The sequence below is a fragment of the Hemitrygon akajei genome, chromosome 7, assembly GCF_048418815.1.
Source record: "Hemitrygon akajei chromosome 7, sHemAka1.3, whole genome shotgun sequence".
NCBI classification, from domain to species: Eukaryota; Metazoa; Chordata; class Chondrichthyes; order Myliobatiformes; family Dasyatidae; genus Hemitrygon; species Hemitrygon akajei.
In genome coordinates this window covers 121,707,352-122,284,067 of record NC_133130.1, presented here as the reverse complement: position 1 = coordinate 122,284,067, position 576,716 = coordinate 121,707,352, and the positions used below count along the sequence as shown (strand labels likewise).

The following is a 576,716-nucleotide window of genomic DNA, read 5'->3' as shown; positions in this document are numbered from 1 at the left end:
AGAACTATGACCCCCTGATAGTCACCGTGGAGATACATCTCTACCAAAGAAGGTATAAGATGCTACTCCCCTCCACCAGTCTGCAGTCACATTTGGACAAGGCGTAGCACCTGCTCAGCCCCTCCCCCCCCTCCCCCCTCGATCAGGGTCATGTGAAGCCATGGGAGCAGGTGGTGGATGGTCGTATGAGCAGCTGGTGCAGATCACAAGCCCTGGTTATGTGGCCACTGATGCCAGGCAGACAATCTCTGAAGAGTATTGATAATGGCTGGGGTCACCCGTCTTTTAAAGACACTGCCCAGAAGAAGGCAATGGCAAACCACTTCTGTAGAAAATTTGCCAAGAACTGTTGTGTCTGTGCACAACTACGTATTGATTAACTGAAAGCATGCAGGTGGGAGATGGTTTTAGCTGGTGTGTACACATTGCAGCGAGAGAGTGAGAAAACAATGCGCATGTGCAGACAATGCATCAATACGAAGAGTTAAGGGTGTGGTTACACTAAAAGAAATAGATCCATACATCACACTTCCTTCCACTTTAGAATAATGCGACATAAAACTGTATATGTACAAAGCATTCAATTTCTCTCTCATAAACCCATATTCCAAATAAACATGCTTTCACAATAACAGTCCATAGCTAACTTCACATCTCTGAAGGTTCAGCCTTTTGGTTGGTGCTCTGTTTCTTTCAGAGTGGCAAAGGGTTTGGCAGGTGTCTTGTCAATGGTAATGTTCTCAGTTTCCGGTGTCAGTAACGTCACCACTGAGAGCTCAGACTGGTGACTGTAATGTGTCCATCTTGTTGGATGCAGTCGACTCAGGTGTGTTCTTTGGTTGAACTTACAGTATCTGGTCCACGTGGCATCTCCATGTCTGATCTCCAGCATCCACCGTGTACGTCAGTGGTCCAGTTCTTGTAGATATCCTACTGGTTGTCCACTTGTCCTCTCGGTAATCACAGTCTAGGACTTCACGTCCAATCTCGAAGTTCCTTGCTGCTTCACTTGGCAACTGGCTGATCTGTTTATTCCGCACTGGCCTCCGTAGATCTGGTTTCAGGAGGTCTATTTGGAACCTCAGATTTCCATTCACAAACTGTGTTGCAGGTTTTTGATTTGTCGTTGCATGAACAGAGTTCCAATATACAAAAAGGAAGTTGTCCACCTTGTGCTGTAGAGAAACATCCTGCTTGTCCATTGCTTTAATGGACTTCTTGAAGGTTTAGATAAACCTTTCAGATAACCCATTGATAATCAGATAAGCTCTTGAGCTCTATGTCGTAAGAGTGGCTCCTATGAAAAGTGCCCAATGTTGTAACCGGGTAGCAGTCATCCCTGGAATTCCCTTCCTAGGATTGAAAATGGACACAAGGGGCTGGTGATCTGTCACTAGCATAAACTTTTGTCCATAGAGGTAGTGGTGGAACTTTTAGTCTAAGGGCCTCTCGGTCAACCTGTGCATAGTTACATTCTGCACTCACCAATGATCTTGAAGCAAATGCAATCGGACATTCAGATCCATCTTTCATTGCGTGTGACGAAATGGAACCAATGCTACAAGGCAACACATTGCATGTCAGTCTGATAGGCAGGGATGGGTCATAATAGGTGAGCAGCTCATCTGATGTTATTAGTCTCATTGTTTGCTTGAATGCTCTTTCACATCTTTCTGACCATTCCCATTTTGCTCCTGTCTGTAACAGTGTGTTCAATGGATGCAGCACTGTAGCAATGTCTGGGAGAAACCGGTGTTAGTAGGTTATAAGGCCCAGGTATGACTTGAGTTGTGACACATTTTCCAGTTTGGGTGCCTGCATTCTTGCCAGTCACAATGATGTCATCAAGGTAACACTGTGTTCCTGGGGTATCTTGGAGCACTTGGTCCAGTGCTCTTTGCCTAATAGCTGGAACTGATGTGATGCCAGAGATGAGACGATTATACTGGCACAGTCCCTTGTGAGTGTTGATTGTGAGGAACTTCATGCTTGACTCCTCAATCGCCATTTGCAGATAGGCTTGTGACAAGTCAATCTTTAAAAACCTCTCCTTGCCTGCCAAATGTTCAAAATGGCTTCTATTTGTGGCAGGAGACAATGGGTGTGACCCAATCGCTCCAATCAACTTTGGAGAGAATTCCAGATGCCTCCAAGCTCTGCAGCTCAGCATCCACTTTAGGACATACAGTTGGTCCTCCTCATCCACGAGGGATTGGTTCCGGGACCCCTCGCAGATACCAAATTTCGCAGATGCTCAAGTCCCTTATTCAACCTGTCTCAATGCGTTGGACCTTAGGAGCCTTCGGAAGCCCAGACCTTATTTAACCTGTCTCAGTGCCCAGCACTGAAACATACATTCTTAAGTGTTTTATATGCATAGAAAGGTAAAATATATACTACATATATACGAAGACAAACGTTTGACTAACTGACACTAAATAATACTGGATGTACCTGTTCCAACTTACTTAGTAAGAGAACTTCCAATTTTTTTCGATCCTGATCCACAATAACCCACGCACATCATCCCGTATACTTTAAATCATCTCTAGATTACTTATAATACCTAATACAATGTAAATGCTATGTAAAATGGTTGTTATACTACGTTGTTTAGGGAATAATAACAAGAAAAAAAAGTCTGCACATGCTCGAACAACAAGTGCTGGAAGAGCACTTCCGGGTTTTCGCGATTCGCGGTTGGTTGAATTCGCGCATGCAGAATCCGCGGATAAGGAGGGCTGACTGCAGTGCGACTGGACGTGCTTTGTGGAATCTTGGTGTTGCTGCTTTGTCAGTTCAATTCTGGCCTTCATGCCTTTGAGTTTACCAACACCCTTCTCAAACACCTTCTCATTAGCATTAAGAAGCTGTTACAGTCTCTGGTTGGTGCTACCATTTGGGCTGCCATTGCCTGTTGATGTAACACTGAGATCTTCAATTGAGTACCAGTTTTGTTGGATTTTTCTCAACTCAATCATTCACATCCGAAAAGTGCTGGTCCTCCACATTTCAATACACAAAGCTCGAACAGTTGTGTCTAGCCTCCATCTGTCTGTCACATTTATTTTCAGCTTGTCTTTGAGAGACACTTCTTCACCTGTGTAGGTCTTTAGCATCACTGAGGTCTTCTCTAACAGCATCTTAGAAAGCAATCTGTTGTGACCAGCCTCGGGAATTAGAGACAAAGTTGACACTATATCCAGCTCCATTTTCAGTTTTACACCAGGCATATCTGTTGTGATCCAGATCAGTTATACTACACAGTTCACCGTTGTCAGACTTTTCACTCGGTTGAGTTTTTGTCTGCCTTGCACACTCTCTCTATGTGATCTTGTCTGTGACACTTTCTGCAGACATTTTCTTTGAACCAACAGCGATTTGCACCACGGGGGTATTTGCCACATCGATAACATCTTTGGCTTTTTGCACCATTCAGGGACATCTTGTGCATTTCACATCCTAATCTCCCTTTCTAACTTTCTGCTGCATCCTCTGCTTCAGTCCCTAACGATATTACATTGGTCAATGTCCACTCTAAGGTTAGGTCTCTTTCGAGTGCTTTGACTATGCATACCCCAAACAAGCCTGTCTCTTAATGCATCAGAAAGTCCATCTCTAAAGTCACAGTGCTGGGAAAGTCTGCGCAGTTCTGCAATCTATTCAGAAATGCTTTCATCCTTTTACTGGTTCCTTTTGTGAAATTTAAATCTCTTAGCTATTGCCAGTGGTTTAGGGCTCAAGTGATTTTGTAAAATCAGGAGAATTTTGTAAAATTAAATTAGGAGAGCCAGAATGGGCCATGAGAAGGCCTTGGTGAGCAGAAATAAGGAAAGCCCCAAGGCATCCTGCAAGTAGGTGAATAACAAGAGGATAAGACATGAGAGAATAGGACCAATCAAGTCTGATAGTGGAAAAATGTGTATGGAACCGGAGGAGACAGCAGAGGTACTAACGAGTGCTTCAGTATTCTCTACGGAAAAGGATCTTGGCGATTGTAGGTATGACTTACAGCGGACTGAAAAGCCTGAGCATATAGACATTAAGAAAGAGGATGTGCTGGAGCTTTTGGAAAGCATCAAGTTGGATAAGTCACCAGGACTGGATGAGATGTACCCCAGGCCACTGTGGGAAGTGAGGGAGGAGATTGCTGAGCCTCTGGCAATGATCTTTACATCATCAAAGGGGATTGGAGGGTTGCAGATGTTGTTCCCTTATTCAAGAAAGGGAGTAGAGATAACCCAGGAAGTTATAGACCAGTGAGTCTTACTTCAGTGGTTGGTAAGTTGGTGGAGAAGATCCTGAGAGGCAGGATTTATGAACATTTGGAGAGACATAATATGATTAGGAATAGTCAGCATGGCTTTGTCAAAGGCAGGTTGTGCCTTACAAGCCTGATTGAATTTTTTGAGGATGTGACTAAACATATTGATGAAGGTAGAGCAGTAGATGCAGTGTATATGGATTTCAACAAGGCATTTGATAAATACCCTATGCAAGGCTTATTAAGAAAGTAAGGAGGCATGGGATCCAAGGGGACATTGCTTTGTGGATCTAGAACTGCCTTGCCCACAGAAGGCAAGAAGAGTGGTTGTAGACGGGTCATATTCTGCATGGAGGTCGGTGACCAGTGGTGTGCCTCAGGGATCTGTTCTGGGACCCCTTCTCTTTGTGATTTTTATAAATGACCTGGATGAGGAAGTGGAGGGATGGATTAGTAAATTTGCTGATGACACAAAGGTTGGGAGTGTTGTGGATAGTGTGGAGGGCTGTCAGAGGTTACAGCGGGACATCGATGGGATGCAAAACTGGGCTGAGAAGTGGCAGATGGAGTTCAACCCAGATAAGTGTGAGACTCCTGGATAGGTACATAGAGCTTAGAAAAATAAAGGGCTATGGGTAACCTGGGGAAATTTCTAAAGTAAGTACATGTTCAGCACAGCATCGTGGGCTGAAGGGCCTGTATTGTGCTGTAGGTTTTCTATGTTTCTAAAATTGTAATAATTTTGTCGAACAACTTGTTTTCTGGCTTTTCAGGAGTTAATAGATTGCATAAGAGTCTGTATGCCCTTGCACGCATTAAGCTAAAAAGTGTAGGGGCTTTCTTTTGCTGCTCCACATTGTTTACGTTATAATACAGCTCAACCCTCTTAATATATGACTCCCAGCCTTCATTAGTGCTATCAAATTCATCAACTTTCCGACTGAGGTCATTGCCACATTATTTTCACTTTAAGTTCAGTGTTTTGCAGCAGTAGTACATTGCAATACATAACATTACTATTAATATCAATAAGAAATATAAGTAGAACAAAAGATAAATAAGTAGCACACAAAGAAAGCAAAAATAGTATAGTAGTGTTAATAGTGATCCCACCACCAGGCCATGCTTCCGTCTCGCTGTTGACATCAGGTCCTTAGAAGGTACAAAAGCCCCAGGGCTCGCACTAGCAGTTACTACCACTCAAACATCAGACTCTTGAACAAAAGGGGATAACTACACTCACTCACCCATCCATTGAGATGTTCCCACAACCAATGATCTCACTTTAAGGGATCTTTATCTCATGCTCTTTATTGCTATTTGCATGTGCACAGCTTGTTCTCTGCTGTACTCTGGTTGATCTTTCTTGTTCTTTAGACTTGCTGAGTCTGCCCGCGGGAAAATGAATCTCGGGGTTGTATATGGAAACATGTATGTGCTCTGATAATAGAATTAACTTTGAACTTTGAACTTTTGGTTGGTTGTCCATTCAGAATTCTGATAGCAGAGGGGAGGAAGCTGTTCCTCAAATGTTGAGTGTCTGCCTTCAGGCTCTTTAACCTCCTCCCTAATTGTAGTAATGAAAAGTGTATTTTGAAAATAAATTTATTTGGACTTTCAGGTTGGACCTTGCGGGTTAGGACTGAGAAGAAAACAGAGACTTTTCGCATCTTATTTCCAGCCTTTTTAAGGTCGGGAGATTCTGAGATAGTTTGAAAAGGTTGGAGACATCTTTAGAACAGCGTTGCACTGCTATGCAATTAGCTCCCAATCATGTACAATCAGAACCATCTGGTCCCGTTGATGTAGATCAGCAACAAGCCAAAGTCAAGAAATTGCTGGGGGTGTTTGAAATGTTAACATGTGTGGACCAAGTGGATAATCAGAATCAGGTTTAATATCACTGGTGTATGTGTGTTGAAATTTGTTGCTTTTGTGGCAGCAGTACAATGTAATATGGAATAATAGAGAAAAAACCCTGAATTACAGCACGTGTATTTATACAGTCGGCCCTCCTTATCCACGAGGGATTGGTTCCAGAACCTCCTGTGGATACCAAAAGAAGCGGATGCTCAAGTCCGTTATATAAAATGGTGTAGTATTTGCATATAACCTAGGCACATCCTCCAGTACACTTTAAATCAACTCTAGATTACTTATAATACATAAGACAATGTAAATAGTTGTTATACTGTAATGTTTAGGGAATATTGACAAGAAAAAAAACTGTACATGTTCCTCTCGCTCACAACACAAGCAGTGAATGAACGAGATGAACAATGATCAAACAACGAGTAAAACTTGCAATACCTGTACAGTAGTTGTTACACTGTCGTGTTTAGAGAATAAAGACCATAAGACAAAGGAGCAGAAGTCGGCCATTCGGCCCATCGAGTCTGCTCCGCTATTTCATCATAAACTGATCCAATCTCCCCTTTAGTCCCATTCCCCCGCCTTCTCACCATAACCTTTGATGCCCTGACTACTCAGATACCTATCAATCTCTGCCCTAAATACACCCAATGCCCGGCCTCCACTGATTCACCACCCTCTGGCTAAAAATACTTCTTCGCATCTCTGTTCTGAATGGGCGCCCTGCAATCCTCAAGTCATGTCCTCTCGTACTAGACTCCCCCACCATGGGAAACAACTTTGCCACATCCACTCTGTCCATGCCTTTCAACATTCGAATTGTTTCTTTCACTTTGGAGGAGGCTCAATAATACCGAAGTCAGGAACTGTGGAGATTGAGAGCTGAGGATTTTGAAGCATTGAACATCGAGACTTCAGAATTGCAGAATTGCAGCTCCTCTGGGAACGCTGCTGCGGCCTTGGCATTAGCTGATGCTGATTCTCCCGTGACCTTTACGTTGTTGAACCTATAGCGCTTTACATAGCCAGCAAGCCATCCCTTACTAGCCTTAAGCTCTTTTCTCTTGCTCTCACCAGTAGTGCTCATAGAGACTAAGAGCTTTCTCACGTATAATTTGGCCATCAACAGGAATATGCTTCTGTGACATGCCCTCTAGCCACACACTGAACATTTCTACTTTCTCGGCGAGAGATAGCACTTCACTCTTAGCCTTTGAGGAATTGCTTTGACTACCTAATTTCTTTTTAGGAGCCATTTTTTCACAGGAACAAAGTAGCGAACGAACGAGACGCGAGGTGAACAATGCTCGAACAACAAGTGCTGGAAGAGCCCTTCTGGGTTTTCTCGATTTGCGGTTGGTTGAATTCGCGCATGCAGAACTCACGGATGAGGAGGGCCGACTGTATATCTCTATATTAAATAGTTAAATTAAATAATTAGTGCAAAAATAGAAATAGAAAAAGTAGTGAGGTAGTGTTCATGGGTTCAATGTCCATTCAGAAATCAGATGGCAGAGGGGAAGAAGCTGTTCTTGAATCATTGAGTGTGTGCCTTCAGGCTCCTGTACCTTCCTCCTGATGGTAGCAATGAGAACAATACATAATCAGGGTAGTAGAGGACCTTATTGTTGGACGTCGCCTTTTTAAGTCTTCGCTCCTTGAAGGTGTCCTGGATACTACGGAGGCTAGTGCCCATGATGGAGCTGACCAATTAAGAATCTATCAACCCCTGCCTTAAATATACCTAATAACTTGGGCTTCACACCTGCCTGTGGGAACAAATTCCTTAGATACATCACTTTCTGGCTAAAGAAATTCCTCCTAATCTCCATTCTACAAGGACGCCCTTTATTCTGATTCTGTGTGCTCTGGTCTTAGGAAACATCTTCTCCACATGCACCCTATCGAGACATTTCATCATTTGATAAGCTTCAATGAATTCTGAATTCTTCCCACAGTCCCAAGACGTACCAGTTGGTAGGTGATTGTAAGTTGGTGCTGTGATTAGGCGAGTGTTAAATGGGGGTTGCTGAGCTGCCCGGAGCAAAGTGCAGGAAGGGTCTGTTCCGCACTGTATCTCAATAAATAAATAAAAAGCTGTACAGTTTGGTAGGTTTTTTTAGCTGCAGTACTTTGCTCCGAACGTGAAGGTGAGTGGTAAAATCTGGGGGGAGTTGTGAATTTCATAGCTACGTAGAACATGCACAGGAAATACCCTTCTAATCCATTCATAGACCCTTCTAGTCCATTCATAGACCATTCTAGTCCATTCATAAACACGTCTAATCCATACATAGACCCTTCTAATCCATTCATAGACCCCTCTAGTCCAACCATAGACCCTTCTAGTCCAACCATAGACACTTCTAGTCCATTCATAGACCCCTCTAGTCTATTCATAGACCCTTCTAGTCCAACCATAGACACTTCTAGTCCATTCATAGACCCCTCTAGTCTATTCATAGACCCTTATAGTCCATTCATAGACACTTCTAGTCCATACATAGACCCTTATAGTCCATTCATAGACACTTCTAGTCCATTCATAGACCCTTATAGTCCATTCATAGACACTTCTAGTCCATACATACATCCTTATAGTCCATTCATAGACCCTTATAGTCCATTCACAGACACTTCTAGTCCACTCATAGACCCTTCTAGTCCACTCATAGACCCTTCTAGTCTATTCATAGACCCTTCTAGTCCATACATAGACACGTCTAGTCCATACATAGACACTTCTAGTCCATTCATAAACACGTCTAAGCCATACATAGACCCTTCTAATCCATTCATAGACCCCTCTAGTCCAACCATAGACCCTTCTAGTCCAACCATAGACACTTCTAGTCCATTCATAGACCCCTCTAGTCCAACCATAGACCCTTATAGTCCATTCATAGACACTTCTAGTCCATACATACATCCTTATAGTCCATTCATAGACCCTTATAGTCCATTCATAGAGACTTCTAGTCCATACATAGACCCTTATAGTCCATTCATAGACACTTCTAGTCCATTCATAGAGACTTCTAGTCCATACATAGACCCTTATAGTCCATTCATAGACCCTTATAGTCCATTCATAGAGACTTCTAGTCCATACATAGACATGTCTAGTCCATACACAGACACTTCTAGTCCATTCATAGACCCTTATAGTCCATTCATAGACCCTTATAGTCCATTCATAGACACTAGTCCATTCATAGACCCTTCTAGTCTATTCATAGACCCTTCTAGTCCAATCATAGACACTTCTAGTCCATTCATAGACCCCTCTAGTCCAACCATAGACCCTTCTAGTCCAACCATAGACACTTCTAGTCCATTCATAGACCCTTATAGTCCATTCATAGACACTTCTAGTCCATTCATAGACCATTCTAGTCCATTCATAAACACATCTAATCCATACATAGACCCTTCTAATCCATTCATAGACCCCTCTAGTCCAACCATAGACACTTCTAGTCCAACCATAGACACTTCTAGTCCATTCATAGGCCCCTCTATTCCAACCATAGACCCTTCTAGTCCAACCATAGACACTTCTAGTCCATTCATAGACCCCTCTAGTCCAACCATAGACACTTCTAGTCCATTCATAGACCCCTCTAGTCCAACCATAGACCCTTCTAGTCCATACATAGACACTTCTAGTCCATACATAGACACTTCTAGTCCATACATAGACACTTCTAGTCCATACATAGACACTTCTAGTCCATTCATAGACACTTCTAGTCCATTCATAGACACTTCTAGTCCATACATATACCCTTATAGTCCATTCATAGACCCTTATAGTCCATTCATAGAGACTTCTAGTCCATTCATAGACACTTCTAGTCCATTCATAGACACTTCTAGTCCATTCATAGACCATTCTAGTCCATTCATAAACACGTCTAATCCATACATAGACCCTTCTAATCCATTCATAGACCCCTCTAGTCTATTCATAGACATTTCTAGTCCATACATAGACACTTCTAGTCCATTCATAAACACGTCTAGTCCATACATAGACCCTTATAGTCCATTCATAGACACTTCTAGTCCATTCATAGACCCTTATAGTCCATTCATAGACATTTCTAGTCCATACATAGACACGTCTAGTCCATACATAGACACTTCTAGTCCATACATAGACACTTCTAGTCCATTCATAGACACTTCTAGTTCATACACAGACACTTCTAGTCCATTCATAGACACTTCTAGTCCATACATATACCCTTATAGTCCATTCATAGACCCTTATAGTCCATTCATAGACCCTTCTAGTCCATACATAGACACGTCTAGTCCATACATAGACATTTCTAGTCCATTCATAGACCCTTCTAGTCCATTCATAGACCCTTATAGTCCATTCATAGACCCTTCTTGTCCATTCATAGACACTTCTAGTCCATACACAGACCATTCTAGTCCATACATAGACCATTCAGCCGATCTAGCCCATGCATACCTGAACTTTTAAAATATAACGACACAAAGACATTTTGAAGGGAACTCGGAGAAATAATGTATGAGTCTCAGACTAGCTGTGTGTATTGTCTGTGTCTCAGTCTGGCTGTGTGTAGTGTCTATGTCTCAGTCTGGCTGTGTGTAGTGTCTATGTCTCAGTCTGTCTGTGTATACTGTCTGTTTCTCAGTCTGGCTGTGTGTTCTGTCTGTGTCTCAGTCTGGCTGTGTGTACTGTACATGTCTCAGACTGGCTGTGTCTCAGACTGTCTGTGTCTCACTCTGACTGTGTATTCTGTCTGTGTCTCAGTCTGGCTGTGTGTACTGTACGTGTCTCAGACTGTCTGTGTCTCACTCTGGCTGTGTATTCTGTCTGTGTCTCAGTCTGTCTGTGTATACTGTCTGTTTCTTAGTCTGTGTGTACTGTCTGTGTCTCAGTCTAGCTGTGTGTATTGTCTGTGTCTCAGACTGTCTGTGTATTCTGTCTGTGTCTCAGTCTGTCTGTGTGTACTGTACGTGTCTCAGACTGGCTGTGTCTCAGTTTGTCTGTGTATACTGTCTGTTTCTCAGTCTGGCTGTGTGTACTGTACGTGTCTCAGACTGGCTGTGTCTCAGACTGTCTGTGTCTCACTCTGGCTGTGTATTCTGTCTGTGTCTCAGTCTGGCTGTGTGTACTGTACGTGTCTCAGACTGTCTGTGTCTCACTCTGGCTGTGTATTCTGTCTGTGTCTCAGTCTGTCTGTGTATACTGTCTGTTTCTTAGTCTGTGTGTACTGTCTGTATCTCAGTCTAGCTGTGTGTATTGTCTGTGTCTCAGACTGTCTGTGTATTCTGTCTGTGTCTCAGACTGGCTGTGTATACTGTACGTGTCTCTGATTGGCTGTGTCTCAGACTGTCTGCGTCTCAGTCTGTCTGTGTATTCTGGTTGTGTATTCTGTCTGTGTCTCAGTCTGTCTGCATGTACTGTCTGTGTCTCAGACTGGCTGTGTATACTGTACGTGTCTCAGACTGTCGGTGTCTCTGTCTGGCTGTGTGTATTGTCTGTGTCTCAGACTCATGCACAGTCCTGTATGTTTTAACATATATGAGACAATTTAAGCTAATCTAATTTTGAAATCCCAAGGGCAGCAGAAAGACAATTACCCTCTGCACCCTTGGGACATCACACTCCATTCCCAAGGAAACCTAATGCTTGTTCAAGCTACTCTGAGGTTTGACATGGATCTGAGATTCACAGAGCTTTTCGTGTCAGAAATAAATGGCAGGGGAAACCTAATGACTGATTACTGTCCGATAATCCCCACACCCCCAGGAGCTCTGCCACCTGACTGGTGAATAACCGAAGTGGATGTGTGTCATTGTGACATTGAATGGAACTTCAGCCGTGTGGAGCCATCGGTGAGGAAATCACTACCACTTCAGAAGCAAGTAGGAACTGAAGTGCTTAACCATTACAAACTGGAGATGACAAGCCCCAGCAGGAGCAGAAGCACATTTGAAAGAAAAAGACAATGTCAAAGAAGTGAAAGAGTGGTTTCATGAACTGTCTAGAGGATGTGGTCTTTGGTCGTTTTGGTTGCTGGCGCCATCTTCTTCCATGATAGAGTTACCTGGCACTTTGTGTCTCTGAGGGTGTTCTGTGAGGTTTTGAATGAAGTGTATGTGGCCTCGAGGCCAAGAAGCCTGGAAGCCTATTGTTGACTCCATTTCTCACCAATCTGGCCAATTGACAAGTCAAGGAAGATTGAAATCAGCGAGGACCAGAGTGGAAGGCAAGCAGATGTCAGCACTGTCTACCAGCTTCTCACTCGATGCTGCCATTGAAAGGTGTCTGTGTGACGGTATCTCTCTCTCTCTCTCTCACTCATTGCTGATGTAGAAAGGTGTCTGTGTGACGGTATCTCTCTCTCTCTCTCTCTCTCTCTCATTGCTGATGTAGAAAGGTGTCTGTGTGACGGTATCTCTCTCTCTCTCTCTCTCTCCCTCTCTCCCTCTCACCTGCTGTTTGCATGATTTGTTTTTTCTGCACATTGTGACACGTTTTGATGTTTTTCTTTGAATGGTTTCCATGGTTTCTTTGTTTTGTGGCTGTCTGTGGCAAAGCAAGTTTCAGCCTACATACTGCATACATACTCTGATAATAAATATACTTTGAATCGTAACATTTTATTAAACACACAGAAAACGTGATACTGTCAGGGACAATCTGTGGCCTTGCCTTGACTTCTGAATGCAAGGAGTATCAAGTCACCTCTCATCCTCCGTCACTCCACAGAGAAAAGCCTTAGCTCACTCAAAATATCCTCATAAGACGTCCTCTCTAATCAGGCAACATCACATGGTGAATCTTCTCACCTCCTTCCCATAATGAGGCCACTAGAGCTGAACACAATAGTAAGTACTCTTTATAGAGCTGCAACATTACCTCACAGTTCTTGAACTCAGTCCCCCGACTAACAAAGGCCAACACACCAACGGTGAAGTACCAATTCCTGAATCTGGTCAGGCTTCTCTACCTCTTGTCCGATGGTAAGAGGGTGTGAGCTGGACAGTGGGATATTTTATGACAGAGATGGGATGGTGGGATACTTTACGATAAGTTTTGAGTTTGTGTCCGTACTGGACCATGCTGCTTCCACCGCTCTCTGCAGCCTCTTGCACTCTTCTGCAAGCCACGATATGATGCGCCCAGTCAGGATCCTTTCAACAGTGCATCTGTGTTCGACGGACTCGGAGTCCGCTGCGGTCAGATCGCTTTCATTGTGTGCTGCGTCTGCGAGGCTGAGTCGGGCAGTGCTGTGGAAGTCCATAGTGGGGGTATTCCCTTCTGCCGCTGGCGTGAGATGACGAGTCTATCGGGACCCTGAGGACTTGTGGAAACTGTGTGGTGGTTTCTTTCAAACTTATAGTCTTTTAACATCTTTGGACTATTTTTACTGTGCACATGGTCTGTTTTTTTTTTATCAATTATACTATTGTTTGCACTGTTGTAACTATGTGGTTTTGTGCAGGTCTTGTAGCTTTAGTTTTTGGTCTTGTTTGTCTGGTGGATTTGGAGCTCCTTTCCGGGGAACACGCTAAGATGGTAGCGTGATATTAATACGCAGCAGCCTCTCCGGATTCTGGATTGGGGATTGCCAAACGTTATGTGGATTTTTTGGTGTAGTCTGATTTGTCATATGTTTTTGTGATAACATTCTGGAGGAACGTTGTCTCATTTTTTAACTGCATTGCATTTGTGGTTTCTAAATGACAATAAACTGAATCTGAATCTGAACCTGTAGAGCTGTGTTTGAGTTCTCTACAATGAATTCTGACACTGTAATTCCATCGATAGGCTTTTTCTAAGACTGCATTGATGACCCTCAGCAGACAGTGACATAGCCCTGAACTGCAAGCCCAGGAAAATGGAGGCTAGTTTGTGCAGAGTTAGCTCTCACCAAAGAGATCATCAACAGATCAACGCACACAACATGCTGGGGCAGCTCAGCAGCTCAGACAGCATCTATGGAGGAGAATAAACTGTCGAGGTTTCAGGCCAAGGATCTTCATCAGAATCATCAGATAATCTGTTACAGCAACATCAGCTGAATTAATGCACTCTGTCCAAAATGTTGACATCAAATCTTCCTCTTCAAGTTGCTGTTCTGGTCACCCCATAACAGGAAGGATGTGGAGCCTTTAGAGAGGGAGCAGAAGAGGTTTACTACGATGTTGCCTGGATCAGATGTTATAAAAGAGAGGTTGAAGAAACTGGAACAATACACACAAAATGCTGGTGGAACCAGGCGAGATGAAGGGTCTCGGCCCGAAACGTCGACAGTGCTTCTCCTTATAAATGCTGCCTGGCCTGCTGTGTTCCACCAGCATTTTGTGTGTTGTCTGAATTTCCAGCATCTGCAGATTTCCTCGTGTTTGCGTTGAAGAAACTGGCATTTTTTTCCCTCTGGAGTGTCAATGGTTGAGAGGAGGCCTGATGGAAGTTTATAAAATTATCAAAGACAGATGGTCAGAGTCTTTTTCTCAGGCGGGAAATGACAAATGTCAGAGGATCTGTGTTTAAGCTGAAAGGAGATGTTTAGGTCAAGTGGATTTATTTATTTATTCAGATCCTGCATGAAATAGGCCCTTTTGGCCTTCGAACCATGTCACTCAATTTAATCACAAACAAGAGAAAGTCTGCAGATGTTGGAAATTCAGAGCAACACACGCAAAATGCTGGAGGAACTCAGCAGGCCAGGCAGCATCTATGGAAAAGAGTAAACAGTTGATGTCTCGGGCCGAGACCCTTTGGCTGCCTTGCTGATTGTTTAATCTGGCATCATGTTCAGCAGGAATATTGTGGGTCAAAGGGCCTGTTTGTGTGCTATACTGTTCTATGAGGTGACACAGTCTGAAAGTGGGATGTCAGCTAGATATACACTGGTGCTCCTTCAGCCAATGTCATTCTGAAGTCAATAAGCTCTCAGCTGAGATAACTGCAGAGTGCAGAGGGCTGGTGCCACTGTGCGGTCAGCAGTGCACTGGTAAGTGAGGCTGATTAGAGGATAGGCTGGACTGGGTTTCTTGGTGTTCGCTATTTGTATATTATTGCCACATTTACAGGATCCAGTGAAAAGCTTGTCTTGCATTGTGTTTATTTCAGTTTTTATTTTATTTAGACCAGCGTGTCCCCAACCCAGGGTCCACGAATCCCTCGCTTAATGGTATTGGTCCATGGCATAAAAAAGGTTGGGAATCCCTGATTTAGAGGTACAGCGCGGAACAGGCCCACCTACTTAATCCTAGTCTAATCACTGGACAGTTTACAACGACCAGTTCACCTACCAACTGGTACATCTTTGGACTGTAGGAGGAAACCCACATGGTCACGGGAAGAACATACAAGCTCCTTACAGAGGGCACCAGAACTGAACTCCAAAATGCCCCAAACTGGAATAACGCATGCTAACCACTACGCTACCGTGGTGCCTGTTATAGATCAAATGATTACACAGTGCATCGAGGTAGAACAATAACAATGCAGAATAAAGTGTAACAGTTACAGAGAGAGTGCAGTGCAGGTAAAACAAAGTACAAGATCATAACGAAGTCGATTGTAAGGCCACAATCTTATCGGACAAGAGGTGCATTCAAGAGTCTGATAACAGTGAGACAAATGCTGTCCTTGAGCCTGGAAGTACGTGCCTTCAGGCTTTTGAATCTTCTGCCTGATGGGAGAGGGGAGAAGAGGGAATGATCAGGGTGGGTGGGATCATTGATTGTGCTTACCGTGGCAGGAAGACATGGAAACCAGGCTGGTTTCCGTTTGTGTCGAGCTGTGTCCATAACTCTGCAGTTTCTTGCAGTCCCATGCAGAGCAGCTGCCACACCAAGCTTCTATGCACTCAGACAGAATGCTTTCTATGGTGCATCCGTAAAAATCGGTAAGCGTTGATGGAGGCATGCTGAATTTCTTAGCCTCCTGAGGAAGTACGGAGGACCTGTTGTAGCGGTGTGCTACACGCAGCGCTGAAATAACGACACAGAGTCGGTAAACTGCAGTTAAAAAAGATTTTATTCGAACTTCGCGGCCTCCCTGATCCCGCCCTTCCTGGGCACGGATGCTGTAGGGGGCACGTATTCACAGTCCCGCGCGGGCTTTTCCCTTTGTTGGTGAAGCAGACTTGGCGCCCTTTTGGGACTGGCCTTTGTGCCGGCGCGCTGGCTATTTGTGAGCCGGTTCGAGTGCGCTAGGAAGTGGGTCGCCACACTATCTACATGTGTGACTGGGAATGAAGACTTTGTGTAGTCCCTTCAGAATGACCTAAAACACTTCACAGGAGAACTGCCAGAAGCCAAAGTGAAACCAAAGCACATGAAAAGGTGTGCATCTGGATTTTCGATCTGGTTGGTGAGCCCATGACAGAGTGGGCTGACATTGACTTTGTGCGTGTAATATTTGAAGAGAAATATTAAAGGTTAGCTTTATTTGTCATGTGTGCATCAAAACATTCAGACACACAGTACTGTGCAAAAGTCTTAGGCACATATGCCTGCTGTAGCTCGGGTGGCTAAGACTTTTACACATTACTGCAGTAATTTTGTGTACTACACTGTGCTGCTGCCACAAAAAAAACAAATTTCATGACATATGTGAGTGATGATAAACCTGATCCTGATATAGGTCTCTATTGTGAACTGAGAGTGGGAAGGGGTCAGGGAGAGGGGAATCATGTTTGGGGAAAGGGGAAGGGAGAGGGGAGGGAGCGAGAAGCACTAGAGAGACATTCTGTAGTGATCAATAAACCAATTGCTTGGAATCAAATGACTTTGCCTGGTGTCTCAGAGTTGGGTGTATCTGCACCTGTCCCACACCCCTCCTACAGCGTTCCACTTTCCAACATCCTTTGCTCCCACCATATTTGCAAACTCACTCTCCGCTCCACGTTGACAGATACAGTACTGTGCAAAAGCTGTAGGCACCCTCTCTCTCTCTCTCTCTCTCTCTCTCTCTCTCTATATATATGTATATATGTGTGTACCTGAGACTTTTGCACAGTAATGTACTACCTCGAGATTCATTTTCTTGCAGGCGTTATGTGCAAATAAAGAAACACAATGCAATCTACAAAAAAATGTACATAAACAAAGACTAATAACAAATGTGAAAAACACCAACTGTGAAAATAAATAAAACATTGGAGGAATCAGAGATTTTGGAAGGTTGATGGGTTGGAAGAGGAAGAGTGGAGTGGGATACTGAAGGGATATAAAAACAGAGCTGAGAATTTTAACATTGAAAATGTGTTCCCAATCAGGGCAGGGGCAGCAGAGCTTTGAATAAAGTTGTGTTTTACAACTGTACAAGTGTGTGTTCAGTAAGTCCTGATTTAAGACGGATTTAACCCGTCAGCACCATAAGCTGAATTGGATGTTAATTTCCTGAGAACAACGTTGCCTCATATCTCCAGGGGTCTGAAGCTATAAACGGCCTACATTACCATCACCACACATCTCTCAAAGCTGCCAATGTCCATAACAGCTTCATGTAAAAGAAAGCCAATCTTTGAGGCTTTCTTTTTGCAAAATGTTTTGTTATATTGACAATATTTTCCCCTGTACCTGCAAACAAGTCCTTATTATTACAAATGGCCACTGTGTTTTATATATATCGATGGTGCCTAAGACTTCTGCACAGTAAGTACTGTACATCAAAACAAAATGCGTTGTTTGCATCAATGACTAACACAATCTGAATAACTGCTAGGGCAATGTTATCATGATATCAGCACCAGCATAGCATGCCCAAAACTTACTATCCCTAACCCACACATCTTCGGAATGTGGGAGAAACTGGAGCACCCAGAGGAAACCCACACGGTCACAGGGAAAAGAGACAAACTCCTTCCAGATAGTGGTGGGTGTTGAACCCTGATCACTGATCCCAGGCATTGCACTAGTGTTACGCTAACCGCTATGGTATCGTACTGAAATTGCCTGTTTATGTTACACTAATCATTATGCTATCGTACTGTAAATGCCTCTGTTTATGTTACGCTAATCATTATGCTATCGTACTGTAAATGCCTCTCTTTATGTTACGCTAACTGCTATGCTATCATACTGTAAATGCCTCTGTTTATGTTACGCTAACTGCTATGCTATCGTACTGTAAATGCCTCTGTTTATGTTACGCTAATCATTATGCTATCGTACTGTGATTGCCTCTGTTTATGTTACGCTAACTGCTATGCTATCATACTGTAAATGCCTCTGTTTATGTTACGCTAATCATTATGCTATCGTACTGTGAATGCCTCTGTTTATGTTACGCTAATCATTATGCTATCGTACTGTGATTGCCTCTCTTTATGTTACACTAACTGCTATGCTATCGTACTGTGAATGCCTCTCTTTATGTTACACTAACTGCTATGCTATCGTACTGTAAATGCCTCTCTTTATGTTACACTAACTGCTATGCTATCGTACTGTAAATGCCTCTGTTTATGTTACGCTAACTGCTATGCTATCGTACTGTAAATGCCTCTCTTTATGTTACGCTAACTGCTATGCTATCGTACTGTAAATGCCTCTGTTTATGTTACGCTAACTGCTATGCTATCGTACTGTAAATGCCTCTCTTTATGTTACGCTAACTGCTATGCTATCGTACTGTAAATGCCTCTCTTTATGTTACGCTAACTGCTATGCTATCGTACTGTAAATGCCTCTCTTTATGTTACGCTAACTGCTATGCTATCGTACTGTAAATGCCTCTGTTTATGTTACACTAACTGCTATGCTATCGTACTGTAAATGCCTCTCTTTATGTTACGCTAACTGCTATGCTATCGTACTGTAAATGCCTCTCTTTATGTTACGCTAACTGCTATGCTATCGTACTGTAAATGCCTCTCTTTATGTTACGCTAACTGCTATGCTATCGTACTGTAAATGCCTCTCTTTATGTTACACTAACTGCTATGTTATCGTACTGTAAATGCCTCTGTTTATGTTAAGCTAACTGCTATGCTATCGTACTGTAAATGCCTCTCTTTATGTTACGCTAACTGCTATGCTATCGTACTGTAAATGCCTCTCTTTATGTTACGCTAACTGCTATGCTATCGTACTGTAAATGCCTCTGTTTATGTTAAGCTAACTGCTATGCTATCGTACTGTAAATGCCTCTGTTTATGTTACGCTAACTGCTATGTTATCGTACTGTAAATGCCTCTGTTTATGTTACGCCAACTGCTATGCTATCATACTGTAAATGCCTCTGTTTATGTTACGCTAACTGCTATGCTATCGTACTGTAAATGCCTCTGTTTATGTTACGCTAACTGCTATGCTATCGTACTGTAAATGCCTCTGTTTATGTTACGCTAACTGCTATGCTATCGTACTGTAAATGCCTCTGTTTATGTTACACTAACTGCTATGCTATCGTACTGTAAATGCCTCTGTTTATGTTACGCTAACTGCTATGCTAACGTACTGTAAATGCCTCTGTTTATGTTACGCTAACTGCTATGCTTTCGTACTGTGATTGCCTCTGTTTATGTTACGCTAACTGCTATGCTATCGTACTGTAAATGCCTCTGTTTATGTTACGCTAACTGCTATGCTATCGTACTGTAAATGCCTCTGTTTATGTTACGCTAACTGCTATGCTATCGTACTGTGATTGCCTCTGTTTATGTTACGCTAACTGCTATGCTATCGTACTGTAAATGCCTCTGTTTATGTTACGCTAACTGCTATGCTATCGTACTGTAAATGCCTCTGTTTATGTTACACTAACTGCTATGCTATCGTACTGTAAATGCCTCTCTTTATGTTACGCTAACTGCTATGCTTTCGTACTGTGATTGCCTCTGTTTATGTTACGCTAACTGCTATGCTATCGTACTGTAAATGCCTCTGTTTATGTTACGCTAACTGCTATGCTATCGTACTGTGATTGCCTCTGTTTATGTTACGCTAACTGCTATGCTATCGTACTGTAAATGCCTCTGTTTATGTTACGCTAACTGCTATGCTATCGTACTGTAAATGCCTCTGTTTATGTTACACTAACTGCTATGCTATCGTACTGTAAATGCCTCTCTTTATGTTACGCTAACTGCTATGCTTTCGTACTGTGATTGCCTCTGTTTATGTTACGCTAACTGCTATGCTATTGTACTGTAAATGCCTCTGTTTATGTTACGCTAACTGCTATGCTATCGTACTGTGATTGCCTCTGTTTATGTTACGCTAACTGCTATGCTATTGTACTGTAAATGCCTCTGTTTATGTTACGCTAACTGCTATGCTATCGTACTGTAAATGCCTCTGTTTATGTTACGCTAACTGCTATGCTATCGTACTGTAAATGCCTCTGTTTATGTTACACTAACTGCTATGCTATCTTACTGTAAATGCCTCTGTTTATGTTACGCTAACTGCTATGCTATCGTACTGTAAATGCCTCTGTTTATGTTACACTAACTGCTATGCTATCGTACTGTAAATGCCTCTGTTTATGTTACGCTAACTGCTATGCTATCGTACTGTGATTGCCTCTGTTTATGTTACGCTAACTGCTATGCTATTGTACTGTAAATGCCTCTGTTTATGTTACGCTAACTGCTATGCTATCGTACTGTAAATGCCTCTGTTTATGTTACGCTAACTGCTATGCTATCGTACTGTAAATGCCTCTGTTTATGTTACACTAACTGCTATGCTATCGTACTGTAAATGCCTCTCTTTATGTTACGCTAACTGCTATGCTTTCGTACTGTGATTGCCTCTGTTTATGTTACGCTAACTGCTATGCTATCGTACTGTAAATGCCTCTGTTTATGTTACGCTAATCATTATGCTATCGTACTGTGAATGCCTCTGTTTATGTTACACTAACTGCTATGCTATCGTACTGTGATTGCCTCTGTTTATGTTACGCTAACTGCTATGCTATCGTACTGTGATTGCCTCTGTTTATGTTACGCTAACTGCTATGCTATCGTACTGTAAATGCCTCTCTTTATGTTACGCTAATCATTATGCTATCGTACTGTGATTGCCTCTCTTTATGTTACACTAACTGCTATGCTATCGTACTGTAAATGCCTCTGTTTATGTTACGCTAACTGCTATGCTATCGTACTGTAAATGCCTCTGTTTATGTTACGCTAACTGCTATGCTATCGTACTGTAAATGCCTCTGTTTATGTTACGCTAATCATTATGCTATCGTACTGTGATTGCCTCTGTTTATGTTACGCTAACTGCTATGCTATCGTACTGTAAATGCCTCTTTATGTTACGCTAACTGCTATGCTATCGTACTGTAAATGCCTCTCTTTATGTTACGCTAACTGCTATGCTATCGTACTGTGATTGCCTCTGTTTATGTTACGCTAACTGCTATGCTATCGTACTGTAAATGCCTCTCTTTATGTTACGCTAACTGCTATGCTATCGTACTGTAAATGCCTCTCTTTATGTTACGCTAACTGCTATGCTATCATACTGTAAATGCCTCTCTTTATGTTACGCTAACTGCTATGCTATCGTACTGTAAATGCCTCTCTTTATGTTACGCTAACTGCTATGCTATCGTACTGTAAATGCCTCTCTTTATGTTACGCTAACTGCTATGCTATCGTACTGTGATTGCCTCTGTTTATGTTACGCTAACTGCTATGTTATCGTACTGTAAATGCCTCTGTTTATGTTACGCTAACTGCTATGCTATCGTACTGTAAATGCCTCTCTTTATGTTACGCTAACTGCTATGCTATCGTACTGTAAATGCCTCTGTTTATGTTACGCTAACTGCTATGCTTTCGTACTGTAAATGCCTCTCTTTATGTTACGCTAACTGCTATGCTATCGTACTGTAAATGCCTCTGTTTATGTTACGCTAACTGCTATGCTATCGTACTGTAAATGCCTCTGTTTATGTTACGCTAATCATTATGCTATCGTACTGTAAATGCCTCTCTTTATGTTACGCTAACTGCTATGCTATCGTACTGTAAATGCCTCTCTTTATGTTACGCTAACTGCTATGCTATCGTACTGTAAATGCCTCTCTTTATGTTACGCTAACTGCTATGCTATCGTACTGTAAATGCCTCTCTTTATGTTACGCTAACTGCTATACTATCGTACTGTAATTGCCTCTCTTTATGTTACGCTAACTGCTATGCTATCGTACTGTAAATGCCTCTGTTTATGTTACGCTAACTGCTATGTTATCGTACTGTAAATGCCTCTGTTTATGTTACACTAACTGCTATGCTATCATACTGTAAATGCCTCTGTTTATGTTACGCTAACTGCTATGCTAACGTACTGTAAATGCCTCTGTTTATGTTACACTAACTGCTATGCTTTCGTACTGTAAATGCCTCTGTTTATGTTACGCTAACTGCTATGCTATCGTACTGTAAATGCCTCTGTTTATGTTACGCTAACTGCTATGCTATCGTACTGTAATTGCCTCTCTTTATGTTACACTAACTGCTATGCTATCGTACTGTAAATGCCTCTGTTTATGTTACGCTAATCATTATGCTATCGTACTGTAAATGCCTCTCTTTATGTTACGCTAACTGCTATGCTATCGTACTGTAATTGCCTCTCTTTATGTTACACTAACTGCTGTGCTATCGTACTGTAAATGCCTCTGTTTATGTTACGCTAATCATTATGCTATCGTACTGTAAATGCCTCTCTTTATGTTACGCTAACTGCTATGCTATCGTACTGTAAATGCCTCTCTTTATGTTACGCTAACTGCTATGCTATCGTACTGTAAATGCCTCTGTTTATGTTACGCTAACTGCTATGCTATCGTACTGTAATTGCCTCTCTTTATGTTACACTAACTGCTATGCTATCGTACTGTAATTGCCTCTCTTTATGTTACGCTAACTGCTATGCTTTCGTACTGTGATTGCCTCTGTTTATGTTACGCTAACTGCTATGCTATCGTACTGTAAATGCCTCTCTTTATGTTACACTAACTGCTATGCTATCGTACTGTAATTGCCTCTCTTTATGTTACGCTAACTGCTCTGCTATCGTACTGTAAATGCCTCTGTTTATGTTACGCTAACTGCTATGCTATCGTACTGTAAATGCCTCTGTTTATGTTACGCTATCTGCTATGCTATCGTACTGTAAATGCCTCTGTTTATGTTACGCTAACTGCTATGCTATCGTACTGTAAATGCCTCTGTTTATGTTACGCTAACTGCTATGTTATCGTACTGTAAATGCCTCTGTTTATGTTACACTAACTGCTATGCTATCATACTGTAAATGCCTCTGTTTATGTTACGCTAACTGCTATGTTATCGTACTGTAAATGCCTCTCTTTATGTTACGCTAACTGCTATGCTATCGTACTGTAAATGCCTCTGTTTATGTTACACTAACTGCTATGCTTTCGTACTGTAAATGCCTCTGTTTATGTTACGCTAACTGCTATGCTATCGTACTGTAAATGCCTCTGTTTATGTTACGCTAACTGCTATGCTATCGTACTGTAAATGCCTCTGTTTATGTTACACTAACTGCTATGCTATCGTACTGTAAATGCCTCTCTTTATGTTACGCTAACTGCTATGCTATCGTACTGTGATTGCCTCTGTTTATGTTACGCTAACTGCTATGCTATCGTACTGTAAATGCCTCTCTTTATGTTACGCTAACTGCTATGCTATCGTACTGTGATTGCCTCTGTTTATGTTACGCTAACTGCTATGCTATCGTACTGTAAATGCCTCTCTTTATGTTACACTAACTGCTATGCTATCGTACTGTAAATGCCTCTGTTTATGTTACACTAACTGCTATGCTATCGTACTGTAAATGCCTCTCTTTATGTTACGCTAACTGCTATGCTATCGTACTGTAAATGCCTCTGTTTATGTTACGCTAACTGCTATGCTATCGTACTGTAAATGCCTCTGTTTATGTTACGCTAACTGCTATGCTATCGTACTGTAAATGCCTCTGTTTATGTTACGCTAACTGCTATGCTATCGTACTGTAAATGCCTCTGTTTATGTTACACTAACTGCTATGCTATCGTACTGTAAATGCCTCTCTTTATGTTACGCTAACTGCTATGCTTTCGTACTGTGATTGCCTCTGTTTATGTTACGCTAACTGCTATGCTATCGTACTGTAAATGCCTCTGTTTATGTTACGCTAACTGCTATGCTATCGTACTGTAAATGCCTCTGTTTATGTTACGCTAACTGCTATGCTATCGTACTGTGATTGCCTCTGTTTATGTTACGCTAACTGCTATGCTATCGTACTGTAAATGCCTCTGTTTATGTTACGCTAACTGCTATGCTATCGTACTGTAAATGCCTCTGTTTATGTTACGCTAACTGCTATGCTATCGTACTGTAAATGCCTCTGTTTATGTTACACTAACTGCTATGCTATCGTACTGTAAATGCCTCTGTTTATGTTACGCTAACTGCTATGCTATCGTACTGTGATTGCCTCTGTTTATGTTACGCTAACTGCTATGCTATTGTACTGTAAATGCCTCTGTTTATGTTACGCTAACTGCTATGCTATCGTACTGTGATTGCCTCTGTTTATGTTACGCTAACTGCTATGCTATAGTACTGTAAATGCCTCTGTTTATGTTACGCTAACTGCTATGCTATCGTACTGTAAATGCCTCTGTTTATGTTACGCTAACTGCTATGCTATCGTACTGTAAATGCCTCTGTTTATGTTACACTAACTGCTATGCTATCTTACTGTAAATGCCTCTGTTTATGTTACGCTAACTGCTATGCTATCGTACTGTAAATGCCTCTGTTTATGTTACACTAACTGCTATGCTATCGTACTGTAAATGCCTCTGTTTATGTTATGCTAACTGCTATGCTATCGTACTGTGATTGCCTCTGTTTATGTTACGCTAACTGCTATGCTATCGTACTGTAAATGCCTCTGTTTATGTTACGCTAACTGCTATGCTATCGTACTGTAAATGCCTCTCTTTATGTTACGCTAACTGCTATGCTTTCGTACTGTGATTGCCTCTGTTTATGTTACGCTAACTGCTATGCTATCGTACTGTAAATGCCTCTGTTTATGTTACGCTAATCATTATGCTATCGTACTGTGAATGCCTCTGTTTATGTTACACTAACTGCTATGCTATCGTACTGTGAATGCCTCTGTTTATGTTACACTAACTGCTATGCTATCGTACTGTAAATGCCTCTCTTTATGTTACGCTAACTGCTATGCTTTCGTACTGTGATTGCCTCTGTTTATGTTACGCTAACTGCTATGCTATCGTACTGTAAATGCCTCTGTTTATGTTACGCTAATCATTATGCTATCGTACTGTGAATGCCTCTGTTTATGTTACACTAACTGCTATGCTATCGTACTGTGAATGCCTCTGTTTATGTTACACTAACTGCTATGCTATCGTACTGTGATTGCCTCTGTTTATGTTACGCTAACTGCTATGCTATCGTACTGTAAATGCCTCTCTTTATGTTACGCTAATCATTATGCTATCGTACTGTGATTGCCTCTGTTTATGTTACACTAACTGCTATGCTATCGTACTGTAAATGCCTCTGTTTATGTTACGCTAACTGCTATGCTATCGTACTGTAAATGCCTCTGTTTATGTTACGCTAATCATTATGCTATCGTACTGTGATTGCCTCTGTTTATGTTACGCTAACTGCTATGCTATCGTACTGTAAATGCCTCTTTATGTTACGCTAACTGCTATGCTATCGTACTGTAAATGCCTCTCTTTATGTTACGCTAACTGCTATGCTATCGTACTGTGATTGCCTCTGTTTATGTTACGCTAACTGCTATGCTATCGTACTGTAAATGCCTCTCTTTATGTTACGCTAACTGCTATGCTATCGTACTGTAAATGCCTCTCTTTATGTTACGCTAACTGCTATGCTATCATACTGTAAATGCCTCTCTTTATGTTACGCTAACTGCTATGCTATCGTACTGTAAATGCCTCTCTTTATGTTACGCTAACTGCTATGCTATCGTACTGTAAATGCCTCTCTTTATGTTACGCTAACTGCTATGCTATCGTACTGTGATTGCCTCTGTTTATGTTACGCTAACTGCTATGTTATCGTACTGTAAATGCCTCTGTTTATGTTACGCTAACTGCTATGCTATCGTACTGTAAATGCCTCTCTTTATGTTACGCTAACTGCTATGCTATCGTACTGTAAATGCCTCTGTTTATGTTACGCTAACTGCTATGCTTTCGTACTGTAAATGCCTCTCTTTATGTTACGCTAACTGCTATGCTATCGTACTGTAAATGCCTCTGTTTATGTTACGCTAACTGCTATGCTATCGTACTGTAAATGCCTCTGTTTATGTTACGCTAATCATTATGCTATCGTACTGTAAATGCCTCTCTTTATGTTACGCTAACTGCTATGCTATCGTACTGTAAATGCCTCTCTTTATGTTACGCTAACTGCTATGCTATCGTACTGTAAATGCCTCTCTTTATGTTACGCTAACTGCTATGCTATCGTACTGTAAATGCCTCTCTTTATGTTACGCTAACTGCTATGCTATCGTACTGTAATTGCCTCTCTTTATGTTACGCTAACTGCTATGCTATCGTACTGTAAATGCCTCTGTTTATGTTACGCTAACTGCTATGTTATCGTACTGTAAATGCCTCTGTTTATGTTACACTAACTGCTATGCTATCATACTGTAAATGCCTCTGTTTATGTTACGCTAACTGCTATGCTAACGTACTGTAAATGCCTCTGTTTATGTTACACTAACTGCTATGCTTTCGTACTGTAAATGCCTCTGTTTATGTTACGCTAACTGCTATGCTATCGTACTGTAAATGCCTCTGTTTATGTTACGCTAACTGCTATGCTATCGTACTGTAATTGCCTCTCTTTATGTTACACTAACTGCTATGCTATCGTACTGTAAATGCCTCTGTTTATGTTACGCTAATCATTATGCTATCGTACTGTAAATGCCTCTCTTTATGTTACGCTAACTGCTATGCTATCGTACTGTAATTGCCTCTCTTTATGTTACACTAACTGCTGTGCTATCGTACTGTAAATGCCTCTGTTTATGTTACGCTAATCATTATGCTATCGTACTGTAAATGCCTCTCTTTATGTTACGCTAACTGCTATGCTATCGTACTGTAAATGCCTCTCTTTATGTTACGCTAACTGCTATGCTATCGTACTGTAAATGCCTCTGTTTATGTTACGCTAACTGCTATGCTATCGTACTGTAATTGCCTCTCTTTATGTTACACTAACTGCTATGCTATCGTACTGTAATTGCCTCTCTTTATGTTACGCTAACTGCTATGCTTTCGTACTGTGATTGCCTCTGTTTATGTTACGCTAACTGCTATGCTATCGTACTGTAAATGCCTCTCTTTATGTTACACTAACTGCTATGCTATCGTACTGTAATTGCCTCTCTTTATGTTACGCTAACTGCTCTGCTATCGTACTGTAAATGCCTCTGTTTATGTTACGCTAACTGCTATGCTATCGTACTGTAAATGCCTCTGTTTATGTTACGCTATCTGCTATGCTATCGTACTGTAAATGCCTCTGTTTATGTTACGCTAACTGCTATGCTATCGTACTGTAAATGCCTCTGTTTATGTTACGCTAACTGCTATGTTATCGTACTGTAAATGCCTCTGTTTATGTTACACTAACTGCTATGCTATCATACTGTAAATGCCTCTGTTTATGTTACGCTAACTGCTATGTTATCGTACTGTAAATGCCTCTCTTTATGTTACGCTAACTGCTATGCTATCGTACTGTAAATGCCTCTGTTTATGTTACACTAACTGCTATGCTTTCGTACTGTAAATGCCTCTGTTTATGTTACGCTAACTGCTATGCTATCGTACTGTAAATGCCTCTGTTTATGTTACGCTAACTGCTATGCTATCGTACTGTAAATGCCTCTGTTTATGTTACACTAACTGCTATGCTATCGTACTGTAAATGCCTCTCTTTATGTTACGCTAACTGCTATGCTATCGTACTGTGATTGCCTCTGTTTATGTTACGCTAACTGCTATGCTATCGTACTGTAAATGCCTCTCTTTATGTTACGCTAACTGCTATGCTATCGTACTGTGATTGCCTCTGTTTATGTTACGCTAACTGCTATGCTATCGTACTGTAAATGCCTCTCTTTATGTTACACTAACTGCTATGCTATCGTACTGTAAATGCCTCTGTTTATGTTACACTAACTGCTATGCTATCGTACTGTAAATGCCTCTCTTTATGTTACGCTAACTGCTATGCTATCGTACTGTGATTGCCTCTGTTTATGTTACGCTAACTGCTATGCTATCGTACTGTAAATGCCTCTCTTTATGTTACGCTAACTGCTATGCTATCGTACTGTGATTGCCTCTGTTTATGTTACGCTAACTGCTATGCTATCGTACTGTAAATGCCTCTCTTTATGTTACACTAACTGCTATGCTATCGTACTGTAAATGCCTCTCTTTATGTTACACTAACTGCTATGCTATCGTACTGTAAATGCCTCTCTTTATGTTTGTCATTATGAACCTTTAGTTTGAGAGAGACAAATTTTATCAGTTTCTGGTTGGATATTGTGTTGGGCATTAATGTATTAGGGATGTTTATAAGATCCTTAGAAAATCACATCCTAAGAAAAATGAGGGGTTATGGGCTATGAAGTTGGAATTGGATCTGTGTAGGGATCGTTTATATTGTGGGCCGAAGGACCTGTACTGAACTACATAGCTGTGCAAAAGTCTTGGGCACACATTAAAAAATATCTGTAAAGCAAAGGTGCTTGCAAAAATAATGAAATGAAAAGGTTATAAATATCAAAAAAACTATAAAGAGCAGTAAACAGTAAAAAAAACCAAATCAAATCACTATTTGGTGTGACCACCATTTGCCTTTAAAACTACATCAATTCTCTCCGGTACAATGTGATGCAATTTTATAAGAAAATCAGCTGGTATGTTGTTCCAAGCATCTTGGAGAACTTGCCACAGTTCTTATGCAGACTTTGGCGGTGTCACTTTCATAGACAGATACGATGGATGATGTTGAGATCAGGGCTCTGAGGAGCCCATACCATCTGAAGCCATGTAAAAAATCTAGGTGCCTAAGACTTTTGCACAGTACTGTATATCCCAACAATGTACAAAAAGCAGTGGTGGTGGTCTGTCATGTCCAAAGGTGACAGGAAACCAGTGCACGAGAGTTGTTAAAAGTGGAAAAGACGTTGCATTGGGGTGCTTTCATTCTCCTGACCTGGTCCAGAGAGAGAACGTTCAGGTCCAGTGGTGCGAACTGGGGGGCTAAACCAGGTGAGCCGGTCGGTGAGAGAGGAACATGCCTTGTCCTAGCTCTGGCAGACTGGGCGATGAGATCCAATGACCGGGAAGGCGGTTCTGCAACGCTCCGTGGGGAGCAAAGGGCATGACGAGGCACAGAAGGTCACCCACTGTAATGAAAAGCAGTATAATTGTGGAAGCAGAGTGGATTAATGGCGTTGGTGTGTGAATGAAGTCATTGCAGAGAAATACTGTTAGATATGAAAACGATCTCTTTATTTAACAAAATGAAACACAGCATACCCTTTCCAGAGGAAAAAATGCTTCCTTTGAACTACACACCACCGTCACACCTTGCTCTTTGCACCCACACTACAGACACCCAAATGAATTTAAATCAGCGTGGTCTGGTCTTCCAATTAGCTGTGGTTCACAGTTCTTAGGACCCCATTGTCCAGAGTTGCATTTAGATTTAATCTATATTCAGATCTAAAGACTGGTAGCTGAAGTCAGTGCTGAGGTTATTTGCTAAATGTACTAACCCCAAAAAGGCTCTAACAAATGGAAGCAGGTATCAGTCTAGTCAGGGGGCTCCCAAGCTGGGGTCCTTACTTTTAACGTTATTGGTCCACAGCATGAAAAAGGTTGGGACCCCCCCCCCCCCCCCGGTCTAGTCAAAAAGCAAGGCTTTTGACTTTCTGCATTGCCCCAGTCACTAGACACAGAATGAATGTTATCAGACTGAGAGGTTATTGTGTCCCATTGCAGTCATTGGGTCCTGCCCCAGCTGGTCCCTAACAGCCAGGACAGCTTCTGTAACCAGCTGCTCAGCCCTGGGAATGGAATGCCAGATGTGGTGCCTATTAACGAAGGAACCAATGTCATTCTTCACGGATTGTGGCATTTTCACAACCTGCAGTCTTTTACGCTCTTTTTCCTCTAGATTAATGAGCTTGACATCTGGTTCCCATGGGGATGGAGCCAAGTGTAGGGCATGTCAGCTACGTTCTGCAGGGCTACAAAGTGAAGGAACTTTGCTCTGACAGAGCACTGGAGCTTAGGCAACGCGGTCACTGTTACATTTTGTAACTCCAGAACATAAAACTAAAGGAATCAGGTTTATTATCACCAGCATGTGGCGTGAAATTTGTTAACTTAGCAGCAGTAGTTCAATGCAATACATAATGTAGCAGAGAGAGAAAAAATAATAAATAAACATGCAAATCAATTACATATCTTGAATAGATTTTAAAAAATGTAAAAACAGAAATACTGTATATTGAAAAGAAGTGAGGTAGTGTCCAAAGCTTCAACGTCCATTTAGGAATCAGATGGCAGAAAGAAAGAAGTTGTTCTTGAATTGCTGAGTGTGTGCCTTCAGGCTTCTGTACCTCCTACCTGATGGTAACAGTGAGAAAAGGGCATGCCCTGGGTGCTGGAGGTCCTTAATAATGGACGCTGTCTTTCTGAGACACCGCTCCCTAAATATGTCCTGGGTACTTTGTAGGCTAGTACCCAAGATGGAGTTGACTAGATTTACAACCTTCTGCAATTTCTTTCAGTTCTATGCAGTAGCCTCCCCATACCAGACAGCGATGCAGCCTGTCAGAATGCTCTCCACGATACAACTACAGAAGTTTTTGAGTGTAGTTGTTGACATGCCAAATCTATTCAAACTCCTAATAAAATATAGCTGCTGTCTTGCCTTCTTATAACTACATAATATGTTGGGACCAGGTTAGATCCTTAGAGATCTTGACACCCAGGAACTTGAAGCTGCTCACTCTCTCCACTTCTGATCCCTCTAAGAGGACTGGTATGTGTTCCTTCATCTTACCCTTCCTGAAGTCCACAATCAGCTCTTTCATCTTACTGACATTGAGTGCCAGGTTGTTGCTGCAGCACCATTCCACTAGTTGGCATATCTCACTCCTGTACTCCCTCTCGTCACCACCTGAGATTCTACCAACAATGGTTGTGTCATCAGCAAATTTGTAGGTGGTATTTGAGCTATGCCTAACCACACTGTCATGATAATACAGAGAGTAGAGCAGTGGGCTAAGCACACACCCCTGAGGTGTGCTAGTGTTGATCGTCAGCGAGGAGGATATGTTATCACCAATCTGCCCAGATTGTGGTCTTCCGGTTAGGAAGTTGAGGATCCAGTTGCAGAGGGATGTGCAGAAGCCCAGGTTCTGCAACTTCTCAATCAGGATTGTGGGAATAATGGTATTAAATGCTGAGCTATAGTCGATGAACAGTATCTTGATGTAGGTGTAGGTGACATACGGTGAGTCTATCGTGTGTGTCTAATTTCATTTTTATGTTTAGCAAGGTGTGTATGTATGGCTTCAGCATAATTCAATACTTCAATTTAGTAACAGAAAATGTATACAGTGCGTATATAACCTGAAATCTTTACTCTTCATAGACATCCATGAAACAGAGTGAAAAACCCCAAAGAATGAATGGCAGAAAAAACATATGCTTTTACGTACTCTTACATCTACAGTACTGCGCAAAAGTCTTAGCTACATATATATAGCTGGGGTGACAAAGACTTTCGCACAGTACTGCAGTAATTTTATGTATTGCACTGTATTGCTACCACAAAAAATCAAATTTCATGACATACATGAGTGATAATAAACTGCTTCTCATATGTGTCTCTATTGTGGACTGAGAGTGGGAAAGGGGCAGGGAGAGGGGAATCATGGTTGGGAAAAGGGGAAGGGAGAGGGGAGGGAGCAGGAAGCACCAGAGAGACTTTCTGTAATGATCAATAAACCAATTAGTTGGAATCAAATGACCTTGCCTAGTGTCTCAGGGCTGGGTGTGTCTGCACCCACACCCCCTCCCCAGCACTCCTTCTCTGCCACCTGCCCCACACCCCTCCCGTGGCACAACGCCCCCACCGTTCCCAACATCCTTTGCTCCCACTAGATTTACAAACTCGCTCTCCGCTCTACATTGACAAATACAGGACTGTGTAAAAGTCTCAGGCACCCTGGCTATATGTATGTGCCTAAGACTTTTGCACAGTACCGTATAATTTCATTGTACTCCTGCCACAGAACAACACCTTTCATGACATATGAATCTCATTTTGATTCTGATCCATAAACCTGAATCTGATATTGATTCTGATCCATTTTAGATTTGTTCGATATCAAGGCATGGAAGGAAACCATTCTTTCCATCATGGTTGTGCTAACCCCTTGCTGGAGCTATACAATTACTAAAACTCACTCTTCTGCAAACCATTCTCTTCAGTAACATCTTCGTTTGAGGCATTTGCTTCCACTTCCATTTTAGGCAGCTTGTTCCAGACACAAAACTCTGAATAGCAACCCCCCCCCACTTCAAGTACCCCCATCACTTCTGTTCCTTTTCATTATTCTGCCCCTCCCAGTCCTCAGCTCCAACAACGAAGGTGTATTGTGATATCTCCTGCCCCCACATAGGCAGGTTTGGAAATGTCCACCACAGCCTGCCTGCTGGGTCGGAGTTTACTGGACCTTAGTGTCGAAGGACCGAGAGAGAGATAGGGTCCCAAGCACCAAGCACGGCAGGAAGTTATAACACCTGTCCTCCCAGTCCCAGTCCCAACTGGGATCAATTAAATGGGAATCAGAGGGGGCTAGTCACCTCAGCAAACCTCCTCCGCCATTCATGGCTCCACGAGCAGCTTCCCCATCAACAAACAATTGATCGCAGTCTTCAAAGGTCAAGCTGGAGGAGACTCTAGTCAACCTCTCTCTCCCCCCCTCTCTCTCCCCCTCTCTCTCCCCATCTCTCCTCCCTCTCCCATTCTCTCTCCCTCTTCCCTTCTTTTCCCCCTCTCTATCTCTCCCACTCTTCCTCCCTCTCTCTTCCCCTCTATCGCTCTATCTTTCTATCTCTCCCTCTCTCTCCCTCTCCCTCCCCTCTCTCGCTCTCTCTCCATCTATTTCTCTCTCTCTCTCTCTTTCCATCTCTACATAGGAAAGAATATTGTATTTCCAAACCTTCTGATGTGGACCGACTTCCTGCTGAGAAATCCTTTGGTTCTAAAACTCAGTATTAGAAGTCAGAAAGAATAAAAAGTAAGTTATCTCAAACAGTCTAACAGTGAACTCGGCCTTTTCTCTGACAGCTTGTTATTGATGGAGGATTAGAGGTGTATAAGATGATGAGAGCATTGATCATGTGGATAGACAATAGACAATAGGTGCAGAAGTAGACCATTCAGCCCTTCGAGCCTGCACCGCCATTTTGAGATCATGGCTGATCAATTACTATCAATACCCGGTTCCTGCCTTGTTCCCATATCCCTTGATTCCCCTATCCATAAGATACCTATCTAGCTCCTTCTTGAAAGCATCCAGAGAATTGGCCTCCACTACCTTCCGAGGCAATGCATTCCAGACCCCCACAACTCTCTGGGAGAAGAAGTTTTTCCTTAACTCTGTCCTAAATGACCTACCCCTTATTCTCAAACCATGCCCTCTGGTACTGGACTCTCCTAGCATCTGGAACATATTTCCTGCCTCTATCTTGTCCAATCCCTTAATAATCTTATATGTTTCAATCAGATCCCCTCTCAATCTCCTTAATTCCAGCGTGTACAAGCCCAGTCTCTCTAACCTCTCTGCATAAGACAGTCCAGACATCCCAGGAATTAACCTTGTGAATCTACGCTGCACTTCCTCTACAGCCAGGATGTCCTTCCTTAACCCTGGAGACCAAAACTGTACACAATACTCCAGGTGTGGTCTCACCAGGGTTCTGTACAAATGCAAGAGGATTTCCTTGCTCTTGTACTCAATTCCCTTTGTAATAAAGGCCAACATTCCATTAGCCTTCTTCACTGCCTGCTGCACTTGCTCATTCACCTTCAGTGAACAAGGACTCCTAGATCTCTTTGTATTTCTCCCTTACCTAACTCTACACCATTCAGATAATAATCTGCCTTCCTGTTCTTACTCCCAAAGTGGTAACCTCACACTTATTCACATTAAACGTCATCTGCCAAGTATCTGCCCACTCACCCAGCCTATCCAAGTCACCCTGAATTCTCCTAACATCCTCATCACATGTCACACTGCCACCCAGCTTAGTATCATCAGCAAATTTGTTGATGTTGTTTTCTATGTCTTCATCCAAATCGTTAACGTAAATTGTAAACAGCTGTGGTCCCAAAACCGAGCCCTGTGGCACCCCACTAGTCACCACCTGCCATTCCGTTAGAATGTCAGAAGCTTTTTCCCAGGGCTGAGATGGTTGCCACAGGAGGACACAGGTTTAAGGTGCTGGGGAGTAGGTACAGAGGAGATGTTGGGGTAAGTTTTTTACTCAGACAGTGGTGAGTGCATGGAATGGGCTGCCAGCAACGGTGGTGGAGGCAGATACCATATAACAATTTCAGCACGGAAACAGGCCATCTCAGCCCTCCTAGTCCATGCCGACGTTTACACTCACCTAGTCCCACTGGCCCACACTCAGCCCATAACCCTTCATTCCTTTCCTGTCCATATACCTATCCAATTTTACTTTAAATGACAATACCGAACCTGCCTCTACCACTTCTACTGGAAGCTCGTTTCACACAGCTACCACTCTCTGAGTAAAGAAATTCCACCCTCGTGTTACCCTTAAACTTTTGCCCCCTAACTCTCAAATCATGTCCTCTTGTTTGAATCTCCCCTACTCTCAATGGAAAAAGCCTATCCACGTCAAATCGATCTATCCCCCTCATAATTTTATTTTAAATACCTCTATCACGATACGATAGGATAGGATAGATATGATAGGGTCTTTTAAGAGACTTTTGGATAGGTACATGGAGCTTAGAAAAATAGAGGGCTATAGGTAAGCCCAGTAATTTCTAAGGCAGGGACATGTTCGGCACAACTTTGTGGGCCAAAAGGCCTGTATTGTGCTGTAGGTTTTCTATGTTTCTATGGGTGATTTCAACTTCCCTCATATTAACTGGCACCTCCTGACTGCAAGGTGGATAGATGGTGCTGAATTTGTCAGGTGTGTTCAAGAAAGATTCCTGACACAGTATGTGGACCGGCCGATGAGAGGAGAGGCTATTCTGGGTAATGAACCTAGTCAAGTGACAGACCTCTTGGTGGGGGAGCATTTTGGTGAGAGTGACCACAACTCCCTTAGCTTCAGCATAGCTATGGAAAGGGATAAAAACAGACAAAATGGGAAAGTGCTTAAGGTGGGGAAGGGCTAACTATGAAGGGATGAGGCAGGAACTAGCGAGAGTAAATTGGAAACAGATGTTCAAAGGGGAAAGCACAGAAGTAATGTAGGAGAAGTTTAGGGACCACTTGAGCTGGGTTCAAGATAGGTTTGTCCCACTGAGGTAAGGAAAAAATGGTAGGAAAAGGGAACCGTGGCTGACAAAACACGTGAGGCAACACGTCAAGAGGAAAAAAGAAGTATATGTTAGATATAAGAAGCAGGAAGCAGGAGGGGCTCATGAAAAATATAGGGTAGCCAGGAAGGAGCTAAAGAAAGGACTTAGGAAAGCTCGAAGGGGGCATGAGAAGGCCTTGGCATGTAGGATTAAGGAGAACCTCAAGGCGTTCTATGCGCATGTGAAGAACAGGAGGATGACGAGAACCAAGGTGGGACCACTAAAGGATGAAGAGGGCAACATGTGCCTGGAGGTGGAGGAGGTTGGGGAGGTCCTACATGAATACTTTGTTTCAGTATTCACAAGTGAAAACGATCTTGATCAGGGTGAGGTTGAAACAGGGCAGGCCTGTGTGCTGGACAATGTGGAGATTAAGGAAGAAGAAGTGTTGGATTTTCTTAAAAACATCAAGATTGATAAGTCCCCCGGGCCAGATATGATATACCCCAGGTTGCTGTGGGAAGTGAGAGAAGAGATCGCTGGAGCAGTAGCTATGATCTTTGAATCCTCTTTGGCTGTAGGGGAAGTGCCGGAGGACTGGAGAATGGCAAATGTAGTTCCCTTGTTTAAAAAAGTTAATAGGGAGAACCCTGGGAACTATAGACCGGTGAGTCTTACATCAATGGTCTGCAGACAATTGGAAAGGATTCTTAAGGATAGGATCTATGAGTATTTGGAGAAGTACAGTCTACTCATGGATAGTCAACATGGCTTTGTAAAGGGAAGGTCGTGCCTCATGAGCCTAATTGAGTTTTTTGAAGAGGTAACAAAAGAAATTGATGAGGGTAGGGCGGTAGATGTGGTCTACATGGATTTTAGCAAGGCATTTGACAAGGTCCCCCACGAGAGATTCATCCAGAAAGTCATGAGGCATGGGATCAGTGGAACCTTTGCTGGTTGGATAAAAAATTGGCTTACAGGAAGAAAGCAGAGGGTAGTAGTAGTGGAAGGAAAATTTTCTGCCTGGAGTCGGTGATGAGTGGATTGCTGCAAGGATCTGTCCTGGGACCCCTATTCTTTGTGATTTTTATAAACGACCTGGATGAAGAGGCAGAAGGATGGGTGAGTAAGTTTGCAGATGACACAAAGATTGGAGGAGTTGTGGATGGAGCTGTAGTTGTCGAAGGTTACAAGAGGATATAGACAGGGTGTAGAGTTGGGCAGAAAAGTGGTAGATGGAGTTCAATCCAGATAAGTGTGAGGTGATGCATTTTGGGAGGACAAACCAGAAGGCTGAGCACAGGGTTAATGGTCAGTTATTTAAGAGTGTGGATGAACAGAGGGACCTTGGGGTTCAAATCCATACATCCCTCAAGGTTGCTGCACAGGTTGATAGGGTAGTTAAGAAGGCCTATGGGATGCTAGGCTTCATTAACGGGAGGATTGAGTTCAAGAGTACAGAGGTCATGTTGCAACTCTACAAATCTTTGGTGAGACCACACAGAGTATTGTGTTCAGTTCTGGTCACCTCATTATAGGAAGGATGTGGAAGCTATGGAGAGGGTACAGAGGAGATTTACCAGGATGTTGCCTGGATTGGAAAACAAGTCTTATGAGGCAAGATTAGCAGAGCTAGGACTTTTCTCTTTGAAGTGTAGAAGGATGAGAGGGGACTTGATAGAGGTCTACAAGATTATGAGAGGAATAGATAGGGTGGATAGCCAGCACCTGTTTCCCAGGGCACAAATAGCAAACACCAGAGGGCATAGGTACAAAGTTAAAGGAAGGAAGTTTAGGGGAGACATCAGGGGTAAGTTTTTTTACACAGAGGGTTGTGGGTGCCTGGAATGACTTGCCAGGGATGGTGGTGGAGGCTAAAACATTAGGGGTATTTAAGAGCCTCTTGAACAGACACATGGATAAAAGAAAAATAGAGGGTTACGGGGTAGTGTGGGTTTAGTACTTTTTAAAGGAATATATGGGTCGTCACAACATCGAGGGCCGAAGGGCCTGTACTGTGCTGTAGTATTCTAGTGTCTAGTGTTTCTATGCTTTTAGGTGGGGGTCTTCACTTTCCCAGCTGTAGGTTGACTCATTATAGAGCCTAATGGCCAAGGGTAAGATTGATCTCATATGGCACTCTTTGGAGCAGCACAGTTGTCTTAGTCTATTACTAAAAGTACTCCTCTGTTCAGCCAAGATGACATGCAGAGTGTGAGAAAAATTGTCAAGAATTGCTAGGATTTTCCATAGGGTCTTTTGTTCCACCTCAGCCTTCAATGTGTCCCATTTGACTCCTATAAAAGTGCCAGCCTTTCTAATCAGTTTATTGAGCCTGTTGGCATCACCCGTGTTGATGACATTGCTCCAGCACACCATCGCATAGAAGACTGTACCAGTGACAGTAGACTGGTAGAATATGTGAAGAAGAGGCCTGTATACTCCAAAGGACCTCAGATTCCTCAGGCCCTTCTTGTACACAGCCTCTGTGTTGGTGCTCCACACAAGTCTGTCATCCAGGTGCACCCCCAGATACTTGTAGATCCTCACCACATCCTCACCATCAATAGTAACAAGGAGCAGTGCAAGCTTAGTCTTCCTAAAGTCCATCACCATCTCCTTTGTCCTACTGATGTTGAGCTGCAGATGATTCAGCTTGCACTTTTCAACAAAGTCCTTCACCAGTATTCATCCTCCTGTCCTCCCTTTACGCACTCAACTGTTGCTGAGTCGTCAGAGAATTTCTGCAGATGACATGACATGACTCAGTGTTGTATCTGAAGTCCAAGGTATACAGGGTAAACAGGAAGGGAACCAATATAGTCCCCTGTGGGACCCCCGTGCTGCTTATAGCCATGTTTGACACACAGCTCTGAAGCCGCACACACTGGGGTCTGCCAGTCAGGTACAATAGAAGTCAAGTCAAGTCAAGTCATTTTTATTGTCATTTCGACCATAACCGCTGGTACAGTACATAGTAAAAATGAGACAACGTTTTTCAGGACCATGGTGTTACATGACACAGTACAAAAACTAGACTGAACTACACAAAAAAAACAACACAGAGAAAGCCACACTAGACTACAGACCTACACAGGACTGCATAAATTGCACAAAAACAGTGCAGGCATTGCAATAAATAATAAACAAGACAACCACGAAAGTGCCAACCTGCATTGAAAGGAGCTTTCCCCCCAATGATGAGGGCTGTATCATATTGAAAGCACTTGAGAATTCAAAAAACATAATCCTCGTAGAGCTGCCCTGTTTATCCAAATAGGAGTAGGCTCTGTTCAGCAGGTAGATGACAGCATCATTGACTCCTGTTAGCTCCTGTGCCTAATACAGTGGCCACTGAGTATATGTTTGTGGTCTCCTGCTGCTGTAGCTGATCCACTTCCAGGTTTGATGTGTTCTGCATTCTGCACACCACTGTTGTAACTAACACGTGTTTATTTGAGGTAATGTCACCTTCCTATCAGCTTGAACCAGTATGGCCATTCTCCTCTGACATCTCTCATTAACAAAGCATTTTCACCCACGGAACTGTTGCTCACACCATTCTCTGTAAACTCTAGAGACTATTGTGTGTGAAAATCCCGGGTGATCAGCAGTTTCTGAGATACTCGAGCGACCCTATCTGGCACCAACAATCATGCCACAGTCAAAGTCACTTAGATCACATTTCTTCCCCATTCTGATGTTTGGGCTGAACAACAACTGAACTTCCTGACTATGTCTGCATGCTTTTATGCATTGTCAAAGCCACACAATTGGCTGATCAGATATTTGCATTAATGAGCAGATGTACAGGTGTACCTGATAATATGGCCACTGAGTGTATCAGCTCATTGACCTCTCTCTTTGCCCTGATCTTTTGCAGCCATTGACTGTATAGTTGGTCCATGGGGCTCCTGGACTGAATGTAGCTCGCTGTGCGGCATCGGGAGCAGAGAAAGAGTGAGGCTCGTCATCATCCCACCCAGGAACGGAGGGACGCCCTGTCCCGATCTGAAGCAACGTCGGGGTTGCTATGGACATGACCCTGACCAATGCCACTCAGTTAAAGGTACAGTCCTCCATTCCATTGGATAGGAGACTCTTCACATGCATGCTTACTTGACAATGATGAGATATCAGTCCTGCCAATCCTATCTAAGTTTGTCCATCAACAGGAAGATACAACAAGGATAGATCATTTTTCACCTCAAAACTGTTCTCCCCTTCAATGAGGTTCAAGGATCATGAGAATGAGCCTGGGAATGAAAGGGTTAAGGTACAAGGAGTGTTTGATGGTTCTGGGCCTGTACTCACTGGCGTTTAGAAGAATGAGGGGGGATTTCATTGAAACCTATCAAACATTGAATGGCTTAGACAGAGTGGACATAGACAATATGTTTCCAATAGTCAGGGAGTCTAGGACCAGAGGGCACAGCCTCAGAATATAAGGACGTCCCTGTACAATAGAGATGAGGATGAATTTCTTCAGCCAAGGATGGTGAATATTTACAATTCATTGCCACAGATGGCTGTGGATGGAGAGTCACTGGGTACATTTAAAGTGGAGGTTGGTAGGTTCTTGATTAGTAAGGGTGTAAAACGTTATGTGGAGAAGGCAGGAGATTGGTATTGAGAGGGATAATTAATCAGCCATAATAGAATGGCAGGAGGAGACTCAATGGGCCAAATGGCCCAATTTTGCTCCTTTGTCTTGTAGTCTTCTGGTTTATTATTGACCTTGCGCTCATCACATAGATTTTCTCCTCATATCCCTGAATGATCGATGAGAAATGATGAAGGGAGCATTGTGGTGCTGCTAGTAGAATCGTTGCCTCACAGTGCCAGAGCCTTCGCACCAGGTGTTGGAATTTTCACCTTCTCCTTGTGAATGTGTGGGTTTCCCACAAGTGATCCAGTTTCCCGCTGATATGTGGCTTGGTTAATCAATTAGCCACTGCATGTAGGTGAGCAGGTAGAATCTGGGGGCATGGGGTTGGTGGGAGGTAATTAGAATCATGGAGTCATAGAAAAGTTCAGCACAGAAACAGGCCCTTTGGCCCTTCTTGTCCATGCAAACTATTTAAGCTGCCAACTCCCACTGACCTGCACCAGGACCATAGTTCTTCATACCCCTACCGTCCATGTACCTACCTAAACTTCTCTTCAATGCTGAAATCAAATTCTCATCCACCACTTGTGCTGGCAACTCATTCCACACTCTCACCACCCTCTGACTGAAGAAGTTCCCCCTCATGTTCCCCTTAAATATTTTACCTTTCACCCTTGACCCATGATCACCAGTTGTAGTTCCATACAACCTCAGTGAAAAAAGCCTGCTTGCATTTACCCTATCTATACTCCTCATAATTTGTACACCTCTATCAAATCTCCTCTCAATTTTCTACATTCTAGGAAATAAAGTTCTAGCCTATTCAATCTTTCTTTACAATTCAGGCTCTCCAATCTCAGTAACATCCTTATAAATTTTCTCTGTACTCTTTCAAACTTATTTGTATTTTTCCTGTAGGTAGGTGACCAAAACTGCACACAATACTCCAAATTAGGCCTCCACTAACGTCTCATACAACTTCAGCATAACATCAAAACACAAAAATACAACTGCAGATGCTGTGGATCAAAGAATAGGAACACAACGCTGGAAGAACTCAGCAGGTCAGGCAGCATCCGTGAGAAAAGAGTAGCCAACGTTTCGGGCTGAGACCCTTCATCAAGAATTGGGGGGAAGAGAGGACTGAAGCCCAGTAATAGAGATAGGGGAGGGGGTAGGGCCTAGAGGCGCCAGGTGGAAAACCAATCAGAGGAAAGATAAAGGGGGGAGGGGGAGGGGATAAGCATGAAAGAACTGTAGAGGTAAAGGAGCAGGAATTTGAAAGGGGAGAGAGGCAGAGAGGGACCTGGGATAGGGGAAAGGGGAGGGGGAGGGAATTACTGGAAATTGGAGAATTCAATGTTCATATCACCAGGCTGGAGACTACCCAAACGGTAGATGAGGTGTTGCTCCTCCAACCTGAGTTTGGCCTCATCATGGCAGTAGAGGAGGCCATGTATGGACATATCTAGATGGGAATGAGAGGCAGAGTTGAAGTGGGTGGCAACCGGGAGATCCTGTCTATTGTGACGGACGGAGTGTAGGTGCTTGACGAAGCGGTCCCCCAATCTGCGTCGGGTCTCGCCGATGTAGAGGAGGCCGCACCGGGAGCACCGGATGCAATAGACGACTCCAGCAGACTCGCAGATGAAGTGTTGCCTCACCTGGAAGGACTGTCTGGGGCCCGGAATGGTGGTAAGGGGTGAGGTGTGGGGACAGCTGTAGCATTTGCGCTTACAGGGATAAGTGCCAGGTGGGAGTTCTGTGGGGAGGGATGAGTGAACCAGGTAGTCGTGGAGGAAACGATCCCTGTGAAAAGCTGAGAGGGGCAGGGAGGGAAAGATGTGCTCGGTGGTGGGGTCCTGTTGAGGGTGGCAGAAGTTACTCATCTACTGCCATGATGAGGCCAAACTCAGGTTGGAGGAGCAACACCTCATCTACCGTCTGGGTAGCCTCCAGCCTGGTGATATGAACGTTGAATTCTCCAATTTCCGGTAATTCCCTCCCCCTCCCCTTTCCCCTATCCCAGGTCCCTCTCTGCCTCTCTCCCCTTTCAACTTTCTGCTTCTTTATCTCTACAGTTCTTTCATGCTTATCCCCTCCCCCTCCCCCCTTTATCTTTCCTCTGATTGGTTTTCCACCTGGCACCTCTAGGCCCTACCCCCTCCCCTATCTCTATTACTGGGCTTCGGCCCTCTCTTCCCCCTCATTCCTGATGAAGGGTCTCGGCCCGAAACATTGGCTACTCTTTTCTCACGGATGCTGCCTGACCTGCTGAGTTCTTCCAGTGTTGTGTTCCTATTCCAGCATAACATCATTTCTCTTGTACTCAGTACTTTGATCTATAAAGGCTAATATGCCAAAAGCTCTCTTATCTACCCATGACTCTACTTTCAATGAATTATGGAGCTCTATTCCCGATTCCTTTGTTCGACAGCACTCCTTAGTGCCCTGCCGCTCACGGTGTAATACCTACCCTGGTTGGTCCTACCTAATTGTAACACCTCGCACTTGTCTGCATTAAATTCCATCTGCCATTGTTTAGCCCATTTTTCCAGCTGGTCCAGATCCTGCTGCAAGCCATGGTAGCCTTCCTCGCTGATCATTACATTCCAATCTTGACATCAACCAAAATCTGTTGATCCAGTTAACCACATTATCATCCAGATTGTTGATTTAGATGACAAACGAAGATAGACCCAGCACCAATCCCTACCGCACACCACTAGACACAGGCCTCCAGTCAGAGAGGCCCCACTCCCTGGCTTCTCTCACAAAGCCAATGTCTAATCCAATTTACTTCCTCATCTTGAATGGCTGGGAATTCGGGGGAATAGAAAATAGGATTAATGACAGTTTGGTGTAAATTGGTGGGTGATGGTCAGCATAGGCTAGGTAGGCTGAAGGGCCTTATGTTAACCACATAGACATTTTGTTAAACCTATAGGGAACACCCAACTAAGGTTACAAAGTCCATCCCATTGGGACCATCCTGGTTCTACAAGGTTGATAACCCAATCTTCATCCTATGAAGACCAGCTTAATAGCATCATTGAGATCAGCTCGACTGAATCTCGACTGAACACTGTTAACACTATAGAGAATCATATAAACCTCACAGCAACTAATGTGCTAATCCTGCTAACCCCACCCAAAGAGACTATAGAGATGATCACATTAATCAATGAACTAATATTATTAATAATAATTAATTAATATTGTTATCACCATGTGCCATGTCATATATGACCTGGCGAACATGGTCTTATGACCACTATTGTTCTTGGCAAATTTTTCTACAGGGATTGTTTGCCCTTGCCTTCTTCTGGGTAGTGTCTGTACAAGATGCGTGAGCCCAGCCATTATCAATACTCTTCAGAGATTGTCTGCCTGGCGTCAGTGGCCACATAACCAGGGCTTGTGATCTGCACCAGCTGCTCAAACGACCATCCACCACCTGCTCCCATGGCTTCATGTGACCCTGATTGGAGGGAGGGGAGGGGAGGAGAGTTGGAGCTAAGCAGGTGCTGCACCTTGCCCAGGGTGACCTGCAAGCTAGCAGGGGGAAGGAGCACTTTACATCTCCTTTGATAGAGATGTATCTCCACCCCACCACCCAAATCAATTAATAGGCCTCTTTAAGTAACTGTGTAGTGAACACCCCATTAGCTGTTCCTTCTGCCCTACTCACGCCATGGAAATTTCCCCCGTTCTCCTCATTCATTGGTCTGTGTTAATGCACTATAGTTTTGTAACTGAGGGAAGGTTTTTCACTCCTTTGCACTGTCAAGGGAGACCAACAGGTCAAAGGTGAACTGCTGGAGCTTGCTGAACTTGAATCTCTTTACAGAGGTGGCAAAGATTTTGCCCAACTCCTACAAGCGGAACTTCAAAGACCCTTGGAAAAGGCCCCATATGATGGCAAAGGAGCAAAGACCAAGGTAATGCTGTTTTACAGTGTGCCAGTTTTGTGAAAATGGGGAGCAACACTTCACATTTCATCTAGGTGGCCTCCAACCTGATGGCATGAGCACCTATTTCTCCAACTTTCAGTTATTTTAAACCCCTGCCCTCTTCTTAAATTCCAAACTCTGGCCTCTTTCTTCTTCTCCTCACCTGCCTATCACCTCCACCTGGTACCTCTTTGTCCTATGGCCCACTCTCCTACCCTATCAGATTCCTTCTTCTCCAGCCCTTTACCTTATCCACCTATCACCTCCCAGTTCCTTACTTCATTTCCCCCTCTCCCACCCACCTGGCTTCACCTATTTTATTCTGGCATCTTGCCACTTCCTTCTCAGTCCTGTAGAAGGGTCTCAGCCCAAAATGTCGACTGTTTATTCATTTCCGTAGATTCTGCCTGTACTGCTGAGTTGCTCCAGCATTTTGTGTGTGTTACTCTGCATCTACTGAACTCCTCATGTTTTTGTAACCAAAGTGGCAGCTGACCAATTGTTCTTAAAAAATCCACAATATGAAAGAAGAATTTATGTTCTCTTCAACTTTGAACTAAAATGCATAATCTTCTTCTTCTTGTGGAACTTACGTCATCGATGACCTCCAGTCCCCATTGTCCTAAGTCGATGGGATGGTTGGAGTCCGTCAATGTTTCTGTAATCTATTGTATCCAATGTACAGGGGGATGTCTATACATCTTCACCAGAGCCCTGTTGGCCGGCCTTGCCCGTTTCCACCTCTCACAAAGGGGTGCAGGAGAGGAAACAATGCATAACACTGCTGATCAAACAATGGCAGTGATTCCATTGTGATCTTGGATCAAGGGGGCTGGTCTTGCAATGTGGTGGCAAACCAGCATCATCCCTCCAGGACTCACTCACTTCCAAGGTCTTCATTGCTTATCTCGATATTTATTGCTTATTGATTTCTTATTTTTCTCTTTTGCATTCGCAGAGTTTGTTGTCTTTAGTTCGTTGGCTGTCTGTCTGTCCAATTGGGTACAGTCTTCTATTGATTCTGTTATGTTTCTCGTATTTACTGTGATTGCCCACAAGAGAACTGATCTCAGGGTTGTATATGGTGACATATATGTACTTTCTTTCTCTTTCCCCCTCTCTATTTATCTCCCTCTCCCTCTCTCTATATCCATCTCTCTCATTTGTATACTGTATTTCTATCTCTCTATCTCTATCTCCCACCCTCCCTCCTCTCTCTCTCTCTCTCTCTCTCTCTCTCTCTCTCTCTCTCTCTCTCTCTCTCTCTCTCTCTCTCTCTCTCTCTCTCTCTCTCTCTCTCTCTCTCTCTCTCTCTCTCTCTCTCTCTCTCTCTCTCTCTCTCTCTCATATCAGAATCAGGTTTATCATCACTCACACATGAGATGAAATTTGTTTTTTTTTGCAGCAGTACAGTACTCTGCAAAACTCTTAGGCAGCCTGGCTGTATATATGTGCGTCAGACTTGCACAGGACTGTACAGTGGAACGCATAGTTTGCGTCAATGACCAAACAATCTGAGGATGTGCTGGGGGCAGCCCACAAGTGTCGGCATCTTGGCATGATCACAACTCACCTAACTCAACCTTAGCTTAACCGTACAGCACTGTCCAAAGGACTTAGACACGTACTTTATGTATACAGCTAGGGTGCGGAAGACTTTGGCACCGTACTGTAGTCATTTTATGTATTGCACTTTACTGCTGCCAATAAAACAAATTTCAGAGCCGGGTGTGTCTACACCTGCACCATCCCCACCCATAACACTCTTTCTCTGCCACCTGTCCCACACCCCTCCTGCATCACTCTGCCCTAATCGTTCCCAACATCCTTTGCTCTCGCCAGATTTACAGACTCGCTATCCGCTCCACGTTGACTAATACAGAGCTGTGCAAAAGCCTTAGACACCCAAGTGATATAAGAGTTTTGCCTAAGACATTTGCACAGCTCTGTACGTCTTTGGAAGGTATCTGGAACACCCGAGGAAGCTCATGTCGTCACGCTCCTTACAGACAATGACAGTAATTGAACACTGATTGGTGGTCTATGAAATTGTAGAGCAGGGGTCCCCAGCTTGAGTGCACAGACCTCTCGGTCAGTGGCTGGGCTCCAGGGGTCCCCAGCTTGAGTGCACGGACCCCCCTGTCAGTGGCTGGGCTACAGGGGTCCCCAACTTGAGTGCACAGACCCCTCGGTCAGTGGCTGGGCTCCAGGGGTCCCCAACTTGAGTGCACAGACCCCTCGGTCAGTGGCTGGGCTCCAGGGGTCTCCAAATTGGGTGCACAGACCTCTCGGTCAGTAGCAGAAGTCCAGGGATCCCCAACAGGGGGCGCACGGACCCCCCAGTCAGTGGCTGGGCTACAGGGGTCCCTAACCTGGGTGCACAAACCCCTCGGTCAGTGGCTGGGTTCCAGGGGTCCCCAACCTGGGGTGCACGGACCCCTCGGCAGAGGTCCATGGCATAAAGAGGAATTTGGGAGCCGCTGGTGTAGAGTGTGTGCTAACTGTTACACTGCCATGCCACCCCAGATGTTTACATTTAGCCCACTGAATGAAATGAAACTCCTCCAGACTGAGCACCCGACCAACAGACTGTAGACGGGCTTCTCATGGTTGGTAATTGTAGCCGGGTTTATTGGTAAACCTGCAATAAAAGCTTCGCCTGTGCTCCTGAGAGGAAACAGTCTGGGACTGATGAAAGCTGAGCCTTCCCTGAGGTTTAGGCAGCAGCGGATATGTACAACATGTTTCACCGCATATGCCAGAGACTTTATCCTATCGAGTTACACTCCCACTCCCCCCACCCCCAGCTAGCTCGACGACAGACAGAGCTTACTCCACGCAAAGTAAAGGTTGATTTGATTGTGCTCCCAAGACTTCCTGATAAAGTGTGACCACTTTACCCACCCGGTTCATCATCGGCAAACAGAACTTCAAACTTAACCGTAAGGTATAGGAGCAGAATTAGGCCATTTGGCCCATTGATTCTGCTCTGCCATTTCATCATGGCTGATCTAATTCGTTCTCAGCCCCAAGCTTCTGCCTTCTCCCAATAACCCTTCAACCCTGACCAATCAATCTCCACATTAAACACACCCAGTGACCTGCCCCCCACAGCCACCTGCGGCAATGAATTCCACAGATTCACCACCCTCTAGCTAAAGAAATTCCTCCTCATCTCCATTCGATGGACATCCCTCTGTTTTGAGGCTGTGCCCTCTGTTTCTGGATTCCACCACCAGTGGAAACATACTCTTCACATCCATTCTAACTACAACATTCGAAAGGGGAGAAGGAAGAAAAAGTTAATAAAGTTGTTAGCACCGTTAGGGATAAACAGAGAGGAAGAGGTGGAGAATTTCTTAAATGCATTTATTTTAATGCTAGGAGCATTGTAAGAAAGGTGGATGAGCTTAGAGCATGGATTGATACCTGGAAATATGATGTTGTAGCTATTAGTGAAACATGGTTGCAGGAGGGGTGTGATTGGCAACTAAATATTCCTGGATTTTGTTGCTTCAGGTGTGATAGAATCGGAGGGACAAGAGGGGGAAGTGTTGCGTTGCTTGTCAGAGAAAATATTACAGTGGTGCTTTGGCAGGATAGATTAGAGGGCTTGTCTAGGGAAGCTACTTGGGTGGAATTGAGGAATGGGAAAGGTGTAATAACACTTATAGGGGTTATAGGGCACTTATAGGGCAACACTGAGCATCATAGGAAGTCATTCCTGCCTGCGGCCATCAAACTTTACAACTCCTCCCTCGGAGTCTCAGACACCTATTGGTTCACAATAGGCTGGTCCTGGACTTATTTCCACTTGACATAATTAACTTATTATTATTTAATTATTTATGGGTTTATATTGCTATATTTCTACACTATTCTTGGTTGCTGCGACTGTAACGAAACCCAGTTTTCCTCGGGATCAATAAAGTATGTCTGTCTGTCTGTCTGTATTATAGACCACCTAATGGGGAGCGAGAATTGGAGGAGCAAAGGGCTGAATGGTTTGGAGTTTGTAAAATGTGTGCAGGATAGTTTTTTGCAGCAATACAAAGAGGTAGCAACTAGAGAAGGGTCAGTGTTGGATCTCCTGTTAGGGAATGAGATAGGTCAGGTGACGGAGGTATGTGTTTTGGAGCACCGGGTCCAGTGATCTCAATGCCATTAGTTTCAATATAATTATGGAGAAGGATAGGACTGGACACAGGGTTGAGATTTTTGATTGGAGAAAGGCTAACTTTGAGGAGATGCGAAAGGATTTAGAAGGAGTGGATTGGGACAATTTGTTTTATGGGAAGGATGTAATAGAGAAATGGAGGACATTTAAAGGTGAAATTTGAGGGTACAGAATCTTTATGTTCCTGTTAGGTTGAAAGGAAAGGTTAAAAGTTTGAGAGAGCCATGGTTTTCAAGGGATATTGGAAACTTGGTTCAGGAAAAGAGAGAGATCTACAATAAATATAGACAGCATGGAGTAAATGAGGTGCTCGAGAAATATAAAGAATGTAAAAAGAATCTTAAGAAAGAAATTAGAAAAGCTTACAGAAGATATGAGGTTGCTTTGGCAAGTAAGGTGAAATAAATCCAAAGGGTTTCTACAGTTATATTAATAGCAAAAGGATAGTGACGGATAAAATTGGTCCCTTAGAGAATCAGAGTGGACAGCTATGTGTGGAGCCGAAAGAGATGGGGGAGATTTTAAACAAATTCTTTTCTTCAGTCTTCACTAAAGAGAAGGATATTGAATTGTGTAAGGTAAGGGAAACAAGTAGTGAAGTTATGGAAACTATGACGATTAAAGAGGAGGAAGTGCTGGCACTTTTAAAAAATATAAAAATGGATAAGTCTCGGGTCCTGACAGGATATCCCTAGGACCTTGAGGGAAGATAGTGTAGAAATAGCAGGGGCTCTGACCGAAATATTTCAAATGTCATTAGAAACGGGGATGGTGCCAAAGGATTGGCATATTGCTCATGTGGTTCCATTGTTTAAAAAGGGTTCTAAGAGTAAACCTAGCAATTATCGGCCTGTAAGTTTGACGTCAGTGGTGGGTAAATTAATGGAAAGTATTCTTAGAGATGGTATATATAATTATCTGGATAGACAGGGTCTGATTAGGAAAAGTCAACATGGATTTGTGCATGGAAGGTCATGTTTGTCAAATCTTATTCAATTTTTCGAAGAGGAAAGTTGACGAGGGTAAAGCAGTGGATGTTGTCTATATGGACTTCAGTAAGGCCTTTGACAAGGTTCCACAGGGAAGATTAGTTAAGAAGATTCAATCGTTAGGTTGAAGTAGTAAACTGGATTCAACAGTGGCTGGATGGGAGATGCCAGAGAGTAGTGGTGGATAACTGTTTGTCAGGTTGGAGGCCAGTGACTAGTGGTGTCCAATGTTGTTTGTCATATACATTAATGATCTGGATGATGGGGTGGTAAATTGGATTAGTAAGTATGCAGATGATACTAAGATAGGTGGTGTTGTGGACAATGAAGTAGGTTTTCAAAGCTTGCAGAGAGATTTAGGCCCGTTAGAAGAGTGGGCTGAAAGATGGCAGACGGAGTTTAATGCTGATAAGTGTGAGGTGCTACATTTTGGTAGGACTAATCAAAATAGGACATACATGGTAAATGGTAGGGCATTGAGGAATGCAGTAGAGCAGAGTGATCTAGGAATAATGGTGCATAGTTCCCTGAAGGTGGAATCTCATGTGGATAGGGTGGTGAAGAAAGCTTTTGGTAGGCTGGCCTTTATAAATCAGAGCATTGAGTATAGGAGTTGGGATGTAATGTTAAAATTGTACAAGGCATTGGTGAGGCCAAATTTGGAGTATTGTGTACAGTTCTGGTCACCGAATTATAGGAAAGATGTCAACAAAATAGAAAGAGTACAGAGAAGATTTACTAGAATGTTACCTGGGTTTCAGCACCTAAGTTACAGGGAAAGATTGAACAAGTTAGGTCTTTATGCTTTGGAGCGTAGAAGGTTGAGGGGGGACTTGATAGAGGTACTTAAAATTATGAGGGGGATAGATAAAGTTGATGTGGATAGGCTTTTTCCATTGAGAGTAGGGGAGATTCAAACATGAGGACATGAGTTGAAAGTTAGGGGGCAAAAGTTTAAGTGTAACACGAGGGGGAATTTCTTTACTCAGAGAGTGGTAGCTGTGTGGAACGAGCTTCCAGTAGAAGTGGTAGAGGCAGGTTCAGTATTGTCATTTAAAGTAAAATTGGATAGGTATATGGACAGGAAAGGAATGGAGGGTTATGGGCTGAGTGCAGGTCAGTGGGACTAGGTGAGAGTAAGCGTTCAGCACGGACTAGAAGGGCCGAGATGGCCTGTTTCTGTGCTCTAATTGTTATATGGTTATATGATTGTCTACTGAGTCTCTGTGTGTGGAAGTTAGAAACAGAAAGGAGTCAATAACTCTACTGGGTGTTTTTTTATAGACCACCCAATAGCACCACGGACATTGAGGAGCAGATAGGGAGACATATTATGGAAAGTGTAATAATAACAGTTGTCATGGTGGGAGATTTTAATTTTCCAAATATTGATTGACATCTCCCTAGAACAAGGGGTTTAGATGGGGTGGAGTTTGTTAGGTGTGTTCAGGAAGGTTTCTTGACACAATATGCAGATAAGCCTACAAAACGAGAGGCTGTACTTGATCTGGTATTGGGAAATGAACCTGGTCAGGTGTCAGGTCTTTCAGTGGGAGACCATTTTGGAAATAGTGATCACAATTCTATCTCCTTTACCATAGCATTGGAGAGGGATAGGAACAGACAAGATAGGGAAGCATTTAATTGGAGGAAGGGGAAATATGAAACTAACAGGCAGGAATTTGGAAGCATAAATTGGGAACAGATGTTCTTAGGAAAATGTACAGCAGAAGTGTGGCAAATGTTCAGGGGATATTTGCATGGCATTCTGAATAGGTACGTTCCAATGCGACAGGGAAAGGATGGTGACTAATTGTTTGAGGATGTGACTAAGCACATTGAAGGTAGAACAGTAGATGTAGTGTATATAGATTTCAGCCAGGCATTTGATAAGGTACCCCATGCAAGGCTTATTGAGATAGTAAGGAGGCATGGGATCCAAGGGGACCTTGCTTTGTGGATCCAGAATTGGCTTGCTCACAGAAGGCAAAGAGTGGTTGTAGACGGGTCATATTCTGCATGGAGGTCAGTGACCAGTGGTGTGCCTCAGAGATCTGTTCTGGGACCCCTTCTCTTTGTAATTTTTATAAATGACCTGGAGGAGGAGGTGGAGGGATGGGTTAGTAAGTTTGCTGATGACACAAAGGTTGGAGCTGTTATGGATAGTGTGGAGGGCTGTCAGGGGTTACAAAGGGACATTGATAGGATGCAAACCTGGGCACAGGAATTGCCAAATGGTGTTCAACCCAGATAAGTGTGAGGTGGTTCATTTTGGTAGGTCAAATATGATGGCAGAACATAGGGTATTAATGGTAAGACTTTTGGCTATGTGGAGAATCAGAGGGATCTTGGGGTCCGAGTCCATAGAACACTCAAATCTGCTGCAGCAGTTTGGCTCTGTGATTAAGAAGGCATACGGTATATTGGCCTTTATCAATCATGGGATTGATTTTAGGAGCTGAGATGTAATGTTACAGCTCACTACAGGAGGGATGTGGAAACTATAGAAAAGATGCAGAGGAGATTTGCAAAGATGTTGCCTGGATTGGGGAGTATGCCCTTTGAGAATAGTTTGAGTTAACTCATCCTTTTTTCCTTGGAGTAGCGGAGGATGAAAGATGACCTGATAGAGGTGTATAAGATGATGAGAGGCATTGATCATGTGGATAGTCAGAGGCTTTTTCCCAGGGCTGAAATGGCTAACACGAGAGGGCACAGTTTTAAGGTGCTTGGAAGTAGGTACAGAGGAGATGTCAAGGGTAAGTTTTTTACGCAGAGATGGTGAGTGTGTGAAATGAGCTGCTGGTGATGGTGGGTCTTTTAAGAGACTCCTAGATAGGTACATGGAACTGGGGAAAATAGAGGGCTGTGGATAACCCTTGGTAATTTCTAAAGTAAGTACATGTTTGGCACAGGATTGTGGGCCGAAAGGCCTGCATTGTACTGTAGGTTTTCTGTGTTTCTATGTTATGAGCAACGGTGCATATCACAAGACCTGATTATGCGACTACTGACAATCTCTGAAGAGTATTGATAATAGCTTTGGGTCACCCGTCTTGTGAAGGCACAGCCAAGAAGAAGGCAATGGCAAAGCAATTCTGTAGAAAAATTTGCTAAGAACAATTTTGGTCATAGATAAAACCATGATCGTCCATGTCATCATGGACATAACAAATGATCTAACTTTTACATCAATTATATATAACACCACAGAAAATAAATAGATTAAATTCAAATATGTCTGACCAATGTTTTCAATGTAAACAAGGAATTGGTACTTTTTTACATAAATATGTTTTTTACATTTTTACTTGGTCTTGTTTTAAAATTCAACCATTTTGGATTAATTTAAGACTTTTATTGGAACAAATTATTGGAGTACAACTCCCACATAGTCCATTATTATTTTTATTAGGAGATATTGAAGGGACAATAACGAAACTTAAATTGAATAAGTATCAGAAAAAATTTATAAAAAAATTGCTTTGGCAGTAGCCAAAAAAGTTATCGCAGTTACTTGGAAATCTGATTTAAATTTAACTATGGATCGTTGGAATAATACATAGTTGTATTCCACTTGAAAAAATTACGTATAATCTAAGAAATGAATATATATTTTTGAAAATTTGGTCCCCATACTTACAAAAGATAGGATTAGATACATAGGTCCTTTGAAGATAAAATTATAGTAATTGGGGAAAGTGAAAATAAATATCAAAATTATTTTGAACTCCATGGAGCATGTGGGGATCCTCCGATATCCAGGCAATCTTTCTTTTCTTTCTTTTTTTCTTCTTTTTTTAGATAAGGGTTAAGGGGGGGAGGGTTAAGGGGAGGGGGGAGGGTTAATATCATTTTTCTTACTATTTTATCACCACATTTATTCTTTGTAATCTCTAAAATTTAATAAATAAATAATATTTTTTTAAAAACAAATGACCTAACTGTTTAAAAATCCTATCTATCTACCTACCCATCTATCTATCTATCCATCTATCAATCTATCTATCTGTCTATCTATCTATTGGTCTATAGTTTATTGAGTGATTGAGATACGGTGTAGAATAGGCCCTTCTGGCCCCTTGAACCGTGCTGCCCAGCAATCCTCCAATTCAACCCTGGCCTAATCACAGGACAATTTACAATGACCAATTAACCTACCAACCTGTATGTCTTTGGACTGTGAGAGGAAACTCACTCAGTTTTGGGGAGAACATACAAACTGCTTAGAGGCAGCATTGGGAATTGAACCCAGGTCACTTGTACTCTAAAGCATTGTGCTAACCTCAACACTACCATGCTGCCCCCTATTTGTGGTGATGGTGAAAGCAGTGTCTTTCATGGCAGCCAAGAAGAATTCAGCTGAGCTCCTGTATCACCAGGTTAAGGATGAGGTGATGGAGTATTTGATGACACAAGTCAAGGTAGGACAAAGTCAACATGGTTTTCTTAAGGGAATATCTTGCTTGGCATACCTGTTGGAATTCTTTGAGGAGATTACAAGTAGGTTAGATAAAGGGGATGCAGTGGATGTTGTATATTTGGACTTTCAGAAGGCTTTTGATAAGGTGCCACACAGGAGGTTGCTTACTAAGTTAGGAGCTCATGGTATTACAGGAAAATTACTAACATGGTTAGAGCATTGGCTGATTGGAAGGAGGCAGTGAGTGGGAATAAAAGGATCCTTGTCTGGTTGGCTGCCAGTGACTGGTGATGTTCTGCAGGGGTCAGTCTTGGGACCACTTCTTTTTATCCTGTATATAAATCATGAAGTAGGTGGCTTTGCTGCCAAATTTGCAGATGATATGAAGATTGGTGGAGGGGCAGGTAGTGTTAAGGAAACAAGAAGGCTGCAAAAGGACTTAGACAGATTAGGAGAATGGGCAAGAAAGTGGCAAATGAAATGCAATGTTGGAAAATGCATAGTCATACACTTTGGTAGAAGAAATAAATGTGCAGATTATTTCCTAAATGTGGAGAAAATCAAAAAATCTGAGACGCAAATGGACTTGGGAGTTCTATGTGTAGAACACCCTAAAGGTTAACTTGTAGGTTGAGTCAGTGGTGAGGAAGGCAAATGCAATGTTGGCATTCTTTTCAAGAGGTCTAGAATGTAAGAGCAGGGATGTGATGCTGAGGCCTCACCTTGAGTATTGTAAACAGTTTTGTGCTCTTTATTTAAGAAAAGATATGCCGGCATTGGAGAAGGTTCAGTGGAGGTTTACGAGGATGATTCTAGGTTTTCATATGAGGAACGTTTGATAGCTCTTGGCCTGTACTCACTGGAATTTAGAAGGATGAGGGGGATCTCATTGAAACCTTTCAAATGTTGACAGGTCTAAACAGAGTAGAGATGGAAAGGATGTTTCCCATTGTGGGAGAGTCTAGGACAAGCGGGCACAGCTTCAGGATAGAGTAACGTCCATTTAAAACAGAGATGTGGAGAAATTTCTTTTGCCAGGGGGTGGTGAATTTGTGAAATTTTTCACCACAGGCTGCTGTGGAGGTCAGGTTGTTGGGTGTATTTAAGGCAGAGATTGATAGGTTCTTGATTGGCCACGGCATCAAAGGTTACAGGGAGGAGGCCGGGAAGTGGGGCTGAGGAGGAGAAAAAAAGGATCAGAAATGGCCTAATTCCACTGCTATGTCTCATGGTTTTCTGGTATAGAAGTCAAAGATCGAGTGCTGGTAAATTGGGATGTGTAGAAATGAGTTCCTGATGTCAGCGCACATGTGGTGGGACAAAGGGCCTCATTGACCGACAGAGAACATGGTTTGCCCTTGCATTCATTTAGAACTAATCAGCAAAAACAAAATTACCAGAAGCAAGACGTCAGGCTGTGGGTCCCTAACGAGCGGAGTGGGGGTTGGATGAAGTTTATGAAGTCCTGCAGATACAAATTAGATGGATTACTTTCAGAAAGTATTGCCAGTAACACAGATTCCCAAAGCTCTCCATTATTGGCATCTGCTGTGGACACAGCTATGATGATTAATTGTCCTCATTTAGGCCACAGAATCCTGCAAAGTTCTAATTTCAAAGTCAATTTATTATCAATTTATTACAGTCGTGTGCCAAAAGTCTTAGGCGCACATATATTGCCAGGGTGCCTAAAGCTTTTGCACAGTACTGTATTTGTCAGTGTGGAGCAGAGAGTGAATTTGTAAATCTGGTAGGACCTAAGGATCGCAAACACAAGAAAATCTGCAGATGCTGGAAATCCAAGGCAACAGACACACACACGTGATTCCCCTCTCCCTGTCCCCTTCCCATTCTCAGTCCCAACAGAGACCCAGATCAGAATCAGGTTTATCATCACTCACATACGTCATGAAATTTGTTGTTTTATATGACAGCGATACAGGGCAATACATAAAATTACTACAGTACTGTGCTGAAGTCTGAGGTACCCTAGCTGTATAAGTCTTTTGTGCATTTAAGAGACCCTTAGACAGGCAGATGGATGGTAGAAAAATGGAGGGCGATGTGGGAGGGAAGGGTTAGATTGATGTGAAGATTACGTTAGAAATTCGGTACAATATCATGGGGCAAAAGGCCTGTACTGTGCTGTAGCGTTCTGTCTTCCACGATTCTGCAGTGGTGCCACTCTTCCACAGTTTCATCCATTCACTTTACAGTGAAGACACAAGTGATGGCAGAAGCTGGAATCCGGAGTCACATGAAAAGTGCTGGACGAACTGAGCAGGTCAGGCAGCATCAGACAAAAGGCCTCAACCTGAAATATTGACTGTGCATATCCCTCCATAGCTGGTGCCTGACACGCTGAGCTCCTCCAGCACACCCCTGTACGTTGGCACAGCACCACAGGGTGCATGTGGACCTGCACTGTGAGGGTTTAAAACCAACAGAAATGTAAGACCCACCTGAATGACAAGGCCCTAATCACATTGCCATTGGTATTACACTTTGGACCGTCTGGTTCTGAACTGGAGACTGGTAGGACAAAGATCCAGGGACAGGGACAAGGATCAAGGATAAGGACAAAGGACAAGGGCAAGGGCAAGGATCAACTTTATTCGCCATTTTCAGTCCTGTGCAAAAGTCTTACCCACGTATATACAGCTAGGCTGCCTCAGAAGTTTGCACAGGACTGTAGTAATATTATGTACTGCTGCCACAAAAAAAATACTGAGTGAGAAAGCGAACAATGGAAAATGAGGCCCATTCCTGCCTCCCACCCTCCCACGTACATACAGTGCTATGCAAAACCAAATTTCATGACATAATCTGATTCTGATATGGGTCTCTGTTGTGGACTGAGAGTGGGACGGGGGCAGGGAGAGGGGAATCAGGGTTGGGAAAAGGGGAAGGGAGAGGGGAGGGAGCGGGAAGCACCAGAGAGACATTCTGTAATGATCAATAAACCAATTGTTTGGAATCAAATGACCTTTCCTGGTGTCTCGGGGCTGGGTGTGTCTGCACACACTACCCCACCCCCCCCAACATTCCCTCTCTGCCACCTGTCCCACACTCCTCCTGCAGCACTCCACCCTCACCATTTCCAACAGCCTTAGTTCCCACCAGATTTACAAACTTGCTCTCTCCGCTCCACATTGACAAATACAGGACTGTGTAAAGACCTTTGGCACCCTGGCTATCTATATGTAAATGTCTAGGACTTTTGCACAGGACTGTACATTTACATGTATTAGTAATTTGCTGCGGTGTGTTGGCACAACATGCAACAAAAAACAACAACATTCAACATATAAAGCACTACACACACAAAGTGCTGGAGGAACTCAGCAGGCCAGGCAGCATCTATGGAAATGAATAGGTAGTCGACGTTTCAGGCTGAGACTGGAAAGGAAGGGGGGAAGATGCCAGAATGAAAGAGGTGCATATGGGGGGTAGGTGATGGGTGAAACCAGGTGGGTGGGAAAGGTACAGGGCAGGAAATTAAGGAATCTGATAGGAGAGGAGAATGGCCCATAGGAGAAAGGGAAGGAGGTAGGGACACAGGGGCAGGTGAGAACAAGTAAAAGGTCAGAGTGGAGAATAGAAGAAAGGGGTGGGGGTAATTTTTTTTTACCAGAAAGAGAAATCGATGTTCATGCCATCAGGTTGGAGGCTAGGCAGGCAGAATATCAGGTATTGCTCCTCCAGCCCAAGGGTGGCCTCATCTTAGAAACATAGAAAATAGGTGCAGGAGTAGGCCATTCGGCCCTTCGAGCCTGCACCACCATTCAGTATGATCATGGCTGATCATCCAACTCAGAACCCTGTACCCGCTTTCTCTCCATACCCCCTGATCCCTTTAGCCACAAGGGCCATATCTAACTCCCTCTTAAATATAGCCAATGAACTGGCCTCAACTGTTTCCTGTGACAGAGAATTCCACAGATTCACCACTCTCTGTGTGAAGAAGTTTTTCCTCATCTCGGTCCTAAAAGGCTTCCCCTTTATCCTTAAACTGTGACCCCTCGTTCTGGACTCCCCCAACATCAGAAACAATCTTCCTGCATCTAGCCTGTCCAATCCCTTTAGAATTTTATATGTTTCAATAAGATCCCCCCTCAATCTTCTAAATTCCAGTGAGTATAAGCCTAGTCAATCCAATCTTTCTTCATATGAAAGTCCTGCCATCCCAGGAATCAATCTGGTGAACCTTCTTTGTACTCCCTCTATGGCAAGAATGTCTTTCCTCAGATTAGGGGACCAAAACTGCACACAATATTCTAGGTGCGGTCTCACCAAGGCCTTGTACAACTGCAGTAGAACCTCCCTGCTCCTGTACTCAAATCCTTTTGCTATGAATGCCAACATACCATTTGCCTTTTTCACCGCCTGCTGTACCTGCATGCCCACCTTCAATGACTGGTGTACAATGACACCCAGGTCTCGTTGCAGCTCCCCTTTTCCTAATCGGCCACCGTTCAGATAATAATCTGTTTTCCTGTTCTTGCAACCAAAGTGGATAACCTCACATTTATCCACATTAAATTGCATCTGCCATGAATTTGCTCACTCACTTAACCTATCCAAGTCACCCTGCATCCACTTAGCATCCTCCTCACAGCTAACACCGCCGCCCAGCTTCGTGTCATCCGCAAACTTGGAGATTCTGCATTTAATTCCTTCGTCTAAATCATTAATATATATTGTAAACAACTGGGGTCCCAGCACTGAGCCTTGCGGTACCCCACTAGTCACTGCCTGCCATTCTGAAAAGGTCCCGTTTACTCCCACTCTTTGCTTCCTGTCTGCCAACCAATTCTCTATCCACATCAATACCATACCCCCAATACCGTGTGCTTTAAGTTTGCACACTAATCTCCTGTGTGGGACCTTGTCAAAAGCCTTTTGAAAATCCAAATATACCACATCCACTGGCTCTCCCCTATCCACTCTACTAGTTACATCCTCAAAAAATTCTATAAGATTCGTCAGGCATGATTTTCCTTTCACAAATCCATGCTGACTTTGTCCGATGATTTCACCTCTTTCCAAATGTCACATCTTTGATAACTGACTCTAGCATTTTCCCCACCACCGATGTCAGACTAACCGGTCTATAATTCCCTGGTTTCTTTCTCCCTCCTTTTTTAAGAAGTGGGGTTACATTAGCCACCCTCCAATCCTCAGGAACTAATCCAGAATCTAAGGAGTTTTGAAAAATTATCACTAATGCATCCACTATTTCTTGGGCTACTTCCTTAAGCACTCTGGCATGCAGACCATCTGGCCCTAGGGATTTATCTGCCTTTAATCCCTTCAATTTACCTAACACCACTTCCCTACTAACATGTATTTCCCTCAGTTCCTCCATCTCACTAGACCCTCGGTCCCTTACTATTTCCGGAAGATTATTTATGTCCTCCTTAGTGAAGACAGAACCAAAGTAGTTATTCAATTGGTCTGCCATGTCTTTGTTCCCTATGATCAATTCACCTGTTTCTGACTGTAAAGGACCTACATTTGTCTTGACCAATCTTTTTCTTTTCAAGTATCTATAAAAGCTTTTACAGTCAGTTTTTATGTTCCCTGCCAGCTTTCTCTCATAATCTTTTTTCCCTTTCCTAATTAAGCCCTTTGTCCTCCTCTGCTGGACTCTGAATTTCTTTCAGTCCTCAGGTGTGCTGCTTTTTTTTGCTAATCTATATGTTTTTTCTTTGGACTTGATACTATCCCTAATTTCCCTTGTCAGCCACTGGTGCACTACCTTCCCTGGTTTATTCTTTTGCCAAACTGGGATGAACAATTGTTGTAGTTCATCCATGCGATCTTTAAATGCTTGCCATTGCATATCCCCCGTCAACCCTTTAAGTATCATTTGCCAGTCTATCTTAGCTCATTCACGTCTCATACCTTCAAAGTTACCTTTCTTTAAGTTCAGAACCTTTGTTTCTGAATTAACTATGTCACTCTCCATCTTAATGAAGAATTCCACCATATTATGGTCACTCTTAACCAAGGGGCCTCGCACGACAAGATTGCTAATTAACCCTTCCTCATTGCTCAATACCCAATCTAGAATGGCCTGCTCTCTAGTTGGTTCCTCGACATGTTGGTTCAGAAAACCATCCCGTATACATTCCAAGAAATCCTCTTCCTCAGCACCCTTACCAATTTGGTACACCCAATCTATATGTAGATTGAAGTCACCCATTATAACTACTGTTCCTTTATTGCACACCTTTCTAATTTCCTGTTTAATGCCATCCCCAACCTCACTACTACTGTTAGGTGGCCTGTACACAACTCCCACCAGCGTTTTCTGCCCCTTAGTGTTATGCAGCTCTACCCATATCGATTCCACATCCTCCAGGCTAATGTCCTTTCTTTCTATTGCGTTAATCTCCTCTCTAACCAGCAATGCTACCCCACCTCCTTTTCTTTCCTGTCTATCCCTCCTGAATATTGAATATCCCTGGATGTTGAGCTCCCATCCTTGGTTACCCTGGAGCCATGTCTCTGTGATCCCAACTATATCATATTCATTAATAACTATCTGCACATTCAATTCATCCACCTTGTTACGAATGCTCCTCGCATTGACACACAAAGCCTTCAGGCTTGTTTTTACAAAACTCTTAGCCCTTATACAATTATGTTGAAAAGTGGCCCTTTTTGCTTTTTGCCCTGGATTTGCCTGCCTGCCACTTTTACTTTTTACCTTACTACTTTTTGCTTCTACCCTCATTTTACACCCTTCTGTCTCTCTACACTTGTTCCCACCCCCTGCCACATTAGTTTAAAGCCTCCTGAACAGCAGTAGCGAACGTTCCCCCTGGGACATTGGTTCTAGTCCAGCCCAGGTGCAGACCGTCCTGTTTGTACCGGTCCCATCTCCCCCAGAACTGGTTCCAATGCCCCAGAAATTTGAATCCCTCCCCCTTGCACCATTTTTCAAGCCACGTATTCAACTGAAATATCCTCCTATTTCTACTCTGACTAGCACGTGGCACTGGTAGTAATCCAGAGATTATTACCTTTGTGGTCCTACTTTTTAGTTTATCTCCTAATTCCCTAAATTCACCTTGTAGGACCTCATCCCATTTTTTACCCATATCGTTGGTACCTATGTGCACCACGACCACTGGCTGTTCACCCTCCCATTCCAGAATGTCCTGCAGCCGCTCACAGACATCCTTGACCTTTGCACCAGGGAGGCAACGTACCATCCTGGAGTCTCGTTTGCAGCCGCAGAAACGCCTATCTATTCCCCTTACAATCGAATCCCCTATCACTATAGCTCTCCCACTCCTTTTCCTTCCCTCTTGCTTGATAACTTACTTGCTTTCTGCCTGTTATGCCACTGGTGATTAGGGCAGCAATGAGGATATAGAAGTAAGTACAGATATGGAATAAAATGTGCATAAATATGCAAATACCCACATGGATTTACAGTGTAAACAACATTATAGAAAGTAGTTTAAAATGTTAACAATGCAGTGACTAAGGTCATAGATGGAGGGGGTGGGGTTGGCCTGACTGATGAAAGAACAAAAAAGGAACGAAGGGAAAGAAAGAAACTACAAACTTATTCTGAAAGGCGAACTTGTTTGTCGTCACAAGTTGACAGTTTGTAGATACGGGATAAGGGCAGACTGTCAAAGACCGAGAACTGTTCCATTAGGAGGTACACTTTTGAATCTCTTTGTCTTGGCATTAAATTCTGCTCTTTTCAACATCACCCCCAAACCAAATAAAAATAAAAACTCACTGACTATTATTCTTATGAAGCCTGGAGCTGCAAAGTTTTCTGCGTGTTGGATACCCGCATGCCAAGAATATGAAGCATTCAGACTGTCAAAAACACATTTTGCATTTCTCTATGCCTTAAATGGATGCGGAGTCTTTGTAGGCTGTGCCCTGGGCAGATATACTTGCATGAGTTCTTGCAGAACCTTCAGCTCCCCTGTCCCCCGCACCCCCCACCACACTAAGTGTGAACCAGCTAACTTTCCCACACGTGGTTCACTGTTCAGATTCAGTGTCCAGAGCCAGCTGTGTCTGATTGGCTGTTCACGGAGGCTTCCCTTTTTCAGCGTCTTGTTATTTGTTGACTTTTTTTGGCGAACCAGAGGTTTGGGCATCAAGATTGTGGCATAAAGTTTAGTGTTTACCGCTGTTTCATTCACTGTTATAAGAACAAAAAAAGGAGGAGAGAAAGGAAATTGTGGTCATCTTATACAAAAGCTCATCATTATCGTCATTATGTGCCATGTCAAATTGACGTGGGTGATCATGGTCTTATCCGTGGCCGTGACTGTTCTTGGCTAATATTCCTACTGAAGTGATTTTTTGACGAAAACTAGCTCTGGCTAAAAAGATTCCAGTGATAACAATTAAGTGAGAATTGGAGGAGCAAATTTGCAAGGAGATAGCAGATATTTGTAGTAAGCACAGGGTTGTGATTGTGAATTTTCCACACAAAGACTGGGAAGCCCATACTGTAAAAGGGCTGGATGGTTTGGAGTTTGTAAAATGTGTGCAGGATAGTTTTTTGCAGCAATACATAGAGGTAGCAACTAGAGAAGGGGCAGTGTTGGATCTCCTGTTAGGGAATGAGATAGGTCAGGTGACAGAGGTATGTGTTGGGGAGCACTTTGGGTCCAGTGATCACAAAGCCATTAATTTCAATATAATTAGGTCTATAATACACCCCATAAGTGTTACTACACCTTTCCCATTCATCAATTCCTCCCAAATAGCCTCCCTAGATGAGCCCTCTAATCTAGCCTGCCAGAGCACTGCTGTAATATTTTCTCTGACAAACAACGCAACACCTCCCCCTCTTGTCCCTCCGATTCTATCACACCTGAAGCAACAAAATCCAGTAATATTTAGTTGCCAATCACACCCCTCCTGCAACCATGTTTCACTAATAGCTACAACATCATATTTCCAGGTATCAATCCATGCTCTAAGCTCATCCACCTTTCTTACAATGCTCCTAGCATTAAAATAAATGCATTTAAGAAATTCTCCACCTCTTCCTCTCTGTTTATCTGTAACAGTACAAAGAACTTTACTGTCTTCTTTTTCTTCCTTCTCCCATACTTCTGTTCCTACACTCTGGTTCCCCTCCCCCCTCATATCTAGTTTAAATCCACTGGAGCCTCTCTAGCAAACCTACCCACAAGAATATTTGTCCCCCTCCTGTTTAGATATAAATCATCCCGCCAGAACAGGTCCCACCTTCCCTGAAAAACTGCCCAATTATCTATAAATCTGAAGCCCTCCCTCCTTCATCTCGTCTTCAGCCATGTGTTGATCTGTGCTATCTGTTACTACACCTTTTCCATTCCTCAATTCCACGCAAATAGCCTCCCTAGACGAATACTCTAATCTATCCTGCCAGAGCACTGCTGTAATATTTTCTTTGAATAGCAATGCAACACCTTCCCCTCTTGTCCCTCCAATTCTATCACACCTGAAGCAACAAAATCCAGGAATATTTAGCTGCCAATCACACCCCTCCTGCAACCATGTTTCACTAATAGCTACAACATCATATTTCCAGGTATCAATCCATGCTCTAAGCTCATCCACCTTTCTTACAATGTTCCGAGCATTAAAATAAATGCATTTAAGAAATTCTCCACCTCTTCCTCTCTGTTTATCTCTAACAGTACAAAGAACTTTGTCTTCTTTTTCTTCCTTCTCCCATACATCTGTTCCTACACTCTGGTTCGCCTCCCCCCCATATCTATTTTAAATCCACTGAAGCCTCTCTAGCAAACCTACTTGCAAGAATATTTGTCCCCCTCCAGTTCAGATGTAAACTGTCCGCCGGAACAGGTCCCACCTTCCCTGGAAAACTGCCCAAATATCTATAAATCTGAAGCCCTCCATCCTGCACCATGTCTTCAGCCACATGTTGATCTGCACTATCTTACTATTTCTAAACCCACCTGCACGTGGCACTGGTAGCAATCCTGAGATTGTTATCCTGGAGATCCTGTCCTTTAACTTGGCACCTAGCTCCCTAAACTCACCTTTCAGGGCCTCCTCACTCTTCCTACCCACGTCATTGGTCCCGACATGGACCACGACATCCGGCTGCTCACCCTCCCTCTTGAGAATACTGAAAACTCAATCCGAGATATCGCGGACTCTGGCACCAGGGAGGCAACAGACCATCCGGGATTCTTGATTTCTTCCACAGAACCCCTATCGCTACTGAATCCCCTATCACTACTGCTCTCCTCTCTTCCCTCCTTCCCTTCTGAGCTGAGGGTCCAGTCTTGGTGCCAGAGACGCAACCACTGCAACTTGTCCCTGGTAGGTCGTCCCCACCGACAGTATCCAGAACAGTGTACTGATTGCTGATGGGAACAGCCATAGGGGTGCTCTGCTCTTCCTGTCTATTCCTCTTCCCTCTCCTGACAGTCACCCAACTACCTGTCTCCTGACTCTTAGGGGTGACTATCTCCCTGAAACTCCTGTCTATTTCTGCCTCTGCCTCTGCCTCCCGAATGATCCCAAGTTCATCCAGCTCCAGCTCCAGTTCCCTAACTCGGTTTGTCAGGAGCTGCAGCTGGATGCACCTTTCGCAGGTGTAGTCATCAGGGACAGCTGTGCTCGCCCTGACTTCCCACATACTGGTAAGACTCTTGGCAGTGTGGAGGATCAGAGGGATCTTAGCGTCCGAGTCCATAGGACGCTCAAAGCAGCTGTGCAGGTTGACTCTGTGGTTAAGAAGGCATACGGTCTATTGGCCTTCATTAATCATGGAATTGAATTTAGGAGCTGAGAGGTAATGTTGCAGCTATATAGGACCCTGGTCAGACCCCACTTGGAGTACTATGCTCAGTTCTGGTCGCCTCACTATAAGAAGGATGTGGAAGACATAGAAAGGGTGTAGAGGAGATTTACAAGGATGTTGCCTGGATTGGGGAGCATGCCTTATGAAAACAGGTTGAGTGAACTTGGCCTTTTTTCCTTGGAGCAACGGAGGATGAGAGGTGACCTGATAGAGGTGTATAAGATGATGAGAGGCATTGATCGTGTGGATAGTCAGAGGCTTTTTCCCAGGGATGAAATGGTTGCCACAGGAGGACACAGGTTTAAGGTGCTGGGGAGTAGGTACAGAGGAGATGTCAGGGGTAAGTTTTTTACTCAGAGAGTAGTGAGTGCATGGAATGGGCTGATGGCAACTGTGGTGGAGAGAGATATGGATAGGGTCTTTTAAGAGACTTTTGGATAGGTACTTGGAGCTTAGAAAAATATAGGGCTATGGGTAAGCCTAGTAACTTCTAAGGTAGGGATAACTTTGTGGGCCGAAGGGCCTGTATTCTTTTGTAGGTTTTCTATGTTTCTATGTATGCATTGCTCATGATCTTTCAAGAATCACTTGATTCTGACATGGTCCCAAAGGACTGGAAGATTACAAATGTCACTCCACTCTTTAAGAAGGGAGGAAGGCAAAAGAGGAAAAGTTAGTTAGCCTAACCTCAGTGGTTGGGTATGTGTTAGAGTCTATTATTAAGGACGAGGTTTCAGGGTACATGGAGACTAATGTTAAAATAGGTCAAAGTCAGCATGGTTTCTGTTAAGGGAAATCTTGCCTGACAAATCTGTTAGAGTTCTTTGAGGAAGCAACAAGCAGAGTGGACAAAGGAGAGGCAGTGGATGTTATTCACTTGGATTCTCAGAAGCTGTTGATAATCTGCCACACATGAGGTTGCTTAACAAGATAAAATCCTATGGCGTTACCAGAAAGATACTGGCATGGATAGAGGAATGGCTGACAGGTAGGAGGCAGCGAGTGCGAATAAAAGGGGCCTTTTCTGGATGGCTGCCAGTGACCCTTGGTGTTCCTTAGAGGTCAACATGGGACCACTACTTTTCACATTCTTTGTCAGTGATTTGGATAATGGAATTGATGGTTTTGTGGCAAAGTTTGTGGATGATATGAAGATAGGTGGAGGGGTAGATAGTGCTGTGGAAGCAATGCAATTGCAGCAGGACAGACACATTGGAAGAATGGGCCAGAAAGTGTTGGCGAATGTATGATAATGCATTTGGGTAAAAGGAACAATAGTGCAGACTATTATCTAAATGGGGAGAAGGTTCAAACATCAGAAGTGCAGAGGGACTTAGGAGTCCTTGCGCAAGACTCCCTGAAGATTAATTCACAGATTGAGATTGTGGTAAAGAAGGCAAATGCAATGTTGGCATTTATTTCAGGGGAATAGAATATAAAAGCAAGGAGATAATGCTGAAACATTTATAAGACACTAATCAGGTTGCACTTGAGTATTGTCAACAGTTTTGGGCTCCATATCTCAGAAAGAATGTATTGTCATTGGAGAGAGTCCAGAGGAGGTTCACGAGGATGATTCCAGGAATGAAGGGGTTAACATATGAGGAGTGTCTGGCAGCTTTGTACTCAATGGAATTTAGAAGAATACGGGGGGATCTCATTGAAACCTATTGAATGTTGAAAGGACTGGATAGGGTGAATGGGAGAGGATGTTTCCTGTGGTGGAGAAATCCAGAACCAGAGGGCACTGCCTCAAAATTGAGGGGTGATGTTTTAGAACAGGGGTAAGGAGGATTTTTTTTTAGCCAGAGAATAGTGATTCTGTGGAATGCTCTGCCACAGACTACGGTGGAGGCCAAGTCTGTGGGTATATTTAAGGCGGACGTTGATTTTTTCCTGATCAGTCAGGGCATCAAAAGATATGGCGAGAAGGGAGGTGTATGGGTTTGAGTGGGATCCAGGATCAGTCATGATGGAATGGCAGAGCAGACTCGATGGGCTGAATGGCCTAATTCTGCTCTTATGTCATAGTGTCTTATGGCCTTATTAGACCTCAACAAGGTCTTACATAACGTCAGAATAACATCCCTTCTCCTGTACTCAATACTTTGATTTATGAAGCCACTGTGCCAAAAGCTCTCTTTGTGACCTTATCTACCTGTGATGTCACTTTCAATGAACTATGGACCTGTGTTCCCAGATCCCTCTGTTCCACCGCACTCCTCAGTGTCCTACCATTCACTGTGTAAGACCTATCCTGGTTGGTCATTCCGAAGTACAACACATCGCACTTGTCTGCATCAAATTCCATCTGCCATTTTCCAGCCCATTTTTCCAGCTGGTCCAGATCCCGCTGCAAGCTTTGATAGTCTTCCTCACTGTCCACTACACCCCCAGTCTTGGTGTCACCCGAAAATTTGCTGATCCAGTTAACCACTTCTGTGAGAAATCCAGGAGCTTGAAAGCCCAGATGACCAGCCTTAAGAACAACTTCTTTCCCACTGCTGTGAAATTTCCTGAACGAATCCCTCTCCGTGAGGGGTTGCCACAATGTCCAACCCTTAACTCACCACTCTCAATTATTTCACATTTGGCACTTTGGCATTTCCACAGCTTCAGACTTACACTACAGTCTTTGCATTCTTCCTTTCTTTTACACCACTGTATTTACCTTTGTGCCTTTACTGTATTTATTGTGGTAGCTAGTCACATGAGTGGGGGCATGGTAAAAGCTAAGGTAATAAGTCTTGTATTTTTGCTTATTTTTTAGTTTTGATTTTGGATTAGTTTTGCTGTTTACTCTGTGGTCTTCACGTGAGCACAAAATTCATTGGTCCACAGTGTGTGCGACAATAAACTGTCGTACACACTGTGGCCCAATGAATTTTGTTGCTTGCCTACCACCGCAATGGTGTTATCATACTTGCATGGCATGCCCTCAGCTCCAGTGAAATGGCCATTCCAATGAGTCGAACACTTTACTTCGATCCTTTATCAGCAATTAGCAAACATGCACTCTGAAGCAATAAGATGGGGGAAATGCAAGCAGGCTTTCTCTACTGAGGTTGGGTTGGACTGCAACCAGAGGTCATGGGTTAAAGGTGAAAGATGAAAAGTTTAAGGGGACCATGAGGGGAAACTTCTTCACACATAGGGTGGTCTGAGTGTGGAATGAACTGCCAGCTCAAGTGATGCATGTGAGTTTGATTTGAGGAAAGTTTGGGATAGGTGCATGGATGATAGGGGTATAGAGGGCTATGGTCCTGGTACAGGTCGATGGGAGTAGGCGGTTTAAATGGTTCGACTTGGACTAGATGGGCCAAAGCACCTGTTTCTGTGCTGTACTTTTCTATGACTCTGTAATTCCAGCATAAGCATGCCCAGATATAATCTGAGCACTATTCAGCAATATTAAGTGGTCAACAAAAGATATCACTTCCACCGGTCCAAAGCTTCTTCATCTCAGAGCAACCGGGCTGTGATATCTGCTCCTGGGAATGTCGCCACAGAGCCAACGGGCTGTGATATCTGCTCCTGGGAATGTCGTCTCAGAGCCACTGGGCTGTGATATCTGCTCCTGGGAATGTCGTCTCAGAGCCACCGGGCTGTGATATCTGCTCCTGGGAATGTCGTCTCAGAGCCACCGGGCTGTGATATCTGCTCCTGGGAATGTCCCCTCAGAGCCACCGGGCTGTGATATCTGCTCCTGGGAATGTCCCCTCAGAGCCACCGGGCTGTGATATCTGCTCCTGGGAATGTCCCCTCAGAGCCACCGGGCTGTGATATCTGCTCCTGGGAATGTCGTCTCAGAGCCACCGGGCTGTGATATCTGCTCCTGGGAATGTCCCCTCAGAGCCACCGGGCTGTGATATCTGCTCCTGGGAATGTCGTCTCAGAGCCACCGGGCTGTGATATCTGCTCCTGGGAATGTCGGCTCAGAGCCACCGGGCTGTGATATCTGCTCCTGGGAATGTCATCTCAGAGCCACCGGGCTGTGATATCTGCTCCTGGGAATGTCATCTCAGAGCCACCGGGCTGTGATATCTGCTCCTGGGAATGTCGCCTCAGAGCCACCGGGCTGTGATATCTGCTCCTGGGAATGTCCCCTCAGAGCCACCGGGCTGTGATATCTGCTCCTGGGAATGTCGTCTCAGAGCCACCGGGCTGTGATATCTGCTCCTGGGAATGTCCCCTCAGAGCCACCGGGCTGTGATATCTGCTCCTGGGAATGTCATCTCAGAGCCACCGGGCTGTGATATCTGCTCCTGGGAATGTCATCTCAGAGCCACCGGGCTGTGATATCTGCTCCTGGGAATGTCGCCTCAGAGCCAACGGGCTGTGATATCTGCTCCTGGGAATGTCGTCTCAGAGCCACCGGGCTGTGATATCTGCTCCTGGGAATGTCAGCTCAGAGCCACCGGGCTGTGATATCTGCTCCTGGGAATGTCCCCTCAGAGCCACCGGGCTGTGATATCTGCTCCTGGGAATGTCGTCTCAGAGCCACAGGGCTGTGATATCTGCTCCTGGGAATGTCGTCTCAGAGCCACAGGGCTGTGATATCTGCTCCTGGGAATGTCGTCTCAGAGCCACCGGGCTGTGATATCTGCTCCTGGGAATGTCCCCTCAGAGCCACCAGGCTGTGATATCTGCTCCTGGGAATGTCAGCTCAGAGCCACCGGGCTGTGATATCTGCTCCTGGGAATGTCCCCTCAGAGACACCGTGCTGTGATATCTGCTCCTGGGAATGTCAGCTCAGAGCCACCGGGCTGTGATATCTGCTCCTGGGAATGTCCACTCAGAGCCACCGGGCTGTGATATCTGCTCCTGGGAATGTCAGCTCAGAGCCACCGGGCTGTGATATCTGCTCCTGGGAATGTCCCCTCAGAGCCACCGGGCTGTGATATCTGCTCCTGGGAATGTCGTCTCAGAGCCACCGGGCTGTGATATCTGCTCCTGGGAATGTCCCCTCAGAGCCACCGGGCTGTGATATCTGCTCCTGGGAATGTCCCCTCAGAGCCACCGGGCTGTGATATCTGCTCCTGGGAATGTCAGCTCAGAGCCACCGGGCTGTGATATCTGCTCCTGGGAATGTCAGCTCAGAGCCACCGGGCTGTGATATCTGCTCCTGGGAATGTCCCCTCAGAGCCACCGGGCTGTGATATCTGCTCCTGGGAATGTCGTCTCAGAGCCACCGGGCTGTGATATCTGCTCCTGGGAATTTCAGCTCAGAGCCACCGGGCTGTGATATCTGCTCCTGGGAATGTCTGCTCAGAGCCACCGGGCTGTGATATCTGCTCCTGGGAATGTCCCCTCAGAGCCACCGGGCTGTGATATCTGCTCCTGGGAATGTCAGCTCAGAGCCACCGGGCTGTGATATCTGCTCCTGGGAATGTCCTCTCAGAGCCACCGGGCTGTGATATCTGCTCCTGGGAATGTCATCTCAGAGCCACCGGGCTGTGATATCTGCTCCTGGGAATGTCAGCTCAGAGCCACCGGGCTGTGATATCTGTTCCTGGGAATGTCGCCTCAGAGCCACCGGGCTGTGATATCTGCTCCTGGGAATGTCAGCTCAGAGCCACCGGGCTGTGATATCTGCTCCTGGGAATGTCGCCTCAGAGCCACCGGGCTGTGATATCTGCTCCTGGGAATGTCGTCTCAGAGCCACCGGGCTGTGATATCTGCTCCTGGGAATGTCAGCTCAGAGCCACCGGGCTGTGATATCTGCTCCTGGGAATGTCCCCTCAGAGCCACCGGGCTGTGATATCTGCTCCTGGGAATGTCGTCTCAGAGCCACCGGGCTGTGATATCTGCTCCTGGGAATGTCCTCTCAGAGCCACCGGGCTGTGATATCTGCTCCTGGGAATGTCCCCTCAGAGCCACCGGGCTGTGATATCTGCTCCTGGGAATGTCCCCTCAGAGCCACCGGGCTGTGATATCTGCTCCTGGGAATGTCCCCTCAGAGCCACCGGGCTGTGATATCTGCTCCTGGGAATGTCAGCTCAGAGCCACCGGGCTGTGATATCTGCTCCTGGGAATGTCACCTACTGAGTGGGCAAAGAGGCCTGTGCTGAATCAATAACTGCTCCCAGTTGCCTCAAACTCTGGGGGAGAGGGATCTGACTCGTTATTCTCTAATGGGAAACAGAAATAAAGTGTCGTCAGGAATTCTGATTCCCGATAATAATAGAATAAATTATATCCTTGCAGACAATTAAATGGAGCTTAATGGGTTTGGGCAATAGCCTGAGGTAAATTGCCAAGTTGAGTCGTTCCCCATGCATCATGGGAGATAAGGCTTTCATGCTTGCAGAGGGAACTGCGTCAGGTGGAAAAGGGGCTGAAAAATGGCAGATGGAATGGAATGCAGACAGTTGCACGGTTTTTTACTTTGGTAGACGAACCAGGGTAGGTCTTACACAGTGAATGGGAGGGCGTTGAGGAGTGCCATGGTGATCTGGGAATGCAGGTACCTAATTCATTGGAAGTGGTATCAGAGGTAGATAGGGTTGTAAAGAAAGCTTTTGGCACTTTGGCTTTCATAAATCAAAGTACTGAGGTGAGATGTTGAAGTTGTATATCAGTGAGGTGTAATTTGGAGTATTGGCTGCAGTTTTGGGCACCTACCTACAGGAAAGTTTGCTCCTTGACTGAGACTTCCTTTAGGTTTAGTGGTGGGACACTGACTTTAGCACAGTCTGGGCATCACCAGCAAGGCCAGGGTTTATTACCCTCTCTTAACTGACCTTGAGCTGTTGGGCAGTGAGTGCCAGGGTTTAGACAATTAAGGAATAGTTAAATTCTTCCAAGTAAGGATGTCCTGCAGCTCGGGATGCTGGTGTTTGCCAAGCACTTGCCTTCACAGGGTGAAGAGATGCTGTCAGAGTGTCTTGAGGATTGATTGATTATCGATCGACCTATCTATCTATCTATTGTTTATTTATTATTTATCTATCCATCTATCTATTTATTTATTTCCAGCACCAAGTAGGCCCTTCCGGCCCTTCAAACCACACCATGTTAATCCCAGCCTAATCATGGGACAATTTACAATGACCAATTAATCTACCAACTGTTACATCTTGTGGAAGGAAACCCATGCAGTCATACAAACTCCTTACAGGCAGCAGTGGGAATTGGTACCACAAATCATTGTGCCAACCACAATGCTACCATGCTGCCCCAAGTGCAGTGTATTTTGACAATAGCCAGCAGTCCTCGGTAGAGGTGAGAATGAGTGGTGGAGTGAGAGTCAAGTGACCTGTTTAGTCCTGGATGGTGTCCTGAGTGTTACAGGACTCCAAAGAAAAGGAGACTATTCCTCCCCAGTTCAAGCTTGTTTCTACTAGGTGGTGGCGACTGGCTGATAGTGTAGACGGGAACCTGTTGAGGTGATTCATGTGACTTCCAGGACACATCAGGCTGGGTGTATATTGCAGGGACAGTTACATAATTACCCACTGTTCAAACTACCTCTTAAATGACCATATCGAGGCTTTTAAAATAATGAAGGAAATGCATTCCTGTACCTAACAAAGTGGCCACTTGCGTGCGTGTCCGTGGTCTTCTGCTGCTGTAGCCCAAGTTTCGACGTGTTGTGCGTTCAGAGATTACCTTCTGCACTCCACTGTTGTAACAGTGAGTTACTGTCACTTCCCATCAGCTTGAATCAGTCTAGCCAGTCATTAAACAAGATGTTTTCACCCACAGAACTGCTGCTCACTGGATTTGTTTTTGTTTTTCGCACCATTCTCTGCGAACTCGAGACTGTTGTGTATGAAAATGGAGGTAGGTTTTTACACAGAGAGGGTGGGTGTGTGGAGTGTGCTGTCAGGGGTGGCGGCAGAGGCTGATGCATTAGGGACATTTAAAAATCTCTTCGATGGCACATGTATGATAGAAAAATGGAGGGTTATGTAGGAGGGAAGGGTTAGATTGAACTTGGAGTAGGTTAATTGATCGGCCGGAAGGCCCAAGCTGTGCTGTGGTGTTCTATGTTCCATGTTCTGATGCTTCAGAGTAAATTTATTATCAAAGTACAGATATGTCACCAACTACAACCCTGAGATTCATTTTCCTGTGGACATACTCAATAAATCTATAACCGAACATGAGATGAAGGGTCCTTGAAAGTGAGTCCATTGGTTGTGGGAACATTTCAATGATGGAGCAAGTGAAGTGAGTGAATTTATCCCCTTTGGTTCAGGAGCCTGATGGTTGAGGGGGAATAACTGTTTCTGAACCTGGTGGTGCGAGTCCTGAGGCTCCTGTACCTTCTTCCTGATGGCAGCAGCGAGGCGGGAGCATGTCCTGGGTGGTGGGAGTCCTGAGGCTCCTGTACCTCCTTCCTGATGGCAGCAGCAAGGCGGGAGCATGTCCTGGGTGGTGGGGCTCTGATGATGGATGCTGATGTCCTGATATTTTCAATGGTGGGGAGTGCTTTACCCATGATGGACTGGGGTGTACCCACTAGTTTTTGTTGATTTTCCATTCAAAGGCCTTAGTGTTTCCATACCAGGCTGTGATGCAGCCAGTCAATATACTCTCCACTACACATCTGTAGAAGTTTGTCAGAGTGGAGTAAAGCCATGTGGGGGTAGTGCATTTGTCCAACTCCTGTGGGGACCAGCCTACCTTCCTCCTCATTTGCTTTAGAAGAAAGAATCGGACCTTCTTTCCAGATCTGATGAAGGATCCATCTCCTTCATTGTCTAGCACTGAGAGGCTGGATGGTTTTGGGCAGTGAAACACACATATTTGCCTGCCTTCCCATTTATTCTGCCCTTTCCTGGCTCCTGGCTGATTACTGACACTAGGTGAGAAACCATACACTAAAAGACATTTTACTCCTTTTCTCTCCCATCGGCAGTTACTGTGCTTATTTTCGAATGAAGGAGGTGAGTTCCTCCTGCCACCTGGGCATCTGGACCAACCAGCTGTTCAGGGAGAAACACGTCTGCACCGAGTGTCAGGAAGAAGCCATGGGAAGCAGGGATCGGTGTGAAGGCGATGGACTGGAAGGAACCAGGTAAGCACTACTGTACAACCGGGATCCCCTCCTTAACAAGAGCTTTGGTTCTGCGAGACCGATGGAAGGGAACACTTTCTCCCTCAGAGCATTCACGTTGCGCAGGAACCTTCAACGACCACCGCCATTTTCATTCTATCGTAATGTGCCATTTACTGGAAAATAAAGGCATACAACATGTGAGGCCTAATTTGGAGTATTGAGTGCAGTTTTGCTCACCTACCTACAAGAAAGATGTAAACCAAGTTGAAAGAGTACAGAGAAAATTTACAAGGATGTTGCCAGGTCTGGAGGACCTGAGTCATATGGAAAGTTTGTATAGGTTAGGACTTTATCTCTTGGAACGTAGAAGATTTGATAGAGGCACACACAATGAGGGGTAGAGATAGGGCAAGTGCAAGCTGGCTTTTTCCACTGCATTTGGGTGGGGCTACAAACAGAGGTCATGGGTCAAAAGTGAAAGTTTTAAGGGGAACATTAAGGGAAACTTCTTCACTCGGAGGGTTGTGAGTGTGTGGAATGAGCTGCTAGCACAAGTGGTGCATGCGAACTCGAATTCAACGTTCAAGTGAAGTTTGGACAGGTACATGGATGGTAGGGCTATGGAGGGCTATGGTCCCGGTTCAGGTCAATGAGACTAGGCAGTTCAAATGGTTTGGCACTGACTAGATGGGCCGAAGGGCTTGCTTTTGTGCTGTACTTTTCTATGACTCTATAACATATTTTACAAAAAAGTAAAGGTCTGCCAATTAACCAATGCGTGCCTGGAGTGCGCTGGAAGGGACGAAGTGAAGGCAAATACAATCAGGGCATTTAAAAGGCTCCTAGACAGAAACACGAATGTGCAGAGAATGAAAGTTATGGACATTGTCCAGGCAGAGAAGATCAGATTAGTTCAGTGTTTAATGACTAGTTTAATTAGATTAGTGCTAGCACAAAATTTGTACAATCCCCCTTGACCACATGGGTTTCCTCCTGGTCTTCCCACATTGCAAAGACATGTGGGTTAGTTGATCACATGGGAGTAGCTGCCCGGCAACAGAAGGGCCTCTTACTATGCTGTGTCTCTAAATAAACATAAAAACTAAACTTTGTGGGCTGAAAGGCCTGTTTCATGGTTATTTGTAGCTGTGTTTCTCATACTGCTGTCAGAGTTGACTTTTAAGAGAAAATAAGGAAAGGATGCTGAGGTGAAGTCCCCAGTTGGAGGGCCGATATCTGCAGATTTGAGAATTCAAAGACAAGGACGGGAGGACCAGAGGCAGCCTGTCCTAGTGGGTAGGTATGAGGGATGGGTAGGTGTGTGGAACTGGGTAGATATGAGGGAGTGGGGTAGGTGTGAGGGAGTGGGTAGGTGTGAGGGATGGGTAGGTGTGTGGAACTGGGTAGGTATGAGGGATGGGTAGGTGTGTGGAACTGGGTAGATATGAGGGAGTGGGGTAGGTGTGAGGGAGTGGGTAGGTGTGAGGTATGAATACATGTGAAGGAATGGGTAGGTCATGTAGGAAGGGTCAGAGACAGATCGAGAAGGTGAGGGGAGTACATGCTCACAAATGATAGGTGAGACCGGGTGAGAGGAATATCACCTCCCAACTTCTTAATTCATCCTCACTCCCCTCCCCAACCCACTCAATTTTCCATCGCCTGGTCTCACATCTTACCAGCCCCCTTTCTTCTTACTCTAACTTTTGCCCCTTCCTTTCAGTCCTGACGAGGGGTCTCAGCTGTGAGGGCTGCTTGAGGAAGAGATTGTTTCTGTCCTCCATGTCCCTCATGGTTTTGTAAACCTCTATAAGGTCCCCATGCTCCAAGTCAAGTTTATCATCGTTGAACTACATGCTGTAATGAGAAAATGTTTCTCCAAACCTGAATGTAAAGCACATAACACACATCTAACTCCCAATAACTTAGGAAAGTCAGGATAAAATCTACAAATGAATTATGCATAGATTAACAAAGTAAAGTGCATGAATTAAATATTGTCAGGTACAGAGCCGATTAACCAGTGACACTGTGAATGCAATGTTGCAGGGAGATCAGAAGCCTAACGGCCTGAGGGGAGAAACTGTTTCCCATCCTGACTGTTATTGTTTTTATACTTCAGAGTCTCCCGTCTGATAGATAGATAGATAGATACTTTATTCATCCCCATGGGGAAATTCAACATTTTTTCCAATGTCCCATACACTTGTTGTAGCAAAACTAATTACATACAATACTTAATTCAGTAAAAATATGATATGCATCTAAATCACTCTCTCCAAAAGCATTAATAATAGCTTTTAAAAAGTTCTTAAGTAGTTTACTTAAATACAATCAACCCTGGCACTTAACATACCTTACTCCTGGCGGTTGAATTGTAAAGCCTAATGGCATTGGGGAGTATTGACCTCTTCATCCTGTCTGAGGAGCATTGCATCGATAGCAACCTGTCGCTGAAACTGCTTCTCTGTCTCTGGATGGTGCTATGTAGAGGATGTTCAGGGTTTTCCATAACTGACCGTAGCCTACTCAGCGCCCTTCGCTCTGCTACCGATGTTATACTCTCCAGTACTTTGCCCACGACAGAGCCCGCCTTCCTTACCAGCTTATTAAGACGTGAGGCGTCCCTCTTCTTAATGCTGCCTCCCCAACACGCCACCACAAAGAAGAGGGCGCTCTCCACAACTGACCTATAGAACATCTTCAGCATCTTACTACAAACATTGAATGACGCCAACCTTCTAAGGAAGTACAGTCGACTCTGTGCCTTCCTGCACAAGGCATCTGTGTTGGCAGTCCAGTCTAGCTTCTCGTCTAACTGTACTCCCAGATACTTGTAGGTCTTAACCTGCTCCACACATTCTCCATTAATGATCACTGGCTCCATATGAGGCCTAGATCTCCTAAAGTCCACCACCATCTCCTTGGTCTTGGTGATATTGAGACGCAGGTAATTTGAGTTGCACCATATCACAAAGTCCTGTATCAGTTTCCTATACTCCTCCTCCTGTCCATTCCTGACACACCCCACTATGGCCGTGTCATCAGCGAACTTCTGCACATGGCAGGACTCCGAGTTATATTGGAAGTCTGATGTGTACAGGGTGAACAGGACCGGAGAGAGTACGGTTCCCTGCGGCGCTCCTGTGCTGCTGACCACCGTGTCAGACCTACAGTCTCCCAACCGCACATACTGAGGTCTATCTGTCAAGTAGTCCACTATCCAATCCACCATGTGAGAGTCTACTCCCATCTCCGTTAGTTTGTGCCTTAAGATCTGGGCTGGATGGTGTTAAAGGCACTAGAGAAGTCAAAGATGGCAGAAAGTCAAAGAGGATGCTGGATGGATGGGTGGGATCCTTATCAGGAACCCTGCAGCACTCCTGATAGATGTCCCTGATGGATAGTAGGGATCCTCTCAGCTGTTCTCGTAGTCCCTTGTAGAGACTTCTGGTCTGATGCTCATCTGCTCCCAGACTGGATGGAGATGCAACTTGTCAGACACTCTCAGTAGTACTCCTGTAAAATGCGGTTTAGATGGGAGGAGGTGGGAGCATTGTTCAGGAGCGGAGGTGCTGCTGGGCCCTCTGGTTCAGGGAGGTGACATTGAGGGACCAGGTGAGGTAAACTCCTAAGGAATAAAGACCATGCCTGAAAACCTCTCCCTATCTTGCAGGCCCTCGGGTTCTGACAACATCCTCAGAAATCTTTTCTGCACTATTTCTACTGGCCATCCGTTCTACTGGTTTCTCTGCCACTTATCATCTTCTATCTATCAAGTCACCTCTCATCCTCCTTTGCTCCAGAGAAAAAAGCCTTAGATCGCTCAACGTATCCTCAAAAGTCAGTCTCCGTAATCCTGCTAAGTCTTGCTGTTGCAAGGCTCTCCCTGTCCTTTGGAAGGGTAGAGCAGATCAAGCAACTAGTGTCTTTTCCCAGGCCAACGTCACCAGCGATCACACTTAATGCTGGAGGAACTCAGCAGATCAGGCAGCATTTATGGAAATTAATAAACAGTCAATGTTTTTGGCTGCAACCCCTCATCAGGACTGGAAAGGAAGGGGGAAGATGCCGGAATAAAAAGGTGGGGGAGGGGAAGGAGGATGGCTAGAAGCTGATAGGTGAAGCCAGGTGGATGGGAAAGGCAAAGGGCTGGAGAGGAAGGAATCTGATAAGAGAGGAGAGTGGACCGTAGGAGAAAGGGAAGGAGGAGGGGATTCAGGAAAATCCTGTACCTGCTTCCCAGTGCTGCAGTGAGAAGAGAGCGTGGCCTGTATGGTTGGGGTTTTAATGAGGGATCCTGCTTTCATGTGTCAGTGTTCCTTGTAGATGTGCTCAGTGGTGGGGTGGGCTTCGCCTCTGATGGACTGGGCTGTGTGCACCACTCTTCGTAGGCTTTTCCATTGGGCATAGTGACGTGTCACTATGTTCAGATATGGCCCAGGTGCGGAGCAACAGACACCAAAGCAGGTTGATAGTTCACAGACCTTAATGCGAACAGTTAGAGGGAAAAGAAAACAATACACGCTAGGCCAAAAGTGCTATTAACTAAAACTCTCAAATGGAAAATGAAGCCAATACATCAGCTGAAAGGAATAACTAAATATTGTTACGTACCCGTGGGTATCTTGTGATTGTCATGTGACCATGATGTAATTGAGGCTCTGCTGGGCATGATGTAATGGTCTTGTGATGGTGGAGTGATGTACTTTTCCCACCAGTGACAGGTCATGTGATGGCCTGTTTCAACAGGGTAAAAAGGAGGACCCCTCCCTGTGACGCAGGTCAGTTTCGTGGCTTAAGTCAGCAGTGTTCTGCTGCGTATTTGATTTTATGACGCAGTTTTAAAAGTGGAGTTTTAATTTCTACTGTAAGAATCGTGGTGCCGGCAGTTCTGAAAATCACTGCCAGTTAAAGTCCAATGAGGATTTATCGAAGTTCGGGAAGCTGAAGGATCAAGGAAAGTTGATGTCAGTGGTAAAACAGATTCGACCTTATTTAATCTTCGTACAAGGAGTTAGTAAGCTGCAATCCGAGATAGCTCCTGCTAAAAGAGCAGAAAGAGCTGGGTGCAGAGTTTCACCAAGGAAAGGTCAGTGCCTTTAAGCCGTTTTATTTTCCTTCATTGTAAATCCTTCGGGCAAGGCATACTTCAGCTGGGATCAGCTGGGAAAGAGAATTTATTACTTCAAGGAAAATTTCTCTTAACTGACTGTAAATCATTTTGGACTTTTGCAATACTACTTTAAAGAACTGTGTTCGCACTTCTCGCTTTAAGAACTGTTGACCTTCCGTATAGCAGCCGAGTTCCAGTTAAGTTAGTCGTTTGTTTACTTTTGGTTTTTTTTAGCAGTGTTTAATAATGTTTTACTTGTTATAAAAAACCTGTCTCAATTATATATTCATTGTTGCTGAATACGACCCACAAGCCAAACAAAAAAATTGGTTATTCCCCTTTTCCAGAACACCAATCAATAATTAAACAAACATTTAAACTCAGAAATGGATTCAGATCGCATGAGCCCCCAATTGTTATGATCCAGCTGCACTGCTGAATCCATGATTGTGACAGGGCCATCCTCTCTAGGCACAGCCCCTGAGGAGCCACAGACCTGTGTCCACTGGAAGTCCTGGGTGAGCGAATTGTCCAAATGTCCTTTGCTGGGATCCAGGGAACCATCTACCAGGCGGGGAGGAGGGGGAGGTGGGGTGACTGGGGCCAAGGAAGAGGTAGTAATCGGCTTGAGCTGGGAAACATAGAATGCTGGGTAGATCATTAGTGATGCTGGTAGACTCAGTCTATACGACATCTTGTTGACAGCCTTTGCCATTACAAACGGTCCCTCGTAGCGCGGTGCCACTTTGTGGCTCTTGACTCTCAAGGGAAGATCCCTTGATGCCAACCAGACCTCCTCCCCTGGCTTGAATGGCCTTACCTGTCGACGGAGCCGATCAGCCTGCCGGGAATGCTGTTTCCTGGCGGGCTGCAGAGAAGCCCTGGCTCATCTCCAGGTGTGCTTGTAGCTCTGGATCAGCTGTTCGGCAGCAGCAACTCCTACATCGATCTCCTGATCAGGAAAGAGAGGGGGCTGGAATCCCTTCTGGCATTAAAAGGGAGACATACCGGTGAAGGATGACTGGAGGTTATTGTGGGTGATCTCTGCCCAAACCTGTCTCCAACTCCTGGTTCACTCTCCCAGTTTGGCCGTTAGATTGGGGGTGGAAGCCAGACGAGAGGCTGAGAAGCAGAAAGCCTTCCAAAAGTGGGAAGTGAACTGTGGTCCACGATCAGACACTATGTCTTGAGGAAAGCCATGGAAAGCCAAGGGAAAGCCACAGGTTGAACCATGAGTATGGAGCTTGGGGAGGGCAATGAAGTGGGCAGCCTTGGAAAATCGATCCACAATGACCAAAATGGTGGTGTTTCCATTAGACGGGGGCAGACCAGTGATGAAATCTACTGAGATGAGGGACCAGGGACAGTGGGCCACAGGCAGTGGACATAGCAGACCCACAGGACGTTGTCTTGTTCCGAGCACAGGTGGGACAGGCAGCTACATTGTGGACATCTTGGGACACAGATGGCCACCAAAATTGTCTCTTTATAAACTCCTGAGTCGGTTGAATTCCCGGATGTCCAGCCAGACGGGAGGAGTGACCCCATACCAACACTCCGGAATGCACCGTAGCAGGAACAAACAGCCGGTTGGGAGGAACCCTATCCGGGCCTGGATCTGATTGTTGGGCGGCCGTCACCTCTGCCTCAGATCACCGGAGCAGCGATACATGAGCGAGGAAGGATGGGGTCTAGATCGGCATTGTCCTCGGATCCGTCGAACTGCCGGGAGAGAGTGTTGGCCTTTGTATTCTTGCTGCCGGGATGAAATTGAACCGTGTGAGGAAGAGAGCCCCTCGGGCTTGACGAGAGTTGAGCCTCTTAGCATCCTGAATATGGGACAGGTTATTGTGATCTGTCCAGACCAAGAATGGATGCTCTGCCCCCTCCAGCCAGTGTCACCATTCGTCCAGGGCCTCTTTGACAGCCAGAAGCCCCCGGTTCCCAGCGTCGTAATTCCTCTCGGCCGGAGCCAAGCAACGGGAAAGAAAGGCACAAGGGTGCAGGCGGCGATCCGCAGACGAGCGCTGAGAACATCAGATGCATCCACCTCGACAATGAATGGCTGAGATGGGACTGGGTGTCGCAGCAGTGGGATGGTGGTAAAACGTCGCTTTAGCTCGGAAAATGCTTGGTCAGCACCGTCTGTCCACTGGAATCCTGCCGAGGTCTTCTTGGTGAGTGCATTTCATCACAATGAAATAATAATTAGCGGACACGTGCATATTCACAAGTGCAGTCGCCATAACTGCTGTGCTGCTGAATCTGTGGTTCTGACATCCAGGCAGGATACTCTCTATTGTTGCCCTATAGAAGTTTGTCAAAGTTTTAGGTGACATGCCAAATCTGCACAAACTTCTAAGAAAGTAGAGATGTTGTTGCACTTTCTATGAAATGGCACTGTTGGGTTTACTCTCATTGTAGTGTAGGAGGCTCTCACCTGTGGCTCCAAGTAGCTGTTTGCATGTGACAGCAGACACACCCGGTACACGACTTCAACAGTCGGGCTAAACCAGGCAAGGGTTGCTGGTGATCCTCATACCGCGGACAGATCAGGACATGCATCTCCGGCAGACAGTGGATGAGATCTACAGTGAGATCCAACGGCTGAGAAGAGCACTCACTCTGTGGAGAGCGAAGAGCATGACAAGGCGTAGAAGATGTCATGGTCATCCACTGTAACTGAGAAGGACCCCAGTTTGTACCACTGGACCTGGACTTTGAGGTTGATAGAGTGGAACTACTCAGGCACAATGTTTCCTCTCTAAAATCTCTCCCACACAGGTTTTCTGTCATCATCGGATGCAACGGACAACCAGCACCCACAATACAGCAGGCAGAGGGATGATCTTACAGATGTTTACTCAGGATCGATAGACTGAATTTCTCCAGGGTGTGGAGTATAGAACCAGAGAACACAGGGAAGAAATTCAAAGGAGCAAATCATTTTCCTTGGGAGGGGTTGTGAATATCTGGAACGAGGTGGTGTAGGCAGATACAGCTACTTTGTTTAAAAGGTGTATAGACAGGTAGGAAGGAAATCAGACATAAGGCAGACAAATGGGATTAGTGTGGGTAGGCAACACAGTCAACATGGACAAGCTGAGCCAAAAGGGCCCAATTTCTGTGCTGTTCGATTTTATGGTTCAATGAAACCAGCCATCTTCGATTCTGAGAAGATTTTAGAAACAGGCCTCAGTGGAATAAAAAAGGTCTGTCCTTTCTTACAGTCATAGAATCAAAGAGCACTATAGCACAGAAACATGCACTTCAGCCCATCTAGTATGTTCCAAACTATTAATCAGCTTAGTCCCATCAACCTGCACCCAGGCCATAACCCTCCATTCCCCTCCCATCCAGGCACCTAACCAAACTAGTCTTAAATATTGAAATAGAACCTGCATCTACCATTTTCACTCCAAGCTCGTTCTACACACTCACCACCCCCTGAGTGAAGAAGCTCCCCCTTGTGGTCCCCTTTGATATTTCACCTTTCACCCTTAACCTATGACCTCAGTTCTAGTCTCACCCAAACTCAGTGGAAAAAGCTTGCTTGCATTTGCCCTCTCTATTCCTCATAGTTCTTATTTCACTTTCAAACAGTTAAATAGTTAAAGTTCATTGTTGGCACTCGATTACCTCTCTCCAATTCTAGCTCACAAATCTTGGTTAATTTTCATTTAAATTGTGGCTCATTTTCATTTCTTGAGTTAGCCTAGACAGACTGGGAGCAGAAACCTTGACACAAATTATTTTGGATTGACCCATCCCTCCCCCATTTGCTTTCAGTCACAATCTCCCTGGATGTCTTGTTCCCTATCCTGATGCCAATTCTCAATCATCAGGTCCCCGCAGTCTCAGTCGAGTCTTTGTTTTGTATGGCATGGAACATGTTCTAAATTTGCCAGTGCCTGCCTCCCTTCCTTCCCCCTTGCAGGAGCTGCAGAGGGTCAGTTTTCACAGAGAAGCCTAACCCAAACCTGAACGTCTACAATAAGTTGCCTTGATGGCCACCATCTTGGTTGTAAGGGGTTTGAGATCTCTATGTTCCTGATTGGGAAGGGGTCAAGGGTTACGGGAAATTGAGGGAATGCTGGGTGGTACGGCTTGAAGGGCTGGAAAGGCCTATTCCACGCTGTAGCTCAAAAAATTAAATAAATAAATAAAATTAGGAAACGTTCAAGTAAAATTTATTATCAAAGTACATATATGTCACCATATACAACCCTGAGATTCACCTTCTTGTGGGCAAACTCAACAAATCTATAGAATAGTAACAATTACAGGATCAGTGAAAGATCAACCAGAGTGCAGAAGACAAATTGCAAATATAAATAAATAGCAATAAATAATGAGAGCATGAGATAATGAGATAAAGAGTCCTTAAAGTGGGATCATTGGTTGTGGGAACATCTCAATGGATGGGCAAGTGATTGTAGGTATCCCCTTTTGTTCAAGAGCCTAATGGTTGATGAGTAGTAACTGTTTTTGAACCTGGTGGTGCGAGTCCTGAGGCTCCTGTACCTTCTACCTAAGGCAGCAGTGAGAAGAGAGCATATCCTGGGTGGTGGGAGTCCCTGATGATGGATGCTGTTTATCCACGACAGTGTTTCATCAGAATCAGAATCAGGTTTAATATCACCGGCATATGTTGTGAAATTTGTTGTCTTTGTGGCAGCAGTATAATGTAATACATAAAAATAGGGGAAAAATAAATTACAGTGAGTATATCTATAAAATAGTTGAACTAAATAAGTAGTGCAAAAATACACAAAAAAGTAGTGAGGTAGTGTTTATGGGTTCTATGTCCATTCAGAAATTGAATGGCAGAGGGGAAGAAGCTGTTCATAGAAACATAGAAAACCTACAGCACAATACAAGCCCTTCGGCCCACGAAGTTGTGCCGAACATGTCCCTACTTTAGAAATTACTAGGCTTACCTACAGCCCTCTATTTTACTAAGCTCCATGTACCTATCTAAAAGTCTCTTAAAAGACCCTATTGTACCCGCCCTATTGTCTTCTAGATCTCTAACATTACCTAGCTCTCTGAACCTTTTGTAAGCTTTTCTTTCCTTCTTGACTAGATTTATTACAGCCTTTGTACACCACGGTTCCTGTACCCTACCATAACTTCCCTGTCTCATTGGAACGTACCTATACAGAACTCCACACAAATATCCCCTGAACATTTGTCAAATTTCTTCCGTACTTTTCCCTGAGAATATCTGTTCCCAATTTAAGCTTCCAATTGCCTGCCTGATAGCCTCATAATTTCCCTGACTTCAATTAAATGCTTTTCTAACTTGTCTGTTCCTATCTCTCTCCAATGTTATTGTAAAGGAGATAGAATTATGATCACTATCTCCAAAATGCTCTCCCACTGAGAGATCTGACACCTGACCAAGTTCATTTCCGGATACCAAATCAAGTACAGCCTCTCCTCTTGTAGGCTTATCTACATATTGTGTCAAGAAACTTTCCTGAACACACCTAACAAACTCCACCCCATCTAAACCCCTTGCTCTAGCGAGATGTCAATCGTTCCTGAATGTTCCTGATTTGTTGAATCAGAATTGGAATCAGGTTTATTATCACCAGCATGTAACATGAAATTTGTTAACTTAGCAGCAGCAGTTGCAATACATAATATAGAAGAGAAAAATGATAAATAAATAAATAAATAAATTACAGTATACATATATTGAAGAGATTAAAAATCATGCAAAAAACCAGAAATGCTATACATTAAAAAGGTGAGGTAGTGTTCAAGGGTTCAATGTCCATTTAGGAATTGGATTGCAGAGAGGAAGAAGCTGTTCCTGAATTGCTGAGTACCTCCTAACCGATGATAACAATAAGAAAAGGGCATACCCTGAGTGCTGGAGATCTTTAATAATGGATGTTGCCTTTTTGAGGCATTGCTCCTTGAAGATGACCTGGATACTACAGAGGGTCATGCCCACGTTGGAGCTGACTGAGTTTACAACTCTCTGCAACTTATTTTGATCCTGTGCCGTAGCCCCCCGCACCCGGCCCCCATATCAGACAGTGATGCAGCCAAGTAGAATGCTCTCACAGTACATCTGCAGAAATCTGTGAGTGTTTCAGGCGACGAACCAAATTTCTTCAAACTCCTAATGAAATATGGTTGCTGTCTTGCCTCATTTGTAACTACATCAATATGTTGCATCCAGGTTAGGTCCTCAGGGATCTTGAAACTGCCCACTCTCTCCACTTCTGATCCCTCTATGAGGATTGGTATGTGTTCCTTCATTTCACCCTTCCTGAAGTCCACAATCAGCTCTTTGGTCTTACTGACGCTGAGTGCCAGGTTGCTGTGGGGACACCACTCAACTAGCTGGTATATCTCACTCCTGTTCACAACACCATCTGAGATTCTGCCCACAATGCTGTATCATCAGTAAATGTATAAATGGCATCTGAGCTACGCCTAGTCACACAGTCACGTGTATAGAGAGAGTAGAGCAGTGGGCTAAACACACACCCCTGAGGTGTGCCAGTGTAGATGTACTCCATGGATTGAGAAAAAAAAATCAGCCCAGGTAGAATGGTGAGGAGAACCAATGGGTCGCATGGCTGTATCCTGTTCCTATATTGTGTTTGAATGGATCGAATGGCTGTATCCTGTTCCTGTATTGTGTTTGAATGGATCGAATGGCTGTATCCTGTTCCTATATTGTGTATCAGTGGATCGAATGGCTGTATCCTGTTCCTGTTTTGTGTATCAGTGGATCGAATGGCTGTATCCTGTTCCTGTATTGTGTATCAGAGGATCGAATGGCTGTATCCTGTTCCTATATTGTGTATCAGTGGATCGAATGGCTGTATCCTGTTCCTATATTGTGTATCAGTGGATCGAATGGCTGTATCCTGTTCCTGTATTGTGTATCAGTGGATCGAATGGCTGTATCCTGTTCCAATGTTGTGTATCAGTGGATCGAATGGCTGTATCCTGTTCCTGTATTGTGTATCAGTGGATTGAATGGCTGTATCCTGTTCCTATATTGTGTATTAGTGGATCGAATGGCTGTATCCTGCTCCTGTATTGTGTTTGAATGGATCGAATGGCTGTATCCTGCTCCTGTATTGTGTTTGAATGGATCGAATGGCTGTATCCTGTTCCTATATTGTGTTTGAATGGATCGAATGGCTGTATCCTGTTCCTATATTGTGTTTGAATGGATCGAATGGCTGTATCCTGTTCCTATATTGTGTATCAGTGGATCGAATGGCTGTATCCTGCTCCTGTATTGTGTTTGAATGGATCGAATGGCTGTATCCTGTTCCTATATTGTGTTTGAATGGATCAAATTGCTGTATCCTGTTCCTGTATTGTGTATCAGTGGATCGAATGGCTGTATCCTGTTCCTGTATTGTGTATCAGTGGATCGAATGGCTGTATCCTGCTCCTGTATTGTGTATCAGTGGATCAAATTGCTGTATCCTGTTCCTGTATTGTGTATCAGTGGATCGAATGGCTGTATCCTGCTCCTGTATTGTGTATCAGTGGATCGAATGGCTGTATCCTGTTCCTATATTGTGTTTGAATGGATCGAATGGCTGTATCCTGCTCCTGTATTGTGTTTGAATGGATCGAATGGCTGTATCCTGCTCCTGTATTGTGTATCAGTGGATCGAATGGCTGTATCCTGCTCCTATATTGTGTTTGAATGGATCGAATGGCTGTATTCTGTTCCTGTATTGTGTATCAGTGGATCGAATGGCTGTATCCTGTTCCTGTATTGTGTATCAGTGGATCGAATGGCTGTATCCTGTTCCTGGATTGTGTATCGGTGGATCGAATGGCTGTATCCTGCTCCTGTATTGTGTATCAGTGGATCGAATGGCTGTATCCTGCTCCTGTATTGTGTTTGAATGGATCGAATGGCTGTATCCTGCTCCTGTATTGTGTATCAGTGGATCGAATGGCTGTATCCTGCTCCTGTATTGTGTTTGAATGGATCGAATGGCTGTATCCTGCTCCTGTATTGTGTATCGGTGGATCGAATGGCTGTATCCTGTTCCTGTATTGTGTATCAGTGGATCGAATGGCTGTATCCTGCTCCTGTATTGTGTATCAGTGGATCGAATGGCTGTATCCTGCTCCTGTCTTGTGTTTGAATGGATTGAATGGCTGTATCCTGCTCCTGTATTGTGTTTGAATGGATCGAATGGCTGTATCCTGCTCCTGTATTGTGTATGAATGGATTGAATGGCTGTATCCTGCTCCTATATTGTGTTTGAATGGATCGAATGGCTGTATCCTGCTCCTGTATTGTGTTTGAATGGATTGAATGACTGTATCCTGCTCCTGTATTGTGTTTGAATGGATCGATGGGCTGTATCCTGCTCCTGTATTGTGTTTGGATGGATCGAATGGCTGTATCCTGCTCCTGTATTGTGTATCAGTGGATCGAATGGCTGTATCCTGCTCCTGTATTGTGTATCAGTGGATCGAATGGCTGTATCCTGTTCCTATATTGTGTTTGAATGGATCGAATGGCTGTATCCTGCTCCTGTATTGTGTTTGAATGGATCGAATGGCTGTATCCTGCTCCTGTATTGTGTATCAGTGGATCGAATGGCTGTATCCTGCTCCTATATTGTGTTTGAATGGATCGAATGGCTGTATTCTGTTCCTGTATTGTGTATCAGTGGATCGAATGGCTGTATCCTGTTCCTGTATTGTGTATCAGTGGATCGAATGGCTGTATCCTGCTCCTGTATTGTGTATCAGTGGATCGAATGGCTGTATCCTGCTCCTGTATTGTGTTTGAATGGATCGAATGGCTGTATCCTGCTCCTGTATTGTGTATCAGTGGATCGAATGGCTGTATCCTGCTCCTGTATTGTGTATCAGTGGATCGAATGGCTGTATCCTGCTCCTGTATTGTGTTTGAATGGATCGAATGTCTGTATCCTGCTCCTGTATTGTGTTTGAATGGATCAAATTGCTGTATCCTGTTCCTATATTGTGTTTGAATGGATCGAATGGCTGTATCCTGTTCCTATATTGTGTTTGAATGGATCAAATTGCTGTATCCTGCTCCTATATTGTGTTTGAATGGATCAAATTGCTGTATCCTGTTCCTATATTGTGTTTGAATGGATCGAATGGCTGTATCCTGCTCCTATATTGTGTTTGAATGGATCAAATTGCTGTATCCTGTTCCTGTATTGTGTATCAGTGGATCAAATGGCTGTATCCTGCTCCTGTATTGTGTATCAGTGGATCGAATGGCTGTATCCTGCTCCTGTATTGTGTTTGAATGGATCGAATGGCTGTATCCTGTTCCTATATTGTGTTTGAATGGATCAAATTGCTGTATCCTGTTCCTGTATTGTGTATCAGTGGATCGAATGGCTGTATCCTGCTCCTGTATTGTGTATCAGTGGATCGAATGGCTGTATCCTGTTCCTATATTGTGTTTGAATGGATCGAATGGCTGTATCCTGCTCCTGTATTGTGTTTGAATGGATCGAATGGCTGTATCCTGCTCCTGTATTGTGTATCAGTGGATCGAATGGCTGTATCCTGCTCCTGTATTGTGTATCAGTGGATCGAATGGCTGTATCCTGTTCCTATATTGTGTTTGAATGGATCGAATGGCTGTATCCTGCTCCTGTATTGTGTTTGAATGGATCGAATGGCTGTATCCTGCTCCTGTATTGTGTATCAGTGGATCGAATGGCTGTATCCTGCTCCTGTATTGTGTATCAGTGGATCGAATGGCTGTATCCTGCTCCTGTATTGTGTATCAGTGGATCGAATGGCTGTATCCTGTTCCTATATTGTGTTTGAATGGATCGAATGGCTGTATCCTGCTCCTGTATTGTGTTTGAATGGATCGAATGGCTGTATCCTGCTCCTGTATTGTGTATCAGTGGATCGAATGGCTGTATCCTGCTCCTATATTGTGTTTGAATGGATCGAATGGCTGTATTCTGTTCCTGTATTGTGTATCAGTGGATCGAATGGCTGTATCCTGTTCCTGTATTGTGTATCAGTGGATCGAATGGCTGTATCCTGCTCCTGTATTGTGTATCAGTGGATCGAATGGCTGTATCCTGCTCCTGTATTGTGTTTGAATGGATCGAATGGCTGTATCCTGCTCCTGTATTGTGTATCAGTGGATCGAATGGCTGTATCCTGCTCCTATATTGTGTTTGAATGGATCGAATGGCTGTATCCTGTTCCTGTATTGTGTATCAGTGGATCGAATGGCTGTATCCTGTTCCTGTATTGTGTATCAGTGGATCGAATGGCTGTATCCTGCTCCTGTCTTGTGTTTGAATGGATTGAATGGCTGTATCCTGCTCCTGTATTGTGTTTGAATGGATCGAATGGCTGTATCCTGCTCCTGTATTGTGTATGAATGGATTGAATGGCTGTATCCTGCTCCTATATTGTGTTTGAATGGATCGAATGGCTGTATCCTGCTCCTGTATTGTGTTTGAATGGATTGAATGACTGTATCCTGCTCCTGTATTGTGTTTGAATGGATCGATGGGCTGTATCCTGCTCCTGTATTGTGTTTGAATGGATCGAATGGCTGTATCCTGCTCCTGTATTGTGTTTGGATGGATCGAATGGCTGTATCCTGCTCCTATATTGTGTTTGAATGGATCAAATTGCTGTATCCTGTTCCTGTATTGTGTATCAGTGGATCGAATGGCTGTATCCTGTTCCTGTATTGTGTATCAGTGGATCGAATGGCTGTATCCTGCTCCTATATTGTGTTTGAATGGATCGAATGGCTGTATCCTGCTCCTGTATTGTGTATCAGTGGATCGAATGGCTGTATCCTGCTCCTGTATTGTGTTTGAATGGATCGAATGGCTGTATCCTGTTCCTATATTGTGTTTGAATGGATCAAATTGCTGTATCCTGTTCCTGTATTGTGTATCAGTGGATCGAATGGCTGTATCCTGTTCCTGTATTGTGTATCAGTGGATCGAATGGCTGTATCCTGCTCCTGTATTGTGTATCAGTGGATCGAATGGCTGTATCCTGTTCCTATATTGTGTTTGAATGGATCGAATGGCTGTATCCTGCTCCTGTATTGTGTTTGAATGGATCGAATGGCTGTATCCTGCTCCTGTATTGTGTATCAGTGGATCGAATGGCTGTATCCTGCTCCTATATTGTGTTTGAATGGATCGAATGGCTGTATTCTGTTCCTGTATTGTGTATCAGTGGATCGAATGGCTGTATCCTGTTCCTGTATTGTGTATCAGTGGATCGAATGGCTGTATCCTGCTCCTGTATTGTGTTTGTATGGATCGAATGGCTGTATCCTGCTCCTGTATTGTGTATCAGTGGATCGAATGGCTGTATCCTGCTCCTATATTGTGTTTGAATGGATCGAATGGCTGTATCCTGTTCCTGTATTGTGTTTGAATGGATCGAATGGCTGTATCCTGTTCCTATATTGTGTATCAGTGGATCGAATGGCTGTATCCTGCTCCTATATTGTGTTTGAATGGATCGAATGGCTGTATTCTGTTCCTGTATTGTGTATCAGTGGATCGAATGGCTGTATCCTGTTCCTGTATTGTGTATCAGTGGATCGAATGGCTGTATCCTGCTCCTGTATTGTGTTTGAATGGATCGAATGGCTGTATCCTGCTCCTGTATTGTGTATCAGTGGATCGAATGGCTGTATCCTGCTCCTATATTGTGTTTGAATGGATCGAATGGCTGTATCCTGCTCCTGTATTGTGTATCAGTGGATCGAATGGCTGTATCCTGCTCCTATATTGTGTTTGAATGGATCGAATGGCTGTATCCTGCTCCTGTATTGTGTTTGAATGGATTGAATGGCTGTATCCTGCTCCTATATTGTGTTTGAATGGATCGAATGGCTGTATCCTGTTCCTGTATTGTGTATCGGTGGATCGAATGGCTGTATCCTGTTCCTGTATTGTGTATCAGTGGATCGAATGGCTGTATCCTGCTCCTGTATTGTGTATCAGTGGATCGAATGGCTGTATCCTGCTCCTGTCTTGTGTTTGAATGGATTGAATGGCTGTACCCTGCTCCTGTATTGTGTTTGAATGGATCGAATGGCTGTATCCTGCTCCTGTATTGTGTATGAATGGATTGAATGGCTGTATCCTGCTCCTATATTGTGTTTGAATGGATCGAATGGCTGTATCCTGCTCCTGTATTGTGTTTGGATGGATCGAATGGCTGTATCCTGCTCCTGTATTGTGTTTGAATGGATCGAATGGCTGTATCCTGATCCTATATTGTGTTTTAATGGATCGATGGGCTGTATCCTGCTCCTGTATTGTGTTTGAATGGATCGAATGGCTGTATCCTGCTCCTGTATTGTGTTTGAATGGATCGAATGGCTGTATCCTGCTCCTGTATTGTGTTTGAATGGATCGAATGGCTGTATCCTGCTCCTGTATTGTGTTTGAATGGATCGATGGGCTGTATCCTGCTCCTGTATTGTGTTTGAATGGATCGAATGGCTGTATCCTGCTCTAGTATTGTGTATCAGTGGATCGAATGGCTGTATCCTGCTCCTGTATTGTGTTTGAATGGATCGAATGGCTGTATCCTGCTCCTGTATTGTGTATCAGTGGATCGAATGGCTGTATCCTGCTCCTATATTGTGTTTGAATGGATCGAATGGCTGTATCCTGTTCCTGTATTGTGTCTCAGTGGATCGAATGGCTGTATCCTGTTCCTGTATTGTGTATCAGTGGATCGAATGGCTGTATCCTGCTCCTGTCTTGTGTTTGAATGGATTGAATGGCTGTATCCTGCTCCTGTATTGTGTTTGAATGGATCGAATGGCTGTATCCTGCTCCTGTATTGTGTATGAATGGATTGAATGGCTGTATCCTGCTCCTATATTGTGTTTGAATGGATCGAATGGCTGTATCCTGCTCCTGTATTGTGTTTGAATGGATTGAATGACTGTATCCTGCTCCTGTATTGTGTTTGAATGGATCGATGGGCTGTATCCTGCTCCTGTATTGTGTTTGAATGGATCGAATGGCTGTATCCTGCTCCTGTATTGTGTTTGGATGGATCGAATGGCTGTATCCTGCTCCTATATTGTGTTTGAATGGATCAAATTGCTGTATCCTGTTCCTGTATTGTGTATCAGTGGATCGAATGGCTGTATCCTGTTCCTGTATTGTGTATCAGTGGATCGAATGGCTGTATCCTGCTCCTATATTGTGTTTGAATGGATCGAATGGCTGTATCCTGCTCCTGTATTGTGTATCAGTGGATCGAATGGCTGTATCCTGCTCCTGTATTGTGTTTGAATGGATCGAATGGCTGTATCCTGTTCCTATATTGTGTTTGAATGGATCAAATTGCTGTATCCTGTTCCTGTATTGTGTATCAGTGGATCGAATGGCTGTATCCTGTTCCTGTATTGTGTATCAGTGGATCGAATGGCTGTATCCTGCTCCTGTATTGTGTATCAGTGGATCGAATGGCTGTATCCTGTTCCTATATTGTGTTTGAATGGATCGAATGGCTGTATCCTGCTCCTGTATTGTGTTTGAATGGATCGAATGGCTGTATCCTGCTCCTGTATTGTGTATCAGTGGATCGAATGGCTGTATCCTGCTCCTATATTGTGTTTGAATGGATCGAATGGCTGTATTCTGTTCCTGTATTGTGTATCAGTGGATCGAATGGCTGTATCCTGTTCCTGTATTGTGTATCAGTGGATCGAATGGCTGTATCCTGCTCCTGTATTGTGTTTGAATGGATCGAATGGCTGTATCCTGCTCCTGTATTGTGTATCAGTGGATCGAATGGCTGTATCCTGCTCCTATATTGTGTTTGAATGGATCGAATGGCTGTATCCTGTTCCTGTATTGTGTTTGAATGGATCGAATGGCTGTATCCTGTTCCTATATTGTGTATCAGTGGATCGAATGGCTGTATCCTGCTCCTATATTGTGTTTGAATGGATCGAATGGCTGTATTCTGTTCCTGTATTGTGTATCAGTGGATCGAATGGCTGTATCCTGTTCCTGTATTGTGTATCAGTGGATCGAATGGCTGTATCCTGCTCCTGTATTGTGTTTGAATGGATCGAATGGCTGTATCCTGCTCCTGTATTGTGTATCAGTGGATCGAATGGCTGTATCCTGCTCCTATATTGTGTTTGAATGGATCGAATGGCTGTATCCTGCTCCTGTATTGTGTATCAGTGGATCGAATGGCTGTATCCTGCTCCTATATTGTGTTTGAATGGATCGAATGGCTGTATCCTGCTCCTGTATTGTGTTTGAATGGATTGAATGGCTGTATCCTGCTCCTATATTGTGTTTGAATGGATCGAATGGCTGTATCCTGTTCCTGTATTGTGTATCGGTGGATCGAATGGCTGTATCCTGTTCCTGTATTGTGTATCAGTGGATCGAATGGCTGTATCCTGCTCCTGTATTGTGTATCAGTGGATCGAATGGCTGTATCCTGCTCCTGTCTTGTGTTTGAATGGATTGAATGGCTGTATCCTGCTCCTGTATTGTGTTTGAATGGATCGAATGGCTGTATCCTGCTCCTGTATTGTGTATGAATGGATTGAATGGCTGTATCCTGCTCCTATATTGTGTTTGAATGGATCGAATGGCTGTATCCTGCTCCTGTATTGTGTTTGGATGGATCGAATGGCTGTATCCTGCTCCTGTATTGTGTTTGAATGGATCGAATGGCTGTATCCTGATCCTATATTGTGTTTTAATGGATCGATGGGCTGTATCCTGCTCCTGTATTGTGTTTGAATGGATCGAATGGCTGTATCCTGCTCCTGTATTGTGTTTGAATGGATCGAATGGCTGTATCCTGCTCCTGTATTGTGTTTGAATGGATCGAATGGCTGTATCCTGCTCCTGTATTGTGTTTGAATGGATCGATGGGCTGTATCCTGCTCCTGTATTGTGTTTGAATGGATCGAATGGCTGTATCCTGCTCTAGTATTGTGTATCAGTGGATCGAATGGCTGTATCCTGCTCCTGTATTGTGTTTGAATGGATCGAATGGCTGTATCCTGCTCCTGTATTGTGTTTGAATGGATCGAATGGCTGTATCCTGCTCCTGTATTGTGTATCAGTGGATTGAATGACTGTATCCTGCTCCTGTATTGTGTTTGAATGGATCGAATGGCTGTATCCTGCTCCTGTATTGTGTTTGAATGGATCGAATGGCTGTATCCTGCTCCTGTATTGTGTATCAGTGGATCGAATGGCTGTATCCTGCTCCTATATTGTGTTTGAATGGATCGAATGGCTGTATCCTGCTCCTGTATTGTGTATCAGTGGATTGAATGACTGTATCCTGCTCTAGTATTGTGTTTGAATGGATCGAATGACTGTATCCTGCTCCTGTATTGTGTTTGAATGGATCGAATGGCTGTATCCTGCTCCTGTATTGTGTTTGAATGGATTGAATGGCTGTATCCTGCTCCTGTATTGTGTTTGAATGGATCGAATGGCTGTATCCTGCTCCTGTATTGTGTATGAATGGATCGAATGGCTGTATCCTGCTCCTGTATTGTGTTTGAATGGATTGAATGGCTGTATCCTGCTCCTGTATTGTGTTTGAATGGATCGAATGGCTGTATCCTGCTCCTGTATTGTGTTTGAATGGATTGAATGACTGTATCCTGCTCCTGTATTGTGTTTGAATGGATCGATGGGCTGTATCCTGCTCCTGTATTGTGTTTGAATGGATCGAATGGCTGTATCCTGCTCCTGAATTGTGTTTGGATGGATCGAATGGCTGTATCCTGCTCCTGTATTGTGTTTGAATGGATCTAATGGCTGTATCCTGCTCCTGTATTGTGTTTTAATGGATCGATGGGCTGTATCCTGCTCCTGTATTGTGTTTGAATGGATCGAATGGCTGTATCCTGCTCCTGTATTGTGTTTGAATGGATCGAATGGCTGTATCCTGCTCCTGTATTGTGTTTGAATGGATCGAATGGCTGTATCCTGCTCCTGTATTGTGTTTGAATGGATCGATGGGCTGTATCCTGCTCCTGTATTGTGTTTGAATGGATCGAATGGCTGTATCCTGCTCTAGTATTGTGTATCAGTGGATCGAATGGCTGTATCCTGCTCCTGTATTGTGTTTGAATGGATCGAATGGCTGTATCCTGCTCCTGTATTGTGTTTGAATGGATCGAATGGCTGTATCCTGCTCCTGTATTGTGTATCAGTGGATTGAATGACTGTATCCTGCTCCTGTGTTGTGTTTGAATGGATCGAATGGCTGTATCCTGCTCCTGTATTGTGTTTGAATGGATCGAATGGCTGTATCCTGCTCCTGTATTGTGTATCAGTGGATCGAATGGCTGTATCCTGCTCCTGTATTGTGTTTGAATGGATCGAATGGCTGTATCCTGCTCCTGTATTGTGTATCAGTGGATTGAATGACTGTATCCTGCTCTAGTATTGTGTTTGAATGGATCGAATGACTGTATCCTGCTCCTGTATTGTGTTTGAATGGATCAAATTGCTGTATCCTGCTCCTGTATTGTGTTTGAATGGATTGAATGGCTGTATCCTGCTCCTGTATTGTGTATCAGTGGATCGAATGGCTGTATCCTGCTCCTGTATTGTGTTTGAATGGATCGAATGGCTGTATCCTGTTCCTATATTGTGTTTGAATGGATCAAATTGCTGTATCCTGTTCCTGTATTGTGTATCAGTGGATCGAATGGCTGTATCCTGTTCCTATATTGTGTATCAGTGGATCGAATGGCTGTATCCTGTTCCTGTATTGTGTATCAGTGGATCGAATGGATGTATCCTGTTCCTGTATTGTGTATCAGTGGATCGAATGGCTGTATCCTGTTCCTATATTGTGTATCAGTGGATCGAATGGCTGTATCCTGTTCCTATATTGTGTATCAGTGGATCGAATGGCTGTATCCTGTTCCTGTATTGTGTATCAGTGGATCGAATGGATGTATCCTGTTCCTGTATTGTGTATCAGTGGATCGAATGGCTGTATCCTGTTCCTGTATTGTGTATCAGTGGATCGAATGGCTTTATCCTGCTCCTGTATTGTGTATCAGTGGATCGAATGGCTGTATCCTGTTCCTATATTGTGTTTGAATGGATCGAATGGCTGTATCCTGCTCCTGTATTGTGTTTGAATGGATCGAATGGCTGTATCCTGCTCCTGTATTGTGTATCAGTGGATCGAATGGCTGTATCCTGCTCCTATATTGTGTTTGAATGGATCGAATGGCTGTATTCTGTTCCTGTATTGTGTATCAGTGGATCGAATGGCTGTATCCTGCTCCTGTATTGTGTATCAGTGGATCGAATGGCTGTATCCTGCTCCTGTATTGTGTTTGAATGGATCGAATGGCTGTTTCCTGCACCTGTATTGTGTATCAGTGGATCGAATGGCTGTATCCTGCTCCTATATTGTGTTTGAATGGATCGAATGGCTGTATCCTGTTCCTGTATTGTGTATCGGTGGATCGAATGGCTGTATCCTGTTCCTGTATTGTGTATCAGTGGATCGAATGGCTGTATCCTGCTCCTGTATTGTGTTTGAATGGATTGAATGGCTGTATCCTGCTCCTGTATTGTGTTTGAATGGATCGAATGGCTGTATCCTGCTCCTGTATTGTGTATGAATGGATCGAATGGCTGTATCCTGTTCCTGTATTGTGTATCAGTGGATCGAATGGCTGTATCCTGCTCCTGTATTGTGTTTGAATGGATTGAATGGCTGTATCCTGCTCCTGTATTGTGTTTGAATGGATCGAATGGCTGTATCCTGCTCCTGTATTGTGTATGAATGGATCGAATGGCTGTATCCTGCTCCTGTATTGTGTTTGAATGGATTGAATGGCTGTATCCTGCTCCTATATTGTGTTTGAATGGATCGAATGGCTGTATCCTGCTCCTGTATTGTGTTTGAATGGATTGAATGACTGTATCCTGCTCCTGTATTGTGTTTGTATGGATCGATGGGCTGTATCCTGCTCCTGTATTGTGTTTGAATGGATCGAATGGCTGTATCCTGCTCCTGTATTGTGTTTGGATGGATCGAATGGCTGTATCCTGCTCCTGTATTGTGTTTGAATGGATCGAATGGCTGTATCCTGCTCCTGTATTGTGTTTTAATGGATCGATGGGCTGTATCCTGCTCCTGTATTGTGTTTGAATGGATCGAATGGCTGTATCCTGCTCCTGTATTGTGTTTGAATGGATCGAATGGCTGTATCCTGCTCCTGTATTGTGTTTGAATGGATCGAATGGCTGTATCCTGCTCCTGTATTGTGTTTGAATGGATCGATGGGCTGTATCCTGCTCCTGTATTGTGTTTGAATGGATCGAATGGCTGTATCCTGCTCCTTAATTGTGTTTGAATGGATCGATGGGCTGTATCCTGCTCCTGTATTGTGTATGAATGGATCGAATGGCTGTATCCTGTTCCTATATTGTGTTTGAATGGATCGAATGACTGTATCCTGCTCCTGTATTGTGTATGAATGGATCGAATGGCTGTATCCTGCTCCTGTATTGTGTTTGAATGGATCGATGGGCTGTATCCTGCTCCTGTATTGTGTTTGAATGGATCGATGGGCTGTATCCTGCTCCTGTATTGTGTTTGAATGGATCGAATGGCTGTATCCTGTTCCTGTATTGTGTTTGAATGGATTGAATGGCTGTATCCTGCTCCTGTATTGTGTATCAGTGGATTGAATGACTGTATCCTGCTCCTGTATTGTGTTTGAATGGATCGAATGGCTGTATCCTGCTCCTGTATTGTGTTTGAATGGATCAAATGGCTGTATCCTGCTCCTGTATTGTGTATCAGTGGATCGAATGGCTGTATCCTGCTCCTGTATTGTGTTTGAATGGATCGAATGGCTGTATCCTGCTCCTGTATTGTGTATTAGTGGATTGAATGACTGTATCCTGCTCCTTAATTGTGTTTGAATGGATCGAATGGCTGTATCCTGCTCCTATATTGTGTTTGAATGGATCGAATGACTGTATCCTGCTCCTATATTGTGTTTGAATGGATCGAATGGCTGTATCCTGCTCCTATATTGTGTTTGAATGGATCGAATGGCTGTATCCTGCTCCTGTATTGTGTTTGAATGGATCGAATGGCTGTATCCTTCTCCTGTATTGTGTATCAGTGGATTGAATGACTGTATCCTGCTCCTGTATTGTGTTTGATTGGATCGAATGGCTGTATCCTGCTCCTGTATTGTGTATCAGTGGATCGAACAGCTGTATCCTGCTCCTATGTCTTATGACTCAATGGGTTCATTGGCAATTGAAGGTGACTGGAGGGATGTATTGAAAATATGGGGAGAATTTATAAGGGTAATTGTGAATAAAGTATGAATGACTTGTTGATGGTCAGAACAGATTCGATGGGTAAAGGGTCTGTTTCTATGCTGTGTAACTCTGTGATACATGAGGTATCGCTAGTCGGCTTTTGTTCAGTGCGGTGGGATGCAGCAGCAAGCCGTGTAAGTGATCAGATGCAGTCTCTGTAACAGACAGAAGGATGTCGCCTGGCAGCGAGAGGGTTTCAACATGGGATGAACTGCATGGAGCTTCTGCAGGAGCAGGATCTGCGATAGTTCACTCAAACCATCTGCAAGATGAGAGGAAACAGTTAAGGAAGTATCTCTCCGAGGACAGAGATCTCAGTGCCAAGGTCAGGTGACCCTAGCACAAGATTAAGGCTCCATTTACATGGAAACGACACCACTGAACATCATTGTCTTTGTAAATGCCTTGAGAATGTTGCTGCACAGATTGTATTACAAGATGGTTAGGTCAGAAGCCAAGGCTAACGATCCAAGGAACTGGAGCTCAGATCCCAATCAGGTTTTGCAAATTTGAATTTATTTTTCAACATGATGTTTTTAAAACATCATCACTGCAAAAGTACAGTTGTTTTATCAATGGTTTGTGGCATTTTTCTGGGCTAATTTATATGCAGGTTCAAAATCAGAATCAGGTTTAATATCACCAGCATACGTCATGAAATTTTGTTGACTTTGCAGCAGCACAGAAATTTTGTTGTCTTTACATATATATATGTAAATGAAATAAGTAGTGCAAAATGGAATAAAAAAGTAGTGAGGTAGTGTTCACGGGTTCAATGTCCATTCACAAATCGGATAGCAGAGGGGAAGAAGCTGTTCCTGAATTAATAAGTGTGTGTCTTCAGGCTCCTGTACCTCCTCCTGGATGGTAGCAATGAGAAGAGGGCAGGCCCTGGGTGATGGGGATCCTCAGAGACTTAAAATTGCTTACTCTTTCCACTTCTGATCCCTCTCTGAAGACTGGTGTGTGTTCCTCCATCTTACCCTTTCTGAAGTCCACAATCAGTTTTTTGGTCTTACTGACATTGAGTGCGAGTCTGTTGCTGTGACACCACTCAACTAGGTGGTAATCTCACTCCTGTATGCCCTCTCATCACCATCTGAAATTCTGCCAATAATATGACTGAGATGGGGTAAGAAACCATTTCGTTGGTAAGTCAAGTACTTCTCTTAAACACTGAAATCGAGCTTGCATGTACCGCTTACACCCACTGCTCGTTCCATCAAGGAATGTGGGGAATTTGTACAGAGGTGTGGAATATTATGAAGGGTGTTGATAGTGTCAATGCACGCAGGCTTTTTCTCCTCTGGATTCAACATTCAAGATTGTTTAATGTCATTCCCAGTTCACAAGTCATAGAGTCATAGAAAAGTCCAGCACAAAAAAAGGCCTTTCGGCCCATCTGGTTCATGCCAAACCATTTAAATTGCTCTCCAAGTGTAAATAGACAATAGGTGCAGAAGTAGACCATTCGGCCTTTCGAGCCTGCACCGCCATTTTGAGATCATGGCTGATCAATTACTATCAATACCCGGTTCCTGCCTTGTCCCCATATCCCTTGATTCCCCTATCCATAAGATACCTATCTAGCTCCTTCTTGAAAGCATCCAGAGAATTGGCCTCCACTACCTTCCGAGGCAATGCATTCCAGACCCCCACAACTCTCTGGGAGAAAAAGTTTTTCCTTAACTCTGTCCTAAATGACCTACCCCTTATTCTCAAACCATGCCCTCTGGTACTGGACTCTCCCAGCTTCTGGAACATATTTCCTGCCTCTATCTTGTCCAATCCCTTAATAATCTTATATGTTTCAATCAGATCCCCTCTCAATCTCCTTAGGGGAACAAAATAATTGTTACTCCAGTCCAATGCAGCACAAACAAAAAAAGCAATGAGATAAAAAACACAATAATAAAAACAAAACAACAAATATAAATACATAAGATAGCTAATACACATAGATTGTATGTCCATAAAGTGACACTAGGCACAGGAGTGTCTGTACCTGAGGTGACTGACAGGAAATGATAAAGTAGTGGTGGTTGGGGGTGTGGAGGGGTGCGTTTGTGGGTGGAGATATTGATCTGCCTTACTGCTTGGGGAAAGTAACTGTCTTTCAGTCTGGTGGTCCTGGTGTGGATGCTACGTAGCCTTCTCCCTGCTGGGAGAGGAACAAACAGTCCATGAGAAGGGTGGGTGGGGTCCTTCATGATGTCACTGGCCCTCTGTGGTACTTTCTGTATACATATTGTTACGGATTCAGGCAACAATAAATATTTATGAGTTAGGCAAGGGTATTTATAACAAATAACACGTTTATTAAACACTGAAAACAAACCCCCCCAAAAGTAAACAAATCACTAACATAACCGGAAATCAGCTGCTGTGCGGCAGCTTAAACAGTTCTTAAAGCAATGAAGCTTACAGTCCTTAAAGCGATGTTGCAAGAACAGTTCTTTAAAGTAGTATTGCCAAAAGTTGCCAAAAATGCTCACAGTCCATTTAAGGGAGAGACTTTTTAAGACGATTTAAATTCTCTTTCACGTCGTTTTTCTTCAGTCCCCGAAGTCGAACTTTTCCCACGAAGAATTTTATGAAACAAAACGGCTTAAAGGCACTGACCTTTTCTTCCACACTGTCCTCAATCTTTTCTGCTATTTCGCAGAGATTAACACGAGAACAGTCAACGAAATCCTTCCGAATAAGGATCAAATAAGGTCGAACCCGTTTCACCGTCAAAATCGATTCTCCTCGATCTTTAACTCCCGAACTCCGATCTTCACTCTCCACTGACTCTCAACTAGCAGTATTGTAAAGAAACTGCTGGCAATGACCTTTTAAACTTTAGGCATTAGATAAAACTTCATTTTTCAACTAAACTGCGTCATCACATTAAATCACGCAGTGGCATGAAGTCAACATGGCAAATCCAGCCACGAACTGCCCCTCCTCACAGGGAGGGGTCCTCCTTTTTATACCCTGTAAAAAAAACCTGTCACATGATCTCTACTGGCGGGAAAATGACATCACTCCACCATCACGACCATTACCTCAAGTCCAGTATAGCTTCAACCCCAGTCACATGACAAGGGTACCACTGTCATGTGTCACGAGTACATAACAATATGCCCTTGAGGGCAGGCAGGAACCAGAGGTCAAAGGTTTTTAGAGTATGAGGTGAAATGTTTAAGGGGAATCTGAAGAGGAATTTCTTCACACGGAGGGTGGTGAGAGTGTGGAACGAGCTGCCAGCGCAAGTGGTGCATGTGAGCTTGATTTCAACATTTCAGAGAAGTTTGGATGGGTGTAGGGATGGAAGGGAGTTGGAGACCTATGGTCTGGATGCAGGTTGATGGGACTAGGCAGAAGACTAGATGGGTTGAAAGGCCTGTTTCTGTGACGTACTCTATGATTAATTGTATCATAACTTGGAGGGGACAAGTTTCCAGCATTTGTAAATATTTAAATCCTAAAATGTTGGGGCCTTAAAGTTGCTTCACTGACTGAGCTTTCTGTTCTCTCCTTCCAGGACCTTCTGGATAGTTGCTTCCCACACGGGATGTCACGGATCGTGGGTGCGCCAATCACTGCGGGCGAACTGCCAGTGCCCCCCACAGTCACTGATCTTCATCTAATGCACTCTGTGAAGCTAGCAGTTCCCCGAGACCCACAGGAAATGGGTTGGGGAGGCTGCAGAGTTTCGTCACCACTCCTAGACATGTCACATAGCAGCGAGAGAGAGAGAGAGAGAGAGAGGGCGAGGGGGGGAGAGAGAGAGGGGGGGGGGGGGGGAGAGAGAGAGAGAGAGCCAGAGAGTGAGTGAGTGAGAGAGAGAGAGAGAGATAGGGAAAGAGGGAGAGAAGGTGTGAGAGAGAGGGAGATGGGAAGAGAGGGACAGAGAGATAGGGAGAAAGAGGAGGAGCATGAGAGAGAGGAAGAGTGACAGAGAGAGAGGAAGAGTGACAGAGAGAGAGAGAAGTATGAAAGGTAGCCATATAAGCTTGCTGCATGCTTTTTTTAAAATCACATTATCCTTCCCTTCTGCATAAGCACATTGAAGGACTTATATCCTCAACAGAATGGTGACCTTCTATATGAAAGAGAACTGCTAATGAACTTTTAAACTTTTTACCTCTGAAACTCTGCTGGGAGCTATCTCCACAGTCACACTTGCATTTAGTGAAATAAAAGCACACTGAAAAATATAGCATTTTCCTTTTAATTGTTTTCAATGTTTGTTAATTGTCTGGCCATGTGCTATGTAGCTGGGAATAGGTGGGGTTGTCCAGAATGAAGGATTTATTATTTAACGTTACTTTGAAATAAATCAATTATGATTTCTATACAGGTTGGATTAATCATGGTTCAAAGTTCAGAGTAAATTTATTATCAAAGTACACTTATGTCACCATATACAACCCTGAGATTCATTTTCACTGGCATTCACAGGAAATCCATAAAACCAAAAGATAAATTAATTAATAAACAATAAATATTGAGAACATGAGATGAAGAGTCCTTGAAATTGACTCCATAGGTTGTGGGAACAGTTCGATAATGAGGCAAGAAAAGTTGAGTGAAGTTATCCCCTCTGGTTCAAGAGCCTGATGGTTGAGGGGTAATACCAGTTCCTAAAATTGTGAACCCTGAGGCTCCTTTACCTTCTTCCTGATGGCAGCAGTGAGAAGAGAGCATGTCCTGGGTGGTGGGGGTCCCTGCTGATGCATTCCTGTGACAGCATTTCATTTAGATTTGCTCATTTGTGGGGGGGGGGGTCTTTATGCGCGGACTGGGCCGTATCCACTATGTTTTGTGGGCTTTCCATTCAACTGCTTCAGTGTTATTGGTGTTTTCATACCAAGCTCTGATGCAGCCACACATCTACAGAAGTTTTGCGATGACGTGCTGAATCTTTGCAAATTTCCAAAGAAGTAGAAGGGTTGCTTTACCTTCTTTGTAATGGCCACGCACATACGTAATGGCCACACACAGCACGCGGTTTTCAGTTCTGTCCTCCTGTTTTGGGAAAATGAGCTCGGAGGTTTTGAGAGGAGGCCCTGGAGGAGGTGACCCCTTTAAACGAGAGGCCAACAGCTGCCATCATTGATTGCCATGGGTGAATGTGGAATACCCAGAAATCTCCAGGCCACATAAGTGGTGATTGCTAGATATTATGGCAGTCCAGGGATATACACTCAGCATTAGCTACCTCCTGTGCCTAATAAGTGTTCTTCTGCTGCTGTGGCCCCTCCACTTCACTTAATGTGCTGTGTATTCAGACACGCTCTTCTACACACCACTGCTGTGACAAAGTACAAAGAACATTTATTATCAAAGTATGTATACATTATACAACCTGGAGATTCCTCTCCTTACAGGTAGCCATAAAACAAGAAACCCAAAAGAACCCATTAAAAAAGACCAACAAAGACCCAATGTGCAGAGAGAGAGAAAAATAAATTGTGCAAACAATATAAGTAAGCAAGTAGCCCTTAGACACGGAGCCTTGTGCAGGCCTCAGCACAGAGCCGCGTAAACGTCGTCGACCCGCGAGCATAGACAACCTGACCCCTTCTTTTCATCCCGACATCCGTCCTTTTTGATCCAAAGTCAAAATCAAAGTAAAATTTATTATTACAAACCCTGGGATTCTTTTTCCTGAGAAAATACTTAACAAATCGATAGAATAGTAACTGTAAACAGGATCAATGGTCAATAAACTGGGCAAATGCAAGTATATGTAAGCAGCAATAAATAATGAGCTTGAAATAACAAGATATAAGAGTCCTTAAATGAGTGTAGTTATCCCGATTTGTTCATGAGCCTGATGGTTGAAGGTTAGTTCTTGAACCTGGTGGTGTGAGTCCTGAGGCTCCTGTACCTTCTACCTGGTGACAGCAGCAAAAAGAGAGCATGGCCTAGGTGGTGAGGATCTTTGATAATGGAGGCTGTTTTCATAAGTCAACATTTCATGTAGATGTACTCAATAATCAATCTGTATTCTGTGTGGTTATTTGAGTTACCTTCCTGTCAGCTTGAGCCAGTCTGACCATCCTGCTCTGACCTCTCTCATTAACAAGGCATTTTCGCCCACAGAACTGACGCTGACAGTTTTTATGCACCATTCTCTGTCAAATCTAAAGACTGCTGTGCATGAAAATCCCAGGAGATCACCTGTTTCAGAGATACTCAAACCATCCCATCTGGCACCAACAATCATTCCATAGACAAAGTCACTTAGATCACAGTTCTTCCCCATTCTGATGTTTGGTCTCAACAACAATTGAACTATATAACTATACAAACAAAGACTGACAAAGAAGCAACGTGCAAAAGTAAGTCCGACAATGAGCTGTCTGTGGGACGGAAGGGTTAGGTTGTACCCGGAGCAGTTTAAAGGGTTGACACAACATTATGGGCCAATGTGGCTGCACTGTGTTGCACTCTGAAGAGAACCAATGTGCAGGAGCAATTGCATCTTGGAAATGCTGTACTGGAATGCTCTGTAGTTTGGCAAAGTCTCCATGGCATGGCATGGAGATCAGGTTGTAAGCTGTAAGATCAGGTTTCAATTCCTGCCGCTGCCTGTAAGAGTTTGTACGCTCTCTCCGTGACTCTGTGGGTTTCCTCCCGCAGTGCAAAGACGTACCAGTTACTGTTAGTGAGTTGTGGTGTTGGTTGCTGAAACTATGGCAACATCTGCGAACTGCACAAGCACATCCTCACACAACGTTGGCCATCGATGCAAGCCATGCGCTTCCCTCTGTGTTTTTATGTTTTGATGTACGTGTAACAAATAAGGCAAATTTTCAATCTTTAATATCAGAACCACAAATCTATTTTATACTCTTTCTAATAAAGAAAATCAGTTGGAAAAAATGGTACTTGCAACATGAACTCTGGATCTGGAGTGAACTGTAAAAATTGCTCTGTTCTCCGGAGCACAAAGCCTTTCCTTCTCACCAGTCTGGTTGTGTCAGCATTACCACTCCGCCTACTGTTACCCACAACACTGGAGAAAGACTTGTGGCAGGCGTGACGAATCAACCTGACTTAACCTTTCCTGGCCTGAAGTTCAGCTCAGAAAGAAGAGGATAAGTCATTTCCTGGTTCTGTATTGATGGCTCTCGACCCCGCCTACCCTCCTCCTGAAAGGCAGCGAGGTAACCGTGGGGGACGGGGAGTATTCCTACCCACCAGACCATTCTGCATAGGAGAGAACATTTATTTCTGAAACTCTGGGTACAGTTATCCAAACTTCACTGAGTGCAACACTGGATATCGAACAGTTCAGGCCCTTCAGTCCATGGTGTGCTGACCTTTTAACCCATTCTCAGACAACTCTAATATCGCACACACTACTTTCTTTATAAATAAAAAACAACCTCTGACATCCCCCCTTACACTTTCCTCCAATCATCGTAACATTATTTATTTATTTGTTTGTTTACAGCACAGGACAGGCCATTCCGGTTCATCACGTCACGCTGTCCGTCAATCTCCTGATTTAACACGAGCCTAATCACAGGACAATTTACAATGTTCCATCAGCCTGCCAACTGGTAGGGCTTTGTACTGTGGGAGGGAACCCACGTGGTCACGGGGAGAACATGCAGACTCCTCACAGACGGCGGCGAGAATTGAACCCAGGTCACCAGTACTGTAAAGCGTTGTGCTAACCACTACACTACCGTGTGATGGGAATTGAACCCGGGTCACTGGTACTGTAAAGTGTTGTGCTGACCACTACCCTACCGTGTGATGGGAATTGAACCCGGGTCACTGGGACTGTAAAGCGTTGTGCTGACCACTACCCTACCGTGTGATGGGAATTGAACCCGGGTCACCGGTACTGTAAAGCGTTGTGCTGACCACTACACTACCGTGCGATGGGAATTGAACCCGGGTCACCGGTACTGTAAAGCGTTGTGCTGACCACTACACTACCGTGCGATGGGAATTGAACCCGGGTCACCGGTACTGTAAAGCGTTGTGCTGACCACTACACTACCGTGCGATGGGAATTGAACCCGGGTCACCGGTACTGTAAAGCGTTGTGCTGACCACTACACTACCGTGCGATGGGAATTGAACCCGGGTCACCGGTACTGTAAAGCGTTGTGCTGACCACTACACTACCGTGCGATGGGAATTGAACCCGGGTCACCGGTACTGTAAAGCGTTGTGCTGACCACTACACTACCGTGCGATGGGAATTGAACCCGGGTCACCGGTACTGTAAAGCGTTGTGCTGACCACTACACTACCGTGCGATGGGAATTGAACCCGGGTCACCGGTACTGTAAAGCGTTGTGCTGACCACTACACTACCGTGCGATGGGAATTGAACCCGGGTCACCGGTACTGTAAAGCGTTGTGCTGACCACTACACTACCGTGCGATGGGAATTGAACCCGGGTCACCGGTACTGTAAAGCGTTGTGCTGACCACTACACTACCGTGCGATGGGAATTGAACCCGGGTCACCGGTACTGTAAAGCGTTGTGCTGACCACTACACTACCGTGCGATGGGAATTGAACCCGGGTCACCGGTACTGTAAAGCGTTGTGCTGACCACTACACTACCGTGCGATGGGAATTGAACCCGGGTCACCGGTACTGTAAAGCGTTGTGCTGACCACTACACTACCGTGCGATGGGAATTGAACCCGGGTCACCGGTACTGTAAAGCGTTGGGCTAACCATGCCATTTTATATTAGGTATTTCTGTCCTGGGACAAAGTCGCTGATTGTCTACTCCATTTCTGCCTTCTATCATCTTATACACCTTTATCAAGTTGTCTCTCATCCTCTTTTACTCCAAAGAAAAAATCTCAGCCTTTCATCTTAAGACGGGTCCTCTTGTCCAGGCAGCATGGGTAATGGGGGAGGCAGTAGGGTTAGGGGAAAATTTTGATTACTGAGCCATTCTGCATAGAAGTGTGGTAAACTATGTGTACACCTGTCTGGAAACGCCCCTCTGCTGACTGCTCCTGTGGCTCCTCCCACAGACCCCTGGATAAAGGCGATTGGAGGCACGGCTCCTCCCTCAGTCTCCAAGATTTTGTGGTTACGTTTGCAGCTAATAAAAGTCTATCGTTTGCCTCCCATCTCCGAGGGTTATTGATGGTGTATCAAGAAGTCAATGTTTGCTTTTGGAGTGACAGTTCAAATAGTTCTAATTAATATCAGAGAATGTATACAGTATACAACCTGAAATTCGTACTCTTCACAGGCATCAACAAAACAAGGAACACCAAAGAACAAATGATAGAAATGTCAGATCAGTGAAGCACCCCCTGTAGGATGGGTTTAGCCGTAGTTCACTCAGCACAATACTCAGCATTGAAAGGGTGAGTGCAATGGAGAGGATGCAGAAATATTCTGAAGTATTGCTTGGGCTGGAGTGAGAGGAAATGGTCTACAGGCTGGGGTTGTTTTCCTCAGAACCGAGGAGGCTGTGGGAGAGAACTGGTAGTAGTCCACACAATTATGAGGGGCATGGGTAGGGCAGATACTAAGAAGCTTTCCCCTCTGCGGGTGGTGAAGAAGATTGGGGTAAGAGATCACTTATCATCAAAGTATGTACGCAGATTCGTCTTCCTACACGCAGCCACAAAACAAAGAAACCCCATGGAGCCCATTCAAAGAGAAACATCAAACACTCAACCCTAATAAAAAAGAACAAACACACAGAATATTAAACATCAAACCACAGAGTCCTTGAAACAGCCTGGGAATGCTCAGTCTAGTTCAGTTCAGTAGAGTTTAGCGCTGCTGTGTCATTTGTTGACTGCTGGCCATGGAGCCAGCCTGACCAATCAAAACAGCAATTAAATAAATGAGTAACCAGCAGTAGTAGCGGCTAGCATAAAAACCAATACTATGCCAGCGATTTGCGATCAGCGTTCGATGTCTGCCACTGTAAGGAGTTTGCATGTTTTCCCCGTGACCTCGTGGGTTTCTTCCAGATGCTCCAGCTTCCTCTCATGCCCCCACCTCTTTTGTCTCCCTGTCCTTTCTGAAACATCTAAAGCCTGGCACTCTAAGTAGCTGTTTCTGCCCCGAGTCATTCAAGTCTCTGTAATGGCCACAACATCATAGCTCCAAGTACTGATCCATGCTCTAAGCTCATCCACTTTGTTCATGATACACAAGCCTAGGCAGTACAATACTGAGAACAAGCTGTTGCCCATGTAGCAAGCATTGCTAGAGTTGCCAGTCAGTGTTGAACTCAATGTGGGGCTCCCGAATCCTTCCCCATGAGGGGTACAGCCACAAGGCAGCAGAGGTTTGAGATCAGAGTCTTTCTTCTCCTAGATGAGCTGCCAAACAGAGCTGACAAGTTCCATCTGCCTGAAGCAACTGGTTTTAAGGTACCAGTAACACTCCTTTGCCCCTTGTCCTGTCAGTAGAAAAGGTTCTACCAGGCTTAGCAGCTAAGCCACACGTGAAAGCCAGGAGCTGGACAGTTGTCGGAGGCTATTTGAGGCACACGCCATTGAGAACATTTAGTAGGTAGTGGGAGCTTGTCCCCATTACCACCCCCAGCTTACCACCTTAAGGAACTGTGTTAAAGCAGACTTCAGGCTTCGGTACCTTCCTCCCTGATTGCAACAATGAGAAGAGGGCGTGTCCTGGGTGATGGGGTCCTTAATGATGGACGTCACCTTTTTGAGGCATCGCTCCGTGAAGATGTCCTGGATACTACAGAGCATAGTACCCATGACAACTCTCTGCAGCTCATTTCGATCCTGTGCAGTAACGAGCCTCCCACCCCACCAGAGGGTGATGGAGCCAATTAGAATTACGTAGTTTGCCACCTCATTATTTTTGTTTATTTTGTTGACACAATTTGCCTCTCTTGCACTCTGTTTATATGTAGTTTTAATACATTTCTCTAGCGCCTGCAAGAAAGTGAATCTCCCATACCACCACCCAGCTCCTTAAGCTGTTCGATTGGATGGGAGAAAGAGTGGCCTTTCCCTTGACAATGGAAGTTGGCACAAGCTTTGAGTCAAATCCTTTGGTGAAGGTGTTTTGATCTGAATAATAGGGAGCTGGATGCTACCTACACTCACTGCTGATAAAAGAGCAAATTCTTGGTTGCTGGGAGTCCCACTTTAATGTCATCTCCCACAGATGTTACAACAAATAAAATGCTGAAATGGGTTTTCCAACAACAAAGCTAGCACAGCATTTGTGAAAAGTCTGTTAATAGTGCTTGTAGCTGCCCTCTGAGATATTTGGCACTGCCTTTGCACAAGCCGTCTCTGTAGAACGGCCAAAAGTTTGGAAATTAAAACAAAACAGCAGTTGAGAATGTCAGTGGTCTGAAAGGGTGTCACCGTTTACTAATCTTTCTCATGCCTTTGACACTTTGAACTGCTTTCATGTATAAATACTGCCTGCCTCCTCGTGCCAAGTTGCATTACTCTGCCACTGGGGACAAGGTTCTGACATTTGTGCACCAAAGTCCTTACGAGCAAATCACTCATTCCCAGGGTCCAGGTCAGAGCTGTCACTCTGAGTTGTGTTATGATCCAGCAACAATGAATATATAATTGAGACAGGTTTTTTTTATAACAAATAAAACATTTATTAAACACTGCTCAAAAAAAACCCAAAAGTAAACAAACAACTAACTTAACCAGAAGTGGACTGCTATATGGCAGCTCGAACAGTTCCTAAAACGAGAAATGCGAACTCAGTTCTTTAAAGTAGTAGATGCAAAATAGACAATAGACAATAGACAATAGGTGCAGAAGTAGACCATTCGGCCCTTCAATTTGTCAGGAGCTGCAGCTGGATGCACCTTTCGCAGGTGTAGTCATCAGGGACAATTGTGCTCGCCCTGACTTCCCACATACTGCAAACGGAGCACTCAACTGCCCTAACTGCTGCCTCCATTACCTACTTCTAAGCTAATTAGATTAATTAAAGGAGCTTACCCAGCCTTACCTCACCTGGAGTGAAGCTCGTACTCAGCCTCTGCTCACTATTTAAATTCTCCCGCTGCCTCATGGGCCGACTTTCATACGCTTGCGCAGTTGTGCCCCGTTCAACCTCGCCTCTGCCTGTTCTCGCTGAAGCCTGATTGAGCCAAAGCCGTCCCACTCTGCCTCAGTCCACTCCGACAATGACCGCTGTATATGGCGGTCTTTCTTTATAGACCTTTGGCGCGCTACGTCACACGCCTGCTCAGTCTAGCTTCTTTGCCGCGATCAGTTAAAAAAAAACAGGAAACTTCCAAAACGTAAGTGTGGTAAAAGGAAATGAAATGACTGTTATAAAGACTGCTCCTGCCCATGATGTTTCGTGGGAAACCGGATGAAGTTCCTCGGTGTTAAAGTTGTAATGCTACCACTTTGGAGAGGTGAGGAAAAACAAAATAATGGCAGCTTGTTATCAACTTCCAGCTCGAAGCACCTGCAGAAAGCATCCATTGCAATCTGTCAGTGTCAGAGCTGTAAAGATCCCAATATCCTTCTTTGGATTTACAACTGAAGAAGCAGACAAATACCCTATTGAATCAATGCAGACACAAGCTATCCATAAAAATGTCTGTGTCTGAGCTGGGATTAAACTAGCGCCTGTTTGAGAAACTCATACCATGAGAAGCCCTGATCAATAGTAAAACACCCACTCCTCTCCTGTTAAAGGAACTTTTAACACTGTTTTAGTAAAGAATGCAGTGTTGAGACTATATAAGGCACTGGTCAGGCCTCACTTGCAGTATTGTCAGCAGTCTTGGGCCCCTTTCTATTTATTTATTGAAGTACAGCTCAGAGTAGGCCATTCTGTCCCTTCGAGCCATGCCACCCAGCAATCCCCCAATTTAATCCTAGGCTATATCCTCTATGCAATTACGTAAAGCTCCGGGACCTGATGGTTATACGGTAGAATTTTACAAGACCTTTCATGAAATGCTTATACCACATCTTCATCAAACATTTACCGACTCTCCATCCTCTGGGAACCTTCCTAAAACTTTTTATGAAGCTCTAATTTCATTGATTCCAAAAAAAGGAAGAGACCCACTGGAATGTGTATCTTATAGACCTATTTCTTTACTGAATGTAGATTTTAAAATTCTCTCTAAGATTCTAGCAAATAGGCTTGCGTAATGTTATCTCAAACGATCAAACAGGATTTATTAAAAATAGGTACTCACATTTTAATATTTGAAGATTATTAAATATCATTTATTCCCCCTCAGCCAAAGAATCAGAATGTATTGTATCTTTGTTTTTAAAATTTTTTTTATTAGTTTTTTCTATACATTTTACAAATTAAAAAACCCCAAATCACAATAAGGAACATTGATACAGTGCAAAATTAAGCATACAATGACAATATGCTGCAAAGGAAGAGAATTTAACAAAAAAGCACCTAAATTAAAGACAAGTAAACTTAGTATCCTCCCCAAGCCCCACAATACAAAAAAAAAAACTCCAGACCAACCACAACACAATATAGAGAATATAAATCAGGACAATCAAACTCCCAGACTGTGAATACACTTAGCAACAGAGGATAATAATGCCTACTACCAGAAAAAAAAAGGGAGCTGAAAGCAAGGGAAGGAAAAAAAAACCCTAGTCAAGAGGAAGGTTATGAAAGTACTCGATAAAAGGTCCCCAGACCTTATGGAACTTTAGATCCGAATTAAGAACTGAATAATGAATTTTTTCGAGGTCCAAGCAGGCCATAACGTCGTTAAGCCATTGCGCATGAGTGGGCGGGGCAACATCTCTCCATCTAAGGAGGATCAAGCGTCTAGCCAGGAGAGAGGCAAAGGATAATATTTGGCATTTGGTCGGACTTAGACGTAAATCTGTCTCGCCCCAGAAACCGAACAAAGCAATTAAGGGGTTTGGTTCTAGGTGCTGATTCAGAGTATACGATAATGTAGCGAAGACATCTTTCCAAAATTTCTCCAAGCTAGGACAGAGCCAGTACATATGGATGAGAGAGGCCACGCCCCTCTTGCATTTATCACAGAGCGGACTAATGTTAGGGTAGAACCGAGATTAGATTTAGACATATGGGCTCTATGAACAATCTTAAACTGTAAAAGGCAATGGCGCGCACAAAGAGAGGTTGAGTTAACCGATTTGAGAATCAAGTCCCAGCTCTCATCAGATAAGGAGGTATTTAAATCCTGCTCCCAGGCCATTTTAATTTTATCCACAGGGGCCCATCGTAAGGCTGCTAATTTATCTTGAATAATTGATATTAAACCTTTACCTAGTGGATTAATGGAAAGAAATAAGTCCATAGCATTTTTTGCAGGCATTTCAGGAAAGTTAGGAATTAAAGGAGCAATAAAGTGTCTAATTTGGAGATATCTACAAAAATGAGCATTGGGCAGATTGAACTTTACAGAGAGCTGCTGAAAGGAAGTAAAGCGATTATCAATGAAAAGATCTTCAAAATGTCTAGTGCCCTTCCTATACCAAACATGGAATGCTGAATCGTACGTAGTAGGTAAGAAAAGGTGATTATGTATGACAGGGCTGGAAATGGAAAAACCATGGAAACCATAGCATTTCTTAAACTGAGCCCATATACGCAAAGTGTGTCTAACAAGAGGATTAGCTATTAATCTGGACAGACTACTAGGGAGTGCAGAGCCAAGAAGTGCAGAGATAGATAATTGTTTAGTGGAGCTCAACTCCATTGCCACCCAATTAGGGCACTCGGGTTGGCCGTGGAAGAAAGACCAAAAGGTAGCACAACGTATATTAGCTGCCCAATAATATAAACGAAAGTTAAGTAAAGCCATGCCACCCTCTTTTTTAGATTTTTGGAGATGGATTTTATTAATTCCAGAGCGCTTATTCTTCCACAGATATGACAAAATAATAGAGTCTAAGGAATCAAAAAAAGATTTAGGAATAAAAATTGGGATAGATTGAAATAAGTATAAAAATTTGGGGAGAACATACATTTTAACAACATTAATACGACCTACCAAAGACATAGATAGAGGTGACCATTGTACCAGACTCTGTTTTATAGTATATGAAAGATTGGCAAAGTTTTCACGAAAGAGATCTTTAAACTTCCTTGTGACTGTAATTCCAAGATAAGTAAATTGATTATGGACTACTTTAAAAGGGAGATCACGAAATGTTAGTTCTTGTGCTTCTTTATTAATTGGGAAAAGTTCACTCTTATGTAAATTAAGTTTATAGCCAGAGATCTGGCTAAACTGGTCAAGAAGTGAAAACATTAGAGGTAAGGATGTAGACGGATTTGAGAGAAAGAGTAATAAGTCATCAGCATAAAGAGAAACTTTATGCTCAACACCCCCTCTCCAAATCCCGGTCAATTCAGGACAATTTCGAAATGCTATCGCCAAAGGTTCTATAGCCAAATCAAAGAGAAAGGGACTTAAGGGGCATCCCTGACGGGTGCCACGTTTGAGATTAAATACCTGGGATTTCTGAAAGTTAGTTAGAACAGAAGCAGTAGGACACAGGTACAGCAATTTGATCCAAGAGTTGAAACTTTGACCGAGGTCAAATTTTTCTAAGACTGCAAAAAGGTAGTTCCACTCTATATGATCAAATGCTTTCTCCACATCGAGGGAAATAACACATTCAGGAATCCCAGTTGGAGGTGAGTATAAGATATTAAATAAACACCGAATGTTAAAAAAAGGGAGACGGTTTTTGATAAAACCTGATTGGTCATCAGAGATAATGGAGGGAATAACGGTTTCTAATCTATGAGCCACAACTTTAGCTAAGATCTTTACATCAACATTGAGCAAAGAAATCGGCCTATATGAGGAACACTCTGTTGGGTCTTTGCCCTTTTTTAATAGAAGAATAATAGATGCCTCATTGAAAGAGGCATCTTACCTCATTGAAAGAGGCAAATTACGGCAATTTGCCGTAATTAAACAAGTCAGATAATACTGAAAGTAACTGAGGAGAGAGAAGTGAAGAGAATGATTTATAAAATTCTACAGGGAACCCATCAGGTCCAGGAGATTTCCCTGAGGACAGTGCAGAGATTGCAAGAGGTATTTCTTCTGATGATATAGGCGCATTAAGTTTGGCTTTAAAATCAGATGAAAGTGAGAGAATATTCAGATTCTTTAAAAATTGATCAACAGAGATATTGTCATTCAAAGATTCAGAGGAATAAAGCCGAGAATAAAAATTTTTAAATGCGTCATTAATTTCTAAATGATCCGATGTAAAATCTTCGTTCTCCTTCCGGATCTTTGTAATATGTTGTTTGGCTTTGGAACGCCTCAGCTGATTGGCTAGAAATTTACCAGACTTATCCCCATGAATGTAAAAGCAACTCTTGCTTTCGAGAAGTTGGCGTTCGACAGGTTGAGTAGACAGAAGATTAAATTTAGTTTGGAGTTCAACACGCTTCTTGTATAGTTCAGGGTTCTTAGTTTGAGCATATAGTTGATCCAATTCTTTAATCTGGTTAATGAGGTCTAATCAATCTGCACAGGATCTTCTGTTGAGATTTGCTGTGTAAGAGATTATTTGACCCTTCAGATATGCTTTCATGGCATCCCAGACAATCTGGGATGACATTTCAGGTGATGTATTAGTGTTAAAATAAAAGGTTATCTGATCCTTAATAAATTTTAGAAAATCATCATCCGATAATAAAGTTGAATCAAACTGCCAATGTTTATTCCTCTGAGGGAGACCAGGAAAGTTCAGAGAGAAAGTAATTGGGGCATGGTCAGATATCAGTATACTCTGATAGTCACAAGAGTAGGCAAATGGAATAAGTTGGTTGTCGAGTAAGAAATAGTCAATTCTAGTGAAGGTATGGTGAACATGTGAAAAAAAAGAGTAATCCCTCTCAGTAGGATGAAGGAAACGCCATATATCAGAGATACCAAAATTAGAGAGAAACGATTGGATAGCTAAGGCAGATTTAGTAGGTGATCTGGTAACAGAGGACGATCAATCCAGATTAGGATCTAACCAACAGTTGAAGTCACCACCCAGTATAAGAGAGTATGAGTTTAAGTCTGGTAGTGAGGAAAAAAAAGTTCAAAAAAGTTAACATCATCAAAGTTGGGAGCATACAGGTTTGCTAGTGCAACTTTAGTGTTATATAGTTTACCAGAAACAATAATAAAACGGCCATTTGTATCAGATATTTTATTATGGAGTTCAAAAGGAATATTTGAGTTAATAAGAATGGAGACTCCCCTAGCTTTAGCGGCAAATGATGAGTGAAAATGTTGACCCGCCCACTTTGACAGAAGCCGGGAGTTATCAAAACAACGAATATGAGTTTCTTGAAGGAAAGCAATGTCAGCTTTGAGTTGTTTGATATGTGAGAATACCTTCCTCCTTTTAACAGGGTGATTCAATCCCTTTACATTCCAGCTCACAAATTTAAGTGCACTAGCCATTATCAATTACTAATGCATAAAAGGCAGCAGGCATATAAAAAGTCAAGCAGTACAATAGCAGTCTGGGAGCAGAGATGTAAACATAGATTCGTAAAATCAAAACATATACATGTCCTGAGCAATAAAGAAAAACAATAAATACAGTGAGTGATGTTGGAACTGGAAAACTCACCCCACCCACACAACCCAAAACTAGATGGCTACCAAAAAAAGCAGCTAGCTCTACCAAAAAAATTAACCCACATATAACTTCCAGATCTGTGTCATTAACAGCAGTTCTGTACAAAAACTATAGCAAATAGTAACTAGTTTATGCACTAGAAAACATAACTACAAATTGGAACATCTTCTGCAGAAATATAAAACTTAATACAGAGAAAATCGGAAAAAAACTAAAACTAACCAACCCGCGAAAAATTATGGAAGAATAAAGTAAGAGAAAGGGGGAAAAAAAGGGAGGAAGGGGAAAATTATAAATTCAAAAAAATAAAAAAATAAATCAGCAATTAAACTGTGAACCAACAAACAGGGAGGTCTTCAATAAAGACTTCAAACCTCCAAAACAAGTTAGAGTCAGTTGTAGAACTCTATAAAGTTATACAAGAATAAAATAGATAACACTAGTACTATTTAAATGTCCATAGGGAAACATTAAGCACAGAATGTCTATTTAAAAAAGACACACCAAATCCAGGGAGAGATTGTCAACAGCCCTTAGAGTTTCAATGAATAATGTCTGAGTGATTCAAGTAAAGTCTGAGTCCAGAAAAAGTAATTTTACTACGAGAAGTACTTATCCACCATTTTAGGAGGTCCGATCGGGTTCCGAAGATGACTGGATAGCCGGAAGACTTGCCACAAATGCTTCAGCTTCCTTCACTGACTTAAACCACTTATATTTTCCAGTATTAAGTGTGATTCGTAAATCGGCAGGAGTGTGGAGAGAGGGTTTAAAACCACGATCATAAAGCACTTTCATTACGCCTTTAAACTCAGCGCGCATCTTTAAGGTCTGGGGTGCAAAATCTTCCACAAAGCGAATGATTGTATTTTGGAAAATAAAAGTACCTCTGCGACATGCCTCCATAATCAGACGATGTTTTACCTGGTATTGATGAAAGCACAAAATTACCGGTCGCGGGCAGGAGCCCAGAATTCCGGGGGGAACGTAGACCCTGTGTGCCCTTTCGAGCTCAGGCGGGTTCGGAAGCAAGTCTTTCCCAAATATCTCACAGAGAAATTCGGCGAAAAACTTCACGGTTGATCCCTGTTCGGTGGCTTCTGGCAACCCAAGAATTCGGAGATTGCAGCGTCTGCTGCGATTTTCGAGATCCACCATTTTGGAAAGGAGTTTGTTAGATTTTTCCTCTAGGCTGGAACAGAGTCTCCAAGTATCGAACACGACTTTCTAAATCTTCAGAAGTCAAATCGATGTGAGATAAGTGTTCAGCATGTTCGTCCACTCTATCGTTGATCCGATCCAGTTTGGCTTCCAACTGTTTGAAAACGGTTCTAAATTCCTTTAAAATTTCGTCTCGGAGCTGTTCGAGCACAGCGAGAGTCTCAGCCGAGAGAGCCGGAGCTTCCTTTCTCCCGGATTTAGAACTCTTGCTAGACATTGTAAGGTAGATGTGTTCACAGGCAAGTAAAAGAAACCAAAAAAGTTCCTAACTAAGGTTTAAAAAATGGAGACATTTAGTGCAAAGATAGCGACAATAACGGAACAAAAGTTCGGAGCAGCTAAGCAATCGCCATCTTACCGGAAGTCCTATCTTTGGATGCAGAGAAAGCCTTTGATAGGGTGGAGTGGCCTTATCTATTTCAGGTTTTGAAGAGGTTCAATGTCGGTCCAGGATTTATTTCCTGGATTAAATTGATTTATCATGCCCCGGTAGCTGCGGTTCTCACTAATAATCAAAAGTCTCCTTACTTTAGATTATATAGAGGTACCCGTCAGGGGTGTCCCCTCAGTCCTTTATTATTTAATTTGGCTTTAGAACCACTTGCTATTGCCCTTAGGGATTCTAATTCTGTGCAGGGTATTAGGAGAGGGGATGAATTACATAAGGTTTCGTTATACACGGATGATTTATTAGTTTACATTTCAAATCCTAAGAAATCTATTCCTTCTATGTTATCTATATTTATGGAATTTGGTACTTTTTCTGGATATAAACTTAATTTACATAAAAGTGAATTATTTCATATTAATAATTATTCTGATCATTATGATCAAATAACTTTTAATATTGCCAAAAACCATTTTATTTACCTTGGTATCAAAATTACAAACAATTTTAAAGACCTATATAGGTATAATTTCTTCCCTTTAGATGAATATACTCAACAGGCGCTTTCTAAATGGTCACCTATGTCGATGTCATTGACAGGTCGAATAAATGCTATAAAAATGGTTATTCTACCGAAATTTTTATATATATTTCAAGCAGTTCCCTCTTTTGTTCCAAAAACATTTTTTGATAAAATAGATTCTCTGATTTTATCTTATGTTTGTAATAATAAAAGCTCTAGCGTGAATAAACTTTTATTGCAAAAATCAAAAAAAGATGGAGGACTGGCTTTACCTAACTTTAGATTTTGGGGAAAATCCTTATCCATGAAGACTCGGAGATGACTGGAAGGATGTGTTATTTTTTCTCTTTTTTTTCTAATTTTATCCTCAATTGGACTGCCCAATCTTTCTTTTTCTTTCCTTTTTTTCTCTTTCTTTTTTTCGTTTTTTGTTTCAGTTTAGTTAGTGGGTTTTTCTTTCTTTATCAATAAAATTTTCAATTTTTTTATGATTGTTATCAGGAGTTGTAGTTTTTTTTGACCATTGTATATATAGCAGCATAATATTTTACTTATTTGATTTTGATATTATATACTTTTTGTTTTTACTATTGCTGCTTATATGTCTTTTATATTTTCTACTTGTTAAACTCCTCTTCTGATTTGTATATTCTTTATTTGGAAATCAATAAAAAAAGATTGAAAATGAACAATGAACAATTATCCTACCTACTGGTATGTCTTTGTACTGTGGAAGGAAACCGGAACACCTGAGGAAATCCATGTGGTTATGGGCAGAACGTACAGGAATTCCCTTACAGGAATTGAACCCGGGTCACTGGTACTGTAAAGCATTGTGCTAACCACTACACTACCGTGCGATGGGAATTGAACCCGGGTCACTGGTACTGTAAAGCGTTGTGCTAACCACTACACTACCGTGCGATGGGAATTGAACACAGGTCACTGGTACTGTAAAGTGTTGTGCTAACCACTACACTACCGTGCGATGGGAATTGAACCCGGGTCACTGGTACTGTAAAGTGTTGTGCTAACCACTACACTACCGTGTGATGGGAATTGAACCTGGGTCACTGGTACTGTAAAGTGTTGTGCTAACCACTACACTACCGTGTGATGGGAATTGAACCCGGGTCACTGGTACTGTAAAGTGTTGTGTTAACCACTACACTACCGTGTGATGGGAATTGAACCCGGGTCACTGGTACTGTAAAGCGTTGTGCTAACCACTACACTACCGTGTGATGGGAATTGAACCCGGGTCACTGGTATTGTAAAGCGTTGTGCTAACCACTACACTACCGTGCGATGGGAATCGAACCCGGGTCACTGGTACTGTAAAGCGTTGTGCTAACCACTACACTACTGTGCGATGGGAATCGAACCCGGGTCACTGGTACTGTAAAGCGTAGTGCTAACCACTACACTACCGTGCGATGGGAATCGAACCCGGGTCACTGGTACTGTAAAGCGTTGTGCTAACCACTACACTACCGTGCGATGGGAATCGAACCCGGGTCACTGGTACTGTAAATCGTTGTGCTAAACACTACACTACCGTGTGATGGGAATTGAACCCGGGTCACTGGTACTGTAAAGCGTTGTGTTAACCACTACACTACCGTGTGATGGGAATTGAACCCGGGTCACTGGTACTGTAAAGTGTTGTGTTAACCACTACACTACCGTGTGATGGGAATTGAACCCGGGTCACTGGTACTGTAAAGTGTTGTGTTAACCACTACACTACCGTGTGATGGGAATTGAACCCGGCTCACTGGTACTGTAAAGTGTTGTGTTAACCACTACACTACCGTGCGATGGGAATTGAACCCGGGTCACTGGTACTGTGAAGCATTGTGCTAACCACTACACTATTGAGTTGCACCATAGAAAGGATGTTCAGAGGGTTCAGAGGAGGTTCACGAAAATAATTCTGGGATTGAAAGGCTTATCGTATAAGGAGTATTTGACGGATCTGCGCCTGTACTCACTCGAAATTCAGGAGAATGAGCGGTGATTTCATTGAAACCAGTTGAATGTTGAAAGGCCTCATTAGAGGATATTAGAGGTGAGGATATTTCCAGTGGTGGTCTAATACTAGAGGACACAGCCTCAGAATAGAGGGGTGACCATTTAGAACAGAGATGAGGAGGAATTTCTTTAGCCAGAGGGTGGTGAATCTGTGGAATTTGTTGCTACAGATGGCTGTGAAGATCAGGCCATTGAGTATAATTAAGGCAGAGGCTGATAAATTCTTGATTGGTTAGGCCATGAAAGGATATGGGGAGAAGGCAGGAGATCGGGGCTGAGAGAAATAATAAATCAGCCATGATGAAATGTTGGGACAGACCTGGTGGGTCAAATAGCCTAATTCTGCTCCTATATCTTACAATCTTATGGTCTACAAGAGAAGATGATGTTAGTTAAAAGCAAGGTTAATTAAATAGGTTTTGAGCTGGTGTTTAAAAGTGTTAGCTACATTGGCATCCCTTACAGTTTTAAACATTGAGTTTCATGGTGTAGGAAGGCAGGTTATAGAACATTGCTATCCTCCTCATGTTCCCATGGAGACATCGCTATAAAACTGTTGCACCAGCTAAACGGTTCATTTTTAAAACATAGAAACATAGAACAATACAGCACAGTATAGGCCCTTCAACCCACAATGTTGTGCTGCCCTTTAAACCCTGCCTCCCATATAACCCCCCACCTTAAATTCCTCCATGTACCTGTCTAGTAGTCTCTTAAATTTCACTAGTGTATCTGCCTCCACCACTGACTCAGGCAGTGCATTCCACTCACCAACCACTCTCTCAGTGAAAAAACCTTCCTCTAATATCCCTCTTGAACTTCCCTCCCCTTACCTTAAAGCCATGTCCTCTTGTACTGAGCAGTGGTGCCCTGGGGAAGAGGCGCTGGATGTCCACTCTGTCTATTCCTCTTAATATCTTGTACACCTCTATCATGTCTCCTCTCATCCTCCTTCTCTCCAGAGAGTAAAGTCCTAGCTCCCTTAATCTCTGATCATAATGCACACTCTCTAAACCAGGCAGCATATTGGTAAATCTCCTCTGTACCCTTTCCAATGCTTCCACATCCTTCCTATAGTGAGGCGACCAGAACTGGACACAGTACTCCAAGTGTGGCCTAACCGAAGTTTTATAGAGCTGCATCATTACCCCGCGACTCTTAAACTCTACCCCTAGACTTATGAAAGCTAACACTCCATAAGCTTTCTTAACTACCCGATCTACCTGTGAGGCAACTTTCAGGGATCTGTGGACAAGTAACCCCAGATCCCTCTGCTCCTCCACACTACCAAGTATCCTGTCATTTACTTTGTACTCTGCCTTGGAGTTTGTCCTTCCAAAGTGTACCACCTCACACTTCTCCAGGTTGAACTCCATCTGCCACTTCTCAATCCTATCAATGTCTCTCTGCAATCTTCGACAATCCTCTACACTATCCACAACACCACCAACCTTTGAGTCGTCTGCAAACTTGCCAACTCAACCTTCTACCCCCACATCCAAGTCGTTAATAAAAATCACGAAAAGTAGAGGTCCCAGAACAGATCTTTGTGGGACTCCACTAGTCACAACCCTCCAATCCAAATGTACTCCCTCCACCACAACCCTCTGCTTTCTGCAGGCAAGCCAATTCTGAATCCACCTGGCCAAATTTCCCTGGATCTCATGCCTTCTGACTTTCTGAATAAGCCTACCGTGTGGTACCTTGTCAAATGCTTTACTAAAATCCATGTAGATCACATCCACTGCACTACCCTCATCTATATGCCTGGTCACCTCCTCAAAGAATTTTATCAGGCTTGTTAGACACGATCTGCCCTTCACAAAGTCATGCTGACTGTCCCTGATCAGACCATGATTCTCTAAATGCCCATAGATCCTATCTCTAAGAATCTTTTCCAACAGCTTTCCCACCACAGATGTAAGGCTCACTGGTCTATAATTACCTGGATTATCCCTACTACCTTTTTTGAACAAGGGGACAACATTCGCCTCCCTCCAATCCTCCGGTACCATTCCCGTGGACAACAAGGACATAAAGATCCTAGTCAGAGGCTCAGCAATCTCTTCCCTTGCCTCATGGAGCAGCCTGGGGAATATTCTGTCAGGCCCCGGGGACTTATCCGTCCAAATGTATTTTAACAACTCCAACACCTCCTCTCCATTAATATCAACATGCTCCAGAACATCAACCTCACTCATATTGTCTTCACTGTCATCAAGTTCCCTCTCAGTGGTGAATACCGAAGAGAAGTATTCATTGAGGACCTCGCTCACTTCCACAGCCTCCAGGTACAGCTTCCCGCCTTTATCTCTAATCGATCCTATCTTCACTCCTGTCAGCCTTTTGTTCTTCACATAATTGAAGAATGCCTTGGGGTTTTCCTTTACCCTACTCGCCAAGCTCTTCTCATGCCCCCTTCTTGCTCTCCTCAGCCCCTTCTTAAGCTCCTTTCTTGCTACCCTATATTCCTCAATAGCCCCATCTGATCCTTGCTTCCTAAACCTCATGTATGCTGCCTTCTTCCACCTGACTAGATTTTCCACTTCACTTGTCACCCATGGTTCCTTCACCCTACCATTCTTTATCTTCCTCACCGGGACAAATTTATCCCTAACATCCTGCAAGAGATCCCTAAACATTGACCACATGTCCATAGTACATTTCCCTGCAAAAACATCATCCCAATTCACACCTGCAAGTTCTAGCCTTATAGCCTCATAATTTGCCCTTCCCCAATGGAAAATTTTCCTGTCCTCTCTGATTCTATCCTTTTCTATGATAATGCTAAAGGTCAGGGAGCGGTGATCACTATCCCCCAGATGCTCACCCACTGACAGATCTGTGACCTGACCCAGTTTGTTACCTAATACTAGGTCAAGTATGGCATTCCCCCTAGTCAGCCTGTCAACATACTGTGACAGGAATCCATCCTGGATGCACTTAACAAACTCTGCCCCATTTAAACCATAGGAACTAATCAGGTGCCAATCAATATTAGGGAAATTAAAGTCACCCATGATAACCACCCTGTTATTTTTGTACCTTTCCAAAATCTGCCTCCCAATCTGCTCCTCGGTATCTCTGCTGCCACCAGGGGGCCTATAGAATACCCCCAATAGAATAACTGCTCCCTTCCTGTTCCTGACTTCCACCCATACTGACTCAAAAGAGGATCCTGCTACATTACCCACCCTTTCTGCAGCTGTAATAGTATCCCTGACCAGTAATGCCATCACCTTCCCCTCCCCCCATTCCTCTTAAAGCACTGAAATCCAGGAATATTGAGAATTCATTCCTGCCCTGGTGCCAGCCAAGTCTCCGTAATGGCCACTACATCATAATTCCATGTATGTATCCAAGCTCTCAGTTCATCACCTTTGTTCCTGATGCTTCTTGCATTGAAGTACACACACTTTAGCCCTTCTACCTTACTACCTTTATACCCTTTATTCTGCTTCTCTTTCCTCAAAGCGTCCTTATATTGTGAAGGAACTGCAGAATTACACTAAGCTTTCAGTTCAAATTCACTTTCAGAACAGAGGTTCAGAGACAGTCAGGAACTCTGCTGGAGGAACTCAGCAGGTTGGGCAGCATCTGTGGGAGGGCTGGGTGCTTTGGTGCATTTCGGGAAGAGCTCGAGGCATGGGGACAGAGAGATTCTGCAGAATGTAATGGCTCAAGAAGGTTCTTACGGTTGTTATAACCAGCGACTGTATTGGGGATACATTCCCACTATCTATTAAGTGTTCCCAATGGAGTGCGTCTTAAAAAAATGCCTCTGACAACCAAGTCCAGCTCCTGGCCTTCACGTGTGGCTTAGCTACTAACCCCAGTGGCAGGATGTTATGTGTGATGAGGAGATGGGGTCCAGAGTTGCCCCCCCCGTGAACTATGCTGCTAACGAGAGAGAGATAAAGAGGGAGAGAGGTGCCATGCTGATAATGAGAAAGACACAAGGATTTAAAATTATGGCTTCTTCGCTGATTGTTGACTTTACTTCCAAGGACTTTGCCTGTTTGTGTGAATCCTTGCTGACACAGCAGAGTGATGCCAGGTGCCTGCTGACACAGCAGAGTGATGCCAGGTGCCTGCTGATACAGCAGAGTGATGCCAGGTGCCTGCTGACAGGGCAGAGTGATGCCAGGTGCCTGCTGAGACAGCAGAGTGATGCCAGGTGCCTGCTGACACAGCAGAGTGATGCCAGGTGCCTGCTGATACAGCAGAGTGATGCCAGGTGCCTGCTGACACGGCAGAGTGATGCCAGGTGCCTGCTGACACAGCAGAGTGATGCCAGGTTCCTGCTGACACGGCAGAGTGATGCCAGGTGCCTGCTGACACAGCAGAGTGATGCCAGGTGCCTGCCGACACGGCAGAGTGATGTCAGGTTCCTGCCGACACAGCAGAGTGATGCCAGGTGCCTGCTGATACAGCAGAGTGATGCCAAGTGCCTGCTGACACAGCAGAGTGATGCCAGGTTCCTGCTGACACGGCAGAGTGATGCCAGGTGCCTGCTGAGACAGCAGAGTGATGCCAGGTGCCTGCTGACACGGCAGAGTGATGCCAGGTGCCTGCTGACACGGCAGAGTGATGCCAGGTGCCTGCTGAGACGGCAGAGTGATGCCAGGTGCCTGCTGACACGGCAGAGTGATGCCAGGTGCCTGCTGACACGGCAGAGTGATGCCAGGTGCCTGCTGAGACAGCAGAGTGATGCCAGGTGCCTGCTGACACGGCAGAGTGATGCCAGGTGCCTGCTGATACAGCAGAGTGATGCCAGGTGCCTGCTGACACGGCAGAGTGATGCCAGGTGCCTGCTGACACAGCAGAGTGATGCCAGGTGCCTGCTGAGACAGCAGAGTGATGCCAGGTGCCTGCTGATACAGCGGAGCGATGCCAGGTGCCTGCTGAGACAGCAGAGTGATGCCAGGTGCCTGCTGACACGGCAGAGCGATGCCAGGTCCCTGCTGACACGGCAGAGTGATGCCAGGTGCCTGCTGACACGGCAGAGTGATGCCAGGTGCCTGCTGACACGGCAGAGTGATGCCAGGTGCCTGGTGACACGGCAGAGTGATGCCAGGTGCCTGCTGACACGGCAGAGTGATGCCAGGTGCCTGCCGACACGGCAGAGTGATGCCAGGTTCCTGCTGACACGGCAGAGTGATGCCAGGTGCCTGCTGACACGGCAGAGTGATGCCAGGTACCTGCTGATACAGCGGAGCGATGCCAGGTGCCTGCTGACACGGCAGAGTGATGCCAGGTGCCTGCCGACACAGCAGAGTAATGCCAGGTGCCTGCTGACACGGCAGAGTGATGCCAGGTGCCTGCTGCCACGGCAGAGTGATGCCAGGTGCCTGCTGAGACAGCAGAGTGATGCCAGGTGCCTGCTGACACGGCAGAGTGATGCCAGGTGCCTGCTGACACAGCAGAGTGATGCCAGGTGCCTGCCGACACGGCAGAGTGATGCCAGGTTCCTGCCGACACGGCAGAGTGATGCCAGGTGCCTGCTGACACGGCAGAGTGATGCCAGGTGCCTGCTGAGACAGCAGAGTGATGCCAGGTGCCTGCTGACACGGCAGAGTGATGCCAGGTGACTGCTGAGACAGCAGAGTGATGCCAGGTGCCTGCTGACACAGCAGAGTGATGCCAGGTGCCTGTTGACACGGCAGAGTGATGCCAGGTGCCTGCTGAGACAGCAGAGTGATGCCAGGTGCCTGCTGACACGGCAGAGTGATGCCAGGTGCCTGCTGACACGGCAGAGTGATGCCAGGTGCCTGCTGAGACAGCAGAGTGATGCCAGGTGCCTGCTGACACGGCAGAGTGATGCCAGGTGCCTGCTGACACGGCAGAGTGATGCCAGGTGCCTGCTGAGACAGCAGAGTGATGCCAGGTGACTGCTGACACGGCAGAGTGATGCCAGGTGCCTGCTGATACAGCAGAGTGATGCCAGGTGCCTGCTGAGACAGCAGAGTGATGCCAGGTGACTGCTGACACGGCAGAGTGATGCCAGGTGCCTGCTGATACAGCAGAGTGATGCCAGGTGCCTGCTGATACAGCGGAGCGATGCCAGGTGCCTGCTGAGACAGCAGAGTGATGCCAGGTGCCTGCTGACACGGCAGAGTGATGCCAGGTGCCTGCTGATACAGCAGAGTGATGCCAGGTGCCTGCTGACACGGCAGAGTGATGCCAGGTGCCTGCTGACACAGCAGAGTGATGCCAGGTGCCTGCTGATACAGCGGAGCGATGCCAGGTGCCTGCTGACACGGCAGAGTGATGCCAGGTGCCTGCTGATACAGCAGAGTGATGCCAGGTGCCTGCTGACACGGCAGAGTGATGCCAGGTGCCTGCTGACACAGCAGAGTGATGCCAGGTGCCTGCTGAGACAGCAGAGTGATGCCAGGTGCCTGCTGATACAGCGGAGCGATGCCAGGTGCCTGCTGAGACAGCAGAGTGATGCCAGGTGCCTGCTGACACGGCAGAGTGATGCCAGGTGCCTGCTGACACGGCAGAGTGATGCCAGGTGCCTGCTGACACGGCAGAGTGTTGCCAGGTGCCTGCTGACACGGCAGAGTGATGCCAGGTGCCTGCCGACACGGCAGAGTGATGCCAGGTTCCTGCTGACACGGCAGAGTGATGCCAGGTGCCTGCTGAGACAGCAGAGTGATGCCAGGTGCCTGGTGACACGGCAGAGTGATGCCAGGTGCCTGCCGACACGGCAGAGTGATGCCAGGTTCCTGCTGACACGGCAGAGTGTTGCCAGGTGCATGCTGAGACAGCAGAGTGATGCCAGGTGCCTGGTGACACGGCAGAGTGATGCCAGGTGCCTGCTGACACGGCAGAGTGATGCCAGGTGCCTGCTGACACGGCAGAGTGATGCCAGGTGCCTGCTGACACGGCAGAGTGATGCCAGGTGCCTGCTGATACAGCGGAGCGATGCCAGGTGCCTGCTGACACAGCAGAGTGATGCCAGGTGCCTGCCGACACAGCAGAGTGATGCCAGGTGCCTGCTGACACGGCAGAGTGATGCCAGGTGCCTGCTGCCACGGCAGAGTGATGCCAGGTGCCTGCTGAGACAGCAGAGTGATGCCAGGTGCCTGCCGACACAGCAGAGTGATGCCAGGTGCCTGCTGACACGGCAGAGTGATGCCAGGTGCCTGCCGACACAGCAGAGTGATGCCAGGTGCCTGCCGACACGGCAGAGTGATGCCAGGTTCCTGCCGACACGGCAGAGTGATGCCAGGTGCCTGCTGACACGGCAGAGTGATGCCAGGTGCCTGCTGAGACAGCAGAGTGATGCCAGGTGCCTGCTGACACGGCAGAGTGATGCCAGGTGACTGCTGAGACAGCAGAGTGATGCCAGGTGCCTGCTGACACAGCAGAGTGATGCCAGGTGCCTGTTGACACGGCAGAGTGATGCCAGGTGCCTGCTGAGACAGCAGAGTGATGCCAGGTGCCTGCTGACACGGCAGAGTGATGCCAGGTGCCTGCTGACACGGCAGAGTGATGCCAGGTGCCTGCTGAGACAGCAGAGTGATGCCAGGTGCCTGCTGACACGGCAGAGTGATGCCAGGTGCCTGCTGACACGGCAGAGTGATGCCAGGTGACTGCTGACACGGCAGAGTGATGCCAGGTGCCTGCTGACGCGGCAGAGTGATGCCAGGTGCCTGCTGACACGGCAGAGTGATGCCAGGTGCCTGCTGACACGGCAGAGTGATGCCAGGTGCCTGCCGACACGGCAGAGTGATGCCAGGTTCCTGCTGACACGGCAGAGTGATGCCAGGTGCCTGCCGACACAGCAGAGTGATGCCAGGTGCCTGCTGAGACAGCAGAGTGATGCCAGGTGCCTGCTGACACGGCAGAGTGATGCCAGGTGCCTGCTGACACGGCAGAGTGATGCCAGGTGCCTGCTGAGACAGCAGAGTGATGCCAGGTGCCTGCTGAGACAGCAGAGTGATGCCAGGTGCCTGCTGACACGGCAGAGTGATGCCAGGTGCCTGCTGAGACAGCAGAGTGATGCCAGGTGCCTGCTGACACGGCAGAGTGATGCCAGGTGCCTGCTGACACGGCAGAGTGATGCCAGGTGCCTGCTGACGCGGCAGAGTGATGCCAGGTGACTGCTGACACGGCAGAGTGATGCCAGGTGCCTGCTGACGCGGCAGAGTGATGCCAGGTGCCTGCTGACATGGCAGAGTGATGCCAGGTGCCTGCTGAGACGGCAGAGTGATGCCAGGTGCCTGCTGAGACAGCAGAGTGATGCCAGGTGCCTGCTGACACGGCAGAGTGATGCCAGGTGCCTGCTGACACGGCAGAGTGATGCCAGGTGCCTGCCGACACAGCAGAGTGATGCCAGGTGCCTGCTGACGCGGCAGAGTGTTGCCAGGTGCCTGCTGACACAGCAGAGTGATGCCAGGTGCCTGCTGAGACAGGAGGGAGGGGCCAGTTTGATGGACATGGACATGGTCAGTTGATGGATGGCCGGTACCCCGGCTGGGGAGATAAAAGACGAGTCTGCTGAGACACAGACAGACACGCCACTGGACACTGAACGAGTGTTGTGCACCCACAGGAAGGTGGGGGCTTGGAGATCGATTCGGGGGAATCGGTCTGAGGCTCACAGTGTGTGAAACCAGGCCGGTGGGGGCTTGTGTGTGTGTCCGCCCATGCCTGGGTGACGAGCCCACCACTGAAGAACGGTCTGACTTGGAACAGAGGGGTCATAATCGGTGACCACAACAGTACAACGGAACAAGAAGACAACAGAAGGTTTGCCTGCTGCAGCTGCTCATCTCTCTCTCTCTCTCTCTCTCTCTCTCTCTCTCTCTCTCTCTCTCTCTCTCTCTCTCTCTCTCTCTCCAACGTCACAACAGCAACTACCTCAATCCAAACTGAACTCTGCATTATCTTAAGACTATTAATTTACCCCTAGACTACGATAGAGCTTGGTTTAGATTCTTAATCCTACACTTCTGTATTTATCATTGCTAACCAGTTTTATATGTATATTTGCATTTTTGATACTGTACTACTTAGTTTACTAATAAACTCCTTTACTTACAGTACCACCAGACTCCAACGTATCATTCCATTTCTGCTGGTTTGGTAACCCAGTCACAGGGTATGTGACACAGGAGAAGGAGCAAAGGTGGGTTACTGGCACCTTAAGACCAGTTGCTTCAGGAAGCCAAGGCTTGAAGGAAGCTGCAGAAGGTTGTAAATCTAGTCAGCTCCATCTTGGGCACTAGCCTACAAAGTACCCAGGGCATCTTCAGGGAGGGTGTCTCATAAATGCAGCATCCATTATTAAGGATCTCCAGCACCCAGGATATGCCCGTTTCTCACTGTTACCGTCAGGAAGGAGGTACAGAAGCCTGAAGGCACACACTCAGCGATTCAGGAACAGCTTCTTCCCCTCTGTCATCTGATTGCTAAATGGACATTGAACCCATGAACACTACCTCACTTTTAAAATATATATTATTTCTGTTTTTGTCCTATATTTAACCTATTTAGTATATATATACTGTAATTTATTTATTTATTTATTAATTATTATTACTTTTTTTCTTCTTCTAGATTATGTATTGCATTAAACTGCTGCTGCTGCTAAGTTAACAAATTTCACGACACATGTCGGTGATAATAAACCTGATTCTGGGAATCCTGGTTAGGCACTCACCAAGGAGAAGGTAAACTCTGATCTTAACCTTCTGCTGCCCTTTGAGGGTAAGCCCAGAGGGAAAAATCCAGAGCTGGAGTCCCAACGGCAGTCCAACGCTGAGTTCAACACTGACTGGCAACTTCTGCAACATTGCTGGTACCAAACTGTATCAGTCTCTGCCATTTCTTTGGGTTCATCAGATGCGTGGAGAGAGGGAGCTTGCTACAGTGCCCTGGCTTGCATATCACAAAGTCAGCCAGGACACAACAACCAACAGAGGCCTGAAAACCTCCCAAGAGGGGAGAACAGAGAATGAGATTACACAAATATCAATCTTTTTTTTAGGAAAAGTAAAATGTTTCTCCTCAGACAAAGACACCACAAATATTCGTGCACAAATGCCTTGGCATTTGGGAAGACCGGGGTTGTTGAATCCGGAGGTAGTGGCCTGAAAATAGATTCTGGTCGTGGGACTGGAGAAGGGAGGCCTGATTTCTGTGTCTGAGATTCCGGGCTCAAAGACTGGAGGCCTGGAAGCAACTTGTCCCAGGGTTAGAGACCTGTCCGTTTGTATTCTGTCTGTCTGCATCGTGACAAAGGGTTAAAGACCTGTCCGTTTGTATTCTGTCTGTCTACATCGTGACAAAGGGTTAAAGACCTGTCTGTTTGCAACCTGACCAACAGCTGGAGGCCTGTCATTCTGCAGATGCACCAGGAGTTGGAGGCCTGCTGTGTTCAACATGTCTTGGAGATGGAGGCTTGACTGTGTGCATCCAGATGAAGGGTTAAAGACCTGTCTGTTTGTATTCTGTCTGTCTGCATCATGACAAAGGGTTAAAGACCTGTCTGTGTGCATCCAGTTCTGGGTTTTGGGAGCCTGTCAGTTTTTCTGTTGTTGCTTGTGTTGTTATTCTGAAAATTATGGGCCTGCTATGTTGGTGCCAGAATGTATAGTGACATACTTGAGAGGCCCCAGCAGACCCTTGGGTGTGCTGGCCGTTAACAGGAACAACAGATTTCAGTTTAGAAACATAGAAAAACTACACCAAAATACAGGCCATTCAGCTCACAAAGTTGTGCTGAACGTGTCTTTACCTTAGAAATTACCTAGGGTTACCCATAGCCCTCTATTTTTCTAAGCTCCATGTTCCTATCCAAGAGTCTCTTAAAAGACCCAATCGTATCCACCTCCACCACTGTTGCCAGCAGCCCATTCCAGGCACTCACCACTCTCTGCGTAAAAGACTTACCCCTGACATCTCCTCTGTACCAACTTCCAGGCACCTTAAAACTGTGTCCTCTTGTTGCAACCATTTCAGCCCTGGGAAAAAGCCTCTGACTATCCACACAATCAATGCCTCTCATCATCCTATGCACCTCTATCAGGTCACCTCCCATCCTCCGTCGCTCCAAGAAGATAAGGCCGAGTTCACTCAATCTATTCTCATAAGGCATGCTCCCCAATCCAGGCAACATCCTTGTAAATCTCCTCTGTACCCTTTCTATGGCTTCCACATCCTTCCTGTGGTGAAATGACCAGAACTGAGCACAGTGCTACAAGTGGGGTCTGACCAGGGTCCTATATAGCTGTAACATTACATCTCAGCTCTTAAATTCAATTCCATGATTGATGAAGGCCAATACACCATATGCCTTCTTAACCACAGAGTCAACCTGCACAGCTGCTTTGAGCATCCTATGGACTCGGACCCCAAGATCCCTCTGATCCTCCACACTGCCAAGAGTCTTACCATTAATACTATATTCTGCCATCATATTTGACCTACCAAAGTGAACCATCTCACACTTATCTGGGTTGAACTTCATCTGCCACTTCTCTGCCCAGTTTTGCATCCTACCAATATCCAGCTGTAACCTCTGACAGCCCTCCACACTATCCACAACACCTGCAACCTTGGTGTTATCAGCAAATTTACTAACCCATCCCTCCACTTCCTCATCCAGCTCACATAAAAACGATGAACAGAAGGGGTGCCAGAACAGATCCCTGATCACACTGGTCACTGACCTCCATGCAGAATATGACCCGTCTACAACCACACTTTGCCTTCAGTGGGCAAGCCAATTCTGGATCCACAAAACAAGGTCCCCTTGGATCCCATGCCTCCTTACTTTCTCAATAAACCTTGCATGGGGTACCTTATCAAATGCCTTGCTGAAATCCATATACACTACATCTACTGCTCTACTGTCATCAACGTGTTAGTCACATCCTCAAAAAAATTCAGTCAGGCTCTTAAGGCATGACTGCCTTTGACAAAGCTAAGCTGACTATTCCTAATCATAATATGCCTCTCCAAATGTTCATAAATCCTGCCTCTCAGGATCTTCTCCGTCAACTTACCAACCATTGAGTTAAGACACACTGGTCTATAATTTCCTGGGCTATCTCTACTCCCTTTCTTGAATAAGGGAACAACATCTGCAACCCTCCAATCCTCCAGAACCTCTCAGGTCCTCATTGATGATGCAAAGATCATTGCCAGAGGCTCAGCAACCTCCTCCCTTGCCTCCCACAGTGGCCTGGGGTACTGTGTCTGGTCCCAGAGACTTATCCAATTTGATGGTTTCCAAAAGCTCCAGCACATCCTCTTTCTTAATGTCTATATGCTCAAGCTTTTCAAGCTGCTGTAAATCATCCCTACAATCGCCAAGATCCTTTTCCGTAGTGAATACTGAAGCAAAGTACTCATTAAGGACCTTTGCTATCTCTTCCGGTTCCATACACACTTTTCCACTGTCACACTTGTTTGGTCCTATTCTCTCACGTCTTATCCTCTTGCTCTTCACATATTTGTACAATGCCTTGGGGTCTTCTTTAATCTTGCTCACCAAGGCCTTCTCATGGCTCCTTCTGGCTCTCCTAATTTCATTCTTAACCTCCTTCCTGTTAGCCTTATAATCTTCTAGATTTCTATCTTTTGTAAGCTTTTCTTTTCTTCTTGACTAGACTTTCAACAGCCTTTGTACACCATGGTTCCTGTACCCTACCATCCTTTCCCTGTCTTATTGGAACGTACCTATGCAGAATGCCATGCAAATATCCCCTGAACATTTGCTGCATTTCTACCGTACTTTCCCTGAGAACATCTGTTTCCAATTTACGCTTCCAAGTTTCTGCCTGATAGCTTCATATTTCCCCTTACTCCAATTAAATGCTTTCCTAACTTGTCTGTTCCTATTGCTTTCCAATGCTATGGTAAAGAAGATAGAATAGTGATCGCTATCTCCGAAATGCTCTCCCACCGAGAGCCCTTACACCTGACCTGGTTCATTTCCCAATACCAGATCAAGTACAGCCTCTTCTCTTGTATACTTATTTACATATTGTGTCAGGAAACCTTCCTGAACACACCTAACAAACTCCACCCCATCTAAACACCTTGCTCCAGGGAGATGCCAATCGATATTTGGGAAATTAAAATCTCCCACCATGACAACACCTTTCCAGAATCTGTCTCCCTATCTGCTCCTCTATGTCCCTGCTACTATTGGGTGGTCTATAAAAAACACCCAGTAGAGTTATTGACCTCTTCCTGTTTCTAATTTCCACCCACAGAGACTCCATAGACAACCCCTCCATGATTTCCTCCTTTTCTGCAGCCGTGACATTATCTCTGATCGACAGTGCCACGCCCCCACCTCTTTTGTCTCCCTCCCTGTCCTTTCTGAAACATCTAAAGCCTGGCACTCTAAGTAACCATTCCTGCCCCTGCACCATCGAAGTCTCTGATTTTTTTTGCTGTACATCATACGTAAACCTGAATTGGAGTGGGAGAGAAATATCCACTTTGTGGCTAAAACCAAGATTTTAGCCATGCTGCAGGGTTAGAAAATTGAAACATTAACTCCTGCATTCAGCCCACAAATTATTGAGTCAAGGATGGCTTTGACATTGGATTTGAGCACAGATTAGTGAGATCCAGACTACAAGCACAAAGAGAAACAGGTTCTCACCACCAATATGATGTTTGCATATTTTTCAGAACTCCACAGCATATTAATCAGAGTTAGATTTAGTATCACTGGCATATGCTGTGAATTATGTTGTTTTATGCCACAGTACCATAAAAATCTCTATTTTATATAACAGTTCTGTGCAAATGTCTTGGATACTTATTTATACTACAGCTGCAGAGCCAAGACTTTTGCACAGTAATGTATTTGTCAAAGTGGAGCAGGTTTGTAAATCTGGTGGGAGGGAAGGATGTTGGGAATGAGGGGCGTGGGACAGGTGGCAGAGAAGGAGTGTCGGGGCCATGGAGGGGTTTGGCGGGGTTTGCACGGGTGGGTGCAGACACACCCAGCCCTGAGACACCAGACAAGCTCATTCAATTCCAAAACAATTGGTTTATTGATGATTACAAACAGGATAGAATTTTGAGCACAGAAAGTTGTTGAGCCTTTAGGAACAATTGATCATAACATTGTTAGACTCAAAGTTTTATTTTGGGAGAGTATATCAGTAAAAACCAAGGCATTCGAATTGAATGTCAGAAATGTAAAGTTTGTGCAGATGCTTCAAAGACTTCAGAAGGTAAACTGAAAGGAATTGCTTGTCATTGAGTCAGTTGGGGAACAATGGGGTTGATTTAAAAAGTTAATAGTTGAAAGTTGAGTTGAGAGTTAAGGGGCAAAAGTTTAGGGGTAACACGAGGGGGAACTTTACTCAGAGAGTGGTAGCTGTGTGGAATGAGCTTCTAGTAGAAGTGGTAGAGGCAGGTTCGATTTTGTCATTTAAAAAAATATTGGATAGGAACATGGACAGGAAAGGAATGGAGGGTTATGGGCAGAGTGCAGGTCGGTGGGACTAGGTGAGAGTAAGCATCCGGCACGGACGAGAAGGGATGAGATGGCCTGTTTCCTGTAATTGCTATATGGTTATATATGCAGTGCAGGAAATGTTCATACCCAAGGTTGGGAGAAGCAATAAAAACATTAGATAAATTACATGAATGAACAGATATACCGAACAAATTATTGAAGACAGATACATAAGGAATTCAGAAAAAGTACTAATGATGTTAACAGTAGGGCATATGAAAATATGAGTGCTATAGCAAAGAGGGAAATTCAGATTGCCTAAAGGCAGGTTGAGAAGGATATTGCTGATAATGCTAAGATTGATCCCAAGAGATTTGCTCAATGCTTTAGTAGTAAAAAAAAAGTCAAGGAGGCAGTTAAATGTATTAGGAATAATAGTGGGGTGTTAAATTATGCAGATGATGCACCATCAATAACTCACGCTGAGACTTAGGAAGTGAGATATCGGCTTTTATTGACTGAAGAACAACACTACATCCTGGGAAAATGAGGGAGAGCAGCAGACCACAGTCGCCTTTATACAGGGGTCTGTGGGAGGAGCCACAGGAGCAGTCAGCAGGGTCTGTGGGAGGAGCCACAGGAGCAGTCAGACAGGTATATCTAGTTCACCACATTCACCCCCCCTTTGTTTAAAAAAAAAATCCCCAAGTATATTTACAGGTTAAGTCTATCAGGTGGTCGAATCGTTCACTGCGATCTACGTAGCTCCGGCTGCAATTGCACAGGAGCCGGAGGTGGTGATGGCACAGGTGCCGGAGGTGGTGTTTGCACCGGAGGCGGAGAGTGGGTTGGTTCTGTCCCAACTGGAGGTGTCAGGGATCCCTCGCGTGTGAGCGAGGTCCCTGGAATAGACGCGTACGAGATGCCCGGTACATGAGCGTCGTGAGGAGTCTGGGTGTGGCACGGTGCGTGCGGTGTCACCTCGGGTACAGGGTGCATAGTTACCGTGGAATGCTCGGGGTAGTGGTCTGCTGCTCCGGCGGGCGCCAGGTCGCGGACAGAGACCGTGTCCTCCCGCCCATCAGGCAAGACCACGTAGGCATACTGGGGATTAGCATGCAGGAGGTGAACCCTCTCGACCAGCGGTGAGTACTTATTACTCCTCGCATGTTTACGTAGCAGCACTGGCCCCGGGGACGTCAGCCAAACTGGTAGGGTGGTCCCACTGACAGACTTCCTGGGAAAAGAGAATAGGCGTTCGTGAGGGGTGGCATTAGTGGACGTACACAACAGGGAGCGGATAGAGTGGAGTGCCTCAGGGAGGACCTCCTGCCATCGGGAAACCGGCAACCCTTTTGACTTAAGGGCTAAAAGTGTGGCCTTCCACACTGTGGCATTCTCCCTCTCCACCTGGCCATTCCCCCGGGGATTATAACTCGTGGTGCGACTAGTAGCAATGCCCCTAGCTAGCAGGAACCGGCGCAACTCGTCACTCATAAAGGAGGACCCTCTGTCACTGTGGACATAGCAGGGATACCCGAACAGAGTGAAGAGCTGGTGCAGGGCTTTTATGACCGACGTGGTAGTAGTGTCGGGGCAGGGGATGGCAAAGGGGAACCGCGAGTACTCGTCAATAATACTGAGAAAATAGACATTGTGGTCGGTGGAGGGAAGGGGGCCCTTAAAGTCAACACTCAGTCGCTCAAAAGGGCGGGTGGCCTTGACAAGCTGCGCAGCGTCAGGACGGTAGAAGTGCGGTTTGCACTCAGCGCAGATCTGGCAGTCCCTGGTCATCATCCTGATGTCCTCCAGGGAGTACGGCAGGTTCCGGGCTTTAATGAAATGGTAAAATCGGGTGACCCCCGGGTGGCAAAGTTGGGCATGAAGGGCATACAGCTGGTCGAGCTGGGCACTAGCACACGTTCCCCGGGATAGGGCATCAGAGGGTTCATTGAGCCTGCCAGGCCGGTACAGGATATCATAATTGTAGGTGGAGAGTTCTATTCTCCATCGCAAAATTTTATCATTTTTGATTTTGCCCCGCTGTTGGTTGCTGAACATGAACGCAACCGAACGCTGGTCGGTCAGCAAGGTGAACCTGTTGCCGGCGAGATAGTGCCTCCAGTGCCTAATAGCTTCCACTATGGCCTGGGCTTCTTTCTCCACCGCGGAGTGCCGAATTTCAGAGCCTTGAAGGGTACGAGAAAAAAACGCCACTGGTCTGCCTTCCTGATTGAGGGTAGCAGCCAGCGCGACGTCAGAGGCGTCACTCTCTACTTGGAAGGGAAAGGTCTCGTCTACCGCATGCATCGTTGCTTTGGCAATGTCCCCTTTAATGCAGCTGAAGGTCGTGCAGGCCTCGGCAGAGAGGGGAAAAGTGGTAGACCTGACCAGGGGGCGGGCCTTGTCTGCGTAATGGGGGACCCATTGGGCGTAATAGGAAAAAAAACCCAGGCACCGTCTGAGGGCTTTGACAGTGGTGGGAAGAGGGAGTTCTAACAGGGGGCGCATACGGTCGGGGTCAGGGCCAATGACCCCGTTCTCCACGACATACCCAAGGATAGCGAGTCGGGTGGTTCCGAACACACACTTGTCCTTGTTATAAGTGAGGTTCAAAGCATCGGCCACTTGGAAAAATCGTTGGAGGTTGGCGTCATGATCCGACCAGTCGCGACCACAGATGGTGATGTTATCTAGATAGGGAAATGTGGCCTTCAGTTTGTACTGGTCCACCATCCGGTCCATCTCCCTCTGGAAGACTGAGACCCCATTTGTGACACCAAATGGGACGCGCAGAAAGTGATAGAGCCTGCCACCCGCCTCGAAGGCGGTGTAGGGGCGGTCCTCTGGGCGGATGGGGAGCTGGTGATAAGCGGACTTCAGATCAATTGTCGAGTACACCTTGTACTGAGCTATCTGGTTGACCATATCCGCGATGCGGGGTAGGGGGTACGCGTCAAGCTGCGTGAATCTATTGATGGTCTGGCTGTAGTCCACAACCATCCTATTTTTCTGCCCTGTCCGAACAACGACCACCTGGGACCGCCATGGGCTTGTGCTCGGCTCAATGATCCCCTCCCCGAGCAGCCGCTGCACCTCTGAATGAATAAAGGCCCTGACCCCGCACTGTACCTCCTACTTTTAGTTGCCACCGGTTTACAGTCGGGGGTCAGGTTGGTGAACAGCGATGGGGGAGGGATCTTGAGGGTGGAGAGGCTGCAAGTAGTGTCAGCAGCACAAGGTGTGGGTCGGTGTGTATGTGCTTGTGGTAACGGGGTATATGGTGAAGTCCCACCAAACTGAGGATTCCTGACAGTGAGTGGTGGGAGGGGCCTGTCATATGCCATAGTCACACTTTTGAGATGGCTCTGGAAGTCCAGCCCCAACAGCACAGGGGCGCACAGTCGAGGCATGACCAGGAACGCAAAGTTCCGATATTCAGTGCCCTGCACCACCAATGTCGCTACACAACCCACCCGGATGTCTGTGGAATGCGACCCAGAAGCCAAGGTGATCCTGTGATGTACCGGCCGTGTCACGAGTCCACAGCGTTTCACTGTGGCCGGGTCAATAAAACTCTCAGTGCTGCCCGTGTCAAACAGGCAGCTAGTCCTGTGCCCCTCCACCAGGATATCCATCATCGACCTTGCGAGCTGGTGCGGAGCGCTTTGATCGAGGGTCACGGTAGCCAGCGTTGAACGGGGCGAGTGGGGGGCGGGGCCTGGTGACGCCGGCAAAGATGGCCGCTCACATCCGGGCATGCAAGATGGCGGCTCCCAGGTCGCACACGGGTAGGTAGGGGCGGGGCCTGGTGACGCCGGCAAAGATGGTTGTCCACATCCGGTCATGCAAAATGGTGGCCCCCAGGTCTCAGACGCAGCGCTGCTCGACCCCGGGCGCGGTTTAGATTTACAGACCTTGGCGAAATGGCCCTTCTTCCCACAGCTGGAACAAGTTGCTTCGCGAGCCGGGCAGCTGTTTCTGGAATGTTTCTGAAGCCCACAAAAGTAACAGTGTTTTATACTCGGCGAATTCGAGGAGTTCGTGATACCGCGACTGGCAGCGACGTTAGCGAATTCGCTCGGAACCGGGGAATCGCGCAGCTGGACCGCTTCGGCATACAGCTGCGCAGCCTCTAACGTATCGGCCGTCTCTATCGCGGAGCATAAGGTAAGATCAGCTTTTTCCAGCAGCCGCTGGCGGATACACACTGACCGAACCCCAGTCACAAAAGCGTCTCGGACCAAGAGTTCCGTATGCTGTTCCGCTGTGAGCGCTTGGCAGTCACAAGTCCGCACGAGTGCCTGTAGAGCTCGGAGAAATTCAGCAGTCGACTCCGTAGGCCGCTGTTTTCGTGTTGCCAAGCGGTGCCGGGCATAAACTGCGTTTACCGGCCGCAGGTACTTTCTTTTGAGGGTGGCAAGCGCCCCCTCGTAGGTGGAGAGGTCCCTGATGAATGAATAAACTTTTGGGGCGACCCTCGAGAGGAGAAGTCTGTGCCGAACAGCCGAGTCGGTGGCACGAACCTCCTCCAAGTACGATTGGAAGCACACAAGCCAGTGTTCAAAGGCAAGAGCTGCTTCAGGGTTTCGGGGGTCCAAATCTAGGCGTTCTGGGCGTAAAGCGGTTTCCATGTTGTAATTTCAGTCAATAAAATTGATGCACCATCAATAACTCACGCTGAGACTTAGGAAGTGAGATATCGGCTTTTATTGACTGAAGAACAACACTACATCCTGGGAAAATGAGGGAGAGCAGCAGACCACAGTTGCCTTTATACAGGGGTCTGTGGGAGGAGCCACAGGAGCAGTCAGACAGGTATATCTAGTTTACCACAGCAGAGAAGGACATATTTGCTGAAGTATTCACCTGTGAAGATGTTAGCAACATGCCAGTAAGTGTAAAGAAAAATTAATGCTATTTTAAGTAACTTAGAGATTTTAGAAAGTGAGGTCCAGCTTCAGCTGAAAAGGCTGAAAGTTAATAAAGCTTCAGGGCCGGATAACATATATCTAAAGGTACTTAGAGATCTGTGATGATATATACAAACCCCTAATATGTATTTTTCAAAAGTCACTGAAGACTGGTGAAATCCCTAAAACTGGAAATGGGCTAACGTTGTCCCAGTATTTAAGAAAAGTGACTTGCACTGACCCTGATAACTATAGACCAGGAAGATGAACGTGTATGCAGGTAAGATAATGAAAACATTAATAAAGAATGAGATGGAAAAGTAGATAATAAGAACAGGCATGTTACTAGAAAGCCAGTTTGGGTTCAGAAATGGGAATTCATGTTTTACTAGTGGCTGGAGTTCTATGAAGAGGCAACTAAAATTTATAACAATAGAGCGATTGACATCATTGACCTGGACTTTCGGAAGGCTTTTGACAAGGTACCCAATGAGAGGTTAATAATCAAATTACAGGAGGTAGGGATTGAGGGTAAGGTGTGCAAATAGCTGCAGAATTGACTCAAAAACAGAAAAGGAGTTATGGTGGGAGTATCATTTTCACATCTCGAATATGTTAAAAGTGGGGTTCTGCAGGGATCAGCTTTGGGGCTGCTGCTGTTTTTAGCTTACATTAATGATTTGGTTAAGCACATAACAATTCAACTATTAAAGTTTGCTAATGTCACAAAATTAGGAGAACAGTCTGAAAACGTTCAGGCAGCAGAATCAATACAGTTAAATCTAAACAAAATCCTGATATGGGCAGATAAATGGCAGATTAAATTTAATGTAAGTAAATATAAAGTATTACAAGGCAAACACGAGGAAATCCACAGATGCTGGAAATTCAAGTAACACACACAAAATGCTGGTGGAACACAGCACGCCAGGCAGCACGATCCCTGACCACAATTCCCCTCTCCCTTCTCCTTTCCTCCTTTCCCTGACCCTGATTCCCCTCTCCCTTCTCCTTTCCCCGACCACGATTCCCCTCTCCATTCTCTTTTCCCCGACCACGATTCCCCTCTCCCTTCCCCTCTCCCCGACCACGATTCCCCTCTCCCTTCCCCTCTCCCTGACCACGATTCCCCTCTCCCTTCTCCTTTCCTCCTTTCCCTGACCCCGATTCCCCTCTCCCTTCTCCTTTCCCCGACCACGATTCCCCTCTCCGTTCTCTTTTCCCCGACCACGATTCCCCTCTCCCTTCCCCTCTCCCCGACCACGATTCCCCGCTCCCTTCTCCCTTCCCAACCATGATTCCCCTCTCCCTCCTCCTTTCCCCAACCATGATTCCCCTCTCCCTGACCATGATTCCCCTCTCCCTTCCCAACCACGATTCCCCGCTCCCTTCCCCTTTCCCCGACCACGATTCCTCGCTCCCTTCTCCTTTCCAAACCACGATTCCACTCTCCCTTTTCCCTCCCCAACCACGATTTCCCTCTCCCTTCCCTTTTCCCCGACCATGATTCCCCTCTCCCTGACCACGATTCCCTTCTCCCTTCTCCTTTCCCTGACCCCGATTCCCCTCTCCCTTCTCCTTTCCCCGACCACGATTCCCCTCTCCGTTCTCTTTTCCCCGACCACGATTCCCCTCTCCCTTCCCCTCTCCCCGACCACGATTCCCCGCTCCCTTCTCCCTTCCCAACCACGATTCCCCTCTCCCTTTTCCCTGCCCAACCACGATTTCCCTCTCCCTTCCCTTTTTCCCGACCATGATTCCCCTCTCCCTGACCACGATTCCCTTCTCCCTTCTCCTTTCCCCGACCACGATTCCCCTCTCCCTCCTCCTTTCCCCAAACATGATTTCCCTCTCCCTTCCCCTTTCCCTGACAATGATTCCCCTCTCCCCAACCACGATTCCCCTCTCTGCGACCACGATTCCCCTCTCCGTGACCACGATTCCCCTCACCTTTCCCCTTACCCAACCACGAATTTCCTCTCCCTTCCCCTTTCCCCGACCATGATTCCCCTCTCCGCGACCACGATTCCCCTCAACCTTCCCCTTTCCCCAACCACGATTCCCCTCTCCCTTCTCCTTTCCCCGACCACGATTCCCCTCTCCCTTCTCATTTCCCCGACCACGATTCCCCTCTCCCTTCTCCTTTCCCCAACCACAATTCCCCTCTCCCTTCTCTTGTCCCCAACCACAATAGTGACCATAGCAGAATCAGGTTTATTATCACTTACATAAGTCATAAAATTTGTTTTTTTTTGTGGCAGTACAGTGCAATACATAAAATTACAAGTGTACTGTGCAAAAGCCTCAGGTACCTGGCTAAGGTGTTTGCACAGTACCGTATGCTGTGAAATGTGTTGTTCTGCAGGAGCAGTACACTGCAATACATATAAATTGCAGTGAGACACACATTATATATATGTAAGTAAATTGTTACCCCTCTCTGCGACTTGTGGCATGTTGGGTAGCAACATCGCCGTTTCTGAGGACAAGTTGCTAGCTCGACACTCAACCCAGCTCAGATGGAAAGCGTACGAGGAGCTGGCCAGATTTGAACCCAGGACCACTTGCCTCAAAGTCTGGTGCAGATGCCACTACACCACCTGCTGGCTGATATAATTAAATTAGTGTAAAATGAGAGCAAAACACTGTACATTGGCTTGCTCATTTGAAAATCTGACAGCAGAGGGGCAGATGCTGCTCCTGAAACATGGAATGTGTATCTTCAAGCTCCTGTACTTCCTCCCTGACGGTAACAGAACAAGATGCTGAGAAATTCAAACATTCAACAAAATTATGTGATTCACACACTGGACTATCCAAAGATAGATAATGTTTTAAGGTTTTATTTCAAAGATACAAAGTTGGAAAACAGGGAAAGGCAGTTGAAAATGGCTCAAGGTATAAATATTTCAATCCATTAATAAATGAACAGATTACATTAGGCTGTATCTTTTGTTCTGGGTATTTATGTTGATAAAATCAGTACTATAAAAGCTGATCGGAGACCCATAGCTTATGTGGCAAACTGCATCGACAAGGGGCACACTGTTCAAAGAGTTTCTCACCTTTCATCTTTATTACATGCAAGGCACTCGGTTGGTTTGGAGATTGCTGTCCCATCTAAACATGTTTCAAAGCATCATGTCTGGTTTTGCTGTGTACAATTATCCTTCTAACCCAGAACTTCCCAGACTTTTTTTAATGCAATGGACTCCTAGCAATAACCGAGGGGTCTGTAGCCCCTGGTCTCAGCAATGTTCAACTGCATTACCATGCAAAGTAAAGGTACACCAGGGTTATCCTTGTGCCCTTCTGAAGCAGGAGCAGGTTCTCAAAACACTTGTATTGTACTGCTCATAGACTTGGGCTGAGAGAGAGCAAGCTGTACTACCAATCTACAAGCAGAGTAATCACAGTTGGAAATCTTCACTCAATTCCTATCAAAAGATGACCATAAAATCATTTTGCTCATTACACAATCAGTGGCCACTTTACCAGGAACCTCCTGTACCTAATAAAGTGGCCACTGAGTGTATGTTCGTGGTTTTCTGCTGCTGTAGCCCATCCACTTCAAGGTTCGATGTGTTGTGTGTTCAGAGATGCTCTTCTGCATGTGGCTATTTGAGTTACTGTTGCCTTCCTGTCAGCTTAAACCAGCCTGTCCATTCTCCTCTGACCTCTCTCATTAACAAGGCACTTTTGCCCACCAAAGCGCCATTCATTAGATGTTTTTTTTTTGCTTTTTTGCACAATTCTCTGTAAACTCTAGAGACTGTTGTGTGTGAAAATCCAGCAGTTTCTGAGATACTCAAACCACCCTGTCAGGCACCAACGATCAGTCAGATCACCCTTCTTTCCCATTCTGATGTTTGGGCTGAATGACAACTGAACCTCTTGACCATGTCTGCATGCTTTTATGCATTGAGTTGCTGCCACGATTAGCTGATTAGAAAGTTGCATTTACCAGGTATAGCTAATAAAGTGGCCACTGAATATATATTGCAGAACTGCAGAGCAAGACCAGCATGATATTAGTGTACATTAAGTATTTTAGCTGTTTATTTGGAGGTGATTTGCAAAATGCATCTTGATTAATATACTTTTACAACAAAAGGAGGAAAGTACCCAAAGTTTTCATACAAGAAAATCTGCAGCTGCTGGAAATCCCAAGCACACACAAGATGCTCAGCGGGCCAGGCAGTGTCTACGGAAAGAGCAAACCATTGATGTTCTTGACAGACCTTTCGTCAGAACGGGAAAGGAAGGAAGTGTGGGAGGGGAGGGAAGAAGTGCAAGGTGGCAGGTGAAAGGTGAAATTGGGAGGGGGTGAAGTAAAGAGCTGTAAAGTTGATTAGTGAAAGAGATAAAGGGCTGGAGAAGAGGGTGCTGATAGGAGAGGACTGACTGCCATGGAAGAAAGGGAAGAGGGAGGAGCACCAGAGGGAGGTGATGGGCAGGTGAGAGAGGGAAATGGGAATGGGGAATAGGAACTTGAAGAAGGTGGGAGGAAACCCAGATGGAATATAAGGTGTTGCTCCTCCAATCTGAGTGTCGCCTCATTGCAAAAGTTATCAGATGGATTGCCCGCACTTGGTATTTAGAAGCAACTCAACACAAGTGTTTAATAAAATCAGCAGCTTTTCAGAAAAAAAATCAGCCTTCTTGAAGTTAAAAGCTACTTTAAAATGCAAGAAGAAATTAAACAAGTGCATTAAAGTGAAACTAATCTGGTGCTTTTGTGAATTCATTGGTGGTATTTGCAGAATTTACAAGGGGCTTGGAAGCTCTCAGTTCTATACAGTTCCACAAGGATGTGGAAACTGATCTTGCATTAAGAAATTATTTTGGATGAAGCTGATATGCGAAACATATTGATCTGTAAGCCACCATTAGCCATAGAAAACTCAAAATAAGAACACACTAGATATCTTATTTGTTGATTTTGATTCAATGGTCAACAAGGCTCGGTCCATCTGCAGAATACCACTCACACAGATATGAACATAGATTAACAGATGGGTGTATATCATATAGACAGCTACGATGCAACATCCGCTGTTGACCCCAACCGGTGGAGTGCCTCATAGAGGGATATGTTCTCCCTGAAGTTTAAAATCAGGCAGTTCAGCAGAGACCCACAGTCTAAAGGCATGAAGGTATGAAGCCTTGCAAAATCCAGTGGGTTAATCTGAGACCAGCACAGTGACCAGAGCCGAGACTGACCTCGCTCGAGCTCAATGTTTGGTGTTTAAACTTCAATGGCCCCAGGTCAGTTTATCTGCTCACAACCTCCCCCATACTGTGGGAGTTCGCTATGCACAGATAGCACCTGCTGCTGCCACGGTTGGCAGCTCATCTTGGAGAAGGAAATTTCTGATCTCAAACCAGCACTGTCTTACTGCTACACCCACTCATGGGGAAGGCTTCGGGAGTAAACCCTGACGGAAAAATCCAGAACTGGCACCCCTACGCAGAGTGCAAGACTGACTGGCAACTCAGACACTGTGTCAGTGTCTGCAGTTCCTTTGGGTTCATCAGATGTGTGGGGGGTGGGGCTGCTACCTAGGCAACAGCTTGCTCTCTGCCCCCAGGTTTGCATATCTAGACAGCTAGGACTCAACATCCATGGTCGACCCTGACCAACAGATGCCTACTACAAGATGTGTAAGGGCCTATTGTATCCTCCACACTAGCAGTTAGTTCCAGTGAGGTTGCCACAACAGATTGTGGGGGTTGCCGAGAATGGCAATGAGCTCTTCAGGGTTCATAGGTGGCATCTATTTCAATGCTTAGGGCATCATCAAAAGAAAACCATGCTTCTAAAGATCCTCATATCAAAGAAATGCAAGCCAAAGGTCCCATGAAGGGGTAGCCAATCAGGACCGGGGGGGGGGGGGGGGGGGGGGGGCTGCTATATAAACACAAGCCTTCCCCAAGTGAAACACCAACAACTGAACACTGAGGATATCACCGTGACTGGTGATGAAGTGTCTGCAAGCTTGAACTCCACAACATCAAATGCCTCAACAAGAACTATTGATATCCTTTGCTTTGACATTTCCCAACCCTGAGGGCTTGTGCGTAATGGTCAGATGTAGTGGATCCGTACGTTTCGTTATAAAAAAGAGAAAAATAACAGGCTGTGGAATCAAGAATACAAATTTGATTCTGGACCAATTGCTTCACTTGTTATTTCCATATCCTTTGTGTAAAGCCAATGGTGTGTATTGTTACTAACAGGTATAGAACGAGGCACTAAAATTCCGTTATTCCTGAAGAGAACTGATGCTTTAACAAACTTATCACAGAAACAGCCAAGTGGTTACAGCATTGCACACCATGAACAGGCCAGAAAGTGCCTCACTATCCATCCTGATGCATGGCTTTGTTCAACAGTCGATGAGTGCTTAACCTTCCATGGCTGTAAAAATGGTTTAAGGGTCAGAGGCAAGAAACAGCAGCAAAATGCGGTGCCTTTGCAGTTAGCAGTTAGTGTGATTACAACTTGGGGCATCGGAGTTTAATTTCAACGTCATCTATAAGGAGTCTGTATGTGCTCCTGTGGAATGGGCAAGTTTCCTCCAGGTGCTTCGGTTTCCTCCCACAGTCCAATGACATACCGGGTTAGTAGGTTAATTGGTCATTTCAAACTTCCCCACGATTAGACTGTGGTTAAATCGGGGGGGGACTGCTAGGGCGGAACAGTTCGAAGGGGCAGAAGGGCCTGTTCCTCAACCAACAGGAATAGCTCCGATATTAAATGCACTCTGTTCAATAATAAAACTTGGGAAGAGGGGCCAGGTTTCATCTTCATTTAAAACTGTATTACATTCCGTGATCAAGTACTTAGAATCACAGTAATCCTGCTCACAGACACTCCTTTTGACATTATCTTAACTTTTGGAAAGGCAGTGTCCTGGAAATTTGCCGGGTACTTCGTCAACAGAATGCTTCCCTGGCAAAAGGGAATGCTGATTGTACTGCTGGGGAACAAATGATCAAATTAACAGCTTCTAATGGGTCTGCTCTGAGAAGCTCATCTCCCCACCCCCAGGGTGTCAATGCATCTCCCTCGTGAACAGCGGTGTTAAGTGCTGCAGATTCTGGGGGATAGGGAGCTTAATATTCAAAGCACACCTTTAAAGATATTTCTGATACAAAGACTTTCCTTTTACTATGGGTGACTGGTGTTAACTGTTGCAAATTTATTGACGCTGGCGATATCAATCACCATAAAATTACGTACAGCTGTACAAATCAAGTCAGATCACAGACAGCAAATGAAGGGAACAGACAGAATGTAATATTGCAAAGCCCATCAAATGGTTAATCAATTTTAGAGAACTGTTCAGAACTGTGGACAGTTTTCAAGTGAGGGTTTTTGGCTCCTGTCAGTGATAAGAACATCAATGTAAGTTTGTTTAAATCACAGCTCCACTCTTCCTTGCAAATTGACAGATTGATTTGAAAACGATTACACTATATGTAGCATTACCAGTTCTATCTTTAAAGAGTCAGTAAATCTGAATGCAGACAGAATACCAATTCAATCCATTCTCCAAAACTTAGAAGCCGGTTTCACTAAGGACCGATTCTGAGATTCTGTGTACGTAGCATCTGAGTATAAAAACTGCCACTTTCTTCGTTCAGTGGCTGTTGAGGCACACGCCATTGACTAGAGACTAAATTGTTATGTTTTTCTTTAAAGTCTGCGTATTTGTTGATTAGTTGCTCCAATCTTGGACTCAACACGATCCGTCTTGGTGGTCAGGCGGTCAATAATCTCGTCTTGGTCATCAATTTCTGTTTGTAGGCCAATTGCCAGACCCTTCAGTCGCCCCAAGCCAGAAGATATCACATCTGTGATTAGAAGGAAAAGGAGGAAAATTCATTCATATTTCTGTAAAAAAAAAACAGCAGAAAGGGGAATATCTAGCTCCCCACCCTCTGCCCCCATCCCTAGAAGGAAAATAACTAAGGGAACATACTTCTCAAAATAAAACTAATACAAACTTAAGTGTACGGTGCAAGTCTAGATCTGACATGGAGAGGGTCAGCAACTTTAAATTCCCGAGTGTTACTACTTCCTGGACCCAGCACGTAAGTGCAATTGTGAAGAAAGCACAGTAGCGCCACTACTTCCTCAGGAGTCTGTGGAGAGCCAGCATGACATCTAAAACTTTGACACATTCTACAGTTGTGTAGTGGTGAGTATATTGACTGACTGCATCATAACTGGTATGGAAACACCAATTCCCTTGAACAGAAAATCCTTCAAAAGGTAGTGGATTTGGCCCAGAAAGCCTTCCCAAACACTGAGCACATCTACATGAAATGCTGTCGTAGGAAAGCAGCATCCATCAGCAGAGATCCCCACCTCCCAGGATATGCTCTCTTCTCTCTGCTGCTATCAAGTAGAAGATACAAGATCCTCAGGACTCTCACCACCAAGTTCAAGAACAGTTACAATCATCATGCTCTTGAACAAAAGGGGTTAATTACACTCACTTGCCCATCCATTGAGATGTTCCCACAACCAAAAATCTCACTTTAAGGACTCTTTATCATGTTATTTCAGGTTCTCATTATTATTGCTATTTATTCATATTTCCATTTGCAGTTTGTTGCTTTCTGCACTATGGTTGATCTTTCATTGATCCTGTTGAGTTACTATTCTATAGATTTGCTGAGTATGCCCACAGGAAAATGCAACTCAGAGTTGGATATGGTGACATACACGTACTTTGAGAATAAAATTTGCTTTGCCTTTTGAAGTAGCAAGCTGGAAAACCTTAAGCCAAATTTATTTTTGCGTAATTTTGTTCTGCCATTCATATTCACACCCTTCCACCACATGCCCCTTCTCCTCCATATGAAAGGTACAAAGGTTCATTTATCAAAGTATGAATGCGGTATACAACACTGAGATTTGTCTTCTCCAGATAGCCACAGAACAAAGAGACACCATGAAAGTCATTCAAGAGAAAATCATCAATCCTCCCCCCATAAAAAACGAAACAAAAACTCGCAAACTCCAAACCCCTCCCTCACATTAAACACCAGATCACTGTACACAGAAACAGCAACCAACTCCAAACCCCTCCCTCACACACAACACTAACAGATCACTGCACACAGAAACAGCAACAAACTCCAAACCCCTCCCTCACACACAACACTAACAGATCACTGCACACAGAAACAGCAACAAACTCCAAACCCCTCCCTCACACACAACACTAACAGATCACTGCACACAGAAACAGCAACAAACTCCAAACCCCTCCCTCACACACAACACTAACAGATCACTGCACACAGAAACAGCAACAAACTCCAAACCCCTCCCTCACACACAACACTAACAGATCACTGCACACAGAAACAGCAACAAACTCCAAACCCCTCCCTCACACACAACACTAACAGATCACTGCACACAGAAACAGCAACAAACTCCAAACCCCTCCCTCACACACAACACTAACAGATCACTGCACACAGAAACAGCAACAAACTCCAAACCCCTCCCTCACACACAACACTAACAGATCACTGTACACAGAAACAGCAACAAACTCCAAACCCCTCCCTCACACACAACACTAACAGATCACTGCACACAGAAACAGCAACAAGAGCATCAAATCCCAAACCCGCCAATCGGCAACAAGAAAGAATGGACACGAATGCTGTACAAAATCAAACAGAACTGAAGGTGTACTAACATAGTACCTCTCAACATCTTACCTAGATTGTTATCCATCTCTTCATGACAAGCACGTAGGTAGCTGTTTTTAGGATAATTGTTATTCTCTGCTGCAGAACTACTGGGAGTCCCGAAACCTAAATGAGAGAGACAAAGGAAAAGGAAATTACACTCAAGAATCAAACCGACGCTGGTCTCACTTCCAGAATACCAACATTTTATTTTTGGTTTGGTTGTGCAGCTCCCCCTGCAGGCAAGAAAATAAACTGGCTCCGAAGCTGAAAAGGACCACTGCCAGTTTCACTTCAGACAGTATACACACTTTAATCTCAGAAACATTTGCCCCTGGCTGCTCAGAGTTAATGCCAGACACAGTGACAACCTTAAATTCAAAATCAAAGTGTGAGGACCACCCACCACATATACCACAATCTCGTTTACCCACAGCCGTCAGGAAGGTGTACAGGAGCATCAGAATGAGGACTGCCAGACTAAGCAACAGCTTCTTCCCTCTGGCTGAGAGACTTCTCCTGCAAGCACAAGACTCTGTTGGACATTGACAATGTAAGATGCCACAGGCCTGTTTCCCTTATTTGGTGGTGTGACAGGTGGCGTGGAAGCTGCATAGCCTCGATTGTGGCAAGGATTAGGCCTCAAGCTGTGGGCTTGCCTGCTGCTGCAGTCCGGGAGAGACGCTGGAGGTGGTGGCCTCTCCCATTGGTGCTGCCTTCCGTTTTAGTTGGTGGAATGACAGTGGGACTTGCAGAGGCTGCAAACTGCTGATTAATTTATGGGACATAAATTAATCTCAGGGTCTTGAACTAAAGCAGTTTTTTTCCCAATGTGACTATGTTTTTTGCTCACTGTTTTGCACCTTGGTCCCAGAGGATCACGGTTTCATTCAGATGTATCAATGTATGGTTGAATGACAATTAAACTGAATTTGATTTTGATAATGAATACCCTGTCACCACAAGGGTCTCATCACCAGGACAGAGCTGTTTAATGTACTGTTTACCTGTGCTGTGCACTACATGCAATTTTTGAATTTTATTACCTTTTTCCCTGGTAATATTTTGTTTTATATGCTGTGTGTGTGTCCGGGGGGGGGGGGGGGGGGGGGGGGTAGCTCCTCTGGTGAAGGGCTTTTTGTGTCCATTCCGGGACAACTCACTCACCTTTGGTCCCCACCGGACACTCAGCTCTCACCTGTGGCATCAAATAGCTGTTTGCCTGTGACAGTGGCCACATAGACAGGCTAACCACTACACTACCGTGTGATGGGAATTGAACCCGGGTCACTGGTACTGTAAAGCGTTGTGCTGACCACTACACTACCGTGTGATGGGAATCGAACCCGGGTCACTGGTACTGTAAAGCGTTGTGTTAACCACTACACTACCGTGTGATGGGAATTGAACCCGGGTCACTGGTACTGTAAAGTGTTGTGCTAACCACTACACTACCGTGTGATGGGAATCGAACCCGGGTCACTGGTACTGTAAAGCGTTGTGCTAACCACTACACTACCGTGTGATGGGAATTGAACCCGGGTCACTGGTACTGTAAAGCGTTGTGCTAACCATTACACTACTGAGCCGCCCTGTGGTGACATACATGTACTTTGAACTTGATTTTTCATATTTTCTGATTGAATGGAGTGCATTCAGTATTTTAGCGATATTTTGGTTCAGTTTTGTGACTCTGGCCCCTAGTCATGAAATGTTGAGGGTAGCATAATGGGAATTTGATTGACTGTTGAAGTGACTCAGACCCTGACTAACTGGTATGAAAAGAGAAAAAGCATGACCAATAAGGCAAGTGACTGGATTCCAAATCAGAAAATTCCACTGACTAGACACAAGTGAACATAAATGTTTTCCATGTAATGGATAATGAGGGCTATTCAAATTGAAGGACTCCTGGAAACAATCAAAGGCATGTAATAGCGCAATCTGCAGCTGATGCATATTTTCATTTAAAGTACATTGATTTCGAAATCTGCTACTCATGGGCAACGGGCACATCTTTGGACTACTATAACCTTTGTGTTGAGCATGCTGTAGTTTATTATATAGGGTGGACATTAAGACCAGAAGATATAGGAGCAGAATTAGGCCATTTGGCCCATTAAGTCTGCTCTATTTCATCATGGCTGACCCATTTTCCTCTCAGCCAGCCCCAATCTCCTGCCTTCTCCCCATATCCCTTCATACCCTGACTAATCAAGAATCTAGAGCAATACACACAATGTGCGGAAGGTGCTCAGCAGGTCAGGCAACATCTATGGATGGGAATAAGCAGGTGACATTTTAGGCTGAGACCTTCATCAGAACTCTAATTAAGAACCTATCAAACTCTGCCTTGAATATACCAAATGATTTGGCCACAGTTGTCTGTGGCAACAAATTTCACAGATTCACCACTTTCTGGCTAAAGAAATTCTTTGTCATCTCCATTCTAAAAGGACCTCCCTCTAGTCTGAGGCTGTGTCCTCTAGTCTAAAGGCTCCCCCACCATAGGAAAGATCCTGTTGAGGCCTTTCAATATTTGATAGGTTTCAATGAGGTTCTCGTCCTCATTGAAGTGTGAGAAATAGGCACGGCAACAGGTGGTTACTTCTTTTCACGGTTGTATTAGGACTCAGCTTGTGATCAGTTACTGTGAAAATGCTGCAGCAATTATCTGGTTTAATTACCCACAACAAGAGCAAACACTTAACCGCCACCCATGGGCAAGATTTCATTTGCAATATTAAATTCCAAAAGGCAGGCTGCACTCAGTGCACACCACCAGCAACTTACAAATGAAGGCGCTGATTACAGCTGGGATATGACCCTGTGCACCAGCATCTTTTTGGGATTCTACTTCCAAACTGCTGGTCTTCCTGCAAGCCAAGCAATCATGCAGGCAATAACCTGCTCTGAGGAGAATTTCATCAGCAGCAGCCAATTACTCTTCTGCATGCTTATAACCAGTCCAGTCTCTAATATGTAAACTTGGTGTTTTAAATCAACTTTAGTAGTTTTTAAACAGACCACTCTGGATATTACAATCCTTTGCAAAATTCTTAGACACACACACACTCGCCTAAAATGTTTGTATTTGGCAACGTGGAGTGGACAGCGAGTTAGTAAATCTGGTGGGAGAAAAGGATGTTGGGAATGGCGAGGGTGGAGCATCCTGGGAGGGATATGGGACAGGTGGCAGAGGAGTGCCAGGGGTGGGAGGGGTGGTGCGAGTGCAGACACACCCAGCCCTGAGAAAACAGGCAAGGTTATTTGATTCCAAACAATTGATTTATTGACTACAGAATGTCTCTCTGGTGTTTCCCGCTTTCTCCCCTCTTCCCCACCATGATTCCCCTCTCCCTGTCCCCTTCCCACTCTCAGTCCAGAATAGAGACCTATCAGGTTTATCATCACTCACATATTCATGAATTCGTTTGTGGTAGCAGTACAGTGCAATACATAAAATTACTACAGCAAAACCCTTAGGCACTCTAGCACAAGACTTGCACAACACTATGTATCCGTATATTGCACAGTGAACACACCACACTCTTCAAATACAGTGGTTTTATTAATTTGAACTGTTCTGTGCTCAAACTGACCAATGGCACCACCTAGGGGTGAAAAGTGCAGAGTTCTTTTTCCTTACAAAGTCAGCACAAGGGGTTTATAGTTTGGTAAACCAGGACGTCTGCCTGTAGACAGCAAAGCTAAAAGGTTGTCCAAATCAAGGAATTCATGGAATGGTGATTAAGGTTACATGGAACATTCAGAAATGTGATGACTGAGGGGAAGAAGCTATTTGTAAATGGCTGGAATAAGATAGCAGTAGTAAGAAAAGCACACATCCTGGACAAAGGGGATCCTTAACGATTGCTGCCGTCCTTTTGTGGCATCACCTTTTGGAGATGTTCTCGATGCTGGGGATGCTAGTGCCCATGATGGAGCTGGCTGAGTTTGCAACCCTCTGCAGCTTTTCCTGATCCTCTGCAGTGGCCCCTCCATCACCAGACGGTGAGGCAACCAGTTGGAACAGGGGTTCCCAACCTTTTTAATGCCATGGACCATTACCATGAAGCAAGGGTCTGTGGACCCCAGGTCAGAAAGCCCTGCTGTAGAATATTATATAACAGCTCTGGTCTTTGGTCCACGATGTTGTGCCAGACTTTAACCTACTGTGAGATCAATCTCGCCCTTCCCTCCTATGGAACAATCTACTTTTCTATCATTCCTAAATGCCTCTAATGTACCTGCCTCTACCACCACCCCTGGCAGCATGTTCCAGGTAGGTGTAATGGTTAGTGTGTCGTTTACAGTGGCAGTGTTCATTCCTGCTGCCACCTGTAAGGATTCACTTGCCCCGTGACTGTGTGGGTTTCCTCCGGGTGCTCTGGATTCCTCCCACGGTCCTAAGAAGGTTACTTGGCCACATGGGCGATGTGGGCTGTTTGCTTGCTGCATCTCAGTGAACACAAACACATTCAATCATGTCTGCTACAGGGAAGTCCTTGCAGAGTTATACAAGACACAAAACAATTTTAGCAGTATGTTAATGATCGTAACATGTTAGAACCTAGAGATGGCGTTTAAAAGGCAAGGAAAGGAAATGAATCCCGTAAGTCAAAGCTGCTACATTGCAATCCTCTCTCCAACCTGATCTGAGTGGATGCCAAGGCAATTCTGGATAGGCAGTTTCTAAAAAGCAAGGACATTTATTGTTGGCCACAAAACCAAGAGCAATCGTGGTTCCTGCCCATTAATGGTTTTCAGTTTATTAAACGTTGTGTGGCGGATGCATTTCAGGGAAGCTACTCAAACACAAATCAAGAAATATGACCATGCTAAGGGAATGTCTGGACGTATCAGGTTGACTCATCTAGTCATTCTGGACATTCTGTGGAAATGTACATACATCTTAATCCTTTAAAAGAAAAAATACATTCTAAAAACTGATAACATTTAAGCTTTTAAATAGAACCATTTAAAATGGATCCTGTTACCAATCCACTAGGTGCCTTTGCCAAGGTTTCCATGGTCAATAAATATGGAACAGACAAAAAAAGTCACAAGCTAAATGCAGAAAACATGCAAAATACTGGAGGAAAGTCAGGTCAGGCAGTACCTATGGAGAGGAATAAACAGTTGAAGCTTCTGGATGAAACTCTTCATATTTCTTACTTACTTTCTGCCTGTTACGCCACTGGCATTTAGGGCAGCAATGAGTGTTCAGGGTTTCCTTCATTGTGTCAGTAGCTTCCTCTCGGATTTCATTACTGCCAGCCACACAAGCCCAGGGAGGAGACTCGGGAATACTGTCGCACTCAGATGCCGAAGGATTCCTCATGGCTGTTTCCGTCAATTTTGTTTGACCAGTTAGGGTTGTTGGCCCTGAGCTGAACCCCTGAACCTGGGGGACCAGTGGACCACTCTTAGTCTGGCCTCTACCCTTTGACCAGTTTGGCATGGGTGACCCTACCAAAGCATAAAGCCCTGACTGCAGCCAACGCTAATAGCTCTCTGGGTCATTGAGGCACAGAAGCCTCCAAGCCCTACGACAAGGTTGTGGTCTCCTTGGAGGAGTCTCTTCATCAGGAGTAGATAAACTCTAGTTAAAAATTATCACTGCCACTGTTGTCTCCAAGGAACTTGTACATTCTCCCCATTTTCCTCCAGGTGCTCGGGTTTCCTCCCACAGACCAAAGATGTACCAGTTGGTAGGTTAATTGGTCATTGTAAATTGATTAGGCTATTATTAAATCAATGGTTGTTTGAGGCTGTTTAGCAAGATAAGAGCCCATGGAATTACAGGGAAGTTACTAGCATGTGCAGGGTTCTGTAATGTTAACTGTTAACTGCTAATAATGAAATGGCTTCTCTGTAATGTTAACTGATGAGGTAATGTTTTTCGTAGCTGAAACGTTTGGGTTATAGTTATAGATAACGGGGAACTAACCAATGGATGTCATGTTATTCTATCTGTATGTGTGGGAACCTGGGTGAGTGTGGGAATTCGGCAAGGAGAGGCGAAGAGGAAGGACATGCGGGAAGTGCCCTGGTAGACCACTGTGGTTGGTCCCAGTCCGAGGGTCGAGGGGTTCGGAGGAGATCAAGAAGACTCTGTCCCTTGAGCTCCAACGATTGTGCACAAACTGATTAACTCTGATAAGTGTGGTGCTGTTTTCTTTTATATTTGTTTCCCTACTAACCACATAGTCGCAGTAAGATTTATAGAGCGTAATCATTTAATAGTACATTGTGTACTGTCTGATATTTTACATTGTGGGTTTGTACCGGGGTGCATTACACACCATCTACACAAACGTGAGACAGGGTTTGGTGGTTTTCGCTAGATGAACGTGAGGTGATAGCTCATCCGGTGACTGAATTCTGTGGATGCTGTGTGACCACTCTGTGTAAAGTACAGCTGTGATGGCAGTGATGGTGGGCTGCAGGGGTGCCAGTGAGCAATGTGTGCGTGTTGAGGAGGGTGGAGACAAGGGTATCGGATGAAGTGTTACTTCAAGGTTTCAGTACGGTTAAAGCTATTGGCAAAGTGGAAACTGTATCGTGGAACTTTGATTTTGAGACAGGTACAGACGTAGTGTTAGTACAGACAAGTGAGGACATAGAAGGGGTGGAGTTACCAGAGGAGATTAGTGTCGCAGGGGAGGCAGAACCTTAGCGTCTGCAAACCGTCGGGGAGGGAGGGGCTGGAGATCGGCCAGCTGAGTCGCCAGCGGATGAGGGAGGGGATCTTAGGGAATGGATTCTCTCGGTACTGAGGGATGAAGGCAAGGAGTGGTTAGATTTGGAAAATTTGGTTAGTTCCTGTCCCCCAGCAAAAGGCGAGAGTTCCGAGTTGGCATCTGCCATTACCTCCCTGGCGAGAAAGGCAGAGGGACCCCACCAGAGGATAAGAATTTTCTCGGGGATAACACCCACCCCTGAGGGTGAAGAGGATTATGAGACATGGGTAGAGCACACTTCGCAGTTGGTAAGTGAGTGGCAGTGCTCGGATGAGGAAAAGTGACAGGGATTGGTTGAAAGTTTGCGGGGAGTGGTGGCTGGGGTAGTGCGATGTGTGAAGGATAACCAGCCTTTGAACTATCTAGAGGCCTTGGAAAGTGCTTTTGGGTTGACTGGGAGCTCCTCGGGGAGTTTCAAAACATGCATCAGGAGAAGGGTGAGAAGTTCTCCTCGTACCCTACTCGGCTACGGAGACGGCTTAATAGGCTGCGGCACCAGGTGGGTCACTTGGGCTGAACCAGTGGATTAGTTAAGGATGGATCAGGTAGTTAGGGGCACCCAGGTTGAGGACAAGATTGCTTGGAGTCTCCAGTAGTCCTATAAAACACATCCTACTCTGACATTCGTTCAGCTGATCAGAGATGTAAGGGGGATGAGAACGCATTGAGGCCGTGGGAGGACTCTGTCAGTAGGGTGAAATCCTCAGGTGTAGCACCTGGTGGGGAAGTGAGCGGAACGGCTCCACCCATTAATTGATAAAGGAGGTAGTGACCAAGCTGAGAACTGAGGCAGGGCCTCCCCATGGGACAGGCAGTGCAGAGGGCTGTGAGCGGCGGGAGGTCTGCGAGAAGAGAGGGGGCCGGTAGCGTGTGCTATAACTATGGGGAAGAGAGCCACTCCCAGCAGGAATGTGAGCGGCAGGGAGCCCCTCGGAGGGTGAGTCCCTAGGCATCCAGCAGGGAGAGGTGACGGAAAACTTAAGAGGAGACCCACTGAGGGAACGGCCTTGTGTCTCTGGGGGAACACATTCCCAGCAATGTACCAAGGAACACCCCCCCCCCCCCCCCCCCCACCGAAAGCAAAAGACACGATTCCGGAAGAATTAGTGGGACCCCAATCCAGCGTGTTGCTACGGATAGAGTGAATCTATGCTAAAGCCATACTCTACACCAGGTCGCAGGTCACGTTACAATACCGTTTGTTTTACAACCAGTATTTAAAGCATTTGCCCTTGTCCCCATTCAGTGTGCTGGAGATTTGGGGCATCAGTGCTGGTGATTATCCATATGATGGGTAAGTGTCAGTGAGACTGGAGTTTTCAGAAGCCGAGGTGGGAGTGTCTGAAGTTTTGGGGACGTTAGTGCTGGTTTGTCCGGACCCGGTTGCTTCAATTCTGGTGGGGACCAACACCCTTTTGGTGCAGAGGCTCATGGGGGCCTGTAAGGAGAGGGCGGGTGAGAACTTGTTGAGGACCCTGGCTATGCACCCAGTGTTTTGAGCTGCTTTTGAGGAAGTGCAGAGCTGCCTGGGCCAGAGACTGAATTTAAACGAGGGACTGTGTGGTGCACCCAGTCGAAGCCTAAGGTAATAAAGCCCAGGGAAGTAGTGAGATGGATGGGAACCCTTAGATTTCCCGGAGTTCCCGATGGCGAGGCCCTTTTAGTGGGAGACCTTGAGGGGGAATCGCGATTTCCGGCTGGGGTGCTTGGTGGTTGTCCGGAACACTACGAAGAGAAAAATCACCTATAAGAGAAGGATGTTTCTGGCGCATTTATTCCCAGTGACGGTAATGTCTAAGCACCCCCCCGCCCCCCGTGAGGCCCGCTGGGGGGGGGGGGGGGGAACTATTGGAAAACAGAGGAAACTTGACTGCTGAGGACTTTAACTTTGGGGACTCTCCTATGCCGCTGGACTGGAAGCAAAGGCTGGTGGAGATGATGTTGAAGCAGGAAGATGTTTTTACCCTTGGTGAGTCTGATGTGGGTTGTTCCAAGAGCACTCGCCACACCGTCTGGGTGACTGAGGACACCCTGTTTAGAGAGAGGTCGCGGCGACTGGCCCCTGCAGATACGGAGGCCGTGTTGGCAGCACTTGTTTAAATTGAAGGAAGCTGGGATCATCTCTGAATCCCGAAGCCCTTATACGTCCCCAATAGTAGTGACCCGGAAGAAGAACGGAAAGGTATGCATGTGTGTGGACTATAAGACCTGAACTGGCTCACTGCCCCTGACCAGTATACCGTCCCGAGGGTTGAAGATGCGCTGGCCTGTCTGAGTGGGGCGAAGTTGTTTTAGTGTGCTGGACTTGAGTGGATATTACCAGATCCCGATGAGCGAGGCCGACAAAGAGAAGATGGCATTTATACACCCTCTGGGATTTTTCCAGTCCAAAAAGATGCCCCAGGCCACCACCAGAGGGTCTTGGAGAAGATGGTGGGGGATATGAATTTGTTTGAAGTGTGGATTTGGATGACTTGATAATATTTTGATACACCTTGTAAGAACACGAAGTGAGGCTATGGAAGCTGCTAAGCCGACTGAAGGAGGAAGGGTTAAAACTCTCCCCGGACAAGTGTCAGTTCTGCATGTTAGCTATGTTTGTTAGCTATGTTGGGCACATAGTCTCATGGGATGGGGTAGCTACGAACCGGCTAAGATAGAAGTGGTGACCACTTGGCTGAGGCCCCAGACTGTGAGCGCTCTGCGCTCGTTCTTCGGGTTCTGTGGTTATTATCAGAGGATATTATAAGGGAGCTGGAACCTACTCTGAGTTCAGGAAATACCATGGAAGAACAGTGGACCTATATCAGCTCTGTGTTCTATGAGGCAGCAGCCCAATCTATCGGCCATAAGAGCAGGAACCACCAAGACTGGTTTGACGATAACTCAGACACCATCCACAACTTGCTTAAGGACATGCACAAAGCACACTGCGCAACTTTAGATAACCTTTCATCCACCAGCATCAGGCAGCATTGGCAGGCAGCTCGGAGGAAAGGGCAAAAGGCAATACGGGCCGGGCCATACAAAATGAGTGGTGGACTAAAGAGGCACTTGAAATCCAGTCCTTTGCCGATGATAATAACATGCATAATTTTTACAATGCTGTCAAAACCATCTACGGCCCAATAAATCGATGCGTTACTCCCCTGAAAACAGCAGATGGTCTAACACTTCTGAAGAATCAGAATACCATTCTGCTGAGGTGGGCTGAGCATTTTAACACCCTGCTTAATCAGGATTCTGATGCAGACCCCACCATCCTGGACAAACTGCCTGAACTTCCTCCTATCCAAGACCTCAGTCTACCACCAGCCTTCCAGGAGGTTCTATCAGCATCCATTCCCTTAAGAACAAGTTCCCTGGCACTGACAATATCCCTGCTGAGTTACTGAAGATCGGAGGGTACATGTGTATGCGCACCCTCTACCAGTACATCACCAAGGCCTGGACTGATGAGAACATCCCACAGAAATGGAGAAATGCAAATATCGTTGTCATTTATAAGAACAAGGGTGACAAGGCCATCTGTGGCAATAGTAGGGGCATATCACTCCTTTCTGTTGCTGGAAAAGTCCTGGCTAAGGTGATGCTTCAGAGGCTCATCAGCAGCATCACCGAGTCAATGCTGCCTGAATCACAGTGTGGATTTAGGAAGAAGAGGAGCATGATCGACATGATCTTCACAACCCGGCAGCTTCAACTGAGGCCATGATCACCCAGCGTCAACTGCAGTGGCTGGGGCACGTGATAAAGATGCCCCCGTGTCGGCTACCCCGCAGAGTGTTATACAGCCAGCTACATCATGGTTGACACTCAGCTGGAGGGCCGAAGACGCGCTATAAGGATCAGATGAAGAATGCTTTAAGGAACTGCAAGATCAGACCCGAGGACCTGGATGATGTTGCTGCTGACCATAACACTTGGCGACAGCTGTGTACGGATGGGGTTTGTATTCTGGAGATGGAAAGAACAACCAGAAGACAGCAGAAGAGAACCAGGAGAAATGCAGCCATGGTTGCCATCACTACCACCACCACCACATATACATGCCCCACCTGCAATAGAGCTTGTGGGTCCAGGATAGGACTGAATAGTCATCAAAGATCTCATCGTTAAAGGAGTGGACGTCGTCATCAGATTTCGATGGACAACCGAAGAACAACGGAGAGTCAAAACTGCCCAATGCATCACCGGCATCAACCTACCCACCATCAAGAACATATATACAGAAGGACCACCAGACACAAAAACAGTTAGTTTCCCCAAGCGGTAAGGCTGATCAACACTTCCACCCACTAGCCCACCCCTCCACGACCCCTGCCACTACTACTTTATCATTTCCTGTCAGTCACCTTATGTACAGACACTCCTGTGCCTAGTGTCACTTTATGGATATACAATTAATGTATATAAGCTATTTTATGTATTTTTAATTTGTTTTTTATTATTGTGCTTTTTGTGCTGCATCAGATCGGAAGTAACAATTACTTTGTTCCTGTGTACTGAAAATGACATTGAAGAATCTGGAATATCTTACAAGAGGTGCATTCGAGAGTCTGATAACCATAAGATATAGCAGCAGAATTAAGCCATCTGGCCCATTGAATCTGCACCGCCATTTCATCATAGCTGATCCACTTTCCCACTCAGCCCTAATCTCCTGCCTCCTCCAGGTATCCCTTCATGCTCTGACTAATTAAAAATCTATCAAGCTCTGCCTTAATTATGCCCAATGCCTTGGCCTCTACAGCGACCTGTGACAAAGAATTCCAGATTCACCATTCTCTGGCTAAAGAAATTCCTCATCTCCGTTCAAATGGATGCTCCTCTATTCTGAGGCTGTGTCCTCTGGTCCTCGACTCCCCCACCATAGGAAACAAAGTACAAGCTTCAAATTTCTTTTCCCTCCAATGGCTGTGTGTGCTCTCAACTAGCTCACAGCAATGCTTTCTTAACATCCTTTAATTTACAGATTGTGCACAAAATTTATTTTGTAGTACTAAATAAAACACAGCTCAGGAGAAAGACTACATGTGTAAAACAAATTTTGAGGCAATAATAGGAACCCTGAGGAAGAAACATCAAGACACTCACTAATTTCTACAGATGTACTGTGCAGAGCATTCTAACTGGCTGCATCACTATTTAGTATGGTGGTGGCTATCGAAATAAGCTGCAGAGTTGTAAACTCAGTCATTTCCATCATGGGCACTGGACTCCATAGTATCCAAGACATCTTCAAGGAGCAGTGCCTCGAAAAGGTGACATCCATCATTAAGGTGACACACATCCCTCAGGACATGCCCTGTTCTCATTGCTACCCTCAGGGAGGAGGTACAGAAGCCTGAAAGCAATTCAGGAACAGTTTCCTTCCCTCTGCCCTCCGACTTCTGAACAGAGAATAATCACAACAAAGACATGACAAATATTTAGTTAGGAGGAGAGACAACATTGTTATCAAATTTAGTTCTTCCAGTAGAGATTTACAGAAGAGATCTAAGGTCGTCAAATATGGCAAACATTTAGCCTGCGATTAAGCTGAGATTCCCTGGGGCCTGATCTGTTTGCACAAGGTGGGTCAAGGTGACTAAGATACATTGAGAAACACTACTGGTGAATTACTGTCCACTCTATTCCAAGGGAATGAAATGGCTGATGTGTCTTAAAAACCATTTTAGATTATTACTTTATTTTATTTAGAGATAAAGTGCAGACTCGGCCCCACCAGAGCAATGAGCCGTAACACTCAGCAACTCGTTTAACCCGATTAATGGTGCCCGTGATTAGCAGGGACAAAGAAACTGTTTGGAACCACTGGATCTGTTCCCAGGATAAGGCTTTCTTTTTGAGGACAGAGATGTTGTCCTCCTTCAAAGAAAGGAGTTGCCCTCCCTCCACCATTGATGCTGCCCTCAGTTACATCTGCTCCATTTCCTGGATATCCATGCTCAATGCTGCCTTAGCAAATTTCACGTCACATGCTGGTGATAATAAATCTGATTCTGACCGGGGTAGAGTTCCTCTTGTCCTCATCTAGCAATTCATGAGTCTCTGCATCCAACATATCATTCTTTGCAACTTTCAACATCCTTAATGAAATCCTACCACCTAACACACATTTACCCACCCCCCCAACTTGCTGCAGGAATTGCTCCTTCAGTGACTACCTTGTCCATTCATCACTCCCACTAATCTCCCTCCAGGCACTTATCCCTGCAGTCAGCTACACCTGTCCATACCTGTTCCCTCACATTGATTCGGGGCCCCAAACAGCCTTTCCAGGTGAGGCAACACTTCACGTGCAAATCTGCTGGGGTCATCTATTGTGTCTGGTGATGTGGTCTTCTCTTCATTGGTGAGACTGGTCAAAAATTGGCTTTGTCGAGCACCTTTGCTCCATCTGCTAAAAGCGTACTTTACTGGTGACTAACTGTTTTAATTCCTACCCCCATTCCCATTCCAACAAGTTGGTCCATAGACTCTTCTTTTGCCAAGATGAAGTCACTCACAGGGTGGGGGAGCAACACGTCATATTCCATCTAGGTAGCCTCCAACCTAATAGCATGAACATTGATTTCTCCTTCTGGTAATTTTTGTGCTCCCCCTTCCTCCTCTTGCATTCTCCACTCTGGCCTTTTAACTCTTCTCACCTGCCTATTAAACCCCCTGGTGCCCCTCATCCTTCCCCTTCTCCTATCCTATCAGGCTCATCCCTCTCCGGCCCTTTACCTTTCCCATCCACCTGGTTTCACCTACCACCTCCAGCTAACCTCCAGCCCCTGCCCCCTTCCCAAAGGAAGATGCTAAATAGGAGCAGGAGTCGGCCATCCAGCCCTCGAGCCTGCTTCCACCTGGCTTCACCTACCACCTACCAGCTAACCTCCAGCCCCTGCCCACTTCTCAAAGGAAGATGCTAAATAGGAGCAGGAGTCGGCCATCCAGCCCTCGAGCCTGCTTCCACCTGGCTTCACCTACCACCTCCCAGCTAACCTCCAGCCCCTGCCCCCTTCCCAAAGGAAGAAGCTAAATAGGAGCAGGAGTCGGCCATCCAGCCCTCGAGCCTGCTTTGCACACCTGGCGATGGACTCATCTCTCACTTCTTTCCAGACCTGATGAAGGGTTTTGGCTCGAAAGGTTGACTCTTTACACTTTTCCATTGATGCTGCCTGACCTGCTGAGTGTGTTGTTCTGAATTTCCAGCAACTACAGAATCTCTTATGTTCTAAATAAATTGAGCAGTTTATGCTGCTACAATAGGTAGTTATTTTGATTACAACCCTGTGAAACACCAGACAATGAAGAGGTCCTTAGATCAGAGTATTTATGCATGGACTTACCCGATGTGTCCAGTTTCCTTAAATTCGGATGATTTGCTTGGTAATTCTCCTCCTGCTGTCTGCATTTATCCAAATTTTCTTGCAATCTGCCACAAAATTAAAAAAAAAACTTTCAATATCTAATTAAAGGACAGATTGCATTCACTGGTAGATTTCACCCAATACCCAAAGGATCTAGGACCAGAGGGCACCACCTCAGAATGGAGGGAACATCCCTTTAGAAAGGAGATGAGGAGGAATTTATTAGCCAGAGGGTGGTGAATCTGTGGAATTCTTTGTCACAGGCGGCTGTGGAGGCCAAGTAATTGGTTATATTACTTGGAGAGGTTGATAGGTAAGGGCATCAAAGGTTACATGGAGGCCTTTGACAAAGTTCCACATGGAAGGTTAGTTAAGAAGGTTCAGTCGTTAGGTATTAATGCTGGAGTAATAAAATGGATTCAACAGTGGCTAGATGGGAGATGCCAGAGAGTAGTGGTGGATAATTGTTTATCGGGATGGAGGCCGGTGACTAGCGGGGTGCCTCAGGGATCTGTTTTGGGCCCAATGTTGTTTGTAATATACATAAATGATCTGGATGATGGGGTGGTAAATTGGATTAGTAAGTATGCTGATGATATTAAGGTAGGAGGTGTTGTGGATAATGAGGTGGGTTTTCAAAGCTTGCAGGGAGATTTATGCCGGTTAGAAGAATGGGCTGAACGTTGGCAGATGGAGTTTAATGCTGAGAAGTGTGAGGTTCTACATTTTGGCAGGAATAATCCAAATAGAACATACAGGGTAAATGGTAGGGCATTGAGGAATGCAGTGGAACAGAGAGATCTAGGAATAACAGTGCATAGTTCCCTGAAGGTGGAGTCTCATGTAGATAGGGTGGTGAAGAAGGCTTTTGGAACGCTGGCCTTTATAAATCAGAGCATTGAGTACAGAAGTTGGGATGTAATGTTAAAATTGTACAAGGCATTGGTAAGGCCAAATTTGGAATATTGTGTACAGTTCTGGTCACCGAATTATAGGAAAGATATCAATAAATTAGAGAGAGTGCAGAGACGATTTACTAGGATGTTACCAGGGTTTCAGCACTTAAGTTACAGAGAAAGGTTGAACAAGTTAGGTCTCTATTCATTGGAGCGTAGAAGGTTGAGGGGGGATTTGATCGAGGTATTTAAAATGTTGAGAGGGATAGATAGAGTTGACGTGAATAGGCTGTTTCCATTGAGAGTAGGGGAGATTCAAACGAGAGGACATGATTTGAGAGTTAGGGGGCAAAAGTTTAAGGGAAACACGAGGGGGTATTTCTTTACTCAGAGAGTGATAGCTGTGTGGAATGAGCTTCCTGTAGAAGTAGTAGAGGCCAGATCAGTTGTGTCATTTAAGGTAAAATTGGATAGGTATATGGATAGGAAAGGAGTGGAGGGTTATGGGCTGAGTGCGGGTAGGTGGGACTAGGTGAGATTAAGAGTTCGGCACGGACTAGGAGGGCCGGAATGGCCTGTTTCCGTGCTGTGATTGTTATATGGTTATATGGTTATAAAGCAGGAGATCAGGGCTGAGAGAGAAAATGAATCAGCCACGATGAAATGGCAGAGTCGATGAACCAGATGTAAATTAGCCAGGATCAAATGGTGGAGCAGACTCTATGCTTTTCTGTTGTATTGGGAAAACAATTCAGAACAAAGTATTACATTGCGTTCATTCTGTGTTGTATGATCATGTCTTTCCATGACCAGGATTGTGTATGGCAGAAGTGGTTTGCCATTGTCTTCATCTGGACAGTGTTTTCACAACCCCAGCCATTATCAATTGTATGCCTGATGTCAATGGTCGCATAACCAGACTTGTGAAAACCAGCTGCTTCTACGACCATCCAGCACCTGCTCCCATGGCTTCACATGACCCTGATCGGGGGGGTGAGAGTTATAAAGCAGGTATTGCACCTTTCCCGAGGGTGACCTGCAGGCTAACGGAGGGAAGGAGCAACTTACATCTTCTTTTAGAGATGCATCTCTACCCCGCCACCTCCTCAATGCAGGCAAAGATCAAAACTGCACATTGATTAAGGCATCCTTATCACAGGAGGATAGTTTACTACCAGCAGAGTTAGAAAATACTCCATTTACATTTTAGGAACACTTTAGGAAGTTTCTTTCCCATCACCATCAAATTTCTGAACACTCTATGAACTCATAAATTCTACCTCACTAGTTTGCTCACTTTTTGCACTATAATTTCCTATATAGTAAATTTTTATGTATTGCATTGTACTGTGACAAAACAAATTTCATAACTTATGTCAGTGATAATAAACCTGTTGCTGACTTAGCTCCCCAGTTAAATTCATTTCATTTAGGTTCAATTTAATATTTGCAAAAATATACAATATATAACCTTAATTTCTTCTTCACAGACATGCATGAAATAAGAAACCCCATTGAATGAATGATAGAACATTGAAGCCCCCAAACTCCCTCCCTTCACAGAAGCAGCAGCTAAAGCAGCAACCCCCACCTCCCCCCAACTGTGCCAGCACAAGCACTGACCTCCCCACTATGCAAACAACAGAAGCTCCCAAAGAGACCCTAACTACAGTCCGTAATCCAGCATTTTGGCATCTCAGGCGGACTCCCTCTCTCCAGTGAGGGAAAAAGAAAACGCTCCTGCGACAAGAAGAATGGAGGCCAGTAGCTTGCTGTTCTGATGTTACAATCTTCTATAGCACTTCTCCAAGCCCCCGACTCAGGGATCAACAGGTTCTCACTCACCATCGAAAAGAGAGACAGGCATCACTCGAATACAGGGTCCTCATTCTGACAGGAGCTGCAATTAGCAAGTACACTACCCGCTGTCTCAGTGCTTCAGTCACCCACGATGCTTCAGTCGGCAAGGAATCAGGTCGCCCATGTGGCCGCTCCCCGGCCATTCTTGGAGATAGCAAAGCGCTAGGCCACACAGCCAGTCTGAAGACCTACCGCCTGTGAAGAGCCGTAGTTTGGACTGCAATTCAGACTCACAATTGTTGATACAGATCAATTTACCACAGATCCCAAGCACTCATTACTGCAATGTCCAACCAGTTACCAGCTGCCAACCTCAGACCAGTTTATTCCCACTTTGTACAACAATTCAAGTCCACAACAGTATGTTAACTTCGGCTGCATGTGCTTTCATTTTGTTGATTCATCGCTCCATTGTGAATGCTGCTTATATGATGCACTGTGGCTGTGTTTCTGTGGAGAGCGAAGGGCATGGTGAAGCAGAGAAAGAGTGAATGTCATCCACTGCAGCCAAGGAAGACCCCAGTTTGTGACGGTTCTTCATACCACTGGACCCAGACATCCGAGGTAGAAAGAGTGGAACTGACCCAGTGCCACAACTTTTCCCCTTTAAAAACCCTCCTGCACAGGTTTCCCAGCATCGTGAGGCACGATGGACAACCAGTAGTGTAGATACATGCACTTGCGCATCTGAGAAACTTCATTTTGATTCTGTATGAGCCTTATTTACTCTAATTACACATATTCAGACACGATTTTCCTTTCATGATCCCATGCTGACTGCTCAGCTTTGTTATTCTTTCCAACACGTTATTAGATCTTTCATTAACCTTTCCAATATTTTCACTACTAGTGACACTAGGTAGTGGTTAGCAGTTTTACAGTATCAGCGACCCGGGTTCAATTCCCATCACATGATAGTGTAGAGATTAGCACAACAGTTTACAGTACCAGTGACCCGGGTTCAATTCCCATCATATGGTAGTGTAGTGGTTAGCACAACGCTTTACAGTACCAGTGACCCGGGTTCAATTCCCATCACACGGTAGTGTAGTGGTTAGCACAACACTTTACAGTACTGGTGACCCGGGTTCAATTCCCATCACATGATCGTGTAGTGGTTAGCACAACGCTTTACAGTACCAGTGACCCGGGTTCAATTCCCATCACACGGTAGTGTAGTGGTTAGCACAACACTTTACAGTACCAGTGACCCGGGTTCAATTCCCATCACACGATCGTGTAGTGGTTAGCACAACGCTTTACAGTACCAGTGACCCGGGTTCAATTCCCATCACACGGTAGTGTAGTGGTTAGCACAACGCTTTACAGTACCAGTGACCCAGGTTCAATTCCCATCGCACGGTAGTGTAGTGGTTAGCACAACACTTTACAGTACCAGTGACCCGGGTTCAATTCCCATTGCTGCCTGTTAAGGAGTTTGCATATTCTCATCATGACCGCGTGGGTTTCCTCTGAATGCTGTTGTTTTCCTCCCACAGTCCAAAGATGAATTGGTAGATTGTGCCGTGATTAGGTTGGAACCAAATTTCGGGGGATTGCTGAGTGACGCGGCTTGAAGGAACGGAAGGACCTATTCCACACTGCATCGCAATAAATAAATACATCATAAAAGGGGAACATAATTGAGTGCATAGGCTAACAGGTCGTGTGATTAGGATTGGGTTAAATGGGGGTGAGCTGGTCGGTGCAGCTGGAAAGGCCAGAAGAACCTGCTCTGCACTGTAAAAAAAATCATTAGAATGACAGGGTCGGTATTCTCGCCTTTCTTTTTTTTTTGAGAACAGTGGATGTGGGGTCACACCTGCTATCCTCTAACTCCAGCATTCTGAGAGATAACCAAAATCGAAGTCAGCCAAAGCAACAAAATGCTGGAGGAACTCAGCAGATCAGGCAGCATCCATGAGGAGAATAAACAGTCAACATTTCAGGCAGAGACCCTTCATCAGTACTGGAAAGGAAGGAGGAAGCTGGCAGGGGATAAGTGAAACCAAGTGAGGGGTAAGATGGGTGGGGCAGAGGGGGATGAAGTAAGATGCTGGGAGGTGTTAGGTGGAAAACGCAAAGGGCTGGAGAAGATGGAATCTGATAGGACAGAAGTGAACCATAACGAGGAGCACCAAAGGTGGGTGATGGGCAAGTGAGAAGAGACAAGAGGGCAGAGTGGGGAATTGAATGAAGGGGGTGGGAAATATGGTTTTCAATGGTTGAATGCTAGTTCCAGGCAATAGGCTTAAGTCACCTAGTTCACATCTGCTTTTTAAGGAAGAAACCTGTGCTTTACCGGAGAGTAAAGGTGTGAGAAGGTGATGGGTGGAAATAAGTGGGTGGGGGTGAAGTAAGAAGCTGGGAGGTGATAGGAGCAAGAGGGTAAAAGATTGAGGAAAATGAATGATCGGAGAGCAGAGTGGATTATAAGGAGCTCCAAAGGGAGGTGATGGTCAGGTGAGTAGAAGAGGAGGGATTAGAGGGAAAGCAGAATGGGAAATGGATAAACAAAGATGCAAGTACAGGTAATATTGGATAATTTTTCTTAATAAGCAAACAAGAATGTTTTGTGTCATTTATTCAAATGGGTTCCCTTTATCTAGTGTAACATGCTGTAAGGTTTCACTGCTAATGTAATGGCCTCTCTGTAATGCATCACTGCTAATGTAATGGTTTCTCTGTAGCAGCAATGTTTGGGTCATGAGTAGAGAAAATGAGGCTTTGGAATGTGGGACTATCCAATAAGAGGCATGTTGTTCTTCCTTGTGGGTCTGGAAGAGAGATTTTTCCAGTCTTTTGTTGGTGAGAGCTGGTAGACCACCAGACAGAGTGGACTGGGAGTGAGGGTCTGAAGGTCAGCAACACTCGGAGGAAGTCTATGGTTGATGAATGGCCGTATTTGTGAGCTCCAACGTGCGGTTTGAGATTTTCCTTAAAATGGGACCTCTCTTTTTATTTTCTTTACTAACCCTATATTCAGATTAAGATTTATAAAGTTCAATCATTTAATTGCATATGGTGTACTGTCTGATATTTTGCGGTGCAGATTTGTAACCGGGCAACACATCACACAGCATCCACACAAACGAGAGTTTGGTGGGGCCAGAAGCTGTCTTCCCCAGCCAAACACGTGCTGGCCGAGCCTGAGGGTTACACTAGCTTTAGGACTTGTGTGAAGATCTGATCACATTTTAGGTCTCATTTATGCAGAAATAGATAAAATCCTACAGGGTTACAAACTCTCTAGCAGCATTGTAAGACGTTGGTTTGCCCAATTTGGAGTACTGTGTGCAGTTTTGGTCACTTACCTACAGGAGAGATGTCAATTAAATTAAAAGTGCAGAGTAAATTTACAAGGCTGTTGCTAGGATCTGAGGACCGGAGTTACAGGGAAAGGTTGAATAGGTTGGGGCTTCATTCCCTGGAGTGTTGAAGACTGCAAGGAGATATGGAGGTATACAAGATGATGAGGGGTGCAGATAGAGTGAATGCGAGCAGGATCCCCCCCCACTGAGGTTTGGTGCAACTATAACTGAAGGTCGTGGGTTAAGGGAGAAAATAAAAATGTTTAAGGCAACGGTTGCCTACTGTTTTTATGACATGGACCAGTACCATTAAGCCAGGGGTCCATAGACCCCAAGGTTGGGAATCCCTCGTTTAAGGGGAACTTCACTCAGTGTGGATGAGCTGCCAGCACAAGTGGTGGATGTAGATTTAACTTCAACATTTAAGAGAAATGATGATACGTACATGGATGGGAGGATTATGCAGGACCATGGTCCGGGATGGAACGTTACAGATTAATAATCTAGCATGGACTAGATAGGCTGAAGGGCCTGTTTCTGTGATGTAGTCTTCTATGACTGACTTAAAGTGAGGGTTACACAAAAAATGGATGCACAAGTTGTAAGTACCGTAGATGCCGGATTATAAGCCGCTACTTTTTTCCCACGCTTTGAACAGTTTTGAACACTGCGGCTTTTACTACGGTGCGGCTAATACATGGTTTTTTTCATGCCGCCAAAAACATTTTGCCTCGTAACAGTAGACCAATAAAATTGGAGTAGTTCACAGAGGTCCAATGAAATTGTACGATAAATCAAGCGCACTTTCACAATTAAATTATTGTAAATCAGTCATTTGTACTCACCCTCATCAATATGGAAAACACTCGAAGAAAAGCATTGTGCTGCTTTTATGGCAGTTATTTAGTTTATAATATTTTCGCTTAGTAATTCATTTGTTAGTATTTTCTAGTTAAAGTTATAAGTGTTTTAACTATATTTGTTTTCTGTACTACATCCCGGGATGCTATGACGTCACATCCGGTTTCGCCGCGTCTTGTGGGAAATACCGGTTTGTGATAAACGGAAAGGTGGGGGGGGGGGGGGGGGGGAGAGCGCATTAGACCCGCGCGAGAACGCTGCTTTTAAGTTAAAGGCGATCAATAACTTTTCCTGGTAGGCAGCAGTATATATATTTTTTTACCAGTCGTTAGGAGATATTGGAATGTTGTTCGTGCACTGTTCAGTAAAAAAGTATACGCAACGTAATTTGTGTGTTACCGATACGTATGTATATTTAAAAGTAGCCGTGTTACAGGCACGGTTCGAAAAAAAGCATTTGCAATATGTATTTGTTTATGTTACCATACGGATTTAATTAAAAGTTAAAAAATCCTCACGTGTAATATCTTTCTGTGTAAATATCTCATATTACAACGTGGGACACCTGCGGCTTAAAATCCGGTGCGGCTTGTACAAGTACAAAATTGATTTTCTTTCTAAAATTAGAGCCTGCGGCTTTTAATCAGGTGCGCTCTGTAATACGGAATCTACGGTACTCTGCTCATTAATTCTTGGGGCCATTTTGTCAGCCAATTCAGTTCTGGAGCCACTTTTCACAAAGAGCCATGATAGACGTAAATACACATTAAACAAGTTGTGGGTAACTGAGAACCATTTGTAAAATGACAACTGGCAAGATGGTTCTACATCTAAATGCGGAATGTGCTGACACAGACAAGAAGTCAGACATTTGCAATGCAATGGCATCTTACTTCCCACTTCATACTCAGCATTCAGGGACCTGATACTGCAAGGTATGTGACAAGTAGAACAACTGAGCTTGTAGCGGACAGATGTTGAAACCATTATCTTGCAGATATAGCAGAGCAGATTTCATCAGAATCAGGTTTAATATCACTGGCATGTCGTGAAATTGGTTGTCTTTGCAGCAGCAGTACAATGCAATACCTAACAATAAAAACTGAATTAGGATATTTACATTATTTTATATTTATTTAGAAATACAAGATGAAAGAGGCTGTATCCAGTCATGCCAGCCAGCAATCCCCCTAGCCTCATCACAGGACAATTTACAATGACCAATTAACCTACCAACCAGTATGTCTTTGGACTGTGGAAGGGAACCAGAGGTCTGAGGAAACAACACGCGGTCACGGTGAGAACGTGCAAACTACTTACAGGCAGCAGTGGGAATTGAACCCAGGTCGCCTGTACTATAAAGCATTGTGCTAACTACTCTCAGAATCATTCTCACGAACCTCCTCTGAACCCTCATCAATGTCAGCCACATCCTTTCTTAGATAAGAGGTCCAAAACTGCTGACAATACTCCAAGTGAGGCTGCATCAGTGCTCAATAAAGCCTCAAAATTACATCCTTGCTTTTATATTCCTAATCAGAATCAGGTTTAATATCACTGGTATCATGTCATGAAATTTGTGGTCTTTGCAGCAGCAGTACAATGCCATATACAATAACAAAAACAGTAAACGAATACATATTAAAAAGTTAAATTAAATAAGTAGTGCAAAAAAAGTAGCGAGGTAGTGTTCATGGGTTCAATGTCCATACAGAAATCAGATGGCAGAGGGGAAGAAGCTGTTCCAGAATCACTGAGTGTGTGCTTTTCAGGCCAAGGTAACATGCCTGAATGAGTGGCATTCTGTCGCACTCACCTCAACAATAAGCAAATGCTTTGAGAGGCTGGTCAAGGACTACGTCTGCAGCTTGCTACCACCCACACTGGCCCCCTACAATTCACCTATCGATACAACCAATCAACAGATGACACAATAGCCACAGCTCTACATACCATCCTTACACATCTGGAGAAAAGGGATGCTGGAAGGTCTCAAGATGGCGCTTATGGAGTGAAGCGGATTTAGGCTTTGCTCCAAACCTTTTACTTTTTTTTAACCTACAAACACCCCCTAATTGATCTTTTTATACCTATTCTAAAGGGGTTTAAACATATGAAATTTTTTTCAACTGTTTGAAACATCTTCAACTCGCTGAAATGTCTAAAGCAAAGGAATCGAAACAGACGAAAGAACCGTTAACTTTAGAAGCAATTGCGAATCTTATGGATGACAGACTTGGAAAACTGGAGAGTAAATTAACCACAAAGCTTTCTACGTTCGATGAAACTTTAAAGTCATTTGATGCAAAACTTCAAGCACTTACACTGGAGTCACAAAAACAACAAGCAAGTACTTTAGTTCTTGAAGAAGCCGCTCGCCAGAGAGATCGTATAATTGAAACTTTGCAGCAACAGCAAACTTCGACTTCTCTACAGATGGATCGTTATAAATTTAAAATTACTGATCTTGAAAACCGCTCTCGAAGACAAAATCTTCGGTTAATCGGGATTCCGGAAAAATTTGAGAAGGGCGATCTCACTGTTTTTTTCTCCAAATTTTTAATGGATGTCTTTGGCTCAGAAGTACTGGATTCTCCTCCAACAATCCACCATGCACATCGCATCTCTCGTTCTCATTCAGATTCAAGTTTGAAACCACGACAAGTAATTCTCCGGATCCATTACCCTCACACCAAAGAGTGTTTGATTCGGGCTGCACGGAAAAAGGGTATGATCAGCTTTCACGATTTTAAATTCTGTATTCTGGAAGATTACAGTCCCGAAGTTCTAAGGGCAAGAATGGCTTTTAAATCGGTTAAGTCGGAAATTCATCAGAAAGGCTACAAGCAAGCGCTGTTATTTCCAGCACATTTGAGAGTTTCTCTCGAAGACGGAACTTATCGGTTGTTCAAGTCTCCAGCGGATGCTCAAAAATTTCTGGAAGAATAACATTTTATTGGGTTGACTAATGCAATAATTAGTCTATAGATTTGGATCTTCTATAAAATGATGCATGGCTTACATGTATTTTTACACATGGTAAAAGTTCTTTTTTGGTTTACTTTGAATTTGTTATTTTTTCATATTATTAATCTGTTAGTTTTGAAAGTAATTAGGGTTTTCTTTTAAGTTCGTATACACTTTTTAATATATTTTAACGTTTAAATATTAAGATTTTTTTAAAAAAAATGTCGTTTCTTCTTCCCGAAAGGCTTTAGTGCTTGGAAAGTCATATCCGTTTTGATGTGTTTGAATAAGTTTTAAACTTTCTTTTAAAACACTAATTCAGTATTATTCATTTATGGGTTTTATCATTTTAATTCTTTTTTTTAAAATCCTTTTGTTTTATATATATATAAAATACTAACTTTATATTTTAATTTTTGTTATAGCCACCCTCTCTTATAATATGGGTGGTTTGTATCTTTTATTCAATTTTTTTTTGTTTGAGTTGCCGTCTTGAGACATGGGGGTAATTTTAGTGTTAGATTGCTTGCTTGCCTCTTTTTGGCTTTCTTCCTGGGGTTTTGAGGGTGGAGGGAGGGGGATTTTTCTTTTTTCTTTTCTTTTTGCTTGCTTTGTGCTTAGTTTTACTTCATGGGCTTATATGAAACTACAAAAATGGTTGCAGTGTCGTGACTTCCGGTTCCTCCTTGAACTTACTTTCCTCTTCCGGACTCATGAGTTCATCTTTTTTTCAACCTTATGTGTTAATTGTAATAAATATTGTCAATATGGATAAGGTTATTAATTTTGTTTCTTGGAATACTAATGGTTTAAATCATCCGATCAAACGGAAAAAAATATTCAAAGTATTCCATAGAATGAATGCTAATGTTATCTTTGTACAAGAGACTCATGTAAGGAAGGTGGATAGTCAACGCTTTTTTAGGTTTTGGAAAGACCAACAATATCACTCAAATTCTCAAGCCAAAGTAAGAGGTGTTTCTATTTTTATAGATTCTTCAACCTCTTTTATACATCATGAAACAATTTCAGACCCACAAGGTAGATTTTTGCTTATTACTGGTCTACTTTTTAAATCAAAAAATAGTTTTAGTTAATGTTTATGCTCCAAATACTGATTGTCCTGAATTTTTTAAGTGTCTATTTACATCCTTTCCCAATCTGAATCAGTATAGACTGATAATGGGTGGGGATTTTAACTGTTGTTTAAACCCTTCGATGGACAGATCCAAGTCCACACAAGTTCTTCCGAATAAATCGGCCTCTCTTATCAACTCCTTTATGACTGATACAGCAATTTACGAAAGTTGGTGTTTTTTACACCCCAATGACAAAGAGTTTTCTTACTTTTCTCATGTTTATCATAATTATTCAAGAATTGATTACTTTTTCATTGATCACCGTTTACTTACAGATGTTATAGATTGTAAATATGACTCTATTACCATTTCTGATCATGCACCTTTGAAGTTATCTATTAAGATAATGGATTCATCTATTAATACTAAATCTTGGAGGTTCAACTCTATTTTATTGCAGGACCTAGACTTTGTTAATTTTATTAAACAACAAATTGATTTGTTTTTCTCAACAAATTCTACAGCAGAGATCTCTAGTGGAATTTTATGGGACACTTTTAAAGCATTAATTCGTGGACAGATTATTTCATATTCTGCTGGAGTTAGGAAACAAACTAATTCTAAAATATTAACATTGGTTGACAAAATCAAAGCAATTGATAAGATTTATTCAGTGACTCCCAGCAAAAAACTTTATAAAGAGTGGAACTTCAAATGGAGCACAGCTTGCTATTATCCTCTTCGATTGAAAATCAGTTAATTAAATCTAGAACCCAGTTTTATGTATATGGAGATAAGTCTGGTAAATTATTGGCTAATCAATTGAAAACTGCTTCGATTAAACGACAGATTACTAGGATTCGTAAACAAGATGGCACTCTGACGATCGACCATAAAGTGATAAATAAAGCCTTTCAAGATTTTTATAATTCCTTATATCAGTCAGAATTTGCTGAGGATTCTTCTATAATAGATGAATTTTTAAGGAAATTGAATATTCCAAAATTAACAGTAGAGGATAGTGTATTCTTAGATACACCTATCACGGAAACTGAAATAAAAAAGGCTATTTTTTCAATGAATTCCGGTAAAGCTTCTGGTCCAGATGGTTATTCTGCAGAATTTAAAAAATCTTTTTCTTCTATACTTTCTCCTTGGATTTGTAAAATTTTTAAAGATGCGTTAATTATAGGTAAATTGCCACAATCTTTTTATGAAGCTTCTATTTCTTTAATCCTTAAGAAAGATAAAGACCCTATTGAATGTGCATCTTATCGGCCTATATCCTTGCTGAATACAGATTTTAAGATTTTTAGTAAAATTTTGGCTACTAGATTAGAAAATATACTACCTCGAATCATTTCTGAAGATCAGACTGGATTTATTAAAAATCGTTATTCATCTTTTAACATTAGAAAACTAATTAACATTATTTATACCTTCATCCAAAATACCAGAATGTGTCATTTCTTTAGATGCTGAAAAAGCATTTGATAGAGTTGAATGGCCATATTTATTTAATACTATGCAGCATTTTAATTTTAGTTCAAAATTTATATCATGGATTAAGTTAATATACTATAAACCCTTGGCTTCGGTTTTTACCAATAATCAAAGATCTCCTTTTTTTCAGTTATTCCGTGGTACAAGGCAAGGCTGTCCTTTAAGTCCTTTACTATTTGACATCGCTTTGGAACCTTTGGCTATAGCCATTCGTGAATCACCTAATATTTTGGGTATTACTCGTGGGGAGGGGATGTATAAGTTATCATATATGCTGATGATTTGTTACTATACATATCCGACCCTGAAAGATCTATTCCTGCTATTTCGTCTTTGCTTACTCAGTTTAGTAACTTGTCTGGTTATAAATTGAATTTTAATAAGAGTGAATTATTTCCATTAAATATGCAAGTTCCAATTTATAAACATTTACCATTTAAAATGGTTACAGATTATTTTACTTATTTAGGCATTGAAATTACTAAAAAACATAAAGATTTATTTAAAGTTAACTTTTTACCCTTAATTGACCAAGTTAAGCAACTTGCTATCAGGTGGTCTCCGTTATCTTTGTCATTGGTTGGTAGAATTAATGCTATTAAGATGATGGTATTACCCAAATTCCTATATCTATTTCAAGCATCACCAATTTTTATTCCTAAATCTTTTTTTGATATTATTGACTCTAAAATATCTTCTTATCTATGGCAGAATAAAAATCCTAGACTAGGTAAAAAATATTTACAGAAGCCCAAGAAGGAGGGTGGTTTGGCTTTGCCAAACTTGAGATTTTACTATTGGGCAGTTAATATATGATATTTAATATTTTGGACACAAGAATTGACTGCAGTTGCCTGCCCACAATGGATAAATTTGCAATGTAAATCTGTACAAGACTTTTCATTGTTTTCAATCTTAGGATCTTCGCTTCCTTTTTATTTATCTAAATTGAATAAACAAATAACAAATCCTATAGTCAAATATACATTGCGAATTTGGTTTCAATTTCGTAAATTTTTTGGTTTGAATAAGTTTATTTTATCATGCCCTATAATATCTAACTATTCTTTTCGGCCCTCTTTTATGGATCAAGCTTTTCTCTTATGGAAAACAAAAGGTATAACATGTTTTCGTGATTTGTTTTTAGATGATAGTGTTATGTCCTTTGAACAGTTATCTAATAAATATAATTTACCTAAAATCCATTTTTTTAGATACTTGCAAGTTAGAAATTTTTTGTATAATGAGTTAGTCGTTTCCAAAATTATGTCCATTGGACATTACCGAAAGAATTTTAGCTCTGAACCCTTGCCAAAAGGGTTTAGTAGCTATTATTTATAATATGATCATGAAAATACAGCCAGAAGCATCAGAAAAAATTAAGAAGGAATGGGAAGAAGAACTTCATTGTCTTATATCCGCTGAACAGTGGGAGAAAATTTTACTATTAGTCAATTCGTCCTCTATTTGTGCTAAACATGCCCTAATACAATTTAAGGTTGTACATAGAGCTCATATGTCTAAGGATAAACTTGCTAGATTTTACTCTTATGTTAACCTGTGACAGATGTCATTCTGATGTTGCTTCATTGACCCATATGTTTCAGTCTTGCCCTTGTTTACAAAATTACTGGAAAGATATTTTCAGTATTATTTCAAGAGTTCTGAATATCAATTTCCAACCGCATCCTTTTACTGCAATTTTTGGTTTACCAATGGTGGATAATAGTCGTTTATCCTCTTCATCTCGACGATTGATTGAGTTTGTTACATTAATGGCTAGAAGATCTATTTTATTGAACTGGAAAGAAATTAATCCTCCAACTATATTTCAGTGGTTCTCTCAAACTATCTCTTGTTTGAGTTTAGAAAAAATTGTAAGTGTTGTTTTTGATCCTTCAGTTAAATTTGAAGAAACTTGGAGACCATTTATTCAACATTTTCATATGAGTTAAATTGTCTTTTCCTAAACCTCACTTTGATTATCCTTAATTATTTGGATGGAGGTTCGGAGTTATTGGCACTACTGTATGTACTTAACATTATGCAATGGCCCATGTTGGTTAGTTTTTTTTTCTTTCTCTTTTTTTTGGTTTTTTTTTCTTTTTGTCTCTTTTGTTCATAAATACTTTGAGTTTGGGAGGCTATATATACTGATTATTATATATTTGAATGTCTACTTAAACTATTAATTATGTACTCTCAAACACTTTGTATTCATGTTTCATTTATATTTGTTTAAAAAATTAATAAAAAGATTTAAAAAGTAAGAGAAAAGGGATGCTGTCCTTGGACTACAGTTCAGCATTCAACAATACAATTCCCTCCAGGCTTGACAAGAAGCTCAGAGACCTCAGCCTTCACTCTGCCTTGTGTAGCTGGATCCTGGACTTCCTGTCAGGTCACCAGTAGGTGGCAAGAGCGGGCTCCCTCACCTCTGCCCCTCAATACAGGAGACCCCCAGGGTTGTGTCCTTTGCCTCCTCCTTTACCCTCTGTACACCAATGGCTGTGCCGCCACACACAGCTCCAATCTAAAAATTAAATCTGCAGATGATATACTGATTGGCCTAATGTCAAATAATAATGAGGCAGCCTACAGAGAAGTCATCACCCTGACACAGTGGTGTCTAGAAAACAACCTCTCCCTCAATGTCGCAAAAACAAAGGAGCTGGTTGTCGACTACAGGAGGGAATGGAGAAAGGCTAACCCCTATTGACACCAATGGATCTGAGGTGAGAGGGTGAAAAGCTTTAGGTTCCTCAGCATACACATCACCGAGGATCTCACAAGGTCTGTACACACTGGCTGTGTGGTGAAAAAGGCACAACAGCGCTTCTTTCACCTCAGATAGTTGAAGAAGTTTGGTATGGGCCCCAAATCCTAAGAACTTTCTACAGGGGCACAATTGAGAGCATCCTGACTGGCTGCATCACTGCCTGGTATGGTAACTATACTTCCCTTAATCGCAGAGCCCTGCAGAGAGTGCTGTGGACAGCCCAGAGCATCTGTAGATGTGAACTTCTCACTATTTAGGACGATTACAAGGACATGTGTGTAAGAAGGGCCCGAAGAATCATTGGGAACCCGAGTCACCCTAACCACAAACTGTTCCAGCTGCTACCATCCAGGAAACAGTACCACAGCATAAAATCCAGGACCAACAGGCTCCGGGACATGAGATGAGGGCATGTCTTGGTCCTTAAGAATGGATGCCGCCTTTTTGAGGCACTGCTTTGAAGATGTCCTGGATGCTGGGGAGGCTACAGCCCATGATGGAGCTGACTAAGTTTACAACTTTCTGCAGCTTATTTTGATCCTGTGAAGTGCCTCCCACCCCCACCCCCCCGTACCAATTCAATTCACTTTACTTTCCATGAGGAACTTTGTTTGTGCAGTGTCAAAGTCATCACAGAACTTAAGATAAACAACACATATAGTTAAACAATTTAAATACTCACAATAAGTAATAAATACTGAAAATCAATGCATGTGATTAAAAATACAAATAAAACTGATCGTTTTTACTGTCAAATGTGTTACGCATATTATATGTTCATAATTGGGTGTTGAGCTGGTGAGTTGAGAAAGGCACAAAACTGGATGAGGCTCTTCTGGTGCTGACGGGCAGGGACCTGTAGCAGCATCCAGATGGCAGGAAAGTGTATGTGCAACATCCTCTATTATTTGCTGAGCTTTTCTATTGTCAGTTTCTTATGGATGCTGCTGAGTGAATTCTTGTCCTTGCCCAGTGATTTTACTACTTATTCTGATAATTCTGTTCAGTGGACTGAGTTTGATAGTGCTCATTGCTCTGAACCATGCTGTGATGTTGCAGGTGAATACTGATTCAATAAAGCATCTATAACAAGTCTGGAGAATCGATGGCTGGACCTGAAGTTTCCGCATCTTTCAAAGGAAAAATAGCCATTGTTGGCGCTTGGACAGTATCAACCCACCACTGGTCTTAAAGGTGATTTTGTCTATAGTTGTGCCGAGGTACTTGTATTCTCCAACACACTATCAACTGGCTCCTGTTGTCTTCTAAAGTCCACTACTATTTCCTTAGTTTTACTGAGCTTTGGGTCCAGATAGTTGTTTGTGTACCATCCAGTTAATGTATTGATTTCCTCACTGATGCGGTCAGAGTTGGGAGTGTCAATGATGACGGTGTTATCTGAGTACTTGGTGCACTGCATGCGTGGGTGTGAGCTTCTGCGGTCATCTGTGTATAGTGTGAACAAGACTGGTGAGACAATGGAGCCCTGTGGTGCTCAAGTAACCATTATATCTCACTGTTTGATGTCTGTCTGTGAGCAGGTGACGAGGAGTATGAGGTGAGGATTTACATTCATTTGGTGAAGTTTGTGTCCCATGGGATGGGGCTGCACGGTGTTAAATGCACTGGAGATGTCTACAAACAACATCCTAACAAATGATTTGGGCCTCTCCAGGTGGGTGTAGGTATGGTGCAGCCTATGAGCAAACTGGAGTGGGTCAGTGAGCCCACTTACCACCACCTGTAGCTGTGGTAAGAGAAGCCTTTCAAAGGACTTCACTGTCAGAGCTACAAAGACGGTAGTCTTACTGCAGGTGGGATTGTTTTCCTTGGGAATTGAGCATATAATGGCGGTTTTCCAAACAGTTGGTATGGAATATTCAGACAGAGTGGTTGAAGAGATGACTGAAAACCTCTGACATTGTTTACAGCAGAGCTTCTGTAGCCATCCACTGATGTTGTTTGGACCTGGTGCTTTATTGGGGTTTGCTCTCCTGAGTCCTGTCTCAGATGAGACTATATTGGTGCTGCTCAGTGCATATGATAGAAGAATGGTGGTCAGCTCAGTAACCCCCAGGCTGATCCTCGGTGTGAAGCTGTACTGATCAAACCTGCAGTAAAAGTTGTTTGGCTTTTCTGCAAACTCTACACATTTCTCCCAACTTGTGTAGGACAGAGGCTGGTGATTATGGAGGCCAGCCATTGTTCTGACACTTTCTAAGGCATCTCTAGCTTTGCCCTCTTAGAAGAGCTTTTCCACTTTCTTTTTATAGACCCTTTTGGCTCGTTTTCCTTTCCCCCCTTGTTTAGCCTCACCTGAATAAGTTTATCCTCAGTCCTGTTGCCAGAGGTAAAGGCTATTTCCTCCAGGTTAAGTGTGTTTTTCAGATTCTTTGTGAAAGTTTGTTATTGAGAAATACTTTGACAGGTTTTTTTTGAGTATGATGTCTTCACAGCTTCCTGTCAGTAATGTCAGAAGCCTCCAGCTGTGAGCACCTCCCAGTCAGTGTATTCATAACAGTCCAGCAGCTTTCCCCATATTCTTCATTCCACAGTTTAACATGTTTTTTAGCCATGCCCTCCCTTTGACGTATTATTTGGTAGGTGGGCACTAGATGAGTGATGTTGTGGTCAGTTGTGCTTGGGGGGATTACTGTACACTCCATAACCGTTACTTACATTCTCATAACAGAAGTCAATTGTCTTGTCGCCTCTTGTAGCATATGATACGTATGTGGGCTGAACTTTAAGTCAGCAGCTGTTAAAATCTCCAATTAAGACGAGAGAGTCGGGAGTGACATCCTCTATGCGTTGCACCCATGCAGTGACTTCCTGTGTCGCGTGAGTTGTGTTTGCGGCAGGTGGAATATAAACCTCAACATGCTGGCCGCTGGCCAAATTGTTCCACTGGCCAAATTCTCCAGGCAAATAGTGGCCAGCCATTCAACATCTAGTGTGCAGTGTCTCTCTGATCTTTACAGTGTTGTACCAAGCTTCCTGCATACATATGCATAACCCAACTCTGATCTTTACCGCTTTTGTTATAATTGTAGTCTAATCGAAATGGTACTCCAAAACCATCCAGCGAAAGTTCTGAGATCATAATTGTATCATCAAGGCAGGTCTCTGTGATACATATGAGATTAGCTTCCTTAATTGATATTTCACATTCGCATAGAGTTCATCAAGTTTGTGTCTTAGGGATCTTACGTTTGCAACCATTATTGATGGAAGAGGCGGGTGCTTCCACATATCTGCCAATCTCTTAAGCCGCTGCTGCACTCCTCTCCTGCCCCGTTTCCTCACTGTCAGGCTAAAGGCCTCACACTCACTTGTACAGTCTAGATAGCAAACAATTCAAGCCAGAATTTTTATGTACTATCCCTGGGTGGTTGCGTGGCAATAGTAGGTCTTGTGTATCGGATCACCAGAGCTGTTTCTGCCACATACATGTAATCAACAGAACAATTAGACAGACACCACTCCACTTGTCACCATCCATGACACAGACAGTGATGCAGCCAGTCAGAATGCTCTCCATGGTACATCTGTAGAACTTTGTCAATGTCTTTGGTGACATACAAATCTCCTCAAAATACTTGCTTTTGTGCCTTTTTTGTAGCTGCATCAATACGTTGGGCCCAGGATAGATCCTCAGAGAAGTTGACACTCAGCAGAAAAATCAGGTGAATTCAGCAGATCCTGAGTTCACCTGGTCCAAGTATGCAGAAATACTGAACACAAAAGTTTCAATGAATCAAATCCAATCTATTCCCAGACAAATTATAATATTGAGCAGATGAAAAACTCAATACAACATCAATGAAGTAAAATTAATGTCAGCACCAGACTGGGTAACAGCTTCTTCCCTCAGGTTGTAAGACTAATGAATACCATGCCACCACTGAGATCTCATCACCAGGACAGTGAGCTGTTTACTGTACTGCTTACCTGTGCTGCACATGCATGCATCTTGAATTATATTTTATTAACTTAGTTACGCTAACAGTTTGGTTACATACTGTGTGTTAAGTTTTGTGGAGACATCGCGGTCCAGAAGATTCTGTTTCGTTTATGTGTACAGTCAGATGACAATAACCAAGAGGACCACAACCTTGGTGTAGGGTTATGTGCCTTAGTGACTGGAGTCAGAGCCTTGTGCTTTGGCTCTTGGCAGGGTCACCCATGCCAAACTGGTCAAAGGGTAGAGACCAGTCCTTCAGGTTTGGAAGTTCAGCTCAGGGCCAACAACCCTGACTGGTAAAACAAAGTTGTTATGGAATCAGCAATGAAGAATCTTCTGTATCTTTGTGCAAAAGTATGACAGACTGAGATGGATGACCTTCATTGCTGCGCTAAACACCAGCAGTAAGAAAGAGGACAATAGACGTGAACTTGTCAGAGGGACACTGGAATTGCTTTGTCAAGAGCCTCACCGGAAACACAATATTCTAATCTACAGAGCATTAACACTCATTTCCCGAGACAGTTCAACACTATACAGACTCTTCAATTTTACTCCTTCTAGACTGACCTAACGATGCCCATCTACATACAGTCGGCCCTCCTTATCCGCAAATTCAACCAACTGCAAATCGCGAAAACCCGGAAGTGCTCTTCCAGCACTTGTTGTTCAAGCATGTACAGACTTCTTTTCTTGTCATTATTCCCTAAACAATGCAGTATAACAACTATTTACATAGCATTTACATTGTATTAGGTATTATAAGTAATCTAGAGACGATTTAAAGTACACGGGAGGATGTGCATGGGTTATTGTGGATCGGGATCGGAATTGGAAAAAATCAGAAGTTCTCTTATTAAGTTGGAACAGGTACATCCAGTATTATTTAGCATCAGTCAAACATTTGCATTTGTATATAGTATATATTTTACCTTTCTATGCATATAAAACACTTAAGAATGTATGTTTCAGTGCCGGGCTTGGGAACAGAAGTTCCTGAGTTCGATCTAGTGACAGATCGCTATCGAGTGCACTCTCCACCGTGCTGGGTTGATGTGGAGGATCAAAAACCCCAAACTCCAAAAATTAAACCATTGCGTTGCTTAGTAATAATTGTAACTTTCATCGGGGCACAGCCTTTCTCACTTTATCCTTTAAAATTGTTCTAATCGTTGACTGACATAGCCTTTTCCAATGAATGATGGCGTTTCACCTCTTTCCGATCACTTTATTATTTTGACTTTATTTTCAATAGTTATCATGATTATTTTCATGAACAGAAACACTGTGCATTTCTTACATTAATGGCTAGAAGATCTATTTTGTTGAATTGGAAAGAAATTAATCCCCCTACCGTATTTCATTGGTTTTCTCAAACTATGTTATGTCTAAATTTGGAGAAAATTATAAGTGTCGTATATGACCCTTCTATTAAATTTGAAAAGATTTGGAGGCCATTTATTCAATATTTTCACATGATGTAATTTGACCCTGTTCCAATCCTATTTGTCTTTCCGGTTTTGATTATATATATATATATATATATATATATAGTTTGGTTAGTTTGTTAGTTTAGTTTTTCTTAGGGTATTAATTTTTTTTTCTTTTTCTCTTTTCTGTTTTTTTTCAACATGAATTACTTAGTTTTTTTGTTTCGTATATATGACATTTGTATCATTCATGATTTGGGAAGATTTAATTATAATGTACTTATTGCTTGTGTATCCTTTTATGTTCGTTTTAATTTTGTAAGTTTGTAATCCCATTATCTATGTACTAATCTTATCATGTTGATATTAATAAAAAGATTGAAAAAGAAACACTGCGGATTCAGATCTCTGCCGCTGGGTCCTAATGTCCACCGCACTGAGACAGGTTAAATAAGGGACTTGAGCATCCGCGAATTTTGGTATCCGCAAGGGGTCCCGGAACCAATCCCTCGCGGATAAGGAAGGCCGACTGTACTGCCAAATCTGATCGAGGATACCATGTCAAATAGGGACGAAGCAAAGATCTAGAAATACCATGTATTGAAATTACATAACAGAACCCAAGGAATGTGCCACAGTCTTAAAGCAAACACACACACACACAAAATGCTGGAAAAACTCAGGTCAGGCACCATCTATGGAAATAACGTTTTGGGCTGAAAAGGGGGAAGATACAAGAATAAGGTGGGGCAAGAGGAAGAAGAACAAGATAGGTCGCAGGTGAATCCAGGTGGGTGGTGGAGGTGCTGAGGAAGTAAGAAGTTGGGCGACGATATTTGGAAAAGGCAAAGAGCTGGGAAAGGAAAGTGATGGGAGAGGAGAGTGGATTGTGGGAGAAAGGGAAAGAGGAGGGATGCGAGGGGGAGGGGAGAAGAGGTAAGAGGTCAGACTGGGGAATTGAGGAAGAGGAGGGGGGGGGGAGGGGGAAAAACATTACCAGAAGTTGGAGAAACTGATGTTCATGCCATCAGTTTGGAGGCTACCAAGATGGACTTTGAGAGGTGTTCCTACATCCTGAGAGTGGCCTCATTGTGGCAGAAGAGAAGGCCATGGACTGACAAGTCAGAATGGGAATGAAACACACACAAACCTTAGCCTTGCCATGATTCCTACCATCTCTAAAGTTTAATATCCATAGAATACTTATACAAATTATTTTCAGTTACAAAAGCAAAGCATAAACAGGGACTTGGGTAATATTACTACAAACTGTAACAAGGACAATTACATCTTACATTCTATTTACAAGACTCACCACTAGATACTTTATTAATCCCAAATTACAACGTCACAGTAGCATTGCAAGTGCACAGATATAAATATTAGAAGAGCTTAGAAAAATAGAGGACTATGGGTAACCTAGGCAATTTCTAAGGTAAGGACATATGTTAGGCACAGCTTTGTGGGCCGAAGGGCCTGTATTGTACTGTAGGTTTTCTATGTTTCTAAGAAGTAGAAAGAGTAAGAAATAGGTTACCACAAACAGTCTAACAAGAGGGACGGCTATAGGTTGACTCATTATAGAGCCTAATGGCCAAGGGTAAGAATGACCTCACAGTGCTCTTTGGAGCAGCACAGTTGTCTTAGTCTATCACTAAAAGTGCTCATCTGTTCAGCCAAGGTGGCATGCTGAGGGTGAAAGACATTGTCCAGAATTGCCAGGATTTTCTGTAAGGTCTGTTAGGGTTAATTCGAGACTGCCATTACAGGTCAGGAGTGGCTCACGTAATATTAGGAGGCTGGAATGCGAGGGAGGGGGGAGCGAAACTGGGGATTCCGCTACACCGAAACTACTAGTGTCACGCGATTCAGTAAACAAAAGAAACAGGTAACTCGTGAGTGTATGGCATCGGGCCAATAAGATGGACACAAGTGCCCGATATTACCTAATATGTAGCGGGGGGTTGTGCTGGGGGGAAAAGGGATATAAATAAGAGCAGATTGTAAGGGGAAGTCGGAACGCGCCTTCTCCAGCGACCCGTATATTCGCTGTGCCAGTTACGAATTCTGCAATAAACCCAAGTTTTGTAATATTCCGGTGTTGGTTGTCTCTCTTCCTAAACGAACACAGGGCATAATTTCAAGCCCAACATTTGGTGACCCCGACGTGGGGAGGGAGAGACAACACAGGCTGGCGGGTCCGACAGCAGACAACTTGCGGCCGCAAGCTCGACTAAGGTCAGTTAGTGCCTGTTATATCGAAGACTTCCACTAGATAGTTAAATCACTGAGTTAGATCTTGTCTGCTGACGGATCCTCACCAACCCCAAATTACCCTGGGAGAGATCATTCCCGGTGCAGAATCGTGACTGGTAAGTACTAACTCTTATCTGTTTTTAGGAAGATCCTCCGCCCGTGGAAAAGTCTTCTGAGTGAGGGTACCCGCCGCCCACGATGGGCATAAAAGTCTCAGGAGTGAGGAGAAAAGTGTCGCGGTACACCGTAGTACACAGGGATACTGACGGCGCCTACCTTAGACTGGTTGTTAAGAGGAGAAATCTCCCACGCGAAGGTCAGGTTTTGAAAGGCGACCGTCCCACATTTGATCCTCTCTGTGTACTAGGGAGCCATGGAGCACTTCAATTTCGAGTTACCAAAACTCAGACATTTGCGTGTTGAGTAACAGAGTATATGAGAGTTTTTAGAAATATGGTAAAATTGTTAACTGTGCGAGTTCAATAATCTAGCCGCAGGGGTCAGACACCACCAAGGTAGGAGTGGAAGTGTTCCTCCGAGGCCGGGGAAGCTCACCTGGAACGGAAAACGGTGGCATGGTCCATACCCTGTCACTGAGGTCTCCAACAGGGCATTAAAAGGTAAGAAGGGAGGGGGACAATAACTGGCATCATTTTCTACTGGCTAAATAAGACCTCTGGCAAGTGGGGAGCGTTTCTGGGACAGTTGGCTCTAGGACTGTCTATTTCAATTGCTATCTTTATCACGTGTGGTTGTTGTTGCATACCCTGTATCAGGACCCTAGTTGTCCGAACTATAGATCGAGCCTTGACTGGAAAGGATGGACCTCCACCGACGTACCAGGCACCCTTGTTCCCGGTGGAAGGGGAGATCGAGGCCCTCCCGAAAGCGGACGCACTATGGGAGAACACGGACTGGAATGGGCCATGCCAAGGAGGAAATTGAGAGTTGCTTTTGAATAAGTCTTCTGAAATGTTGCATGCTACTTGTAAAAATTGCCGATGTTTAGGGAACCCCTACCCATATTTTGTGACCCTAGGTCGGACAAATCAGGATAAGCAAATAGGGAGGACACACCAAAGAGTGCCGGGGGACGCTCACCTCCCTGCCTGATCCCGGCAGCCGCGGAAAAGATTGTAAGGGATGTGGCCTCTGGGAGGCCAAGGGAGGGAGTGTTAGGGTTAATGTTAGGGTTAATTCGAGACTGCCATTACAGGTCAGGAGTGGCTCACGTAATATTAGGAGGCCGGAATGCGAGGGAGGGGGGAGCAAAACTGGGGATTCCGCTACACCAAAACTACTAGTGTCACGCGATTCAGTAAACAAAAGAAACAGGTAACTCGTGAGTGTATGGCATCGGGCCAATAAGATGGACACAAGTGCCCGATATTACCTAATACGTAGCGGGGGGTTGTGCTGGGGGGAAAAGGGATATAAATAAGAGCAGATTGTAAGGGGCAGTATATTCGCTGTGCCAGTTACGAATTCTGCAATAAACCCAAGTTTTGTAATATTCCGGTGTTGGTTGTCTCTCTTCCTAAACGAACACAGGGCAGAATTTCAAGCCCAACAGGTCCTTTGTTCTACCATTGCCTCCAGTGTGTCTAGTTTGACTCCTATAACAGAGCCAGCCTTTCTAATCAGTTTATTGAGCCTGTTGGCATTACCCATGCTAGTGCCATTGATCCAGCATGCCAATGCATAAAAGATTGTACTGGCAACAGCAGAGTGGTAGAACATGAGAAGTAAATGCTTGCATACTCCAAAGGACCTCTGTCTCATCAGGAAGTAGAGGCAACTCTGGCCCTTCTTGTACACAGTCTGTGCTGGTGTTCCACTCAAGTCTGTCATCCAGGTGCACCCCCAGATACTTAGCCATCAATAGTAATAGGGAGCAATGCAGGCTTAGTCTTCCTAAAGTCCTTCACCATCTCCTTGTCTTACTGATGTTGAACTGTAGATAATTCAGCTTGCACCATTTGACAAAGCCCTCCACCAGGGCCCTGTATTCATCCTCCTGTCCTCCCTTTACACACTCAGAATTTCTGAGTTGCTGAGTCAGAATTTCTGCAGATGACATGACTGTTGTATCTAAACTGTGGTTGGCTAGTCAGGTAGTCCATTATCCAGGATACAATGGAAGTACCAATCTGCATTGAACAGAGGGCTGTATGTTATTGAAGACACTTGAGAAATCAAAACTCATGATCCTCACAGTGCTGCCCTGTTCATCTAAATGGAGTAGGTTCTGTTCAGCAGGTAGATGACAGCATCGTCAACTCTAGTCTGCTTTTGTAGGTGAACTGCAAAGGATCAAGGGCTGATCTGACTAGGGGGTCGGAGGTGAGCCAAAACCAACCTCTTGAGGGTCTTCATGATGTGTGAGGCCAGGGCCACTGGACAGTAGTTACTCAAGACTTTTGGTTGGCTCTTCTTGGGTACTGGAACCATACAAGTTTTCCACACAGTCGGGACACTTTCCAGGCTGAGACTCAGATTGAAAATGCGCTGGAAGACTCCACACAGCTGCTCAGCACACTCCTTCAGGACCTTGGGGTTCACACTGTCTGGTACCAATGCTTTGCCATCTCGGAGTTTCTCCAGAGCCCTTCTCACCTGCTCAGTAGTGAAAGTGAGTCCATGATGACTAGAGAGTTGGTGGACGGCGGAGGCTGGGGAAGTGAAAATTGGGGCAATAACAGTTGGTAAGTGGAGATGTGGATGGTAGGTACAGGGCAAGAAAGGGATGAAGACAGTGGTAGCCTGTGTTGCTCATCCACCTGTCGAATTGGATGGGGGAGGAAGGGAGGTGTAGGTGCTGAGGGAGCATTGGATGCATCTGAATTGCTGTGCTGAAGGGGGTGTGAACAGGAGGGCAACTGTCAAACCTATTTAAAAAATTGGTTTAACTCATTAGCCCATTCACAGTTGCATTCCAAGGCTCTACAACTAGGCTGTAGACATAATACAGTCAGCCCTCCTTATCCGCGGGGGATTGGTTCCAAGACCTCTCACAGATACCAAAAAATGCAGATGCTCGAGTCCCGTCTCAGTGCGGTGGTCTTTAGGACCCAGCGAAACCCCGGACTTTATTTAACACGTTCAGTGCGGTGGACATTAGGACCTGGCAGTGCAGCTCTGAATCTGCGGTGTTTCTGTTCACGAAAATAATCACAATCACGATTGAAAATACGGTGGAAGCAATAAAGTGATCGGAAAGAGGTGAAACGCCATCGGTCATTGGAAAAGCATTAGGCTACAGTCGGTCAATGATTGGAACAATTTTAATGGAGCACGTGAAAGGCCCCATCCCGATGAAAGCTACATTTATTACTAAGCAATGCAGTGGTTTAATTATTGAAATACGTATGTTTCTTAAGTGTTTTATATGTATTATATACTAAGAAAAACGTTTGACTAGTGGGTTTTTATCTTTTTCTTAATAATGGCAATTTTTGATCTTTTTTTGAATTGTTAAGAGGAGTTGTGGATATTGAGAAGTTCAATATTATACTATATATGATTTTGACAGTGTTCACTCCTTTTTTGTTGTTTGTACTTCCATTGGAATATATATTTGATATAACTTCTCCTTTGATTTGTATTTGTCTTTATATATTTTTAAATCAATAAAACATATTAAAAATGAAATAATGACACTAAATAATACTGGATGTACCTGTTCCGACTTCAAATCCGACTTCATTCAAAGACAGACTCAGGAATGGAACTCATTCATGACCTGGGGACTGCCTGTACTTTTAAGTCATTTCTAGATTACTTATAATACCTAATACAATGTAAATACTATGTAAATAGTTGTTATACTGTATTGTTTAGGGAATAATGACAAGAAAAAAATAGTCTGTACATGCTCAAATGACGAGTGCTGGAGAGAGATCTTCTGGGTTTTCCTGATCCGCGGATGGTTGAATCCGCGCATGTGGAATTGCAGATAAGGAGGGCCGACTGTACTAGACAGAGAATGCTACTACAAATTCAATGAGAGTTTCTTACTGACTGTTAAGCCACTGGCATTTAGGGTATGATGCAATGATGATCATCCATCTCTGCCTATCCATTGCATCACACTCGGGTGTAGAAGGACTCTTCATTGCTGATTCCATAACAATATTTTTCTTGACCAGTCAGGGTTGTTAGCTCTGAGCTGAACATGCCCCCCCCCCGGTACCTGGAGGACCAGAGGACCACTCTTAGTCTGGCCTCTACCCTTTGACCTGTATCATGGGTGACCCTACCAAGAGCCAAAGCATATGGCCCTGACTCCAGCCAACATAGCTCTCCGGATCATTGAGACCTTCAAACCCCATGACAAGGTTGTGGTCCTCTTAGAGGAAACAGGAGGAGAGGAAGATTACTCACTTGCTCCTAGTCTGCTTTTCAGGTTCTGGAGGGGCTTGTGGTTCAGGGTTCCTGAATTTGAAGTAGTTTGTAATGCCGCCAAAGATGCTCTTGATGCTGTTGATGTGTCTTTGGCTAACTTGCATATCCTGATCCATTTTATCCAGCATTTTATCTGTTCGCCTCAGTGCGTCTCCTTGTCGTAGAAGTTCCTGTCCAGTTTTTAAAAAAGAGCAGAAGCTAGTAAACATCTTATAATATGCTCAGATGTGCCACCTCAGGTGACATTGTCCCAATTGAAATGGGGGTGGGGGGGGGAGAAGGAGAGAGAGATGACCCACAAATAAAAACAGGTGTAAAGTTGGCAAAGTTACAGAGGATAAACACACCTCAATGGAAACCATATTCACATCACTACAACGTTGAAGTCAATTTGCTAGATCTCCAGAAATGATTATCAAACTGATGAAGGGTCTCAGCCTGAAACATCTGCTCTTCACTGTTGCCCATGGATGCTGTCTGACCTGCTGAGTTCCTCCACCATTTTGATTGTTACTCTGGATTTTCAGCATCTGCAGAATCTTCTGTGGTTGTAAAACTCTGCTACCCATATGCCAACCTGTCTCTAGTGTTTACTAATTCCCTTTGATCCTTCCACATAAAACCTCAACATGAAAACTCATCTAAGTATTTAAACCTATCCAGGGACTGACCACAGCTACCTCCACCTCTCTTTAATCTTTACCAAAGATCTTTCAGGATATCTTTCTTTCAGTTTGGGCCTTGAATGTAGATTTATAATTCTCCATCTCTGGTGGCAGCGCTTTTAGCTGCAAGGGACCAAACCCAAATGTGCTTATCCAGCTGTGTCCTCTTCAACGGGATGATCAGACGCAGATACATCCTTACCAAAGGTGAACAGCGCTCCTTCCCTCTGCTAGCCTGCAGGTCACCCTTGGGCAAGGTGTAGCACCTGCTCAACTCCACCAGATCAGGGTCAGGTGAAGATATGGGAGCAGGTGGCTGGTGGAAGATCGTATGAGTAGCTGATTCATATCACAAGTCCTGGTTACGTGACCACTGACGCCAAGCAGACCATCTCTGAAGAGTATTGATAATGGCTGAGGTCACCCGTCTTGTAAAGACACTGCCCAGAAGGCAGCAATAGCAAACCACTTCTGTAGAAAAATTTGTCAAGAACAATCATGATCATAATCGCCCACGTCACACACAATGATGGATGTCCTCTTCAAAACCCAAATGTTTGGCTTAATAAGGCCTCACATTCCCAACTACCACTTGGGATGTTTAACTGGTCTATAACTACAAATGCATACACTAGTTAAGAGTCCTCTGTCAGCAGGGTCGATCATGGATGTTACATTCTACCGGTCTACATGATAGGCAAGCCAGGGGAGTACGATATAGAGAGCAAGTTGTTGCCCATGTAGCAAGCTCCCCCTCTCCATACACCTGATGAACAGCAGAGGCTGATATAGTTTTGCACCAGCAGTGTCGCAGGAATTGCCAGTCTTGAATTCAATATAGAACTGCCTTAGGACTCCAGTTCTGGATTTTTCCTTGGGGTTTACTCCCAAAGCCTTCTCCATGACAGGTATAGACGCAAGACAGCGGAGGCTTGAGAGGCAGCATCTATGGGAAGTATCCCCTGATTTGACCCTGCTTTATGCTATTTGCTGCTGTTAATGAATCGCAGATCGATTGGTCCACCACTAATGCACCGATCCCTGTGAAGCTCTCTTTTTTTTTAAACCTCTTCTCCCCAACGTGTGCGAAGCTCTCTCTGATTCGAAAGGTCTGCCGCTAACATCTCGGCCCAAAACCATAAGAAATAGCAGCAGAATTAGGCTATTCAGCCCACTGAGTCCTCTCCACCATTTCCTCATGGCTGACTGGCTCCCACTCAACCCCATACACTTGCCCTCTCACCAACTTCCCCTTTAAATATACCCATGGACTTGGCTTCCACTACAGTTTGTGGCAGAGCATTCCACAGATTAACCACACTTTAGCTAAAGACTTCTCCTTACTTCTGTTCTAAAAGGTGACCCCTCAATTTTGAGGCTGTCCCCTCTAGTTCTGGATATCCCCACCAGAGGAAACATCCTCTCCATATCCACCCTATCTAGTCCTTTCAACAGCTGGTAGGTTTCAATGAGATCCCCATGCATCCTTCTAAATTCCAGTGAGTACAGGCCCAAAGCTGCCAAACACTCCTCACATGTTAACCCCTTCACTCCCAAAATCATCCTCATGAATCTCCTCTGGACTGTCGATTGAAAACACATCCTTTCTGAGATATGGGGCCCAAAACTGTTGACAAATTTCAAAGTGCGGCCTGATCAGTGTCTTATAAAACTTCGGCATTATCCCCTTGTTTTCATATTCTATTCCACTTAAAGTAAATGCTTAACATTGCATTTACCTTCTTTACCACAGGCTCAACCTGTAAATTAACCTTCTGGAAGTCTTGCACAAGGACTCCTAAGTCCCTTTGCACCTCTGATGCTTGAATTTTCTCCCCATTTAGATAATAGTCAGCAATGTTCCTTTTTAACAAAATGCATTATTGTACATTTCCCAACACTGTATTCCATCTGCCTTTTCTGCCCATTCTTCCAATTTGTTCAAGTCCTGCTGCAATAGCATTGTTTCATCAGCACTACCTACCCCTCCACCTATCTTCATATCATCCACAAGCTTTGCCACAAAGCCATCAATTCCACTATCTAAATCACTGACAAGCAATAGGAAAAGTAGTGATCCTAATACTGACCCCTGAGAAACACCACTAGTCACCGGCAGTCAAATAGAAAAGGCCCCTCTTATTCCCACTCACTGCCTCCTACCTGTCAGACTTTCCTCTATTGCCTGCAACCACAGGATTTTATCTTGTTAAGCAGCCTCACGAGACATTTTAATAAATGCCTTCCGAAAATCTAAGTAAATGACATCCACTACCTCTCCTTTGTCCACCCTGCTTGTTACTTCCTCAAAGTATTCTAACAGATTTATCAGGCAAGATTTTCCTTTACAGAAACCAGGCTGACTTCAACTTATTTTATCATTCGTCTGCAAGTACCTCAACACCTCATCCTTAATAATGGACTACAGCATGTTCCCAACCACTGAGGTTAGGTTAATTGGCTTATAATTTCTTCTCTTTTGTCTTCCCCCCTTCTTAAAGAGTGGAAACAATGTTTATTCATTTCCATCGATGCTGCCTGACCTGCCGAGTTCCTGCAGCATTTTGTGTGTGTCATTTTGGATTTCCAGCAGATTTTCTTGGGTTTAAGTATTTATCCCCTTTGTAGTTACTATGCTAACTTTCCTCTGGTGCAATATACCTCACTAACTCACCGAATTGTTGATGTAGATCATTGGACGATCATCTGCTTTCAATGAATTTATAAGAATAAATAACCCCTCCCTCTGTAAGGTCCAGCAGTGTGGTAGATTTTCAACAGACCAAACCACAATGAAGACAAAAGAGCATTCAGGGCAAGTCAGGGAAATGACAATACAGAACCACAAATGTGGGGAAGGGTTTAAGACCATCTCACAGGCACTGAACACACCTCAGGGCTCAGTACAGTCCGTCATGGAAAAAGTAGAAAACATATGAAACTACAGCCACACTGCCTTGGTCAGGCCGTCTGTCTAAACTGAGTCACTGGAGAAGAATGGCACTTGTAAGAGAAGCTACTGTGATGCCCACACTCTGAGTGAGATGCAGAAGTCAGTGGCTGCAACTGCAGATGATGTTCATAGCTCCACAATCTCTAAGGCCTTGCACAACAAGGGTACTTATGGAAGAATGGTCAGGAAGAAGCCCTGGCTTTAAAAAACACATATTTGCCCATAAGGGCTTGGCAAAGTGTCATTTTGAAGATACTGTAAAGATGTGGAAGTTCATGTGGTCAAATGAGACTAAAGTAGAACATTTTGGTCTCAGCACTAAGGGGTACGTGTGGTGTAAATCTAATCCTGTGCACCAGCAAGGTAGCACCATCTCTAACTGTAAAGTATGGTGGAGGTAGCATCATTCTATGGGTATGCCCTTCAGCAGCAGGTACAGGTGGCCCGTTTCTCGAACATTCGCTTTACGACAGCTCGCTGTTACGAAAGACCTACATTAGTACCTGTTTTTGCTAACCTAAGAGGATTTTCGCTTTTACGAAAAAAAGATGCCTGCTTTATATGTGTATTTACCCCAAGAAAGACTACAATGACCGTGAAGCCTTGTGCGGGCAGTTGTTTGCTCATGTGTGTACGTGCCGATTTTTTTTCTCCAAATCGATTTCAGCTTGCTGTCTTCCCGATTTTGATAAGTGAAACTACACTGTACATACAATATTACTACTTTATATAGGCTGTATATTTATCATATCATTCCTGCTTTTACTATATGTTAGTGGTATTTTAGGTTTTGTGTGTTATTTGGTTTGATTTGGTAAGTTATTTTTTGGGTCTAGGAATGCTCAAAAATTTTTCCCATATAAATTAATGGTAACTGCTTCTTCACTTTACAACATCTCGGCTTACAAACAGTTTCATAGGAACGCTCGAATAGCGGGGGAAACCTGTATAGAAATCTCGTCAGGATTGATGGGAAGACGAATGCTGCTAAATACAGAGATTCTGGATAAAACCTCTAGCCTCTGACAGAAAACTTAAACAGGGGAGAAAGTTCATCTTTGAGCAGGACACTGAACATGATCAAACATCTCTGGCAAGACCTCAAGATTACTGTCCATCACCGCTCTCCAACTAACTTGGCACACCGAGTCATTTTGCAAGGACAATGGTCAAATTTTGCTCTGTCACATTGTGTAAAGCTCATCCAAAAAGACTACTGTCTTGTAATAGATTTGCAAGGTGGTTTACTAAGTACTGAGCAAAGGGGGATGAATACTTTTGAACAGCTGACATTTGTTTTTGAATTTTTAGTTTTTCATGCTTTACAGTTTTTGGGCTCTACTGTGAAAAAAGGAGCACATGATTCACAAATAAAGGCACTCAGATAAAATGATCAAAATCCCTGGGTGCAATACTCATTTATGTGAACAAAGGGTTGGGGGCTGAATACTTTTACAAGGCACTGTATTTGAGAAAAAATAAATACCAAGGCAAAAGGCCCTTCTGGTCTAGTGAGCCAGTGTCACCCAATTACACTTAAGTGACTAATCTACTAACCTATATTGTCTTTAAAATGTGGGAGAAAGCCAGAGTACACCCACACAATCACAGTGAGAACATACAAATTCCTATGATATAGGAGTTTCTATATCAATAAATTGGGGTGTATGGGGAGTCCAGGGAGGGAGAGGTTGCCATGTCCATTCCAAAGCAGGTCATTTGCCTATGGTCCCCACTGGATGCCTAGCTCTCACCTGTGACTCCAAGTAACTGCACGTGACAGTGGCCATACCCTGGTACACTGCTTTGACATGCAAGCTAAACAGCTGGCAGGCCTCAGACCCTGGCGAGAAAAGGACATGGGAAGTCAGCCTCTGGCAGACTGGATGGATGAGATCTACACTGAGGTCTAACAGCGAAGGTGGTTCTGCAACGCTCTGTGGAGAGCAAAGGACAGGACACAGAATGTGTAATGGCCATCCACTGCAAACACAGACCCCAGTTTGTGATACTTACTCGCACCAACGGACCCGGACTTTTGAGGTCGAGAGAGTGGAATTGCCCCAGTGCAATGGCTTTTCCACCTTAAAAACTTTCCTGCACAGGTTTCTGGTCATGGCTGGACATGATGGACAACCACCACATATCGATAAGTGCTTGGCTGATCTTTCTTCTGTGGACAGCACTTGCTTCGTGTTCATGTGCACTTTAATCTAGGGACTGCTGGTGTAAATTGGCATGCTAATCTACAGGCATTCTGAAGGTTAGCTGCTTCGTAAACCACGCAAGTCACCTCCAAACTTCACTACCCATATCAATATATACTGCTCTCTTCTTGCCTGCTTATCGAGCTGCTCCTTGCATATCAGCTTAGTCTCACTATTCAAGGGTATTTAATGTCATTTCCAGTACACAAGTGTAAAGGGGAACAGAACTGCAACACAACAAAGAAAAAGAACAAAATAATAAAAATAGCACAATAAATAAAACACAAGATTGTTTTGTTGAGGCTTTATAAAGCACTGGTGATGCCTCACTTGGAGTATTGTGAGCAGTGGTGGGCCCCTTATCTAAGAAAGCATTCAAAGGAGGTTCACGGAAATGACTCCGGGATTGAAAGGTTTATCATATGAGAGCATTTGATGGCTCTGGGCCAGTACTCACTGGAATTTAGAAGAATGAGGGGTGACCTCATTGAAACCAATCGAATGCTGAAAGGCATCGATAGACTGGATGTGGAGAAGATATTTCCTATAGTGGAGGAGTCTAGGACCAGAGAACACAGCCTCAGAACAGAGGGATGTCCATTTAGAATGGAGGTGAGCGGACGCATCCATTGTCTACTTAGACGGAGCCATTAATAATTAGAGGAACTTTAGCCAGAAGGTGGTGAATCTGTGGAATTCATTGTCATCAGGTATATTTAATGCAGCGGTTGATAGATTCTTCATTAGTCAGGGCATGAAGGATTATGGGGACAGAAGAGATTGGGGCTGAGAGGGAAAACGATCATGGTGGAGCAGACTTGATGGGCTACATGGCCTAATTCTGCTCCAATATCTTATGGTCTTATATGTGCCCAAGACTTTTGCACAGTACTATAACCCAGTGACTTGGCCCCCACAGCCATCCATAGCAATGAGTTCCACCAGCTTAGATAAAGAAATCCCTCACATTTTCACACTTTAAAACTGCTTCACTCAATGCCCAGCATCTGGAGAAATATTTGCCTTTACAAAGAGTGCAACAAGAAGGCCTTTTTCACTTCATCTTTTATGGCTTTCAACCATGAGATCTTCCCTTTTGTTTGTTCCTCCATTTACAAGTCTACGGCACTAACAGCAAGCTTCAGCCCAACCAACTGAGCTCTGATGCTAGGACAGTGTGACAAGACGAAGATTCTGTCTCTATCTACCAGTAATTCCACCAGTGTTTCCTGTGCAACAGCCAGATCAATAGTTCAATTCAACACCAGAATGTATACAGTATCCCAGACATCAATCCTTGCCCCACTTGCTCCAGCAGAAGCATCAGCCTCCCACCACATACTATGAAAGAAATAGCAAGTGCCCTAGAGACCAGGATCCCACCACTTTGATATCTCAGACAGGCTCACTCTCTCTCAATCTCCCACAACGCTTCAGTTAATCTCTGGTAAATTGGAAAGTCCTTGGGAAGGTGATCAAGGAAGTGAGTGGGGAGGGCTGGTGAGGGAAGCGGGAGAAAACAAAGCAAACTGGCCCTTTCTCTCATCCCTCTCCCCTTACCACAGAAGGGAAAATGGAGTGCATGAATAATATACCAGAAAATAAAAACAGACTTTGAAGGCTTCAAGAGATACACCAAGGAAAATAGAAAATTAGCAAAAGCTACCTTGGGATCTTCATAGAGTGAGACAGGATAAATGGAGCAATAAGGAAACAGAAGAATTTAGTACTATGTACCTAACTTCACTGAAAAACTTCTGGAAAGAGTGGAGAATAACAAAGAAAATGAGATGAAAGATATTGGAGAAATTAATTAACTGAATGTCTATACAGCTCCAAGCCAACCATCTGTATTACCATACCCACCAAATTTAATGCTGACAAGTGAGAGGTGTAGGACCACCAGGGTAGGTCTTACACAGTGAACAGTAGAGCAAACGGATCTGGGAATACGGTCCATAATTCCTTGGAAGTGGCTTTACAGGTAGACAGGGTGGGAAACAAAGCTTTTGGCACATTGGCCTTCTTACGTAAACATATTGATTACAGGAGATGGGAGGTTACATGGAAATTGTACAATATGTAGCTGAGACCCCATTTAGAGTATTGTGTGCAGTTCTGATCACCTACCTACAGGAAAGATGCAAATAAGGTTGAAAGCAAGCAGGGAAATTTTACAAGGAAGTTGCTGGGTCTGGAGGACCCAAGTTACAAGGAAACATTGGATAGATTAGGACTTTATTCCCTGGAACATAGCAAATCAAAAGGAGATTTGATAGAGGTGTATAAAATGATGAGGGGTATAGATAGGGTAAATGCAAGCAAGCTTTTCCCACTGAGGTTAGGTAGGGCAACAAGAGGTCATGGGTTAAGGTGAAAGGTGAGAGGTTTTAGGGGAACATGAGGGAAAACTTCTTCACTCGGAGGGTGGTGAGAGTGTGGAATGAGCTGTCAGCACAAGTGGTGCACATGAGCTTGATTTCAATGTTTCAGATTAGTACAGATGGGTACATGGATGGTAGCTGTATGGTCCCAGTGAAGGTCAATGGGACTTGACAGTTTAAATGGTTCAGCGAGTACTAGACAGGTCAAAGGACCTGTTTCTGTGCGGTTCCTTTCTACGACTACATCTGCTTTGTGGGACTTTGAGACAATCCACACAGATTGTGCAGACTGCATCTTCAAATCCCTTACATTGCACCTGTTGAAAGGAGATAAATGTGACCTCAGGATCTGAGGGCAAGCAAGAACAACTTCAAGATGGCCCCACCAAACAAACTGACCGAAGGTAATTTCACAAAATCCTGCTAAAAATTCACAAAAGTATTTACTTATTTTACTACTTCTTTTAAATATGTGTCCACTGCTCAACTTTGTGTGATTGGACCCTGTGAATGACATATTGGTGTGTTTTGGCCCTTTGCTGTTTCTTAGGGAGTTTGGTGAGGTGTGGAGCAGTGTGTGTGGCTTGCCGGCCCGGATAGCTGATGACAGGACAGCAGCCCATGACTGACCCCTTTGTTTCTCTCCGACTGAGGCGTCCAGAGCATACCCAAAGGATTCAATGCTGAAATATTCTACTTGTTGTCTGGTTCATAATTATTTATAGGTATAGATGTGAAGTGGAGGATATATTAAATGGCCACATCACAGCCTGGTATGGAAACACCAATGCCCTTAAATGGAAATTCCTACCGAAAGTAGTGGCCCAGTTCATCATGGGTACCACCTTTCCCACCACTGAGCACATGTACATGAAATGCTATGTAGAAAGCAGCATCCATCACCAGAGATCCCAACGTGCTCTCTTCTCACTACTGCCATCAGGTCCTTAGAAGGTACAAAAACCCCAGGACTCGCGCTACCAGGTTCAAGAACAGTTACTACCCCTCAACCATCAAGCTCTTGAATAAAAGGAGTAATTATACTCACTTGCCCATCCATTGATATGCTCCCACAATCAATTATCTCACTTTAAGGACTCTTTATCTCATATTCTCGTTATTTATTGCTAATAGTTTATATTGCATTCGCACAGTTTGTTACATTCTATATTCTACTTGACGTTTCAATGATCATGTTATAATTACAATTCTATAGATTTGTTGAGTATGTTCGCAGGAAAATGAATCTCAGGGTTGTGGTGACATATGTACTCTGACTACTTTGACCAGCGGCCATACCCTCCCTCCCCCATGCCTCTGCGCTGTCGTTTCACCAGCAGCTCTCACCTCGGCCGTGTCGGCGCCCACTTGCTCCGACTCGTGGATGAGGGCGACGCTCCTGCCACTGCTCTGTACGGCCCGCCGGGCACTGCTCAGCGCCTCCTGCCTCAGGTAGTTCTGCCGATCCGCCGCGTCGCTCCAACCCTCCTCCCGAGCTGCCCCGCCGAAACCCCGGCCACGGCCCTGGCCCTCATCGTCCTCATCATCCTCGGCGAAGGGGTTACAGCGACTCGGATAGGCCGACATGTTCCGTTTTCTCGCAGCCGGACTCAACAACGGATGGACACCATGGACCGTCACGGGACCAGAATCAGCTGACCCCTTCCGATGCTCCGCCCCTTCGATCGTCACGTGACCTCCTCCCGCTGCCTCGCCCCTTTCTGCTGGACGTCACCGCACTTCTGACTCCTCCCACTCCTTACATAAAAGAACTAAATTAAATAAGTAGTGCCAAAAAAAAAGTAGTGTTCATGGGTTCAATGTCCATTCAGAAATTGGATGACAGAGGGGAAGAAGCTGTTCCTCAATCGCTGAGTGTGTGTCTTCAGGCTTCTGTACCTCCTCCCTGATGGTAACAATGAGAAGAGGACATGTCCTGGGTGACAAGGTCCTTAATGATGGATGCCACCTTTTTGAGGCATCGATTGACCTGGACGTGGGGGAGGCTAGTGCCCATGACGGAGCTGACTGAGTTCACAACTCTCTACAGCTTATTCAATCTTGTGCAGTGCTCTGCTCTCCATAGCGGACAGTGATGCAGCTAGTTTGAATGTTCTCCACGGTACATCTGTAAAAATCTGTGAGTGTTTTTGGTGGTATATCCAAATTTCTCAAACTCTGAATGAAACATAGCTGCTATCATACCTTGTTTGTAGCTGTATCAACATATTGGGTCCAGGTTAGATCCTCAGAGAAATTGACACCCAGGAACTTGAAATTGCTCACTCTTCCCATTTCTGATCCTTCTATGAGTACTGGTGTGTGTTCCCTCGTCTTATCCTTCTTGAAGTCCACAATCAATTCTTATCTGCATTCACATCTCAGTCACAGATTTTCTTGATAACTAGAGACCGATCTGTATCTAGTATTTTCGATATCCACTGTTAACAATTTAATTAACGTATTAGTGTATGCTAGTTTTATTAGTATATGTTAAAATATCCTTTGTTGCTAAAGGACTGGACTCCGACGGGCTCGATGTGTCTATTCTGTTTCTGTTCATTTTTGTGTAGGGAGGAGGGACTTGGAGTTGATGATCATGCTGCTGTTCTTGTTTTTTCTTGGTTTCATGGCTATCTGGAGAAGAATAATTTCAGAGGTGTATACTTTGATAATAGATGAACCATTTTAATATTTGAAAAAATCTAACTCCTTTTTAATGTTCATTTATGGGATGTGGGTGTCACCAGCTGAGCCAACATTTATTGCCCTTGAGAAGGTGGTGATGAGCTGCATTCTTGAACTGCTGCAGTCCCTGAGGTGTAGGTACACATACAATGCTGTTAGGGAGGGAATTCCATGATTTTGATTCAACAACAATGAAGGAACGTGAATATGTTTCCAAGTCAGGATGGTGAGTAACTTGGAGGGGGATTTCCAATGGCAAAGTTTCCAGAATCTGTTGTTCTTGTCCTTCTAGATAGTAGTGGCCGAGGGTCTAGTGGGCTGCCTTGTGCTGGATGGTGTCAAGCTTTTTGAGTGTTGATGGAACTGCACTCATCCAGGTGAGTGGCGAGTATTCCATTACACTCCTGACCTGAGCCTTGTAGATGGTGGACAGGCTTTGGGGAGTCAGGAGGTGGCTAACATACCACAAGATTGCTAGCCTTTGACCTGCTCTGTTAGCTACCGTGCTTATATGGCTAGACCAGTTCTGTTTCCTGTCAATGGTATCACCCAGGATGTTGATAATAGGGGATTCAGTGATGGTGATGCCACTGAATGTCAAGGGTTGATAGTTAGAGCCTCCCTTGTTGGAGATGGCCATTGCCTAGCACTTGTGTGACCCGAATTTTACTTGCCACTTGTCAGCCCAAGCCTGGATATTGTCCAGTCCTGCTGCATTTGGTTATAAACTGCTTCACTATCTGGGGAGTCATGAATGGTGCAGAACATTGTGCAGTCATCTGCGAACATCCCCATTTCTGACCTTATGATGGAAGGAAGGTAATTAATGAAGCAGCTGAAGATGTTTGGTCCTAGGACAATTCCCTGAGGAACTGCAGTGGTGTTCTGAGGATGAGATGATTGACCCCAACAACCACAACCATTTTCCTTTGTGTCAGGTATGATTCCAACCAGTGGAGGGTTCCCCTCCTAATTTCCATGAACTCTATTTTAACCTTGATGCCATACCTCAGTCGAGGGCCATCACTCTCACCTCACCTCTGGTATTTAGGTCCATGTTTGGACTAAGGAGGTGATGAGGTCAGGAGTTGAGTGGTCTTGACGGAACCCAAACTAGGCATCAAGATCTCATTTCTTTTCATTCTCTGTCCAATTCTGATTCATCTGTCCGATCCACTAGTCCTGTTTTGCACAATTTTTAAATTTTATTGTAACCTACAGAAATTTGTTATGTGTGCACTGTACAGCTGTCACAAATAAACAAATTTTCAAGAGTTCTGCCAGTGATAATTAAACTGATTCTGATTCTAATTGATCTAAAAATATTTTCACTTCTTTTAGAGTTGAACTTAATTTCATACTCTTAAGGCCTCAATAGCTCCTCTGATTTATGATCAATGTCTTAATATTTTTGATATCTGATCAAGAGAAGGAAACCAGAGGTCCATAAGCCAGTCCTCATCAGAGGATCAGAGGTGGAGAGGGTCAACAACTTTAAAAATGTCAGTGTGATCCAATTCCTAAATGGACATTGAACTTTTGGACACTACCTCACTTTTTTAAATATACAGTATTTCTGTTTTTTGCACTTCCTTTAATCTATTCAATATACATATATAACCATATAACAATTACAGCATGGAAACAGGCCTTCTAGTCCATGACGAAAGCTTACTCTCACCTAGTCCCACCTACCTGCACTCAGCCCATAACCCTCCATTCCTTTCCTGTCCATATACCTATCTAATTTTACTTTAAATGACAATACCAAACCTGCCTCTACCACTTCTACTGAGAGCTCGTTCCACACAGCTACCACTCTCTGAGTAACGAAATTCCCCCTCGTGTTACCCTTAAACTTTTGCCCCCAACTCTCAACTCATGTCCTCTTGTTTGAATCTCCCCTACTCTCAATGGAAAAAGCCTATCCATGTCAACTCTATCTATCCCCCTCATAATTTTAAATATCTCTATCAAGTCCCCCCTCAACCTTCTATGCTCCAAAGAATAAAGACCTAACTTGTTCAACTTTTCTCTGTAACTTAGGTGCTGAAACCCAGGTAACATTCTAGTAAATCTCCTCTGTACTCTCTCTATTTTGTTGACATCATATACTGTATGCTGTTATTTATTTATTTATTTATTTATTAATTATTATTTTATTTATTATTTTTCCTGTATTATGTATTGCATTGAACTGCTGCTGCTAAGTTAACAAATTACACGTCACATGCCGGTGATAATAAACCTGATTCGGATTCTGATTGTTTTAGACGACCTGTCTTGGACCCAGCACTTAAATGTAATTATGAAGAAAGCATGGCAGTGCCTCTACTTCCTCAGGATTTTGTGGAGATTCGGCATGACATCTAAAACTTCAACAAGTGGATATGGCCCAGTCCCTCTGTGAGGTAAAGGCCTCCCACCATTGAGCAAATCTACATGGAATGGGGTTACAGGGACCCCCGCCATCCAGGACATAGATAGATAGATAGATACTTTATTCATCCCCATGGGGAAATTCAACATTTTTTCCAATGTCCCATACACTTATTGTAGCAAAACTAATTACATACAATACTTAACTCTGTATAAATATGATATGCATCTAAAATCACCCTCTCAAAAAGCATTAATAAATAGCTTTTAAGAAGTTCTTAAATAGTTCACTAAAATACATTGAATGGTAACTTAAGCTCAGTCCTAACCCCGGCACTTTAACATATCTTACCGCTGGCGGTTGAATTGTAAAGCCGAATGGCATTGGGGAGTAATGATCTCTTCATCCTGTCTGAGGAGCATTGCATCGATAGCAACCTGCCGCTGAAGCTGCTTCTCTGTCTCTGGATGGTGCTATGCAGAGGATGTTCAGGGTTTTCCATGATTGACCGTAGCCTACTCAGCGCCCTTCGCTCTGCAACCGATGTCATACTCTCCAGTTCTGTGCCCACGACAGAGCCCGCCTTCATTACCAGCTTATTAAGACGTGAGGCGTCCCTCTTCTTAATGCTGCCTCCCCAACACGCCACCACAAAGAAGAGGGCGCTCTCCACAACTGACCTATAGAACATCTTCAGCATCTTACTACAGACATTGAATGACGCCAACCTTCTAAGGAAGTACAGTCGACTCTGTGCCTTCCTGCACAAGGCATCTGTGTTGGCAGTCCAGTCTAGCTTCTCGTCTAACTGCACTCCCAGATACTTGTAGGTCTTAACCTGCTCCACACATTCTCCATTAATGATCACTGGCTCCATATGAGGCCTAGATCTCCTAAAGTCCACCACCATCTCCTTGGTCTTGGTGATATTGAGACGCAGGTAATTTGAGTTGCACCATATCACAAAGTCCTGTATCAGTTACCTATACTCTTCCTCCTGTCCATTCCTGATACACCCCACTATGGCCATGTCATCAGCGAACTTCTGCACATGGCAGGACTCCGAGTTATATTGGAAGTCTGATGTGTACAGGGTGAACAGGACCGGAGAGAGCACGGTCCCCTGCGGCGCTCCTGTGCTGCTGACCACCGTGTCAGACCTACAGTCTCCATGTTCTCTTCTCACCCTTGCCATCAGGAAGTTGGTACCGGAACCTCAGAACTCACACCTCCAGGTTCAGGAACAGTTACCACCCCTCAAGCATCAGGCTCCCGAACAATAGTTTAGTTCAACTTCACTTGACCCATTATTGAAATGTTCACACAACTTATGGACTCACTTTCAAGACTCTTCATCTCATGTTCTTGAAATTTATTGTTTATTCATTTATTATTATTTTCTTTCTTTCTGTTTGCACATTTTGTTGTCTTCTGTACTGTGGTTGAACACCCAAGTTGGTGTGGTCTTCCTTGATTCTGTTCTGGCTATTATTCTGCGGATTTCTTGAGTATGCCAGCAAGGCAATGAATCTCAGGGTTGTATACGGTGACATATACGTACTTTGATCATAAATTTACTTTTAACTTTGATCTGATCAATACCGACTCTGTCAAATCCAGTTCTTATATTTAATTGATTTCTAACTTATTTCTGGACCTCAGAGAGCTGATCAGTGCCATAACCCCTTTTCAAAGTTCAAAGTCATTTTTTATCAAAGTACGAAGTATTTATATTCGCTTATCAATGACTTTTGACCCCTGATGACCATTGCACTCAATGTCAGTAAGAGATTGTAGACTTCAGAAAGGGTAGGACGAGGGAACATAAAACAATCCTTATAGAGTGATCAGAAATGGAGAGTGTGAGCAATTTCATGTTCCTGGGTGTCAAGATATCTGAGGATCTAACCACGTCCTAACATATTGATGTAGTTACAAAGAGAACAAGACACCAGTTATATTTCATTAGGAATTTAAGAAGATTTGGTATATCAGCAAAAATACTCAAAAAATTCGTAGATGTACTATGGAGAGCATTCTGACAGACTGCATCACTCTCTAGTATGGAGGGGGTGCTACTGCACAGGATTGAAAGAAGTTACATTAAGTTGTAAAATTAGTCACCTTCATCTTGGGTAGCAGCCTCCCTAGTATCCAAGACATCTTCAGGGAGCAATGCCTCAGAAAGGCAGTGTCATTATGAAGGACCCCCATCACTCAGGACATGCCTTCTCATTGTTACAGTCAGGAAGGAGGTACAGAAGCCTGAAGACACATACTCTATGATTCAGGAGCAGCTTCTTCCCCTCTGCCACATGATTCCATGATGGTCATTGAACCCATGAACACTCCCTCTCTTTTTTATACATTATTTCTGTTTTGTACTATTTTTGATCAAACTATTAATATACATATATGTATTTTTTTTCTTTTCAATATGTGCTGTACTGCATTGTACTGCTGCTGCCTATTTAACAAGTTTCATGAAATATGCTGGAGATAATAAACCTGATTTTGATCAATTCCTCAGTCACTCATATTCCCCGATCAATTCAGAGGCCCCCTCACTCTGCCCCTATATCTCTCATATTCGCTGATCAACTCCTCCTCCGTGACCCAGATGCCATCCCTGCTGAGACCTCGCTCCCCATTCACCTTCAGAGATAATGCCAATGCCGAGGTTTAACATCATGTCTCTCCGTGGTGTCAGTGGGTGGGTTGTCCATTCTCTCCCGGAGCTGACTGACTGACTGATTGACTTTTCCATTTTCTCCCCCGGAGCTGAGGCCCATACTTAGGTTTGAATTCTCCTCGGAGCCGGTGGGCGGGCTCTGACGCTCTGACTGACTGGGCCGTCCAACATGGCGGGGAAGGCGGCCGGCCGAGGCTTCTACCTCAACACCGTGCTCAGCCTGGCCCGCTCGCTGGCTGCGCAGAAGCCGGCTCCCATCGAGAAGGTGAGCGGGGTTGTTTATTAAAATTTAACAACCGGCTTTTAAGGCGACAAATCCCCACGGCTGTATGTCGGGGCCCGTCGACTCTCGGAGCCCGGGGATTTCCCCTGGCCGGGAGGGAACAAGCCCCTGGCTCCGGTATACGTAGAACAAGCTTTGGCCTTCGGTCTCCGAGTTCTGGGTCAAAGACTAACATCACAGCGCAGGTTAATGTGATATGCCACCTTTCACAGTTTAACAATATAGGACAGTTTCATGGAGTCCTTCGGCCCACATAAATTGTACTGACCGATAGTCATGGAAAAGTACAGCACAGAAACAGACCCTTTGGCCCATCTAGACCCTGTCGAACCATTTAAACTGCACCTGGGACCATAGCAGGCCCAATTTGAAACTATTCTCCAGTCAGGTTAACCATTCCTTCTCGCACAGCCCTAAATCCTCCATTTTTATTTTAAAGTTATTTTATTGAGATACAGTGCAAAATAGGCCCTTGCAATTCAAGCTGCGCTGCCCAGCAATCACCCCATTTTAATCTTAGCCTAATGTATACACATATGATAGGCAAAAGTTTGGGCACCCCTGGTCAAAATTTCTGTTACTGTGAATAGCTAAGAGAGTAAAAGGTGACCTGATTTCCAAAAGGCATAAAGTTAAAGATGACACATTTCTTTAATATTTTAAGCAAGATTACTTTTTTATTTCCATCTTTTACTGTTTCAAAGTAACAAAAATAGGAAAAGGGCTTGAAGCAAAAGTTTGGGCACCCTGCATGGTCAGTACTTAGAGAACACCCCCTTTGGCAAGTATCACAGCTTGTAAACACTTTGTGTAGCCAGCTAAGAGTCTTTCAATTCTTGTCTGGGGGATTTTCACCTATTCTTCCTTGCAAAAGTTCTGTGAGAATCTTAGGCCGTCTTGCATGCACTGCTCTTTTGAGGTCTATCCACAGATTTTCGATGATATTAAGATCGGGGGACTGTGAGGGCCATGGCAAAACCTTCAGCTTGTGCCTCTTGAGGTAGTCCATTGTGGATTTTGAGGTGTGTTTAAGATCATAATCCTGTTGTAGAAGCCATCCTCTTTTCATTTTCAGCTATTTTTTTTTTTACAGACGGTGTGATGTTTGCTTCCGCAATTTGTTGGTACTTAATTGAATTCATTCTTCCCTCTACCAGTGAAATGTTCCCCGTGCCACTGGCTGCAACATAAGCCTAAAGCATGATCAATCCACCCCCGTGCTTAACATTTGGAAAGGTGTTTTTTTCATGAAATTCTGCACCCTTTTTTCCTCCACGCATACCTTTGTTCATTGTGGCCAAAAAGTTATATTTTAACTTCATCAGTCCACAGGACTTGTTTCCAAAATGCATCAGGCTTGTTTAGATGTTCCTTTGGAACTTCTGACACTGAATTTTGTGGTGAGGAAAGATATTCTTCTGATGACTCTTCCACGAAGGTCATATTTGTGCAGGTGTCGCTGCACAGTTGAACAGTGCACCACCACTCCAGAGTCTGCTTAATCTTCCTGAAGGTCTTTTGCAGTCAAACGGGGATTTTGATTTGCTTTTCTAGCAATCCTACAAGCAGTTCTCTCAGAAAGTTTTCTTGGTCTTCCAGACCTCAACTTGACCTCCACCGTTCCTGTTAACTGCCACTTCTTAATTACATTACAAACTGAGGAAACAGCTACCTGAAAACACTTTGCTATCTTCTTATAGCCTTCTCCTGCTTTGTGGGCATCATTTATTTTTCAGAGTGCTAGGCAGCTGCTTAGAGGAGCCCACAAGAGCTGATTGTTGGGACAAGGTTTGAGGAGTCAGGGTATTTATAAAGCTTTGAAATTTGCATCACCTTGCCTTTCCTAACGATGACTGTGAACAAGCCATCGCCCTAACAAGGTAATTAAGGTCTGAAACCTTGGTAAAAGTTATCTGAGAGTTCAAATCTCTTGTGGTGTCCAAACATTTGCAAGGAGCTCCTTTTTTTAACTCTAAAATTGTACAAAACAAAAATAATACACTAATCTTGCTTAAAATGTTGAAAACAATGTTTCATCTTTAACTTTATAACTTTTGGAGATCAGTTCGTCTTATACTCACTTAACTATTCACAGTAACAGACATTTTGACCAGGGGTGCCCAAACTCTTGCATGCCACTGTAATGTTAATGAGACAACATCTCTCCAGATCAATGTGTTAATCACATTGTTGTAGTTCATATTATCACACATATAACACGCAATAGCTTAGGAAAGTAAGAATTAAATCTTTTAATGAATTATTCATATCTTAACAAAGTAAAGTGTATAAATTAAATATTGTAGGGTACAGTATAAATTATCCAGAGACATTTCAAATTTGATGCTTTAGGGAGTTCAGAAGGCTAATGGCGTGAGGGAAGAACCTGTTTCCCATCCTGACTGTTCTTGTCTTTATGCCGTCGGATCTCCTGCCTGATGGTAGAAAGTCAAAGAGGATGGGTGTTCTCCATGATAATACCAAGGCCCTATGAATGCAGTGCTCCTGATAAATATCCCTGGTGGATGTTAGGAAGAACACACAGGACAAATTTCAATGACCAGTTAACCTATCAACTGTGGGAGGAAACCGGAGCATCTGGAGGAAACCTGTGTGTTCATGGGCAGAACATACAAGCTCCTTATAGACAGTGATGGGGGATTGAACCTGGGTCGCCTATACAGGAAAGCATTGTGCTAACCAGTACGTTAACGTGCCCCTTTCATGTGCATGTCTAAGAGTTGTTAAATTGTTCTTATAATGTATACCTCTGGCACCCACCACTCTCTTTGTTATATAAAAAAACTATATCTGATATCTTCCCTAAACTTTCCTCCACTCAACTCAGATTTTTCTGGTATTGGCTATTGCTGCACTGGGGAAAAATGTTGGCTGTCTACTGTGTTTCTGGTGTACTGCCCCATATTAATCTTTTCTTAGCATCAGTCAAGTGGATAACTTAAAGCAACACACACAAAATGCTGGAGGAACTCAGCAGGTCAGGCAGCATCAGTGGAAGGGAATAAACAATCAACATTTCAGACTCTTCTTTAGGACTAGAAAGGAAGGAGGAAGATGCCAGAATAAAAAAAGTAAGGAGGACAAGTTAGAAGGTGATAGATGAAGTCAGGTGGGTAGACCTGAATGAAAGGGCTGGAGAAAAAGAAATCTGATAGGAGAGGAGAGTGGACCATAGGAGAAAGGGAAGGAGGAGGGGAGGGGACCCAGGAGGAAGTGATAGGAAGGTGAGAAGAGGTGAAAGGCCAGTGTGGAGAATAGAGGAAGCGGGGGGGGGGGGGGGTTGAATTTTGTTAAATGAAAAGAAAAATTGATGTTCATGTCATCAGGTTGGAGGCTACCCAGACAGAATATGTGTTGTTCCTTCACCCTGAGGGTGGCCTCATCTTGGTAGAAGAGGATGCCATGTCAGAACGGGAATGGGAATCAAAATGTTTGGCTACTGGGATGTTCCACTATTGGCGGATTATGCAGGTTGCTCAATGAAGCGATCCCCCCAATTTACAACAGGTCTCACCAATGTAGAAGAGACAGGTCGGGAGCACCAGACAGAATATACAACATCAGCAGATTCACAGATGTATGGCAGGTGTAGCACCTAGGACGCTTGCAGTGATAAGTGCCAGGTGGGAGATTAGTGGGGAGGGACAAGTGGATAACTTGTTTGTGGAGTTATAAGAGAATGCAGATGCTGGAATTTGGAACAAGAACACAAGGGAGTGAATACTTACATGATCAATTAATTTGTGCTTCATATTTGTAATTAATTTAGATCACTTTGTAGAGATATGTTTTCACTTTGACATGAAAGAGTCTTTTTCTGTTGATTAGTGTCAAAAAAGCCAAATTTAGTCCAATGTTGTAAACAATAGAACATAGAAACTTCCAAGAAATAATAAATAAATAAACAAACAATAAATATAGAAAATTTGAGATGAAGGGTCCTTGAAAGTGAGTCCTTGAAGGATTGTGGGAACATTTCAATGATGGAAAAAATGAAGTTGTCCCCACTGGGTCAAGAGCCTGATGGTTGAGGGATGATAACTCCTGCTGCTCTCTGTAAGGAGTTTGGACATTCTTCCTGTGACCACATGGGTTTCCTCCCACAGTCTAAAGATGTACTGGCTGGTAGGTTAATTAGTGATGGTAAATTGTCATATGATTAGGCTAGGGTTAAATCAGGGGTTGATTGATGGTGTGGCTGGAAGGGCCAGAAAGACCTATCCTGCACTGTGTCTCAATAAGTAAATAAATAAACCATTCCTGAACCTGGTAGTGTGGGTCCTGAGGTACCTGAGCCAAATTCTTGATGGCAGGAGTGAGAAGAGAGCATGGGCTGGGTTGTGGGGGTCTCTGATGATAGATCCTGCATAATGTGAATTATTATTTAAATGAAAAAAATAGGGATGTGTTCCAGAGGGCTTCCTAAATATGTTTTATCTGTAATTTGTTCACGTTTTCATACCAATACTACACAAAAGCAGTACCACAAGGCACATTGGTATTATATTTAATCAATTTAAGGTAATATTCAATGTAATAAATCATAGAAAGTTAACATACTAGGGTGTACAGTACTCACCAACAGTGGCAGGTGTCTTTGCTTCGGGAGATGAGTGGTTGTTGTGGTGTCGGGCAGCTTTATGTGGATAAGATGGATGGATGGTTGTGGTTGTCAGGATCATATCAAGCACAGCAAGGGGTGAAGGAAGACTCACAGAATTCTTAGAGCTGCCAGCACCAGTTTGAAGAAAGTGGTGAGGGTTGGTTGCTTGGCAGCATTTTGTTTTTCAGCATAAATTTGGTTGTAAGGAAGAAGGGTTGACAGCAGAGAAGGACTGAAATGGTGACTCCATTCTAAACTTGGGTCCATGTCAATTGCCATTTGTGCCAAGTGTTCCAATTTCCACCATTCCCTCACTGTTGGTAATCTCCCGAGATTTTCAAAATGGTCTGTTGCTTGCAGCATCTGAGAGATAGTTTGCTGTAAAAAAAAATGCCTTGAATGTGGATCACACCTTGATCGAGTGGTTGAGTCAGTGATGTTGTGTTAGACGGCAGAAAACGTACTGTTATGTTAGGGTGAATGCTGTCCAAATGCCAAGCAACAAAAGAACTTTAAAGGCAAGATTCTGTTCCCGTCAGTAGCATCCCAGAGCTGTGTTACCCTCAGCTGATGCTGCGCTGTTTATAATTTCCAACTTTTTTTCAAGTGTTAAAACAGTTCTCTGTTGCTCGGCTGATGGCCTAGGACATGACATCGGACGCTTAGGAGGCATAGTTAAATATTTCAAACACAAAATCACTGTACCATAGATAAAACCAACAAAAGTTTAAGAGCGCAAGATCACGCATCTACAGCTTTCCAGAACCAATGTGAGACTGGCGGGAGTGAGATTGTGAGGCGCGCGCACCTGACTTGTATTGGCAGGAAAGCAGTGCTCCTCGCATAACTGAGTTTTGGACGCATATAAGGAGATGTTGGTAGAAATAGATTTCCCGCATAACTGTGAATCCGCATAGTCTGAAGACGCATATAACGAGGACATTGGTGTATACATTAAAAATAAATTAAATAAGTAGTACAAAAATAGAAGTAAAAAATTTCTGAGGTAGTGTTCCATGGGTTCAATATTCATTCAGAAATCTAATGGAAGTTGTTCCTGAAACATTATGTACATGTCTTCAGGCTCCTGTACCACTTCCTTGATGGTAGCAATGAGAAGAGGACATGTCCTGGGTGATGGGGTGTTCTTAATGATAGATGCCAGATTTTTGAGGCTTTGCCTTTTGAAGATGTCCTCAGTGCTGGTGCCCATGATGGAGCTGACTGAGTTTATAAATTTCTGCAACTATTTCTAATCCTGTGCAGTGGCCCCTCCATACCAGATGAAAATGCAACCAGTTAGAATGCTCTCCATGGTACATCTGTAGAAATTTCCAAGTGTCTTTGGTGACATACCAAACCTCCTCAAACTCCTAATGAAATATAGCTCTGTCGTGCCTTCTTTGTATCTGCATCGATATGTTGGCCCCAGGATAGATCCTCAGAGATATCAACACCCAGGAATTTGAATTTGCTCACTCTCTCCATCGATAAGGACTCGTGTGTGTTCTTTCGACTTACTCTTCCTGAAGTCCACAAACAATTCTTTGGTCTTACTGATTTTGAGTGCAAAGTTGCTGCTGAGACACCACTCAGCCAACTGATCTAACTTACTCAAGTATGTCTCCTTATGACCATCTGAAATTCTGCCAACAATAGTTGTGTCATCGGTGAATTTGTGCTGTACCTGGCATGAGTTTAGAGAGAGTAGAGCAGTGGGCTAAACACGCATCCTTGAGGTGCGCCAATGTGGAAGAGATGTTGTTTCCAATCCACACAGACTCTGGTCTTCTGGTGAGGAAGTCAAGAATCCAGTTGTCGAGGGAGTTACAGAGGCCTAGGTTTTGGATCTTTTTGATTCATACTGGGGGAATGATTTTGTTGAGTGCTGAGCCTGATGTAAATATTTCCATTGCTCAGATGATCCAATGCCCAGTGGAGAGTCAGTGAGATTGTATCTGCTGTAGACTGATAGTGGTGATAGGCAAATTGCAGTGGGTCCAAGTCCTTGCTGAGGCAGGAGTTGATTCTAGCCAAGACCAACCTCTCAAAGCAGTTTGTCACAGTAGATGAGAATGCCACTTGGTGATAGTTGTTGAGGTAGCTCACTCTACTCTTTTTGGGCACTGGTATTGATTATTGCCCTTTTGAAGTAGCTGGGAACTTCTGACTGCAGCAGTCCCTGGACAGTATCCAGGCAGCAGCAGATTGAACATGTCCTTGAACACACCCACCAGCTGGCACAGTTTTTCAGAGTCCTACCAGGTACAGCATCTGGACCTGAGGCCATGTGGGGGTCCACCCTTTGAAAGATGTTCTGGCATTGGCCTCCAAGACAGAGATATGTCGGTGATATTAAACCTGATTCTGATTCTGCAGTATATGTTTGGATAGCATTGTCAGAATTGCAACACATCAGAATAATTCAAAGGTTCACAGGTCTAATTTAATGTCAGAGAAATATATACAATATACATCCTGAAATGCTCTTTCTTTGCAAACATCCACGAAAGCAGAGAAGTGCCCCAAAGAATGAACGACAGGTAAACATAAAAACCCCAAAGTCCCCTCCCTCCCGTGCGTAAGCAGCAGCGAGCCACAATCCCCCCTCCTCCTCCACCAGTAAAAAAAAAGCATTAGTACCACTACCGAGCACTCAGCATGAGCAAAGCAATAGCAAAGACACAGACTTGCAGTTACCCCAAAGACTTTGCATTTCATCTGGCATTTGATATATTGTATGTTCTCATTCTCTCTCTCTCTCTCTCTATCTCTATCTCTATCTCTATCTCTATCTCTCCCTCTCCCTCTCCCTCTCCCTCTCCCTCTCCCTCTCCCTCTCCCTCTCCCTCTCCCTCTCCCTCTCCCTCTCCCTCTCCCTCTCCCTCTCCCTCTCCCTCTCCCTCTCCCTCTCCCTCTCCCTCTCCCTCTCCTCCTCCCTCTCTCTCCCCATTTTCCCAGCGAGCGGGGAGACATAACAAACAACTGGCTGGTTGATGTTAAAAGTTCGTTACGTCCCTTTTTCTAGCTCTGTGCCTGAAGATTGCAAAGATCCTAGGTCTTCGGGATATCCTGACTCCCCCGATGACACATGGGTCTCCTGCCGTGACACCAACCTTCGATCCACCCCATCTCCAGAGCCCCGAAATCTTAGGCTTCCGAATTCCAGCCGTACTCTCACGCCAAACCCTTAGCATGCCGAATATTGTCAATCCCTTATTATTCTTGTACAAAATTTACACTATTTAATCTCATGGGTGTAATGTTTTTAAAAGTTAAATTTCCATTTACTCTGCTATAAAGAAAATACACTCGTTGCTTGGTATAAATAGCTTTTACCTAATATTTGGCCTGTACCAGTATTAAGTCAAAGTTCAAAGTACATCTATTGAAGTACCTATACTGTATACAATCTTGAGATTCTCCTCCTTACAGGCAGTCACAAAACTAAGAAATCCAATAGTATCCATTAAAACAAAACAAGACCATCAAACACCAAATTGTGCAAACAATAAACGTAAGTAAAGAGCATTCATAGCTGATTACCATCATGTCCGATGATGACGGGAAATCTGTGCAGGAGAGTTGTTAAAGTGGAAAAGCTGTGGCACTGGGGCAGTTCCACTCTCGCGGCCTCAGAAATCCAAGTCCAATGGTATGCAAAAGCATCACAAACTGGGTTCTTGGTTGCTGTAGATGACCATGGTGTCTTCTGTTCCTTGTCATGACCTTCGCTCTCCATGGAGCATTGTAGTACTGCTTTCCTTGCTGATGGATCTCTCAGGACGGAAATGAGTCCTCTGCTGATTCAAAAGCCCCTTAGTTGCAAGCTATACCTTCCGTTCAATGCAGAGATGAGTAAATCTCATTTGTATCTAATATAAAACACTTGAAATTATGTTGTTGCTGTGATACTGCATTGTTTGAACTGAAAACATCCCAGAAACCCTCTACATCAATATTTTACTTTATCCTTCAGTTTCTGCCCTGTACTATGACTGGTACAAGTTATTCAAATGTGTATACCTATTAGTATTTGTTTTGTGGGTTTTAATAACTTTATAATGAAGTGGTCGGATGGTGGGGTGGAGCAATGTCTCTACCAAAGGAGATGTGAGAAGCTCCTTCCCTCTGCTAGTCTGCAGGTCACAATTGGACAAGGTGTGGCACCTACTTAGTACCCCCGGTCAGGGTCACGTGAAGCCACGGGAGCAGGTGGTAGATGGTTGTATGAGCAGCTGGTTATGTGACCACAAGTCACTGACACCAGGAAGACAATCTCTGAAGAGTATTGATAATGACTGGGGTCATCCAGTAAAGACTCTGCCTAGAAAAAGGCAATGGGATACCACTTCTGTGGGAAAATTTGCCAAGAACAGTCATGCTCATGATAGACAATGATTGCCCATGTCATATGACATGGCACATGATGATGATGACTATGACTGGTATAAGTTATTCAAATGTGTCATGGGTTTTAATTATAATAAAGTGGAGGGTGGATCCATGATGGGCTTTGAAAAAGAATTGGATGTACATACGGTGGCAAGAAGTTTGCAAGGCTACAGAGCAAGGGCCTGTGAATGGATGTAGAGAGCAGCTCTGACATTTTGTGATGGACAGAATGGCAGCCTCTTGTGAGGTAACTATGGCTCTATTTATCATATTACTTAACAGTTACGATTCAATTTGCGTTCATCAATCTTCCTACTAGTGTGTTACGGATTTCAAGTTCAAAGTTCAGGTGAATTTTATTATCGGAGTACATACATGTCACCATATACAACCCTGAGATTTGTTTTCCTGTGGGCATACACAGCAAATCTATAGAATAGTAACTATAACAGGATCGATGAAAGATCAACAGGAATGCAGAAGACAAAATACTGAGGAAATGCAAAAATAGGTAAATAACAATAAATAATGAGAACATGAGATAAAGCATGTATGTCAAACTCAAGGCCCGCGGGCCAAATCCGGCCCGCGGTGGAATTATCTTTGGCCCGCGAGATAATATCTAATTACTATTAAAGCTGGCCCCAGTAATCGAAGTGCCTATGGCGTATGATATGGCTAATGCTGAGTTTATTCAGGTACCAGGTTTTCAGGGTTTTTAGTGTTTATTCGGCAGTCTTGCTCGGCAGTCTTCTTCATAAGAAACGGAATTTGTAAAGTGAAACACTTTGTAGTTATAGCAGAGACTGAGACACATGAGAGCAGGCTGAAAAAACGGAGGCAACGAAAGCTGCGTTCGCACGCGTCCGACTGATCCGGCCCGCATGAAGCTGCATTTTGCTCAATCCGGCCCGTGACCTAAAATGAGTTTGACACCCCTGAGATAAAGAGTCCTTAAAGTGAAATCATTCATTATGGGGACATCTCAGTGGATGGGCAAATGAGTGTAGTTTCCCCTTTGTTCAAGAGCCTGATATTTGAGAGGTAGTAACTGTTTTTGAACCTGATGGTGTGAGTTCTCAGGCTCTTGTATCTTCTACCTGATGGCAGCAGTGAGAAGAGAACATGGCCTGGGTGGTGGGGATCTCTGATAATGGAGTCTGCTTTTCTCTGACAGCATTTCATGTAGATGTGCTCAATGGATTGAGAATCAACTATATTTACCAAAACTTTTTCATCTAGTTGGAATTTGCTGTGCTGTGTTGGTCAGAGCACAACGTGCAAAAAAAACCAAAAACATTCAACAGAATCCACAGGTATATTGGAGGAGGATATTGGCAGGGATGACGGCAGAGCAGAGCTGGCTGAAGTTTCTGGGAATAGTTCACAAGGCGCAGGATAGATATGTCCTACAGAGGAAGAAGTTCTCAAATGGTAGGGTAGGCAACTGTAGCTGACAAAGGATGTTGAGGACTGCTTAAAAGCCAAGGAAAGGGCATATAAGGTAGCAAAAATGTGTGGGAAGTTGGATGATTGGGAAGTTAAAACCCAACAATAGGCAACTATAAAAGCTACAAGAAGGAAAAAGATGAAATATCTAATTTCATCTAAATTAGACTATCTAATAATATAAAGCCGGATACCAAAAGTTGTTTCAGTTGTATAAGGAGTAAAAGGAAGGTGAGAGTTAATATTAGACCCCTGGAAAATGATGCTGGTGAGGTAGTAACAGGGGACAAATAAATGGCAGATGAATTTAATGGGTACTTTGTATCTGTCTTCACTGTGGTAGACAGTGGCAGTGTGCCAGAGGTCCGTGAGTGTCAGGGAGCAGGAGTGAGTGCCATTTCTATTACAAGATGAAAAAGTGCTAGGCAAACTCAAAGGTCTTAAGGTGGATAAGTCACCTGGGCCAGATGGCCCAGAGTCCTGAGAGAGATTGCTGAAGAGATAGTGGATGCATTAAAGATGCATTAGAGCTCTTAAAGATAGTGGAGTCAAGGGATATGATGGGGAGAAGGCAGGAATGGGGTACTGATTGTGGATGATCAGCCATGATTACATTGAATGGCGGTGTTGGCTTGAAGGGCCGAATGGCCTACTCCTGCACCTATTGTCTATTGTCTGTTAGTCAGGATTTTTCAAGAATCTGGAGACCTGGAAGATTGCAAATGTTACTCCACTCATTAAGAAGAAAGCAAAAGAAAGGAAATTATAGGCCAGTTAGCCTAACCTCAGTGGTTGGGAAAGTGTTGGAGTCTATTATTAAGAATGAGGTTTGGAGGTATTTGGAGAGTAATGATAAAGTAAGTCAAAGTCAGCATGGTTTCTGTCAAGGGAAATCTTGCCTGACAAATCTGTTAAAGCGCTTCAAGGAAATAACAAGCAGGGTGGACACAGCAGAGACAGTGGATGTCATTTATTTGGATTTTCAGAAGGCTTTTGAGACACACATGAGGCTGCTTAAAAAGATAAAATTCTGTGGCATTACAGGAAAGATACTGACACGGATAGTGATATGGCTGACAGTCAGGAGGCAGTGAGTAGGAATAAAGGGGGCTTTTTCTGATTGGCTGCTGGTGTGTAGTGGTGTTCCTCAGGGGTCGGTATTGGGACCGCTATTTTTCACGTCGTTCGTCAATGATTTGGACAAGGGAATTGATGGCTTTGTGGCAAAGTTTGCGAGTAATATGAAGATAGGTGGAGGGTACTTAGTGCTGAGGAAGCAATGCAATTGCAGCAGGACATAGATATATTGGAAGAATGAACAAAAAATAGCAGATGGAATACAGTGTTGGGAAATGTATGATAATGCATTTTGGTATAAGGTACAATAGTGCAGAGTATTATCCAAATTGGCGAGAAGGTTCAAACATCAGAGGGGGGACTTAGGAATCCTCGTGCAAGACTCCCAGAAGGTTAATTTACAGGTTGAGTCTGTGGTAAAGAAGGCAAATGCAATGTTGGCATTTATTTCAAAGGAAATTGAGTACAAAACAAGGAGATAATGTTGAGGCTTTATAAGACACTAATCAGGCTACACTTGGAGTATTGTCAACAGTTTGGGCTCCATATCTCAGAAAGGATGTGTTCTCATTGGAGAGAGTCCAGAGGAGGTTCACGAGGATGATTCCAGGAATGAACGGGTTAACATATGAGAAGCATTTGGCAGCTGGAAAGTACTCACTGGAAGTTAGAAGAATGGGGTTGGGTGGATTTCATTGAAACCTGCCTAGTGTTGAAAGGACCAGATAAGGTAGATGTGGAAAGGATGTTTCCTATGGTGAGGATATCAAGAACTAAAGCGCACTGCCTCAAAAGTGAGGGGCAACCCTTTAGAAGAGAGGTAAGAAGGAATTTTTATAGCCAGAGAGAGGTAAATCTGTGGAATTCTCTGCCACAGACTTGGTGGAGGCCAAGTTTGTGTGTATATTTAAGGTGGACGTTGATAGTTTCCTGATCAGTCAGGGCACCAAAAAATTGGTGAAAGGCAGATATATGGGGTTGAGCGGGATCTGGGATCAGCCATGATGGGATGGAATGGAATGGCAGAACAGACCCGATGGGCTGAATGGCTTAATTCTGCTCCTATGTTTTATGGTCTTACAAAAATAAAGAATTATATATAATTTAAAAAAGTAATAAAGAAGAGGTTGAATAGATATGAATAAAATATGCATAAATAAGTAAGTGGCAGCATGTGATTACAGTGTAGTGGTGGTTGTTCATTATTGACAAGAAACCCACGTAGGAGAATTTTTAAATTGAAAAAACATGATACTGAAGCAGTTTCACTCTCTCGACCTCAGAAGTCCGTGTCCAGTAGTTTGAACAAGTTTTACAAACTAGGGACTTCCTTTGTTGCAGTGGGTGACCATCACACCTTTTGTGCCTTCATTCTCCATGGAGCATTGCAGTACAGGCAGTGTCCGGGTTACGTACGAGTTCCGTTCCTGAGTTCGTCTTTAAGTTGGATTTGTACGTAAGTCGGAACAAGTACATCCGGTATTATTTAGCGTCAGTCAAACATTTGTCTTAATATATAGTATATATTTTACCTTTCTATGCATATAAAACACTTAAGAAGCGTATGTATTCCAATAATTAAACCACTGTGTTGCTTAGTTATAATTGTAGCTTTCATTGTATTCTAATGATTTTCCAATGACCGATTGGTGTTTTACCTCTTTCCAAACGCTTTATTATTTCCACTTTATTTTCAATCGCAATCGCTTCCCGTCAATGGAACAGAAACACTGCGGGCGACGGGTCCCGAGCTGTGCCGGTTCCCGAGGTCCGCTGGGTTCTAAGGACCACTGCACTGAGATAGGCTAAATGGGACAAGTGGGGGCTGTGCTGGGTTTGGGTATTTGATCCACCACAATATTCCGTGTGGGAATTTAAACTGGAGGTGGCAATGTTTTTTTTTATGTGGTTGAGTTGCGAGCCTGACATCAACCCGGCACGAATGGTACAGGAGTCACTGGATCAACATTAACCCGGCACTGGAGCGATCTGTCACTGGATCGAACTCGGGAACTTCCGTTCTTGAGCCCGGCGCTGATCTCACTGCACCACCAGCCGACCGGAACGGCAGGGGGGTGGTCGGGTCAGGGTGAATCTTACTTGGAAAAGCTTAAGCCAAATACAAAGTTAAACACTCAACACTGTGTCAACGGCAACGACTTAAAATGCAGGATGGCATCGCAATCCGACTTAAAATGGCATCAGTTCGTAAGTATGAGTTGTCCTAAGTCGGACATTCGTAACTCGGGGGACTACCTGTACTATCTCACTGTAAATCTCATCTAACCAGCATGCTAGAGCTGACTTCACATGCCATGACAGGGATATCCCTATGTCACCAGGGTATGAAGCCCGCCGGCTACCCTCACCTGGTTTAGTGGCGTACCAGGATGTAGCTACTGCCGCGTGCAAACAGGTACTTCGAGCCACAGGTGAGAGGTGAGTGTCCAGTGGGAACCAAAGGTGAATGAACTGCCCCAGAATGGACATGACAAGCCCCTTCACCAGAGGTGCTATCCCTCTGGATAACCCCTACATCTCATTTTCAGTGTAAACAGCATTATACAGTAAAAAGTGGTTTTAACTGATGGGGGTAATGGAAGGAGATGTGTATGGGGGAGGATAAGTGTAATATTTGAACAGATTGACTGCCTTGGAGAAGAAACTTTTAAGATGTTGTTAAGTTTTTGTTTTACTGGTCTTAAAATGCTTTCCAGAAAGGAGCTTTTGGAAAAAGCAGTTTGCAGAGAATGTTATGCATGTTATATATGAGACTATCAGTACAATTGTGGAGCATTATGCTGTTTGTTGCAGTGGAGAAGATTGAATCCCCACTTTCTCTTGCAGGTGGAAAAGCTGTTATGCATGTCCCCTGTGGATTTCCATGGCAACTTCCAGCTGGATGAGCGTCGCAGAGATGCAGTTATTGCACTGGGCATTTTTTTGACGGAATCAAACCTTCAGGTTAGACACTTAGTTAATATGCTTTCAAAAGTGCTTTAGTACCCTTTCAATTAGAGTTGTCAAAGGTCGCACATTGTATTTCATAGCAACACACACAAAATGCTGGAGGAACTCAGCAGGTCAGGCAGTATCTGTGAAAATGAATACATAGTTGACGTTTTGTGCTGAGACCCTTCATCAAGATGTAAGCTAATTTGGTAGGAGGCTGGGAACTGGAGTGATAGTACTGAGGATGGGACAGTTGATTTAAGAGGCAGTGTTCAGTGGGACTGCGAGCAAGGAGAGGCTGATGATAGGGCAAAATTACAGTCAACGGGTTGAGTTGCAGTGTAAAAGAGGGGCAAAATTGAAAAGGGACTGAAGGTGTTAAATTTGAATGCACACAGTATACCATAAGACCATAAGACATAGGAACAGAATTAGGCCATCTGGCCCATCGAGTCTGCTCTGCCATTCAATCATGGCTGATCCTCCTCAATCCAAGTTCCTGGCCTTCTCCCTGTAACCTTTGATGCCATGTCCAGTCAAGAACCTATCAATCTCTGCCTTAAATACACCCAATACTTGGCCTCACAGCAGCAAAATAAGGTAGATGAACTTGCAGTACAGTTACAGATTGGCGTGCATGAAGTTGTGGGCATCAATGAATCACGGCTGAAAGAAGATTATAGATGGGAGCTTACAGTCCCAGGATACACATTGTATCAAAAGGACGGGCAGGTCAACAGAGGGGGTGGGGTGGCTCTGTTGGTAAAAAATTAAATTAAATCATTAGAAAGAAGTATCACAGGAGTGGAAGGTTTAGAATCGTTATGGGTAGAGCTAAGAAACTGCAAAGGTAAAAAGACTCTGTTGGGAGTTCTTATACATACCCACAAACAGTAGTTTACAAATTATAAATGGAAATAGAAAATTCATGTCAAAATGATAATGTTTTAATAATCATGAGAGATTTCAATATGTAAGTAGATTGAGAAAATCAGGTTGGTTCTGGATCCCTAAAAGGAGGCTTTGTAGAATGCCAACGAGATGGCTTTTTACAGCAGCTTGTGGTTGAGCCAACAGGGATTTTGGATTGGCTGTTGTGCACGAACGGACTTGATTAGATAGCTTACGGTAAATGAACCCTTGGTGATCATAATATGATCAAATTCACCCTGCAATTTGAGAAGAGAAACTAAAGTCAGATGCATCAATATTACAGTGGAGCAAGAGCGAGGAGCTGGCCAAAACTGATTGGAAGATGACACTAGCTTGATGACAGAGCAGCAATGGCTGGAATTTCTGGGAACAATTAGGAATGCACAGGATATATACTATACATCCCAGAGAGGAAGAAATATTTTAAAGGTAGAATGACTCAACTGTGGCTGACAAGAAAAGTCAAAGCCAACATAAAAACCAAAGAAAGGGCATATAATAGAGCAAAAAGTGAGAAGTTAGAGGACTGGGAGGCTTTTAAAAACCAACAGAAGGCAACTAAAAAGTCATAAAGAAGGAAATGATGGAATGTCAAGGTAAGCTAGCCGATAATATTAAAGAGGATATCAAAAGTTTCTTCAGATGTATAAAGTGTAAAACAGAGGTGAGAGTAGATATTGGACCACTGGAAAATGATGCTGGAGAAACTGAATAAATATTTTGCATAAGTCTTAACGTTGGAAAACACTAGCAGTATGCCAGAGGTTCAAGAGTATCAGAGGCAGAAGTGAGTGAAGTTGCCATTGCTCAGGAGAAAGTGCTTGAGAAAATAAAAGATCTGAAGGTAGCTAAGTCACCTGGACCAGATGATCTGCATCCCAGTATTCTGAAAGAGGTGGCTGAAGAGATTGTGGATTAGCACTGATCTTTCAAGAATCAATGCATGGTTCCAGTGGACAGGAAAATTGCAAAATCACTCCACTCTTCAGGAAGGGAGAGAGGCAGAAGACAGGAAATTACAGATCAGTTAGTCTGACCTCAGTCATTGGGAAGATGTTGGAGTCGATGATTAAGAATGTGATTTTGAGGTACTTGGAGGCACATGATAAAATAGGCCAAAGTCAACATGGTTTCCTTAAGGGAAAACCTTGCCTAATATATCTCTTGGAATTCTTTGAAGAAATAACAAGCAGGATGTTGTGTACTTGGTTTTCCGAAGGCCTTTGACAAGGTGCCACACATGAGGCTGTTTAACTAGTTAAGAGCCCATTGTATTACAGGAAAGGTACTAGCATGGATACAGCATTCGCTGATTAGCAGGAGGCAAAAAGTGGGAATAAAGGGAGCCTTTTCCTTTTGACTGCTGGTGACTAGTGGTGTTCCACAGAGGTCTGTGTTGGGACCGCTCCTTCTTAAGTTATATGTTAATGGTTTGGATGACAGAAGTGATGACTTTGTGGCTAAGTTTGCAGACGATACAAAGATAAGTGCATGGGCAGGTGGTGTTGAGAAAACAGGTAGGCTACAAAAGGCATTAGACAGATAGGAGACTGGGCAAAGAAGTAGCAGATGGAATACAGTGTTGAGAAGAATATGTTTATGTACTAGAAGAAATAAAAAGGTAGACTATTTTCTAAGTGGAAGGAAAATTCTAATAACTGAGGTGCAAAGGGTCTTGGGGGTCCTTGTGCAGGATTTCCAAAAGGTTAATTTGCAGGTTGATTGGTGGTGAGGAAGACAAATGCAACTTTAGCATTTATTTAGAGAGGCCTTATTTGTTGAAGCCTTATAAAGCACAGTGAGACCGCAATGAGAATATTGTGAGCAATTTTAGGCCCCTTATCTAAGAAAAGATGTGCTTACATTAGAGAGGTTTCTCTCCATGAAAGGAGGTTCATAAAAATGATCCCAGGATTAAGAGGCTTATCATATGAGGAGCATTTGAATTCAGAAGAATGAGGGGTGATCTCATTGAAACCTATTAAATGGTGAAAGCCTCAATAAAGTAGATTTGGAGAAGAGTCTTAAGACAAGAGGACACAGCGTCAGAATAGAGGGATGTTTATTTAGAATGGTTGTTGTTCCTTTTGGCATTCGACTGTTTTTTTGTGAGGCTGAGTTGCTAGCCTGACACTCAACCTAGCACAGATAGAAGGCATGCAAGGAGCCAGCCAGATTCGAACTTGGGATCATTCACCTCAAAGTCCGGTGCTGATATCACTATACCACTGGCTGGCACAATTTAGAATGGTAAATGAGGAGGAATTTCTTTAGCCAGAGTGTGGTGAATCTGTGGAATTTGTTAGCACAGGCAGCTGTGGAGTCCAAGTCATTGGGTGAACTTAGGGCAGAGGTTGATAGATTCTTGATTAGTCAGGGCATGAAGGAATATGGGGAGAAAGTCAGGAGATTGGGGCTGAGAGGGAAAATGGATCAGCCATGATGAAATGGCAGAGCAGACTCGATGGGCCAAATATGCTAACTCTGCTCCTATATCTTATGGTCTTATGATCAAGGCAGGAAAGGAAGGGGAAGACTCCAGAATAAAAAGTTCTTCATAGTGGTTCTTCAGGCACCATTTATATAAATCAAAATGGTGTTAGTCTTTCCTAGACTTCACTTGTTTGCACATGTGCTTCGAACCAATGAAGTGGCTGAGCCCTTCAGCGTAATTACTCTGTGTGTGTGTGTGTGTGTGTGTGTGTGTGTGTGTGTGTGTGTGTGTGTGTGTGTGTGTGTGAGATCTTCCTCCCCACCTTGTCGTGGTGGAGACACTTGTGAGTTCCTGAGATCCCGACAGCGATGTCTGGAAATTAGCTGCTTGGTGCTTAGCTTCTGCTAGGGTCACCAGGGTCATGGCGGTAAGTTCAAGGGGGAGGTCCCAAATAGCAATCCAGCCAAGATCTTACCAGTGAAGCTGGTGGAAGATGATGACACATCATAATGGCAGTAAAAGTGGAGGAAGGACGCAACAGTGAACAGTCTCCATTTGTCTTGTATTCCATGACACAGGATCCTGACCCTCTAAGTATCTCTGAACGTCTATGTCCCCCCCAAGTTACACAAACTATAAAACTAAATATTAAACAAATACTGAGCTAAGCATGTGAGTGGGCCAGGCCGCCAGACTCTAGTTTCCAATGGTTCTTCAGTGACCTCGATGTGAAGCGGGCCCTGGGGATGAAGAAGAGAGACTGAGTCCCCTCATATGTGCTATTCTTATACCTTTGAGGTTCCTGAAACTAGACTGGTGCTGTGGGACACAGAGTAACCAATGGAAAAGAGCTGCTGCAAATGGACCAAGCGATGGAAGCTCCTTTGGACCAACAAATAAACTAACCCTCACATAACACCAGTTTAAATCGCCGACCTATTTCATTGATCAACCCAGGTACTCCTGAGGGCTCCCGTTGGCAGGTGTTAGGTCTGCTTCAGTGCTGTCAACCCGTGAAATGATTTGATTTGAACCAGGAAATAAATTTTGATCTTACTTCTTGCAGCACAAAGATACTGTCGTCCCTTATCTGCTTCGCCTCCTGAAAGGATTACCTAAAGTACAGTGGATTGAAGACAGCTCGGGGAGAAAAAATCGAGGTAATGCCATCTCAATTATGTTGCCTGTTATAAGAGAATAAGAAAAGAATTAATGTGAGCTCTTTAGGGTTTGAAATAGTAGTAATTGCTGGTCTGCTGTGAATTTATATTCGTGGGGCTTAAGATATAAAAGAGAAATTACATTTGTATTTATTTGCAAGTTCAAATGGTTAAATTTAATATCAGAGAATGTTTACAATATGCAACCTGAAATTATTACTCTTCAGAGACATCCACAAAACAAAAAGCCCAAAGAATGAATGGCAGTGACATCAGAACCCGAAAGCCTCCTCCGTCCCCTTCATCCTCCCACACATAAGCAACAGCAGAAATGTTGATTCTCTACGCTCCTACCTCCCCCCACGTAACACCAGCAGAAACACTGACTGCCTCTTCCCCCACCATGCAGGCAAAAGCCATGAAAATAGACCTTGATCTAGATGCCATCAAAAAACTCTTGTCCATAGCCCAGCTTTTTGGTATCTCAGACAGGGTTTCTTAAGATTTAGTTACAATTAGAAATACTGTTGTTGATTTATTATGATTGTTCTTACAATTAATATTAAACCTAATTCTGATTAAATACAAGTTGACCTTCAGCTGAGCTGTGTCACGACCTTGGCTTGTAGGTAGAGTATTCTGAGAGCTCTGAGTTTTTTTTACTGTTGTTTTTCCTTGTATTCTGAGTGTTTTATAATGTATTATAATGTATTGTTGCACTTTGGGGACCTTTAATGTGTTTTTGTTAGGTTTTCTGTAGTTTACATTGAAGTTGCAATTGCCCTTGAAAACTTCCAATTAATTCCCCAGGACTTTGCTGGTGACCAATTAAGTAATCTTGGACGTCGGTCTTTTATTAGAATAGCTACTTGTTAGCTTGTAATTAATCTGTGGTTTTATCAGCTGGGTACAGATTCTTTCATGTATTTAAAGGGCAGTGCTAATCCCTCGGGGTCTAGGTTGTCCTGCTCCTTGCCAAGTGAAGTTCAGGCCGATTTATTCTGAGTTGTCCAAGACCTCATAAATTCTGCTGCTTTGCTTTGTCTTTTTTGTTAATAAAATTCCTAGTTTTGTTTAACCCTTCCAAGTCTTGTGTGATCCTGCGTTTGGGTTCACAGATGTAGCGACAGAGACCTGTATACTCTGATATACAGAGATGATCATGTGCATTCTTGTGAGGAAAGTGGGCCAAAGTAATTTTATTATCAAAGAACATATATGTCACCATATACAACACTGAGATTCATTTTCTTGTGGGCAAGCTCAATAATCCAATACCCATAATAAAATCAATGAAAGACCGGACAACCAGTGTACAAAAGCCAACAAACTGCGAAAACAAAAGAAAAATAAAAAATAATGATAGATAAATAAGCAATAAATATTGAGAACAAGAGATGAAGAGTCCTTGAAAGTGAGTCCATAGATTGTGGGAACAGTTTAGTGATAGGGCACGTGATATTATCCCCTTTGTTTCAAGAGCCTGATGGTTGAGGAGTAATAACTGTTCTTGAACTTAGTGGTGTGAGTCCAGGGGCTCCAGTACCTTCTTCCTGCTAACAGCAGTGAGAAAAGAGCATGACCTGGATGGTGGATGTCTCTAATAATAGATGCTGCTTTCTTCTGACAATGCTCTGTGTAGATGTGCTCAACAGTGGGGAGGGCTTTAGCCCTGATGTACTGGGCTGTATCCACTACTTTTTGTACGATTTTCCGTCGAAGGACATTGGTGTTTCCGTGCCAGGCTGTGATGCAAATGGTTAAGGTACTCTCTGCCGCTCGCCTATAGAAGTTTGTCAAAGTTTTAGATATAATGCTGAAACTTTGCAAACTCCTAAGGAAGTAGAGGCACTGCCATGCTTTCCTCGTAATTGCACTTACGTGTGGGCCCAGGACAGGTCCTCTGAAATGAAAACACAGAGGGATTTAAAGTTGCTGACCCTCTTCACCTCTGACCCCTCTGATGAGGACTGGCTCATGGATCTCCAGTTTCTTCCTCCTGAAGTCAAAGTTTAAAGTACATTAATTATCAATGTTTGGGTACGATATACAACATTGAGATTCGTCTCTTTATAGGCAGCCACAAAACAAAGAAACCCATTAAAAAAGACTGCTAAATGTGCAGAAAAAAAAAACAAATTATGTAAGAACATAAGAAATAGGAGCAGGAGTCGGCCATCTGGCTTGTCGAGCCTGCTCCACCATTCAATAAGATCATGGCTGCTCTGACCATGGACTCATCTCCATCTACCTGCCTTTTCCCATAATCCTTAATTCCCCTACTACACAAAAATCTAACTAATCTTGTCTTAATATATTTACTGAGGTAGCCTCCACTGCTTCATTGGGCAGATAATTCTACAGCTTTACCACTCTCTGGGAAAAGCAGTTCCTCCTCATTACGGTTTTAAATCTATTCCCCCGAATCTTGAGGCTATGAGCCCTAGTTTTAGTCTCACCTACCAGAGAAAACAACTTTGCTAGGAACATAAAAAAACCTACAGCACAATACAGGCCCTTTGCCCCACGATGCTGTGCTGAACATGTACTTACTGTAGAAATTACCTCAGGTTACCCCTAGCCCTCCATCTTTCTAAGTTCCATTTACCTATCCAGGAGTCTCTTAAAAGACCCTATTGTATCCGCCTCCATCACAGTCGCCAGCAGCCATTCCACGCACTCATTGTTCTCTGCGTAAAAAAACTTACCCCTGACATCTCCTCTGTACCTATTTCCAAGCACCTTAAAACTGTGCCCTCTTGTGTTAGCCATTTCAGCCCTGAGAAAAAGCCTCCGACTATCCACACGATCAATGTCTCTCAGCATCTTATACACCTCTATCAGGTCACCTCTCATCCTCCGTTGCTTCAAGGATAGAAAGGACAAGCTCACTCAATCTATTCTCATAAGGCCCGCTCCCCAATGCAGGCAACATCCTTGTAAATCTTTTCTGCACCCTTTCTATAGTTTCCACATCCTTCCTGTAGTGAGGTGATCAGAACCGAGCACAGTACTCCAGGTGGGGTCTGGCTAGAATCCTATGTAGCTGTAACATTACCTCTTGGCTCTTGAACTCAATCCCATGGTTGATGAAAGCTAATACACCGTATTGTCATCCAGCTTATTTGTATGTGTTGAATACACCGTACGCCTTCTTAACCACAGAGGCAACCTGCGCAGCAACTTTGAGTATCCAATGGACTTGGACCCCAAGATCCCCCTGATCCTCCACACCACTTACCATTCTTTTCCACTTCTATAATTATAAAAACTTTTACTATCGGTTTTTATATTTTGTGCTAGTTTATTTTCATAATCTGTGATTCCCTTCTTTATTGCTTGCCTAGTGGTTCTTTGTTGCTTTCTAAAGTTTTCCCAATCTTTCAGTTTCCCACTACTCTTGGTGACTTTGTACACACAAGCTTTTAGTTTGATGCCTTCCTTTATTTCCTTAGTTATCCAAGGCTGGCTTCCCCTACCCTTATTATTCTTGCTTTTAACTGGAATAGACTTTTGTTGAGTACTATGAAAAATTTCTTTGAAAGTCTTCCACTGTTTATCACCCATTCCACCATATAGCCTGTGTTCTTATTCTACCCTATCCAACAACTCCCTCATCCCGTTATAGTCTCTTTATTTAGGCATAATACACTGGTTTTAGATTAAACTATTGCACCCTCCATTTGTATCAGAAACTCAATCTTTCCAAATGGATCCCTAACTATAAGATTTCTAATTTTACCTGTCTCATTGCAAGGGCCAGATCCAAGACAGCACATTCTCTTGTAGATTCAGTAACATGCTGTTCAAGAAAGCTATTCCAGATGCATTCTATATGTCCTTCTGAAGACTACCTCAACCAACTTGATTCAGCCAATCTATGTGCAAGTTGAAGTCCCCCATGGTAACTGCTGTTCCATTCTTACGTGCCTCATATTTCTCTGTTTATTTATTGCCTGAGCCACTGTAATGTTATTATTCAGTAGCCGATAGACAACTCACAGCAGTGATTTTTTTTTCCCTTTACTATTTCTAATCTTTACCCAGATGGATTCCACATTCTGCTCCTTAGATCTTCTATCATCTCTTGGTATCACCCTGATCTCATCCTTAATTAAGTGCGCTACACCATCTCCATTACCTTCCTATCTATCTTTCCGTATTACCTGATATCCTCAGATATTTAATTCCCAATCCTCTCCACCTTGCAATCACGTTTCTGTAATGGCCACTAAATCATACCCCTTTGTACTGATTTATGCTGTAAATTCACTGACCTTGTTACGAATACCATAGACATTCAGATAAAGTGCCCTACACTCATTGTCTTTAAAATCTAGTAATCTTTCTCTCTTCTGTACTTGACTTTTCTGCACTCCACCTTTACTTTTCTCTTTTTTTAACTTTTGCTTTTACCTTATCTTTATTCACATTTTGCCGTTTTACTTTATCCATACTTTTCCAATCTGTTGAATCCACCCCCGGCTATTTAATTTAAAGCCCTATCCACAACCCTAGTTATGTGATTCACCAGGATCCAGGTCCCATCACTGTTCAGGTAGAGCCCTTTCCAATGGTACAGCTCCCTCCTTCCCCAATACTGGTGCCAGTTTCCCATGAATTCAAACGCACTTCTCCCACACCAATCCTTGAGCAACGCATTTAACTCTCTAATCTTCCTTGACCTGGTGCCAGTTTGCACATGGCTGAGGTAGTAATCCAGAGATTACCACCTTTTTGGTTCTACGTTTTAATTTAGTCCCTAGTTGTTCAAATTCCCTTAACAGAACCCCTATGTCGTTGGCACTCACTTGGACCACGACAACTGGATCTTTCCCCTCCCACTGCAATTCCTCTGCAGGTCAGATAAGATGTCTCGAACCTGGGCACCAGGCAGGTAACACAGCCTTTGGGACGCTCTATCCCTGCAGCAGAGAACTTTGCCTATTCCCCTGACTACACTATCTCCAATTTCTCTTCTTTCCTCCCTGTTGAATGGCTCCCTGAAGCATGGTGCCTCAGTTAGTTTGCTCATCCTTCCTCATCCACACAGGGAGCAAGAATCTCAGACCTGCTGGACAAGCTCAAGGGCTGAGGCTGCTCCAGCACTGTCTCTTGGATCCCACTACTCGCCTCACTTGCAGTCACACCCTCTTGTCCCTGACCACAGACCGACTTTGAGGCAGTTAATCTGATGGGTGTGCCTACCTCGTGGAAGAGAACGTCCAGAAAACTCACCCCCTTCCTGATGTGTTGCAGTGTTTGAAGCTCAGATTCCAGGTCATCAACTTTGAGCAGCTAACACTTGCTGAAGATGTGGTCAGCAGGAACCACAATGGGGTCCACCAGCTCCCACATCATGCAGCTACAGCACATCACCTTTTATTAAGCAAACATTAAAAGTAAGCAAATAACATTCAGAACTGAAGTTCTTGAAAGTGAGGTCAGTCATGAAACCAGTCATCAGCTGATCTAGGAGCTCATTAATTGCAAGCCGCAGCCTCAGTTCATTGCAGAGATCAGTAAGGTTTGCGAAGCAGCGAGCAGCCCCAGCACTTAAATTGGCCCAACAGCACACCATTCCTCGCTCTTGGACCTGGGCCTTGGTGCTTCAATATGCTGTCAGTCCTGGGCCCTGCTAGCTTGATTCTGCCTGTACTCGACCTTTCCAATCTGGTCCAGTGCTTAAATCGGGCAAACAATGGGTTGTTCCAAGCACTTAGGACTGGGCCCCGCTTCCTTGACTCTGCCTCGCCTTGATTCAGTACTGCTGCTTCGAGTCACTTTCAAGTCTATTCCAGCAATAGCTAAACATTGGCTCAGTCCCCGCTCTTGGGCTTGGGCCCCAAAGTCTAGATTCTGCCCTTACTGGCCACATCGCAACCGCCCTGCACCTTCGAGACTTCAGTTCACACCATAAAAATGGCAGACGCACAGGCAGTTCAAAAGCTCAACTCCAAATGGGAAGTTACAGGCTATTGATTGCAGTGATCGCTAAAGAGAAAATATGTGATTAATAAAGTAGGTAGTAGTTTTATTTGCTGCCAGGAAGTTGTCGCTGTGTGTCTCTGGGCACTGTCTTAAACTGGAAGCTAATAATCAGCTGGTTGGTCTTGCTAACATAGGATATGAGGTTGTTGTTGTGGCACCACTCAGCCAGATTTTCAATGTCACTCCTATCTGCACTAAAATATAAGGTCATACGTTATGTCCTTGTAATTGTGGTCTCAGTATAAATATCCTGATGTTTACATTCACAATGGAAGCTCCTTAAGCAAGTTCTCATTCATAGTATGAATATCCTAAGTAGAGTTCTTTACTGAACTCCCTGAAACTCTCCAGCCTCCGAACTGCAGTAGTACTTTACCTGGAACAGTAGCAGTTTAAGAAGGCAGCTTACCACCACCTCCTCAAGGGTAGTCAGGGAAGGACGATATATGCTTGTCTTATTAATGACCACTGTTTCTGAGCATGCGTGCATAAAAAGATACGTTTGATACGAGATTTTTAATTATTATTTATAGCTTGGAATAGGCCTTTACAGCTCTTTGAACTGAGGCACCCAGCAATCCCCTGATTTAACCCCAGCCTAATCATGGAACAATTTACAATGACCAATTAACCTACCAGCTGATATGTCTTTGGATGGTGGGAGTAAACCGGAGCACCTGGGAGAAAACCTATATGATGGGAATTGAACCTGGGTCGCTGGTGCTGTAAAATGTTGTGCTAACTACTAGGCTACCGTGCATTGTTTCTCACCGACATTAGTTAGATTCCATGGTGACAAGCCAAACTTTCTTAACCTGCTAAGAAATTCCTTAAGCAATGTACACATTATGTCAAATATGGACTTACCAAATGAAGCATAAACTCTGTTACTTTGTATTGAATTCTAGGAATACATGAAATGATTTATGTTAGCTTTCTTTACTTTATATACTCGTCTATGTAGTGGATTACTATATAGTGGAGCTCTACTTTTATCAAGAATCATCCTTCCTTTGTCTGGGAGTTGTGTATGACATTGCAACACTCTTTCTAGGGGGTGCAGAATCTTACAATGATTTTTCATTATGACACTGGATAGCTTTGACCAATCAAAGCTGTTGCTACTACAACAGAACTTCTACAGGATATGGTGTAAATGCTTGATAGCATTTCAGCTCAACCACAATATGGAAATTAATTAAAGAGAGGGATTTGTTTTCTTTTCAATAAGATGGTGTTTTTAAACTATCTTTTATTTTTTGCATTTTGAATAGAAATTAAATTGAATCCATACAATGTGTAGATAAATCTCCTGTCACTTTTATTTATTTATTTATTGTGACATCTGGACTGTAGTTCTTTCTGCCCAACAAGTTCTAGCCACCATTCAGCAATTGATGAACATTAGCTAAGTTGTAGACAATGAATTTTATTGTAATAATGGGAATTTATACTTGGTGACCACTATATTAGGTACACATGCTTGTTAATGCAAATATCTAATCAGCCAATCATGTGGTAGCAACTCAATGCATAAAAGCATGCAGATGTGGTCAAGAGGTCTAGTTGTTCTTCAGACCAAACATCAGAATGGGGAAGAAATGTTATCTAAGTGACTGACCGTGGATTGGTTGCTGGTGTCAGACAGGGTGGTTTGAGTATTTTCATGCTGGGATTTTCATGCATGACACTCTCTAGATTTTACAACCCTGTTATTGTTACACCTTTCCAGAATCTGTCTCCCTATCTGCTCCTCTATGTCCCTGTTACTATTGGGTGGTCTATAAAAAACACCCAGTAGAGTTATTGACCTCTTCCTGTTTCTAACTTCCACCCACAGAGACTCAGTAGACAATTCCTTCATGACTTCCTCCTTTTCTGCAGCTGTGACACTCTCTGATTAGCACCTCTTTTGCCTTCCTCCCTGTCCTTTCTGAAACATCTATAGCCTGGCACTCTTAAGTAACCATTCCTACCCCTGAACTACCCAAGTCTCTGCAATGGCCACAACATCATAGTTTCAAATATTGATCCACGCTCGTAAGCTCATCCGCCTTGTTCATGTTGCTTCTTGCATTAAAATAGACACATCTCAAACCATCATTGTGAGCGCATCCCTTCTCTATCACCTGCCTATCCTCCCTCTCAGACTGTCTACAAACTTTCTCTATTCGTGAGCCAACTGCCCCTTTCTCCATCTCTTCAGTTTTGTTCCCATCCCCCAGTAATTCTTGTTTAAACTTTTCCCAATAGCCTTATCAAACCTTCCCGCAAGGATATTGGTCCCTCTCCGATTCAAGTGCAACCATCCTTTTTATACAGGTCACAATGATCCAGAAATCTGAATCCCTGCCCCCTACTCCAATCCCTCAGCCATACATTTATCCTCCACCTCACTCTGTTCCTATATTCACTGTCATGTGACACAGGCAGTAATCCCGAGATTACTACCTTTGAGGTCCTGCTTCTCAATTTCCTTCCTAACTCCTTGTAGTCTGTTTTCAGGACCACTGCCCTTTTCCTACTTATATCATTGGTACCAATATGTACCATGACCTCTGGCTGTTCTCCCTCCCACCACAGGATATCGTGGATACGATCAGACACATTGCGGACCCTGGCACCTGGGAGGCAAACTACCATCTGCATCCACAGGATCGCCTGTCTGACCCCCTAACTATAAAGTCCCCTATTACTGCTGCGTTCCTCCTTTCCCTACCCTTCTGAGCCACAGAGCCAGACTCTGTGACAGAGGGCACGCAGGGCACGGCCACTGTTGCTTCCTCCAGGTACGCCATCCCCCCAACAGTGCTCAAACAGGAGTGCTTATTGTACACAGCCACAGGAGTACTCTCTGGTATCTGCCTCTCACCCTTCCGTGTCCTGACTGTTACTCACTTATCTGTCTTCTGAGGCCCATGTGTGACTACTTGCCTGTAGCTCCTCTCTATCACTTCCTCACTTTCCCTGACCAGACAAAGGTCATCGAGCTGCAGCTCCAGTTCCCTAACCCAGTCCCTAAGGAGCTGCAATCTATCAGTTTCTGCCTTAAATGTACCCGGTGACTTGGCCTTCACAGCTGCCTATGGCAACAAATTTCACAGATTCATCACTCTCCTCATCTCTGTTCTAAATGGACATCCCTCTATTCTGAGGCTGTATAGTTTGGTCTTAGACTCCCTCCTCACTACATCCACTCTATCAAGGATCTACAGATTTTTAATTTTGTCATGGTAAGTACATCTTTGGACAGGAGTAGGATTCATGTGAATTTTTATATGCTATCGTGTTGAGTATAGGCATCACTTGTAAATGGAAAGTTGTTGAGAAAGTTTAAACATTGCTGTTCACTTCTACCTTGCAGGAAAGCTTCCAATTGCTGAAAACTTCAGCTTCTGCTTAGTGACTCTACTTTTTGATGTAGCCCAGAAAGATTCTACTTTAACGGGACAGGTGAGACAGTATTCTGATTTCATAAGACCTTAAGATATAGGGGCAGTATTAGGCAATTTGGTGCATTGAGTCTGCTCTGCCATTTCAACGTGGCTGATTTATTATCTCTCTCAACCCCATTCTCCTGACTTCTCTCTGTAACCTTTGATGCCCTTTCTAATCAAGAGCCTATCAACGTCTGCTTTAAATATACTCAGTGATTTGGCCTCTCCAGTCATCTGTGGCAATGAATTCTACAGACTCACCACCCACTGGATAAAGAAATTCCTTCTTATCTCTGTTCTAAAGGGACATCCTTGTTTTCTGAGGCTGTGACTGCTAGACTCCTCTACGATAGGAAACATCCTCTCCACTTCCACTCTGTCTAGGCCTTTCAATAGGTTTCAATGAGATTCCCCCCTCATTCTTCTAAAACGCCAGTGTGTACAAGCCCCGAGCCATCAAACACTCCTCAGATGTTAACTCTTTCATTCCCATGAACCTCTTGAATCTTCTGCAACACTAGTACGTCCTGTCTTACATAAGAGACCCTAAGCTGCTACAATACTCCAATTGTGGTTTGACCAATGCGTTATAAAGCTTCAGTTCTGCATACACTGAAAAATTAATTTTGCTAGAAATGCCTGTAACTATTTAAATACTAATTATTTGAATTAGGTAATAGAACATAGAATAGTACATCATAATGCAGGCTCTTTGGCCCACAATTTGTGCCGACTTTTTAACCAAATCTACAATTAGTCTCGTATTTTAACAGTATTGTTATATATTGTTGAAAAATTGCTGTAATTCAAAATCTGTAGCAATTAAGTATTAACAGTTTAATTGATATACCGGTAAGTTACTTTTAAATTATTAGAAGAATGGGTACCTTTTGGTTATGTACATTTATATATATAGTTAATTCCTATTTTTTTATGAGTGCTTGCTCTGAGAAACGTGTGTTTTGTGCTTTTGAACAATAAACTGTGAATTTACTGTAAATGCCTGCAAGAAAACGCATCACAGGGTAGCATATGGTTACACACACCGTACTTTACTGAAGTCTTAGACACTCTAGATTTTTAAAGTACAAATTTTGTTTCTCGTGTTTATTTTTTGTCTTCTGCATAAGTAGAAAAGAGCAAATTTTAAATTTCCAAACATTAATTTTCCAAAAAAATAAATGTTACAGAGAATTTTTTGTATCTGTTAAAAAAATAACATAATAAGTGAAACCAACACACACAAGATGCTGGAGGAACTCAGCAGGCCAGGCAGCATCTATGGAAAAGAGTAAATAGTCGACGTTTTGGGCCGAGACTGGTCTCTAGCTAAAACATTGACTGTTTACTCTTTTCCATAGATGCTGCCTGACCTGCAGAGTTCCTTCAGCATTTTGTTTGTGTTGCTTTAGATTTCCAGCATCTGCAGATTTTTTCGTGATTTTGATATTAAGTAATATACCACTTTTCAAATAAAATCTTGATGACTTTGTAGGCATATAGCTCAGTACATGATTAAACAAAGATAACAACAGGTGCTAATCATCATTGACAATGAGCTGAATGAATTAAACTGATTAACTGAAACAGAAACAGGTGTAGAAGGAATCAAACTGGGCAAAGGATGACCATGCTAAAAGGAGAGGGTATAGCAGATATGACAGGTTAACCTCTAAATAAGTCATCAATTCTGACACCATGGCAAGAGTGAGCACAGCAACAAGACACAAGGTGGTCATTCTGCATCAGCAAGTTCTCTTCCAAGCAGAAATTTTGTGGCTGACAGGAATTTAAAGATGTGCTTGAATTTAAATGTGGCTGAAGAAGCACAAATAAGTGGGCAAGGTTGAGGACTAGAAAAGCATATTGGTCAGCCACGGAAACTGAGTACAGCAGACAAGAGTTGCATCAAACTGATGACCCTTCTAAATTGGAAAAAGTCCAGCATTGCTATCAGCTCTGAACTCACAGAAACTACTGGAACCCAAAAACACCCCTCTGCAGTCCAGAGAAGTTGTTTTCGTGGACAAGTTGTTGCCAAAAAGCCATTCCTCCAAATGGAAACAAAGTCACCTGCACACAAAAACACAAGGATGGGGGTGTTGAACAATAGCAGCAAGAGCTCTGGACTGATGAGTCAAAATTTGAAGTTTTTGGCTCAAACAGGAGGCAGTTAGTCTGTAGAAGAGCACTACCTCGATGAGTGTCTGCAGAGAATAGTGAAGAATGGCACAGGTTTACTGCAGGTTTGGGGCTGAATTTCAGCAAATGGAGTTGGTGATCCAGTCAGACTCAATGCTGAGAAGTACAAGCAGGTTCTTATCCATCATGCAATGCCATCAGGGAGGCAACTGATCAGTCCCAGTTTCATCCTGTAGCAGGATAATGACCCCAAACACGTGGCCAAGATTATAAAGAACTACCTTCAGTGAAAAGTAGAACATGGAGTTCTACTGCAATTGGTGTGTTCTCCACAGAGCCCTGATCTCAACATCATTCAGGTTGTCTGGGATTACCTGGAGTGACAGAAGGAAGCAAGACAGCTAAAGTAATTTTTTTGACATAAAGAAGCTTTTCATTGCATTATTTTTGAAAACATCTTTGCTTTACATAATTTTTTACATGTGCCTTAGACCTTTGCATAGTACTGTGTATGCTGTACTTTGATAATAAATTTATTTTGGACTTAAAATTTGAATAACAGATTTATTCCCTCTGGTGTATAAGGTATTGATGTTATAAGGTATTGATGTTATAAGATACAGTGTTCAAGGTGCAAGGTGCCTTTCAGCAGCCCTTTCATGCATTTAACAGTCTCTTTTAAAATTTGGTTTTCCATTTTTATTATTTTATAATATTTTTCAGATTCTAAAGGCAATATTGGATGTAATGGAAGTGCTTTTGGGAATGTGTCTGGCACCTCAGACTCAGGATAAAGGTACGGGAAACATTATTTTCCTAAAGTGGTATATTCATAAAATTGTAGACTATGTGAAGAAGTTAGTTCCAGAGCTGGCACTCAACTGGAGGGTAAAGGATTTAAAAGGATGTTTCATTAATTGTCTTGAATATCCATTGGCAAATGAGCCAGTGAAGTTCACTGACCACCTGCTATATACAGTACTGTGCAAAATGCTGTGCACATATATATAGCTAGGGTACCTAAGACTTTTGCATCATCATCATTATGTGCTGTGTAGTATAATGTAGGTGGTCGTCATCTTTCCATGACCATGATTGTTCTTGGTAAATTTTTCTAGAGAAGTCTTTTGCCATTACCTGTTACTGGGCAGTGTCTTTACAAGATGGGTGACCCCAGCCATTATCAATACTTTAGAGACTGTCTGCCTGGCATCAGGACTTGTGATATGCACCAGCTACTTGTATGACCATCCACCATCTCCTCCTGTGGCTTCATGTGACCCTGATCTGGGGGACTAAGCAGGTGTTACACCTTCCCGAGGGTGACCTGCAGGCTGGTGGAGGGATGGAGCGCCTTACACCTCCTTTGGTACAGATGTATCTCCACCTTGCTGCCCAAAGACTACATCCATCATATCACAAAGTGGGCATGATGTACCGGTGAGGAACAGAATCCTATATGACCAAGCAAAGTAAAGTCGGAATGGAAACAGTTTATTCTTATCAATTTGAACTCGTGTACTGTGAATGTCTTACGTACAGTTCATACAGGTCAAACCGGTGAACATTGAGGTAGAACAAGGTAAAGCAATACAATGCAGAATAAAGACCTTAAGACCACAAGATATAGGGGGCATGATTAGGCCATTTGGCCCATTTCATCATGGCTGGCCCATTTTTCTTTTCAGCCCCAAAATCCTGTCTTCTCCCCGTCTCCATTCATGCCATGACCAATCTATCAACTCCTGCCTTAAATATATGTGAAGACACAGCCACCTGTGGCAATAAAATTTCACAGATTCACAACTCTATTTATCAAATTGAAACTGATAGAGAGAGTACAATGCAGGGAAATGAGACGGTGAAAGGTCATAACCCGAGAGTCCAGCTTATTGTTCTTGGGAACTATTTAACATTGGGGTAGAAGGTGTGTGGAGACTGGTGGTACATGCTTTCAGGCTTTTTTTTAGCTTCTGAAGAAGGGAAAGCAAAAAATGTTTGTGGATCTTTGATTATGCTGTTTTTAGTAACCACATGGATTTAGAACATAGAACACAGAACACAGAACAGTACAGCACATGAACAGGCCCTTCGGCCCACAAGTTTATGCCAAAGCAGCTAAAAATCAAATCAAAAGCAGCCAATGGAAGGATAAAATAATAGCTCCAACGATCCAGAGCAGAATTAAAACAACGGCTCCAACGATCCAGAGCAGAATTAAAACAACAGCTCCTAATATTCCAGAGCAAATTTTAAACAATGGCTCTAATGTTCCACAGCAGATTCAAAACCCAGACTCTACCACCATCAATGTGGGTTCCAACGACTTCGGACACTTCCAAAATGCTGATTACGCAGCCTCCAACTCCGACTATAGCCTTGATTGCTAGGCCGAGACTTCATGTGTTGCTCCTGGAGCCCCAGTCTCCCCTTCCCCCACACCACTGCGCAATCCCGTCTCTCTTAGGTCCCACCACCAGCTCTTAGGCTCTTGGAGACTCTGTCTTCTTCTCACCCCACCATCCCTGAACACCTCAAACCTCGCTTCTCCTCAGACACTACCAACCCCCTTACCCCCTCCAGTCCCAGTGTGCCGGGTCTTCACCATTACCTCTGACCTACCCCTCTCTGAGGCAGAACATTCTCTCCTCAGTAAGGGCTTCACTTTTGTCCCTCTGTGCCCTCACCTCAGTGAGTTCCATACCCGCTGTGATGCTCAGCTCTACTTCCGCTGCCACAGTCTCCCAGCCTGCTTCTATGGCAAGGACTCTCTACCACACACAGATGACCTCTTCTCTTGTCTTCAACCCTTCTCTTCTTTCTGGATGTCCTGTTCAGGTCTTCTGCCTGCTCTGGAACTTTTCATTGCTGATAGGACATCAACTGCCTCGACTGCAACACTTCCCTCTCCAATTCCAACCTCACTCCTTCCAAAAGCTCTGTTCTCCACTCCCTCCCCACTAATCCTAACCTCACCATCAAACCCGCAGATAAGGGGGATGCTGTACCTCTATCTTGCTGAGGCCCAGTGACAACTCTCAGACTCCTCCTCTTACCTACCCCCCCGAACAGGACCCCACTAAGGAGCACCATCACCATTAGCTTTGGGGATCTCCCATCTATTGCTACCAACCTCGTTGTTCCTGCAGTGTGCACCTGCCATTTCTACTTCCTACCCAAGATCTACAAGCCTGCTAGTCCAGGTAGACCCATTGTTTCATCTTGTTTCTGCCCCACTGAACTCATAACTGCATACCTCAAGCAACACACACAAAATGCTGGTGGCCCTGATGAAGGGTCTTGGCCCGAAACGTCGACAGTGCTTCTCCCTATAGATGTTGCCTGGCCTGCTGCGTTCCACCAGCGTTTTGTGTGTGTTGTTTGAATTTCCAGCATCTGCAGATTTCCTCGTGTTTACTGCATACCTCAACTCTGTTTTATCCCCCGGTTCAGTCCCTCCCTACCTATATCCGCGACACTTCACACGCTCTGGATATTTTCAATGATTTCAAGTTCCCTGGCCCCCATCATCTTATTTTCACTATGGATGCCCAGTCCCTATACACCTGCATCCCCCACCAGGAACCCCTCCAAGCTATCAGTTTCTTTCTGGACACCAGACCCAACCTGTTCCCCTCCATCAGCACTCTCCTTTATCTAGCGGAACTTGCCCGCACGCTTAATAATTTCTCCTTTTGTTCTCCCTACTTCTTTCAAACAAAAGGTGTTTGCATGGATCCTGGCTATGCCTGCTTTTTTGTCGGCTATGTGGAACAGTCTGTGTTCCAAGCCTACACTGGTGTCCCCCCCCCCCACCCATTTTTTATATGCTACATCAACAACTGCATTGGTGCTGCTTCCTGCAGCCATGCGGAGCTCATCGACTTCATCCTCTGTGCCTCCAACTTCTACCCTGCCCTCAAGTTTACCTGGTCCATTTCCAACATCTCCCTCCCCTTTCTTGAACTCTCTGTTTCTATCTCTGGAGTCTATTGATGTCTATTATAAACCCATGGACTCTCACAGCTACCTGGACTATACCTCTTCTTACCCTGTTACTTGTAAAAATGCCATCCCCTTCTCTCAATTCTTCTGTCTTCACCACATCTGCTCTCTGTTGGGGTCATATATTATGTCCAGTGCTCCCGGTGTGGCCTCCTGTATATCGGTAAGACCCAACATAGATCGGGAGACCGCTTCGCCAAGCACCTATGCTCCATCAGCCAGAAAAAGCAGGAACTCCCAGTGGCCACCCATTTTAATTCCACTTCCCTCTCCCATTCCGGTGTGTCTATCTATGGCCTCTTCCACTGTCACTTTGAAGCCACACTCAAGTTGGAGGAACAACACCTTATATTCCATCTGGGTAGCCTTCAGCCTGATAGCATGAACATCAATTTCTCTAACTTCTGGTAATAGCCTATCCCCCTTCACCATTCCCTGTCCTCTTTTCCCTCTCTCATCTTATCTCTTTGCCCGCCTTCCTCTGGTGCTCCTCCCCCCTTTTCTTTCTTCCTTGGCCTTCTGTCCTTTCCTATCAGACCCCCATTTCTCTGGCCCTGTATCTCTTTCACCAATTAACGTCCCAGCTCTCGGTTTCATCCAGCACCTTTTGTTTCTCCCTCCCCACCCCCCCCTCCTTTTAACTCCACGCCTCATCTTTTTTTTCTCCAGTCCTGCTGAAGGATCTCAGCCCAAAACATCAACTGTTTGCTCTTTTGAATAGCTGCTGCCTGGCCTTCTGAGTTCCTCCAGTATTTTGTGTGTGTTGCTCACAAACACCCAAACTTTAATCCCTCCTACCTTTGCAGTGTCTATATCCCTCTATCTTCATCACATCCATGTGCCTATCCAAGCATCTCTTAAAAGACTACAGTGTATCTACCACCATACCAGACAGCACATTCCAGGCATCCATCACTCTGAGTAAAAAACTTACCCCTGACATCTACCTTTGAACCAACCCTCTCTCACCTTCAATGCATGCCCTCTGATACCAGACATTTTTAATTTATATTTTTCTGTGTGTACGCCAGCTTTCTTTTTGATCAGCAGAAGTTCTCTGTGATGGAATATCAAGGATCATTAATGGTGCTAATGCAACTAAAGGCTGTTTGATTATTTGTCAAAGGGATGGGACACACAAAGGAAGGAAATTGATGCAGGGCTGGGAAGTGTAAGCTAGTGGGAACCAATGGTACCTCTCCTACCAAGTTGTGTGAATCTGCCCACATGACTAAAAGGGTTTACAGTTTATCACTATCGAGAGCATAGAGGAACTGTATGAAAATGTGTTTCTGCTATTGAATTCCTTTGGTGCTGCTTATCATTGAGAGTGTCCTGACAAGTTGCAACTCCATCTGGCACGGGAGCAGCCGAGCATTGGACTGGAAGTCTGTACAAAGGATTGTGAGAACACCTGAGAGGATCATAGGAGTCTCCCTGCCATCCATTGGGGACATTTATCAGGAGCACTGCATTTGCAGGGCCCTTAGTATTATTAAGGATCCCACCCATCCATCCAGCATCCTCTTTGACTTTCTACCATCAGGCAGGAGACTCTGATGCATAAAGACAAGAATGGTCAGGATGGGAAACAGGGTTTTCCCTCACGCCATCAGGCTTCTGAACTCCCTGCCACATCATATTTGAGGTGTCACTGGTTAATCTGTTCTGTACCTTACAGTATTTAACTTATGCACTTACATTCTTTTGTAAGATCATAAGACCGTAAGACATAGGAGCAGCAGTAGGCCATTCAGCCCATCAAGACTGCTCCACCATTTATTTCATCATCCCAGATCACATTCAACCCAAGAGACCTGACTTCTCGCCATATCCTTTGATGGCCTGACTGATCAGGAAACTATCAACTTCCACCTTAAACATACCCACAGACCTGGCCTCTACTGCAGTCTGTGGCAGAGCATTCCACAGATTCACTACTCTCTGGCTCAAAAAAAAAATCCTTACCTCTGTTCGAAAAGGTCACCCCTCAATTTTGAGGCTGTGTCTTCTAGTTCTGGATGCCCCCAACAAAGGAAACATTTTCTCCACGTCCATCCTGTCTAGTCCTTTCAACATTCAGTAGGTTTCAATGAGATCCCCCTACATTCTTCTAAATTCTGTTGAGTACAGGCCCAAAGCTGTCAAATTGTCCTCATATGTTAACTCCTTCTTTCCCAGAAACATTCTTGTGAACCTCCTCTGGACTTTCCAATCACAACATGTCCTTACTATGAATGGGGCCCAAAACTGTTGACAATACTCCAAGTGCAGCCTGACTAGTGTCCTTATAAAGGCTCAGTATTATCTCCTTGCTTTTATTTTCTATTCCTCTTGAAATAAGTGTCAACATTGCATTTGACTTCTTTACCACAGACTCAACCTGTAAATTAACCTTCTGGAAGTCTTGCCACAAGGACTCCTAAGTCCCTCTGCACCTCTGATGTTTGAACCTTTTCTCTGTTTAGATAATAGTTCTCACTATTGTTCCTTTTACCAAAGTGAATTCTTGTACATTCCCCAACACTCTATTCTGCCTGCCACTTTTCTGCCCATTCTTCCAATTTGTCTAAGTTCTGGTGCAATAGCATTGCTTCCTCAGCACTATCTACCCCTCCACTATCTTTGTATCATCCGCAAACTTTGCCACAAAGCCATCAATTCCATTATCCAAATCATCGACAAAGAATGTGAAAATTAGTGGTCCCAATACTGACCCCTAAGGAACACCTCTAGTCACTGGTAGCCAACCAGAAAAGGCCCCCTTTATTCCCACTCACTGCCTCCTGTCTGTCAGCTATTCCTCTGTACATGCCAGAGTATTTCTTGCAACACCATAGGATTTTATCTTGTTGAGCAACCTCATGTGTGGCACCTTATCAAATGTCATCTGAAAATTCAAGTAAATGACATCCACTGTCTCTCCTTTGTCCACTCTGCTTGTTATTTCCTCAAAGAACTCTAACACATTTGTCAGCAACATTTCCCTTTACAGAAACCATGCTGACTTTGACTTACTTTATCATTAGTCTCCATGTACCCCGAAGCCTCATCCTTAATAATAGACTCTAACATTTTCTCAACACTGTGGTTAGGCTACTTGGCCTATAATTTCTTTTCTTTTGCCTTCCTCCCTTCTTAAAATGTGGAGTGATTTTTGCAATCTTTGAGTCCCCCAATACCATGCCAAAATCAAGTGATTCTTGAAAGATCATGACCAATGCATCCATTATCTCTTCAGCAGCCTCTCTCAGGACTCCGGGATGTAGTCCTCTGGTCCAGGTGACTTGTCCACCTTAAGACCTTTGAGCTTGCTTAGCACTTTTTCCTTTGTAATTGCAATGACACTCACTCCTGCTCCCTGACACTCACGGATCTCTGACACACTGCTAGTGTCTTCCACAGTGAAGATAGAGGCAAAGTACCCATTAAGTTCATCTGCCATTTCTTTACCAATATCATTTTCCAGGGGTCCAATATTAACTCTTGCCTCCCTTTTACTCTTTATATAACTGAAAAATCTTTTGGTATCCTGCTTTATATTATTGGCTAGTCTACCATCATATTTCATCTTTTCCCTTCTTATAGCTTTTTTAATTGCCTTTTGTAGGCTTTTTAAAAGCTTCCCAATCAATCAACTTCCCACTTACTTTTGCTGCCTTATATAGTCTTTCTGCTTTTATGCTGTCCTTAACTTCCCTTGTCAGCCATGGTTGCCTACCCCTTGAGAACTTCTTCCTCTGTGGGACATATCTGTTCTGCGCCTTGTGAACTATTCGCAGAAACTTCAGCTGTCTCTGCTCTGCCATCATCCCCATCAGTATCCTCCAATAGTCCAGCTGGCCAGGCTCCTAACTATGTGTAATCCATCTGCAGATTTTATCCGTACTTTCATTAGTTATTGTGTGTTATGTGCTTTACACCCTGGTCCTGAGAATTATTGTCTTGTTTGACAGTATAAATATGTATAGTTAAATGATAATCGACTTGACTTAGGTTTTGATTTTAAGGCCTGTCATTTGCTTCTACCCACCTTTAATATACAAATATCTCAACACAAAATCAGAAGTATCCATCTTGTATCAAATTACTTCTCATTTCTAGTCATTGGTTGAAAACCATCATGTTCCAGGTTTATTTCAAACCTGACAGTTCTTTTCTGTGTTACAAATAATATGACAGAATTTTGTTAATAATCCCCACTGTTTCTGGAACGCTGAAACAAGACTATTCATGTGATAAGCTTGGTAACACTAATGATTTTTACGTTTTGCAGAAAACATGTGCAGATGCACGGTACCATGTTTGATTGGAATTGCAAGGGCATTTGGTCGTTACAGTTACACGGATGAATCCCTTCTGTCAAAACTGTTTCCCAAAATAACAGCACAATCACTCAAGGCTCCGAGTGAGATGGATGGACTGAGGAGGCGTTCCTTCAATGACTTTCGATCGATCCTACCCAGCTCCCTTTTGACTGTCTGCCAGTCATGTGATAGCTTGCGGCAAAAGACCAGCAGTGCGACCAATGTCTCCCAGGTTACATTTATTATAAAGTTTACTTGTTGTTATGGGTATTATTCTTCTGTAGAATGGCATGTCCACTCTAGTATCTAAGCCTTTAAATTTTCAATAGGTTTCAGTGAGATACCCCGCCCCTCCCTATTCTTCTGAACTCCAGAGAGTATAAGCACAGAGCCATCAAATGCTCTGAGTGAGATAGATTTCAAGAGTATTTAGTTACACAGACGAATCCCTTCTGTCAAAACTTTCCCAAATTTTGAACACAATCACTCAAAGCTCTGTCATATATGTCAAACTCAAGGCCTGCGGGCCAAATCCGGCCCGCGGTGGAATTATCTTTGGCCCGCGAGATAATATCTAATTACTATTAAAGCTGGCCCCAGTAATCGAAGCGCCTATGGCGTATGATATGGCTAATGCTGAGTTTATTCAGGTACCAGGTTTTCAGAGTTTTTAGTGTTTATTCGGCAGTCTTCTTCATAAGAAACGGAATTTGTAAAGTGAAACACTTTGTAGTTATAGCAGAGACTGAGACACATGAGAGCAGGCTGAAAAAACGGAGGCAACGAAAGCTGCGGTCGCACGCGTCCGACTGATCCGGCCCGCATGAAGCTGCATTTTGCTCAATCTGGCCCGTGACCTAAAATGAGTTTGACACCCCTGCTCTAAGTGATCTGTGGTAGTGTTCCTTCACCAATTCTCAATTGATCCTGCCCAGCTTCCTTTTGACTGTCTGCCAGTCATGTGATAGCTTGCGATAGAAGACCAACGGTGTGATCAATGTCTCTCACATTAAATTTATTATAAAGTTTAGTTGTTGTTACGGGTAAAATTTTTCTTAGAATGGCATGTCTACTCTATCAAGGCCTTTCAATATTTGATGGGTTTCAATGAGATGCACCCCCCGCCCTGCCTCATTCTTCTAAACTCCAGTGAGTACAGTCTCAGAGCCATCAAATGCTCATCATACGTAAAACTTTTTATTCCCGAAATCATTTTATATGGCAATTTTTACTCTGATCTTAATTAAAGTTGAGTGGGCAAAAGTGCAAACTTAAGAAATTTAGGAAATATTTTGAGATTTTTACAAAAATATAATATTTCCCAAGAGACATTATATTTAATGTTCCTAAAGAAAGACATATTTTGTAAAAGAGGAAGACTTGAGAAAGTCTTTTAATGTCTTTTTCAAGAGAAGTTTTGTTACTTTGGAAGTAATTAAAAATACTTAAACTTGGGTTACTTTTGAGGAAAGAGTTCTTTACCTCTGCTTGATGTAAACTGCTAGTTTTGTTATAATGTATTTTATAATTCTAATTGGAATAGGTTGAGTGGACAGCAAGAGACTTTTTCCTCAGGCGGAAGTGGCTAGTGCAAGGGGGGGGAAGCAACATTTTAAGGTAATTAGAGGAAAATATAGGGGAGAGTGTCAGAGGTATTCTTTTTTACACAGAGGATGGTGGGTGTGTTGAACACAGTGTTGGGGATGATGGTGGGGGCGGATACATTTGAGAGGTATAACACATTTGATAGGCACATGGATGGTAGAGAAATAGACCGTTATTTAGGAGGGAAGGGTGATACTAATTTTGGAGTAGGTTCAAAGGTTGATATAGCATTGTGGGCCAGAGGGCCTGTACTATGATGTAATGTGCTATGGTCTAAAATATATTAACTTCATTGCCCAGAATTTAATGTGTGTCGAATCTGCTGTTGTTACCCATGATGTCAGCATCATCTCTTCAATCCACTGTTGTATTTGATAGTTTCTATCTGCCCTCATCATGCTTTTGTTAACCCTGCAGGGGAGTCCAGAATGCTCAACTGCTGTTCCTTGCTCACCTGGAGGGAACAATATGCAGTATTTTGAAGGTAAGACTTAATGCTGCAAAAATGGCTCCACTTCTCCTTAAGCTATAACCTTCATGACCAGACATGAGTGGGTACAGCTGCAAAGCAGCTGAGGTTTGAGATCAGAGTTTTCCTTCTCTTCGATGAGCTGCCAACCACAGCAGACAAGCCCCATCAGCCTGAAGTGACTGGTTTTAAGGAGCCAGTAATCCATCTTTGCCCCCTCTCCTGTCAGTAGAAACGGTTCTATTGGTCTTAGTAGCTAAGGCACTGATGAAGGCCAGGAGTTGGACTTGGTGTCAGAGGCTACTTGAGATGCACACCATTGGGAGCATTTCGTAGAGAGTGCCCATTATGCTCATTACCACCCCCAGCTATGACATCCTTAAGGAACCTGGTACAAGGTAATACAATTTCAAAAATGAAGAATAAGGTGTAAAAGCTGCAGAGGAAGTTCAGTGCAGGCACACCAGAAAGTTATAGTAGCAGCCTTCAACAGTAAGGTAGTTCTGCACAAGAGATTCTGCAGATCCAGAGCAGCACACAAAATGAAATCAGAAGGTCAGGCAGCATTTATGGAGGAGATACACAGTCAATGCTTCTGGTTGAGACAGAAATGGGATGTTGTATGACCCTAAGGCCTTTTTTTGTGAATGTGTTTTCTTTCTTCAAAGTTCAAAGTAAATTTTATTATCAAAATACAGTACATATATGTCACCACATACAACTCTGAGATTCATTTTCTTGTGGGCATACTCAGTAAATCAATAAAATAATAACTATAACAGGATCAATGAAAGATCAAATAGAGTGCAGAAGACAACAAAATGTGCAAATGTAAATATAAATAAATAGCAATAAGTAATGAGAGCTTGAGATAAAAAGTCCTTAAAGTGAGACCACTGTTTGTAGGAACTTCTCAGTAGATGGGCAGGTGAGTGTAGTTATCTGCTTTTGTTCAAGAGCCTGATGGTTGAAGGGCATTAACTGTTCTTGAACCTGGTAGTGCAATTCCCAATGCCGTTGTACCTTCTACTTGATGGCAACAGAGAGAAGAGAGCATGTCCTGGGTGGTGCTGTTGTGCTTGACGATGACTGTATTTATCAGGAACGTGATTAAGCTAACTTCTGTTTGGGATAATCGGCAGTCATTTCTGTTTGTGTTCCAGGTTCGTACTTACCAGATGGCGGTGCTTTGGATCCCCACTATTACTTTTCAACCATTAGTTCTAGTTTCTCAGTCTCCCCGTTGTTCACTGGTTGTAGTACAAAAGAATTTCACATTCCACTTGAAAACCTCCGACAGCTCCTACAAATGGTATGTTTGCTCTCAGTCCAGTTTTGACCAAGATTGTGCATTTAATCAAATCATCAAGGAATGTGCTGGGACAGCCCACAAGTGTTGCCATGCTTGTGACACCAACAGCCGTCTGTGGCAATGAATTCCACAGATTAACCACCCTCTGCCTGAAGAAATTCCTCCTCATCACTCTATCCTAGGGTATGTCCTCTGGTCCTAGACTCTCCCATCATAGGAAACATCCTCTCTACATCCACTCTATAGAGGCCTTTCACTATTCCATAGGCTTCAATAAGATCCCCTCTAATTTTCTCTACATGTATACTCTACATTAATTTGTTGCACTGTTTATTTATTTAATTAATTTATTTCAGTTAGAGAACAGCAGGGTGACAGCCCTTCTGGTCCAATGAGCCCAGGGGACCCAATCACACCCATATTACCAATGTACCTATTATTGGAATGTGAAAGGAATTGAGAGGACCCAGAGGAAATATACATGGTCAATGGAAGAATATATATCCAGAGTGCCTAAGACTTTTGCACAGTACTGTATTTACCACTCATTGTATGAAAAATTTACCAGTTAAGTTCCTAATTGAATCTTGCCACTCTCTCCTTAAGCCTATGCCCTATGCAGGGAGATGGAAGGGAGTGGGAAGCACCAGAGAGACATTCTGTAATGATCAATAAACCAATTGTTTGGAATCAAATCACCTTGCCTGGTGTCTCAGGGCTGTGTGAATCTGCACCCACGCCACCCACTACTCCTGGCACTCTTCTGCCGTGTGTCCCACACCCCTCCTATGGCATTCCACCCTCTCCATTCCCAGCATCGTTTGCTCCCGCTAGATTTGCAAGCTAGCTCTTTGCTCCACGTACTGTGCCAAAGTCTTAGCTTCCTAGCTATGTATATGATCCTAAGGCTTTTGCACAGCACTGTATCACCATCTCGAGGACTGGGCTTGGTTTCCACATGGCCTAATGTGCACTCCCATGAGAATATTATACTTTTCTCCACTGGTGGCAAAGATTCTTGGAATTCTGTTCTGTTTTGTTCGTGGGTTTCAGTTAGATGAGGAGGATTTAAACTAGATTTGCAGGGGGTTGGGAACCAAAGTGAAAAGGCAGAGGATGGGGCAGTTTATACACAAGTAGTGACAGCTTGTAGGGAGTTTATGAGGAAGGATAGGAGGATGATTGAGCAAAGAAGCACTCAGTCAGATGGTCTGAGATGTATCTATTTTAATGCAAGGAGTATCATAAGCAAGGCGAATGAAATTAGAGTGTAGATCAATACGTGGAACCATGATGTTGTGGCCATTACAGATACTTGGATGTTTCAGGGGCTGGAATGGCTGCTGAGTGTGCCAGGCTTTAGATGTTTCAAAAAGGACAGGGATGAGGCAATAGAGGTGGTGGAGTGCCAGTGCTAATCAGGGATAGTATCACAGCTGCAGGAAAGGAGGAAGTCATGGAGGGATTATCTACTGATTCATTGTGGGTGGAAGTCAGAAACAAGAAGGGGGCCATAACTCTACCGGGTGTTTTTTATAGAACCCCACCCCCCAATAGAAACAGGGACATTGATGGGCAGATAAGGAGGCAGATTCTGGAACAGTGTAATAATACTAGGGTTGTTGCGATGGGAGATTTTAACATTCCTAATATTGACTGACATCTCCTTAGAGCAGGGGGTTTAGATGAGGTGGAGTTTGTTAGATGTGTTCAGGAAGGTTTCCTGACACAATATGTTAATAAGCCAATTACAGGAGAGGCTGTACTTGATTGGGTATTGGGAAATGAACGAGGGAGGAGATTGCTGAGTCTCTGGCAATGATCTTTGCGTCATCAATAGGGATGGGAGTAGTATTGGAGGTTTGGAGGGTTGCAAATGTTGTTCCCTTGTTCAAGAAAGGGAGAAGAGATAACCCAGGAAATTATAAACCAGTGAGTCTTACTTTAGTGATGGGTAAGTTGTTGGAGCAGATCCTGAGAGGCAGGATTTATGAACATTTGGAGAGGCATAATCTGATTAGGAATAGTCAGCATGGCTTTGTCAAGGGCAGGACATGCCTTATGAACCTGATTGAATTCTTTGAGGATATAACAATGCATTGATGAAGGTAGAGCAGTGGATGTCGTATATATGGATTTCAATAAGGCATTTGATAAGGTTCCCCATGCCAGGCTCAATCAGAAAGTAATGAGGCATGGGATCCAAGGAGACTGCTTTGTAGATGTAGAACTGGCTTGCCCACAGAAGGCAAAGGGTGGTTGTAGATGGTTTGTATTCTGCCATCCAAGCCTTTGTAATGGCCACCACATCATAGCTCCAAGTACTGATCCATGCTGTAAGCTCAGCTGCTTTGTTCACAACATTCCTTGCGTTAAAATAGCCACATCTCAAACTCATACTGCTTCCTTTCCGCAATGAATACAGGTAAACCTGCCTTGCCTCATTACAGCCCAAGCCCCATCACTCTGCCACCTCTCACTCCGCTGCCTGCTTGAAATGCTGTCCGCTGGATATAGCGGTCTTTTAAAAAAACTTTTACGCTCTACTGGCCGACGTCACGCACCTGCGCAGTCTTGCCTCTCTTTTACCCCAAGTAGTAAAATGCCTTCGCTTTGGAAATCCTTAGCTGTTCCACTCGCAGCCTTCTTGCTCAGAAGTTTGAAGTGGTACATTTTGATAGGTCAAATTTAAAGGCAGAATAGAATTTTAATGGTAAGATTCAGCAAGATCTTGGGGTGCACACCATAGGACACTGAAAGCTGCTGCGCAGGTTAACAGTGTTGTTAAGGCGTAGGGTGAGTTGGCCTTCATTAACCATGGGATTGAGTTCAAGAACTGTGAGGTAATGTTACAGCTATGTAAGACCTTGGTTAGACTGCTCTTGGAGTACTATGTTAGTTCTGGTCACCTCAGTATAGGAAGGATGTGGATACTATAAAGAGTGCAGAGGAGATTTACAAGGATGTTGCCTGGATCAGAGAGCATGACTTATGAGAATAGGTTGAGTGAACTTGGCCTTTTCTCCTTGAAGCGATGGAGGATGAGAAGTGACCTGATAGAGGTGTATAAGATGATGAGAGGCATTGATGGTGTGGATACCCAGAGGCTTCTTCTCAGGACTGAATTAGTTAACACGAGGGGTTATAGTTTAAGGTGCTTGAAAGTAGGTACAAGGGGGATGTCAGAGGTAAGTGACACAGAGAGTGTTGAGTGTGTGGAATAGGCTGCCAGCAAAGGTGGTAGAGGCAGATGCAATAGGTCTTTTAAGAGACTCTTAGATAGGTACATGGAGCTTAGAAAAATACAGGGCTATGTGGTAGGGAAATTCTATGCAGTTTATAGAATTGGTTACATGATAGGTACAACATTGTGGGTTGAAGGGCCTGTAATGTGCTGTAGGTTTCTATGTTTTGATGTAATTCATTTTGCAGCTAAAGGTGCTTTTATGTTTCTTCCCTTAGGTGAAACGCATTGTGGCTGAACCAGTTTTAAAAGCACTGGATGCAACGTTAACTGAGGTTATTGAGGTAAAGGATTGTATTTTGTTTTGGAATTGTTGAATTAGATACTGCTTTCTTTATTCAGGTTAAAGGCATTGTTAATTTAGAGCAGCCGTGAGCAAAAGAAGATGAGTGTCCGAGAGCTCAGCACATTGCACCCCATCTTTTCATTTCTGCAGTCTGATTCAATCCAGACTTGGGGAGGTGATGCAGAAGTCTGTTCAGTCATCACCAACGTACTCAGTTAGAAAACAAGGACAATCTGGCCTTAGTCAAGACCCTCAAACAGAGGTTATAGTGTCACTCTATTTGAAAAACACCACAGTGTTGCCTTTCAGAGCACTGAGCTCAAACTGCAACTTGAGGTACTTTGTCATAGTTACATAGGACACTAAACACTGAAATAGGTCCTTTGGCCTACCTAGTCCATGGCAAGCTGTCATTCTGGTTAGTCCCATCAACCAGTATCTAGACCATAGCCCAGCTATTTACCCACCCGTTCTTCCCTTAAATGTTACAATCGGACCCTTATCCACTGCTTGCACTGGCAGCTCGTTCCACACTCACACCACCCTTTACATCATGGGTTTCCAACCTTTTTTTTGGTGGCATGGACCCCTACCATTAATTGAAGAGTCTGTGGACCCCTGTTTGGGAGTCCCTGCTCTAAGTGAAGAAGTTGCTCCTCAGGTTCCCCTTACATATTTCACCTTTCACCCTTAACCTATAACCTCTAGTTTCTAGTCTTAGCCAGCCTCAGTGGAAAAAGCCTGCTTGCATTTACCCTGTCTACTTTGTCTATTGGTTTAAGATAGCACTGATGAACCTCAGTGACTTCTGCCTGGTGGCTGACAAAACAAGGATAGCAACTAAATACTTTGTGAAGGAGAGAGTAGGTTCTGCACTGTGAGCAGGCACTAAAACCTCTAAATCAACCTGTGTAGGCTCACATCTGGCACTGCTCTGCCAGCTCCTGGTATTTGGCTTCCTTACGCTTGAATGTCTCCACAATCCAGTCTTCCCAAGGCATTCTTTGTTCTACCTTGACCACCTGCTTCAAGGTTTCTGACAGAATGGCCAGGTCAGGCCTAAGGGACGATGATGCAGTGAAATTACACTTGTCTGCTTGCAGGCAGCCACAAAGCAAGAAACCGGTAGAACCAAATTAAAAAAAAGAAAGACCCAAACCCCTGGGCAAAGGAAGAGAAGGAAAACCATACAGTAGAAGCAAGCGACAGCATTCTGAACCTGATTGAATCCTTGGATCTGTTCTCTGGAGTAGGTCCAAGACTTGGACTTGGTAGTACAGCAACTGGAGCAGTTCACCGCCAAGAGATGAATGAACATTGCGGGAGAGCGAGTGAAATCAGCCCGACGCTCGGGCTTTCCAGTCTATCTAGTCTGGCATTTGAATTGTTGCCTCGCTCTACAACCTGGACCTCAGCACAGTGATACACTTGGGCCGTCCAGTCCAAAGCCGTTCTTGATCTCACCAAATCCGGCTTGGCACTTGGAGTGATCTAACCTATACAGTGAGTCCCACCGCAAGTCTTCCTGGGAGCTCAAAATTTATTTCCTTTCCAATTGCAAGCACCTGAGTGACATGCACACTAGATACTTAGATAATAAACTTACTTTGAACTTTGAATGTGGGAAGCTTTCACTCAAATGAAAAAACTTGCTTTTCTTGGTAATTGTCACTTTTCTTGCCAGCGTAACATGATTCTGCAGAAATGGATGTTTTTATTTCTGTCTATTGCCTGTTTGGCTGGCCCTAGGTAAATCCTTAAAATGAACGTAATTCCAATGTGTTTGGTTTTGTAAATGATAATTAAAAATTATTCAGCACTGTACATAAGACATAGGAGCAGAATTACTCCATTTGGCCCATTGAGTCTGCTCCACCATTCCATCATGGCTCATTTATATTCTCTATTAATCCTATTCTCCTTGCCTTCTGTCTGTAACCTTTGACATCCTTACTCATCAAGAACCCATCAATCTCTGCTTTCAATATTCCAAAATTACTTGGTCTTCACAACCGTCTTTGGCAGTGAATTCCACAGACTCACCACCCTATGGCTAAAGAAATTCTTCCTCATCTCTTTTCCAAGGGGCATCTGAGGTTGTTACCCTCTGTCTTGGACACCCCCAATACATTGAACAGCCTCTCCACATCCACCTGATATAGGCCTTTCAATATTCAATAGTTTTCAATGACATCCCCCTCCCCATTCTCCTAAACTCCAGTGCGTACAGGCACAGAGCCGTCAAAGGTTCCTCTCATTCCTGACATCATTGGGATCAAGGAGGAGAAAAATATTTGCAATTAGAAAGGAAAGAAATTTGGAGCTCCTGGGAAGACTTGGGTGGGACTAACTGGATAGTTAAAAACACAAACATGAGGAAGTCTGCAGATGCTAGAAAATCCAAAGCAGCACACATAAAATGCTGGAGGAATTTTGCAGGTTGGGCTGAGACCTCCAAGACATTGACTGTTTACTCTTTTCCAGAAGTGCTGCCTGGCCTGCTGAGTTGCTCCAGTATATTGTGTGTTTTGATTAGATTTCCAGCATCTGCAGACTTTCTCTTGCTTGTGATTGGTCCTCCAGCATTTTGTGTGGATTGTTACAAAACCTATCGTGGGCACAGTGGTCATCTATACTGTGAGGTGGCACGATAGTGTAGTGGTTAACACAACGCTTTACAGTACCAGTGACCCGGGTTCAATTCCCATCACACGGTAGTGTAGTGGTTAGCACAACACTTTACAGTACCAGTGACCTGGGTTCGATTCCCATCGCACGATAGTGTAGTGGTTAACACAACGCTTTACAGTACCAGTGACCCGGGTTCAATTCCCATCACACGGTAGTGTAGTGGTTAGCACAACGCTTTACAGTACCAGTGACCCGGGTTCAATTCCCATCACACGGTAGTGTAGTGGTTAGCACAACGCTTTACAGTACCAGTGACCCGGGTTCAATTCCCATCACACGGTAGTGTAGTGGTTAGCACAACGCTTTACAGTACCAGTGACCCGGGTTCAATTCCCATCACACGGTAGTGTAGTGGTTAGCACAACGCTTTACAGTACCAGTGACCCGGGTTCAATTCCCATCACACGGTAGTGTAGTGGTTAGCACAACGCTTTACAGTACCAGTGAGCCGGGTTCAATTCCCATCACACGGTAGTGTAGTGGTTAGCACAACACTTTACAGTACCGGTGACCCGGGTTCAATTCCCACTGCTGCCTGTAAGGAGTTTGTACGTTCTCCTTGTGACCACGTGGGTTTCCTCCAGCTGTTCCAGTTATCTCCCACTCGCCACTCGGTAGGTTAAATGATCATTGTAGTTTGTCCTGTGATCAGATTAGGATTAAATTGGGGATTGCTCAACACTGTGTCTTGGAGGGCCGGAAGGGTCTATTCCATGCTGTATCTTATTAAATAAGATTATGGGCTGAAGAGCCTGTACTGAACTGTTTTATGGTCTCTGTTAATTTTGAATGAAAGTACTGAATTTTCAATATTTCAGTAGAATGAAATAAATCTGATTGCGAATAAAGTTTTTATTTATTTTGACATTTAGGCAAATCCTAATCTGGACCTGTACTATCGAAACTTCAGTGATCCTCTTTATGTCGTGGTGTTTAAGATGTTGAGGGACACTTTATATCACATGAAAGGTGAACTTCTCTTCCCAACCTTTTCTGATATATTTGTGTGCACTTGTGGTATTGACTGAAATGGTCACTTAATTCTCCTTCTGGAACTTTTGTTTGTAATCTTTCGTATAGTGTGTCACTTAATTATCATGAAATTGGTTGGGTTTTGCTGCATTTTAGTGAATGACGGTAGTCCTCCTAGGATTACAGAAAGACCAAAGTGAATTTTGAGGAGTGAAGAAGTGAGATGCTCCCTAGCACAAAGCAGAGAAGGGTGAGAGGATTCCATGGCTTTTCTCAGAATCCTCTCTCATTATACCCCTTCTCTTTATAACAGCCTCTCACCTTCCCACTCCAAGTCCTGACCTGAAATGTTAACTGTTCCTTTCCTCCCGCCAGTGCTGCTTGACCCAGTGAGTTCCCTCAGCAGACTGTCTATTTCTCTTTTCACTGCCACTCTGTTTCCTGTTATATCTCTGATGCTGCATCTACACTGCTTCATATAGTGTGCTTACTCTCCTTTTGTTCCGTAATACTTTCATTTCGATGACACGTTCTATGTGATACTTTAGAATCATTGAGCAAGCAGCACAGAAACAGGCCCTTTTTCCCTTCTAATCTGTGCTGAACTATTATTCTGCCTACTCACATGGATGCATTGTTTCCCATCCATGTACTTAACCAAATATTTCTTAACTGTTGAAATCAAACCCTCTTTCGATTCTTCCCTCATTCTCCTACTACGCTTCTGGAAATAAAGTCCGAACCTTTTCAACTTATCCTGTAACTCAGCTTCTCAAGCCCTGGTTTCCATTAGTTTTGGTGCCACTTGGTAATGTAGGCTGAGCTATAAACAACTGCCTCTATCACCATACCAGGCAGCACTTTACAGGCATCCGCAACTCTGAGTAAAACCCTACCCCTCACATCCCTTTGAACCTACATCCTCTCACATTCAATCCATGCCCTCTGGTATTAGAGATTTCAATCTTGGGAGACAGATACTCCTGTCTACTCTATCTATGCCTCTCATAATCTTATAAACCTCCATCAGATCTCCCCTCAGTCTCCCGTGCTCCAGGGAAAGCAATCCGAGTTTATCCAGCCTCTCATGATAGTACATACCCTCTAAACCAGGCAGTATCCTGGTGAACCTCTTCTGCACCCTCACTAATGCCTCAACATTCTTCCTATAGTAGGGCGACCAGAGCTGTGTGTAATACTCCAGATGTGGCCCAACCTGAGTTTTATGAAGTTGCAATATAACCTTCTGACTTTTGAACTAAATGTCTTAACTTAAAAAAAAAAGCAAGCATTTTTTAAGCCTTCTCAACCACTCATAATTAGTCATTGTCCGGTGATTAGGCTTGGTTTAATCGGGGGGGGGGGGGGGGTCGCTGGGTGGTGGGGCTCAAAGGGCCAGAAGAGTCTATTCCACGCTGTATCTCAATTGATAAATAAACTTATACAATTACACTTATGGGAATAAATAAACTAGGTATTATTTATTTTGTCAATGGATTGTCAAGTATAATACTAAATAATGTATGTTGTAAGGATTTTGTGATTAAAATGATGGTCAATAAGACAATCTGCCTGATTTTTGCTCCGTCAGTACTCTTTTTTCATTGATTTGTCCTTTGAAAGAGTAGAAATACAACATCAATCACAATTCCTTTATTGACCCTCTCTGTATCTTTAAAAAAAAACTGTCAGATGAGTTGGGTTGATTTTACCTTTAAGAAATCCATGCTAGCCTTCTCTAACTACTCCAAGTGACAGTGTATTTTGTCCCCTATTATTGTTTCTAGAATCTTGAATGCTACTGAGTTTGAAACTCATGGTTCAAGGGACATCAGGGTCTTGTTTTGATGAGAGCATGTCACTTACTTACTTACTCTCCATTACGCCACTGGCGTTAGGGCAGCAATGAAGGTCCTTCAGTTCTGGTGCTGTTCAGGGCTTCCTTCATCATTTCAGTAGCTTCCTCTTGACTTTCACTGCTGTCAGGCATACAAGTCCCGGGTGGAGACCCAGGAATACCTTTGCACTCAGATATAGAAGGATTCTTCATTGCTGTTTCCATAACAATTTTGTTTGACCAGTCAGGGTTGTTAGCCCTGAGCTGAACCCCAGAACCTGGAGGACCAGTGGACCACTCTTAGTCTGGCCTCTATCCTTTGACCTGTTTGGCATGGGTGACCCCACCAAAGCATAAAGCCTAACCAACATAGCTGTCCGGGTCATTGAGACACACAAGCCTCCAAACCCTATGACAAGGTTGTGGTCCTCTTGGAGGGGCATGCCACTATAAGTGAGGAAGTAGACATTTGTTAGACCTCAGTTAAACTGAGTTGATCTCTGCTGGCCAACGGCACTCTTTGTTCTTACAGATTTGCAGACCGCATTTGTGAAGGAGGTTCATGATTTCGTACTCGAGCAGTTTAATAGCAGTCAGTCAGAACTGCAGAAGATCTTACACGATCTGGACTACTTCCATACTGAGTTTAGCCCTCTGAAGCTCAGATGTCAAGCAAACGCAGCATGTGTGGATTTAATGGTTTGGGCTGTTAAAGATGAGCAAGGTAGAGATTCTAAAAATGTAGATGTTTTCTCTGTATTTTCTGTACAGTATAAGTTTATTACCATTTAACTATATACATGTATACTATCCAATGAAACATTTTTCTAAACCAGGGTGTAAAGCACAGTAGTACACATAACACACAATAACTTAGGAAAGTAAGGATAAAATTTACAGATGAATTATGCATAAATAAACAATGTAAAATGCGTAAATTAAATATTGTAAGATACTGAACTGATTAATTGGAGACACTTTGAATGCGATGTGAGAGGGAGTTCAGAAGCGGCAGGGAGGTTCTTCCCTAAGGGAAGAAACTGCTTCCCATCCTGTCTACTCTTGTCTTCATACATTGGAATCTCCTGCCTGATGGTAGAAAGTCAAAGAGGATGCTGGCTGGATGGGCGGGATCCTTGATAACACTATGGGCCCCGCTAACGCAGCGCTCCTGGTAAATGCCCCCAAAGGATGGTAGAGAGACCCCTATGATCCTCTCAGTTTTTTTCAGTCCTACGTAGTAACTTTTGGTTTGATGCTTGGCTGCTCTCAGGGCTCTCTGAATGGTGCTCCTATAAAACTCAGTTGTGGTGGTGCCATTTTAAAAAGTGAAAATAAAATTCTAAAAGCAGAAGTCTTTTCTTTGAAAGGCAATTAATGCTGGGTCAATTTTTAACTCAAGGCCTGAGCTGAATAGATTTTTGTTGGGGGTGGCATGGCACGGTGGATCCTCAATTCCACCATGAAGGTCACCATGTCATCTTGACAAAGTGATTTCCACGCAGTCTTTTGTGAAGTGGAGAATATTATAACTGGTCATCCAATTACTAAAGCGTCATCCTGTCCCAATGACTTGGAAGCACTAACACTCAAGCATCTGTTACTTCTGAAGACCTCACCATTCTTACTGCCAGGAGAGTTCCAAAAGGAAGACTTTTGTGCTCATCGTAGATGGAAACAGGTCCAATACATGTCAGACTTGTTTTGGAAATGGGTCAAGATGTATTTACCATAGTTACAGGAGCATCAAAAATGGTCAGGCATAAAACACAATTTCCTCCCAGGAGACATTATTCTTATAGTTGACGACACAGCGCCTCAAAACACATGGATCATTGGAAGGTTCATTCAGGTCTTTCCAGACAGAAGAGGATTTGTGTGGCAGGTGCGGTTTAAGACCAAAACAAGCTGTCTGGACAGGCCTATAACCAAGATTTACCTTTTGCAGGATGCAGAGGTTTGAGGAGCTACAACTCCAGAAACTTCATGACTTTGATTTGACTCACTGACTTCACAGATATTGGTGGTAAAGATCACTCTGAACTGGGCTAAGTGCTAGTAACACTTTATTGTGCCATCAACCTGTGTTCAATTTCTCCACTGTCCACATGGAGTTTGTATGTTCTTCCTGTGACTGCATGGGTCCCCTCTGGGTGCTTCAGTTTCTTTCCACATCCCAAAGATGTACAGGTAGTATGTTAATAGTGCATGTGGCTGTAAGTTGAGGGGAAGTAGTCGGAGTCAGGTCAAGGCTTGTCTGAGACAGAGCTGATTTGGAAAGGTCGGATACGGGTTGGACCATGGTGGCGAGGTGCAAACCCAGATTATATCGATGTGGCAGAGCCGGGGTCCCTGTATGATGAACTGAGGCTGATGATATGGACCTGCTCCGGCTACAGGCTTTATTTCTTCATTAGACTCCAGTTCTGAATGCTGTTGCTTTCTTTATTGTTTGCAAGAATTACAAACACACTTGGACTAAGATGTTAACTGTCCCGTGCTATCACCAGTGGGATCATCAGTTGATCTGCCACCTGTCTTCAGGAGTTTCGGCCCGCTTATGATCAAGACTCCCTCGAGGTGGCGGGCCAGCAGTGCTAAAGCACCACCTCCCACTGGTGAGCTTAAAAACTTGGCATCTGCCTCTATCAGAGTTGTTGGTCACTTCCATCCAACAGATAGTCTACTGTTCAGGTGTCTATGCAACTACTGAAGGGTTTGCAAAAGATGGATACACTGTCCGACTATCTGCCCCTCTGGGCATACTTGGTCCACACCCATGATGATCCTGTCTCTGCTGCCTCAGCTACAACCCTGCTGGTTGACTTGCTCTCTCTTCTAGTCACGCAGTCACTTCTGGACAGTGAACGCAATAAAATCGTGGCAACCTACTTCAAATGGATAGCATGAGACCTTCCACCCTCTGTCTCTGCATTCTGATCTTAATTCTGCATACTTGGTTAACTTGCGCTCATGGGCTTCATGGATGTTGTCTTCCCAAGGGACTGTGCGTTCACCAATAACCACTTCTCTACTGGTGTCAGACCATACGATTATATCAGGGCGCAATGTGGTGAAAGCTATTTGCTCCGGGAAACTGCCTTTCCCTTCCAGATCGGCCTTAACACACCAATCATTGGCTGAAGAAAGTATGCTTGATCGTGGGCTTGAGCTGTACACCCTTGAGTTGGAGCCTTCTTTCTCAAATGATATGCGATGTTCTGTGCAGCATGGGGCATGAGATAAGTTGTGCTGCAGTACTCTCTGCTCAACCGCTTCTGTTACAACTTTGAGAACATTGTTACGTCTCCAAGTGTACATGCCGCTGGGAAGATCGACTCTGCATGCACTCAAAATATGTTGAAATATTCCCTTCACGCCACAAGCAGCACACCTGTCTGCCTTATCTTCCTACCAGGTGCTGAGGTTGGCAGGTGTTGGGAGTAGGTCATACGCTGCTCTGCATAGAAAAGATATACGGAGCGGTTCTATCTGCCACAGAACATTCCAAGATAGATGTCGTTGTTCAACACTTTCCCACCAGGTCCAAGCCCTTGTTTGGCCAGGCCAGCTGTTTTAGCTAACCTCTTCTCCTCTTCTACCTCTCGAATTTCTTGCGTTACAAGCTCATGGCGCTCCTTACCTGTAGAAGATGACCACCACTTGTGGATTGTCCATTCAAGTCCCTGGCGGCCTAGCTGGGTAGACCCAACCGTCTCCTTGTGCTTCAATCTAGACTCTGCCTCATCAACTGCTACATGTGCTGACCACTTCCTGCCTGATCTTACATCCGGCTGGGTGTTCTTGATGACAGGGTCTTTTGAGTCTCAAAGCATCAAGAGAGATCTTACCTTGGCTACCATGACCTCTTCAACAAGGGATTGCACTGGGGTGGTAAGCTTTGTCTGGCTACTGTGGATTGCAATTGGTGAGGCTGCTCGGTATTCCAAGCCACTTCTTCACATACTTGTTGATCTTCCGTTCCATTGCCTAAACATGGGACATTGCCACTTCATAGACAGTTAGTGGCCACATTATCTGTGGCATCAGTCCATACTGCAAGCACCACAACTTCAACTTGCCAGGCAAGCCACACTTGACGACAGATATCAGACCTCTGCTGATCTGTTCTCCTGTCTCTTGACCCCTCTTGGTGTCTCTCAGCTCCTCTTGTGTACCATCACCCTAGGCTCTTAACTGGTCGGTCCTGAATGGATGGAATCTCCTCTCCACAAAGGGGGAAATGAAAGTCAACCAGCTTTCCTCTCCTAAGAACAAGGCTCCTTGACTTCTTGGTCTTGAACTTCATTCTTCCCCAATCCATTAGCTCCTCGAGTCTAGATGGTACACCTTCCACTGCCTCCGTGCTAGGACCCAAAAGGGTGAGATTGTTCATGAATGCTTGTATTGGTGGTAACTCCCCTCCGCCATCAAGTGTGACACCTGGTCCCACTGATTCTGCAGCCCTCACAACGACCTCCATGGCTAACACAAAAAGGATGAGTGAAATCGCACATCCCATTGGGATTCTAACGTTCAAGCTCTGCCACCTAGTTGTAAAACTGCTGAGTGGAAAACCTCATCCGGAAATCGTTGTAGTACTGCATAACAAAGTTCCTCACCTTAGCAGGAATCGATAGGAATTCCATTGCAAACTCAATCAGGGCATGGGGAACAGAACCTTGCGCATTTGCAAGATTAGCCAAACTTCAGCCAGATTTCTTCTCAACCTTTTTGACTCCTGGATGGTATGCCACGTCATACTAATATGTTCAAGGCATCCCGGGAAGCCTGATATTCCTGCCTTCTGCACAGATGTATTTACCAATCCATTCTCTATCACAAATGAAGGTATTCTTTCTGCTAGAATGCCAAACATAATCTTCCCTTCTACATTCAGGAGTGAAATTGGTTGGAATTGATTCAATGTAATAGAATACTCTTCCTTTGGGATGTATACTCCTTCAGCCTCACTCCATGACAAAAGAACAACATCTTGTCTCCACACCACCTTTAACAATCTCCACAAGTATTTCCTCAGCTCTTCACACTTCTTGAACACCTTATTCGGCACTCCATTAGGTCCTGGCACTGAACTTGCCTTTCTGTTGAACTGTTTGACTTCTGCCATTTTGGGTTCTGACAGATTGAACTTCACTCTTGGCTTGGTAGGCTTCACAAGCCCTGAAATGTCAAGCAAAGGAGCCTCCCGCTGTTCGTCAGAGTCAGGGCTTGCCAGATGATCCTCAAGTTCTTGTTGAGAGATGTTAAGCTGCCCGCTCTTACTTAACTTACATAATTTGTGTTTCTTTTTCTCTGCACATTGAGTGTTAGTTTTTATTTTTGAAAGGGTTCTTCTGTGTTTCTTGTTTTACGGCTGACTATTAAGAGATGAATCTCCAGGTTGTACAATTTATACGTACTTTGATAATAAATGGACTTTGAACTTGGGAGGTGTAGGCTTGTTGGGCCAGATGAACCCATCACTATGCTGTATCTCTAAATAAAATATATCTTTTTAAATTAGCGTTAAGTTTGATGGGTTTTATTACCTTAAGTTCTCAATCAAGCTAGAATGATGGAATGAGCAATTGTGTTGACTAAGTTTCCTACACCTCCTCATTTATTCTTACATGATACTTTTTGGGTGTGTATAAATACTGTACTAAATGAATCATTCTCAACTTTTTAACATGTTCAATCCTTATAACAAAGGTGCAGAAAATCTCTGCTCGAAGCTCTCTGAAAAGTTGCAGTCCAAGACTTCCAGTAAGATAATTCTCTCGCATATGCCTTTGCTGATTTGCTGTTTGCAGGTATGTTTACATTTAAAACTAAATATGAAAAGTTTGTTTGTTTCCCAGTGACATTTTGCCAAGTTCAGAACTCCAAATAGGCTTTATCTAGCTTTTCTAACTGAGGCCTTGGGTGCTGGGATGGAAACATTACCAAATGAGGTATAAGGTGCTCCTTCCCTCCACTAGCCTGCAGGTCACCTTGGGCAAGGTGTAGCACCTGCTTAGCAACCCCACCCCCGATCAGGATCACTTGAAGGTGGTGGATGGTCGTATGAGCAATTGGTGCATATCACAAGTCCTGGTTATGCAACCACTGATGCCAGGCAGACAGTATCTGAAGAGTATTGATAATGGCTGGGGTCACCCTTCGTGTAAAAGCACTGCCCAAAAGAAGTCAATAGCAAACTACTTCTGTAGAAAAATTTACCAAGAACAATCATGGTCATGGGACACCACAGCACGTAACGATGATAATGAAACTGAGGCCTCTCTTTTCCAATGGTAATATTTATTTAGCGATGCAGCGTAGAGTAGGCCTTTCTGGCCCCTAGAGCCATGCTGTCCCAGCAATCCCACAACCCTGATTAAGTCTAAACTAATCCTTTTACAATGACCAATTAACTTATTGTCTTTGTACTGGGGGAAGGAAACGAGAGCACCTGGGGAAAACTCATATTTTCCCCGGGGAGGATGTACAGAGACTCTTTACAGAATGGCACCGAATTGACCTCTTGAGCTCCAAAACTCCTCACGCTGTAATAATGTTGTGCTAACTGCCATGCTACCATAGTGCCCAAACTAAACCAATCCAAAGATTAGCTTTATTTGTCAAATATGTTGAAATATACAGTGAAATGTGTTGTTTGCGTCAGTGACCAGCACGGTCCAAGGATGTGCTGGAGGCAGCTTCCAGCACCATCTTGGCATTCCAACAACGTACTAACCCTAACCCATACATCCTTTGGAATGTGAGAGTAAGCTGGAGCACCTGGAGGAAACCTACTTGGTCACAGGGAGAATGGACAAACTTCTTGCAGACAGTGGCAGGAAATGAACCTCTATTTACCAAGCGCTGTAGAGCCTTATGTTAACCGCTATGCTACTCTGCCACCTTCCATAGGCACTGCTGAGTAAATAATACAGAAAATGTCCATTGCACTCAGGCACAGCGCTGATTAATTACAACACGGTTATTCAATTCTTTATTGAAATTCATTCTAAACACACTTAAAACTTCTTCAGAGCGGCTGCCATTACAGCAAACATTCACTCAGCCAATGAGAGTGCTTTACATACTCTCTGAGCTGCAAACAGCCAATCACATATTAGTTCATGCTCTGCCTTCCCCGCATGTGTAAATGTTCTTGCTCCCTCGCCAATTTATTCCATTTTTTTCACCCTTAATGTCTGGAAAACAGTGTGCAACTTCCAGTGAGAGTAGTACATCTAAGATATCTAGGAAAAGTATTAGGATGGATATGAAATTGCAAGAGATACAGCGTTTGGAAACTGGTAAGCGTTGGGTTGATGTTGGCGCCTCTTTGAAATTGACTACATCAATAATCAGAACAATTATATAAAATGCATACAAGATAAAAGCTTCTGCAATGGTGACCTCAAAATTATCATCAACGAAGGTTATTCATTCAAGGAGCCATTTGTTTGAAGAAATGGAAAATAGACTAAATATATGGGTGGATATTTTAGTATAAGCCCGCTGATACTAATGGAGCAAGAAGCATCTTCAATCATACTCAAGAAGAAAAGGTAGATACATTCACAGCCAGCAGAGTTGGTTTGAAAGATTTAAAAAGCACAGTAATCTCCATAGTGTATGTATCTCTGGTGAAGCAGCTAGTGCAGACAGCAAGGCAGTCCAGGATTTTCCTGCAACACTGAAGACCATAATCAAAATGGACAATTATCCTCCCAAGCTTGTCTTCAATGCAGAGAAACATGCATCTGGGTTCAAGACTGCAAAGGACTGGTTAACTCTTGCTAGGAGGCAATGCTAAAGGTGACTTTAACTTAAAGCCTATGATTGTGTATTAGTCTGAAACACCACAAACAATGGATGTCATTTTAAAGTCAATTCTATTGGTTTCAAGCAAGAAAGCCTGGGTGACGATTGATGTTTTCCAAAATTGTTTTGTTTAGTCTCATATTTTTATCCAGCGGTGAAGTGTTATTGTGAGGAGCATGACCTTGAACCTAAAGCATTCTTGGTGCTTGATAATGCACCAAGAGCCACCCTGAGAATCTTGACGTGCTTCGGACCTGCATTCCTATAGAAGTGGTTTAACTTCCACCTGACACCACTTCATTACTCCATCCAATGGATCAAGGAGTAATATTGAATTTTAAAGCCTACCGCCTCATTGCACATTCAAGCAACTTGTAGAGGTAATAAAAGTTCCAGACAAACAATCCCATCAGGCAATTTTAGAAAAACTACAACGTCATGAAAGCTGTAGACAATATTAGAGCAGCCTAGGATGAAGTAACTTCAAAGTGTCTGAAAGGAGTGTGGAAGAAGCTATGCCCAGAAGCATTCAACAATATCCTAGGATTTTAGATGTAACCAGTTATCCAAAACATTGTTGAACTGGCCAGTGAAACGAGATTATTGGATGTTAATGATGGTAATGTTGAAGTGTTACTGCATTCTCAATGGTAAGAGCCTTAATAACCAAGAGATGCAAGAATTGGCAGAGCAATGCATCCTAGCTGAATCTGAGGACACGGATGGAGAAAAGGAAATACCGGCAAGAAACCTCACCACAAAATTCCTCAGCACTAGCTTCACCATGATCAAACAAATCATGGACCAGTTCATCGATAATGACTCTGACTGAGAGTGAAGCAATAAGGCAAAGCGAGGTATTCTCGACATGATATCCTGCTACTGAGAACTGCTTCATGAGAGGAAAGTTAAGAAAAGGTGGTCAAATTTTGACTTGAAGAAGAAGCCAAAGTGAGAGGAGGACCCACAGCCTGGTGCCTCCTCTAAAATGTACCCACCACCTGCTTCCCTCCACTGCTGCTGTGATGTGTTGCTGCTCCACTGATGTACAGGTTAGGCCTATTTGTATGTTTGTTACTCCACAAATTGCTGTGTATACATAAAATAATATACCATATATCTCGGGTTTGATTTGTTTTTATCAGGCACACCTGTGCATTTACATAATGTTGTAGTGACCCGGCATAGTGCTGATTTACATGGCACTCCACCTCCGAGGAACACATCCTCAGCTTTAAGTGGGGTCTGAGTACAGGTATATTGTAATTTTAAAATAGTATATGCAGAATAACTAGGCACACACATATAACTAGGGTGCCTAAGACTTTTGCACAGTACTGTAGTAATTTTATGTATTGAACTGCAATGCTGCCAGAAAAAAAAACAAATTCTATGACGTGTGAGTGACAATAAACTTGATTCTGATATGGGTCTTTATTGTGGACTGAGAGTGGGAAGGGAAATGGGGAAGACAGAGGGGAAGGAGTGGGAAATACCAGAGACATTCTGTAATGATCAATAAACCAATTATTTGGAATCAAATGACCTTGCCTGGTGTCTCAGGGCTGGGTGTGTCTGTACCCATGCCACCCCTCCCCTGCCCCGGCACTCCTCTGTCACCGGTCCCCCATCTCTCCTGAGGTGCTCCACCCTCACCATTCCCAACATCTTTTGCTCCCACCAGATTTACAAACTCACTCTCTGGTCCACATTGAGAAATACAACACTGTGTAAGAGTGTTAGGCACCCTAACTATATATATGTGTGAAATGTTTTAAAGCAATGGATTTGCAGTGTCATTTATTAAAGTCCCCAATTCAAAGCTTGTTAGATGATCATAGTGCAAATGATGAACTTGATGTTGTTTTGTTTGGTGGAATTACTGCACATTTTGGATTTCTTTGCATTTTAAGTGTTTTTTTCCTTATCTGAACAGGGTCTAGGGCATTTATGTGAGCGATTCCCTGTTGCAGTTCATTCTGTGACAACATCACTGAGGGATTTTCTAGTCATCCCTTCCCCAGTACTTGTCAAAGTGTACAAGTACCACAGTCAATACAATTCAGGTAGGTAATACTGCAGTAATTGCACATGTATGTAGTGTTATGATGATCTTCATCAATGCAGTACTTCAATCAACCAAAAACGTGAGGGTGAATGCACAAAATGCCAGAGAAGAGAGTCAAGCAGCATCTGTGGAGGGAAATGAAGAGCCAGTGTTTCAGGTCAAGACCTTTCATCTGGATTGAAAGATAGAAGGGAGATAGCCAGTAGGAGACAGTGAAGGGAAGAGATGGAGCAAGAGCTATCTGTTGATAGGTGGATCAGGTGAGGGGAGGTGATAGGCAGATGGAGGAGGGGAGAGTGGAAATAGTGACAGAAGCTGGGAGGTGATAGGTGGATTAGGTGAGGGAGGGGTGATGGGCAGATAGAGGAAGGGAGAGCGGGAATAGTGACAGAGGTGGAAGGTGATGGGTGTGGAGTCAGAGGACTGAAGATGATGGAATTTGACAGAAGAGCAAGGTGGAGCGTGGACCCACAGGAGGGCAGATATGAACAGTGGGAGGGAGGGGACCCAGTGAGAGGAGTGTGTGGCTGATGTGTAGATGGAGTGGGTGGAGGAGGGTAAAAACAGGATGATCGGGGGCTGGAGCTGGGCATTGGAGGATCGAGGTAGGTCAGAAGGAGAGTTAGAGGGTCAAATGGAGAATCCAGTGTTGAAACTTTGGGTTGCTATCAGATGGAATTATGAATCTGTGAAATTTATTGCCATGGAAGGCAATAATTAGAATAGGTTAGAACTTTATTCCCTAGAATGTAGAAGATTAAGAGGAGATTTGATAGAAGTATACAAGATTATGAAGGATATAGATAGGGTGAATGCAAGCAGGATTTTTCCACCAAGGTTGCATAAGACTGCAACTAGAAGTCATGGCTTAAAGTTGGAAGGTTAAGGGAAGCATGAGGGTAAACTTCATCACTCAGAGGGCCATGAGAGTGTGGAATGAGCTGCCAACTCAAGTGGTGAATGTGACTTTGTTTTTAACATTTTAAAAGAAGTTTGGATAGGTATATGGATGGTAGGGGAATGGAGGGCTATGGAAGGCTGGGAATAGGCAGTTTAAATGGGTCAGTATGGACTCAATTGGCTGAAGGACCTGTTTCAATGCTGTAATGTTCTATGAGTTCAAGTCATTGGTCATATTTAAAGTGGGGATTGACAGGTTCTTAATTAGTCAGGGCATCAAGGTTAAGGGGAGAAGAGGGGAGAATGGATTTGAGAGGGATAATAAGTCAGTCACGATGAAATGGTGGAGCAGGCTTAATGGCCAAATGTCCTAATTCTGTTCCTATATCTTCCGGTTTTATGAGGTGCTGTTCCTACTGTTTGCGTTTAGCCTGACTCTGACAGCGGAGGAGGCTGAGGACAGACATGTTAGTGTGGGCATGGGGAACGCAATCTAAATGGCTGGCAATGGGTAGCTCTAAACAACCGTGAAGGATGGAATGTAGGTCCCCAGCAAAGTGATCCCCCAGTATGCGATGATATTGTGCGCAAAGGTTTTTCATTTTCAATGATTGAAATCTACAGTGAAAAGCCTTTGTGAAAAACTGCTGGCATTTTGCGTAGCAATGAAGGTTTTCCATCCCTGGCGGTGTTCATTGCTTCCTTTGTCGTGCCAGTAGCTTCCTCTCGATTTTCATTATTGTCAGTTATGGAAGTCCCAAGTGGAGATTCAGAAATACTGTCGCACTCAGATATAGAAGGATTCTTTATTGCTGTTTCCATAACAATTTTGTTTTACTGACCAGGGTTGTTAGCCCTCAGCTGAACCCCTGAACCTGGAGGACCAGTGGACAACTTTTAGCCTGGCCTCAACCCTTTGACCTGTTTGCACGGGTGGCGCTACCAAGAGCCAAAGCACAAGGCCCTGACTAGCCAACATAGCTCTCAGGGTCATTGAGGCACGCAAGCCTCCAAACTCTTTGACAAGGTTGTGCTCCCCTTTGAGGTTTGTGAAAGAATACTGGCCTTAAATCTCTAGTAACTTCTAGTGTACAGTCCACTGTAAGTTCATTGTCTTACATTTTGGATATTTTTGAATGAACATTTAAGTATGAAATAAAATACTTGATTAAAATAAATCATGATTATAAAAGGTCCCAAATGCTGTCTGTAAGTCATTGCCGTAGCTGTGTTTTCTCTTGCATTGCAATTTACATTTTTCTCTTTTGAAGGAGGAACTGATATTAAGATAAGTGTAACAAATGAACACTCAGAAGCAACTGTGTTTTCCCCAAAGAAAAACCAGCCATCCATGTACGAACAACTGAGGGATATTGCTATAGATAACATCTGCAGGTAAGAACTGGAGCCTTTTTTTGACAAGAACGCTGCTTCCTATAAAATACCTAGCAATTATTTTGTATCATTACAACCATATGACTGGCACGGCCAATAAATTGTGCATGTAGTCACTTTCACCGTCTGCAGCAAGCAGGATTTCTCGGTGGCCATTCTGACATGTTGGTCCACGGCCTCCTCTTCAGCCACGATGAGGCCACTCTCAGGTTAGTGGAGGGATGTGTCATATTTTGTCTGGGTAGCCTCCACCCTGATTTTCTCAGCCCTCCATCCCCCTCTTCACTGTTTTCACTTCCCATTTTGGCTCCCCTCTTACCTGTTACTTTCTCCTCATCTGCCTATCACCTCCTTTCAGTGCCCCTCCTCCCATGGTCCACCGTCTACTCCTCTCAGATTCCTTCTTCTTCAGCCCTTTATTTTAGCCACCTATCACCTCCCGGCTTCTTAATTCATCACCCCTCCTCCACCCTCCTATCTCCCTTCCTCCCTCCACTCCATCCTCCACAAGTGGAACTTCCTGACTGTTGATCATTTAAATTCCAATTCCCATTCCCGTTATGCCATGTCGGTCCATGTCCTCCTCTTGTGCCAAGATGAGTGGAGGAGTGGAGGAGCAACACTCCTCTGAGTGGAGGAGCAACACCCCTCTGAGTGGAGGAGCAACACCCCTCTGAGTGGAGGAGCAACACCCCTCTGAGTGGAGGAGCAACACCTCACAGTTGTAAGAAAATGTTTGTGAACCGTTTGCAATTACTAGGTTTTCTGTATTGATTACTCATAAAATATGTTCTGATCTTCATCTAAGTCACAACAGAGAAACACAATCTGCCTAAACTACTAACACACAAACAATTGTACTTCTTCTCATCATTACTGAGTACACCATTTAAACAGTTACAGTCTAGGTTCAACAAAGTATGTGAACCCCTGGGGTAATGCCTTCTACAAAAGCTGTTTGGAGTCTGGTGATCCGATCAATGAGATGAGATTGGAGGATGGGTTGTAGACGTGCCCTGCGCTATAAAAAAGACACACAAAGTCGGATTACTGACAGAGTCCGCTCTTCACAAGGAAGATCTGTTTATATGCACCATGCTTTGATCAAAAGAACTTTCAGAGGACCTTAGAGCAAGAATTGTAGAGATGCATAAAGCTAGAAAAGGCAAGAAAAGCATTTCTAAAGAACTGACAAACACGAGGAAATCTGCAGATGCTGGAAATTCAAGCAACACACACAAAATGCTGGTGCAGGCCAGGCAGCATCTATAGGGAGAAGCGCTGTCGACGTTTCGGGCCGAGACCCTTCGTCAGGACGAAGGGTCTCGGCCTGAAATGTCGACAGCAATTCTCTCTAAAGAACTGAGTGTTCTTCAGTCCACAGTAAGAAAAATTGTCTACAAAGGTACTGTTTCAGCACTGTTTCTACTCTTTGTAGGAGTGGGCATCCTGCAAAGATTACACCAAAAGCACAGCATGCAATGCTGAAGGTGGAAAAGAGCCTAAGGGTAACAACAGAAGGCCTGCAGAAATCTCTAGAACTTGTTAAAGTCTCTGTTTATGTGTCCACTATAAGTAAAAGCGCTTTCATGAAAAGACACCATGGAGGAAATCACCACTCTCCAAAAAAAACATTGCTGCACGTCTCAAGTTTGCAAAAGACCACCTGGATGTTCCTCAACAATTCTGGGAGAATGTTCTGTGGACAGATGAGACAAAAGTTTTACTTCTTGTCAGAAATGCACACTGCTGTATTTGGAGGGAATAGGGCACTGCACACCGACACCAAAACCCCATCCCAATTGTGAAGGAGCATCATGGTTTGGAGCTGCTTTGCTGTCTTGGAGCCTGGGCAGCTTGCAATCATTGAGGGTGCAATGAATTCAAAATTGTATGAAGGCATTTTACAGGAGAATGTTAGGGTAGTGCTCCTTCACCTGAAGCTTAATCGAAGTTGGATGATGCAACAAGACAACTATCTGAAACACAAGAGTAAATCAACAACAGAATGGTTTAAAAAGAAGAAAATTCATGTCCTGAAATGGCTGTCCATAATATGTAGGAGCAAAATTAGGCCATTCAGCCCATTGAGTCTGCTTAGCCATTCCATTATGGCTGATCCTGGATCCCACTCAACCCCCATACCTTGCCTTCTCACCCTGACCAATCAGGAAACTATCAATTTTCACTTTAAATATACCGATGGTCTTGGCCTCCACAGCTGTCATGGCAGCGCATTCTACAGATTAACTACTCTGTGGCTAATAATAATTCTCCCTACCTCTGTTCTAAAGCATCGCTCCTCAATTTTGAGGCTGTGTCCTTTAGTTCTGGACACCCCCAGCATAAGAAGCATCCAATCCATATCCACTTTATCTAGTTCTTTCAATATTTGGTAGGTTTCAATGAGATCACCCTACATTCTTCTGAGTTCCAGTGAGTACAGGCCAAAAGCTGCTAAATGCTCCTCATATGTTAACCCCTTTATTTCTGGAACCACTCTCGTGAACCTCCTCGGGATTCTTTAATGACAACACATCCTTTCTGCGATATAGGGCCCAAAGCTGTTGATAATTCTCCAAGTGTGGCCTGACCAATGTCTTATAAACCCTCGGCATTCTCTCCATGCTTTTATATTCTATTCCCCTTGAAATTAATGCCAACATTGCATTTACCTTTATCACCGACTCAATCTCTATCCATGCCAGTTTCTTTCCTGTAATGCCATGAGATTTTATCTTGTTAAGCAGCCTCACGTGTGGCACTTTATCAGATGCCTTCTAAAAATCCAAATAAATGACATCCACTGCCTTTCCTTTGTCTACCCTGCTATAATTTCCTCGAATAACTCATCTGCTGCATTATCCAACAAATTTGTCAGGCAAGATTTCCCTTTAGAGAAACTGTGCTGACTTTGACTTATCAGTAGTCTCCAAATACCCCGAAGCCTCATTCTTAGTAATGGACTCCAACACTTTCCCAACCACTGAGATTAAGCTAACTAGCCTATACATTCCTTTCTTTTGCTCTCCTCCCTTCTTAAAGAGTGGAGTGATATTTGTAATTTTCCAGTCCTCTGGAACCATACCAGAATCAAGTGATTCTTGAAAGGTCATGACCAATGATCTCTTCAGCAGCCTCTCTCAGGACTCTGAGATGTAGTCCATCTGGTCCAGGTGACTTGTCCACCTTAAGGCCTTTGAGTTTACCTCAGACTCTTTCCTTTGTAATGGCAATGGCACTCACTCCTGCTCCCTGACACTCACAGACTTCTTCCACAGTGAAGACAGATGCAAAGTACACATTAAGTTCATCTGCCATTTCTTTGTCCCCATTACTACCTCACTAACATCATTTTCCAGTGGTCCACATTCGCAGGACATTAACCTTATTAGTTGACCTTTCCAGCTCCCTTTGCAATCTCAACACCACATCCTAGATAATATTTGGAGGCCTATATATGACACCCAGAATATTTTTTTTATTCTTGCAGTTTCTTAACTCCACCCACAAAGATTCGACATTTCCTTACCCTGTGTCACCTCTTTCCAAAGATGTAATTCCATCTCTTACCAACAGAGCGATACCAGCGCCTATTTCTTCCTGCCTATCCTTTCGATACAAAGTATATCCTTTGACATTAAGCTTCCAACTACGACCTTCTTTCAGCCACAACTCAGTGATGCCCACAACATCATACCAACCAATCAGTAATTAGTTGCTCCATGAGTTCATCCACGTTATTCCGAATACGGTTATTTAAATACAGCATTTTCGGTCCTGCATTCTTCACCCTTCTGAATGTTGCCTCTGTGGTACAATTTTACTCTTTGCACTGTCTGCATTTGTACCCAGTCATTGGCTTGTCCTTCCTTACATTGATGTTACACCCATCATCTACTTGTAAACCTGCTGGCTCATGCTCAGCTCTATCATACTGATTCCCAGCCACACCCCGCCGCCTCACCCGCCATATAAGTTGAAACCACTCTCACCAGCTCTATCTAACCTGCCCACAAGGATATTGATCCCCCCTTGGGTACAAGTGCAACCTGTTCCTTTTATACAGGTCACACCTGCCCTAGAAGTGGTCATAATAAACCAGAAATCTGAATCCCTGCCTCCTGCTCCAATTCTTCAGCCATCCATTTATCTGCCACCTCATTCTATCCCTATCCTCACTGTCGTGTGGCACAGGCAGCAATCCTGAGATTACTGCTCTTGCGGACCTGCTCCTCAACTTCCTTCCTAACTCCCTGTATTCTGTTTTGAATTGAATTGACTTTATTGCTTACATCCTTTGTATACATGAGAAGTAAAAGTCTTTATGTTAGGTCTATACGTGCAATGTGCAATTTATTGTAATTTGTAATAAATAGTATACACAACAGGACAGTCAGTGTAACAGGAATACAGTTGTATCAGCATGAATTAATCAGATTGATGGTTTGGTGGAAGAAGCTGTCCCGGAGCCTGTTGGTCCTGTTTTTTATGCTGCAGTACCGTTTCCCCAATGGTAGCAGCTGGAACAGTTTGTGTTTGGGGTGACTCGGATCCCCAATGATCCTTCAGGCCCTTTTCACATGTCCTGAAAAGTGGGAAGTTCACATCTACAGATGCGCTGGGCTGTCCGCACCACCCTCTGCAGAATCCTGCGATTGAGGGAAGTACAGTTCCCATAGCAGGCAGTGATGCAGCCAGTCAGGATGCTCTCAATTGTGCCCCTGTAGGAAGTTATTAGTGTACAATGTCCTGTGTATGTTACTAAAAAGGGCTTCTTTGGTTTGTTACGAGTAGGAATGTTTCTTTGTCTGTTAAATGTTTTTCTCGCCGTTGTTTCGCTTTAGAATGGCTGATATGGTAATTGTATTCATTTGTTAATCAATGGGGAATGTTATTGTGTTTTGTGAGGCTGGAAACTTGGGGGAGGGGTTGCGCAGGCTTGGGGTGTGATGGGAGTCCGGAGGAAGACGCCGAAGAAGGAGGACGTGCGCTCGGAAGACCACCGGTGAGTCCGAGGTGGAAGACGTGGAAGTCGGGAGGGCAAGCGACGAGGAGTCGAATGGTTCGCTGGATGAGCTCCACCGAGTGCACTAAACTGACTGAACTTTGATAAGTTAGCACCTTTTGTTTTTTTCTTGTGTGTGTGTATATATATATATATAGTATTGCCTAATACTCTTTTAATCTTAGTAAACTCTTTAAAGTGTATTTCATACCGGTATTTGTTGTGGGTTTGATATTGTTGGCGGGCGCGAGGCATAAACGCGATTCTCATAGCACCTGCGTGTACGGGAGGTGGGTTGGTGTGTGGCTGGATCTCCTTTTCCCCTAGACATATACCAGCCTGTTGGGTAAGTGTTACATTTGTGGGGTGCTCGTCGGGATTGGATTGTCAGGGGGCTGTGCAATTGCGCTGGTAGTGAGCGGAGATGGACAGAGATAAAATTGTTCTCTGGTGCGGATTTGAAGGTGTACCGCTACAGTACGCATGCGTAGTGAGCAGAGTGGATTTTCGAGTTTCAGGAGACGCGTTAGTGCGGGGGTTAAGTTTGGTGAAGGGTATGGGGCAGGTAGAATTGGTAGCTAGACGGTGTGGTAAAGAGATGGAGTCTAGCTGGGTGTTGGTTAGTACGAGTGCTGACGTCAGGACGTTGGAACTGCCGGCGACGGTCAGTGTACCGGGGGAGGAGGGGCTGTGGGGGCTCCACACTCTCTCCGAGGATGAGGCTGAGGAGACATCGGAGGAGGAGCTAGAGCTAGAGGAAAACCCCGGAGAGGTGGCAAGCACTAGCAAAGGGAGGAGGGAGGAGGGAGTCGTGACTAGGCCCCGCCCCCCAGGTAGTGGGGACGCCTCAGAGCTGGCAGCCGCACTTAACTCCCTGGTGGGAGTGGCCGAGAGGCCATGGCTGAAGCTGGGGGTGTTCTCCGAAGCCAATCCGACTCCGGACGGGGAGGTGGACTATGAGACCTGGATCGAGCATACGTCCTTGATGTTAGAGGAGTGGCCAGGCTCGGAGGAGGAGAAGCGGCAGCGATTGGTGGGAAGTTTGAGGGGTTTAGCAGCCAAAACAGTCCGGGAGTTGAAAGCTGAAAAGTCTGGGGCCTCAGTGGAGGAATGTATAGAAGTTTTGGAGGGAGCGTTTGGGTTGTCAGGGGAACCCTGGCTGCTTTTAGCAGAGTTCCAACGCATGGAACAATGGAGAGGGGAAAAGCTCTCCGAGTACATATTTAGGATGGAGGGGATGCTCTCGGGGCTGCGGCGCCGGGGGGTGCTGAAGGCGCCTGACGTGGCTAGCGTGAGGATGAGTCAGTTATTCAGTGGCTCTCTGGAGGAGGACAATGTGGCGTGGACTATCCGGCAGGCTTATAGGAAAGGCCCCCCTCCATCGTTCAGGCAACTGATTAGAGAGGTGCGGGAGGAAGAGAGAGCGTTGGGGCGGAAAAGGGGCGCGGGCCTACGGGAGCGATCCTCAGCGATACAGGAAGTGGTGGCTGGGTGGAGGAATGACAACCCACCGAGGGGTAGAGAACCCCCTCTGGAGGGGAGGGACAGGGGAGATACCCACTCTCAGGGGCGACCAGTGCCGTGGGTTGGGAGTGGGAGTCGTCCTGGGAGAGGAGGGGCGGCAGGCAGCGTGTGCTTTAACTGTGGGAAAGAGGGGCATTTCAGGCGGGACTGTGGGCGGCCGAGGGTGTGCTATAGCTGTGGAGAGGAGGGACACTTTAGGTGGGATTGGGAGAGACCAGGAGTTCTGCGGAGGACAAGCCCCCCTGTGACTAAGAAGGGGGAGGTGTCGGGAAACTTAGGAGAGGCTCAGTGAGGGAACGGACTGGAGCCTCTGGAGGAACACGTTCTCAGAGATCAGCCAGGGGACCACCGGGTGCCCACGCCTCTATTCCAGATGGGCTGGTAGGACCCCGTGCCAGTGTGGGTCTACGGATAGAGGGAGTTTACGCAAAAGCCGTTCTGGATACGGGATCGCAGGTGACCTTATTGTACCGGTCTTTCTACAACCAATATCTAAAGCATTTGCCCGTAACCCCATTTGACGCCCTGCAGATTTGGGGTGTGAGCGAGGGTGACTACCTGTACGATGGGTACCTGTTGGTGAGATTGGAGTTCTCGGAGGGCGATGTGGGAGTGTCCGAAGCTATTGAGACGTTGGTGTTGGTGTGTCCTGACCCGGTGGAAACCGGTGGTGCTGCCCTCCTGGTGGGGACTAATTCCCCCGTTGTGCAACGGCTCCTGGGAGCTTGTAAGGAGAAAGCGGGGGAAGACTTTCTGGAGACCCTCTCGGTGCATCCAGTGTTTCGAGCAGTGTTCGAAGGGGTTGCCTCCCTAGGACTGGACCCAGAGTGTAAACGAGGGACGGTGTGGTGTACGCAGGCAAGGCCCAAGGTGATCCGACCCGGGGAGGTAGCACTAGTGATGGGGACCCCCAGATTCCCAGGAGTGCCGACGGGCGAAGCCCTGTTAGTAGACGCCCCAGACGATCTTGAAGGGGAGACACGATTTCCGGCGGGGGCGCTGGTGAGGCCCGAAGTGCAGAGACCAGGGGTGGTACATGCGAGGCGTATAGCTATAAGTGTCAGGAACACCACGGCAAGAGAAATCACCTTTAAGAGGGGAATGCCGCTGGCACATCTGTTCCCGGTGACGGTAATGTCTAGCGCACCAGTGAGGACCCCTAACGGGGAGGGATCGGAGCATCAAAGGGAGCTGACCGCTGAAGTCTTTAACTTCGGGGATTCCCCTGTGTCGCCGGAGTGGAAACACAGGCTAGTGGAGAAGATGCTGAAGATGGAAGCTGTTTTTTCTCGGGGCGAGTTTGATGTTGGCTGCTCCAAAAGCACTCGCCACACCATCCGGGTGACGGAGGACACCCCGTTCCGAGAGAGATCCCGACGGCTGGCTCCGGCAGATGTTGAGGACGTGCGCCAGCACTTGTGCACGTTGAAGGAGGCCGGAATCATAGCTGAGTCCCGAAGTCCTTATGCGTCCCCAATAGTGGTGGCACGGAAGAAAAATGGGAGTGCGCGCATGTGTGTTGACTACAGGATGTTGAATCGGCGAACTGTCCCTGATCAATATACTGTCCCAAGAGTCGAGGATGCGCTGGCCTGCCTGAGTGGTGCGAAGTGGTTCAGTGTGCTGGATTTAAGAAGTGGGTATTACCAGATCCCGATGAGTGAGGGCGATAAAGAGAAGACCGCTTTTATCTGCCTGCTGGGGTTCTTTCAGTTCGAACGAATGCCCCAAGGCATATTGGGAGCCCCAGCCACCTTCCAGAGGCTCATGGAGAGAACTGTGGGGGATATGAATCTGTTAGAGGTGCTGGTGTACCTGGACGATTTGATAGTGTTTGGATCGACTTTGGAGGAACATGAGGAGAGGCTGTTGAAGGTGTTGGGCCGGCTTAATGAAGAAGGGTTGAAGCTTTCCCTGGACAAATGCCAGTTCTGCAAGTCGTCGGTTAGCTACGTTGGCCATATCATTTCGTGAGAGGGAGTGGCTACTGTTCCAACCAAGATAGAGGCCATGACCACCTGGCTGAGACCCCAGAAAGTGGGTGCTCTGCGCTCATTTTTGGGGTTCTGTGGGTATTACTGGCGGTTTGTGAAAGGATACGCCAAAGTGTGTCACCCGTTGACTCAGCTGTTGTGTGGCTATCCCCCGGTGGGGAAGAAAAGGACGGGGGACCAGAGGCAGGACACTGGAGGATACTGGAACCCGGCGGAACCTTTTGGCTCGAGATGGGATGATCAATGTGAAGAGGCGTTCCGATCTTTGAAAGGGCACTGACCCAGGCCCCGGTGTTGGCTTTTGCCGATCCCCAGAAGCCATATGTGCTGCACACGGATGCCAGTCGAGAGGGTCTCGGGGCTGTTCTGTACCAGGAGCATGGCAAAGCATTGAGGCCGGTAGCCTTTGTCAGCCGAAGCTTGTCGCCATCGGAGAGAAACTATCCCACTCACAAGTTGGAGTTCCTGGCGCTGAAGTGGGCGGTGGTAGACAAGTTGGGCGATTACCTGTACGGAGCCAAGTTTGAGGTGCGAACGGATAACAATCCTCTCACTTATATTTTGACTTCGGCGAAGCTGGATGCCACAGGACATCGTTGGCTGGCGGCCTTGTCGGTATATGATTTCAGCCTGAGGTACTGGCCCGGAAGCAAGAATGTCGATGCGGATGCTTTGTCTCGTCGGGAGCCGGGGGAACAGGAGAGGGACGAGGAGTGGAGAGTGTCCCTGCCCCTGGAGTGAAGGTGATGTGTCAGTTTGCTATCACCGTGAAGGCCGAGGGAAGAGGGAGGCTGGAACGAACTGTGGACCATTTGGGGGGTTTTGACGATGCCATACCCCTAGCTTACTGTGACCTGACCGCACTGCGGACTAAACAGTTACCGGAACTGAGTCCGGGGGAAGTGGCAACTGCTCAGCAAAATGACCCGGGCATTGGCACAGTGTGGAGAGCAGTTGAGAGGGGGGATGGGGCGTTGGCTGAGAAGGCGAAACACCCATTCGTGCCCCTGTTGTTGAAGGAGTGGTCTCGGTTGAAGTTAAAGAACCAAATCTTGTACCGGGTAATGGCGCCTCCGGACCAACCCCACTGTTGGCAACTGGTCCTGCCGGAGGAGTATCGGCAGGCTGTACTCCAGGCCCTACATGATGATTCTGGACACTTGGGGGTGGAAAAGACCTATGGATTACTCAAAGACCGGTTCTACTGGCCCCGGATGAGGGGGGAAGTCGAAGAATACTGTAGGGGCTGCAGTCGTTGCATCCGGAGGAAGACCCTGCCCGCATTGGCGGCTCCACTGTCGCACTTGCAGAGTGCGGGACCTCTGGACCTGGTATGTATGGATTTTCTGTCGATTGAGCCTGACACCAGCAACATCGCGAATGTCTTAGTCATCACCGATCATTATACTCGCTATGCTCAGGCATTTCCCACTAAGGATCAGAAGGTGACGACAGTGGCGAAGGTGTTATGGGAGAAGTATTTTGTTCATTATGGCCTTCCCAGGCGAATCCATAGCGATCAGGGGCGGGACTTTGAGAGCCGCCTTATCCATGAATTACTGACTATGCTTGGGGTTGAGAAATCCAGGACTACCCCTTATCACCCACAGGGAGATCCGCAGCCAGAGAGGTTCAACCGGACCCTGTTGGATATGCTCGGGACGCTGGAGATTGGGCAGAAAAGCAGGTGGAGTCCTCATATTGGACAATTGGTTCACTGTTACAATTGTACTCGCAATGATGCTACAGGATATTCGCCCTATTATCTGATGTTCGGGCGGGAAGCGAGGTTGCCCATTGACTTGTGTTTTGGGGGTGAAGTGGGTGAATTACCTGGGAAGTCCCATCTAAAGTATGTGTCCGACATGAAGAGGGAGTTACAGCGGGCGTACGAGTTGGCCGAGGCGGCGGCTACCAAACAAAATCAGAGGAATAAGATGCGGTATGATCGAAAGGTGAAGTTTGTTCAATTATTGCCGGGCGACCGGGTCCTTTTACGGAATTTGGGACTCCCTGGTAAGCACAAGTTGGCAGATCGATGGACCGCCAGCCCCTATGTAATAGAGAGCCAGATGCCGAACCTGCCAGTTTACCGGGTGAAACCTGAGGATGGGAAAGGGCCTATCAAGCGACAGGTTACTATCGATGCAATGCTCCTCAGACAGGATGAAGAGGTCAATACTCCCCAATGCCATTAGGCTTTACAATTCAACCGCCAGGACTTAAGAACTTTTTAAAAGCTATTATTAATGCTTTTGAGATAGTGATTTAGATGCATATCATATTTTTTACTGAGTTAAGTATTGTATGTAATTAGTTTTGCTACAACAAGTGTATGGGACATTGGAAAAAAAGTTGAATTTCCCCATGGGGATGAATAAAGTATCTATCTATCTATCAAGGTACTCCATCGGAATCACCTGCTGCCGCTGGGTCAAGCGGTGCAGGTGGATATGGAGCCAGAGTGGGAGGTTACGCCTAGTACAAGGACTCTGCGAGGGCGCAGAGAAAGGGAAGAGCCCGCTGCTGAAGAGCGGGGACGGGTCCCTCGCCCGGAAATGGCTACTGATTCGGAAGAGGACGACTCAGATGAGTGGCCCCTGTTCCCATTCGCTGGTGCTCCAGTACCAGGAGAGGAGGCTCCTGGCCCTTCCCATACTGAATTGGGTGAGAGGAGGGAAGGTCTTGCGGGTCAGATGGAGAGGCAGCCAACAGTGGTGGGAGAGAGGGTGGAGCCCGAGCGTGAGCCGGAGAGATCTCAGGTGAGGGAGGACCCCCGTGAGGAAGGGGGTGAGGGTCTGTCAGGAAGACCTGGGGTGTCCGAGACCGTGGGTTCGCAGGTGAAGAGGGAGCCCAGTGGGGCAGAAGGGGTATGGAGATCTCAGAGGATTAAGCGCCCCCCGGAGCGGTTGACATATGTGGTACCAGGAGAACCAAGTGTGATTTCTACTGCTCTGGGTAGTTATGTCACTGCTTTCTGCATCTGGGTTGGGTTTTGTGTGTTGCAAGAAGCTTTGGGGAACTCTAGTAATGCCATGAGGGCATGACATTTGCTGGTGGGGAGAGAATGTACAATGTCCTGTGTATTTTACTAAAAAGGGCTTCTTTGGTTTGTTACGAGTAGGAATGTTTCTTTGTCTGTTAAATGTTTTTCTCGCCGTTTCGCTTTAGAATGGCTGATATGGTAATTGTATTCATTTGTTAATCAATGGGGAATGTTATTGTGTTTTGTGAGGCTGGAAACTTGGGGGAGGGGTTGCGCAGGCTTGGGGTGTGAGGGGAGTCCGGAGGAAGACGCCGAAGAAGGAGGACGTGCGCTCGGACGACCACCGGGGAGTCCGAGGTGGAAGACGTGGAAGTCGGGAGGGCAAGCGACGAGGAGTCGAATGGTTCGCTGGATGAGCTCCACCGAGTGCACTAAACTGACTGAACTTTGATAAGTTGGCGCCTTTTGTTTTTTTCTTGTATATATATATATATACAAGAAACGCGATTCTTACAGCACCTGCGTGTACGGGAGGTGGGGTTGGTGTGTGGCTGGATCTCCTTTCCCCCTAGACATATACCAGCCTGTTGGGTAAGTTTTACATTAGGATTTGGGGGCCCATACCAAACTTCTTCAACAGTCTGAGGTGAAAGAGGCGCTGTTGTGTTTTTCTCACCACACAGCCACTATATACAGACCACGTGAGATCCTTGGTGATGTGTAAGCCGAGGAACTTAAAGCTGTTCACCCTCTCACCCCAGATCCATTGGCGTCTATAGGGATTAGCCTGTCTCCATTCCTACTGTAGTCCACAACCAAGTCCTTTGCTTTTGTTACATTGAGGGACAGGTTGTTTTCTTGACACTACTGTGTCAGGGTGATGACTTCTCTGTAGGCTGCCTCATTATTATTTGAGATTAGGCCAATCAATGTAGTATCATCAGTAAATTTAATTAGCAGGTTGGAGCTGTGGGTGGCAACACAATCACGAGAGTAAAGGAGGTGGTTTAGGACACAGCCCTGAGGGGCACCTGTTTTGAGGGTCAGAGGGGCAGAGGTGAGGGAGCCCACTCTTACCACCTGCCATTGATCTGACAGGAAGTCCAGGATCCAGCTGCACAAAACAGGGTGAAGGCCGAGATCTCTGAGCTTCTTGTTGAGCCTGGAGGGAATTATGGTGTTGAATGCTGAGCTGTAGTCCAAGAACAGCATTTCTCATATAATCATCCTTCTTCTCCAGATGTGTAAGGGCGGTGTGTAGAGCTGTGGCTGTTGCATCATCTGTCGATCAGTTGTATCGGTAGGTGAATTGTAAGGGGTCCAGTGTGGGTGGTAACAAGCTGCAGATGCAGTCCTTGACCAGTCTCTCAAAGCATTTGCTTATTATTGAGGTGAGTGCGACAGGATGCCAGTTGTTCAGACATGTTACCTTGGTCTTTTTAGGTACAGGAACAATGGTAGATGTTTTGAAGTAGGAGGATACTCTACACTGGGAGAGGAAACGGTTACAATGTGTTCAAAGACACCTTCCAGTTGTGCCACACACAACCCGAATACCCTTTGCTGGGATGCCGTTCGATCCCACAGCCTTGTGACCTGTCCACTTGTTGGAAACACCTGCATACTTCAGCCTCAGAGAAGACCAAGGTGCAGGTCTGTTTGGTGCCTCTCCTCAGAGGCTTAGTGTTGGCAACATTGACTCAAGCGTAAAAAAGAGTTAGCTCATCTGGGAGAGAGGCAGTGATGTTGGAAACACCACTGCATTTAGCTTTGAAGTCTGCAGTGGTGTGCAGACCTTGCCATAAGCTACATGCGAGGAGTGAAGCAGGAGACTGTCTGGACTGTCCGTCTACATGTCTGGATCTTGTTCCTTCATTGTTGTTTGGCTGTCTTGATGACTTTGCGCAGATCGTAGCTGCATTTCTTGTTTTTAGGACCTCCTCCCTTTTTTTCCAATGTTGTTGATACCAATATTTACCATGACTTCTCGCTTCCTCACCCTCCCTTTTCAGGGTATTGTGAAACATAGCGGACCTTGGCACCTGGGAGATAAACGACCATCTATATTTCTTTATCGAGTCCACAGAATGGCCTATTTGACTCCCTAACTATAGAATCTCCTAGTCCTGCTACCATCCTCTTCAGTTCCCTACCCTTCTGAGCCACAGGGCCAAGGCCAAAGCCTTACCACTCTTACTCAGACCACTCTGTTGACTGCTCTGTTAAATGGTACCTCTCTTTTATGGAGACTTGGTTTTTAAGCTCTGCTCCTGACCTGTGCAGGAATGCTTCTACTATGTCTGCACTGCTGTCCAATCAAAGACTCCTGCTGAAAACTGGCTGTTTTCTCAAGCTGTACCCTGGACCTGCACAGAATTGCTTCATCTGTGTCTACACTGCTATCCAATTGAAGTCAGAGTCCATATCTTAACCCATTTGAAATGCTGTGGCCTGATCTGAAGAGGGCTGTTCAAGGTATCCCAGAAATATTGAAGAAATGAAACAGTTTTGTAAGTAGGAATGGTCTAGAATTTCCCCAAGCTGATGAGCAGAACTGATCAACAGTTTCCGGAAATGTTTGGTTGAAGTTATTACTTTCCAAGGGGGTCACCTCAGTTCATGGTCATTTTTTCAACGCAAACATGTAATGTTAGATCATTTTTCTCAATAAATAAATGAACAAGTATAATGTTTTTTGCGTTAATTGGGTTCTCTTTATCTAGCTTTAGGACTTACATGAAGATCTGATCACATTTTAGGTTATATTCATGCAGAAATAGAGAAAATTCTAAAGGGTTAATGAACTTTCTAGCACCACTGTATATTCTGTCTGGGTTGCTCCCATCCAGTCATGGAATAAATTCCTTAAACACAGTGGTGGGAATTGAATCAGGCTCACTGGTGCTATAACAATATTACACTTATCACTACACCACCGTGCCTTCTGTTGTGTAGCTCAGTGCCATCAATAAGATATCAATAAATTAGAGAGAGTGCAGAGACGATTTACTAGGATGTTACCTGGGTTTCAGCACTTAAGTTACCGAGAAAGGTTGAACAAGTTAGGTCTCTATTCATTGGAGCGTAGAAGGTTGAGGGGGGATTTGATCGAGGTATTTAAAATTTTGAGAGGGATAGATAGAGTTGACGTGAATAGGCTGTTTCCATTGAGAGTAGGGGAGATTCAAACGAGAGGACATGATTTGAGAGTTAGGGGGCAAAAGTTTAAGGGAAACACGAGGGGGTATTTCTTTACTCAGAGTGATAGCTGTGTGGAATGAGCTTCCTGTAGAAATAGTAGTGGCCAGTTCACTTGTGTCATTTAAGGTAAAATTGGATAGGTATATGGACAGGAAAGGAGTGGAGGGTTATGGGCTGAGTGCGGGTAGGTGGGACTAGGTGAGATTAAGAGTTCTAGAAGGGCCGAGATGGCCTGTTTCCGTGCTGTGATTGTTATATGATTATATATGATTATATGACATAAAAGGATATACTGGGCTGTGATTTAGCATTTTATTCAATAGTTGGCACTTGTAGAGACAACGGGGGCTCTGATGAGTTGAAACTTCTTGAATTGGGTGATTGTGCAGGTTAACTCTGTGTTGAAGTCAACTTTAGTAAGAAAAGTGGATTCCCATTAATAGGGACATGTTGGGACCAGTACATTTTGGCCCAATTAAGCGATTGCCCTAATTAGCGGAACTTTCATGGAAATAAGACCGTAAGATATAGGAGCTGAATTAGGCCATTTGGCCTGTTGAGCCTGCTCCACCATTTCATTATGGCTGATCCATTTTCCCTCTTAGCTCCAGTCTCTTGCCTTCACCCTGTATCCTTTAATGCCCTGACTAATCAAGAATCTATCAGCCTCTGCCTTAAGTATACATAAAGACTTGGCCTCCACAGCCGCCTATGGCAATGAATTCCACAGATTCTCTGTTCTTTGGCTAAAGAAATTTCTCCTCATCTCCATTCTAAAAGGACACCCCTCTACTCTGAGGCTTTGTCCTCTGGTCCTAGATTCTTCCACCATGGGACACATCCTCTCCACATCCGCTCTATCGAGGCCATTCAGCACTTGATTGGTTTCAATTAGGTCACCCCTCATTCTTCTGAATTCCAGTGCATACAGGCCCAAAGCCATCAAATGCTCTTCATTTGACATAGTTAAATAGTTAAAAAGGTATAAAAAGACAAACTGAGTAATAACTAATGTATTTAAATGAACACATTAACAGTGCTGTAGTACTATAAATGGTGTATTAGTTCCTGATACTTATTGATGGAAGAATTCACTGTGTTGTGTTCTTTTGATAGTAAATGAATGAAATCAATGCAGACACCTAGTCTCAATCTACCATCCACATTCAAATCTGAAGACTGGTTGCAGTTGAAATTAACATTTACTATTATACCATAACTAGTGCAGATAATGGACTACCTTAATACAAAGCTGTTGAAGATTGCATCTTCCAAATTTTTGATTGCAGTATTCAAACTGATTGTCGGTACATTCAAATTTTTTGTAGTTCCTAACTTATTTTAGTAGTGAAATAGTTTGTTTTCACTCCTGGCCAATCCTGTCATCTCCAGCCTGAATACTTGAAACCACAGTGAGCAAAACAGTTCTGAATTGTTTCGCTGCTTATTTTTCGCCAACAAACAGTGACAAAAACCACAGTTTTTTGAACACAAATACACGCAACAGACGTTACTTAAAAACTGTTTGCTCAAAGCACTGTGTCGTGTCTAACATTCACACAAGTGCACACAACTGGTGCCAGTTGGAAACAGTCTCCTGCCCCAATGAAGTGGCATGGTGTTCCAAAGAAGGAAATCCCAGCTATATTTTTGATTAGTTTTTGTTCTTTACGAGTTGTCTCAAATAAGTAGTTGCCCCAATTAACTGACGTCCCAATTAACTCGAATCCACTGCATTTTCTTCTGGATATGTTGTTATGTTTACAGTTTGGTAGAAGATTTGGTATGTCATCAAAGATATTTGAAAATTTCTACAGATGTATCATGGAGAGCATTCTGACAGTCTGTGTCACTGTCCAGTATGGGAGGGGGCGGGCACTGTCCAGGATCGAAATAAGCTGCAAAAAGTTGTAAACTCAGACAGCTCCATCATGGGCACTAACCTCTGTGGTAGACAGGACATCTTCAAGGAGCGAGGCCTCAAAAAGGTGGCATGCATAATTATGCACTCCCATCACCCAGGACCTGCCTTGTTCTCATTGCTACCATCAGGGAGGAGGTACAGAACCCTGAAGGAACACACCCAATGATTCTGGAAAATCTTCTTCCAGTTTACCATCAGATTTCTGAATGGGCATTGAACTTATGAACACTACCTCACTACCTTTTTTCTTTTTTTGCACTATGTAGTTAATTTAACTTAAAAATATATATGTACTCAACGTAATATAAAATTTTTATTATTGGTATTGCAGTGTACCGCTGCCGTATAACTACAAATTTCATGACAAATGCCTCTGATATTGACTGTGATCCCAACCATCCTCTTTGACTTCCTATCTTCAGGCAGGAGACACTGATACATAAAAACAGCAACAGTCAGGATGGGAAACAGTTACTTCCCCAAGGCCATTAGGCTTCTGATTTCCCTGCCACATCGCATTCGAAGTGGCAACAGTTAATCTGTTCTGTGCTTTACAATATTTAATTTATGCACTTTACATCATTTATTTATGAGTAATTCATATGTAGGTTTTATCCTTAACTTCCCTAAGCTATTCTGTGTTATCTGTGTTACGTGCTTTACACCCTGGTCCAGAGAAACATTGTCTCATTTGACATGTATACAATTAAATGACGATAAAGTTGACTTGAGTCTGTTGTGATTCTGATTCTATTTCTACCTAGGTGCCTTAAGGCAGGATCAGCCGCAGACGCAGAAATCGTTGAAGCATTCTTGGCTAGTCTCTCCAATCGTTTGTACATATCCCAGGAGAGCGATAAGTAAGTGTTGCAAAATTCTTCAAATCTGTTGTTCCAGTTGTGGATTAAACCATAAAACCCTTTGATTGCATAAATCAAGCTGGAAATCTGGGAATAACTGCATGTGACAGATCCAATCAGAATCAGGTTTAATATCACCGGCATAGATCATGAAATTTGTTTTATGGCAGCAGTCCATTGCAATAACTGGTTCAAATGGTTCAATTTAATTTCAGACAATGTGTACAGTATGCAATCTGAAATTCTTATTCTTCGCAGACATCCACGAACAAGAAATCCCATAGAATGAATAATAGAAATATCAGAACCCCCGAAGCTCCCTCGCCCCACACTCAAGCAGCAGCAGGAGCATCAACCCTCCCCTTCCCAGACTCGTGCCAGCAGAAGCACTGTCACCCCCATTCTGCCACCATGTAAGGAACAGCAAAAGCTCCTAAAAAGACTTGATGTGGAGTCCATCGAAAACTACAGCCATAATCCAGCACTTTGGTATCTCAGACAGGCTCTCTCTCTCCATCGAGGGAGAGGGAAGTTGCTCTCCTGCAACAACGTGTGTGGAGACAACTCATAATTGAATCTATAAATGACAGTAAGATGTATATATAAAAAATAAATAAGTAATGCAGAAAGAGAGGGGAAACTTACTGAGGTAGTGTTCATTATCCATTCAGAAGTCTGATGGAGGGGGGGAAGAGGCTGTTCCTGATAAGTTGAATGTGTGTCTTCAGGCTTCTGTACCTCCTCCTTGATGGTAGCAACGAGAACAGGACATGTCCTGAGTGATAGGGGCCCTTAATGATGTATGCTGCCTTTCTGAGGCGTTGCCTTTTGAAGATGTCCTGGATGTTGAGGTGGTTAGTGCCCATGATGGAGCTGGGTGAGTTTGCAATTCACTGCAGCTTTTTCCGAACCTATGCCATGGTCCCAACCATACCAGATGGTGATGAAACCAGTCAGAATGCTCTCCATGGTACATATGTAGACATTTACGAGAACAGCAATGCCAGCCTTTTGTCTCTGAATTCTGAAGGCTGGTTATGAATGCCATTTGCAAAACATGTTGAGCAAATCTTGCTCAGCAATTAGAGCAGAGTAAGATATTGCATCAATTGTTATGCAGTTCTACGTATTTTCCATGATAATTAGAACAATAAGCCAATGTCCATTTTTAAGTATTAAGGAATATTTTTGGTATTGACTCAGAAAATTCGTAGTCCAACTAAAAAAGATTTCATTCTGATTGAGGTAGAAGGAATTGTGATATGAACTGCAAGACCTGCATATCTTTGCTTTTTTACCTCATTGAGTCTGGATTGCTGTGGACAAGGTCACTGGAGAGACACTGAAGCTGGTGATATACATGTCTTTATTCAGCCAAACAAGCAGGCGTTATACCGGAGACACTGTTGGGTGATGTGGCCTCCCTAATCCAATATTACCTGACATTTTTTATGCTAAAGATCAAAGGTAAGGGCAGGACAATTCTATAGTTACAATGTATCTACAATGCTTCCTTTGAATTACATATAATCTTCAAACACCTTGATCTTCACACCAACACTCTAGACACCCAAAATGAATGTTAATCCCCACTAACTCTGGGCTGAGTTCATGCATATGCAGACATCGCAGGTCAATGAAGTGTTTCTTGTTTTGCAATGAACCCCAGTCAGCAGCTCCAGGAAGACCATTGTTCTGAGCTGCATTGTAAATTCAATCTACCATCCACATTCAAATCTGAAGACTGGTTAGAGTTGAAATTAACGCTTGTTATACACCATAACTCCAGAATATGCCTTAACTATGTAAATATTATTTGTCAGACAGGATTTAGTTTATTCCAAGTTCTGTGTTTTTTAGTAGAAGTGTCCAAAGTGTCTGGTATTCCTTTTGGATCTGCTTTCAAAATGGGCAGTTTCATCATTCATAATTTAAGAGACAGAACTAAACTTTGACTAATTTGCATTCCAGTGCAAGTTCCATCGGGTACTTCAGTTTCCTCCCACGGTCCAGAGATGTACCGGTTGGTAGGGTACTTGATCATGTAAGTTGTCCCATGATTATGCTAAGGTTAAATAGGTGGGCTGCTGAGTGGTGCGACTCATTGGGCCAAAAGGACCTGTTCCACAGTGTACCTCTAAATAAGTAAAAATGGAAGTAATCTGCACCTTCAGGGCCTGACACGGTATTGCAAGCTGACAGTTAAAAACTATGACTTTTTCAGAAATGGAATTCCCTAATGTTAGCTGATACTGCTGACCCGCTGTTAGGGACAATTTTAAGCCAAGATTAATTAGAGAGCAAAAATCTCTTTAAATTTGTCGCCATGTGTGAAAGGCATTGACAAAGCTCTATTTTCTACTCTTTCCTGAAACAGTTACTTCCTTTGCAGTGACTAATGGGGTACCGCAAGGCTCAGTGCTGGGACCCCAGTTGTTTACAATATATATTAATGATTTAGACGAGGGAAGGCAGTGTTAGCTGTGAGGAGGATGCTAAGAGGATGCAGGGTGACTTGGATAGGTTAGGTGAGTGGGCAAATTCATGGTAGATGCAACTTAATGTGGATAAATGTGAGGTTATCCACTTTGGTTGCAAGAACAGGAAAACAGATTATTATCTGAATGGTGGCCGATTAGGAAAAGGGGAGGTGCAATGAAACCTGGGTGTCATTGTACACTAGTCATTGAAAGTGGCCATGCAGGTACAGCAGGCGGTGAAAAAGGCAAATGGTATGTTGGTATTCATAGCAAAAGGATTCGAGTACAGGAGCAGTACATTCGAGTAGAGGTTCTACTACAGTTGTACAAGGCCTTAGTGAGACCGCACCTGGAGCATTGTGTGTAGTTTTGGTCCCCTAATCTGAGGAAAGACATTATTGCCATAGAGGGAGTACAGAGAAGGTTCACCAGATTGATTCCTGGGATGGCAGGACTTTCATATGAAGAAAGACTGGATCGACTAGGCTTATACTCGCTGGAATTTAGAAGATTGAGGGGGGATCTTATTGAAACGTATAAAATTCTAAAGGGATTGGACAGGCTAGATGCAGGAAGATTGTTTCCGATGTTGGGGAAGTCCAGAACAAGGGGTCACAGTTTAAGGACAAAGGGGAAGCCTTTTAGGACCGAGATGAGGAAAAACTTCTTCACACAGAGAGTGGTGAATCTGTGGAATTCTCTGCTACAGAAAGCAGTTGAGGCCGGTTTGTTGGCTATATTTAAGAGGGAGTTAGATATGGCCCTTGTGGCTAAAGGGATCACGGTATGGAGAGAAAGCAGGTACAGGGTTCTGAGTTGGATGATCAGCCATGATCATACTGAATGGCGGTGCAGGCTCGAAGGGCCAAATGGCCTACTCCTGTACCTATTTTCTATGTTTTTATGTTTCTATAAGCCATCAGGCTGATCAATACCTCTAATCATTAACCAAGCCCACTATACTCCCCACCACCACTATATTATCATTAACCCACTCCACTAACACTCCCCACTGTAGTAATGTGAACCAAGTCATCCGACAGATGCTGAAGCTAGTGGATATAGAAGAGGTTCATTCAACAAAAAAGAGCATCAAATTGAGAGCCTTTCAGAGGAAGAGGCCTGTTGAATCCAATATTACATCACATTTTATATGCCAAATATCAAAGGACACTTCTATAATAACAATGTATCTGCAGTGCTTCCTTTGAATTACATATAATTTTTACAACCCCTTCTTCGCACCCACACTCCAGATACCCAAAACGAATGTTAACCAGCATAGTCTGCTTTTCAATTACCTGCTGTCCACAGCTCTAGGAGCCTATTCCAGGGCTACATTTTAAATTTAGTCTACAGTCCACGTTCAGGTCAAAAGATTGGTTAGTGAAGTCAATGTTTTGCTATATAGCCTAACTCCAGAATACTCACCACTAGTGAGATGGGTTATCATTAACCCATCTCACTACAGTCCCCACCACCACTACTCTATCACGATAGTGTAGTGGTTCATGCAACGCTTTACTGTAGTGACTCAGGTTCAATTACGCTGTTGTCTCTGAAGAGTTTCTCCGTTCTCCCTGTGACCATGTAGGTTTCCTCCGGTTGCTCCGGTTTTCCTCCCACAGTACACCGGTTGGTGGGTTAATTGGTCATTGTAAATCATCCTGTGTTCAGGGTAGGCTAAATCAGGAGTTGCTGGGTGGCATGGCTGGAAAGGCGTATTCTGCTCGCTATCTAAATAAATAAATAAACCCACTCCACTATACTTCCCACTGTTGTGTATGTGGCCTGGGTACACAACAATGCTATTAATAAAAACGCTGGCGACAGGAGCTAGGGTTCATGGTTCTTTATTGGCAGAAACCGAACTCGGCACACACATACAGATCAATATGTGCCTAATAGCGCATTCAAAAACGTGTTACTAAAACATAACGTAGCCCCTTATTATACTGTAGGCTATACGGTACACTCCTCCCCTTTTGTTTTAATAGTGTATCAACTTTTTTTTTTACTGAGGCACAGTGCTAAACAAGTATGTTTACCCTTAACATACAAATGCCCACCATTTGTTTACTTAGTAACTTAATATCAAATTATAACAAAGTAACGTAAAAGTATCAAATTATAATAAGCCTTATTTTTACTTTTGGTCTAAGACCCATTTATAACTCAAGTCTCGAGGGGGGGGGGCCTTCTCTGCATCTCCGGGTAACGTCTGTCAATAAACTTGTTTGTTTAAAATACAGATTTTCATATATGTCTTGAAAAGTTGACCTCTGAGCATAAGGAGTTAAGAAGATGTGCGCCTCTAACTTGCTAAGAGTTCTAGGCAGCAGATTGCTTCCGTATGATGAAGACTCCTCTGTGCAGCTGTCCTAGATATATACGCATCTTTGTTCTATCACTAGTCTTCCTTACCCATATCTCCAACTGAGCTAATTACACAGCCAATCTTTGTATTCTCCTTAGATTCCAAATAGATTGCCTGACCTTTATGATACCATCTCTTATCATAATATAACTTTCCATCTTCTATTCGTGCTTCATATCTTTGTGCTGGTGATTCAGCAGGAGTGCTGATAGATGCTCAGGAGAAGATGAAGATGCTGGTCTTTTTGGTGATTTAAGCTTATTGAGAGTTCGCAGATCTTCCATTATCTGTTCATCTATTAACAAGTAATTTAACTGCGCAGGTGCAGGTTTCTGTCTTTTGTTTGTAATTAGAGCAGGGTCATTAGGTCTCCTCTTGTGAGTTCCATTGTTGCCTGTCATTCTCAATTATCTTTTTCTTTTCTTCTAACTCAATCTTTTTATCTTCAAATTCCTTCACTCCTGCTTTCTTCTCTTTCATATAATTCCTTTCCACTTGTTCTGTCTCCAGTTGCAGAATAAGCTCTGTATTTCGTATTCTTTCCTTGTATTGTTTCTTCATCCTTTTCTGAGACTCCTGCAAAGTGCCTTGCTGTAACTGCTGTAGCTGTCTTTTGAGAGATGTCAATTTCTCTTGGTACATCTTCATCATCCTGCTTATTGGCAATATCTGTCTCTCTTGTAACCTCTGTATCTTGATCCGAGTCGCGGCCACAGATACTGCGTTCATCCTCATCATCGATGTTGTCTAGCTCCTCCTCGTTGTTGTAGTAGTCGACAATGGGTGAGAGGAGAGCTGTGGACATCTTCCCCGCCGAGCTGCCTTCCTTCATTGATACAACTAGTGCCTTGATGGTGTGCCAATCCAACTGGATTTTCCTGAGCCATTCACATCCCAGCAATGGTGGTCCTCCATTTTTCAGTACATAGAAGTTCAGCTGCTGTGTTTTGTTTCGGTAGCTCACTGTCACTTTAATTTTACTTTTGCAACACACTTTCTGTCCTGTGTAAGTCTTTAGCAGTAGTTTAGTTAGTTTCAGAGGTATGTGAGCAAACAGTCATTTGTAGTTATCTACAGAGATCACTGTTAAAGCTGAGCCTGTGCCCAACTCCATTTTCAGTCTCATGCCTGCCACTTACGGAGTGATCCTTATTACTCTTCAATTATCTGTCTCTTTCATGCTGTGAAGTTGCAGACAAGACAATTCACTTTCATCTGGGTCATTTTCATCAGAACTGCTTTCTTCCATTTTGTGTGCATTGTTGTGTTTTCCTTTTTGGGATTTCTTGTTTCTCTGTATTTTGTCCTTTTTCTGCTGTTTACTAGCTTTGCATACTCTGCCAATGTGGCCCTATTTGTCACAGTTTCTGCATTCTTCTTCTTTAAACCAACAGTCATCAGGGTCATGTGACATGTTCCCACAACAGTAACATTTCTTTCCTTCATTTCTGTTCAGTGACATTTTATTCATAGAATATTGCAGAGATTTTTGTTGTATTTCTGAAGCACCCTGTGCTGCTGTTTCCATTGATATTGCAATGTTTAGTGCTTTCTCGAATGTAAGGTCTCTTTCACACTGAAGCTTCTTCTGTGTGGTTTCACAGTGCATGCCAAACACTAACCTGTCCCTCAATGCATCTGATAGACCAGCTCCAAATTGACAATGTTCTGATAATTTACACAATTTAGCACAATATTCGGAAATGCTTTCATTTTTGCTTTGATTTCGATTGTGAAAGTTAAATCTTTCAGCAATGACCAGTGGTTTGGGTGTAAATGCTGTTGGAGAGTGTCTACTATTTGCTTCAATGTTTTGTCAGCTGGCTTTTCGGGGTTAACAAGCTCCGTAGCAGGCTGTATGTTTTTGCTCCCATAATACCAAGTAAGACGCTAGCTTTCTTTTCATCCTTAACACTGTTAGCCTCACAATATAACTCCACTCTTTCAATGTAAGTTGCCCAGTCTTCAATGCCACTATCAAATGCTGTAATGGTTCCAATCTTTGCCATCTTTGTTATGTTAATTAAGCCCTGTTCTCCCCTTATTTTCCTTTTTGACTCATGTCCTTTTTGTTAGCGCCATGAGCGCACTCTGTCTAGATGTGTGTGTGTTGCTCCTTTTTATCTCCTTTCTGGGGCAGGCAGACCCTCAGTCCCTGGGGGTCAGCACCGGCTGTGGTTTTGGCTGGACGTGCTCTGACTGTGTCTCTTGGTCTCCTGACTTTCCCGACCCCGGCTGTGCTCCCACTTCCTTCCAGACTCACGGCCTCGCACTGCCTCCTTCTCCTGCTCCTTGGCTCGTTCCTTGCGCTCTTCTTCCGAGTGTCATTATCAATTAAAACACGGCGTTCTGATACGATGTAGGTTCATTAACCTCATCGCCAATTTGTTGTGTATGTGGCCTAGTTATGCAACAATGCTATTAATAAAAACGCTGGCAACTGGAGCTAAGGTTCATGGTTCTTTACTGACAGAAACCGAACCTGGCACACACGTTCAGATCAATATGCGCCTTGCGAGGAGGCTCATGGGGCCTGCAAAGAGAAGGCTGGCGAGAGCTTTCTGGGAAGATTGTCTGTGCACCTGGTGTTTCGAGCTGCTTTTGAGGAAGTGCGTGGCTGCATTGGGCCAGATACCGAATTTAGACAAGGGACTGTGTGGTTCACCCAGTCGAAGCCAATGTGATGGGGACCCCCAAATTTCCCAGAGTGCCTGAGGGTGAGGTTCTCTTAGTGGACGTTCTGGAAGACCACTAGGGTGAGTTGAGATTTCCTGCTGGGGTACTGGTGAGGCCTGAACTGCAGAAGCCCTCGGTTGTACAGGCGAGCAGGATGGCAGTGATTGTCAGGAACACTATGAAGAGGGAGGTCACCTTCAAGTGGGGGGGGATGCCCCTTGCACAACTGTTCCTGGTGATGGTAATGACTAGTGTCCCTCTGAGACAAGCCAGGGAGAAACTACTGAAAAAAGGGGGAAAGTTGATCACTGAGCCATTCAGTCTCGGGGACTCACCAGTTCCTGCGGGTTGGAAGAGGAGGTTCATAGAGAAGATGCTGAAGCTGGAAGGTGTCTTTTCCACTGATGAATTTGATGTGGGTTATTCCAAGAGCACGTGTCACACTTTCTGGGTGACCAAGGACACCCCATTTAAAGAGAGGTCGCGGAGACTGGCCCCTGCAGAGGTGGAAAACGTTCGGCAGCATTTATGTAAGTTGAAGGAAGCTGGGATCATCACCGCGTCCTATGCATCCCCAGTAGTAGTGGCCCGAAAGAAGAATGGGAAGGTACGTATGTGTGTGGACTATAGGACTCTGAACAGGAGCACTATCGCTGACCAGTATACGGTCCCAAGGATCGAAGGTGCGCTGGCCTGTCTGAGTGTTGTGAAGTGGTTCAGTGTACTGGACTCGAGGAGTGGATATTACCAGATCTCCATGAGTAAGGCTGACATAGAAGACGGCATTTATATGTCCCCTTGGGATTCTTCCAGTTCGAAAGGATACCCCGGGCATATTGGGAGCCCCTGTAACCTTCCAGTGGGTCATGGAGAAGACGGTGGGGATATGAACTTGCTTGAAGTATTGGTATATCTGGATGACTTCATAGTGTTTGGTTCCAGCTTGGAAAAATATGAAGCGAGGCTAGTGAAGGTGCTGGGCCACCTGAAAGCTGAAGGATTAAAGCATTCCCTGGACAAATGCCAGTTCTGCAAAAAGTCTGTTAGCTATGTTGGGCACATAGTCTCACGGGATGGAGTAGTTACAGCTCCAGCTAAGATAGAGGCGGTGACCACTTCGCCAAGACCCCAGACTGTGAGTGCTTTGTGCTCTTCCTTGGGTTCCGTGGTTACTATCGGAGGTTTGTGAAGGGCCATGCAAAAGTGAGTCACCCATTGAATCAGCTTCTGTGCGGTTACCCTCCCTTGGGGAAGAAAGGACAGAAGAGTATCTTAGCCCATTGGAGCCCTTTGGACCGAGGTGGGATACAAAATGTGAAGAGGCCTTTCAGTCGCTGAAGGAGCTGTTGACCCAGGTGCTGGATTTGCGGACCCCCAATTACCATATGTACTGCACATGGACGCCAGCCAAGAGGGCTTGGAGTGCGTCTTTTATCAGGATCAGGGCTCTGCGTTCAGGCCCATTGCGTTTGTCAGCCGGATTCTGTTGCCCTCCGAGAAAAATTATCCCACGCACAAGATGGAATTTCTGGCGTTGAGTGGGCGGTGGTGGATAAGCTGAGTGACTACCTCTACGGGGCCGTTTGATGGCTAAACTAGATAGCACAGGCCGTCAGTGGTTGGCGGCGTTGTCAGCCTGAAGTACCGGCCAATGCTTTGTTCTGATGGGCGCATGAGGGACTGGACAGAGACGAGGAGTGGGAGAGCATTCCTGCCCCACGGGTGAAGGCATGTGTCAGTTTGCCATCACCGTAAAGGCAGAGGGAAAGGTGGGGCAGGATCGACCAGTAGGTCAATTAGGAGCTTCTGATGACGCCGTCCCCCAAGTTTACTGTAACCTGTCTGCTCTGAAGACAAATCAGCTACTGGAATTGAGTCTGGGGAAGTGGCAGCTGCTCAGTGAGATGATCCGGGTAACGGTACCATCTGGTCAGCGGTCGGAAAGGGAAACATGGCTCAGGTGGAGAAGGTGAAACATGTGTCGGTGCGTCCATTATTGAGAGAATGGCCTAGTTGGAGTTGCGGAGCCAAATCTTATACTGGCTCACGTCACCCCCAAACTGACCTTGGCATTGCCAGCTGGTTCTGCCGGAGAAGGGTCGGAGGATTGGTTGAAGTCACTTCATGATGATTCTGGACATTTGGGGGTGGAGAAGACCTATGGATTGCTCAGAGACCAGTTTTACTGGCCCGGAATGAAGTTGGAGGTGGAAGAATACTGCAAGTCGTGCATTCGATGCATACGGCAGAAGACACTGCCTACGCAGGCAGCTCCCTTGTCCCACTTGCAGAGTGTGGTGCCCCTGGACCTGGTGTGTATGGTCAATAGAACCTGATGCCAGCAACACGGCGAATGTCTTAGTCATCACGGACCACTACACCAGATATGCACAGGCCTTTTTTACCAAGAACCAGAGGGCATCTATGGTGACCAAAGTGTTATAGGAGAAATATTTCATTTATTATGGCCTTCCCAGGCAAATACATAGTGATCAGGGACGGGATTTCGAGAGCAGACTCATCCATGAGTTACTGGGCATGTTTGGAGTTGAGAAGTCGAGGACCACGTCTTATCATCCACAGGGTGATCCCCAGCCCAACAGGTTTAATTGAACCTTGCTAGACATGCTCAGGACCCTGGAGATCAGCAAGAAGAGCAGGTGGAGTCAACATATTGGACATCTGGTTCACAGTTACAACTGTACTCAAAATGAAGCTACTGGGTACTCGCCATATTATCTGATGTTTGGGCGTGAGCCAAGGTTGCCCATTGACCTTTGTTTTGGGACTGACGAGGGTGACGTACCACCAAAGACTTATCTGAGGTTTGTGTCTGATGAGAAGAGAGCTGAAAAGGGCTTATGAATTAGCTGGGGTGGCGGTTGCCAAGCCGAATTAAGGTAATAAGAGGAGGTATGATCAAAGGGTGAGGTTTTCCCAACTCCTACCGGGAGACCGGGTCCTCATAAGGAATTTGGGGCTACGTGGGAAACATAAGTTGGCGGACTGCTGGGCGGCTAAGCCCTATGTGGTGGAGAGTCAAGTGCCAAACCTACCAGTTTTCCAGGTGAAACCAGAGGATGGAAATGGATCTGACAAGATTCTCCATCGGAACCATTTGGTGCCCCTGGGACAAGAGTTGCAGGTAGACCCAAAGCCCAACTTGGAGCCTACACCTAGCAAGAAGACCCTGGGGAAACGCGGGGCAACTGCAGTGCCCACAGCAGGAGAGGTTAGGCTGGCCCCCACCCCTGAGAGGGATATTGATTTGGAGGATGAGGACGTGGATGTGTGGTACATGCTGCCTTTTGCTAACTCCCCATTGATTGAGGAAGAGACTTCCAGCCCTTCTCCCGCTGAATCAGGTGAAGTGGGGGGGGGGGGGGGGCTATCTGTGGACAGTCTGGGTTGCAAGGGATGAAGCAGGGCTCGGCCATGGGACAGAGGGTCCTAGTTGCAGGTGGGCACGAGTGATAGGTCAGGGGAGGCTTTGCCAGGTAGACCGGAAGTATCTCCATTAGTGTCTGAACCTGAAGAGTTAGGTGAGGGGGTGCGGAGGTCTCAGACAATTAGGAGACCACTAGATAGGCTATCCTATGTAGCACCGGGGAAACACTGTGACCCCTACCGTTTTGGGGAGCTAAGGAGCCTTTTACACCTGGATTGGACTTTGTGTTTTGCCAGAAGGGTTGGCGAATTATCTCAACGTCATGAGGACATGACTAAATTTAGTGGGGGGAGAGTGTAATGAGCTGTGAGGTTTCACTGCTAATGTAATGGCCTCTCTGTAATGTTTCATTGCTAAGATAATGGTTTCTCTGTAACAGCAATGACTAGAGATAATGGGGGCTTTGGAATGTGAGCTAGCAAATGAGAGACATGTTGTTCTTTCTTGTGGGCCTGGGTGCAGGGAATTCGCGGTCTTTTGTCAGTGAGAGATGAAGAGAGAGGACGCGAATGCAAAGAGTTGGTAGAACGGTGGACGGAGTGGACTTGGAATGGGGGTTTGATGGTCAGTGACGCTCGGAGGTTGACAGGGAATGAATGGACGAATCCGTGAGCTTCAACATCCACATTACTCTGTTTCATTAAAATGGGCCCTTTTTCTTTTTTTTTCGTTACTAACCCTATAGTCAGTTTAAGATTGATAAAGTTCATTCATTTAATTGCATATGATGTACTGTCTGATATTTTGCGGTTTGGATTTATATGCGGGCAACACACCACGCTGCATCCGCGCAAACAAGATTTCTCAGTTTGGCTGGGCCTAAGGCTGTCTTCCCTAGACAAATGCATGCTGGCCGAACCTGAGGATTGCGCATATGTATGTATATATACACAAGGAAAAATTAATATAATGATTAAATAGTTAAATAAGTAATGCAAAGACAGAAATAAAAATTAGTGAAGTAATATTCATGGGTTCAATACCATTGAATGGCAGAGAGGAAAAAGCTGTTCCTGAATGTGTACCTTCAGGCTTCTGTACCTCCTTCCTGACGTAACAATGAGAAGGCAGCATGTCCTGGGTGATAGGGGTCCTTGTTGATGGAAGCCGCCTTCCTGATGCTCTGCTCTTGAAGATGTCTTAGATACTATGGAGAATGGTACTTATGTTGAAGCTGACTAATTTTACAACACTCTGCAACTTACTTTGATCTTGTACCATAGAGTGATGCAGCCAGTCAAAATACTCTTCATGCTACAGTATATCTGTAGATGATTCCTAGTGTTTTAGGTGACAAACCAAATCTCTTCAAACTCCTAATGAAATATAGCCGCTGTCTTGCCTTCTTTATGGCTGCGTCGATAAGTTGCGACCAGCTGTTCCTGTTCTTAGCATTACTTTATGCACATACAGTCAGTCCATGTATATAAGCTAATCTTGTGTACGTATATTTGTTGTGTTCTTTATACTTATTATCCATCTTTACGCTGCCCGGATCTGGAGTAACAATCATTTTGTTCTCCTTTACACTTGTGACAATAAACAATCTTGAATCTTCAAAGTTCAAAAGTAAATTTTATTACCAAAGTACATATATGTGACAGTAATCAACCCTGAGATTCATTTTCCTGTGGGCATACACAGCAAGTCTTTAGAATAGTAGCTATAGCAGGATCAATGAAAGATCAACTAGAGTGCAGAAGACAACAAACTGTGCAAATGCAAATATAAATAAATAACGAGAACATGAGATAATGAGATAAAGAATCTTTAAAGTGAGATCATTGGCTGTGGGAACATTTCAATGATGGGGTAAGGGAAGTTCAGTGTAGTTATCCCATTTTATTCAAGATCCTGATGGTTGAGGGTAGTAACTGTTCTTGAACCTGGTAGTGTGAGTCTTGAGACTCTTGTACCTTCTACCAATTGGCAGCAGTGAGAAAAGTGCATGTCCTGGGTGGTGGGGATTCCTGATGATGGATGCTGCTTTCCTACGGCAGCGTTTCATGTAGATGTGCTCAGTGGTGGGAGGGCTTTACCCATGATGGACTGGGCCAAATCTGCTACTTTTTATAGGATTTACCATTCAAGGGTACTGGACAAGTCTTGAAACATTTGGTAAAGCAGTGCAGTGATCAGGCTTTTACTGGAATTGAAATACTGTAAACTGATTTTACAAATTGCTTCATCCACTGTTCGATTACAGGATTGTTTAAACTTTTGTCCTACATGCTGCCTCTTGTGTTTGGTCCTTTGTTATCTAGTGGAATTTCATGGTAAATAGCTGTTTATTAAATTCTTGTTGGAGTTAATTGGAATGTTATTTCTTTGGCTCCTGATGCAATGTTCTGGATTTAATTTCAATGCCTTATCTGATGCCTGAGTTCATTTGCCTGCCAGAATGAGATTGTACACAGCTGTATTTTTTTCTCTCAGTAGATTTTTATCTTGTGATCTTTTTTTTCTGAACTGGTATCTAGAATTAATCATGATTGAAATCAGGCCAGAAAAATATTGCCTTGTGCAAGGGGCTCTAGTTTCTGTTGATGTGCAAGACCTGCTCTGCAACTTATGGCATTCCTTACATCTTTATTTGCTTTAAAGGATTTTGGTTTTAAATGAATTGTAATTTGAGCATGATGAATGCATTATTTTGAGATTCGAAGAATGACGCTAAATTTGCACTCTGAGGAATTTTGAGTCCAGTTGCGTTTCTTGTAGATTCATTTTCTGCTTTCTTCTTCTAGGGACGCCCACCTAATTCCTGATCACACGATCCGCTCCCTTGGCCACATTGCTGTGGCTCTGAGAGACACCCCAAAGGTGATGGAACCAATCCTGCAAATCCTCCAGCAGAAGTTCTGTCAGCCTCCATCTCAGCTGGATGTCCTTATCATTGATCAGCTGGGCTGCATGGTCATCACCGGCAATGTAAGTGAAATGGTGCAGCTGGTCAAGGTGCTTTGTACTTTAGCACAGCTGCTTGTGGTCTAAGTTAGTCAAGTCAAGTCAAGTCACTTTTATTGTCATTTCGACCGTAACTGATGGTATAGTACATAGTAAAAATGAGACAACGTTTTTCAGGACCATGGTGTTACATGACACAGTACAAAAACTAGACTGAACTACGTAAAAAAACAACACAGACAAAGCTACACTAGACTACAGACCTACACAGGGCTGCATAAAGTGCACAAAAACAGTGCAGGCGTTACAATAAATAATAAACAGGACAGTAGGGCAAGGTGTCAGTCCAGGCTCTGGGTATTGAGGAGTCTGATAGCTTGGGGGAAGAAACTGTTACATAGTCTGGTCGTGAGAACCCGATTGCTTTGGAGCCTTTTCCCAGATGGCAGGAGGGAGAAGAGATTGTATGAGGGGTGCCTGGGGTCCTTCATAATGCTGTAAATATCCGTGATGGCGGGAAGAGAGACCCCAATGATCTTCTCAGCTGACCTCACTATCCGCTGCAGGGTCTTGCGATCCGAGATGGTGCAATTTCCGAACCAGGCAGTGATGCAGCTGCTCAGGATGCTCTCAATACAACCCTTGTAGAATGTGATGAGGATTGGGGGGGTGGGTGGGAGATGGACTTTCCTCAACCTTCGCAGAAAGTAGAGATGCTGCTGGGCTTTCTTTGCTATGGAGCTGATGTTGAGGGACCAGGTGAGATTCTCCACCAGGTGAACACCAAGAAATTTGGTGCTCTTAACGATCTTTACCGAGGAGCCATCGATGTTCAGCGGGGAATGGTCGCTCTGTGCCCTCCTGAAGTCAACAACCATCTCTTTTGTTTTGTTCACATTAAGAGACAGGTTGTTGGCTCTGCACCAGTCCGTTAGCCGTTGCACCTCCTCTCTGTAAGCTGACTTGTTGTTCTTGCTGATGAGACCCACCATGGTCGTGTCATCGGCGAACTTAATGATGTGGTTTGAGCTGTGTGTTGTAGCACAGTTGTGGGTCAGCAGAGTGAACAGCAGTGCACTGAGCACACAGCTCTGGGGGACCCTCATACTCAGTGTGACGGTGTGGGAGATGCTGCTCCTGATCCGGACTGACTGAGGTCTCCCAGTCAGGAAGTCTAGGATCCAGTTGCAGAGGGAGGTGTTCAGGTAGGCTCAGCTTTCCAATCAGTTTCTGAGGGATGATTGTGTTGAATGCTGAACTGAAGTCTATGAACAGTATCCTAACGTATGTGTCTTCTTTGTCCAGGTGGGTTAGGGCCAGGTGGAGGGTGGTGGCAATGGCGTCACCTGTTGAGCGGTTGGGACGGTACGCAAACTGCAGGGGGTCCAGTGAGGGGGGCAGCAGGGTCTTGATATGCCTCATGACGAGCCTCTGTAAACACTTCATGATGATGGATGTAAGTGCAACAGGACGGTAGACAGTTAGGCAGGACACTGAAGACTTCTTCGGCACGGGGACGATGGTGGCAGCCTTGAAGCATGTTGGAATGGTGGCGCTGCTCAGGGAGATGTTGAAGATGTCAGTGAGAACATTTGCTAGCTGGTCTGCACATCCTCTGAACACTCTATCAGGGATGTTGTCTGGTCCAGCAGCCTTCCGTGGGTTGACCCTGTACAGGGTTCTTCTCAGGTCGGCCACAGAGAGACACAGCACCTGGTCATTTGTAGGAGGGGTGGACTTCCTTGCCGCCACGTCATTTTCTGCGTCAAACCGGGCGTAGAAGTTATTCAGCGCATCTGGGAGGGAGGCATCAACTGCACAGTCAGATGATGTTGTCCTGTAATTGGTGATGTCCTGGATGCCTTTCCACATGCGCTGTGTGTCGCCACTGTCCTGGAAGTGGCTGTGGATTAGCTGGGCATGTGCACGCTTTGCTCCTCTGATGGCTTGGGACAGTTTGGCCCTTGCAGTTGTTAGAGCTGTCTTGTTGTCTGCTCTGAAGGCGGAGTCGCGGGTCCTCAGCAGCACGCACACCTCCGTGGTCATCCATGGCTTCTAGTTAGCGCGTATAGTGATGGTCTTGGACAGAGTAACATTATCAATGCACTTGCTGATGGAGCTGGTCACTGATGCTGTGTACTCCTCTAAGCTGGTAGAGTCGCCATCGGTTGCAACCTCCCCGAACATGTGCCAGTTAGTGTGCTCAAAACAGTCTTGAAGAGCAGAGATGGCTCCTGCTGGCCATATAACCATATAACAATTACAGCACGGAAACAGGCCATCTCGGCCCTTCTAGTCCGTGTCGAACGCTTACTCTCACCTAGTCCCACTGACCCGCACTCAGCCCATAACCCTCCATTCCTTTCCTGTCTATATACCTATCCAATTTTACTTTAAATGACAATACCGAACCTGCCTCTATCACTTCTACTGGAAGCTCGTTCCACACAGCTACCACTCTCTGAGTAAAGAAATTCCCCCTCGTGTTACCCTTAAACTTTTGCCCCCTAACTCTCAACTCATGTCCTCTTGTTGAATCTCCCCGTTACTCTCAATGGAAAAAGCCTATCCACATCAACTCTATCTATCCCCTTCATAATTTTAAATACCTCTATCAAGTCCCCCCTCAACCTTCTATGCTCCAAAGAATAAAGACCTAATTGGTTCAATCTTTCCCTGTAACTTAGGTGCTGAAACCCAGGTAACATTCTAGTAAATCTTCTCTGTACTTTCTCTATTTTGTTGACATCTTTCCTATAATTCAGTGACCAGAACTGTACACAGTACTCCAAATTCGGCCTTACCAATGCCTTGTACAATTTTAACATTACATCCCAACTCCTATACTCAATGCTCTGATTTATAAAGGCCAACATACCAAAAGCTTTCTTCACCACCCTATCCACATGAGATTCCACCTTCACGGAACTATGCACCATTATTCCTAGATCACTCTGTTCTGCTGCATTCTTCAATGCCCTACCATTTACCATGTATGTCCTATTTGGATTGTTCCTACCAAAATGTAGCACCTCATACTTATCAGCATTAAACTCCATCTGCCATCGTTCAGCCCACTCTTCTAACTGGCCTAAATCTCTCTGCAAACTTTGAAAACCTACTTCATTATCCACAACGCCACCTACCTTACTATCATCTGTATACTTACTAATCCAATTTACCAACCCATCATTCAGATCATTAATGTATATGACAAACAACATTGGACCCAGTACAGATCCCTGAGGCACACCACTAGTCACCGGCCTCCAACCTGACAAACAGTTATCTGGCATCTCCCATCCAGCCACTGTTGGGCCAGGTTTTCATCTGCTTCTGAACTGGTCTGGAGCGCCTGACGAGCGGTCTGTATGCTGGAATTAGCATAACAGAGATGTGGTCTGAGTAACCGAGGTGGAGGGGCGGGGCACTGCAGTACACGTTGGGGATGTTTGTGTAAACCAGGTCCAACACGTTCTCCCCCCTCGTTGTAAGGTCCACATTCTGATGGAATTTGGGGAGCACTGACTTAAGGTTCGTGTGATTAAAATCACCGGCGACAATAAACAGTCCATCAGGGTGTGTGTTCTGCAGTTCGCTAATAGCCCCGAACAGTTCACAGAGCGCCTCCTTAGCATTAGCCCTGGGGGGAATGTACACACTGTATATAAGAACAGAGGTGAATACCCGTGGCAAATAAAATGGTCTGCATCGAACAGCCACAAACTCCACTAGTGATGAGCAGTGTCTGGAAACCAGCACAGAGTTCTTACACCATTCCGTGTCGATGTAAACACAGACACCGCCACCGCGAGCCTTACCAGAGACAGCTGCATCTCTGTCTGAACGAAACAAAGCTAGCCCATCTAGCTGGATGGCAGCGTCCGAAATCCCATCAGTGAGCCATGTCTCTGTGAAGACAAACGCGAGAGCAAACTCTGTACTCCCGCCGAGTATTTCGTTGGAGTCGGATGTAGTCCATTTTATTGTCCAGGGAGCGGACATTGGAGAGCAGAATGGACAGGAGAGCCAGACGGCTAGGGTTTGCTTTTAGCCTGGCACGGACTCCTGCCCGCTTGCCTCGCTTCCGCTTCCTGGCACATCGCTTTCGACGTCTCCATCTCCGGCTACCAGCATCAGGCGAGTCCGAGGAATGTAGGCCCGTTCCCCTCAGCAAACCGAGGTCGCGTAATTCAGCCAGCAGATCTTTGTGAAGGTTTGTTTTTGGACGATCTCTGTATTGTAGTAGTATCTGGCGATGGTAGACAGCTGCTCTGTTATCCATGTGCCCTAATCAAAAATTGTGTATCAAACTTAAATTAGAAAATTAAATTAAAGTAACACCAGGTCTCAAAGGCCGCTGCTGCTGTGCCGCGCCGCCTCTTGGGATATGAGTTAGGTAATGACATGAAGTGTTTTTCAAAATAAGTTAGATGACATAATCTAAGCATAAGTTATGTATTTATAGTTATTGTGTTTTTTTGTGTACAGCATTGGATCTGGAGTAACAATTATTTAGTTATTCTTTACACTTGTGTACTAGAAAGTACATTAAACCATCTTGAGTCTTAATCTTGAGGATGTCAATCACCACTCTCTCGTGTCCCTCCACCTCCACTTTTTCCCAGGGTCAACTCTCCTCTCCTATCAGACTCCTTCGGACTTTCACTTCCTCCACCTATCAACTCCCAGCTTCTTACTTCATCAGCCACCTATCATCTGCCAGCTTGTTCTCCTTCCCTTCCTCCCATCACCTTATTCTGGCTTTTTTCCCCTTCCTGACGAAGGGTTGTGACCTGAAATATCAACTCTTTATTCCTCAGCATAGATGCTGCCTGACCTGCTGAGTTCCTCCAGCATTCTGTATGTGTTGCTCTGGATTTCCAGCATCTGCAGAATCTCTGCTGTCTCTTGCCATTGTCTTATTGAGATCTAATGCACCACATAAAACATTAAAATTAATCTGGAACATTACATCACAATCCAAAGAAATCTTCTCATCATCTCTACCAAGAATTTAGTAGACAACTATTTATCATGAGATTTCCAACATTATCAATGCGGAGTAGATCGCATCAGACAGAGTTGTGCCCTTCGACCTTAACTGCTCTATGGCCACCAAGGTGTCCATATCCCTCTAAATTGTTCTTGTCCAACTGGTCCATGGCCAACAAGATGCTCTGATCCTTCTAAATCATTGCTGTCCAACTGGGCCATAGCCACCAAGGATCAAAATCAGAATCAGGTTTATTGTCACCGGCATGTAATATGAAATTTGTTAACTTAACAGCAGCAGTTCAATGCAATACATAATGTAGAAGAATAAAAAACAAAATAAAATAACAATAATAAATTAGTTAATTACTGTACACTGTACGTATACTGAATAGATTAAAAGCCATGCAAAAAAAATATATATTTAAAAAGTGAGTTAGTGTCAAGGTATTCAAAGTCCATCTAGGAATCGAATGGCGGAGGAGAAGAAGCTGTCCCTGAATTGCCGAGTGTGCAGCTTCAGGCTTCTGCATATCCTACCTGATGGTAACAGTGAGGAAAGGGCACGCCCTGGGTGCTGGAGGTCTTTAATAATGGTCGCTGTCTTTCTGAGACACCGCTCCTTGAAGATGTCCTGGGCACTTTGTAGGCTAGTATCCAAGATGGCACTGACTAAATTTACAACCCTCTGCAGCTGCTTTCGGTCCTGTGCAGTAGCCTCCCTCCCCCCCATACCAGATAGTGATGCAGCCTGTCAAAATGCTCTCCACGGTACATCTATGTAAGTTACCAAATCTCTTCAAACTCCAAATGAAGTATAGCTGCTGTCCTGCCTTCTTGATAACTGCATCGATATGTTGGGACCAAGTTAGATCCTCAGAGATCTTGACACCCAGGAATTTGGAACTGCTCACTCTCTCCACTCTGACCCCTCTGTAAGGATTGGTATGTGTTCCTTTGTCTTACCCTTCCGGAAGTCCGCAATCAGCTCTTTCGTCTTACTAATGTTGAGTGCCAGATTGTTGCTGTGACACTACTCCACTAGTTGGCATATCCCACTCCTGTATGCCCTCTCGTCACCACCTGAGTTTTTACCATGCCGATATCCCTCTAATTTGTTCCTATCTATCTATCTATCTGTCCAACTGGACCATGGCCAGCAAAATGCCCCTACCCCTCTAAATTGTTGCTATCCATGTACCTGTCCAACTAGTTTATGGCCAGCAAGATGTCCTTAGCCCTGTGAATCGTTCCTGTCCATGTACCTGTCCAACTGGTCCATGATCACTAATCACAAACGGGAAGATCTGCAGATGCTGGAAATCCAAGCAACAAACACAAAATGCTAGAGGAACTCAGCAGGCCAGGCAGCATCTATGGAAAAGAGTACAGTTGACATTTTGGGCCATGACCCTTTGGCAGGAATGGAGAGAAAAAGCTGAGGAAGGTCAGGAGAGGGGAGAGAGAGACACGTAAGGTGATAGGAGGGGGAGGGATGAAGTAAAGAGTTGGAAAGTTGATTGGTGAAAGAATACAGGGCTGGGGATGGGGGAGTCTGATAGAAGAGGACAAGGCCATGGAAGAAAGAAAAGGGGGGAAGAACATCAGAGGGAGGCGATGGGTGTGCAAGGAGATAAGATGAGAGAGAGAAAAGGGGGTGGGGAATGGTGGGGAGGGAAGTTAGAGAAATTGATATTTATGCCATCAGGCTACCCAAATGGAATGTAAGGTGTTCCTCCGATCCTAAGTGTGGCCTGATCATGGCAGTGGAGGAGGCCATGGATAGACATACTGGAATGGGAAAGGGAGGTGCAATTAAAATGGGTAGCCGTGGTCACCAAGATGCCCATATCCCTCCAAATTGTTCCTATCCATGTACCTGTCCACCCTGTTCATGGGCACCAATATTCCCCATCCCTCTAAATCAGCGTTTCTCAACCAGGGTTCTGCAAGAGATTCTGCTTAAAAAATAAACATTGTTTTTTGAACTTTGCGCAACACATGATGCTAGTGCTCACAGTGGTGGGCAGTGACCGAGTAGCAATCTTGTTAGAGGTCTATCAGCCCACTATGGCAGTGCTCAGTAGGACCATGTTTAATTGCTTGAGTCTATTCTCAGTTTTTGACGTGAGATACGGGAGTCTGTTGATAATTGATGAGTGCTGTATTGCACAGAGGGGATGATGGGAGGCTGATAGTTGGTGTGCAACCTCTCACACTCTACATAAGCGTGGTACACTGACCCCACCTGGCCACAGAATGGACAGGTGTACAGGGTGTCAATGAACTTACTTAAAGACCTGTTGCACGGTACTGCCCTATGCAACACCTTCCACCCCAGGTCCCCAATCTACAGGGGTAGGACCCCTGCAGATTGCCAAGGCAAGTCCAGTTGGCAGATGAAGGCAAGGAGTGAAGGATGTTCAAGAGCAGCCAGACAGAAACACTTTGGGGCATCACGGAAGGGCATGGTGGGCATCCCTGCAAGACAGCTCACATTGTGTGGGACCTTCTCCCACCTGGTATCTGAGGCCTGGGTCCGATGAGCACTTCTGGCCCATCAGGTGGTGGTGCAGCTGGAACCCCTCTACTTCCCCAAGCCCCCTCGACACCCTTCATGATAGGATGGGGACCAGTCCCTTTTGTGCCTAGTGTACCATCCTCCACCAGCGCAGGAGCACCGTGTCTGGATGAGATTAGACCCCATACCCTCAACAGCTCTCGGTAAAAGCAAGGCATTTCCCTCAAAGCAGCAAGGCTGGTGCTGTCCACTGAAAGTCGCATGTCCTGCAGGCAGTGTCCCTGGCGGAGAAAGTATGTTACCTGCGCATGCCATCTTGGAATAATGTCATTGTACAGGTATCTTTGCCAGGTCCTGAGGCAGAGAGCCACCAGCTGAGTGTGCACACACACCAATGACTGCCCACCCTCTGCAATCAGAAGACTGAGGACCACAACAGAGACCCAATGCCTCCTGTTGACCCAGAAGAAATCCATCAGCCTCTTCTGGATCCTGGAGCCAAAAGCAAAGGACGGTAAAGCAATCTTTACAATGAAAGCTCCTATCAGTGGGTTTTACCTGGACTGGTGATCCGAGTTCTATTGGCCTAGTCTGTGGCAAACAACTTACGAATGTAGCAGTGGCTCCAGCAAAACTGAAGACACTTAATTACAAATCACAGCCATATGACACGTAAAAGGGCTGATTATTTTAAATGACTATTGAAATCTCAAAACAAACAGATTAAAGCTTTTGAAAATAAAGTCACAGTCAGTAAAAGGACTCATGAAGCAAGTTATTTAGTAGCTGAAAGACCAATTCACTCAAGAATGTTTAAAAAAAAGTTCTCAACAGGGTATTTGAACTGAAAGGTGAATTGCAGGAGTACTTTCAGGAGAAAAGTAGGCCAGATTTTGCATATTGCTTTGAAGAAACTAGCTTACTGAACAGCCATTTTTCATCATATGAACCAGTTGAATAAGTCTTTGCAAGGCCCTGGAGAAAATGTTTTGACTTCAAGTGACAAGATTCTTGGATTTAAAAGGAAACGGAATCTTTGGAAAAATCATGCTGCAAAAGGAAATCTTGAAGTGTTTCCACTGCTGCTTGGACTTGAGAGTGAGGAAGGATATCAGAAAGTATCGGGTCTTAATGGAAACCATCTGGAAGAATTGCAGAACAATATCGAACAGTATTTTTCCTGGGTGAGGGACCTTTTTTCTAAATCTTCTGCTCAGCCTGAGAACTTGACTTTGAGAGAAGAGGAAGAACTTTGTGAACTGCACTCTGACCTTACACTCAAGATTAGATTTACTGACCTGCCCCTGGACAAATTCTGGATTTCTGTGAAAGGAAATCATAAGAAAACAATGAATATTTTGCTGCAGTTTTTAACTTATTTCAAGTGTGAGTAAGCTTTTTCTTGTTTAACAAGCATCAAGAACAAGGGTAGACATCACCTCACTTCAATTGAAGGTGAAATCTGTGTGAAAGGATGCTGTAAATCATTCCTGTCCAACTGGTCCATGGACACCAAGATGACCCTAGCCCTCTAAATCGTTCCTGTCCATGTACCTGTCCAACTGGTCCATGGACACCAAGATGACCCTAGCCCTCTAAATCGTTCCTGTCCATGTACCTGTCCAACTGGTCCATGGACATCAAGATGTTCCTAGCCCTCTAAATTGTTCCTATCCATGTATCTGTCCAGCTGGCTTTTAAAACTCTTTATTGTACATGCTTCAAAGACTTTCTGTGCATATATGTACCACCCTCTGTTTATTTTTAAAGAGTTGCCCCTCTTCAATTTCTCATTTGATTTCACCGCTCAAGTTCTTAAACTATCTTCCCTCTCACCTTAAACCTATACTCTCTAGTTCTTGGTTCCCCCAATGTTGGGGGCAAAATAACTGAGTCCATTCACTCTGTCTATGGCTGTCATGTATATAAGATCACCTCTCTGTCTCCTGAACTCCAAGAGCAAAATTTCTCACCTCTCCAACCTCTCCCTATCGCTCAGTCCTTAATCCTGGCAATGTACTTGTCAATCTTGTCTGCAGTCTTTCCATTTTATCTACCTTTTCCCTTTAGCACAGTGATGAAAACTGAATACAACAAGTGCAGCATCACCAGTGGCTTCTTTAGCCAGAGAGCGGTGAATCATGTCATTGGGTATATTTAAAGTGGGGGTTGATAGGTTCTTGATTAGTAAGGGTGTCAAAAGTTATGCGGAGAATGCAGGAGAATGGCTTTGAGAGGGATAATAAATCATTTGTGATAGAATGGCGGAGAGAACTCAATGGACCAAGTGACCTAATTCTGCCGCTTTAGCTTTAGAACAAGTGACCCTGTTAGCTAGATGCTAAACCATCAGGATATCTGAATGGTTGGATAGTAGATCATTGACTTTTCACTGTGGATGAAGAGGCTGCATTCAACATCTTTTATTTCCATTTGCCTTACCCTTTTTAGATTATTAGAAGCCATGTCGTAAAGTATCATTCACCATCATTTCTCTTTTCAGAGATGCTGTCTAACTTGTTGAGTATTTTTAGCATTATGCTTTCATCACTTTCTCTAAGTTGCATGGGTGCCTTGCCCACTGACGCTCTGGCACACATAGCCTTAATTGCCGTACAGCTGGAATTTTCTTTTATATAATGTTAATATAATGTTGAAATTATGTTAAAGTTCAAAGTACATTTATTATCAAAGTACATATATGTCACCATGTACCACACTGTAATTGCAACACTGTTACAAATTGTAACAATAAACAGAATGGAAGTCGGCAGCAGTGGCATATCTCAGGTATGGCACGTGCCCTGGGCGCCACTTGAAGGGGGCCACCACTGAGCAGTTTCTATTAAAGTCAGACAAGCCATCTTTGGATAGTGAAAAAAGAATTTTCTTCAGATGTATGATCTGTCTTTGATTATCATGGGTGAGAAACACTAGGATGGCCTTATTTCAGAGCATTGTGTAAGAAAACCGTGAAATGTTTCTTCACGAAGAAGAAGGAAAGTGGAGCTGAAGGACGGAAGAGATGAAAGTTGGAGGTGGAGGAAGCCAAGAAGTTAAGCAAGTTCTTCATGCCCTTTTTTGAAAAGCTCGGAACAAGTAGTTCGACTCGTTCCACGGAGTCGCCTGCACCTGCTACAAGTTTATTAGAATTCGAAGGTGGATCAAGTACAAATGTGTCACAAGCCGAGGAGGAAGTCAAGTCAGATAAACCCGAGTATGATGAGATTAAGAGTGAGGCTGCCACAGAGAACGTGGTCATGACAGGAGACGAAGGCGATGGTGGTGGTGGTGATGTTGAGTTTATTGATGAGATTTTACCTGACAAGATTGAACCTGACGACACTGAACCCAGTGGACTGGATGGTGTCAAAGAGCCTCAAACTGTCATACCAGAAGTGATTGAACAGCATGACATTGGACTTCTGAAGTTCAACAAGGATGCTGGAAAAGCAATTTTGCCTGACACGTTGAGAACAGAAATAATAAAGCTGGGTTCAAAGTATTTCCAGAACAGTGAGGGGCCAAATAACCGCTCAATGAACAAAACTTGGTTCAAGAGGAAATTGGGAAATGGTCGTGGTGAGGAAGTGACTCGCTCATGGCTGCTCTATTCCCCTTCTAATAGGTCTGCATTTTGTATCTGTTGTCATCTCTATTCCCGGTCAGTCCGTCAATCCTCATTGGAGCAGGAAAGTGGATTCAACCAGTGGAAAGTATCTGAAAGGATTAGTGTTCATGAAAATGCCAAGAATCATCGGGAATGCTTCACACAGTGGAAAGAAATGGAAAGAAATTTAGCTGGAAACAGGAGTTATTAAACGTAGTATTTCAGTCACAAATTGAGAAGGAAAAGCAGAAGTGGCATGATATCGACGAGAATCCTTCACTGCATAAAATTCCTTACGACTCAGAACTCACCCCCCCACCCCCCGGGAGTCACTTTAGCTAGACGATGACTCCAATGTGGGAAATATTCTTGGCTTATTAAAACTACTGGCCATCTTTGACCCTGTCATAAAAGAACAACACACTCATTTGGAAAGTCACCCTGGAGCCACGTCTTTCACTGGGTGTCCAGAATGAATTTATCCACATGTTCACCAGAGTTTACTGAGAAGCATTCGTAAAGCCAAGTACTATGGTCTCATGTTTGACTCGACTCCTGATCAGGCACACCATGAGCAGATGTCAGAAGTAGTGAGGTATGTGGAAGTTGATTATGAGAGGAAAACAGTCCGTGTTACAGAGTCCTTCCTTGGTTTTATCCAGATAAGCCAGAAGGATGCTGAGAGTTTGAAGACATCCTGAAACAGCTAGAGAAGGACGAAATGGAGCTACAGATTGTTGGTCACAGTGCTATGACAATGTTACTGTGATGACTGGACACAGAAGTGGTGTTCATCAAATAATAATTAAGAAAAAACAACCTGGCAGGATTTGTGAATTGTGACAATCACTCGCTCAACTTGGTAGATGTACATGCAGCCAAGCAGGATACAATGATGGTCACGTTTTTTGGAACCATTGAAGCTGTCTATGTGTTTTTCTCTGGTTCAACACAGCGCTGGGAAAAACTCAAAAACGCCATGCCTGTGGTTGTTAAGTCGGAGTCCGAAACCAGGTGGAGTGCAAGGACAGAAGCAGTGAAGCCCGTCAACAAGTACCTTGAGGATATACTTCAAGTTTTCCAGGACATGATAGACAATGAAAACGAGACCAGTGAAACAAGTGACGCAAGGCAGCTTTACAACTGCATGTTGAGTTACGATTTTCTGATTTTGCTAGGATTTTGGAACAAAATACTCATTCGCATTGACCGTATTCAGAAGAAGTTACAGGATCCTAGCATGAACTTCCACAATGCTGCCCTGGATTTGAAAGCCCTCCGAGATCATTTTTATGATGAAAGAGAAGTGTTGGTCAATGAGTTACTCGAAGAAGGAGTCAGTCTCTGTCAAGAATGGAATATTGAAGTTGAAAGACATCAGAGACGAAAGAAATGAATGGCTAATGAGAACTCGAGAGACGCTGGGTTAACAGCTAAGGAGGAATTGGAAAGAGTCATGAAGGGAACAATCGACTGTCTTCACAGAGAAATGGACGAAAGGTTTGCATGACACTGACACCAAGTTTGGGTTCCTTCTTGGTGTTGAGGGACTGTGTTATGGTGCCGACAGTAACGACCTGAAGAAGAGTGTGAAAATTTGGGTGACTTGTACAGCTCTGATATTGATGGACAGCATCTATATGAAGAAATTTTGGATTGCAGAATGTTGCTATCAAGGTGGTCAACGTGAAAATATTAAGACCTGAAGAGCCTCTTGAATTTATTGTTCAGTAAGGAGATGTGAGCGTCTTCCCCAGTCTTTGCATTGCTATTCAGGTAATGCTAACCATTGCAGTTTCCATCACCAGTTGTGAGAGATCATTCAGCAAGTTAAAACTAAATTTTCATATTTGAGAGCCTCCATGGGTCAAGGCAGACTCTGTGATCTTGCTCTGCTGAGTGTAGAAAGAGAAGAAACTGAAAAAACTGACTTTGATCACATCATAGACCAATTTGCATCAGTGAAAGCAAGGAAGGTGCAGTTATAATTTTCATGTAGTGCCATAATTTAATTAAAAGATTAACGAGCTTGACTTGTATTTTTGAGCTGATATTATGGTAAAGTTATCTAAAAGACGGGTGTCAGATGTTTGGACAGGGGCGCAATTTCAGTACTTACCATAGACGCTATTTTCTGTAGATACGCCCCTGGTCGGTAGCTCATTGTTAATGAAATACTGGCTTGCTGGACGTCAATGCCATAATATACGTTTTACAATAAGAAATATTGTATGCACTTTTCAAGCTGTGCAAAACTTTCCTGCTCAGAGCAATGATTGGCTCATATAGCTGTAAGAAAGAAAATTAGAGGAAACGCTGGTTTTAATATGACTTTATTTTCATTTTAACTTCAGGCAGAAGACCATAGGATAGGCTGGCAAAGTACCCGAGCAGTGCAATTTGCACATAAGTTACAGGCATTGGAGAGGGTTCAAAGGAGCTTCACTAAAATGATTCTGGGATTGAAAGGCTTAAATGAGGAACATTTGATTGCTCTGGGCCTGTACTCGCTGGAATCCAAAAGAATGAGGGCCTTTCAGGGCCAAATGTTGAAAGGCCTTGATAAAGTGGATGTGGAGAGGATGTTTCTTATGGTGGAAGAGTCTAGACCAGAGGGCACAGCCTCAAAATAGAGGGACATCCATTTAGAATGGAGATGAGGAGAAATTTCTTTTGTGGTGAATCTTGGAATTTGTTACCACAGGCTGCAGTGAAGGCCAAGTCAATGGATATATTGAAGGCAAAGATTGATAAATTCTTGATTCATCAGGGCATGAAGGGTTATGGGGAGAAGGCAGAAGATTAGGGCTCAAAGGGAAATGGATCAGTCATGATGAAATGGTGGAGCAGACTCAATGGGCCTAATGGCCTAATTTTGCTCCTATATCTTACAACTTTATAAAAGTTGGGAAAATGCCCACTGGTTGGCTGTTTGCCTATCCCACTTCTGATTTAGGAAACTTACCGTAGATGTCGGATTATAAGCCGCTACTTTTTTCCCACATTTTGAACAGCTTTGAACACTGCGGCCTTTACTACGGTGCGGCTAATGCATGATTTTTTTTCATGCCACCAAAAACATTTTGCCTCGTAACAGTAGACCAATAAAATTGATGAGTAGTTCACAGAGGTCCAATGAAATTGTACGATAAATCAAGCGCACTTTCACAATTAAATTATTGTAAATCAGTCATTTGTACTCACCCTCATCAACATGGAAAACACTCGAAGAAAAGCATTGTGCTGCCTTTATGGCAGTTATTTAGTTTATAATATTTTCGCTTAGTAATTCATTTGTTAGTTAAAGTTTGAAGTGTTTTAACTATATTTGTTTTCTGTACTACATCCCGGGATGCTATGATGTCACACCCGGTTTCGCCGCGTCTTGTGGGAAAAATACCGGTTTGCGATAAACGGGAAGGCGGGGGGCAAGCGGCGGAGCCAAAACGCTGCTTTTAAGTTAAAGGCGATCAATAACTTTTCCTGGTAGGCTGCAGTATATATATTTTTTACCAGTCGTTAGGAGATATTGGAATGTTGTTCAGTAAAAAAGTATACGCAACGTATATTTAAAAGTAGCCGCGTTACAGGCACGGTTCGAAAAAAAGCATTTGCAATATGTATTTGTTTATGTTACCATATGGATTTAATTAAAAGTTAAAAAATCCTCACGTGTAATATCTTTCTGTGTAAATATCTCATATTACAACGTGGGACACCTGCGGCCGAAAATCCGGTGCGGCTTGTACAAGTACAAAATTGATTTTATTTCTAAAATTAGAGCCAGCGGCTTTTAATCAGGTGCGCTCTGTAGTGCGAAATCTACGGTAAGTACCAATATATATTTCAGTGTGTTGAGGTGGACTGATCAACTCCTATGTTTTACAGCAATATATTTACCAAGAAGTGTGGAACCTCTTTCAGCAAATCAGTGTGAAAGCCAGTTCTGTTGTTTACTCGGCAACTAAAGACCACAAAGACCATGGCTACAGGTAAGCTCTGAATTCTTGCTGCATTTCATGTGTACAACCTGTTCTTTTTGTCTTTCCATTCGGGTTGATCTATTCATGTTCAAACGAAATCCATGCAAAGAAGCAACATAGCTTATTAGATCCACACAGAATGCCTGCAGAACCCAGCAGGTCAGGCAGCATCACGTCCTGATGAAGGGTCTTGATCAGAAACATTGACTATTTATTCCTTTCCATGGAGGCTGCCTTACCTGCCTTGTTCTTCCAACATTTTTGTGTGTGTGTTTTACTCTGGATTTCCAGCATCTTCACATTCTTTTGTGTTTTTTCGATCTATGAGCCTTTTCGTTTTGTTGAGAACATTTTTGAACCAAGGCCTTTAAAATCACCATTATCTTTCTGAAAAATAATTGGCAAATCCTGTCCTCTGCTCCGCATCTCCATACCTCCCTCCCCTCTGGTGAGTGCTTGTATTCCAAACCACCCCCAACCTTGGAGTATCGTGCCTCCTTGGGGTTGACCACCCTCTCTCACCTGACTGAGACTGCAGGTCAGGTTAGGAGACAACTAGAGAAACTACATCAAGGCAAGGCTGCTGGCCCGGACCGTATCAGCCCCAGGGTACCGAAGGCCTGTGCATGCCAGCTGTCTGGTATTTTGCAGCACCTTTACATTCTGATTCTGAGCCAGGAGAGGTACCGGTACTATGAAAGACTTCCTGCTTGGTTTCTGAATCCAAGAAGGCGCCTCCATCTGGATTTGATGACTACAAGACCAATTGCCCACACATCTCCATGTGATGAAGGCGCAGGAGAGGCTGGTCCTGACTTACCTTGGACCACAGGCAAGATCTTCATTGAACCCTCTACATTTTGCCTACCAACCTCATGTGGGAGTGAATGATGCATTGAGCTCACTCTCACCTGGATGATGGTGGTGGCCTTATGAGAATCACATTCAGTATAATCCAACCACTTCTGAGCGAGAAGTTGCAAAGGATGGGTGTAGACAAATTCACTATCTTCTGGATTACAGAAAATCTTTCCTACCAAATGCAATAAGCATATACAAAAGTTCATCTCTGTGCGACAGGAGAACAATATTCTCTGCTTTATTATTTCGTACATTATTATTGCACATTACTGTACACTGTTACTTATTGTGTATATTACTGTTAATTAAGTCTGCACACTGCTAAGTGTGTTTTTACAAGTAATATTATTACTGAAGGATGTTATTTAGTTCATTGTGTCTTGTAATACTTTCTGGAGCAAACTTTTCAGTTAGTTCAGCTTCCTTCTGGTTCAAAGTTCAAAATACATATATGTCACTATTTTCAGATACAAAGAAACACAATAGCTGCAGATTACAGCCATAGTAGTTCAGAGGAAGTATTTCTAGAAGTTTTGTGAGCTGCTACAAAACATCGCTCTGTGTGTTGCCAGCGCCATCTTGAAGAAGCACTTTCCCTGAGTTGATATATTTACCCAATTTCCTTTTGAAAATTACTCGAATCTGCTTCACCATCTATTGTAATGCAGTCCAGTCATTAAAACAATCCTACTAAGCCTTTTTTGAAACAAAATAGTGCTTTTTTTAATAAGATGTGTGTTGTTCAGGTGAGGTGACAAAATGGTGGTCACCCTATTCCTTGAACAGTACAATCTGAGTTGAAAATGCTGCAGGAAAAATATTCCAAAGTTCAAAGCAAATTTATTATTAAAGTACATATATGTCACCATATACTAACACTGAGATTCATTTTCTTGCGGGCATACTCAATAAATCCAGAATAGAATAATAACCACAATACAATCGATGAAAGACCGAATCGATGGGCTTTCAACCAGTGTGCAAAAGACAACAAACTGTGCAAATACAAAAAGAAAGAAATTGTGAATAAATAAGCAATAAGTATCGATAACATTAATTGAAGAGTCCTTGAAAGTGAGTCCAATTGTTGTGGGAACATTTCAATGAGGGGATAAGTGAAATTGAGTGAAGTTTTCCCCTTTGGTTCAAGAGCGTGATGGTTGAGGTGTAATAACTGTTCCTGAACCAGGTGGTGTGAGTCCTGAGTCTCCTATACCTTCTTCCTGATGGCAGCAGTGAGAAGAGAACATGACCTGGGAGGTGGGGGTCTCTGATGATGGGTGTTGCTTTCCTGTGACAGCGTTTCATGTCGATGTGCTCAATGATGGGGAAAGCTTTATCCCTGATGGACTGGGCTTAAATCTGCTACCTTTTGTAGGACGTTCCAAGTCTGACTGTGGAACAATGGTGATCATAGAACATTACAGCACAGTGCAGGCCCTTTGGCTCATGATGTTGTGCAGACGTCAGACTCTGAGATCAAATCCTCCCACATAGACATTCATTTTCTATCATCCAAGTGCCTATCTAAGGGTTTCTTAAATGCTCCTAATGTATGCCATCACCGCTGATAGCATGTTCAAAGCACCCACCACTCTCTATCGAAAAAAAATGTCTTGACATCTCCCATATACTTTCTTCCAATCCCCTTAAAATTATGCCCCCTCATTAGTTATTTCTGCCCTGGGGAAAAAAAAGTCTAGCTATCTACTTGATCCATGCCTCTTACTGTCTGTACACCTCTGTCAAGGCGCCTCTCATCATCCGTTGCTCCAAAGAGAATAGCCTGAGTTTACACATCCTATCCTCGTAAGGCATGCTCTTTAATCCGAGAAGTATTCTGGTAAATCTTCTTTATACCCTCTCTAAAGCTTCCACATCCTGTAGTGAGGAGATCAGATCTGAGCATGATACTCCAAGTGTGGTCTAAGCAGAGATTTATAGAGCTACAGTATCATCTCACAGCCTTGAATTTAATCCCCACTAATTAAGGCCAACACACCAGAATCAGAATCAGGTTTATTATCACCGGCATGTGTCTTGAAATTTGTTAATTTAGCCTTCTTGTGCCTTTGTAACTCTTAATCTTTTTCCTGCCTATGTTGTTGGTACCAATATGTACTATGACTTCTGGTTGTTCATCCTCCCCCTTTAGAATGCTGTGGACCCAATCAGAGACATCTCTAACCCTGGCACCTGGGAGGTAACATACCATCTCATGTTTCTTTCATGTCCACAAAACGTCCTGTTAGCTCCATTAACTATGGATCCCCTATGACGACTGCACTCCTCTTCTCCCCCACTATTCCCTTCTGAGCCACAAAGCCTGATTACAATGCCAAATACCCAGTCGCTACGGCTATCCCCTAGTACATTGTTCTTCCTCCCCCCCCCCCCCCCCAATAAGTCTCTAAAATGGTATAAACTTTTGTGGCAACTTTGTGGGATTTACAAAGATCCCGACGACACTGGGGTGCTTGTCTTTTGCACTGGTTGAGTCGGTCATTTAGTGCTGGTTTGTTCGAGGGGTATGAGGGATGATGTTAGTGACCCTTCAAGGACTACTTGAAATCCAGAGCTAAAAGTTGCTGAAAGACCATCATTAAGGACCCCTATCACCCAGGTTATGTCTTGTTTTAATTGCTACTGTCAGGAAGGAGGTACAGAAGCCTGAAGACCCGCACTCAATGATCCAGGAACAACTTCTTCCCCTCTGTTATATGATTTCTGAATGGACATTGAACCCATGAATACTACCTTACTACTTTTTTCTGCACTGCTTATTTAATTTAACTGTTATATGTATATATAGTTACTGTAATTCACATTTTTTTCTCTATTCTGTATTGCGTTGTACTGCTGCCTCAAAGACAGCAAATTTCACAATATCTGCTGGTGATATTAAACCTGATTCTGAATTCCAAGTCACGAAAATACATTTTAATCTTTTATTACCAACCAACAATAAAATCCTTCAAATCTTCCGTAATTCACATGAAAGTAATTGGATCAAATTCAAACAAAGACGAGTGAGGCCCATGAGGCGGCGCAGCACAGCAGCAGCGGCCTTTCAGACTTGGTGTTACTTTAATTTAATTTTCTAATCTAAGTTTGATACACAATTTTCGATTAGGGCACATGGATAACAGAGCAGCTATCTACCATCACCAGGTATTACTACAGTACAGAGATCGCCCAAAAACAAACCTCCACAAAGATCTGCTGGCTGAATTACACGGCCTTGGCTTGCTGAGGGGAATGGGCCTACATTCCTCGGACTCGCCTGATGCTGGTAGCCAGAGATGGAGACGTCGTAAGAGATGTGCGAGGAAGCGGAAGCGAGACAAGCGGGCAGGGGTCCGTGCCAGGCAAACAGCAAACCCTAGCCGGCTGGCTCTCCCGTCCATTCTGCTCTCCAATGTCTGCTCCCTGGACAATAAAATGGACTACATCCGACTCCAACGTAATACTCGGCGGGAGTACAGAGTTTGCTCCGCGTTTGTCTTCACAGAGACATGGCTCACTGATAGGGTTTTGGATGCCACCATTCAACTGGAAGGGCTCACCTTGTTTCGTGCAGACAAGGATGCAGCTCTCTCCGGTAAGACTCGCGGTGGCGGTGGTGTGTGTATTTACATCACTATGGAATGGTGTAATAACTCTGTGCTGGTTTCCAGACACTGCTCATCACTAGTGGAGTTTGTGGCTGTTAGATGCAGACCATTTTATTTGCCACGGGAATTCACCTCTGTCTTTATATTCAGTGTCTACATTCCCCCCAGCGCTAATGCTAAGGAGGCGCTCTGTGACCTGTACGGGGCTATTAGTGAACTGCAGAACACACACCCTGATGGACTGTTTATTGTCGCCGGTGATTTTAACCACGCGAACCTTAAGTCACTGCTTCACAAATTCCATCAGCATTGTGGACTTTGCAATGAGGGGGGAAAACGTGTTGGACCTGGTTTACACAGACATCCCCGACGCATACCGGGCAGAGCCCTGCCCCCACCTTGGTTACTCAGATCACATCTCTGTTATGCTAATCCCAGCATACAGACTGCTCGTCAGGCGCTCCAGACCAGTTCAGAAGCAGGTGAAAACCTGGCCAGCAGGAGCCATCTCTGCTCTTCAGGACTGCTTTGAGAACACTAACTGGCACATGTTCAGGGAGGCTACAACCGATGGCGACTCTACCAGCTTAGAGGAGTACACAGCATCAGTGACCAGTTACATCAGCAAGTGCATTGATGATGTTACTCTGTCCAAGACCATCACTATACGTGCCAACCAGAAGCCATGGATGACCGCGGAGGTGCGTGCACTGCTGAAGACCCACGACTCTGCCTTCAGAGCAGGTGACAAGGCAGCCCTAACAATAGCAAGGGCCAAACTGTCCCGAGTCATCAGAGGGGCAAAGCGTGCACATGCCCAGCTAATCCACAGCCACTTCCAGGACAGCGGCGACACGCGGCGCATGTGGAAGGGCATCTAGGACATCACCAATTACAAGATAACATCACCTGACTCTGTAGGTGATGCCTCCCTCCCAAATGCGCTGAATAACTTCTACGCCCACTGTGAGGCGGAAAATGACGTGGCGGCGAGGAAGTCCACCCCTCCTACAAATGACCAGGTGCTGTGTCTCACTGTGGCTGATGTGAGAAGAACCCTGTGCAGGGTCAACCCACGGAAGGCTGCTGGACCAGACAACATCCCTGGTAGAGTGCTCAGAGGATGTGCAGACCAGCTAGCAGATGTTCTCACTGACATCTTCAACATCTCCCTGAGCAGTGCCACCATTCCAACGTGCTTCAAGGCCACCACCATCGACTCCGTGCCAAAGAAGTCTTCAGTGTCCTGCCTAAATGACTACTGTCCCGTTGCACTTACATCCATTATCATGAAGTGTTTCAAGAGGCTCATCATGAGGCATATCAAGACCCTGCTGCCCCCCTCACTGGACCCCCTGCAGTTTGTGTACCGTCCCAACCGCTCAACAGATGACGCCATTGCCATCACCTGGCCTTAACCCACCTGGACAAAAAAGACACATACGTTCGGATGCTGTTCATAGACTTCAGTTCAGCATTCAACACCATCATCCCTCAGAAACTGATTGGAAAGCTGAGCCTACTGGGCCTGAACACTTCCCTCTGCAACTGGATCCTAGACTTCCTGACTGGGAGACCTCAGTCAGTCCGGATCAGGAGCAGCATCTCCAACACCATCACACTGAGCACGGGGGCTCCCCAGGGTTGCGTGCTCTGTCCACTGCTGTTCACTCTGCTGACCCATGACTGTGCTGCAACACACAGCTCGAACCACATCATCAAGTTCACCGATGACACAACTGTGGTGGGTCTCATCAGCAAGAACGAGTCAGCTTACAGAGAGGAGGTGCAGCAGCTAATGAACTGGTGCAGAGCCAACAACCTGTCTCTGAATGTGAACAAAACAAAAGAGATGGTTGTTGACTTCAGGAGGGCAAGGAGCGACCCTTCCCGCTGAACATTGATGGCTCCTCGGTAGAGATCATTAAGAGCACCAAATTTCTTGGTGTTCACCAGGCAGAGAATCTCCCCTGTCCCTCAACACTAGCTCCATAGTAAAGAAAGACCAGCAGCGTCTCTACTTTCTGCGAAGGCTGAGGAAAGTCCATCTCCCACCCCCCCATCATCGTCACATTCTACAGGGATTGTATTGAGAGCATCCTGAGCAGCTGCATCACTGCCTGGTTCGGAAATTGCACCATCTCTGATCGCAAGACGCTGCAGCGGATAGTGAGGTCAGCTGAGAAGATCATCAGGGTCTCTCTTCCCGCCATCACAGACATTTACACTACACGCTGCAACCGCAAAGGAAACAGCATTATGAAGGACCCCATGCACCCCTCATACAATCTCTTCTCCCTCCTGCCGTCTGGGAAAAGGCACCGAAGCATTCGGGCTCTCACGACCAGACTATGTAACAGTTTCCACGAGGAAATCTGCAGATGCTGGAAATTCAAAGAACACACACAAAATGCTGGTGGAACACAGCAGGCCAGGCAGCATTTATAAGGAGAAGCACTGTCGATCCATGACCTCCTCTACTGTCAAAATGAATCCAAACTCAGGTTGGAGAAACAACACCTTATTTACCGGCTGGATAGCCTCCAATGTGATGGCATGAACATTGACTTCTCTAACTTCCGTTAATGCCCCTCCTCCCCTTCTTACCCCATCCCTGACATATTTAGTTGTTTTTTTTTCTCTCTCTCCCTCTCTGCCCATCACTCTGCCTGTTCCCCATCTCCCTCTGGTGCTTCCCCCCCCCCCCCCCTTCTTTCTCCCGAGGCCTCCTGTCCCATGATCTTTTCCCTTCTCCAGCTCTGTATCACTTTCGCCAATCACCTTTCCAGCTCTTAGCTTCATCCCACCCCCTCTGGTCTTCTCCTATCATTTCGCATTTCCCCCTCCCCACACTACTTTCAAATCTCTTACTATCTTTCCTTTCGGTTAGTCCTGACGAAGGGTCTTTGCCCGAAACGTCGACAGTGCTTCTCCTTATAGTTGCTGCCTGGCCTGCTGTGTTCCACCAGCATTTTGTGTGGGTTATGTAACAGTTTTGTCCCCAATCTATCAGACTCCTCAATACCTAGAGCCTGGACTGACACCTTGCCCTACTGTCCTGTTTATTATTTATTGTAATGCTTGCACTGTTTTTGTGCACTTTACACAGTCCTGTGTAGGTCTGTAGTCTAGTGTAGTTTTCTCTGTTTTTTTTTAATGTAGTTCAGTCTAGTTTTTGTACTGTGTCATATAACACCATGGTCCTGAAAAACGTTGTATCGTTTTTCCTATGTACTGTACCAGCAGTTATGGTTGAAGTTACAATAAAAGTGACTTGACTTGACTCAGAACCATAGAACATTACAGCACAGAAACAGGCCTTTTGGCCCTTTTTGGCTGTGCCGAACCATTTTTCTGCCTAGTCCCACTGACCTGCACCTGGGCCATATCCCTCCAAACCCCTCTCATCCATATACCTGTCCAAGTTTTTCTTAAATGTCAAAAGTGAGCCTGCATTCACCACTTCATTTGGTGACTTGACTTGATCAAAGAGAAATATGCACTCTCTATTCACCCTGTCTATATAGGTGACTATGTTTGTTTATTTTAACCACCATGCAATGCTGCACGCTGCTCGCTAACCACTGCCCAAGCCTACATGATAAATTACCTTATCCCAGAGTAAGGATGCACAATGCAAATACAATACAGATAGACAGTAAGTGGATATATTGCTGCTACAACTGGCAGTGTGATTCATGGATTGTTAAATCACCCCATTTTGTTGCTCTGTTCGAGACTGGGCTTGAATAAACACTTGTTTTGGTGTTCTTGCCAACATGACCTCAGACTGAGTACAGAAACCACAAGTATCAATAGATGTAATAACCCCTCCTCACAGGGACTTGTTAATACAGTGCAATCATGGTGGTAGCAGTTTTGGACCCCTTACCTAAAAAGGAGGGTTCAAAGGAGGTTTGTGGAAATCATTGCGGGATTGAAAGGCTTGTCATTTGAGGAGCATTCGATGGCTGTGGGCCTGTACTCACTGGAATTCAGATGAATGAGAGGTGACCTAATTGAAACCTGTCGAATATTGAATGGCCTCAAGAGAGTGGATGTGAAGAGGATGTTTCCTATGGTGGGGGAGTCTAAGATGAGAGAACACTGCTTCAGAATAGAGGGGTGTCATTTTAAAACAGAGATGAGGAAGAATTCCTTTTGCCAGAGAGTGGTGAATCTGTGGAATTCCTTGCCACAGGTGGCTGTGGAGAGTGTATTTAGGGGAGAGGTTGATAGAATCTTGATTAGTCAGGGCATGAAGGAATATGGGGAGAAGCCAGGAGATTGGGGCTGAGAGGGGAATGGATCAGCCATGCTGAAATGACGGAGCAGACTTGATGAGCCAAATGGCCCAATTCTGCTCCTTTATATTTTATTTCAGCATCAAGTAGCCCCCCCAACTGAGTTGGTGATTCAATGCAACATTTATGAGAAGTTTGGATAAGTACATGGACTGGAGGGGTATGAGGTCTATGCCCCAGGCAGGTCAATGGGACAAGGAGGACTAATATTTCGGTATGGACTAGATGGGCTGGAGGGCTTGTTTCTGTGCTATGGTACTCTGTGACTAATTTCATCCTAGTGGTGGCCTGCTGACACCATGTATGATGGCATTCCAATTCAGATTATGAAGGGTGAATACAAACAAAGGTGATGGGGTGGAGATACATCTCTACCAAAGGAGGTGTAAGACATTTCTTCCTTTCGCTAGCCTGGTCACCCTCATGCAAGGTGTAGCACCTGCTTTAGCCTCCCTCCACTGATGAGGGTCACGTGAAGCCATGGGAGCGGATGGTGGATGGTCATATGAGCAGCTGGTGAATATCACAAGTCCTGGTTATGTGACCACTGACTTTAGGCAGACAGTCTCTGAAGAGTATTGATAATGGCTGAGGTCACCCGTCTTATAAAGACACTGCCTAGAAGGCAATAGCAAACCACTTCTGTACAAAAAAATGCCAAGAACAAATTAAAGATAGACGGAAGACCATGATCACACACGTCATATGACGTGGCACCATAATGATGATGATAAATACAAGCAGACTTTTTCGTCTGAGGTCGGGCAAGACTAGAACTAGAGATCATAGGTTTACGGTGAAAGGGGAATCTGACGGAGAGCTTCTTCATTCAGAGGGTGGAACGAACTGCCTGTGGAAGTGGTAGATACAAGAAACATTTAAGTGAAGTTTGGCTAGCTACATTGATGGGAGTGGTTTGGAGGGCTATGGTCCAATTGCAGGTTGATGAGACCAGGCAGATCAGTAATGCCTGTGAAACTGGGACACCACCTCTCCCAAGATGTCTAACTCATTGACCAATACATAACTTATTATAAGAGGCAATTGCATGTAGATAATAACTGGATATAATAGGACTGTGAGATTATTTGAATATATCTTGTCCTTGTCTCTCTGTGTCAGGCACTGCTCCCTAGCAGTTATCAATGCCCTCGCCAACATAGCAGCCAACCTGCAGGGGGAGCAATTGGTGGATGAACTCCTTGTTAACTTGCTCGAGCTGTTTGTGCAGCTGGGTTTGGAAGGGAAGAGGGCCAGCGAACGAGCGAGTGAGAAAGGTCCTGCATTAAAGGTAAGCACCAGGTGGCATCACTAGCAAAACTAGTATAAATCAGTCTTATCCTGGCGTTTTGCCCCTTCCTTTCCAGTTCTGACAAAGGGACTTGGCCCGAAACGTCTACTGTTTGTTCAGTTCTGTTAACCATTCATCAACAGAACTAGGTGAAGAAACTCACCATGTAATTCCTAATTAATTGAAGCTTGTACTTTATTGTCTCTGCACAGGCAACAATGTAACTACATTGACATGAGGCGAACAACTCAGAACATGAATTCTACTGTTCCCTTTGTACCAATGCTCTCTAAGACCACTTTTCCACTTTACAACACTGAAATAGGGGATCTCTTCCATTGGCCAAGTGATCGTTCCTTTCATCTCCCAGTTCCTGGTTCTTCTTTGCGATGGTGAATCTCCAGAATTGTTGCAATTTTGTTTTTGAAGCCTCTGCTTTTATACGAGTTCCTTACCTGTTCAAACGTTCTATTTCAGTTTTATTGGCTATCTGACCTATAACTCCTTCTTATTGGCTCTGGTATAAGCTAGCATCCAATTATTGCCCTCTTTTGCAAGTGAAACTGGTAATTTATGGCTCTTTGTTCTAAATCAGTTACTAAACCAGTAACCTGCTCAAATCTTCCCCGACCGTTAATCATTTACCTGTATGTATTATCTAACCAAAGAATACCTCACAAATAACTTCTTATTTGGAAATCATCTCTAGTCTAGCATGTCCAGCATTGTGTCTATTTAAAACACTGATCCAGCAGAGCAAAACCAGTTCACAAAATGGGGGATACAAAGTAGCTTCACAAAATGGCAACCTCCATTCATTCATTCAACCTCATGGAAAGAACAAAGACAATTGATTTGTCTGCTTCCACTGTCCTTGACCCATTCGAGTTTGCTGTTTTCTATCATATTTCAATTCCTCCATGGCCTACACTTTTGTGGGTGCTGCTTAACCTGCTGAGTTCTAGCATTTTGTATGTGTCACTCTGGTGAATTTGTTTATTATTGCATAGACTTTACCTTCCTGGCTTCAATATGGCAGAGGTTTCCCTGCAATTCATCTCTGTGTCACAATGTACTCTGTTCCTTGTAAATAAATCATGTTATTTCACTAACACTGCTAAATGTTGCCCAGTATTTGTTTCATCGAACAAATTCCAATTTCAAATGGATTATTTGTTGCTATTTTTGATTTAGATCCTGATTTTTTCATTCATATCAGTTGTTAAAAGCGTTTACTCAAAGCAATCATAATTTACACCCTCACACACACAAGAAAATGTGCAGATGCTGGAAATCCAATCCAGGAGTCCTGATGAAGGGTCCTGGCCTGAAATGTCAGTTGTACTGCTTTCCATAGATGCTGCCTGGCCTGCTGAGGTCCTCCAGCATTTTGTGTGTGTTGCTTTGGACATCCCCCATGTTCTCCAGTTTTCTTTCATGTTCCAAACATGTACTGTGGGCATGCTATGTTGGGAAAAGCATGGCGACACCTGTAAACCTCCCCCCAGCACATACTCAGGCTGTGTTGATTGTTGACACAAATAACGCATTTCACTCCATGTTTTGATAGACGTGACAAATTAAGCTGATCTTTTTCTTTAAAATTGGTCCCAAGCTCTTGAATTTCTTCTTTAAACCTCTAAGTCTCTCCATCTTACTAACCCATAGTAACCCATGTATCTTTGGAATGTGGAAGGAAACAGGGGCATCCCTATCACTGGTACTCTATAGGTTTGAAGCAATAAAGGTAATAGGTTTAAAACAGTAGAAAAAGCCTACTTGCATTTATCCTTTCTAAACCCCTCATATGGAGTGGCAGGGTGGAGATATGTCTCTACCAAAGGAGGTGTAAGGCGCTAGCCCTCTGCTAGCCTGCAGGTCACCCTTGGGCAAGGACGGGAGAAGACACCAGAATAAAAAGGTGGAGTTGGGGAAGGTAATAGATGAAGCCAGGTGAGTTGGAAAGGTTGAGGGCTGGAGAGGAAAGAATTCTAATAGGGGAGGAGAGTGCCCCATAGGAAAAAGGGAAAGAAAGGTCCGTAGTCTTCTGCTGCTGTAGCCCATCCACTTCAAGGTTCTACATGTGTGTTCAAAGATGATCTTCTGCACAATACTGTTGTAACGCGTGGTTTTGAGTTACTTTTGTCTTCCTGTCAGCTTGAACCGGTCTGACCATTCTCCTCTGACCCCACTCATTAGTAAGGTGTTTTCTCCCACTGAACTGCTACTCACTGGATATATCTTTTTTCACACCATTCTCTGTAAACTGTAGAGATAGTTATGTGTAAAAATTCCAAAAGATCAGCTGTTTCTGAGATCTCAAACCACAAGGTCTGCTACCAACAATCATTCCACGGTCAAAGTCACTTCCCCATTCTGAAGTTTGGTCCGAACAGCAACGGAACCTCTTGACTACGTCTGCATGCTTCGATGTGTTGAGTTGCTGCCGCATGATTAGTTGAATAGATGTTTGCATTAACAAGCAGATGTTCAGGTGTACCTAATAAAGTGGCCACCAAGGGTATATTTCTGTTGCTGATTTCTTCAGATCAAAGCTATCTTTGGTACTGATTTTTTTTTAAACCTGTAACTAGGTTTTACAATTTTATGGTACTGTGCACATACTATCTTAGGCACATAAATACAGTGGCATGCAAAAGGTTGGGCACCCCTGGTCAAAATTTCTGTTACTGTGAATAGTTAAGTGAGTAGAAGATGACCTGATCTGCAAAAGTCATAAAGTTAAAGATGAAACATTCTTTTCATTTTAAGCAAGATTAGTGTATTATTTTTATTTTGTACAATTTTAGAGTGAAAAAAAGGAAAGGAACACCATGCAAAAGTTCAGGCACCCCAAGAGATTTGAGTTCTCAGGTAACTTTTACCAAGGTCTCAGACCTTAATTAGCTTGTTAGGGCTATGGCTTGTCAACAGTCATCGTTAGGAAAGGCCAGGTGATGCAAATTTTAAAGCTTTATAAATACCCTGACTCCTCAAACCTTGTCCCAACAATCAGCACTCATGGGCTCCTCTAAGCGGCTGCCTAGCACTCTGAAAATTTAAATAAATGATGCCCACAAAGCAGGAGAAGACTATAAGAAGATAGCAAAGCGTTTTCAGGTAGCCGTTTCCTCAGTTCGTAATGTAATTAAGAAATGGCAGTTAACAGGAACGGGGGAGGTCAAGTTGAGGTCTGGAAGACCAAGAAAACTTTCCGAGAGAACTGCTCATAGGATTGCTAGAAAGGCAAATCAAAACCCCTGTTTGACTGCAAAAGACCTTCAGGAAGATTTAGCAGACTCTGGAGTGGTGGTGCACTGTTCTACTGAAATATGACCTTCATAGAAGAGTCATCAGAAGAAAACCTTTCCTGTGTCCTGACCACAAAATTCAGCATTAGAAGTTTGCAAAGGAACATCTAAACAAGCCTGATGCATTTTGGAAACAAGTCCTGTGGACTGATGAAGTTAAAATAGAACTTTTTAGCCACAATGAGCAAAGGTTTGTTTGGAGAAAAAAGGGTGCAGAATTTCATGAAAAGAACACCTCTCCCAACTGTTAAGCACGGGGGTTGATCGATCATGTTGATCTTGTGTTGATGTTGATCATGGGGCTTGTGTTGCAGCCAGTGGCACAGGGAACATTTCACTGGCAGAGGGAAGAATGAATTCTGTTAAATACCTGCAAATTCTGGAAGCAAACATCACACCGTCTGTAAAAAAAAAAGCTGAAGATTGAAAGAGGATGGCTTCTACAACAGGATAATGATCCTAAACACACCTCAAAATCCACAATGGACTATGTCAAGAGGTGCAAGCTGAAGGTTTTGCCATGGCCCTCACAGTCCCCCAACCTAAACATCATTGAAAATCTGTGGATAGACCTCAAAAGAGCAGTGCATGCAAGACGGCCCGAGAATCTCACAGAACCAGAAGCCTTTTGCAAGGAAGAATGGGCGAAAATCCCCCAAACAAGAATTGTAAGACTCTTAGCTGGCTACACAAAGTGTTTATAAGCTGTGATACTTGCCAAATGGGGTGTTACTAAGTACTGACCATGCAGGGTGCCCAAACTTTTGCTTCGGGCCCTTTTCCTTTTTTGTTATTTTGAAACTGTAAAAGATGGAAATAAAAAAGTAATCTTGCTTAAAATGTTAAAGAATTGTGTCATCTTTAACTTTATGCCTTTTGGAAATCAGGTCATCCTTTACTCGCTTAGCTATTCACTGTAACAGAAATTTTGGCCAGGGGTGCCCAAACTTTTGTATGCCTCTGTATGGCAGTATGGCAGTACAGTACATACATAAAATTACCACAGTACTGTAAAAGTCTTAGGGACATCTGGCGAAGGTGGAGCTCAGTGGGTGGGGATTGGCGTGGGTGCAGACACCAGGCATGGTCATTTGATTCCACACAGGTGCCTTAGACATTTGTACAGTTTATCCCAACTATTGGCTGAATTATAGAAACATAGAAAACCTATAGCTCACTACAGGCCCTTTGGCCTACAAAGCTGTGCCGAACATGTCCCAACCTTAGAACTACCCAGGCTTTCTGCATTTTCTTTCTGTGACCAAGCAAATTTCCACCAGGCGTGCCATTTTCCTCTGGTGTCAGAGGACATGGGGCATATCGTGAATGACCACTGAAAGATCAAAGGTTAGAAGGAGGGCACGTGTTTGATTGCTGCAGGGGTGCAAAGAAATAAGGAGAGGAGTCTCCTCCCTGACATTGACCTGAAGGGCCATATAGCTTCTATCATGGTTAGAAAGATTATCTTTAAAATGTTTGCATTATTCATGAGTTTTAAGTGGTGAGAATATGTCCAAGTTACATGGACATACTCTTTCTGAATGTAATGGAGCGTCTATCGATCCAAGAATACTTATGATGTCCTATTTCAGACTCAAACTGAAATAGAATATAGCTGATGATGTATTAAGAGAATTTTGAGTAACCCAATCAATAATTTTGTTTTGTTTCAGGCTTCAAGCAGTGCAGGAAATTTGGGAGTTCTTATTCCAGTCATAGCAGTGGTAAGTAGCTTTGTGATGTCTTCTACCAAATTCACTACCAGTCCAAACATGAGAGGATTGGTGTCCTTTCTCTCTGCTGTTAGTCTCAACGGCTCTATGAGAATCTTTAGGCAACTTATAAACTGGAAGGAAGTATATTCTGATAAGCACTGCACACACTTGAATTAAATTTACCTTGTGTGTATCTGTACACTATCCATACACGAGGTAAATTTAATTTTAATTGCAACAAAAACTAGAATAAATTAAAAGAATGTAAAATCCATCTCCTTTCAATGTTCACTCCTTTCTCCATGGCGTTAAGGCTGTGAGACTGCCCCGGCTGCTGTGCTTTGTGTCTGTGAGCTTTCTGGCAATTTGCTCTGCTAATACAGTTGGCCCTCCTGATCTGCGAGGGATTAGTTCTGGGACCCCTTGCGGATACCAAAATTCGCGGATGCTCAAGACCCTTATTCAACCTGTCTCAATGCGGTGGACCTTAGGACCCAGCAGCAGAGATCTGAATCCGCAGTGTTTCTGTTCATGAAAATAATCACGATAACGATTGAAAATAAAGTGGAAATAATAAAGCGATCAGAAAGAGGTGAAACGCCATCGGTCATTGGAAAAGCATTAGGCTACGTCGGTCAACGATGGGAACAATTTTAAAGGATAAAGTGAGAAAAGCTGTGCCCCAATGAAAGCTACAATTATTACTAAGCAATGCAGTGGTTTAATTATGGGGTTTTTGATCCTGCACCTTAACCCGACACGGCGGAGAGTGCACTCGGGAGCGATCTGTCACTAGATCGAACTCGGGAAGAAGTTCCCGAGCTCGTGCTGAAACATACACTCTTAAGTGTTTTATATGCATAGAAAGGTAAAATATATACTATATACAAATGCAAATGTTTGACTAACTGAAGCTAAGTAATACCGATGTACCTGTTCCGACTTACTTAGTAAGAGAATTTCAGATCTTTTCGATCCCGATCCACGATAACCCACGCACATCCTCCCGTATACTTTAAGTCATCTCTAGATTACTTATAATACCTAATACAATGTAAATGCTATGTAAAATAGTTGTTATACTGCGTTGTTTAGGGAATAATGACAAGAAAAAAAAAGTCTGTATATGCTCGAACAACAAGTGCTGGAAGAGCACTTCTGGGTTTTCGCGATTCACAGTTAGTTGAATTTGCGCATGCGGAATTCGCTGATAAAGAGGGCAGACTGTATGATGATCTGAGTCCAAGGCTTCGGGCCTGCTCCGGGGATTCAGATCTAAGGATTCAGTTTGGTTCGGAATGCTATTGCTCGCTTCTATTGTTTGCATGATTTGTGTTTTATTTTCTCTTTCTCTGCGTATTGAGTGTTGACCTTTATCTCAAGGTTGTATAATTTATACATACTTTGATAATAAATGTATTATTGAATCTTTGAAATGCCGCTAATTCCTTTAACTCACTGATGGACAAAACAACATTTAATGTCCACCAGAGAGCATTCGTTTTGGATTAATAAAGGTGGGACAGACAATTGGAAGTATCCTTTGGAGTCGGGATTTCAGATGCCTTACTGGAGAATATTAAGGTTAAAAGTACAGAGAAAATTTGCAAGGATGTTGCCGGAACTGAAAGACCTGAGTTAAAAGATTGAATAGGTTAGGACTTTATTTCTCGGAACTTGGAATGCTGAGGGGAGATTTGATTGATGTATATAAAATTATGAGGGGTATAGATAGGGTAAAAACAAGCAAGCTTTTTCCTCTGAGGTTGGGTGGTACTACAACCAGAGGTCATGGGTGAAGTGTGAAAGGTGAAAAGTTTAAGGGGAACATGAAGGGAAACTTCTGCACTCAGTGGGTTGTGAGAGTGTAGGATGAGCTGCCAGTACAAATAGTGCTAGATTTCAATGTTTAAGAGAAGTTTTGATGGATACCTGGATGGTAGGGGTATGGAAGGCTATGGTCCTGGTGCAGTTCAGTGGGAGTAGTCAGTTTAAATGGTTTGGCATGGACTAGATGAGCCAAAGGTCTTATTTCTGTGCTGTAATTTTCTATAACTCTATGACAGTCATGGGCAGTGACTGAACAGATCGAGAAATATGTAATGTAGCAGTGAGTATGCCAAAGAAAACCCATAGCTAGTATTGCTCTTCTCTTTGTAATCTGGAGCAATGGGTGTTCTGCTTTTAAAGCAGGGGTGTGAAACTCATTTTAGGTCACGGGCCGGATTGAGCAAAATGCAGCTTCATGCGGGCCGGATCAGTCGGATGCGTGTGAACGCAGCTTTCTTTGCCTCCGTTTTTTCAGCCTGCTCTCATGTGTCTCAGTCTCTGCTATAACTACAAAGTGTTTCACTTTACAAATTCCGTTTCTTATGAAGAAGACTGCCGAATAAACACTAAAAACCCTGAAAATCTGGTACCTGAATAAACTCAGCATTAGCCATATCATACGCCATAGGCGCTTCGATTACTGGGGCCAGCTTTAATAGTAATTAGATATTATCTCGCGGGCCAAAGATAATTCCACCGCGGGCCGGATTTGGCCCGCGGGCCTTGAGTTTGACATATATGTTTTAAAGCCTTCACCTGCCCCTGTTGAGGTAACATTTCTAAGTTTTGTAACCACTGCTTGCCTGTTGAACTATTTGCAGAGTTGACAACTCACATTTTTGTCAGAATGTAAATATTTATTCTTGCAAAACAACCAAAGGGCAAGAGTCACCTTCTTCTTGTAAATTTTTTTTTGCCAGTTATCGACTTCATGAACAAAGTTCTGATTTTAAAAACATGTTCACTGAGGAAAGCTTCCAGCATTGAAATGATTTTTTGGGGTAGTATAATTTGTGCCTTTGTAAATATGTTTTTGGGTGAACCTGTTTCAGTTTGAACTTGAAATAGACAAGCACTATTCAAAGGGTATGGCAAACTTTCTTTGAGTTAATGAGGAATTTCCCTTGTAGGGTGAAAGGTTGGTTGATGTTTCTATTAGTCATTGCTTATGCTTCAGCTGGAATACAATTCTACCAATCACAAAAATTAGCCTAGCCTTTCCACGACACATTAAGTGTTGTTTTGTCTGCAACAGTTATCTGGAATAAATCTCTTTCCGTAAATAATAATGTTGCCCAGGTTAATGATTATTCTCTGTCTATGTATTGGGTTCAGTCATTGTTACCACACCAGCGCTGCTTAGCTAATACGTTTGTTTCTGATTGCTCAGTTCATCATTTTAATTTGCAGTATATATCCTGTCTTAAAACTAAACGATCTCCAAAGTGAAACTTCTCCTTCCTAAATAAGGTTTGGACTGCAGAGAAGCAGTCTGGTAAACATTTTATCAACAGCAGTTTAATGACTAACTTAACATTAGAGAGGACATTTTTGTATCTGTTTTTAGCAAATGTTACAGTCAATACAGCCATTAAAAGAATTATGCTGTTCTACGGATGACATCTCCAATAGTCCAGTACTGTCTGCTCTTAAAACAATTATAAATTCACATTACACAGTTAAACTTCAGTATTGGTATTAGAGTAAACAATGTTAGGTAGAGGCAAGAATTCACACTAGCAACACACAAAAATTGCTAGAGGAAATCAGTAGGTCAGGCAGTATCTGTAGAGAGGAATAAACAATCAATGTTTTGGGCCAAAATGAAGGGTCTTGGCCTGAAATGTCGACTGTTTCTCTGTTCTTCTCCATAGATGCTGCCTGACCTGCTGAGTTCCTCAAGAGTTTTTTCTGTTTGAATTTTCAGCATCTACTGAATCTTGAGTTGATAATTCACACTACTACCCTGGAATGGATTGGATAAAAATACATCTTCAGAAGGAAAATATTAACTCATGAGATTCTGTAGACGCTGGAAATCCAGAGCGACATACACAGAATGCTGAAGGAGCTCAGCTGGTCAGACAGCATCAATGGAAATGCCAGGCTTCTTCCCCCTTCCTTTCCTGTCTGGATGAAGGGTCTCGGCCCAAAATGTTGACTGTTTATTTCCCTCTTTTGGTGCTGCTTGACCTGCTGAGTTCCGCCAGCATTTTGGAAGATGTTGCTCTTTTAATATCTGACTTGTCAGCTCATTCCGTGAAATAACGCTCTTCTGTTTACAGTGCTATGTTCTTCTACCTTTACGTCACAATATTTTATATTGATTAATTTTTGGTCAATATTAGCCTGTTTATTGGCAGTATAGCAATTTTAATGTGTAGGTCGTTAGTTCTTCAAAGGATTTGTCACCCGGCCCATGTACAGTAGGCATTCAGTGCGGTGCTCATATATAAGGAATAAGAAAGGCTTCTTAACAGCAAATTCATTCTGCGAGGAGAGGGGCATGAAGCCAACCGTTGTCAGGGAAGCTGCTGTCGTTCCTTCTTCATTTACTGTGATCGATCCTTGGTGTTTGAACTAGGGGAAGAAATGAAACGCAGATGATTAAGTCAATTACAGTCAGTTCATCAGTTAAGCACAACTCTGACTGGAACAAATGGTTTAGTGTGCAGCAGACAAGAGTGTCAGCCACAGTGTTGGAGTTATTCAGTTGTCAGATTTCTGACAGTCCAACAACACTCATCATCATCATTATGTGCCGTGTTGTACAACGTGGACGATCTTGGTCTCCATGACCATAACTGTTCTGGGCAAATTTTTCTACAGAAGTGGTTTGCCATTGCTGCCTTCTGGCAGTGTCTTTACAGGACAGGTGGCCCTAACCATTATCAATACTCTTCAGAGATTGTCTGCCTGGCGTCAGTGGTCGCATAACCAGGATTTTCTGATGTGCTCTAGCTGCTCATATGACCACCCTCCTGCTCCCATGGCTTCATATTACCCTGATCAGGGGGGTGGAGGTGGTGTCTAAGCAGTTGCTACACATTGCCCAAGGGTGACCTGCAGGCTAGATGAGGGAAGAAGTGCCTTACACTGCCTTTGGTACAGGTATGTCTCCACCCAACCACCCATGTACTCTACCTCATTTTGCACACACCATTGGGAACATTTAAAAGTTGGTGGAAGCTTATCCTTCTTAAGGACCTTTAACTAACAAATAAAAGCATTCTTCAGGGATTTGAGAAGGCTACGTAGAAGGGCTAAGTGAGTAAGCAAAGGTAAGGCGTATAGAGTATAATATGTGGATAAAATTAAATAGTCTATTTTAGCAAGGAAAACAGCAAGAAACACTTTATCTAAAAGGTGAGAGTCTGCGGAGCTCTGAGATGCAGAATGATCTATTGTATAATACATAAAAGACTAGTAAGGAGGTACAGCAAGTTACTAGGAGAGCTAGCCATGTTTATGACTAGGGGAATGGGATACAAAATCGGAAGATCATGCTTTAGTTGTCTGGAACATTAATGAGATATTGGGATTACTCTAAGTAAGGGAGTGAATGCTTTAGAAGAGTTCAGAGAAGATTGACCAGACTGGTTGGGTTGAGTTGATCTCTGATCTTGGCAATTTACTTGCAAACATTTGCTTGAATCGCCATACAAGGAGATTCAAGGATTCATATTTTCAAAGCGCATTTATTATCAACAAATGTATAAATTATACAACCTTGAGATTTGTTTGCTTCACAAGCAGTCACAAAGCAAAGGAACCCGAAAGTATCCAATTCCCCCAGTACCCACAAAGAAAGAGAAAAGCAAAATAGAACAAATCATGCAACTAATTGACGTAAGCAAAAACAACAGCATTCTGAACCAAATTGAGTCCTTAGATCCATATTTCTGGAGCAGCCCAGGGTAGACCCAAAGCCTCGGTATCAGTTCATCATATTAACTGGGTAAACTGCTGCAAAGTTTGCAGGCACAAGGAAGAGCAGCTGAGGGCAGCCTCACAGCCTTAGTGTCGCAGAGAGAGGAGCCCTCAGACTATCTGGGCTAGTGTTTAAGTTGTTCGAACCTTGCACTAGGAGCCACGCCCCACCACGGAGAAGCACTGTGGGTGCACTATTGATTCCTATTTATGAACCAATGCAGACAAAATTCCTGACCCCAAAGCATAAAGTTTGCCACACAGCCAATCAGCAATGAGATTTTCTCCCCACATCACAATTGTTTCCATAATGATGTCCAATTAGCTGATTGATAAGTATATAAAGGCTGAGCATTCGGAGGACACACCACTTATGATGTCTTCTCACATGGGGACGAAACATTTACAAGTAAATGTACTCAGCATGCTCAACCCAACCATCAACCATACCAAGGTACACACCTGAATTATTTCCATTTGCTAGACTAATACCAGCATCTTGGGTAATGATGAGTCTGAGTACAGAGAGGAAATTAGGAACCTGGTGGCATGGTGCGAAGACAATAACCTATCTCTCAACGTCAGCAAGACGAAGGAATTGGTTGTTGACTTCAGAAGGAGTAGCTGACTGCACGACCCCATCTACATCGGTGGTGTGCAGGTGGAACAGGTCAAAAGCTTTAAGTTCCTCGGGGTGAATATCACAAATGACCTGACTTGGTCTAACCAAGCAGAGTCCACTGCCAAGAAGGCCCACCAGCGCCTTTACTTCCTGAGAAGGCTGAAGAAATTTGGCCTGTCCCCTAAAACCCTCACTAATTTTTATAGATGCACCATAGAAAGCATTCTTCTAGGGTGCATCACAACCTGGTATGGAAGTTGTCCTGTCCAAGACCGGAAGAAGCTGCAGAAGATCGTGAACCTAGCCCAGCACATCACACAAACCAATCTTCCATCCTTGGACTCACTTTACACCACACACTGTCGGAGCAGTGCTGCCAGGATAATCAAGGATAAGTCCCACCCAGCCAACACACTTTTTGTCCCACTTCCCTCCAGGAGAAGGTTCAGGAGCTTGAAGATTCGTACGGCCAGATTTGGGAACAGCTTCTTTCCAACTGTGATAAGACTGCTGAACAGATCCTGACCCGGATCTGGGCCGTACCTTCCAAATATCTGGACCTGACTTGCACTACTGTACTTTCCCTTTTCTATTTTCTAATTCTGATTTATATTTTAAATTTTTATTATATTTACTTCGATTTGTACTTCAGGGAGCGCGAAGCGCTGAAACAAGTATCACTGTGATGATTGTATGCTCTAGTATCAATTGTTTGATGATAATAAAGTATTTGTATTTGTATAAATGCACAGGTTGTCTTGCAAGGAAAATGTTGGGCACACCAGGCTTTGGATTTTAAAATAAAGAATGGTGATTTGATTCAAACTTATGGGATCCTTGGGGAATCTTCACAAAGTGATGTGGAAAGGATGTTTTCTTTTGTGGAAGACTGCTTAAAGATAAGGGAACACCCCAGTTATCATTTTGTCCAGGAATTCCCAACCTTTAATATGTCAAGAACCACTACCATTAAGCAAGGGGTGCATGGACCGCAGGTTGGCAACCCCTGATTTTGGTGAACCTTCATTGCTCTCTATTCATGGGAGTTTTGTTTTCTTACCTTGCATAAGAGACTGAAACTCTACACCATACTCTAGGTGTGGTCTCACTACAATTGTAACAATACAGTTTTGCTTCTCTTTTGGAAGTCTTTTCCATTGAAGGCATTTTTTAAGTGCATGCTGCACCTAAGTTTCCAGACAGAGCAGCAGAGATACCGAGGAGCAGATTGGGAGGCAGATTTTGGAAAGGTGCAAAAATAACAGGGTTGTTATCATGGGTGACTTTAACTTCCCTAATATTGATTGGCACCTGATTAGTTCCAATGGTTTAGATGGGGCAGAGTTTGTTAAGTGTGTCCAGGACGGATTCCTGTCCCAGTATGTTGACAGGCCGACTAGGGGGAATGCCATACTAGATCTAGTATTAGGTAACGAACCAGGTCAGGTCACAGATCTGTCAGTGGGTGAGCATCTGGGGGACAGTAACCACCGCTCCCTGGCCTTTAGCATTATCATGGAAAAGGATAGAATCAGAGAGGACAGGAACATTTTTAATTGGGGAAGGGCAAATTATGAGGCTGTAAGGCTAGAACTACCGGGTGTGAATTGGGATGATGTTTTTGCAGGGAAATGTACTATGGACATGTGGTTGATGTTTAGGGATCTCTTGCGGGATGTTAGGGATACATTTGACTTGGTGAGGAAGATAAAGAATGGTAGAGTGAAGGAACCATGGGTGACAAGTGAGGTGGAGAATCTAGTCAGATGGAAGAAGGCAGCATACGTGAGGTTTAGAAAGCAAGGATCAAATGAGTCTATTGAGGAATATAGGGTAGCAAGAAAGAAGCTTAAGAATGGGCTGAGGAGAGCAAGAAGGGGGCATGAGAAGGCCTTGGCATGTAGGGTACAGGAAAACCCCAAAGCATTCTTTAATTATATGAAGAACAAAAGGTTGACAGGAGTGATGATAGGACTGATTAAAGATAAAGGTGGGAAGATGTGCCTGGAGGTTGTGGAAGTGAGCAAGGTCCTCAATGAATACTTCTCTTTGGTATTCACCAATGAGAAGGAACTTGATGACGGTGAGGACAATATGAGTGAGATTGATGTTCTGGAGCATGTTGATATTAAGCGAGAAGAGGTGTTGGAGTTGTTAAAATACATTAGGACGGATAAGTCCCCGGGGCCTGATGGAATATTCCCCAGGCTGCTCCACGAGGCGAGGGAAGAGAATGTTGAGGCTCTAGCTAGGATCTTTATGTCCTCGTTGTCCACAGGAATGGTACCGGAGGATTGGAGGGAGGCGAATGTTGTCCCCTTGTTCAAAAAAGGTAGTGGGGATAGTCTGGGTAATTATAGACCAGTGAGTCTTATGTCTGTGGTGGGAAAGCTGTTGGAAAAGATTCTTAGAGATAGGATCTATGGACATTTAGAGAATCATGGTCTGATCAGGGACAGTCAGCATGGCTTTGTGAAGGGCAGATCGTGTCTAACAAGACTGATAGAATTCTTTGAGGAGGTGACCAGGCATGTAGATGAGGGTAGTGCAGTGGATGTGATCTACATGGATTTTAGTAAGGCATTTGACAAGGTACCACACGGTAGGCTTATTCAGAAAGTCAGAAGGCATGAGATCCAGGGAAGTTTGGCCAAGTGGATTCAGAATTGACTTGCATGCAGAAAGCAGAGGGTCATGGTGGAGGGAGTACCTTCGGACTGGAGGGTTGTGACTAGTGGTGTCCCACAAGGATTGGTTCTGGGACCTCTATTTTTCGTGATTTTTATTAACGACCTGGATGTGGGGGTAGAAGGGTGGGTTGGCAAGTTTGCAGATGACACAAAGGTTGGTGGTGTTGTGGATAGTGTTGAGGATTGTCGAAGGTTGCAGAGAGACATTGATAGGATGCAGAAGTGGGCTGAGAAGTGGCAGATGGAGTTCAACCCGGAGAAGCGTGAGGTGGTACACTTTGGAAGGACAAACTCCAAGGCAGAGTACAAAGTAAATGACAGGATACCTGGGAGCGTGGAGGAGCAGAGGGATCTGGGGGTACATGTCCACAGATCCCTGAAAGTTGCTTCACAGGTAGATAGTGTAGTTAAGAAAGCTTATGGGGTGTTAGCTTTCATAAGTCGAGGGATAGAGTTTAAGAGACGCGATGTAATGACGCAGTTCTATAAAACTCTAGTTAGGCCACACTTGGAGTACTGTGTCCAGTTCTGGTCGCCTCACTATAGGAAGGATGTGGAAGCATTGGAAAGGGTACAGAGGAAATTTACCAGGATGCTGCCTGGTTTAAAGAGTATGCATTATGATCAGAGATTAAGGGAGATAGGGCTTTACTGTCTGGAGAGAAGGAGGATGAGAGGAGACATGATAGAGGTATACAAGATATTAAGAGGAATAGATAGAGTGGACAGCCAGCACCTCTTCCCCAGGGCACCACTGCTCAGTACAAGAGGACATGGCTTTAAGGTAAGGGGAGGGAAGTTCAAGGGGAATGTTAGAGGAAGGTTTTTCACTCAGAGAGTGGTTGGTGCGTGGAATGCACTGCCTGAGTCGGTGGTGGAGGCAGATACACTAGTGAAATTTAAGAGACTACTAGACAGGTATATGGAGGGATTTAAGGTGGGGGGGGTTTATATGGGTGGCAGGGTTTAAGGGTCAGCACAACATTGTGGGGTGAAGAGCCTGTACTGTGCTGTATTGTTCTATGTTCTATACTATTCAATGATAGTTTCCGGCCATAGTTAGAGTCTGTTCAATGCTTTTAGTCGATAGGTACAGAGAGGGCTCCTACCAGATTAATGCCCAGAATCTCAAGGTTCAAAGTAAATTTATTTTCAAAGTACGCATAGTACTGTGCAAAAGTCTTAGGCACCCTAGAATTTTTATATGGTTTCAGATGGTATGGGCTCCACAGAGCTCTGATCTCAACATCTGTCTGGAATAACCTGGAAAGACAGCAGCAAGCAAGACGGCCAAAGTCTGCAGAAGAACTGTGGCAAGTTCTACAAGATGTTTGAATTAACCTGCCAGCTGTTTTACTTACAAAATTGCACGCTAGAATTGATGCAGTTTTGGTAGTCACACCAAATATTGATTTGATTTTGTGTTTAACTGTTTACTTCTCTTTCTGGTAAATATTTGAGATATTTAGAAACTTTTTATTTCATTATTTTTGAAAGAATCTATGCTTTACAGAATTTTTTACATATGCCTCAGACTTTTGCACAGTACTGTACATACAGAAAAATTAGCATTGAGATTGAAAAGCATACAGAGAAATTTTATAAGAATTTTAACCTGCACTTAAGGAGCTGAGTACATGTGAAAGGTTCAGCATTAAACTAAGACTTTTGCACAGTACTGTATATGACACTATGTACTGCTCTGAAATTAATTTTTGTGCAGGCATTCATAGTAGAACAAAGAAGTAGAATAGAATCAATGAAAAGCTACATTGAAGACTTACAAGTAACCAATGTTTAAAGAACAAATTGTGCAAATCCAAATAAGTAAATAATATTGAGGACCTGAATGCTATATGTTACAGAAACTGATCTAGTGCTTTCCTGGTGTACATGACGAATAAGCTCATCGTAGGCATCCAGCCGGGTACAGGTATCAATTTTAACTAGTGTTTTGATGATGAACTCAAAGTTTGTCAATGAAATGTCAGTTAAAATTGATACTTGTACCCGACTGGAAGCGCAAGAAGAGTTTATTTGTTGATATTTATTTATTTATTATTATTTTTATTTTTAGTGGATAGGTTTAGAGCAGGCTCCTACCAGGTTAATGCCCAGATTCTCTTGAGTTGATATTCCAGTAAAGTCTGCTGTTTGTTCAAAAGGCAGCGACAGTCCGAGAGTCTTGAAGTATGATACCAGGTCGTACTGCTTTACCAGGTTGAATCTGGGGAGCATCACCTTTATTGTTCTGTTGTTTAAAATATAAAGAGTGAATTTTAAGAGACACACAACATTATAAAGATTTTTGTTGGTGTTAATTCATGAGACATACAGCACGGAAACTGGCCCAACTCAGGCATGCTGACCAAGCTGTACAAGCCAGCTTAGTCCGCCTTGTTCTTTCTGATTCTGGTTTATATGACCCACCTCCCTCCAAATCTTATCTTCCTCTGGCTGCCGAAATCACTCTTAAACATTGCTTTCTCTTTTGCTGCAACTTGTATTTCTCTTTCTCAAAGTTCAAAGTAAATTTGAATTGAATTGACTTTATTACTTTCATCCTTCATATACATGAGGAGTAAAAATCTTTACATTTCCGTATTTATCAATTTATTAATTTATTATCAAAGTAGTTTTCTTTTGGGTATACTCAGTAAATCCAAGAAACATAGTAGAATCAGTGAAAGACTGCATCCGGTACGATGGACAATCGACCAATGTGCAAAAGACAACAAATGGTGCAAATACAAAAGTAACATGAAGAAATAATAATAAATAAATGAGCAATAATTATCAAGTACATGGGATGAGGAATCCTTGAAAGTGAGTCCATAGATTTTGGGAACAGTTCAGTGACAGGGCGAGTGAAGTTATCCCCTCTCTAAATCAAGATCCTGTTGCTTAACCTGGTGGTGTGGTTTCTGAGGCTCCTATGCTTTCTTCCTAATGGTAGCAGCGAGAAGAGAGCATGTCCTGGGTGGTGGGGTCCCTGTTGATGTATGCTGCTTTCCTGCAACAGCGCTCCTTGTAGATGTGTTCAATGGTGGGAGGGACGCATCCACTACTTTTTGAGAGATTTTCTATTCAAGGCATTGGTGTTTACATACCAAACAGTGATGCAACCAGTCAATATACTCACCTCTACACATCTGTAGAAATTTGTCAATTTTAGGTGTCATGCTGAATCTTTGCAAACTCCTTCCTAAGGAAGTAGAAGCTCTGCTGTGCTTTCTTCATAATTGCTCATACCTGCTGTGCCTAGGATAGATCCTCTGAAATGATACACCTAGGAATTTAAAGTTGCTGACACACTTCACCTCCGATCCTCTAATGACGATTGGGTTTTGGACCTTTGGTTTCTTCTTCCTGAAGTCAATCATCAGTTCCTTGGTCTTGCTGACATTGAGTAAGAGGTTATTGTTATGGCACTACTCTGCCATGGTTTCAATCTCCCTATTTTATGTTGATTCGTCACCACCTTTGAGTCTGCCTACGATAATGGTATCATCAGCAAACTTGGATATGGCATTGGAGCTACACTTCACCACATAGTCATAATTGTAAAGAGATTAGAGCAGGGACTAAGCATAGAATGCTGTGGTGCACCTGTGCTGATGGAATTTGTGGAGAAGATGTTGTTGCCCATCGGAACTGACTGGGGTCTACGAGTGAAGAAATCGAGGATCCAGTTGAACAAGGAGGAATTGAGGCCGAGTCTTGAAGCTTTATTGATTAGTTTTGAAGGGATGATAGTATTGAATGACAAGCTGTGGTCAGGGCCTTCATGAAACATTAGCTGTGTTTCTACTGCCACGGAAGATGCCTAACCTACTGAATGTTTTGAGCTTTATTTGTTCAAATTATCATCCATTCAGCCTTGCACCTCACATTTCTAGCATTCCTTTCTCTCCAAGTGATTACATTTATTTCCTGCCATCTATATCACTTGATGTAGCCTTTAGTGCTTTCTTTCCTTGAGCTCCAACATGAGATTTTGTCATTTAATCTCTATAGCCCTTCATCCTATCAACCTTCCCACTCATTCTCCCTATTAATGGAATATAGAACACTACAACACAGTACAGGCGCTATGGCCCACAATGTCAAACCTTTTAACATACTCCAAGATCATCCTAGCCCTTTTACAACCCTCCTTTTTTATTTTATCCATGTGCCTATCTAAGAGCTTCTTAAATTTTCCTAATGTATCTGCCTCTACTATCACCCCTGGCAGTGCATTCCAGGCTCCAACCAATCTTGGTGTGTCAAAAAAAAACTCACTCCGACATCCCCCTATACTTTCCTCCAGTCATTTTAAAATTCTGCTCCTTTATATTGACCACTTCTGCCCCATGAAAAGGTCTCTGGATGGCGACTTTATCTACGCCACTAATCATCTTATACACTTCTATCAAGTGACCTCTCATTCTCTTTCACACCAAAGAGAAAAGTCCTAGCTCGCTTGACCTATCCTCATGAGACCATAAGATATAGGAGCAGAATTAGGCCATTAAAAGTTTGCTCCACTATTTTGCCATGACTGATCCATTTCTCTCTCAGACTCTTTATCCTGCCTTCTCCCTGTAAACTTTCATGCCCTGACTAATCAAGAATTTGTATAAGACCATAATGCTCATTTCCCTTAGATTTCTAAGCACCTAATTGCACTCAAGAAGAGAAAACATACCTGTTGGTCATGGTCTTTAACCAGGTCAACACCACCTCTGACGTCAGCTGCATTTCAATAGTCTTCATGCCAGAGAATTTGCGGGGCACCACGATTAACATACTGATGTTTCCCACATACGGCAGCTGGAGGATGTCACATTCAAGTTTGTGGTCTACTGTCGCTGGGAAGTTTCCCCGGGTTTGCATCATAGGCACCCTGACAGAATCCTTTTCATTCAGCCAGAAAGCCCCTCGGTATGTCCTTTCATGAGGAAATTTGGTCTGCCATGTTCCTGTTGAACCAGAGAGAAAATAAATTTTGCAACTTCATGATAAAAAAGAAATATTAGATTCTCTGCATCTTTGGGCTTTAGAATGCTATTATACTTTCTGTTTACCATATTGAGATGTTGGTCCCAAGTGTGGAAAATTGCACAGCAAATGCTGGAAACACAACACATCGCTCATTCTGAACTCCAACCCTCCAACCCATTGCTAGATAACCTTTTGTGATTTGTGCACTCGATCTCTATGTAAATTGATATTCTGCAATCCTTTTGCTTTTAGATCATAGTTTTTCTTCAAACCCCTCTTACCTAGATACAGGAGCTTGTGCCTTACCACCTTAAACCCCGTTTGATGTGTTTTCACCCTGTCATTCTACCTATATATATATCCTGTTGCAAAGTACTAATATCTTCATCACAACATATCCTCCCATCTATTCTTGTGTCAGTATCAAACTTACCTTCCATAAAACTCCAGGTCCCAGAGTGTTCTGATGTGACTGAACCCGACATTGGGATGCCTGATCGAAGAGGTCAGGCAGAGAGAGGGATGAGCTGGTTCAGCTCGCTGCTCCACAAAGTTTACTCAGCTCTGTGCTGAACTGAGGGTCAGGGGACAGACTCTCTGTGGACCAGTTCAGAACGCTATTTGCTTACATTTATTGTTTGCATGATTTTTTTTTCTCTGCACATTGGGTGTTCGTTGTTTTTTTTATGGATTCTTTTGGGTTGCTGTGTTTCGTGGCTGCCTTCTAGGAGCCCAATCTCAAGGTTGTATAATGTATACATACTTTGATAATAAATGCACTTGGAACTTTCAGGGTAAGCTACCTCCTTCAGGGTATGAATATGAATCTTAAACAATTTGAGGACCAGGGATGAATTCTGGGGGCATTCCATGAATTACATTATTCAACCCTGGAAAAAAAATGTTTATTCTAAGACTCCTTCCTGGGCATGCTCTCTTCTTATTACTGTCATCAAAGAGGAGTGACAAGGAGCCTGAAGATCCACACTCAACATTTTAGGAACAGCTTCTTTCCCTCTGCCATCAGATTACAAAATTATGAGGGGTATAGACAGAGTAAATGCAAACAGGCTTTTTCCACCGAGATTGGGCGGAATTACAACTAGAGGTCATAGGCTAAGGTTAAAAGGTGAAAAGTTGAAGGGGAACATGAGGGGAAACTTCTTCACTCAGAGTGGTGGGAGTGTGGAACGAGCTGCTAGTGTAAGTGGTGCACATGAGCATGATTTCCACATTGAAGAGAAGTTTGGAAAGGTACATAGTGATAGGGTTATGAAGGGCTATAGTCAACTGGTATAGGTAGTTTAAATGGTTTGGCATGGACTAAATGGGCCAAAGGTCCTGTTTCTATGACTCTAATCCATGAACCCATGAACACTACATTACTATTGTTCTTTTTGCACTATTTTTATATATTCTTACTGTAACTTATAGTTTTTATGTATTGCACTGTACTACTACCACAAAACAACACATTTAATGTCATATGTCTGATAATTAACTTGATTCTGACTCTGAACACACTCCTATGGTAACCAATTCAATCCATGTTAACACACTGCCCCCTAAACCATCAGTTCTCATCTTAGCAACCAGTGCTTGTCAAATGCCTTCCAAAAAAATTATATGAGTTTTTGCATATACAGAATTTGTAACAGAAAGAATATACCTTTCAAGTACAAGATGTTCAGAATCATGATGAGAGTTTGTGGATCTATTGTCGTTATACCTTCTTTAATCAGTCCTTTGGTGAGCTTAAGAATGCGTTGGTTCATTTTATGAATCAGAGCAGGGTCAGTGAAGTTGACAGACTGTGGCTCGGTGAAGTAATAGGCTTTCATACTTTGTGTGAAGTTGCTCAGAATCTGAGCATCCTGACGTACAAAAAGACCATTAATACCCTGGAGAGTGTAACCAAAGTTATGGCGAAAGAGGCGATGAGTCAGCCGGCGAAAGAGATTGTGAATGGTCATCTGGTCGTACTTTACACTTGCATTTACAAACTCTGCAAAGCCCAGGACGTGGAATAGCTGCTGATGGGTTTCGCGTCTTGCACCTAGAGAAACCATGCCCAGTGTGATTGAGATGCCAACAGGCGCTAGTAAAATGTTGTCAAGCGGGTCGACTCCATTCCTGATACTTTTATAAAGATTGAAAGCAAAGTTTGCATTGACGATGTTCAAGCGTTGAATCCTGGTTTTGCCGTGGAATAGTTGGAGTAACTTGGCTCTTTTTGCAACGGGGTCTAAATGAAGAGATTCCGTGTCTGTTTCTGGTGAGATTTCTATTTCATCAATTTCATCAATATAATCGTCATCTTCTTCAGCAAATATTGCATCAAAATCCAGGTATTCGTCTTCCTCTATATCTGGGAGCAGGTCCTGTGTTAACGTATTGGCCTCATGCAATTGTTCGATATTCCTGCTGGGGAGATTTTCATTGGTCCTCAGGTTTAGTGATGCACCAGTTGGCTCTGGCTCAAAATGTTGAGCTAAAGACTTAATTCCACAAAATGCTGGTGGCAGGACCAGGAGGACACCCAGTATGAAGAATAGGATCCTCATTTTGCAGTGATATCTTTCTGTTGGTGTCAAATGGAGACATTAGATAGTAAGTGATATGATGGAAGCTGTTGCAGTCAGTGTGTATGTTGGGAAGTTATTTTATTATCAATAATGGAACATTTTACTTATTACTTTGAGGATAAACTTTTAAGTTTAAACACTTAATGTACTTGTAGAGTCATAGAAAAGTACAACACAGAAACAGGACCTTCTGCCCATCAAGCCCATGTTGAATTACTTAAACGGCTCACTTCTATCGACTTGCACTGGAACCACAGCCCTCCATACCCCTACCATCTATGTACCTATCCAAACTTCTCTTAGATGTTGAAATTGAGACCGTGTGCTCCACTTCGGCTGGTAGCCTGTTCCACTCTCAACACCCTCTAGGTGAAGGTGTTCCCCTTAAATTTTTCGCCTTTCACCCTTAACCCATGATCTCCATTTTAGTCTCACCCAACCTCAGTGGAAAAAGCCTGCTTGCATTTACCATATCTATACCCCCCTTGACCTATTCAATCTTCCTTTATAACTTAGGTCCTCCAGACCCTGCAACATCTTTGTTAATTTTCTCTGTATGCTTTCAACCTTGTTTACATCTTTCCTGTAGGTAAGTGACCAAAATTGTATACAATACTACAAATTAGGCCTCACCAATGTCTTATACAACTTCAACATAACATCTTATCTTTTGTCCTCAATGCATTGATTTATGAAGGCCAATGTGCTAAAAGCTTTCTTTAACACCCTATCTACCTGTGACACCACTTTCAATGAATCATGGACCTGTATTCCCAGATCCCTTTGTTCAACAGTACTCATCTGTTCCCTACCATTCACTGTGTAAGACCTACCCAGGATGGTCCTACCAAAGGGCAACACCTCATACTTATAGGTGACACTTTTTGCCTTTCTAATGGTAACAAGCAACACAGCGCCAAATTGAACTGAGCTAAACTGTACTGAATATGCCTGGACTTTGTGGTTTAGTGTTTTATATTCTGTGTTTCAGCTCATTCTGTTTTTACCATTTGCACAATTTGGTTTTTGCGCATTGGAGGTTTGATGTTTTTCTTTGAATGTGTTAAATAGCTTTCTTTGTTTCGTGGTTGTTTGGGAAGACGGATCTCAGGGTTGTATATTGCATACTTTGATAATAAATGTACTTTGAATCTTTTAATGTTCTTAGAGCTCTGAATCATCAGAACACTTTTAATTAATCTCATAGTAAGCTGTAAATGACGTGTAAAATCAAAAGTTTAATATTTTATTATCTGGTTATAAATAGAGTTGTGAATATCTATGCAATAAGTAATGATATACACAGTGGCCACTTTATTAGGTACACCTATACACCTGCTTGTTCATGCAGATCTCTAATCAGCCAATCATGTGGCAGCAACTTAATGCATAAAAGCATGCAGACATGGTCAAGAGGCTCAGTTTTTATCCAGACCAAACGTTAGAATGGTGAAGAAATGTGATCTAAGTGACCTTGATTAGGACTTTATTTCCCTAGAGAGTCGAGAATGAGGAGAGATTTGGTAGATATTTACAAAAGTTTGAGGGTAAATGCAAGCAGGCTTTTCCCACTGAGGTTGGGTGAAATGCTTATGGAGAACCTCTTCTTCGCTTGTCAATTTGGGTTTTAAAATGTGAAGGGTAAGGTGTCATTTAATCAGGGTGGAGAAACAACTCCACCATCTGGGTAGCCTCCAACCTGATGGCATGAATATTGATTTCTCCTTCTTGGAAAAAATAATCCTTCCCCCTCCTCTCTTCTTCTATTCCCCACTCTGGTCTCTTACCTCTTCTCACTGCGCCTGGTGCCCCTCCTTCCCTTTCTCCTATGATCCACTCTCCTCTCCTATCAGATTCCTTCCTCTCCAGTCCTGAAGAATGGTCTCAGCCTGTAACATCGACTGTTTATTAATTTCCATAGATGCTGCCTGTCTTGCTGAGTTCCTCCGGCATTGTGTGTGTGTGTGTGTGTGTGTTGTTTTGGATTTCCAGCAAGGTCCCTGATACGCCATCATCTTGGCAATGTGAGGAGCCCAATGGAAATGCTCAGAGGAGGGACATAACTGAGCTGAAACTCATTACAACGCTGGTTAGAGGAATTGAACTGAATGGCACCAGAAAAAGTTGTCGTTGTCAATGGAAATGCTCAGAGGAGGAACATAACTGAGCTGAAACTCATTACAACGCTGGTTAGAGGAATTGAACTGAATGGCACCAGAAAAAGTTGTCGTTGTCAATGGAAATGCTCAGAGGAGGAACATAACTGAGCTGAAACTCATTACAACGCTGGTTAGAGGAATTGAACTGAATGGCACCAGAAAAAGTTGTCGTTGTCAATGGAAATGCTCAGAGGAGGAACATAACTGAGCTGAAACTCATTACAACGCTGGTTAGAGGAATTGAACTGAATGGCACCAGAAAAAGTTGTCGTTGTCAATGGAAATGCTCAGAGGAGGAACATAACTGAGCTGAAACTCATTACAACGCTGGTTAGAGGAATTGAACTGAATGGCACCAGAAAAAGTTGTCGTTGTCAATGGAAATGCTCAGAGGAGGAACATAACTGAGCTGAAACTCATTACAACGCTGGTTAGAGGAATTGAACTGAATGGCACCAGAAAAAGTTGTCGTTGTCAATGGAAATGCTCAGAGGAGGAACATAACTGAGCTGAAACTCATTACAACGCTGGTTAGAGGAATTGAACTGAATGGCACCAGAAAAAGTTGTCGTTGTCAATGGAAATGCTCAGAGGAGGAACATAACTGAGCTGAAACTCATTACAACGCTGGTTAGAGGAATTGAACTGAATGGCACCAGAAAAAGTTGTCGTTTTTTGCATAAAGTGAAGTGGATATTTAATACTCACACCTTAAATAGGTAACTTTGACTAAGGGCACACTGAAAGACGATAATGTGGGACTCTAATACCACACATAAATCTCATCCCAGGTAATAAAGTACGACTTAAATCTTTAACTCTTATCATTCATTGTCCCATACCAATATTTATCATGTTTTTTATTGATCAGATTTCAAAGTAAAATTTATCATCAGAATATGTACAGCGCCTATAAAAAGTATTCACCCCCTTGGAAGTTTTCATGTTTTATTGTCTTCAATATTGAATCACAGTGGATTTAATTTGGCTTTTTTGACACTGATCAACAGATAAACACTATTTTGTGTCAAAGTGGAAGCAGATTTCTACAAAATGATCTAAATTATTTACAAATATAAAACACAAAATAATTGATTGCATAAGTATTCCCTCCCCCTCCCCTTAATATGACACTCCAGATCATCACTGGTACAACCAATTGGTTTTTCAGAAGTCACATAATTAGTTAAATTCTGTTTTTGGAGACCCATGTGCTGTCGAGGTATTTCAATTGATTTTAGTAAAAATACACCTGTATCTGGAAGCTCCAACTGCTGGTGAGTCAGTATCCTGGCAAAAACTAAATCATGAAGACAAAAGAACATTCCAATCAACTCTGCAAAAGGGTTATTGAAAAGCACGTCAGGAGATGGATAGAAGAACATTTCCAAGTCACTGAATATCCCTTGGAGTACAGTAAAGTCAATCATCAAAAAATGGAAAGAAAATGGCACAGCTGTAAATCTGCCTAGAGCAGGCCATCCTCAAAAACTGAGTGACTGTGCAAGAAGGAAACTCGTGAGGGAGGCCACCAAGAGACCTGTGACAGCTCTGGAGGAGTTACAAGCTTCTGTGACTGAGATGGGAGAGACTGCACATTCAACAACTGTTGCCTGGGTGATTCACCAGTTGGAGCTTTATGGGAGAGTGGCAAAAAGAAAGCCACTGTTGAAAAAAATTCATATGAAATGTCGGTTAGAGTTTGCCAGAAGGAATGGGGGAAGACTCTGAAGTCAGCTGGAAGAAAGTTCCATGGTCTGATGAAACAAATATTGAACTTTTTGGCAAAGAACAGGAAAATCCTGGAGGAGAACCTGATGCAGTCTGCAAGACAGCTGCAACTTGGGAGAAGATTTGTTTTCCAGCAAGACAATAACCCCCTAGCATAAAGCCAAAGCTACACAGGAATGGCTTAAAAAACAACAAAGTTAATGTCCTGGAGTGGCCAAGTCAGAGTCCAGACCTCAATCCAATTAAGCATTTGTGACTGGACTTGAAAAGGGCTGTTCACTCATGATCCCCATGCAATCTGACAGAGCTTGAGCAGTTTTGTAAAGAAGAATTGGGGAAAATTGCAGTGTCTAGATGTGCAAAGTTGATAGAGACCTATCCACACAGATTCAAGGCTGTAATTGGTGTAAAGGTGCATCTATTAAATACCGACTCCAAAGGGGTGAATACTTGTGCAATCAATTATTTTGTGTTTTACATTTGTAATTAATTTAGATCGCCTTGTAGAGATCTTTTTTCACTTTGACAATGAAAGACACTTTTTCTGTTGATTAGTGTCAAAAAAGCCAAATTAAGTCCATTGTAATTCAATGTTGTAAAACAATAAAACATGAATACTTCTGGGGGGGGGGGGAAAGAAATACTTTTTATAGGCATTGTACATGTCATTACATATAACCCTGAGATTCTTTTCCCTGTCGGCAACCTTAGCAAATCTAAACAGGATCAATGAAAGAACAAGAACATAGAAGACAACAAACTGTGCAAATGCAAGTATAAATAAATAGCAATGAATAACCAGAACATGCGATAAAGAGTCCTTAAAGTGAGATCATTGATGTAGTTATCCCCTTTTGCTCAAGAGCATGATGGTTGAGAGGTAGTAACTGTTTTTCAACCTGGTGTGTGAGTCCTGAGGCACCTGTGCCTCCTACCTGATGGCAGCATTGAGAAAAGAGCATGGGCTGGGCGGTGAGGATCTTTGATAATGGAAACTGCTTTTCTACGGCAGTATTTCCTGTCGATGTTCTCAATGGTTGAAAGGGCTGTACCTGTGATGTACTGAGCTGAATCCGCTATCTTTTGTAGGATTATCCGTTCAAAGGCATTGGTGTTTCCAATCCAGGCTGGGTTGCAGCCAGTCAATATATTCCTCACTACACATCTATAGCAGTTTGTCAGGGTTTTTAACGACATGCCAAATCTCCTCAGACTCCTAAGGAAGTAGAGGCACTTTTGTGCTTTCTTTGCAATTATATTTGTGTGATAGGTCCAGGACTTTTGTTCTGAGATATTGACACCCAGGTATTTAAAATTACCAACCCCCTCCACCTCTGATCCTCTGATGGTTACTGGCTATGGACTTCTGGCTTCCCTCTCATTTAGGGAAAGATTTTTGTTATGACACCAATCAGCCAAATTTTCAATCTCCCTCCTATACCAATTTAGGTAATTATTCTGAGAAGACCTTGTACATTTAGTTTGATAGATTGTATGCATTTTAGAGAAAGATGTTATACTTTCTTTAACATAGTGAAGTATGTTAGGTATTTTGGAAAAAGATATTATTTGGAAGTTATTTCTAGGTTTCAATATTGTTGGAAAAGGTATCAAGTTAAAGAAAGTGTAATATCTTTCTCTAATACATCCATTATATCAAAATAAATACATGAGGTCCCAGAATCAAAGTTTGCTCACCAAATATAAGATCCCCAGTAAACGATAAAGAACACTTTCCAAATGCTGTGAAAAACAAGCACGTGGTTTGCCATTAAATTTGTGGGTCCTTATAAACTATTGATTGTATTGATATTTTTCATTAGCAATCTTAAATTGAGTGTGATTAAAAAAGGTTATAATGACTTACCTGTGAGCACCACAGTGGAATGGCAGTTTTGTAGAGTTGAATCAGCAGGCTGGATGTTTTTCATAAACTTTGTGCTGTAAAGTTTGCCCTGGTTACAGGGCATTGATTCACAAAAGAGCAAACAAGCACAAATTAAACATTGGAAGGCACATGGTACTATCATTGGACAACACTGTTGCAATCAGTCACTTCAGATTGTTTCTGTGATATACATTACTGTGCCAAAGTCTTACTGTGTACCAGCACACGATACAGTATATGAGAATATGTTTCAGTCCTGAGTCAGAATCAGAATCCAGCTTAATATCACTGGCATATGTCATTAAATTTGATATTTTGCAGCAGCAGTACATTGCAATACAGAAAAAATACTTTTGATTACAATAAGTATATATAAAAAATAACTTAAATATGTAGCGCAAAAAGAGAGCAAGAAAATTTGTGACGTAATGTTCATGGGCTCAATATCCATTCAAATTTGATGTTCCTGAATGTTGAGGAGGCTGCTGTACCATCTCCCGAATGGCAGCAATGAGAAAAGGACATGTCTTTGTGATGGGAGTCCTTCACGATGGTTGCTGCCTGTTTGAGGCATTGCCTTTTGAAGATGTCCTGGATGCTGGGGAGGCTCGTGCCCATGATGGAGATGCCTGTGACTGCAATTTTCTTCAGCTTTTCCCTATCCTTTTTTTGCAATTAATTTTTTATTTTGATATGGAGTGTTTTTTTGTTTCTAATTAATGTTCATTACAATGGGATGTTTTGGAATTGATTTTAAAAGAACAACTTTCAGGCTCTTGAACAAATGGGGACAACTGCACTCATTGAGATGTTCCCACAACCAATGATCTAATTTCAGGACTATTTATCTATTATCTCATGCTCTCATTATTAATTACTATTTATTTCTACTTGCATTTGCACAGTTTGTTGTCTTCTGTACTCTGGTTGATCTTTCATTGATCCTGTTATAGTTACTATTCTATAGATTTGCTGAGTATGCCCACAGGAAAATCAAACTCAGGGTTGTATGTTGTGACATATATGCACTTTAATAATAACATTTATTTTGAAGTTTTAAATTTTTAAGTTTTTTTGACAGTCATTTTATGTAGAAATTTTTTAAAAAGTCATGAGATAGTGTCCATCGGTTCATTATCCATTCAGAAATAGGATAGCAGAGGGGAAGAAGCTGTTCTTTGATTACTAAGTGTGTGCCGTCAGGCTCCTTGACAGTAGCGATGAGAAGAGGGCGTAAAAGGTCAGTACAACACAGGTGCAGACCCTTTGGCCCAGAGTATCTGTCCTGTCCATGATGCCAAATTAAGTGATACATGTGCCAAAACATGGTCTAAATCCCTCCAGTTTCTGCCTCTATTTGCCTCAAACCACAAACAAATAATTTTGAAATAAAATGGTCTTATGACCATTTTGAGAGCAATTTGCAGTGTTCTTCAATCAATATTAACAAAAATGTAGATTCTGTCTGGTTTGAATGGATACTTGGTGTTTATTAGTGAAAAATAAACAAAAGTTTTTATAATTTTCCCATTTGGCATCTGGGAATGTTTGTTTTTTAAAATTTCTGATCAGTTAAATTGAGTTCCAACTCACTTGCTGGGTTAATTGCTTATCACTACTTCCAAGGCCGCAGGATCTCGAGTGTTTTTCATAAACTTTGTATATAAAGTGGTTTAAAAGTGACTAATGCTGAGTTTACTTTGAGTGGGTGTGCTGACTTGGTTTTGGAAAGCTCCCAACAAACTCTGTGGTCTCCTTTAAACTGGTGTTAGCTGGGAAGAGATGAGATACAAGATGTAGTTGTATCTGTTGTAATGTTCTGAACACAAGAACAGATTTCTTTCCAGATGTACTCAATACAGTACTGTTCTGCTGGGAAATAAAAGTCATCATTCATTTAAAAATTTCAGTAACAATAAAGTCTTCTCTTACAACATCCATTGTGGAATAGGTGAAGAAGATAATGGTCAGATTTCACAGTTTAAAGTAAATTTTACATATTTGTCACCATATTCAACCCTGAGATTCATTTTCCTGTGGGCATACTCAGCAAATCTAAAGAATAATAACTATAACAGGATCAACGAAAGATCAACCAGAGTGCAGAAGACAACAAACTGTGCAAATACAAATATAAATAAATAGCAATAGATAATGAGAACATGAGATAATGAAAGAAAATGAGATCATTCATTGTGGAATCATCTCAAAGGATGGGCAAGTGAGTGCAGTTATCCCCTTTTGCTCAAGAGCCTGATGTTTGAGGGGTAGTAAGCTGTTCGGGAACCCAGTGGTGTGAGTCCTGAGGGTCTTGTACCTTCTACCTGATGGCAGCAGTGAGAGGAGAGCACGACCTGGGTGCTGGGGATCTCTGATGATGGATGCTGCTTTCCTACGACAGCATTTCATGTTGATGTGCTCAATGAGCTCAATGTGCCCAATATGTATCCATTACATACCAGGCTGAATCCGCTACCTTTTGTAAGATTTTCCATTGAAAGACATTTGGGTTTCCATTCCAGGCTGTGATGCAGCTATTCAATACACTCTCCACTGCACATCTATAGAGGTTTGTCAAAGTTTTAACACCCAGCAATTTAAAGTTGCTTACCCTTTCCACCTCTGCTCCTCTGATGAGGACTGGCTTGAGGACCTCTGGTTTCCATCTCTTGAAGTCTATAATTAGTTCCTTGGTCTTGCTGAGATCAGGTGAGAAGTTGTTGTTGTGGCACTACTCAGCGAAATTTTCAATCTCCCTCATATATGCTGATTCATCACCACCTTGATTTGGCCTCCAACAGTGAACATGAATATGGCATAGGAGCTGTGCTTAGCCACACAGCCATAGGTGTAAAGTGAGTAGAGCAGGAGGCTAAGCTCACAGCCCTGCGGTGCACTGTAGAAGAGGTGGAGGAGGATGATGACCAGATTACATGAAATACTGTCGTAGGAAAGTAGGATCCATCATCAGGGATCCCCAGCACCCAGGCCATGCTCTCCTCTCACTGCTGCCATCAGGTGGAAGGAACAAGAGCCTCAGAACTCACACCACCAGGTTCAGGAGCAGTTACTACCCCTCAAACATCGGGCTCTTGAACCAGCGGGGGTACCTTCACTCAACTTTTCTTGCCCCATCATTGAAATGTTCCCATAATCAATGGAGTCACTTTCAATGACTCTTCATCTCATATTCTTGATATTTATTGCTTATTTATTAGTATTATTGTTATTTCTTTTTTTCTAATGTATTTACATTGTTTATTGCACATTAGCTGTTTGTCCCATTGAGTGGGGTCTTTCATTGATTCTATTAGCCTTCTCAGATTTAATGAGAATACTCACAAGAAAATGAATCTCTGGGTTGTATATGGTTACATATATGTACTTGGCTAGTAAATTTACTTTGAACCTTGATATAAAAATATAGTACTGTGCAAAAGACTTAGGCACATATACAGTATCTTGCTTGGATACCTAAGATTTTTGCACAGTACTGTAGAAATTTATGTATTGTATTACACTGTACTGCAAAAAAAAAAACAACTTTCATGACATATGTGAGTGATGATAAACCTGATTCTGATATGGGTCTCTATTGTGGACTGAGAGTGGGAAGGGGGCAGGGAGAGGGGAATCTTTTTGGGAAAAGCGGAAGGGAGAGGGAAAAGGGTTGGAAGCATCAGAGAAATATTCCATCATTATCAATAAACCAATTGTTTGGAATCAAACAAGCTTGGCTGGTGTCTCAGGGCTGGGTGTGTCTGCACCTACACTGCACCCCGCCCCTGGCACTCCTTCTCTGCCACCTGTCCCACACCCTTCCTACGGTGCTCCACTCTTGCCATTCCCAACATCCTTTGCTCCCGCCAGATTTATAACCTCCCTCCGCTCCACATTGACAAATATAGTATTGTGCAAAAGTCCTAGCAGCCTAGTTATATACATATATGTGACTAAGACTTCTGCACAGTATTGGAAGTCCATTAAGTGACACTTGGCTGTTTATAAGACTGACTGGAAGTAATGAAGTAATGGTGGAGTTAGTGTGTGGAGGTATTGATCAGCTTTACTGTTTTTGGGGAAATAACTGTTTTTGAATCTGGTGGTCCTGGTGTGGGTGTTACGTAGCCTCCCCCCGGATGGGAGTGGGGCAGACAGTCTGTATGAAGGATGGGTGTGATCTTTCATGATGTTACTGATCCTATCCTGGCACCTTTCTGTATATGTGCCCTTGATGGTGGGTAGGCTAGTGCTGGTGATGCATTGTACCAGTAGAGCCTTCCTGTCCAGCACAGTGCAGTTTCTGTACCAAGCAGTGATGCAGCATGTTAGGGTAAATGGTGTGTAAATTTGCCGGTGTCTGTAGTCATGCAGGTTTTATTTTGCAGCTGACCAGACGCTTGCCGCCGATCAAGGATGCTAAACCCAGGCTACAGAAACTGTTCCGTGACTTTTGGCTCTACTCTGTCGTGATGGGATTTGCCGTGGAAGGTTCAGGTACCTACCAACTAGTTTACTTGGGTTGTTGTCATTTTGTTATTCCGGAAGCATTGTTTTTTAAGAATCTGGAATTTGAAGTTTCTGCTGCCATGCTGGCCTTTGAGGCCTGAACTGTCACTGCAGCCTGACGGACATTGTTTATAGAAATACAATTTAACTGTGGGGTTTGAAGAAATCTCAACCGTATAATGGTCTTTTTTAAAAATTCATTTGTTCTTTCCCTCTTGCTGTCTCATTCTTTCTTTTACAACTTCATTCCTTCTGTTTCTCTTCTGTCGGTCTGTCTCACCTCTGAAGCCTCAAGTCAGTCAGGTGAAGTATTGCCTTGTTAAATAGAGCAATGGTTTTAACTGCTATCATGCTTGGACCGTAAGGGGAGCATGATGCGCACCAGTAGAACATTCTAGTAAAATATTCACTCTCATTGGGGCCATAAATTGCTTTTCTTACCTATTAACAAAAATCATAAGATTTGCTTTAGCCTACATCGCTTACCTCATGTAATTTTACCTGTTTGCTCTGATGTACAAAAGCACTATTCCTTCTTAATTAATGTCAATAAACTTTATCCAGCAGTTTTTTTTCTCCTCACTATTGTGGAATATGCTTGGGGAAACAAAAGAGGCAGGATTTAATTTTGTGAGGAGCAGATCAAGTCACGTGATTTCACAAATGCGAATTATAAGTGAGCATGTAGATCACATAAATCGAAAGATTTCACAATGCATGTTGGTTATTTGGTGCTGCACAATTTTTGATTTTGGTGATTCTTGATAAATAGTCACTGAAAAGCAAAATAATTGATCTACGCATTTGGAATCTGCAATGGACTCACAGGATCAGGCAGCTTCTGGAAGGGGAAACTGAGTTCATGTTCTGGTCAAGTACCTTTCATCAGAGCTAGGGACAGAGAGATAAGTAGTAGCTTACACTCAGTGGCCATTTTATTAGATACAGGAGTGGAAAGCTGGTGTGATTTTCTGCCTCTTCAAGCTTTGACATGTGCATTCAGAGATGCTCCTCTGCATACCACTGCTGTAACTCATGGTTATTTGAGTTACTGTCATCTTCCTGTCAGCTGGAGCCAGTCTGGCCAATCTCCTCTGACCGCTGTCATTAACAAATCATTTTCATCCACATCTTTCTGTTTTTCGCACCATTCTCTATAAACTCTAGAGACTGTCGTGGTTGAAAATCCCAGTAGGTCAGAAGTTGCAGAGATACTCAAACCACACCATTTGGCACCAACAATCATTACACAGTTAAAATGACTTGGATCACATTTCTTCCCCATTCTAATGATTGGTCTGAACAACAATTGAACCTCTTGGCCGTGTCTGCATACTTTTATGCATTATGTTGCTGCCACATGATTGGCTGAATAGATATTTATTTTAACGAGCAGGTGTACCTAATAAAATGGCCACTGAATGTATATTCTTTTATTTGGAAGGTGTGGTAGTCCTCCACTAGGCCCTTCTTAGGCTCAGAAGTGGTATAAGATCCCTGTATAGCTGATGGTGATAATGTTGGCTGCTTGTGTTCCTCCAGGACTCTGGCCAGAGGAGTGGTATGAAGGAGTGTGTGAAATAGCCACTAAGTCCCCACTACTGACTTTTCCTGGAGGAGAGCCTTTGCGCTCTGAACTGCAGTATAACTCTGCTCTGAAGAATGACACTGTGTCACCGGTAAGAACATCTACTACACACATAAAGGTTTCACTAATTCAATAGGACTCCCAAGCGGACTAGAATATAAGAACAATGATATGTTGCTGAGACTGTAAAATGCGTTGGGATCAATTAAGATATTGGGATCAATTTTGGGCTGTGTTTTTAGGATTTGATAGCCCTGGAGAGTATGCAGAGGAGATTTGTAAGAATAATCCTGGGAATAAAAGGCTCTGGGCCAAAACTTGATGTGGTTCAGAAGTATGGTGTATGGTGTACATAATTTCATTGAAACCTACCAATTACAGCAAGCCATAGATAGAGTGGACATGGCAAGGATATTTCCATTAATAGAAGAGTCTATAAGACCAGAGTGCACAGCCTCAGAATAAAGGGATATCTCCTTCGAACTGAGACAAGGAACTTCTTCAGTGGTGAATCTGTGAAATTTGTTACCACGGGCAGCTGTGGAGCCAAATCATTGGGTGTATTTAAGGCAGGTATTGATAGATTCTTGATTGGTAAAGGGTGTGAGGGGATGATTCTTTAGCTCCTCCTTGACAGTCGTAGTGAGAAGTGGGTAAGGGTCCTTAATGATGGATAGTGCTTTCTCGAAACATCACCTTTTGATGATGTACTCGATGGCATCTGCCAGGTTTGACCTGAATCTTTTCGCCTATGTTCAACTTGCTATCTTAGTGTCAAGAACTACAAGACCATAAGACAAGGAGCAGAACTGGGCCATTTGATTGGCCCACCTGGTCTGTTCTGCCATTCCAACATTGCTGATTTATTATCTGTCTCATCCCCATTCTCCTGCCTTCTCCCCATAACCTCTGTTTTAAATACACCCCAAGAAATGGCTTAGCCATCTATGGCAATGAGTTGCTTAATTTCACCACCATCTGGATGTAGAAATTCCTCTTTATCTCTTTGTAAAGGGATGTCCTTCTGGTCTGAAAATGTGCCCTCTACTCCTAGACTCCCCCATTATAGGAAGCATTCTCTCCACATCCACTCTATTTAGGCCTTTCAATCTTCAATGAGAACTGCCCATCCCCTTCATTCTTCTAAACTCCAGTGAGTATGCACCCAGAGCCTTCAAATGCTCCTCATGCATTAGCACTTACATTTCTGTGATCAGTCTCATGAACCTCCCCTGGACCCTCTCCAATGCCAGCACATTCATTCTTAGATAAGGGCCCAAAACTGCTCACAATACTCCAAGTGCAGTATGACCAGTGCCTTATAAAGCTTCAACATTACATCCTTGCTTTTGTATTCTAGTCCTCTTGAAATAAATGCTAACATTGCATTTGCCTTCTTCACCACCGACTCAACCTGCAAGTTAACCATTAGGGATTCCTGCATGAGGACTCCCACATTCCTTTGCACCTATGATTTCTGAGTTAGCTCCCCGTTTACCCTTTTTGCCTTTTATCAAAGTGCATGACCATACACTTCCCCAGGCTGTATTTCATCTGCCACTTCTTTGCCCCCTCTCTGAATCTGTTCCAATAACTAATATTATTTGTTTTCAATAGGCTGAACTGAATGAATTAAGAAGTACCATCATAAATCTTCTAGATCCTCCTCCGGAAGTCTCGGCTCTCATTAATAAGCTGGATTTTGCGATGTCTACCTATCTACTTTCTGTGTACCGTCTGGAATACATGAGGTCTGAAAGGCATAAACGTCTGGTGCAAGTATGTTTTTCTACCACTGTGCTGCTTAGTATGGTTCTTTACAAGCTTGCATATTGATTTGCAGGGTATCCCGCTCAACGGATCAGGACCGTTTTCAAGTTATGTTTCGCTATTTGGAGGACAAGGCTATTCAGAAAGATAAAGCAGGTAATCATTTAAAGTTTAGATCACACTGGACATGTGTTTTGAAAGCGTTACTCCCTCAGAATTTTTTCTTTGTTTATGATAGGCCTCTTGAAGTTGAACACAAATATAATCTCAGACTACTTGTATCACGTTAGGAATTTGGAGAAACAAGAAATTAATTTTTAATGAATATAATGCATTCAATTACATAACAGTGCTGATGCTTTACAATAATTCAACTAAGCTAAAAATGTTTTGTTGATGATTTTCGTTTGTACTCAGTGTTCCAGGCTTCTCGCTTAATTGTGCAATAATAATCAACCAGCATTGATAGATTCCAGATGTCCTTACACTGTTTCTCCATGACTGCAATGTCCTGGTGAAACCTTTCACCATGCCTGTTACTGAGAGTGTCAAGATTTGCAAGGAAGAAGTCTAAATGGGAATGCAGAAAATGAATCTTTTGTGACATGTTGCACTTCATGGTTTTGTATGCTTGAAGCATGTTATCAACCAGCTGCACATACTTTGGTGTCTGTAGTTGCCAAGAAATTTTTCAACAACATCCTTGAATGCCTTCCATGTGATTTTCTCTGGTCCCATTAGAAGTTCTTCAAATTGCCTGTCATTGATGACCTGTTTGATTTGAAGATCAATAGAAATGCCTTCCTTAATCTTTTATTCTGACTAGAATTATGAATTGAAATAACAAATATAGGTGATTTGAAAAAATGGTGTGAGATAGGAAAATTTCATTATGATTTTTATGATCAGCAGTCCAAAATCCAAAAGATACACCCAAAAGTATAGAGGAAACAAAATCTTTGTATCTTTGTTGTCTGGTGTTATTAGTCAGATGTGTGCTCTCTAATCTGGTACATCATTGTTGCTGATCTATTAAGCTCACTGCTTAACAGAAGTTGGCTCCCACTGCCCAGTACCTTTCGACTGTGTAACAAGATCTCTCTGAACTTGGAGCAGATCTTAAATACGAGAGTCTGCAGATGCTGGAAATCCAGAGTAGTACACACAACATGCAAGGGATCTCAGCAAGCCAGGCAGCGTCTGTGGAAAGGAATACACCATCGAAATTTCTGGCCAAAATCCTTCCATCAGGACTGGAAAGGAAGGGGGAAGAACCCAGAATAAGAAGGTTGGGTTTGGGGGGGCAGGGGGAGAGGTCAAGCAAGGAGGTGATAGGTGAAGCCGTGGGGGAGGGGGGATGAAGTGAGGGTGTGATGAGTGGAAAATGCTAAGGACCGGAGAAGAAGGAATCTGATTGGAAAGGAGCGTGGATCATGGGAGGAAGGGAAGATGGGAGGGATCACAGGGAGGTGATAGGTAGGTGAGGAGAAGAGAGGAACCAAAGTAGAGAATAGAAGAAGTGAAAAGGGGAGGGTAAAATACCAAGTGTTAGAGGAATCGATGTTCATGCTTCATGCCATCAGATTGGAGCAGATTTTGGTGTTTCGTGCATGAATGTTCAGTCAATTTCTGTCTTGTTATTTAACACAAGATGACGTTAAGTTTTGTTTAGTCCCAGAATAACACATGAGAAAGCCACTCAGCCCCTCAAGCTTTCCTTGACATACAGTGTCATTGTGATTGGTCGACCTCTGCCAGTTCCATGTAGCTCTCTTACAAAAATGTCATAAATAAAAAATTTCACAGCATATGTCAGTGATAATAATTGTACCTGATTCTGATTCTGGAGCGTATTTGCTTCCACTTCAAATACCCCTATTAGAGAATGATAGGACACAGAAGTGAACAAAGGGGTCTGGAATGTAGATCCGTAATTTCTTGGAAGGGGTCTTACAGTTACATAGAGTCAATAAGAGAGCTTATGACATATTGGCCTTCATAAATCAAAGTGTTCAGTACAGGAATTGGGATGTTATGTTAGAGTTGTATAAGATATTGGTGAGGTCAACCCTGAAGTGCTGTGTACAGATATGGTCATGTACCTTCAGGAAAGATATCGATAAGCTTGAAAGAGAGAAGAGAAAATTTACAATAATGTTGCTAGGACTTAAGGACCTGAATTGTGGGGAACGGTTGAATAGATTAGGACTTTATTCACTGGAGCGTAGGAGAGGGAGGGAAGATCTTACAGAGATGTACAAAGGGAACGAGCTACCCCTATTCCAGGAGAGACCAATATCCTTGTGGGTAGATTTGCTAGTGCTGTTTGGGAGGATTTAAACTAATTTGGCGATGGGGATGGGAACCAGAGTGATCGGGTTGAGGATAGGGATGTTGGTTTACAAGCCGAGATATTCTCTAGTGAGACTGTCAGGAAGGACAGGCAGATGGGATGGGTTGCAGTGTATAAGGGGTCAAAATTTAAATGGGTGACAAATACAAGACTGAAGATGGCATATTTGAATACACACACTGTACGGAATAAGGTAGATGATCATGTAGCACAGTTAGAGATTGCAGATATGATGTTGTGGTTATCACTGAGTCATGGCTGAAAGACAATTGTAGTTGGAAACATAACGTCCAAGGACACACCATCTATCGAAAGGACAGGTAGAGGAGGAGGACTGGCTCTGCTGGTAAAAAATTATTTCAGATCTTTAGAAAGAGGTGACGTAGGATCGGAAGATGTAGAATCTTTGTGGGTAGAGTTAAGAATCTGCAAGGGTAAGAAGAAGACCCTGATAGGAGTTATTTACAGGTCTCCAAACAGTGTAGCCAGGTTGTGGTCTGCAAATTACAATGGGAGACTGAAAAAGCATGTCAAAAAGGCAATATTATGTTGGTTATGGGGGATTTCAATATGCAGATCGATTTGGAAAATCATGTTGATGTTGGATTCCCTAAAGTTGGGTCAGAGTAGATGTAGATGTACAGATTTATGGTAAAAGATGAAATATTTAAGGGGAACATGAGGGGGGAACTTCTTCATTTAGAGGGTGTTTGGTGTGGAACAAGTTGCTGATGGAAGTGGTGGATTCAGTTTCTATTTCAACATTTAAGCGAAGTTTGGATAGGTGCATGGAGGGAAAGGTATGATGGTCTATGGTCTGGGTGCTGGTCGATGGGACAAGGCAGAATACAAGTTTGGCATGGACTACATGGGCCAAAAGGCCTGTTTCTGTGTAGTAGAGCTCTGTGACTAAGGGTTGTTCATCATCATAAGGTGCAATGTGTTTTTTGTCAGTTATGGAATAAAGCATATATTGGGTATCAAAGTTCAAAGTGCATTTTATTATCAAAGTATGTATACTTTATACAATCTTGAGATTTATCTCCTTACAGGCAGACAAAAATCAAAGAAACCCAATACAACCCATTAAAATCAAAAGCAGACTATCCAAACATCCAGTGTGCAGAGAGAGAGAATAACAAATTGTTCAAACAGCATTCAGAACTGAAGTTCACAATGCCAGACATCACTGCAGCTGATCTAGACGTCCACTAGTTGCGGGTCATAGCCTCAGTTCAGCACAGAGACGAGTAAGCTCCACAGAGCAGCAAGCTGAACTGTCCTGTCTCTTGGCTCCAACCCCGACACCGCAACCATTTCAATCTGGCCCAGCATTAAATCATCCAAATTTTGGGCTGTTCCTCACCCATGGGCTCAGGCTCTGTTGCCTCAATATGGTCAGTGCCGGACCTTTCTAAGTTGGCTCAGCTCTTAAATCAAAGTACATATATGTCACCATATATAACACTAAGATTTGTTTTCTTGCAGGCATACTCAAATCCATAATAGAATAATAATCATAAGAGAATCAATGAAAGACTTTACCAACATGAGTATTCAACCAAATATGGAGACAGTTCAAAGAGATTCCCTAGGCTAACTCCTGGAATGAGATGGTAGTCCTATCACCAGCAGATAAGAAATTAGAACAATATTCTTTAGAGTTTAGAAAAATGAGGGGTGATCACACTGAACCATGTATGAGGCAATGGGGACATGACAGGATTGACGTCAACATATTACCACTAGAGAGAGAATCTGAAAAGAATGTCCGTTGTTGCAAGGGCAGTTGTTGAAAACCAAGTTGAATGGGAAGATTTTGTTCAGAGGGTGGTGAATTTCCTGATATTTCAATCGAGGACTGTACAAACTCACTTCTTAGGGTCACAGAGTCACAAAGCACTGAAACAGGCTCCTCCAGCCCTTCTTGTCTGTGCCAAAGCTTTCACATATTCGTACTCATGTCCTTAAATTCTGGCAGCATTCTTTTAAATTTACTTTGGACTCTTTAAAAACTTACTGATATTTTTCTTTTACGTACAGTACTGTGTAAAAGTCATAAGCACATGTAAAAAAATCTGTAAAGCAGAGATGCTTTCAAAAATAATGAAAAGTTAAATATCAAAAAAATGACTATAAAGAGCAGTAAACAGTAAAAAATCTAAATCAAATCAATATGCCTTTAAAACTGCATCAATTCTCTTATGTAGACTGTCATGCAGTTTTATAAGAAAATCGGCTGGTATGTTGTTCCACGCATCTTGGAGAACTTGACACAGTTCTTCTGTAGACTTTATAAGACCATTAGACCACAAAACTTAGGCTGTTTCACTTCCTTCTGTCTCCGTAGGTAATTCCAGATAGTGATGAAGTTGAGATCAGGACTCTGGAGGCCATACCATTTGGAACCATATAGAAAATCGGAGGCACCTAAAACTTTTGCACAGTACCGTACATGACAAGAACTGCACACAAAATTCCCAATTAGGCCTCACCAATGTTTTATACAATTTCAACATAACATCCTAATTCCCTTAATCAATACTTGGATTTAGGAAGGCCTTGATAGATCTACCCGAAGGGCCTGTTTCCATGTTGTATTGTTCTATGACATTTTATTTGTTCATTATGTGCCATGTGGGCAGTCATTATCTTTACACAGTCATGATTGTTCTTGGCAGATTTTTCTACAGAAGTGGTTTGCCGTTGCCTTCTTCTGAGTAGTGTCTTTACAAGACGGGTGGCCCCAACCATTATCAATACTCTCAGAGATTGTCTGCCTGGCATCAGTGGTCACATAACCTGGACCAAGATATGCACCAGCTGCTCATACGATATTCCACCATCTGCTCTCACGGCTTCATGTGATCTTGATCAGGGGCCTAAGCCCCTTGCCCAAGGGTGATCTGCAGGCTAATGGAGGGAAGGAATGCCTTTGGTAGAGACATATCTCCACCCTGCCACCCCAATATGCTTATTAGATGAGAACTTTATTAATCGTATACAGCTCTTCTCTGAGAGGTACCCAGTTTAGTCCTGGACCCAGCTTTCTGTGTGACCCCTTAGCCCGAACATCAAGGCAACTTGTGTGGTAAGTTCACTCTCCGAGTCTCACTCATTGGACTAACTTCTTTTTCCATCTGTTTCACAGGCATGATGCAGTGTGTGATTGCAGTAGCTGATAAAGTGTTTGAGGTTTTCCTTGCAGTTATGGCGGACAAGGTACCACGCATTTTACTTGAAATCATTCACTGGAATCACCTTAAAGCATGGGTTCCCAATCTGGGGTCCATGGACCCCTTTGGTTAATCGTAGGGGTCCATGGCATAAAAAAGGTTGGGAAGCCCTGCCCGAAAGCATTTTCAATGTACTTGTAACTCATGTTACATGAGCTGAGACACATTGTCCCTCATGTATCGAGAATAGTTGAGCCAGTCCAGGCTTTTCTCTTGGGAGTGAAGGAGTATATTTGATAGAGATGTACTGTACATCCTTTGCACTGTACTGTAGTAATTTTATGTGTTGCACTGTACTGCTGCCACAAAAAAAGCAACTTTCATGACATATGTGAGTAATGATAAACCTGATTCTGATCTGGGTCTCTATTGTGGACTGAGAGTGGGAAGGGGACAGGGAGAGGGGAATCATGGTTGGGAAAAGGGGAAGGGAGAGGGGAGGAAGCATGAAGCACATGAGAGACATTCTGTAATGATCAATAAACCAATTGTTTGGAATCAACTGACCTTGCCTGGTGTCTTAGGGTTAGGTGTGTCTGCACCTGTGGCATCCCCACACCCCTGACACTCCTTCTCTGCCACCTGTCCCACTCCCCTCTCCCATGCTCCACCCTCACCTTTCCCAACATCCTTTGCTCCCACCAGATCTGCAAACTCACTCTCCACTCCACATTGACAAATACAGTACTGTGCAGAAGTCTTATATGCCTAAGACTTTTACACAGTATTATACAAGATGATAAGAGGCATAAATTGAGTGGATATCCAGCGACCTTTTCCCAAGATGGAATTGGCTAACATGAGAGGATTGGAGGAAAGTATAGGAGGGATGGCAGATGTAAGCTCTTTACACACAGAGTGGTGAGTGAATGTATTACCCTACCAGAAGTGGTAGTAGAGTCCAGTATATTAGGGGTATTTAGGAACTTTTTGAATAGGTACATGGATGATAGAAAAATATGTATGTAGGAGGGAAGGTTTAATTTAATCTTAGAGTAAGTTAAAACATTGTGGGTCAAAAGGCCTGTACTATGCTGTAGTGTTCTCTTTTGTATGTAACTATTTATAATGTTTCTCACTGCTGTTGTCTTTATCAGCCCAAAACGAGGGAAAATGAGGAAGAGCTAGAGAAGCATGCACAGTTCCTGTTGGTGAATTTCAACCACGTTCACAAGAGAATTCGAAGGGTTGCTGACAAGTTTTTATCCGGCTTGGTGGATAAGTACGTCACAAAATTAACTTTGATGGCTTTAAAACTGATATTGATTTGCATTGTTGCATTTGCATTGTTGAAACCACAAGTATTTTGAGGTTTCTGTTTATATATCTATTTATTTATTCATTTGTTTAATAAATAATGTATTTATTTATTTGTTTATTTATTTATTTATTTAGGTAGATAGATATACGTCAGAATCAGGCTTAATATCACTGGCATATGTCATGAAAGTTGTTTTTATGTCAGCAATACATTGGAATACTTAATAACAAAAACTGTAAATTACAGTGTGTGAGTGTGTATATATATAAAATAAATAGTGAGAAATGAAGTAGTGAGGTAGTGTTCATGGGTTCAATGTCCATTTAGAAATTGGATGGCAGAGGAGGAGAAGCTGTTCCTGAACCATTGAGTGTGTGTCTTCAGGCTTCTGTACCTCCTCCCTGATGGTAGTAATGAGAAGAGGGATGTCCTGGGTGATGAGGGTCCTTAATGATGATGCTGCCTTTTTTGAGGCATCACTCCTTGAAGGTGTCCTGGATGCTACTGTGGCTAGCTTATTTCAATCCTGTGCATTGCTCCCTGCCCCCATCAGCCATACCAGACGGTGGAAGGTCTATATACTTATGTGCGTACAGTATGGGCTCTTTGAGCCCAGTGAATTATTTGACTCTAGCCTAATCACAGGACAATTTGCAATGACCAATTAACCTACTAACCCGTATCTATACTGAGGCTGCAGCGAAAAGTTTCTGCCCAATAAGGGTTGAAATATCTAATAGCAGAGAACATGTGTTTAAGGTAAGAGGTGATAAGTTTAAAAGAGAGTTGCTGGGCATAATATTTTCCACAGAGTGTGGTGGGTGCCCGGGCTTATGATAGAGAGAAATGCAATAGAGGCATTCAAAAGTCTCTTAGATTCTACATACATTCTGTAGTTGGAGGGGATTAGTTTAGTTGGGCACTTAATTGCTGATTTAGTTAGTTCACAAAACATCATGGCCCAAAAGGGCCTGTTCTCTGTTCCGGTAAGGTTGAACATGGTTGCAGCCACGACTGAATGGCTGAGCAGACTTGATAGACTGAATGTTCTAATTCTGCTCTTATCTCTTATAGTCTTCTATTTATCCATCCTGTCTGTTACATCCTCAAAGAACATAGGAGGTACAGGAGCCTGAACACAATACTTTACAGTACATGTGACCTGTGTTCAATTTCTGCTGCTGCCTGTAAGGGGTTTGTACGTTCTCCCCATGATCGCGTGGGTTTCCTCCGGGTGCTCCAGTTTCTTCCCACAGTCCAAAGACGTACCATTTGGTAGGTTAATTGGCCTTTATAAATTGTCCCATGATCAGGCTAGGATTAAATTAGCGGATTGTTGGGTGGCGTGGCTTTAAGGCCTATTCCACATTGTATCTCACTAAATAAAAATTTAAAGGTGAAAAAACTTACCAAACGCATCTTCACTTTTGTAAAATCATTGATATTTTAACAGATCTACCAGCATGATTTAAGGGCAGATTGTATCTTCTCTTTAAAATTTATCAAGTGTAAAGCTGGTAGGGCAAGACCTTTCAATCAAAGTGCAAAGTAAATTTATTATCAGAGTACATATATGTCACCATATACACCCTGAGATTCATTTTCTCACCAGCATACTCAACAACTCTATAGAATAATAACCGTAAAGATTACCCAACTTGGACATTCAACTAGAGTGCTGAGGACAACAAGCTGCAAATACAAAAAGAAAGTTACAATAATAAATAAATAATCAATAAATATCAAGAATGTGAGATGAAAAGTCCTTGAAAGTGAGTCCATTGGTTGTGGGAACATTTCAGTGATGGGAAGTATCACTGAAATACTTCCGTGTTTTTCAGGAAGTATGTAGAGTGAAGTTATCCCCTTTGGTTCAAGAGCCTGATGGTTGCGGGTTAAGATAAGCGCTGTATCTTGCTCCACATTCATGACGGTGATGTACTCACATTTCTCCATATTTCATAACTTGTGGGTCAAACACAGAACTTTAAGATAGCAGATAGATTTGAAGTCCACAGAAGTACAAATTTATAGACAATTAGCAGTTCAATACAAATTCTACCAGTGATTACACAATCAAAGTTCAAAGCTAATTTATTATCAAAGTTCATATATGTCATTATATACAACCCTGAGATTCATTTTGTTGTGGGCATATTCAGCAACTCTATAGAATAGTAACGATAACAGGATCAATGAAAGTGCAGAAAACAACAAACTGTGCAAATGTGAATATAAATAAATAGCAATAAATAATGAAAACATGAGATAATGAGATAAGAAGTCCGTAAAGTGAAACTATTGGTTTTGAAAACATCTCAGTGGATGGGGGAAGGTGAGTATAGTTCACGAGCCTGATGGTTGAGGGGTAATGACTGTTCTTGAACCTGGTGGTGTGAGTCCTGAGGCTCTGGTTCCTTCTACCCGATGGCAGCAGTGAGAAGAGAGTGTGACCTGGGTGGTGGGGATCTCTGCTGATGGGTGCTGCTTTCCTACAACAGCTTTTCAATAGTTGGGAGAGGTTTACACGAGATGTACTGGGCCGAATCTACTAACTTTTGTAGGATTTTTCCATTCAAAGATTTTGGTGTTTCCATACCAGGCCTTGATGCAGCCAGTCAATACACTATCCACCACACATTTATAAAAGAATGGTAGAATATGAAGGAATAGCTCAAATTCCCCTGTCACTTTCTCTGACCAAAGCCTCAGCAAGTCATTGACCTTCGTTCTTCATTCATTTCCAGATTCCCACATTTATTGTGGAGTGGTTCTGTGCTGAAAACGATGCTGGATATACTTCAGACACTTTCCCTTTCCCTCAGTGCGGTAAGAACCAGATGAAATTGATGGAAGAATGTTTGTGTAGCCAGAATAGATCAGTTTTGAAGGGGAGGGGGTGGATGATATCATGGAAACCGAGCAATTATTGAAAGGCCAAGACAGAGTGGTCAGGATCTTTCCTATGACGTGGAAATCTAGGACTAGAGGACAGAGCCTCAGAATACTTAGGAGAGCTTGAAGGGGGCATGAGAAGGCCTTGGCATGTAGGATTAAAGAGAACCCCAAGGCATTCTATGCGTATGTGATGAATAGGAGGATGACTGCTATTCAATAGGAGGATGACTGAAGGTGAGACTGCTAAACAATAAAGAGGGCAACAAGTGCCTGGAGGCAGAGGAGGTTGGGGAGATCCTAAATGAATACTTCAGTATTCACAACTGAAAAGGATCTTGATCAGGATGAGGTCGAAGTAGAGCGGGCCTGTGTGCTGGACAATGTGGAGATTAGGGAAGAAGAAGTGCTGGATCTTCTTAAAAACATTAAGATTGATATAATCCCCAGGGCTGGATATGATACACCCCAGGTTGTTGTGGGAATTGAGAGAAGAGATCGCAGGAGCATTAGCCATGATCTTTGAATCCTGTTTGGCTGCAGGGGAAGTGCCGGAGGACTGGAGAATGGCAAGTGTAGTTCCCTTGTTTAAAAAAGGTAATAGGGAGAAACCTGGGAACTATAGACCGGTGAGTCTTATGTCAGTGGTATGCAAACTACTGGAAAGGATTCTTAAGGATAGGATCTATGAGCATTTGGAGAAGTACAGTCTACTCATGGATAGTCAACATGGCTTTGTGAAGGGAAGATCGTGCCTCACGAGCCTGATTGAGTTTTTTGAAGCAGTAACAAAAGAAATTGATGAGGGTAGGGCAGTGGATGTGGTCTACATGGACTTTAGCAAAGCATTTGACAAGGTCCCTCATGAGAGACTCATCCAGAAAGTCATAAGGCATGGGATAAGCGGAACTTTGGCTGTTTGGATAAAAAATTGGCTTAAAGGAAGAAAGCAGAGGATAGTTGTGGAAGGAAAGTATTCTGCCTGGAGGTCGGTGACTAGTGGAGTGCTGCAGGGATCTCTCCTGGGACCCCTGCTATTTGTGATTTTTATAAATGACCTGGATGTAGAGGTGGAAGGATGGGTGAGTAAGTTTGCGGATGATACGATTATTGGAGGAGTTGTGGGTGGAGCTGTAGGTGGTCGAAGGTTACAAGAGGATATAGACAGACTGCAGAGTTGGGCAGAAAAATGGCAGATGGAGTTCAATCCGGACAAGTGTGAAGTGATGCATTTTGGAGGGACAAACCAGAAGACTGAGTACAGGATTAATGGTCAGTTACTTAAGAGTGTGGATGAACAAAGGGACCTTGGGGTTCAAATCCATACATCTCTCAAGGTCGCTGCACAGGTTGATAGGGTAGTTAAGAAGGCCTATGGGATGCTAGGCTTCATTAACAGGGAGATTGAGTTCAAGAGTAGAGAGGTCATGTTGCAACTCTACAAACCTCTGGTGAGACCACACTTAGAGTATTGTGTTCAGTTCTGGTCACCTCATTATAGGAAGGATGTGGAAGTTATGGAGAGGGTACAGAGGAGATTTACCAGGATGTTGCCTGGATTGGAGAAGGTTAGCAGAGCTAGGACTTTTCTCTTTGGAGTGTAGAAGAATGAGAGGGGACTTGATAGAGGTCTACAAGATTATGAGAGGCATAGATAGGGTGGATAGTCAGTACCTGTTTTCCAGGGCACCAATAGCAAACACCAGAGGGCATATGTACAAAACTAAGGGAGGGAATTTTAGGGGAGACATCAGGGGTAAGTGTTTTACACAGAGGGTTCTGAGTGCCTGGAATGACTTGCCAGGGATGGTGGTGGAGGCTAAAACATTAGGGGTATTTAAGAGCCTCTTGGACAGGCACATGGGTGAAAGAAAAATGGAGGGTTATGGGATAGTGTGGGTTTAGTACTTTTTTTTTAAGGATTATATGGGTCAACACAACATGGAGGGCTGAAGGGCCTGTACTGTGCTGTAGTGTTCTATGGTTCTAATACATGGATATCCCCTTAGAACAGAGGTGAGTAATTTCTTTAAAGCAGGGTTTAAATCTGAGGTCTACTGACCCCTTGCTTAATGGTATTGTTCCATGACATAAAAAAGGTTGGGAACCCTTGATTTAGAGGCTGGTGAGTCTGTGGAATTCATTGCCACAGGCAGCAGTAGAGGCCATGTCATTGGGTATATTTAAGGTGGAGGTTGATAGCTTCTTGCTTCGTCTGGGCGTCAAAGATTAAAGGGAGAAGGCAGAAGAATGGGTTTGAGAGGGTATTAAATCAGCCATGATACATTCAATAGGCCGAATGGCTTAATTCTGCTCCTATGCCTTATGGTCTAATTTGTTTTGCAGGATATCCACAAGGATCAACCTTTTTATGACATTCTTGATACCCCTTACAGAATCACTGTTCCTGATACCAATGAAGCCAGAGAGGTAATGTCTGCTTTCATATTTAAAGGTAAACAGTGATGAGACCTGAATAAATGAAGATCTGGTTTTTAATCACTGACATGAAATTTATTGTTTTGAATTGAATTGAATTTATTTTATTACTTACAACCTTCATGTACATGAGTAAAAATCTTTACGTTATGTCTCCATCTAAATGCAATGTGAAATTTATAGTAATTTATAATAAATAGTATGCACAATAGGACAGTCAATATAACATATAAATATAATTTTATCAGCATGAATTAATCAGTCTAATGGCCTGGTGCAAGAAGCTGTCCTGGCTTTTACGTTGCAGTACTGTTTCCCGGATGGTAGCAGCTGGAACAGTTTGTTGTTGGGGTGACTCAGATCCCCAGTGATCCTTCGGGCCTTTTACACACCTGTCTTTAAAAATATCCTGAATAGTAAGAAGTTCTCATCTACAGATTCGCTGGGCTATCTGCACCACTCTCTGCAGAGAACTGTGTTTGAGGGAAGTACAATTCCCATACCAGGCAGTGATGCAGCCAGTCAGGAAGCTCTCAGTTGTGCCCCTTAGAAAGTTGTTAGGATTTGGGGGCCCATACCAAACTTCCTCAACCGTCTGAGGTGAAACAGGCGCTTAATATATAAATACAACAGATTCGGGTTAATCGGGATCAGTACATTTTGGCCCAATTAAGTGGCTGTTGCAATTAGCCAAACTTTCATGAAAGTAGTTAAAATGGTATAAAAAAGACAAAGTGAGTAAGAAATTATGTATTTGAATCTTGTCCTGGACTCACCCACCAAGGGAAACAGCCTTTCCACATTTACTCTGTCCAACCCTTTCAACATTCAAAATTGTTTCCATGAGATCCCCTTTCATTCTTCTACTCCAATGAATACAGTCCAAGAGCTGACAAACGCTCCTCATATATTAGCCTCTGCATTCCAGGAATCATCCTCGTAAATCTTCTCTGAACTCTCTCCAACATCAGTACATCCCAACTGCACACAGTATTCCAAATGAGGTCTCACCAGTGTCCTGTAGAGCCTCATCAACACCTCCTTACTCTTATACATTATTCCTCTTGAAATGAATGCCAACATAGCATTCGTTTTCCTTACTGCCGATCCAACCTGCAGTGATACTTTGTAATGATACAGCTCCATCTTGGGTACTAACCTACAATATACCGAGGACATCTTCAAGGATCGGTGTCTCAGAAAGGCAGCATCCATTATTAAGGACCTCCAGCACCCAGAATGCCCTTTTCTCACTGTTACCATTGAGAGTAGGGGAGATTCAAACGAGAGGACATGATTTGAGAGTTAGGGGGCAAAAGTTTAAGGGAAACACGAGGGGGTATTTCTTTACTCAGAGAGTGATAGCTGTGTGGAATGAGCTTCCTGTAGAAATAGTAGTGGCCAGTTCACTTGTGTCATTTAAGGTAAAATTGGATAGGTATATGGACAGGAAAGGAGTGGAGGGTTATGGGCTGAGTGCGGGTAGGTGGGACTAGGTGAGATTAAGAGTTCGGCACGGACTAAGAGGGCCAGAATGGCCTGTTTCCGTGCTGTGATTGTTATATGGTTATATGGTTACCATCAGGTAGGAGGTATAGAAGCCTGAAGACACACACTCAGCAATTCAGGAACAGCTTCTTCCCTTCTGCCATTCAATTCCTAAATGGACATTGAACCTATGAACACTACCTTACTTTTTTTAGTATACAGTATTTCTGTTTTCTTGCACAATTTTTAATCTGTTTGATATACGTATACTGTAATTGATTGATCTATTATTTTGTTTTTTTCTTCTATATTTTGTATTGCATTGAACTGCTGCTGCTAAGTTAACAAATTTCACGTCACATGCCGGTGATAATAAACCTGATTCTGATTCTGATACTAACACATCTTGTAACTCTTTTCAAAACCTTGGTATCACGTCATAAAGAGTAGTTGACATATGAATATGTTTAAGCTGAGGGAGAGGTGGGGAAGAAAGAGATGCTGACAGAGGTGGATGAGGAGAGGTATGAGAAATAGTGTATAGGACATTGGAAAAAAGTTGAATTTCCCCATGGGGATGAATAAAGTATCTATCTATCTATCTATCTATTCTTTGCTGTGAGTTATATGTAAATCTCTTAAAATAAAATTCTGTATTAACCAATTATTCAAAGCCAGATTGCTTTTGGCATAAGTAGCTACTGAAGCTGTAAATTGGTAGTTTACACTCCCACACTCCCTCTTTATTCACTGAGTCATAAAACATGACAGCTGAGAAACAGGGCATTTGGCACATTTAATCTGTGCCAAGCTATTATTCTTCCTAGTTCCACCTACCTGCACCCAGACCATAGTCTTCCATACCCCTCCCATCCATATACTTATCCAAATTTCAAACTCCTGGGAGTGCACATCTTGCACATCCTCTCATGGTCCCTGAACACATCCTCCACAGTCAGGAAGGCTCACCAATGCCTCTAGTTTCTGAGGAAGCTGAAGAGAGTTGGTCTATCCATACTTAACATCATTCTACAGATGGACAGTGAAGAACATCCTAACCTGCTGCATCACTGCGTGGTACGGCAATTGCACTGTGGCAGACAGGACTATAGGTAGTCAAAACTGCCCTACGTATCTGTGGTACCAGACTACCCACCATCACAGAAAGATGCCATAAAAAGGCCAGCAATATCATGAAGGATCTAACCTACCCTGCTCATGGACTGTTTGCCCCACTCCCATCAGGAAGAGGCTATGTAGCATCCACGCCAGGATCACCGCACTCAAAAACTTTTCTTTAGAAAAAGGTAAAACAGGCTTTAACAAAAATAAAATTAAGGTTAAAGGGCAGCAGGCTACTTTTCTGCAAGGAGAAAATAATAATACAAGAGGACATAATTTTAAGCTGATTGAAGGAAAGTGTTGGGGAGACAGAAAAACATTTCTACCAAAGGAAATGTAAAGCACTCCTTCCCTCCACTAGTCTGCAGGTCACCCCTGGGCAAGGTGCAGCACCTGCTCAGCCCCCATTCAGGGTTACGTGAAGCTGTGGGAGCAGGTGGTACAACTCACAAGTACTGGTTATGTGACCACTGATTTCTGGCAGACAATCTCTGAGAATTGACAATGGCTGGTGGAGTGGTCACCCATCTTGTACAGACACTTCCCAGAAGAAAGCAATAGCAAATCCCTTCTGTAGAAATATTTGCCGGGAACAATCATCATCACCCATGTCATACAACACAGTACGTAATGAAGGTTGACAATAACCAGTCTTGAATCATTACCTTTTAGCTGTCTGTCCCACTTCTCTTGCTCTCACATTTCTTTTGTCTGATAAACCTTTTCTGCAACTTAAATTTATCCTCTTTATTTTTCTATCCAAACTCTGCCTCTTACCTGAAAAGTTAAGTCTCTCACTCTTTACATCATGCTGCCTGACCTGATGAATATTTCCTCCATTTCAGATTTCCAGCTGTAATGCACTGTAAGGGTTCACTGCTATGTAATGGTTTTTTGTAAAGTTCACTGCTAAAGTAATGGATTCTCTGTAGCAGCACTTGTTTGGGTTATGGCCGGAGATAACTGGACTGTTGATGCATGTTAGCCAATCAGGATTTTGTTGCCCTGTCTGGTGATTCTGGAAGCAGTTGTTTTTGCGGGCTTTTGCCAGAAGGAGAGGGAGAGATAAAGAGAGAAGATGCGAATGGAGAAATCTGGTAGACCGCTGGACAGGGTGGACTCCGAGCGAGGGTCCGAAGGTTGACGACGTTCGGAGGCAATCAAGGGTGGAAGAGTGCCTACTGAGTGAGCTCCAACTGGGACTTTGACTTTGACTTGGGCCCTTTTTTGTTTTGTTTATTTTCATCACTAACCCTATATTCAGATTAAGATTCATAAAGTCTATCATTTAATTTCATATGATGTACTGACTGTCTGATATTTTGCATTGTGGGTTTGTAACTGGGGGTACATTACACAGCATCCACACAAATGTGATTACCCAGTTTGGCGGGGCTGAAGGCTGATTTGCCTAGACGAACGCGAGCTGGGCGAGCCTGAGGATTACAATGGTGGGGGCTCATCCCGGATTGATTCCGTTGACAATAGGCAGTAGGTGCAGGAGTAGGCCATTCAGCCCTTCTAGCCAGCACTGCCATTCACTGTGATCATGGCTGATCATACACAATCAGTACCCCGTTCCTGCCCTCTCCCCATATCCCTTGACTCCGCTATCTATAAGAGCTCTATTTAACTCTCTCTTGAATGCATCCAGAGACTTGGCCTCCACTGCCTTCTGGGGCAGAGCATTCCACATATCCACCACACTCTGGGTGAAAAAGTTTTTCCGCATCTCTGTTCTAAATGGCCTACCCCTTATTTTTAAACTGTGGCCTCTAGTTCTGGACTCAGCCATCAGCGGGAACATGCTTCCTGCCTCCAGTGTGGCCGATCCCTTAATAATCTTATATGTTTCAATCAGATCCCCTTTCATCCTTCTAAATTCCGGTGTATACAAGCCCAGTCGCTCCAATCTTTCAACATATGACAGTCCCGCCATTCCGGGAATTAACCTTGTGAACCTATGCTGCACTCCCTCAATAGCAAGAATGTCCTTCCTCAAATTTGGAGACCAAAACTGCACACAATACTCCAGGTGGGGTCTCACCAGGGCCCTGTACAGCTGCAGAAGGACCTCTTTACTCCTATACTCAATTCCTCTTGTTATAAATGGAATGCTGTGTGATTGCTCTGTTTAAATCTATGCTGGTATGGATGCTGCTGGGGTGGAACACTGGTGCGCCTCTGTGGGTGCCAGTGATTAATGCGTGCATGTTAAGTGGGGTGGATATTCGTTCCCCGGATGAATTGTTAGTTCGATTTTTGAGTATAGTTAAGGCTGTTCGCAAAGTTGAAATCGTAGCACGAAAGTTTGATAAAATGGTGGGCTCAGACCTTGTTTTAGTTCACACCAGAGCTGATGTACCGGCAGTGGGACTGCCAGCATCTATCGGTGCCCCAGATGAGGCGGGGCCATGTGTCAGTTTGCCATCACTTTGAAGGCAGAGTACAAGGAGAGGCCGGATCGAGCAGTGGATCAAATGGGGGCTTCTGATGACACCATACCCCAAGTTTACTGTAACCTGACTGTTCTGAAGACAAATCAGCTGCCGGAATTGAGTTCTGGGGAAGTAGCAGCAGCTCAGCGAGATGATCCAGGCATTGGCACTATTTGGTTCACGGTTGAAAAAGGGGACATAGCTCAGGCAGAGAAGATGAAACACGCTTTGGTGCCTCCATTACTGAAAGAATGGCCTCGGAGTTGAAGAACCAGATTTTATACTGGGTCACAATACCCCCAGACCAACCTTAGCATTGCCAGCTGGTTCTGCCCAAGAAGTACCGGAGGATTGCATTGAAGTCACTTTATGATGATTCTGGACATTTGGGGAGTGGAAAAGATCTATGGATTTCTCAGAGACCAGTTTTACTGGCCCCGAATGAAGTTGGAGGTTGAAGAATACTGCAAGTCGTGCATTTGCTGCATACAGCGGAAGACACTGCCTACACGGGCAGCTCCTTTGTCCCACTTGCAGAGTGCAGGGCCCACAATGAGAGGAGCTGGGCTGGGCCCCACCCCTGAGAGGCATACTGATTTGGAGGATGATGATCTGGATGTGTGGTACATGCTGCCTTTCGTTAACTCCCCTTTGATTGAGGAAGAGACACCTGGCCTTTCTCCCACTGAGTCAGGTGAGGTGCAGGGGGCTATCTGTGGGCAGCCTGGGTTACAGCTGGACACAGAAGGAGAGGAAGTGGGGCCTGGACACGGAACAGAGGTCTCCAAGATGCAGGGGGAGGACTTGCCAAGTAGACCCGAAGTATCCCCAGTAGTGTCTGAGTTACGTGAGGAGGTACAGAGGTCTCAGAGAATTAGGAGACCACCGGATAGGTTGGCCTATGTAGCGCCTGGGGAACAGGGTGTGATCTCTACTGTTTTGGGGAGCTATGTCACTGCCTTTTGCAACTAGATTGGGCTTTGTGTTTTGCAGGAAGGATTGGCAAACTGTCTCAATGTCATGAGGGCATGACTAAATTTGGTGGGGGGAGAGTATGACGCACTGTAAGGGTTCACTGCTAAAGTAATGGATTCTCTGTAGCAGCACTTGTTTGGGTTATGGCCGGAGATAACTGGACTGTTGATGCATGTTAGCCAATCAGGATTTTGTTGCCCTGTCTGGTGATTCTGGAAGCAGTTGTTTTTGCGGGCTTTTGCCAGAAGGAGAGGGAGAGATGAAGAGAGAAGACGCGAATGGAGAAATCTGGTAGACCGCTGGACAGGGTGGACTCCGAGCGAGGGTCCGAAGGTTGACGACGTTCGGAGGCGATCAAGGGTGGAAGAGTGCCTACTGAGTGAGCTCCAACTGGGACTTTGACTTTGACTTGGGCCCTTTTTTGTTTTGTTTATTTTCATCACTAACCCTATATTCAGATTAAGATTCATAAAGTCTATCATTTAATTACAAATTGTGTACTGATTGACAACAACAGAGGAGCTGAAGGCAGTGTGGGCAGGGTCAATGAACTTAACCTGTTCTTCAACAGATTTGACACTGTGGCCCCTGCCCATCCCCCACATGACTCACCTGTTGTCAGCCCCCAATCAACACATACTCCACTCTCCCCTCCTACCCCTCCTCACAGCCGCCCACCCTGCTCTCGTGACTGCAGCCCTCCCGCACCTGAAACCACTACGGTGGGCTTCACAGCTGAACAGGTGAGAAGACAGCTGGAACGTCTCCACCCAAGCAAGGCTGCAGGCCCGGATGGTGTCAGCCCCAGGGTGCTCAAAGCCTGTGCCCCCCAGCTATGTGGAGTACTGCACCATGTCTTCAATCTGAGCCTGAGTCTCCAGAGGGTTCCTGTGCTTTGGAAGACGTCCTGCCTCGTTCCTGTACTGAAGATGCCGCGCCCCAGTGGCTCCAATGACTACAGAACGGTGGCATTGACCTCCCACATCATGAAGACCCTGGAGAGACTTGTTCTAGAGCAGCTCTGGCCTATGGTTAGGCCACACTTAAACCCCCTCCAGTTCGCCTATCAGCCCCGACTAGGAGTTGAGGATGCCATCGTCTATCTGCTGAACCGTGTCTACGCTCACCTGGACAAGCCGGCGAGCACTGTGAGGGTCATGTTTTTTGACTTCTGCAGTGCGTTCAACACCATCCGCCCTGCTCTGCTGGGTGAGAAGCTGACAGTGATGCAAGTGGATACTTCCCTGGTGTCATGGATTATTGATTACCTGACTGGCAGACCACAGTACGTGCGCTTGCAACACTTTGTGTCAGACAGAGTGGTCAGCAGCACTGGGGCTCCACAGGGGACTATCCTGTCTCCCTTTCTCTTCACCATCTACACCTTGGACTTCAGCTACAACACAGAGTCTTGCCATCTTCAGAAGTTTTCTGATGACTCTGCCATAGTTGGATGCATCAGCAAGGGAGATGAGGCTGAGTACAGGGTGACGGTGGGAAACTTTGTCACATGGTGTGAGCAGAATCATCTGCAGCTTAATGTGAAAAAGATTTAAGGAGCTAGTGGTGGACCTGAGGAGGGCTAAGGCACTGGTGACCCCTGTTTCCATCCAAGGGGTCAGTGTGGACATGGTGGAGGATTACAAATACCTGGGAATACGAATTGACAATAAACTAGACTGGTCAAAGAACACCGAGGCTGTCTACAAGAAGGGTCAGAGCCGTCTCTATTTCCTGAGGAGACTGTCCTTTAACATCTGCTGGACGATGCTGAGGATGTTCTACGAGGCTGTGGTGGCCAGTGCTATCATGTTTGCTGTTGTGTGCTGTGGCAGCAGGCTAAGGGTAGCAGACACCAACAGAATCAACAAACTTATTCATAGGGCCAGTGATGTTGTGGGGTGGGGGGGGGGGGGTGGAACTGGACTCTCTGACAGTGGTGTCTGAAAAGAGGATGCTGTCCAAGTTGCATGCCATCTTGGACAATGACTCCCATCCACTCCATAATGTACTGGTTAGGCACAGGAGTACATTCAACCAGAGACTCATTCCACCGAGATGTAACACTGAGTGTCATAGGAAGTCATTCCTACCTGTGGCCATCAAACCTTACAACTCCTCCCTCGGAGTGTCAGACACCCTGTGCCAATAAGCTGGTCCTGGACTTATTTCTACTTGGCATGATTAACTTATTATTTAATTATTTATGGTTTTACATTGCTATATTTCTTGGTTGGTGCGGCTGTAATGAAAACCAATTTCCCACGGGATCAATAAAGTATGTATGTCTGTCTGACTGTCTGATATTTTGCATTGTGGGTTTGTAACTGGGGGTACATGACACAGCATCCATACAAACGTAATTACCCAGTTTGGCGGGGCTGAAGGCTGATTTGCCTAGACTAACGCGAGCTGGGCGAGCCCGAGGCTTACACAGCATTTGCAGATTTAACATAATTTACATTAATGTCTGCAGGTGTGTGTTTTGCCACGAGGGGGAGCATTCAGCAGGTCCTGGAGCCACACTTACACTAGCATCATCACTTTGTAGGCTGAGAGAAACCTCCTTTGAATTTCCATCTCCTGTGTTGTGATGCTGGGCACTAGGTTTCATCTAGACCTCATTACAGTTCATTATTGACAAAAGCTTTGTTGAGTAACTTTTGTCAGAATCAGAATCATGTTTAATATCACTGGCATTTGTTGTGACATTTGTTAACTTTGCAGCAGCAGTACAATGCAATACATGATAACAGATTTCCAATACTGACCATCTTGCTGACAAATGTACAGCCTTTAATAAATAAAGTCAAAGATCTCAGAGCTAGGATGCTGTACTAGAGAGACATTAGGACCACTTGTGTCTTTTCTTTCACAGAGTATTAGTTAACTTCTTCTGTTCCAGACTCAGTGAGTCAGATTGATGTGTTCACAATACACCGCTAAGATAGGACTACTGAGTCTTTCAAAGCCAGAGGAGGAGGAGTGTGCTTCATGATCAACTCTTCATAGTGTATAAATGTGGTGGTGCTGCCCCAGTTCTGTTCACCACACCTGGAATACCTTGTGATCAAATGTCCTCCATTTTACCTGCCGCGGGAGATTTCAGCGATCATTTTGGTAGTGGTGTCTGTCCCACCACAGGCCAATGTTAAGCAGGCTCTAGATGACAGTGATTTAGAAAGTATATACTCCAAAGCTTTGTCGTAGATTCACAGAATAACACACAGCACACATAGAGGCCTTTGGCTCAACCAATCCATGCAAACCATGGTGCCCACTCAGCTAGTCTCAGTTTCCTGTAATACCCCATGTATCTGTCCGAATGCTTCTTAAATGATACTACTGTACCTGCCTCAATCACTTCCTCTGTCAGCTCATTCCAAATACTCACCACCCTCTACATGAAAATGTAGTCCCTGGTGTCCCTTTTAAATCTTTCCCCATCTCACCCTAAACACTTAGTTCACCCTAAACCCTTAGTTCACCTTCAACCCTTAGTTTTGAACTCCCCTGCCCTGGAGAAAAGACTTTTAGTATCCACCTTATCTGTGGCTCTTATAATTTTAGGAACAATTCTATAATGGTCATCCCTCATTCTCTTACATTCCAGGGAATAAAGTCCTAATCTGCCTCTCCCTATAGTTCACACCCTCTAATCCCAGCAAGATCCTGAAAATCTTTTCTGCAGTCTAACTGGGTGACCTAAACGTACCGTTTAGGTACACTCTAGCACAGTGTACTAGAGGACACGGAGGTGCTGCAGATGCTGGAAATCTAGAGCAATACACACAATGTGCTCGGTGAGCTCAGCAGGTCAGGCAGATAGGAATGAAGAGTTGACGTTTCAGGCCAGTCCTGATGAAAGGTCTCGGCTTGAAACTTCGACTGTTTATTCTCATCCATAGATGCTGCCAGTCTCGAAGAAGGGTCTCAACCCAAAACGTTGTCTTTTATTTTCATCCATAATGCTGCCTGACCTGCTGAGTTCCTCCAGAATATTGTGTGCATTTCACTACTCCAAGTGCAGCCTCACCAATGATTTACACAACTGTAACATTATGTCCCAACTCAAAGCCTCGACCATTGATGGCCAGTGTGCTAAACACCTCTTTCGCCATCCAATGTCTGTTGCCGCTTTCAATGAACTATGCACTGATATTCCTATGTCTCTGTTCCATTATACTTCCTAGTACTTTAGCATTCAATAGTTCAGTAGTTCCATTAACATCAGAGAAATGTGTACAATATACAAGCTGAAATGCTTGTTCTTCGCAGACATCCATGAAAACAGAAGAGCCACCCCCAAAGAATGAGTGTCGGTAAACACATTTGAACCCCAAACCCCCCCTACTTTCCCCTCCCATGCACAAGGGGCAGCAAAATAATGACCCTCCCCCACCCCCACTTACTTCCACAAAAAAAGCATCGGCACCCTCCACCCACCAAGCAAGCAATAGCAAAGCCCCCAAGAAAGTAATCCGGGAAATTATAGGCCAGTAAGTTTGACATCAGTAGTAGGTAAATTATTGGAAGGAGTACTAAGAGATAGGATCTACAAGTATTTAGATAGGGACTTATTAGGGAGAGTCAACACAGCTTTGTGCGTGGTAGATCATGTTTAACAAATCTATTAGAGTTTTTCGAGGAGGTTACCAGGAAAGTGGATGAAGGGAAGGCAGTGGATGTTGTATACATGGACTTCAGTAAGGCCTTTGACAAGGTCCCGCATGGGAGGTTAGTTAGGCAGATGAAGTCGCTAGGTATACATGGTGAGGTAGTAAATTGGATTAGACATTGGCTCAATGGGAAAAGTTACAGAGTGGTAGTGGAGAATTGCTGCTTTGAGTGGAGGCATGTGACTAGTGGTGTGCCACAGGGATCAGTGGTGGGTCCATTGTTATTTGTCATTTATATCAATGATTTGGATGATAATGTGGTAAATTGGATCAGCAAGTTTGCTGATGATACAAAGATTGGAGGTGTAGTGGACAGTGAGGAAGGTTTTCAAAGCTTGCAGAGGAATTTGGACCAGCTGGAAAAATGGGCTGAAATATGGCAGATGGAGTTTAATACAGCCAAGTGTGAGGTATTGCACTTTGGAAGGAAAAATCAAGTTAGAACATACAAGGTAAATGGTAGGACACTGAGGAGTGCAGTAGAACAGAGGGATCTGGGAATACAGATACAAAATTCCCTAAAAGTGGCATCACAGGTAGATAGGGTAGTAAAGAAAGCTTTTGGTACATTGGCCGTTATTAAGTCAAGTGTATTTTTGTATTAGAGTTGGAATGTTATGGTGAGGTTGTATAAGGCATTGGTGAGGCCGAATTTGGAGTATTGTGTGCAGTTTTGGTCACCGAGTTACAGGAAGGATATTAATAAGGTTGAAAGAGTGCAGAGAAGGTTTACAAGGATGTTGCCGGGACTTGAGAAACTGAGTTACAGAGAAAGGTTGAATAGGTTGGGACTTTATTCCCTGGAGCGTAGAAGAATGAGGGGAAATTTGATAGAGGTATAGGTGATGGGTATAGATAGAGTGAAAGCAAGCAGGCTTTTTCCACTGAGGCTCGGGGAGAAAAAAACCAAAGAACATGGGTTAAGGGTGAAGGGGGAAAAGTTTAAAGGGAATATTGGGGGGTGGGTGCTTCTTCACACAGAGAGTGGTGGGAGTATGGAATGAGTTACCAGATGAAGTGGTAAACTTGGACAGGTACATGGATGAGAGGTGTATGGAGGGATATGGTCCAGGTGCAGGTCAGTGAGACTAGGCAGAAAAATGGTTCGGCACAGCCAAGATGGGCCAAAAGGCCTGTTTCTGTGCTGTAAAGTTCTATGGTTCTAAAGACCATGATCTGCAGTACAACAAAAACTAATCATTCACCTGACAATCTGACATACCGCAGGCTGTCTCTCCCCACAGTAAAGGGACTCACTGATTTGGGATGATAAAGCCTGTTGTGTTGCTTTTTTCCCCCAAGTTCACTGACTTGAAAATTGAGAGAGTGAGAAAAAAAGCAAATTGCTGAGTAGAAGACTGAGATGGGATAGAGTCTGCTTGTCCACAGGGCTGTGAAGGCATGCTCGTTTTCTAGGCCACATCCTTGGGATATCAAAAAGTGGCTGGTCATGAACTCTCGGTAGCGGGTCCCACCTCAACACATAACCAATGTCTGAGTGTAACTGCAGATCAGGATCTCCGACAGGATTCACCCTGATAAGAAAATAAGGGAGACATTAAAGGTTGAAATTAAATTGTTTCCACAGATGAGCTTGAAGGAGTTACTGTTAAGCGCCATTGAAGCTCCACCCCTCCATTATAGTAGTCCTATGTTGGTCTGACTTTGTAAGATGGATCATCTCACCCTTATCTGTATCACAATCCATTTCCCTTTCCTTGGCCGGCTTTTCTAAATGAGTAAGCTGTGAATACCTTCACAATCAACAGCACCTAATTTTGTGTTATTTGCAAGCTTGCCGATCAAGCCACATGCATTCTTATTTTTGTCTGTCTACTTGACTTTTCAGCAAAACCTTCCCGAAATAACAGTTCTGTATTTATCAATGTGGAGCAGAGCGACTTTGTAAATCTGGTGGGAGCAAAAGATGTGGGGAATGGTGATGGTGGAATGCCGTGGGAGGGGTGGGGGCACTGGTGCAGTCTCACCCATTCCTGAGACACCAGGCAGGGTGATTTGATTCCAAACAATTGGTTTATTGATCATTACAGAATCTCTCTCTGGTGCTTCCCTTGTACATGCCTAAGACTTTTGCACAGTACTGTACATACATTTCCCTTTAAGTACTAATAGTTTTACAGCTGATGTGGATTTCTGTTTTTAAATGTATGAATGAAACATGTTTAGTTATGAAAGTGCATGTCATAGTTTCCCAATGTGTATCTTTACCTTCCTATATACAGTCACATATTATCTGTTTGTAAATGTGTGAACAAAACATATTTATTTATATCCTGTCTGGGTAGCCGCCAAACTGATGGACTGAATATTGATTTCTTGAACTTCTGATAAACAAATGTTCGGCCCGAAATGTTGAATGCTTATTCATTTCCATTGATGCTGCATGACCTGCTGAGTTCCTCTAGCATTTTATGTCTGTTACTTTGGATTTCCAGCATCTACAGTATCTCTTTTGTTTGTTTGTTTATGTAGGTACATGCCAGTTTCCAAAAGTGTATTTTCAACAGAATATATTAACACAGATGCAAGAAATCTGTACTAGAAACAAAATGGTGGAAAAACTTAGTAGGTCAGGCAGCATCTGTGGAGAGAGGAACAGAATTAATGGTTTAGGTCTGAGCGCTTTGCTGACTGTGCTTACGTTGGGAGCGAATGGGGAAAAAAATCACAGAATGGTGTGAGGATAACCATCATGGATCTGACCTGAAGCATTAAGTCTGTTCCTTTCTCCATGGATGAGTGTTTTTATTTGGGATATCTCCTTGTGCTGGCTCCCTACAAATATATTTGTGCTTAGTACCACTGCTCTGCGTTTTGCCTGTAAATCTGCAACTTCTTCATCCTCAGGTGGCTGTTCATCTCTTCTGGAATTGGTGTTACGTTTCACAACTAGAGTAGCAGCAAAGAAAAATAATCAACCCCCAGTGAATCTTGATCTTTTGATGGTATTGTGTACCTTTTGCTAGGTCTTATAACAAAGAACCAAAAACACACACAAGGTGTTCAAAGACACATTTATTGCCACAAAGTTTACAAAACTTGTTTTTTATACAAGTTTTTAGTCTATTCTATGGCTGTTATCTGTTCTGGGAGTCAGCTCCTCCGCTGCAGTACCAAGGCCAGCAGTGTATCAATCTCCCCTTAGTTACACAATGAACAATGATCAGGACATTACATTCCTCTTGACACATACACACTTAGCTTATAGCAAAGCACTCTGGGATTATACAGGTTCCATTTTGTTACATTATAAAATTAAATACATTAAAAAATCTCAAAAGTTTCAAATATGTTTCCACAATGGATATTTTTTTTCCTTCCCTCAGAGTATCGTCCGTGATTTTGCTGCTCGTTGTGGCGGGATTTTGCAGGAGGCAATGAAATGGGCTCCATCAGTTACCAAATCCCATCTTCAGGTAAGCTGGCAGAAGATCGGTAAAACAGCAAGGAGGCATAAGATTGCAGGTGATGCTTTGATACTTCGATTGATATTAGTTGGCAAATTCCTGGGTGTTGCCTGGTATGGAAGGTTCCCACTTTCTCTCAATAGGTGGCACAGTAGCATAGTGGTTAGCATTATCGGGGATCAATTCCCACTGTTGTCTATAAGGAGTTTGTATGCTCTTCCCGTGAATTCCAGGGTTTCCTCTGAAAGCTCCAGTGTCCTCCTACATCCCAAAGACCATAGGGTGTAGGAGCAGAATTGGGTCATTTGGCCTATCAAGTCTGCTCTGCCGTTTGGTCATGGCTGATTCATTTCTCTCCCAACCCCATCCTCCTGCCGCCTTCCTACAATCTTTCAGGCCATGACTTATCAAGAATCTATCAACCACCACCTTAAATACACCCAGTGATTTGACCTCCACAGCCACTGTGGCAACAATTCATTCCACAGAAGGTGGCAGATTTTGAAGATTAGCCACCTTCTGGCTAAAGAAATTTCTCCTCATTTCTGTTCTAAATGGACATCCCTCTGTTCTAAGGTTGTGCCCTCTGGTCCTAGACTCACTCATTATTGGAAATATCCTCTCCACATCCACTCTTTCGAGGCCTTTTCAGCATTCGATAGGTTTCAATGAGATCTACGCTCATTCTAAATTCCATTGAGTATAGGCCCAGAGCCATCAACACTCCTCATACAATAACCCATTTATCCCTGGAATCATTTTCATGAACCTCCTTTGAACTCTCTCCAACATCAGCATGTACCTTCTTAGATAAGGGGTTCAAAACTGCTCACAGTGCTCCAGGTGAGGCCTCACCAGTGCCTTATAAAGCTCCAGCATTACATCCTTGTATTTATATTCTAGTCCTCTTGAAAATGAAAGCTGCCATTGCATTTGCCTTCCTCACTACTGACTCAACCTGCAAGTTAACTTTTAGGGACTCCTGTATAAGAACTCCCAAGTCTCTTTGCATCTCAGGTTTTTGAATTTTCTCTCTATTTAGAAAATAGTCTATGCTTTTATTCCTCTACCAAAGTTCATGAATATAGACTTACTAACACTGTATTCCATGTGCCATTTCCTATTCCCCTAAAGGACATGGAAACCATGAGATTTACAAGGATGTTGCCTGGATTAGGGAGCATGCCTTATGAGAATAGGTTAAGTGAACTCGGCCTTTTCTCCTTGGAGCAACGGAGGATGAGAGGTGACTTGATAGAGGTGTACAAGATAATGGGAGGCATTGATTGTGTGGATAGTTAGAGGCTTTTCCCCAGGGCTGAATTGGCTAGCATGAGAGAGCATAGTTTTAAGCTGCTTGGAGGTAGGTACAGAGGAGATGTTAGGGGTAAGTTTTTTACGCAGAGAGTGGAATGGGCTGCCGGCAGTGGAGGTGGAGGCGGATACGATAAGAGACTCCTGGATGGATACACGGAGCTTAGAAAAATAGAGGGCTATGGGTAAGGCCTAGGTAGTTCTAAGGTAGGGACATGTTAGGCACAGCTTTGTGGGCCGAAGGGCCTGTATTGTGCTGTATGTTTCTATGTAATCTGCTTGCAGCCTCCCTGCTTTCTCAAGACTACCTACTTTGCACCTGTCTTTGTATCGTCCACAAACTTGGTCACATAGCCGTCAATTCTGTCATCCAAATCATTGACGTACAACTTAAAAAGAAGTCCCAACAATGGTCCTGTTGAACACCACTAATCACTGGCCGCCAACCAGAAAAGGCTCCTTTTATTCCACTCTGCCTCCTGCAATTCAGCCACTGCTCTATCCATGCTAGTATCTTTTTCTGTAGCACCCATTGGTATTACAGGAAACATCTATAGGTTAAGGATAATATTGCTATGTTGGTGCCAGAAGCATGGTGACACTTCAGAATCACTGACATATGTCATGAAATCTGTTGTTTTGTGGCAGCAGAATGGTGCTATGCATAAAAAACTGTTATAAGTTGCAATGATAATATAAAACAAATAGTACAGAAAGAGAGCAAAATAGTGAGGTAGTGTTCTTGGGTTAATGGACCATTGTAGCGATATACTACATACAGAGCTAGAGACAACACGCAGTCAGTAAGCCGTTTCGAGACTAGTTTATTCAAACTTCGCGGCGCTGGCATTTAATCCCTAGCACCTGCCCTCTCCGGGCGGAAATGACATCAGAGGTGCATTACCAAAGTCTTTCCCCACGTGCTGGCTATTTGTGAGCTGGTTCGCCTGCGCAGAAAGTGGGTCGCCACATAACCCCCCCCCAGAACCGGCGATACACCCCCCAATGTCCACAGTCTGGATCAGCCTCTGTTTGGGAGGTCTGCCTCTGCACCGTGGTGCCTGAACCTCAACCGGCTGCGCCAAGTCCACATGGGCTGATTTGAGTCGGTCCACCGTGAAAACCTCCTCTTTCCCCCCAATGTCCAGAACATACGTGGACCCGTTGTTGTTGATCACCCGTTGCTGTAGCGGTGCCCGGTGTCCGCCCCTTCGTACAAACACAAACTTACAGTTCTGCAGGTCTTTGGGTACATGGGTCGGGGTCCGTCCGTGCTGTGAAGTCGGCATGGGGGCCAGGTTGCCGAGCCTTTCACGTAGTCTGTCCAGGACTGCTGTGGGTTCTTCCTCTTGCCCCCTTGGGGCTGGTATGAACTCTCCTGGGACGGCCAGGGGTGCGCCATACACCAACTCGGCCAACGAGGTGTGCAGATCCTCTTTGGGCGCTGTGCAAATTCCAAGCAGCACCCAAGGAAGCTCGTCCACCCAGTTAGGTCCTCTCAGGCGGGCCATGAGAGCCGACTTCAAGTGATGGTGGAAACACTCCACTAGTCCGTTCGACTGTGGGTGGTAGGCAGTAGTGTGGTGTAGCTGTGTTCCCAACAGGCTGGAGGTGAACTGGGTGCCTCTGTCGGAGGTAATGTGGGCCGGTACCCCGAAGCGTGCTACCCAGGTTGCAATCAGTGCTCGGGTGCAGGAATCGGCAGATGTCTCGGTGAGCAGGACTGCCTCTGGCCACCTCGTGAACCAGTCTACCATAGTTAGGAGGTACCGCGCTCCTCGGGACACTGGTAGGGGGCCCACGATATCCACATGAATGTGGTCGAACCTCCAGTGGGTGGGTTCGAACTACTGCGGCGGGGATTTAGTGTGCCGCTGCACCTTGGCTGTTTGGCACTGTGCGCACGTTCTGGCCCATTCACTGACCTGCTTGCGAAGTCCGTGCCACGCAAACTTGCTAGAGTTTGGTTTTCTCTTGGGTGTTTAAAAATGATGATAAGGATCTTATAGAGGAAATAGGGAGTTTGTTTCTTCAAGTGGGAAAGTCTGGAACTTGGAGAAATAACTTGGTGTATTGAAGAGTAGAAGGAAGAAATATTACTTCATTACAAGGGTTAGTAGAAATCTGGAACTCATTTCCATCTTACTCCCACCCTCCCCCCCCACACCCTTCAATTTCCAAGCATTTCTCAATGCACGTTTCACTTGAAGCTCTGATCACTAGTTTTTCCCTGGGCAAGTCAGTCCTGAAAACTTAAGTATATGGACTTCAGGTGTTCCATATTGCCCAAGTGACAGTTTGGGCTTGTGAGAAGGAGCAGAGGATTATCTCTCTGGTAAAATGGCCTTGTTTTAAATTTAGTAAATATTGCCATCTTGTGGCAGGCAGAATAATTTCCCAAATGCGACAGAACATTTGAATGCTTTAAGAATATGGGTTTAGTCAACCCAGAGCTAGTACTTGAGTCATTGTGGACTTATGCATTCTGTGAAAACTGGCTTCTAATTTGGATAGGTTATTTTGTTCCATAAGATTCGGATGATTGTAAAAATATTATGGCAGCACATCTGTGTTTTATTTTTCAGGAATATTTGAACAAGAATCAGAACTGGGTGTTTGGTCTGTCTCAGCACACTGGGCTTGCTATGGCAACGGAGAGTATCTTGAATTTTGCATGTTACAACAGACAGAACACCACACTGGGGGTATGTATAGCAGGGAGAGAGTTGGTAATATATGATAAATATACTAATAATATGTTTATTCCCTCATCTATTTCTAATATACTCTTTGGTCATCCCATTTCTATTCATTAAGACTGATGGTCCACTGTCATCTATTCCTGATATACCCTTTGGTCATCCCATAAGACTGATGGCCTACTGTTGCTATTGCTGGAAGCTCACTGAATCCCTCAGGAACCTCTTCTCCCAGCTCCAGAACAACGAACGATCCTGTAGTCAGATCTCCAGTTGTAGAGGAGTCAAAAATCTCAATGCACAATAGTTCCTACACTGAATATGAAGAATCATCAGATACCAGCAATAGAATGATAAGCAATAGCAGTTTCAAAGATTTGAGTCTTTGAAACCTACTGACTTACTGCCCGTTACACCACTGGTCTTTAGGGCAGCAATGAAGGTCTTTCATCTCTGGCAGTGCTCAGGGCTTCCTTCATCGTATCAATAGCTCGGTTTTCACTACTGCCAGTCATGCAAGTCCCGGGTGGCGACTCAGGAATGCTATCACACTCAGATGTAGAAGGATTCTTCATTGCCGTTTTCATAACAGTTTTGTTGGACCATTCAGGGTTGTTGGCCCAGAGCTGAACCCCCCCCCCCCCAGTGGACCACTCTTAGTCTGGCCTCTACCTGTTGACCTGTTTGACATGGGTGACCCTACCAAGAGTCAAAGCATAAAGTCCTGATTCTAGCTAACATAACTAAGGGGTCTGTGGACCCCAAGTTGGGAACCCCTGATCTAATCTATCTATCTAGTGTAGAAAAGCACTTCCAGCTCAGCAACCCACCTGAACCCATGATTCAGACTATTTACAAGGACCAGTGTGTAAAAAGTGCCCGAAGGATCATTGGGGATTCAGGTCATCCCAACCACACTGCTACCATCTAGGAAACAGTACCGCAGCATGAAAGTCAGGACCAACTGGCTCTGGGACAGCTTCTTCCACCAGGCCATCTGACTAATGAACTCACACTGATTTGAGTGTACTCTATATTACATTGACTGTTCTATTTATTATAAATTACTATGATGACACATTTAGATGAAGACATAATGTGAAGATTTTAACTCATGTATGTGAAGGATGTAAGAAATAAAGTCAATTCAAGTTTAACCTAAGTCTAATCACAGGACAATTGACAATGACCAATTACCCTGCTAAACAGTACCTCTTTAGACTATGGGATGCAGAGAAAGAGAGAGGACCATACAATGCCATTACAGTGGACACTGGAATTGAACTCCAAACCGCAACATCCTGAGCCGTAATAGTGTTGCACTAACTATAGCTTCCTTCCCATGTAAAAGTTATTATTGAACTGCCTCAACCTTTCATACAGGCCTTTCCAGTTCAGTGTAACTTGTAATGGAGAGCTGCCTGTGCCACATTATCGGCGGTTGCCCATGACCTTGGATCATTACTTGAGCCATAGAGCAGTACAGTATGCATCCATGCCCTTCAGCCCATTGAGTCCATGCCCTCATCCTGTTTCTATTCCTCCTGCCATTGGAAATGGGTTGTCCTCATTTATTCTAAACCCTGTTTTTTTAATGCTCATTTATAGTTCTCCCTTTATCTTTGGGCCTCCAGGAAGACCACAATTTTGTTGTAGTTTGGAGGCTTGCATGCCTCAATGACCTGGAGGGTTACGTTGGCTGGAGTCAGAGCCTTATGATTTTGCTCTTGGCAGGGTCACCATGTCAAACAAGTCAAAGGGTAGAGGTCAGACTAAGAGTGGTCCACTGGTCCTCCAGGTTCAGGTCTAGCAACCCTGACTGGTAAATCAAAACTGTTATGAAAACAGCAATGAAGAATACTTCTACATCTGAGTGCAGTGGTATTCCTGTGTCTCCACCTGGGACTTACATGACTGACATTAGTGAAAATCAAGGAAGCCATTGACACTATGAAGAAAGCCACCAGAGGTGGAGGAACTTCATTGCTGTCCTAAACACCAGCAGCATAATGGGCAGCAGATAAGTTTATCCTTGGGAGAAATCCCCCTCCTTTATTGTTTCAATTAGTCTTGGTGGAAATTCCCTTTTTTCTTCTTTGTTCCAATGTCTGGTGAAGATTTGCACTTTCACCCCAGAAGTACAGTTATTTTCTGTTTTGCATTGTACTTAAAATATTTAAGTTCAAAGTATTGGATTAGTAAGTATGCAAATGATACTAAGGTAGGTGGCGTTGTGGATAATGAAGTAGGTTTTCAAAGTTTGCAGAGAGATGTAGGCCAGTTACAAGAGTGGGCTGAACGATGGCAGATGGAGTTTAATGCTGATAAGTGTGAGGTGCTACATTTTGGTAGGAATAATCCAAATAGGACATACATGGTAAATGGTAGGGCATTGAAGTATGCAGTAGAACAGAGTGATCTAGGAATAATGGTGCATAGTTCCCTGAAGGTGGAATCTCATGTGGATAGGGTGGTGAAGAAAGCTTTTGGTACAACACACACAAAATGCTGGTGGAACACAGCAGGCCAGGCAGCATCTATAAGGAGAAGCACTGTCGATGTTTCGGGCCGAGACCCTTCGTCAGGACTAAAGCTTTTGGTATGCTGGCCCTTATAAATCAGAGCATTGAGTATCGGAGTTGGGATGTAATGTTAAAATTGTACAAGGCATTGGTAAGGCCAAATTTGGAGTATTGTGTACAGTTCTGGTCACCAAATTATAGGAAAGATGTCAACAAAATAGAGAGAGTACAGAGAAGATTTACTAGAATGTTACCTGGGTTTCAGCACCTAAATTACAGGAAAAGGTTGAACAAGTTAGGTCTTTATTCTTTGGAGCATAGAAGGTTGAAGGGGGACTTGATAGAGGTATTTAAAATTATGAGGGGGATAGATAGAGTTGACGTGGATAGGCTTTTTCCATTGAGAGTAGGGGAGACTCAACCAAGAGGACATGAGTTTAGAGTTAGGGGGCAAAAGTTTAAGGGTAACACGAGGGGAACTTCTTTACTCAGAGAGTGGTAGTTGTGTGGAACGAGCTTCCAGTAAAAGTAGTAGAGGCAGATTCGGTATTGTCATTTAAAGTAAAATTGGATAGGTATATGGACAGGAAAGGAATGGAGGGTTATGGGCTGAGTGCGGGTCAGTGGAACTCGGTGAGAGTAAGCGTTCGGCACAGACTGGAAGGACCAAGATGGCCTGTTTCCGTGCTGTAATTGTTATATGGTTATAAACTTTAAACCATCCCCACAACTATAAGGCGCTTGGACAAAAGGGGATAACTACACTCACTTGCCCATCCATTGAAATGTTCCCACAGCCAATGATCTCACTTTAAGGATGCTTTATCTCATTATCTCATGTTTTCGTTATTTATTTATATTTGCATTTGCACAGTTTGTTGTCTTCTGCACTCTGGTAGATCTTTCATTGATCCTGTTGTAGTTGCTATTCTATAGACTTGCTGAGAATCCCCGCAGGAAAGTGAATCTCAGGGTTGTATATGGTGACATATATGTACTCTGATAATAAAATTTATTTTGAATTTAAAATATGTAGAAATATGGCTGAATTTTGCTGTAGGCACCCTGTTCAAATATATTCATTGTATATTGGTGTCACAGTACATAGCGGTTAGCATAACACTGTTAGAGCACCACCAATCACCAATCGGGATTCAATTCCTGCTGTATTCTGTAAAGCGCTTGTACGTTCTCCCCGTGATCCCGTGGGTTTCCTCTGGAATCTTCAGTTTCCTCTCACATTTCAAAGATCTATACATTGGGATTAGTGAGCTCTGAACATTCTGTATTGGTGCTGAAAGAATTATCTCCTCAACCCTGTTTTAAAGGGAGGGCATTGTAATTTGAAAGCGTGCTATTGGATCCTAGAATTGTCTGCTAATGGAAGCATCCTCTCTACGTCCACTCTGTCCAAGCCTTTTAATACTTGGGATGTTTCAGAATCAGGTTTAATATTACTGGCATATATTATGAAATCTGTTAACTTTGCAGCAACAATACATGATAATAGAGAGAAAAAGAAAATTGTGAATTACTGTAAGTACATATATATTAAATAGTTAAATTAAATAAGTAGTGCAAAAAATAGGAAAGGCAGTAAGTAGTGAAGCAGTGTTCTGGGTTCAGAGGAAAAGTTCCTGAATCGTTCAGTGTGTGCCTTCAAGCTCCTGTAGCTCCTTCCTGAAGGCAGCAATGAGAAGAGGATATGCCTTAAGTGGTGGGGATCCTCAGTGATAGACGACACCTTTCTAAGGCATCACTCTTTGAAGATGCCCTGGATACTATGGAGGCAAGTGCCTATGATGGAGCTGACTGAGTTCACAATGCATTGCAGCTTATTTCGAGCCTGTGCAGTGTCCGAACCCCATACCAGACGGTGTGAGGACTGTGGAAAGAGTGCAGAAGAGGTTTAGCAGGATGCTTCCCTGACTGGAGGGTATCTGTACTGTTCTATGTTCAATCATCTATGAAATATTAGAATGATGTTTGTCTTGCTGAATTGTCACCGGACATGAAAAATAATGATTTTCTATCAGAATAAATCTTATCACCTGACTGAAGGAGTTTACACCATCTGTAATGCTTTATGTGTTTTACAGACTACTCAACTCAATGAAAGGCCGGCGTGTGTGAAGAAGGACTACTCTAATTTTATGTCCTCCCTCAACCTACGTAATCATTCTGCAGGAGAGGTAAGTGCAGCGTTTGAAGTTAACCCCTTGCCTTTTCTTCTTTTTCTTCTTCATCACCCTTTCTGGGGCATCTGGCTAGTACTTCTGTCCTGAGCACGTCTTTCAAGACCAGCTGTAGCCCATCTATATGTCTTCTAGAGCTTGCACTGAGACAATAGTACTCCATATCTGTACCACCCTTTTACCTATCCAAACTTCTCTTGTATTGAAGCCGAGTTCGCAAGCACCACTTACGCTGGTGGCTTGAGGGACAGACTCTGACAGGTACCTAATCAAGGTGTACAAAATTATGAAGAACCAAAGGTAAGGCAGGTAGTAAGAAAAAATTTTCCCACGGAAAAAGTGTCTAAGGTCAGAAGGCATAGGTTTAAGGCCAGGACTAAGATGTTTAAATGGGGTGAGGAAGAATATTTTCACCCAGAAGGTGTTTGAAAAAGTCATAGAGTTGGGGAGCGCTCCAGCACAGAAACAGGCCCTTTGGCCTATTCAGTCTGTGCTAATCTAATATTCTGCCTATTCCTATCGACCACAGCCCTCCATACCCCTACTATCCATGTACCTATCCACTTTCTCTTAAATGTTGAAATCAAGCTTGCATGTACCACTTGCTCTGGCAGCTTGTTCCATACTCTCACCACCCTCTGAGTGAAGAAGTTTCCCCTCACGTTCCCCTTAAACTTTTCACCTTTCACCCTTAACCCCTGATCTCTAGTTGTAGTCTCACCCAACCTCAGTGGGACAAGTCTGCCTGCATTTACCCATCTAAACCCCTCTATCAAATTTCCTCTCAATCTTCTGTATTCCAAGGAATAAAGTCCTAACCTTTTCAATTGTTCCTTATAATTCTGGTCCTCCAGACCTGGCAACATCCTTGTAAATTTTCTCTGTACTCTTTCAACTTTGTTTACATCTTTCCTGTAACCAAAACTGCACACAACTACAGAACTGCACACAATTAGGCCTCACCAATACAACTTCAACATAACATCCCAACTCCTGTCCTTGGTACTTTGATAAATGAAGCCGGATGTGCTGAAGATTTCTTTAGGCACAGATCCTTCCTTTCCTAGAGACAAGGTCTTTGGAGTTTCTGTTGGTGTTTCTGGGTTTTTGCTGGGTGGGATTGCTAGCTCCATGCCTAACCCTCCTCTTTTCACAGGCTGGATCAGCACCATCTGTGGTAGAGCTTCCTCTTGTGTTTGCTTAATGTTTTTGGAATGCACATGGACCAGTATTTCTTACCTTGTAAAATTAAATTCATAGTGTTTACTTCTATAGTCAGCTCTCCTTATCCACGGGGGTTCAGTTCCGGGACCCCCCGCAGATACCAAAAAACGTGGATGCTCAAGTCCCTTATTTAATCTGTCTCAGTACAGGTGGATTTTAGGACCCGGGGGAGCTCAGACCCACTGCCCGCAGTTGCTGCTGAATCCGCAGTGTTTTTGTTCCGTTGATGGAAAACGATCATGATTGAAAATAAAGTGGAAATAATAAAGCGATGCGGAAAGAGGTGAAACACCATTGGTCATTGGAAAAACATTAGGCTACAGTCGGTCAATAATTGGAACAATTTAACCATATAACCATATAACAATTACAGCACGGAAACAGGCCATCTCAGCCCTTCTAGTCTGTGCCGAGCGCTTACTCTCACCTAATCCCACTGACCTGCACTCAGTCCATAACCCTCCATTCCTTTCCTGTCCATATACCTATCCAATTTTTTAAAAAGACAATATTGAACCTGCCTCTACCTCTTCTACTGGAAGCTCGTTCCACACAGCTACCACTCTCTGAGTAAAGAAATCCCCCCTCGTGTTACCCCTGAACTTTTGCCCCCTAACTTTCAACTCATGTCCTCTTGTTTGAATCTCCCTTACTCTCAGTGGAAAAAGCCTATCCACATCAACTCTATCTATCCCCCTCATAATTTTAAATACCTCTATCAAGTCCCCCCTCAACCTTCTACGCTCCAAAGAATAAAGACCTAACTTGTTCAACCTTTCTCTGTAGCTTAGGTGCTGAAACCCAGGTAACATTCTAGTAAATCTTCTCTGTACTCTCTCTATTTTGTTGACATCTTTCCTATAATTTGGTGACCAGAACTGTACACAATACTCCAAATTTGGCCTTACCAATGCCTTGTACAATTTTAACATTACATCCCAACTCCTATACTCAATGCTCTGATTTATAAGGGCCAGCATACCAAAAGCTTTCTTCACCACCCTATTCACATGAGATTCCACCTTCAGGGAACTATGCACCATTATTCCTAGATCACTCTGTTCTACTGCATTCTTCAATACCCTACCATTTACCATGTATGTCCTATTTGGATTATTCCTACCAAAATGTAGCACCTCACACTTATCAGCATTAAACTCCCTCTGCCATCTTTCAGCCCACTCTTCTAACTGGCCTAAATCTCTCTGCAAGCTTTGAAAACCTACGTCATTGTCCACAACACCACCTATCTTCGAATCATCTGCATACTTACAAATCCAATTTACCACCCCATCATCCAGATCATTATTGTATATGACAAACAACATTGGACCCAGTACAGATCCCTGAGGCACACCACTAGTCACCGGCCTCCAACCTGACAAACATTTAGACACAACTACTCTCTGGCATCTCCCATCCAGCCACTGTTGAATCCATTTTAGTACTTCAATATTAACATCTCAAGATTGAACCTTCCTAACTAACCTTCCATGTGGAACCTTGTCAAAGGCCTTACTGGTCCATATAGACAACATCCACTGCTTTACCGTCATCAACTTTCCTCGTAACCTCTTCAAAAAATTAAATAAGATTTGTCAAACATGACCTTCCACACATAAATCCATGTTGACTGTTCCTAATCAGACTCTGTCTATCCAGATAATTATATATACCATCTCTAAGAATACTTTCCATTAATTTACCCACCACTGACGTCAAACTTACAGGACTAAGGATAAAGGATATTTTAAAGGATAAAGTGAGAATAATGGAGCATGTGAAAGGCCCTGCCCCAATGAAAGCTATGATTATTACTAAGCAACGCAGTGGTTTATTTATTGAAATACATACATTTCTTAAGTGTTTTATGTGCATAGAAAGGTAAAATATCCTGTATAATAAGACAAATGTTTGACTAACTGACGCTAAATAATACCGGATGTACCTGTTCCGACGCGTACAAATCCGACTTAAAGACGGACTTAGGAACGGAACTTGTTCGTAACCTGGGGACACCCTGTAAAGAGATTCAAGAGGACTGGAGAACAGGCTCTGGTACAGATGGCCTGCTGCAGACTTGCATGGACACTGATAAGGCACAAAGACACGGCAATACCACAAAGAGGTATATTTCACAAGCACCACCCCCAACTCCCTACTTCTGTCTTCCCATCAATAACTGCTTCATCAACCCACCTAAAACTGACCTGCTCCAAAGATGGCTGGCAGGCAGGTCAGGTCAGTATGGGGATATCTTTAATGGAGAATGGAGGCATTGCATTTAATTGTCATTTAGGACATAAAATACACCCTGCAAGAGGAGCCTCCATCTCCAGCCTTGGTTTTAAGATCATTGAAAGTGAACTACCCAAAACAGTGTTAACAATGTTTCTTACCATTTTTGTAGACTGAGTAACATTAGACTACAATGCCTTCAAAAATGCCACACTGCGATCATCCACTTCAATCCTACAATATAAATGTTCATTTTAAAACTACAATAAACATTTGATTTTGGCAGTGCAATGATCAGATAAAGTTAATAATAATCTAGTGTATAACACTCAGTCCTATATATATATAGCAACAGAAATCAGTTGCCAGATACAGAAACGAATGGTTACAAATTAACCTAAAATTATCAAAAACGAGGACTGCCAGAAATACTCAGCAGGGCAGTCAGTATCTATGGAGAGTTTAAAAAGGTCAGTGACTCTTTAGAAAGTCTGAGCTTTGAAATACTAAGCTGTTTTACTCTCGCCATGGAGGATGTCTCACTTAATGTGATTTCTAGCATGTTTTAAGCACTGACATGATGTCACAAATGGAAAATTCCATAAGGTAATAAACAGAAGTTAATGAAAAATAGAAAAAAGAACACTGCGTAAAGCAAAAAAAAATTTCAATTGTGTATCGTTAGCGTCGAATTGAACGTATGCCGCTTAGCAGCATGCGGATCATAAAACAAACAAAGATCTATCACAACAAACCGCAAATCAAAGGTAATTGTGAGCATTCAACAGGCTGGTTGCAGACATTTAAGAAAAAGCATGATATTATATTTTTAAAGCATCTGCTGATCGTGAAAGTCTAGCAACAGATCAATTCTAGAATGCGGATTGTTTTTTATACCTTACATAAAACCTAAAAAAAGCAAAATACAAATGCAGTGTACTGTAAACTTTTAATTAAAGCTTGGCATCATAGGTGGAGACTGAAAGCCTGCTGTTGTTTGTTGTTATTCAACAGCTGATTCAGGTATTGTCCCAATGCTGCTGTGCTGCTTTTTTTACCCTGCACACATTATATTTTCATTATATTAATGTAAAAATTTGCACTGTTAAGTATATATACGTGATGAACAAGTATAAGACAAAGGCTGCTTACCAGTAGCACATACAGTATATTCAGAGTAGAAGCGATGGTGATCCCAAACTATCTCATTATATATTCCAAAATCCAAACAAATCTAAAATCCGAAGCACTTCTCGACCCAAGCATTTTGGATGAGGGGTACTCAACCAGTACTAAATTTTGTTTTCTTCCTCACTAGTGTTGGGTTTTTAATCTTCTGCTGTAGGGGTGCATGTGGGTTAATAGAAGGATAATGGGTTAGATTATGATGTTTCTCATTGTAATTATCAGGGGTACACAGAATGCACAGTAAGGTCTTTATCTGTACTCTCGTTTTTTTTCCTGTCTGAATGTGACCATGACCGCCCATGTTATAAGACACGGCACTTAATGAATGAATGAACAGAGGGAATGTCAAAACTACAGTACTGTGCAAAAGTCTTAGGCGCATATATATGTAGCTAGGGTGCCCAAGATTTTAGCACAGTACTATAGTAATTATACATGTTGCACTGTACTGTTGCCACAAAGAAAAACAAATTTCATGACATATGTGAGTGATGATAAACCTTTTTCTGATATGAGTCTCTACTGTGGACTGAGAGTGGGAAGGGGGCAGGGAGAGGGAGATCATGGTTGGGAAAAGGGGAAGGTTACGGGAAGCACCAGAGAGACATTCTGTAATGACTACTAAACAAATTGTTTGGAATCAAATGACCTGGCCTTGTGTCTCAGAGCTGGGCGTGTCTGCACCACCCTCCCCCCCCCCCCCACCGCCCCTGGCGCTCCGTCTCTACCACATGTCCCACACCCCTTCCACGGTGCATCATCATTGCTCTTCCCAACATCTTTGCTCCTGCCAGATTTACAAACTTGCTCTCTGCTCCACATTGGCAAATACAGTACTGTGCAAAAGTCTTAGACACACATATATATGCATAGCTAGGGTACTTACATAGAGTGGGTGTTTGGAATGCCCTTCCGGGGTGGTGGCAGAGGCTGATACTTTAGGTACATTTGAGGGAGTCTTAGATAAGTGCATGGATGAATTGGAAATGTAGAACTTTATGGGCGGAAAGAGTTAGATTGATCTTGAAGTAGGCTAAAAGATCAGCATAATATTGTGGGCTGAAGGGCCTGTACTGTTAACAAAGGCAAAAATATAGTCTTCACTTCCTGTTAATTATATCAGCTCATAGTGATTATTACTTTGTTTAACGTTTCAAGGGTTTCAGTATTTCCTTCCCTTCTGCAGGTGGCAGGAATGATCGAGTTCTCCGAAGCGACTGGTTGGCAGTCCGACCTGAACAAGATCATGATTAAAAAACTGAACGATGCACTGGGATCAGTCAACACTGACGCGTACACACAGTCCATGTTCAACCTCACAGCTCTGCTCATCCGCAGAGAGGGTGAGCAGTATACTTATAAAAAATTTCCAACAGATATGCTTGCTACTTTGCAAAACTGTATATTCTGCATTACACAGTACAACTGAGCTGTTTTGTGCCTGGCTAACACTTTTCTATGTTGTCTAGGATATGGCATATAGATAAAGATTTATTTGTCGTATGTACATCAAAACATGCATCAAAACGCCTTCTTTTGTATCAAACTAAATTAGCGTCAAAAGATGTGGGCATCATATGTTATAGTGACAGTGTTTTGCAGTGGTATGCAAAGGGGATCAAAAGATTGAATTTATTGAAGCAACACACACAGACAGCTGGAGGAACTCAGCAGTTCAGGCAGCATCTATGGAAAAAGTAAACAGTCATTGTTTTGGGCTGGATTAAGAAGGGAGGTGAGTGGAGGGGAAGAGGCTAGCTAGAAAGTGATAGGTGAAGCGACGTGTGTGGGAAAGGTAAAGGGTTGAAGAGGAAGGAATCTGATAGGTGAGGAGAGTGGACCATATAAGAAAAGCAAGGAGGAGAGGACTCAGAAATAATAGGCAGTTGAGAAGAAGTGAAAGGTCAGAGTGGGGAATAGAGGAGGGTGGGGTGATTTGTTCATCGTAAGGACAAATTGATATTCATGTCATCAGGTATCCAGACAGAATATAAGTTGTTGCTCCTCCACCCTGATAGTGGCCTCGTCTTGGCAAAAGAGTAGGCCATGGAATAACACATTGGAAAGGGAATGGAAATCAGAATTAAAATGTTTGGCCATCGGAAAGTTCCACTTGTGGTGGATGGTGTGGGGTTTTATTGAACTTACTGAAGGTTTAGAAGCTCTAAATCAATGTGCAAGGCTGAGAAATTCAAGTGAGGTCCTTTGCATCAAGTGCAGAGTTTATTAACTGTTGCTGGTTGTGTTCTACTTATGAAATTCAGTTTCTTTGAGTTTGTCAGAGCTGAATTTCAGAAAGGCAATCCAGTACACCTCCACTTCCAAATTGTACATTAAACATCAACAACCAAGGATGAATTTCTTCCTGCTGTTATCTAGTACCTCAACAGCAGAGAGCAACTTATTAATATCCCCTTTGGACCGCTCTGTAACTGAAGATAAGTAACAATAACAGCTGTGAAGATCCCTTCTGCACCTGGCGACCCTGTGATCTCTGTCTTGGAGGCCGATGTCAGGCTGTCTTTCAGGAGGGTGAAGTTTTGCCAGACAGCAGGCCTTGATGGAATACCTGGTAAGGCTCTGAAAATCTGTGTCAACCAACTGGTGGGAGTATTCAAAGACATTTTCAACCTCTCATTACTATAATCATAAGTTCCCACTTGCTTCAAAAAGGCAGCAACTATACCAGTGCATAAGAAAAGTAGTGTGAGCTGCCTCAACGACCATTGTCCAATAGCATTCACATCTACAGTGATGAAGTGCTTTGAGAGGTTGGTCATGGCTAACACCTGCCTCAGCAAGGACATGGGCCCACTGCAATTTGTCTATCACCTCAGTAGGTCTACAGCAGACTCAATCTCAATGGCTCTTCACATGGCCTTAAATCACCTGGACAACAAACACTCATGGCAGGATGCTGTTCATTGAATATAGTCAGCGTTTAACACCATCATTCCACAGTCTTGATCGATAAGCTACAGAACCTAGGCCTCTGTACCTCCCTCCAATTGCAGAAGGCCTTTCTAACTGGAAGACCACAATCTTGGCGATCGGTAATAATATCTCATCCTCACTGACGATCAACACTGTTGCACCTCAGGGGTGTGTGCTTAGCCCACTGCTCCACTCCCTCTATACTCATGACCGTGACTAGGTATAACTCAGATGCTATCTATAAATTTGCAGATGATACAGCCATTGTTGGTAAAATCTCAGATGGAGATGAGAAGGCGTACAGGAGTGAGATACACCAACTAGTTGAGTGGTGTTGCAGCAACAACCTTGCACTCAATGTTAGTAAGAAGAAAAAGCTGATTGTGACTTCAGCAAGAGTAAGATGAGGGAACACGAACCAATCCTCATAGAGGAATCGGAAGTAGAAAAAGTGAGCATTTTCAAGTTCTTGGGTGTCAAGATCACTCAGGATCGAACCTGGTCCCAACATACCGATACAGCTAGCAATGGCACAAATCTTTAATATAGCGCTATGGTTAAAAGACACGCATCTCTCTAGCTCAGCTGTTTTGTAACAGGATTCAAATGAGGTTTATGGAAATGATTCCGGGGTTGAATCATATGATCATATGATGAGCCTGTACTCACTAGAATTCAGGAGAATTGGGGTGGGGGGCACAGATCTCACTGAAATCGATCAGATGTTGAAAGGCCTCAATGGAATGAATGTGGAGAAGAACTTCGAGTTTTCATTTCATTATGTAGACAGTTTTTATCCCTTCTATGACCATTAATTAAGATTTTTTTGAGGCACACGATAGTGTAGCTGTTACCATGACACTATTACAGCTCAGGGTGTTCCAGAGATCGGAGTGCATCTCCAATTCCATCAGAGAGGAGTATTACATTCTCCCTGTGACTGCGTGGGTTTCCTCCCACAGCCTAAAGCCGTACTGGTTGGTAGGTTAATTGGTCATTGTAAATTGTCCTGTGATTAGACTTGGATTAAATTGAGGGATTCCTGGGCAGCGTGGCTCGAAAGTCTGGAAGGGCCTACACCATGCTGTATCTTAATCAATCAGTAAATAAACAAACAAAGAAATAAATACATGGAGTTTCCTGTGGTGGGGTCATCTAAAACCACAGCCTCGGAATACAGGGGCGTCGTTTTAGAATGGAGATGAGGAGGAATTTCTTTAGCCAGGGAATGGTGAATCTGTGGAATGTGTTGCCATAGGTGGCTGTCAAAGCCAAGTCATTGAATGTATTTATGACAGAGCTTGATTAGTCAGGGTATGAAGGGATACGAGGAGACGGCATGAGATTGTGCTGAGTGGGAAATGATCAGTCATGATGAAATGGCAGTGCAGACTTGATGACAAATGGCCTAAATCTGCTCCTATTTGGTGGGAGGAAACCAGAGCACCTGGAGAAAACCATGTGGTCACGGGGAGAAGTTACAAACTCCTTACAGGCAGCAATGGGACATGAACCCAGGTCGCTGTTACTGTAATAACAAAATGCAGAAGAATCTGTCACTGTTGTCACCCTGTAAATAATTACCCTTGGAAAATGATTTGGGGAGGCAGGCTTTGAAACTGGGTGGAAAACGAGTTAAACTGAAGAGGTTGAACAGAAAGCAAGCCTCAAATTTTATATTAATGCACAAAAGTATTGAGGAATTGGTATTTTAGTGAAGTGAATATATTCCAGCCAACAGGAAATGTTAGCTCTTCTTCCTCATAAATCAGCAAGATTGGCACTTGGAGCTAAACCCTATCATTATTTAATAGTTTATCTGTACAATAGATGAGCTTGCAATAATGATCTACTGAAGCCTCGGAGGTTCAATTTGAGCTAATGCTGCCATTAAACAGAGCTTGTGATTACTTGTGTAGCTGTTTAATTTACAAAGGGGCTGTGGATGGAAGTTTTTTGATCAATAATTGCACCAAAATGTTTACAATCTGCATTATTTCTCACTAATGCTTCTTACCACTTCACCATCTTGTAGTCCATTGCAAATTGAGAGGAATAATTAGTTTCACAGAATACAAAAATGTTCTCTGAGTTCCTCCAGCGTTTTGTGTATGTTGCTTTTGAATTCCAGCAGCTGCAGAATTTCTTGTGTTTATGATTCTCTGTTTTCTTTGTGTGTGTGTGTTTTATTTTCTCTGCCCCCCTTCTAGCCTGTGATTCTCAGCTCCTTCACCATCTTTGCTGGGCCCCTCTGCGGATGTTCACAGCCATGGGCATGGAGACTGCTGTGGCCTGCTGGGAGTGGCTGCTGGCCGCAAAGAATGGCATCGAAGTGCCGGTCAGTATTGTTCATTCAACTAACAATTCTCCTTCTGAAACTTAACCTAAGTGGCCACTTTATTAGATATACCGATGCACCTGCTCGTTAATGTAAATATTTTTGCTTAATTATTTATTTATTGAGATACAGCGCCGAAGAGGCCCTTTGAGCTGCACCGTCTAGCAATTCCCTGATTTAATCGTAGCCCAATCACGAGACAATTTACAATGACCAATTAACCTATTAATTGCTTTGGATTGTGGGAGGAAACCAGAGCACCTGGAGAAAACCCATGTGGTCACGGGGAGAAGTTACAAACTCCTTACAGGCAGCAATGGGACATGAACCCAGGTCGCTGGTATTGTAAAGCATTGGATCAACCACTACGTTACCCTGCCATACCAAAATATCAGCTAGCCAACCATGTGGCTGCTTCAATGCATTAAAGCATATAGATATGGTGAGGAAGTTCAGTTTTTGTTCAGACCAAACATCAGGGTGGGGAAGACTTGTGATCAAGTGACTAACCAGCAATCAGCTGTTCTGTGGGCGAAAGTACCTTGTTAATGAGAAAGCTCAGAGGAAAATGGCCAGACTGGTCCAAACTGACAGGAAAGCAACAGTAACTCAAATAACCATGTGTTGCTACAATGATGTGCAGAAGAGCATCTCTGAATGCACAAAATATCGAGCTTGAAGTGGATGGTATAGCAGCAGAAGACTACACCAAGTTTCACTCCTGTAGTAATAAAGTAGCCATTGAGTGTACGTTGCTACAATTAAGCTTTTGAGTTACTGCAGTTTGCATTCTCAATGCCCAAAGGTTGGATGAACTTTGAGTAAAAGAAAAGTCATTAAAGTAGAAGTCATTGCTAAATGGATGCCTCCCTACTTTAAAATTAGACTATTTTTGAGACCTCACATATCCTGCTGCTTTCTGTAAGGAGCTTATACGGTTCCCTCTGTGACTGTGTGGGATTCCTCCGACTGCTCTGGTTTCCTCCCATACTCCAAAGACTTATCCGTTGGTAGGTTAATTGGTCGTTGTAAACTGTTCTGTGATTAGGCCGGGGTTATAAATTGGGGTTTGCGTGGCTCGAAAGGCCGGAAGGGCCAGTTCCACACTGTATCTCAATAAATAAAATCTTTAGATTAGGGTTCCCAACCTGGGGTCCACCGACCCCTCAGTTAATGGCTTAAAAACAGTTGGGAACCCTGCCTTAGATAAACTAAAAGCATACATTTGAGAAAATAATCTACAAATGTTAACCTGCTCTGCACTCTTGGTTTAGGTAATTCATGAGGCATAGAGGCTGATTAATTGATTTGCCTTTCCCTTTGGTCTTTTCTCTTTTGTCTTTTCAATCACCTTGTATTGGATTCACTTTTAAGATCCATTTATCTCTTAAGTTACAAGGATATGTTCATTCTTTAAGATTTTAATTGGAATTGTTAGTTCAAAAATGTAAACCTGACTGTGGCAGACAAATGTCATTTTGAAATAGTGTTGTAACATGAATAGAATCACCAGAAAGATGCTGCTGGTAGATATAAAGTAGTCTTTTATTCAGGCCAGACACATAGACAAGCTGACAGCCTTTGGAGTCACTCGAGAGGGGTTTTCCAATCTAACATTACAGCACATTACAAAGATAACAGGACAATTTCTGTAGTTACAATACCCCATACTGAGTCTTCCCACTAACACCCAAAGTAAGTGTTAATTACTGTGTTGTCTGAGTCGTAATCACACAATGGCCAGTTGATTACATTCATGCACATGCAGACATGTCAACCAATTGGATGTCTCCTGGTCAGCAATTTACTGTTCTGAGCTGCATTTTTTGAATTCAATCCACAATCCACATTAATGTCTGAAGGTTGATTGCTGAAGTTATTATTTGCTATATACCCTAACCAGCATACTCCCTAATAATAGAATAAAAGTTCATTGCAAGAAGGTTTTGAATTAGTATAATTTTCATAATTTAAGAGTACGTCACCATCTGTCCGGTGATATAGTAATAGAAGAGTGGATCATTGGTTATTGCAGTTGAAAGATTTTTGATGTTGATTTGGTCAGTTGTATTTGCCCTTGGCTGTCCTCAACTAATGTAGGGCAAATCTACTTATTCAGGAGTGTTTCTGCTCTATGTTCCTGTCACGTTCAGTTAAAAGTGAAAGCAGGATTTGCATCAACTATAATGCCTTTCACAGCAGTGCCCCTGCCCACTGATGGAAATATCTAATCAGTCAATCCTGGCAGCAGTTCAGTGCATAAAAGCATTCAGGCAGGGTTAAGAAGTTCAGTTGTTGTTCAAACCAAATATCAGAAGGTGGAAGAAATGTGATGTAAGTGACTTTCACCGTGGAATGATTGTTGGTGCTTGATGGGCTGGTTTGAGTATCTCACAAACTGCTGGTCTCCTGGGATTTTCATGAACATTAGTCTCTACAGTTTACAAACAAAACCAAAAACGCTTTTGAGACAATAGAAAGGATTGATTTTTTTCTCTCTTTTCCATTCAAATTTTAAAGTAAGTTTATTGTCGTAACTTTAATAAACTTTAGGTTCATTTCCTTCCTGTCATTTACAGAAAAAAATAAATGCAATAGAATTTACCAAAAAGCTATATCTAAACAAAGACTGAAACACAACCAATCTACAAAAGAAGACAAACTATACAAATTAAAAATAATACTGACAACATGAGTTGTAAAGAGTTCCAGAAAGTGAGTCTGTAGGTTGTAGAATTTGTTCAGAATTGTAATGGTTGAAGTTTCCACACCAGTTCAGGAGTCTGATGGTTGTAGTGTAATTAACTGCTTTATGAACTGGTTGGTGTGGCTTAATTGAGATAAATTCTTCCTTGGGAACAGTATCAACCCTCCATTGTAAGTCCCTCAACATTGTCCAGCCTCATGAGTTTAGATCCATTACCTGATCTTCTTTTCTCAGTTCTCTATCAACCCCTCTGCAAAGCCCTTGTATGTTCTCCTGGTGACCATCTGGGTTTCTTCCGTCTGTTCCAGTTACCTCCCACATTCTAAAGGCATACCAGTTATGGTTAGGTTAGTAAGTTGTGTGCATGCTATGTTGGTATTTGATGCTCTTCTCTTCACCCCTGTCAGTCACCCTGCCTGTTGCTTATTTATTTATTAAGATATGCTGTGGTCTTCCAGTCTTTCGAGTCACAGTGCCCAGCAAACCCCCCCAAACCTAATTTAACCCTATTTAATCTAACCCGATTTAACCCTAACCTAATCACGGCACAAGTTATAATAACCAATTAACCACCCGACTGGTACATCTTTTGATGATGGGAGGAGACTGAAGCACCCGGAGGAAATCACGCTGTCATAGGGAGAATGCACAGACAGTAGCGGGAATTGAACCCTGGTTGCTGGTACTGTAAAGCGTTGTGCTAACCACTACGCTACTGTGCCACCCAATAGTATCTTTCATCAGTTAATTTAACAAGTTAAATTGTTTCTGAACAATACCTTGAATTGCTTTTAAGACAATCTAACCCGGGAGTTCCCAACCTTTTTGATGCCATGAACCAATACCATTAAGCAAGGGGTCTGTGGACCCCAGGTTAGGAACCACTGCTGTAGCCCAAAGTCATCCTGGGAAGTAAACTGACCGATTTCAGAAGTCATGCCCCCAACCCAGTATAACCAGTGAAAAGAGTCAGCAAATGTTAATTCATCTGCCAAAGGGAAAGATATTGAAGACTAAGTGTTCCTTTCTACAGAAACAATTTCTGTGTGTTCTCTCCTCTATATTGCTGTGTCTTTTGGTATTTGAAGGCTATTTTACCAGCTTAAGAAAGCTGCTTCATAGTGACCCAGAAGAAATAATTTTACATATCCTGAGTGCAGTAAGGAATATGATCAACTCTTTTGGCTCTAAAACAGACAATATACTTAGACTCACACAGCAGACAAGTAGGCAATGTAGGCTAGCTGCTTGAAGGAGCTTTCTTCAGCCTCTCCTTTCCCAAAGCCCTGTAATTTTATATATTTTTAAAGTATATTTATATTTTTTAACAATTTCTATCTGAAGACTGACTGCCATTGAAACCGTTTCTATCACTCTTTGGGGATAGTGTATCTAGACCAAAGTTGAGGTCAGGGTCGAGTATTTGTCATCTGCACAATTGAATGTTTGCAATGGGAAACTTACTGCAGCAGCATCAGAAACAGAACATTCACAAGAAAAACATAAATTAAACGTAAATTATATAAGAAAGAACACAACTGGAACAAAAGAAGCAAGTTGCATTGTGATTCAAAGTGATCACAGTGATTGTTATACCAAGGTAGTGATTAGGGTTGTGCAACTTGGTTCAAGAACCAAATGGTTAAAAGAAAATACAGTAGCTATCCTTGAACAATCGTATATATTTTTATCTAAGAATCAGCTTTGTGAGCAAAGTTGCTTCCTTAAATGCAAAAGTCTTGATGCATTGCATCTTTGGTTTATTTGCCAGTGACGAGAAGGAGCACTTATTGTTTGCTTGTTATCTGCAGTTCATGCGGGAGATGGTTGGAGCCTGGCAGATGACAGTGCAGCAGAAGATTGGCCTCTTCTCAGAGGAGAAGAGAGAAGCTGACCCATTAGCAGCTTCTGAGGAGAGCCAACCTATTCCCTGTCCCCCTGAAGTTACACCCCACCACATCTGGATAGAGGCAAGTATAAGGACTTCCCTGACTCTTAGCAAACGCAAGATGGTACCTGTGAATTATTTTAGGCTGTCCTTGGATACCACAACATTTCCTAATTATTTATTATTCTGTTCAAGATTGCCAAGGTCAAGTCAAGTTTATTGTCATTTAACTATATACATGTATACCGTCAAATGAGGCGACATTGCTCCAAACTGGAGTATAAGGCACAGTAGTTCACATAACACACATTTTAAGAATATAAAGGGTATAAGAGAATCGAGGGTAGATATAAGACCAATACAAGATAACACTGGAGATATTGTAATGAGAGATGCAGAGATGGCAGAGGAACTGAATGCATATTTTGCAGCAGTCTCCACAGTGGAAGACGTCTGCAGTATACCGGACATTCAAGAGTGTCAAGGGAAGTGAAGTTTGTGCAGTGAAAATTATGACTGAGAAGGTGCTCAGGAAGCTGAATGGTCTGAGGGTAGGTAAATCTCCTGGACCTGATGGAATGCACTCTCGGGTTCTGAAGGAAGTAGGTGGAGAGATTGCAGAGGCATTTACAATGATCTTTCAAGAATCGACAGATTCTGGCATTGTACCGGATGACTGGAAACATGCAAATGTTACTCCGCTATTTAAGAAGGGTAGGAGGCAGCAGAAAGGAATCTATAGACCTGTTAGACTGACGTCAGTGGTTGGGAAGTTGTTGAAATCAATTGTTAGGGATGAGATTATGGGAGTACCTGAAGGCACATGACAAGATAGGCCAAAGCCAGCATGGTTTCCTGAAAGGAAAATCCTGCCTGACAAACCTACTGCAGTTTTTTTGAGGAAATTACAAGCAGGGTAGACGAAGGAGATGCAGTAGATGTGGTGTACTTGGATTTTCAGAAGGCCTTTGACAAGGTGCTGCACATGAGGCTGCTTAGCAAGATAAGAGCCCTTGGAACTACAGGGAAGTTACTAGCATGGGTGGAGCATTGGCTGGTCAGCAGAAAACAGAGAGTAGGAATAAAAGGATCCTATTCTGGCTGGCTGCCGGTTACCAGTGGAGTTCCACAGGTGTTGGGACTGCTGCTTTTTACAATGTATGTCAATGATTTGGACTACAGTATTAATGGATTTGTGGCTAAATTTGTCAATGATACAAAGATAGGTGGAAGAGCGGGTAGGGTTGAGGAAATAGAGAGACTTAGGTAGTTTAGGGGAATGGGCAAATAAGTGGCACGTGAAATACAGTGTTGGAAAGTGTATAGTCATGCACTTTGGTGGAAGAAATAAACAGGCAGACTATTATTTAGATGGGAGAATTCAAAATGCAGAGATGCAAAGGGACTTGGGAGTCCTTGACGGTTACCTTGGGATACCTTAACGGTTAACCTCCAGGTTGAGCTGGTTGTGAAGAAGGCGAATGCAATGTTGGCATTCATTTCTAGAGATATAGAATATAAGAACAGGGATGTGATGTTGAGGCTCTGTAAGGCACTCGTGAGACCACACTTGGAGTATTGTGTGCAGTTTTGGGCTCTTTATTTTAGAAAGGATATACTGATATGGAGAGGGTTCAGAGAAGATACACGAGAATGATTCTAGGAATGAAAGGGTTACCGTATGAGGAGTGTCTGGCAGCTCTTGAGTTGTATTCCCTGGAGTTCAGGAGAATGAGTGGGGATCTCATAGACACATTCCGAACAGTAAAGGACCTGAACAGATTAGATATGGCAAAATTATTTCCCATGGTAAGGGATTCTAAGGCAAGAGGGCATGATTTCAGGATTGAAGGACGTCCTTTTAGAACTAAGTTGCAGAGAAATTACTTTAGTCAGAGGGTGCTAAATCTGTGGAATTTGTTACCACAAGCAGCTGTGGAGGCCAAGTCATTGAGTGCAGAGATAGATAGGTTCTTCATTAGCCAGGGCATCAAAGGATATGGAGAGAAAGCAGGGGAGTGGGGATGACTGGTAGAATTGGATCAACCCATGATTGAATGGCTGAGCAGACTCGATGGGCGGATTGGCCTACTTCTGCTCCTATATCTTATGGTCTTATGGTCATATAACTCACAATAACTTGGGAAAGTAAGAATTAAGTCTACTACAAATGAATAAGTTACACATAGATAAACAAAGCAAAATGCATACATTAAATATTGTCAGGTACAGAACAGATTAACCAGTGATACTTTGAATGCGATGCAGCAGGGAGTTCAGAAGCTCAATGGCCTGAGGAAAGAAGCTGTTTCCTGTCCTAACCGTTCTTGTTTTTTATGCATTGGAGTCTCCTGCCTGATTATAGAAAGTCAGAGGATGCTGGATGGACGGATGGGATCCTTGATAATACTAAGGGCCCTGAATATGCAGTGCTCCTGATAAATGTCCTCAAAGGACAGTAGGGAGACCCCAATGATCCTCTTGGGTGTTCTCACTGTCCTTGTAGGAACTTCCAGTCTGATGCTCTGCTGCTCCACTACCAGATAGAGATGCAGCTTGTTCTCAGCGGTGCTTCCTCTAAAATACGGTTAACATGGGCCTCCCCTCGGTAAACTGTTAGTTACTGCTCTTGCTACATCTAAATATAAGTTAAATAAAACTGTAACTGTGCCACAGTTTATCACTGTGCAATTATGCAAAATGTTTTATGGTAGCATAGTGGTTAGCACAATGCTTTACAGTTCAGGCAACCCAGGTTCAATTCTGTCTGTAAGGAGTTAGCACATTCTTCCCTCATGACCACGTGGGTTTCCTGCGGGTGCTTTGGTTTCCACTCACAGTCCAAAGATGTACCAGTCAGTAGGTTAATTGGTCATTGTAAATTGTCTCATGATTAGCCTATGATTAAATGGAGAGGTTGCTGGGTGGTATGGCTGCAAGGGCCTATTCCACACTGTATGTCAATATGTCAATAATTGTCATATTGACATATTGTATGTCAATAATTTTTTTTAAAAATTTTAACAATGTTAGAGAAACAGTGATTTCTTTATCTTCTGTTAATCTCTCCCCCTCCCTTCTTTTCTCTTTTTTTATTCCTCATTCTGGTTACCCGTTCTTGTCTCCTCACCTGCCCATCACCTATCTCTGGTTCCCCTCCTCCTTCCCATGGTCCACTGTCATCTCTTGTAGATTCCTCCTTCTGCCGTTATTTGCTTCTTCCATGATTCACCTCCCAGTTCCTTACTGCATTCCCCCTCACCTGGACTCACATTCCTTACTGCATTTCTCATCCACCTGTTCACCTGGACTCACATTCCTTACTGCATTCCTCATCCACCTGTTCACCTTCCCCCTCACCTGGACTCATGTTCCTTATTGCATTCCCCTTGCACCCTCTCACCTTCCCCCTCACCTGAACTCAGCTGTCGCCTTCCAGCTTGTGCTCCTTCCCCTCCCATCATCACCTCCTTCTGGCTTCTGTCCCCTTCCTTTTCAATCCTGATGAAACGTTGACTCCATAGATGCTGCCTGACCTGCTGACTTCCTCCAGCATCTTGTGTGTGTTGCTCTGGATTTCCAGTATCTGCAGAATCTCTTGGGTTTAAGGTGGGAGGGGAATGATTTAAAAGGGGTCCCATGGGACAACTTCTTCACCCTGAGGGTGGTCTGTATATGGTCCAATAACAAGATTGTTATTTGGACAGCATATGGAGGGAAAGATTTGTGGGCTAAATACAGGTATTCATGGAGGGGCTGGTAGTTTTGAGGAAGTAGATAGGCTGCAGAAGGACTTAGACAGATTAGGAGAATGGGCAAAGAAGCTGCAGGTGGAATACAGTGTTGGGAAGTGTATGGCCATGCACTTTGTTAGAAGAAATAAAAGCATAGACTATTTTATAAATGGAGGGAAAATTCAAATATCAGAGGTGCAAAGGGCTCAGGAGTCCTCACAACACACACAAAATGCTAGAGGAACTCAGCAGGCCAGGGAGCATCTGTGGAAAAGATCGCATCGTCGTTCGGGCGGAGACCCTTCAGCAGGACTCATGCAGGATTCCCTAAAAGTTAATTTGCAGGTTGAGTCAGTGGTGAGGAAGGCAACTACAATGTTAGCATTCATTTCGAGAGGATTAGAATATAAAAGCAAGGATATAATGCTGAGGCTTTAACAAACACTGGTGAGGCCCTAATTGAAATATTGTGAGTAGTTTTGGGACCCTTATATAGGAAAGGATGTGCTGACATTGGAGATGGTTCAAAGGAGGTTCACGAAAATGATTCCAGGATTGAAAGGCTTGTCATATGAGGAGCATTTGATGGCTCTTGGCCATTGCTCACTGGAATTTACAAACCCCATTTCCAGAAAAGTTGGGATATTTTCCAAAATGCAATAAAAACAAAAATCTGTGATATGTTAATTCACGTGAACCTTTATTTAACTGACAGAAGTACAAAGAAAAGATTTTCAATAGTTTTACTGACCAACTTAATTGTATTTTGTAAATATACACAAATTTAGAATTTGATGGCTGCAACACACTCAACAAAAGTTGGGACAGAGTTAAAATAAGATTGAAAAGTGCACAGAATATTGAAGTAACACCGGTTTGGAAGACTCCACATTAAGCAGGCTAATTGGTAGCAGGTGACGTATCATGACTGGGTATAAAAGTAGCATCCATTAAAGGCTCTGTCTTTGCAAGCAAGGATGGGTCGTGGCTCACCCCTTTGTGCCAAAATCCGTGAGAGAGTTGTTAGTCAGTTCAAAAGGAACATTTCCCAACGCAAGATTGCAGAGAATTTAGGTCTTTCAACATCTACAGTACATAATATTGTGAAAAGATTCAGAGAATTCAGAGACATCTCAGTGCGTAAAGGGCAAGGTCGGAAACCACTGTTGAATGCGCATGATCTTTGAGCCCTCGGGCGCCACTGCCTAAGAAACCGTCATGCTGCTGTGACATTATAGCCACCTGGGCTCGTGAGTACTTTGGAAAACCATTGTCACTTAACGCAGTCCATCGCTGCATCCAGAAATGCAACTTGAAACTGTATTATGCAAGGAAGAAGCCATACATCAACTCTATGCAGAAACGCCGGCGAGTTCTCTGGGCCCGAGCTCATCTCAGATGGACCGAAAGACTGTGGAACTGTGTGCTGTGGTCAGATGAGTCCACATTTCAGCTAGTTTTCGGAAAAAACGGGCATCGAGTTCTCCGTGCCAAAGATGAAAACAACCATCCTGATTGTTATCAGCAAAAGGTGCAAAAGCCAGCATCTGTGATGGTATGGGGGTGCATCAGTGCCCACAGCATGGGTGAGTTGCATGTATGTGAAGGTACCATTGACTATGAGGCGTATATTAGGATTTTAGAGAGACATATGTTGCCATCAAGGCGACGTCTCTTCCCGGGACGTCCATGCTTATTTCAGCAGGACAATGCCAGACCACATTCTGCACGGGCTACAACAGCGTGGCTTTGTAGACACAAAGTGCGTGTGCTTAACTGGCCTGCTGCCAGTCCAGATCTATCTCCTATTGAAAATGTATGGCGCATCATGAAGAGGAGAATCAGACAACGGAGACCACGGACTGTTGAGCAGCTGAAGTCTTATATCAAGCAAGAATGGACAAAATTTCCAATTGCAAATCTACTACAATTAGTATCCTCAGTTCCAAAACAATTAAAAAGTGTTATTAAAAGGAAAGGTGATGTAACACAATGGTAAACATGCCTCTGTCTCAACTTCTGTTGAGTGTGTTGCAGCCATCAAATTCTAAATCTGTGTATATTTACAAAATACAATTAAGTTGGTCAGTAAAACTATTGAAAATCTTTTCTTTGTACTTTTGTCAGTTAAATAAAGGTTCACGTGAATTAACATATAACAGATTTTTGTTTTTATTGCATTTTGGAAAATATCCCAACTTTTCTGGAAATGAGGTTTGTAGAAGAATGAGAGGTGACCTCATTGAAACCAATCGAATTTGAAAGGCCTCAATCGAGTGGATGTGGTAAAGAGTCTAAAACCAGAGACCACAGCATCAGAATAGAGGGATATAAATTTAGAATGGAGGTGGAGAAATTACTTTAGTCAGAGGGTGGTAAATCTGTGGAATTTGTTGCCAAATGTGGCTGTGGAGGCCAAGTCATTGGGTGCATTTAAGGCAGAGATAGATAGGTTCTTCATTAGCCAGGGCATCAAAGGTTATGGAGAGAAGGCAGGGGATTGGGGATGACTGGTAGAATTGGATCAGCCCATGATTGAATGGCAGAGCAGACTCGATGGGTTAAATGGCCCATACAAATGGTCCTATACCTTATGGTCTTATATGCGACTCTGGAGGCAAATCATTGATTATATTAAAGGCAGAGGTTGATTAGTTGGGGCCTGAAGGGTGAATAGGGAAGGCAGGACATTGGGGCTGAGGGAAAACGGATCAGCCATGATGAAATGATGGAGCAGACTTATTGGGCCAAATGGCCTAATTCTGCTTCTATATCTAATGCATTGTATCTGGTCATTTATAATTACCACATTTGATTATAAAGGGAAGTTACAGTATAACGCCTCGGTAGAATAATGCTTTACAGCGCCAGCAATATCTATCAGTGTTAAATACCTGCTGCTGTCTGTAAGGAGTTCGTATGTTTTCCACATGATCACGCGGGTTTCCTCCCACATTCCAAAGATGTACAGGTGAGGGTTAGTAAGTTGAGGACATGATATACTGGTGCAAGGGGGTGTGATGACACTTGCGTGCTTCTCTAGGACAAACCTTGGACAATGTTGGTTGTTGACGCAAGCAATGCATTTCATGGTATATACTGATTTGTATGTAACAAATGGAGCTAATTTTTAAAATCTTTATTTCTTTTAAATGCATGTGTTTTTATTTTTGGCATTTCTGCTTTAGTTTCTGATGCAAAGGTTTGAGATTGCCAAGTACTGCAGTGCGGACCAAGTGGAGATCTTTGGCAGCCTTCTGCAACGTTCTCTCTCTCTAAATGTTGGAGGATCAAAGGGGACTTTGAACAGACATGTAGCTGCCATTGGGCCAAGATTCAAGTAGGTGCTGCACATCAAAGTGTATAGGACGCGCAATAAAGTTGTCATGTTAACAACCTCAGCCTTCAGATGTAATGTTAGAGCTGCTGGCTCAGAGATCCAGGCTCAGTTCTTGTCTCTGTGCAGCTTGCTGTGAATTTCCCCTGGATGTTATGGTCTGCTTCCACAGCCCAAAAGTTTGGTAAGTTAAAGGGCCACTATAAATTGCCCCCATATTAGTGATTGGTAGAATCTGCGTGGGTGGTGGGGGATGTTGGGAGCGTAGGGAGAATAAAATAGGATTGGTGGAAATGGGTGCCTTAAGACCTCGACGTTAAGGACACCTTCACGAGATGATGCTTCAAGAAGGCGGCATCCATCACTAAAGACCCTCATCATTCAAGACTGGCCCATAATCATCAGGTTCTTGAACAAAAAGGATAACTACACTCACCTGCCCATCCATTGAGATATTCCCAAAACCAATTACCTCACTTTAAGGACTCATTATTCCCATTTTCTTGTTATTTCTTGCTATTTATTTATATTTGAATTTGCACAGATTGTTGTGTTCTGCACTCTGCTTGATTTTTCATTGATCCTGTTATAGTTATTATTGCTGAGTATCCCCACAGGAAAATGAAACTTAGGGTTGTATATAGTGACATAAATATATTTTGATCATACAAATTTTTACTTTGGCACAGGATCCCAATGACCCCACAGGAACAGCTCCTTCCCTTCTCCATCAGATTTCTGAACGGAGTGTGAAACCCACAAACAACTCCTCAGTATTCCTTTTTAAAATTTATTTCTGTAAATTATAGTAATGTTAAATCTTCACATTGTCCCGCTACCACAAAACAACAAATTTCATGACAATTCTGATTCTGATGGTCACAGACTCAGTGGGCTGAAGGGCCTGTTTCTAGGCCGTAACTCTGATGTTTGCCACTTGCTTGATCAGGATCACAGTTATATTGAACAGGCCCTTCATCTCAGGATGGCTGTGCTGGCCACGGTGCCAGTTTAAACTGCTCGTAGCCTATATCATTCCCTTCTCTGCCTGTCTGAATGTTTCCTAAACTGAGCAGACATTTTGTTGCCCTTCTTTTCCCCCAGCCGATCTTCAACGTGCAGGTTCTGTCTAAAGGAACTGGAGCTACACTCTGCTCCCAGTACTATGTTTATGTATTCTGCTAAGTGCCAGAATCTGGTTTTGGGTGACTTACCTCAAAATATTTAATTTCCATCCACCTACCTCCCAACACCACCCTCCCAACTCCCACACATCTTCCTCTCATCATTATGGAGGTAGTCTCTTCAGAGTCATAGCCATATATGTTAAGGACTAAACCCACACTCAGTTGTACTTGTGTTGTCCATCAATCTCCCCCTCTGTAACATCATCTCTCCTTCTGGCCTACCAAGATTTTTTTGCACCAGCCCTTGGCTCCCCATCACCACTTTCCTTTATTCTTTTACCCACTCTGTCTGCCCATCTGCCCTCACAACCTCCCTTATTTCAGAATCAGTATTGGGTTTAATATCACTGGCATATGTCGTGAAATTTGTTGTCTTTATGGCAGCAGTACAATACAGTACATAATAGAAAAAACATAAATTGCAGTAAGTATAGATATATTAAATAGTTAAATAAGTACAGGTATCCCTCCCTTTACAAAGGTAGAGCGTTTCTATGAAACCTTTCTAAAGCCAAAATGGCATAAAGCAAAGAACCATTGATTTATATGAGAAAAATTTTCATAAAAGCAAAAATCCTCTTTGTAATGCGAGGACTAATGTAGGTCTTTTGTAGAAGCGAAGTGGTGTAAAGTGAACATTCATAAAGTGGGGGAAACCTAGTGCCAAAAATAAGGTAAAAAAGTAGTGAGGTAATGTTCATTGTTTCAATGTCCATTCAGAAATCAGATGGCACAGGGAAAGAGGCTGCTCCTGAATCATTCAGTGTGTGCTGCTAGGCTCCTGTACCTCCTTCCTGATGGTAGCAATGAAAACAAGACATGACGTGGATGATGAGGGTCCTAAATGATGGATGCCCCCTTTTGGAGGCATCACTCCTTGTAGATGTCCTGAATACCACTCCATAATAGAGATGACTAAATTTACAACTTCTTGTAGCTTATTTTGATCCTGTGTAGTAGCCCCCCACCCCATGCCAGTGATGCACCTGAATAAAATGATCTCCACAGTACATCTGTAGAAATTTGTATCATCGGTGACATAACAAATCACCTCAAACTCCTAATGAAGTAAGATCATAAGACCTTAAGACAAAAAAGCACAAGCACGCTATTCAGCCCATCGAGTCCACTATGCCATTTCATGGCTGATCCTGGATCCCATTCAACCTCATACACCTGCCCTCTCACCATATCCCTTGATGCCCTGAACAATCAGGAATCTATCTATCAACTTCCACCTTAAATATTCGCATGGACTTGGCCCCCACCGCAGTCTGTAGCAGATCATTCCACAGAATCGCTACTCTCTGGCTAAAAAAATTCCTCCTTACCTCTGTCATACAAGTGTATGGGACATTGGAAAAAAAGTTGAATTTCCCCATGGGGATGAATAAAGTATCTATCTATCTATCTATCTATCTATCTAAAAGGTCGTCCCTTAATTTTGAGGCTGTGCCCTCTGGTTCTGGATACCCTCACCACAGGAAGTATCTTTTCCACATCCAGTTTATCTAGTCCTTTCAACATTCAGTAGATTTTAATGAGATCTCTACGCATTCTTCTAAATTCCAGTGAGTACAGGCCCAAAGCTGCCAGACACTCCTCATATGTTAACCCCTTCATTCCCAGAATCATTCTCCTGAACCCCCTCTGGATTCTCTCCAATGACAGTACAATTCTTCTGAGATAAGGGGCCCAAAACTGTTCACAATACTCCAAGTGCGGCCTGACTAGTGCCTTATAAAGCTTCAACATTATCTCCTTGGTTTTATATTCTGTTCCCCTTGAAATAACTGCCAATATTGTATTTGCCTTCTTTACCACGGTCTCAACCTGTGAATTAACCTTCTGGGAGTCTTGCACAAGGACTCCCAAGTCCCTCTGCGCCTCTGATGTTTGAATTTTAACCCCATTTAAATAATAGTCTGCATCATTGTTCCTTTTATCAAAATGCATCATCATACATTTCCTAACATTGTATTCCATCAGACACTTTTTTTTAGCCCATTCTTCCAATTTGTCAAGTCCTGCTACAATTGCATTCCTTCCTCAGAACCACCTACCCCTCCACCTATCTTCGTATCATCTGCAAACTTTGGAACAAAGCCATCAATTCCATTATCCAAATCACTGACAAACAATGGGAAAAGTAGCGGTCCCAATACTGACCCCTGAAGAACACCACTAGCCACTGGCAACCAACCAAAAAAGGCCCTCTTTGTTCCCACTCACTGCCTCCTGCCTGTCAGTCATTCCTCTATCCATGTCAGTATATTTGCTGTAACACCGTAGAATTTATATTGTTAACCACCTCATGTGAGACACCTTATCAAGTGCCTTCTGAAAATCCAAGTCAATGACATCCACTGCCTCTCCTTTGTCGACCTTGCTTGTTCATTTCTCGAAGAATTCTAACAGATTTGTCAGGCAACATTTTTCTTTATAGAAACAATGCTGACTTTGACTTATTTTATCACTAGTTTCCAAGTACCCTGAAACCTCATCCCTAATAATGGACTCCAACACCCTCCCAACCGCTGAGGTTAGGCTAACTGGCCAATACTTTCCTCTCTTTTGTCTTCCTCCCTTTTTAAAGAGTAAACAGTTGCAATATTCCAGTTCTCTGGGACCATGCCAGAATCAAGTGATACTTGAAAGATCATGACCAATGCATCCATTATCTCTTCAGCAACCTCTCTCAGGACTCCGGGATGTAGTCCATCAGTTCCAGGTGACTTGTCCACCTTAAGACCTTTGGGTTTGCCGAGCACTTTTTCCTTTTGTAATAGCGATGGCACTCACTTCTGCTCCCTGACACTCACGGACCTCTGGCATACAGCTAGAGTCTTCAACAGTAAAGACTGAAGCAAAATATTTATTAAGTTCATCTACCATTTCTTGTCCCTCATGTCTACCTCACCAGCATCATTTTCCAATGGTCTAATACTAACTCCCACCTCCCTTTTATTCTTTTTATAATTGAAAAAGCTTTTAGTATCCTGCTTTATATTATTGACTAGTGTGCCCTCACTTTTAATCTTTTCTCTTATAGCTTTATTAGTTGTTTTTTGTTGGATTTTAAAAACTTCCCAATCATCCAACTTCCACTCACTTTGGCTACCTTATATGCCCTTTCCTTGGCTTTTATGCAGTCCTTAACTTCCCTTGTCAGCCATAGTTGCTTACTCCTGCCATTTGAGAACAACATCTTCTGTGGGGCATATCTATTCTGCGCCTTGTGAACTATTGCCAGAAACCTCAGCCACCTTTGCTTTGCTGTCATCCCTGCCAGTATCCTCCTCCAATCCACCTGAGCAAGCTCCTCTTTCGTTTTCCTCTCTCGTGCCTCTGTAATTCCCTTTATTCCATTGTGATATTGATACATCTGACATGCTTCTGCAATATGAATTCAATCATATCATGATCACTGCCTCCTACAGGTTCCTTTATGTTAGGCTGACTAATAAAATCTGGGTTATTACACAACATCCAATTTAAGATATCCTTTCCCTGAGTAGGCTCAAGCACAAGCTGCTCTAAAAAGCCATCTCATAGGCACTCAGCAAATCCCTCCCTTGCAATCCGGCACCAACCTTACATATTGAAGTCCCCGTTTACAATTGTGACATTACCCTTATTGCATGCCCTTTCCAGCTCCCTTTGCAATCTCAACTTCACATCTTGGCTGCTATATGGAGGCCTATATATGATTCTCATAATGTTGTTTTTACTCTTGGAGCTTCTTAAATCCACCCACAAAGATTCAACATTCTCTGACCCTTTGTTACCTCTTTCTAAAGATGTAATTCCATCTCTTACCAATAGAACCACACCACTGCCTATGCCTCCCTGCCTGTCCTTTCTATACAAAGTATATCCTTGATGTTAAACTCCCAACTATGGCCGTCTTTCAACCATGCCTCAGTGATGCCCACAATGTTATACCGACCAACTTCTAATTGCGCCACGAGTTTGTCCAACTTATTCCGAGTACTGTACTATGTGTATTTAAATATAACTACACAGTCCTGCATTCTTTACCTTTATGAATTTTGCCTCTGTGGTACAACTTAACTGTGTGCTCTGTCTGCATTTGTACCCAATCATTGGCTTGTCCTTCCTTACATTCATATTACATATTACTTCATCTACTTGTAAACCTGCTGGCTCATCCTCAGCTCTACCATACTGGTTTCCATCCCCCTGCCATATTAGTTTAAAATATAGCCACTGTTGTGCCTTCTTTGTAGCTGTATCAATATGTTATGTCCAGGATGGATCCTCAGAGATATTGATGCCCAGGAACTTGAAATTGCTCACTCTTGCAACTTTTGATCCCAGTATGAGGTCTGGTGTGTGTTACCTCATTTAACCCTTTCTGAAGTCCACAATCAGTTCTTTAGTTCTGTGTTTCACCATCTTCTCCTATCAGATTTCCTCATCTTCTCTCCACCTATCACCTCCCCCAGCCTCTGTCGCTGTTCCCACTCTTCTGCTCTTCCATTTGCCTGTCATCCATCCTCACCAATCACATGCACTCCCGCCATCCCTTCCCCTCACCACCTTCTACTGGCTGCCCCTCTTCTCCTGAACTCTTTCAGTCCAGATGAGAAGTCTTAACCCAAAACAACATTAGCTGTCAATTTCCTTTCACAGATTCTGCTGACCTGCTGAGTTCCTCCAACACAGTGGTTCTGAACCTGGGGTCCATGGCATAATGGTATTGGTCTGTGGCATAAAGAAAGGTTGGGAACCCCTGCTCTCTCTATTGCCCATGATTGCCATTAAACGATCTGTGTACCGCACCTAGAATATTGTGTGCAGTTTTGGTCCCCTAATCTGAGGAAAGACATTCTTGCCATAGAAGGAGTACAGAGAAGGTTCACCAGATTGATTCCTGGGATGGCAGGACTTTCATATGAAGAAAGACTGGATCGTCTAGGCTTATACTCACTGGAATTTAGAAGATTGAGGGGGGATCTTATTGAAACGTATAAAATTCTAAAGGGATTGGACAGGCTAGATGCAGGAAGATTGTTTCCAATGTTGGGGAAGTCCAGAACGAGGGGTCACAGTTTAAGGATAAAGGGGAAGCCTTTTAGGACTGAGATGAGGAAAAACTTCTTCACACAGAGAGTGGTGAATCTGTGGAATTCTCTGCCACAGGAAACAGTTGAGGCTGGTTTATTGGCTATATTTAAGGGGAAGTTAGATATGGCCCTTGTGGCTAAAGGGATCAGGGGGTATGGAGAGAAAGCAGGTACAGGGTTCTGAGTTGGATGATCACCCATGATCATACTGAATGGCAGTGCAGGCTCGAAGGACCGAATGGCCTACTCCTGCACCTATTTTCTATGTTTCTAGAATTATTTTTGGGATGTTTAAGGATGTCTGGTGGAATGCTACAGGAAGAATTTAACGAGCCACTGAATTCCTGCAGATCTAATTACTTCACATGTGTTTCTGTAGGCTATTGACACTTGGTCTTGCTCTGTTGCATGCTGATGTGATTTCCAATGCCACCGTTCGAAATGTCCTCAGAGAAAAGGTCTATTCTACTGCCTTTGACTACTTTAGGTAAATACATTCATTTTGCTATCATGTTTTGCGTCTCTGTGGTCCATTGAATCCTTTACAGGGGTACGATAGCATAATGTTATTCCAGTGCCAGAAGTTATGCCCATCCACTGCGACTAAGGAAGACCCCAATTGTGACAATTTCTCGTTCTACTTACACGGACTCCCGAGGTCTGGAGAGTGAAACTGCCCCAGTGCATCTCCTTCCCAACTTTAAAAACTCTCCCGCACAGAGTCATAGAGTCATAGAAGAATACCGCACAGAAACAGGCCCATTGGCCCATCTACTCTGTGCCGAGCTATTTAAACTGTCTGCTTCCATCGACCATAGCCCTCCATACCCCTACCATCCATGTATCCATCCATGGTGGTTGTTCATTGTATACAACAATACAGGTTTCCTGTAATTGTCGGATACAATGGAAAACCACCTTCCACTGCCAGCAATCGAAAGATCGGGGTTCAATCCGGCAGGAGTCTGTAAACAGTTTTTTCTTTCTCCCTGGGTGGATTTCCTCCTGTGTTCCAAAGACATTAGGGTTAGGGTTCAGCAAGTTGTAGGCATGCCATATTGGTGCTGGAAGATTTGCAACACCTGAGGGCTGCCCCAAAAATATATTCAGCCTGTTTAGAACGGTGGTAGCTCGGGTTGAGCTGTTTGATGTTGCAGTGTTCACTGAGCTTGGCAGTAACTTGCAGATGTTCCATCACCAGTCGAGTGATGTCCCCAGTGTGTATCTGGTGGTGTTTCTATCTGGGAGTGCTCAAGTTTATATAGGCCCCTGTATGCTTGCCTCGATCTTGATTCAGATTCAGTTTATTGTCATCTAAAAACCACAAATGCAATGCAGTTAAAAAATGAGACAACACTCCTCCAGAATGATATCAACAAAGCACATGACAAAATAGACTACACCAGAAAATCCACATAATGTTTAGCAATCCCCAATCCAGAGTCCGGAGAGGCTGCTGCGTATTAATATCGCGCTACCATCTTAGCGTGTTCCCTGGAAAGGAGCTCCAATCCCACCAGACAAAACAAGACCAAAAACTAAAGCTACAAGACCTGCACAAAACCACATAGTTACAACATATAGTTACAACAGTGCAAAAATACTATAATTTGATTAAAAAAAACAGACCATGGGCACGGTAAAAATAGTCCAAAGATGTTAAAAGACAGGGTCTCAAGATGGTGCTCATGGAGTAAACCACTTCTAGGCTTTGCTCCAAACCTTTTACGTCTTTTTAACCTACAAACACCCCTTAAGGGATATTCTTATACTTATTCTAAAGGGGTCTAAACATACAGAATTTTTCTTTTTAACTATTTGAATTATTCTCAACTTGCTGAAATGTCTAAAGCAAAAGAATCGAAACAGACAAAAGAACCGATAACTTTAGAAACAATTGTGAAGCTTATAGAAGTCAAATTTGAAGAACTGGAGAGAAAAATATCCGTAAAGTTTTTACAGTATGACGAACGTTTGAAATTAGTTGAAGAAAAGCTCCAGACCCTTTCATTGGAATCACAAAAACAACAAGCAAGTATTTTGGCTCTTGAAGAAGCCGCTCTTAAGAAAGATCGTATAATCGAAAAAATACAAGAAGAGCAGACTTCGACGTCTCAACAGATGGATCACTATAAAGTTAAAATTACTGATTTGGAAAATCGCTCTCGAAGACAAATTCTTCGGCTAATTGGGATTCCGGAAAAATTTGAAAGCGGTGATCTTACCATTTTCTTCTCTAAATTTCTAATGGAGGTCCTGGGTTCAGAGGTACTGGATATTCCCCCGGTAATCGATCGGGCACATCGGGTTTCCCGGTTTCAGGCTGATTCAAGTTTGAAACCACGACACGTAATTCTTCGGATCCATTACCCCCATATCAAAGAACGTTTGATTCGGGCAGCTCGGAAAAAAGGTATGATAACCCATCAAGAGTTCAAGTTTCGCATTTTGGAAGATTATAGCCCTGAGGTTTTACGGGCTAGGCTGGCTTTTAGATCGGTTATGTCAAAATTTCACCAGAAAGGCTACAAGCAAGCGCTGCTATTTCCAGCACACTTGAGAGTCACTCTTCAGGATGGAACTTTCCGGCTGTTTAAATCGCCAGCGGATGCTCAAGGTTTCCTGGAACAATGACATTCTATTGGGCTGACCAATGTAATCTAGCCTATAGATTTGGATCTGTTATAGATTGACATTTGGTTTTTTTTTTGGGTAAGGTTTACATGTATTTCTTACATATGGTTAAAGCTTTTTTTTTGCTGGGTTTATTTTGACTTTATATTTTTTCATATTATTAATCTATTAGCATTGAAAATAACTTATTAGGGTTTCTTCTTCCTTTTTGCTTTTCTTTTTTAAATCGATATACGCTATCTTTTATACTTTTAACATTTGAATATTAAGATTGGGAAAAAAATAAAATGGCGTTTCTTCTTCCCGACAGACTTCAGTGTTTGGAGTGTCATAACTGTTTTGATGTGTTTGAAAGTTTTAAACTTTCATTTATTGTTTTAATTCTTTTTTTAACCCTTTTGTTTATATACATTTATAACACTAATTTTATATTTTAACTTTTGTTATATCAACCCTTTTTTATAATGTGGGTTGTTTGTATTTTTTTAACTTTGTTACGTTTGAGTTGCTGTCTTGAGACAAGGGGGTAATTTTAGTATTAGATTGCTTGCTTGCCTCTTTTTGGCTTTTTTCCTGGGGTTTTGAGGGTGGTGGGAGGGGGATTTTTCTTTTTTCTCTTTTTTTTGCTTGCTTTTTGCTTAGTTTTATTTCATGGGCTTATATGAAACTACAAAAATGGCTGCAGTGCTGTGACTTCTGGTTTCCCCTTGAACTTACTTCCTTCTTCCGGGTTCATGAGTTCACTTTTCTTTCAAACTTATGTGTTAACTGTAATATATATTGTCAATATGGATAAGACTATTAACTTTGTTTCTTAGAATACTAATGGTTTAAATCATCCAATCAAACGGAAAAAAACATTCAAAGTATTCCATAGAATGAATGCTAATGTTATTTTTGTACAAGAGACTCATGTAAGGAAGGTGGATAGTCAGCGGTTGTTTAGGTTTTGGAAGGGACAACAGTATCACTCAAATTCGCAAGCCAAAGTGAGAGGTGTTTCTATTTTTATAGACTCATCAACTGCTTTTATACATCATGAAACAATTTCAGATCCGCAAGGTAGATTTTTGCTTATTACTGGTTTACTTTTTAATCAAAAAGTTGTTTTAGTTAATGTTTATGCTCCAAATACTGATTGTCCTGAATTTTTTAAATGCTTATTTACATCCTTTCCCAATCTGAATCAATATAGATTGATAATGGGCGGGGATTTTAATTGTTGTCTAAACCCTTTGATGGATAGATCCAAGCCCACTCAAACTCTTCCGAATAAATCGGCTTCTCTTATTAATTCTTTTATGATTGATTCAGCTATTTGTGAAATTTGGCATTTTTTACACCCTAATGACAAAGAGTTCTCATACTTTTCCCATGTGTATCATAATTACTCAAGAATTGATTACTTTTTCATTGATCAGCATTTACTTACAGATGTTATGGATTGTAAATATGACTATTACTATATCTGATCATGCACCTTTGAAGTTATCTATTAAGATGACGGATTCATATATTAGTACTAAAGGTTGGAGGTTTAATCCTGTTTTACTGCAGGACTCTGACTTTGTCAACTTTATTAAACAGCAAATTGATTTGTTTTTCTCAACAAATTCTACAGCAGAGATCTCTAGTGGAATTTTGTGGGATACTTTTAAGGCATATATTCGTGGACAGATTATTTCATATTCTGCTGGAGTTAGGAAACGAACTAATTCTAAAATATTAACATTAGTTGATAAAATTAAGGCAATTGACAAGATCTACGCATTGACCCCTAGTAAAGAACTTTATAAAGAAAGAGTGGAATTTCAAATGGAGCATAGTTTACTATTATCCTCCTCGATTGAAAGTCAGTTAATTAAATCGAAAGCTCAGTTCTATACATATGGAGATAAGTCTGGTAAATTACTAGCTAACCAATTGAAAATTGCTTCAGATAAGCGACAGATTACTAGGATTCGCAAACAAGATGGTACTCTGACGATTGATCATAAAGAGATAAATAAAGCCTTTCAAGATTTTTATAATTCCTTATATCAATCAGAATGTACTAAGGACTCTTCTATAATGAATGAATTTTTAAGGAAATTGAATATTCCAAAAGTAACTGTTGAGGATAGTGTATTTTTGGATACACCTATTACGGAGTCTGAAATAGAAAAGGCTATTTTCTCAATGAACTCGGGTAAAGCTTCGGGTCCAGATGGTTTTTCTGCAGAATTTTTAAAATCCTTTTCTTCCATACTTTCTCCTTGGGCTTTGTAAAATTTTTAAAGATGCATTAAGTATAGGCAAACTACCACAATCTTTCTATGAAGCTTCTATTTCTTTAATTCTTAAAAAAGATAAAGACCCTACTGAATGTGCATCCTATCGGCCTATATCTTTGCTGAATACGGATTTTAAGATTTTTAGTAAAATTTTGGCTATTAGATTAGAAAATATATTGCCTCGGATTATTTCTGAGGATCAGACTGGATTTATTAAAAATCGCTATTCATCTTTTAACATTAGAAAATTAATTAATATTATTTATACCTCTTCATTTAAAATACCAGAATGTGTCATCTCTTTAGATGCCGAAAAAGCATTTGATAGAGTCGAATGGTCATATTTATTTAATACATTGCAACATTTTAATTTTAGTTCAAAATTTATATCATGGATTAAATTAATATATCATAAACCTTTAGCTTCGGTCTTTACCAATAATCAAAGATCCCCTTTTTTTCAATTATTTCGGGGTACAAGGCAAGGTTGTCCTTTAAGTCCTTTATTATTTGACATTGCTTTAGAACCCTTGGCTATAGCCATTCGTGAATCACCCAATATTTTAGGTATTACCCGTGGGGAGACGATGTATAAGGTATCATTATATGCGGATGACTTGTTATTATATATATCTGACCCTGAAAGATCTATTCCTGCTATTTCTTCTTTGCTTGCTCAATTTAGTAATTTTTCTGGTTATAAATTGAATTTTAATAAGAGTGAACTATTTCCATTAAATATGCATGTTTCAATTTATAATCATGTACCATATAGAATTGTTACAGATTATTTTACTTATTTAGGTATTAAAATTACTAAAAAACATAAAGATTTATTTAAAACTAATTTTTTACCTTTAATAGATCAAATTAAGCAACTTGCTAATAGGTGGTCCCCACTATCTTTGTCTTTGGTAGGCAGAGTTAATGCCATTAAGATGATGATACTACCTAAATTTCTATATTTATTTCAAGCATTACCAATTTTTATTCCTAAATCTTTTTTTGATATGGTTGACTCTAAAATATCTTCGTATTTGTGGCAGAACAAAAATCCTAGACTAGGTAAAAAATATTTACAGAAGCCTAAGAAGGAGGGCGGCTTGGCTCTACCAAACTTAAGATTTTACTATTGGGCAGTTAATATATGGTATTTGATATTTTGGACACAAGAATCGACTACAGTTGCTGGCCCACAATGGGTAAATTTGGAATGTAAATCTGTGCAAGATTTCTCATTGATATCAATCTTAGGATCTTCACTTCCTTTTTCGTTACTCAAAATGAATAAACAGATAACTAATCCCATAGTCAAGTATACATTACGAATCTGGTTTCAATTTCGTAAATTTTTTGGCTTGAATAAGTTTATGCTGTCAAGTCCTATAATATCTAACTACTTCTTCCGACCATCATCTATAGATCAAGCTTTTCTTTTATGGAAAACAAAAGGTATAACATGTTTTCGTGATCTGTTTTTGGATGATAACATTATGTCCTTTGAACAGTTATCTAATAAATATAATTTATCTAAAACCCATTTTTTTAGATATTTGCAAGTTAGAAATTTTCTATATAATGAATTAAAGTCTTTTTCAAAAGAATGTCCATTGGACATTACAGAAAGAATTTTAGCTCTCAATCCTTGTCAAAAGGGTTTAGTAGCTATCATTTATAATATGATTATGAATGTACAGCCAGATATATCAGAAAAAATTAAGAAGGAATGGCAGGAAGAATTGCATTGTCCTATATCTACTGAGCAATGGGAAAAAATTTTATCATTGGTAAACTCATCCTCTATTTGTGCTAAACATGCCCTAATACAATTTAAGGTTGTACATAGAGCTCACATGTCTAAAGATAAACTTGCTCGATTTTATTCTTATGTTAATTCAACCTGTGATAGATGTCATTCTGATGTTGCTTCATTGACCCATATGTTTTGGTCTTGTCCTTGTTTACAAAACTATTGGAAAGATATTTTTAATATTATTTCAAGAGTTTTAAATATTAATTTCCAACCACATCCTTTTACCGCAATTTTTGGTCTACCAATGATAGATAATAAGCGTTTATCCGCTTCATCCCAACGAATGATTGCATTTGTTACATTAATGGCTAGAAGATCTATCTTACTGAATTGGAAAGAAATTAATCCTCCAACTGTATTTCAGTGGTTTTCTCAAACTATTTCCTGTTTGAGTTTAGAAAAAATTAGAAGTGTGGTTTTTGATTCTTCAGTTAAATTTGAGGAAACTTGGAGACCATTTATTCAACATTTTCATATGAATTAAATGGTCTGATCCTGAACCTTATTGTTACTATCCTGAATTGTGTGGATGGAGGTTCGGAGTTATCGGCACTACTGTATGTATTTAACATTATGCAACTGCCCATGTTGGTTAGTTTTTTTTTATTAGTTTTTTTTTATTCTCTTAGTTTTTTGGGGGTTTTTTTTTTCTCTTTTTCTCTTTTTCTTAATTCCTTTACATTAATACTATGAGTTTGGGAGACTTTATATATTGATTAATACATATCTGATTGTTTATTTAAACTATTAATTGTGTACTCTCAAATGTTTTGTACTCATATTTTACTTATGTTTTTCTTAAAATTAATAAAAAGATTTGAAAAGAAAGATGTTAAAAGACTATAATTTCGAAAGAAACCACCACACCGTTTCCAGAAGTCCTCAGGGTCCCGATAGACTCGTCATCTCACGCCGGCGGCAGAAGGGAATGCCTCCGCTATGGACTTCCACGACGCCATCTGACTCAGCTCGCAGACGCAGCACACAGTGAAAGCAACCTTTTAGGGGTAAACAACACCATCTATGAACCCCTAAGAGCCAAAGAAACATGAGCTAATAGAATTCAAAGGTCAACTGAAGGAGTAGCCAATCAGGACTGAGGCAAATGAGCGGGGGCCTATATAAATACAAGCATACCCAGAGAGAAACATTAACGACTGTACACTGAGAATGTCTTCTCGACTGGTGACAAAACATCTGCCAAGCTCAACAAACACTACAACAGCAAAATATTCAAAATGTGTTGGTTGTTGACACAATCAATGCATTTTACTGGATGTGTGACAAACAATCTAATCTAATCCAATTTTTCTGATTATTTCAGTGTTGCACCTAAATATCCAACCCAGGATGAGAAGAGACTGCGGGAAGACATCAGTATTATGATCAAGTTTTGGACAGCCATGTTCTCTGATAAGAAGTACCTCAATGCAAACCAATTGGTTCCTCCAGGTAAGGAACAAAATAAAGACTGGACCAGATATAAATGATGTAAGCTGTCCATAAGATTGGGAATGTGCCGAATGAAACAAAGGCAGGTTAATTATGGAACAGAGAAAATAGAACAGAAGAAGTAGTAACCAAGATGTTTGAATGCAAGTTTATTTGGGAAATGTTTAGAGTTGAGAATCTGAAGGATTTAATTAAGGTTTTCCTGTATTAAATAGGAATATTTAGTCGATAAAATTAATTTCTGTCTCTCATTGGTCTGTTTTGGTTGAGTTGTTTAAATTTCTAATTGACCTTTATTTTTGTGGTTCTCTAAACTTACTTACTGGTCCGTTACACCGCTGGTGCTTAAGGCATCAATGAAGGTTCTTCATCTCTGTCTGCCCATACCATCTCAACTAGATGTAGAAGGATTCTTTGTTGCTGTTTCCATAACAATTTTTTTGTTTTGACCATTTAGGGTTGTTAGCCTGAGCTGAACCCCCTGTACCTGGCCTGACCTCTACCCTTTGGCCTGTTTGGCATGGGTGACCCCACTAAGAGCCAAAGTTCAAGGCCTTGACTCCAGCCAGCCCTGACCTGGCTCTCTGGGTCATTGAGGCATGCAAGCCTCCAAACCCTACAACAAGGTTGTGGCCCAGTAGAGGTGTGGCTCTCTAAAGACAAAACAAAATTGGAGTTGTAAACCAAATTTTAAGGGAACCTCTGCCATCATCAATAATGGAATGAGGTTGCACAGCAGAACTACTGCGTCAGCTAACGGTGTACCAAGTTCTTGTAATACAAGCTCGGGGCTAAATATTACATCAAATTACAGAGTCCAGGGGAAGACTGATTCAAAAGGGAACATTGGGAACAGTGAGATTTCCTTCCCTCTGCTTCCTTTAAGGAGTTTGTACATTCTTCCCATGACTAAGTGGATTTCCCCTTGATGCTCCAGTCTCCTCCCACAGACGTACCAGTTGGTAGGTTAATTGGTCATTGTAAATTCTCCCATAATTAGGCTATAATTAAGTTGGAGTTTCTGGTTCAGAAGGACAAAAGGATCTATTCTGTGCTGTATCTCAATAAATAAATAAATATGAACAGGCTAGCTAATCAAACAATACAGCCATCTGAGATCAGATATATAATGATCAGCCTCTCTCCCTGGTGTTTAATCTGCAAACAATTCCATTCAAGTTTAATTGTCATTCAACCATACGTACATGAATACAGCCAAACAAGACAGTGTTACACTGGGGTCAAGGTGGAAAGCATAGTACCAACAGTCACACACAGCACAAAGTACACATAACATGTATAAGATAGAAAGATACTCAATAAAAGAAGCTAAACTCAAGCCATCCATCACCACCGAAATCTGCAGATGATCACAACAGACCTTGTCTTCTGCTGAGTGAATGCTGCGAAGAGGAGGGGCCACAGCACCAACTCTAGCATAAGCACCGCGCCACTCAGCCCCAGTGCTTCTCCCTTGTAGATGTAAACAGGATGCATTCCACTTGCTCCATCCTGGGCCAGCTACCTTTCTGGGCTCTAACTTATGTTGCCCCACTATATTTGATCACCTTTATCTCTGCTTAGTTTATAACCTTAATCGCACCTTTGGCAGAGGGTCTGTGGATTGGCAATCCTTCTTAACTCTTCCATCTCTTATCTCTTTGCTGCCAACCATTTATTCCCTCTCCAAAAAGCATTCTCTCAATGCAGCTTCTGATCTCATTTTTTTTGTCTGTATATCAATAGTCCCGTGGGATACATCTACAATATTGAAAGCATTATATCAATTGTAATCATTAATCAGACATAGACCTATCAGGTACTTGTCCAACCTAAGCTAATTTATGAAGAAAGATAATAATTTTAATCACAATGTGCTTTAGTTCTCTTGTCTTGTGACACTTGAGCAGTTTGCTATTGTATTATCAATTACAGAATCATTTAAAAAGTAATCCAGGGCATGCTGAATCTCAATCAGTTAATCGCTAACTAATTCAACTTTATAAGATCCATTAATATGCAGAAGGTATATGTATTGCTCATGTGGTTAAATTGTTTAAAAAGGGTTCTAGAAGTAAGCCTGGCAATTATAGACCTGTCAGTTTGACATCAGTGGTGGGTAAATTAATGGAAAGTATTCTTAGAGATAGTATTTATAATTATCTGGATAGACAGGATCTGATTAGGAGTAGCCAGCATGGATTTGTGCGTGGAAGGTCATGTTTGACAAACCTTATTGAATTTTTTGAAGAAGTTACGAGGAATGGTGACGAGGGTAAGGCAGTGGATGTAGTCTATATGTACTTCAGCAAGGCCTTTGACAAAGTTCCACATGGAAGGTTAGTTAAGAAGGTTCAGTCGTTAGGTATTAATGCTGGAGTAATAAAATGGATTCAACAGTGGCTAGATGGGAGATGCCAGAGAGTAGTGGTGGATAATTGTTTATCGGGATGGAGGCCGGTGACTAGCGGGGTGCCTCAGGGATCTGTTTTGGGCCCAATGTTGTTTGTAATATACATAAATGATCTGGATGATGGGGTGGTAAATTGGATTAGTAAGTATGCCGATGATACTAAGGTAGGAGGTGTTGTGGATAATGAGGTGGGTTTTCAAAGCTTGCAGGGAGATTTATGCCGGTTAGAAGAATGGGCTGAACATTGGCAGATGGAGTTTAATGCTGAGAAGTGTGAGGTTCTACATTTTGGCAGGAATAATCCAAATAGAACATACAGGGTAAATGGTAGGGCATTGAGGAATGCAGTGGAACAGAGAGATCTAGGAATAACAGTGCATAGTTCCCTGAAGGTGGAATCTCATGTAGATAGGGTGGTGAAGAAGGCTTTTGGAACGCTGGCCTTTATAAATCAGAGCATTGAGTACAGAAGTTGGGATGTAATGTTAAAATTGTACAAGGCATTGGTAAGGCCAAATTTGGAATATTGTGTACAGTTCTGGTCACCGAATTATAGGAAAGATATCAATAAATTAGAGAGAGTGCAGAGACGATTTACTAGGATGTAACCTGGGTTTCAGCACTTCAGTTACAGAGAAAGGTTGAAAAAGTTAGGTCTCTATTCATTGGAGCGTAGAAGGTTGAGGGGGGATTTGATCGAGGTATTTAAAATTTTGAGAGGGATAGATAGAGTTGACGTGAATAGGCTGTTTCCATTGAGAGTAGGGGAGATTCAAACGAGAGGACATGATTTGAGAGTTAGGGGGCAAAAGTTTAAGGGAAACAAGACGGGGTATTTCTTTACTCAAAGAGTGATAGCTGTGTGGAATGAGCTTCCTGTAGAAGTAGTAGAGGCCAGTTCAGTTGTGTCATTTAAGGTAAAATTGGATAGGTATATGGACAGGAAAGGAGTGGAGGATTATGGGCTGAGTGCGGGTAGGTGGGACTAGGTGAGATTAATGAGTTCGGCACGGACTAGGAGGGCCGGAATGGCCTGTTTCTGTGCTGTGATTGTTATATGGTTATATGGTAATATGATTATCTATAACTGCTTCACTTCTCTCTCTCTCTCGCTGTCTTTCTTGTGCTCTCTCTTATGTTCTCTCTTGCTCACTCTTGCTCTCTTTCTCTTGCTCCAACTCTTTTGCACTCTCTTGTGCTCTTGATCTTGCGCTGTCTCATGTACTCTCTCTCTCTTGCTGTCTCCTCGCACTCTTTCTCTTGCTCACTCTTGTTTGCCCTCTCCGTTTCGCTCTCTCTCTTTTGCTCTCTTCCTCTCCCTCTGACATTCCTAATCTTCCATCCCGGTCTGTACTGTGCTTTTCACCCACTTCGCACTCCATCCTTCCTAGCCCTCTTTTTCACTCTCCAGATTCAACTCTGGCTCTCTCATCTCTCCTATAAGACTCAAAATGATATGTGCCATGTACCATCAATCTTCAAATCAGCCATGGTTGACATTGAGGCCTTAAGATATCTGAGCATTCTGAGTTAGGCCACTCGGCACATTGACTCTGCACCACCAATCACAGCTTTTTTTTTCTTTTCCAACCTCATTACTCTTCCTTCTCCCTGCCACACTGGATGACATTCAAATTTCTTTCTTTCTTTATCAATGTTTTTATTAGTTGAATAAAAAAAGTACATATATATAAACAAGAGGAGAATTGTCTCAAAAATCTATATCAATAACAATTCAAATAAAAGGAAAAATACAAATTATCACGATCATACATAGAATTAATCTAATAGTATATAATAAAAAAAGATAGTTGATTCTCCTCTTATTCATAACAAGAAGAAAAAAGATAAAGAAACAAGGAATGATGGGCGCAAATCGAAGAAGTATTTACCAAATAAAAAAATTTATTCCATTGATTATCTGAAAGAGACTTCTGAAACTCCAATTCCCACGAAGCTTTAATTTTATCATTAGCTAACATACGGAAATTCAATAGCCATTTATAAATTATAGCTATCAGTCCTTTTTGAAATGGTTTGACCTGAAAAGAAGTATCAAGACGTTCAAATTTCAAAGTGAGTTTATTATCAGAGTGATATCCAAGTGTCATGCCAGTCTCACTCACCTGTTGTTGGTAACTTTCATTCCAGTTTGGTTTTAATTCAGTGGGGGTGATGGCAAGGATATCCAAATTAATTATCTTTAATTGGCTTAGTCACAGTTTGTCATTAGTTCAAGCATCATGTCCATTTAGCACACCAGAAATACTTTGCAGTACCAGTGACCTGGGTTCAAATCCTGTCCTGCCTGTACGGAGTTTGTATGATCTCCCCATGACTGCATGGGTTTGCCCAGGGTACTCCGGTATCTTCCCATAGTCCAAAGACCTACTGGTAGGTAGGTTAATTGGTCATTGTAATTGTACCATGATTAGGCTGGGATTATATAGAGGGTTGCTGGGTGGTGCAGCTCAAAGGGCAAAAAGACCTGTACTTCTGAGTAAAATAAAGTGTGAGAAGACAAATTTCCAAGCAGTTAAGTTCAGCTCCAGTCTCTTGCACAGGGTATGTCAGTTATTACCCTTCAGCTGTCACAAGCACCATTTTTGACTCTTGTGCTTGACTGCAGGAGGAGAATGTTTTATAAACTTACTGCCCAGGTGACCTAATTGTGAACTTATCCCTAGGATACCTATACCTGTTTTTCAAATGGTAAATGGGAGATGTATCAAGGGGAGGCTTGTTGCACCTTACAGCCCACCCCCATCATTATGTTGAGGTTTTAGCAAAGATGCAATGCTGAGACTTCATTAAGTACCAGTGAGGCCTCAGTTAGAGTATTATGAGCAGTTTTGGGCCCCTTATTGAAGAAAGGACATGCTGAAATTGGAGAGGTTTCAGCGAAGGTTCACAAAAACAATTGTGGGGTTGAAAGGCTTGTCATTATAAGGAGCGTTTGCTGGCTCTGGGCCTGTACTCACTGGAATTCAGCAGGATGAAGGGGGATCTCATTGAAACCTATCGATTGTTGAAAAACCTCGAAAGAGTGGAAGTGGAGAGGATGTTTCCTATGAGGGAGTCTAAGACCAGAGGACACTGCCTCAGAATAGAGAAACATCCACTTAGGATGGAGATGAGGAAGAATTTCTTTAGCCAGGGAGTGGTGAATTTGGAACTCGTTGCCACAGGTGGCTGTGGAGGCATATATAAGGTTGAGATTGATAGATTCTTGATTAGTCAGGGCATGAAGGGATATGGGGAGAAGGCAGGAGATTGGGGCAGAGAAGGAATGGGATCAGCAGTGATGAGATGTTGAAGCAGACGATGGCCCAGATAGCCTAATTCTGCTCCTATATCTTATGGTCTTCATAATTCTCATTGCAGTCCTAAAGTGCCCAAGCTCTGGTGTCACTTGGTTGTCTTCCTTTTAAAGTCTGCTCAGGATTAATTCAGTGGGTGATATTGAAGCTCAGGTTTATTGTCATTCAACCATATGCTACCATATTCAATCATAAGCTAAACAAAACATTCTTCCTTCGTAGCCATGTAGAATGCAATATATACTGTTACACACAGCACATATAGTTACGATCTAGCACATACAGTCACAAAATCATGTTAGCACTAGTTGCTAAGTGAAATGGCCTGAAGATTGATGGGTTGACAGAAAGTGTGAGGTGCGTGCTTATGTAAGACAGTATAATGTCACTGGCACTATTAAAATAAACCTCCGAGGCCCACAACCTTGTCATAGGGTTTGGAGGCTTGCGTGCCTCAATGACCCGGAGAGCTGCGTTGGCTGGAGTCATGGCCTAGTGCTTTGTAAGGTCAAACAGTTCGTAGGGTAGAGGCCAGAAGAAGAGTTGGCTACCAGTCCTCCAGGTTCGGGAGTTTAGCAGGGCTAGCAACCCTGAATGGTAAAACAATATTGTTACCGAAACAGCAATGAAGAATCCTTCTGCATCTGAGTGCAGGACTTGCATGACTGACAGTAGTGAAAACCGAGAGGAAGCTACTGACACGATGAAGGAAGCCCTGAACACCACCAGAGATAAAGGATCTTCATTGCAACCCTCAATGCCAGTGGTGTAACAGGCAAAGATAGATATTATAATAAAAGAAACAGTAATATAAATGTGTGAAACAACAGCAGTGAAAGATGAAAAGTGACCAGTGCAGGATGAGAGTAAGTTGGGAAGTGGTGGGGGGAGGGGGGTCGTGCAGGACATTCAGACTAAGTGAACATGTAGCAGGGTGCTAAGAAGTTTTTTTTTGAGGCTTCGAAGCAGACATGTTTTCCAAGTCCCGCTGTGCATTTGTGAGGAGGAAAATTGGCCAGCTTTCCAGTATTTCCCCTGCCTGGTCTCCTCACTTGTGCTGCTTTTAAAAGGGTCTCCTGTGAATAGTGCCTTCTGTTTCATTGTCCATTCCCAGCCTTTGCCTGTCCCTGGTGGGTGCTTGTTTGATTGTTCTAAGCTTTACTTGCGTATTTCTTAACCCACGTGAGCTCCACTTGTCTGCTGCATCTGCCCCTACTGGAGGCAGCTGAATGCGAGTGACGACAGTAATTCTGGATCCAGTCTGGCAATCAGAGATCAATTCCAGTGCCACCAAATTGTAGATTTGTAACAGAAAAATAGGAAGTTCTTCACCCGCATCCCATGGTCAAATAAAATCCGGAGCTCTTTATCTTAGCCAAATGTACTGAAGAAATAAGAAACTTCATGATCAACATTATCATCATTCTTCTTATAGAATTGTACTGCACATTGAGGTGCATAAAAATTGACTTGCAATTAAACTCATTATATCTTTTTAAGGTTATGATCTGCTAAATTGCCTCCTGTACCAATCCCTGCAATGCCATGTTGATTTGAATCACCCTGATATCAAAAGACCTCATCAACATCTTAAATATTTTTATCACCCCCCCCCCCCCCCACTCCTCTTGTGTTTTTGTCAGTTTCATCTACAAGTTGAGCTGAGGTTAGAACAGGCAGAAAACACTTGCCCTGGAAGTTTAAGACCAGAGAACACAACCTCAGAATAGAGGGATGTCCATTTAGAATGGAGTTGAGGAGGAATTTCTTTAGCTAGAAAGTGGAGAATCTGGAATTCATTGTCACAGGTAGCTGTAGAAGCCAAGTCATTTAAGACAGAGGTTGATAAATTCTTGATTAGTCAGGGCATGAAAGGATACAGGGAGAAGGCAGAAAAGTGCTGGATGGGAAAATGGATCAGTCATGATGAAATGGAGTAGCAGACTTGATGGGCCAAATGTCCTAATTCTGCTCCTGTATCTTATGATCTTAACATCTTTTGCTTTGAGGACCCAGAATTGGCTTGCCCACAGAAGGCAAAGGATGGTTGTAGATGGTTTGCATTCTGCATGGAGGTCGGTGACCATTGGTGTTCCACAGGGATCTGTTCTGGAACTCCTCTTCTTTGTGATTCTTATAAATGACCTGGATGAAGAAGTAGAAGGGTGGGTTAGTAAGTTTGCTGATGACACAAAAGTTGGGGGTGTTGTGGATAATCTGGAGGGTTGTCAGAAGTCACAGCGGGGCATTGTTAGGATGTAGAACTGGGCTGAGAAGTGGCAGATGAAGTTCAACCCAGATAAGTGTGGTGATTCATTTTGGTAGGTCAAATTTGAAGACAGAGTATAGTATTCTTGGCAGTGTGGAGGGTCATAGAGATCTTGGGGTCCATGTCCATAGGGCACTCAAAGCTGCTGTGCAGGGTGACAATGTTGTTAAGAAGTCGTATGGTGTGATGGCCTTCATCAGCCGTAGGATTGAGTTCAAACACCATGAGGTAATGTTACAGCTATCTAAGACCTTGGTCAGACCCCACTCGGAGTACTGTGTTCATTTCTGGTCATCTCACTACAGGAAGGATGTGGATACTATAGAGAGAGTGCAGAGGAGATTTACAAGGATGTTGCCTGGAGTGGTGAGCATGCCTGATAAGAATAGGTTGAGTGAACTTGGCCTTTTCCCCTTGAAGCAACTGAGAATGAGGGGTGACCTGATAGAGGTGTATAAGATGATGAGAGGAATTGATCGTGTGAATGACCAGAGGCTTTTTCCCAAGGCTGAAATGGTTAACACAAGAGGGCACAGTTTTAAGGTGCTTGGAAGTAGGTACAGAGGAGATGTCAGGGGTAAACTTTTCTTTCTCTTTACAATATTTATATTCAGAAGAAAAAAAAACAAGATTTACAGAGTGCAACACATAAGATACATCTCAACTTAACTTGTGTACATTCATATATTGTAATAAAATTGATCAAAATGTTGTAGCATAACACATAAAGGTATACCACTCTGTAATCAAAAATGTAAAGATAAGTCATACATCATAAAATAAATTTTTTATATAAAAAAAAGTCAACCCCCTACCAACTACCAAAGAAAAAAGCTGATGGATGGCAATGGATAATTAGAAAAAAAACATATTCACTTAAGAAGAGAAGATAAAAATATGCATAAAAGTCTGTGCACTGTTAAACTTTATAAATTGGAAAAGTAATGTAGGAAAGGTCCCCAAATATCATAAAAAGATTGTTTCAAATTTAAGACTGAGCAGCAGATCTTTTCTAAATTTAAATAAGATATAATATCACATAGCCATTGAAGATGTGTAGGAGGGGTAGACTCCTTCCATTTAAGCAAGGTTGCTCTTCTTGCTAAAAGAGAGGTAAAAGCTAAAACCTGTAGGTTAGGAGTATTTAAAGTTATATCTTTATTTGCAATAATACCAAACAAGGCAGTAAGGGGATTTGGGTCAAATTGGACCCTAAAAAGTTGAGAGAAGGTATGAAATACTTCCCGCCAAAACTTTTCAATTGTAGGGCAAAACCAAAACATATGAATTGAAGAGGCATCAGCAGAGTTGCATTTATTACAAAGTGGAGAAACATTCGGGTAAAAACTGGAGAGCTTCTGTTTAGAAATGTAAGCTCTATGAACCACTTTAAATTGTAGAAGAGAATGACGAGCACAGAAAGATGATTTATTAACCCGTTTAAGAATTTTATTCCATCTATCATCAGAAATCTGACAATTTAGGTCATCCTCCCAAGCTTTTTTTTATTTTATCTGAAAAGTCTTGTCTAGAATCAATCAACAAGTTATAAATACCGGTAATAGAACCATTAACAAAAGGTTTTTTTTTGGTTTTTTTAAAATTAGTTTTTTTATACATTTTCTACATAGCTACAGATAAAAAAACCCAGATCAAAATGAACATTAATACAGTGCAAAAATAAACATACAATAATAATATGATACAAAGAAAGATAATTGAGAAAGCACCCAAATTGAAGACATGTAAAATTAGTATCAACAAAAAAAACTCCAGACCAACCACAACACAATATAGAGAATATAAATCAGGATAATCAAACCCCCAAAACTGTAAGCACACTTAGCAACAGAAGATATTAATGCCTACTACCAACAAAAAAAAGGAGCTGAAAGCAAGGGACCGAAAAAAAACCTTAGTCAAGAGGAAGGTTATGAAAGTACTCAATAAAAGGTCCCCAGACCTTATGGAACTTTAAATCCGAATTAAGAACTGAATAATGAATTTTTTCAAGGTCTAAGCAGGCCATAATATCGTTAAGCCATTCAGCATGCGTGGGCGGGGCAACATCTCTCCATCTAAGGAGGATTAAATGTCTAGCCAGGAGAGAGGCAAAAGATAATATTCGACACTTAGTCGAACTCAGACGTAAATCTGTCTCACCGCAGAAACCGAACAAAGCAATTAAAGGGTTAGGTTCTAGGTGGTGATTCAGAATATGCGATAACGTTATGAAGACATCTTTCCAAAATTTCTCCAAGCTAGGACAAAGCCAGTACATATGAATGAGAGAGGCCTCGCCCCTTTTGCATTTATCACAAAGCGGACTGATGTTAGGGTAAAATCGAGATAATTTAGATTTAGACATATGGGCTCTTTGAACAATCTTAAACTGTAAAAGGCAATGGCGACCACAAAGAGAGGTTGAATTAACCGATTTGAGAATCGAGTCCCAAGCCTCATCAGATAAGGGGGTATTTAAATCATGCTCCCATGCCATTTTAACTTTATCCACAGGGGCACGTCGTAAGGCTGCTAATTTATCATGAATAAATGATATTAAACCTTTACCTAGTGGATTAATAGAAAGAAATAAGTCCATAACATTTTTCTCAGGCATTTCAGGGAAGTTAGGAATTAAAGGAGTAATAAAGTGTCTAATTTGGAGATATCTGAAAAAATGAGCATTGGGCAGATTGAACTTAGCAGAGAGCTGTTGAAAAGAAGCGAAGCGATTATCAATAAAAAGATCTTCAAAATGTCTAATGCCCTTCCTATACCAATCATGGAATGCTGAGTCATACATAGTAGGTAAAAAAAGGTGATTATGTAAGATAGGGCTAGAAAAGGAAAAACCATGGAAACCATAAAATTTCCTAAACTGAGCCCATATACGCAGAGTGTGTCTAACAAGAGGATTAACTATTAATCTGGACAAACTACTAGGGAGTACAGAGCCAAGAAGTGCAGAGATAGATAATTCTTTAGTGGAGCTCAACTCCATTGCCACCCAATTAGGGCACTCGGGTTGGCCATGGAAAAAAGACCAAAAGGTAGCACAACGTATATTAGCTGCCCAATAATATAAACAAAAGTTAGGTAAAGCCATGCCACCTTCCTTTTTAGATTTTTGGAGATAACCTTTATTAATTCTAGAGCGCTTATTCTTCCACAGATATGACAAAATAATAGAGTCTAAGGAATCAAAAAAAGATTTAGGAATAAAAATTGGGATTGATTGAAATAAATATAAAAGTTTAGGGACAACATACATTTTAACAACATTAATACGACCTACCAAAGACATAGAAAGAGGTGACCATTGTAACAGACTCTGTTTAATAGTATATGAAAGATTGGCAAAATTTTCACGAAAGAGATCTTTAAACTTCCTTGTGACTGTAATCCCAAGATAAGTAAATTGATTATGAACTACTTTAAAAGGGAGATCACGAAATGTTAATTCTTGTGCTTCTTTATTGATTGGGAAAAGTTCGCTCTTATGTAAATTAAGTTTATATCCAGAGAGCTGGCTAAACTGGTCAAGAAGTGAAAACATTGGAGGTAAGGATGTAGACGGATTTGAAAGAAAAAGTAATAAGTCATCGGCATAAAGAGAAACTTTATGCTCAACACCCCCTCTCCAAATCCCGGTCAGTTCAGGACAATTTCGAAATGCTATCGCCAAGGGTTCTATAGCCAAATCAAAAAGAAAGGGACTTAAAGGGCATCCCTGATGGGTGCCACGTTTGAGGTTAAATAACTGGGATTTCTGGAAATTAGTTAAAACGGAGGCAGTAGGACACAAATACAGCAATTTGATCCAAGAGATAAAACTTTGACCGGTCAAATTTTTCTAAAACTGCAAAAAGGTAGTTCCACTCTATACGATCAAATGCTTTCTCCGCATCGAGGGAAATAACACATTCAGGAATCTCAGTTGGAGGTGAATATAAAATGTTAAATAGGCGTCGCATGTTAAAAAAAGGGAGACGGTTTTTAATAAAACCAGTTTGGTCATCGGAAATAATAGAGGGAATAACAGTTTCTAATCTATAAGCCAAGACTTTGGCCAAGATTTTAACATCAACATTAAGCAAAGAAATCGGCCTATACGAGGAACACTCTGTTGGGCTTTACCCTTTTTTAATAAAAGAATAATAGATGCCTCATTAAAGGAGGGTGGCAATTGGCCACACCTAAACGAGTCAGAAAATACTGAGAGTAACTGAGGAGAGAGAAGTGAAGAGAATGATTTATAAAATTCTACGGGGAACCCATCAGGTCCAGGAGATTTCCCTGAAGACAATGCAGAAATTGCAAAAGATATTTCTTCTGATGATATAGGCGCATTAAGTTTGGCTTTAAAATCAGATGAAAGCGAAGGAATATTCAGATTATTTAAAAAATGGTCAACAGAGATATTGTCATTCAGAGGAATAAAGTCAAGAGTAGAAATTTTTAAATGCGTCATTGATTTCTAGGTGATCCGATGTAAGGTCACCATTCTCCTTCCGGATCTTTGTAATATGTTGTTTGGCTTTGGAACGCCTCAACTGATTGGCTAGAAATTTACCAGATTTGTCGCCATGGATATAAAATGCGGCTCTTACTTTCAAGAAGTTGGCGTTCGACAGGTTGAGTAGACAGGAGGTTAAATTTAGCTTGAAGTTCTACACGCTTCTTGTATAGTTCAGGGTTCTTAGTTTGAGCATACAGTTGATCCAAATCTTTAATCTGATTAATGAGGTCTAATCGATCTGCACAGGACTTTCTATTAAGATTTGCTGTATAGGAGATTATTTGGCCCCTCAAATATGCTTTCATGGCATCCCAAACAATCTGGGATGACACTTCAGGTGATGTATTGGTGTTAAAATAAAAGGTTATCTGATCCTTAATAAATTTTAGAAAATCATCATCCGATAATAAAGTCGAATCAAACCGCCAGTGTTTATTCCTCTGAGGGAGACCAGGAAAATTTAAAGACAGAGTAATTGGGGCATGGTCAGAAATCAGTATACTCTGATAATCACAAGAATAGACAAATGGAATGAGTTGATTATCGAGTAAGAAGTAGTCAATTCTAGTGAAGGTATGGTGAACATGTGAAAAAAAAGAATAATCTCTCTCAGTAGGATGAAGGAAAAGCCATATATCAGAGATACCATAATTAGAGAGAAACGATTGAATAGCTAAGGCAGATTTAGTAGGTGGTCTAGTAACAGAGGACGATCGATCCAAATTAGGATCTAACCAACAATTGAAATCACCACCCAGTATAAGAGAGTATGAGTTTAAGTCTGGTAGTGAGGAGAAAAAACGTTCAAAAAAATTAACATCATCAAAATTGGGGGCATACAGGTTTGCTAGTACAATTTTAGTATTATATAGTTTACCAGAAACAATAATAAAACAGCCATTTGTATCAGATATCTTATTATGAAGTTCAAAAGGAATATTTGAATTAATAAGGATGGAGACCCCCCCCCCCAGCTTTGGCGACAAATGATGAATGAAAGTGCTGACCCGCCCACTTTGACAAAAGCCGGGAGTTATCAAAACAACGAATATGAGTTTCTTGAAGGAAAGCAATGTCAGCTTTGAGTTGTTTGATATGTGAGAAGACCTTCCTTCTTTTAACAGGGTGATTCAATCCCTTTACATTCCAGCTCACAAATTTAAGTGTATTAACCATTATCAATTGTTAGTGCGTAGAAGGCAGCAGGCATATGAAAAGTCAAGCAGTACAATAACAGTCTGGGAGCAAAAATGTAAACATAGATTCGTAGAATCAAAACAGAAACATGTCCTGAGTAACAAAGGAAAGCAAAGGAAACAGTGAGTATTGTTGGAACTGGAGAACCCGCCCCAGCCTCGCAACCCAAAACTAGACGGCTACCAAAAAAAGCAGCTAGCTCTACCAAAAAAATTAACCCAAGTATGACTTCCAGTTCTGTGTCGTTAACAACAGTTCCGTATAAATACTATAGCAAATGGTATCTAGTTTATGCACTAGAAAACATAATTACAAATAGGAACAACTTCAACAGAAGTATAAGACTTAATACAAAGAAAATCAAAAGAAAACCAAAACTTACCTACCCGCGAAAAATTATAAAAGATTAAAAGAAAAAAAAGGGAGGGAGAAAAGGGGGAAATCGTAGATTCGAAGAGAGTACTTATCAACCATTTACAGAAAAAAAAGGGAGCAAAACTTAAACTATGAATCAACCAACAGGGAGGCCTTCAATAAAAACTCCAAACCTCCAAAACAAGCTAAAGTCGCTTGTAGATCTCTATAGTTAAAGTTATACAAGAATAAAATGGATTACACACGTACAATCTAAACGTCCGCAGGGGAACATTAAACTCGGATTATCTATTTAGAAAAAACGCACCAAGTCCAGGGAGAGATTGTCTACAGCCCTTAGAATTTCAATAAATAATGTCTGAATTATTCAAGAAAAGTCTGAGTCCGTAAAAAATAGCTTTACTACGAGAAGTACTTATCCACCATTTTAGGAGGTCAGACCGGGTTCCTAATGAGACGGGCTGGCCGGAAGACTTCCAACAAATGCCTCAACATCCTTCACTGATTTAAACCACTTATATTCTCCAGTAGTAAGCGTAATTCGCAGGTCGGCTGGATTACGAAGGGAGGGTCTGAAACCACGATCAAAAAGCACTTTCATTACACCTTTAAACTCAGCACGCATCTTCAGAACCTGGGGAGCAAAATCCTCCACAAAACGAATGACTGTATTTTGAAACGCAAAAGTACCTCTGCGGCGTGCCTCCATAATCAAACGGTTTTTCACCTGGTATTGATGAAAGCACAAAATTACCGGCCGTGGGCGGGAACCCAGATTTGCACGGGGAACGTAGATCCTGTGTGCCCTTTCAAGCTCAGGTGGAGTCGGAAGAAATTCTTTCCCAAAAATCTCACAGAGAAAATCGGAAAAAAATTCCACGGGAGAGCCCTGTTCGGTGGCCTCTGGCAAACCAAGAATTCGTAGAATACAACGTCTGCTACAGTTTTCAAGATCCACCATTTTGGAAAAAAGTTTACAGTTCTTTTCCTCTAGGCTGGAGCATAGAGTCTCGAGATAAAGAACACGGCGTTTTAAATCTTCAGAAGTTGAGTCGATGCGTGATAAATGTTCAGCATGTTCGTCCACTCTAGCGTTGATCTGATCCAATTTGGCATCCAGCTGGTTGAAATAAGTTCTAAATTCCTTTAAAATATCTTGTCGATGCTGTTCCAACGCAGCGAGAATGTCAACCGGCAAAGTCGTAGAAATTTCTTTTTTCCCGGTTTTAGCACTTTTGCTAGACATTATAAGATAGATGTGTTCGCAGGCAAGTAAAAGAAACCCAATAAAATACCTAACTAAGGTTTAAGAATGGATTCATGGAGTGCAAAGATAGGAAGAATGACGGAACAAAAGTTCGAAGCAGCTAAGCAGTCGCCATCTTACCGGAAGTAATCAACAAAAGGTTTTAAATTTAAAAGATCGTCCAGTAAATTTTTATCAGGACCTATAGGAAAAGTAGCTAATTGGAAATGTAGAAAATCTCTAATTTGAAGGTATCTGTAAAAATGTGTTTTTGGGAGTGCAAATTTATTTGACAATTGATCAAATGAAGCAAGAGATCCTGAGATAAACAGGTCCCAAAAACACTTAATACCTAGTTCATCCCAATCTTTAAAGACTTTATCAGTCATGGAAGGGATAAAAAAATAATTAAGGAGAATGGGAGATGATAATGAAAAATTTGCTAAACCAAAAAATTTTTCTAAATTGAGACCAGATCCTTGAAGTTTCCATAACAATTATGTTATCTGTTGTTTTATTTGCTGAAAAAGAAGAGTATGATCCAAGAAGAGAGACAATAGAGGAATTTTTTACAGAATTAACTTCTAAGGAGACCCATGATGGGCAATCTTTACGATAAATATAATAGGACCAGAAAGTAATATTCCTTATATTGGCAGCCCAATAGTAAAACCAAAAATTGGGTAGGGCTAGTCCACCCATCTCTTTGTAAGTAAACTTTACTTAAACGAGCTTGTTTATTATTCCAAATATAAGAGGTTAAAATTGAATCTAAAGAATCAAAGTACGTCTTAGGAATAAAAATAGGTAAGGCCTGAAAAAGATATAAAAATTTAGGAAGAATCTTCATTTTGATCGAATGAATTCGGCCAATTAGGGATAAAGAAAGAGGGAACCATTTAGAAAGCGTCTTTTTCACATAATTCTATAAGGGGTTTAAGTTTTCTTTAAATAAATTCTTAAAGTTTTTAGTAATTGTTACACCTAGATATGTAAATTGACTTGTAACAACTTTGAACGGAAATTTGGCATTTGATGATATTAGGTCATTTAAAGGAAATAGCTCACTTTTACGTAGGTTCAGCTTATATCCTGAAAAAGAACTAAACTGGGAGATTAAAGAAAGAACCAAAGGTAAAGATCCAGTGTTAGAGATAAAAAGTAAAGTATCATCAGCGTATAATGAAATTTTATGAGACATACCTTCCCTTAGTATACCAGAAATGTCCTTAGATTCTCAAAGTGCTATTGCTAAGGGTTCTATAGCTAAAGCACAAAGTAAAGGACTAAGAGGACAACTTTGTCTAGTTTCCCGCTGTAATTTAAAGGGCTTAGAAATTCGGGAGTTAGTAATAACCTGAACGGTAGGAAGGGGGTAAGCTTTTAACGCAAAGAGTGCACTGCCAGCGACTGTGGTGGAGGCAGATATGATAGGGTCTTTTAAGAGACTCTTAGATAGGTACATGGAGCTTAGGAAAATAGACAATCGGTGCAGGAGTAGGCCATTTGGCCCTTTGAGCCAGCACTGCCATTCAATGTGATAATGGCTGATCATCCAAAACCTGCCTTCTCCCCATATCCTTTGACTCTGCAATCTGTAAAGAGCTCTATCTAACTCCTTCTTGAAAGCATCCAGAGAATTGGCCTCCATTGCCTTCTGAGGCAGAGCATTCCATAGACCCTCAACTCTCTGAGTGAAAAAGTTTTTCCTCAACTCCGTTCTAAATGGCCTACCCTTTATTCTTAAACTATGGCCTCTGGTTCTGGACTCCCCCAACATTGGGAACATGTTTCCTGCCCCTCGCGTGTCCAATCCCTTAATAATCTTATATGTTTCAATCAGATCCCCTCTCATCCTTCTAAATTCCAGTGTATACAAGCCATTTGTATACAGTGTATACAAAATAGAGGGCTATGCGGTAGGGAAATTCTAGGCAGTTTCTAGTGTAGGTTACACGGTCGGTACAACATTGTGGGTTGAAAGGCCTGTAGCATGCTGTAGATTTCTATGTTCTATGTTCTATGCAATGCATCTTGAGCTGAGATATGCTTTCAGAAGGAATACGAGGAAGAAGACCCTGTGACCTATCCTATACACCACTGGTGTTTGTTATACACCACTAATGACTTTAAACTGCTGAGTCTGAATTCCCTTGGCAGGTTTTCTGGCACTAATGATCCACGCACATTTAATCCTCTCTCACTGGAGAAACCTGGGGTTTTCGGTATTTCGGTGTTTGACCATCAGGATTTGTGGGATATTCTTGTGTTTTTTTTCTGTATTTCCACTGTATCCTTTATGTTGCCTTTGTGTTGTGCTGATCAAGAAATAGTACAAAGCCCAGATTAAATCAGATTACAAAACTGTTCATTTCCAGAGCAACACACACAAAATGCCAGCAAAACTCAGCAGATCAGGCAATGATTAAATAGTCCATGTTTCAGACCAACGCCCTTCATCAGAACCACAGTTCAGTGAAGTGTCAACTGTCTATTTTTAGTGGGTTAATTGATCACATTGGTGTAATTAGGTAGTGTGAGCTCGTTGGGCTGGGTGGGCCTGTTATGGTACTGTTTATCTAAAATACATTCTACCTGACCTGCTGAATTCCTCCATATGTTGCTCAAGATTTCCAGCATCTGCAGAATTATCTTTTGTGCTCATTTTCAAAGAATTCAAAGGTTCATTTATTATCAAAGTACACAACTCGAGATTCTTCTACAGATACCCATGAAACCATGAAAAAAAGAACATCAACCCCCAAACCCCCTCCCCGCACAAAACGCAAGAATATTGACCCTTAAACCCCCCCATAGAAAAATACAGACAAAAATGAAACAAGAACATTGACCCCCCCGCCAAACCCCTTTTCTCACACGAACTGCATCAAGAACAGTGACCTCTAGAACCCCTCCCCAGCACAAAATGCCTCAAGAACATCGACCTCTGAATGCCCCTCTCCTCACACAGAAAAATAGCTGAGAAAGAATGTGCAAAAAAAAACACAGAATATAAAAAACTGTAAGACTGAAAAAAGTCCATAGTTCAAAACCATATCCATATGATGCCTGTAATAAATGCTGTCAGTGAGGTTGGGTGACAATGCACTTGCTTTCTTGATTAGTGCTTCACACTTTTGTAACCTCTTGAGTTTTTTGACCTTCAGTTTGTTTAACACCGAAGAATACTTATGTCTTTGTTTTTTCCTCTGACAGAACTTAAAGTGTTGCCATTTCATTTATTTTACCTACATGATATCACTTTTCCAGTTGAGAGAATAGTTCCAATTTCCTGTTGGCTCTCTCAACAGAATCAGCTCTTTCTCCTTCTTCCCATTCATTAACTTTGTCCAATTTGAAGGTTTTTGGGTAAATAGATTCCACAGAGTTAAAGACAGACATTTAACCGTCATAAACATGTCGTTAATATCACTGAACTCAAGTTTTCAAATATTGCAATTGCATGCAAATCACAGAATTCAAAACAGTCATTCTAAACCCAGAACACAGAAGGGCAAATCTACAGCAGTGTGCAAAAATCTTAGGCACATATAGCTAGGGTGCCTAAGACTATTGCATGGTACTGCAGTAATTTTATGTATTGCATTGTACTGCTGCCACACAACAAAACAAATTTCATGACATGAGTGAGCAATGATATATCCGATTCTGATCTGGGTCTCTATTGTGGACTGAGAGTGGGAAGGGGCAGGGAGAGGGGAATCATGGTTGGGAGAGAGATGGGAGGGAGCAGGAAGCACCAGAGAGACATTCAGTAATGATCATAAACCAATTGTTTGGAGTCAAGTGACCTTGCCTGGTGTCTCAGGGCTGGGTGTGTCTGCAGCCATGCCACCTCCCTGCCCCTGGTACTCTTTCTCTGCCACCTGTCTCACACCCCTCCTGCGGCACTCCACTATCACCATTCCCAACATCCTTTGCTCCTGCCAGATTTACAAACTCACTCTTCGTTCCACATTGACAAATACACTGCTGTGCAAATGTCTTAGGTACCCTGGCTATATTTATGTGCCTAAGACTTTTTGCACAGGACTGTAGTCCATTATAGTCCAATTTGTAATGATCTTCTGATTTTAAGTGTATTTGAAAACTGGGGTCCACAGCATTAATAACCTAAGGCAATGAGATAAATTATAAACCCTCATTTATCTATCTTCTCTGAGAAGTAGAGCTAAAATTGAGAATGAATAATTTGCAAATAAATTCTCAGAAGCAAAAACTGGTCGGGGAACTCAAAGGTCAGGCAGCATCTACGAAGAGGAAAAGAAATCGATTTTTCAGGCTGAAGGATCTCCAGCCAAAATGTCAACCATTTATTCCTCTCCATAGATGCTGCCTGACCAGCTGAATTCCAAATTCACCAAGAAGATTGACCTCCCAACATCTCACATCATTCACCTCCCTCCACCCACCTAATGTCCCCCTCACCTGGTTTCACCTATCACCTTTCTGTAACCATGCTACAATTTATCACTCTGCAACCCTTGAATAAGTTTTTACATATATTTTTAGCAATGTTAGAGAAACATTGATTTCTCTAACTTCTAGTAATCTTCTGGTTACTCCTTCTTATCTCCTCACCTGCCCAGCACCTGTCTCTGGTTCCCTTACTCCTTCCCATGGTCCACTTTTGTCTCTTATTGGATTCCTCCTTCCTCCGCCATTTGCCTCTTCCACGATGTCAGTTCCTTACTTCATTCCCCTTACACTTACCCACCTTCCCTCTCACCTGGACTCACCTGCCACCTACCAGTTAGTACTCCTTTCCACCCCCCCACCTTCTTATTCTGGCTTCTTCGCCCTTCCTTCCCAGTCTCGGAGAAGGGTCTCAACCCGAAACATCGACTGTTTATTCCTTTCTATAGATACTGCCTGACCTGCTGAGTTTCTCCAGTATTTTGTACTGTTACTCTGGATTTCCAGCATCTGTAGAATCTCTTGTGTTTGTTCAAGACTGTATGCGTGTAAAATGCCCGTATTGGTCAGTGCAATGTTTCTGCTTTGTAGGTCTGTGTTAGTGCAGTGCCTCAGGAGATATTCCCAACAAATTCCAATGTTTTCCAAAAGAAAATTAAGTTAATCTGTGCAAGTCGATTCTGCTTTATGCAACCATGCTGAACTCTTCAATTTCATCATCTTCACCTCCAATTTCCACCTAGCCCTTAAATTCATTTGGGTCTATTTTTGACAATTCCCTCCCTTTTCTTGATCTGTCTGTCTCCACCTCTGGAAGCAAACTGTCAGCCGACATCTTTTATAAACCTGCCATTTCGCACGATTATCTTGAATATACCACTATCCATCCTGCCTCCTGTAAAAACGTTATTCCCTTTTCTCAGTTCTTTGTCTCCTACGCATCTGTTCCAAAGATCCAGCTTTCCTTCTAGGACATCAGAGGTATCCTCCTTCTTCAAAGAACAGTTTCCCTTCCTCCACCATTGATGCTGCTCTCACCCACTTCTCCTTCATTTCCTGAACATCCACGCTTACCTCATCTTCCCGCTGCCTTAACAGTAATATTCCTACTACCCAATGAGCCTCTGCATCTAACATGTCATCTTACTCTATCTCCAAAGGGATCTTACCTCCATACATATATTTACCTTCCTCCCCCCCACTTTCCACAGGGATTGTTCCCTATGTGTTTCCCATGTCCATTCATCCTCACAACTAGTTCAAAGTAAAATTTATTATCAGAGTACATACATGTCACCACATACAACCCTGCAATTCTTTTTCTGTGGGCATACTTAGCAAATGTATAGATCAGTAGCTGTAAAAAGGATCACTAATCTCCCTCCTGGCACTTATCCCTGCGTGGCCCATTCATCTCCTCCCTCATTTCCATTCATGGCCATAAACAGTCCTTCCAGGTGAGGCAACACTTTACCTGCGAGTCTGCTGGGGTTGTCTATTGTGTCTGGTGCTCCCGATGCAGCCTCCTCAACATTGGTGAGACCCGTCGTGAATTGGAGGCCTGCTTCGTTGAGCAGCTCCACTCCATATACCAAAAGCAGAACTTCCTGGTGACCAAACATTTTACTTCTGATTCCTATTCCCCTTTCTGGCGGCTTCTTGTGCCACAATGAGGCACAACACCTTGTATTCTGTTTAGGTAGCCTCCAACCTGATGGCATGAATATTGAGCTCCTTCCAGTAAAAGAATGTTCTTCTATTCTGTACTCTGGCCTCTTACCTCTTCTCACCTGCCTATCACCTCCACCTGGGTCCCCTCTTCTTTTCATTTCTCCTATGGTCCACTCTCCTGTCTTATCGGATTCTTTCCTTTCCAGTCCTTGACCTTTCCCACCCATCTGGGTTCACCTATCACCTTCTAGCTTGTCCTCCTTCCCCTCTCTCTACCTTTTTATTCTGGTGTCTTCCCCCTTCCTTTCCAGTCCCAATGAAGGGTCTCGGCCTGAAACATTGACTGTTTCTTCCTTTCCACAGATGCTACCTGACCTGCTGAGTTCCTCCAGTATTTTGTTTGTGTTGCTTTGGATTTCCAGTATCTCATGTTTAATCTTTTACTTAGCTGTACATGTAATTCTATAACTATAGCAAAGTCACGGGCTCAAATTGCTGTTTAACAGCTGGTACTCAAATGCCATAATTGTAAAACTTTGCTTGTGTTCTCTTGTCTGTAATTTTGTTTGGGAAAAAAATAGATATTGAAGTTTTATAGTGGTGCAAAGAAAAGTACTGTCCATAAACTTTACACATGGAAAATATTCTTCAGACAACCAGGATCCCTCTGTGAATAGCCTGTCTGTTATAATTGTGGCTGATTCGCGGAACAATCTTGATGTTGCCGTTGGAACACGGCAGCAGTCTGCACAAGGCTGGATCAATACCTACCCACTGTCCAGTGGAATGTCAACCATCTCCAAAAAATCAGGTGATGTCTACATCGGAAACCCTTCTGAGCTATCTATTCAAATTTCATTTCACCTGGCTTTCTTGCAAAGCATGATTTGGGTTTTCTATGCTGTTGGTGGTGTGTCATGTTGCTTAATGCCTGCAGTGTAATTACCCTATAGCTGTCCATTATGAATTCTAATCATGTAACAGATGTGATTACCCCTTGCACTCTCCTGCATGTATACAGACCAATTAAATATATTTCTTTGTTTGATTCAATATTTGCTTTTATTGCAATGGTGACTGGAATTGTCTTATTTTTAAAATAAATTTAATATCAACATAAGGTTATTAAACATCTTAAATATAATGTACTCGATGTAGGATATGCTCCAGGAAGACCAGTGCAAAATATTCTTCAGTTCCTTTGCGTAACCTAATATTAAAATCTTCCATTATTTCCTGACCAGGCATGTCAAAGAAGACCAACCGAGGTACTCAGCTACATAAATATTACATGAAACGGCGCACACTTCTCTTGTCTTTGTTGGTGAGTGGTTGAGCAAAGTACTGTGCAGAAACTGTGCTGTACTCATTCCAAGTCCTTAAGTTCAAAGTAAATTTACATGGAACGGGGAATGTTACAGTCCCTTTGGCCCACGATGCTGTGCTGACTTTTTAACCTATTCTAAGATCTAGCCCTTTCCTCCTACATTACTTACTGCCCATTAACGCCTGCTGGTGTTTTGGGCAGCAATTAAGGTCCTCTATCTCTGTTTGTCCTGAGCTATTGAATATAGAAGGATGGTTCATTGCTGTTTCCGTAACAGTTTTGTTTGACCAGTCAGGGATGTTAGCCCTGAGCTGAATCCCTGAACCTAGAGGACTGGTGGACCACGGTTAGTCTGGCCTCTACCCTTTGACTTGTTTGCATGGGTGACCCTATCAAGAGTCAAAGCATGCAGTAAAGTCCCGTCTCCAGGTCATTGAGGCACACAAGTCTCCAAACCCAATGGCAAAGTTGTGCACCTCTTGGAGGTTCCCTCCTACATAGCCCTCCATTTTTCTGTCATCCATGTGCCAATCTTAAGAGTTTATTGAATGCCTCTATTGTATCTGTTTATTTACTTTTATTATTTGCATGATTTGTTGTTATTTCTCTCTGCACTTTAGGTGTTTGACAGTCTTTTTTTTAATAGGTTCTTTTGGGTTTCTTTGTTTTGTAGTTGCCCATAAGGAGAAGAATCTCAAGATTGTATATAGCACACTGTACATACTTTGATAATAAATGTACTCCGAACTTTGCCTCTACCAGCACCCCTGGTGGCGGGGTGGGGGGGGGAGCGGGACACCCACCACTCTCTGTGTAAAGAACTTGCCCTTCTCCTGGGAAATGGATAATGCAAGGGAGCATCATTTTGCCATATACTACCTTGAGATTCATTTTCTTGCAGGCATTTACAGGGAAAAAAAGAAAAACAAAATAATGAAATTGAATTTTATAGAAAAACTGTAAATGAACAAGTACTGACAAAAGCCAATGTCCAAATTCTTAAAAAATATGTAATACTGAGAACACGAGTTGTAAAGAATCCTTGCAAGTATGTCTAGGACGTAGAATCAGTTCAGAGTAGTGGTTACTGAAGTAATCCACGCCATTTCAGGAGCCTGATGGCTGTTCCTGAACCTGGTGATGTGGGACCTCCTGCCTGAGAGTAGTGAGAAAAGAATATGGCCTGGATGGTGAGCGTCTTTCATTATACTGAAGATGCAGCTTTCTTATGACAGCACTCCACCTAAATGTGTTCAATGGTGGAGAGGGCTTTGCCCATGATGGACTGTCTGTATCCACTAATTTCTGCAGCCTTTTCCATCCTGGGCTTTGGTGTTTCTATACCAGACTGTGATGCAACCAGTTAGGATACTTTCCACTGTCCATCCATAGAAGGTTATCGAATCTATGTAAACTTCTAAGAGAGTAGTCATGCCATGACCTTTAATGGCTGAATCTCCATACAGCACAGATACATACTTATGACATGGCGCAAGCTTTAAGCCTAGCTTTCAATTTCAGGCAGTGATGTATTTTCAGGCAATGTCTAAATTTTTTTACCCTCCAGTTGTCTGCTTTTACAAGCTAATTATGAATGAATAAGTGTCAGAGAATTTTTAAAATAAAGCTCGATACCAGATTACAAGTGGCAATTTTTTTATTTTAGCGTGATATAGAGAGTCTACATGTGTGGAACTCTGAGTTACAAGGAAATCAGCTTGTGTTTATATCTTATAGCAGACAAGTGTGCAAAACCAGCTCCCCTCCATTAGCAAGACAAAGAGTTGATACTTCATCATGTTTTCCCTCATGATTTCTGGCCGTCCATCTGCCCTTATCTTGTTTGTGCAGTTGTGCTCTGAGGAGTTTGTGTGACCAGCACAATGAGCTTAGTTATGTAGACTTGTAACTTAATTGGGAAAACGCAGGATGTCCAGAAGGTCACAAAACTTTAGGAACATCGAGCTCTCTTAACCCTATATTTGAAATTTCCTTCCACAGTAAGGCTATTGGCTAATTTTAGTTCACTCACACAGAATAATACTAAAATGCCCTCTTTAGCTCATCAAACTATTGAGTTTTTATATTTGCTACTCTCTCCAGGAATCTGCTTGATATGTTGGTTGCTGTCTGCTCTCTGAGCAATCCTAAATCTTCCAACCTGTTTCTTCTTGTCCTAGGAGGCAACTTAAAGTAATTTTCTACGATTAGCTTTTCTCTGCCAATGTTAGAGTAATTGAAAAGTACACTGCAGAAACAGGCTCTTTGGTCCATCTAGTCCTTGCTGATCCATTTAAACTGCCTACTCCCATCAACCATTCATACCCCATATTCCATATTGTCATTGTGTGTTTCTGTCTCCTGGCAGTGCTTCCTTTGTTTTTCTTTCCTGTTTCACTTAGAGATAATGTAAATGAAAAATGGGGCAGTGAGAGAAGAGATAATGCCTCAGTAGTGTAGCAGTTAGCGCAACGTTCTGACAGCTTGTGGCTTCAGAGTTCAATTCCGGTGACATCTGTAAAGAGTTTTTCTCCCCGTGACTGTGTGGGTTTCCTCTTGGTGTTCAGGTTTCCTCCCACAGTCCAGGGCCTACCAGTTAATTGGTCATTTTAAGTTGTCCTGTGATTAGGCTAGGTTTAAATAGGTGGGTGGAGTCTATGGTATTACAGGGAAGATACTAGCATGGAAAGAGGAGTGGCTGACTGGCAGGATGCAAAGAGTGGGAATAAAGGGATCCTTTTCTGATTGGCTGCCTATGATTAGTGGTGTTCCACTGAGGGTTGTGTTGGGACTGCTTCTCTTTACGTTATATGTCAATGATTTAGATGATGGAATTGATGTGGTCAAGTTTGAGGTGGATACAAAGCTAGGTGCGGGGGCAGATAGTTTTGAGGAAGTAGAGAGGCTACAGAAGGACTTTGACAGATTAGAGGAATAGGTAAAGAAGTAGCAGATGTAATAAGAGTGCTGGGAAGTGTATGGTCATGCATTTTGTTAGAAGAATTAAAAGCATAGCCTACTTTCTAAATGGGGAGAAAATTCAAAAATCTGAGGTGCAAAGGGACTTGGGAGTCACTGTGCAGGATTCCCTGAAGGTTAATTTGCAGGTTGAATCCGTGGTGAGGAAGCTAAATGTGATGTTAGCATTCATTTCAAGAAGACTAGAATATTAAAGCAAAGATGTAATGTTGAAACTTTATAAAGCAATGGGGAGGGCTCACTTGGAGTACTGTGAGCAGTTTTGGGCCCCTTGTGTAAGACAGGATGTGCTGACATTGGAGGGGGCTTAAAGGTGGTTCACGAAAATGCTTTCAGGATTGAAATGCTTGTCATATGAGGAGCGTTTGATGGTTCTGGGCCTGGACTCACTGGAATTTAAAAAACTGAAGTGGGTGGGGGGGGGGGGGTGGAATCTCAAGGAAACCTATCAATTGTTGAATGGCCTAGAAAGAATATGAAGAAGACATTTAGTGTGGTGGTGGAGTCTGGGACCAGAGGGTACAACCTGAGAATAGAGGAGGTCTATTTAAAATGCAAGTGAGGAATTTCTTTAGCCAGATGATGTGAATCTGTGGAATTCATTGCCATAGTTGACCTTAGAGGCCAAATCATTAAGTGTATTTAAAGCAAAGGTTCATAGAATTTTGATAAGTCAAGGCATGAAGGGATGTGAGGAGAAGACAGGACATTTGGGTTGAAAGGGAAATTGATCAGCAATAATGAAATGGCGGAGCAGACTCAATGGGCCAAGTAGCCTAATTATGCACCAATGTCTTATGGTCTTATGGTTGCTGGGCAGCATGGTTCTTTGGGCTGGAAGGGTCTGTTCCGCACTGAATCTTTAAATAAAATAATTAATGCCAATTGCTTAATATGTTGATAAATAGCTGATGTAGTCCATACAGCATTAATGAACCATGGGTCACATACAATTAATGATGCCTGTTTTAGTTATTAATTTAACTCTGGTGGGTGAACGCAAGATTCAAATCATTACACACAGAAGTATGTGTTTAACTTTCTGTTTACCATGGCTCAGTGTAGATTCACTTCCTGTTTAATTGAACTGCCTGTGGGTTCAAATTCAAGTTAAAATTGCAGGCTTGGCTAACACTACAGCACGAATACCGAGGGGGTGTTGCACTGATGGGATGATTGTGAATCTTGGATGCAATCTTAAGTGGTTGTACAAGTTCCAATGATGCTGTCTCAGAAAATGGTGTTCTTCTCCACAGTTTAGGAGCATAGTTCAAAAAAGCTGACCTGCCAATTATCTTTTGAGGGAGATTGTTTAAATTTAAGAGACTGGAGGAAGAAGACCTGAAAGGTCAAACAAGATTATAAACTGAAAATAATCCAGTCCAAGCTATTAAGAGCTTTAAAAACAAGTAAGAGAACTTTAAAATTAGTTCTGAAAGGTACAGGAGGCCAATGCAGAGTGTCTAGGAAAGGAATGATATGTTCCTTCATCCTGGTTTTAGTTAAACGTTTAGTAGCGGCATTATGGTTGGGTTTTCATGGCCTGTGGTCATTGAAGAGCCAGACATTGTTGGCAGTTCATGGTACATCTCAGTTATGCCATTTCCTCAGCATTAAAACAACCAGTCTGGTTCAAATGTTTCAATTTAGTATCAGAGAATGTAAACAGTATACAATCTGAAATTTGTACTCTTCAGAGAGACATGCACAAAATAAGAACCCCAAGAAAATTAAAGAAAGTAACATCAGAACCCTAAAGCCCCCCTCCTCCCATGCACAAACAGCAGTAGAAACATCGACCCTCCCCCCACTTACACCAGCAGAAGCACCACCACCCCCCACCATGAAAGTAACAGCAAATGCCCCCAAAGAGACCTTGATCCAAAGCCCATCAACAACTACAGTCCATAACCCAGCACTTCAGTATCTCAGACAGGCTGTCTCTCAGCAGCGACAGAGAGAGACGTCACTCCTGCAGCGAGAGTGAAGACCAGCAACCGGCTGTTCCGATGTTACAGTCTTCCATGTTGCTTCTTCGATCTGATGTAAAGAATTTTCTGAAACTCGCCATCACTAAAAGTGACAAAAAATTTGACTTTGCAAATGGAATGGATTACAAAATTAGGGAAATTACTTAGTGGGTTTGTAGGGAAACCAAGGCATAGGACTAGATAGATTGCTGTACAGGGACCCAGTCTGACCCTCAAGGGCCGAAAGGCCTCCTGTGCTGTGATGATTGTGTTATTACTGCAGCACCATTTAGTAGACTGTGATCTCATAAATGTTATGTTTAACCTTGGAGTTTAAACTGTAGGAAGTAATTAGTATTTGATGGCTCTGGGCCTTGCTGTAGTTTAAAAGAATGAGGGGGCAGCGTCAAATATAGAGTGGATGTGGAGAGGATATTTCCTATAGTGGGGGAGTCGAGGACAAGAGGGCACACTTTCAGAATACAAAGATACCCCTTTAGAAAAGAGACGAGATGGCTTTTCTTTAGCAAGAGGGTGATGAATCTGTGGAATTTATTGCCACAGAGAAGCTGTGGAGGCCAAGACATTGGGTATTTTAAAACGGAGGTTGATAGGTTCTTCGTTGATCAGGGTGTCAAAGGATAACGGGAGAAGGCAGGAAAATGGGATTGAGAGGGTTAATAAATCAGCCATGATGGAATAGCGAAGCAGACTTGATTGCCTGAATGGCCTAATTCTACTCCCATGTCATATGGTCTTATTATCAGATATCTAATTGCAATATTTTATCAATTACAGCCTGCTTGTGATCTCAAGTAGTTTAATTCCATTTGTTGAGATCCATGTGAAAAGAATTAAAATTGATGAAAAAGAACTGACTGTAAATATTCAAAAATGATAGCTCTCTGTCTCAATACTTAGGCGAGTGAAATAGAGCGTCTCTCCACATGGTACAATCCCCTCTCAGCCCCTGAGCTGGCAATGGACCAAGCTGGAGAAGCCAGCATAGCAAATTGGCGATCCAAATACATCAGCCTTAATGAAAAGCAATGGAAGGATAATGTCAATCTGGCCTGGAGCATCTCGCCATTCTTGGCCATACAGCTACCTACCAGGTAATGTGCCAGAGTTAAGTATTAAAGAGATTTGCATTAGTTTTATTTCTTGCGTGTACATCGAAACATTGAGTGATCAAAGCTTTGCAATATCACTTCCCATTGGTGGGGAACTGGAACCAGTATTGCTACTGGATCTAAACCTTTATACCTATCACTGTATATCACATCAACTGGTTGCAAAGATTCAAAGTACATTTATAGACTGTAGTTTTGATGACTCTTTGGGGCTTCGGTTGTTGGGGGGGTGGGGGAGGTCGGTGCTGCCATGGTGCATGGAAAGGTGGGGCAATGCTTTTGGTGCTGCTTGTGTGAGGGGAGGGTGGATAGGGAGTTTGGGGCTTCGATGTTCAATCATTCATTCTATGGGGTCTCTTGTTGATGTCTATGAAGAGTACGAATTTCAGGTTGTATATGGTATCCATTCTCTGATATTAAATGAACCTTTGAACCTTTATCAAAGTATGTATACAGAACACAGCTCTTGAGATTCGTCCTTCAGCATATTGTAACTGGTTGATGTGATAGCTTCATTAAAACAATAGTTTCTTGAATTTGCCTTGATGAGACAGAAAGGCACCTACACCAATTATCTTCTTAGAATTACAAAACTACGGTATTGTGCAAAAGTCTTATGCACCCTAGATTCTATTTATTTATTTATTGGGGTACAGCATGGAACAGGCCCTTCTGCCCCTTCGTGCCACACTTCCACTCACCCCTGATTAAACCCTATTTACAATGACCAATTAACCTTCTCACTGGTACATCATTGGACTGTGGGAGGAAACCAGAGCACCCAGATGAAACCCAAACGGTCACAGGGAGAACGTATAAACACTTTACAGGCAACAGCAGGAATTAAACCCAGGTTGCCTGTAGTATGCAGCCCATTTTTATATGGTTTCAGATAGTATGGGCACCACAGAGGCCTGATGTCAACATCATTGAGGCTGGAGAGACAGAAGTAAGTGAGACAGCCAAAATCTGCAGTAGAACTGCAGCAAGCTCGCCAGGATGCTTGGAACAGCCTACCAGGTGATTTTCTTATAAAACTGCACAACAGCGTACTGAGGAGAATTGATGCAGATTTAAAGGCAAATAAATGTTGGTCACACCAAATAGTGATTTGATACATTTTTAACTGTTTACTGCTCTTTATAGTCTTTTTTTTATATTTAGAAACTTTTCATTTGGCTTTATAGAATTTTTTTTACATGTGGCTAAGACTTTTGCACAACATGTACATTTATTAGAACAGAACAGAGCAAGCATTAAAATATTTATATAGGTACGTTGGGTGATGGGGTGAAGATACGTCTGTACCAAAGGAGGTGTAAGGTGCTCCTCCCTCAGCTAGACTGCAGATCACCCTTGGGCAAGGTGTAGCACCTGCTTAGACCCTGATCGGGGCTATGGGAGCAGATGGTCGTATGAGCAGCTGGTGCAGATCACAAGCCCTGGTTATGTGACCACTGACACCAGGCAGGCAAACCCTGAAGAGCATTGATAATGGCTGGGGTCTTTAATGATGGATGCCAGCTTTTGAGGCATTGCATTTTGAAGGTGTCTTCGACGCAGGGGAGGCTGGTGCCTAGGGTGAAGCAGGCAGTGTAAATGTGATGGGCTGAGGGGTCTGTTTCTGACTGCAGGATTCCATGACTCTACATCATAGTTTTGAGTCAGTCAGTGCAAATTATACTTTTGTCTTTGGAATTATTTTCCACATACTTCCATCATAAGGTTTTGCTTCTGCGTGACTGCAGTGCTCAAACAGTGAAGTTAAATTATTGCAGCTCTCTAAAACACTGGTTAGTTCACCCTTGGAGTATTGTGTTCAGTTCTGGTCACTTTATTATAGAAAGGATGTGCAGTGTTTAGAGAGGATGCAGAGGAGTTTTACCAGGATTAGAGAGCATGTCTTATGAAGAAAGGTTGGCTAAGCTATGGCTTTTTCTTTGGAGTAAAGGAGGATATGAGAGATAGCTTGATAGAGTTGTACAAAATGATAAAAGGCGTGGATAGAATGAACAGCCAGTGACTTTTTTCAAAGGTAGAAATGGCTAATATGAGAGAGCATAATGTTAAGAAGAAGGCATCTGCAGCAGCCACACCCTGGTACACCACTTTGACAGGCGAGCAAAACCTGATGAGGGTAGCTACTCGGCCTCATATACCAGTGAGATAGGGATATGCCTGTCCTAGTCTGCAAAGTCAGCTCTGGCAGACTGGGCGGATGAGATCTACAGTGAAATACAACGGCTAGGGAAGTGACACTGGAACTCTGTGGCAAGTTAAGGGCTTGACAATATACAGAAGGCGTCATGGTTATCCATTGCAACCAAGGAAGACCCCAGTTTGTGACAGTTGTTCGTACCAATGGACCTGGATTTCTGAGGTCAAAAGAGTAGAACTGCCCCAGAGCTTCATCTTTTCCACTTTAAAAACCCTCCCGCACAGGGTTCCTGTCATTGTTAAACACGATGAAGAACCACCACTGGAGGGAAGTATAAAGGGATGTCAGAGGATTTTCAATCAGACTGAAGTACATGTACACAATCCTATGTAGCCTTTTGTTTACAACATCAAAATTATCGTCTTTTTATCTTAACTCAATTGTATGTGTCTTCTTGGAGGAGTAGGTCCAGGTAGAAGAAGTACTTATTCTATAATTGGCTTCAATAATCCTACTACTACTACGTTGACTCAGGCCTAGGGGGCCGGCGTCGGGCACGATGACGGATTCTCCACTCCTTCCTCTCCCTGATCAGTGTGTTCAGTTCATCTACATTAGCTGCGTCGCTATCTTCTAGGAGCGTGTTGACCGTAGTCTTGGGAGGGCACCCAGAGTTCATCCTTCCATGTGATGACTAGGCTGGCAGGTAGCCCAGGCGGCGTAGACAATGCCCCGCTATTTGCAATCACCTTGCCTCGATTTTAGTGGTGAGCATCGGTAGGTCTTCATAGAGCTCAAAGTTCGTCATGTGCTGTTGCCAACTCACGTCAAGAGCCATCCAGAGCATTCGTGTATAGCAACCATCTAGTGACTTTCGCATGGTCTTGGTGAGTGTCCACGTCTCACATCCGTTCGTGAGAATGGACTCTATGACTGCTATGAAGATCCTCTTGAGCCCTCGGGTCAGGTTCGATTTCCAGATTTCCTTCATGTCGTTCATAGCCCTCCACACCAGCGCCTTCCGTATCTTTATATCCTTCTCTGAACTTATCATTCTTGACCCGAGGTACTTAAAGTCAAAGACTTTCTTATGGTATCATTCTTTACAGTCTTGAGAATACCTTTGTTCCAGTTGAACACCATGTACTCTGTCTATTTAGCGTTTAGGTGAAGTCAGCTACTGACAAAAGTGGAAATTGAGTGCAATAAAGTTGGACTTCAATAATGAAAAATCTGAAATGGGGAGATTATACATTCATATCACAATGTCGTTAAAGAAAGCCAATGTTTTCCAATGCTGGTAAGTAGAAGATTAATTTCTCTGTCCTGAGGGCAAAGGAGGATGATCAAACAAATGTGCTTCTGTCAAAGATGTGTTTTCTTCAGTAAGAGTTAACACTGTTACAAATACTTTCAGTAAGGAATGTAATATGACTGGGCTGTCAGTGAGATATTCTGGAGCTTCAAGCCTTTTTTAAACTGTACTACAGAAAAGAATCAATTGAATATGGAGTTGACCTGCAGCTGGAGTATCAAGATGACTGTCCTTCTGTCTATTCCACCTGTGGTTACCACTGCCATGGATCCTGCCTATTTGAAACAGGGGGGGGAATATTGCACCTGCAGTATTTATTCTTTTATTGTGCTGTTACGAATGTGAAGCAACTCTGAGGGGCCGAAGGGTACAAAGTCGCCCCCTCCTTTTTGAGAATCGCAAGATCACTATTATTTCGGGTCTGAGACCCAGGAAATGAGAGAGAGACATCCAGAATACACAAGGTTTGGAATGTGTCCTGATATCAGCGGAACGGAACCACTGATAACGGCTATTGTCTCTTGGAGACGGAATTGTGTATTGAGTACTGTACTATTCATTGAAACCCCTCAGGGGACAACCAGAGTGGTCTGGTTGAGGGATTGCATCATCCCAACCTGATTGACATCTGAGACCCCGTGAGTAAGGATAAAAGAGGGATCTGGGGAACAACCCCTTTAGACGCACCAGGAGAAACGCTAGAGATTCCGTGACAGCGTTTTATAGCGAAAGCCGGTGGGGGCTCGTGTGAGTCCTCCCTTGCCTGGGTGGCGGGCTCACCACGGAAGAATGGTTTAGCTGAAGGAGAGGCCACAATTGAACGGCCACGGCAACGAAACACCTGACGGATCGAAATCATAAAGGTTGGAAAAGCCCGTAGCGGTAAATGTTCCCATGATCTCGCTCTCTCTCTCTCTCTCTCTCTCTCTCCAACAAAGTGCAACACAGCGACAACCAAAAGACGGCAGCTTGTGGAACTGCAGTGAACTTTATATTTCCATCGGACAATTCATTATCCCCTAGACAACGATAGAGCTTATTTCTTATTGATTAGTATTATACTCGCACTTTTAGATTTAGTATTGACGACGTATATTATCTGTATATTTGCATTGATATTATTTTTGTGTATTTTTACTAATAAATACTGTTAAAAATAGTATCATCAGACTTCAACGGACGTCTCTATCTTTGCTGGTAAGTCACCCAGTTACGGGGTTCGTAACAGTACAAACTTTTATTAGTGATTTTCCTGGCATTTATCCAATGTTTTACATCTGACAGGTTTAAAAACACCGAGGCCATCGGAGCAGAAGTAACCCGTTTAGTGAGACTGGATCCTGGAGCTGTCAGTGATGTCCCAGAAGCCATACGGGTAAGAACACAGTTGGCTCTTGTGCAAAGATATTTGAAGTGCTGTACATAGAACATAGACCAGTACAGCACAGGAACAGGCCATTCAGCCCACAATGTTGTGCTGAACCAGCTAAAAAGCAAATCAAAAACACCCAAACACTAATCCCTCCTACCTACACCATGTCCATATCCCTTCATCTTTCTCATCCATGTGCCTTTCCAAACATCTCTTAAAAGCCTCTAAATTATTTGCCTCTACCACCATACCAGGCAGCACATTCCAGGCATCCACCTCTCTGAGTAAAATACATACCCCTCACATCCCCTTTGACCTTCAATGCACGCCCTCTGGTATTGGACATTTTAACACAGCGAAACAGATACTCCCTGTCTACTCTACCTATGCCTCTCATAATCTTGTAAACCTCTATCCGATCTCCCTTCAGCCTCCGACGCTCCAGAGAAAACAACCCAAATTTATCCAAGTTGATAGCTCGTGCCTTCTAAGCCAGACAGCATCCTGGTTAAGCCTCTTTTGCACCTTTTCCAAAGCCACAAGACCATCACATAGTAGGGTGACCAGAGCTGTGTGTAGTACTCCAGATGTGGCCTGACCAGAGTTTTATAAAGTTGCAACATAACCTCCTGACTTTTGAACTGGTCACCACAGTGTATAAAGAATGTGGTTGCACGGGCGAGTGTGCAGGGGCGATTCACCGGGTTGATGACTGGACTTGAGGACTTTTAGCTATGAGGAGAGATTGGATAGGCTGAGCTTACATTCCCTGGAGCAAAGGAGGCTGAAGGGCGACCTGAGGAAGTTCCATGTAATTCTGAGAGCGAAAAATACAGTAGGTGGTCAAAGTCTCTTTTCCCCATGATAGGGATATCTAAAACAAGAGGGCAGACGTTTAGAGACATAGAAAACCTGCAGCACAAGACAGGCCTTTTGGCCCACAAAGCTGTGCCGAACATGTCCTTACCTTAGAACTACTTAGGCTTTACCCATAGCTCTCTATTTTCCTAAGCTCCATGTAGCCATCTCTTAAAAGACCCTATCGTTTCCGCCTCCACCACCGCCACTGGCAGCCCATTCTACACCTTCACCACTCTCTGGGTAAAAAAAACTTACCCCTGACATCTCCTCTGAACCTACTTCCAATCACTTTAAAGCTATGCCCTCTCATGCTAGCCATTTCAGCCCTGGGAAAAAGCCTCTGACTATCCACATGATCAATGCCTCACATTATCTTGTACACCTCTATCAGGTCACCTCTCATCCTCCATTGCTTCAAGGAGAAAAGGCCGAGTTCACTCAACCTATTCTCATAAGACATGCTTCCCAATCCAGGCAACATTCTTGTAAATCTCTGCACCTTTTCTATGGTTTCCACATCCTTCCTGTAGTGAGACGACCAGAATTGAGCACAGTACTCCAAGTGGGGTCTGACCAGGGTCCTATATAGCTGCAACATTACCTCTCGGAGAGATGAGAAGAGGAAGAAGTTTGAAAGGAGATTGGAGGGATAGACAGACAGCTATGGAAACCAAGTCATTGGGTATATTTAAAGCGGCGGTTTTTAGGTTCTTAATTAGTCAGGGTGTCAAAGGTTACAAGGAGACAGCAGGAGAATGGGGTTGAGAGGGATAATAAATCAGCCATGATGGAATGGCGAAGCAGACTTATGGGCTGAATGGCCTAATTCTGCTCCTATGTTTTGAGGATAGATTTCATTATATAGAGGGTGATTGATACCTACAGAAAAGGTAAGTCAAGAGAATACTCACCAGTCCACATCAAGGGATCAGCAGTGGAAAAGATGAGCAGTTTCAAGTTCCTGAGTGTCAACATCTCTGTGGATCTATCCTGGGCCCAACATATAGATGTAGTTACAAGGGAGGCATGACAGCGGCATATTTCATTAGGAGTTTAGGAAAAATTGTATGTCACCAAAGACACTTGCAAATTTCTACAGATGTTCGGTGGAGAGCATTCTAACTGGTTGCATCACTGTCTGATATTGGTGGGGTGGACACTGCACAGGATCAGAAGGTTGTAAACTCAGCCACTTCCATTATTGGCACTAGCCTCCCCAGCATCCAGGACACCTTCAAAAGGTGATGCCTCGTTAAGGACTCCCATCACTCACAACATGCCCTTGTCTCATTGCTGCCATCAAGGAAGAGGTATAGGAGCCTGAAGGCACACTCAGTGTTTCAGAAATAGTTTCTTCCCTTCCACAATAGATTTCTAAATGCACAATGAACACTTCCGAAGTATTTTTCCCTCTCTTTTGGCACTGCTTATTTAATTTTTTGTAAATACTTTTTATTGTAATTTATAGTTTTATTACTATGTATTGCATTGTACTGCTGCCAAAAAGAAAAAAAAAATTCATAACATGTGCCAGTGACTTTGGCCCAACTAGTGCATCCTAATTGGTTTATTGATTAATTTATTAATTTATTAATTTATTCATATACTTAGCCTCATATCTGACTTCTTTTCCTCAACTCTGATGCTAATTGTTAGGGTTATTCAGCACAGAAACAGGCCCTTTGGCCGCAATTTTTATCTATTTATTTATTGAGATATAGCACAGAGTAGATCCTTCAGGTCCTTCGACCTGTGCAGCCCAGTAACCCCCAATTTAATCCAACCTAATCATGGGAAAATTTACCATGACCACTTAACCTACCAAACGGTATATCTTTGGACTGTGGGAGGAAACTGGAGCTCCCAGAGGAAACCCACATAATCAAAAGAGAGCATACAAGCTCCTTACAGGCAGCAGCAGGATTGAACCCAGGTCGCTGGTACAGTAAAGTGTTGTGCTATAAGTACACTAACATGCTCCCCAAAGAAGCATACTACCTGAGTGAGTTCCATTTGTCTACATTTGGCCCATATCCCTCTGCACCAGGGGTTCCCAACCTTTTTGTTAAGCCATGGACCTTAAACAAGGGGTCTATGGACCTCAGGTTGGGGACCCCTGCAACCTTCCCTATCAATGTTCCTAAGAAAATAAAACTGACCTCATGATTCACCTCATAAATTCTTCTTTATAGTGGAGACCACTTATTCTTTTTACATAAAGCTCTGTGACAAATCACACTGTCAGTGAACCCACTTCTTTCAACATTACAGAGCTTCTAGTGTCTTTGGCTGAGGGTGTTTATTGCACAATCCCTCTTTCACACTCAGCCCTTTGGATTTCTCCACCTTCTTCTATTTGTCCATTTCACTGCCTTCTTTAAACCTTCAGTATTTTATAATCAAATCTTCATTGGTCTTAATTACTACTTCTGCTTTTTAAAAAATCTTCCATATGCGTGTGTGCAGCAGATATGGGTGTGGGCCGCCCTTCCCTGTCTCATTGTTTTGTAAAAATAGATGTAGACTTTGCCTGCAAGGCATCTGTAATGGCCAGGTCCTTTACTATATATATCAGAATCAAAAGCTTCATTAGGTTCATAAATCTTGTAATTGTCAAGGGATCCAGAAATCCCTTTGGGGTATACATGCTCAGAATATTGAGGGTGGCAGGATAAACAGGCAGAGGGATCTCTGGCTTAGATGTGTAGGGTACAAGCACACAAAATATGTGATAAACAGTTGATTAGGTATTTGACAGAGAAATACAATTTGAGCAAACAAGCATTAGTACAGGGGTTCCCAATCTAGGGACCATAGACCTCTTGCTTAATGGTTCAATGGTTCCATTGAATATCAGGGAATGTATGCAGTATACAGCCTGAAATTCTTACTTTTCAATGCCATCCACAAAGCATAGGCCCCAAAGGATGAATGGCAGAAAATGTTAGAACCCCAAAGCCTGCCCCTCCCTCCCCTCCCTCTTCCATTCACAAGCAGCAGCAAAGCATCAACCCTCCCCCCACTTGTTTCTGCAGAAAGCATCGGAACCCCCCCCCCCCCCCCCCCGCAGCACCCACCATGAAGACAATAGCAAAGCCCAATGGTTTTGGTCCATGGCATAAGAAAGGTTGGGAACCCCTGCTTTAGAAAGAAAGTCAACAGATGGCTTAGAACATAGAAGAGTGAAGCACAGGAACAGGCTCTTCAACCCATAACATGCCAGATCAATTAAATTAGTAATCAAATGGCCAACTGAACTAATCCCTTCTGTCCACACAGTGTCCATAACCTTCCATTTCCTGCACATCCATGTGTTTATCTAAACGTCTCAAAAAAGTCCTTACTGTATCTGTCTTTGCCACCACCCCAGATAGCACATTACAGGCACCTACCATTCTCTGAGTAGAGAAAATTTACCTCTCCCATCTCCTTTAAACTTAACCCCTCTCATCTTCAATGCATGCCCTCTAGTATTAGATATTTTAACCCTGGGAAAAAGATACTATCTGTCTACCCTGTCTATACCTCTGATAATTTTACTTAAACCTCTATCAGATCTCCCCTCAGTCTCCACTGCTTTAGAGAAAACAACCCAAGTTTATCCAACCTCTCGTTATACCAGATGCCCACTAATCCAGGCAGCATCCTGGCAAACCTCTTCTGTATTCTCTCCAAAGCCTTGATAGCCTTCCTGTAATGAAGCGATCAGAACTGAATACAGTACTCCAGATGCAGCCTAACCAGAGTTTTACAAAGCTGCAACATAACTTCCTGACTTTTGAACTCAATGCCTCAACTAATAAAGGCAAGCATACCATATGCTTTCTTAACCACCCTATCAATCTCTGTAGCCACTTTCAGGAAGCTACGAACTTGGATCCCAAGATCCCTCTGCTCATCAACACTATTATAAGGGTCTTGGTAGAGTCATACAAAACATTGATGAACCCACATATGGTGAGACTATGTTCAAGATTCAAGATAGTTTTTTGTCATTTTTCTGTACACAACTGTAAAGAATAATAAAATGATTGTTACTCTGGATCCGATGCAGCATAAAAAAAAACACAGTAAGCATAAAGAGCACAATAAAAACAAAAATAATGTACAAGTAACTGTTATTACATCGACAGATTGTTTGTTCATAAGGTGACGTTCAGTGTTGTATATGTAGTGGTGGTGGTCAGGTGGGTTAATGATTAGCTTGATAGTTTAGGGGAAGTAACTGTTTTCAAGTCTAGTGGTCCTGGTGGGATACCCTTTACCAAAGGAGGTGTAACCCATCTGCTGTCCTGCAGGTCACCCTTAAGCAAGGTGTAGCACCTGCTTACCCACTAGATCAGGGTCATGTGAAGCCATGGGAGCAGGTGGTGGATGGTCGTACGAGCAGCTGATGCATATCACACATCCTGGTTATGCGACCTTTAACACCAGGCAGACAATCTCTGTAAAGACACTGCCTATAAGAAAGCAATGGCAAACTACTTCTGTAGAAATATTTGCCAAGAACAATCATGATTGCCAATGTTAGACCACACAGCACATAATGAAGATGAAGATGATGATGATGGTCCTGGTGTGGATGTTGTGTAGTCTCTTCTCTGAGGGGACTAGGTTATGTTTGGCTTTGGTCACCCTGCTGCTGGGGAGAGATCATTTAGCAGGAAGGAGTGCAAGAAGATTTACAAGGATTTTGCCTTGGAGTTGAGCAACTGAGTTAGAGAGGTTGAGCCTCCTAGGATTCCATTCATTGGAGCATTGGAAAGTAAAGGGTGATCTTATACAGATGTATAAAATTATGAGGGGCACAGACAGGGTGAATGCACTCAGTGTTTTTCTCAGGGTTGGTGAGTTAAGAACTAGAGCGCTTAGCTTTAAAGTGAGAGTGAAGAGACTGAACAGGAGTAATCCTACAAAAATGTAGTAGATACAGCCTAGTCCATCACGGGTTAAGCCCTCTGATAGAGCACATCTATGTGGATATGGCTGGGGGATGGGAACCAGTCTGATAGAGCTGAGGATGAGCCAGCAGGTTTACAGGTAGATGATGGGTGTAACATGAATGTAAGGAAGGACAAGCCAATGATTGGGTACAAATGTAGACAGAGCAAAAAGGTAAGTTGTACCACAGAGGCAAAATTCAAAAGGGTGAAGAATGTAAGATTGAAGGTGCTGTATTTAAATGCATGTAGCATTCAGAATAAGGTGGACGAACTCATGGCACAATTAGAGACTAGTCAGTATGACGTTGTGGCTGAAAGAAGGCCATAGTTGGAAATTTATTTTGTATAGAAAGAATAGGCAGGAAGGCATAGGAGGTGGTGTGGCTCTGTTGGTAAGAGATGGAATTACATCTTTAGAAAGTGGTAACATAGGGTCAGAGATTGTTGAATCTTTGGGTGGAGTTAAGAAACCATTATGGGAATCATGTATAGGCTTCCAAATAGTAGCCAAGTTGTGGAATTGAGATTGCAAATGAAGATGGAAAAGGCATGAAATAAGAGTAATGTCACAATTGTAATGGGGGACTTCAATATGCAAGAGGATTGGGAAAATCAGGTTGGTGTTGGAATTGCAAGAGAGGGAATTTGTTGAATGCCTACGAGATGGCTTTTTAAAGCAGCTTGTGCTTGAGCCTAGTCGGGGACAGGCTGTCTTAGATTGGGTGTTGTGTAATAATTCAGACCTTATTAGGGAGCTTAATGTAAAGGAACCCTTAGGAAGCAGTGATTATAATATGATTGAATTCATACTGCAATTCAAGAGGGAGAAGCATAAGTCACACATATCAGTATCGCAATAGAATAAAGGGAATTACAGAGGCATGAGAGGGGAGCTTGCCCAGGTGGATTGGAGGTTAATACTGGTGGGGATGACAGTAGAGCAGAGATGGCAGAAGTTTCTAGGAGTAGTTCACAAGGTGGAGGACAGATATGTCCCATAGTACAAGTTGTTTTCAAATGTAGGCAACCATGGCTGATAAGAAAGTTAAGGACTGCATAAAAGCCAAGGAAGTGCATATAAGGTAGCAAAAGTGAGTGGGAAGTTGGATGATTGGGAAGTTTTTTAAATCCAACAAAAGGCATCTAAAAAGCTACAAGAAGGGAAAAGATGAAATATGAGGGCAAACTAACCAGTAATATAAAGCAGGATACCAAAAGTTTTTGCAGTTATATAATGAGTAAAAGGGAGGTGAGAGTTGATATTGTTGGGCCACCGGAAAATTATGCTGGTGAGGTAGTAATGGGGGACAAAGAAATGGTAAATGAACTTAATGGGTGCTTTGCATCTGTCTTCATGGTGGAAGACACGAGCAGTGTGCCAGAGTTCATGAGTGTCAGGGAGCAGGAGTGAGCGCCATTGCTATTACAAAGGAAAAAGTGCTCGGCAAACCCAAAGGACCTTAGGTGGATAGGTCACCTGGACCAGAGTCCTGAGAGAGGCTGCTGAAGAGATAATGGATGTATTGGTCATGAGCTTTCAAGAATCACTTGATTCTGGCATAGTCCTAGAAGACTGTAAGATTGCAAAGAAGGAAGGCAAAAGAAAGGAAATTATAGGCCTGTTAGCATAACCTCAGTGGTTGGGAAAGTGTTGGAGACTATTATTAAGGATGAAGTTTCAGGGAACTTGGAGACTAATGATATGAAGAAAACATACATGAACATGGTTTTTCCTGTATGCGTCATTCACAACTAAATCTTTCAACTGGATTAAGCAAATTAGGATCAGGTTTAATATCACCAGCGTATGTCATCAAATTTGTTGTTATGCAGCAGTTATGTTATACATTGCAATACTTAATAATAAAAATGTAAATTACAATAAGTATATAGTTAAATAAGTAGTGCAAAAAGTGGTGAGGTAGTGTTCATGGGTCCAATGTCCATTTAGAAATCAGATGGCAGAGGGGAAGAAACTGTTCCTGAATCACTGAATGTGTACCTTCAGGATTCTGTACCTCCTTCAGAATTCTGTACCTCCTTCCTGATTGTATCTGTTTTTGGAAAGGGTGGACTAATTTGTTTTTAAGCTTCACATAACCAGACAGAATTTAGCACTGCTTTAAAAGTTCATCACTAGCCCATCATTAAGGACCCAGTATATTTAAAGTCAAGGTTCCTAGGTTCTTGATTAGTAAGGATGCCAAAGGTTATGAGAAGGCAGGACAATGAGGCTGAGAGGGCCGTGATGGAATGGCAAGCTGAATGGCCTAATTCTGTTCCTATGTCTCACAGTGCGATAGTTTCTAATGGCAACTAGAGAACACAAAGTTAAGGTGATGGGAAAAAAAAAACAGAAGCTAGTCCAAGCAAGCATTTTGTACTAGGTTGTGATCTGGAATACAGTGGTTGAAGTGGAGGAAAAAGCAAATTCTGAAAAAGAGGCCAAGAGGAAAGAATAGAGGGAACAGGTTGCAAATGTGCATCGTTCCACAACAATACGATTCGAGGTAAGGGAAAGAAAATATAAATGATAATGTGGGTTGTTTATTACCACCGACTTGTTGTTCACAATTATGCCAGATCATTGAGCATCATCATGAGAATTTTCCAATTCATTTACCACTGTTTTCTTGTGCTAATGGGGCAGTTAGTTTGCAGATGCTCCTGCAGGTTTATTTAGCTCCTGGGATGCAAGGATCCCTGTGGTGCTCTCGCCAATCTTCTCTTCCATTAGGACCACATAAATCTGTTTGCACATCAACAGAGTGAGGTAAATAAGAATTTAACTGTGTTCTGTGCTTTTTTTTAAACAACATTTTCTGTACTTTGAGATGTCAGAACTTTAATGCATGTTTTAATTTAGATCCAGATTCAGAATTAGTTTTATTCATTACAGACAGTAAAATGCATTGTTGTGTGAACAACACCAGTTAGGCATGTGTTAATCGCAGAGTCATAGAAAAGTGCGGCACAAAAACAGGCCCTTCAACCCATCCAGTCCATTTAAACTGCCTAGTCCCATTGACCTGTATGAGGATTATAGCCTCCATACCCCCTCTATCCATGTACCTATTGAAACTTCTCTTAAACGTTGAAACTGAGCTCACATTCACTACTTGCGCTGGCAGCTCGTTCCACACTCTCACAACCTTCTGAGTGAAGAACTTTCCCTCATGTTCCCATTAAACATTTCTCTTTTCACACTTAACCCATGACCGCTAGTTTTAGAGGTAAATAGTTGTAAACAGTTAGTCAATTTAACTGTTTAAAAAATATATATATATAAAAAGTAGTTAAATAAGTAGTGCAAAAATAGAACAAAAAGTAGTGAGGTAGTGTTCATGGGTTCAATATCTATTCAGAAATTGGATGACAGAGGAAAAGAAACTGTTTCTAAATTGTTGAGTGTGTACCTCCTTCCTTATAGTAGCAATGAGAACAAAGCATGCCCTTGGTGTTGGGGGTCCTTAATAATGGATGCCCCTTTTTTTTGAAGCATCTCTCCTTGAAGAAGTCCTGGATTCTACACAGTAAACTGCTCAAACTGTAACCTATCAAAAAGGTTAACTGATCAAAAGGTCAACGTCTCGTAAAGTTATTTGTATATGAACGGAGTTTTCTGATTGTGGCTTAATGTTTTCTCCCTTTGGTGTTTGTTTTTAAGCATCTGGTCACTTGGCACACGATCGACGCTGACGCCCCAGAGCTGAGCCACATCTTGTGTTGGGCACCCACCGATCCACCAACAGCTCTCTCCTACTTTTCAAGCTTGTATCCACCACATCCTCTGACTGCACAGTATGCCGTGAAAGTACTACGGTCATTCCCTCCGGTAAGGAGCAGCGGCATGTGATGCAATATCAAACAAACTAATGGCTTGAGCGTTTTAGATAAAGATGAATGTGCTGACCATACTTGCAGAAAGGCCTGTGTATATGCTATAGTTCTTCTGTCACACATAACTAGTATCATTCCTCTGGTTACGAAACCACATGTTCTTAAGTATGCCATGCATGAGATTACAGATACTTAAATTTAAAATACCCTACCAACCATGTACCCAACCAAACTTCCCTTAAGCATTGAAATCGAGCTTGTATGCACCACATGCACTGGCAGCTCCTTCCACGCTCTCACCACCACTCTCTGAGAGAAGAAGTTTCCCCTCATGTTCCCCTTAGACATTTCACCTTTCACCCTTAACCAATGACCTTTAGTTGTAGTCTCACCGAACCAATGCAAACCAGCTTGCATTTACCCTATCTACTGTATACTTCTCAGGATATTGTATGCATTTATAACCTTGAGATTCATTTCTTAACAGGCAGCCACAAAACAAAGAAAACCAATAGAACCCCAAAAAAAAAGCATCAAGTACCCGATATGCAGAAAAAAACAAATCATGCAAACTGGTACAGGCAAATAAATTAGAGACTTTTAAGAGATGTTTAGACAGGCACATAAATCTAAGAAAGATGGAGGGACATGGACAAAGGATGGATTAGTGACTGGGTGATTTTTGATTTGCATTATAGCAGATTCCTGTGCTGTACCGTTCTTTGTTTTATGTTCAAAAATTTAATGCAAACAAATGGCAATTTGAACTGAAGTCTACAGAGTGGGTCCATCCCAAAGCGATTGCGCAGCCTCCAACTGCGACTCCAGCCTTGAACTCCAGGCCAGGTCTTCACGTGCTGCTATTGTGACTCCCGCCTCCCCTTCCCCCACCACCACTCTGCTACCCCGTCTCCCTCAGATCCCATCGTCAGCTCCTGGACCCTCAGAGGCTCCACCTTCCTCTCACCTCAGCCCTCCCCTCTCCACTGATGCTACCAGCCTTCCTCCCCTCCCCCGTGATCCCAGTTCTCATCCGTGCCAGGTCTTTACCATCCCCCCCAACCTTCAACTCTGAGGCAGAGCGCTCTGTCCCCAGTATGAGCCTTACCTTTGTTCCCCTTCGCCCACACCTCAGTAAGTTCCGCATGCGCCATGTCGCTCCATCATCGAGCCTACTTCTTCGGCAAATGACCCCTTTTCCCTTCTCCTGTCTCTTGCAAAAATGCTATCCCCTTCTCGCAATTCCTCCGTCTCCACAGCATCTGCTCTCAAGGTGAGGCTTTTCATTCCAGGACGAAGAAGATGTCTTCCTTTTTTAAAGTAAGGGGCTTCCCTTCCTCCACCATCAACTCTGCCCTCATACGCATCTCTCCCATTTCACGCACATCTGCTCTCACCCCATCCTCCTGCCACCCCACTAGGGATAGGGTTCCCCTTGTCCTCACCTACCACTCCACCAGCCTCTGGGTCCAACATATAATTCTCTGTAACTTCCACCATTTCCCACGGGATCCCACCACCAAGCACATCTTTTCCTCTCGTCCTCTTTATGTTTTCCGCAGAGATCGCTCCCTACGTGACTCCCTTGTCCATCCGTACCCCCCCCCATCCCTTCCCACCGATCTCCCTCCCGGTACTTATCCTTGTAAGTGGAACAAGTGCTACACCTGCCCTTACACTTCCCCCCTCACCACCATTCAGGGCCCCAGACAGTCCTTCCAGGTGAGGCGACACTTCACTTGTGAGTCGGCTGGTGTGGTATACGGCATCCAGTGCTTCCGGTGCGGCCTTCTATATATTGGTGAGATCTAACGCAGACTGGGAGACCGTTTCGCTGAACACCTACGCTCTGTCCACCAGAGAAAGCAGGATCTCTCAGTGGCCACACATTTTAATTCCACATCCCATTCCCATTCTGATATGTCTATCCATGGCCTCCTCTACTGTCAAGATGAAGCCACACTCAGGTTGGAAGAACAACACCTTATATTCCGTCTGGGTAGCCTCCAACCTGATGGCATGAACATTGATTTCTCTAACTTCAGTTAATGCCCCCTCCCCTTCTTACCCCATCCTTTATTTATTTATTATTTCCCTTTTTTTCTTTTCTCTCTCACAATCACTCCTTGCCTGCTCTCCATTTCCCTCTGGTGCTCCCCTCCCCCTTTCTCCCTAGGCCTCCCGTCCCATGATCCTTTCCCTTCTCCAGCTCTGTATCCCTTTTGCCAATCACCTTTCCAGCTCTTAGCTTCATCCCTTCCCCTCCTGTCTTCTATCATTTTGGATCTCCCCCTCCCTCTCCCACTTTCAAATCTCTTACTATCTCTTCTTTCAGTTAGTCCTGATGAAGGGTCTTGGCCTGAAACATCGACTGTACTTCTTCCTATAGATGCTGCCTGGCCTGCTGCATTCCGCCAGCATTTTGTGTGCGTTGCTTGAATTTCCAGCATCTGCAAATTTCCTCGTGTGGTCGTGAAATTTGTTACATTTGCAGCAGCTGTACAATGCAGTACATAATAATAGAGAAAAATGAATTGCAGTAAATATATATTTACTGTAATTCAGTTAAATATTATATGTAACGATTTTATATATACACCCCATCCATGTTATATGCGTGGGGTCATTCCTTGCAGTTGACGTATAATGTGAAAACTCATAATGTAAATAATAATTTAAATGGAGAAAATAGGGATGTGTTCCAGAGGGCTTCCTAAGTATGTTTTATCTGTAATTTATTCACATTTTCATACCAATACGACACAAAAGCAGTACCACAAGGCACATTCATATTATATTTCATCAATTTAAGGTAATATTCAATGTGATAAATCATAAAAAGTTAATATACTAGGGTGTACAGTACTCACCAACAGTGGCAGGTGTGTTTGCTCCAGGAGATGAGTGGTTGTTGTGGTGTTGGGATCATATCAAGCACAGCAAGGGGTGAAGGAAGACTCACAGAACTCTTAGAACTGCCGGCAGCAGGAAATGACAACAGTTTGAAGAAAGTGGTGAGGGTTGTTTGCTTGGCAACATTTTGTTTTTCAGCATAAATTTGCTTGCAGGGAAGAAGGGTTGACGGCAGGGAATGACTGAAATGCTGACTCCATTCTAAAGTAGGGTCCATGTCCATCGTCGTTTGTGCCACATGTTCCGATTTCCACCGTTCCCTCACCGTTGGTAAACTCCCGGGGTTTTCAAAATCGTCTGTTGCTTGCAGCATCTGATACTTCACCATAAAAAAAATATGCCTTGAATATGGATCACACCTTGATGGTCGAATCAGCGATGTTGTGTTAGGCGGCAGGAAACGCACTGTTGTGTTAGGATGAATGCTGTCCAAATGTTTAGGATGGGCTGGCGCATTGCCAAGCAACAAAAGAACTTTAAAGGCAAGATTCTGTTCCCGGCAGTAGCATCCCAGAGCTGTGTTACCTTCAGCTGATGCCATGCTGTTTATAATTTCCAACTTTTTTTCAAGTGTTAAAGCGGTTCTCTGCCGCTCAGCTGATCACCCAGGATGTGACATCGGACGATTAGGAGGCATAGTTAAATATTTCAAGCACAAGATCACTGTACCATAGGTAAAACCAGCAGAAGTTTAAGAGTGCAAGATTGCACATCCATACGTTACCAAAACCAATGCGAGACTGGCGCGAGTGAGACTGTAAGGCGTGCGCACGTGACTTGGTGGGAAAGTGGTGCTCCTCGCATAACTGTGAATCCTCATAGTCTGAAGATGCATATAACGAGGATAGGGTGTGTGTGTGTGTGTGTGTGTGTGTGTGTGTGTGTGTGTGTGTGTGTGTGTGTGTGTGTGTGTGTGTGTGTGTGTGTGTGTGTGTGTGTGTGTGTGTGTGTGTGTGTGTGTGTGTGTGTGTGTGTGTGTGTGTGTGTGTGTGTGTGTGTGTGTGTGTGTGTGTGTGTGTGTGTGTGTGTGTGTGTGTGTGAGATATAGTTAAGCAAGTAGTGCGTTGCTGTTCATGGATTCAATGTCCATTCAGAAATTGCGTGGGAGAGGGGAAGAAGCTTTTCCTGAATCATTGAGTGTATGCCTACAGGCTTTTGTACTTCCTTCCTGATGGTAGTAATGAGAAGAGAGCATAACATGGGTGATGGGGGTCCTTAATGATGGATGCTGCCTTTCTGAGGCATCGCTCCTTGGAGATGTCTTGGATACTACAGAGGCTAGAGCTCAAGATGGAGCTAAGTTTACAACTCTCTGCAGCTTATTTTGATCCTGTGCAGTAGCACCCCTTCCCCAAACCAGATGGTGATGCAGCCAGTTAGAAAACTCTACACAGTACAACTGTAAAAATTTTCGAGTGTTTTAGGTGACATACCAAATCTTCTCAAACTCCTAATGAAATATAGCAGTTGTCTTGCCGCCTTTATGATACGTTGGGATTAGGTTACGTCCCCAGAGCTATTAACCTCCTGGAATTTGAAATTGTTTACTCTCTTCACTTCTGATCCCTCTATGAAGACTGGTGTGTGGTCCCTCAACTTACATATATTTTCTCAATTAGTTTTTTAACTTCACTTGCAATGCTGAAATGATATTTGCATATGATGATTTAAAAAAATCTTTGAGACAAAGGATTAAAACCATCTAAACACTTTTGCCTGTTTCTGGTCTTCCCTTCTCTAATTGACTATCATGATTCAGCAACAGCTTATGTCCCACACCATTCTGAGGGGTTTCCTCCCAAAATATTACAAATCATAGACGCAAGGGAAAACGCAGATGTTGGAAATCTGGAGCAACACACACAAAATGCTGAAGGAACTCAGCAGGTCAGGCAGTGTCTGTGGAGAGGAATTAACAGTTGACATTTCAGGCCAACACTCTACACCAGAACTGGAATGGAAAGGGGCAGAAGCCAGAATAACAATGTGGGCAGAGGGAAAGAAGTACAAATTGGCAGTTGATAGGTGAGACCAGGTGAGCTTAAAGGAGGACGTGTGGGTTGGGGTGGGGCGATGTAATAAGAAGCTGAGAGGTAATAGGTGGAAGAAATAAAGGGCTGAAGAAGGAGGAATCTGATAGGAGAGGACAGTAGAGCACGGAAGAAAGGGAAGGAGGGGGTCATGGGCAGGTGAGGAGAAGAGAAGAGGTCAGAGGGTTGCCAGATAGGAGAGAAGAAAGGGCCGTGGAACCAGAGGGAGGTGATGAAAAGAGAAGGGGTCAGAAAGAAGAGGAGCGTAGACCATGGAAGAAAGAGAAAGGGGGAGGGGAACCAAATGGAGATGATAGGCTGGTGGTGAGAAGAGAGGGGATGAGAGGGCAACCAGAATGGAGAATGGAAAAAGAGAGAAGAGTGAGGCAGGAGAAATTACCAGGTGGTCGAGAAATCAATATCATGCCATCAGGATGGAGGCTACCTGGACGGAATATGGGGTGCTTCTCCTCCAACTTAAGAGTGACCTCATCATGACAGTGGAGGAGGCCATAGACCGACATGTCAGAATGGGAAAGGTACCTTCCACAATACTCTTGTGTATTTCTAACTTCTGCTGTGCTATGATAAATTGTGACACACAAGTAAGGGATTTTTTTTAACAAGTTATCAGACTTCTGTTTAAAAGAGAAGAAATAAAGGTGCATCTCTCTGGCAGCTGTGCATTTCAACAGACTTGCTAACTAATCGTCTTCCAACAGGATGCTATTCTCTTCTACATCCCTCAGATTGTCCAAGCTCTTCGATATGACAAGGTAAGGAATGCATTGAATTAGTTTGATGAAAGGTAAGTAGTATTGTGTTTGAACAGTTCACACCTGGTTATTTTGTTTGCAACATTGAACTAAAAAGTTGAGAAACTCATCAAAATAAGTTTATTTTTGTCCCTCACTGTTGGTAATATGTTGTAGGATTTAAGAATGAGGTTACTTGTAGATAACTTGATGGCCAGTTTTTATCCTAACACTGGTTCAGTGGTTCAATTTAATATCAGAGAATCTATACTATACAACCTGAAATTCTTACTCTTGCAGACATCTATGAAACAGAGAGGAGAAAAACCCAAAGAATGAATGAAAGAAAACGTTAGAACTCCAAAGCCTCCTAACCCCCCCACACAAAAACAGCAACTGAAGTATCAACCCGCCCCCCCCATCACCCACCATGCAAGCCGTAGCAAAGCCCCCACAGACCATGATCTAGAGTCCATCAAAAACAACTGTCCATCCCAAAACTTTGACATCCCAGCAGGTTCTCTCTCTCACTAATGAAGGAGAGAGAGATATCGCTCCTGCCACAGCGAGAGGGGATTCCAACAGCTTGCTGTTACAATCTGCAGCGTTGCTTATTCGAGTTCCTAGCAGACTCTCTCTCACCAGCAAAAGAGTGAGATCACTCGAATACAGAGGCCTCCAACAGCTGTGCCCGCTGTCTCGATATTTCAGTCTACACGGCACTTCAGTTGGAGACATGGGTGAGGAATTGGGTCATCCTCAGGGCTGCACCCCGAAGGCACCCATTTTCCAAGCCACTCCTGGAGATACCGAAATGCGATTTCCGAAAGCGAGGCCCACCCCTCGTGAAGAACGTAGTTTGAGGGCAGCTGTCAATCACGGACCCCAGCAGGACCCCAGCCACCTTGAAAAAAAATGAGAGTATAAAAGCAATGGTGTAATGTTGAGACTTTGAGGCCCTGGTGAGGCCTCGTTAGCGTATTGTGAGCGGCTTTGCGCCCCTCATCTTAGAAAGCACTTGCTGAAACTGGAGAGGGTTCCAAGGAGGTTCACAAAAATGATTCTACGATTGAACAGCTTGTCATATGAAGAGTGACTTGATGGTTCTGGGCCAGTATTCACTAGAATTCAGACGAATGAGGGGTGACCTAATTGAAACCTATCGAGTGGTGAAAGTCCTTGATAGAATGGATGTGGAGAGGATGTTTCCTATAGATAGATAGATAGATAGATACTTTATTCATCCCCATGGGGAAATTCAGCATTTTTTTCCAATGTCCCATACACTTGTTGTAGCAAAAACTCATTACATACAATACAATACTTAACTCAGTAATAATATGATATGCATCTAAATCACTAGCTCAAAAAGCATTAATAATAGCTTTAAAAAGTTCTTAAGTCCTGGCAGTTGAATTGTAAAGCCTAATGGCATTGGGGAGTATTGACCTCTTCATCCTGTCTGAGGAGCATTGCATCGACAGTAACCTGTCGCTGAAACTGCTTCTCTGTCTCTGGATGGTGCTATGTAGAGGATGTTCAGGGATGGGAGAGTCTAAGATTAGAGGACACAGCCTCAGAATAAAGGGGTGTTCTTTTAGAACGGAGAGGAGGAGGAGGAATTTCTTTAGCCTGCAGCTATGGAGGTTGTCTTTATGTATATTTAAGGCAGAGGTTTTTTAGATTCTTGATTGGTCAGGGCACGAAAGGATATGGGGAGAAGGCAGGAAATTGAGGGAAAATGGATCAGCCATGATGAAATGGTAGAACAGATTCGATGGGCCATATGGCCTAATTATGCTCCTATATGTTATGGTCTAAAAGGAAAAAAAAAGATACAAAAACAGGAGATTTAAACTGTTTCACAGATAAACTGGAAGAAGTTGTTCTGGTTCACAAAAACCTCTGATACCATCTTTAGCTCTAGTTTGCTTTGTTCACGCTTGAGATTTGGATCAAAGGGATAAAGAGACATCCCTCTAACACTGAGGTGAGGAGGAATTTATTCAGCTGGAGTGTGGTGAATCTGTGGAACTCATTGCCACAGAGGAAGGTGGAGGCCACGTCATTGGGTGTATTTAAGGCAGGGGTTGATAGGTGCTTCATTGGTAAGGCGAGTGGTGAAACGTTATTGGAGAGAAGGTGAGAGAATGGAGGTTGGGGGAAAAAAGCCATGATTGAATGACAGAGAAAACTTGATGGACCAAATGGCCTTAATTTGCTTCTACGTTTCACAGTAGTTTCACTGTGACTGCTTCCTAGCTTAGAAAATGTCCAGAACAATTGACTCCACAGTCACAGTGATCTGACTCCTGTGTCTTTATTGATCCCATAGCGTCTCTGGGTTTTGCTGGTCATGTTCCTGATCTGTAGATTTCAACTTCCCTTTTGCAAGGCAAATTACTGGGATAGATTACACATCTTCGGGATCCATGACACCATCACAGCTCGGGACCTTCCAGATTCCGGAATCCAATTCCAGCGCCATTCTGTAAGGAGTCCCTGTACATCCTCCAATCACCTTACAATTATGCCCCCATATTAGCCATTCTATTTTATTTATTTAGAGATACAGTGCCAAGTAGGCCCTTCCGACCCTTTGTGCTGCACCACCCAGCAACCCCAACAACCCCGACTTAATCCTAACCCAATCAAGGGGCAATTTACAATGACCAATTAACCTATCTGGTTCATATTTGGAGTATGGGAGGAAACTGAAGCATCTGGGGAAAATCCCACCCATTCCATGGGGGAGAACATGTAGAGACTCCTTACCGAGGACGCTGGACTGAACTTCAAACGCCATTGCCCTGAGCAATAATAGTGCTACTGTGCTACTGTGATGCGCTTTCTTTATAAATACAGGAGCAGAATTAGGCCATTTGGCCCATTAAGTCTGCTCTGTAATTTCATCATAGCAGATCCATTTCCCTCTCAGCCCCAATCTCTGGCCTTCTCCTTGTATCCCTTCATGCCCTAACTAACCAAGAATCTATCAACTTTTGCCTTAAATATACCCAATGACTTGGCCACCACAGCCGCCTGTGGCAACAGATCCCACAGATTTACTACTCTCTGGCTAAAGAAATTACGTTCTAAAAGGACACCCCTCTATTATGAGGCTATGTCCTGTGGTCTTGGACTCCCCCACTAAAGGAAACATCCTCTCCACATCCACTCTATCAAGGCCCTTCAATATTCAATAGGTTTCAATGAAGTCATCCCACATTCTTCTGAATTCTAGTAAACTCCAAACTCCAACGCCCTGAGCTGTAATAGCATCACACCCTTTAGAGTCATGGAGTCGTAGAAAAGTACAGCACTGAATAAGACCCTTCGACCCATTTGCCAAACATTTAAGTTGCCATCAGCCTGCACCGGGACCATAGCCCTCCATACCCCTACCCTTTGACGTGGGTGACCCTACCAAGAGCCAAAGCATAGCTCTGACTCCAGCCAGCATAGCTCTCTGGGTCAACTGCACTTCTTTATGCAGTTTCTTTGAATTAAACAAAATAAGGCAAGTTCTCCAGCTGCAGAGGACAACAAATGCTGTGCATTCTAATAGAACTTCATCTTTACCTGTCATTTCCATTAATTCATGCTCTTTACAAATTATTCTAGATGGGCTACGTAAGGGAATACATCTTGTGTGCAGCTGCCAAGTCACAGCTTTTAGGTCATCAATTTATTTGGAACATGAAAACCAACATATTCACTGATGAAGAAGGCAGTCATAAAGACCGTAAGTATTTATCCTGTGGTACTGCACAAGAACTGTGGTTGTGTACCTATTGGTACATTCCTTGCCTAATTGTGATTACTTACTTACTGTTTGTAATGTTGCTGGAGTTTAGAGCAGCAATGAAGCTTCCCCCTGCTCTGGTGGTGTTCAGGGCTTCCTTCATCGTGCCAGTAGCTTCCTCTCGGTTTTCACTACCGTCAATCATGCAAGTCCTGGGTGGAGACTCAGGAACACAGTCACACTCAGATATAGAAGGACTTTTCATTGCTGTTTCCCTAACAATTTTGCTTGACCAGTGACGGTTACCCCCCCCCACCCCCCCCAGAACCTGGAGGACTGGTGGACCACTTGAAGTCTGCCTGTACCTTTTGACCTGTTTGGCATGGGTGACCCTACCAAGAGCCAAAGCATGAAGCCCTGACACCAGGCAACATGGCTCTCCGGGTCACTGAGGCTCACAAGCCTCCGAACCAGAACAAAGTTGTGATCCTCTGGGAGGCAGATTATGATGTGGACACGAATTTCTTTTGTAAATCCATCACCAGTGAATAGTTCTAACTTTGTGCATTCCTTCCTTGGTTACCTTTTTGCTCTCAATATATATTAATGGAGTCTCTTAGGATTTAAATGCTAAATATCAATAGTTAATTCATCATCATCATTATGTGCCACGTTGTATGATGTGAACGATCATACTCTTATGACCACAATTGTTCTCGGCAAATTTTTCCATTGCCTTCTTCTGGGCAGTGTCTTTACAAGGCGGGTGACCTCAGTCATTATCAATACTCTTCAAAGATTTCTCTGGTTGCATAGCCAAGACGTGATATGTATCAGCTGCTCATATGACCATCCACCACCTGTTCGCATGGCTTCACATGACACTGATCAAGTGGGGGAAGGAGGCTAGGCAGGTGCTACACCTTGCCCAAGGGTGACCTGCAGCCTAGCAGAGGGAAGGAGTGCCTTACACCTCCTTTGGTAGAGATGTATCTACACACCGCCACCCTAAAGAGTTAATTATTTCAGCCAAGTTTGGCACAAAAGAGAAAGTTAATGTATGCTTCAGACTGCAGAAAATGGCTCTAATATTTTCAAGAGATCGATTCTCTCAGTGGGGCTGTGATTTTGGTGGAACAATCTCATGGGTGGACTTGCAAAACAAGACTCTGTGCACAGCAACTTTCCAGAGTGTGGATGGGTGGGACATCAGCAATGGAGCCAAATCCCAGCCTCTAAAGAATGTGAGGATTAATGGGTGGATTTCCCCACGAACTATTGTCACTGCCCAATCAAGTTGATAGTATTAGGTTTGACATCAAACTGTGGAAAATCTGCCTCTCCAATGCCACAGATCCACATTAAAGGGAAAGATCAAAAACAAATGATGACGGCTAAGAACTGGAGGAAATAGATAGATAGATAGATAGATAGATACTTTATTCATCCCCATGGGGAAATTCAACTTTTTTCCAATGTCCCATATACTTGTTGTAGCAAAACTGTTACATACAATACTTAACTCAGTAAAAAAAATATGATATGCATCTAAATCACTATCTCAAAAAGCATTAATAATAGCTTTTAAAAAGTTCTTAAGTCCTGGCGGTAGAATTGTAAAGCCTCATGGCATTGGGGAGTATTGACCTCTTCATCCTGTCTGAGGAGCATTGCATCGATAGTAACCTGTCGCTGAAACTGCTTCTCTGTCTCTGGATGGTGCTATGTAGAGGATGTTCAGAGTTATCCATAATTGACCGTAGCCTACTCAGCGCCCTTCGCTCAGCTACCGATGTTAAACTCTCCAGTACTTTGCCCACGACAGAGCCCGCCTTCCTTACCAGCTTATTAAGACGTGAGGCGTCCCTCTTCTTAATGCTTCCTCCCCAACATGCCACCACAAAGAAGAGGGCGCTCTCCACAACTGACCTATAGAACATCTTCAGCATCTCACTACAGACATTGAATGACACCAACCTTCTTAGGAAGTACAGTCGACTCTGTGCCTTCCTGCACAAGGCATCTGTGTTGGCAGTCCAGTCTAGCTTCTCGTCTAACTGTACTCCCAGATACTTGTAGGTCTTAACCTGCTCCACACATTCTCCATTAATGATCACTGGCTCCATATGAGGCCTAGATCTCCTAAAGTCCACCACCATCTCCTTGGTCTTGATGATATTGAGACGCAGGTAGTTTGAGTTGCACCATATCACAAAGTCCTGTATCAGTTTCCTATACTCCTCCTCCTGTCCATTCCTGACACACCCCACTATGGCCGTGTCATCAGCGAACTTCTGCACATGGCAGGACTCTGAGTTATATTGGAAGTCTGATGTGTACAGGGTGAACAGGACCGGAGAGAGTACGGTTCCCTGCGGCGCCCCTGTGCTGCTGACCACCGTGTCAGACCTACAGTCTCCCAACCGCACATACTGAGGTCTATCTGTCAAGTAGTCCACTATCCAATCCACCATGTGAGAGTCTACTCCCATCTCCGTTAGTTTGTGCCTTAAGATCAGGTAAAATAGTTACCTGCTTGTCACCTAGTTGGCAAATTGCCCTAATCCTGCTCCAAGTAAACGTTGAGATGAGCAGCATTCAAATCCTGGATGGACAGATGTCATCATAACCACAAAATGCTGAAGGAACTCAACAGTCAGGCAATATCTTTGAAAAACATAGAGTCAATGTTTTGGGTTGAGACCCTTCATCAAGATTCAGCCCAAAATATCAACTGTTTGTTCATTTCCATAGATGCTGTCTGACCTGACGAGTTCCTCTTGCTGTTTGTGTGTGTTGCTCTGGAATTCCAGCACCTGCAAAGTATCTAGTGTTTATGTCTTATGTCTAGTATTAAATACTGATACCCAGTTCTTTGTTCGTTAACTGAATTTCTTGTCAGTTCAGAGTGCAAAAGCTGGCCCTGCAATCGGGGCTCGGGGCTGGGTCTGCGGACAAAGCTCAGGGACATTAAGTTTTGTGGCTGGAGCCACTCAGTGAAAAATTAATAATTTTATTGTGTAAAAATTTGTGAAATGTAAGTGTAAACACTGGAGATTCCCAAGTTGCTGGAAATCCAGAGAAACAAACACAAAATGCTGGAGGAAATCAGCAGGTCACGCAGCATCTATGGAGGGGAATAAACAGTTAACCTTTTGGGCCAAGACCCTTATGACTACTGATGAAGTGGCTCAGCCGGATTGTTTATTCATCTTCATAGATGCTGCCTGACCTGTTGAATTAATAGAACATAGGACGTAGAACAGTACAGGCCGTTCAGCCCACAATGTTGTGTTAACCTTTTAACCTACTCGTAAGATCAATCTAACCTTTCCTTCCTACATAGCCCATCATTTTTCTATCATCCATGTGCCTATCTAAGCGTCTCTTAAATGCTCTAATGTATATGCCTCTATCGTCATTCTCTTTGAGGGGAAAAAAGCTTACCTCTGACATAACCCCCCCCCCCCACGCTTTACTTTACTCCTATCATTTTAAATTTTTGGTCTTTGGTATCCACTCAATTAATGCCTCTTATTATCTTGTACTTGGTGGCAGGGTAGAGATACATCACTACCAAAAGAAGTTTAGGGTGCAGGTCACCCCTGGGCAAGACTCCCGATCAGAGTCACATGAAATCGTGGGAGCTGGTGGTGAATGGTCGTATGGGCAGCTGATTCATGTCACAAGCCCTAGTTATGTGACCATTGATGCTAGACAATCTCTGAAGAGTATTGAAAATCGCTGGAGTCACTTGTCCAGAAGAAGGCAATGACAAACCACCTAAGTAGAAAAAAAATTTGCCATGAACAGTCAAGACTGTGGAGACCATGATCGACACGGCACATAATAATGATAATGATTATTTTGTACACCTCTATCAAGTCACTTTTCATCTTCCTTTGCTCCAAAGTTCCTTCTACATTTTGTGTGTACTGAAATAAAATTGTGCTGGGTGTTATTACAGTAGCATCCAATACCTGCTGGTTCTGTTAACAAAGTTTTACTGTCATGGTTTTCTATGTGTTTTGCTGGCAGCTGATATCGGTGACTTACTAGAACAACTGATTGAAGAGATCACTGTGTCTCTGTCTGGCCCAGCGAAGGACTTCTACCAACGAGAGTATGACTTCTTCAACAAGATCACCAATGTCTCCGCCATCATTAAGTAAGATGGTTTCCTCTGTAAATCTCAGTCAGGGTTTGAAATGGGTGCAAAGAATGTTGTGTTACTGACACCAGTTTACCAGGAACGCTTTCATTCCAAAAATTGCGTGCAAGGATTTTTCATGTACTTTGAATCAATCAGGAAAGAGGATAGAGGTTAAAGCTCAAAGTTCAAAGTAAATTTATTATCAATATACATACAGATGTCACCATATAGGACCCTGAGATTCATTTTCAAATAGTTCAATTTAATCCGAGCAAATGTATACAACCTGAAATTCTTACTATTCTTCAAGTCACTTTTATTGTCATTTCGACCATAACTGCTGGTACAGTACACGGTAAAAATGAGACAACGTTTTTTTCAGGACCATGGTGTTACATGACACAGTACAAAAACTAGACTGAACTACGTAAAAAACAGCACAGATAAAAACTACACTGGGCTACAGACCTACCCAGGACTACATAAAGTGTATTCTTGTAGGTATACTCAATAAATCTACAGAATAATAATAATAATAATAATAATAAGATCAATGAAAGACCGCACCAATTTGGATGTTCAACCAGAGTGCGAAACACAATAAACACAAGAAGAAAGAAATAAGAAATAAATAATAAATATCGAGAGCATAAGATGAAGAGTCCTTGAAAGTGAGTCCATTTGTTGTGGGAACAGTTCAGCCATGGGGGAAAAGAAGTTGAGTAGTTATCCCCTTTGGTTCAAGAGCCTGATGGTTGGGGGTAATAACTGTTCCTGAACCTGGTTGATGTGAGTCCTGAGACTCCTGTACCTTCTTCCTGATGGCAGCAATGAGAAGAAAGCATGCTATAGAACCATAGAACATTACAGCACAGAAACAGGCCTTTTGGCCCTTCTTGGCTGTGCGGAACCATTTTTCTGCCTAGTCCCACTGACCTGCACCCGGGCCATATCCCTCCAAACCCCTCTCATCCATGTACCTTTCCAAGTTTTTCTTAAATGTCAAAAGTGAGCCCGCATTCAGCACTTCATCTGGCAGCTCATTCCATACTCCTACCACTCTCTGTGTGAAGAAGCCCCCCCCAATGCTCCCTTTAAACTTTTCCCCTTCACCCTTAACCCATGTCCTCTGGTTTTTTTCTGCCCTAGCCTCAGTGGAAAAAGCCTCCTTGCATTCACTCTATCTATACCCATCATAATTTTATATACCTCTATCAAGTCTCCCCTCATTCTTCTACGCTCCAGGGAATAAAGTCCTAACCTATTCAGCCTTTCTCTGTAACTCAGTTTCTCTAGTCCCGGCAACATCCTTCTTTGCACTCTTTCAACCTTATTAATATTCTTACTGTAATTCGGTGACCAAAACTGCACACAATACTCCAAATTCAGCCCCACCAATGCCTTGTACAACCTTACCATAACATTCCAACTCTTATACTCAATACTTTAATTTATAAAGGCCAATGTACCAAAAGCTCTCTTTACTACCCTATCTACCTGGGACACCACTTTTAGGGAATTTTGTATCTATATTCCTAGATCCCTCTGTTCTACTGCACTCCTCAGTGCCCTACCATTTACCTTGTATGTTCTCCCTTGGTTTTTCTTTCCAAAGTGCAATACCCCACACTTCTCTGTTTTAAACTCCATATGCCATTTTTCAGCTCATTTTTCCAGCTGGTCCAGATTCCTCTGCAAGCTTTCAAAACCTTCCTCACTGTCCACTACACCTCCAATCTTTGTATCATCAGCAAATTTGCTGATCCAATTTGCCACATTATCATCCAGATCATTGATATAGATGACAAATAACAATGGACCCACCACTGATCCCTGTGGCACACCACTAGTCACAGGCCTCCACTCAGAGAAGCAATCCTCCACTACCACTCTCTGACTTCTCCCATTGAGCCAAAGTCTAATCCAATTTACTACCTCACCATGTATACCTAGCGACTGAATCTTCCTAACTAACCTCCCATGCGGGACCTTGTCAAAGGCCTTAGTGAAGTCTATGTAGACAACATCCACTGCCTTCCCTTCATCCACTTTCCTTGTAACCTCCTCGAAAAACTCTAATAAATTTGTTAAACGTGACCTACCACATACAAAGCCGTGTTGACTCTCCCTAATAAGTCCCTGTCTATCTAAATACTTGTAGATCCTGTCTCTTGGTACTCCTTCCAATAATTTACTTACTACCGACATCAAACTTACCGGCCTATAATTTCCCAGATTACTTTTAGAGCCTTTTTTAAATAATGGAACAACATGAGCTATCCTCTAATCCTCCAGCACCTCACCCGTAGATACCGACATTTTACATATATCCGCCAGGGCCCCTGCATTTCAACACTAGTCTCCTTCAAGGTCCGAGGGAATACCCTGTCAGGTCCCGGGGATTTATCTACTCTGATTTGCCTCAAGATAGCAAGCACCTCCTCCTCTTCAATCTGTATAGGTTCCATGACCTCACTACTTGTTTGCCTTATTTCCATTGACTCCATGCCAGTTTCCTTAGTAAATACAGACACAAAAAAACCCAATTAAGATCTCCCCATTTCTTTAGGTTCTATACATAGCCGACCACTCTGATCTTCAAGAGGACCAACTTTATCCCTTACTATCCTTTTGCTCTTAATATACCTGTAGAAACTCCTTGGATTATCCCTCACCTTGATTGCCAAAGCTACCTCATGTCTTCTTTTAGCCCTCCTGATTTCTTTCTTAAGTATTTTCTTGCACTTTTTATACTCCTCACGTACCTTATTTGCTCCCTGTTTCCTATATATGTCTTTATCAGAGTTCCAATATCCCTAGAGAACCAAGGTTCCTTATTCTTATTCACTTTGCGTTTAATCCTGACAGGAACATACAAACTCTGCACTCTCAAAATTTCTCCTTTGAAGGCCTCCCACTCACCAGCGACATCCTTGCCAGAAAACAACCTGTCCCAATTCACCCTTTTAGACCCTTTCTCATTTCTTCAAATTTGGCCTTTTTCCAGTTTAGAGCCTCAACCCGAGGACCAGATCTATCTTTATCCATGATCAAGTTGAAACTAATGGCGTTATGATCACTGGAACCAAAAAGTGTTCCTCTACACACACTTCCGTCACCTGTCCTAACTCGTTTCCTAGTAGGAGATCTAATATTGCATCCTCTCTAGTCGGTACCTCAATATTTTTACGGATTCAAGCAACAATAAATATATGAGTTAGGCAGGGGTTTTTATAACAAATAACACGTTTATTAAACACTGAAAACAAACCCCCCAAAAGTAAACAAATCACTAACATAACCGGAAATCAGCTGCTGTGCGGCAGCTTAAACAGTTCTTAAAGTGATGAAGCTTAAACAGTTCTTAAAGCGATGTTGCAAAAACAGTTCTTCAAAGTAGTATTGCAAAAGTTCAAAATGCTTACAGTCCATTTAAGGGAGAGACTTTTTAAGATGATTTAAATTCTCTTTCACGTCGTGTTGCTGCAATTCCCAGGTGAACTACTTTTCCCACGAAGATGGAAACGAAACGGCTTAAAGGCACTGACCTTTCCTTTACAAAACTGTTCCAAATCCTTTCTGCTATTATTCACAGGGATTAACACGAGAACAGTCAACGAATTCCTTCCGAATAAGGATCAAACAAGGTCGAACCTGTTGCACCGTCAAAATCGATTCTCCTCGATCTTTTAACTCCCGAACTCCGATCTCCACTCTCCACTGATTCTCAACTAGCAGTATTATAAAGAAACTGCTGGCAATGACCTTTTAAACTTTAGGCATTAAATAAAACTTCATCTTCCAACTAAACTGCGTCATAACATTAAATCACGCAGTGGCATGAAGTCAACATGGCAAATCCAGCCACGAACTGCCCCTCCTCACAGGGAGGGGTCCTCCTTTTATACCCTGTAAAAAAAAACCTGTCACATGATCTCTACTGGCGGGAAAATGACGTCACTCCACCATCACAAGACCATTACCTCAAGTCCAGTATAGCTTCACGTGTACGTAACCATATATTGATTTAAAAAACTTTTCTGAACATATTTTACAAACTCTAACCCATCTAGCCTGGGTGGTGGGGGTCCCTGATGGTGGATGCTGCTTTCTTATGACAGTGCTCATGTAGATGTGCTCAATGGTGGGGAAGGCTTAACCTGTGAAGGCTTAAACTGGGCCATATGTACTATTTGCTGTAGGATTTTCTGTTTAAAAGCATTGGTGTTGCTATACTAGGCCATGATGCAGGCAGTCAATACATTCTCCAATTTGCATCTATAGAAGTCTGTAAAAGTTACTCCTTATTCTTCCTATTGAAGTGGATCACCTTGCTTTTCAATTCATTAAACTTCAACTGCTACGTGTCTGCCCATTTCACCTGCTTATTTACAGCCTGCTACATTATATTGCTATCTTCTTTGCAGTTCACTAAACCAGAAATTTAGCCTTATTTGCAAATTTTGGAATTGTGGCTTGTACTCCTCAAGTCTGGGTCATTAATAAAGATCACAAAATGCAGTGGTTCTAGGGGTGGCACTGTAGTGTAGTGGTTTGCACAACTCTTTACAGTATGGGCTTAAATTCCCAATGCTGCCTGTAAGGAGTGTGTGCATTTTCCCTGTGACCGCATTGGTTTCCTTCTGGGTGCTCTGGTTTACTCGCACAGTCCAAAGACCTACAGGTTGGTAGGTTAATTGTCATTGTAAATTGTTCCATGATGAGGCTAGGGTCGTATTGGGGGTTGCTGGGTGCATGGGTTGGAAGGGCCTTTTCTATGCTCTATCTCAATAAGTAATGTGATCCTTGGGAGTAGACCTTACCGCAGTGTGAGAAGCAGCCATTCAACATGAGCCTCTATTGCTGTTTCTTGTCCTTTTATTCCCTGTGCTTCAACATTGTTACTTGACATCTCATCAAAAGCCTTCTGAAATCCAAATACACAAAACTTAATTGCATTTCGCTTACTTAAATTTCATCATAAAATTCCACCAAATTGGAAAAGGAGACTATTTTTCTTTGAAGCACAAGAGATTCTGAAGATACCAGATATTTTAAGAAACTCACGTAAAGTGCTGGAGAATCTCAGCAATTCAGGCAGCATCTATGCGAAGAAATAAACAGTTGACAAATCCGGCCAAGTCCTTCCATCGGATTTCTTCTTTTATAAATCTGCGCTGATTCGCATTACTTAATTCATTTTCATCCAGGTGATTTAGTCGTGTCCTGGATCAGTGTTTTCCCCCACTGAGGTTAACCTGATTGGCCTGTGCAGGCTCAGTTTATCCTTGGTTCCTCTTTTGAATGTTTGTTGCTCTTCAGTCTTTTGACACCAACCCACCTCCCCGTTTCAAAGAGCTTTGGAACATTATTGTCAATACCCATCTGATATCCTTCTGTAACATGAGAAAATCTGCGGATGCTGGAAATCCAAACCAACACACACAAAATGCTGGGCGAACTCAGCAGACCAGGCAACATCTGTGGAAATGGATAAACAGTCACTGTTCTGGGCCAAGAACCTTCATCAGGACTGGAAAGGAAGGGGGAAGGAGACAGACTATGAAGTTGGGGGGGGAAGGGAGGAAGAAGTACAAGGTGGCAGATGATAGGTGAAACTGGGGGGGGGGGTGGAATGGAGGAGGGGTGAGGTAAAGAGCTGGAAAGTTGATTGGCGAAAGAGGTGAAGGGGGAGTCAGATGGGAGAGGACAGAAGGCAAGGGAAGGGGGAGGAGCACCAGAGCAAAGTGATGGGCAGGTAAGGAGAGAGGGTGTGAGAGGGAAACAGGAATGATGTAGGAGAGGAGATTCGTGGGGGGGCAGTTACCAGAAGTTTGAGAAATCGATGTTCATGCCATCAGATTGGAGACTACATGGACCAGATGAACTACATCCCAGAGTCCTGAGAGAGGTTGCTGAGGAGATAACAGATGCATTGGTCGTGGTTTTTCAAGAATCACTTGAATCTGGCATGGTCTCATAGGACTGGAAGATTGCAAATGTTACTCCACTCTTTAAGAGGGGAGGAAGGCAAAAGAAAGGAAATTATAGGCCAGCTAGCCTAACATCAATGGTTGGGAAACTGTTGGAGTCTATTATTAAAATGAGGTTTCGGGTACTTGGAGACTAATGATAAAATAAGTTAAAGTCAGCAAGGTTGCTATAAAGGGAAATTTTGCCTGACAAATCTGTTAGAGTTCTTCACGGAAGTAACAAGCAGAGTGGACAAAGCAGAGGCAGTAGATGTCAATTACTTGGATTTTCAAAAGGCTTTTAATAAAGTGCCACACATGAGGCTGCTTAACAAGATAAAATCCTAAGGTATAACAGAAAAGTTACTGACATGGATAGAGGAATAGCTGTCAGACAGGCAGCAGTGAGTGAGAATAAAGGGGGCCTTTTCTGGTTGGCTACCAGTGACTAGAGGTGTTCCTCAGGGGTCAGTATTGGGACCACTGATTTTCCCATCCTTTGTCAATGATTTGGATAATGGTTTTGTGGCAAAGTTTGCTAATGATATGAAGATAGATGGAGGGGTAGGTAGTTCTGAGAAAGCAATGCAGTTACAGCAGGACAGGCAAATTGGAAGAATAGGCAAAAAAGTGGGAGATGGAATTCAGTGTTGGGAAATGTATGATAATACATTTTGATAAAAGGAACAATAGGATCAAGACCAGAAGTCCTGGCAAAAACCACACAATGACTGCACTATCCACTGTTCAAGACAATATGGAGGGACAGCAACATCACCATGAAGTACAAGATCAGGCTCCTGCGTGCATTGGTATTCTCCATCTTCCTGTACGCATGCGAGACATGGACCCTCACAGCAGAGCTGCAGAGGAAGATACAGGCATTGGAAATGAGGTGCTATCACAACATCTTGGACATCTCAGACTTGGATCACATCACAACCGAGCAGGTCCGCAGGACCATCCAGCACCACATTGGCCCCCATGAAGACCTTCTCACAACGGTGAAGAAGAGAAAGCTGAGATGGTACGGCCACGTAACAAGATCCAGTGGCCTTGCAAAGACCGTTCTACAAGGAACTGTGGACGGGAAAAGAAAGAGATGCAGACAGAGGAAAAGATGGTCGGACAACATTAAAGAATGGACAGGGAAAACATTTGCGGTGTCCCAGGCTCTGGCACACAACCGCGACGGATGGAACAAGCTGGTGCAAAGCTTGACATGACAGCGCCCCGACGACTCCACCAGGAGTTAAGGGCGCAAGAAGAAGAAGTGCAAATTATTATCTAAATAGGGAGAAAATTCAAACAATTGAGGTGCAGAGGGACTTAGGAGTCATCTTGCAAGACTCCCTGAAGGTTAATTTACAGGTTGAATCTGTGGTAAAGAATGCAATGTTGGCATTTATTTCAAGGGAAATAGAATATAAAAGCAAGGAAATAATGCTGAACCTTTGTAAGACAGTAGTCAAGGGTGTACTTGGAGTATTGTCAGCAGTATTGGGTCTCATATCTCATAAAGGATGTGTTGTCATTGTAGAGAATCCAGAGGAGGTTCATGAGGATGATTCCAGGAATGAACAGGTTAACATATGGGCCTGTATTTACTGGACTTTAGAAGAATGTGTGGGGATCTCATTGAAGCCTACCGAATGTTGAAAGGACTAGATAAGGTGGATGTGGAAAGGATATTTCCTATGGTGGGAATATCAAAATTGAGGGGCGACCTTTTAAAAGAGAGGTAAGGAGGAAATCTTTTAGCCAGAGAGTAGTGAATCTGTGGAATGCTCTGCCACAGACTGCCATGGAGTTCAAGTCTGTGGACATATTTAAAGCACAAGTTGATAGTCTCCTGAATCAAGGCATCAAAGGATATGGTGAGAAGGCAAGTGTATGGCTTTGAGTGGGATTCAGGATTAGATATAATGGACTGGTGGAGCAGACTTGATTAGCTGAATTGCCAAATTCTGCTCCTGTCTTAGACAGACTGAATATAAGATGGTCTGACAGAACATCTGTCCAGATAGAATATAAGATGTTGCTCCTACAACCTGAGTGTGGCCTCATAGTGTCAAAAGAGGAAGCCATAGACTGACATGTCAGAATGGGAATGGGAAGTAGAATTGAAATTGGTGTTCTGATACAGCGTCTCAGTCCAAAACGTCATCTGTTTAGTCTTTTCCATAGATGCTGCCTGGCCCGCTGAGTTCCCTCAGCACTTTGTGTGTGTTGCTTTTGGTATCCTTCTGTATTTCCCACAAAATGCTGGAAATTGGTTTTCAGTGACTTACTTACTTTAACTATCTGTTATTAGAAAAAGATTCGTTTTATTGTCACATGTGCATTGAAACATACAATATTTGTTTGTGTCAACAACCAACATGGGCCACGGCTGTGCTGTGGGAAGCCTGCAGGTGTCACCACAATTCTGGTGTCAACATTGCATCCCTACAACTTAAGAAGCCTAACCAGTTTGCTGTTGCATGAAAGCAGCATCCCCACCACACAGGACATGCCCTCTTCTCACTGCTGCCATCAGGAAGAAGGTACAGGAGCTTCAGGACCCACACCACCAGGTTCAGGAGCAGTCACTACTCTTCAACCATCAGGCTTTTGAACCAAAGGGGCTAACTTCAGTGAACTTCACTTGCCCCATCATTGAAGTGTTCCCACAACCAATGGACTCACTTTTAAGGACTCTTTCATCTCATGTTTTCAATATTTATTGTTTGTTTAATTTATTATTATTTCTTTCTTTTTGCATATGCACAATTTGTGTCTTTTGTACAGTGGTTGAACACCTAAGCTGATGTGGTCTTATATTGATTCTATTATAGCTATTATTCTATAGATTTATTGAATATGCCTTTAAGAAAATGAAAATGATTTTGATAATAAAATTTACTTCAAACTTTGAAACCACCCTCTTCCCATGTAAAGACAATTATACAATTGCGGTAAGCTGCATGTTTCTAGTTCTTTTTGAAAAGAGATTGAGGATAAGGTCATGTCAGATGGCTTCTAAAGTTGATGTGAGAAATGGACCATTGTACCATAACTAGTGCTGCCATTCAGATAATCATCTGTTTCAAAAAATATGCTGTTATATCTGCTCATAGCTTTTTCTTTTACTGTTAGTATTTCTGCCAGTCAGTGCTTCAATAAATGTCTGATTTATTCCTTTCCAAAGATCCAAGAATTCTGGGAACGCATAATAAATCCTCTATTGCACTAAAGTAGCCTCCCTTTATCTACAGTATCATAAACTATGGAAAGTAATCTCTCCTAGTTCAATCTCTCTCGTTCTCTCTCTCCTAGTTTTCTCACTCCATCTCATCTCTTCCAATCTTTTGCTTTCTTTCCTCTCCCATTTTTGCTCAATCTCTCTCTTCCGATTTTGCTCACCTTCTCTCCTCTCTCTCATTTTTGCTCACTCTCTCTCTCCCCTCTCCCAATTTTGCTCGCTCTCTCTCTCCCAATTTTGCTTCCCTTCTCTCCTCTCTGTCCTCTCTTCCATTCTTTTGCTCACTCTCCTGGTTTTCTCTTTTTCCTTGTTCTAGCTAATACATTTTTCTCTTCTCTCTTCATTCTCTTTCCTCATTCATTTTATCTCTCATTTTCTCTCTCTCTCTTTCTCTTTCTCCTTGATTTCTGTCTCTCTGTCACTCTCACCCTCACCCTCTGATTTTGGCTGGGTGATGTTAAGTTCTATGAGAAAATACAGTTGAATGCAGCAGAAAAACATGGAATCTCTTACTGTGACATTCCTTATCTTTAGGCCTTATCCTAAAGGAGAAGAGAGGAAAAAAGCCTGCCTGAAGGCCTTGTCAGAGGTTAAAGTCCAACCTGGTAAGAGAGAGTCTTCTCATGTTACCTCCTGGTTCTCGAGTTTCTGTTAGTACTTGTCTTTCATTCATTCATCATGTGCCATGTTGTATGATGTAGGTGATCATGGTCTTTTTACAGAAGTGGTTTGTCATTGTCTTCTTCTGGATAGTGTTTTTACAAGATGGGAGACTCCAGCCATTATCAATACTTTTCAGAAACTGTCTGCCTGACGTCAGTGTTGCATAACCAGGACTTGTGATACGCACCAGTTGCTCGTACAGCCATCCACCACCTGCTTGCATGGCTTCACGTGACCCTAATCGGGCAGGGGTAGGGAGCGCTAGCCTTTTCCCAAGGCTAACAGACAGAAGGAGTATCTTTGGTAGAGACATATTTCCACCCCACCACCCAACGTGTCTTTAACCATCTTTAAACATAGAAACCTACAGCGCAATGCAGGCTCTTTGGCCCACAAAGCTGTGCCGAACATGTCCTTACCTTAGAACTATCTAGCCCTCTATTTTTCTAAGCTCCATGTACCTATCCAGGAGTCTCTAAAAGTACCCTATTGTTTCCACCTCCACCACTGCCGCTAGCAGCCCATTCCACGCACTCACCACTCTGCGTAAAAAAAACTTACCCCGATAAAGTTGGAATGTTTTATTTGGGAGTCTTTCCAACGGGAATCTAAAGTGTAGTCCTTATTATCTATTTAATACCAATTGTTATACTTTGTATCTCTAAAAACTAATCTAAAGGAAAACTCAGGAATCAGAATCAGAATCGGGTTTAATGTCACCAGCATATGTGGTGAAATTTGTTGTCTTTGCAGCAGCAAGTCAAGTCCACTTTTATTGTCATTTCGACCATTACTGCTGGTACAGTACATAGTAAAAATGAGACAACGTTTTTCAGGACCATGGTTTACATGACACAGTACAAAAAACTAGACTGAGCTACGTAATAAAAAAAAACACAAGAGAAAGCTATACTAGACTACAGACCTACACTGGACTGCATAAAGTGCACAAAAACAGTGCAGGCATTACAATAAATAATAAACAGGACAGTAGGGCAAGGTGTCAGTCCAGGCTTCAGGTATTGAGGAGTCTGATAGCTTGGGGGAAGAAACTGTTAGATAGTCTGGTCGTAAGAGCCCGAATGCTTTGGAACCTTTTCCCAGACGGCAGGAGAGAGAAGAGATTGTATGAGGGGTGCATGGGGCCCTTCATAATGCTGTTTCCTTTGCGGATGCAGCGTGTAGTGTAAATGTCCGTGATGGCAGGAAGAGAGACCCCGATGATCTTCTCAGCTGACCTCACCATCCGTTGCAGGGTCTTGCGATCCGAGATGGTGCAATTTCCGAACCAGGCAGTGATGCAGTTGCTCAGGACGCTCTCAATACAACCCCTGTAGAATATGATGAGGATGGGGGGTGGGAAATGGACTTTCCTCAGCCTTCGCAGAAAGTAGAGACGCTGCTGGGCTTTCTTTGCTATGGAGCTGGTGTTGAGGGACCAGGTGAGATTCTCCATCAGGTGAACATCAAGAAATTTGGTGCTCTTTACGATCTCTACCGAAGAGCTGTCGATGTTCAGCGGGGAGTGGTCGCTCCCTGCCCTCCTGAAGTCAACAACCATCTCTTTTGTTTTGTTCACATTAAGAGACTTGTTGGCTCTGCACCAGTCCGTTAGCTGCTGCACCTCCTCTCTGTAAGCTGACTCGTCGTTCTTGCTGATGAGACCCACCACGATGGTGTCATCGGCAAACTTGATGATATGCTTCGAGCTGTGTGTTGCAGCACAGTCGTGGGTCAGCAGAGTGAACAGCAGTGGACAGAGCACGCAACCCTGGGGAGCCCCCGTGCTCAGTGTGATGGTGTTGGAGATGCTGCTCCCGATCCGGACTGACTGAGATCTCCCAGTCAGGAAGTCTAGGATCCAGTTGCAGAGGGAGGTGTTCAGGCCTCATAGGCTCGGCTTTCCAATCAGTTTCTGAGGGATGATTGTGTTGAATGCTGAACTAAAGTCTATGAACAGCATCCGAATGTATGTGTCTTTTATGTCCAGGTAGGTTAGGGCCAGGTGGAGGGTGGTGGCAATGGTGTTATCTGTTGAGCGGTTGGGAAGGTACGCAAACTGCAGGGGGTCCAGTGAGGGGGGCAGCAGGGTCTTGATATGTCACCTGCACAGTCAGGGATGTTGTCTTGTAATTGCTGATGTCCTGGATGCCCTTCCACATGCGCCGCGTGTCGCCGCTGTCCTGGAAGTGGCTGTGGATTAGCTGGGCACGTGCACGCTTTGCCCCTCTGATGACTCGGGACAGTTTGGCCCTTGCTGTTGTTAAAGCTGCCTTGTCGCCTGCTCTGAAGGCGGAGTCGCAGGACCTCAGCAGCGCACGCACCTCCGCGGTCATCCATGGCTTCTGGTTAGTGCGTATCGTGGTGGTCTTGGACAGAGTAACATCATCAATGCACTTGCTGATGTAGCTGGTCACTGATGCTGTGTACTCTAAGTTGGTAGAGTCGCCATCGGTTGCAGCCTCCCTGAACATGTGCCAGTCAGTGTTCTCAAAGCAGTCTTGAAGAGCAGAGATGGCTCCTGCTGGCCAGGTTTTCACCTGCTTCTGAACTGGTCTGGAGCGCCTGACGAGCGGTCTGTATGCTAGAATTAGCATAACAGAGATGTGGTCTGAGTATCCGAGGTGGGGGCGGGGCTCTGCCCGGTACGCGTCAGAAATGTTTGTGTAAACCAGGTCCAGTGCGTTCTCCCCCCTCGTTGCAAAGTCCACATACTGATGGAATTTGGGGAGCACTGACTTAAAGGTCGCGTGGTTAAAATCACCGGCGACAATAAACAGACCATCAGGGTGTGCATTCTGCAGTTCACTAATAGCCCCGAACAGTTCACGGAGCGCCTCCTTAGCATTAGCCCTGGGGGGAATGTACACACTGTATATAAGAACAGAGGTGAATACCCGTGGCAAATAAAATGGTCTGCATCGAACAGCCACAAACTCCACTAGTGATGAACAGTGTCTGGAAACCAGCACAGAGTTATTACACCATTCCGTGTCGATTTAAACACAGACACCGCCACCGCGAGCCTTACCAGAGACAGCTGCATCTCTGTCTGAACGAAACAAAGCTAGCCTGTCTAGCTGGATGGCAGCATCCGAAATCCCATCAGTGAGCCATGTCTCTGTGAAGACAAACGCGGAGCAAACTCTGTACTCCCGCCGAGTATTTCGTTGGAGTCGGATGTAGTCCATTTTATTGTCCAGGGAGCGGACATTGGAGAGCAGAATGGACGGGAGAGCCAGACGGCTAGGGTTTGCTTTTAGCCTGGCACGGACCCCTGCCCACTTGCCTCACTTCTGCTTCCATGCACATCGCTTTCGACGTCTCCATCTCTGGCTACCAGCATCAGGCGAGTCCGAGGATTGTAGGCCCGTTCCCTTCAGCAAGCCGAGGCCGCGTAATTCAGCCAGCAGATCTTTGTGAAAGTTTGTTTTTGGACGAGCTCTGTATTGTAGTAGTATCTGGTGATGGTAGATAACTGCTCTGTTATCCATGTGCCCTAATCAAAAATTGTGTATCAAACTTAAAATAGAAAATTAAATTAAAGTGACACCAGGTCGGAAAGGCAGCTGCTGCTGTGCCGCACCGCCTCTTGGGAATTTGATTAAAGGAAAAAATGTTAATTACAATAAGTATATGTATTACATAGTTAAATTACATAAAGTAGTGCAAAAATAGAAATAAAAAAGTAATGAGGTAGTGTTCATGGGTTGAATGCCCATTCAGAAATCAGATGGCAGAGGGGAAGAAGCTGTTCCTGTATCATTGAGTCTGTGCCTTCAGGCTCCTGTACCTCCTTCCTGACAGTAGCAATGAAAACAAGGCATGTCCTGGGTGATGTGAATCCTTAATGATGGGTGCTGCCTTTTTGATGCATCGCTCCTTGAAGATGTCCTGGATAACGTGCCTGCTTCATTTTACCTTTAGTGAGATGTGCCATATGATGTGGTGGTGTAATGAAATATGCCATTCACATACTTTTGCACATTACTCATAAAGAAAGAATGTTCAATCAAGCTATATATTTATGATATTACTCAAATGTTGCTGAAATATTAAATACACAACACCAAGTCAATTCAAGTCAAATTTATTGTCATTTAACTGTATAGATGCATACCATCAAACATGACAACATTTCTCCGGACCAGGATATAAAGTAGTACACATAATCCACATATAACACACAATAGCTTAGCAAATTAAGAATTAAATCTACAAATGAATTACACATAGATAAACAAAGTAACATTTATAAATTAAATATTGTAGGGTATAGTACAAGTTATTGGGTGACACTTTGAATGTGATGCGGCAAGGAGTTCAGAAGCCTAATGGCCTGAGGGAAGAAACTGTTCTTGTCCTTATGCAGTCTTCTGCCTGATGGTAGAAAGTCAAAGAGGATGCTGGATGGCTGGAAATTGATAATACTAAGTTCCCTGTGTAAGCAGCATTCCTGTGCTCCTGGTAAATGTCCTTGTTGGATGGTAGGGATACCCTATGATCCTCTCAGCTGTTCTTACAATCCTTTGTAGGGATTTCTGGTCCAATGCTCTGCTGCTCCCATACTAGTTGGAGATGCATCTTGTCAGGAGACTCTCAATGGTGCTCCTGTGAAATTCAGTTAAGATTCAATACATAATTGTTGAAGATCGAGCATTCAGAAGTTTGTATTCTTTTGCTTTTAGGTTGTTACCTTCCAAGTAACCCAGAAGCAATCGTTTTGGATATTGACTACAAGTCAGGAACTCCTATGCAAAGGTGAAACTTGACTTTACAATTACATCTCCTGTTGTCCATTCCTTTTATTCGTTTATAAGGAGTTATTTTGTGCTGAATAGGTATGTAATAGTAAACTAGTCTTTAGTGTTTTCATATTTCTATATAGAATCATGACATAGAACTTTGGGTGCCTTTGTTTGTAAATTATTGTGTTGTGTGCTATTTTATCCTGGCATCTTCTCCCTTTCTTTCCAGTCAAGGGTCTCAGTGCAGAACATCAACTGTTTTTTAATTTCCATAGATGCTAAGATGGTACCGAGTTCCTCCAGCGTTTTGTGCATGTCACTGAAAATTATTGTGTTTAGTTCTGGTTGCCTCATTATAGGAAGGATATGGAAGCTTTAGAGAAGGGGCAGAAGAGATTTACCAGGATGCTGTCTAATCCAGCCAGCTAGGCCTTCTCTCTTTCGAGCAAAGGAGGATGAAAGGTGACTTGATCAGATGTGCACAATATGGTAGGAGGTATAGACATAGACAGCCAGAGACTCCTTCCCAGGTTAACAATGGCTAATAGAAGAGGGAATTGTTTTAAGGAGCAAGGATCTTAGCCTGAAACATCAACTGTTTATTCATTTCCATAGATACTGCCTGACCTGCTGAGTTCCTCCAGCATTTTGTGATTGTTGCTCATAATTTTAAGGTGTTTTGTGGAAAGTATAGGAGGAATATCAGAGCTAGGTTTTTATACAGAGAGTGGTGAGTGTGTGGAATCCCCAGCAGCACTACTAGTAAGATGAATTTAAGAGATTCTTAGAGAAACGCAGGGATGAAAGCTGCAGTACTGTTGAGGTTAGAGCAACGCTATCACATCTCGGGGCATTCCGGAGTGTGGAGTTACATTTCAGTGTCGTGTTGTAAATCCTCCCCATGGAATGCATGTGTTTTTCTCCGAGTGCTCCGGTATTCTCCCACAGTCCAAAGATGTACTGGGTAGGTTAATTGGACATTGTACAAACCCCATTTCCAGAAAAGTTGGGATATTTTCCAAAATGCAATAAAAACAAAAATCTGTGATAATGTTAATTTGCGTGAACCCTTATTTAACTGACAAAAGTACAAAGAAAAGATTTTCAATAGTTTTACTGACCAACTTAATTGTATTTTGTAAATATACACAAATTTAGAATTTGATGGCTGCAACACACTCAACAAAAGTTGAGACAGAGTTAAAATAAGATTGAAAAGTGCACAGAATATTCAAGTAACACCGGTTTGGAAGACTCCACATTAAGCAGGCTAATTGGTAGCAGGTGACGTATCATGACTGGGTATAAAAGTAGCATCCATCAAAGGCTCTGTCTTTGCAAGCAAGGATGGGTCATGGCTCACCCCTTTATGCCAAAATTCGTGAGAGAATTGTTAGTCAGTTCAAAAGGAACATTTCCCAACGCAAGATTGCAGAGAATTTAGGTCTTTCAACATCTACAGTACATAATATTGTGAAAAGATTCAGAGAATTCAGAGACATCTCAGTGCGTAAAGGGCAAGGTGGGAAACCACTGTTGAATGTGCGTGATCTTCGAGCCCTCAGGCGGCACTGCCTAAGAAATCGTCATGCTACTGTGGCAATTATAGCCACCTGGGCTCGGGAGTACTTCGGAAAACCATTGTCACTTAACACAGTCTGTCGCTGCATCCAGAAATGCAACTTGAAACTGTATTACGCAAGGAGGAAGCCATACATCAACTCTATGCAGAAATGCCAGCAAGTTCTCTGGGCCCAAGCTCATCTCAGATGGACCAAAAGACTGTGGAACCATGTGCTGTGGTCAGATGAGTCCACATTTCAGCTAGGTTTCGGAAAAAATAGGCGTCAAGTTCTCCATGCCAAAGATGAAAACCACCATCCTGATTGTTATCAGCGAAAGGTGCAAAAGCCAGCACCTGTGATGGTATGGGGGTGCATCAGTGCCCACGGCATGGGTGAGTTGCATGTATGTGAAGGTACCATTGACTATGAGGCGTATATTAGGATTTTAGAGAGACATATGTTGCCATCAAGGCGACGTCTCTTCCCGGGACGTCCTTGCTTATTTCAGCAGGACAATGCCAGACCACATTCTGCACGGGCTACAACAGCGTGGCTTTGTAGACACAGAGTGCTTGTGCTTGACTGGCCTGCTGCCAGTCCAGATCTATCTCCTATTGAAAATGTATAGCGCATCATGAAGAGGAGAATCAGACAACGGAGACCACGGACTCTTGAGCAGCTGAAGTCTTATATCAAGCAAGAATGGACAAAATTTCCAATTGCAAATCTACTACAATTAGTATCTTCAGTTCCAAAACGATTAAAAGTGTTATTAAAAGGAAAGGTAATGTAACACAAAGGTAAACATGCCTCTGTCCCAACTTTTGTTGAGTGTGTTGCAGCCATCAAATTCTAAATTTGTGTGTATTTACAAAATACCATTAAGTTGGTCAGTAAAACTATTGAAAATCTTTTCTTTGTACTTTTGTCAGTTAAATAAAGGTTCACGTGAATTAACATATCACAGATTTTTGTTTTAATTGCATTTTGGAAAATATCCCAACTTTTCTGGAAATGGGGTTTGTAAATTGTTCCATGATTTGCTTAGGGTTAAATCAGGGTTGTCGAGAGTTGCTGGGCAGTATGGCTCGAAGGGCCAGAAGGGCCTACTCCACACTGTATTGCTAATAAATAAAATAGAGTAAAATGGAGGATTGTGTGGGAGGGGAGGATTAGATTGATCTTGGAGAAGGTTAAACGGTCAGCACTATATTGTGGGCCAGAAGGCCTGTACTCTGCTATAACGTTCTACCATTAATGCTTGTGTTTTTGATTTACTCACAGTGCAGCCAAAGCTCCGTATCTGGCAAAGTTTAAAGTAAAGCGATGTGGAGTAGCTGAACTAGAAAAGGAAGGTCAGTAAAGATCTTGAGCGTGTAACACATTGTAAAATCTACTTGAAGGAATGATTTTTTATTTGAATCTGAAGAGTTCCAGTTTCCTATTCCTGATAATCTGATGAGACCTCACTTGGAGTATTGTGAGCAGTTTTGGGCACCTTATCTAAAACAGAATGTGCTGACATTGGAGAGGGTTCAGAGAAGGTTCACAAAAATGATTCCAAGATTGAAATGTTTATTATATGAGGAGTGTTTGACAGCTCTGGCCTGTGCTCACTGGAATTCAGAAGAATGGGATTGCTGGGGGGGGGGGGGGGGGGTCTCATTGAAACCTACTGAACGTTGAAAGGCCTCGATAGTGGATGTGGGGAAGATGTTTCTTGTGTTGGAGGAGTCTAAGATCAGACTGCTGGGGCTGAAGAAGAAAATGGATCAACACAATGGGCCAAATGGCCTAGTTCTCCTCCTATATCTTTTGTCTTTATGTGGGCCTATACAGAAAAACAAATCATTCATTTTTCTTTCACTTCCCTGGAAAGGGAATGTTCTTCACTACATTTAAATTGTCCCACTTAGTTGGGCAGGTAAGGGTCAATCATTGTGGAGTTTCTTTTCTGCCGTAAGCCCCTGCTTCATTAACTTTTCACACTCTGTCTTTCAAGGGCCAAGTAATGTAGTCATGGTCACCTCACCCTGGTTATAATCTACTGCGTGTGGGAATAGTGTAAAATGGAGCCAAACTTCTCAAAGGCCAGCAGACTCGGGTTTATTACCACTGGCATAAGGCATGAAATCTGTAGTTTTGTGGCAACAGTTGGGTGAAATACAAAACACATTACTGTAAGAAATATATCAAAAATGAAATAAGTAGTACAAAAAAGAGCAAAATAGTGAGTTGTGTTCATGGACTGTTCAGAAATCTGATAGCAAAGGAGATGAAACTGGTCCTAAAACTCTGTGGTTAAGAAGGCGTATGGTGTATTGGCCTTCATCAATCGTGGAATTGAATTTAAGAGCCGAGAGGTAATGTTACAGCTATATAGGACCCTGGTCAGACCCTACTTGGAGTACTGTGCTCAGTTCTGGTCACCTCACTACAGGAAGGATGTGGAAACCATAGAAAGGGTGCAGAGGAGATTTACCAGGATGTTGCCTGGATTGGGGAGCATGCCTTATGAAAACAGGTTGAGTGAACTCAGCCTTTTTTCCTTGAAGGAACGGAGGATGAGAGGTGACTTGATAGAGGTGTATAAGATGATGAGAGGCATTGATCGTGTGGATAGTCAAGAGGCTTTTTCCCTGGGTTGAAATGATTGCTCAAGAGTACACAGGTTTAAGGTGCTTGGGAGTAGGTACAGAGGAGATGTCAGGGGTAAGTTTTTTACGCAAAGAGTGGTGATTGCGTGGAATGGGCTGCCGGTAATGGTGGTGGAGGTGGATACGATAGAGTCTTTTAAGACACTTTTGGATAGGTACATGGAGCTTAGAAAAATAGAGGGCTATGGGTAAGCCTAGTAGTTTCTAAGGTAGGGACATGTTCGGCACAACATTGTGGGCCGAAGGGCCTGTATTGTGCCTTCTTAACCACAGAGTCAACCTGCGCAGCTGCTTTGAGCGTCCTATGGACTCGGACCCAAAGATCCCTCTGATCCTCCACACTGCCAAGAGTCTTACCATTAATACTATATTCTGCCATCATACTTGACCTACCAAAATGAACCACTTCACACTTACCTAGGTTGAACTCCATCTGCCACTTCTCAGCCCAGTTTTGCCTCCTATCAATGTCCCGCTGTAACCTCTGACAGCCCTCCACGCTATCCACAACACCCCCAACCTTTGTGTCATCAGCCAACTTACTAACCCATCCCGCCACCTCCTCATTCAGGTCATTTATAAAAATGACCAAGAGTAAGGGTCCCAGAACAGATCCCTAAGGCACACCACTGGTCACTGACCTCCATGCAGAATATGACCCGTCTACAACCACTCTTTGCCTTCTGCGGGCAAGCCAATTCTGGATCCACAAAGCAATGTCCCCTTGGATCCCATGCCTCCTAACTTTCTCGATAAGCCTTGCATGGGGTACCTTATCAAATGCCTTGCTGAAATCCATATACACTACATCTACTGCTCTTCCTTAATGTTGTTAAATGCTGAGCAGCATCCTGACATCGGTGTTTGTATTGTCCAGGTGGTCTAAGGCTGTGTGAAGAGCCTTCTGTAATGATCAATAAACCAATTCTTTTGAATCAAGTTATCTTGCCTGGTGTCTCGGGGCAGGGTGTGTCTGTATCCGTACCACCCTTCTTCCTTGATACCCTCTTCCTCTGCCACATGTCCCACACCCCTCCTACGGTGCTCCACCCTCACCATTCTAAACATTGTTTGCTCCCGCCAGATTTACATACTCGGTCTCCATTCCATGTTGACAAATACAGTACTGTACAAAAGTCTTAAGCACCCTAGCAATATATATGTGCCTAAGACTTTTGCACAGTACTGTATAACCAATGCTTAACCTGTTTTGAACTGTGCATTTGCCCAAAGGGTAAAATGCAAATCCCTGGGGGTATTTTATCCAGCAATCAGTAATTAAGGCAGCACGATAGCATAAAATTAGCATAACGTTTCCAGCACTAGTGTCCTGTGTTTCTTTCACAAGGTGGAATAGGATGTCTCCTGGCCAGTATGTTCTACATCCTGTTGTCATAAAGAGCAGAAAATGCAGTCTTTCATCTTGTCATTGGAAGAATCTCAAAATGAATTACCTTAATATTATTTATTTACTTTTTTATTTTTTACATGATTTGTATCCTCTTGTATATCGTTTGTCAGTCTTCATTTATTTTATTGTATTCCTCTATTTTCCTAATAAAATGCCTGCATGAAAATGAATCTCAAGGTAGTGTATGGTAACATATGCACTCAGTGGCTACTTTATTAGAAACCTTCTGTACCTAAAGCGGACACTGAGTGTATGTTGGTGGACTTCTGCTGTAGCCCATCCATTTTTAACATAATTGTACAAGGGCTAAGAGTGTTGTAAAAACAAGCCTGAAGGCTTTGTGTGTCAGTGCGAGGAGCATTCGTAACAAGGTGGATGAATTGAATGTGCAGATAGTTATTAATGAATATGCTATAGTTGGGATCACAGAGACATGGCTCCAGGGTAACCAAGGATGGGAGCTCAACATCCAGGGATATTCAATATTCAGGAGGGACAGACAGAAAAGAAAAGGAGGTGGGGTAGCATTGCTGGTTAGAGAGGAGATTAACGCAATAGAAAGGAAGTACATTAGCCTAGAGGATGTGGAATCGATATGGGTAGAGCTGCATAACACTAAGGGGCAGAAAATGCTGGTGAGAGTTGTGTACAGGCCACCTAACAGTAGTAGTGAGGTTGGGGATGGCATTAAACAGGAAATTAGAAATGTGTGCAATAAAGGAACAGCAGTTATAATGGGTGACTTCAATCTACGTATAGATTGGGTGAACCAAGTTGGTAAGGGTGCTGAGGAAGAGGATTTCTTGGAATGTATGCGGGATGGTTTTCTGAACCAACATGTCGAGGAACCAACTAGAGAGCAGGCCATTCTAGATTGGGTATTGAGCAATGAGGAAGGGTTAGTTAGCAATCTTGTCATGCAAGGCCCCTTGGGTAAGAGTGACCATAATATGGTGGAATTCTTCATTAAGATGGAGCGTGACATAGTTAATTCAGAAACAAAGGTTCTGAACTTAAAGAAGGGTAACTTTGAAGGTATGAGACTTGAATTAGCTAAGATAGACTGGCAAATGATACTTCAAGGGTTGACGGTGGATATGCAATGGCAAGCATTTAAAGATCGCATGGATGAACTACAACAGTTGTTCATCCCAGTTTGGCAAAAGAATAAACCAGGGAAGGTAGTGTACCAGTGGCTGACAAGGGAAATTAGGGATAGTATCAAGTCCAAAGAAGGAACATACAAATTAGCCAGAAAAAGTGGCACACCTGAGGACTGGGAGAAATTCAGAGTCCAGCAGAGGAGGACAAAGGGCTTAATTAGGAAAGGGAAAAAAGATTATGAGAGAAAGCTGGCAGGGAACATAAAAACTGACTGTAAAAGCTTTTATAGATATGTGAAAAGAAGAAGATCGGTTAAGACAAATGTAGGTCCCTTACAGTCAGAAACAGGTGAATTGATCATGGGGAACAAGGACATGGCAGACCAATTGAATAACTACTTTGGTTCTGTCTTCACTAAGGAGGACATAAATAATCTTCCGGAAATAGTAAGGGACCGAGGGTCTAGTGAGATGGAGGAACTGAGGGAAATACATGTTGGTAGGGAAGTGGTATTAGGTAAATAGAAGGGATTAAAGGCAGATAAATCCCCAGGGCCAGATGGTCTGCATCCCAGAGTGCTTAAGGAAGTAGCCCAAGAAATAGTGGATGATTTTTCAAAACTCCTTAGATTCTGGATTAGTTCCTGAGGATTGGAGGGCGGCTAATGTAACCCCACTTTTTAAAAAAGGAGGGAGAGAGAAACTGGGGAATTATAGACCGGTTAGTCTGACATCGGTGATGGGGAAAATGCTAGAGTTGGTTATCAAAGATGTGATAACAGCACATTTGGAAAGAGGTGAAATCATCGGACAAAGTCAGCATGGATTTGTGAAAGGAAAATCATGTCTGACGAATCTTATAGAATTTTTTGAGGATGTAACTAGTAGAGTGGATGGGGAGAGCCAGTGGATGTGGTATATTTGGATTTTCAAAAGGCTTTTGACAAGGTCCCACACAGGAGATTAGTGTGCAAACTTAAAACACACAGTATTGGGGGTATGGTATTGATGTGGATAGAGAATTGGTTGGCAGACAGGAAGCAAAGAGTGGGAGTAAACGGGACCTTTTCAGAATGGCAGGCAGTGACTAGTGGGGTACTGCAAGGCTCAGTGCTGGGACCCCAGTTGTTTACAATATATATTAATGATTTAGACGAAGGAATTAAATGCAGCATCTCCAAGTTTGCGGATGACACGAAGCTGGGCGGCGGTGTTAGCTGTGAGGAGGATGCAGGGTGACTTGGATAGGTTAGGCGACTGGGCAAATTCATGGCAGATGCAATTTAATGTGGATAAATGTGAGGTTATCCACTTTGGTTGCAAAAAACAAGAAAACAGATTATTATCTGAACGGTGACCGATTAGGAAAAGGGGAGATGCAACGAGACGTGGGTGTCATTGTACACCAGTCATTGAAAGTGGGCATGCAGGTATAGCAGGCAGTGAAAAAGGCAAATGGTATGTTGGCAAAAGGATTTGAATACAGGAGCAGGGAGCTTCTACTGCAGTTGTACAAGGCCTTGGTGAGACCGCACCTAGAATATTGTGTGCAGTTTTGGTCCCCTAATCTGAGGAAAGACATTTTTGCCATAGAGGGAATACAGAGATTGATTCCTGGGATGGCAGGACTTTCATATGAAGAAAGACTGGATTGTCTAGGCTTATACTCACTGGAATTTAGAAGATTGAGGGGGGATCTTATGGAAAAGTATAAAATTCTAAAGGGATTGGACAGGCTAGATGCAGGAAGATTGTTTCCGATGTTGGGGAAGTCCAGAATGAGGGGTCACAGTTTAAGGATAAAGAGGAAGCCTTTTAGGACCGAGATGAGGAAAGGCTTCTTCACACAGAGAGTGGTGAATCTGTGGAATTCTCTGCCACAGGAAACAGTTGAGGCCGGTTCATTGGCTATATTTAAGAGGAAGTTGGATATGGCCCTTGTGGCTAAAGGGATCAGGGGTATGGAGAGAAAGCAGGTACAGGGTTCTGAGTTGGATGATCAGCCATGATCATACTGAATGGGGGTGCAGGCTAGAAGGGCCGAATGGCCTACTCCTGCACCTATTTTCTGTTTCTATCCACTGCAAAGTTCAACGTGTTGTGCATTCAGAGATGCTCTTCCTCACACCTCTGTTATACCCCGTGGTTATTTGAGCTACTGTCTCCTTCCTGTTAGCTTAACCTAGTCTGGCTATTCTCCTCTGACCTCTCTCATAAACAAGACATTTTCGCCCACAGAACTGCCACCATCTGGATGCTTTTTGTTTTCCATACAATTCTCTGTAAACTCTAGAGATTGCTGCAGGTGTGAAAACCCTGAATATCAGCAGTTTCTGAGATACTCAAACCACCCTGTCTGATACCAACAATCATTCCACAGTCAAAGTAACTTAGATCACATTTCTTCCCCATTCTGATATTGGGTCTGAATAACAATTAAACCTCATGATCATGTCGACATGCTTTTATGCATTGAGTTGCTGCCACGTGATTGGCTGATTAGATATATGCATTATCTAGCAGGTGTATCTAATAAAATGGCCACTGAGTGTCGTTATTATAAACAATAGTGGTCACAGTACTGGTACCTGAGAAGGAAAATTTTTAAACTAAGTCAATGCCATCGCAAAGGAATCACTGGAGACACTCAGATCTCCATCATTTCTGTCTTTATTTCAAAGTTTTCACCTCAGCATTTTTTTTATCCTCAGCGAGACAGTGAAGTGAGAGTGGGTACTGGTGGATGATTGAGGCTCACTGCAAATTAAGTTGTGGGCTTCAAAATTTTTAAGGAGCTCAGATTTGCAGAGGGTGAAAGATGGGCGGGTGATCAGACGGTGTTGCGATTGTCGTGTCCAGAGGAACAACAAAGGTGGCACTGGATTTTGGCAGCCCTTGAGCTGAGCCAGGGTTGGAGATGGGATATTTCAGAAGCAGTGACAGTAGTCTTGGCTTAGAGACACACTCTGAATCAGACAGGGTGTTGAGATTGCATACACCTGATGCACTCCTCAAAGAGGCTGTGGAGGTCTTCTTATGCACATCGCTTTGTGTGATGGCTAATTCAGCAGCAGGCTGCTGCCCATTATGCTGCATGTGTGGAGGGCAGCAGTGAAAGTACTCTATCTCTGTTGGTCTTCAGTGCTTCCTTCATCGTGTCAGTAGCTCAGTTTTCACTGCAGTCAATCATGCAAGTTCCGGGGAGAGACTCAGGAAGATCTTTGTACTCAGATGCAGAAAGTTTCTTCATTGCTGTTTCCATAACAGTTTTGTTTTACCATTTGGGGTTGTTAGCCCTGAGTGAACCCAAGAACTTAGAGGACAGTGGACCACTCTTAATCTGGCCTCTACCTTTTGACCTGTTTGGCATGGGTGACCCTACCAACAACCAAATCACAAGGCCCTGATTCCAGCCAACATATCTCTCTGAGTCATGAGGCACGGAAGTCTCCAAACCATGACAAGGTTGTGGTCCTCTTAGGGGAAATTAGCACTGATAGCCAAATTACTGGTTTATTTGGTCACGTTCTCACTTTGGGCTCTACAGCCAGAGTACAGTTTCAGTGGGATAGGATAGGGGAACAGGAGGAAGTGATTCCACATGGTTTTGATGCAATTGTTGTATAAGTTTTGCCCATGTACATGATAGTTCGTCCATCAAAACCAAAAAATAAGTAGTGCCAAAGCTAAATTTTTTTAAATGCTGAAAAGACTCATTAGGGCAGAATCTGAATCAGGTTTAATATCACCGGTGTGGTGAAATCTGTTGTCTTTGCAGCAGCAGTACAATGCAATACATGATAATAGTAACTGTAAATCACAGGAAGAAGTGTATAAATGTGTATAAAAGAGATAAGATCCTGTGGGACTTCCAAATACAGACTGATAAGTAGGTACTGGCCAACCAACCAGACATGGTAATACTGGAAAAAGAACAAAAGAAAGGAATAGTAATAGATGTGGAAATCCCGAATGACAGAAACATCAGGAAGAAAGAATATGGGAAGCTGGAGAAATACCGGGACTTGAAAGAGATGTGGGAGGTTAAAGTCAGAGTAATCCCAGTGGTGATAGGAGCAATTGGAGCTGTGACACCTGGACTGGGAGAGTGGCTCCAACAAATCCGGGGAACAACACCTGAGATCTCGGACCAGAAGAGCGTATTACTAGGAACAGCAAGGATACTGGCTGAACCCTCAAACTCCCAGGCCTCTGGTAGAGGACCCGAGATTGAGAGAAAAATACACATTCACACCAGCCATAAGGGGTGAGAAAATATATATATGAAGCCTCCACTGCTTCATTGGGCAGAGAATTCCACAGGTTCACCACTTTCTGGGAAAAGCAGTTCCTCCTCAATTCCGTCCTAAATCTACTCCCCCGAATCTTGAGGCTATGTCCCCTAGTTCTAGTCTCATCTACCAATGGAAACAACTTTTCTGCCTCTATGTTATCTATCCCTTTCATAATTTTATATGTTTCTATAAGATTTCCTCTCATTCTTCTGAATGCCAGTGAGTATAGTCCCAGGCAACTCAATCTCTCCTCATAGTCTAACCCCTCAACTCTGGAATCAACCTGGTGAACCTCCTTTGCATCGCCTCCAGTATATCCGTTTTCAAGTATGGAGACCAAAACTGCATTTGGTACTCCAGATGCGGCCTCGCCAGCATCCTGTACAATTGCAGCATGACCTCCCTGCTCTTAAATTCAATCCCTCTAGCAATGAAGGCCAACATTCCATTTGTCTTCTTGATAGCCTGCGGCACCTGCAAACCAACCTTTTGTGATTCATGCATAAGCACTCCCAAGTCCCTCTGCACTGCAGCATGCTGCAATTTTTATACCATTTAAATAATAATCTGCTCTTTCAATTTTCCTTACAAAGTGGATGACCTCGCATTTACCAACATTGTACTCCATCTGCCAGAGCCTTGCCCACTCACTTAACCTATCTATATCTCTCTGTAGACTCTCCATATGCTTTCCCACTCAATTTAGTATCATCAGCAAACTTAGATACACTACACTCGGTTCCCTCTTCCAGATCGTTAATGTATATCATGAACATTTGTGGGCCCATCACCGACCCCTGTGGCACACTGCTCACCACTGGTTGCCAACCAGAGTAACACCCATGTATCCCAACACTCTACTTTCTATTAGTTAACTAATCCTCTATCCATGCTGCATCTGCCTGATGGAGCCATTTCTTTCCAGATGCCTCGCTATTTTTTTCTTCAATGATAGCTTCAGGCATTCTCCCAACTACAGATGTTAAACTGGCCTGTAGTTACCTACCCTTTGCCTACATCCTTTTTTGAACAGTGGTGTGACATTCACCATCTTCCAATCCTCTGGGACCTACCCAGAGTCTAGAGAATTTTGGTAAGAATCACCAAAGCCTTGACTATAACCTCTGCCATTTCTTTCAGCACCCTGGGATGTATTCCATCAGGACTAGGGGACTTATCTATCTTCAGGCCCACAAATGTGCTCAGCACCACCTCTTTAGTGATAGCTATTGTATCGAGGTCCTCACCTCCCATCACATCCATAACATCTCTCTTTGGCATGTTAGTGTCCTGCACTGTCATTCAAAGCCCTGGCCATCTTTTCATTACCCAATATCAATTCCCCCTTCTCATCCTCCAAGGGACCTGCATTCACTTTAGCCACCCTTTTCCACTTTATATAATTACAAAAACTTTCACTATCCATTTTTATATTTTGTGCTAGTTTATTTTCATTATCTAGCTTCCCTTTCTTTATTGTTAGCTTAGTACAAAAAGAGAAAAAAAAGTAGTGAGGTAGTGTCCAAGAGTTCAATGTCCATTCAGAAATTGGATGGCAGAGGGGAAGAATCTGTTCCTGAATTGTTGAGTGTGTGACTTCGGTCTCCTGTACCTCCTTCCAATGAGAAGAGGGCATGTCCTAGGTGATGAGGTCCTTAATGATGAATGCCCCCATTTTGAAGCATCGCTCCTTGAAGATGTTCTGCTGGATGCTGGGGAGGCAGCATCTATGGAAAGAAAACAGAGTTAGTGTTTAAGCTCAGAGACATTAACTACTTCACTTTTCACAGATGCTGAGCCCTCCCAACTGTTTCCCTTTTAATACATGGGTTCGACCATGTTGCACTTTACGGTAGATGAGCCTGCAGACGTTTGTCCTTAGGGATTGTCTGGATAAGGTATCAGGGTAGCTGAGTGTACCGTGTCAGTGCAATTGGGAGAAGCTGGTGGGTGTGTATGCAGTTGTTTGATTATATGATGAATTGATTAGGCTTCTTTCGCGCAGCGGACTCTCGCTTTTGGCTTTCAAGTACACGTGTTTTCATCTCCCTGGGCTTGGTTCCTAGCTCCCACACTGTATGTTGCCCAGCCTGTGCCATTACTAACATGACTCAATAACAACATTCAATTCTACTACTCTGTCATGTGTACATTTAACACTGAGGATTCAGCTCTTGGGGAATCTTTCAAGAGGATTTTTTGAATCCTTTTGAATCTTTTTGAAAATCTTTCAAAAGGATTTTCCAATTTGAAACTAGAAATTGCCTATTATTTTTAATTTTTAAACAATACTTGGTATCATTTCCATATTTTAGTAATTTAATCCATCATGGGTAAAGCCCTCCCCACCATTGAGCACATCTACACAGAGTGTTTCACAGGAAAGCCTCATTCCATATCAGGAACCCCCACCACCCAGGTCATACTCTCTTCTTGCTTTTACCATCAGGAAGAAGGGACAGGAGCCTCAGGACTCATACCACCAGGTTTAGGAACAGTTATTACCCCTCAAACATCAGGCTCTTGAACCAGAGCAGATAACTTCACTAAACTTCACTTGGCCCATCATTGAAATATTCCCACAACTTATGGACTCGCTTTCAAGAACTCTGCATCTCATGTTCTCGATACTTATTGCGTATTTATTTATTCTTATTTCTCTTTATATTTGCACAACTTGATGCATTTTGGTTGAATGCCCAAGTTGGTGCAGTCTTTCATTAATTCTGTTATGGTTATTATTGTATTATGAACTTATAGAGTATGCTAGCAAGAAAATAAATCTCAGGGTTGTATATGGTGACATACATATACTTTGACAATAAATTCACTTTGTACTTTGATCTTTTGACATATTATAAACCTAATAATAGGTAAACATAAATCGTGAAGCAACACATTGCATTGAAGAGTGTCAGTGTGTTGAAGAATAACATACAGGAATATGCTTTCCAGGTCTGCGTTCCTCTTCGGAAGGTTCTGATGATTCTTCAGAGAAAGAAAACAGTGAAAGAATTTATTGGCAAGCTGCAATTTTTAAAGTCGGTGATGATTGCAGACAGGTAAACCCATTCACCCTGAGTTTGGCTCTATTACTGTATTGCAGTAAACACCTTATCTTTGTCATCTTTATAGGTTTGAAACAATAAAGGTTATAGATTTAAAGCAGGGGTTCCCAACCTGCATTCCATGAACCCCTCAGTTAATGGTTGGGGTCTTTGGCATAAAAAAGGTTGGAAAACCTTGGTTTATATGAATTACACTGCTTGGTACAGTAGCTAGCATGATTAAAGACTCCACACACCTTGCACATTCTCAATTCTTCCCTTGTTGACGATCTTCAACTGATCTAGGTTAGGCAATTTGGTACGCAATTCTTAATTAATCCAAGATCACACTTTATTGACTCTGCACAAACAGCAATGTAGCTATGTTGACCCCAGGCCGGCAACTTAAATCATGAATTCTACCGTTCCCTCTGTACCAATGGTCACTCAGACCATGTCTCCGATTTATAACAGTAATATAGGGCATCTCCCATTGGCCAGACAATCAATCCTTTGTTCTCCCAGCCCCTGACCTGGGCTTATTCCTTACGATAGTAGGTCTCCATAGTTTTCGCCCCTTTACATTTGAAGCCCTGTATTCTTATACTCTTTCCTTATCAGTGGAACAACACAGCACTAGATTGGACTGAACTCAGCTGAAACTGAGCATTCCTACCTGGCTCAAACCAGTCAAATTGGGTCACCCAGGTAGTGGCCTGAGATAAGGAGATTACTTCTGCAAACCTGCCATTGTACACTATAAACAGTTAATCTGAGAATGATCTTATCAGCAGAAACTCCTTGTGTCGATGTTCAATTGCTCTGATTAAGTTATTAAGCAAGAATCAGTTCATCAAACAATTCACCAAATCAAGTTCAATGTTTCCTTCCATATTTTAATTCCGTCACAGCCAACCCCAGCTCACATCGGGAAGAAGGTACAAAAGCTCCCACTTGGCCATGAGCTTCAAAACATTGTTTGAATCTCCAGTGAAGCATTGCTTTCATCAGTTTACTTTTCAGTAATAACTATATGCTCGATATAAGCATTCAGTGGCCACTTTATTGGGTACCTCCTTTAGCTAATAAAGTGGCCATTGAGTGTATGTTTGTGATAGTCTGCTGCTGCAGCACATCTACTTTGAGGTTCAATGTGTTGTGCTCTTCAACACATTACTGTTGTAACATATGGGTTTTAAGTTATCTTCCTGTGAACTTGAACCAGTCTGGCCATTCTTCTCTGACATTTTTCATTAACAAGACATTCTCGCCCACTGAACTGCCACTCTTTGGATATTTTTTGTTTTTTGCACCATTCTCTGTAAATTCTAGAGCAGAGACTTCTTAATGTTTTTATGTCATGTTTTTTTACATAACCGAGGGATCCGTGAACCGCACGTTGAGAACCCCTGCTCTAAGTACTGCTGTGTGTAAAAATCCCAGGAGATCAAACCACTCCATCTGACATCAACAATCATTCCATGGTCAAAATCATGTAGATCACAATTCTTTCCCATTTTGTTGCTTGATCTGAACAACAACTGAACTTCTTGACCATGTCTGCATGCTTTTATGCACTGAGTTGCTGCCACATGATTTGCATATATGAGCAGGTATACCTGAGTGTAGATTAAATTTTCCTTGTACAATTTAACTCAGCTTTTGTATTCACTGTTTCTGAATTGTTTTTTTAAGAAAGTTGGTTGCATATACAAGTGTCCTCACATTGTGTATCTCCACAGGACATGTTGGCACTACAGATCATCGGCCTTTTCAAGAACATTATTCAACTAGTGGGTTTAGACCTGTTCGTCTTTCCCTACAGAGTAGTGGCGACAGCTCCAGGGGTATGTTGGAATTTTGCTAAGAATTCAAATTTACCTTCTGTGATTAAACTTAGTAAGATCCAGTACGTATACAAAAGTCAGTAACAGGTAATGCCTACTTACTGAAAACATTGTTCTGTACTTGTCTGTCAGAAAGTCATGTACATAGAGACACAAAATAATGAAACAATAGTTTACTCCGCTGTGTGCTGAACTGAGGCCTGCTCCAGCTTCTCCGGACTTCGAGAAGTCACTTCCATTCCAAAATGCTGTTTGCTTACTTTTATTGTTTGCACGATTTGATTTTTTTTCTCCCTCTCTCTGCACACTGGGCATTTGTCAGCCTTTTGTAAATGGGTTCTCATGTGGTTTCTTGTTCTGTGGCTGCCTATAAGGAGACCAATCTTAAGGTTGTGTAAATGTACTTTGAACTTTTATGTAGGAATCATGTTCTTTCTGTAAATTTAGTGAAAATTGCTAAAAAGCAGTTCGAGACTTCATTATCGTGTGTATGTTCTTCAAGACCATCTGCTTTTAAAGTTCAAAGTAAATTTATTATCAAAGTATGTACAGTACTGCAAAGTCTTAGGTGTATATATATATATATATAGCCTGACTAGGGTGCCTAAGACTTTTGCACAGTACTGTAGTAATTTTATGTATTGCACTGTACTGCAGCCAGAAAAAAACAAATTTCATGAGTGATGATAAACCTGATTCTGATATGGGTCTCTATTATAGACTGAGAGTGGGAAGGGGGCAGGGAGAAGGGGGATCATGGTTGGGAAAAGTGGATGGGAGAGAGAAGGGGGTGAAAAGCACCAGACAAACATTCAGTAATGATCGATAAGCCAATTGAGATTAATTTTCTCGCAAACATTCACAGTAAAATCAGGAATCTCAGGGTAATATATGGTAACATACACTATTGTGCAAAAGTCTTAGGTATATGTGTATATAGCTAAGGTGCCAAAGACCTTTGTACAGTAAGGTATTTATCATCATGGAGTGGAGATCGAGTTTGTAAATCTGACGGGAGCAAAAGATGTTGGGAATGGCGAGGGTGGAGCGCCACAGGAGGGGTATGAGAGGGGTTAGGACAGGTGGCAGAGAAGGAGTGCCGGGGTGAGGGGTGGCAAGGGTGCAGACACACTCAGACCTGAGACACCAGGCAAGGTCACTTGAAACAATTGGTTTATTGATCATTACAGAATGTCTCTCTGGTGCTTCCTGCTCCCTGTCCTCACCCTTCCCCTTTTACCCACCATGATTCTCCCTCTCAGTCCACAACAGAGACCCATATCAGAATCAGGTTTACCATCACTCGTGAAATTTTTTTTGGGGGGGCAGCAGTACAGTGCAATACATAAAATTACTACAGTACTGTGCTAAAGTCTGAGACACCCTAGTTATATATATGTGTGCCTAAGACTTTTGCAAAGTTCTGTATGCTGTCATAAAATGAGTTAAATGTTGACGTGCTCATTGGGCTGTAGACTGTTGTGCATGGTAAAAGGTGACAATTCACGTAATCCCCACAGTTAATTTTTAACAATGTGCAATATCGATGGAGGTCAGAAAGAAATCTGGTGCAATGTGATTGGATCTCACTGTAATCAGGCCGACCAATGAGATTCCCCAGGCATAATATCAGTCCTGGCTTGTGACTATACGCCATCCTGACTTGGAGATAAGTCACTGTGCCTTCACTGCAGGGGGTTCCCAACCTGGGATGCACGTCCCTCTTGCTTAATGGTATTGGTCCATGGCAGATAAACAGTTGGGAACCCAGCATCACTGGCACTGGGTCAAAATCCTCACAGTACAGTGTGTGTACTATGTGCTCTGGAATATACCTGCTCACCCTCACCACTTCAAGGGCAGTTGGAGGTTGTAATCTGTAAGAGTTTAGCGAGATGTAATTACAGCGCCAGCCACCCGGGTTCAACTCGTGTGGCTGTCTGTAAGCAGTTTTTACTTGCCCCCATGACCACATAGGTTGCCTCTGGGTGCTCAGGTTTCCTCTCACATTCCAAAGGCGGGTTACTGGGTTAATTGGTCACACAGATGGGGTGTAATTGAGCAGCTCAGGCTCATTAGGCCAGAAGGGCCAGTTACCGTGCTGTATCTCGCTAGGTCACTAATTAAACACATTTTCAATGTTGTGACTATTATTAGTTAAATGCAGAATAAAAAGGGTTCCCAAGCTGGGGTTCACGGAATTCTTCAATAATGATAAGGGCCCATGGCATAAAACAGGTTGGCAACTCCTGCAGTACAGGAACAAGGTTCTCAGAGATATTTGTTGTTGACAGAATTCAAATGTGACAAGATTTTTAGTGTGTAATTACTTTTTCCAGTGTGGAGTTATTGAATGTATCCCCGACTGCAAGTCACGAGATCAGCTGGGCAGGCAGACAGACTTTGGAATGTATGATTACTTCAGGAACCAGTACGGCGATGAATCTACACTGGCATTCCAGCAGGTAAGGTCAAATCATCCATTTAACTGCAACTACAGAACTGTGCAAAAATTTTAGGCACATATATATAGCTAGGGTACCTAATACTTTTGCACAGCATTGTATTTGTCAGTGTGGAGCATAGAGCGGGTTTGTAAATCTGGTGGGAGCAAAGCACATTGGGAATGGTGAGGTTGGAGCGCTGCGGGAGGGGTGAGGGACAAGTGGTAGAGAAGGAATGCCAGGACTGGGGGTAGCGCAGGTGCAGACACACCCAGTCCTGAGACACCAGGCAAGCTCATTTGATTCCAAGCAATTAGTTTGTTGATCATAGGCAATCCAGGTTCATTTCCTGTTGCTATCTATAAGAATTTTCCTTGTGGGTTTCCTCCAGATGTTCCAGTTTCCTCCCACAGTCCAAAGACATACCAATTGGTAGGTTAATTGAAAATTGTCCATGATTAGGCTGGGTTCAAAGGGCTGGAAAGGCCTGTTCTGCACTGATTCTCAATAAATACATAAATATATAAACAAATGAATGAATAAAACATTGAAACATATAAGATTGTGAAGGGGCTTGATCGGGTGGATGCGGGGAGAATGTTCCCAATGATGGGTGAAACTAGGACTAGGGGGCATAATCTTAAAATAAGGGGATGCCGTTTCAGGACTGAGATGCGGAGAAATTTCTTCACTCAGAGGGTAGTGGGGCTGTGGAATTTACTGCCCCAGAGAGCTGTGGAAGCTACTACACTCAATAAATTCAAAACGGAGATAGACATTTTCCTGGATAAAAATGGCATTAGGGGATGCGGTGAGTGAGCAGGTAAGTGGACATGAGGCTAGGTTTAGATCAGCCATGTGATCTCCTGGACCAGTTTTCGATAGCCTGGATGGGTCGGAGAGGAATTTTCCAGATTTTTTCTCCTCAATTGGCAACTCGGTTTTTTCCCCCCGGGTGATCACATGGGTTTGGGCGGGATGAATAATAAAATAAAATGGGCGGCATGGTGCCCTGTTGGTTGGCACTGTTGCCTTGTGGGATTCGGTGAAAACTAGAGTTAAGATTGGATCAGCCATGATCAGCCATGATTGGCCTACTCCTGCTCCTATCTCTTATGTTCTTATGACAGACAGACATACTTTATTTATCCCGAGGGAAATTGGATTTCATTACAGCCACACCAACCAAGAATAGTGTAGAAATATAGCAATATAAAACCATAAATAATTAAATAATACTAAGTTAATCGTGCCAAGTGGAAATAAGTCCAGGACCAGCCTATTGGCTCAGGGTGTCTGACACTCCGAGGGAGGAGTTGTAAAGTTTGATGGCCATGGGCAGGAATGACTTCCTATGACACTCAGTGTTACATCTCGGTGGAATGAGTCTCTGGCTGAATGTACTCCTGTGCCTAACCAGTACATTATGGAGTGGATGGGAGTCATTGTCCAAGATGGCATGCAACTTGGACAGCATCCTCTTTTCAGACACCACCGTCAGAGAGTCCAGTTCCACCCCCACAACATCACTGGCCTTACGAATGAGTTTGTTGATTCTGTTGGTGTCTGCTGCCCCAGCACACAACAGCAAACATGATAGCACTGACCACCGCAGACTCGTAGAACATCCTCAGCATCGTCCGGCAGATGTTAAAGGACCTCAGTCTCCTCAGGAAATGGATAAATAAATCAATAAATTACAGAAAGTCTCTCTGGTCCTTCCTGCTCCCTCCCCTTTCCCTGCCCCCTTCCCACTCTCAGTCCACAATAGAGACCCAGAATCAGGTTTATCATCACTCACATATGTCATGAAATGTGTTTTTCTTTGCGACAGAAGTACAGTGCAGTAGGTATAATTACTACAGTACTGTGCAAAAGTCTTAGGCACCCAAGCTGTATATACTGTACGCACCTAAGAATTTTGTGCAATACTGCTACTGTTACATGTCACTGCAAAGACAAAAGTATTCATTGTTCTGGGAAGGACAAGATTGGCTTTGATTGAATAGAGGTCCTTAAAGTTACCTTGAGAACGAATAATATTAAAGAAGATGTGTCTATTTGTGACCGTCTGTGTTTGTGGGTCTTAAATGTAGGGCAGGAACTAACAATCCCAAATCAAAGGACACATTTCACTGTATAAATCTGAATCTGATTTTAAAAAAACCTTGCTATCTTTGCACATTTACATCACAACTTTAACCCTTTCTGTCTTTCTTGAAGGCACGTTACAACTTTATCCGCAGCATGGCTGCGTACAGCCTCCTCCTCTTCCTGCTGCAGATCAAAGACCGGCACAATGGGAACATCATGCTAGACCGAAAAGGTCACCTCATCCACATAGGTCAGTGCTGATCCTGAAAGAACATCACATGAGTCTCTTCAGCATCCAAAGCTGACTCAGTTCATTTTAAGGGGTTCCCAGTGCAGATTGTTTCTCCTGTAGACATTGTTGTTAGTGTTCATCATCCATCACTTTCCATTACAAAGTCTTCAGTCTGTTTTTAAGGGCATTTAAAATTAAATGTTTGGGCAGTGATATATGGCTGAATAGAGGTGGCACGGTTAGTAGCGGTTAACGTAACACTATTACAGCGCCAGCCATCTGGGTTCATTTCCCGCTGCTGTCTGTAAAGAGTGTGTACGTTCTGCCCGTGACAGTATGGGTTTCCTCCGGGTGCGCTGGTTTTTTTCCCACGGTCCAAAGTTATATGTGTAGTAAGCTGTGTACCTGTTATGTTTGTGCCGGAGGAAGACGATGAGAGGTGACTTGTCTGAGAGGTATAGATAGAGTGAACAGTGTGGAAATGACTACTGCAAGAGGGCATAATTTTATGGTAACACACACAAAATGCTCTTGTTCAGGAACATTGACAGTTTATTAATTTCTGCAGATGCTGCCCAACCAGCTGAGTTCTCCGTCATTTAGATGTCCAGCCTCTGCAGACTTCCTCGTGTTTCTAATTTTATAGAGATTGGAGGAAAGTATAGGAGGGATATCAGGGGTAGGTTGTTTATCCAGAGGGTGCTGGGTACATGGAACATGCTGTCAGGAGTGGTGGTAAAGGCTTAAGTAAGGGATATTTAAGAGACTCTTAGGTAGGCACATGAATGAAAGATAAATGGAGGGCTGTGTAAGAGGGAAGGGTTAGATTAATTATGGTTTAAAAAGTCAGCACAACATCGTGAAAGAACTGTAATGTTCTAAGTTGATGCTGGAGTGTTAGAAGAAGCTCCGTCTGGTCACCAAACCAAGTGTTCCAGGGCATTGCCTCTTAATGATGTTGGGAAGGTGGGGTAGTTGTAATCTGTCCCGGTTCAAGCCTCGATATCCCCAACAACACTGACAAACTGGCCAGTGAATTTCATGGAGAAATTTCACTGGGCTCCAGTTAAACATTATGGGTGTACATGAGATGGCATTACCTCCACTGGAATGGGTGGGGTTGTGCAGTGGCTGATGGGGAAGTATAGTTTACATCAGATGAACGTTCTCTGGCCTTATGGAATTAGCTCTGTAGTAAAGGGAATCAGAGTCAGGGTTAGTATCACCGGCATATGTTGTGAAATTTGTTCACTTAACAGCAGCAGTTAACCGCAATCCTTGATGATGGACACCATCTTTTTGTGGCATCGCTTCTGGAAGATGTCCTGAATACTACGGAGGCTACTGCCCATGTTGGAGCTGACTGAGTTTACAATTCTCTGCAGCTTATTTTGATCCTGTGCAGTAGCCCCACTCCCTCATTCGGTGATACAGCCTGTTAGAATGCTCTTTACATCTGTAGAAATTCTCAAGTATTGTGAGAACACTCCTCTGTTCAATCTGAGTAATTCTCAGATACTGAATAGTTAACAAAATCCACTGCCCTCCTTGGACTCCTGACTAATCCAAGCCCTGTGCATTACAGATTTTGGTTTCATATTTGAGAGCTCACCAGGGGGCAACCTTGGCTGGGAGCCTGACATCAAGCTTACCGACGAAATGGTGATGATTATGGGTGGAAAGATGGAAGCTACGCCCTTCAAGTGGTTCATGGAGATGTGCGTTAAGGGATACTTGGCGGTCAGGTGAGAAACCTTCAAACCAAAGTGATAAAGTAACAAAACTAGGCTTAATAAGTGTCCTTTGTAACTTATTGAGTCACTGGGAATTTCTTTACTGAGGGTATATTCTGAATGTGGCACTCTGTGTCAGCTGGTTGAGGCAACCAGTGTAGATGGTTATGGGGAACTTGGATAAGCACCTGGGAGGGAAAGGTATAGAGCTACACATGACAATGCAAAGGTCTTAGGCACATAAATATAGCTCGGGTGCCTAAGACATTTACACAGTCCTGTATTTGTCAGCGTAGAGTGAAGAGCGAGTTTGTAAATCTGGCAAGAGCTAAGAATGTTGGGAATGGTGAAGGTGGAACGCTGTGTAAGGAGAGTGAGACAGGTGGCAGAAGGGTGCCAGAGGTGGGAGGTGGTGGTGCAGGTGCAGACACACCCAGCCCAGAGACACCAGGCAAGGCTATCTGATTCCAAACCACCGGTTTATAGATCATTACAGAATGTCTCTCAGGTGCTTCCCCCTCCCTCCCCTCTCCCTTCCCCTTTTCCCAACCATGATTTCCCTCTCCCTGCCCCCTTCCCACTCTCAGTCCACAATAGAGACCCAGATCAGAATCAGGTTTATCATTGTTCTATGCCATGAAATTTGTTTTTATTTGCAGCTGCAGGAGCTATACAGTGCAATATATAAATTTACTACAGGACTGTGTGAAAGACTTAGATATCCTAGCTATATATATGTGCCCAAAACATTTGCACAGTACTATAAGTGAACGTATTTTATATTCCACTTGAGGAATAGAGAATATAAGCACCAAACTACAATAAGTTGTGGACACAGCCCAGTCCATCACAGGAAAAATTCACCCCACCATTGAGCACATTTACCAGGTGTGCTGCCAGAAGAAAATAGCATCTATCATCAAGGACCCCACCGTCTAAGCCACGCTGTCCTTCTCACTGCTATCATCGAGTCAAGGAGGTGGTGCAGGAGCCTTAGTTCTTACAGCAAGGATGCGATGTTAAGGAAGTATTAAAGTTTATTCCCCTCTGTAGGTGCTGAGTTCCTCCAGCATTTGTGCATTTAGCTAGTTATATATGTTACAGACAAATTTAATTAGAAAATAGACCATGGAACTTTGTCAGGGAGTGGAGATGATTATTTCGTTGCTTGGTGTTCACACTTTGAACCATTTGGAGCCTCAGGTAATCGTTAACATTCCTACACTTCAGGCCTTACATGGATGCAGTGGTGTCGCTCGTTACACTCATGTTGGATACGGGACTTCCCTGTTTCCGGGGCCAGACCATCAAACTTCTTAAGTAAGTGCATAGTCTTATGATGTGATTAGATCTTGTCAGATTTTGGAAATTGCAGGTACCATTCTTTCAGTTGTAAACCCTGCAGAATTCTAATCAACTTGCAATAAGTCTATTATGATTTAACTTGTTTACTGTGTGTTACGCCGCTGGTGTTTAGGGCAACAATGAAGCTCCTCCATCTCTGGTGTTGTCCAGGTCTTCCATTGTCATGCCAGTAGCTTCCTCTTGGTTTTCGCTACTGTCAATCATGCAAGTCCTGGGTGGAGACTCAGGAATACCATCGCACTCAGATGTAGAAGGATTCTTCATTGCTGTTTCTGTAACAATTTTGTTTTACCAGTCAGGGTTGCTAGCTCTGAGCTAAACCCCTGAACCTGGAGGACCCGTAGTCCTGTCTCTACCCTATGACCTGTTTGGCATGGGTGACTCTACAAAGAGTCAAAGCATGAAGCCCTGATTCCAGCTAGCAGAGTTCTCTGGGTCATTGAGACACACAAGCCTCCAAACCACAACAAGGTTTTGGCCCTCTTGGAGGTGTAATTTAACATGTTGGTGTAATTTGAAATGACCACAGAGAGAGGGGAAAGTATAGGGGGATGTCAGAAGCAGGATATTTTACACAGTGGTGAGTGTGTGGAATGCTCTGCCAGGGGAGGTGGGAGAGGCAGATACATTAAGGACATTTAAGGAACTTTTAGATAGACACATGGATGATAGAAAGATGGAAGGCTATGTATGAGGGAAAGGTTAGATTGATCTTAGAGTAGGTTAAAAGGTTGGCACAACATCATGGGCTGAAAGACCTGTACAGTGCCGCTCTGTACTCTTCAGCTGCCTAGAATCGGGATTTCAGGTTTTTCTAACACATCTGGTAGGGAGAAGATTCATCTCTGCCAAAGGAGGTGTAAGGTGCTCACCTGCAGACCCTTGGGCAAGGTGTAACAACTGTTTAGCCCCAGATCAGGGTCATGTGAACCCATGAGAGCAGATGGTGGATGGTCGTATAAGCAGCCGGTGCATATCACAAGTCCTGGTTATGCGACCACTGACGCCAGGCAGACTATCTCTGAACAGTATTGATAATGGCTGGGTTCACCTGTCTTGTAAAGACACTGCCCAGAAGAAGACAAGGACAAACCACTTCTGTAGAATTTGACAAGAACAATCATGGAAAGACCATGATTACCAACGTCATACAATAATGATGATGATGTTTTTCAGACAAAGATTCAATCCCAACGTGAGTGAGAGAGAGGCAGCAAACTTCATCATCAAGGTTATACAGAACTGCTTCCTAAGCAACAGGTTGGTGAATTACTTACAACATACACAAAATGCTGCAGGAACTGAGCAGGCCAGGCAGCATCCAGAAAAAGAGTACAGTTGATGATTCAGGCGGAAACCCACTTTTACTGGCGGATGGAGCATAGGTGCTCAGCAAAGCGGTCTCCCAGTCTACATCGGGACTCACCGATATACAGGAGGCCACACCAGGAGCACCAAACACAGTATATGACCCCAGCAGACTCACAGGTGAAGTGTTGCCTCACCTAGGACAGCTTGTGGCCCTTAATGGTAGTGAGGGAGGAGGTGTAGGGGCAGGTGTAGCACTTGTTCCGCTTACAAGGATAAGTACCAGGAGGGAGATAAGTGGGGAGGGATGAATAGACAAGGGAGTCAAGTAGGGAGCAATTCCTGTGGAAAGCAGAAAGTGGGGGGAGGGAAAGATGTGCTTGGTAATGGGATCCCATTGGAGGTGGCGGAAGTTTCAGAGAATTATGTGTTGGACATGGAGGCTGGTGGGGTGGTAGGTGAGGACGAGGGAACCATTTTCCCTGGTAGGGTGGCATGAGGATGTAGTAAGAGCAGACGTGCGTGAAGTGGAAGAGATGCATTTGAGGGCAGCGTTGATGGTGGAGGAAGCGAAACCCCTGTCTTTGAAAAGGAGGACGTGTCCTTTGTTCTAGAATGAAAAGCGTCATCCTGAAAGCAGATGCAGCGGAGACGGAGGAATTGAGAGAAGGGGTTGGCTTTTTTTTACAAGTAACAGTGTCGCACGAGGGACAAGTTGTTGTGTGAGTCTGTGGGTTTGTAATAGACATCAGTGGATAAGCTGTCTCTGGAGATAGAGACAGTGAGATCGAGAAAGTGGACATAGGTGTGGGAAATGGACAAGGTGAATTTGAGGGCAGGGTGGAAGTTGGAGGCAAAGTGGATGAAGTTGACAATTTGAGCATGGATACAGGAAGCAGCACCAATGCAGTCGTCGATGTAGCATAGGAAAAGTGCAGGACAGTCACCAGTGTAGGCTTGGAACATAGATTGTTCCATGTAACTGACAAACAGGCATGCATAGCTGGGACCCATGCAAGTGCCCATAGCTACCCCTTCTGTTTGTAGGAAGTGGGAGGGGCCTAAAGAGAAATTATTTAGAGTGTGGACAAGTTTCACTAGGAACAAGTGTGACACCTCCTCCCTCACTACCATTCAGGTCCTTAAATAGTCCTTCCAGGTGAGGCAACACTTCACCTGTGAATCTGTTAGGGTCATATAATGTGTTCGATACTCCCAGTGTGGCCTCCTGTATATCAGTGAGATCCAATGTAGATTGGGAGACTGCTTCACCGAGTAAAAGTGAGATCTCTCAGTGTCCACCCTTTATAATTCCACTTCCCATTCCCATTACAATATGTCCATCCATAGTCTCCTCCACTGTCATGATGTGGCCACACTTAGGTTGGGGGAACAACACCTTATATTCCGTTTGGGTAGCCTTCAACAAATTTCCAGTAATGCCCCACCCCCCACCTACCCTCCTTCACCATTTCCCTTTTTCCCTCTCTCACCTTATCTCCTTGCCTGCCCATTGCCTCCCTCTGTTGCTCCTCCCCCTTTTCTTTATTCTATGGCCTTCTGTCTCTTTCACTAATCAACTTACCAGCTCTTTACTTCATCCCTCCCCCTCCAGGTCTCACCTATCACCTGGTGGTTCTCTCTCCCCTCCCCCCCCCCACCTTTTAAATCTACTCCTCAGCTTTTTTCTCCAGTCCTGCCGAAAGGTTTTGGCCCAAAATGTCAACTGTTCTCTTTTTTCAGTAGATGCTGCCTGGCCTGCTGAGTTCCTCCAGCATTTTGTATGTGTTGCTTAAATTACCAACATCTGCATATTTTCACTTGTTGGTGAATCACTGTCTTCTTTTCATTGAATCTCTTCCTTCCTCTGGTAGAGCTACATTTAATGCAGCTGAGAAGGGGAGGATTCACGTTATGTCCCGTTCTGTGGGAGTACTTTCCTTGAAACGTCAAAATCTTGCTGTCAAATGGTGCAATTTAATATCAGAGAATATATACAGACACAACCTGAAATTCTGATTCTTCACAGACATCCATAAAACAAAACAAAACCCAAAGAATAGAAACATCAGAACCCCCAAAGCCCCTCCTCCCCCTCCCATGCACAAGCAGCAGAAACATTGACCCTCCCTCCCTACTTCCCCCCCCCACCCATTGTGACAACAGGAGCACCGACCCCCCCAGAATTACATCACATCTTTGTTTGTGAAGGAAGTTGGGGAGATGATGGGATATTCATAAATCTTACAAAATCAAAAAATACCACAAAAAGTGATGGATACAGCCCCGTCCACCATGGGTAAAGCCTTCCCCACTATTGAGCACATCCTGCTGTTGCGGGAAAGCAGCTTCCGTCACCAGGGGCCCCCACCACCCAGGACGTGTTCTCTTCTTGCTCCTGGCATCAGGGTTCACACCACCAAGTTTAGGAACAGTTACCACCCCTCAACCATCAGGCTTCTGAACCAAAGGGGATAATTTCACTCAACTTCACTTGCCCCATCATTGAAATGTTCTTACAACCTATGGACTCGCCTTCAATGACTCTTATCTCATGTTCTCAATATTCATTGTTTGTTTATTATTATTATTATCTCTTTCTGTCTTCTGCACTCTGGTTGAACACACTATTTGAGCAGTCTTTCACTGATGTATATGGTGACATATATGTACTTTGATAATAAAAGTTACTTTGAACTTTAATAAGAAGTATAATGCTCAAAATAATCAAGCCATGTTATTACTTGTCAGGAGTAAAACGTATGACTGGATCCAGTACTATCAGAACCAGATCCCGTATTGATGGAGGGTATTGGACCGACCTGTTGTCTTCTCAAAGTGTGATTGTGCGGTATCACTGCTGTATCCCTCTTGCACTTTTTCTTTTAATCGGTTTGTGTTAGCCACACTCAACGACTGTACTTTAAAACTAGTTCTGGGACCTCACAACAATCACTTCTATAAAAACGTTCTTCAATCACACTATGATTATAGAGCATAGAATGTTTATCAAATCATTGTAGAAGCATTGATTGCACTATTTGTTGTCTGTGATGCTGAGGAGATGAGTATAAATATCAAAGATGTATGTGGAGATACTATTTTTCTGTAGAGTATGTAAATGTAATACAGATGAGTTCAATCTATGATGTCAATAAAGCAATGGAATTAGTTTGGTGTTGGAAGCTGTCAGCTGTTTTTAATTCCTGATGAAGGGTCTCTGCCCAAAACATCGACTAAACATACAGTACTGTGCAAAGGTACTTTGAACTTATACATAGAAGTCATGTTGTTTTTGTAAATTTAGTGCAAATTACTGAAAAACAATAATGAGACTTCATTACCATGTGCATATTCTTCAACACTTTCTGCTTTTAAAGTTCAAAATAAACTTATTTTGAAGTATGTACAGTACTGTGCAAAAATATTTGGCATATATATATATATATCTATATGGAGCTAGGGAGCCTTAGACTATTGCATAGTACTGTAGCAATTTTATGTATTGCTCTGCACTGCAGCCCCCCAAAAAAACAAATTTCATGACATATGTGAGTGATGATAGACCTGATGCTGATATGGGTCTCTATTGTGGACTGAGAGTAAGAAGGGGGCAGAGAGAGGGGAATCATGGTTGGGAAAAGGGGAAGGGAGAGGGGAGGGAGTAGGAAGCACCAAAGAGACATTCTGTAATGATCATAAACCAATTGTTTGGAATCAACTGAACTTGCCTGGTGTCTCAGGACTAGGTGTATCTGCACCTGTGCCCTAAGAGTCCTAGGCATAAGACTTCCCCCTTCATCTGCCCCTAGCACTTCTTCTCTGCCATCTGTCTCCCACTTCTCCCATGGCACTCCACCCTCGCCATTTCCAACATCCATTGCTCTCGCCAAATTTGCAAACTTGCTGTGCGCTCCACGTTGACAAATGCAGTACTGTGCAAAAGGCATCCTATGTGCCAAAGACTTTTGCACAGTACAGTAGAACATAGAACAGACCCTTTGGTCCACAATGTTGTGCCGAGCCAGATAGATTAGTGATCAAATGGCCAACTAACCTAATCTGTTGTGCCCACACAATGTCCATCAATATCTTTCCATTTTCCTCATATTCATGTCCCTATCTAAACCTCTCTTAAAAGTCCCCAATGTATCTGCCTCTACCACCACTCCATGCAACATGTTCCAGGCACCCATCACTCTCTGTTTAAAAAAAAAATTCCCCTCACTTCTTCTCTGAACTTCCCCTTCTCATTTTCAATGCATGCCCTCTAGTTTTAGACATTCCAACCCGAGGATCAAGCTACTCCCTATCTACTCATCTATGTCTCTCATAATCTTATAAATGTCTATCAAATCTCCCCTCAATCTCTCATAATAGCACATACCCACTAAACCAGGCAGCATCCCAGTAAATCTCTTCTACACCCTCTTAGAATCTTCAATATCCTTCCTATAATGGGGCAACCAGAATGGTAGGCAATACCCAGATGCAGCCTAACTAGAGTTTTATTAGGCTACAACATAACTTTCTGGCTTTTGAACTTAATGCCTCAAATATTAAGGTAAGGATGCCATATGCCTTCTTAACCACCCTATCAAACTGTGGATCATCTTTCAAGGAGCTGTGAACTTGGACTCCTCAGTCACTCTGCTCATCAGCACTATTAATGGTCTGCCCTGAACAGTGTACTGTCTTTACGTTTGCTCTGCCAAGGTGCATTACTGAACATTGGCCAGGTTAAACTCCATCTGCCTTCTGTCTGCCCATATCTGTGTATTGTAGTTTCCTGAAAAGATCAGTGCAACAGAATTCAGCAAAAGAAATCAGCTAATCACAGAAAAAAATTGCTTGGGTGCAAAATTAATTTGTTATCCCTAACTTTAGGGACAGGAATTAGTGGCATATGTGGTGGTGGTTCCCAGTGGTATCCGATGATGACAGGAATCTTTTGTGGGAGAGCTTTTAAAGTGGAAAAGCAGTTGTATTGGTGCAGTTCCACTTGCTCAACCTCAGAAGTCCGGGTCCAGTGGTATGAACAAGCGTCACAAGCTGGGATCTTCCTTGGTTGTAGTGGATGACCATGACACCTTCTGTGTCTTGTCATGCCCTTCATGCTCCACGGAGCATTACAGTATTACTTTTCCAGCTGTTGGATCTCACAGTTGATCTCATCCACCCAGTCCATCGGAGCTGACTTTGTAAGCTTTGCTGACTTGGAGGGAGAATTGTAGAGATACATGAAGCTGAAAAAGGCTACAAAAGCCTTTTCTGAAGACCTGGGTGTTCATTAGTCCACAGTGAGGGAAATTGTCTACAAATAGAGAAACTTCAGTACTGTTGCTACTGTCCCGAGGAGTGGGTGATCTGCAAAGATCGCACCAAGAGCGCGACGTGTAATGCTGAAGGAGGTGTAAAAGAAACCAAGAGTCACAGCAAAAGGCTTGCAGAAATCTCTAGAACTTGCTAAATTTTCTGTTCATGTAATGCACTATTTGGAGGTAAAAGGGCACTGCACACTAATGCCAACACCTCATCCCCACCATGGTGGAAGGAGCATCATGGTTTGGAGCTGCTTTGCTGCCTCAGGACCTGGACAGCTTGCAATTATTAGGCAACAATGAATGTTTTACAGGAGAATGTCAGGGTTGCAGTCTGTCACCTGAAGCTTAATAGAAGCAGGATGATGCAACAATGATCCAATCCAAAACTCAAGAGTAAATCAACAACAGAATGGTTAAAAAGAAGAAAATTTGTGTTTTGGAATGGCCAAGATTCCAAATCTTCCAAACAGACTCCAGAACTTAACCCAATTGAGATGCTGTTCATGCAAGGTATCCCAGAAATATTGATGATCTGAAACAGTTTTGTATGGAGGAATGGTCTAAAATTCCTCCTTGCTGTTGTACAAGTCTGACAGCAGCTACAGGAAACGTTTGGTGGAGGTTGCACCAGGGCAGGAATGGATTCTCAATATTCCTAGATTTCAGTGTTTTAAAAGGGATGGGGGGAAGGGAGGAGGGGTGGCATTACTGGTCAGGCATATTATTACAGCTGCAGAAAGGGTGGGTAATGTAGCAGGATCCTCTTTTGAGTCAGTATAGGTGGAAGTCAGGAACAGGAAGGGAGCAGTTACTCGACTGGGGGTATTCTATAGGCCCCCTGGTAGCAGCAGAGATATCGAGGAGCAGATTGGGAAGCAGATTTTGGAAAGGTGCAAAAATAACAGGGTGGTTATCATGGGTGACTTTAACTTCCCTAATATTGATTGGCACTTGATTAGTTCCAAGGGTTTAGATGGGGCAGAGTTTGTTAAGTGTGTCCAGGATGGATTCCTGTCTCAGTATGTTGACCGGCCAACTAGGGGGAATGCCATACTAGATCGAGTATTAGGTCACAGATCAGGTCAGGTCACAGATCTGACAGTGGGTGAGCATCTGGGGGACAGTGATCACTGTTCTGGCCTTTAGCATTATCATGGAAAAGGATAGAATCAGAGAGGATAGGAACATTTTTAATTGGGGAAGGGCAAATTATGAGGCTATAAGGCTAGAACTTGCAGGTGTGAATTGGGATGATGTTTTTGCAGGTAAATGTACTATGGACATGTGGACGATGCTTAAGGATCTCTTGCAGGATGTTAGGGATAAATTTGTCCTGGTGAGGAAGATAAAGGATGGTAGGGTGAAGGAACCATGGGTGACAAGTGAAGTGGAAAATCTAGTCAGGTGGGAGAAGGCAGCATACATGAGGTTTAGGAAGCAAGGATCAGATGGGTCTATTGAGGAATATAGGGTAGCAAGAAAGGAGCTTAAGAAGGGGCTGAGGAGAGCAAGAAGGGGGCATGAGAAGGCCTTGGCGAGTAGGGTAAAGGAAAACCCCAAGGCATTCTTCAATTATGTGAAGAACAAAAGGATGACAGGAGTGAAGGTAGGACCGATTAGAGATAAAAGTGGGAAGATGTGCCTGGAGGCTGTGGAAGTGAGCGAGGTTCCCAATGAATACTTCTCTTCAGTATTCACCACTGAGAGGGAACTTGATGACGGTGAGGACAATATGAGTGAGGTTGATGTTCTGGAGCATGTTGATATTAAGGGAGAGGAGGTGTTGGAGTTGTTAAAATACATTAGGACGGATAAGTCCCCGGGGCCTGATGGAATATTCCTCAGCCTGCTCCATGAGGCGAAGGAAGAGATTGCTGAACCTCTGACTAGGATCGTTATGTCCTCGTTGTCCACGGTAATGGTACCGGAGGATTGGAGGGAGGCGAATGTTCAAAAAAGGTAGTAGGGATAGTCCAAGTAATTATAGACCAGTGAGCCTTACGTCTGTGGTGGGAAAGCTGTTGGAAAAGATTCTTAGAGATAGGATCTATGGGCATTTAGAGAATCTGGGCTGATCAGGGACAGTCAGCATGGCTTTGTGAAGGGCAGATCGTGCCTAACAAGCCTGATAGAGTTCTTTGAGGAGGTGACCAGGCATATAGATGAGGGTAGTGCAGTGGATGTGGTCTACATGGATTTTAGTAAGGCATTTGACAAGATTCCACACGGTAGGCTTATTCAGAAAGTCAGAAGGCATGGGATCCAGGGAAGTTTGGCCAGGTGGATTCAGAATTGGCTTGCCTGCAGAAGGCAGAGGGTTGTGGTGGAGGGAGTACATTCAGATTGGAGGGTTGTGACTAATGGAGTCCCACAAGGATCTGTTCTGGGACCTCTACTTTTCGTGATTTTTATTAACAACTTGGATGTGGGGGTAGAAGGGTGGGTTGGCAAGTTTGCAGACGACACAAAGGTTGGTGGTGTTATAGATAGTGCAGAGGATTGTCGAAGGTTGCAGAGAGACATTGATAGGATGCAGAAGTGGGCTGAGAAGTGGCAGATGGAGTTCAACCCAGAGAAGTGTGAGGTGGTACACTTTGGAAGGACAAACTCCAAGGCAGATTACAAAGTAAATGGCGGGATACTTGGTAGTGTGGAGGAGCAGAGGGATCTGGGGATACATGTCCGCAGATCCCTGAAAGTTGCCTTACAGGTAGATAGGGTAGTTAAGAAAGCTTATGGGGTGTTAGCTTTCATAAGTCGAGGGATAGAGTTTAAGAGACGTGATGTAATGATGTAGCTTTATAAAACTCTAGTTAGGCCACACTTGGAGTACCGTGTCCAGTTCTGGTTGCCTCACTATAGGAAGGATGTGGAAGCATTGGAAAGGGTACAGAGGAGATTTACCAGGATGATGCCTGGTTTAGAGAGTATGGATTATGATCAGAGATTAAGGGAGCTAGGGCTTTACTCTTTGGAGAAGGAGGATGAGAGGAGACATGATAAGAGGTGTACAAGATATTAAGAGGAGTAGACAGATTGGACAGCCAGTGCCTCTTCCGCAGGGCAACACAGCTCAATACATGGCTCAATACATGGCTCAATACATGGCTTTAAGGTAAGGGGAGGGAAGTTCAAGGGGGATATTAGAAGAAGGTTTTTCACTCAGAGAGTAGTTGGTGCGTGGAATGCACTGCCTGAGTCAGTGGTGGAGGCAGATACACTAGTGAAGTTTAAGAGACTACTAGACAGGTATATGGAAGAATTTAAGGTGGGGGGTTATATGGGAGGCAGGGTTTGAGGGTTGGCACAACATTGTGGGCCAAAAGGCCTGTACTGTGCTGTACTATTCTATGTTATTGCTGCTGAAGGAGGTTCTACCAGTTCAAGAGTTCACATACTTTTTCCAGCCTGGAATGAATGATTCAACAATGTGCTTAATAAAGACCTAAAAAGTACAATTGTTTGTGTTTTATTCGTTTAGGCAGATTGTGTTTGTCTATTATTGTGACTTAGATGAAGATCAGACTACATTTTATGAGTAACTGATGCAGAAAACCAGGTAATTGCAAAGGGTTCACAACTTTCTTGCAACTGTACATGGCACATATATTAGGGAAATTTAAGAAACTCTTAGGCACGTGTATGATTGAAAAGTGAAGGGCGATGAAGGAGGGAAAGGTTAGATTGTTCTGAGAGTAGATTAAAAGGTTGACACAAATTCATAGGCCAAAGGGTCTGTATTGTGCTGTAATATTCTCTGTTCTGTGTCTAACTCTGACTAATAGCAAGCCACACAAGTAGTCCATTAATACTGCCTCATGGCATGTTGGCCTTCATAACAATGGGAGTTGAGTATAGGAGTAAAGAGGTCCTTCTGCAGTTGTACAGGGCCCTGGTGAGACCACACCTGAGTATTGTGTTCAGTTTTGGTCTCCAAATTTGAGGAAGGACATTCTTGCTACGGAGGGAGTACAGCGTAGGTTCACGAGGTTGATTCCCGGGATGGCTGAACTGTCATATGTTGAAAGATTGGAGTGACTGGGCTTGTATACACTGGAACTTAAAAGGATGAGAGGGGATCTGATTGAAACATATAAGATTATTAAGTGATTGGACATACTAGAGGCAGGAAACATGTTCCCGATGTTGGGGGAGTCCAGAACCAGAGGCCACAGTTTAAGAATAAGGGGTAGGCCATTTAGAACGGAGTTGAGGAAAAACTTTTTCACCCAGAGAGTTGTGGATCTATGGAATGCTCTGCCTCAGAAGGCAGTGGAGGCCAATTCTCTGGATGCTTTCAAGAAAGAGTTAAACAGAGCTCTTAAAGATAGTGGAGTCAAGGGATATGGGGAGAAGGCAGGAATGGGGTACTGATTGTGGATGATCAACCATGATCACATTGAATGGCGGTGCTGGCTCGAAGGGTCGAATGTCTTACTCCTGCACCTATTGTCTATTAATTCTGGTATTTGCGCTATTTATATCTTGTAATTTATCATAACTTTATGAATTTATACTGCTGCCGCAAAACAACAGATTTCACATCATGTAGGTGTGTGATTATAAATCTGATTCTGATGCGCAACACCCCCAAAGTAGAGCTGAGTCTCCTCCCTCACCTCCTTTCAGGGCCCCAAACACAGCCCTTCCAGGTGAGGCAACGCTTAACCTGCAAATTTGTTTTGGTTGTCTATTGTGTCCAGTGTTCCCGATGCAGCCTCCTCCTCATTGATGAGACCCATCGTAAATTGGGGGACTGCTTCGTCAAACATCTCTGCTCCATCTGGCAAAAGCAGAACTTCCCAGTAACCAAACGTTTCAATTCCCATTCGCATTGCTATTCTGACATGTCTCCCATTCCCATTCTGACATGTCTGTACATGACTTCCTGTTGTGCCACAATGAGGCCTGGATAGCCTCCAACCTGATGGCAAGAGTATTGATTTCTCCTTCTGGTAAAAACAAATCCCCTCAGCCTCTCCTCTTCTTCTGTTCCCCACTCTGGCCTCTTACCTCTTCTCACCTGCCCCTAGGTTTTTTCTTTCTCCTATGGTCCACTCTCCTCTCCTATCAGATTCCATCTTTTCCAGCCCCTTACATCCAGACTCCTGGATTTTAGCAAGGCATTTAATAAGCAACCCCATGCAAGGCTTACTGAGAAAGTAAGGAGGCATGGGATCCAAGTGGACATTGCTTTGTGGATCTAGAACTGGCTTGCTCACAGAAGGCAAAGAGTGGTTGTAGACGGGTCATATTCTGCATGGAGGTTGGTGGCCAGTGGTGTGCCTCAGAGATCTGCTCTGGGACCCCTTCTCTTCGTGATTTTTATAAATGAGCTGGTGAGGAAGTAGAGGGATGGGTTAGTAAATTTGCTGATGACACAGAGGTTGGGGGTGTTGTGGATAGTGTGGAGGGCTGTCAGAGGTTACAGCGGGACATTGATAGGATGCAAAACTGGGCTGAGAGTAGCAGATGAGTTCAACCCAGACAGGTTTGAGGTGGTTCATTTTGGTAGGTTAAGTATGATGGCAGAATATAGTATTAATGTTAAGACTCTCGGCAGTGTGGAGGATCAGAGTGATCTTGCGGTCTGAGTCCATTGGACACTCAAAGCTGCTATGCAGGTTGACTCTGTGGTTAAGAAAGCATACGGTGCATTGGCCTTCATCAATCATGGGATTGAGTTTAAGAGTCGAGAGGTGATGTTGCAACTATATAGGACCCTGGTCAGACCCCACTTGGAGTACTGTGCTCAATTCTGGTCGCCTCACTACAGGAAGGATGTGGAAACCATAGAAAGGGTGCAGAGGAGATCTACAAGAGTTTGCCTTATGGGAATAGATTGAGTGAACATGGCCTTTTCATCTTGGAGCAACAGAGGTGTATAAGATGATGAGAGGCATTGATTATGTGGATAGTCAGAGGCTTTTCCCCAGGGCTGAAATGGCTAGCATGAGAGGGCATAGTTTTAAGGTGCTTGGAAGTAGGTACAGAGGAGATGTCAGGGGTAAGTTTTTTACCAGAGAGTGGTGAGTACGTGGAATGGGCTGCCGGAGGCGGAAACAATAGATTCCCTTAAGAGACTTCTGGATGGCTACATGGAGCTTAGAAAAATAGAGGGCTACGGGTAAAGCCTAGGTAGTTCTAAGGTAGGGACATGTTCAGCACAGCTTTGTGGGCTGAAGGGCCTGTATTGTGCTGTAGGTTTTCTGTTTCTATGTTATCTCTCCCACCCCCTGGCTTCACCTATCACCTTTCTGCCGTCTTCCCACTTCCTTCTCAGTCTTAAAGAAGGGTTTCGGCACAAAATGTCGACTGTTTATTCATTTCCATAGATGCTGCCTGGCCTGCTGAGTTCCTCCAGCATTTTGTGTGTGTTGCTCTGAATTTCCAACATCTGCAGAATCTTTCATGTTTCCTATTTAATGGTGTTTATTTTTTAAAAATATGGCTGATGATACTATTCCTGTTAGACAGGATCAGGAGACATAATTACTTTGGTCTCGTTCTCTCTAATGGGGCATGTTTCCCTTGTGCAATGCCTCAGCACTGGGGCCCATTGTCCTAATTATGAGCCTTGTTCTAATAATATAAATCACCTTGCTTCTTGCAATAACTGTCAATAAGGCTTCTGTCAGGCTTCAGAAACCTCAAGTCCATCATTAAGGCTCCAGGCACACCTTATATTTATTAGAACTGGTTTTTCCTGATGTTTTGAAGCATGATAGTTCTAATAGTTTCAAAATACATTTATTATTAAAGTATGTATAAATTACACAATACAGAACAATACAGGCTATTCAGTCTACAGTTTTGTGCCAAGCAAGCTAAATCAAAAATACCAGAAATACTAATCCTTCCAGTTGTCACCATGTCCATATCCCTCCATCTTCCTCACATCCATGCGTCTATCTAAACATCTTTTAAAAGCCTCTATTGTATTTCCCTCTACCACCATTTCAGGCATCCACCACTCTCTGAGTAAAAAACTTACCCCTCAAAACCCCTTTTAACCTACCACCTCTCACCTTCAATGCATGCCCTCTGGTATTAGACACTATCTATGCCTCTCATAATCTTGTTATCAGATCTCCCCTCAGCCTTCGGCACTCCAGAGAAAACAACCCAAGTTTATCCAGTTTCCTATGACAGCTTGTACTCTCTAAACCATGTAGCCTCCTGGTAAACCTCTTCTGTACCTTCTCCACAGCCTGAACATCCTTCCTGTAGTGGGGCAACCAGAACTGTACACAATACTCCAGAGGTTGTCGAACCAGAGCTTTATAAAATTGCAACATAACCTCTTAACTCAAAGCTCCAACCTTGAGATGCATCTGTTTATAAACAGCCACAAAGCAAGAAACTTGAAATAGCCCAATTTTAAAAAGAGACCAACACCTAATGCACAGAGAGAGAAACAAAAAACACAAATCATACAAGCAATAAAAGCAAGCAACAGCATTCAAAACCAAATGACTCCATAGACCTGGAGCCTGGAGCAACCAGAGTGGGCCCAGCCCATAACCTCAGTCTCAGTTCATCACACAGTGGATCAAATCACCACGAAGCTCGCAGAACTGAAGCCTGGAGCAGCCTCGGTGCCATGGAGAGAGGAGTAAACGTCACGGAAAAGTGAGTAGAATCGGTCTGACTCTTGCTGTCAGTCCTGACACCCTGCCTCCTGCCTTATCGGTCTATGTAGGCCAACACTTAAATCTTGAAAACACAGGGTGGTCCCAACACCAGCACCCGGGCTCTGGCTCAGCAATATGCTCTGGGCCTCCCTGTCCTCGACCTTTCCAAATCAGCTCAGCACTTAAAACTTGCAGGAGAGCACTAGATACCAGGAAATGCCTCATTCTGAATCCCCTTGGACTAATGTTAAAGTGAATGTAATAACCCAGGAGCCCAGGAACTATAACAGGAGTGAAAGTCTAGGACAATAATCCCCATTGGGATGTCAGATTGAGAAGTGAAGCAGCCAAGATGTAATTGAAAAGCAAGTGGAACATGAGAAGCTCAGTGGCCCGCCACTGCACCTGTGCCTTCAGGCATTCTCACGCTATAGTGTTCCTGCAAGTCAGCAGTCTGTAATTCACATAACAGATTCACCGTTGCCTGATAATCAGAAACACGCACAGTGTCAGGACACATCTGTGGGGATGAGGTTGGGCTTGTTTCAAGGTCTCCTCCAGTTGACACCTGACGCATACCGCTCTTTCCAGCTAACAGAACCGCCCATACCATTGTGCCTTCGATTTCCAGTTTGAATGGCCTTTACAGGTCAATACTTGCACTCTGAGCAATCCAGTTTCCACCATTTATTTTCCTGTAATATAAGACATCACAGAAACCAGCCATCCCTCCACAAACTGCATCTAAACTTCTCACTGCCTTAGTAAAGCAGCCAGTGTAATCAAAGAGCACACTTACCACAGACATTTTCTCTTCTCTGCTCTCCCATCAAGCAGAAGATACAAAAGGGTGGCACGGTAGTGTAGTGGTTAGCACAACGCTTTACAGTCCCGGTGACCCGGGTTCAATTCCCATCGCACGGTAGTGTAGTGGTTAGCACAACACTTTACAGTACCAGTGACCCGGGTTCAATTCCCATCGCACGGTAGTGTAGTGGTTAGCACAACACTTTACAGTACCAGTGACCCGGGTTCAATTCCCATCGCACGGTAGTGTAGTGGTTAGCACAACACTTTACAGCACCAGTGACCCGGGTTCAATTCCCATCACACGGTAGTGTAGTGGTTAGCACAACACTTTACAGTACCAGTGACCCGGGTTCAATTCCCATCACACGGTAGTGTAGTGGTTAGCACAACGCTTTACAGTACCAGTGACCCAGGTTCAATTCCCATCACACGGTAGTGTAGTGGTTAGCACAACGTTTACAGTACCAGTGACCCGGGTTCAATTCCCATCGCATGGTAGTGTAGTGGTTAGCACAACGCTTTACAGTACCAGCGACCCGGGTTCAATTCCCATCGCACGGTAGTGTAGTGGTTAGCACAACACTTTACAGTACCAGTGACCCGGGTTCAATTCCCATCACACGGTAGTGTAGTGGTTAGCACAACGCTTTACAGTACCAGTGACCCGGGTTCAATTCCCATCACACGGTAGTGTAGTGGTTAGCACAACGCTTTACAGTACCAGTGACCCGGGTTCAATTCCCATCACACGGTAGTGTAGTGGTTAGCACAACACTTTACAGTACCAGTGACCCGGGTTCAATTCCCATCACACGGTAGTGTAGTGGTTAGCACAACGCTTTACAGTACCAGTGACCCGGGTTCAATTCCCATCACACGGTAGTGTAGTGGTCAGCACAACGCTTTACAGTACCAGTGACCCGGGTTCAATTCCCATCGCACGGTAGTGTAGTGGTTAGCACAACACTTTACAGTACCAGTGACCCGGGTTCAATTCCCATCACACGGTAGTGTAGTGGTTAGCACAATGATTTACAGTACCAGTGACCCGGGTTCAATTCCCATCACACGGTAGTGTAGTGGTTAGCACAACACTTTACAGTACCAGTGACCCGGGTTCAATTCCCATCACACGGTAGTGTAATGGTTAGCACAACGCTTTACAGTACCAGTGACCCGGGTTCGATTCCCATCACACGGTAGTGTAGTGGTTAGCACAACACTTTACAGTACCAGTGACCCGGGTTCAATTCCCATCACACGGTAGTGTAGTGGTTAGCACAACACTTTACAGTACCAGTGACCCGGAATCAATTCTCATCACACGGTAGTGTAGTGGTTAGCACAATGATTTACAGTACCAGTGACCCGGGTTCAATTCCCATCACACGGTAGTGTAGTGGTTAGCACAACACTTTATGATCTGGGTTCAATTCCTGACACTGACTGTAAAGAGTCTGTACTTACTTCCCATTACCTCGTGGGTTTCCTCCGCAGTTTCATCCCATGGTCTAACAACCTTACGGTTGGTAGGTTCATTAGTCAATGTAAGTTGTCCTGTGAATAGGCTCAGGTTAAATCGGGGGATTGCTGGCGACATAGCTCGAAGGGCCAGAAAGGCGTATTCTGTGTTGTATCTGAATAAATAAGTAAATAAATAAAAGTGAGAAAACACATACTATAAACTCAAGGACTGCTTCTACCCCACCGTTATCAGAGTCTAGAATGGACCTCTTGTCTGATAAGATATAGTCTTGGCCTCACAATCTACCTCAGCATGATCTTGCACTTTATTGGTTACGTGCACTGTACTTTTGCGATAGCTTTTACATTTTATTCTGCATTGTTATTACTTAGCCTTGTTCTTCCTCAATGCACTGTGTAATGATTTAATCTGTATGAACAGTGTGCAAGACAAAACTTTCACTGATTCTCGGTACAGGTGACGGTAATAACAAACCAGCCTGGGAACAAGCCCTACCATATTGTCCAAGTTACAGCACTGTGCAAAAGTCTTAGACACATCTATCTATCTATCTTTATATATATATGAGCAAGTTGGCAGAAGCAAAGGATGCTGGGAATGACAAGGGTGAAGTGCTATAGGAGGGATGTGAGACAGGTGGCAGAGTGCAGACACACCCAGCTCTGAGTCGCCAAGCAAAGTCGTATGATTCCAAACAATTAACTTATTGATCATTACAGAATGTCTCTCTGGTGCTTCCTGCTCCCTCCCCTCTCCCTTCCCCTTTTCCCAACCATGATTCCCCTCTCTCTACCCCCTTCCTACTCTCAGTCCACAATAGAGACCCATATCAGAATCAGGTTTATAATCACTCACATAGGTCATGAAATTTGTTTATTTTTGTGAAGACAGTACAATGCAATATATAAAATTATTACAGTGCAAGGTAAATGCCCTAGGCACCCTAGCTGTATATATATATATGTGCCTAAAACCTTTTCACAGTACTGTACTTCCATTTGCCCAGATTTATCTTTTTAAAGTTTAAAACGTTCCTTCCCACATTTACGTCCCAATGTCTCTTAACTATATGGCCATAATGAGGAAGACTTTGTGGTCAAGTGTCCATCTTCTCATACTAGGGATCTGTTCAATTGTCTTAACAGGATGGAAGCAAATCTTGAGCCCTGGTTATATATACGGTACTTTGGAATTTTTTAAGCCAGATTTCAGAGACAGGCATTTTGATTTGTCAGAAAATGCTTCCAATTTTTTTTGCCTGCCTTGATGAACAGAACCCAGCAGTGTGACTCAGACTCTGCTGACGGGCAAGCAGGGAAGCTGCAGGACTTGGACAGACTATGAGAATGTGCAAAACTGAGGTGAGGTATTGTTCATGTGTTCGATGTCCATTCAGAAATCGGATGGCAGAGGGGAAGAAACTGTTCCTGAATCGTTGAGTGTGTGCCTTCAGGCTCCTGTACCTCCTCCCCAATGGAAACAATGAGAAGAGGGCATGTCCTGGATGACAAGGTCCTTAATGATGGAGCTGACTACGTTTACAACTGACTGCAGCTTACTTTGATCCTGTACAGTAGTTCCCCCCACCTGCCCCCCATACCAGACTCTTCTGAGGTTGAGAAGAGGGGATTTGTCCCAGTGCAATGGCTTTTCCACTTTAAACAGTAGCAGATGGAATATAGTGTCGGGAAGTGTATGGTAGAAGGAATAAAAGTGTAGACTATTTTCTGAATGGGGAGAAAATTCAAATTTGCAAAGGGACTTGGATTTCCTAAAGGTGAACTTGAATGGTGAGAAAGGCAAATGCAATGTTAGCATTCATGTTGAGGGGACTGGAATACAAAAGCAAGGATGTAATGTTGAGGCTTTATAAGGCACTGGACAGACCACACTTGGAACAGTTTTGGCCCCCAGAGAGCTTACAGAGGGTTTACAAAAATGATTGCAGGAATGAAAAGGTTTAAGTATGTGAAGTGTTTGATGGCTGTGGACCTGTACTCGTCAGAGTTTGGAAGAAGGAGGGGGAATCTCATTCAAATCCATTGAATTTGAAAGGCTTAGATAGAGTAGTCATGGATAGGATGTTTCTTATAAGAACCAGAGTTCAGAGCCTCAGAAATGGATGTCTTTTTAGAACAGAGATGAGGAGGAATTTCTTTAGCCAGAGGGTAGTGAATCTGTGGAATTTGTTGCTAAGTGATTAGGTGTATTTAAAGTGGAGATTTATAAGTTTTTGATCAGTAAGGGTGTTAAAGGTTAAGGGGAGAACGTAGGAGAATGGGGTTGAGGGATAATAAATCATCCATGATGGAATGGTGGAGCAAACTCAATGATTTTCTAGCTCCAGTGACAACCAGGCTTCCTCACTCTCTTTCTCTGATTTAATTGTCCACATTTGATATTCTTGTGTGACGACATAACTGAGAAAAAGAAAGGAAGATTCAGGATGGGTATGAGACCATTCAGCTCTCAGACCTATCCCATCATTCCTTGCAACCTTGGCTGGTTTGCCCAGCAGGATGGTACGGAGTCCGGGTCTTGGAAAAGGTTTAATCAACACCATTGGTGCATTGGACTCCGTAGTTCACGTTATGATGTGTTTCTGCTCTCTGCTTGCTCCTGTTTTTGTTGCTGTTTTGGGCGAGTTTGATAACATACACTGAGTTGGGCTCCTTCGATTTTATGTTTTATATTCTGTGTTTTTTGCTCTTTCTTTTGTTGTGGTTTGCACAATTTTTTTGCATGTGGGGTTGGGTGAGGATGTTTTTCTTTAAATTGGTACCACGGTGTTTCTGCTTTAAATACATGCAGTGACTTGGCCTCCACAGCTGTCCGTGGCAACGAATTCCACAAATTCACCTCTCTCCGGCTAACGAAATTCCTCCCAAAGGAATTTTTAAAGGGACATCCTTGTATTCTGAAGCTGTGCCCCCTGGACCTGGACTCCTCTTCACATCCACTCTATCTAGGCTTTTCAGTATTTGATAGGTTTCAATAAGATCCCTGTCTCACTCCAGCGAGTACAAGCCCAGAGCCATCAAATGCTCCTCATATGTTAACCCTTTTATTCCTGGGATCATTCTCGTGTATTTCCTCTGGACCCTCTCCAATGACAGTACATCCTTTCTTAGATAAGGGTCTGGAAACCACTCACAATACTCCGAGTGTGGTCTGACCAATGCCTTATAAGCCTCAGCTCAGGTCCTCAAGTCCCTAAAAGGAAAATAATGAATGAGGAAAGGGAAACAAGTGGGGAAAGGGGGAGATTAATTAGACATAATTCAAAGGGGAGACATAATTCCAAGAATACACAAAATGGTGCCTTCACCACTGTACCATTCTGTCAGTGGGCAGTGAATCAGGAGCATTGCATCCAAACATTCTGGTCAGCACACTGTAGAGAGAGCTGAATGGGGAGGTATTGAAACATGGGACATCAGGTCCTGATGAAGGGTCTTGGCCTGAAATGTTGGCTGTTTATTCCCCTCCTTAGATGCTGCCCGACCCGCTGAGTTGCTCCAGCATTTTGTGTGTGTTGTTCAAAAATCAGTTTCTTTTTGACTTTATAATATCCAATGATCCTACCATAGTTCTCTGGGTAGCTTCCAACATGAGGGCATCAACATGTATTTCTCTAACTCCCGGTCATTTCTCCCACTTTTCTTTTTCCATTCCCCATTCCCTCTCATCCCTTCTCTTCTGTTCACCTGCCCATTCCTCCCTCTGGTTCCCCTTCTCCTTCCTTTTCTTCCATGGTCTACTCTCCTCTCCTATCTGGTTACTCTCCCCCTTCTTTTTTCCTCACCTGTCTATCACCTCCACTTCCTTCCCTTTCTGCCACCCTCTCTCTTCTCTTAACAGCTTATCAGAGTCCTTCTTCTTTGGACCACAGATCAAACAGGTCATCAGTGACAGGCAATTCAAAAAACTTCCAGTGGGACTGGAGAAAATCACACGGAAGGCATTCGAGGATGTTGCTGAAAATGTTCTTGGCAACTACAGAGCATCAAACTATGTGCAGCTGGTTGACAACATGGTTCAAACATACAAAACCATGAAGTGCAACAAGTCACTAAAGTGAAAGGTTTCACCAGGACATTGCGATCATGGAAAAATGGTATCAGGGCAACTGGACTCCATCAATGCTGGCTGATTAGTGTTGGACACTTAAGCAAGAAGCCTCAGACACTGAGTACAAATGAAAATCATAAGCAAAACATTTTTAGCTTATTTGAACTATTACAAAGCGTCAGCAGTGTTATTATATCAATAAAAGTTAATTTCTTGTTTCTCCAAATTCCTACATGATACAAGTAGACTGAAATAATATTTGTGTTCAGCTTCAAGCTGTCTATCATAAAACACAAATAAATTTCTGAAGAAGCAACACTTTGAAAAAAATTGTTGTATAGTGTTATTAGACCTTTTATTGATTAATTCACTTTGGATTTGTCTTTAAGATAATAAAAAAAATTGAATAATTGTTATAGACTAAGATTTCAATCAGTGCCAATTGACTGGAGGGGGTATCATAGCAATCAGTGCGTCCTTATCAGGTGGTGCCTTATTACTAGTGAGTATTTCAAAGTCGGCTGAAAACTTAACAACACAAAATCATCCTTTACCGAGTCCAGAACTCCAAAATTGCCTCTGGGAATCATTAGACACTTAATTAAAAGAAACTTGAACTGCTCATATTTCCTCTGGTAAAGTTATACGATCCCCAGTGTCTAAAATCATAGACAAACATATGACTTAGAAGCGTGCAAAGCCATTTCTGCCAACTAATAGGATTATGGCTGACCTTGACTTGGTAACCCATCCACCCATACTTCTTCTACAGCAACATACACAAAATGCTGGAGGAACTCAGTGGGTCAGGCAGCATTGACAGAGAGGAATAAAGAGTGGATGTTTTGGGCCTGGTGAGAGGGCTCGGCCCATGACGTCGACTGTTTACTCTTTTCCATAGTTGCTGCCTGACCTGCTGAGTTCCTCCAGCATTTTGTGTGTGTTACTCTGAATTTGAAGCCGGGTTTGAAGCACTCGGCAGAGATGGTGCTCGGTGCTCGGTGTCGGAGGGCTGGTCGGAGGCACGAAGTTGTCGGAAGTTTTCGGACGGACTCACAGTTGGCTGTGCTCGGGTGCTTCCAGAGGCTGCATCGGGAAGTTTTGCCACGTTGGAGGTTTCTTCCTTCTGCCATCTGCGTGAGATGATGGGCTATCTGGGACTTTGAGACTTTTTTTACCGTGCCCATGGTCTGCTCTTATCAAATTATGGTATTGCTTTGCACTGTTGTAACTGTATGTTATAATTATGTGGTTTTTTGGTCAGTTAGTCTTGGTCTGTCTTGTGTTTATGTGATATCATACTGGAGGAACATTGAATTTCCCCTTGGGGATGAATAAAGTATCTATCTATCTATCTATCTATCTATCTATTTCCAGCATCTGCAGAATCTCTGGTGTTTAAGATCAGCTGTGACTGTTAACTCTTTGCTTCCCAAGATATGGAAGCAAAGTGGTTTGCGGAATGGTTCACAACACCAGCAAACAGCGATTGGGGTTCAATTCCCATCGCTGTCTGTAAGGAGTTTGCATGTTCATCTGGTGACCATGTGGGTCAGGGTCCACAGACCCCTCAGTTAATGGTCAGGCTCCATGACATAAAAACGGCTGGGATCCTCTGCTCTAGGTGCTGCAGCTCCCTCCCACATTCCAAAACCTATCGCAAGAAAAACCCTCCTCACTGTTAAGCCCATCTATAAGGAGCACTGCAACAAGAAAGCAGCGTCCATCACATCATCAGGGACCCCCACCAGCCAGGCCACGCTCTCTTCTCACTGCCGTCATCAGGAAGGAGGTACAGGAGCCTCAGGACTCCCACCACCAGGTTCAGGAACAGTTATTACCCCTCAACCACCAGGCTCCTGAACCAGTGTGGATAACCTCACTCACCACAGCACTGATAACCTACAGACTCACTTTCAATGTCTCTGCAGCTCATGTTCTCAGTGTTATTTATTACCTAGTTATTGATTATTATTTGTTTTTTGTATTTGCGCAATTTGTTGTCTTTTGTACATTGGCTGTTCGTCCGTCTTTATGTGTATTTTTCATTGATTCTATTGTGTTTCTATTGCCTACAAGAAAATGAAGCTCATATTAGTAGATGGTGACACACTGTACCTGTACTTTGACAATACATTCACTTAAATAAATGAGCTGTATGGTTAGGGTTAGTGAGTTGTGGACATGCTATTTTGATGCTGGAAACATGGCCACAATTGTCATTGACACAAACCACGTATTTCACTGTATGGTTCAACAAATGTTTTGAGAGGCTGGTCCAGGACTGCAGTGTGCTACCACCCACACTGGACCCCCTAAAATTCGCCTACCGACAGAACCGGTCTACTGATGACACCATAGCCACAGCACGACACACATCCTCTCTCACCTGGAGAAGAGGGATGCATACATTAGAATGCGGTTCCTGCAGCACAGTTCAGCATTCAGCACCATAGTTCCCTCCAGACTTGACAGGAAGCTCAGAGACCTCGGCCTGCAGCCCACCTTGTGCGGCTGGATCCTAGACTTCCTAATGGATCACTGACAGGTGATAAGGATGGGCTCCCTCAACTCTGTCCCTCTGACCCTCAACACAGGTGCTCCCCCAGGGTTGTGTCCTGAGTCCCCTCCTCTGCTCCCTTTACATCCATGACTGTACTGCCATACAGAGCTGCAATCTGCTGATCAAATTCACAGATGACACAACTTTGATTGGCCTTATTTCTAGTGGTGACGAGACAGCCTACAGAGGAGAGGTTACCCTGACACAATGGAGCCAAGATAACAACCTCTCCCTAAAAGTCCAAAAGACAAAAGAGCTGATCATGGATTACAGGAGGAATGGAGACAGGCTTGCCTCGATCAACTGCAGTCCCATTGATGTTGAGAGGGTGAGTAATTTCAAGTTCCTCAGTGTACACATCACCAAAGATCTCACCTGAACTTTGTGGCAAAAGGGCACAACAGCATCTCTTCCACCTCAGGTGACTGAAGAAGTTCGACCTGAACCCCAAGTCCTCAAGACCTTCTACAGGGGCACCATTGAGAGCATCCTGACTGGCTGTATCACCACCTGGTACGAGAACCACACTAACCGTGATCGCTGGGCATTGCAGAGAGTGGTACGGACAGCCCAGCACATCTGTGGATGTGTATTTCCCTCCATTGAGAACATTTGCATCAGCAGGTGCAGAAAGAAGGCTTGGAAGATCATCAGGGACACCGGTCACCCCAACCATAAACTGTTTCAGTTGCTTCCATCTGGCAAATGGTACCGTAGCATTAAAGCCAGGACCAACAGGCTACGGGACAGCTTCTTTCTACAAGCCATTAGACTTTTAAATTCACATGTCTGTACAGAGTCATAACGCAAAGATTTTACTCCCTCATGTTGTAGGATGGATGTAAGATTTAAATAAATTCAAAATTTAAATTCATGGTGAAAAATCCTCTCCACTGGTCATTCTCATCATTATGTGCAACGTTGTATGACATGTCGATCCTGGTCTTTCCATGACTATGATTATTCTTGGCAAATTTTTCTACAGAAGTGGTTTGCCATTGCCTTCTTCTGGGCAGTGTCTTTACAAGACAGGTGACCCCAGCCATTATCAATACTCTTCAGAGATTGTCTGCCTGGCGTCAGTGGTCACATAACCAGGACTTGTGATCTGCACCAGCTGCTCATACAACCATCCACCACCTGCTCCCATGACTTCACGTTAACCTGATCAGGGGAACTAAGCAGGTGCTACACCTTGGCCAAAGGTGTCCTGCAGGCTAGTGGAGGAAAGGAATGCCTTACACCTCCTTTGGCAGAGACTTATCTCCAGCCCAACACCTATCCCCACTGTTACCCTGTCAAGTTCTCTGAAGATCTAACATATTCCAGTCAGGTAACTTCTCATCCTTCTGAACTCCAGATTAATCTACTCAATTTTACCTCATTAGACAACTGGCCTATTCCACATATCAGTCTAGAAAACCTGTCTGAACTGCTTCTGATGTGCAAACTACCTTCCTAACGTTGGGAAAACAGGGGGTGTGCAGAAGGACAGACAGATTGGGAGAATGGGTAAAGAAGTGACAGATGGAATACAGTGCAGGGAAGTATACGGTCAGGCACTTTGTAGAAGGAATAAAGTCATAAATTATTTTCTAAATGAGGAAGAAATTTGGAAATCAGGGATACAAAGGGACTTGAGAATCCTCAAGCAGGATTCCCTGAAGGAGGGGTGTGACTGGGTGGGTGAGAAAGGGGCTTGTTTTGCTGTTGGTGTTACTTGTGTTGTTCTATCAAGCATTGGGGACCTGCTATGTTGGTGCCAGAATGTTTGGGACACCTGTGGGCTACCCAGCACATCCTTGGGTTGTGTTGGTTGTTAACACAGATGATCCATTTCAGTGTAACTTTTGATGTAAATCCAAAATCTGAAGGGTCTTGGACCAAAACACCCTTACCCTCCACAGATGCCGCCTGACCCACTGATTGTGTGTGTTGATCCCTACTGACTCCTGGGAATCTATGTCCCATGACTGCTTGCCATTCAGAACCTTGCGTCCATATAGAAGCACCGTGTAAGCAACAGAAAGAATGGACCATCACAAAAACTCTTCCTATTGGCCAACATCTGTGGATCCTTCAGAACAGGCAGTTTAACGAGGGCACAACTGCGCGAGCATGTGTAAGTCAGACCGTGAAGCAGCAGGAGTATTCAAAGAGAGCAGTTAGACGTAGCGGGCAACATTGTAGCAGTGATGGAGTAGAGGGAGACAGAGCAGGAAGGCTTTGTCTCGAGAGGCTTCGGCGAGCAGAGGCTGAGGGCGAGCTTCACTCCAAGTGAGGTGAGGCTGGGTAAGCTCCTTTAAAAGGAGAACGTTTCAAAAGTTGAGGGAACTTATTGGGTAGGTCATGACAGCTGAGATCGGCCCCGTGGTTTGGTCATCCTGCAGCATGTGGGAAATCAGGGATACTTCCAGTGTCCCTGACGACTATGTGTGCAGGAAGTGTGTCCAACTGCAGCTTCTGGCAGACCACATTGAGCGGCTGGAGCTGCGATTGGATTCATACTGGAGCATTCGCGATGCTGAGAGAGTCGTGAATAGCACGTTCAGTGAGTTGGCCACACCGCAGGTAAAGGCTACACAGGCAGAAAGGGAAGGGGTGGCCACTAGACAGCGTAGCAGTAGGCAGGAAGTGCAGGAGTCCCCTGAGGTCATCTCCCTCCTAAACAGACATACTGTTTTGGATACTGTTGGGGGAGATGTCTCATCAGGGGAAGGCAGCAGCAGCCGAGTTCATTGCACCATGGGTGGCTCTGCGGCACAGGAGGGAAGGAAACGGAGTGGGAGAGCTATAGTGATAGGGGATTCGATTGTAAGGGGAATAGATAGGTGTTTCTGCAGCCGCAATCGAGACTCCAGGATGGTGCAAGGGTCAAGGATGTCTCTGAGTGGTTACAGGACATTCTGGAGCGGGAGGATGAACAACCAGTGGTCGTGGTGCACATAGGTACCAATGATATGGGTAAAAAATGGGATGAGGTCCTACAAGGTGAATTTAGGGAATTCGGAGATAAACTAAAAAGTAGGACCACAAAGGTAATCATCTCTGGATTACTACCAGGGCCACGTGCTAGTCAGAGTAGAAATAGGAGGATATTTCAGTTGAATATGTGGCTTGAAAAATGGTGCAAGGGGGAGGGATTCAAATTTCTGGGGCATTGGAACCAGTTCTGGGGGAGGTGGGACCGGTATAAACAGGACGGTCTGCACCTGGGCTGGACTAGAACCAATGTCCCAGGGGGAGCGTTTGCTACTGCTGTTCAGGAGGCTTTAAACTAATGTGGCAGGGGGTGGGAACAAGTGCAGAGAGACAGAAGGGTGTAAAATGAGGGTAGAAGCAAAAAGTAGTAAGGTGAAAAGTAAAAGTGGCAGGCAGGCAAATCCAGCGCAAAAAGCAAAAAGGGCCACTTTTCAACATAATTGTATAAGGGCTAAGAGTTTTGTAAAAACAAGCCTGAAGGCTTTGTGTGTCAATGCGAGGAGCATTCATAACAAGGTAGATGAATTGAATGTGCAGATAGTTATTAATGAATATGATATAGTTGGGATCACAGAGAATTGGCTCCAGGGTGACCAAAGATGGGAGCTCAACATTCAGGGATATTCAATATTCAGGAGGGATAGACAGGAACGAAAAGGAGGTGGGGTAGCATTGCTGGTTAGAGAGGAGATTAACGCAATAGAAAGGAAGGACATTAGCCTGGAGGATGTGGAATCGATATGGGTAGAGCTGCATAACACTAAGGAGCAGAAGAAGCTGGTGGGAGTTGTGTACAGGCCGCCTAACAGTAGTAGTGAGGTTGGGGATGCATTAAACAGGAAATTAGAAATGTGTGCAATAAAGGAACAGCAGTTATAATGGGTGACTTCAATCTACATATAGATTGGGTGAACCAAATTGGTAAGGGTGCTGAGGAAGAGGATTTCTTGGAATGTATGCGGGATGGTTTTCTGAACCAACATGTCGAGGAACCAACTAGAGAACAGGCCATTCTAGATTGGGTATTGAGCAATGAGGAAGGGTTAGTTAACAATCTTGTCGTGCGAGGCCCCTTGGGTAAGAGTGACCATAATATGGTGGAATTCTTCATTAAGATAGAGAGTGACATAGTTAATTCAGAAACAAAGGTTCTGAACTTAAAGAAGGGTAACTTTGAAGGTATGAGACTTGAATTAGCTATGATAGACTGGCAAATGATACTTAAAGGGTTGACGGTGGATATGCAATGGCAAGCATTTAAAGATCGCATGGATGAACTACAATTATTCATCCCAGTTTGGCAAAAGAATAAACCAGGGAATGTAGTGCACCCGTGGCTGACAAGGGAAATTAGGGATAGTATCAATTCCAAAGAAGAAACATACAAATTAGCCAGAAAAAGTGGCACACCTGAGGACTGGGAGAAATTCAGAGTTCAGCAGAGGAGGACAAAGGGCTTAATTAGGAAAGGGAGAAGAGATTATGAGAGAAAGCTGGCAGGGAACATAAAAACTGACTGTAAAAGCTTTTACAGATATGTGAAAAGAAGAAGATCGGTTAAGATAAATGTAGGTCCCTTACAGTCAGAAACAGGTGAATTGATCATAGGGAACAAGGACATGGCAGACCAATTGAATAACTACTTTGGTTCTGTCTTCACTAAGGAGGACATAAATAATCTTCCGGAAATAGTAGGGGACCGAGGGTCTAGTGAGATGGAGGAACTGAGGGAAATACATGTTAGTAGGGAAGTGGTATTAGGTAAATAGAAGGGATTAAAGGCAGATAAATCCCCAGGGCCAGATGGTCTGCATCCCAGAGTGCTTAAGGAAGTAGCCCAAGAAATAGTGGATGCATTAGTGATGATTTTTCAAAACTCCTTAGATTCTGGATTAGTTCCTGAGGATTGGAGGGTGTCTAATGTAACCCCACTTCTTAAAAAAGGAGGGAGAGAGAAACCGGGGAATTATAGACCGGTTAGTCTGACATCGGTGGTGGGGAAAATGCTAGAGTCGGTTATCAAAGATGTGATAACAGCATAATTGGAAAGCAGTGAAATCATCGGACAAAGTCAGCATGGATTTGTGAAAGGAAAATCATGTCTGACGAATCTTATAGAATTTTTTGAGGATGTACCTAGTAGAGTGGATAGGGGAGAGCCAGTGGATGTGGTATATTTGGATTTTCAAAAGGCTTTTGACAAGGTCCCACACAGGAGATTAGTGTGCAAACTTAAAGCACACAGTATTGGGGGTATGGTATTGATGTGGATACAGAATTGGTTGGCAGACAGGAAGCAAAGAGTGGGAGTAAACGGGACCTTTTCAGAATGGCAGGCAGTGACTAGTGGGGTACCACAAGGCTCAGTGCTGAGACCCCAGTTGTTTACAATATATATCTGGAACCATTAGGCTTTACAATTCAACCGCCAGGACTTAAGAACTTTTTAAAAGCTATTATTAATGCTTTTTGAGATAGTGATTTAGATGAATATCATTTTTTTTACTGAGTTAAGTATTGTATGTTATTAGTTTTGCTACAACAAGTGTATGGGACATTGGATTTCCCCATGGGGATGAATAAAGTATCTATCTATCTATCTATCTAGCTCAATACATCAAACAAAATGAAGATATCAGGGGAATTACTATTAAAGGGACAGAACATAAATTGGCTTGTTATGCGGATGACATTTTGATCTATCTAGGGCAACCAACATACTCTTTACCTAATTTGATGCAATCCTTTGAACAATATGGCCAATTATCAGGATACAAGATCAACATAGACAAAACCTAATTACTTTCATATTACTATAGCCCACCAAGAGAAATTGAAAGTTGATACCCCTGGGCATGGCACACAGAGTCTTTCAAATATTTGGGCATCATTATGCCAAAAGATTTGGCAAGATTATCAGAATGTAATTATCAGTCTCTATATTAAAAAATTAAGGAAGATATGGCAAGATGGAACCTGATTCCTTTTTTCAGTCTCAGTTGAAGGATTGAGTCTATTAAAATGAATATACTGCCCAGACTGCTATATCTCTTTCAGACCCTACCAACAGAGATTAATCAAAATCAATTCAATGAATGGAACAAGATGCCATCAAGGTATATTTGGCAGGGTAAAAGGCCTAGAGTTCGTCTCAAAACTTTGCAATTAGCAAAGGAAAAGGGGGGATGGGGCTTACCTTCTCTTAGAGATTATTATTTTGCAGCACAGTTGAGAGCTGTGATATGTTGGTGCAACCCATCATATGACGCTCAATGGAAAAACATTGAGGAGCGGGTACTTCCCATCCCCATACAAGCAATTTTGGCTGATAACAACCTGCAAAGGTACATAAATATTATTGATAACCCATGGGTGAAATTGACTCTTAAAATATGGAAAACTGCTATAAAAGAATATAATCTAGAGGGAGATATTGCAATTCTTAAATGGTGTGCATATGACTCTGATTTTACACCAAATAAATTGGATGCTAGATTTAAGGACTGGACAGCTAAAGGAATAACAGTTCTTTGCAACATAATGAAAGAAGGAACACTGTTCAGTTTTGAAATGCTTAAAGAGAAACATTTATTAGAAAAACAAGATTTTTATCGGTATTTACAGATGCAACAATATGTTAATAAGACGCTTAAAAATGTAACCAAGGCAAATACATCAGCTCCTTAGAAAAGCATGTAATTCAGATAATGGTAGTAGAATCATTTCAAGCATGTATAAGGGGTTGTCAAATCTTAAAACACATTCGACTACATACATTAAAACAAAATGGGAGAAGGAAGGAGGGATAATTATATCTGAGGAAGAATGGACAACAATATGGAGATATCAATGGAAGTGTACCAATTCACAGAAATGGAGGGAGTTTGGATGGAAAAACTTGATAAGATATTTTATTACACCCTCTCAGAAATCCCATTATGATAGTAACCTTCCTGTTTGCTGGAGAAATTGTGGAAATCAAAATGCAAATCATTATCATATCTTTTGGGACTGCTCTGTTATCAAAAACTATTGGAGGGGGATACACAATGCCCTACAAGACATCTTTAAATGTGAAATACTCTTGGAGATTAAGACCATATATTTTGGATATATACCTCAAGAATGGTTGAAAAGAGATAAATATTTAATGAATATACTGTTGGTGGCTGGTAAAAAGACTCTTACTACGAAATGGTTATCACAGGAGAGCCCAACTTTAAATACATGGATGGAAATTACAATGGACAGTTACAAAATGGAGAAGATAACAGCATCTGTTAATCATAAACTGGAACAATTTGATTCATACTGGGAAAAATGGTTTAACTACATAATGCCTCATAGGCCTGATTTTATTTTCACAAATCAATGAATCTGTTGTAAAAAAAGATCACTCCCTACTTGTACATAGTTCTTTCCTTTTGCTTGTTTTTTCTTTCCACTCTTTTCTATAAGTGTATACCTCAGATAAATACTTTGTGGAGATTTGTGATATATATGATTATATGATGTATATGTACAATGTCTGAAATACATCTTATGGAAATGTTTGTTTGATGAACTTCAATAAAAAAATAAATTACAAAAAAAACCCAATATATATTAATGATTTAGACGAGGGAATTAAATGCAGCATCTCCAAGTTTGCAGATGACACGAAGCTGGGCGGTGGTGTTAGCTGTGAGGAGGATGCTAAGAGGATGCAGGGTGACTTGGATAGGTTAGGTGAGTGGGCAAATTCACGGCAGATGCAATTTAATGTGGATAAATGTGAGGTTATCCACTTTGGTTGCAAGAACAGGAAAACAGATTATTATCTGAATGGTGGCCGATTAGGAAAAGGGGAGATGCAACGAGACCTGGGTGTCATTGTACACCAGTCATTGAAAGTGGGCATGCAGGTACAGCAGGCGATGAAAAAGGCGAATGGTATGTTGGCATTCATAGCAAGAGGATTCGAGTACAGGAGCAGGGAGATTCTACTGCAGTTGTACAAGGCCTTGGTGAGACCACACCTAGAGTATTGTGTGCAGTTTTGGTCCCCTAATCTGAGGAAAGACATTCTTGCCATAGAGGGAGTACAAAGAAGGTTCACCAGATTGATTCCTGGGATGGCAGGACTTTCATATGAAGAAAGACTGGATCGACTAGGCTTATACTCGTTGGAATTTAGAAGATTGAGGGGGGATCTTATTGAAACGCATAAAATTCTAAAGGGATTGGACAGGCTAGATGCAGGAAGATTGTTTCTGATGTTGGTGAAGTCCAGAATGAGGGGTCACAGTTTAAGGATAAAGAGGAAGCCTTTTAGGACCGAGATGAGGAAAAACTTCTTCACACAGAGAGTGGTGAATCTGTGGAATTTTCTGTCACAGGAAACAGTTGAGGCCAGTTCATTAGCTATATTTAAGAGGGAGTTAGATATGGCCCTTGTGGCTAAAGGGATCGGGGGTATGGAGAGAAAGCAGGTACAGGATTCTGAGTTGGAAGATCAGCCATGATCATATTGAATGGCAGTGCAGGTTCATAGGGCCGAATGGCCTACTCCTGCACCTATTTTCTATGTTTCTATGTAACAAGTCATCCTCAGTGTTGAGGGAACACCTTGGAAAAAGATTGCTGGTATTGATTATTTGATAACTTAAAATTAAATTCACCATCTCGCTGAGGGGGATTAGAAGCTATAAAGTTTTTAGCTTTATCTGTCACATCTATTTATCAGAAACATCAAAATATCCAGTGAAATATGTTGCTTGTATCCATGACTGTTCCACAGAACTGATACCCAATAAGAATAACAGTGGCGGGTGGATGCTGCAACTATCTGGTTTCGCTTGAACAAATGGACCCAGACTCAGTAGTTCCTCCGCAACTCACTTTATTGTTAATACAGAGAAGAAAATAGAGAGTTGTGAGAAATGCTTTATATTGTACACTGCCTACACCACTTCCCACCCTGCCAAAAGTAAAAATGCTATTCCCAATTCCCAGTTCCTCCGTCTCCGCCGCATCTGCTCCCAGGATGAGGCTTTCTGTTCCTTGACATCTCAAATGTCCTCTTTCTTTAAGGATCGTGGTTTCCCTTCTGCCATCATCAATGATGCCCTCACCCGCATCTCCTCAATTTCCCGCACTTCAGCCCTCACCCCATCCTCCCATCACCACAACAGGGACCGTGTTCCCCTTGTGCTCACCTACCACCCCACCAGCCTCTGGATCCAGCATATTATCCTCCGCAACTTCCGCCACCTTCAACAGGACCCCACCACTAAGCACATCTTTCCATATCTACCCCTCTCCGCTTTTTGCTGGGATCGTTCCCTCTGCGACTGCCTGGTCCACACGTCCCTTCCCACAGATCTCCCACCTGGTACTTATCCCTGCAAGTGTAAGTGCTACACCTGTCTCTATACCTCCTCTCTTCCCACCATTCAGGGCCCCAAACAGTCCTTCCAGGTGAAGCAATATTTCACTTGTGAGTCTGTTGGGGTCATCTATTGCATCCAGAGCTCCCGGTGTGGCCTCCTCTACATCAGCGAGACCCGACACAGATTGAGGGACCGCTTCGTCGAGCACCTCCGCTCCGTCCGCCACAACAGACGGGATCTCCCGGTTGCCACTCACTTTAACTCTCCTTCACATTCCCATTCGGATATGTCCATACATGGCCTCCTCTACTGCCATGATGAGGCCAAACTTTGGTTGGAGGAGTAACACCTCAACACCTGGTAGTCTCCGGCCCTTTGGTATGAACATCGAATTCTCCAACTTCCGGTAATTTCCTCCCTCTCCCTTCCCCCATCCCACTTTCACTCTGCCTCCTCTTCCAGCTGCCTATCACCTCTCTCATGATTCTGCTTCTACTACCCATAGTATTTTCCCCTTACATTCCTTCTTCACCTCTCCGGCCTATCCCCTCCCTGCTTCCCCTCCCCCACCCCTTGATCTTTCCTCTGATTGGTTTTCCACCCTCTCCCCACCTTCTTTATGGGGCCCTGCCCCCTCCTTCTTCAGTCCTGATGAAGGGTCTCGGCCCAAAACGTTGACTGCTCGTTTCCAGAGATGCTGACTGACCTGCTGAGTTCATCCAGCTTGTTTGTATGTCTTGATTTGACCACAGCATCTGCAGTGTACTTTGTGTTTACCTTCACCACTAATAGGTAGGGCTAACTTAAGCAACCCCTTGTAGTCTACACCGCCGAGTATACTTAGCAATATCTGCGTGGTCCCTGAAGCAGGTGATCAACCGTGGACTGGCTACGCTGGAGATCCTTGGCGCCAGTTCAGCTGCTCGGCCCGAAGGTGGAACCCAGGTGAGTGATCTGCCCAAGAAAGAACTTGCCCACTTTATAGCACTATTGCCACCACCCAGTCCAGCTGGAAGGGGCAAGGCATCCAATCCGACGCTCACACGACCCTAACTAGGGCCAATCCAAGTCTTGGCTATGTATTAAGCCAAACTGCATCCTCCATACCTGAAAGTACCACGGTCGGGTGACCTGTAACAACCTGCCTTTGACCCCTCAGGGACAATGCATCCTATTAATCTCACAACCAAACAATGTAAAAAAAATTCTTTAGAGACAAGGTGATTAATTAGTTTTACACAAATCAGCACTTTTAGCTTGACCTCAGACATGTTATCCGGCAGACCAGAGTCACATATTGTTCTCCCCTTATTTAGTATCAAGGGTCAATCTGTCCAACAATTTTCATACCACACACCTACCCATTCATCATACACTTACCTATACAACGGCCAACGCAGGATTGCGGAAGGGTCAGTCCGCAATGCTGCCACACTTCTGGAAGCAGCATCACAGGCCACAGCTTACTAACCCTAACCCATGTGGCTTTGGAATGTGGGAGGAAACTGGAGCACCCAGAGGAAACCCACACTTGTAGAAACTCCAGCAATCTGGACATCAGTCCCATAACTTAAGCTCAATATTACTGTATCCAAATCCAAATCAGAATCAGGTTTAATATCATGAAATTTGTCATTTTGTAGCCACAGTACAATGCAATACATAATAAAAATCTATAAATTACAGTAAAATGTATATATGTTAAAAAGTTAAATTAAATAAGTGGTGCAAAAACAGAAATATAAAAGTAGTGAGGTAGTGTTCATGGTTTAATGTCCATTCAGAAATCAATGGTAGAGGGGCAGAAGCTGTTCCTGAATCGCTGAGTGTGTGTCTTCAGGCTCCTGTAGCCCCTCCCTGATGGTAGAGGGGCAGAAGCTGTTCCTGAATCACTGAGTGTGTGTCTTCAGGCTCCTGTAGCCCCTCCCTGATGGCAGAGGGGAAGAAGCTGTTCCTGAATCGCTGAGTGTGTGTCTTCAGGCTCCTGTACCTCCTCCCTGATGGTAGAGGGGCAGAAGCTGTTCCTGAATCGCTGAGTGTGTGTCTTCAGGCTCCTGTAGCCCCTCCCTGATGGCAGAGGGGAAGAAGCTGTTCCTGAATCACTGAGTGTGTGTCTTCAGGCTTCTGTACCTCCTCCCTGATGGCAGAGGGGAAGAAGCTGTTCCTGAATCACTGAGTGTGTGTCTTCAGGCTTCTGTACCTCCTCCCTGATGGCAGATGGGAAGAAGCCATTCCTGAATCGCTGAGTGTGTGTCTTCAGGCTCCTGTAGCCCCTCCCTGATGGCAGAGGGGAAGAAGCTGTTCCTGAATCACTGAGTGTGTGTCTTCAGGCTCCTGTACCTCCTCCCTGATGACAGAGGGGAAGAAGCTGTTCCTGAATCACTGAGTGTGTGCCTTCAGGATTCTGTACCTCCTCCCTGATGGCAGAGGGGAAGAAGCTGTTCCTGAATCACTGAGTGTGTGTCTTCAGGCTCCTGTACCTCCTCCCTGATGGCAGAGGGGAAGAAGCTGTTCCTGAATCACTGAGTGTGTGTCTTCAGGCTCCTGTACCTCCTCCCTGATGGCAGAGGGGAAGAAGCTGTTCCTGAATCACTGAGTGTGTGTCTTCAGGCTCCTGTACCTCCTCCCTGATGGCAGAGGGGAAGAAGCTGTTCCTGAATCACTGAGTGTGTGTCTTCAGGCTCCTGTACCTCCTCCCTGATGGCAGAGGGGAAGAAGCTGTTCCTGAATCACTGAGTGTGTGTCTTCAGGCTCCTGTACCACCTTCCAGATGGTAACAATGAGAAGAGAGCATGTCCTGGGTGATGAGGTCCTCAATGATGAATGCCCCCTTTTTGAGCCATTACTTGTTGAAGATGTCCTGGATACAACAGAGGCTAGTGCGTATGATGGGGCTGACTGTGTCACAACTTCCTGCAGCTTTTTCTGGTTCTGTACAGTGGCCCTCCTCCCACCCCTCCATATTAGGTGATGCAGCCAGTTAGAATGCTAACTGGTACATCTGTAGAAATTTGCAAGTATCTTTGCAGACACACCAAATCTCCTCAAAGTCCAAATGACATATAGCCGCTGTCGTACCTTCTTTCTAACTGCATTGATATGTTGGGTCCAGGATAGATCCCCAGAGATGTTAGTGCCCAGGAGTTTGAAATTGCTCACTCTTTCCACTTCTGATCCCTCTGTGAGGACTGGTGTGTGTTCCCTCGTCTTACCCACAATCCTGTAGGCTTGCTTATTTAAACAATATAAAGACATTTGAGACATTACATGATGAACCAAAGAATAATGGTCGTGCTATGTTGGCATCGGAAGCACAGTGACACTTGTGGGCTACCACCAGCACATCCTCAGACTGTGTTGGTCGTTGACACAAATTACGCATTTCCTGGTATGTTCTGATGTTTCAAAGTACATATGACAAATAAAAATAAACTTTTTTCTTCATACAGTATTACGCAAAATTCTTAGGCACATATAGTATATACAGTTAGGGTGCCTAAGACTTTTGCACAGTATGACCATATAACCATATGACAATTACAGCATGGAAACAGGCCATCTTGGAACTTCTAGTCTGTTGCCGAACACTTACTATCACCTAGTCCCACCGACCTGCACTCAACCCATAACCCTCCATTCCTTTCCTGTCCATATACCTATCCAATTTTACTTTAAATAACAATATCGAACCTGACTCTACCACTTCTACTGGAAGCTCATTCCACACAGCTACCACTCTCTAAGTAAAGAAATTCCCCCTCGTGTTACCCCTGAACTTTTGCCCCCTAACTTTCAACTCATGTCCTCTTGTTTGAATCTCCCCTACTCTCAGTGGAAAAAGCCTATCCACGTCAACTCTATCTATCCCCCTCATAATTTTAAATACCTCTATCAAGTCCCCCCTCAACCTTCTACGCTCCAAAGAATAAAGACCTAACTTGTTCAACCTTTCTCTGTAGCTTAGGTGCTGAAACCCAGGTAACATTCTAGTAAATCTTCTCTGTACTCTCTCTATTTTGTTGACATCTTTCCTATAATTCAGTGACCAGAACAGTACACAATACTCTAAATTTGGCCTTACCAATGCCTTGTACAATTTTAACATTACATCCCAACTCCTATACTCAATGCTCTGATTTATAAAGGCCAGCATACCAAAAGCTTTCTTCACCATCCTATCCACATGAGATTCCACCTTCAGGGAACTATGAACCATTATTCTTAGATCACTCTGTTCTACTGCATTCTTCAATGCCCTACCATTTACCATGTATGTCCTATTTGGATTATTCCTACCAAAATGTAGTACCTCACACTTATCAGCATTAAACTCCATCTGCCATCTTTCAGCCCACTCTTCTAACTGGCCTAAATCTCTCTGCAAGCCTTGAAAACCTACTTCATTATCCACAACACCACCTATCTTAGTATTATCTGCATACTCACTAATCCAATTTACCACCCCATCATCCAGATCATTAATGTATATGACAAACAACATTGGATCCAGTACAGATCCCTGAGGCACACCACTAGTCACCGGCCTCCAACCTGACAAACAGTTATCCACCACTACTCTCTGGCATCTCCCATCCAGCCACTGTTGAATCCATTTTACTACTTCAATATTAACACCTAAAGATTGAACCTTCCTAACTAACCTTCCGTGTGGAACCTTGTCAAAGGTCTTACTGAAGTCCATATAGACAACATCCACTGCTTTACCCTTGTCAACTTTCCTCGTAACCTCTTCAAAAAATACAATAAAATTTGTCAAACGTGACCTTCCACGCACAAATTCATGTTGACTGTTCCTAATCAGACCCTGTGTGTCCAGATAATTATATATACCATCTCTATGAATACTTTCCATTAATTTACCCACCACTGACATCAAACTTACAGGCCTGTAATTGCTAGGTTTACTCTTAGAACCCTTTTTAAACAATGGAATGACATGAGCAATACGCCAATCCTCTGGCACCATCCCTGTTTCTAATGACATTTGAAATATTTCGGTCAGAGCCCCTGCTATTTCTACACTAACTTCCCTCAAGGTCCTAGGCAATATCCTGTCAGGACCCGAGACTTATCCACTTTTATATTCCTTAAAAGCGCCAGTACTTCCTCCTCTTTAATCGTCATAGTTTCCATAACTTCCCTACTTGTTTCCCTTACCATACACAATTCAATATCCTTCTCCTTAGTGAATACCAAAGAAAAGAAATTGTTCAAAATCTCCCTCATCTCTTTCGGCTCCACACATAGCTGTCCACTCTGATTCTCTAAAGGACCAATTTTATCCGTCACTATCCTTTTGCTATTAATGTAACTGTAGAAACCCTTTGGATTTATTTTCACCTTACTTGCCAAAGCAACCTCGTATCTTCTTTTAGCTTTTCTAGTTTCTTTCTTAAGATTCTTTTTACATTCTTTATATTCCTCGAGTACCTCATTTACTCCATGCTGCCTATATTTATTGTAGATCTCTCTCCTTTTCTGAACCGAGTTTCCAAAATCCCTTGATCCCTTGATCCCATGGCTCTCTCAAACTTTTAACCTTTCCTTTCAACTTAAGATTCTGTACCCTCAAAATTTCACCTTTAAATGACCTCCATTTCTCTATTACATCCTTCCCATAAAACAAATTGTCCCGATCCACTCCTTCTAAATCCTTTCGCATCTCCTCAAAGTTAGCCTTTCTCCAATCAAAATTCTCAAACCTGGGTCCAGTCCTATCCTTCTCCATAACTATATTGAAACTAATGGCATTGTGATCACTGGACCCGAAGTGCTCCCCAACACATACCTCCGTCACCTGACCTATCTCATTCCCTAACAGGAGACCCAACACTGCCCCTTCTCTAGTTGGTACCTCTATGTATTGCTGCAAAAAACTATCCTGCACACATTTTACTAACTCCAAACCATCCAGCCCTTTTACAGTATGGGCTTCCCAGTCTATGTGTGGAAAATTAAAATCTCCCACAATCACAACCCTGTGCTTACTACAAATATCTGCTATCTCCTTACAAATTTGCTCCTCCAATTCTCGCTCCCCATTAGGTGGTCTATAATACACCCCTATAAGTGTTACTACACCTTTCCCATTCCTCAATTCCACCCAAATAGCCACCCTAGACGAACCCTCTAATCTATCCTGCCAGAGCACCGCTGTAATATTTTCTCTGACAAGCAATGCAACCCCTCCCCCTCTTGTCCCTCCGATTCTATCACACCTGAAGCAACAAAATCCAGAAATATCCAGAACTGTAATAATTTTATGAATTGCACTGTACTGCTGCCACAAAAAACAAATTTCATGACATATGTGAGTGATGATAAACCTGATTCTGATATGGGTCTTTATTGTGGACTGAGAGAGGGAAGGGGGCAGGGACAGGGGAGTCACGGTTGGGAAAAGGGGAAGGGAGAGGGGAGGGAGCAGGAAACACCAGAGAGACATTCTGTAATATTCAATAAACCAGTTGTTTGGAATCAAATGACCTTGCCTGGTGTCTCAGCACTGGATGTGTCTGTATCCACGCCACCCCACCCACCCCCGGCACTCCTTCTCGGCCACCTGTCCCACACCCCTCCTGTGGCGCTCCACCCTCACCGTTCCCAACATCCTTTCCTCCCGCCAGATTTACAAACTCACTCTTCACTCCATGTTGTCAAATACAGTACTGTTCAAAAGTCCTAGGCACCTTAGCTCTATATATGTGCCTATATGTGGGAACAAGAAAACGAGAGCTAAAGTAAGCCTCTTTGATGAACGTGGATGCTGTAGACGTGGAGAGGATGTTTCCGATAGTGGAGGAGTAAGGATCAAACTCAAAATACAAACAGCATCCAGTTAGAACATAGAACATAGAATTGTACAGCACTGTACAGGCCCTTCGGCCCACAATGTTGTGCCGACCCTCAAACCCTGCCTCCTATATAACCCCCCACCTTAAATTCCTCCATATACTTGTCTAGTAGTCTCTTAAACTTAGAAAAAAGATCAGCAGGTATTCCGCAAACCAGAAAGTTGTGTACCTGTGGAATTCGTTGACACAGATGTCTGTGGATGCCAAGTTTATTTAAGGAGGAGGTTGATAGGTTCTTGATGAGTTAGTGTGTTCAAGGTTACGAGGAGAAAGCAGGAGAATGGGGTTGAAGGGAGATAATAAATCAGTCATGATTGAATGGCAGAATAGATTTAATGGGCCGATTGGCCTTATTCTGCTCCTATGACTTAAGGCCACTCGGCCTCTGAAGCTCAATTCAAGCTCACTTTATGCTTTATAATGCTTCTGATAGCTTGAAATATGCAGAAAGCATCAACTCCTTTTGACCCAACACAAATAAGAGGAAGTCTGGAGATGCTGGAAATCCAGCACAACTCAGCAGGCCAGACAGCATCTATGGAAAACAATTTACAGGCAATGTTTCAAGCAGTGACCCTTCTTCAGGACTGGGAAGGAACGGGGTAAGGTGCCAGAATATAAAGGTGGGAGAGGGGAAGGAGGATGGCTGGAAGGTGATAGGTGAAGCCAGGTGGGTGGGAAAGGTCAAGGGCTGGAGAGGAAGGAATCTGATAGCAGAGGAGAGAGGACCACGGGAGGAAGGGAAGGAGGAGGTGATAGGCAGGTGGAAAGAGGTAAGCGATCAGAGTGGGGAAAAGAAGGAGAGGGGAAGGGAGGGAAAATATATCAGGAGATATCCATGTTTGTGGCATCAGGTTGTAGAATAGCTAGACGAGATATGAGGTGTTGCACCTTCACCCTTCTAAGCTTTATAGTTTAATCTGTATGATATATAGTTACAGAATTAATGCTATCCGACAAAGGTTCAATGGATATCATTAAATCTGATTTCTCATTAGCAAGCCTCCTAATTAGATCCCTGATTGCTGTCAGGCTGAACTGAACCAAGGAATTCAGGCAAGCTGCCACGTCCGAGTTGACAGTTTGTTTACACTCCTCATGAGCTGGAATGAAGAGATAGCTCATCTGAGGAGTGCTCTGGCAGTCGCACAAGAACCAGTGGCCCTTGGACACACCTGTCATCACCTGCCCAACATCCAACCACACAGATACAATAAGAGATCTTAGATTTTACTAATAAAGCCTTCTTGACACTTCCAATCCCCCACTGCTAAACCTGCTCAGAAACAAGTTAGTTCAAAGTTTGGGCTCAGATTCCTGTAACTGTTTGTTCACCTTTCTCAACATGTTCAGCGCGGCCCTTTCCAGCAGCTAGCTGTGAGAGTGCCGTTTGATTCCTGCCACTGGCTCTCAGTGTTTGTACCTTCTCCCTGTCACTGCGTGTCTTTCTCCAAGTCAGAGGTAAGAGTTAGAGGTCGTGAGGTGTGGGCATGCTGTGTTGGTGCTGGGAGGGTGAGGACACTTGTGGGCTGCTTCCAGCACAATCCTTGCTAATTTGAAGAAAATGATGTTTCGATGTACGTGTGACAGCTAAATATTATCTAATCTAATCTATCAGGGGCAAACTACCAATGTCCCAATGTGAGTTTATGACCATTTATGTCCAGATGTGAGTTCAAATCCCACCAGGACCACCGGGGAATTTAAAAACTAGGACTTTAAAAGTAGCAGTGACTTTCAGTAGCAGTGACTTTGAAATTTCCAGAAAAAAAACAATCGTTGTGTTAAGGGGATCTGCTGTTGACCCAGCCTGGTCTAAATTTAGCTGCAGATCTACACAGAGTCATAGAGCAATACAGCACAGATACAGGCAGGCTACGATGGTCGACCATTATCTGCATCTTTAGTCCAAGATGAGCAATCCAATCCCCCACAGATCAAACACTCCTCTGGTCAAAACTTATTCCAGCATTTTTTAGGATTCTATTCTGTCAAAAAGAATGGCAGAGAAGGCTGCTCACCTGGTCTTCATGAGGTAGTGCACTCCGTGACATCAGCAACACATTATGAAGTGCTGGAGGAACTCAGCAGGTCAGGTAGCATCTGTAGAGAGAGAAGGACAGTCAATGGCCTTCTCAGCCCAAAATGTCAACTTGCTTATTTCTTCCCCATAGATGCTGCCTCACCTGCTTAGTCAGTTCTCTGCAGTTACAAAGAAGGCACAACTGCAGCTATATTTTATTAGGAGTTTGAGGAGATCTGGTATGTCACCACAGACAGTCGCAAATTTCTACAGATGTACCATGGAGAGCATTCTAACTGGCTGCATCAGCATCTGCACAGAATCAAAATAAGCAGCAGAGAGTTGTAAGGTTAGCCAGTTCCATCATGGGTACTAACCTCCCCAGTATCGAGGACAGCTTCCAGCAGCAGTGCCTCAAAAAGACGGCATCCATCATTAATGACCCCATCACCATGTCACGCCTTGTTCTCATCGCTACCATCAGGGAGGAGGAGGTACAGGAGCCTGAAGACACACACTCAGTGATTCAGGAACAGGAACAGCTTCTTCCCCTCTGCCATCAGGGAGGAGGTACAGGAGCCTGAAGACACACACTCAGTGATTCAGGAACAGCTTCTTCCCCTCTGCCATCAGGGAGGAGGTACAGGAGCCTGAAGACACACACTCAGCGATTCAGGAACAGCTTCTTCCCCTCTGCCATCAGGGAGGAGGTACAGGAACCTGAAGACACACACTCAACGATTCAGGAACAGCTTCTTCCCCTCTGCCATCAGGGAGGAGGTACAGGAGCCTGAAGACACACACTCAGCGATTCAGGAACAGCTTCTTCCCCTCTGCCATCAGGGAGGAGGTACAGGAACCTGAAGACACACACTCAGCGATTCAGGAACAGCTTCTTCCCCTCTGCCATCAGGGAGGAGGTACAGGAACCTGAAGACACACACTCAGCGATTCAGGAACAGCTTCTTCCCCTCTGCCATCAGGGAGGAGGTACAGGAACCTGAAGACACACACTCAGTGATTCAGGAACAACTTCTTCCCCTCTGCCATCAGGGAGGAGGTACAGGAACCTGAAGACACACACTCAGCGATTCAGGAACAACTTCTTCCCCTCTGCTGTCCGATTTCTGAATGGACATTGAACCCATGAACACTAGAATACCATTTTATTTCACTACTTACTTAATTTAACTATTACATATATGCTTACTATATTCTCTATTATGTATTGCATTGTCCTGCTATCACAAAGACAACAGATTCCATGACATATGCAGTCAAATTAAACCTGATTCTAAGTTCCTCTGGCAGTTTGTGTGTGTTGATCATGACTTCCAGCATCTGTTGGATCTCTTATGCCTGTATTTTTAATATTCATGTAGGGATGCAGTGTGGATCTGACCCTTTCACTCAGCAGTCCACCGATTTACCCCTGGCCTAGTCACAGGGCAATTTACAATGACCAATCAACCTACTAGCTGGTAGGTAGGTGTTTGGACTCACGTTCATGGGACGGAATGTTGTAACTCCTTATGAACATCAGAATCGAACTCAAGACCCAGTGCACTGATTAGCATGACGCTAACTGCTACACAACCGCGGCGCTGGTTTCAAAATAAAGATTATTCATTATCAAATTAATGTTCTGTACATCAATCAACCATGCAATGCTTTTCATTTCAAAGTGCAAAGTACATATACGACTCTTTAAAGTTAAAGTCGGTCCCAAACCATCAGGCCGGTGCTTATGCCGGTTTCTGTGGCTTGAAGCGACTGAGAGTACGAGACTCCCCCCTGGATAGGACACCACTCTATCATGAGGCTAACCCCCAGCAGTCTTGCTGGTACCCATTTTCAGCTGGGTGGACTGAAGCAGTGCGTGGTTAAGTGTCACAACACGCTGTCTGGGCTGGGACTCCAACTCCCAACCTTCATATCGCTAGTCCAACGCCTTAACCACTTGGCCATGCGCCACACACATATACGATCTGGGATTCATTTTCTTTTGGGCATACACAATAGATCCATAATAGAATAATAACCATAATAAAAATCAATGAAAGACCACGCCAGCTTGTGTTCAACCCATGTTCAAATCCAAAAAGAAAGAAATCATAGGGGCAAATACATTGGAAGCCTTTTAGAAATGTTAGGATAGGCACATGGATGTGAGGAAGATGGAGGAATATGGACACGGTGTAGGAGGGACGGATTAGTGTTTGGGTGTTTTTGATTTGCCTTTTAGCTGGGTTGGCACAACATTGTGGGCTGAATGGCCTGTTTCTTTGCTCTACTGTTCTATGTTATAAATAAATCAGCAATAAATATCAAGAACATGAGACGAAGAGTCCTTGAAAGTGAGGCCATAGGTTGTGGAAACATTTTAATGATGGAGTAAGTGAAGTTATTCTCTCTGGTTCAAAAGCCTGATGGTTGAGGGGTAATAATTGTTCCTGAACCTGGTGGGGTGAGTCCTAAGCCTCCTGTACCTCCTTCCTGATGGCAGCAGTGAGAAGGGGGTGGGGCCCTGATGATAGATGGCATTTCTGCATCTATAGGCAATATGTTATCTAGTTTTCTATTGCATTCATTTAAAACCAATTGGACAGTTGCCACAGGAATGTCTATTTCATCCCTCTATGGCCCACCTCCTTCAGAGATTTCATAATAAGGAATAACAGACAGAAGAAGCTGAGTCTCCTGGGGAGAGCCCCAGCTTGCTTTTAGTGGAGTGGAGAGGGGGAAGAATTCTCAATAGGAAGTGAGCCAACTACCTGATTTAAGTTAATTACCCACAAAAAAGATGCAGGAGGTGGAAAGAGTGTGTTTTACTGTCCTATCTATTTATCTCTCAAATAATTAATTAATTAACGGAGATACAGTGCAGAACAGGCCCTTCTGGCCCAGTGAGCCTCACCACCCAGCAACCCCCCCTATTTAAGTCCCTCAGATGGGTGGGGTCCACTGTGGGTGCTGTCTGACTGAGTGATACGCAAGCCTGGGCAGTACGATATGGAGAGCAAGCTGTTGTCCGTGTAGTAGGCTCCCCCTCTCCACGCAGCTGATAAACCCAAAGCAACGGCAGAGACCCATACAGTTTGGCACCAGCAACATCACAGGAGTTGCCAGTCAGTGTTGAACTCAACATGAGATTGCCTGAGGGACTCCAGCTCCGGATTTTTCCTCGTGATTTTCTCTGGAAGCCTACCCCATCAGTGAGTAGAGCCACAAGGCAGTTTGAGATTGGTTTTCCTTTTCCCAATTGAGCTGCCAACCATGGCTGATGAGCCCCATCTGTCCAAAGCACTTGGTTTTAAGTTGCTAGTAACCCACCTTTGCCTCCTCTCTTTCAGTAGAAACTGTTTCACTTGGCTTAGTAGCTAAGCCCCACATGAAGGCCAGGAACTGGACTTGATTGTCAGAGGCTATTTGAGGCACGCGTCATTGGGAGCATTTAACCATTGGGCACATTTACTACAAAACACCATTGCAGGAAAGCAGCATTCATCATCAGGGACCCCACCACCCAGGCCATGCTCTCTTCTCGCTGCTGCCATCAGGAAGGAGGTACAGGAGCCTCACGACTCACACCACCAGGTTCAGGAACAGTTACTACCCCTCAACCATCAGACTCTTGAACCAGATCTGATAACTTCACTCAACCCGTCATTGAAATGTTCCCACGACCTGTGGATTCTCTTTCAAGGAATCTTCATCTCATGTTCTTGATATTATTGCTTAATTATTCATTTATGATTATTAGTTCTTTCTTTTTGTATTTGCACAGCTTGTTGTCTTCTGTACTCTGGTTAAATGCCGTTGTTGGGTGGTCTTTCATTGATTCTGTTATAGTTATTATTCTATAGATTGATTGAGAATGCCCACAGGAAAAAGGGTTATATTTGGTGATGTATATGTACTTTGAAATTTGCTGTCTGTCCTGCTGGGGTCCTCTAGCAATTTGGCTGTGTTGTCCATATTATCTGGTCCAGCAGATGGCACTGTTTGAAAAGTTACCAAGGAGTACAGTTCGCCTCAAGACCATCTTTAAACAAAAACTGAATGTAACACAAGAGATTTTACAGATGCTAGAAATCCAGATTTACACACAGAAAGTGCTGAAGGATCTATAGAAGTGAATAAACAGTTGATGTTCGGAGACACTTCATCAGCAGTTTGAACGGGGCATGACTGCTCAAGCGCGTGAAAGTCGGCCCATGAGGCAGCGGGAGAATTAAAAAAGCGAGCAGGTTAATGGAGCGGGTGACGTAGTAGCGGGCGTTGGAGTGGAAGACAGAGTAGGAAGGCTTTGGCTCGAGAGGCTTCGGCGAGCAGAGGCTGAGGACGAGCTTCACTCCAAGTGAGGTAAGGCTGGGTAAGTTTCTTTACTTAATTTAATTACCTTAGGAGTAGATGATGGAGGCAGCAGTTAGGGCAGTCGAGCGCTCCGTTTATAGTTTGTGGGAAGTCAAGGACAGCACAATTGTCCCTGATGACTACACCTGTAAACTGTGCATCCAGCTGCAGCTCCTGACAAACTGAGTTAGGGAACTGGAGCTGGAGCTGGATGAACTTTGGATCATTTGGGAGGCACAGGCAGAAATAAACGGGAGTTACAGGAAGCAAGCACGAGGAAATCTGCAGATGCTGGAAATTCAAACAACACACACAAAATGCTGGTGGAACACAACAGACCAGGCGTCTTGACGAAGGGTCTCGGCCCGAAACGTTGACAGTGCTTCTCCTTATAGATGCTGCTTGGCCTGCTGTGTTCCACTAGCATTTTGTGTGAGGAGTTACAGGGAAATAGTCACCCCTAAAAGTCAGGAGACAGGTAGTTGGGTGACTCTCAGGAATGGGAAGGGGAATAGACAGAATGAGCAGAGCACCCCTGTGGCCGTTCCCACCAATAATAAATATACCGTTTTGGATACTGTTGATGGGGATGACCTGCCAGGGACATGTTGCAGTGGTTATGTCTCTGTCACTAAGACTGGACCCTTAGCTCAGAAGGGAAGGAGGGAAAAGAGGAGAGCAGTAGTGATAGGGGATTCGATAGTTAGGGGGACAGATAAGCGGTTCTGTGGAAGAGATCGAGAATTCTGGATGGTCTGTTGTCTCCCTGGTGCCAGGGTTTGTGATATCTCGGATCGAGTTCTCAGTATTCTCAAAGAGGGAGGGTGAGCAGCCAGATGTCGTGGTCCATGGAGGGACCACGATGACATGGGTAGGCAGAGTGAGCAGTTCCTGAAAGGTGAGTTTAGGGAGTTAGGCGCCAAGTTAAAGGACAGGACCTCCAGGATAGCAATCTCAGGATTGCTACCAGTGCCATTTGCAGGCAGGTTTAGAAATAGTAAGATAGCACAGATCAACACATGGCTGAAGACAAGGTGCAGGAGGGAGGGCTTCAGATTTATAGATAATTAGGCAGTTTTCCAGGGAAGGTGGGACCTGTTCTGGTGGGATGGTTTACATCTGAACTGGAGGGAGACAAATATTCTTGCAGGTAGGTTTGCTAGAGAGGCTCCAGTGGATTTAAACTAGATACAAGGGAGGAGGGGAACCAGAGTGTAGGAACAGATGTATGGGAGAAGGAAGAAAGAGAAGACAGTAAAGTTCTTTGTACTGTTAGAGATAAACAGAGAGGAAGAGGTGGAGAATTTCTTAAATGCATTTATTTTAATGCTAGGAGCATTGTAAGAAAGGTGGATGAGCTTAGAGCATGGATTGATACCTGGAAATATGATGTTGTAGCTATTAGTGAAACATGGTTGCAGGAGGGGTGTGATTGGCAGCTAAATATTCCTGGATTTTGTTGCTTCAGGTGTGATAGAATCGGAGGTGCAAGAGGGGGAGGTGTTGCATTGCTTGTCAGAGAAAATATTACAGCGGTGCTCTTGCAGGATAGATTAGAGGGCTCATCTAGGGATACTATCTGGGTGGAATTGAGGAATGGGAAAGATGTAGTAACACTTATAGGGGTGTATTATAGACCACATAATGGGGAGCGAGAATTGGAGGAGCAAATTTGTAAGGAGATAGCGGATATTTGTAGTAAGCACAGGATTGTGATTGTGGGAGATTTTAATTTTCCACACATAGACTGGGAAGCCCATACTGTAAAAGGGATGGATGGTTTGGAGTTTGTAAAATGTGTGCAGGATAGTTTTTTGCAGCAATACATAGAGATACCAACTAGAGAAGGGGCAGTGATGGATCTCCTGTTAGGGAATGAGATAGGTCAGATGACGGAGGTATGTGTTGAGGAGCTCTTCGGGTCCAGTGATCACAATGCCATTAGTTTCAATATAATTATGGAGAAGGATAGGACTGGACCCAGGGTTGAGATTTTTGATTGGAGAAAGGCTAACTTTGAGGAGGTGCGAAAGGATTTAGAAGGAGTGGATTGGGACAATTTGTTTTATGGGAAGGATGTAATAGAGAAATGGAGGTCATTTAAAGGTGAAATTTTGAGGGTACAGAATCTTAGGTTGAAAGGAAAGGTTAAAAGTTTGAGAGAGCCATGGTTTTCAAGGGATATTGGAAACTTGGTTCGGAAAAAAAGAGAGATCTACAATAAATATAGGCAGCATGGAGTAAATGGGGTGCTCGAGGAATATAAAGAATGTAAAAAGA

At 43.3% G+C, this 576,716-nt stretch overlaps 4 protein-coding genes across 6 annotated transcripts in view; 2 read left to right on the top strand and 2 right to left on the bottom strand.

The window, feature by feature from the left end:
• The window catches only part of LOC140730881 (somatomedin-B and thrombospondin type-1 domain-containing protein), a 261,974-nt gene extending 159,894 nt beyond the window's left edge, over positions 1-102,080 (top strand). Inside the window, exons 2-5 of the mRNA XM_073051869.1 lie at positions 39,722-39,907; positions 44,298-44,388; positions 73,669-73,827; positions 101,834-102,080. Of these exons, the coding sequence (XP_072907970.1) occupies positions 39,722-39,907; positions 44,298-44,388; positions 73,669-73,827; positions 101,834-101,939 (542 nt within the window). The 3' untranslated portion in view covers positions 101,940-102,080. The remainder of the gene's footprint in view (positions 1-39,721; positions 39,908-44,297; positions 44,389-73,668; positions 73,828-101,833) is intronic.
• Positions 102,081-146,600: 44,520 nt separating this feature from the next.
• On the bottom strand, positions 146,601-200,442 carry snap29 (synaptosome associated protein 29). The gene is made up of 5 exons (XM_073051868.1): positions 200,109-200,442; positions 190,532-190,722; positions 163,222-163,307; positions 149,166-149,261; positions 146,601-147,275 (listed from the first exon to the last, which is right to left on the bottom strand). The coding sequence occupies exons 1-5, from the start codon at positions 200,346-200,348 to the stop codon at positions 147,118-147,120; spliced, it is 771 nt and encodes a 256-aa protein (XP_072907969.1). The 5' UTR covers positions 200,349-200,442; the 3' UTR covers positions 146,601-147,117.
• A 6,002-nt stretch (positions 200,443-206,444) lies between these two features.
• On the top strand, positions 206,445-533,113 carry pi4kab (phosphatidylinositol 4-kinase, catalytic, alpha b). Of its 2 annotated transcripts, XM_073051866.1 has the most exons (56): positions 206,445-206,786; positions 221,197-221,313; positions 225,735-225,828; positions 235,184-235,272; positions 238,122-238,194; positions 245,680-245,942; positions 247,733-247,799; positions 248,948-249,096; positions 252,559-252,624; positions 256,190-256,286; positions 258,659-258,850; positions 263,842-263,942; positions 267,884-268,013; positions 270,187-270,310; positions 287,712-287,807; positions 301,536-301,719; positions 316,710-316,813; positions 326,706-326,874; positions 331,859-331,909; positions 358,710-358,818; positions 359,119-359,133; positions 360,373-360,509; positions 362,036-362,169; positions 362,262-362,344; positions 367,693-367,763; positions 368,875-368,999; positions 371,786-371,867; positions 374,280-374,363; positions 388,422-388,511; positions 392,402-392,521; positions 397,137-397,229; positions 403,069-403,225; positions 407,027-407,154; positions 411,673-411,831; positions 418,672-418,823; positions 425,477-425,584; positions 433,142-433,269; positions 455,372-455,530; positions 455,964-456,043; positions 461,917-462,110; positions 466,886-466,976; positions 476,445-476,612; positions 482,283-482,336; positions 485,940-486,060; positions 490,099-490,228; positions 499,964-500,034; positions 504,781-504,853; positions 507,690-507,760; positions 518,827-518,933; positions 520,661-520,765; positions 523,105-523,230; positions 525,433-525,553; positions 527,121-527,280; positions 528,499-528,588; positions 529,810-529,893; positions 532,693-533,113. In XM_073051866.1, the coding sequence occupies exons 1-56, from the start codon at positions 206,691-206,693 to the stop codon at positions 532,742-532,744; spliced, it is 6,294 nt and encodes a 2,097-aa protein (XP_072907967.1). In that variant the 5' UTR covers positions 206,445-206,690; the 3' UTR covers positions 532,745-533,113. The 2 variants fall into 2 exon arrangements, with proteins under 2 accessions (XP_072907967.1, XP_072907968.1); XM_073051867.1 differs by lacking the exon at positions 359,119-359,133.
• serpind1 (serpin peptidase inhibitor, clade D (heparin cofactor), member 1) lies at positions 335,229-354,428 on the bottom strand. 2 transcript variants are annotated; one of them, XM_073051864.1, is made up of 5 exons: positions 354,301-354,428; positions 347,628-348,539; positions 345,663-345,936; positions 343,076-343,223; positions 335,229-336,310 (listed from the first exon to the last, which is right to left on the bottom strand). In XM_073051864.1, the coding sequence occupies exons 1-5, from the start codon at positions 354,401-354,403 to the stop codon at positions 336,119-336,121; spliced, it is 1,629 nt and encodes a 542-aa protein (XP_072907965.1). In that variant the 5' UTR covers positions 354,404-354,428; the 3' UTR covers positions 335,229-336,118. The 2 variants fall into 2 exon arrangements, with proteins under 2 accessions (XP_072907965.1, XP_072907966.1); XM_073051865.1 differs by lacking the exon at positions 354,301-354,428 and adding an exon at positions 350,331-350,432.
• Positions 533,114-576,716: the final 43,603 nt, after the last annotated feature.

Excerpts from the sequence above, each read along its gene's own strand:
- snap29 (XM_073051868.1), bottom strand. The coding sequence starts at position 200,348 with ATGTCGGCCTATCCGAGTCGCTGTAACCCCTTCGCCGAGGATGATGAG. Across the intron at positions 163,308-190,531 it reads GAAAAGCAGACTAGGAGCAA|ATTGCAAGAAAATTTGGATA; the intron begins GTGAGTAATCTT and ends ATTTTGTGGCAG. Across the intron at positions 147,276-149,165 it reads AGAGATGGATAACAATCTAG|ATGTGATATCTTCTGGCTTG; the intron begins GTAAGATGTTGA and ends TTCTAATCACAG.
- serpind1 (XM_073051864.1), bottom strand. The coding sequence starts at position 354,403 with ATGCCCTGTAACCAGGGCAAACTTTACAGCACAAAGTTTATGAAAAAC. Across the intron at positions 348,540-354,300 it reads TTCCACTGTGGTGCTCACAG|AAAGATATCACTGCAAAATG; the intron begins GTAAGTCATTAT and ends TGACACCAACAG. Across the intron at positions 343,224-345,662 it reads TTAAAGACCATGACCAACAG|AACAATAAAGGTGATGCTCC; the intron begins GTATGTTTTCTC and ends TTTAAACAACAG.
- pi4kab (XM_073051866.1), top strand. The coding sequence starts at position 206,691 with ATGGCGGGGAAGGCGGCCGGCCGAGGCTTCTACCTCAACACCGTGCTC. Across the intron at positions 411,832-418,671 it reads CCCACCACATCTGGATAGAG|TTTCTGATGCAAAGGTTTGA; the intron begins GCAAGTATAAGG and ends TTTCTGCTTTAG. Across the intron at positions 527,281-528,498 it reads AAGGGATACTTGGCGGTCAG|GCCTTACATGGATGCAGTGG; the intron begins GTGAGAAACCTT and ends CCTACACTTCAG.